This window comes from Gopherus flavomarginatus, chromosome 2, assembly GCF_025201925.1.
Source record: "Gopherus flavomarginatus isolate rGopFla2 chromosome 2, rGopFla2.mat.asm, whole genome shotgun sequence".
NCBI classification, from domain to species: domain Eukaryota; kingdom Metazoa; phylum Chordata; order Testudines; family Testudinidae; genus Gopherus; species Gopherus flavomarginatus.
In genome coordinates, this window is record NC_066618.1 from 234,697,950 (window position 1) to 235,195,616 (window position 497,667).

The 497,667-nt window shown below is 42.0% G+C and overlaps 2 protein-coding genes across 35 annotated transcripts; one reads left to right on the forward strand and one right to left on the reverse strand.

Annotated features, from left to right (window-relative positions):
• The first annotated feature begins 165,542 nt into the window (after window positions 1-165,542).
• On the forward strand, window positions 165,543-283,755 carry CLVS1 (clavesin 1). The gene is made up of 6 exons (XM_050941183.1): window positions 165,543-165,829; window positions 177,291-177,915; window positions 220,019-220,193; window positions 261,688-261,798; window positions 263,382-263,617; window positions 283,642-283,755. Exons 2-6 carry the CDS (start codon window positions 177,527-177,529, stop codon window positions 283,727-283,729), a joined length of 999 nt encoding a protein of 332 aa, XP_050797140.1. The 5' UTR covers window positions 165,543-165,829; window positions 177,291-177,526; the 3' UTR covers window positions 283,730-283,755.
• A 2,420-nt stretch (window positions 283,756-286,175) lies between these two features.
• Window positions 286,176-487,233, reverse strand: ASPH (aspartate beta-hydroxylase). Of its 34 annotated transcripts, none has more exons than XM_050940771.1 (31): window positions 487,051-487,230; window positions 472,055-472,122; window positions 450,843-450,992; window positions 450,293-450,337; window positions 448,483-448,551; window positions 419,403-419,492; window positions 413,681-413,755; window positions 412,948-413,178; window positions 412,187-412,252; window positions 408,286-408,342; window positions 402,732-402,776; window positions 394,787-394,825; window positions 391,462-391,503; window positions 390,746-390,790; window positions 390,254-390,286; window positions 388,418-388,462; window positions 388,255-388,296; window positions 387,244-387,294; window positions 386,415-386,459; window positions 370,323-370,361; window positions 345,665-345,747; window positions 335,383-335,469; window positions 330,797-330,947; window positions 325,740-325,876; window positions 318,856-318,954; window positions 317,052-317,141; window positions 312,533-312,670; window positions 302,913-303,048; window positions 301,963-302,054; window positions 298,220-298,353; window positions 286,176-290,196 (listed from the first exon to the last, which is right to left on the reverse strand). In XM_050940771.1, the coding sequence occupies exons 3-31, from the start codon at window positions 450,919-450,921 to the stop codon at window positions 290,046-290,048; spliced, it is 2,436 nt and encodes an 811-aa protein (XP_050796728.1). In that variant the 5' UTR covers window positions 450,922-450,992; window positions 472,055-472,122; window positions 487,051-487,230; the 3' UTR covers window positions 286,176-290,045. The 34 variants fall into 34 exon arrangements, 27 of the variants coding, with proteins under 27 accessions (XP_050796728.1, XP_050796719.1, XP_050796718.1 ...); XM_050940762.1 differs by lacking the exon at window positions 472,055-472,122 and having other exon boundaries at window positions 412,948-413,091; window positions 413,125-413,178; window positions 487,051-487,229; XM_050940761.1 differs by lacking the exon at window positions 472,055-472,122 and having other exon boundaries at window positions 388,418-388,456.
• Between the last annotated feature and the right edge of the window lie 10,434 nt (window positions 487,234-497,667).

The window sequence follows — 497,667 nt, forward strand, 5'->3', positions numbered from 1 at the left end:
ACTTAATTTCTGAGCAACTTCCAACTTCAAAGTACTTTATAATCATCAATGAATTTAGCCTCACAACCCTGTATATGGTATGTATCACTATCTCCATTCTACAGATGGTGAAACTAAGACACAGAGTGCTGACAGAGCCACACAGGAACAGAGTCTCAGGTCTGTGTTTTACCCACAAGACCTTAGCTCCTTCAGTGTGAGTATTGACTGTGTAAGGACTGTAGGATCAGGCCATCATCTGCAGATTAAGTTTTTATTTCTGTCTTCATTCCTTAAATGCATGTAGAAGCTTGGCTAAACAAGGATCATTCAGTGGGTTGGACGCGAGACTAGAGGGCATAGGTGAGGGCTGTGTACAAGCATTGGAATGGTGCAAACAAAAGGCAGGAGAGAGAAGTATTGAATTTTCTCCTGGGTCATGTTACTAGAAACTGAAATAAATGGAGATGGTAGGATGAATAGCAGGAAGAATTCCTAGTAGACTTGCTAGGCTGTAGAATAGAAGTGATGAGACCTGCAATGCTTGAGCCATTTAAAGCTGGATAGGATAAAATAACTGTGAATATATGCTGTGGGAAAAGAAGGAATTAGTGTTATATGACCCAATAAGTCTAGTCCCGCCACCTCTCTCTCATTTCAGTGATGATGTAGTTAAATCCAGCCTGGTTTTGAGATCACAAACCATGGGCCAGGTTCTGGCGTTTGATTTAGCCCCTTAAACAGCCATTGGGGTAGGGGGTAAGGAAAGGGGCATGGCTGTGGCCCTCCAGACTAGACTCTTATAGGTGGTGTCATGCTACCTCTTTCATGCCTCACTGGGTCCTGTGCAGAGCTCAGATCAGCCAGACCAGAGGATCATGCCCAAAAAGATTCAGATATTTTGGCTCGGAGAAGAAGTAGTTGGAGGACGGGGGCTAATGAGGAAATGAGGGTGATTTAGCCGCCACACAGGAGAAGCATATGCAGCTAACTAATGTATTTTGTATTTATAATTTTAAAACTGTATGTTGCTTTGTATTCAAAATGATTTACTAGCTACATGAAATCACTGAGACCAAATACTTTGAAAAGCATGATGTTATCTGTCCGCTTTCCCTTCTTTCGATCCACTTTACATGTGTGATGATACGGGAGGGTTTGAACTTTTTTTCAGGCAAGATCACTGTTAGAATTGCCAATTTTGATTGGATGTATTCCTGGAGATTTCATCACATGCCATAATTTTTAATTCTTGGGGACTCCAGGCCAATCCTGGAGGGTTGGCAACCCTAATCACTGTAGAACAAGGAAGGTTGATGGGGAGAGTGAGACAGAGATATAATTTATAAAAGGCTCTTAGACGCAACAGCTCTAGCTCTCTGCTATCAGGGAGTATGGCTGAAAATAGCAGGTAATGGGACCAGTGTCCCTTTAAGAATTCTTGAGGTTACTAATGGATATAGGTCATGGTGACAGCCTTAAATAAACCTTCGGTAATAAACAAATCATTTTGAGTTTTCATAAGATTACCATCACTCTGAGACTGCTCTAGTAGCGCTAAGAATGTGTGAAGGAAATGAGCATGATAGATCATATACATCATACTGTCATACCCCAAGAAGAGGACAAAAAAAATCTTTCAAGGAGGCTCACACTGTATTCCTGATAAAAGCCACTAAGAATGTGCATTAATATTAATCCTGTATTTTACAATAAGCTATTCACTGGCCCGGTACAAAATGTTACGTTGTGTCGGTGGGGTGCGGTGGGGAAACTTTGAATAAAAAGATCTCAGCAGGCATCAGATGTCTGTTCCCAGGATTTTGAAATCAAGTATCAAGAGAGCTGCAAAGGGTAATCATGTATCCAAAATCACTGTAAGAAGAATATGAAGGGCTATCTCTCCTTGTTCTCTGGTTCCACAGTAAATTCAGTTTTACTGAAGCTTAACTTTAGTTTCTCCTATTTACATTTAATTTAAATAGAGTTCATAGTTCTTACCAGCTTTACAAGTGGCTCCATTTTGATTGCCTTGGAGTCTTCATAAGGTGAAGGATAGGGTGCATTTAAACAGCAATAACGCCTGTTCTTATTTGATGCTCATGTATATCTTACTGCAATAAATGACTGTATTCTTATTACAGTACTGAGAAAACTAAATTGTAGTACAATTAAATCAAGATCTGATTAAAGTAAGATTTCTTTTTACCAATAAAGCCTTTTGTAAATCAAGTGTCATTTTATTATTTGCTTAAAACCCCATTCTTGGATGCGGATTCCTTGAGGATTGTCTTTTAAACCTTGACCACCTGCTTTTCATTTCCTCTGACTCTGCAATGAAGAAAGAAGAGTGGAAAGTCTTGGAGGCAAATCTGGTGTAAAAATAATGTACGGTAGGTTTTGTCAATAAAGAAAAGAACCAGCTGAGATATCTTTATCTATAGTGACTTACCAATGACTGTAAATACAAGATGACATCTTTAGAGATAAGGGCATTGGTGTATTGATTAGACAAATCAGTTTGGCAAGATCCTGGGGATATATGGATGTCTAGGACTAAAGTGCTGTGCTGTACATATGGAAGGCATAGATAATTGCATATATGGTAATAGTCTACTTCCTCCAGTATGTAAATAATAATAATCATAATAAGTGCTGCCAACAATTTAAGTATCCTAATAATGTGAACTGATAGCTAACATTTCGCTTTAAAGATAGATGAATTAATGCTGAATCATACAGCAATTCTTACAGAAATATTGTCCATATGACATCGAAATTAATACCAAATGAAATCATTACAAGCAGAGTAATTACCGTAAATATCTAGTGAATTATTAATGACAAGGCATTTACAATTCCTTGCATATCTATACTGAGAATAACTGATTAGCTGCTTATTTACCGTGATATCATCCCACATCATGCATGTTCTATATGTTAGGGTCTCTATTGTTTTTCCAAACATAGGGTATTTCTGCATTGCAGCTAGGAGGTGTGATTCTCAGTGCAGGTGGACAGACTTGCATTAGCTCTGCTTGGGCTGATGCACTAAAAATTGCAGTGTGGTCATTGCTGTTACTATGACAGAAAACCATAGAGCCATTTACTAAGTGACTCCAAATTTCAAAACAGGAGAGGGGCCAATAAAAAGCAATGCTTACAACTGAGGTAGAACATGGGCAGAACATTTCAAACAAGTCCTCAACAGACCCAGCCTACCAGATTTTAATGAAACCTATGAACCTGATCACCTTAACATTAACATGGGCCCAGCAAAAATGTCAGAAGTACAGGCTGCAATCAAAAAGCTGAAAAATAACAAAGCATTGGGAAATGATCACATTACAGAAGAAAAGCTAAAAGTACCTGATGCCTCTGTCTTAAAGAAATTGACAGAGCTGTTCAGTGATGTTTGGGTAAAAGAGACTCCGCCTGACCAGTGCAAACATGGAATATTATCAGAACACCCCAAAAGGGTGAATTTACTGAGTGTAACAAATGGAGAGGAGTTTTATTACTCTCTGTTTTAGGGAAGCCTTCTGCAGTGTAATACTACCCAGGACAAAAGAGGCAATGGGTGCAAAGCTTAGAGGAAACTAGGCTGTATTCAGACCCAAGAGGTCTTGTGTCTATCATAGAAGAATGTATAGAATGACAAACCCCCCTCTTCATTAATTTCATTGATTTTCAAAAGGCATTTGACAGCCTGCACAGACATACATTACAGAATATTCTTCAGTCCTGTGGAATCCAAGCTAGTCATCAACATCATCATGACCATATATAGAGATGCAAAGTGCTTTATAATGGTGAACAGCCAGACAAGAGACTGGTTCAGCGTGAACACTGGTATGAAACATGGCTGCATTTTATCTTATTGTTTGGCATTGTCATGGACTGGACAGTGAAGAAGCATTTAGCAACACAAACACAGTTACAGCTTGAGTAGATGCAAACTTCCCAGAAGATCTATCCTTTGCTGATGATATTGCTCTATTGAGCAACCCCTCTGAAAAATTACAAACAAAGATAACTTGGCAAAAATAGCAGACCAAGCAGGGCTCAAAATTAGTTAGGCTAAAACAAATGTTCTTAAAACCCAGACGTCAAGCAGTAGCATCACATTTGAAGGCAAAAATATCAAGAAAGTAGAACAGTTCATCTACCTGTATAGAATCATATTAGCCAATGGAGACCTCAAAAATGACATGACATCAAAGATAGGAAATGCAACCACAGTATTTACTAAACTCAACAACATATGGAAATCAAAATATAACAGCACCTGAACAAAACTGAGAATTTTCAATTCAAACATAATCTTGGTGCTAGCATACAGCTGTGAGAGCTAGAGATTTACTAAAACATTACACAGAAAACTAATTGCCTTTCAAAATAAGTGCCTGTGAAAGATTCTGGGTATTGGTTAGAAAGAATTCATCACCAGCAAAGAGATCCAGGAAGTCATCAACTAGCAACTCCTTTTTGCACCAGAGTCAGAAGGAAGCTCTGGACATATTTGGTGCATGTATTCTGGATGCCAAGAGACTCTCACATGAAGCTGTCCAGTGGAAACCAACTGGTGTGAGGAGATGAGGGCTCCCAAGAGAAAGAAGAACCCTTAAGGGCAGTCCTGAGCAGGGAAGGCAGAATGAGAATCTCAGCACCACAGAGCAAATGGAAGCAGCAGCAAATGACAGAGAGGAATAGAAGAGACTGGGTTCCGTCTTGTGCACGAACATTGTTATGGGAAGGATGTACAGGATGTTGTTGCACAGATGGCAGGTTGGACTAGCCACCTGCCTCCAAACTTGGATGGATAGTGTGGATCCCAAATGTTTAGAAGAGGAATTATGGAAGCCAGATGCCTGCGAGGTACTTGTGCTGCAATGTAGAATGTATGGTGTATCCAGTTTTTCCTAATATCCAACCTAAACCTTCCCCACTGCAACTTGATACCATTACTCCTTGTTCTGTCACCTGGTACCACTGAGAACAGTCTAGATCCATCCTCTTTGGAACCCCCTTTCAGTTAGTTGAAAGCAGCTATCAAATCCCCTCTCATTCTTCTCTTCTGCAGACTAAACAATCTCAGTTCCTTCAGTCTCTTCTCATAAGTTATGTGCTCCAGACCCCTAATCATTTTTGTTGCCCTCCACTGGACTCTTTCCAATTTTTTTAAATCCCTCTTGTAGCATGGGGCCCAAAACTGGACACAATACTCCAGATGAGGCCTCACCAATGTTGAATAGAGGGGAATGATCACGTCTCTCGATCTGCTGGCAATGCCCCTACTTATACAGTCCAAAATGTCATTAGCCTTCTTGGCAACCAGGGCACACTGTTGGCTCATATCCAGCTTCTCATCCACTGTAACCCCTAGGTCCTTTTCTGCAGAACTGCTGCCTAGCCACTCGGTCCCTAGTGTGTAGCAGTGCATGGGATTCTTCCATCCTAAGTGCAGGACTCTGCACTTGTCCTTCTTGAACCTCATCAGATTTCTCTTGGCACAATCCTCTAATTTGTCTAGGTCCCTCTGTATCCTATCTCTACCCTCCAGCGTATCTACCAGTCCTCCCAGTTTAGTGTCATCTGCAAACTTGCTGAGGGTGCAGTCCATGTCATCCTTCAGATCATTAATGAAGATGCTGAACAAAACTGGCCCCAGGACTGACCTTTGGGACACTCTGCTTGATACCGGCTGCCAACTAGACATGGAGCCATTGATCACTACCCGTTGAGTCCACTGCCTGCTGGCTACAAGGCTAAGTAGCTGCTCAAACCATTTCATCTGCTGCTCTTGGTCCTGCTCCCTCATTGTCCTGTCATAGTTACAGTATTCCACCACCAGTCTGTCGTCCCTCTCCCTGTCCTTCACCTCCCTGTCTTTCTCCCTCTCGCATTCCTGTTCCAGCAGCTGGCTCTAGAATTCTAGTTGCTAATCCGACCTGCAGCCAAAGTCTTTCTATATGTCCTGCAGTAGGTCATCCCTTATCCTTTTCCTTTTCCTGTACTGATTCAGGGTCCTTGCCCAAGAGGCCTGAGTGGCTGCCTGGGCCCAGCAAAGGTGGAAAGCGCTGCAAAGGCAATGCTTTTGTTCAAGGAAAGAGAGAAAAGTTTTCCCCCTTTAACATTCTGTGTAACAGCAAGACCTCAAGTTGATATGTGACCCTCTCCATTTTTGCCAGTTCAGAAGCAGCTCATTTCAAATAATCAGCCCTCCCCGCACCAGCCCTGCCAGCCAATGGGAAATATTTTATTAAAACAATTCAGTAAATGTTTTTGGCTTGGGTGAGGTCTTAGGTTCCATAGAGCAGGGACTTTTTACTAGTGATGGTTTGAACACTATTTCAGGCAGTGGTGGCACTGGAAGATGTTAATTTGTTGGAGATTCCAGGTTGGAAAAGGGAACAACTTCTCCAGGTCTCTGGTAGAAAACCATTTATGTGAAGGAGATATTTTGTCACCTAGTGTCTGATTAGCAAACCCAGTGGACCACCAATAACAAGAGACTTTCCCACTTAATACAGCCCTAGGTCATACAGTGGATTTACAATCCAGGTTCTTGGATAGTGCTTTAATGTTGGTGCCAGTGTGAGAAAACACAGTGCAGTATCAATACGGATATGCATGTGTGCTTGTGCCGTACATACCCCTGTGTCTGCAGGCATTGCTCAGTTTGTAATTCCAGTTCTGAATAAATCAGTTAAATCCCAGCTAGAATAAATCATTAGTTGCATGTTTTACATTTTTCCCCACTTGTTCTTGCATTGCATGTTGTCAGGGGGAAAAGGGAGGCAGAGAAATGGCCCTCAGCTGAAACAAAAGCTGCCCCACAGCTGAAACAAAAGCTACCCCATAACAATAACTGAATTGATCATAAACCAGTAATACCCTCCCCTTATTCTGTAATTTCCTCCCTAACAATAACAACGAGAGCATCAGCCTATTACCTGACTTTGGCTATGGTTCCTGATGCTTCCATTCTGCTCCATTCCCCAACCACTTTCCCTTTCCCTGAACAGGTCCACAGACTCTGGGCTGAGGACATCTCCAGTCCCTCTGCTCCAGTTCCAGGATCTGCTCCTGCTTCTCCAAGCCCTCTGCTGTGGAGGTCTCCTCTGGCTCTGCTGAGCAAAAATAAGCTCTTTTGGTCTCAAAAGCCTGGCCAGCATGACACTAGACTTTTCAGGGCAGTGCCAAGTGCCCAGTCAAACTCCTCAGAGTCCGGGCAAGTTACAATTAGTTTCCAGACTTGATGTTGGTATCTTTTGCTATGTGGGATGCCTTCTTCAGGTTTTTTTCTCCCCTCTCTTCACTGAATTGCCATCCGCTTAAGCTTCTTCTCTGCTAACCTCTTGGAGATGTTCTCATAGAGGTGCTGGGTAAGAAGTCTTGGCTCAAAGCACATATAAACCTGGGTAAAAAGTTTTTATGCATGAACAGTGGTGGTGGGTACTAAAACCTAAGTAAGAGCCCGGTCTAACTGTGCAGTGAAGAGATCCTGAGCGGCCAGGGGAAGAGAGGAGAGAGAGAAAGAATGTGTGCATTGGGAAGTGCCAACAGGGAGGCTGGGAGAAGATGATTAACTGCAGCAGCAGCAGCACACTGAAAACAAAAGATTTGACTTCACTTGATAGTTTTGAGGTGGACTCATGAAAGGAATAAAAAGCAGATTGCCAAATGCTGTGTAAATCTGGAGTAATTCAGTTGACTTCACTGCAGTTTCTCCAGATTTACACCAGAGGTGGAGAATTTAGCCCAACTACATAATACTCCTAGTGCCAGTTTCTCAGCGTAAACTGGCACATCCCCTTTGACATCAGTGGAGATATGTTTATTTACATCAGCTGAGTATGTCCTTCTGCAATGTATTAAATACTTCTAGTGGTGAGTTTGAATTTTTTGGTAGAAAATTGGTCTTTCAGAAAATTGTGATTCATCTCCATATGTATAGGAGTTTGATGTAAACAGTCATTAGCAATGTTACTTATTTGGTAACAGCTGAAAACAGAAGATTCTCTGTTTATCTTTTTTATGAATCCCTTACTCTTCAAAGTGCTGTATTTGTTTTCAGCCTGTTCAAAGAAGGCTTTCACTGTACTGCTGAACCGTCTCTGTCACTCTTTCCCTCACCACTAAATACTTCACTGTAATTTCCCATGCACATGTTCCCAGAATATATGAATGGAAATGCAGAGGCATTTGTAATCCCTGAACAAACATGGCTATAGAGGAGTGACAAACACCAAGAGAATTTCATGAAGAATGAAAGACAGAGAGATCAGCGTGTGTCCCTTTCAAACTAGTTTACTCTAGTGTCCAATATATATCTGTTATGCCATCACTCTGCAAGTCTGCGTGTGCATACACACACACACACACTCTGTCATAGTAGCCATCTTGGATTCACTTGGCTAAGGAGTAATTCTCCTGTATCTGTTAGTTTGAAGGTTGAAGGATTCCATTTTCCACTAAATGCTTCCTTCAGCTCAGAAAAATCCTTGCTGTCTATGGGAGAAATTCGTCCCTGTGGCAGTGCTGACTCTGGTGCAGGAACTGAATATGGGCAGCTTATGTTTCCCCTATTTTAAGTCACCAGAGGCTGGTTTGATCATCAGTGCAGGTTAAGGCAGCTCTGAAAGATGCCCTAACTTGCACACAGCTGCAACAGAGTTCACCTGTGCTAGGTGCGCCCCTAGAATGGAGGTGGGCAGGAAGCCAGTTAGGCGGGTCTGTGCCTCCTGAAGTGGCCTCCCATACTGGGAGTATGGTGTGTGGAGGACTGATAGTTACTTATTCCAGTTTCCTCTGTGTAAAATGGTCACCACACGCCCCTGAACTCCCAACAATGCCTCTAAATAAATGGAGTCTTTTAAAGGGAACTGAATATTTGACCACAAAGACTTTTTTGTTATCAACAATTCTACCTTCAGAGGCTGATTATTCAAATCCCATTGCATAAGGGATTGGTGCATAAGACAGCACAAGGCTTATGGACCATTTAACTCCTCCTAGGGCTTACGATTTACACAGGCCTTGTATTGGACCTCTGCACAGGACTACATTTCACCCAAAAGTGCATAGGGCCCATTGAAGTCAAGGGACCAAATTCTGTTCTCAGTCATACCCATGCAATCCCATAGACTTCAGTGAGAGTTTTGAGTGAGCGCAGAGTTTTGCCCAGGGAACTGTTGAGTACTGAGTGACTGCAAGATTAGACCTTTTCTCTTAGTGCTCGGGACTTGAGGATTTATTTATTTAAAACCTTGAGTTATTATTATTTGTATTACAAGAGTGTGCAGAGGCTCTAGTCTGGATCAGGGCCCCATTATTGCAGGAGCTATACAAACACACATGTATATAGCAGCCTTGCCCAAAAGATGTTTGCTCCCTCTTATCGCTGGGTGTATTTATATTATACTTCTCTGTTCTGTTAGAAGAAGAATATAAATTCAGAGGCCATTCACATGTGCTAACCTAAATGTGAGCCAGTTTCTCTCTTCATGAACATCCTGCTTATGGGCACTTTTATAAATTGCCATAATAAGATAAGTGGAAATCAATGTTATCGTCTTGCAACAGGGAATAAACATCCTGTTGAGGGAAGAGTATTAGAATTATGTGTGTTTCCTGTTTTGTAATTTAGTACAGCCTCGTGGCCTGTGTTATACAGGGAAGACCTTCGGAGCATTAAAACAAAGATGATCAACCACAAATCAGCCCTTACGAGAGAAACTGTTGAATTTCCCCATTGAATAGTATTTCGATAACTCTTGTTCACTTTCACCGTTCTGATTCCTAGGGTATGAGCATGTTCGAAGATTGAAGAGGAATTGGTGAGATAAGATATTTAAAATAATATGAGACTTTCTGGATCTGCACTTTGTAGATTTTGAAATAAGGACATAAATAAGTCCTACTTTCTCTTAGGAAGGACAGTTCTTTTGCTTTGTGTTTGGATGGCTGTTCCTTATATTGCCAGAGTGGGGTGCCTGCAGAAGATACCTGGAGTGGCATCTAATGAGGAGAGGACAGAGGTCTGATTCATGGGAGAGGCTTCCAGAAAGTTTGGTGGTTGAGTGAGGTATGCATTCAGTTTCATCTATCTGTCTTTGATTTCTTATTATACGAGTGTTATAGGATTAGGGTTTATTCTTCCTGTTGTTCCTATTCTTTTATTTATTTTTTTCTATTCTGCTTTATGGATAATCCTTTTCCCTTTCGAAACCTTGTCTCTTTATTAGCTATCCCATTTGCACATATTAACATTGGATTCTCCTGGAATACTCATAAAGCCTCCATCTCCTACATTAGGGGGCATCCATGAGAATTTTAAACAATTGATTTTCTTTTTCATGATTCTAGTCATTGAGCAACCTAGTAGTTTAAAAAAAAAATCCAGCCATGCCACTATAATTTATGAAAAGGGTTTCAGCTATGATTTGTAATATTAGTATGTTACTGTTGAACTGTGTTGGGTAATATTAGACACTGTACTATTAACCACGATACGTTCTGTGCAAAACACTGCTGTGAATACAGAGTATAATATTTGTTCTGTGAGTGATATCATACTATTGTTAATGAGTTTGGTGCTCTGTGGTGTAACAATTATAATATCAGGAGCAAAATAAGTCCAATTTCAGCATCCATTTGTAAAGACTGATTGCTTTAGGAGTGATTTTTTTATAAATCTTTCTCTACGTAAGTGTTTCAATTTATCTTGTCTTTAACTTTTTGTGATGCATGATAGAAATGAATCATAATCTTACTAGGAATGAGTTTATATGATGGTGCCAATTCACTTTAGCATGTTGACATTTGGACCTAGAGAAGTGATTGGCTTGCCGGAAGGAAGAGTCTGTGACTGGACTTTGATGCTGGAAGCCAAACCAGAAGACGGCTATTTGAACTTGAAGAAAAGGACTGGAACTTGTAACTCCCTGGCAAAGTCTGTTTTCACTTAAACATTTAACAAAATCTTCAAAAATAAATCTTGTGTTGTCTTGTCTCCTTTCCTCCAGTCTAAGAATAAATATTGTTTAAGTGCTTTACCTTGGTATAGTCCTCTTTGAGAAGTAGTATGGCTAGTGGTTAGACTATAGTACTGAGAGTAAAAAATGCAAGGGTCTAACCCTAGCTCTGCTTTTGACAGACTCTGTGATTTTATGCAGTGTAGTTGTAGCTGTGTTGGTCCCAGGATATTAGAGAGACAAGGTGAGTGAGATTATAGCTTCCATTGGACCAACATCTGTTGGTGAGAAAGACAAGCTTTTGAGCCACACAAGATATTTACCTCACTTACCTTGTCTCTGTGACCTAGTCACTTACCCTTTCTTTAGGTTTTCCATTTGTTAAACAGGCACTGTGGGGTGTGTAGCTATGAAATTACAATTATTGGTATTTATTTTTAATAGACACTTTAATTTATTATTCTTTAGTTTGCAGTAGTGTCCACAAGGTGCTAACCAGTTTACAAACATTAAGGAAGGCACTGTTCCTGACCTGAAGAGTTCACAGTCTAAGGTGCCTATGATTGGGCAGGGTCTTAGGCCTCTACAGAGTCCCACGGAAGCCAATGCTATTCCATAAAGACCCATGTGTATCAGATTTCAGGACCTGGGCCTAAATGAGCTAGGATGACCACATTTTCCTAAAGGGAAAACAGGACACCCCATGGCCCAGCCTGAGCGTCTCCCCCCCAACAGCCCCCCTGCAGCCTGCCTGAATGTAGGGCTGGCTGGCCCACGCTGCTCTCCCTAGACCTCCCTCTACTGTGGGGCTGGCATTGCTGCTTGCCCCTCCCACATTCCTCTGTGCCCTGCTAGGGGTTCCACCCCACTTTTTTTGCAAAACTGGGCATTTATCCTGGTTGCTTTTGCCAACTGATCAGTTGGTTAGAGCAAACGGGACAAATGTCCAGTTTTGCCAAAAAAGTTGGGATGGCTAGGACAAGACCTAAAAAAGGGACGGTCCCAGCCAAAATGAGACTATGGTTACCCTAAAAAGAGTTTACTTTGTTTTCTATTTACTTCACATTTAGGGCTAGATTTTCCAAAGAGCTTAGCATCCAGTAGATTCCACCAAAAAAGACACGTGGCGCTGGGTGTGCCTGTAGGTAGAACCAGCAGCCATTTTGATCAGAGTTGTACAGAATTTCTGGAGACTCCTTCTGACAATGGAGACAGATTCACAGTGCTCTCTCTTGGAGACATTTGTTCTTTCTTGTTCTGTTTGCCTTCATTTAAAATAAAAGACATTTTAGGCCGAAGTTTATTTTTCTCTTTCTGAATTGGAACATAGCTTATAAAGGCATAATACCCATTGACTTCACTGAGGCCAGAATTTCACCCTAATACTTATTGACCTCAAAGGAGGTTCTGAAGCTTAGTTAATATTTGCAATATGCTTTGAGACTGTCAGATGAAATCCATATTAGAAATGCAATTTATTATTATTTTAGTGACTTATAAAGGGCCGTTGGCTGACATATTTGTTTGTTGCTACTATTTAAACAGAAGTCATTTTCATCTACACAATCAGCTTGTGAATAGGCTTTGCAACACATATGAAATGAGAAATCATTGTTCCAACATTGTTTGGAAAGCCCTGCAATATCTAGACACGATTTGGAAGGGAAAGGGTGTGTTTATGCCCTTATTCTGAATTTCCTAGCTTTTCTCACTTTAATATTACTTTGTTTTCACTTCTTGATCATTTTGCAGTTTTCTAGTCTAGTAATTTTCAAAATCTCACCCTCATGGCTAATGGGATGTGTTCCCATCTACTCCATTTAAGGTTTGGCATTGTACTAATAATGCTGAGAAACAGATGACACCTTCCACCCACAGTATCACTAGAAGGAGAAAGTGTGAGTTTCTTTTTTTGGAAGTATGTTGCAATAGCACTCATTTATAGAAGAGGTTATGCAGAGACTCAATCTCTAATCTTGAAAAGAGGTAGAGCCACATCCTCAGTTGATGTAAATTAGGCCTGGTCTACACTGTGGGTGAGGTTGATGTAAGTTACACAACTTCAGCTACGAGAATAGCATAGCTGAAGTTGATGAATCTTATTTTGACTTACCTCCTGTCCTCATGGCGTGGGATGGACGACCGTGGCTCCCATCAACTCTGCTTTCGTCGCTCACCGTGGTGGTGTTTCGGAGTCGACGGGAGTGCATTCGGGGATTGATATATCCCGTCTAGGCAAGATGTGATAGATCGATCGCTACTCGCCGATCCGGCGGGTAGTCTGGACGTACCCTTAGTGTAGCAAGTCTGACTTTAATGAAGCTATGCCAGTTGATACCAGCTGATCTGGCTCTTACTATGTACATTTAAACAGAGATTAAAGTTAAACCTAGGAATGGGGGTAGAGGTTTCCACAAAGATCAATATAAGATCCATTGAATCCCTCCGAAGAGTCTCCTCTTTCCCTATGATCTTTTTTCTCCCACTCTTACACCCTTTTCCAATGATACCTCTGTCTCAAATACAGGATTAAGTTATCAGAAAATGTCACTGTACCTTACCCTTTACAATGCCTTCTTGTAAAGCATTTTAAAGAGCTGGTTAGTATATGTGAGTGTAACCCTTCTGCCAGGTGGAGCTGGCAGCAACCAGGGCCAGGTTCAATGTCAGTGGTTCCTGTTCAATAATACAACACAGAAACTGCTCAAGCCCAGCCCAGTAACCTGGGAAAATTACACATCACTCCTGGATGCCTCTGAGTGTAAGAATAGGAAAAAAAACTTCTAATGAAAGGAGGGAAGTCATCCAACATTAATTAGGGAATTTGACACAAACAGGATTCATAATAATAAAACTGTGAGCAGAACACTGACCCCAGAGTGTGTGGGACAGTGCCTTCTGCCTCATGTTCTTGAGTTCTACAACCAAAAGTTCCTTTCTGTGCCTGTCATAAACAGATAGCTAAGGGTTAATGTCTCTTTCACCTGAAGCACCTGACCAGAGGACCAATCAGGAAACCGGATTTTTTCAACTCTGGGTGGAGGGAAGTTTGTGTCTGAGTCTTTGTTTTCTGTCTGCCTGCCTGCTTTCTCTGAGCTTTGGAGAAGCAGTTTCTACTTTCTAGTCTTCTGTTTCTAAGTGTAAGGACAAAGAGATCAGATAGTAAGTTATATGGTTTCTTTTCTTTGGTATTTGCATGAATATAAGTGCTGGAGTGCTTTGATTTGTATTCTTTTTGAATAAGGCTGTTTATTCAATATTCTTTTAAGCAATTGACCCTGTATTTTGTCATCTTAATACAGAGAGACCATTTGTATGTATTTTTCTTTCTTTTTTATATAAATCTTTCTTTTAAAATCTGTTGAAGTTTTCTTTACTGGGAAATTTCAGGGAAATTGAGTCTGTACTCCCCAGGGAATTGGTGGGAGGAAGAAATCAAGGGGAGTCTGTGTGTTGGATTGCTAGCCTGATTTTGCATTCCCTCTGGGGGAATAGGAAAGTGCTTTTGGTTTCCAGGATTGGGAACGGAGAGGGGGAGTCACTCTGTTTGGATTCACAGAGCTTGTGTCTGTGTATCTCTCCAGGAGCACCTGGAGGGGGGAAGGGAAAAAGGATTATTTCCCTTTGTTGTGAGACTCAAGGGATTTGGGTCTTGGGGTCCCCAGGGAAGGTTTTTCAGAGGGACCAGAGTGCCCCAAAACACTCTAATTTTTTGGGTGGTGGCAGCAAGTACCAGGTCCAAGCTGGTAACTAAGCTTGGAGGTTTTCATGCTAACCCCCATCTTTTGGACGCTAAGGTCCAAATCTGGGACTAAGGTTATGACAGTGCCCCTCTTGGCTTCCACACCATACCCCACTCACAGTGATTGTCCTTGGTCAATGAGGATCCAGGGTTCAGAGGTGCATCTGTGTGAGTTCACCTCCCACCCAGGAAAAAAGACACTTTGCTTGCTCCACCATCTGAGCATATGCTTTGGCTAGCCGTCCCACTGCTGCAATTCCTTTCCACTGGCTGTGCCACCAGCTGCGGTTCCTTGCTGCCTCACAGCCACTCATTTGCCAGCTGACTGTCAGTCACCTTCTGCTGCCACTGCCTCTCTGCTGTGACCTGTGCACATCAGTCTCGCAGTAATTTTCAGCTCTTTGCAGACTGGGCAGAAACACAGTCCTACCACAACTGATTTTAGCTCTGATTGAGCATTTAAAACAGGGGTGGCCAACCTGTGGCTCCGGCTCTTCAATGTGCCAGGGGGTGCTCACTGCTCACCCCCTGGATCTGCCACAGACCCTGCCTCCACTCCACCCCTTCCTGTCCCCTTTCCTGAGCCTGCTGAGCCCTCGCTCCTCCTCCCTCCTTCCCAGAGCCTCCTGCACACCACAAAACAGCTGATCAGGAGGTGTGGGGCGGGAGCGGGAGGCGCTGATCAGTTGGGTTGCCGGTGAGCAGGAGGTGCTGGGAGCCAGGGGGGAGCTGTTGGGGGGCTGCTGACATATTACTGTGGCTCTTTGGCAATGTACATTGGTAAATTCTGGCTCCTTCTCAGGCTCAGGTTGGCCACCCCGATTTAAAATAAAAGAGGCTCTTAATGAAGCCTATTTAGCTCTTTCTTTTAACAGTGGAAAGGAAGAGGTTAAACTAGACTGGGGCCCCTGGGGGCGAGTCCTGGCTGGGACACCTGTTGCCATCCCTCTTACTTTCATAGAGCTTTGGCATTTGAGCCCCTGGCTTAAAGAGGTCCTTTCAGCTGTGGGTGACCCCCTCATTCAAGGCAGGTTAAGCACAGTTTCTCTCCCCTTTATTCATACAATAATGACAACAATATTGGTAACAGTATTTCACTACCCCTGCATTCAGTACAAAAGTGAGTTATAACCCAACATCAGCCAAAGTTGATTACTTTGCTGGATATCTTAGCAGAGATGTGTTCATGTAAATACAGTTTGCTCCTGAAGTCTCCCCCACCCCAGAGCTAACTTTTGGGATAATTCATTCAGATCCTGCTTACTTGAGCATCATTGCTCTCTGTTGCATGAGATCCAAACTGCTCATCTGTAAGCCACAGAGCCTATTGCAATACCAGCTAATAGAGATCCTCTAGCTCAAATAATAGTGGGAACCTGCAGTTGTGTAGTAGGAGGCTTTGATTCTGATTTGTGCTATTGCAAACTTGAAGTTCCATGGGGCCATAATGTACATCACAACTCAACTGTGAAGTTCTAGGTGGATGTTTTTATTTGTGTGGCAATAGTAACTAGGGCCCTAGTCAGGGATGGAAACCCCATTGACCAAGCACCAGACACACACAGACTGTCTGTGCCCCAATGATCTTCAACCAAGAACCAGGTACTAGAGGCTAGATTTTAAAGTTGTATAATTTCTCTCTCTCTCTCTCTCTCTGTGCTTTAAAATGGCCAATTTTACAAAGCTGAAAACAATTCTGAGCCAGTTCAGCTGGGAGAAAGAAACAGAAAAATGTGAATGATAATTGGGAACTGTTTAAGAACATTTTACCTGATGCCCCACAACCCCCTTCTGCAATCATTAAAAAAACAGTCTGGCTTAGAGGGGATGAGAAAGCAGCAATATTTTTTTTAAAAAAAACTATAACCAATGAACAAAAAGGGAAGTTGTTAGCAATGAATATAAATTGGAGGCTATAAATTGTAGAAAATTGCTATGGGAAGCAAAAGAACACAAGGAGAACCCTATGGCCAACAAAGTTAAGGAAAATAATATGATATTTTTAAAGAATATCAGGAGCAAAAAGAATGTTAACAATGGTATTTGTCCATTACTAGATGGAAATGGTAGACTTGTCAATAGTAATGCAAAAAAGCAGAAGTATTGAAAAATATTTCTATTCTCTATTTTGGAGAAAACCCCAATGTATTCATATCATACGATGATGAAATACTTTCCATTCCAATAGTAACTAAGGAGGATGTTAAATAGCAATGACTAAAGTCAGACATTTTTTAAATTGCTAGCTCCACATAACTTGCATCAAAGAGTTTTAAAAGAGATGGTTAAAGAGGCACTCTGGATTGTTAACACAGGTTTTTAATAAATCTAGTAACACTGGGAAAGATTCAGAGGACTGGAAGAAAGCTAGTGTAATACTTAGAAAGGGTAAATGGCATGACCAAAGTAAATATAGGCCTGTAAATCTGACATGGATCCTCAACAAAATAATGTAATGGCCCATATGGGATTTGATTAATAAAGAATTAAAAGAGAGCTATGTAATTAATAGCAATCAGCATGGGTTTATGGAAAATAGATCTCACCAAACTAACTTCATATAATTTTGTATGAGATTATAAGTTTGGTTGATAAAGGGCATCTGAAGAAGTGAGTTTTTTACCCACAAAAGCTTATGCCCAAATAAATCTGTTAGTCTTTAAGGTGCCACCATACTCCTTGTTGTATTTGTGGATACAGACTAACACAGCTATCCCCGATAAAAGGTACTAGTGTTGATGTAATATACCTAGACTGCTGAAAGGCATTTGACTTAGTATCACATGGTATTTTGATTAAGAAACTAGAATGATACAAAATCAGCATGGCACATATTAAATGGATTTAAAAACTGGCTAATCACAAAATATAATTGTCAATGTGGAATCATCACCAAACACACGTTTTTAGTTGAGGCACCCAGCTATTGGGTCTTGACCATACACTAATTAATACTTTTATCAGTGCCCTGGATGAAAACATAAAGTCATTACTGATAAAATTTGCAGAGGACACAAAGATTGGGGGAGTGGTAAATAATGAAGTGGACAGGACACTACTACATAGCAATCCAGATCACTCGATAAGCTGTGTGCAAGCAAATTCTATGTGTTTCAATATGGTCAAATGTAAGGTCATACTTCATGGAATAAAGAATGCAGAATATACTGACATGATAGGGGACTCTATCCTGGTAAAGTCATCATCATCATCATGTTCCCATTACACCTCTGGCATTAAGGGCAGTGACGAAGCTCCTACACTCCTGACTGTTTCTGGCAAGTCTTTCTATGTTTCCCCAGCTGTGCCCCAGGTTTTTCAGCACAGCTTCCACAGCTCTTCGCCATGTTGTTTTTGAGTGGCCTTGTTTTCGCCTGCCTTCACATGTCCATCTTAGTGCTACTCTGGTGATGGAATCAGTTTCCATCTGAAGCATGTGGTCAATCCGTCTCCAATGCCACCTAGTAATGATGGTGCTCATATCCTCTTAGCTGCACTGTGTCAATAGATCTTGGTTTGAGATTGTTCTGGGCCAAATGATAGGGAGGATTTTTCTGAGGTAGGTTCTATGGAATGAAGTTGGTTTGGACATATCACATTTTCTCATTCCCCAGCATTCTGCACTATGAAAGTATGCTGCTCTGATAGATCTTGAGTTTGGTTTTGGTGTTGTTTTTTGATTATTTCCAGACTCTATTTAAGCTCCTGAAGGTGTTCCTGGCTTTGTTCATTTTGTTTCGGATGTCCTGGCTTGTTCTACCATCCTGGCTGGTGGTTCTTCCCAAGTATGGGAATGTTTCTGCGTTGGTGAGAACATAATCCTCTATCTGTACTGGTGATAGTGAGGCATGGTGGAATAGTGACTCCAAAAAAGACTTTTGGTGGATAATCAGCTGAACATGAGCTCCCAGTGCTATGGCCAAAAAGATTAATGCAATAAATCCTTGCAAAGGAATATCAGATAGGAGTAGAGAGGTTATATTAGCTCTGTATTTGACACTGCAACCACGGCTAGAACACTGTGTCCAGTTCTGGTGTCCACACCTCAAGAAGGATGTTGAAAAATTGGAGAGTTTCAGAGAAGAGCCATTAAAGAGCTCAATCTGTTTAGCTTAACAGAGTAAAGGTTAAGAGGTGATTTGAACACAGTCTTGAAATACCTACCTGGAGAACAGAACTTTGATAACAGAGGGCTCTTCAATCTTGCAGACAAAGGCATAACAAGAACTAATAGCTGGAATTTGAAACTAGACAAATTCAGACTAGAAAGAAGTTGCAAATTTTTAACAGTGAGTGTAAGTAACCACTGGAACTACTTATCTAGTGTTGTGGTGAATTCTCCATTACTGGAAATTTTGAAATCAAGATCGGGTATTTTTCTAAGATATGCCCTATTTCAGCCACAGCTATTGGACTTGAAGTAGGAATTAATTCAGGGAAGGTCTATGGCCTGTGTTATGCAGGAGGTCAGACTGGATGATCACAGTGGCGCTTTCTGGGCATAAAGTCTATGAATCTATGAAAAAAAATCACGTATTAAGTTTTCTGTGCCCCAAAAAGCTTAAAATCTAAATAGACAAAGCAGACTGGGAGTGAAAGAAAGGAAGTGTTAGCATCTCCATTTTACAGATAGGAAAGAGAGGCACAGATGGACTAAGGGACTTGCCCAAAGTCACAGAAAGTTTGTGTCAGAGCCAGGAACAGAACTCCTGAATCCCTCTCCACTACCTTAACTACAAGACCAGACAGTAACCTTAAAAAGAGAGGGATTGTTTCTGGATTATCCACAATATAATACTATATTTACTTATTGAATAATCTGATCAATGATGGAAATCCATTACAAATTGCTACCTCAGGTCTCCTCTTCTGCCTCTTAAACACACCTACCACTCTGTTCTTCTTTCGTCTTTCCTTTCACCATTCTCTCTCCTTATATTTTCAATATTTGTTTCTTATATTTTGTAGAGGAACCAAAGTCAATCTCAATAATCAAGGCAAAGCAATAATATCTTTCTGTAATAGCTGAGTAATGACATACTCAGACAGAACAAACAACTTTCTTCCTGATGTTCCTGTCAGTCTTTACATGTCAGATTCCTTCTGACATGCTTTTCAGATCTTCTGAAATTCCTCTTCCTCTTTCCTTTCTCTTCTCCTTCTTTCCCATACTTTTAAAAGTTCAAGTGCCTACTACAAAGCTAGACACCTTTGGAAACACATTTTCTAAGCTTTAGGATTCGGGTGCAAACAGAAGAAAATAACAAAGCAGGAATATTATATGCCACTGGTACTCTGACCAAGTATGCACGCATTTTAGAGGGAGCGAAAAATCACTCCAACAGGATCTGCTCAACTGAGTCTACTAAATTCAATTATCTCTAAATCCTTAAAGCCCCTCCTTCCTAAATCTGCTTTTTTCATATTTAGCTCTGGCATTCCATTTTAAGCCACTCAGCATAAAACTACTGCGTTTTCAATACTGAAGGGCAGGTTGTCAAAAGGGGACAGCATTCTGTGATAAAACAGTAAACACCTAGTCTGTTTCTATGGCAATACTGAAGAGCCGCAGAGGAAATTGATTGAAGTGGCCTCCCCAGCATATACAATTCCTAGAATAAGGCTGTCCCTATACGCCAAAAACTTGTGCAAGGTGGCAGGAGTTGGGAAGGTCTGTACATTATAATGTTGTCCATACTCAGAGAGAGGGATATCAAAATACTTTCACACATACGGAGTGGTATCACCTTCACTTGCCACTGAAATGCAGCCACCTCTGGGGAGTGAAAGCTAGCAGTCAGCTTATGCCAAAATGCTGCTCAGCAGTTTATTTAAAGATGGCAGGCAAAGGATAATTTATCCAAATGAAACTACATTGAAAATTCTGATGGACCAGAATGTAAATAGAATCCCCCTCTTAAATGTCCATTGAGTTTTCTATGGATAAGATAAAACTGACCCTGATAACAGGATAAGATTTGGTTTCTGCTGTTCAACACAAAGCTTTGCAAAGGCTCAGAATTCAGAGACCCTGAACTCCTCCTTCCATTTAAGGAACATTCTGATGATAGGTTCCTGGCTTCCTCATTAATCTGTATTAAGAAAGGGATAAAGGCTAACACTGAACGGTTTATAATGTCATTCTGTGAATGGATCAATGGTATGTCCTCACCTGGAATACGCCATTCAGGTTTAGTCAGTTTCACCTGAAAAAGGTTACCTGGCAGAGATTATTTTTAAGTGTAGAGAAAAGCAGCAAAAGGTATGATCAGAGGTGTGGAAAGACTTTGAGATGAGGACGAGGTTGTTTGAGTTTAAAAAATGGCAAGTAAGAGAGGTACATAAAATAGTGGAAAGTACAGAGAGATCATCTGAATGCTGCTGTTAACCTCTCTCCTAATAAAAGAACAAAGGGGCACTCAATGACTTGAAAGCAACAAGTTTAAATCTGAAACATTAAATACTTAACATATCACTGCCACAAGATATTACTGAAAAAAAAGCTTAGCTGGATTAATAAATATTAGACATGACTATGGATATTAAGTATATCCACAGTTAAACTACTGGGGATGATAAAAAAAAATGCATAGAAAATCAAACCTCATGCTTCAGGGCATGAGACATTCACTAACTCCTGGCTTAGTTTACAATGAAAGCTCACTCATGGGCATGTTATTGAATGATCATTGTGGAGGAGCAGTGCTACTCCTGCTTCTGAAGCATTTGTTACTAGCCAGACTAGGAGACAGGATTCCTGACTTGATGAGGCCACTGATTTGATCTAGTGTGGCATTTCATACATTCTTTCAGGCTGTGCTCAGGGAACTGGCTCTCAGACATGGACTCTGTTTGCCTAGTTGCTCAGAAGTGGCTGGCCTCATTTTTTTGCCTTTTCCTGGGGCTGGGCTCCGAGAGTGTTCTCTTTGTTTCGCTGTGGCTTTCTCTTCATGCCACTGCTGCCTGCCAGACTTGAACTTGCAAAATTTGGGTTCAGTTTGGCAGACGTGAGTGCTGCATGTTCAGACACCTTTGAGTTTTCATCCAAATTGCCTGCCCAACCCTCGAAAACACCACCTGTCTGCACAGTGCAAAACTAGCTTTAGGCAGGAAATGGAAGAACAAATTAGGCCTAATTCAATTAAAAAGAAAGCCACACACTTAAAACAAACTGTGCATTGTCTTTTCAGCACACCATCTGCATAGGAGGTGGGGGTGGGGCACGGAGTTGTGCTTGATTCATACTGTGACTCAAATAGAAGCAAAAATAAATTGAAGACTGATAGAGATCAGTACTGAGGGCAAGATTTAGACAAGTGAGCAGTTGTTCCTATGCAAAACCAGATATTGTTGTCAAGTTTGCTCCCTAACCAAGGATTCAGTCAAACACACACCAGACTCCTGCTAAACCTCCACAACCTTTATTGCTTCCTGTACACTCATATCTTGCCTAACCTTTTCCTGTCCCACTGCTGGCTTCCCTTTTCCTCCCTCGGGTGGGGTTCATGTCTGCCCACTAAACTGTGTCAGCAGGTGGAATTTATAGATGGGCTATGGCATGTTATTTATCATAGTTTTGGTAATTTCTTTCCCCTCCCCCCATTATATGCAATACCCTCTTGAGGACCTTAATATGAAAGCCTTTTCCTTATCTAAAACATGATTTCCTCCTGTATTGTCTGCACACTCTGATTTGCTGTGAGAAGGCAGTGCATCAGGCACTGAAAGATGGTCTGAAACCTCTCTCTTTTTAACACCCCACCCCCACCCCATAAATACAGGCTTTTACAGGCTTTGCAAAATAGAACCAGGTTTGGGGTTCAGCTACCTTAACAGGCCTCTTTATTCAGCAGAGTAGCAATAATATGAAGACAAATGGTAACAAATGGCTAGGTTTTCTCTTAGCATTTGTAAATCATGAAAACCCCAAACACCTCATCATCTAGGGTGCATCTACAGGAGGTGACGATACACTGCAGTTCTACCTTGCACTTAGTACCCAAATGCCACTATTTCTCTTCCCTTCCAAGTAAACTACAAAAATAGCTACTGTAGAAAAGGCTTTGAAACCTAGGGAAATAAACGAACATTTAATAAATAGCTCTCCTATACTCATGCCGCACCCTGACAACTGTAGCAAAGCCATATTTCCCCATGTGAACTGCAGCATGATTTTCCCTGTGAAGAAGCTTGGAAAGGTCCTGCAAGAAATACCTGTATTTAAGGGGTCTGAGTTCAACATTATTACTCCTTTTGAGCTGAATGGCAGAGTCAAACCCGTAAGAATTGTGGCTTGGACAGTCCGCTCTAGCTGGATGCCCCCAATCTAACTATGACTGCTCACTCCTAGGCCGAGTAATTGTAAGCTTGTACCTTAGGTATCAGGGGAGGATTATGTAGATCAGCAATTACTCAGAAACAAGATGTTCTTTTAAAAAAAATTCTTTCTGAGAATACTGGGATAAACTTGCCTTGGATATCACTCTTGTAGAGTTTCACTGGAGATGAATTTGGCCCAGAATGTAGAAACATTGCACATATGAGGCATTTACTTTTTTGTGATAAGCCTCTTGGATTTTAACATTGAGGCTCCAAGAAATGGGAAATCCCTTCAGTGCTAACATGTTAGAAGAGATGGTTACAAAATTCACCTTCTGCTTCATCAGCAAGGCAGAAATACAGGAAAGGGCTGTTGGAATTGTGAAAGAGAGAACTAGGTTGGGTGATTTTTACTTCAAAGGAAACTGTCAGAGTAACAATGATTATCTAATACAAATCGTCTGTGAATGGAAAAAAAGCATAAATGTATCCATATAAACATATGACAGGTATGTATTAAAAGTGAAGCAATACTTGTTGTATTGTTGTATTGCCAAGACACCAGAAAAGTAAAGGAACATCACTTTGCTTCTTTAAGGTATGTATGTTATCTCTAGGACTCTAGCTCTTCTCTCTTCCCTGTCAAACTTAGAGTTAGTATAGTTTAAACCTTTAAAATCCACTTGTGTCCTCAGATACAGTACATACCCTGTGTCACAGTGCATCTGGATATTTTCCACGATATTAGCAAGAGTACATTTCAGCCTGCTCTCTCCCTTTAAGCCCAGGCAGGGTCCTGCAACCGAGGCTGGATTGAAAGGAAGAGGCTGTCTGGAAGGGAAAAAGGGATAGAGATTGCAGAGCAGAACTTGCCCAGTTGTGTTCTGCCCTCCAAACATGCAAGATAAAAGGCCATAATAATGAACAGACTCTTGGTTTTAACCCTGACAACTTTTAATTCGCTTCTTCATGTCAGTCACTGCGAATCTCTCCATCCCTTTGGCCTTAAAGTCAATGAGTGCTGGAATGTAAAGTGTACATTTATCCCCTTGGCAACTGCTTAAATCTGGTTTCTAATCCTCTAAACTCCTTGTTCAGGGTAGTTTAAATTGTTATATCTTTTGGGGGATTATACTTTTAATTTATTCAATATTACATATATGTGGATATGTAATGTAATAATGCACACACATACACTGAATAAAAACTATGCTGGCAAAGAAAACATTTAATAATAATTTAAATGACTCGTGACTTGGGAAAGCATATTAAAGAAATTATAAATGAAAACTGAAGTGGACGAGGGTGAAGGCAAAGATTCCAGTGGACAACACTATAACAATACTTCTTCTTCCTACACACATGCACACACATCGTTCTCTCCTTATGCATGCTGCGTTCCTTCTATCAGAGCACAGGATAATGACTGTCATTTGTATTCAAGTACGACTACAATTGGAAATCAGTTTTCATATGTAGGGTTCATGAAATGTGCTGAGGCAAGTTGATGTCAGCGTTCCTGCCTACTGTCGACCAAGGTGGCGTGATGATATTCTATTGCACATTCTGTTTCATTTGTAGTGGAGTGCCAAATTCACCCATCATGGGCTGTATCCTCCCAGATCATTAAACCCAGCCTGGCAGACTGTATGTGCTGTGTGATGCAATCCCTGTAGCAGGGTTTGGGATGGCCAACCTTCCTATGGTCCTTTTCAAATTCAGTATACAGAACTCTCTTAGGCAGTTGATTGTTATCCATACATATGATGTGGCCAACCCAAGTCATTTGCCTCTATGCTAGCATGGTTTCCACAGTTAGCATGGCTGCCAGCTGTAGTACTTCATTGTTGGTGATTTTGTCAGACCATATGATTCCCTTTATGTTGTGCACATGGCGTTGTTGCAGGCAGTTAAGTTTTTGGATATGGCAATGATAAAGGGGGCAGGTCTCTAATGAATATAGAAGATCAGAGAGCACAGCTCTCTAAACCTGGCATCTGTGGACACTTTGACCCCCCGATCTTGTCCAAAGTCCTTTTTTGTAGACAACTAAAAGCTGAGGCAGATGACTTTCAGTGTGCTGAAAGTTCTTTATCAATGCTGATGTCGTCTGTAACTATGCTATCTAGGTAGCAGAAGGACTTGACATTGTTTAATTGGCAGCCATTCAATTTTATTTCTGGTGGTGATGAAAATGATGGGTTTCTGCCCGGAGATGGTTGGTACAGGATTTCTGTTTTCTTTACATTAATACAAAGGACAAAAATGGATATATCATGGGCAAAGGAATTCAACAAATGTTGCAAGTCATTCTCAGAAAGAGCAACAAATGTGGAGTTGTTGGCATACAGTAGATCCTTTACTTTGCTGGGATTTGCTTTTGGTCTTGAATCAGTAGAGGTTTACAAGTCAGCCATTGAATCATGTTGTTAAAGTGACACTAGTAGTGGTGGTATGTGCGACAACTTCTAGCACTCCTGCCAAGAACAAAGTAAATAATGTAGGGGCAAGAACACAGCCCTGTTTAACCCCATGGGCTACAGGAAGCAGTGTATAAGATTGATTTTTATATTATTGTACTGTGCTCAGTTGGGAGGGTGGCTCCATCTGTGGGCAAGATTGGACATAGTCCGTAAATAGACTTTAGCTCCTGAAAAAAAATCTCGATTGTTGTTAGTATTAACAAGAGCTTGTAGTTCTGTTCCTTTATTTCTCCACCAAGTGTCCTCCATCTCCTGCAGCTTTTTCTGCACTTCAGATTTTGATTTCCAGAAGGCTTCTGCAGTCATGAGGGAAGAGGAAGTTGTTCAGTTTAACTTGGGGCATGGCTCGGTGGGCCACAAGGAGTGCTTGAATATTGTCATTTGTATCAAACAAGCCCACATTTCATTGAGTCGGGACACCAAGGACATCTTCAGCTGATACTGTACATGAAATTAACCCTATTAAGTGTAAAAGTGTATTTGTTAAGTGACATAAGCTCTCAGTTGCTGCTGTCCAGTGGAGATGGGAGACAGGGAGTCTGCTGTTAGACACTGCTTGGAGAAGACGTGGGTGGCTACTGTACAGCCTCCCAGGTTAAGGGATGATAAATCTTAAAGCTGGAAATCCAGTTGTCCTAACTAACCCAGGGACATAAGAGACTGAGGGGTATGTCTACACTACAGGCACTATATGCTGCAACTACTTTGTTGTAGTGCAGATACTATAGTGATGGAAGGAGGTTTTCTGTCACTGTAGTAAATCCACCCCCTTGAAATGCAGTACATAGGTCGAAGATAGAATTCTTCCATTGACCTATTTGCATCTACAGGGAAGATTAGAGTGTAGGGGCATATGATTTATGGGGAGAGGCTGAGGGAACTGGGCTTATTTAGTCTGCAGAAAAAAGGAGTGAGGGGGGATTTTATAGCAGCCTTCAGCTACCTGAAGGGCGGTTCCAAAGAGGATGGAGCTAGGCTGTTCTCCGTGGTGGCAGATAACAGAACAAGGAATGGTCTCAAGTTGTAGTGGGGGAGGTCTAGGTTGGATATTAGGAAACGCTATTTCACTAGGAAGGTGGTGAAGCACTGGAATGGGTTACCTATGAAGGTGGTGGAATCTCCATCCTTAGAGGTTTTTAAGGCCCAGCTTGAGAGAGCCCTGGCTGGGATGATTTAGTTGGAGTCAGTCCTGCTTTGAGTAGGGGGTTGGACTCCTGAGGTCTCTTCCAATTCTAATCTTCTATGATAAATATGTTTCACAGGACATGACATTTTTCATAGCCCTGGGGAATGTACTTAGATCAACCTAAGTTTCAGGGGTGGACCACGCCTAAGGCCCTGATGCTGCAAAACTGAAAAACTTAAGCACTTGTGTAATTTCCTGAAGAAGAGTGGTCTCAATGAGCTCCACATTAGTACTCATACACATAAGTGCTTGCAGAACTGGGGCCTAAAGTTGCATGGCTTTGTGTTGGTAGAATACAACTAAATACATGCTCCTAAAGAAAGAGGCTGTGGTATGAATCTCTTTTGAGTTTAGTATTCGAAATTAGTGGTGTTTTACTATTAATAAGACTATTTAAATATTCTTAATATGCTATATTATGATAACTTCTCTTGAAAGCTTGGTTCATCTGTACATATTTATCAGTGTAAATAGCTAGGGCAGATCTTCATCCCCTGTTCTGGCTGCTTTGCACTGCTCAAGCAGCACAAAGGGATTTAAAACATCCCTTTGGGAACCACCAAGGTTCCCCTAGCATAAAAGACTCATCTGTGGGGTGCAAAGTTGGCATAGTACCTGTGAAACCACTTCTGCCTGGGAGGATGCTAGGGTTAGGGAGAGGAATATTAGGGTGCGCTGGGAGCACAGCTAGACTGCACAAGATGCTGATCAATCCACAGTGGGTGGAGTGGCTTCTACAGGAACCATTGCAGATACCAAAATTTAGATCAGCTCCACAACTGGGAGAGAAAAGGGTGGCTTAGAGCCACTTCCCTGCACTTCAGGAAAGTGAAGGATTCAGCCCTTCCGGCAAAATGTTGTCAGATTTGTAAATATTGTTGGGTTTTTGTTTCTTTATTTCATGGATACAGTGTTTAATTTACAAGTCAGCAAAGCATCCTGATTTAGCAAAGTGTGCTTAAGAGACAATTGACAACTTGGACCCTGAAGATGCGGAGGTAGAGGGTGATCTAAACCCAGTGACCTAATGTGATTGCCTTGAAAAAATCTTAGAGGAAATTCCAAGTTTAAGGAAACCTTAACTACAAGATATATGCAACAAAAATAAGGGATAATTTAGTGGTGACAACTCTAGTTTATATTAAACTATATAAAAGAAAATTCACCAAATCCCATTTTTCAATGGAAATCAGGACACACATCAGCTGCAGATCTCAAAGCATTTTGTTGCAAACAGCTGCTAAAATATTGTGTAAATGTAGCCTACTGGTGAGTGTGTTTTATAAGTCCTCAGCTGTGCTGCTGCACAGAAGAAATGTGTTGTTGAAGACCTCCACTACAGAGCCTTTGCAGTTACAGCAGCTTGTGCTTTTAGCTCTGGAAGTCTCTAGTTCAATCTCCAGTGGGGGGACAGCCATCACATGACACAAACAAGTTTTAAATAACAACCAGGCTGTCGGAAAAGGAACCAAATGGATTCTTAGTAGCTTATTAGGAAAGGGGAGAAGAAGAAATGCGTGGTACAGGAACTAGGCCTCTTCCCCTGCCATTTAGTAGCACATTATAATCACACAATGGAAGTGATTTGAATCCTTCAGATGTATTATCTCTGTGTGTGTGTGTGTGTGTGTGTGTGTGTGTGTGTGTGTGTGTGTGTGTGGGCGGGTGGCGGGGGGGATGGCTCCTCTGCTTCTTTCAGCCTCCAGCCCCTGACTCTGCGCACAAAACACTTGCTAGAGGGGCAACTGCAATTCAGCTCATTAAGGCTCAAGGGCCTGAGCCAACATACATTCCAATTCCATTACTCCTCCTTCCCCTCTCATCTGTAGATCTCAAAGCACTTTAGCAAAGAAGGCCAGCATCATTAACCTCATTTTACAGTTGAGAAAACTGAGACACAGAGTGGGAAATCGACTTGACCAAGGTCACCCAGCAGCAGAGCTGAAAATAGAACCCACATCTCCTGAGTCCTAGTCCAGGTATCCTATCCTCTAAGTCAGTGGTTCTCAAAGCCGGTCCGCTGCTTGTGCAGGGAAAAACCCTGGCGGGTCGGGCCAGTTTGTTTACCTGCCGCATCCGCAGGTTCGGCTGATCGCAGCTCCCACTGGCTGCGGTTCACTGCTCCAAGCCAATGGGGGCTGCGGGAAGGGTGGCCAGTACGTCCCTAGGCCTGTGCTGCTTCCTGCAGCCCCCGTTGGCCTGGAGCAGTGAACAATGGCCAGTGGGAGCCGGGATTGGCTGAACCTGTGGATGCGGCAGGTAAACAAACTGGCCCAGCCCACCAGGGGCTTTCCCTGCACAAGCGGTGGACCAGCTTTGAGAACCACTGCTCTAGGTTGCACTGCCTCACATTGATTTCAGTGGTTGTTGGATCAGGTGCCAGGTTTAGCAGACCTTGACTCTGGGTAGATTTCCCCATTGTTGACCCCTGTGCACAAACCTCAGCACTGTTGGTGGCCCCAACCGACTATCTTATTTTATTTTTAAAAAATTAGTTACATTTGAGTGTGAAGGAGGAAAAGGACCATCTCACCAACCTTCACCAGAGTCCTAAGTGTTACAATACATAGCTTCCCAACAATAATCTGTACGATTATGTATAAGAATGCAGAGAACTTTATTTTCCGGAATTGCTAGTTGAGACAGCACAGCATATGGTGTCACATTCAATACTTGTGACAAGAGAAATAACTATGCCAAAGCTTGCAGACAAGAAAAACAAACAAAAAAATGCACTGCATCAAGGAAGCAAACAGTGACTCAGAGCGTGAGATTTGGCACATTAGTGCAGTATAAAACAGCAACAATAAATGGTTTGTTAAACTCTGATTAGCTTCAGATATAAAGACAGGGCGACAGTGCACAAACAAATAGAAAATTGAATGCCAAATGGACAGTAGGGAATCAGTGAATGTGCTAGGCTACAAAGACTTCCTCAGAATTATGTGAGCGAAGGAAGAAAGATGCCACCTAACAAAGCCAAGCTAAAATTGTATGAAGTCATGTTCATAATACCACTAGGCTAGTGCTCTTTACAAGCAGAATGCCAAGGGAAAGAATACAGACTGAAATTTCGGGTAACACAGACAACACAGAAACACCACTGCCTTTAACTAAAACAAGTGAATCATTTAACTTAGCCCTGGTCTACACTACGAGTTTAGGGTGAATTTAGCAGCATTAGATCGATTTAACCCTGCAACCATCCACACGATGAAGCCATTATTTTCGACTTAAAAGGCTGTTAAAATCAATTTCCGTACTCTTTCCCCGATGAGGGGATTAGTGCTGAAATCGACCTTGCCGGGTCAAATTGGGGTAGTGTGATCGCAATTTGACAGTATTGGCCTCCGAGAGCTATCCCAGAGTGCTCCATTGTGACTGCTCTGGACAGCGTTCTCAACTCCGATGCACTGGCCAAGTAGACAGAAAAAGGCCAATGAACTTTTGAATCTCATTTCCTGTTTGGCTAGCATGGTGATCTGCAGGTGAGTGCAGATCTCATCAGCAGAAGTGACCATGATGGAGTTCCAGAATCACGAAGGAGGCCCAGCATGGACTGAATGGGAGGTATGGGATCTAATTGCTGTATGGGGAGACAAATCCGTGCTATCAGAACTCCGTTCCAAAAGACGAAATGCCCAAACATTTGAAAAAATCTCAAAGGGCATAAAGGACAGAGGCTATAACAGGGACCCACAGCAGTGCTGCATGAAACTTAAGGAGCTGAGGCAAGCCTACCAAAAAAACAGAGAGGCAAATGGCCATTCCAGGTCAGAGCCCCAGACATACCGCTTCTATGATGAGCTGCATGCCATTCTAGGTAGTGCAGCCACCACTACCCCACCCCTATGCTTTGACTCTGTCAACGGAATAGCACAATGGGGATGCGGGTTTTGGGGACGAGGAAGATAATGAGGAGGAAGTTGAAGATAGCTTACAGCAAGGAAGCGGAGAAACAATTTTCCCTGACAGCCAGGAACTGTTTCTCACCCTGGACCTGGAGTCAGTACCCCCTGAACCCACCCAAGGCTGCCTCCCGGACCCACCAGGTTGAGAAGGGACATCTAGTGAGTGTACTTTTGTACATATTATACATAGTTTAAAAGCAAGTGTGTTTAATGATTAATTTGCCCTGGCATTCGCAGCCAGTACAGCTACTGGAAAAGTCTGTTAATATGTCTGGGGATGGAGCAGAAATCCTCCAGGGACATCTTCATAAATAAGCCCAGTTGCCTCAGCCTCTCCTCATAAGTCATGTGCCCCAGCCCCCTGATAATTTTCATTGCCCTCTGCTAGATTCTCTCCAATTTGTCCACATCCTTTCTGTAGTGGAGGGCTGCACAGGGGATGCTTTCTGACTTCCCAAGGGCTAGAACCTGATCCTGAAAAAGTAAAAGCAATACAGCAGACGCCCGCACCTAAATATATTAAATTATGTCAGAGACCATTAGGATTTGCAAACTAGGTGACAAAATTTCTTCCAAGCCATATGTGAAGCCCTGAGTTGATTATGGGACAAGGATGCAGCATGGACTTGCTTACCTCAACATGATGCAGCCATACACACGTCAAAGAGCTGGTGACCAACTATATCATCCTGAAATACTGTGAAGTGAATGAAGAAGCAACGAACAGTGTGATGTCAATAAAACAGGGCTTGGGACATCACATCTACAAAAGGGACAGCTGGTAGCTTTCACATCAAGGTCATTGTCGCAAATGGGAAAAAAAAGAGACACTCAAACTGAAACGGGGTGTTTTGCAACAGTGTTTGCACATGAAAAAGTTCAAGGACAGGAAACCATTTGTGTAGAACATAACCATAAACCACAAGACAACATTTTAAAAAAGCTCATGTTGGCAGCCCCCAAATGCTTTTAGTGTATGCCACTAAAGCAGGAATGCTATAACTCAGATGTACACTACAAGAAAGGGACTAAGATGTATATAGCTGACTTTTTATCTGGAACAGCCTTTCAGCACAAAAATATGGCTGTTGAACAAGAATATGAGTCTCAGAAATACAGAAAACACAGAAATACATATAAATCATCAACCAAGCCAGCTATGTGTCAATTTCAAGGCAGGGGCTAGAAAGAGTCTGAGAACAGACTATACAAGCCAAAGATTTACCAGTGCTTACCTCCATCATTCTGGCAGAATGGCCAGACACCAGAGGAGAAGCCCCACCTGCCTCACAAGAATATTGGAACTACCAAGACAAGCTGATTGTTCATGTTAGTATAATATATAAAGGCAGTCAAATCATAATACCCAGGTCACTGAGAACATAAATTCTCTCAGTAATACATCAGAACCATTCTGAAATAGAAGCATCACTTTGGAAAACCAGAGATGCCGCATACTGGCCAAGTATGACCAAGGAATCAGGGAGATGGTGAGCAGGTGTGATGCATGTGGAGAAATGTAGACCAAGTAGCAAAAAGAGACAATGAAAATACACAGCATACCCAGCATATCTGGAGCAAAATACGAAGGGACCTTTTTACCACAAACAACACAAACTACCTCATTATTGTAGACTACTATTTAGACTTCTGGGAACTGGATGAACTGTCAGATGCTACCTCAGTGACCATCATAGACAAAACAATGGAGATTTCAGCATAGGTGGCATCCCAAACTGTGTAGTTTCAGACAATAAACCTCACTTTGCTTGCAGTGAATTTATGCAATTTACCAGGGAATGGGAATTCATTTATATCACATCATCATTATACCATAGCCAGTCAAATGGCAAAGCTGAATCAGCAGTTACAATTGCCAAGACGCTATTAAAGAAAGCTGCAGAAAGCAAAGAAAATATATGGCAAGCCATCCTTGAATGGAGAAACACTTCCTCTGAAGGCCTTGATAGCATCCCGATTCAACACTTGATGACAAGTCACATGCATGGCCTGGTGCTTATGGACCCAAAATTACTACAGCCGTCAGTGATGTATGTAGTAACTGACAAAAGAAAGGGAGGCATTCAAAGGCCAAAGACTACTACATCTACAAGTTAAAGACCTCCTAGAACTACAACAGGGGGACCTTGTCAGGATCAAACTATTTCTTCAGGACAAATCAGGCACTTCGAAGCAAGCTATATGCATTGAACAAATAAATCCTCTGTGATACAATGTAGTTGTGGGTAAGCATGTATTTCACTTTAAACCACAATATATTTGCCCGCTATGAGTCCAAGACAAAAACACAGATGTGAAGGATGGAAATCTGTGCTCCTCTGAGACTCGATCAGCAGGATGCAGAAGGAACACAGGCCATGAGCAATGATGGATGTCAGAACTGGCTCTCAAAACATCACATTATCAGAAGGACTCAGGTGCAAGGCAGTCTCCTGTCATCACAAAAAAACTTGCATTCCAACATCAAACCACCTGCAAGGTATACACGAGACTTTATACAACACTAAGAAATGAAAGAAGGTCCCTCCCAAACTGAGGAAAATACCTTAGTTACTAAGCAAGTTAAGTTTGTTAATTAAAACAAAAAGAGTTGATGTTAAGTTAATATATGATGATATAGACTTTATGTGGGTATAACAGAATGTTATGTACACAGCTAATGGTAGTCATATATAATTTTGCTATCTCAAATAAATATAACAGGAATCTTACGATGAATAGATCCCAATAGTGGGAGCTAAAGGTATGAGTATCTCTAAGAACTTAGAGAACGCTACTTTTAGGTGGTGATTGATGAGAAAGAACAGCATGTGTGGAGGAAGGAATAAAGGCTGAATGTTGCACCGTCATGGCTGTCACGCCTTTTGGACTCAAACATGGAACATGAAGGTTGGCCCTGATTTTAACAAACACAAACTGCAGTCCCTAATCTCTTTCCATCTGGGCTTTTGTTTCCTGGTTATCTAACATAATGCTGTGTGCTTTTCTGCAGTGCTGGCAGGATCAGAAGTCATGCAAAGACAATTCCAATTCCATTTCTATTATAAAATAATTGTCTTATCTGTATGATAAAGCTCATGCATCCACGTTACATTATCTGCATTTTAGCTATTTCTTTATGATCGAAAGGAGAAAAATGTGCCAACTGCTTACATGACGCGAACACACAGACCATATATACAGCAAAGCCTCATGCCAGCCAGCTGGATAGCTACCATCACAGGGGAATGAGTCACTGTAGGAGTCACTGCTGTTCCACCCTCTATATTAGTTTCTAATATCTTTCACTGGAAGGAGGCCAAAAACGCAACATAAGGACTTTGGTCCAAGTTTCTACTCCTGTCCCTTCATTTTATGGCTATAGCGTATTTCCTGTGCTACCCTCCCTTTCCTCCCCTACCCTCTACAGACAGTGCCATTATGTAGCGCTGACAAAGCAATACTTAGCATCATGCAGAGTTCTACAGCCCGTTAGGTTTGTTTACTGACTTGCACTTGCAATTTAATACAAAATGCAAGAGTTTTGTACATGCCGTATTTCAGATGTCAGAGTTTCTAAATTGTATCCATTCACTCTCACTATTATGGATGGATTCAGTATTTGCGCTTATCGTTTGTATTTCCATGATGGCAGTAAATCATTGATCAACACACAAAACCAAACATGCTCTTCTATTACTGCATTTTCACAATCTTAATTTATGAGTGTGAGTCAGTCAATTTCCCTGGAGGTATTCCTGCTGCCTCACTGCCTGGCTGAATCCATGTTCTGACCCAAACAGTGAAGTGATGTTACTGAGGTGTGTAGCTCTTTGTCATGCACTGAGCATATTGGCTATTCTTCCTCTCTCACCACACATACCTTCTGCTCTGTTTTAGTGCCACAAGCTGTGCTCTATATTGCAAGAAACAGGGCAGGAATGGGCTGGATTGAGACTTACTATATGCTCTGGTACGTGCTGTTCATGTACCCCAGGGTAAGGATGTCACTATGCCCTGCATTCGGCCAGCCTCCGCCCCTTTCCATTTGCTCTGTGGGAACAGTGTGTGATGATAGCAGTGGTTCAGTTGATGCATTACAGAAGCAAATAGGAGTAAGTGCCTTTGGGCTGCTGTTTCATTATTACTGCTCAGAAAGCTTTTTGAAAAGTGTGAAAGTTTCCTGTTCTTATTCACTCTCTTAATTCTTACTCATTCCTACTCATTCTCTTAATTCTTACCACATCACTCAGTCACCCTGTACTTCCTGTCTTTCAAAAACTCCAAGGAACTAGCTGAATTGCTGCCAATGGTGCCGGAATAGGGGAGGTCAGGGGGTCATGGCCCTCCCACTTCTTGAAAGTGGATAGGCCTGGCCTGCCCACTTTTCTGCCATGGCCTGGCTGCAGCCCCCACCCCTCCTCTTCCCCGTGAAACCCCTGCCCCAACAGTCTGGCAGCTGTGAGGTACTGTGCCACAGACCCTCCACCTTTCCAGGGTGGGGCCCCCAAGAACAGACCCTGGCCTGTATCCGTGGGCCCCCCACCCAGGGCAGATGGAGGGTCCATGGCTCCTGCGTGGCTCATACCATGGCCGGGCTGCCTCTCTGATGCCCCGTCCCCCCAACTGGAGCCGGGTCAGGGTAAGAGCTGCGTGGGCAGCTGTGGGAAGCTCCAGACTCTCCTCCTTTGCGGGGTAGGGGGAGCTGCAGGTGGGGATATGTGCTGAGTGCTGCTTTTGGCCTTCCCACCACAGGCAGGTGGAAGGTCCACGGCTCCCAGCATGCTCCAACTTCTGGCTTGGCCGGTGGAGAAGCCTTGGGGAAAAGAGGAGGGCAGGGGCAGAGGTGCGGCCATGTTGCTGCCCCACCTCCATTCTATTGCATGGCCTCAAATCCCCTCTATCCTGCCAACCCTTGCCCCACACCAATCCTTTGCAAAATATATCTACGATTTATAGAGTCCAAGGTCAGAAGTTTAGCAAAGATTGCATTTCTTTAAAGTAAAAGTTTGTAGGGAAGAACATTTATATATTAGAAAAGCATACAGGAATTTTAATTCCCATTTACAGGGATATGACCACAGAAAATAAATAAGAGAGAGAGACATTGGGACAACTGTCTCTTTTTTAAAAACCTGCAAATAGTGTTACACCTCTACCTTGATATAACACAAATTCTGATATAATGCGGTAAAGAAGCGCCCTGGGGGGAGGGGGCTGCGCACTCCAGTGGATCAAAGCAAGTTCAATATAACGCAGTTTGACCTATAATGCGGTAAGATATTTTGGCTCCCTAGGACAGCATTATATTGGGGTAGAGGTGTACTTGCAACAGCTGGTTTAACTGATAAAGTTGCAGTAGTACAATGAGAGGTCTCTGTGACATATATTTTTACACTTCTGAGTTCAAGTAATTTGTTTGTCCTTGCTTAACTTCTCCTGTGCCATGCCCCGTTTGACACTTGGAGCTATATTTTATCTTTGAGTTCCTATTATTTCTTATGGGTTAGCAGGACATATGACCTATGACACTGCAGCAGTAAAGTAAGGGAGGCACATGCAATTTTTCTCTTTAGTTTTCGTATCTCAATACTCTGGCCAGTCAATTTAGTTCCTCAGGTGCTGACAGCTGGTAAAGCTCTTAACTGCGCTCCGCTTTTGATAAGTTATGGATATTTCCTAACACGTTTAATTGTATAACTTTACTTCACATGAAATGCCAAAGGTCTGGGGTGACCCATTCCTCCTCCAGGTTTATGATAGGACTGAAGATAATACTGTTTGGGGATGGTGAACCTAAACCACTGCTGAGTGTCTTCTAAGACAAACTGACATTTATTGCATTCCTTATTACAACACTTCTGACCTGGTCACTGGCAAGAGTGAAGTGGGGAATTTTAAAATATGTTCTTAGTGTATGTAAAAGCAATCTGAAAAAGAAGTGTTTGAGTTGCTTCTGAAGAAAAGATGTTACAAGCAAGAGATTGAAAACCATAGGTTTGTTTTATTCACAACCAAAATAGAAATAGAGGGAGTGCCCAGCTCAGCAGACTGGAATTGGGATATGGAGAATTTTACTTCTAAAGCCACTTGACTGAATTCAGTACAAGTTGAGAGACAGGCTTGTCCAGTGGTTAGGGTGCTAGCTGGAGATCTGGTTTAAGTTCCCTGCTCTGCCATAGCCTTCCTGTGCGACCCTGGGCAAGTCACTTGCAGTATGTCTACACTGCAATTAGATATCTGCAGCTGGCCTGTGCCAGTTGACTTGGACTCATGGGGCTCAGGCTGCAGGGCTGTTTAATTGCAGTAGCAGGATATATACACAGTACATGAAAATATGGGAGCTGCCTTACTACGTGGGGGGTCAGTGCTAGTGAGACAATTCAATTAAAGTGGAAGTAGGCTATTCGCAACAGTAGAATCTTTTCATGTACTGTGTATATATACCTGCTGTTGTATTTTCCACTCCATGCATCTGACGAAGTGGGTTTTAGCCCATGAAAGCTTATGCCCAAATAAATTTGTTAGTCTCTACGGTGCCATAAGGACTCCTCGGTTTTTTTTTTTTGAGTAATTAAGGTCAAAACTAAGAGGCAGGCTAAGGCAACCTGAGGAGCAGTGCCTCGACAGCTGAAGATAAATGGCAAAAAAAGGGAGTTTTGCAGGACAAAACCAGAGAATCAAAGCTTAGTCACCATGACAAATAGATTACAACTGTCAGGAAAAGAGTGGTTAACACACAATCTCTACACTAAAGAGATGTCTTTTACTTACAGCATCCAAACCAGGAGACTTTCCTGTGCTGAACTACCATTGCTCTACTAGCCTTGTGAACCTTTTTTTCACTTTACTTACATTGCATGTACGCTATTGGGCCTTCATTGACTGACGTGCAGTTACTCCTGATTTATACCACTGTAAATGGAATCTGACTCAGGTCCTATCCATCCAGCCCAAATATGCTGAGAAGCTCTTCAGGGGACTGCAGGATGTTAATGTTTGTTGCTGTCTACCTTGTTTATTTCAGGACTTCTTGATGAAGAGTATGGTTTAAATTATATAACGCATGGGTCAGTATCTAATGGGTAGTGTCATATTTACAGCTTGAAGTGCCTAGAGTCCTGTAATGTATATCTTAGTAACATTGTATTTAGGACTGCTTTGAGGGGCAGTAGGGTTAAGCAGGGTAAGATTAGCAATGGCCACTGATGCTCTGAGGGAAGAACAATAGTAAACGTTAAACCATCAGAACCCATAGATCATCTTGGGTATATTGGAACATTTTCTAAATCAATGGCCCCCACAGAACCTAGGCAGATGGAGGTGATTTAAAGGCACAGGGTCAGCTTTGACATTCCTTGCTTTTGTGGACTTGTCTCATACTGCTAGAGTCACTGTGCAACAGTACCCAATGGAGTCAATGGTACTGACTCTGCCGTGAGACAGGGATGCTACCATTTGTAACCCTGACCCCAGGTTACTGACCCTGAGCCCTGAGCTGTCACATGACAGAGTCCAGGCAATAAAGACCAGGCTTTTACTAATCTTCTACGTCATACAATTATGATTCACTCAAGCTGGCACAGAGAGGGATCATTTATTGCTCCCTGCATCAGCACAAACCCCTGTGCTGCTGTAAGATCTCTTGTGTAGTTGCTCTATGCCAATGGGAGAGAGCTCTCCTGTCGACATAACTAGCCCACCCTCAATGAGTGGCAGTAGCTATGTTGGCAGGAGAAGCTCTCCCACCAACATAGTGCTGTGCATACTGGAGCTTCTATCGGTGTAACTTGTGTCACTCGGGGAATGGTTTATTCAGACCCCTGAGCGACAGAAGCTATACCAAAATATGTGGTGGTGTAGACATGGCCTAAGTGGAAATGTAGTCCCTAGGGATGCCTGGAAATAGACTTGATATAGATAAAACACCCCATCACATTTTGACATGCAGATCTAATTCTGTATTAAATTTAGGCTTTTGTTGTAATGGAAAAAAAGACGTTTCTCTGTGTAATAGAATCAATTGGGCCGCAGTGGTTTTGATTGTCATTTAAGTTAAGAGCTGATCTATATAGAAATTACATGAATGTAACTAAAGTGATGTAGCTAAATCAGTTGCAACTCCTTTGTGAGGATATTCTTAAACTTATATGAGAGTGGGTAATTCTTCAATCAGTTTAAGAGTGGGTAATATTAATGTTTCTTAATTTGGTGTAAAGGGGCCTTCGGGTAAATGAAAATCAGGCCAGAAATAAAAACAAACAAACAAAATCTACTTCTTGTCAGTACAATATTCTGAAATCTGAACTATGGTTTGAGTATTTAAGGTGCTTAGCAACTCCTGCAAAGTGCTGCATGCCCTTAACAACTGTCAATGAGAGCTGTTGGAGTTCAGTGCCTCAGATGTGCTCAGCGCTTCTCAAGATCAGGCCCTGTATTGTCTCCTCTTGTATATTTCATCATATATAATTCCCTCCATGCCAGCCAAACAGCAGCCTAGGTTCTGAAGCACACTTGTTTCTCTAAGAGTGTTGGCTAAGTGCAACCCTTAGAATACTGTGAAAACCTGACTGATTGGGAAGGAGATTTCCTCCTCTTGGAACATTCCATTGTCACAAGGGAATCTTTTCTCTCTGAAAAGAGAGAGAGGGAGAGAGAATTTTCTTTTTTTGAAAAGAATGTCCCCTGGGTTGAAAAATAAAATGATTTACATCACAACTGATACCTGTCATTGGGCGATGCTTTCTGGACATTTAGGACTCAATCCTGCCTTTGTCAGATATTGCTGTATCTTGAAGGCATTGTATTCTGTAGTGCACCTTTCCATTGCACCTAAAAAAAAAAAAAAGCACTGTGTGTCATTCTCATTCCTAGGGTATATCTACACTACGAGATTATTCCGATTTTACATAAACCGGTTTTGTAAAACAGATTGTATAAAGTCGAGTGCACGTGGCCACACTAAGCACATTAATTCAGCGGTGTGCATCCATGTAACGAGGCTAGTGTCACTTTCTGGAGCGTTGCACTGTAGGTAACTATCCCATAGTTCCCACAGTCTCCCCCGCTCATTGGAATTCTGGGTTGAGATCCCAATGCAAAAACAGTGTCACGGGTGATTCTGGGTACATGTCGTCACTCAATCCTTCCTCCATGAAAGCAATGGCAGACAATCATTTTGCGCCCTTTTTTCCTGGATTGCCCTGGCAGACGCCATAGCATGGCAACCATGGAGCCCGTTTTGCCTTTTGTCACTGTCACCATATGTGTACTGGATGCTGCTGACAGACATGGTACTGCAATGCTACACAGCAGCATTCATTTGCCTTTGCAAGGTAGCAGAGACGATTACCATCCCTATTGCATCGTCTGCCATGCCATTGTAAATTGGCGATGAGATGACGGTTATCAGTCGTTCTGTACCATCTGCTGCTGTTATGGCTGCTCCTGGCTGACCTCGCTGAGGTTGGCTAGGGGCGCATGGACAAAAATGGGAATGACTCCCCGGGTCATTCCCTTCTTTATGTTTTGTCTAAAAATAGAGTCACTCCTGCCTAGAATATGGGGCAAGTCTACTAGAGAACCAGAGAGCACAGCCGATCCGTGTCAAAGCCCCAGAGATACTGCAGAAATAATGAGCTGCATGCCATTCTAGGGGGTGCCCCTGCAATAACCCCACCCGTTGCTTCCCTCCTCTCCCGCCCCTTCTGGGCTACCATGGTAGTGTCCCCCCATTTGTGTGATGAAGTAATAAAGAATGCAGGAATAAGAAACACTGACCTTTTTAGTGAGATAAAATGAGGAGGAGGAAGCCTCCAGCTGCTATGATAGTCCAGGCAGGACATTAGTTGGCAGGGGAGAGGAGCTCAGCCTCCCGCTATGATAGTCAAGGCAGTATAGAATCTTTTCTTTAGACATGAAAGGGGGAAGGCTGATGGAGCTCAGCCTCCAGTTGCTATGATGAAGACAGTTACCAGCCGTTCTGTACCACTTGCCGGGAATGACCGAGAGTCATTCCCATTTTTACCCAGGCGCCCTGGCCGACCTCACCAAGGCCAGCCAAGAGCACTCACTGGCTGATGATGACAATGGATAGCAGTAATATTGTACCATCTGCTACCGGGAAGGGGATGCTAGTGTTCAGCGCTGCAGCACCTCGTCTACCAGCAGCATGCAGTAGAAATAGGGTGACATTGAAAAAAGGCAAGAAACATTTTTTTCCCTTTTCTTTTGGGGAGGGGAAGGGTGTAAATTGACGACATATACCCTGAAACACTCGGGAAAATGTTTTTGACCCTTTAGGCATTGGGAGCTCAGCCAAGAATGCAAATGCTTTTCGGGGACTGTGGGATAGCTGGCGTCCTCAGTACCCCCTCCCTCCCTCCAAGAGCGTCCATTTGATTCGTTGGCTTTCCATTACGCTTGTCACGCAGCACTGTGCTGTGGCCTCTGTCTATCATAGCCTGGAGATTTTTTCAAATGCTTTGTCATTTCGTCTTCTGTAGCGGAGCTCTGATAGAACAGATTTGTTTCCCCATACAGCGATCAGATCCAGAATCTCCTGTATGGTCCATACGGGAGCTCTTTTTGGATTTGGGACTGCATGGCCACCCGTGCTGATCAGAGCTCCACGCTGGGCAAACAGGAAATGAAATTCAAAAGTTCGCGGGGCTTTTCCTGTCTACCTGGCCAGTGCATCCGAGTTCAGATTGCTTTCCAAAGCGGTCACAATAGTGCACTGTGGGATACCGCCAGGAGGCCAATAATGTCGATTTGTGGCCACACTAACCCTAATCCGACATGACAATACCGATTTCAGCGCTACTCCTCTCTTCAGGGAGGAGTACAGAAATCGGTTTAAAGAGCCCTTTATATTGATATAAAGGGCCTCGTTGTGTGGATGGGTGCAGGGTTAAATCGTTTTAACACTGCTAAATTCGGTTTAAAATCTTAGTGTAGACCAGGCCTAAGTATCAACTGCTTATTTCAGGGGGATGAGAAAACAGGCCATGCCTTCAAATGGATAGACTATACTGCCCTTGGGTACAGGTGGGTATGTTAGCTGGGCCCCCACCTAGCTAGGATGGAATCCTTCACAACTGGTGCATCAGTGCATTAGATGGGAAGAGGCCTTCTAATCTACCTGCACATTACATGGCAGGATCTAGCCCTGTGCAAAGTATAAGTGGATAAAAATAATTGATTTTAGTTTTTTAAAAATGTGTTTTTAAAAAATAGATTCGCCTCTGAGACTTGGTAGGTCAAATTAAGCATTGAGCATAAACCTTTGAAAATAAGTAGTGATGCTGATATGACCTTAACCATCATGCATTACTATGGGTTCTTAAAAATCTTAATCTAAATCCTCGCAGGAAATAAGCCAGCATCTGCATTTGGAAGACTCCTAACCTCTTGCCATCAACAAAGTCTTTAGACAGGTTTGACATGGAGTGACATAATGGAAAAGAGACGCTGTAGACTTCAAAGGAGAGTGCAGAAATCTTTAACATTGTGGTCACTTTTCCAGGAATGACCTGAAGGTGTGATTGACCAAAAACCTTCTCTGAGTAGGTCTGAAGAAGTCATTTCTTCCTTCTTTGATGGCTCAAAGTTACTCAGAATTAATAAGAAAAATGCAGTACTCCAGCCCTTTGTGAAAGTTTATGGCCTGGAAAGTATTTCCAAGTCTTACTCTGCTGGGTGTGCTAAAGCAGTGTGGGAACAGTTACCCCTTGAGTTTTCTTTTTTGTGGTTATTTTATCCTGATCATAGTACATTTATTACTTTGTATCAACTTCTCTCTGTTTTGCTTTTTAAAATTAAAAGCATATTATCTTGGAGTAAAAAAGAACCTACATAAACTATGGAATTATATTGCCAATATTTCTACAACTCCAGAGGGAATATAGTATTTTACAGACAAATCTCTCTCTTTCTATCTAGCTAGTCATCCTTTAGCACTGGGTTGGTCAAAGAATGTTGAAAATATTTTGCAAATTTTTTCCTCAAAATTTCAAATCTTTGAAAATTTGTGATCAGTTCTACTCACCACCATAGCAGCTTAGCTCCTGTAAAAGATCCCAGACTTGGCAGTGGGTACAGAGAACATCGGCAGGCATATGACAGATATGTTCAGAGCATAACTCATAATCAAAACAAGTATTGACTTCAATTTGTATGCAATATTATTACTCATATTGTTTGTACATTTGGATTTTTTTTAAAGGAACTTTAACACCTACCAACAGTGTCCGTATATCCCGTTCCCAAACAATCATTACTAAAAGCCCTATACAGGAACTATGTAATCCTGGGCATAGTGCTTACAACTTTGAGTAGTCCTGTTGATTCTGGTATAAAATGTTTGCAGGCATTGTCAAATAAATAGCATTATTTCATGAAAGAGTCTATATTTTCATAGTAAAGGCACATTCCGGTGCTCCAATGGCTCTGAATCCCATTCAGTATTTTCTTGAGCGGTGGTGAAAATGTTCCTCATTATAAGCTGCTCACTAATAAAAAAATCATCATTTTTCTGTCATTCAGCAGAAATGTACAGTAAATGGGATTCAAAGGATTAATGCATGAAGGAAATGTCAATGTTAAATCTATAGACAGTCCCTTTTGTACTGCATGTCATAAATTCAAAGCTGGAGAAGGAAAAAGTGAAGGATTAAACAAATCATAATGCAGTCTCTCTTTCTGTGCCTTGAGTTCATACATATTTTGGTCCTTTCTTCAGTATTTTTATTTTAAAATCATATATCTTTGGTGAAAGGGGGAAAGCACAAACTTTTGTCCATAAAGTTTGGGTTTTCTTATATTCTTGCTACCATAGTAAGACTGTCCAGCTGCTGTGGTCCAAAGCAGTGCTAGTGTCCTTTATTGCTAACACTGAGCTATTTAGATTATTCACAGTTGTGCTTTCTGTGGGAATATAGGAAGAGACAGGCTGGGCTTTGTCTACCATCTGACAGGGAAAGTCTGTATTAACTCAATCCAAGGCAGCCAGGCTATAAAGTTGCACTTTCATGATTATTAGTTTTCAAATAAATATTAAATCTATTTTGCTTTACAATACACAAACACAATTGGCAAGGTAATCATGAAACTCTGATTAAACATGACAGATACCTTCAACCTGATTTTCCAAACTAAGGACCTGAGCCTGCAATCAGATCCACAAGAGAAGAAAACTCTGCCCATTTGTTTAAATTGGAGCCACACAGGCACAAGATTCTATTCGTGTGGGTCTTATGACAGGACCCGAACCTTAGTGTGTAAAGCACATGTGCAGTTGTTGACAAAATTGCCATGGGTGCTAACACAACTCAGACACATTGCACGTGCTACGGTCAGTTACGTACCTAACATGACATTTGCACACAAAATGAACCAGTGAGCATGTGCAATTGTGGTAATTAGACATATGAAATAGGCAGACTAAGAGAGAGCTTGTCTTCGGGTTTGAGCCTTGTGTAAGCTCAAACACTTGCCTCTCTCACCAACAGAAGTTGATCCAATAAAAGATATTACTTCACCCACCTTGTCTCTGTAATATCCTGGGACTGACATGGCTACAACAACACTGCATAGTCATATTAATGCATTTATCCAAGCAGATGGTTTGGAGAATCATGGCCAGAAATATCACCAGAAATAATATAATCTATTTTACTTTATGTGAAAAACATCTGTATTTACCTGTTATCTCGTCTTTTGTGTAGCCGTGGTCATGAAGGGGGAGCAATATGAGCTCTCTCGCTTGTGAATGAGGGAATATGTTCTTGGGTTGGGAGGGCGTGTCCCCCAAAAGACTAAAAATGAGATGGCAGCATCTAACCCTTATCTTTCCCTTGCTCTTAATGACATAATGAAACAGGTACTGACCATTTCATTGTGCATATATATTGTTAGTGTCAGTAGGCCATCCTCAGTGCTATGCAATCTACATGCTGATCAATGTAAATTGTCATAAAGAGAGAAGAACCTTACTTTTAACATATTCTTGCTACATTGCAGAATAAAATATAATATAAATTCTACATTTGTGGCTTTTAAAGTCATAATAAATAAAGGGGTTGATTTGTGGGGTCTTTGCACAATCCCAGGTGGGTAGTGTTACATGACACATATTTCCAAAAGAAAGGATCTCACCAGTAGTCTTGCTGCTTTCAGTGGCACTATTAAGAATATACTTCTCAGTGTGACTAATGGTGTCAGAATTTGGTCTTGCCAATTTAAAGCATTGTCTCTTTAATGAGCTACCGTTAACAAGCACAGAGGTACACAGGTGGTCAGAGATAAACAGGCGAAGGAGTACATTTCTGTAATGAAAAACTCTTGGTGGGATTTTTTTTTCTCCATTAAGGTGGTTTCAAACTAACTGTGAAATCAAGGACTCAGAAGCAGATCAAGGCAAACAAAAATAATCCAGGTGGCAAGTCTGATATGACCTTGTTCAAAATCAATAGACTGTTCCTCCTTCCACCAAGCACAACTGACTCTTGAACTTCAACACAATATTAACATTTTAATTGCTTGTGCCAGATTTTCTGGAAAATTAAACCAGCAATATTTGAACACACACAATGTATGCTCCTCTGCAGGTGTGAAACCTCTGCCTGTGATTTGAGAGCTGTAAATACATGCTGCCACCTTAAGGAAAGAAGAGGAATTTTCACAAAAATGAATTTGCAAAATGCTCCTTCCCTCTGTCCAGCTCGTTGTCTATTTTAAAATTTATTTTTAATTATTATTTATTGCCTTTTCTATGAGTCCTCTGCCTCTCTCACTCAAAAAGCAGGAAAACTCAAATTAGCACCATACATTTTATTTATCAAAACTAGCTGTGCCATGTGAGGCTTTGGACCTGATCCAAAGCCTGTGGAAATCAAAGAGAGAGTTTCCACTGACTTCAACAGGTTTTGGGTCAGATCATAATTAAAAAAAAATCATCCTCTTTTAGAGACACAGATATACAATGTTGAGATGAGCAATTGTATGCTCTCTAGCTGTGGGTAATGAGTGTAGTCAAACAGTGTCCAAATAGATCCTTTGCCAAATCACAAACAATAAAAAGGGGAATTCTGAGAACATTAAGCATTTGGGAGTGTCAGCTGAATGCCCAGTGGATAGGTGTCAATATTGCAAAGCTAACACTGCAAATGTCAGTAATTGGTATGTTTACTGAGAGAATCAGCCAAGAGAGCAAGGACTCTGAATAGGCCTGGAGACTGAACTAGGCTCTTACTCTGAAAGACAGTCCATCTGTGTCAGGGTTGAGGTGCCTTGGTGAGGCAGCGTGAGAAAGCTTGTGCTTGCACAACTGTTGTGGCACTTTTTCTGTTGGTAAATAGAAAACTTCATTTTCCAGGGCACTTTTCAGAAGCACAAAAAACTTCTCGTGCACACACTTACATGCAGACTTATACAAATATGGCATCTACTGTAGAGGTACTACCTTTGCAGTCTGTCAGCTGTCCTACTACTAGTGATCTTCTCATGCACATGCACTCAAACTTTCACGGCTACCACTTCTGCCATAGTGTGATACACCTGACGGACAGAAAAGGAAAATATTTACAGAAAGAATATTTCTGCTCTGCTGAGTATACCTAACCAGTGCAGAACTTGTATTCAAAATTCATGAGTGAGGGAAAACATTTTTTTATTTGACAGGGCACGAAAACAAATGTTCCACTCTGCTGTGAGACTATTACCAGTACAAGGCTCCAATGAAGATGCAAGGTGGTCGGCATCCAGAATGCATTTATTTTTCTCTTATTCCAGTTTTAGCTTATTTAAAAACTCAATTCATAAGCTGAGTAGCTTTACCTGATATATCCATGAAACATGCTACTTGAATGTGTTTCACTGTACATGCTACTGTACATGTTGATAGTCTTGGATGCACTATTAAATATGCTTGTTGAGACATGTACATTGAAGTGGTAAGAAAGTTAATTATCTTTTATCAGCTTTCTCCATATAAGACTTTCATTTTGATTTAGTATTTATTTTACCTTCATTTTGTTTAAGTGCGGTGTTCTTTTTGGATAATCTTGCTTTGAATGTTGTAAGTTACAGAAATTTTTGCCTTTTCATGTCTGGATCTGGTTCAGTCTATAAATAAACAAACACCTACATTTAGGTAGCCAATCCAATTCCATGCTGCATCTGTTTTTCGAGTGCTAGACACAGATTCACACTTACAAGTATTTAAAATTGTATTATGGGCAGGAGATAAATGGGGCGCCATAGAAAAAACAACCAAACAAAAAAATGGATTATCAAATTTATTGGTATCCCTTCAGCTACTATTTGGGGACTGGGCTGGCCCGAAATGAAGCCTGAGTTTTACTCACTGCTAATTAAAACAATAGTTATATGGACATAGTCCCAATAACCTAGTGGGGAAAGCAGGGCCAGCTTTACGCTGATGTCCTCAATTTCCTGGAATCGGGCCCTGCGCCCAAGCCTAAGAGGGCCCTGCTCCGGGGGGTCTTCAGCAGCATTTCGGCAGAGGCAGGGTCCTTCAGTGCCACCAAGTATTCTAATCGGGCCCCATGGGTCATAAAGCTGGCCCTGGGGGAAAGCATTGCACAGTGGAGAGCGCAATGGACTGGGACTTAGGAGCCCTGCATTTTATCCCTGACTCTGCCACTAACTACTTGTGCAGCCTTGAGACCGTCACTTCATTTCTCCTGCATTTACACATCTGAAAATGAGCTTAGTGATTAGAGCTGGTCATGATATTTTAAATGGAAGAGTTTTCCATCGAAAATGGAGTTTCATCAAAATTGAAATGTTACGTGGGAATGTGGCAATTCAAACAATATTTCTAATGAGAGAAAAAGCTAACCATTTTGACTTTCTCATTCCATCTTGATAATGTTGAAAGATCTTGTTTTAACAAGATGAAAACATTGTTTTAGTTTTACCATTTCATTTAATTTTGTTTGGATTGTACATTATATTACAATTGTAATTTAAACATTGCAGTATATTTATGTATAATATATTTAAAATTATATGCAATAGTTAAGATTTTACATTATATGATAATGTTTCCACATTTTTGAAACTAACTGTTTTTGCCCTATCAAAATGAAACATTTCATCATTATCAAAACAAAATGATTCAACATCAATTAAGGGAAATATTTTGATGTTTCCAAATTGAGGGTGTTTTTTTTGAATTTCCATTCTGCAGTAAATTTTGGATTTTTGTTTCAATTTGGAACAATAACAAATTTAGAACTTTAGACTTTCCCACAGAACATAGTGTAGATGAATGAGCGTTAGCTTAAGTGTCCAGAACTCCAGAATGCTAATCCAAGTTTTGCTACTCCAAGCTCATTGATTGTGACTGAGTCCAGTACAAGACTCCAGGCTCTCCTCCAACCCGAGGCAGGCTTATGTCTGGGCCTGAATGTTTATAAAGTGGTTTGAAAATCGGCACTGCTACATAAATACTAAGTGTTATTAATTAATTGAGTAATTATTATTATTTACAGTTCAATTTGAGTATTATAATCCTATTCCTCCATTTAGCTCTGTAGATTTCCTTTAAAATTTCACAGTGAATTTAGTGATTGTGAAAGGAGACAGATGGATACTGCAGATAGCTGAAGCCTCTTTGTCCACATGACAGGTGCAGCAAGGGCAGGGAACACAGGCACCATGTTATAGTGCTAGTGTCAGAGCCAGAGGCCACAACAGGAGTTCACATGAAGAAGCAGCCAAGAAGAAAGTCTTCACCTTTCCCTTTGTGCCAGTCAGGAGGTCTGTCCTTGTGGGAGGAATACATTAAAAGGTGATGGAGCTGCCAGCGTGAACTCCTCTAGAGGAGCTGAAGAACATAATTTGAGGGATTCTGGCTGATCTGTGGCCCTTCCTCACCTGCCTATAACGTAGATAGGGGCCTAAAGCCATTCTAGCTTTTTATCTGTTTAATCCTTGACCTCTCTGTGGAGACTGGCATACAGGGTGTCTATTGGTGCTGTCTGCGGTGGTAATAGTCTGTGACTGCTATTGCATTTATTCCAGCCACTATATAACTGCCCTCAACTTTCAGTCAATTCTGGCCTGCAACAAATTTTACAAGGTAATGTATAGGTGAAGGGCCTGATACTCCTCTCACTTACACCACGTATGTCTTTGACTTTCATGCAGTTATTCCTAATTTACCCCAGTGGGAGAGGAGAATCAGGTTCAAAAGACCTGTGCTTTCTTTCCATCTTTCTTTAAAATCACTGGTTCAAAATTATGGATAGGTGGGACTGGGCTGGTGCGCTATTTGGGAATAGCACATATACCTTTGTGGAAAAATGGTCTTTGAAGAACAGTAAAAGTAGCCGCAAGAGAATCTAAGTCTGTGATTAATTTGTTCAGCCACTGGGTGCCAATGTTGGCTCATCTGTAATAAAATGAGGCATCTTTCTATGGGAGCAGAATTTTTAAAATGTGAAAGAAGATGTTTCAATTTTCAAAGGCTTTTGGGGCTCAGAAAAATATTGCCAGGGAATGTAACTTTTTATTTAAACTAATCGGGAAATAGAATGTCAGGAAGGTGATTAGCAAAGGGCTGTGAAATATGTGGAGCTTTTGGGTTAACAAAAGACTGGGATCCTTAATGAAATGGGCTTGCTTAGAATTATGAATCCGTGAGCCTATTCCTTATAGTGATTAATGGTGAACCACTGTTTTAACTTTGGATCAAATAATGGGTTGCATCTGAAAGGCTTCATTAATCATCATAAGAAATAGGCTTGCCAATTCATTACTTCAGGGTAGATATGCTGAACAGTTCAGCAAATTTCAGGATGGGAGTGAACTTTATGCAGGGGCTGGCTTAAAAGAATGCAAATGTTAGGAGTCTATTATCTATTTCGATGTGTTGGGATTTATGAGCCAAGAATACCCCCCTCATTCAATAGCTTCCCCTTCTATTCCCTCCTTCTCTTCTCACCCACAAAATCTTTTTGCTAACAGCACTCATGGTACAATAAACAACACATGCACATACTCCAGTCCTATATTTTTGGCGCCAACTCCCAATAAAGTCAATAGAATCAGACCTGTGTGCCTGACAGCAGATTTTTTTTCCTTTTTAAATACTTATTATTCACTTTGCATCCTTTGTTAATCCAACAACTGAGCATTAATCTTCTTTCATCTTCAGATAAATTTCAACTGAAGGGAAAATTTGCAACAAAAACTTTTGCCCCCTTCTTAATAAACTAACCCTAAAAGCAAGAACCTCTTATTTTATCTCCACACAAAAGCTTATGTTCTTAAGCCACTAGGGTTCTTTCCTAGCTGATCCTTCTGGGTGGACATAGACAAGACTAAGCAAGTAGCTTCCCCTGGTTGTGACCTTGCATACAACGTGGCCAGTATTTTTTTGGGGCGCATAGGCCATACTCACTTGTAACACCCACGTGGGTATTTATACTGAAATGGGGACAGGAAGGTGCCACCCCTCCACTCTCTTTATCTACCTCTAATGGGGTGGGCGGGGGGGGGATGGAAAGTGTGAACTGTTGAGTGAAACCCCTGGAGGAGGGGGATGGAGATTGGAACTTGCAAGCCATGGGGATTGGGGAGAGGCTGGCGAAGGTATGGGGTGGAAAGGGGAGCCAGGGGAAAGGACAGAAGCTATGAACTAGTGAAGAAAATGAGGTAGAAGTAGGGAATGTAAAGTTTGACAAAAAGCAATGTGGGGAAGAACTGTAGAGGGTGGCCTAGACAGGGTAACCTAGATGTGGTGATGGAAAGTGAGAGGTGGAGACTGAGATGAAGCAAGCGAAGAACCATAAAGGTATGGAAATAGAATAAAGTAGAAGGCACAGAGCTATATGCTGAAGGAGAATATATTGCGATGGAAAAGGAATAAGTTTAGGGAAGTGATAATCAGAGGAGAAAAAAATCTGTAATAGGAAACAGATGAGTGGGGGAGATCGAGAGAAATATATAGCAATCAAAAAAATCCACAAAAAAATATAGAAGCAATGGAAAAAAGAGAATCAAGGAAAGTGACAGTACAATTTTTAAAGTTTTATTGAAATTGATTTTTAGAATTGGACAAAAGAAAAAGGGGACATTTTTTGGGAAACACTTGCCTTTTGTTTTGGAAAAGTATTTCAAGTTTCCACGTTACTTGACCAGCTCTAGCAATAATATAATGCAACAATAAACACATTGGCACAAAAGTACCACAGTGTCAAGATCTGAATGTGCTTGTCACTGAAGTCTATGCACATGAATGGTGGAGCCTGATCAACAGCTGGAAATAACACATCAGCACCTGGGTGCTGTGTTAATTTGGTACATCAGCACTTTTGCCAGTTCATTACTTCCAGATGGTCGACAAACTCTGAATTGGTAGAGGGACTTTCAGAAGCGTTTAATGCTGGTCTGACCCTGCTCCCATTGAAGTCAAGTTTCAATGGGGGCAGATTTGGGCCAATCTTGAACACTTTTGAAAATCCCACCCTTATAACACAACATAAGACCAAAAGAATGGCCATACTGGGTCAGACCAATAGTCCATCTAGCCCAGTATCCTGTATTTCACCATTGGCCAGTGCCAGTTGCTTCAGAGAGAATGAACAAAACAGGGCAATTATCAAGTGAACCATCCCCTGCCATCCAGGCACAGCTTCTAGCAGTCAGAGGTTTAGGGACTCCCACAGCATAAGGTTGCATCCCTGACCCCCTTGGCAAATAGCAATTGATGGACCTATCCTCCATGAATTTAGCTAACTCTTTTTTGAACCCAGTTATACTTGTTTGTTCTTCACAACATCCCCTGGCAATAAGTTCCGCGGGTTGCATGTGTGTTGTATGAAGAACATATTTCTTATGTTAGTTTTAAACCTGCTCCCTTTTAATTTCATTGGCTGACTCCCGGTTCTTGTTACATGATTACATAAAAAACCCTTATTCACTTTCTCAACACCACTCATGATTTTATACACTTTTATCATACCTTCTTTGGTCTTCTCTATTCTAAGATGAACAGGTAATCTCTCCTCAGATGGAAGCTATTCCGTACGCCTAATCATTTTGTTGTTGTCCTTCTGTGTACCTTTTCCAATTCTAATATATCTTTTTAGAGATGGGGGCAACAGTATTCATGGTGTGGGAGTACTACGGATTTATATAGTGGCATGATGATATTTTCTATCTTATCTATCTATTTTCTAATGATTCCTAAAATTCTGTTAATTTTTTCTCTTTTTTTTTTTTTTTTACTGCTGCTGCACATTGAGTGGCTGTTTTCAGAGAACTATCCACAATGACTCCAAGATCTCTTTCTTGAGAAGTAACAATTAATTTAGACCCCATTATTGTATATGTATACTTGGGATTATGTTTTCCAATGTGTGTTGCTTTGCACTTATCAACATTGAATTTCATTTGCCTTTTTGTTGCCCAGTCACTAGTTTTGTGAGATCCCTTTGTAACTCTTTGCAATCAGTGTTGGTCTTAACTATCTTGAGTACTTTTCTATTGTCTACACATTTTGCCAGCTCCCTGTTTACCCTTTTTCCAGATCATTTATGAATATGTTGAACAGCACTGGCCCCAGTACAGATCCTTGGATGGCCCTGTTGTTTACCTCTCTCCATTGTGAAAACCGACCACTTATTCCTACCCGTTGTTTACTACTTTTAACCAGTTACTGATCCATGAGAGGACCATGACTCTTATCCCATGACTGCTTACTTTGCTTATGAGCCTTTCAGGTGGGATCTTCTCAAAGACTTTCTGAAAATCCAAGTACATTATATCAACTGGATCACCTTTGTCTATGTGCTTGTTGATGCCCTCAAATAATTCAAATAGATTGGTGATGCATGATTTCCGTTTACAAAAAACATGTTGACTCTTCCCCAACATATTTTGTTCATCTACGTGTCTGTTCTTTTCAACCAATTTGCCTGGTACTGAAGTTATACTTACCAGCCTGTAATAGCCAGGATTGCCTCTGGGGCCTTTTATAGAAATCGGCATTATATTAGCTATACCCCAGTTATCTGGTATAGAGATTATTTAAGCAATAGCTTACATGCCACAGTTAGTAGTTCGGCAATTTCATATTTGAGTTCCTTCAGAACTCTTGGGTGAATACCATCTGGTCCTGGTAACTTCTTATTTTTAACTTACCAATTTGTTCCAAAACCTCCTGTATTGACACCTCTACCTGGGACAGTTTCTCAGATTTGTCATCTAACAAGAATGACTCTGCTGCAGAATTGTTCCTCACATCCTCTGCTGTGAAGACTGATGCAAAAAATTCATTTAGCTTCTCTCTACAGCCTTGTCTTCCTGGAGTGCTCCTTTAGCACCTCGATCATCCAATGGCCACATTGATTGTTTTTCAGACTTCCTGCTTCTGATGTAGTTAAAATTTTTTTGCTGTTAGTTTTTGTCTGTTACTACTTGTCTTTCAAATTTTTGTTTGGCCTGCCTAATTATACTTTTACACACTACTATATTCTACTCAGTAGGATTTGATTTCTAATTTTTAAAGAATGCCTTTTTGCTTGTAATCACCTCTTTTACTCTGTTGGTTAGTTGGTGTCATTTTTTTTTTTTTGGTCTTCTTACTGTTATTTTTATTTTGGGGTATACACTTAATTTGAGGCTCTGCTAAGGTGTTTTAAAATAGTTTTCATACAGCTCACAGGCATTTCACTCTTGTGACAGTTCCTTTCAATTTCTGTCTATTTGGCTTCCTCACTTTTGTATGGTTCCTCTTTTAGAAGTTAAATGCTACTATGGTGGGTTTCTTTGGTGTTTCCCCCCTACAAGGATGTTAAATTAAATTACTTTATGTTTGCTAGTTCTGAGCAGTTCACCTCTTGGACCAGATCCTGCGCTTCGCTTAGGGTTAAATCCAGAATTGCCTCTCCCCTTGTGGGTTCCAGGACTAGCTGCTCCAAGAAGCAGTCATTCATGATACCTAAAAATTATATCTCTGCATCCTGCCATATTCCTGATCAGTATGGGGATAGTTGAAAATCCCCCATTATTGCTTGGTTTTCTGGTTTTGTAGCCTCTCTAATCTCCCTTAGCATTTCACAGCCACCATCACTACCCTAGTCAGGTGGCTGGTAGGACATTTCTAATGTTCTGATCTTATTATTCAAGCATGAAATTTCTATCTATTAAGATTCTATGGTATAGACTGATTCATTTGTTTTTTTACTATATTTGGCTCTATGCTTTTTTTCACATATAGTGCTATACCCACCAGTATAACTTACTCTGTCATTCCTATATATTTTGTACCCTGCATTTCCCATTGCTTATCATCATTCCACCAAGTTTCTGTGATGCCTGTTATGTCAATATCCTCATAATACCAGACCCTCAAGTTCACTCAGCTTAGTGTAATCCTTCTGCTAGGTAAAGCCAGCAGCAACCATGGCCGGGTTCAATATCTAAGGATTCATTTCCATCAATACAACACAGAACTGGCTCAAGCCCCCACCCAGCAACCTGGGAAAATTACACACCACCCTTGGGTGCCTCTGAGAGGCAATACTTCCCACCTACAAGCACAGAGTCTGAGTGTAGAAAATAAACTTTTAATAAAAGGAGGGACGTAACCCAGTGTTAAGTTGGGAAAACACTGCAAACAGGGTTCATAAACATAAATCTTGAGCAAAAGACCCAACCTCAAGTAAGTTGGGGAGTGTCTTTTTCCCATCAGGTTCTTAAGTCCAGCAACCCAAAAGTCCCTTTCACATGTCTGATCCTTCTCTGCACCCCATTCACAGTTGCTGTCCTTGGTCAGTGCAGACTCAGTTCGAGGTGCATCTGCAGAGTTCACCTTCCACCCTGGGTGGAGGGGGTGAAAAGAGGCACCTTACTCACTCTGCTGCTCAGGCACTCGCTTTCCACCCCTCTCTGCCAGCTGCCCTGCTGGCTGATTGCCAGCAGTTCCCACTGGCCGTCTACTTGCCACTCTCGCTGCCCCTCTACTCCTGCCAACTGCTTGCCACCAGCCAGTTACCTTCTGCTGTCAGCTGCATCTCTGCAGTGACCTCTGCACATCAATCTCTTAGTGATTTTTAGCTCTTAGGCAGGGCAGAAACACAGTCCCACCACAACTGATTTCAGCTGTGATTGAGCATTTAAAATAACAAAGAGGCTCCTCATGAAGACTATTTAGCTCCTTCTTTGAACAGTGGGTGGGTGGGGGAAACAGGTTAAAACAATCCAGGGAGGACCCTGGGGGAAGGGTCTATACCTCCTGTCCCCACCCCTCTTACTTTCATAGGGCTCTGGCATTCGAGCCCCTGGCTTAATGAGGTCCTTTCAGCTGTGAGTGACCCCCCTCATTCAGTGCAGGTTAAGCACAGTTCTGCTCCCCTTTATTCATACAATAATTACAGCATTGGTAATAGCATTTCACTACCCCTGCATTCAGTACTAAAGTGATTTGTAAGCCAACACCAGCCAAAGTTGATTACTTTGAGCAAAACACCACTCTATCTGCTGGATATCTAAGCAGAGCAGGAACAAATTGTATTTAGATGAACACACCTAAAGTTTCTACCCCTTCCAGCTAGATGTCAAGGAAGAATTCATTCAGACCCTGCATTTTTATACAAGCCCTTATCAAATTTGTCAATATTTAGTTGTCTGCTTTCATGTGATATAATTGTATGGGACTCTTTGATGACTAAAGACCTCAACATTGGTGACAAAGCCTTACAGCACTTGAGGTACTGATGTGTTTGCTTGTGTGATTGCTGACATTTACACCCATGACATTCAGTTAATCAAAAGTTTTTATATCAACACCGCAAGCTATGTGGTATGGGGAAGGGAGGAAAACTGGGTCATCACTGCAGCCCTGTGAGGTAGGGAAGTGCTATTATCCCCTTTTTACAGAATTGAGGCGGAGAAAGATTAAGTGGTCAAGGTCACACAGGAAGTCTGCAGTGGAGCAGGAACTGACCTGAGGTCTCTGAAATCCCATGTGGGTGTTCAAACGACTGGATGAGTCTTTCTTGCTTCCATTCTGTCCCCTGCCCTGATCAGGCTTTAAATATGTTTTTTAATCAACACTTTTAGATTTAAACATTTAAATTTTAAATTTGTAAAAGGTGAATAGGACAAAGGAAAGCTAGGGCACAAAGCAGGGGAGAGCAGGAGACTGAGTGGCAATGGGGGCAGAGAGGAGACTCCAGGTGAGGCACTGTTGTGGGGCTATGGGTGGGCAAGTGGCTGTCCCTAAAAATTTACTGTAAATGGGAGATATGACCAATATAAATATCAAAGGGTGAAACCCTGACCCTGTTGAAATCAATGGGAATTTGCCATTGACTTCAGTGAGAGAACAGAGAGAGGATCCCTCCAGCAAACTGGTGAGAAGCTGCCTGAGAAGCCGACACTCCAAGGAAGGAGAAGTGGCAGAGGAGGCAGCTGGGGAAGCTTACAGAAGAGGAGCGGTAGCTCAGGGAGCAGCAAAGGACTGAGAAGGATTGGTTCTGGCTATTCCAAACTTGGGCACTGAGCTGGAGCTGACCAGAGTGGGCGAGTCTGGGTTCCCCCGTCTACTCCATCCAAAGACTTTGGATACGGCTCTAAACCCAGGAGACCTAACGCTGTCTGGCCCCACTAGAGCCATGGAACTTCTACTCCCCATTATCCTGAAGGGGACAGAGACTACTGGCCAAAGGACTGAGTCATAACGAGGACCTGATGAACACAGAATTGCGTGTGGTGACAGAAGAGGGGATGGAGTCAGGTGGTGTAGCACCCCATCCCACCACAAGGGAGCACCAACAGATAAGGACCCATATTACACATGGTACAAAAAGTGGGATGAGAGAGCCCCTCCCATAAAGGATGACAATACAGAGCAATGTTTACATCCATCTCGAGCACTAAATATTGGATATCCCAGATCTTCAGATGGAGCAGCAGCAATGACTCCAGGAGCACCTGTCCTGGGAATGGCAGGGAGGCCAGTAGCCATCACAGCATCCAAATAGGGCCAGCCATTGCAGACACTGGAGGGAAAGGAGTCGGACAGTCCTTATATGATGGTTCATGTACTGTGGGTTAGAGGAGCATGAAAGTTGGGCTTGTTCCTAGAATGGCAGAGACAAAGAGGTCGCTGGATGATGCAGAGCACCGACACGCCTGGGGAGGTCCAGGTTATGCAGAACACTGTGTCTCAAATGCCAGAGACTCTGATGGATAATAAAGCCGAACAAAACGTCTGATGAATCACAGTTTGGTACTGAGAAGAGTGAAGTCTCAGGGATAATACGTGTCAAGTGTGGGGAACTGGGGCACGTAAAGAGACATTGTCTAGAAAGAGCTCTAAACCACAGATGGGACAGCACTACAGTGGTATCAGAGCCTTATGTTTGGGCAGACCCAGGCTCTAGAGACCAGGGCAAGAATTTGACAGTGGGGTTCACACTTTTCCCCGTTTATTGCGGATATGGTGATGCTTTCTTCAGCCTCAGGCGCAAGAGTTTCGGAAGTTTGAAGGGCATAATACAGGAGCTGGAAAAAATCAGTTAGAAGAGGGGGAAGGTCAGTCTAGGTCCCAAAGTCCTCAGCATCTCAGGGAACAGGTGGGCAAGATTACTAATGAGATGGTAGAGCATTTATTCAGTTTGTAGATACAAATGTGGGCTTTCCTAGTAAAATTATTCGAAATAGGGAAGCAAGCCAAATACAGTGACTACCAGACAGGTAGATTGGGCTAGTAGGAGATAAGTTACCTAGTTGAGTCTAAGATACAGGGGCTGATTCAGGCATTGCATAGGGAATGTGGTCTTCTACAAGAGAGAGCCTGGGTTAACAGCCAAGAATCTCAGCAGCTGAGGGTGCAGCTCCATTAGGTGATGTCTAAAGTAGTCCCCTCACTGGAGGAGTGTACACATGAACAAGATATCAAAGGCCAGAGGGCACGTGGCTGGGAGGGACCAGTTGTGGCAGTGGCTAATATGTATGGCAGGGCTGCCCAGAGGATTCAGGAGGCCTGGGGCAAAGCAATTTCAGGGGCTCCTTCCATAAAAAAAAAGTTGTAATACTATAGAATACTATATTCTCATGGGGGCTCCTGCAGGGCCTGGAGCAAATTGCCCCAATTGCCCCGCCCCTCTGGGCAGCCCTGATGCAAGACCAGGGAACCCTGACTTTAGAAGGGAAGCACAGCTCAGAGTCCTGTATAGTTCAAACTGAGGAGTGCCACAGCAAAAGCAAAACAAGGGACAATCAGTTTAGGAAAGCAAATATAGATTTATATAGACTATAGAGATGATAGGAGATATGATGGTGTCTAAGAACACATCTTCCCTCATTGCTTTGGAAGGGTAACCTGGCAAAAACAGCAGTAGGTCTCAGAGTCCAGGAAGCACCAGGCTCATGGCCACTAGGCAAACAAGGGGAAGAAGGGACTGTTAACAGGACAAGTTCCCAGGAGACAAAATGGAAAGGCCTGAACAAGACTTTTGGTCCCACTAGAAATGCTGCAGAAAGGGTGGTCAGACATTGGCCAGCACCAAGTTGAAAGGATTTGAAGTAACAGCTATATCTTGAGATGAGAAGATGGCTAAGAGGAACTCCAGGGAATGCAGGGGCAGCAGCTGGAACTCCAGACTCACAACCGTCAGCTGTCAGATGAGCTGCAGAAGAACAGCGCAGAGCTGACCAACCGACTTGGACTCTAAATACATTATATGGGTGGCAAACCCGAGATCACTTATTTACTGATGCTTTAAAAACTCCCGCACCCAATCTGAGTCTATGCTGGTTATGTACTACGTATGTATCTTGTGAACCTTGTAACCGATACTTGTCACCTCTCATAACTCAAGCCGGACCCCAGATGTACAATACCTTCCCTCTTGTGTACATTTGATTTTAAACATTAGCTTTAATATTTGTTTTTTGCACAAGGATTTTATTTTTTTATTTTTTAAATTTTTTTATGGACAAGGAATCTGACATGGCTAAGAAGGCTCTGAGTAGAAATGAAAAGACTTGGGAAGTTGAGGAGCTGCTCCATGACAATCAGATGCCTCAGAACAAGCTACATAGCCAGAAGGATGACTTTCACCTCCAGAACAGCATGCTCATGCAGAAGCCCTCTAAGCAGTATTCTCAGACTGAATGGCTGGAAGAAAACAAAAGGATGTGATACAGAGTCCCAGTGCTTCACAGACCCCTGGCCCTATAGATGGGGACCAACTGAAGCTATAGGCTGAGAACACAGCACTGCAGAAGAATGTGGCACCCCTGCAGGAGCAATACAAAAGGAAGTACTCCATCAAGCTGAGGACAGGGGTAAAGGGTAGCCCTCAGGATCCCCAAGGCAAGAAGCAGAGGCTGTAGACAGGCAGACACCAGATAGCAGCCCTTCCCAGACCGAGCAGTTGCTGATGGAGAAAGAAGAGCAGAGGCTGTTGAAGGGACAATTGCAGAGTATGTAGACTGTGAAATAAACAGAGATCTCCAGGCTTCAGGATGAGCTGGATAAGCGCATTAAAAATTGAAGAGAGTTTCCTACAGATACTGGTAGAGAAGAAAACTCCTTTTAGCCATAGTAAGACCAAAATAGAGGAGATCCCAAGGCAGGAAGGACAAGGAACTGAAATTGATAAAGCTTCAAACCATAAACTGCAACAGGGTCTGCAGACATCTACGCAGAGTGTCTCCAAGGCATGGACCAACTACACAGCCAGCAAAAGGAACATGAGGTGGCTCTACAAGCCTGCCAGGACCAGATTCAGATGCTGAAGATCCAGCACATGAGTCTGAGAGACCAGAGCATAATGCTTAGCCTGGAGCTGCAGCAGCAACAGAGTGAGAAAGAGATGCTCGTAAGGCAATGGGACAACTTCTACACCCAGCTACAAGAATCCTTCTGAGCCAACAACCACCCCATGGAGCAAACTAAGAGAACTGAGAGAACTGAAGGTGACAGTCCAGAAGAAGGTACAGAGGTGCAATAAATACATAAGCATGAACTTTGAAATAGAAAGCATGTGACAGTTAATAGGGAAGCTTGCATCCCCAGAGAAGAATGGGGTAATTATTCAAGCACCCTGCACAAAGTTGTAAGGGGATGGATTCACCACCCAGTGAAGGACTTAGCATCAACAGCCACCCGTCCATAGCCTGTGTCAACTAGAGAAGCTGCAGTAAGATCTCCAGCTACCCAACAAACACAATCCCCATTGGAATGGAGAAAGGTGGAAAATAAGGTTGCTGTGCTGATAGGGTCAAAGAGGAAGTCATGGCACAACTCAGCACCCCAGAGGGTCAAAAGGCAGTAACCTTGCAGGAGCTAAAGGAAATACACTCTTCATTGGACTGGATTCTGGCTGTAAATTTTTTTTCCCCTTACTTAATTGGCCTCTTAGAGTTGGGGGCAACTCCCACCTTTTCATGCTCTCTGTATGTGTACATATATCTCCTCAATATATGTTCCATTCTATGCATCCGAAGAAGTGGGCTGTAGCCCACGAAAGCTAATGCTCAAATAAATTTGTTAGTCTCTAAGGTGCCACAAGCACTCCTGTTCTTTTTGAGTAATGTCATACTTCACTGACAACCATAGAAAAATGATTAAAGGGCTTGCATGCTTCCTTGAGGCAGCCTTGGCTGGAAGAAAGGGTTAAGGGAGGTGAATAGGCCAGTAGACCTAGAGAAGGTGACTAAAGAGGTGACCCTGCTTGAACCCATACAGACATGGGTAGATACTGAATTACGTTCTGGAAAGACAGGATTCATGGGAGTGGGTGGATAAGGGACAGCATAAGGGAGCTGCAGTCAGGTGGTGTAGCTCCCCATTCTGCCACAAAGGGGTGCTAACAGATAAAGGCCCTGCCCCATATTGTATTTGTAGAAAAGCAAAAGTAAAAAATTAAAACCAAGGGCCTGATCTTCCTTTCACTTACACTGGTTTTACACTAATGTAAATCCATTGGATGAAATCCTGGAGTCATGGAAGTCAATAGGAGTTTTGCCATTGCCTTGAATGGATCCAGGATTTTGCCCATTTACTTAAGTGGAGTTACTCCTGATTTGCACTGATGTAAGTGAATGGAGAAGCTGGATCTTAGGCCCTTATTTCTAAGATATCTTGGCATTTCAATGCTGAGCACAGCAATGCCTAACTGATTTAGGAGCTTAGGTCTCATTTTCAAAAGGGAGTTAGGCATTTTAGAACCTTGACTGTCAATGAAATATTGGCTCCTAAGTGCTTAAATCCTTTTGAAAGTGAGATTTAGGTCCTGTTTAAATGAAGACTTAGTTTGTGGCAAACTGGGGTGTAAACATACCCTACAGTAGCCTGCCATGCACTAAGTGTTGTTTGATGCCATGCACTAAATGCCCCCTAGTGCTCTTTGAGCTATCCTGCTTTGAAACAGGAGCAGATTAAAGTGCATTATGGAACTTTTACTATATGGCAGCAGGGTTCACGTGAACCCTTAGTGAACAGCAGGCTAGTGTGGGGTAGATTTACACCCCAGCTTCCACAAACTAAGTGTTTTTATATAGACAAGCACTCAGGCTCTTAATTCAGTTACCACTGCAATACTGAGTGCCGCAAATACCTAAATACATCTCTACCCCGATATAACACGACACGATATAACATGAATTCGGATATAACATGGTAAAGCAGTGCTCCGGGGTGGGTGGGGGGGAACCAGCGCACTCCAGCAGATCAAAGCACGTTCAATATAATGCGGTTTCACCTACAATGTGGTAAGATTTTTTGGCTCCCGAGGACTGTTTTATATATGGGGATAGAGGTGTACCTTTAATAATCTGAGCCTTAGTCTTTGGTGTGCAATTAAAAGTGAATCACTGAAAAGGCTGGAACACTAATGCTAGTGAGAAAATATACTTTCACGAATGTGTCAGTTTTCAAATATATTATATATCTCTGGGAAATTAAAATCAAAGATTAGGCGGTAAAGGGAAAAGATAATTATAGTTACAATTTAGGAACAAATCATTAACTCATTGGTGAGTTAGCTTGTTATCAAGGGTTTTGGCTGTTATTGTATATTTTGAGTTGCATTGTTAAAATGGACTTGAATGAAACACTTTCAGGCCTTGCCTTCACTGGGAAAGATTAACACATGTTAAAAATAACTATTAAATCCTAGTGAAGACAAGGCCTAAAGAGACTAGCCAAAAATAAAACCGAAGCCTCCAAAAGTAAAATCAAAGGGCAGTATTATTAATACGAGGTCAGTCTTTTGAAGTCCTTACACAATCTTTAAATTGACAAAATGCCCATTGGAGCTTCAAGACTTGTCCTAAAGACAGAAAAGTAGTTCATTGTATATTATAGGAAAAGATATGGAAATAATGCACACTGAAAATTAACATTAGAAAAAGACACATTGACGATCTGTTCTGAATTTGGGAAACTTTCTACTGGGAAAGAATCATTAGCAAGAGATGATTCATATTCATTTGAGGATTCAAAATATTTTGTATATGAAAAGGCCAAGTTAGATAGACAGAGTTCAGCCATACAAAGATGTTCTCATATTATCTACAGAGTTAAACTAGAATAACTAGTAGAGTCAATGTACTGAGTGTGATGAAGTGGGGGGTTTTCTTGGGGTTTTCTGTGTTTTCCAGTGGTTTGCATGCACAGGGAGTGGGACTCAGTGTCCCCAGGTGTTACTGGTTTAACGAGGTGAGGGGAGAGGGAGTTGGTTGTTACAGAGGACCAGAGAGGGACTCGGGACCCTGGCTGATGGCCTGGAGGATGGAGACCCCAGCGACTGGTGACCTGGTGACCCAGAGACCCGGCTCAGGAGACACAGCTGGTTCTGGCCAATGGGAGGACAATGGGCTGCAGAGAGAGGACCTCGGTGACCTGACCAGCTGGTTCCAGCCAGAAGGGCCAGAGGAGGGCTGAGAGGAGAGGAGACCCAGGCCTTCCTGTTTATGACCCTGTTAACCTGGAGAGAAGACAATGGACAGAGGCGGGGCTTGGGGCCGGGGATATTGGAGGCCCAGCTGGGAAGCAGGAGGGCTTGGGCTGGAGAGGGGGAGCAGGCAGAGCCCACGTGGATGCAGGGGAACTGGGATATGCTGTGTGGAGAGATGCCAGGGCCTGAGGCCCTGAGAATTTCCTGTGCTGTGTTCAACTCTCAATAAACCCTCCTGTTTTATGCCTGCTGAGAGTCACTCCACTCTAGAGAGCAGGGTTGCATCAACCTCTTTGGGGGTGAGGAGGCCCGGGGAGTCCAGAGCGCGTGGACTCCCTGAGGCGGCCGACAGAGAGAAACAGGTGTGCTAAGGCTCAGAGAGGTGCGGCTCCAGGAGGTGGAGGGGCCTGGCCCCAAGAGAGAGTGGACCCCAGAAGGGCTGTCTCACTGAAAGGGACACCCCCCACGGTCCACACGGGGCAAAGAGTGGGCACGATCTGTGAGTCCATGACACTGAGATAATAGTGCACAGATATGAACAATATCAGTTGCCATATTAAAACCAACCTTTATAAACTAACCATAATTCTCACAAATAATAAAAGAAAAACCCACTGGTGTTGGACAGGGAAAAAAAAAGGCAGAATGTGGCCCTTCAAGCGTTAACACTGAGCAAAGTGTGTACCAAATACATGTTTGGAAACTGACATTTACCTTTTCTAATTAAATGTATATGAATATGCAAATACCTGAATAATTAGATGGATTAGTTATTGCAAAGAAAAAATGTTTTGGTGTTATTGTGGCTCAGAATAAAGAAATTTTAAGAATTAAGAAATTCATACTCAGTTATGAACCACCAGAGGTCAGTATATCCAGTAAAATGAATTGGACAGCTACTTTGCACAGATAACTACAACCTACTATTAGCTCTAAGGGTGTGGGGATTTTTTTTTTTAAATAAATATTGCTAAGTCAAGTTCATCATAAGAGACAGGTAAATACAGCAATAAATTATAAAACCATGTATTATCTTGTATTGAGAGTATCAGAGGGGTAGCTGTGTTAGTCTGGATCTGTAAAAGCAGCAAAGAATCTTGTGGCATCTTATAGACTAACAGATGTTTTGGAGCATGAGCTTTCGTGGGTGAATACCCACTTCGTCAGATGCACCCCTAATGACGCATCTGACAAAGTGGGTATTCACCCACAAAAGCTCATGCTCCAAAACATCTGTTAGTCTATAAGGTGCCACAGGATTCTTTGCCGCTTGTATTAAGAGATATGCCTGTCCAAAATATATTTGGTATCTCTTCAGATTCATACTTCTAGCTTAATACATTGTCTTTAAATACAGAAAATTCAACATAAAACACCACTTTCTATGAGAAAGCACAGACTGTTGTATTCCTTTGCCGCAGGAAAACTGACCCTGTGAATCATATAATAAAAGAGAAACTAAATCTCATTTATCACACTCTGAAGGAAGCCTATTCTTATGTATCTTTTCCAATTCTTGCTACCTGGTCTTGCACATCATATTAGTTATAGGAAGCACAATATCATTTATCAGATTTAATCACTAAAATGTTCCCTCCTGAATCTATTTATACCAGGGAAACCCTGTTTCATTAATCATTTTGGAACCGGAATCCCTTGATTTGAAGTGCTACATGAGGCTGTTTATTCCCCTAATGTAAAGTGATGCGCGATGCTTGTCTTTTCTCAAAGTGATGCTGAATGTTGGGTTTCGTTGGTATGCAGTGATGGGCAAAGGCAGCTCCTTTATATAAAATGATATTTGATGCTGAAACTTCGTATGGAAAGTCATAGGTAAGACAGTGATGTAAAATAACACACATGGCTAATCTGCTTTGTTTCTGGTGTAGGAGAAAGAGCCCTTCTGTGGTGAAGTGATGAATGAGGTTGAGGTTTTCCTACTGTAAAGGCATGGCTGACACTAATTATTCACAATTCAAGATGATGAATAACGTTGGGATTCCTTGATGTTCAGTGATGAGTGAGCAGGGATTTCCTTGATCTAAAGTGATGTCTGGGGGTTAGTATCTTGATTAACCAGGATGTGTAGGCCTCAAATTCCTTTTACAGATACAAAGAGTAATATGAGGTCAGGTTTCCTTGAGGTCAGATAAAAGGCAGATGTAAACTGATGTGTAAACTGGGGGATTTTTGATGCTCCATGATCCATGGTGCTGTGCTTCTCCAATGTCATGTGACATGTGTACCTGTTTTTCCATAATATAAACGGCCTGATTGTCCTAAACAGATAGCTAAGGGCTAATGTCTCTTTCACCTGTAAAGGGTTAACAAACAGTGACCTGCAACATCTGACCAGAGGACCAATCAGGAGACAAAATACTTTCAAATCTCGGTGGAGGGAAGCCTTTGTTTGTGTTTTTTGGGTTTTGCTTTGTTCTCTCTGGGCTCTGAGAGTGACCACACGTACCTACAGGCTCTCTAATCTTCTATTCCAATTTTGTAAGTATAAAGGTAGAAAGGCTGTATAGTCTTTTTATTTGTTTTCCTTTATTTGCAAATGTGTATTTGGCTGGAAATATTTTAAATTGTATTTCTATTGGAGGAGGCTATTTCTCCAATTTCTTAAGCTGACAGACCCTGTAACTTTTTACCATCTAAATTGCAGAGATAGACCTTTTACTTTTTTCTTTCTTTTTATTAAAAGTTTTGCTTTTAAGACCTGTCTGATTTTTTTCCCCTTGTTGAGGCTCAAGGGAACTGAGTCTGTACTTAACAGGGAAGAAGAAGGGAGGGGAAGGGTGGAATCCCTTTATTTTAGATTCACGGAGCGTGAATCTGTCTCTCTCTCCAGGAGACCTAATTTCTCTGTGTTGTGATTCAAGGGGTTTGAATCACAGTAATCTTCCAGGGTAACCCAGGAAGGGGAAGGCTGACAAAGGCAACGGTGAGGAAAGGGGTTTACTTTCCTTGTGTTAAGATCTAGGGGGTCTGGGTCTTGGGGGTCCCCAGGGAAGGTTTTGGGGGGACCAGAGTGTATTAGGCACTCGAATTCCTGATTGGTGGCAGCTTATCAGATCTTAGCTGGTAATTAAGCTTAGAGGAATTCATGCTAGTACCCCAGCTTCTGGACTCTAAGGTTCAGATTGGGGAAAGATACTATGACATGGTGGCAGTGTTCATTTTACAAAGAGGTTTGTGCAGAAGTCAAATGATTGAGAAAGATCAACAGCTCAGTAATAAAAGGCCTGAGACATAATATAAACAGGCCAGCAAGAGCTTCCCTGTCAGAAAATGGTGTGACTCTCACTATAAGGTGGATGCAAAAATGCCTGGAAGACAGTACTCAAAGAATAGTTATCAACGGTTCACCGTCAAACTGGGAGGTCATATCTAGTGGAGGCCCACAGGGGACTGTCCTGGATTTGGTATTATTCAATATTTTCATTAATGACTTGAGTGATGGAGTGGAGAGTATGTTTATAAAATTGTGGGTGACAAGCTGGGAGTGGCTGGAAGCACTTGGGAGCATAGGATCAGAATTCAATATGACCTTGACAAATTGGAAAATTGGCCTGAAATCAATAAGATTAAATTCAATAAAGACAAGTGCAAAATACAGTACTGAGGAATGAAAAATCAAATGTACAAATAGAAAATGGGGAATAAATGGCTAGGTGATAGTACTGCTGAAAAGAATCTGGGGGTTACAGTGGATCGCAAATTCAATATGAGCCAACAATGTGATGCGGTTGCAAAAAAGGCTAATGTCATTGAGTGGTGTATTAACAGAAATGTCATATATAAGACCCAGGAGATAATTGTCCCACTCCCTTTGGCACAGATGAGGCATAAACTGGAGTATTGTGTCCAGTTTTGGGTACCACACTTCAGGAAAGAGACAGACAAATTGGAGAGAGTCCAGAGGAGAGCATCAAAAATGATAAAAGGTTTAGAAAACCTGAACTATCAGGAAAGGCTTAAAAAACCTGGATATGCTTAGTCTTGAGAAAAGAAGACTGAAGGTGGCTCTGTTAGCAGTCTTTAAATATGTTAAGAGCTGTTATAAAGAGGACAGTGATCAATTGTCCTCCACATCCACTGAAGGCAGGATAAGAAATAATGGACTTAATCTGCAACAAGGGAGATTTAGGCTAGATATTAAGAAAAACTTTCTAACTGTAAGTATAGTTAAGCACTAGAATTGGCTTCCAAGGGACGTTGTGGAATCCCATCAGTGGAGCTTTTTAAGAACAGGTTAGACAAACTTCTGTCAGGGACAGCCTAGGTATACTTAGTCCTGCCTAAGCAGCAGGCGCTGGACTAGATGTCCTCTTGAGATTAATTCTAGGCCTGAATTTCTAAGGGCATGTCTACACTTACCTCCGGAGTGATTGCTCCAGCAGGGGTCAATTTATCACGTCTAATGAAGATGTGATAAATTGACCGCCAAGCGTTCTCCCATCGACTCCGGTACTTCACCAGTGTGAGAGGCACAGGCAGAGTTGAAGGGGGAGCACCAGCAGTCGACTTACTGCAGTGAAGAGCTAAGTATGTTGACTTCAGCTACGTTATTCATGTAGCTGAAGTTGCATAACTTAGATTGATTCCCTCCCAACCAGTGTAAACCAGGCCTAAGCTTCTACGACACAGACTCTGAGATGCTGAAAAAGAGAGAAAAGTCAACCAGAGTTGTGCACGGACACAATAATTGGTCCTAAGACTTTTACTCTAGAGTAAATCCATAAATACAAAAAGTTAGACTATCTAGCTAGACTGTTACCCAGACTTTAGATTATAAATGGTTTTATATGGCTTAACTTTGATTCACTTTGATTTTCTCTCAGTCTTCTTATAAAGGTTTCTTTATTTAAGATAAATGTGACAGACCTCTGGACTGAAGGTCACAAGAGTTGATAATTGAGCTGCAATTCCCTGATAATAACTAATACTTCAGGATGTGTTTCCTTTTCCTTAATGTACAAAGAAATACATGAAACTGGATTTCTCTGATGCCCCGTAAAAGTTGAGGCCTGGATTCACTATTGAAAAGTAAATGAAGAGATTCTGTTTCCAAGAAGTAAATGTATGAGGCTGGGTTACTCTTCCTCAGACTTAAAGAGATACGTCAGATTCTTTTTATTTGTTTGCTTGTTCCTGAAGTACAGTATTGCACAACACTTGGTTTCTATGTGATGTGTGAGACAGGGTTTTCAGAATACAAAATCCTGAGTGAGGCTGAGATTTCCAGATGTAAAATGATGTATCCAAAAATAAAAAACAAACAAACCCAACCCTGATAAACTACGTTTATTTCATGTAAAGCGATTCATAATGTAGCCATCTCTTCTGTCTAGGCATCCATGAGATGGGGGCTGTATGATAAAAAATGATGCCTGAGATCTGTTGTCAATGATGTAAATGATGGAAGAAGCTCAGTTTTGCTGATAACTAGTAATGCATGGGGCTGCGTTTTACTGAAGTGTGAAAAGACTTCAATTGTTTAATGCATGGGAATGAGTTTTTCTGAACATCAGAGAAATGTAGCAGCATACATCACTGAATGTCAGAGAAATTTATCCTTGTACACCTTTTTATGTCCAGAAAAGGAAATCCAGCCTCATGTATCATATTAAGCCAAGGACACTCAGTATCATGCATTGGTTTATACCAGTGAAATTTAGCATCATGCATCAGAGAATATCAAAGAAAGCCAGACTCATTCATCATCGGACATCAGGGAAATGTAGCCATATCCATTAGTATCTTGGAAATCCAGGCTCAAACATCAATTTATATCAGAAAAACCTAGCTGCACGTTACCTTCTGTTAGAGTGAAACACAGTCTGATGAATTACCATAATTGATCTCTGCAAAAATAGTACATCTCTTAGCATGAAGGAAATCCAACCACAGAAGGTGTTCGAAAGTAGGGAAGAAAACAAGCTTGTCAATCAGTTTACATCAGAGAAACCCAGACTCACATATCATTATCATCAGGCTTATAGAGTATTACAGATGATGGAAACAAGACCATACATAAGAGTATGTTAGAGGACCTCAGCCTTATGGCAGTGATTGCATCACTGGCCATTGGAAAAAATCAGTGTCATGAAGGAAACTATGCTTTTATGACTTAGTGGACATCAGAAAAATCTGACATCTATGACACCCATCTACTGAACAGTAGCAGACATCTAGGTCTTTCAGGGCAGCTTCCCAGTGGAGAAGCAATAAGTGATGCAATGTCTGGGTATACTCTAAGTGTAACATATTCTAGATACAGACGTATACCAGTCCTAGAACAGAGGTGGTCAAACAGTAAGCAGGGAAATCCCTCTTCCAAGAATCCCAGCCTAACACCAATGCCTGGTTTCAGGAAGCAACTCTGCCTCAAAAATTGACTCAAATCCAAGAACAAGGCAGAGCGGAAACTCTCTGGCTGCTCACACAGCTCCCTCTCCAGCAACTACTGCCTCTGCACAGAACCTTGCATACAGGGCCAGCTCCAGGCACCAGCTTATCAAGCAAGTGCTTGGGGTGGCAACTCCGGAGTGGGGTGGCACTTTCAGGTATTTGGCAGCAATTCGGGGGAGGGTCCCTCACTCAAGCTCAGAGCGACCTCCCACTGAATTGCCGCAGATCGCGATCACGGCTTTTTTTTTTTTTTTTTGGCTGCTTGGGGTGGCAAAACCCCTGGAGCCTGCCCTGCTTGCATAGCTCAAAAACTGACCAGACAGTATTTCATCTGTGAACTGAACATTTGCTCAGATGCTAAGAAAAACACTTGAAAGACCAAGTGTAACATCACTGTGCCTGATGCCTGTGTGATGCTTTCCTCTAGGAACTCAGAACTGTAAGCCACTGTGGTACCTCTCTGCCTTAGCAAACAAAAGCTTTGCCAGAGCTTAGACTGTGAGACAGCTCCTACCACAATGGTCTGTCCTCTTCACCAGCCAACTCCTGGAGGTTCTGCCAGTGTTAACCTTGCCTTGCAGGAAACAATCATTAAAACCCAGTACTCGAATTCCCCAGTGCCATTGCTCTGTAGCCTCCAGCCTCTCACTGGGCATTCGCAGACATTATTAAGTTCATTGCCTCCAAAGGGATAGTGCACACACCAGTCTGCGAGTTTAGCTGACATCCCGTATTTAATATAATAGCATGGAGGTGGTTTTGTAATACAACAAGAAAAAAGTTTATTAATAAAGAACACAGATATAAATGATACCAAGCAAGAATAAAAGAGGTAGAAAAGGGTAGCGAACAAAGCAAAATAAAACATGCTTTCTAGTGCCTAAGACTTAATTCTAGTAATCTGTGTCTGTCTCAGTTTCTCACTTACATCAAGCTATCAGCATCTCCATCCCTCCAGGCAAGAGGATCCAGCTTTCACAGAATCAGGGGGTGCTGTGCCCTTTGTTCCCTAGGTGATGGATACACTAGAATGTCTTTTTGCTGGCTTTATATTTCCCAAAGTCCATTGTCTTTGTCTCAAGAGCCAGGAAGACTCCAGTGTCTCCCCTGGTGTGCTCTCCAAGTTGTTTCTTCTAATGCTTGTTAGTTTGATTGCTTTGTTTACCTAATATGTAAATGTACTTTCATTGTCTTTATACAGAATCCTGCATACATAACACAAAAATATTCATAACCAGTGTGTCACCAGCTCTCATGTGATACCACACAAACCATTGTTTGGCTAAATATTCTGAGAACAGAATGTTGAGTGTATTCTTTGTCAGCTGGTATAAAGGGGCTCTTAGGGCCACAGCATGCTATAACAATATAATCAAATCTAGTTTCTTACATCATTGATATTGCTGGAGCTCAGCATCCTACCTCATGCTTTTCACTTTCATCAACATTTATGGTTCCATTTCAGAAACTTGATCTCATGCTACTATCTTATACTAAAGTAACCCAGCTTCAGTCAGCAATGTGCTAAGAATAGTACAGTAGACATGGCAGCACAAGTGACAGAATGAGTTAGCCACCTCAAACATGAGCCCATACAAGACACTAGCTACATCCTCAAGTAACTAGCCCATCCTGCCACTCACATTGCTATCTGTACACTAGCACGGTAGTGCCATCCTAGCTAGCATGCATATGTCTACCCAAGCAGAAACATTATAATCTTGTATAATTATATATTAAAGAAGGGAAATCCAGGCACCAATTGGCCATGAAATGAATCCCTTCTTCACCTAGCATTTTCAGTAAGAGAAACCAAACCTAACGCATCCATTGACATCAGCAAAATTATCATTCATCACTTTGCACCAGAGTAATCCGTGTGCTTAATTTTCTAACTGAAAACATCACCTTCACACATACGAATTGAACATCAGAAAAAACATAGACCCCCTAACAGTGCCCTTGAGGAAATAAACACCATCATATATCATATTGCATCCATAAATTCCATCCTTATGCTTTACTTTTCACATAAGAAAGCAGCCTTCTGCATCACTTCACATAATAGAAACCAGCCTTGTGCATCTTCACTCTATAATTAGGTAAACCAACTTCACACCACTTTAAGTCAGTGAATTCTGGAATCATGCATGATTTTGGACCAGGAAAACCTGGCTCCTTGAATTCCACAGTAAAGTTTTTAAAAAATGTATTCAATAACTTTATTGAAAGAAATCTCTCAAATGAGATTCCTGCAGAAGTGCCAAACATTACAATCATTGTCTCATAGACTCATAGACTCTAGGACTGGAAGGGACCTCAAGAGGTCATCGAGTTCAGTCCACTGCCCTCATGGCAGGACCAAATACTGTCTAGACCATCCCTAATAGACATTTATCTAACCTACTCTTAAATATCTCCAGAGATGGAGATTCCACAACTTCCCTAGGCAATCTATTCCAGTGTTTAACTACCCTGACAGTTAGGAACTTTTTCCTAATGTCCAACCTAAATCTCCCTTGCTGCAGTTTAAGCCCATTGCTTCTTGTTCTATCATTGGAGGCTAAGGTGAACAAGTTTTCTCCCTCCTCCTGATGACACCCTTTTAGATACCTGAAAACTGCTACCATGTCCCCTCTCAGTCTTCTCTTTTCCAAACTAAACAAACCCAATTCCTTCAGCCTTCCTTCATAGGTCATGTTCTCAAGACCTTTAATCATTCTCGTTGCTCTTCTCTGGACCCTCTCCAGTTTCTCCACATCTTTCTTGAAATGCGGTGCCCAGAACTGGACACAATACTCCAGTTGAGGCCTAACCAGGGCAGAGTAAAGCGGAAGAATGACTTCTCGTGTCTTGTTTACAACACACCTGTTAATGCATCCCAGAATCACATTTGCTTTTTTTGCAACAGTATCACACTGTTGACTCATATTAAGCTTGTGGTCCACTATGACCCCTAGATCTCTTTCTGCCATACTCCTTCCTAGACAGTCTCCTCCCATTCTGTATGTGTGAAACTGATTGTTCCTTCCTAAGTGGAGCACTTTGCATTTATCTTTATTGAACTTCATCCTTTTACCTCAGACCATTTCTCCAATTTGTCCAGATCATTTTGAATTTTGACCCTGTCCTCCAAAGCAGTTGCAATCCCTCCCAGTTTGGTATCGTCCGCAAACTTAATAAGCGTACTTTCTATGCCAACATCTAAATCGTTGATGAAGATATTGAACAGAGCCGGTCCCAAAACAGACCCCTGCGGAACCCCACTTGTTATACCTTTCCAGCAGGATTGGGAGCCATTAATAACTACTCTCTGAGTACGGTTATCCAGCCAGTTACGCACCCACCTTATAGTAGCCCCATCTAATTTGTACTTTCCTAGTTTGTCTATAAGAATATCATGCGAGACCGTATCAAATGCCTTACTAAAGTCTAGGTATATCACATCCACCGCTTCTCCCTTATCCACAAGGCTTGTTATCCTATCAAAGAATGCTATCAGATTAGTTTGACACGATTTGTTCTTTACAAATCCATGCTGGCTATTCCCTATCACCTTACCACCTTCCAAGTGTTTGCAGATGATTTCTTTAATTATCTGCTCCATTATCTTCCCTGGCACAGAAGTTAAACTAACTGGTCTGTAGTTTCCTGGGTTGTTTTTATTTCCCTTTTTATAGATGGGCACTATATTTGCCCCCTTCCAGTCTTCTGGAATCTCCCCCATCTCCCATGATTTCCCAAAGATAATAGCTAGAGGCTCAGATACCTCCTCCATTAACTCCTTGAGTATTCTAGGATGCATTTCATCAGGCCCTGGTGACTTGCAGGCATCTAACTTTTCTAAGTGATTTTTTTACTTGCTCTTTTTTTATTTTATCTTATAAACCTACCCTCTTCCTGTAAGCATTCACTATATTAGACATTCCTTAAGACTTCTCAGTGAAGACCGAAACGAAGAAGTCATTAAGCATCTCTGCCATTTCCAAGTCTCCCGTTACTGTTTCCCCCTCCTCACTGAGCAGTGGGCCTACCCTATCCTTGGTCTTCCTCTTGCTTCTAATGTATTGATAAAAAGTCTTCTTGTTTCCCTTTATTCCCATAGCTAGTTTGAGCTCATTTTGTGCCTTTGCCTTTCTAATCTTGCCTCTGCATTCCTGTTATTTGCCTATATTCGTCCTTTGTGATCTGACCTAGTTTCCATTTTTTATATGACGCCTTTTTATTTTGTAGGTCACGCAAGATCTCATGGTTAAGCCAAGGTGGTCTTTTGCCACATTTTCTATCTTTCCTAACCATCGGAATAGCTTGCTTTTGGGCCCTTAATAGCGTCCCTTTGAAAAACTGCCAACTCTCCTCAGTTGTTTTTCCCCTCAGTCTTGATTCCCATGGGACCTTACCTATCAGCTCTCTGAGCTTACCAAAATCCGCCTTCCTGAAATCCATTGTCTCTATTTCGCTGTACTCCCTTCTACCCTTCCTTAGAATTGTAAACTCTATTATTTCATGATCACTTTCACCCAAGCTTCCTTCTACTTTCAAATTCTCAACGAGTTCTTCCCTATTTGTTAAAATCAAGTCTAGAACAGCTTCCCCCCTAGTAGCTTTTTCAACTTTCTGAAATAAAAAGTTGTCTGCAGTGCAGTCCAGGAACTTATTGGATAGTCTGTGCCCCACGGTGTTATTTTCCCAACATATATCTGGATAGTTGAAGTCCCCCATCACCACCAAATCTTGGGCTTTGGATGATTTTGTTAGTTGTTTGAAAAAAGCCTCATCCACCTCTTCCACCTGATTAGGTGGCCTGTAGTAGACTCCCAGCACGACATCACCCTTATTTTTTACCCCTTTTAGCCTAACCCAGAGACTCTCAGCACTCCCATCTCCTATGTCCATCTCTACCTCAGTCCAAGTGTGTACATTTTTAATATATAAGGCAACACATCCTCCCTTTTTCCCCTGTCTATCCTTCCTGAGCAAACTATACCCATCCACACCAACATTCCAGTCGTGTGTATTATACCACCAAGTTTCAGTAATGCCAACAATGTCATAGTTGTATTTATTTATTAGCACTTCCAGTTCTTCCTGCTTATTACTCATACTTCTTGCATTTGTATATAGGCATCTAAGATACTGGTTTGATCTTGCCTCCCAGCTTTGCCCTGACCCTCCTTTCTCTCTGCCATTATAGCCTGTGCTCCCTCCTGTTTCCAACCCATCTCCCAGGTCTTGTTCCCCACTTACCTGTGGGCTTTGCTCACCTGTTCCCGTCGAACCTAGTTTAAAGCCCTCCTTATTGAATGGGTTGGGTTTTACAACCCAGGCCTTGTCACATTACAGCGTTTTCTTAATGCAAGGTAAGCCAACCTTCAAAAACTGGTATAATTACATTGCTTGTACATGTTCTTACAATGCTCCTTCTGTTGGCAGAGAGCCTCACAGTTGATACACTAGCATTGAGAGAGCAGTGCACTGTGCTAGTCACCACCTTCTGCAGTTAGGAGTTGTGGAAAGTTGAAGTGGATCGCAGTGCATCATGGTGTGGGCTCAACGTCCCATGAGCAGTTCTTTCCATCCCAGCATTCCATGGGCTTCTGATTGCATTTTGTGGCATTTTTCAATGGCCCTTGTTTACTCTGCACCCACGATCTCAATTTGAAAGGATGGATCCTGCACTGCTCTCTACTGTTGTAGTCACTGTTATGAACACATTGGGGATGGTCATGCAGTATATCATGAGCACCCAATATGAACATTAATCAGAATTTACTGACCTGCTGTATGCCATGGAAAGAAACAACAGCAGATTACTTTTGGCATTCAGGGAACAGATGAACATGGATGATTGTCATTTTGGGGCTCTGGAAACAAGCACTGAGTGGTGGGATCACATCATTATGCAGGTCTGGGACGAGGAGCAGTGTCTGCAGAACTTTTGGATAAGGAGAGCCACATTCCTGGAACTGTGTGTGGAGCTTGCCCCAGCACTATGGCGCAAGGACACCAAAGTGAGAGCTGTCCTCTTCGTGGAGAAGTCCATGGTAATTGCTGTGTGGAAGTTGGTGACTCCAGCCTGCTACCAGTTAGTCATGAATCAGTTTGGAGTTGGGAAGTTGACTGTTGGGGCTGCGGTAATGCAAATGTGCAGGGCCATTAATCGGATCCTGTTACCACTCTTGGCAATATGCATGCAATTGTGGATGGCTTTGCGGCAATGGGATTACCTAACTGTGGCAGGGTGATAGATGGCACACATATTCCAATTTTGGCCCTGATCAATGGAGTACATCAGTATAAAGGGGTACTTCTCTATGAGTCTGCAGGTATTTCACTGACATCAGTATGGAGTACTGCTGCACTGATGTCACCCAGGGTGGAGAGGGAGTATCAATACAGTGCCTTCAATACAGTGCCTTTGCCAAGGCCAAAGTAGAAAACTATTGTATCAGCCTGAGAGACCACTGGCAGCTAATGGTCCTTGCACAACTTTCTGGTGTTGCTCTGCAGTAGCATGGATGTCTATTACAGGTCTGTCTTGGACTGGGGCTTTCATAATCACTAAAGACATTAGGCCCTGTTTAAGGTAACAGTGCAAGAGTAAGACAAATACATCAATCTGTACAAGGACGTTGTCAGCTTCCTCATGTGAAGTTGCCCTATCTTTTCTATTGATCACCACACCTCCCTGGTATATTTCAGGTGGGGTGTTGTCTCCGCCCATGATAACTACCTTATGCTTTAGTGTGTGTCAAAGGTGAAACTTATCTTGAATGTGTTCTGCACAAATGATGATTTCATTCAACTGTTTCTTATTTTCAGTAACTGTCAAGACAACTTTCTGTGGAAGTAACTATGTATTTGTACTCAGCTGATTCATTCTGCGTGCTTCTATAGTTCTGCTATATCTTGTGACATGCTTTGTGCTGAAGTCTTTATACCTGTCAAAGACAAGGTGTACATCATCTGCTGCCAACTTGTGTTCAGTGCAGACACTGAAATTGGTCACGAAGCTCTTGATACCTCTTGCTGGCCTATGTACTACCCTAAGAACTGCAGAATTGTCAATGACTGTGCAGCTGACTTCTTGTGAAGTACATCTAGTTGACACTTCTGCCTGCTGCTGCTTCTTTAGGTTAGACTTAGCCTTGGCTGTCCTCATGTCACCAGAGTCAGTGAACATTGACGTTAATACAGGAGCCAAATCAAGTGGCAAAATATTCTTGATATCAGCCTCTTGTGAACTTAAAGGGAGGCCTATCACTCTTAAATAGAAAAGGTTAATGTCAAATACCTTTTGTTGGACAAGCTTGTACATGCTTTTTTTTTTTTGGTCACTGCCAGTGTTTCTACTATCCTTGATATTGGGCTACAAAACCCTGTGGGCCAGCTATATATAAATGTTTGCATTTGGTGAATTGCAGTTGGAAGTGTGTCATCTACCTTGACTGATGGTGGTTCTACTCTACCACTGACAATGGTTACTATTGTCTTTGGGTGCTTACTTGGGTCAAAGGGATGTATTCACAGCTCCATTTTCTTAATAACAGCTTCTCTGTCCATTGCATCTGCAGCAATTCTTGACTTCAAATGCAACAAAAGATATCCACAAAGAAGAAATGGTGTGTAGTGTGTGTTTGGTTTATAATCTATGAATTTCTATAGTTGTCGGATATTTGAAAATTAATTCTTATGAGTGAATAGGTAAGAATTTGTTAAGTGAGCTTGCTCTGAGAATACAAGAAGAATATGCCTTCTGTCATGGTTTGGGGAGAAAGAGAGGCCCTAATAGCAAGATATACCGCTAAAATAGGCACTGATACAGATATAACATATGCATCTGTTAGCTAATTAGTTCCTTAATAAAATATTAGTGTGAAGCTTATACTGAAAATAATTTAGATTCAGTGAAAGTGATTTCACTGTCACCTGGCTTATGAATCAGGATTGGGTGGAAATAACTGCTTCTATTACAAAATGCTCAATAGTGACAAGGTGTCATCGAGCAGTTTCTTTGAATTTGGGGTCTTGAAATTCAGAATTAAAAAGAAAACTCATTGTAAGACATTGGCAAAATCTGGCATTTGGCTAGCAGACTCCTATACTTTTAAAATGGGAAACATCACTGCAGAAAATGGAATGAACTTTTTAGGTGCTATCACTGTATTTGAGTTTTGATGCTAGTTCCTGGATTGTCTTAACTTTGTTAGATGCTATGATGTTAGGTGATTTGAAGGATGTTACGTTCACTTCCTAGCATCTGCAGAAATATTGGAATGGAAACTTGGAATGTATAGCCCAGCTGAGTGCATAGGAGCAGGTATTAGGTACTTCAATTTACATTAAGACAGACTGGTATCATGCCTTATTGAATGGTAGATACAATATAAGTTAGGAAGATTGTCTCGCTTTTTAAATCATAGAGACATGGATGAATGCATCCCTTGTGGGCCTCTAATATTAAAGGACATCTGAAAAATGTTGTCTTGTATATGTTTACATAGGGGAAATGCAGTCACCACTGACAATGAATATCAGAAAAAACCCAGCTTCATACAACAGTTTACATCATGGAAATGCGATCTCAGGAGCTCGTGCATCAATTTATGTCAGTGAACCCTGGCATCACATATCACTTTACATCAAGGAATTCTTTCCTCATGTTTCTCTTTTCACATGGGAAAAACTGAATCACACATCAATTTACATAAGGGAAACACAACTTTGTGCATCACTGGATATCAGAGAAACTGTGCCTCATGCATCAGTATAGATAGGGAAAGGCCAGCAGTAGCTTCTTATGTTCTTTACATCAGGGAAATACTGCTTCAGGCATCACATATCATTAAAGAAACTTGGCCACATGCATCATTGTGCGGAGTGTATACCAGTTATAATCAATTATTTTACTTTAGGGAAATGCGGGCACATTTTACCCCAAATAATGTTGCCTCAAGATTTTGTTTGTAAATCTCCTGCATCATTTCACACCAAGAGTACACAGCCTAGGGATCAGCTAGTTGGCTTGAATAAAATAAAATTGGTCCAAAATCTTCATCTTCATCTAGTCTTGTTTTCATTAACATTGTAGGAATCAAACTTCAGGAGGCAGTTTCTTTCCTAACAGTTCCAAGACCCTTTCCAGTCAGCACTCTGCCCAAAAGCTCTCTGTCTTACCTTTTTGTTAGGGTCACACTACAAAATACTTCTCTGGCTGTCTCTACGGTTTCCTTTCTGCCTTTTCTTTCAATGATGTTTTTACTGCTTCCCTCTCTCACACACATGCACAGACATACATGTGCAATCAAATCAGTTCCCCACCCTTGCATTTGTTATCAGATTCCTGGGAAACCCCTTGGACCACTTGGCCCAGCCACAGCCCAGGCTTGCATGCAGTTTAGTCCTTGGGTGGTGGTTTTACATTGTTTCAGGTATCACTAAACAAAGGAGCATTTAACTGTTCCTTCATGTAACCTGAATGGAAGGCGGCTATCAAGCCCAACAGCTTCAATGTAGTGCCTTGATTGCCCAACCCCCAGCAAATCATTATTATTTAATTTTCATTCCCATTGTGATTGCTGGTACCATAAGAGTGAAGGCAAAATAGCATGAAAAGCTGTTCCTGAAGTAATCACAATTCCAGTAGAACTAGGAATAAACAGAATATTGTGAAATTCATTCATCAGTAAAAAAACCTCTCACATATCACTTCACCTCAGCAAAAAAATTCAGCACTGGGTATACTTTCAGTAAAATCAAGAGAGCTGATTGGGGGAAAATGGACACTATTTGGTGAAAATATTGTATGGAATAATAAAACAACACAATTTATTTATTTATTATTTTGACCAGCTCTAACCCCTCCCAGGCTTCATACAATAAAATTACTATCAAAGAAGACACTCCTCACCTATTATTTTACATAATAAAAAAAATCTTTTTTAAGGAAATAAGGCATCAGTATTAATGTCTGTACCAAGAGAAAACTTGATATCTTTCATTCTCTTCTATCTCTCCTCCTCCAGGATTCAATTTATTCTTCACTAGTCCTTTACAATGCTGCTTATCCTCCAAGGGACTTCCAAGATCTGTGGATAAGAAGTTATACCCACTCAATTATACTCTTTCATTGCAAGTCCATAATCTCACTGACACTTCTCCGTTCCCACTTTTCTTGGCAACAATGCTTTGCACTGTAACAACAGCACCAAGGCTTCTTTTATGTTTTTGGTAATGATACCTCTTCTTGTTGCTGTTTCTAGTCCCAGTCTCTTCTCTGGTACTGGGAACACTAGATCCTGATGTCTCACCATTGTAATTAATCTATGTGCTGCTGACACCAGAAGTAACTACTGGATTAGAACTTCTTCAAAGGTTGAAAAAAAATCAGCAGGGGGAAGGGGAATTTCTGCAAACATTTTAAACATTTTCTCTACACACACCCTCAGCTGATTTCTATGCAAATCACACACACATCCTAGGGATTTCAGCTCCAAAATTACAGGCCTGTACATCTTGACTTAAAGAAGATCTCCAGTAATAACAGGTCCTTTATCTTGCCTGTGGGTCAACACACACATGTACATAGATACATTACACCTGACATTATATATTACTGCTATGCCTCCAGTTAGACCACATTTGTCCCAGGTCAAGTTTACTCTCTGCACTGATAACAATATTAGTCTCGCACAACATTTTCAATTACTGCTCAGGCACATGTTGCTGAGGCTGGTGTGTGAAAAATCTAAGGGAAAAAGTTGTTCAGGACAGTTGGAAGGAGACCATGTTAAAGGCACAAGTGCAAACTATTCTGGTGCAAAGGAAAGATAGGAAGAATAGGTATGAGCCAATATGGCTCCATCAGGAGCTCTTTAATGACCCGGAAAAAAAAGGAATCTTACAAAAAGTGATAACATGGATAAATTGCTAAGGAGGAGTACAAACGAACAGCACAAGCATGTAGGGACACCATCAGAAAGGCAAAGATACAAAATGAGTTACACCTAGCAAGAGACATAAAAGGCAATAATAAGAGGTTCTTTAAATACATTAGAGCAAGAGAAAGATGAAGGAAAGTGTAATTTCTCTACATGGTAAGGAAGGAGAGCCAAACTGATGGAATCAAGAAAGCTGAGGTGTTTAATGCTGATTTTGTTTCAGTCTTCACTAAAAAGGTAGATGGTCAGGGCCATCCTTAGGCATATGCAGCTGCATAGGGCACCATGCAATTTGGGGCACCAAACTTCCCCAACTTTCATGGTGCCCTAGGCAGCTGCATGCTGCATATGGGGCAGCACCAGCACCAGTGACCAGCCCTATCCCTTGGCCGGCCTCCCCTGCAAGGAGCAAGGCTGTCCCTAGGGGGTGTGGGGCCCTGGACAACTCCCTCCGCCCTGCATCTTACCCTTCTCCCCTGCTTCAACCCCGGCCTGCCCCCATTCTACCTCTCCAGCACTGGCGGGAAGCGTAGCACTCACTAGCAGTGGCAGGAAGTGGAGCAATCCAGCCCCTGCCCGCTCTACTCCACCAGCTCCTCGCCGGTGAGTGCAGGGAAAGGATTGACCCTGCACTCATTTGTAGCAGGAAGTGGAGAGACTTGGCTCCAGCCTGCTCTGCTTCCCTTGTCCTGGCCACAGCCATGTCGCTTGGGTTGGGGAAAGGACCACCCCTGGCTCTCACCAGCCGTGGGACGCAGAGCGCTGCAGCTGGGAGCTGGCAGAGTAGAGTGGGCTGGGGCTGGGCTGTTCTGCTTCCCACCACTGCCAATGGGGGAGGGGGGGGCGGCGGGATCCCTTCCCCCAAGTCCCCTCCCCTGAGCGACATGGCTAGGGTGGAGCAAGGGAAGTGAAGCGAGCTGCTCTTGGTCCCTCGCTAATCCCTGGGCCACTGTGGGCCTGTGAGGCCCTCAAAAGTGGCCCCCACAGCTCCTGCCTCCTAGACCTTGGTGGGGGGATGCCTGGGGCCCGACACAGCCCCCCCATGGGGGAGGCTGCATAGGGCACCCAAATGGCTAGGGACGGCCCTGTATATGGTGACCAGATATTTAACACAACTAATACTAACAATAAGGGGGAAGGAACACAAGCCAAAATAGGAAAAGAGCAGATTGAAGACTATTTAGATAAGTTAAATGTATTGAACACAGTGGGGCCTGATGAGATTCATCCTAGAGTTCTTAAGAAACTACCTGAAGTAATCTCAGAATCACTAGAAATTATCTCTGAGAACCTCTGGAGGACCGGTGAGGTCCCAGAGGACTGGAGAAGGGCAAATATAGTACGAATCTTTAACATATGGTACAAAAAGAACCCAGGAAATTATACCCTAGTCATTCTAATTTGGGGTTAGATATTAGGAAAACCTTTCTAACTGTAAGAATAGTTAAGCTCTGGAATAGGCTTCCAAGGGAGGTTGTGGAATCCCTGTCATTCAAAGTTTTAAAAAACAAGCTAGGCAAACACCTGTCAGGGATGGTCTAGGTTCACACAGTCCTGCGTCAGGGGGCTGGACTTCTCGTGGTCCCTTCCAGACCTACATTTTTATGATTCTATATAGCCGATTACCCTGATGGGTCACAGGTTGCCCACCACTGCCCAAGTTATATACCCTACATGATGCTCTACATGCTTAGGCAGTGCTATCCCATGGCCTCCCTGCTCCACTGCCCAGGGGTGAAAGTAACTTAAAGAACTTACCGATACTCCAGAGTCCTTAGGAGTGGGCAGGGCCTCAACTGGAAGAGGCGGGGGGCACTTTAAAGGGCCTGGGGATGGGGCTGTGGTAGCAGCAGCTGGGAGTCCTGGGCCCTTTAAATCACCCCTGGAGCTACCAGCTGCAGAGGCGGCTGGGAGCCCTGGGGGTGATTTAAAGGGCCTGGGGCTCCAGCTGCTGCTATCACAGTGGAGCCATGGGCACTTTAAAATCACTGTCGGAGGGGACCCCGGCCTCTGGTGGAGCTTTAAAGGGCCTGGGGCTCTGCTGCAGTAGTGGCAGCTGGGAGCCCCTGCCCTTTAAGTCACTGCCATAGCCCCATCACCACTACCCCAGGGGTCCAGCAGCGGGGTTCTGGTGGTGATTTAAAGGGCCCCAGAGGGTAGCAGCAGTGGGAGCCCCAAGCCCTTTAAATTGCCACCTGAGCCGCGCTGCCGGAGCCCGGGGGTAGCAGTGGCAGCCGGGGACTCGGGCGGTGATTTAAAGGGCCTGGGGCTCTGGCTGTCACTACCACCCTGGGCCCTTTAAATCATCCCCAGAGCTGCTGGAAGCCCCAGGCCCTTTAAATTGTCGCCAGTGGAAGCCAATCCGCCCTGGTTTGGAACACCGGCTCTTGGGGTGTACCAGCTTACTTTCACCTCTGCTGCTGCCAGAGTCTTTCCCCATTACAGTGAAAGATTCTGGCAGCAGGGAAGGGCTCTGGAAGAGAGAGACAGTGACAAATGTGAACACAGCCTGCTTTTCACAGTGGCATGTAGCTACATATGGAGCAACTGTACTCTACATGTTGTCATAAATGTACACATAGCCAATGATGTAAAGTGATAAATAGGATTGCGTTTCCCCTTTCTTGCTAAAATGTTATGCATGGAGCAGATTTTCCTTTATGAAGTGAAATATGAAACTGTTTACCCATTAGCAATCCTTTTCCTTCTCATCACATTCCCCTACCTTGGGGGTGGGCAAACTATTAATTTGAGTTCAGCAGTCTCTCTTTGGAGTCTGTTTTGAAGTTTTTTTTGTTGCAAAATTGCAACCTTCAAGTCTGTCACTGAGTGATTAGAGAGGTTGAAGTGTTCTCCCACTGGTTTTTGAATGTTATGATTCCTGATGTCAGATTTGTGTCCATTTATTCTTTTGTGTATTCCTTAGCTCTTGTTCCCTAATGCAAATTAGATACAATTAACTTAGGTTTAAACAGAGACTGGGAATGCTTGGGTCATTACACTAATTGAATCTATTTCCCCATGTTAAGTTCTCCTCACACCTTCTATGGGTCATCTCAATTATCACTTCAAAAGTTTTTTTTCTCCTGCTGATGATAGCTCATCTCAATTGATTAGACTCTTCCTGTTGGTATGCATACTTCCACCTTTTCATGTTCTCTGTATGTATAAATATCTCCTGTCTGTGTGTTCCATTCTATGCATCCAAAGAAATGAGCTGTAGCTCACAAAAGCTCATGCTGAAATAAATTTGTTAGTCACTAAGGTGCCATAAGTATTCCTGTTCTTTTTACAGAATATGTAATAATAGTTTTTGCATCTTAGAGCAGTAGGGACAGTTATTTTGGCTTATGCCTTTCCCTGAAGGGAACATGCCACATACAGCAGTTGTGTCCTAACTTCACCCCTTCAAACACCTCCACCCCTTTGGTTCATAACTATGGCCTGGCCTTGGGCACAGAGACGTTGCTGGTTGCTGTGTAACATGGAGGAAAATACTGTGTAGAAAATTTTCCTTTCTGTACGGTACCCTCCAGTTCTCCACAGTTTGTGCAGTTTGGCAGAGGAGGGATGAATATCCGTTAGTGGGTTTAGTGCAGAGTTTCTCAAACAGGGGTCGCCGCTTGTGTAGGGAAAGCCCGTGGCAGGCCAGGCCTGTGTGTTTACCTGCCCCATCCGCAGGTCCGGCCAATCACGGCTCCCTCTGGCCGCAGATTGCTGCTCTGGGCCAATGGGAGCTGCTGGAAGTGGTGCGGGCCGAGGGACTTACTGGCTGCTGTTCCCAGCAGCTTCCATTGGCCTGGAGCAGCGATCCGCGGCCAGTGGGAGCCACAATCTGCGAAATCTGCCGATGGGGCAGGTAAACAAAACCGCCCAGCCCGCAAGGGGCTTTCCCTATACAAGCGGCAACCCCTGTTTGAGAAACCCTGGTTTAGCATGCAGTGCTGACTCCCTGCTGCTGGAGCATATCCCCGTTGCATTGAAAGCCTCTGGCAGCAGGGAAAGTTTCTTGAAGTGGAGAGCTACTGAAGCCTTTCCCCACTGCCTTTGCTCTGCCAAAGCTTTTCACTAACATGTGTAGCTACACTCTGCAGGGTGGACGCAGTCTGCTTTTTACTCAGACATGTAGCTACATATACACTGCATGCCACTGCCAGTAGCCAAAGGGCAGGGAGAGAAAGCAGACAGCACTATCTCCACAGTAAGGTAAAACCAAGAGACTACCTTGGGAGAAAATTTTTAGCTCCTGAGCATTTGGTTTTGTGAACTGAGAAATGAAGCAGGTGAGTTATTCCTTTATTTTCCTGGAAGCCTTTATATGAGTTTAGCTCAGCTTGTGGCCATAGATGTTCTCTTACCATTTTGGATGAAAAAAAAAAGTTATAAAAGGTGATACTTAACCGATATGTAAAGTGTGTGGGGCCAAAATGATTGAAAGAAGGAAAAGGAAACAGTGTGAGAAACATGAGGGAGAACATGCAGTCCAACACGCAGAAAGACTTGGAGCAAAGTTTGGTTAATTGAATAGGTGCGGGAAGTGCTTGTTATCTGTGGGCACCGTATAGTTACTGATCTATCAATTATTCCATTCATTTCTTGATCCTGGGAGTCTGGGTTTCGTAGGAGGTTGGAATGCATGCAGAAGAGCTATACTCATGTCTCACCTATCATTAGGTACGGTATACCAAGAGAGGACTGGCTGGGCAGAGAAAAATAGGATTCAAAGTTTTAGCTGATATTGTTGTCAATACAGAAATATGACAAAGGAGAGAAAAGAAACCCAGAAATTTAACAATCCACAAGTATGACTTGTTAACAAGGGCTTAGAAGACATAAGGAGAGAGTTTGTGAAACAAGCCTAGAAAGCTGATATTTTATTTTAAAGACAATTAGCATTCTTCACTGCAGGAGAAGATCCTTTTATAGTCCAGGAGACACACAATTGCTGGAATTAATACTTAGCTCCTGGACAGCTTTTGAAATACCAATTCCTAAAATACAAAATCCAAGGAGGAGGAAGAAATGAGACGCTAAAGTAAAGTCTATTTTACCTGCCCTTGGTGACAGAAAATGAATGTAAGGGTCAAGAACAAACATTTCAGGTTGCTAGGAGCTAAGAACTAAAAAAGAAAGGAAAAAGGGAGATGTCCAGTAAGGTTTCAGGTCATGGTATCAGGAGGAAAACCTGAGAGACATTGAGGTCAGTCAGATTAATCAAATGTACAGAAGAGACAGATTCTTACAAAGAAATACTCAAGGGCAAATTCTGCTTTCTGATATCAAAGACAGAGTATTTCCCTCTGAAATCACTGGGAGCAGCTCCCAAATATCTATAAGATAGAATCTGGCCTTAACAGACATTAAGTTTCAAAATGAAAAAGAGGGGTCTAAAATCTTTGGTGACTTTCAAGGGCTAGTGGGAAAAATACCAACTACTGTATAGAATATTTTATTTCATAAAATGCTATAGAAAAAAATTACTCACAGAACACTGCAGCTCCAGAAATGGAAACTGTATATTTAAAGGTCCGACGTTGCTTGTGCTGAAGTTAACGAGGTGTTGGCTCAAGCCTGATGAAGGTACAATTATAGAGTACTGTGGGAGCACTCTAAAATGTTATTTTCATTCATTTGCAAATGGGTACTTGTGGGAATCTTGCCTATTGCTCTTTCTGTGATGCTGCCTTCAGTCTAATACAGGGATGTAAAATTCATTTCGTATGACTGGCCTGATCTGATATCCTGACACTTGGCATGGACACATTATGCAAAAGTTATTAAAATAGAAGTAGATAAAGATAAATCGTGTTGGTGATTACTTACCTTTATTGTAGATTTTAGTGACTGATACTGCTGCTCCCCAATACCTGAGGTCTCTTAGCTTCAACCAGCACATCAACATTTGGAGCAAGTGCCTGGGCTAAAGCTATGCTGAATATCAAGTTCAGATGTGTGTCACTGAGCTGAGAACATGGTTTTGGTTTGTTGATACTGACAATGTGGCACACCTATTAACATACGTGCTCCCAAAGATTTAAAGAATTCTTGATGCAAAGGACTTCAGTTTGGAATAATTCGATAGTGATAAAACTTGAGAATACCAATACTGGAAAACTTGCCTTTCCTCGGTCTTGCACTGCAGTTCAGTACGTTCCATTTGGAGCTCCTCTGGTGCATTATGCAAACTGACAGAAAAGAGAATGCTAAAAATTGCAAACTCTCCTTCTTAGTTCCTGAAGTCAGAGAATCATTCTTGAAATTCCTTTTTCAGTTCAGCAGTTTTGTTCACATACTTTTCTGTGGCTTCATCACACTGAGACTCAATAGTATCATGTAATAATTTCAAGGTGGGAAAATGTGCCAAGTTACTCTGGGAAAGCTCTCCCGCAGCTGAAGCTTAATTTCAGAGGTGTGAATGTTCTCATAGTATTCTGTCACTACTTGGTTGTGCCTCCTACGTTCTTGTGTTCAGCAAGTTCAGGTGCTCCATAATACTTAGGAACGGCCATACTGGATCAGACCAATGGTCCATCTAGCCCAGTATCCTGTTTTCTGACAATGGCCAATGCCAGGTGCTTCAGAGGGAATGAACACACCAGGTAATCACCAAGTGATCTATCCTGTTTTGCCCATTCCCAGCTTCTGGCAAACAGAGGCTAGGGACACTTCAGAGCATGGTTTTGTTCCCATATTTCCAAGAAAGCAGTCTTGAAGCCATTCATTGTCCTGTAATTCAGTGACATCTTTACCTGTCTGATCCATGAAGAGTTGAATCTCACCATGCAATTCAAAAAAGTGCTCCAACACAGCTCACCAGCTTAGTCACTAAACTTCAGTGTGATATAGCAGTCCATGACGAATGTCACATTCTTCCAACAGCCAGCTGAACTGCCAGTGGTTGAGCTCTCTACCTCAAATAAAATATACAGTTTTAACAACCACGTGCTTCATGTTATTCATATTCAAACTTTTACTACAGAGAGCTTCTTGATATAAAGTGCAGTGAAAACTGCCAAACTGCTGGTAAGGCTGATAGTTTGCAATTTGGCCTACAATTTTGTCACATCTCTAGTTTTCTTGTCCACAATTGAAGGTGCCCAGCCATCTGTGGCCAAACTCACAGGTCTTGTCGAGTCCACATCTAATTTGTTCAGAGTTTCTACTAAGCTACTGAAGAGGTCATTTGTTGCTGTTGTGTTTCTCATTGGCACCAATTCTACAGGCTCCTCTGCTATGCACATGTTCTCATCAACTCCACAAATGAATACTGCTAGCAAAGACACACCACTTCTGTGCTTTCATCAAATACAATTGAAAAGGCAGCAAAGAACTTTGCTTTGTCCCAAAGCCAACTGTTCAAATTCTCAGCTAAATCATTGATTCTCTCAGCAATTGTGTTCCTTGAGAGGCTATTTGCAAAAACTTACTACTTATCTGGACACACTATTTCTGCAGCTTTTAGTATGCAGCTCTGAAAAATTTCTCCCTCAGAAAATGGTTTCAGTGACAACTCTATTTCATGGGCAATCACATAGCTTGCCTGAACAGCAGCATCACTTACGTGATGAGCATTAGTAAACACTGATTGCTGCTTTTTCAACTACAGAGCTAATTCAGAGTATTTATCTTAGTGTAACTTTCCTGTGTAATTATATTTCTCATCATGGTTTCATTCACAGTGCCTTTGAACGCTGTATTCTCTCACCACAGCTACCTGCTGCTTACAAATCAAGCAGGTGGGCTTTCCGTTCATGTCCACAAAGAAAATGATATTCTCCGTTCCTCTTGTAAAGCACAACGCTTTTGATTTACCTTTCTCATCTTGGATAAAGACATGATGGCCACTTGTCACAAGCTGAATAAAGAAATGAAGAAATGGTAAGCCCTTTCATTTTCTTTCAGAGGTGTGAATTCATTAATTTCAGAGGCATGAATGTTATTTTCTTTCAAACATTTTTTTTAAATAAAGGTGAGCCTGCCAGTCTACCAGCTGCAATAGGTATTAATCTTTTGACTTACTTGAAGTTTCCTTTTCTTTGACTTGTAGAGTTGGGTTATCTACTCTCCAGCAAGTGGGTAAGTAATCTTCAGTGCCATTTCTCCTTGCCTAGACATGTATCAGCTTCTGCCAGACTTAGGCTTCCCCAGCACCTCTTAAATGTGACCAGCTGGTTTGACACCTGCATGGGAGGTTTTCCTGGATTGCTGCACTGGAGTCTGGACTACAGGAGTGTGATTTGTAGAGTGCACTAGTGGGTTGCTCTCTAACTCTCCTGTGTAGACCCTGCTGGTATGCATTAAACAGTCCTTAGTGCACATTGATGTAGCTACAGCACAATATACTGGTGTGCTCTGCAAATCACACACTTATAGTATGGACTTCAGGGTTGTGTAGCCAAGCCTGAAGATTAATGAGGAGTCTGTAGGTCAGATGAAATTGTTCCGCGGGCCGGATCTAGCCCAGAGGCTGTACGTTTGGCACTCCTGGTCTATCAGTATGAGCCTTTTTTCTGCAGTTTTTTTCAGGACGAACATGAGGTGCTCATGTTCTCTCTGCTTGTGACAGGAAACCCATAAAAGATAAGATGCAGATTTTAACAGTGAGAGCAATTAATCATTGGAACGGATTACAAATTGGTAAATGTAACTGAACTATGAGTTGGTAAGTAAAGCAACCAACTCCATATGGTAGGGAGTAGCCATGTTTGTTCATCTTTTCATATTTAGGCTTCTGGAGCCACCTTATAAAATGGTATATTTAGAAAGAGCCTATAGAATTATGAATTATACTTTTCTGCCTCTTGAGCAAACAATGCAACAATGGTTGACCCTTGCTGACTATATATGGTGAGGAAATGTCCTGTTCTGATCAGTGCCCCAATCTTTTAAGTTCAATTAGTGCAATTCTATTTAAATTCCCTACTATGTATTGGCCAGCCCATGGGAACTAGAACTATATTTCCCTAAGTTACATTGCAGGTATCTGGGGTGAAATCTTTGCTCCACTGAAATCAATGGGTGCTTTTTGCCTTTGACTTAATGCAGCCAGGGTTTCATTCTTAGTGTTTTGGATAACATCTGGAATGGAAATGGTCAAAATTTTTAAAGTTTTGAAATTTGGAAAAAAAGGGGAAATTTCGATGAAATTGTAATGAAATTATTTTCTTCATTTTTGTCTGATCTATTCACTGAGCAATCTGTTTGTTTTAAATTTTCAGAATCTCAACAAATTTCAAAATAAAAAAATATGAATGACCCCTATTTGCATTTTTTGGCTGCTCTAATATGAAGAGATCTCCCTATCCGTGTTATTGCTTTAGATCATCCAAAGAATTAGCAGCTCATAAGTACATTTTTTGTAATGTCTTTTGTAGTGCTATACATTTCTTAGGGCGTACACTAAACTGCTTGATGTGTTACTTTACAAAAATTTACTACACTTTTGTATGCCTTCTCTTTAGGGACTTGGTATTGATTACGAAGGTCATTCCTGAGCACTAAAAAGATGGAATGGACTTTGCTAAATTACTGTAATTGTTAACGTGGTTGTTTTTGTAAATACCAGTGGAAAACTGAATGGTGGTAGGCAGGGTTTATGCATCACACAAGTGTTTTGAAAACTGATTAGCCTCCTCATGAAATCTTAGTTGGGGTTTTGCAGAAAGTAGCCCATAATGGCCAGCCAGGCAGGGCCAGATTAACTCTCCTGTGGGCCTGGGCCTATTAGATTTTGTGGGGCCCCTTTATACAAGTCTTTTTCCTAATTTAAAACAAAATGATCACAATTATGGCATTGAGGCTATTAACACTATACTAAACTTACTGTTTAATTAACATAAAGCCATTCTGTGGTTACATTTCAGTCTTAAAACATGTAGAATATAATTAAGTTAATTCAAACTAGTCTTTCTTCCCTTAGAACAGCTGTTATATTAGTTTCTTTCTGGGAGGGAGTTTGGGTGCAGGAGGGGGCTAAAGGCTGGGGCAGACTGTTGGGATGCAGGGGAGGGTGAGGGGTGTGGGGTCTGGGAGCAGGAGGTGGCTCCAGGCTGGGGCAGAGTGTTGTGGTGCAGGTGAGGGGGAGGTAGTTTGGGCTCTGGGAGGGCATTGAGGTGCAGGAAGGGGTGCAAGGTGTGGGCCCTGGCCGGGAGGCGCTTACCACAGGCAGCTCCCAGAACGAGCCAGCTTCTGGCACATCTCTGCATGCCCGTGGGGAGAGCAGGACAGTGTGTTTCCGTGCGCAGCCTGCACCTGCAAGTGCCGCTTCCCGCAGCTCCCATTGGCTGAGAACCGACCAATGGGAGCTGCAAGAATGGTGCAGGAGGCGGGGGCAACATGTGGAGCTGCCTCTCCTGTCTCCGCTCCCCTGTCAGGGGCCGCCAAAATGTGCCAGCAGCCGGTTGCTTCCTGGAGTGGCGTGGGGCCGCAGCATGCAGGCAGCCTGCCTGAACCCTGCTGCACTGTGGCCCCCTTTAGCCTGGGGCCCTGGGCTGCAGCCTCTAAAGCCTCTGCTTTAATCCAACCCTGCAGCCAGGGGATATCTTCCATCAGTCTTGTGTTATAGAAACTTATGGGCTAGACTGGGCCACTCTTACTGACATTTGGTAGTCCCTTAATTCTCAGATAGTCCCCTAGACTTCAAGACAGCTCACAGTGACAAAGGGACTACTCAGTGTGAGTAAATATCACGTGTGGCTCTGTGAACAGCATAATTTTGTGCAGAACTTTGTCTGGAGTGGAGATGGTCAGCTTTTTTCAAATGTTGATGAAATTTCAGATTTTGAAATTTGAAGTAAAAGAGGAAATATTGAAATTTTCATGGAATTATTTTCTTGGTTATTGACCTACTATAAATCTGGTAATTTTTCTGCCTTTACAGTGTGTAAATAAAACCAACACATCATTTTTCTCCAATGCTAGGAGGAGGAAAGTCAGTTCAATGTGTCACAACGATATTAAAATCTTCCAATGTGAAAATATAAGAATGAATCAACTACATGAGCAAAAGCAAACATTATGTAGCCTATGTCAAAGAATGCAACAAAACAAGCACTATGGAATAAAACTGGTCACAAAAGATGTGAAAGTTCTTAAATGTACCCTTAAAAATGCATTTGGCAAAGTCTGTCCAACTGGTTTGTTCAAGCCTTGTGTGGGGAGTGTTGTCACAAACAGATAGTAAAGGGTTAACAAGTCCAGTAAACCTGGCTAACACCTGACCAGAGGACCAATCAGGAGACAAGATACCTTCAAATCTCAGTGGAGGGAAGCCTTTGTTTGTTCTCTCTGGGTTCTGAGAGGGACCAGACATGTAAGCAGATATCTCCAAGTTTCTGAAACAGCTTCTTCTGTTCAATTTAGTAAGTACCAGTTAGAAAGGTGGTTTAGTCTTTTGATTGTTTTCTTTATTTGCAAATGTGTATTTTGCTGGAAGGATTGTATCTCTGTTGCAACTTGTATTTGTGCTGGGGGGAGGATTCTCCCTGGTGTCTATAAGCTGAAAGACCCTGTTACATTTTCCATCTTGATTTTACAGAGACAACTTTTACTTTTTTCTTTCTTTTATTAAAAGCTTTTCTTTTTTTAGAACCTGATTGATTTTTTGGTTATCTTGTGTAAGACCCAAGGGGAGGGAGTCTGCACTCACCAGGGAATTGGTGGGAGGAAGGAGAGAAGGAGGGAGGAAAAGCCTAATTTCTCTCTGTGTTAAGATTACTGTCTCTCTCTCAGGGAGAGTCTGGGAGTGGGAGAGAAGAGGGGGTGGAAGGTGAATTTCCTCTCTGTTTTAAGATTCAAGGAGTTGAATCACAGCGATCTCCTAGTGTAACCCAGGGAAGGGAGGATCTGGGAGGAAGAGAAGAGGGGAATGGTTTATTTCCCTTTATTTTGAGACCCAAGGGGCTTTGGGTCTTGGGGTCCCCAGGGAAGGGTTTGGGGGCCAGAAAGTGCCCCAAAACACTATATTTTTGGGTGGTGGCAGCTCTACCATTTCTAAGCTAGTAATTAAGCTTAGGGGGATTCATGCTGGTACCCCATCTTTTGGACGCTAAGGTTCAGAGTGGGGGTTCATACAAGTGCTTTTGAGATACCATTATTATTATTAGTTCTGCTGATACCAGCGTATTCAAGGGCATCTGCTCTGCGGGTTCTCAGTTAGTATCAGTGATTCACCAGTAAGCAAGGAAAAGAGAAGAGGGAGGGTGCATGGTTGGAGTCACCTCACTGCTAATATTGAGCAACTAGATTTTTTTTAATGAACTTGATTTTACTTCAGCAGGTACAAAGAAATGGGATAAACACTCTTCAGCAGTGTTTATGGGAATCTGTGAAAACAATGCTGTGCTGGGTATCCAAACAACGATCATCAAGTAACAGATGTATAACATATAAAAAGATTAAGACTTTAAAAAAAAAAGAATGGAAATCCTGTCAATTCACTTCATCTGCTTGTTACTGCCACTGTCATATGTCTCATTTGGAAGCAGAAAAATCAATCTCCTTAAAACTAATCTGTGTGGGTTTTTTAAAATAGGCTCCACCTCACACAGTTAATTGGATGACTAACCCTTTACGAATAATAAACAAGTGTGCACTGAGATGTTGATTCTCACAGAGCATGTACAAGAACCTTGAAGAAGAGAACTGCATGCAATGGCTAACTTCATTCTCCTGAATATGAGCACCAGCCCAAATCTTCATGCAAACAAAAATTGCTTACAGGAAAATGAATGAATGAATGAAGAAGAAAGTAATCGAAATGGAATATGAAATGCCAACAAATAATTGTTTTCAGTATCTGACCCACCCTCAGCCCTTTCCTGGAGAGAACCACTCTCTTTCAGTGAAATAACAGAACAGCCTCCCTGACATTTCACTGACCATTTACTACTACAACGCCGACGGCGCTATTTGTGACAGGCTGTCTCTAAACATATGCTAGGTCACACACAACATGGTTCATGCAGTACTTAATAATCATAGTGGCTAACTGTGTCATGCTTGCCAGCAACCTAGGCTTACAACTAGACATCGAGTTGTTGATCACTAGTCGTTGAGCCCGAAGATCTAGCCAACTTTCTATCTACCTTATAGTCCATTCATCCAATCCATACTTCTTTAACTTGCTGGAAAGAATACTGTGGGCGACCGTATCAAAAGCTTTGCTAAAGTCAAGATATATCACATCCACTGCTTTCCCCTCATCCACAGAGCCAGTTATTTCATCACAGCAGGCAGTCAGGCTGGTCAGACATGACTTGCCCTTGGTGAATCTATGTTGACTGTTTATGATCACTTTCCTCTCCTCCAAGTGCTCCAAAATGGATTCCTTGAGGACCTGCTTCATGATTTTTCCAGGAACTGAGGTGAGGTTGACCGGTCTGTAGTTCCCCAGATTCTCCTTCTTCCCTTTTTTAAAGATGGGCATGATATTTACCTTTTTCCAATCCTCCAGGACCTCCCCCTATCACTATGAGTTTTCAAAGATAAGGGCCAATGGCTCTGCAATCATATCAGGCAACTCCCTCAGCACCCTCAGATGCATTGCATCTGGCGCCACGGACTCGTGCATGTCCAGCTTTTCTAAATACGCCTTAACCTGTTCTTTCTCTACTGAGGGCTGCTCACATCCTTCCCATACTGTGTTGCCCAGTGCGGCAGTCTGGGAGCTGACCTTGTCTGTGATGACCAAGGCGCAAAAAAAAAAAAAAGCATCAAGTACTTCAGCTTTTTCCATATCATCTATCACTAGGTTGCCTCCCTCATTCAGTATGTGTCCCACACTTTCCCTGACTTTCTTCTTGTTGCTAACATACCTTAAGAAGCCCTTCTTGTTACCTTTCACATCCCTTGCTAACTGCAATTCCAATTGTGCTTTGGCCTTCCTGATTACACCCCCGCACGCTCGAACAATATTTTTATACTAGTATCTAGTCATCTCTCCAAGTTTGCACTTCTTGTAAGCTTCCTTTGTGTTTAAGCTCATCGAAGTTTTCTCTGTTAAGCCAAGCTGGTCGCCTGCCATATTTGCTATTCATTCTGCATAGTGGGATGATTTGTTCCTGCTCCCTCAATAAGGCTTCTTTAAAATACTGCCAGCTCTCCTGGGCTCCTTCCCCCACTCATATTAGTCTCCCAGGGGATCCTGCCCATCAATTCCCTGAGGGAGTCAAAGTCTGCTTTTCTAAAGTCCAGGGTCTGTATTCTGCTGCTTTCCTTTCTTTCTTTTTTCAGGGTCCTGAACTCGACCATCTCATAGTCACTACTGTGAGGTTGCCACCCACTTTCTACATCCCCTACCAATTCTCCCCTGTCTGTAAGCAGCAACATGGTTGATGCATGGTAGGAACATAGGAACTGCCCTATTGCATCAGACCTGAGGTCCATCTAGTCCAGTATCCTGCCTCCAGTAGTGGCCAAATGCCCCAGAAAAAAATATATGAACCCTGTAGCAGGCAGATATGAGATAATCTGCTTACCCCAGCCCCATTAGGTCTCATCATAGTCTCTAATAGAGATTGGTCTAAGCCCTGGAGCATGAAGTTTAATAACCCTTCCAACATTTTTATTAGCATTGATTATGATTGTGTTGTGTACACAGCATTGATTTGGATACTACTCAATCTTGTTTGTTGTAGGCAGATCAGGTGAGAGTCCCAAGCTGGTTGCAAAAAAATTCGCTTTTCATTAGTGTTGTGTTGGACTGACTTTCATAGGAACAGAGTTAAGTCTATACCAAGGCTTGTTGAAAAGAACACCTGTGGTGTAGACAGGAACTAAAACATCCAACAAATGTGCTGTGCTAATTAGGGGAAGTTGAGAGGATTGGAAATCTAATCACCTAAACAGGACTATTAAGCTGTAAGTACTCACTTTTTAGATACTTTTCCTTTTCCAGAAATCTGTTTAAGTCCCCAAGAGAGGAAGGCTAAGGAGAAACCCAAAGGAGCAATTCTGAAAGCTGTGTCTAGTAATTCTTTTGCACTTTATATTTTAGTTTTGCTTTTCATTGTTAGCAATATTCACTTACGAGCTTCATTTTTCTCCCTGGTGCTTTTAGCTTTTTCTGCTTACAAACATTGATTTTCTCTCTTCAAATTGTTTGAAATTTACCTGGAGTTTTTAACAGATAAAAACAACACTGGCCTACATAGTATCTCATCTTGACAAAACATCTGTGTTTGGGAATCATTCCTATCAGAACTGGTGGAAGCTCTGAGAAGCCTGGTTATTGATCTGGTAGAGCCAACTGGGAGGCATAAAATATTTTGGGCTGAATCCTGCAGTCCTTATTCATGGCCTTATACTGTGAAGAACTGAGCACGTTCTGCAAGAGGCTGAACATTCAGCACCTTGCAGGAGGAGCTTGGTTTCAGCAATAAAGTTGTGAAAATAAACACTGGACAGTGGTCTGACAGCAGGTGACCTGTAACCATTGTTTACTACTCCATTTATAATCACCTCACTTTTACTTTTCACTAACCACATCTGTGTAGTCTTCACCAGTTGCCTGTTGTCTTATACATAGATTGTAAATTCTTTGGGCATTAAATATTTTTTCATTATGTGTATGCACAGTACCTACCACAACAGGACCCTGATCCTTGATTGGGGCCTGTACACACTACCAAAACACAAATCATAAACAATAATAATCCTATAGGATTTTAGCAGGACCTTTGCCTGAAGACAGACTCCAGCATTTGACTGTGTGTTTTGACATATAACCAAGGCTGAAATATTTTCATAGAGATTATCATGGAAAATCACAGCCCTGACATAGGACTCCATGGATATTGGGCGGAGTGACCTAAGAAGACATTCCTCTAGACCCATGCTTCCCAATGTCTGAATGGACAGGCAGAGATGTTGTCATTTTGGGCTTTTTAAGAGACAATAGAAAGTCACGAGATCTCCTGCACTCTGTGGTCACAGCAAACACAATACAAAATGAACCAACGTTTCTTTAACAGGGAGTTGCAATTCAGAAACAGCTGAATTCTGAACTAGGAAGCATGCTGTGAGGCAGTTAATAAAGAGACATGTTTGCAGTAAACTTCACAGTAGCCAGATTTTTTTGAACCAAACATTTGATGGATTTGGGGCGTTATCTGATTTATCCTGTAAAATCAGCTGCTATGCTTGGGTACATGTACACATAGCTGCTGATTTTACAACACATTCTGAGATAGGCACCTGAGCAACTGAGATCAGTGAAAAGTTGATAATGTGTTCTTGGCACCACAGAATGTGAGAATTTAAAGTAAACTGAGGTACAGTAACTCAAACATAAATGTAAATGAATTTAGTGCTTTTCGATGACATCCCAAGTGTTTCAAGTCCTCTAGCCCTCCAAAAAGAGACAAAGCAAAGGAGCACCAATTCAATTTTCATCTGCAGAGCTCATCATCACTAAGGGTCATAGACTATCCATTGATAGTAGTGATTGATGGGTGAACCCCCAAAGGCTCACCAGTTCAGTTCTATTTAGCTACCCGTAGCACTCTGAACAACATGGAGGGTTTGGAGGACTATGCAGGCACAGAAAGCTGCAGAGAACTGTATTTCAATATGACTAGAAGAACAGTCACTTTCAGTTACTTCTGGTGACTCCTTAACTTCCCTGTTTGAGGGTCTTCTACCTGCACAGAGCTCTCCCAAACTCTGACAACCCCTAGACTGGGCTTCTTAGACTGTCCAACAGTTTACCCAGTAAAGGTGAAAAGTCCCCTACTCATTCTGAAGGGCCCAAACTCACACTAGTCCCTGAGTCTCAGTTCCTCTTTTGCCTTACTGAGTCAGCTTTCCTGTCCAGAGCAACTCTATTACTTCCCAGAGTGGGGCTGCTGTTCTGTCAGAACAGAGTCATAATGGACAACTCCCTGCAATGGTCCAGTTTGGAACTATTCTTCCCCCCCCTCCCCTGCCATCAATTTTACTTTAAAGAACTAAATAAGTTAATGGAGGATAAGTCCATCAATGGCTATTAGCCAAGATGGTCAGGGACACATCCCCATGCTTCAGGTGACCCTAAACCTCTGACTGTCAAAAGCTGGGACTGAATGACTAGGGATGGATCACGTGAAGTTGCCCTAGTCTGTTCATTCCCTCTGAAGCAGTTGGCATGGGCCACTGTTAGAAGCTAGGACACTGGGCTAGGTGGACCATTGGTCTGACATAGTATGGCCGTTCTTATGTTCTTCTGTACCTTGAACTAGATACACTAGTGGTTCTCAAACTTTCTTTTTCATGGACCACTGACCATTGCTGAGGGTCTTTGCAGACCACTTAATGATCTTTCCAAATGTTGTTTCTACCATTAGCTAACTGCTGTAAAGTGCTTTGGATAAAAGCACTATATAAACCCCCCCTAATAATTAACATTTTTTGTTCTACAGGTAAAAGCACACAACTCATATTTTAATTCCAGTAGTCTTACCTTTCTAATGCAATGCCTGTGTCCTCTATCCCCTCCTTCCCAGCCCCCGAGCTGGACCTGGGAAGGAGGGAGGTGTTTCCCTCTCTCCCCTACCACAGAAGCCCCCAATCCAGGGGCTGGGCAGGAGGGGGTCTTTCCCCAGCAGCTGCAGCCCTGAAGCTGGAGGAAGTCTCCTCTTTCTCAGGCCACCCCAGAACTGCACATCTCAAATTTCCCCCAACCTCTCTTCTCACCCCACTTCCCCTTCCCACCTACTCCTATTCCCCCCAAGGCCACCACCTAACCTTACGTGTGCATCTTCTCCAGGGTCCCAGCACCTAATTAGTGAAGGTGGTTAGCCCTTCATTCTCTCATGTGCACCTGACCAATCACGCACCTTAGAGGGAACTATCCACGGACCACCTGAATGGATCTCGCTCACCACCGGTGGTCCATGGATCACAGTTTGAGAACCTCTGAGTTACACCATTTAACATGGTTTTAAACACATTTCTAGGTTGCAAATAAGACTATAATCCACATAAATAAGAAAAATTACGTCCCCCATTCTTCCACGGCCCTTTATGAGCACCCAAATATCTGGATACTTATCCCAGCCTTAGCTTAACTATTCCAGCCTCTTAGAGAGGAAATACTGGTAATCTGGTAAGAATAGTCTCTCTCACAGTATTTTGCCTCTGTCCAGAAATAGGAAGTGCAGAAAAGCACAAAAAATAAACATAATATTTGAAGGTAATCAGATTCTACCTCACCTCAACAGTTTTGCCCACATGGGTCATCATTGTCTAGTTATTTCATCTCTATATTTAAAATTCCAGTTAAAAATGTCAACTGGTTCCTACTGGTTCGAGTTAGCAACTATTTTTTAGAACAGAGCAATGGGTCTGTGGGTCTACTGGTTTCTTGTGTTACAGTTTCCTGTAGCTATTAGTATCATCCATTAGAAACTAACAGACACCAACAGAAACAAAGACGGGGGCCAGTTGAAGGATGCTAAGAATCTACTGGAGTTTCTAGTCATGTGCTTATTCAAAAACCCTGACCTTTCTGCTGAGACTGCTAACAAGAAACTAAGACATGACCAGGTTTAGTGATCTGGCTGTGTGACTGAATTATTAAAGACACAGACATCTGAAAAGAAAAATGACTTTCACATAGAAAGGCTCTAATCTGAAATCCTGCAAATTTCAGGAGGGGAGGAAAGTAGAGTTTGAACTAGAATCCTCAGCTCTGACTCTTCACCTTCAGTTTAGGCTCAAATCCAAAGCCAGAATGCACCCATTTTTCAGCTCTGATTCACTTGAAATCTTTCAAGAGAGTTGGTTCTTTTGAGATTTTGGCCCAAGGGCATGATATTTTGGTGCTGCCAAATCTGAACCTTAATTCTAGTGCTGATTCAACTTTAAACCTAACCCAGATCAGACCACCACTTGTGTGGCTCACCTCAAATCTTGGCTACTATCTACATGGGTTAGAATTAAACTAGTGACATAGAAGAAAAAGATCAATATTCTATTACTAATCTCCAGAGCCAAACAGTCCTGCAAATGGGGAGGCACTCAAACTTTTATCAGGCTCAGATATTTATCAAAAATTAAAACACGTCTCTGAGTACAGCAAATACTGTCACTAAAAGCAAGTCAAACTTGCACATAGTTAATTTATTGAAAGTGAATACAGAATGGCCTATGTTTCAACCCTCTAGAGTCTTTCTCACATTTGTCTTTCTTCAAATTTGTATCCTTGAGGAATGAAACATCAGACCATATCGGTTTTTTCTCTGCCATAAATTCAGACGATTTTGAGCTGACTTCATTTTTATGCCTTCACTGGCATTTCCTTACCTACAGAGGGATTTAATTTTTTATTCTAATGACAGTGCAAGGACTCAGTCTCCATTTTGTTTACTTTTAACTGATTAAAGCTACTGGTTATGGAGAAGACTTTAGAGTCCCTTTTTTCAGTAATTTTGGGGCATGTCACAATAACAAGTGAACACCACTTGTTCAGAGCATCTAACTTGCCTTTTATGAAAGCAATGGGATACTTTTAGTGCAAGGTAGCAGGGTCCACATGGCCAGTCAATGCGCAGCAGGCTACTGTGCTATAGATTTACACCCCAGCTTGCCGTGTACTAAGTGTCCACATAGACAAGTCCTTCACTTTAGAAACCATGATAATATTCCTAATGGAAATATTTATGCAATGATTACTCAGGATATATGACAGAATGTAAGACACTCTACAGCCAGGTCAATAAATATTTAATCTTGTTGCTAAATAGACCATTGGATTGCATTTTAAGAGAAATCAATAGATTAAAAAAGACATACTGTACTTTAGCCAAGTTAATTGATTTTTATATTAAAAATAAGAAGTATGTTGACATATCTTTTTAGTGGAAAAATTAACAAAAACACTATTTCCATATCTAATGCTGTGCTTAAATGGGTTTTTGCATCTGAATGTATGCAGTAAATTTTAAACTTAGGATGAGGTTATATATTTATTATTTGTGTTGTGGAAGCACCAATGGGCCCCAGACCTTCTGTGTGAAGTACTGTACAGATGTACAACAAAGAGTGAGTTCCTGTCCTGAAGAGTTTCAAACACAGATGTAACACTGATTGAAAGTATAACTGCTTGATGGAAGTATTTGCACTCATGTGGTGGGATAAAGGTTGAAAATTTAAGGACATGAGCATTTGCTTTAGGTCACTGATAACGTCTGACACCAGAAGCATTTGGTTAATGATAGCAACCAGCATTAATTATCAGGATGGGGACAATGCATTTCCTGGTGCAGGGATAGCGTAGGCTGGGTTTCCCCAGTATGTTTTTTTTAAATGGCAGTGGTATGTTTCAGAGTGTGGAGATGCCTTTATCTGATGTGTCTGTCTCTGCCAGAGGGCCCTTGGCTGTGGTGGGGCTGGGCCAAGGCAGGGAATTATGTTATTCCATAGCATTTATCTTGAGGAATGTGGCTGTGAGAGTGGCATATCCAGAAGGGTGTTGGAGAAAAAAGCAGGGCCAGATTTAGTACCTCCTACCTCCTCAAGGCAGTATATTTCCCAGGGGCCCCACTGCATTAGACCAAACTGAGGGATGAGGAGAACTCGGTGGGCCATATGGAGGGATTAGAGAGGAGTCTTCTCTACAGACTCAGGCACACACCACTGCAGTCTCTGGGTCCTAGAGAGAAACATGAGAGAATAAAACCATAAGTTCAGCTGCAAAAAAAAACCACAAAAGAAAACAAGAAAAGAACAGTAATGCAACAAAATCCCCATTTTAAATGTTATTGGACACCTGACAATGCTAAAAAAACCTCATTCCCTCCTCAAGCACTTCCACATGAAGTGGGCAGTACTCAGTGCAATAGCTCTGGACCACCAAGCCCAGAATCAACCTGGCAATGATTCAGAGTGACCTTGACCAAGGCAACGACTCTGGGAAGGTAAGTGTGTGGTAGGATATTCATCCTCTGCCCTTCATGCCACAGGCACAAATCCTCATGTAGGACAGAACCAAAGCAGTCCACTGGAAACAAAGCAGAAATCTAAACAGATGAAAATAGACATTACATATCACAGACTGTGCACCATTATGACGAATTCAAGAAGAATGTGAGAAGGCTGGTGGGAATGATTAGGAAATGATGACACACTGAAGACTGGGATCGCTTACCTTAGAAAGGCAATAAATAAGAGAGAACATGATAAAAGTATATAAAACTATGGGGGCACACACTTTATTACTTCAGTTGGCCAAATTTATTGCAGATGCCAGAGGCTTCTTGCATCCCACAGGCTCCCTGTGTGCCACCCTCCCATCTCCAAGTCCCTGCAACATCTACCCCCAACCCCATGCCAGGAGCTCAGTGTGCCATCTCCTTTTCCCCATCCCCCACCAATCTTATGGATTTTCTTTCTGTCTGGGATATAATTCATTTAGAGTGTCAACATTTCTAAACTGTATTAGGAGGATGGGAGGAGCTGAGATGTGGTGTGTTCTTATACTGAAGATGTTAATTGCTGCCATCAATTTTTTTTGATTTAGCAGAGTCTGCTAACCAGATGCATGAGTCTCCATGTATTTGCTATGCCCCCTATTTTTTTTCAATGTTTCCTCAAATCAATAGGGTTCTACACACTGATGCCTAGATCATTCCCTGAAATTTTGGAATTGATCTGATGTGACATTCAAAAGCAATCATGTTAGACAACAGAGATGTGTTGGCCAAACAATGTGAGGGCCTATGAAGAACAGCAGAGAGACAGTAGGTTGGGTATCTCTGTTCTCCTTGTGTCATAACAAAAGAAGGTGACATTCAATGAAATTAAAGGTGGCAAATTCAAAACTGATAAAAGGAAATGCTTTTTCATACCACATATAATTAATCTGTGGAATTCATTGCTATAGGAAGTTTTGAGGACAATAATTTACCAAGATTCAAAGGCAGACTGGACATTCAGATGGACAAGAATATCCAAATATATAATATTTCATGATAAAATTTTTGAAGGGATATGAAACCTCCACTATCAGGGTTTAAGCCAATTTCAAACTATTGGGAATTAGGTTGACATCTGGATGTGGGACAAACTAGCCCCCATCTGCCTACTGGGTTTCTTTCACCTTCCAACAAAGGATCTGCTGCTGGCCCCCTTTAGAGACAGTATAATGAACTAGATGGACAAAGGTAGCAATTTCGATATTTCTATCTGCTCCAGAAAAGCTCCAGTGATCTGTGGCCAGAATTTTGGGATAAGTGCAACAATTTGCAATGGCTGCAGAAAGTGTGCTTTGTGTCAATATCATGAATGGATACAATGCAGATCATAATTTTTACCAGCACCAGTGGCAATGATACAATTCTCTAACGTAGAAACAGATGAAAGCGTAAACACTGTGCTAGCAGCAAATCTGTTAAAATGGTTGTTGGCCTTTAGTATCAGAAATGTTCCAGAGTAGAGCAGCATTTGTCGCCAAGTCTAGCAATTTGATCTCAAGTCTCATAATATTTGACTTTTTTTAAAAGCCTCAGCTCCTGAACACCTGTGATTATGTAAGAATCTCAGCTTTCATTTAGAAATAGTAAGTTTCTAACCCACAAGGTTGTAGAGAAAAGCTTGCTAATGTGACTGAAAGCATCCTAAATGCTCAAAATCTAGAAGACAAAGAAAAAGAAAAAGAACTCCAAAGGTGTACATATTTTAAATCTCATGATTGCCAAGCCAATCTCATGAAACTTTTAGTCCTGATTTATGGTTTTTGAATGATTCAGGTTAGCAGCACTGCTGCTTATGCATCTAAGGTAGCTCACCTTTTCCCCAGGCCTCTCAGCAATAAGACATTGCAAAGGTCATTGCCATGCACATCGCTGATGTTGCTCAGTGTTCACTTTTTCAGGCACTATATCCTGTGCCACAGTACAATGGGATAGCTGCCCAGATTTTCCCGGAATGCGCAGATTAAAACCCTGTTCAAGAAAGTGGTATGTATCATGCACAAATACAGTTGACACAGGAGTTGTATCGTGTTGGGAAAAAAGCTTCTTTGAGAACTCAGCCATGTTTGTTGTGTCTGAATCAGATCAAAGTGTCAGTGAGGAGATTTCTGCTAGATGGGTAGATTGGAATACAAATGTGCTTATGGAATCTGATTAAGAGAAATTGTTTCTCTTTCATAGAATCATAGGACTAGAAAGGACCTTGAGAGGTCATCTAGTCCAGTCCCCTGAACTCGTGGCAGGACTAAGTATTATCTAGACCATTCCTGTCAAGTGTTTGTCTAACCTGCTCTTAAAAATCTCCAATGATAGAGATTCCACAACTTCCCTAGGCAATTTATTCCAGGGCTTAACTACACTTCCAGTTAGGAAGTCTTCCCTAATATCCAACATTAACTGCCTTTGCTGCAATTTAAGCCCATTGCTTTTTGTTCTATCCTCAGAGGTTAAAGAGAATAATTTTTCTCCCTCCTCCTTGTAACAACCTTTTATGTACTTGAAAACTGCTATCATGTCCCCTCTCACTCTTCTCTTCTCCAGACTAAACAAACCCATTTTTTTCAGTCTTCCCTCATAGGTCATGTTTTCTAGACCTTTAATCATTTTTGTTGCTCTTCTCTGGACTCTCTTAATTTGTCCACATCTTTCCTGAAATGTGGCACCCAGAACTGGACACAATACTCCAGGTGAGGCCTAATCAGCATGGAGGAGAGCAGAAGAATTACTTCTCATGTCTTGCTTACAACACTCCTGCTAATACACCCCAGAATGGTAGTTGCTTTTTTTGCAATAGCGTTACACTGTTGACTCATGTTTAGCTTATGGTCCACTACCACCCCTAAATCCCTTTCTGCTATACTCCTTCCTATGCAGTCATTTCCCATTTTGTATGTGTGCAACTGATTGCGCCTTCCTAAGTGGAGTACTTTGCATTTGCCCTTATTGAATTTCATCCTATTTGCTTCAAACCATTTCTCCAATTCATCCAGATCATTTTGAATTTTAATCCCAGCCCCCAAAGCACTTGCACCCCTCCCAGGTTGGTATAAATGTAATCTCTATGCTGTTATCTAAATAATTGATGAAGTATCTTTGGTTACTTTTAATTTACATAATTTAAAGAGGCCCCCTCACAAATTAACTGAAATTCATTCCTCAAATGTGATGAGGCCAATGTTTAACCTTGTCATTGTGTGGGTTGGCATGGGGGTAGGTACACAAGCCTGTTAGTCTGCATTTTAATTATTTCTAGTTACTCAAGAATTTAGAGGTAGTTTTTCAGGGAAATTGTTTTCCTACTATTCATCTCTGCTTCCCTCACCCACAGCACTGTAACCTTTTATCTTTTTTTAATGACCCTCCTTGTGGTCACAAATAATTTGTTTGATTCAGGGGATCTCTTGTCATCCTTCATTTACTGCATGCTCAAACTTTTGCTTTCCCTCAAGTGATTCACTTTTGTTGCTAATGCTTTACTCTGCAGCTTATGGCTAAAGCAATTTTTCAGACTGGAGTTCAGGCAGGGTCTTGAGGGCAGCAGCTGTGCACTGTTTTAATTCTGTTTTGGTGTTTGTAGCATTGGAGCATCCCTCCCAGCAACAGCTTCCCAGGGCGGGGGCGGGTTGTAATCTTGGCATATCTAGTTGGTGGTTGGCTTTATGTTTGTTGGGGTGGAATATTAAGCAGGCAGATGGGGGACAGAAGGTGGGTGGACAGCAGGTAGTGAGGAGATTTCTGCTAGATGGGTAGGTTGGAATATAAATCAAGCTGCAAAATGGGCACTGAGGGGATCAGCATGCTTACCAGAACTTTTTCTCATTTGCTTCAAAGATCTGTGTTACTGAGCCCTAATGAGTCCTTTTAAGGCATATTATATATTCGTTGCTGCTTAAAAAAATGGTCAGTGATGGAAGGAAACTGAACCATCCAATTAGCCCTTTTGAACAAGGTCTCACCTAACTCTCTAGTCATCTGGACGCCCATAATCAAACCTCATTGAGCTGGAGTGAAGGATCAATCGATCTAATCTTGTATATGATCAACACAACATCTGCAAAAAGTCCATCCAGAAATAGATTTGTGTATGTTGGAATGTGGACCTCTAATTTAATGTGTCTTAGTGATCATTAAATGTGATTCAGCAGAAAGATTGCACATATCTCTAATATCCATCCATTACAAGTTCTGTCTTTGTACAACTATTGTCTATCTTTTATTGACATAGGTCCACTCATTTAATTTAAATTCCTCTTAATTTGGGGGAAGAATGCAAATGAAGAGTATTTAGTACAGAGCAATTAGTAATAGGTATGGAAGGATACTGAACCCTTCATGGACATACACCTAATGCTTCATATTTGGTGTTTCAGTCTAGCCAAATTTAAAAATAAATACATTTTGGATAATTCCGCTCATCTTTGTGAGTATATGGTGGGCTCGATTTTCTCTTCACTTCCCCTATTTACACTAGGAATAACTTCATTCAAGTCAATGGATTTTCATCATTATAAAAATGCTGTGACATCAGACTCTTGCCATAATGCACTTGAATGTTACCTATATTATAAAACACATTTTTTTTAATATACACAGGCAAAGTTGATAGAATATAACACATAATAAATATGCAATGCCTTACAGAGAATATAATATTTTTCCATAAGGTCATCATCTGCCTTGAGTATTCATGCAGGTTTATTACATTTTTATAAAGGTCAAGCTCTTTTGCTAATAGAATAATGGCATTGCACAGCACATTTTTGCTGCTTTCACCACAGGGTTTCTTGAAGCAGATCCCGGGATGGAACATGGATGTCAAAATTGTAAACACACTGATTTGTTGGCATATATTGCTGCCTGCATCATGCAGTTGGCGCTCGCTGAAGAAAAAAAGATGTGTAGGAAGGAAGCTTTAAGCTGGTTTTGGAGGGATGGGATTGTTTAGCTAACAAACATGCAATGAGTGTTTTCATCTTTATCTTCAGTGAAATTGTGATAAAGTCTGATTATAAAATATGCTATATGTATTTTTTTTAGAGCTGAGTGGGAACTGGAATTTCAGTTTTGTGGGCAAGTCCAAAATTTTGACATTTGTTTTCATTCCAAATCAAAACAAAACATCAAATTTTGAAATTTTCCACAACACAAAATATTTTGAAAAAGTGCATTTAGATAAGGAAAAGTTTCATTTTTTTTAATGTTATGACATTATATTCTAGCACAGTGTTCTCAAATTTTTATACTGGTGACCCCTTTCACATACCAAGCCTCTGAGTGCGACCCCCCTAATAAATTAAAAATACTTTTTTATATATTTGACACAATTATAAATGCTGGAGGCAAAGCGGGGTTTGGGGTGGAGGCTGACAGCTCATGACCCCCCTATCATAGTATAATTCCCAATTCTGGATCTTAGCGTCCAAAATATGGGTACTAGCATGAATTCCTCTAAGCTTAATTACCAGCTTAGATCTGATAGGCTGCCACCAATCAGGACTTAGAGTAGAGCGCCTGATAGACTCTGGTCTCCCCCAAAAACCTTCCCTGCGGGTCCCAAGACCCAAATTCCTTGAGTCTCACAACAAAGGGAAATAAACCATTCCCTTTCCCCCTCCCTTCTCCCTCCCAGCTCCTTTCCGCCCTGGGAACACTAGGAGATCGCCTGATTCAACTTCTTGAATCACCACACCGAGAGGAGTGTTACCTTCCCCCTCCCTTCTTCCCCCTCACCCAGAGGCCATACAGATTCAAGCTGCATGAATCTAACACAAAGAGAAAAGTTATCCTTCCCTTCTCCCCACCAATTTCCTGGTGAGTACAGACACAATTCCCTTGAACCTTAACTAGGAGAAAAAAATCAAACAGGTCTTAAAAAGCAAAACTTTTAATAAAAAAAGAAAGAAAAAGTAAAAGGTTTATCTCTGAACTTTAGATGGTAAAAAGTTACAGGGTCTTTCAACTTATAAACAATAGAAAGAAACTTTCTCCAGCAGAAACACAATTTAAGCTACTTCCAGCAAGTACACATATGTAAATGAAAAAAAAACAAATTAAAAGACTATGACCGCCTTTGCTTACTTACAATTCTGAATAGATAAAAGACTGTAGCAGCGAGATTGGCAGAAACCTGGTTGCACCTCTAGTCGCATCCAGGACCCAGAGAGAACAAAGCCAAACCCCAAACCCACAAACAAAAGCTTCCCTCCCATGAGATCTGAAAGTATCTTGTCTTCTGATTGGTCCTCTGGTCAGGTGTTTGGGGTCCCTGTTTGTTAACCCTTTACAGGTAAGAGAGACATTAACCCTTAACTATCTGTTTATGACACCCCCCCCACAGGTAATAACCTAGCAACCCCCTGTGGGGTCCCGACCCCCAGTTTAAGAACCCCTGTACTAGTATAATATAAATTTCGAAACCAAAAAAATCAAAACGTTTCATTCTAATAAGATCAACCTTATCAAAACGCCACATTGTGATTGTTTTTCTAAACAAAATAGTGTCAAAAAACTTTCCCACAGACAGTTTCAATATAAATGAAATGGCTTTTTCCAATGACAAAACAATATGTTAGAACATTTTTGAGCGGCTCCAGGGGTGTTTTTTTTTAGAATTATTGTTGATGCTATCCATTCAGTGATGGTACATTTGGTTATAGTAAGTATTGTGATAAACAATCATGTAGCAATGAAGACTTCAGCCATGATTATGCTACGTTATAGCACTCCTGTGGGTGAGAATGTTTATAAAGTATTTAACTTAAGGTGGCCATGTGATAAGGCGAGCCCTGCCTTGGTCGCCCTTCTGCAGTAGGCTACAGCACAATCAGTGCATCCTCCTCAGTTTCCCTTTTCTTATGGAGTCCCCAGTAACTCCGTGCAAGTTTTCAAAGTACAACTAGCTCTTTGCAGGGATCATTTATTACAAAAGGTTCCACAACCATAATTCCCCAACACAGTTCACACAATACAGTTACTATTTTAGATCTCTATAGTCCATCAACACACTAAGTACAACTCCAGCATCTCTCACCACATGCCAGCTTTCAAGTACAGTTCTGGTGCCCCTCACCATGCCCAGCACTCTGATATGGCTCCAGCATTCCTCACCCCAGCTCCTCTAGCTAAGGGTACTGCTCTGCCCTGTGTTTCCTCTCAGGTATGATTCCAACTGTTGCCCAGAGACAACAGCAGGCTCACCCCTCCAGCATTTCCCAGTCCTCAGCAGCTCTCCATCCTCAGCTTTCCAGCTCAGAGAGCCAGCAGGCAGATGCTGAACTCAGCCTTCAGCCCTTTCTGACCATGGCTCTCTGGCCTGGAGAAGCTTGGCTATAATTCCCCCACCCACCTCTTGCCTTTCTACTTTTGCTTTCACCAGCCTGATCTGGCTCCACTGCTCACTAGAGAACTCTCACCACTCCTTCCTTCAGGGGCATCCTCTCTGAGTTCACTCCCTTTCTGGACTCAGTTCTGAGCTCTCAGATGGTTCTCACCTCCACCTTCCTGATTCTTTCAGGTTCTGACCCACCAGATCTCTGACTCACCCAGTCTTCATCCCTGTAGGACCCAAGTGACCTCTCTTAAATCTCATTGGAGGTCAACTGACCTCTTACAGGGCCAGTATTACCCTGTGACAGATGAGAAGTCTTTGTGTTGCTCAAGTTTTGCTAGCTGATATTTTAAAAACAGTTGCTGTCATTTTGGGGCAGCAGGATAGGGTGGGTAATACAGCAAAAGAACAAAATATCCAGTAACTTCTTGGAACGTACTGAGGACAACTTCTTGTTCGAGGAAGTAAGTGTGTGTGGGATGGGGTGGGTTGGGGGAGGGGTCAGCCATTTTAGACTTGATCCTAACAGGGAGGAACTGATTGTAAATCTGAAGGTGGAAGGCAACTTGGGTGAAAGTGATCATGAAATGATAGAATCATTAAGCTAAGGAAAGAAAGGAGTGAGAGCAGAATAAGGACAGAGGATTTTAAAAAAGGGAGATTAACAAACTCAGAGAACCAGAGCCGGCTGCAGGCACTAGCACAGGAAGCAGGTGCTTGGGGCAGCCAACAGAGAGGGGGGGCATGTCCAGGTCTTCAGTGGTAATTCGGCAGCGGGTCCCTCAGTCCCTCTTGGAGGGAGGGACCGGCCACCGAATTGCTGCTGAAAAATGAAGCAGCGCGATAGAGCTGCCGCCGAAGTGCCGCTGATCACAGCTTTATCTTTTTCTTTTTTTCTTTTTTTTGTCTTTACCGCTCGGGGTGGCAAAAAAGCTGGAGCCTGCCCTGCAGAGAACTAAGTACAAGGTCCCATGGAGAGAAAATCTGAGGGAAACAGGAGTTCAGGAGAATTTCTTAAAGAGACAGGCACATCAGGTGCCTCATAGTGACCCGACAAACTTTTTATCCACATCATTTTAACCTCAATAAATGGGGAAGGAAAACAATTATGGAAATTCACATTTACCCTGCATCCATATAAAAGCATGATGATAAATGACAGAATAAGCTTCAGATCTATTTTTTTAAAGCTTCGGGCTCACTCACTGTTATTACTTCCCTCTCCCAAGCAATGTAATTGAATAGTCTGTTTTTACACAAGGTGCTGTTTCACATAGACTCTTAGAATGCCAGGATCAATGAGAGGTAGAAATTCAAACTGACAGAGGAAAGAGACATTTCCTGCACATTCTACAATTTTTACATAGTATTAATATGAACTTAATGAATGTGCGCATCAGAAGACTGGCTATGTAGCTATTAGTATTGCCAGCTGGACTGGAACATGGACCTTTTGTTCCAAATGTTAAGTATTTTCTTTGGTCTTGATGAATACAGGATTTTTTCTTCCAATAATGAAACAAATGCCCGCCCCTCCTCAAAGGAATTGACACCGACCAAATGGCAGGTGTTTGTCAGTCACTGCCTGCAGCAATTCTTACTGCTGCTCCACATCAAGCTGCACCAGAGAAAAGAGTATTAGGTGTCCAAGGACATGGATAATAGACACAAATGATAATGCATGTGGACAAAGGTAGAGGACTGTAATGCTTGCTGGAATTAAGTAGGAGGCAAAAACCTGGTTTTGTTATACCCAACAATGTGATCACTGACACTCATTTTAAGATGACCGAGACCTGAAATAAAAAAAATAAAAAAACACCTGCCCTGTACATAAGAATCCTTGTCCTTGATTCTTGTCCTTGAATTATGATAATGTCAAAATTGGTGTTAAAATTACTGTTGTGTAGTTTTTTGTTGCCAGATGAAATAAAGGCACTGAACATTTACAGAACTAAGACTAGATGGCTTATGGAACTGATAATAGGATACAGTGGCTTTCTCTACTATGTGCTCCACCTGAATCCAGTCCAGGGCGGTAGACAATGAAAGGCATTGCTGTTTGACAGTGAAGTGATCTATCTGAATTAACTTGAATGCAGTTCCTAGTCCACATCATGAAACTAACAATAGTTTTGGTGCTTTCCTCAGCAAGAAGGCAAATGATTAATGGAAGCCTGAACTACTTCTTCGCTGCTAGAAGTGCTCCATCCAGGTAAGGGTTGAGACACGGTAAATAAGGAAGCTTGTATTGCCCTTCTATATATGTCCTGATGGCTAGAGAGCAGACTTGGGACTCTATGGCTGTCAAACCAGCACTTGTTATAAGCTCCAGGGCTCAAGTTTTCAAACATGGTGTCCACAGCTTGGCACCTAAATCATACTGGGAGATTTAAATAGTCTGATTTTTAGAGCTGCTGAACTCCTACAACTCCCACTGATGTCAACAAACTGCAGTGAAATCACCCTGTACAACTTTTTGCCCATGTAAAGGTACTTAAAGTGCTGTATTTCTGATTCCAAATATCCCCGTGAAACCTTAAATACTCTTTAGTAAGTTCCATTCCCTCAGAAGAATGAAATCCATCCAACTGAAGAGGACCAGGACAAGGTCAAGGCTCATACAACTCTTAAAATAGGTCTTACATAGGGCGTAAGCAGCACATAGACTTTGTCCCTCTGCAGTTAGGTGGATTCCACCAAGAGTGCTCTTCTGCCTGATATCACAAAAGTTCAAATAGGAGCCTTGAGGTATGAGTTTTATCCATCTTTCTTTAATGGGTTTAACAATAATCTTAAAGGCAGTTATCATACAGCCCTATTTCACAGCTGTGGTATAATAAGAGAGCTATGTTTTAGCTGAGAGTTGATGACTGTGAAATATGACTCTTAATTTGTAAGAATATCAGAACTTTAAATAAACAACAACAACAATAGCAAAAACACATTGCACTTCTGTAGCATGTTCCATCCTAGGATCACAAAGCACAGTACAAACAGTAGTGATTTGCATGGCCCAACATTCTTGTTAAGTAGAGAAGTATTCAATTTCAATTACATTTTACTAAATCACATATGATATATGTCTCTTGCAAATGCTAAAAGAAAAACATACACAGTCTAAAACAGCACCCTTGTAATACATTAAAATGTCAGTCAGAACCTAACAAAATTTCTCTTCTTCAGCACAATGCTGAAAGGGCAAAAACTGCCTCTTATTTGATTACTACTGGGGATTGAGAAAAAGATTTAAAACATTATCTTTTGGGATGGTGATAAAAATTCTTTTTTATACAAAAGACGTAAAAATGCATCGTGCTTTCAGAAGCTGAAAAATTTTACAATCCGAAAAAATAACGAGGTAGATCTTCCAGTGCTCCAGATTTACATGGCAAAAATGAAGACATGAAGGAACTTTTCCATATCTTCCATTAAGGACAGAGTTTCTTTGGTTTGGAATCTTAACTAAGTATATGCCTCATATAAATGAGGATTTAATAACTCATTTAAATACCATTTAAAAAAGAGCCATTTTCTAAGCAGAAAACCAAAAGGCAAACTTAGAATCATAGCCAGTTCTTGTTGGGTATTATGCGTCACATTCTGTTTAAGTAGTTGATTATGTTGATTAAAAAACACACTCTAGCTATACTAAATTGGGAAATAAGGTGTACACAGGTTGTTCCTCGATCTCCAGAAGGCAAAGATGGGATCATCAATAATCTAGAAGAATACAGATCTTAGACCAAAATCTAAGGAAAGCAATACAACTTCTACTACTTACAGATGGAACACACACCTTGGCATGTAAAAATGAGACAGAGGTAGAATTTGGGAGAATTAAACGTCTCATCAAAAATTGTTTTGAACAATCTCTAAGGCCATAATTTGGCCCCTAAACCAAACTTCAGCCCCACAGGGCATCTGTGTTATTATTTTAGCATTAAAAATTCTTAGCTTTGGGTCAACTCTGTTCCTACCATATGAGTGGGTAAAACAGAGCATCCCTTGAGTAGTGCAAAGGACTTTTATTTTAAGTCTCTATAATAAGCAGACCAGTGATGAAACAGAGATTTGATTTGTTTTACAGGGTGGCCTTCTATCTTCTCAATTTGCAGAGGGTTCTTCCCCAAAATTATGATCTGGGTCTTCTTATAATAGAGAACTAGGTCTTGACAGTTACCATAAGAAGAAAAACAAGATAGCCAGTGGCAGCCTACAACCATATCATCAGCATATAACACCACCAAAATAGATGTACTCTCAATTTGCAATGGAAAAAATTATTTTCCTTTAAAAGAGCCGTCACATTATTAACATGCAATTTAAAAGAAGAGGTGCGAGAAGGCATCCCTGTAGTACTCCCTTAGAAACAGGGAAAATATTGGCCTTAGTTCTTACCCCAGCCATATTGCCCTGGAGTAAAGTCTCCAACATAAGCAAAAGTCTTAGATGGATACACATCCTTCTTAATTTCATCAAAGTTTGTCTTGGTTAATAGAATCAATTGCCATCTTTAAAGCTATGAAAGCAGCAGATAATCTAGTACCGTTAACCACAGTGTGTGTGTGTGTGTGTGTATATATATATATATATATATATATATATATAAATCATATAAGATATAAAACAATGGTCAATTGTGGATTTACTAGCCCTAAAGCCAGACTGCTCTTCATATAGTAAAATTAGCCTCTAAAGACCATGTTACCTCTAAAGACCACATGCCACATCTAACAGACTATATGGAGAAGGATACTTTCTATCTCCTTTTTAAAAAATAGTAAGTATGATACTGGGCTTCCAGCCAGCCAGAATACATCCAGTATGATTAGTAATAGTAAATAATAAAGCCAAGACTGAGGACCTCCATTTAAGGCTCTTCTGAAAATCTTCAACATGGAGAAAATCTTCTTCTGGATTATTTTTCCATTGTTGGGCTAAAATAAATTACTGTACTTTACTGTCCAGTACTGAAGGTCACAGAGGTAAATCAAAGAGAGGATTCCTCATTGCATCAATTAAGGTAGAATTAGATTAAAAAAAAACTGGTAGAGGAAATCATTGAAGACCTGGCCCAAATGTACTATCCAGACTTCATCATTAATATAGCGTTCCTTAACTGGAGTATATCTACCAGAGTCTGAGGCCACAATCTTCCAAAACATGGAAGAATTTTTAGCTTTAGCTGCTGCTTCTAAGTCCTTCCATAAGTATCTAAGATATTCTTGTTTTTTATGATATAATAAACCTTTATATTTTCTTCCGGAAGGTACTAAATTCTGAAGTAAATTAGGAGAGGGACTGTGTCTCATCCTATTAGCTACAAGCGCTAGAGCTGACTTTTCCTTTATGCATCAAACCAAATGCATTTATTTTTGAGTGCACTTTTGGAATAGGTAAACCAGAATCAATTTGTTCAGAAACAAATGGTTGTAAGGACTTTACCAGCAACTCATATAATTCACATATTTGAGAGGAATTGTTAGGCTTGGTCTACACTACGCGTTTAAACCGATTTTAGCAGCGTTAAACTGATTTAACGCTGTACCCGTCCACACTATGAGGCCCTTTATACTGATATAAAGGGCTCTTTAAATCAGTTTCTGTACTCCTCCCCGACGAGAGGAGTAGCGCTAAAATCGGTATTACCATATCGGATTAGGGTTAGTGTGGCCGCAAATCGACGGTATTGGCCTCCAGGCGGTATCCCACAGTGCACCACTGTGACCGCTTTGGACAGCAATCTCAGCTCGGATGCAGTGGCCAGGTAAACAGGAAAAGCCCCGCGAAATTTTGATTTTCATTTCCTGTTTGCCCAGTGTGGAGCTCTGATCAGCACGGGTGGCAATGCAGTCCCAAATCTAAAAAGAGCTCCAGCATGGACCGTACGGGAGATACTGGATCTGATCGCTGTATGGGGAAACAAATCTGTTCTATCAAAGCTCCGTTACAGAAGACAAAATGCCAAAGCGTTTGAAAAAAAAATCTACAGGCTACACAGTGCTGCGTGACAAATGTAACGGGAAGCCAGAGACTCAAATGGACGCTCATGGAGGGAAGGAGGGGGTACTGAGGACTCCAGCTATCCCACAGTCCACAGCAGTCTCCAAAAAGTATTTGCATTCTTGGCTGAGCTCCCAATGCCTGTAGGTTCAAACACATTGTCCGGCGTGGTTCAGGGAATAGCTCATCAATTTACTCCCCCCCCCACGTGAAAGAAAAGGGAAAGAAATCATTTCTTGACTTCTTTCAGTGTCACCCTATGTCTACTGAATGCTGGTGGTAGACGCGATGCTGCAGCAGTGAAGAGCAGTATCCACTCCTCTCCCCTGCCCAGTGGCAGACGGTGCAGTAGGACTGGTAGCCGTACTTCTTATCAACCCGTGAGTGCTCCTGGCTGGCTTCAGGTGAGGCTGGCCGGGGGTGCCTGGGTGAAAATAGGAATGATTCTCGGTCATTCCCAGTAGATGGTACAGAACGGCTGGTAACCGTCCTCATCATAGCAACTGGGGGCTGAGCTCCATCAGCCCCCTCCCTTTCCTGTGTAAAGAAAAGATTCTGTCCTGCCTGGACTGGCATAGCGGCGGGAGGCTGCCTCCCCCTCATTTTATCTCACTAATAAGTCACTGTTTCTTATTCCTGCATTCTTTATAACTTCATGACACAAATGGGGGGGACACTGCCACGGTAGCCCAGGAAGGTTGGTGGAGGAGGGAAGCAACAGGTGGGGTTGTTGCAGGGGCACCCCCCGTGAATGGCATGCAGCTCATCATTTCTGCGGGATCTGGCACAGAACAGCTGTGCTCTCTGATACACTGGTTCTCTAGCACACTTTCCCCATATTCTAGGCAGGACTGACTCTATTTTTAGAAACCATAAAGGAGGAATTGACTCGGGGAGTCATTCCCAGTTTTGCCTTTGCGCCCCCGGCCGACCTCAGCCAGGGGCACCCATGATAGCAGCAGACAGTACAGAACAACAGATAACTGTCATCTCATTGCCAATTTACACCGGCAGCAGATGGTACAGAACGACTGATAACTGTCTCTGCTATCATGAAAAAGCAAATGAATGCTGCTGTGTAGCGCTGGAGTATCGCCTCTGTCAGCTGCATCCAGTACACATATAGTGACTGTAAAAAAAAAAGCTGAACGGGCTCCATGGTTGCTGTGCTATGGCGTCTGCCAGGGCAATCCAGGAAAAAAGGGCGTGAAATGATTGTCTGCCGTTGCTTTCCCGGAGGAAGGAATGACTGACGACATTTACCCAGAACCACCCGCGACAATGATTTTTGTCCCATCAGCCGCTGGGCTCTCAACCCAGAATTCTAAGGGGCGGGGGAGACTGCAGGAACTATGGGATAGCTACGGAATAGCTACCCACAGTGCAACGCTCCAGAAATCGACGCTAGCCTCGGACCATGGACGCACACCGCCGAATTAATGTGCTTAGTGTGGCTGTGTGCACTCGACTTTATACAATCTGTTTTATAAAACCGGTTTATGTAAAATCGGAATAATCCCGTAGTGTAGACGTACTCTTAGACTTAATATAATTATGTCTCTTGAGAAATCTAGCAGAGTCCTCCAGTTGCCTAGATAATTTATCCTGAGTGGCTGAGGTGCATGTTAGTCTTTTACAATCACATAGTTCCAAGGGGGTAATTAAGGTATTCTCACCCATCAGAAATAAAACTGTCTCTAGAAAAGGCACATCAGTCATAATTATAGCGCGAGGTTAGTGGTCACTATCTAGGCAAGAAAGTGTAAAAAAATCCCTATAAAAGGACAAATTAATTATAGGGGTGATAATATAATCAATAATATTACTGCCAATCATTGAAATATAAGTAAAATATTCTTTTCTGTCCCCTACGCTTCTTCCATTTACCGGTATCAAATCAAACGTATCTAATAATGCCTTTAATTTTTGTCTAGAGACATTAACCACCTGATCTCTAGAGATTCGAGGGAGATTAGGGTAATTGGAATAATACTGAAGCATTACAATCTCCCAAAATAATTGGATGAGTCACTGGGAATTGAATACCTACTATATCAGTTTGCTCTTCAGCCACCCAGAATAAAAGGAAGACGTGGAGAAAAAATAAATACTGAATACTAAAATTTGGGGATCAGGAACATTTTTAAAAAATTACAGCCAGAATGCCCTGACACTTTGATTTAAGAGAGAAAATCTGGGCTTTCAGCAAAAGGAAACCAGGTGGCAAGTCCTCCTGATAGATGGCCCCTTTTAGGCATTCAGCTTTCTTCTTGGAGAAAGGATTCAAAACCAGGAAAGACTATGATTTCAGACTCAGAGAAACATGCTTCTTGTAAAGAAACAAATCCAAAGTTTCCAAAAATTAAAAAAAATATTCAATATTATTCATCTTATTTTTATATCCAGATGAATTGCAGGATAAGATATGTAAATTATTCTGGCAAAATCTCTCCCGAGGTGGAGGGAATGAAATCAGAGAATCTAGTCAACAGCCCAATTGTAAAAATTGTATTAATCTTCAAATACTATAATATTCTGACAAGCAATCTGCATAAGAGATTGTAAACATAAGGGGGGAATCCTTTTGGAATTCTATCTCAAGACTTCAAAAAAAATAGCTTCATTTCATTGGGTGGAAATGGTAAAACTAGTGGGTTTAGAGGAAGAGACCAGAGGGTTAGGCTTAGATGACCCTGTTAAATCAATAGTGCAAAAAGTTCTGTAATGAATAAAATCCTGAGATATATTCTCAAGAAAATAAGAACCAGCCTCTTCCTGTACAGCCAAAGCCTTATACCTTATACTATTTGGGAATTCCCTCGAAAGTAAGGATCTCACAAGAGTGTTTTCTACTGTAGAGATGAAGACACCTTGGAGTCATAGCTGTTTCCTCATTTTCCTAATTCTGTAAACTACATTCCATTAAGAATTTTACCTCCCACCTCTCATGCATATTGTGGAGAAAGGGTTAAAAGCAGCCTTGGAGTGGCTGCACAGCAGACAGCCAGTCGGAGAGGGTCTGCAATGAGCAGCCAATGAGGGCAGAGCAGGCCCCTATATAAAGAGAGCTGCAGAACAGAGGAATCAGTTCTCTCTTGGGAGCTCAGGGAGAAAAGACTGGGTCCCTGCGGGGCTGAGGGAGCCACCAGCATCTTGGACAGGGTCAGGGGAGTAAGAGGGTGCTCCAGCTTGACTATCTGAAAGACTGAAGCCTAGATACAGGGCAGAGAAGGTGCTAGGGCTACGGGGAAGTGGCCCAGGGAAACGGATGGTGGGGAGTTGACGGAGATGCAGTGCATGGCTGCTACCTAGAGGGTCCCTGGGTTGGGACCCAGAGTAGTGGGTGGGCTCAGGTCTCCCCTCCAACTTGCTACTGAGGGGAGTGGCCAGTAAAGGGCTGCAGTTTGCCACTGAGGCAATTGGCTAGAACTTTGGGCTGCAACTTTGGACTGGACAGAGGACTGCTGTTCCCTCGGAATGGGGAAAAACAGAATGGGGCATGGCTGAACGGCTGTGTCCTGAAGAGGATGCTGCAATCCTTGAGGAAATGCTGGTCTGGAGCAGAAGTGATGGCAGGCGAGACACCACCGGAGGAGAGTGCCCTGCAAAAAGACTGAGCTAATTCCTGGAACGACCAGCAGGAGGTGCCATGGTGGGGAGTCCCATCCTGTTACAGTGCCTTATAAACTTAACAGAATTAGATGGTAACTAAAAACAAACCCTATTAGTCAGTAACTGATTTAAATCAGTAGCTGAAAGGGGCTGCCTATCTGATATAATCGCCTTAAAAAACCTAAAGATCAATTCAGGAGACAATTTATGTCAATTATCAGAGGGCCAAACTTTTGGAATTTTCCAAGTGTCTAAGATGTTTGAAAGATTTCCAAGAAAGGAAGAAGTATTCCTTGAAATAGTCCTCTGAAACCTCAGAAATCCTGTCTATGACAAACCAAGAAGAGAAGTCAATTTCAATTGATTTAGCCTTAGTGGCATTAATAAAACCTATATTTCTATCTTGAGTCTGAGTCAAAATTATCTATAACTTTAGGTTTTTCCTTCTCCAGATCAAGACTTAGCTGTTGGGGGAGAGGAGGAGGAAAGAAGAGAAAGGGACATCTAGCTTGTCAGTTAGACCAATTCTACCATAAGCCACCCAACAGGATTTTAAATACAAAGAGAGAGTTCTTAATACTTGCTAGCTCCTCCATCAGAGGTTTCAACAGAGATAACACCAATGGAAACTGAGTATCTTTAAAAGAAAGAGGTTATGATCCACTGAGTCAGACAGTATAAGTTCATAGATATTGCTCCAAGTATGGAAGTATTATTAGCCCTATTTTACAGATGAGGAAACTGAGTCACATAAGTATTTAATTACTTGTCACACATAAATTCTGGATCAGAGCTGGGAACAGAACCCAAAGCTTCTAACTCTTAATACTGTACTCTAACTAACAGCCATACTTCCTTACTTTTAAATATTTTTTGCCATTTGGATTACAAGATACAAACTCAGTTCGTTTTCTGAAGACTGCATTCTCTGCTTTTAGTGTCACGGTCTTGCCACCATTCTAATATTCAAACCATATTTAAAAAATAATTTAAAAACAAATCTCACTTTTCTTGAATTTTGCTAAGAGAGTGAATCTTACAAGGAGTAAAAATGAATAAGGACATTGTATGTGATATTAATAAAATGGTTTTCTTGATAAAATTAGGTAATCCCCTCCAATTATGTAAAAAGAACATAAGAATGGCCATATTGGATCAGAACAATGATCCAGCTAGTTCAGTATTCTATTTTCCGCCACAGTCCAATGCCAAATGCTTCAAAGGGAATGAACAGAATAGGGCAATTATCAAGTGATCGACCCCTTTCATCCAATTCTAGCATCTGGCAGTCAGAGTCTTAAGGACACCCAGAGCATGGAGTTGCATCCCTCACCATCTTGGCTAATAACCATTGATGGACCTATCCTCCATGAATTTATCTAATTGTTTTTTTAAGCCAATTATAGTTTCGGCCTTCACATAGTTGCCGGCACAGATAGTGCCCAAGGCCAAGCAACAGCAGGGGGGTCCGTCGCCTGGTGTTCCGCGCCAATAAACACACCAGGGTGGAGGAGCAAACAAAGTTTATTTGAGATCTCAAAGCAGTGCAGGGAGACTGACGCCTCAAATCATGCACACCTAACACAAGCAGTTTCCTCCTTTTACATCCCAGTTGCTTTTTGAGAACTTTTTCTTGCTGACTAGCTGATCTCTCACTCCTCCCTTCTTTCCCATCCAGCTGCAGTATCTTTTCTCATTCAATCTTTTGTCTTCCCCCTTCCTCCCCCATCTCCGCTGCTGAGACATGTATACTGTATCTTGAAACGGCCTTGAGCGTGCTTTAGCCTAGCTTCAATGTATTACAGCAGAGAACTGGCTGTTACAACCGAAAACTAACTGCTAACACTACATTTTTGCAGCTATTAGTACATTAGGTTACACTAGGTTACACAAAGTGTTTAACATGGAGGAACATTGGTTCATTGAGGCCTGAGCAGGAGGGCTTCATCGACACTCGTGATCGTCCACCCTCCCGAGCTACCTAGATTTATGCCTAGTGACACCAACAACATCATCCCCTGGCCAACAAGTTCCACGTGTTGTATATTGTGGGAAAAAGTACTTCCTTTTGTTTGTTTTAAACCTTCTGCCTATTAATTTCACTTGTTGACCCCGGTTCTTGTATTATGTGAAGGGGGAATATGCAAAGCGACAGTGATTGCAATATTAGTACAAAGTAATGGTCCATCTAATCTAGCCTCCTGCCTTCAGCAGTGGCCTATTGTGATGTTACCCTCTGGTGCTGTCTGGACCAGTGATCTGCTAGGCCACTCCAATCCTTGACTCTGGGAACCAGCCTTACCCTGCTCTGCTGTGAGAACATCCACTCCTGGGCTGTTCATGCACAGCCTCTGGCACGTAAGCTGCTCCCAGCTACTTGCAAGTGAATGACACTAGCCAATATCTCTGATCCCAGAAACAATCCTAGAAACCTCCAACTTGCAGTGTCCAGTTATGCCCACTGGACGCTGCAAGCTTATATAAATTCGTCAATTTAACAAAGAAATTGATATGTACCAGGCTTGTTCTCCCAAGAGGAGTTTCTGACACACTGCAAACCAAATGCATTGCATCAGGTAGAATAAACAAACAGATTTATTAACTATAAAGGTAGATTTAAGTGATTATAAGTCAAAGCATAATAAGTCAAATTTGATCAAATGAAATAGAAGCAAAACACGTTCTAGGCTGATCTTAACACTTTCAATGTCCTTAGATGCTTCTCACCACAGGCTGGCTGGTTGCCCTTCAGCCAGGCTCTCCCCTTTGATCAGTGGTTCAGTCACTTGGTGGTGGTGTCTGTAGATGTAGGCAGAAGAGAGAGAGCATGGCAAAATGTCTCTCCCTTTTACCATGTCCTTTCCTTCCTCTTGGCTTTGCCCGCCCAGACCTTCAGAGTCAGGTGAGCATTACCTCATCGCAGTTTCAAAGTGACCAAAGGAAGGGGGTGGCTGCCTCGAGGGTCTAACAGATTCTTTTGTTGCTGCATGAGCCAGTGTCCATTGTTCCTGTGACATTGGGCTGGGTTTGTCCCATCCATGCCCTGATGAGATGTGAACTGCCTCTCTGTTCTTTGAGAGTTTTTGCCTGGGCTTGTTTTAACCCATGAGGATACATTTTCAGCCTCATAACTATATACACATGAAATTATAACCTATAATATTATTACAACATTACTGTAACAATTACTATATCAGTATAACAACCACGCTCAGTGCATCATGAGCCTTCCGAAGACACAGAATGTGACAAACTTTGCATTGGCTATCACACAATCATTTTATAAAGATGAACATGGGGGTGTAGGGTATCTCCCCTGAGGTAGAGAGCATCACATCTATATTGGATGAATACGGAACCTCATATAATATTAGGCCATGGAAGGGAAGAACGTTTCCCGAACCCAGCTGGCAATCAATTTATAGCCTGAAGCATGAAGGTTGATATACCTTGACATTTTTGTCATATCTAGTTTAACCACAGATGATATTCCTTTCTGAATATTTCCTTCAATAATATCGTGTGGCAATGATCTCCGTAGGTTAATTATATGTGGTCCAAAACATAGTATGTCTTCTATCATTTTAGAAAATTTCTTTCCTTTCAGATTTGATGAGTGATGCCTTGTTTTTGTAGTATAATAAATGGATAATGGGACCAAACATCTGGTCTTCATTATACCATTAATCAGTTTATATACTTTTAATATAATCATCACCTTTCTATTTTAAATACCTCTAGTATTCCTAGTCTTGCCTAAACTAAGAGTCTTATTGTCTTATTCTTCATGCTTCTAAACTTTTTTCAATGCCCTTTGATGGGCCTTTTCAGTGTCTGCTAAGTCTGTTCTGAGCTCAAATGACCAAAAATGATCATGATATTCAGCACAAGAATCAATGCATATGATACTGTTCTCACGACTCCCATTGATGTCATTAGGCTTTGGATCAGGCCCAAAGTACATTTATGAAAGCCTTTTATTTAGCTAAACTAAATGGTATCTGCCATTACATTGCACAGTTATTCAGGGCTTGTGCACACTTAAAATGCTACAGCAGCACATCTGTGAAGCTAGCTGCATTGCACTACTACATCCACAGGAGAATCCCTCACGTCAGTGTAGGTGATCCACCTCCCTGAGAGGTGGCAGCAATGTCGATGGAAGAATTCTTCCGTCAACCTAGTGCTGTCTACATAGGGACTTAGGTTGGCTTTCCTACGCTGCTTAAGGTTGTGGATTTTTTACACTCCCAAGTGATGTAGTTATACCACCAAATTTTCTAGTGTAGACCAGGACCTAAGTTCCCTGTAAGCTGTGCGGTCACACAGGTGCTCAGGAAACTCACCCGGGGGACGTGCCATGGCCGGGGGAAGGGTGCCCCTCGCCCAGCCCTAACCTAGCCCAGCCCCCAACCTGCCACGGCCCGTGTGTCCGCCCAGCCCCACCTGTGCCATGGGCCAGATCTGCTGCGGCCAGAGCACCCCTACCCCAACCCAAACTCGGCCAGGGCAGCCTGGCCCAGGCCCTGCCACCATGCTCCTCCTGGAAACCAGCCTCAGCCTGGACCTGTCATGACTGGGGTGCCCCTTCCTGAACCCAGCCCCTGCCCGGACCTGTGGGGGCTGGGTGAGGGGCACCTATCCTGCGGCTCCAGCCCCAGAGCCGCTACGACAGGGAGAGAGCTGGGGGAGTCCTCTCTTCCCACCCTAGCCCCAGACCCCCTCCTGTATGACAAACCCCTCATCCCTAGCCCTACCCCAGAGCCCCCACCCCCAGACAGAGCCCTCCCCCCACCCAACCCTCTGCTCCATCCCTGAACCCCTCATCCCCGGTCCCACCCCAGAGTCTGCACCCCCAGTCAGAGCCCTCAGACCCCTGCACCCCAACCCTCTGCCCCAGCCCTGAGTCTCCCATCCCTGGCCACACTCCAGAGCCCACATCCCCAGCCGGAGCCCTCACACTTCTGCACCCCAACCCTCTGCCGCAGCTCTGAGCCCCCTCTCACACTCCAAACCCCTTGGCCCCACCACATGAATTTTGTTATGTGTCACACATCACCTCCATATTGGTGCACATAACGAAACTCATTCCACAAATGGATGGGAAAAATTAGAGGGAACACTGACCAGGACTGAGTTTTATTTGGTTCTCCTGGGATTTATACAATCTTTTTTGGTCTTGACCAGTCTAAATAATTTTAGATTTTAATTTTCATCAAACTTCTCTCACCACATTCATCACCCCCACCATCCTCAGATTTTTAATAAAGACATTGCCCATTCTCCATTTCTAGAACTGATCCATAGGGCACCACACACATTCTGCATGTGTGAAAACTGGCCTTTGGTTCCTACTCAAATATCTTGTGTCATCACACAAAAATGTCTTCGGTCTTTCAAAAATTTTGGAAAGCTTTGAATGTAAGGTGCCTAAATCTGATAGCAGCTATTCAGCCTGATCTGTCTAGCACTACCAAATCAAGGCTGGAGGCAAGAAAGAGACTGACAATGTTTGTGCTGTACTTGAACATATATAGCATTCAGCGACCTAATGCATAAGGTAATGCACACATGGATGACATCATGTACCTATTCCTCAACATATGAAATATATAGGAAAAACTGACCTTGAAAATTTTACAGACGCTTTCATATGTTGTAAATTTGATAATGGCAGTAGCAATCTCAGCACAGGGCATTTCCTGGGGATTAATGACTGGCTGGTCTTTAACTTCACCTTCATAGATTCTGAGGCCAGAAGGGACCATTGTAATCATCTAGTCTGACATCCTGTATAGCACAGATCATAGAACTTCCAAAATAATTCCTAGGACATATCTTGTAGAAAAACATCCAATCTTGATTTTAAAATGATTAGTGATGGAGAATCCACCGTAGCCCTTGGTAAATTACACCTAATTGTCCCTTAGAATATGTGCTAACTACTTATGCTAAACTATCTGTTCTATCTTGTATTTAGCTATGAGAGTCTCAGTACCTTTCCCAGACCTGAACAAGAGCTTCATGTAACTCGAAAGCTTGTCTCTCTCATCAAAGAACATGGTCCAATAAAAGATATTACCTCACTCACCTTGTCTCTCTGTGTGTCCTTAGATATTGCTTAATGTTAATATATGTAACTACTCATTCACAGTATTCCAGATAGATAGTATGAAACACGCCACAACTAGTGTATTTCCAATAAACTCTAGAAAAAATGGACCTTCCATAAGAATTAATTGCTGATTAATTTATGTTAGAACACATAAATATTACTGTTGTTAAAATAAATGAATAGGCCTGCCTATGAAAATATTCCTTTTCTCTGCCTTTCAATATGTGGGTGATCAAAACAAATTTTAAAAGAAAATCTAAGGGTCTCATTCATCCCAGCATTACTCCAGTCTTAAGCTTGTGTAACTCCACTGAAATCAATCAAGGGCATAAAACTGAAGTAATGGCATGATGAATCAGGCCTTAAGTGTTCAGTACACTTTTTCCATCTGCTTCGCAAAATACTTCAAACAGTTTGCGCTCTGCAATTAAACTGATTTAATGTTCTCAGGAAATCAGGGCCCAGTAGCCAGTTCTGTCATAATTATGAAAGGAAAACTGATCCTTCTTTAAGATTAACAGATTAATGAATACAGTGAATAGCTGGCTTGCTACTTTTAAGAGTCAACTCTTCTCAAAACCATTGACATTTAATATAGGATGTTCTCATCCAGAACCTTGGGCCTAATCCTGCATGGTGCTAAGCATCCTTATCTTCCCTCCTGAAGTCAATGGGAGATGAGGGTGCTCATCATCACTACATACAATTGGACTTCCTTTTTTTATTTATTATTATTATTATTATTTTTGATTAAGTATTAATTAATTCTTTGGATCTATGTATACTAAAAGCCACCACTTTCCCCATCCTTCTGTTACTGTTGTAGAGGAGTATTTTAACAAACAACCTGGTACCTAAGCCACTACCAACTATTGGGATGGACTATGACTTGTTTTGCTTATTGCTAGGAATAGTTATTTAGTAGATCTTTGCAGTAACTTAGGCCTGGTCTACACTACGACTTTAAGTCGAATTTAGCAACATTCTCTCTATTTAAGCTTGGACCCATCCACACGACGAAGCCCTTTTTCTCGACTTAAAGGGCTCTTTAAATCGATTTCTTTGCTCCACCTCTGATGAGGGGATTAGCGGTGAAATCGGCCTTGCCGGGTCGAAGTTGGATAGTGTGGACGCAATTCAACGGTATTGGCCTCCAGGAGCTATCCCAGAGTTCTCCATTGTGACCACTCTGGACAGCACTCCCAACTTAGATGCACTGGCCAGGTAGACAGGAAAAGGCCCATGAACTTTTGAATTTCATTTTCTGTTTGGCCAGCGCGTTTGCAGAGCTCATGCAGAGCTCATCAGCATGATGTGTACATTGCCGGGGCACATTGCCCAGCCCGTACTTTGTGAGAAGTCTATGACCATATCCCTCTCGTCACCGCGCTGCCATCGCCTCCTCCCCTGGTTCTGCGCAAAACAATTGTCTGCCGTTGCTTTGACGGAGGGAGGGGCGACTGACGACATGGCTTACAGGGAATTAAAATCAACGAAAGGGGTAGCTTTGCATCAAGGAGAAACACAAACAACTGTCACACAGAATGACCCCCTCAAGGACTCAACTAAAAACCTTGGGTTTAGCAGGCTGTTGATTTCACAAAACAAAACATGTCAATTTCTTGTTTTGATCCATCTATCTTTTAAATCTTAGGCTGGCAGCAGACAGAGCAGTATGACTGCTAGCCATTGTCATCTCCTGGCTGCTCGCCAGAACACGGTGCAGTATGACTGCCAGCCATCGTCATCTCCTGGGTGCTCGTTAGAAGATGGGAATGACCTGGCTGAGTCACTCTCATGTCTGCCCAGGCGCCCCTGACCAATCTCACCGAGGTTGGCTAAAAGAGCACCCAGGAATATGGCGATGATGGCTACAAATCGTAATGGACCGTCTGCTGCCAAAAGGCAATGAGCTGCTGCTGTGTAGCAATGCAGTCCCACGTCTGCCAGCACCCAGGACACGTACAGTGACGATGAGCTGAGCAGGTTCCATGCTTGCCGTGGTATGGCGTCTGCTCAGGTAACCCAGGAAAAATGGCGCGAAACGAGTGTCTGCCATTGCTTTCATGGAGGGATGGACGGAGGCCTGATGACGTACCCAGAACCACCCACAACACTGTTTTTGCCCCATCAGGCATTGGGATCTCAACCCAGAATCCCAATGGGCAGCAGCAGGGCCGGCTCTGGCTTTTTTGCCGTCTCAAGCAAAAAAAAATAATAAATCGGGGTGGCCAGAACGGCAAAGCAAAACAAAACAAAACAAAAAAACCTGCAGCATGGCCGGAGCCAGGGTGCAGGGGACTCCCGGTGCTGCAGATGTGTCCCGGTTAGCAGGGTGGGGAGGGGAAGGGAGCAGGGGGAAGAGAGGGAGCAGTGGGGAGGGCAAGGGAGCAGGGTGCAGAGAGGGAGTGGGGAGGGCAGGCCAGGGCTTCAGCCAGGGCACTCGGCCACCACCGCGCCGCCTGCCAGGAGGGCTCCACGCTGCTCCGGTCAGTTGGGAGGGAAGGACGCAGGCTGTCGGGCTTGCTGCAGACCTGGCACCAGCTGGGGCAGACGGAGCGTGCAGCCCACTCCCAGCAGGGTGCTCCCCTCCTCCACGCCACTGCCTTGTACAGGGTGGTCGGATCAGTGAACAAAACAAACAAACAAAAAAAGGCGGCCGTGCTGCCCTAGGATTGGGCGGAATGCCGCCCCGTAGAATCTGCTGCCCCAAGCACGAACTTGCTTGGCTGGTGCCTGGAGCCAGCCATGGGCAGCAGAGACTGCGGGAACTGTGGGATAGCTACTCACAGCTACGCACAGTGCAACGCTCTGGAAGTCGATGCTAGCCTCAGTACTGTCAATGCAGTCTGCCGACTCAGTGCACTTAGAGCATTTTGTGTGGGAACACACACAATCAATTGTATAAAAACAATTTCTAAAAAAAGACTTCTATAAATTCGACCTAATTTCGGAGTGTAGACATACCCTTAGATTAGTTAAGGCAAAGTTGAAAGGGAGGAGGGGTGAACCTGACCCTTTGTGCCCTTTTTCTTGGAGTATGGGGGTGCGCATCTGTGTGCAAAAACAGGCAGCCTGGAAATATTTACACCTGCCAAACTAACTGCTGGATACCACAAAACCACATCCTGTTTTGTCTTTCTTTGTAACCAGCAATTGATTCCATTTGATCAGCTATGTAACACTTTTGATTAACATGCTGTTGTAACTTTGGGGTATGAAAGGGGAATTGTGGGTATCGGTCGGGTTGTCACATTGTGGACACATTGAAACGATCTCCAGTCACAGATGGAAAGCTGGTCACTGAAAATGCGCAGCTGAAATCACCGCTCCAAACTCCTGAGGGTTATACTGCAGTTTGGGGTGTTCTGTAACCTATTACGTTTGTGCGTGCTTGAGACTAGATAAAGCAGTGACAAAGAAGAGGTATTCCATTGGGAGTGCAGTGAATTAAAAAAGTTCTGGCTTTAAGTGAAAGCATGTGGTTTTGATTTGTTTGTGCCCACCATATAGCAGACAGAGGTGTTGCGTCTCCCTTGATCTGTCCTGATACTGACTCACAAAGAGTAAAGTTACCACGAGCTGTGGGTTCATTGGAACTCCAGGTAAAAAGGGTTACCAGAGCTTTGGGTTCAAGGGGAACCCCACATAACACTGTCAGGACCATGGTTAACCCTTAAAATTAACATGGTTTAACATGATCAAAATATCATAGCACGCCAGTATGCTGGCATTTTAGGGTGATATCAACACGTTCCTTATGACAGCTATTGTAAGAACTGTGGAACCAGGGCCGGCTCCAGGTCACAGCGCGCCAAGCGTGTGCTTGGGGCAGCATGCCATGGGGGGCACTCTGCCGGTTGCCGGGAGGGCAGCAGGCAGCTCCGGTAGACCTCCGGCAGGCTTGCCTGAGGAGGGTCCGCTGGTCCCGCGGCTCCAGTGGAGCATCCGCAGGCACACCTGCGGGAGGTCCACCAGAGCCGTGGGACCGGCGAGCGGCAGAGAGCCCCCCACGGCATGCCGCCGTGCTTGGGGCGGCGAAATTGCTAGAGCCGGCCCTGTGTGGAACCTTCTCTCAACAATCATCCATGGACACAGAGAATTATGATAAACAGCATGCAGTTCTGGGACTGTCAAGTTGAATGCTTATAGGCCATCGATAAAACTTATCAAATGACTTAATTGAAGGAAGGCTTTGTGTGCATTGCCACCTCAAACTGATCCCTGCAATTAAATGAGGCTCCCCTGAGTGAACAGCCCTATATTGGATTAAACCAGATGCACCTCTGAATAACATATGCCATGCTTACAGCACCATCGGCTTGGGTGTCTATATATTTTTTAAAAAGCTACACTGTTAATTCAACACTGCTGAAAACTGTTCATTGTTCATTTATTAGAACTAACTACATATGTTCAGGCCAATCCTCTTCAGCATTCTTCCATGTTACTGTTAGGAATAAATTATCATGCTTATAGGTTTGGTAGGAGATGGAAGTTCTGTTTTTTCTCCTTAACGTCCGTACTACAAATCATCATTGTTTAAGTTAGATTTCCATGTCTTTCAGGTAGGAAGAATGGCATCTGAATTTATGTACTTATGTTTTTGTAAACCTGCTAACTGATCCCTTCTGTAGCTAATGAATTTTGATAATTGTACTTCCCTTCATGTTTTTATGCCATGATAATTTTCAATAAGGATATTCATTATTGCCTCAGTGATTAGCTCTCGCTGATAACTAGATTCAGTCAAAACAGTATTTGGAAACATAAAATTAATTCCACAGAGAGAGTAAAACATGACACTGATAATGCAGACAGTTTTTCATCTCCTGTGAATGAGAAAATTGGACAGGCATCGAATAGGATATGACACACTAACAATGTGCTTTCTTTCTTCTACAAAACAGACTATTTTTGTGGCAGACCTGAACAGAACAAAATATTTCTTCTATGTCTAATCCATTCATGCTTTGCACCATGACAGTGTCTGAGTAGCAGTGGAGTGAAGTATACTTTTTGTAACAGAGGGAAGCAGTCCTGAACCAGGCTAGTTATTTAACCCAATTTTTTGCTACTGGAGTTTTGTATGGTTCATCTCATCAGATGATCCTCAGAGCAATCTGGCACCATGCAGGTATAGAACACTCCATATATCACATTGGTAGATGACAATTTTGCAACACAAAAACTTCAAAAACAGACTCCAAAGAGAGACTGCGGAACTGAAATTAATATGCAAATTATATACAATTAACTTAGGTTTAAACAGAGACTGGGAATGGTTGGGTCATTACACTAATTGAATCTATTTCCCCATGTTAAGTTCTCCTCACACCTTCAATTATCACTTCAAAGGGTTTTTTTTCTCCTGCTGATGATTGCTCATCTCAATTGATTGGCCTCTTACAGTTGGCATAGCTGCTTCCACCTTTTCATGTTCTCTATATGTATACATATCTCCTGTCTGTGTGTTCCGTTCTATGCATTCGAAGAAGTGAGCTGTAGCCCAGGAAAGCTTATGCTGAAATAAATTTGTTAGTCTCTAAGGTGCCACAAGTACTCCTGTTCTTTTTGCGGATACAGACTAACACGACTGCTACTCTGAAACTAGTGATTTTGAATACCTCCAGTTTTTGGTGCCCGTCTTCACACACCTTAGAGGGGTCTGATTTTCAGAAATGCTGAGCATTCACCCTCATAAATTCAAGCCCCCTTAGGGTGCCTGAACTTGGACACTCAGAATAAACTGAGGAACTAAAAATCACTGCCCCTTTTTGAAAATCTTAGTGATCTCATCTTACAAATCCTTAAAATCTGCATCTGTTTTCTGGGCTAAGTTTTCAAAGTTATTTTCCCAAATGAACACCATTGTTTGAAGATTTATAACTTAGAATTTTTCAGTACATGTTTAGGATGACCCTTCTCAGCCAATTCTAAATGTGTTAACATTAAATCATTGCCCCCATAAACTTATGTGGAAAGGGGTCAGGGCTGGGTGGGGAGGATGGGTTTGGGGGGGTGCCCAGCTCAGAAGGGCTGGGCTCGGAGCAGGGGGTCAGGGCTATGGGGAATGGGGTCAGGGCTGGCTCTAGGCACCAGCCCTCCAAGAATGTGCTTGGGGCGGCACCTTCTAAGGGGCGGCACTCCGTCCCCCACTTTTTTTTTTTTTTTTTTTGCTTGGGGCCTCATTGCCAGGAGCCTGCCCTCGCGCAGCCACTCGCCCGAGCCAGGATCCGCGCCCACTGCACAGCCCGGTGGCGCCTTGCACAGCCCACTCGGAAACGCGGCGCTGCCGGGAGTGGCAGCGGCAGCAGGACCCCTCCTCCCTCCATTCCCGCCTCCTCACACATTCCGGGAGCCCCTCTCCCCGCCGCCGCAGCCCGGGCTTGGCTCCCCCTCCGTCCCCGGCTCCTCACACAGCCGAGCCCGGGCTGCGGCGGCGGGGAGAGGGGCTCCCAGAGTGTGTGAGGAGCCGGGGAGAGAGAGAGGGAGGCGGGGTCCCCTGGAGCCGAGCCCGGGCTGCGGCGGTGGCGAGAAGGGCTCCCAGAGTCAAGGTTGCCCAGGCGGGAAGGGGGGGAGTGAGGCAATTTTCCCCAGGCTCCAGGCCCCGCAGGGTATGTCGGAGGCTCCCCCCACCTCCGTCTTCCCCCATCCCCCCGGTGTCTGAGCTCGTAAGGGCGCGGGGCTGCGAGCTGCAGCTGAGGGGCGGGAACTCAGGCCCAGGTGGCGACACCTCGCGCTGCAGGGCTGTCGGGGAGAGGGGTAAGTGGCATGGTAAGGGGCTGGGCTGGAGCTGGGCACCCCCCGACCCCATCCCACCTAGCCGGGACCCCCAGCTCCAAGCCCAGCCCCTCTGAGCTGGGCACAATCCTCCGCCCCAATCCCCCCTCCCCACATCCCTGACCCCCAGCTCTGAGACCAGCCCCTCTGATCTGGGCACCCCCGATCCCATCCCCCACAGCCCTGACCCCCAGCTCCAAGTCCAGCCCCTCTGAGCCGGACAACCCCCGACCCCATCTCCCCACAGTCCTGAGTCCAGCCCCTGTGAGTCGGGCACCCCTCAACCCAGAGCCCAGCTCCCCACCCAGCCCTGGGCAACAGCAGCACTGCCCCCCAGGCAGTGACAGCCCATTGGCACCAACCATCACCATCACCCAGTAACAGCCCATTATGTAACTACAAATGTATACATACCAGTAAAGCAGTTAATGTTTTTAAATAATGTATTTGGTGTATTTTCAAATTATTACACATTAATTTTTGAATGTATTTCACTAGTTATTTTTTACATTCATTTCCAAATACATGTTACTATAGTATCACAACTTTTTTTTATGGAAGGGGCCCCCGAAATTGCTTTGCCCCAGGCCCCCTGCATCCTCTGGGCGGCCCTGCCCAGAGTGTGTGAGGAGCCGGGGAGGGAGGGAAACGGGGTCTCCTGGAGCCGAGCCCCGGCTGCGGTGGTGGTGAGAGGGGCTCCCGGAGTGTGTGAGGAGGTGAGCAGCCGGCTGGGCTCTTCCGTGCTGAGCAGGTAGCCCCGCAGCCGGAGATCCTCGCCTTCCCTCCCACTGGGGCTGGGCCAGGGCACCGTGAGGCTGAAGAGCAGCAGGACCGGGGGGCTCTCCAGGTCCTCGGCCGCCAGCATGTCGGGGATGAGGGTGGTGAGCACGAATTGATCCACCTCGGTCACCAGCAGCGCTGTGAAGCCCAGAGAGGGGGCCGTGTTCTCTGCGCCGCCCCGCCACCTAGAAGTACTCCCACTCCATGCCGCCCAGCAGTTCCACCCACATGGGGACGGAGTCGCAGCTGGGCCAGGGCTGGGCTGCAGTGTGCTGGTAGCAGATCCCATGTTTGCGGGGGAGCCCAGCGCTGGGGCAGCAGGGGGTGTGAGTGGGGGGAACACTGGTGGGCAAGAGGGGGAGCTCTTGTCGGGGGGGGGCAGCCAAAAAATTTATTGCTTGGGGCAGCAAAAATCCTACAGCCGGCCCTGGATGGGGTCGGGGGTGCCCGGCTCCGACACAGCCCCTTACCATGCCACTTACCCTCTCTCCCCGACAGCGCTGCAGCGCGTGGCGTCTCCAGCAGGGCCTCAGTTCCCGCCGCTCAGCTGCAGCTCGCTGCCCCGCCCCCTTACCAGGTGAGACACCGGGGGGATGGGGGAAGACGGAAGTGGGGGGAGCCTCCGACATACCCTGCGGGGCCTGGAGCCTGGGGAAAATTGCCTCACTTCCCACCCCCCACTGTCCGCCTGGGTAGCCCTGACTCTAGGAGCCCTTCTCGCCACCGCCGCAGCCCGGGCTCGGCTCCAGGGGACCCCGCCTCCCTCTCTCTCTCTGCCCGGCTCCTCACACACTCCGGGAGCCCCTCTCTCCGCCGCCGCAGCCCGGGCTCGGCTCCAGGGGACCCCGCCTCCCTCTCTCTCTCTCCCCGGCTCCTCACACACTCTGGGAGCCCCTCTCCCCGCCGCCGCAGCCCGGGCTCGGCTGTGTGAGGAGCCGGGGACGGAGGGGGAGCCAAGCCCGGACTGCGGCGGCGGGGAGAGGGGCTCCCGGAGTGGGTGAGGAGGCGGGGACGGAGGGAGGATGGGTCCGGCAGCGCCGCGTTTCCGAGTGGGCTGTGCAGTGGGCGCGGATCCTGGCTCTGGCGAGTGGCTGCGCCAGGGCCGGCTCCCGGCAATGAGGCCCCAAGCAAAAAAATAAAAAATAAAAATAAAAGGGCGGGCGGAGTGCCGGCCCTTAGAAGGTGCCGCTCCAAGCACATGCTTGGAGGGCTGGTGCCTAGAGCCGGCCCTGTAGAAAGATTCTCTTGCTTTTGGATAACCAGTAAAACTAGAAAGTTAAGAATAAGGCCAGTTCTGTTTGTTTTTTCCTAACTCTGTATTCTGCTTCCTTACCAATCAAAAAGCTGTGCATCCCAGCATATATTAGGGATGATAAATGAGCAAAACCTCACATGAGTGGAGATGATTCACACCCACACACAGATGTTTGATACCAGCTGCTGGTCGGGCAGGTGGGCTGATAAAATAACCCTGAGGGATGATTCCACTCCACATCAACATGTAAACAACTGGGTTGTTTGACAGATACATATACATTACAGTTATAAATGCATATGAGCAAGTGTCAACAGATTTTTACTATGTGCTGAGTCTTCTACTGCATGGCATATTTTTTCTGTAATACTATACTACATATTTTTTCACTAACTTTTCTTATTTTCATATTATTTCTTGTGCAGTATATTATTTATACGATTTTTGTTGTTTCTCAGTGTTACACTCCAGCTTTTCTCAAATAGCCCGGGGCAGGGTCGTGGTGGGGTGTGGTCCATCTAGAAAGGTGTCTCATAGAAAACTGTCTCAGAGGTAGTGAAACAGGATATCATAAAAGTGAACTATGCAGCACGGGTATTTTAGTATTACTTTCTATTCTCACAACATGATATATTCACCATGTTATTGATAAGTTAAAAATAGTTTTTAGTAAACAATTTAGTTAAAGCAGGGGTGGGCAAACTACAGGCCGCATGCAGCCCACCAACAATTTTAATGTGGCCCTCGAGCTCGTGCTGAAGAGCGGGGTCTGGGGCTTGCCCTGCTCCGGCGCTTGAGCTGGGGATCAGGGTCAGGGGCCGCTCTGCACGGCTCCCAGAAGCAGCTGCATATCTTCTCTCCAGTTCCTACACGTAGGGGCAGCCAAGGGGCTCTGCTCCTCACACTGCCCCTGCCTCAAGCACTGGAACTTCGGCCAATGGGAGCTGCAGGGGCAGCGCCTGTGGATGGGGCAGTGTGCAGCAGAGCCGCCTGGCCCTGCCTCTGTGTAGGAGCTGGTGGAGTGATATGGCACAGCTTCTGGGAGCTGCTTGAGGTAAGCGCCACCTGGAGCCTGCACCCCTGAGCCACCCCTGCTTGCACCCCAATCCCCTGCCCCAGCCCTGATCCCCCTCCTGCCCTCCGAACCCCTCAGTCCCAGCCTGGAGCACACTCCTGCACCTCAAACCCCACATCCTCAGCCCCACCCCAGAGCTTGCACCCACAGTTGGAGCCCTCACTCCCCCACACTGCACCCACCCTGCCCCAGCCTGGAGCCCCCTCCCACACCCTGAACTCATGTCTGGCCCAACCCTGGAGCCTGCACCCCCAGCCAGAGCCCTCAGCCCCTCCTGCACCCCAACTTTGTGAGCATTCATGGCCCACCATACAATTTATATACCCAGCTGTGGCCCTTGGGCCAAAAAGTTTGCCCACCCCTGAGTTAAAGGCTCAAGACAGACAATACTAAACTGGGTTCAAAAATAAAGAATAATGGGAAAGAATAAATATTTAGCTCTTAGCACTACTGAACATTTCAAAGTTTTGAAGCATCTGGATCTAGGGATTTGCTTCAGCCCATTATGCACACAAGGATTTCTAGCAAAGTTATGATCCAAGTCAGTTTTTGAATTTCAAACACTCCCAAAGTTCAGAAGGCCTGTTATTCCAGCTTTTCCACTGTAAGGGATCTTTTTACCATTCAACCCTCAGAATGTAAGTACTGAGTCTGTTTGAAGATGCAACTTAGACTATCTTGGATGCCTTGACTTGCCTATACCGCTAACCTCTGGGGTGTTAGCAAAAGGCATCTCTTCACAAAGTCTTCAGTGAGGAATCAGTGGCCTGGAAAACCCTAAGTAGAGTCCTTTCCCCCCATGAATATACTTCCCCTCTCTATTGTTCTAGCTTTGTTCAGGCACCACAACCCATCTGTGGTTATGGTTAGGGCGACCATTCATCCTAGACACATTTGGTGCAGTTCTCTTGCCCTTCTATTACCCAGCAGGGAGAACAATATTGTTGTTAACACAAAACTTAACTGAATTTTTGACCAAAATGTTCTAAACTGTCATATAACAGACATGCAAATGAGGCCTGGCCCATTTAGTCATTCCCCCTTGCTTACAATAGATGCCAGCAGAGATCTCTCTCCCCTGTGGTGCATCTTGTCCATCTGGACTTCTCAAGCAGCTCTGTTGCTGTTCACCAACAGTTGCCAATAGTGGACTACCTACTGCCTATGGTTTCAGGCCCCATGGCTTACATTATAGTGTAAGGTACTATTCAACCGAAGAAAGGGAATTACAATATGGTCCATACTGAACATGAACTACACATTTATTTTGCTAAACCCTTAACTGTTCACCTAATAAAATGTCTTTTGTATTTTTAGTGTCCTGAAGTGCTCTGAACCACCTGGACATATATTTCAGGAATGCTAGGAGGTGGTCAAGGGGATCATCCTTCTCTGTCTCCTTTTTGGACAGTTGGGTTCTAGTAGCCTTGGGCAAAGATGGAACCAATCTGGTGGTGTCTAGCCAAATAATTTCATGGAATATACATGCTCTATGTGGTACTTTTTGCAAGTCCTGGAGCTTGAAGATTCTTTTTTTGAGTACTACGGTTATGTGGAATAGAATATGAAAGATCTACTCATGTACAACAGCAACTTCTATAAGCCAAGCTACAGGAACAGCTGCCTTAGTTTCTCAGAGAGAGGCCTGTGTTTTTGAAGTTAAAGGTCTTTAGCTGGAATTTGAAGACACACAGTTATGTTTAGCTAATGACTTGTTGTCCTTATGAATCAGCAACAGATAATTATATATCAGTATCCAGCTCTTGGAATGGAATGCTATCAATCTCAGATTCTCTATACTGAAGTTGAAGACCATCTTTAGCTGAACTGTGAAGAAGATCTGAGGCAGTGACTCATGACTGCCCTCTACTGGATGAAGTAGATTAGCTTTGAAGGAAGTGTTGCACATATGTCCTATCCCAATTGTTCTTCTAACTGTTTAGAGCTGAAGCTCCTAAATTATCTTCCTTGTGCTGTATGCATTCAGTTGGCTGGTAACTCCTGGGCTTGCATATTTGTGGCCATGGATAATTATACTATACTCTGAAGCAAATTAGCTCCACTGGGTACAGCTATATTGATCCAGAACTCTTTGTTTTGTTTTTTGTTTTGTTTTAATTTGAGTAAAAATGGTTTGGCCACATACAGGGTTAGTTCTAGGGGTGGGCAAGCAGGCTGTTGCCTTGGATGACAGCTTCCAGGGGACGCTGTATCACTAAGCCCCTCAGGTTTTCCTCTCCCCACAGCCACTCTAGTGTGTGGGGGCGGGGGGAGGTGAGGGAAATACACAAAAAATGTTTTCCACCCTAGCTGGCAAAACAGCTGGGGCTACTCCTGACCAATTTATTCCCCACTGCAATAGAGTTCTTCTGACCTTTCTGGGTTTTTCAACAGCTAAATGTTGAAAGTAGAAATGTGGCATGAAAGCAGTGCATGATCTAGTTCCGAAGGAAATTGATTTTCATTTGGCTACATTAAGAGCAGGGCCGGCTCCAGGCACCAGCTTATCAAGCAGGTGCTTGGGGTGGCAACGCCGAAGCGGGCGGTACTTTCAGGTATTCTGTGGCAATTCAGTGGAGGGTCCCTCACTCACGCTTGGAGTGAAAGACCTCCCGCTGAATTGCCGCAGGTCGCAATCGCTTTTTTTTTTTTTTTTTTTTTTTGGCTGCTTGGGGCGGCAAAACCCCTGGAGCCGGCCCTGATTAAGAGGGTTTTAAAATCACTCACTGAGCAAGCTCAGTAGTGGTTGTGCTCAGCTTGTTAATTGCACACCCAAGGAACAGTATGCTGTGCAGGGCATGCATAGCAAACTTGGCTAAATACCAGTCATTAGTGTGCAGAGAGGCAAAAGTCAGACATATATGTTTACTTTTAAGTTTGTTCTCTTGCTGGGGTAGTATCATTCTGTAAGAGCCTTCCTCATCAGGTTAGAATTATCCCATAGTCTGCCAGGACCAAACCCCAGTTCTTCAAGGAAAGAAGCCCCACTTCCTAATATATGCATAATCAGACTACATGAAAGAGCTTTGTTAGTTCAACCTCATTGTGCTTATGTAAGGCTGTTAGCCTAAATGAAAGTAGGTCCTCTAGTTTTTGCAAGTTAATCCCACAATAGCCTCCTAAATATGAGCCTGACCCAATACCCATTGAAGTGAATGAAAAAACTTCCACTGACCTGAACAGCCCTATGTGAGCATACATGACTGTTAAGTCACCATAATGGCATGAATGTGGGACACCTTCCATGTGCTAACAAGTTGGGAGCTATGATGTCTTGCTCCATATAAGTAAAGGGAGGGTTATCAAAACCTGGAGTCCAAATATGATTCAGCCTTAAAGTCCAGAACAATAAACCCTTGCACACCAGGCCGAATCCACTAAACAATGGAAGTCAATGTGCTTTGAATGAATTGATGTGCTAAGAGAATTTTGATTCAGTAATCAGAAATAGGGGTGACTGCATAGTACAGATGATCTTGGTTCCCTGGCAATCTTTTGTTGTGTGGTATCAGCTGTGGTGTTACAAGTCACAATGGCATTTGGTACACAGAAATGGCCTATTAGCCAATAAATTTACATACCAATTAAATTAAATACAACTCAATTCCTAAGGCCATGGCTACACTAGAGAGTTGCAGCGCTGGTGAGGGGGTTACAGCGCTGCAACTTAGGATGTGGCCACACTTGCAAAGCATGGCCAGCGCTGCAACTCCCTGATTGCAGCGCTGGCTGTACACCCGGTCGAGCCTCAGGTGTAGCGATTCCAGCGCTGGTGATCCAGCGCTGGTCAGCAAGTGTGGACCCCACCAGCGCTTTTATTGACCTCCGGGGTATAAGGAGGTATCCCAGAATTCCTGTCCACAACCAACCGGAAGAAAGGGGGAGCTCGGAGTTCAGCCAAACTGCTTATTTAAAAAACAAACACAGCTCCTGTTTGCTGAGCGAGCGGAGGCAGGCAGGGGAATTACTTTGAAATGTTCACAGCTGTTTGCTTGAAGAGAGAAACAGCACTCTCACACGGCAGAGGGGGAGGGGGAAGTCCATGTTGAGCAGATGCTTATCTGGTCTGAGGGCTATTTAGGAGTGCATAATTTGCATTTAGTGAATGAGAGAGGGGTGGGGGAAGGGGTCAGAACTTTTAAAATGATTGAAGGTAGGCACTGTGTGTCTTCCAGTCCTGAGAACTTGCAAGGCAGGGAGCTGAGAACAGTGTCAGCTCCAAAAATCCAATCTCTCTGTCTCTCCCTGTCACATTCCACCCCACCCCCGTCTTTTGAAAAGCACGTTGCAGCCACTTGAATGCTGGGATAGCTGCCCACAATGCACCACTCCCAACAGCGCTGCAAATGCTGCAAATGTGGCCACACTGCAGCGCTGGTAGCTGTCAGTGTGGCCACACTGCAGCGCTGGCCCTACACAGCTGTAACTACTAGTGCTGCAGAACTGTAAGTGTAGCCATGGCCTAAGATTTTGATCCTGTTTGTTTTACTAATACTCTGCATTTCTATAGTGCTTCCCCTCTGGAATGCCGCAAGGGCTTTACAAATCCTACTAAATTAGTGTATACAATGCCCTGGTCAAGTAGGCAAGTATTACCCCAATTTACAGGGAGGGAAACTGAGGTACAATAGGGTAAGAGACTTGTCCTTGTCCACTGTCATGCAGCATATCTGTAAGAGAGACAGGAATAAAATCCTGAGTTCCTGATCCTCAGTATTGTAACTTAACCATTGGAGAATGCATCTTAAGTTACACATTTGTTATAAGAGTCTTTCTTCCAGAAGCCAGGGATTTAATTTATATTAACTGGTCTAAGTGTAAACCACCTTTTCAAAGCTAGCTCACCAATGCACCCCCTTTGCATTTCCAGAACATTTATTTAATAGTCACTGCACACAACAGCTCCTCAGATACCATAGTGCTGAACATGAAATAGGAATTTAAATACAAAGCACAGCAGAGGCCTGGACAATGGCATTAGGATCCTCAGATATTAAATATTCAGCGCACATTTTAAAATGCCCCTGCATGATTTTAGTTATAACCCCTCGTGTAATCCTATTCCGACTTTCTCAGCAACACTTGCATCACCTCTGAAACTAGAAACCACACAATGAACAATGAGGGGGTTAAGAAATACTGTGCATACTCAGTGTCTTGTTAATGTGCATGAAACCATTTTCAAACACAGGTACAGCCTACCATACCTGGATTTCTTATAGCTGTGCCTACGGGGCTAACAGGGCTGTTAAAATATTTAATGAGGAAACTGCCCTAGAAGCAACAGTGAAAGGAAACACTTACCATGTAGAGGCGTAGAAGAATGGCAGTCTCTGATTGTGGGTATGACTAGCACATTTCAAGCCATGGTGCAGAATGGAATGAATTGTCCCCCCTACAGTGCTTCTGCAGGCCACCAAGTCATCATCTATTTGAAGAAGGATGGTCCAGTGCTTAGGGGGTTTGTCATGGTATATTTCCCCAATCTGAACCTTAGAGTCCAAAAGTTGGGGTACCAGCATGAATTCCCCTAAGCTTCATTACCAGCTTAGATCTGATAAGCTGCCACCAACCAGGACTTGGAGTGCCTGGTAAACTCTGGGTCCCCCCAAAACCTTGCCCGGGGACCCCCAAGACCCAGACCCTCTGGATCTTAACACAAGGAAAGTAAACTCCTTCCCTCACCATTGCCTCTCCCAGATTTCCCCTCCCTGGATTACCCTGGAAGATTACTGTGATTCAAACTCCTTGAATCACAACACAGAGAAATCAGGTTTGTTCCCCTCCCTTCTCTTCCCCTCCAGGTGTTCCCTCCCTAGGCTCCTGGAGAGATAGACATATTCAAGCTCCGTGAATCTAAAATAAAGGGATTCCACCCTTCTCCCCTCCCTTCTCCTTCCCTGTTAAGTACAGACTCAACTCCCTTGAGCCTCAACAAGGGGAAAAAAATCAAACAGGTCTTAAAAAGCACAACTTTTAATAAAAAGAAAGAAAAAAGTAAAAGTTATCTCTGTAATTTAGATGGTAAAAGTTACAGGGTCTTACAGCTTATAGACACTAGAAAGAACCCTCCCCCCAGCAAAAATACCATTTAAAATACTTCCAGCAAACTACACATTTGCAAATACAGAAAACAATCAAAAGACTATAACCGCCTTTTCTACTAAATACTCACTATTCTGAATATATAAGAGACTGTAGCAGGGAGATTGGCAAGAAACCTGGTTTCACATCTAGTCCCTTCCAGGACCCAGAGAGAACAAAGCCAAACCCAAAAAACACAAACAAAGGCTTCCCTCCACTGAGATTTGAAAGTATCTTGTCTCCTGATTGGTCCCCTGGTCAGGTGTTTGGTTCCCTGTTTGTTAACCCTTTACAGGTAAAAGAGACATTAACCCTTAACTATCTGTTTATGACAGTGCTGTCCTAGGATTCAGGAGACTTCTTGTATGGCCCTGGGCAAGGCACTTAGTTCTGTCGCAGTTCAGTCCCCATCTATAAAATAGGAATGATGGCACTTCCCTACCTCACAAAGGTGTGGGAGGATAAATGCACTAAAGATTGTGAGGCAGTGATGGGGGTCTTAGACTGAGAGAGTTTTCAATCCTGAGTGTGCGACAGCCAGTAGAAAGGAACCAAAGGAACCCTTTATCTGAACTTGCTGAGCTTGAATGCTTCAGCTGAAATAAACTCTGGATCCCAGCGACCCCTAATTTTGTTTTGCAACATCAAAACCTAACCTGCTTGGCCTAAATCTATTTTTTCAGTAGGGAATGTGCTATTTGTAATCAGACAACCCATCAAAACCTTTATGAAAAATGGTATATTCTGTAGGAATTCAGAATACTTAAAGAAAAAAAATGGGCCAGATCTTCAGCTGGTGTAAATCAGCAGAGTAGCATTGAAATAACTGGAACTATGCTGATTTACACCAGCTGAAGATTGGGCCTGGTGTACTTAGTGAGTATGTGCCTTACAAAAGATCTATGTGCACTACCAAAACAAAAACAAAAACAACAAAAAACTCAGGCCAAAGTGATCACTTGGAAATGTGACAATAATTTGCAATACGTTATGTTTACAGCACTGAAACAATTTTTCCTTTACCCAAAAGATAGAAAGAGGTAATTTGATAATCAACAAAACTAAACATTTATTTGGTCCCCCACTAACACATACACATTGTAAAATTCCCATCACATCAAACCTTGAGTGGCAGCATCACTGACTCACATTATCTCAACATCCTACATGCAGCATAATTTTGCTTATTCCTAATGGCAATAAGTGTAGCTGTTATACTGGGGAGCATCTGCCATGTGTGATCTAGCTTTCTACCAAATTATCATCACGGAAATGGCCCAAAGCTAACCCCTGCTCTTGTTTTAAGGGTTGAATGGCCAGACACAATTTATAGATGACAATTTAGCTAAAACACAGGGTTAAACAATCTCTGGATTTCATTGGCTTTCCAGAGATGTCTTGGCAGCCATGGAACAGACTTCAGTAACACCTAGCAAAAGGGGCTACTGCTGCTGGAATTAATTCTCCATTCTAAGGGTTTCTTTAAATACATCTCGATATAACACGACCTGATATAACACAAATTCGGATATAACGTGGTAAAGCAGTGCTCCGGGGGGGGGGGGCAGGGCTGCACACTCCGGTGGATCAAAGCAAGTTTGATATAACGTGGTTTCACCTATAACATAGTAGGATTTTTTGGCTCCCAAGGACAGCATTATATCGAGGTACAGGTGTAGCTATATATAATCTGAGCATGTATAGATAGTGGAACACACACACAAAATACTCACATACCCAGTATTCTTTGCCTCTCACTCTCTGTCTACACACACACTGACAGAACAAGAGAGCCATGTCCCTCAGAGCAATTAAAGTCCCAGCCAAAAGGGGAAGGAAAGAACTAGATTCACTGCTGTGTGATCTATGAAGTGACAGCTTATTGTCAGCCCTCCTCCAGGTCCATGCTCCCTAAAAACAAGCCTATTAATTCCTTTCTGAACATAAAATCTCGGGTGCCTGGGGTAGGGGCTCCTTCTCCACTCCTGCTGAACAGCTAACAAAAGAGTGGATAATGACACAAATAAGGCAATGAGAAGGTGCCATTGCTCTTGCATTTCCTTTTCTCTCCTGCTTCTCCCACCTCTTTCTTGTTTGTTTATTAGCGATGATAATACCTGACTGGTACAAAAATGCAAAGCTGCTGCTAAACAGCCCCACTTTGTCCTGGGATCTGCTGCTGCATCTGCTTCTAGTGCTGCCAGTCAGGGCAGCAGATGATTTAAGGTGGTTTCTTATGGGCAATTTAGTTAAACCTGCTGTGCACTGCTGGGCCTTGGGAAAATAAGATGAACACACATTTTAATGAGCAAATCAGCACATATTTGGAATGGGGACAGCAGCAGCCTCTCCTCCCGAGGGATCTGCCATTTTTGACAAGCAAAAAACCACAAAAGCTTCCAACCTGTCAGGCAGCTGCAGGACCCTAGATCTGCTATATATCCTTTGTGGCTTTACAGGGGCTTGCCAAAGATATTTAAATACACCCAGCATTAGCAAGATAATATTGTCAATGTTTAGGCCCCAACTTTAATGCTGCATCCCTAGGAGATGAAATTGCACTATGAAGCCATTTCAGTGGGTTACTGTGGCTTTCATTTCCTGATACGTAGTGTTAACGTAAACTGTTAAACTGCTGACTGTGTTTCTCCCCAGATGTGAGTGAAATAATTCCTGTACAGTTATGTACATATAAATACACACACACACACAAAGGCCACAGTCTTGGCTAGTGTAAATCAGCACTGCTCCGTTGACTTCAGTGGAGCTATGTTGATTTACTCCAGCTCAAGATTGGGGTCATAATTTCTCTCACTCGCTGTGTATGCATATACATGCACTTCAACCTCAATTACACAAACTTCAGCTATCCAAAATGGGGTCATGTCCCCCATCTGTTTTTTTCACTGAAACTCTCCCGGTTATCCAAAACCACAAATATATGAAATGATTCAATGTTCCCAGTGACATTCAGATAATTGAGGTTATACTGCATGCATACTTGCTTGCACACATGTAAGATCTTAGTATCAAGATTATTATAGGCTTATAGAGTTGCTAGCCAAAGTGTCATACGTTTATGTGCTTCATTAATTTTAAAACATCATACATAATATTTTTAAATAACAAATCCAGTCTAAACCAACCCCCAGTTACACAACAAATTAAACAACCAACTGACAATGCACTATTTGCCTCATCTCCAGCAATCTCAAACAAACTCACCTTTCAATTCTCTCCAATCAGAAAGCAGATACCTTTGCACTGTGCTCTGAAGTCAACAACTGAGATTTTTTGGGACAGAAGTAGGGGATAAGGGGATGTGAATTCTAGAGGCCTGGCCAGGACACCTCAGGAAAACATACAGTGAGAAACTGGACCCATTGGACTACGGAAGTCAAGATTGGCAGATGGAAGAATGCAAAAATATACTGCCAATAAAAAAGTTTAAAGCCTCTCTCAAACATTTCCAGAATATTTTCTGTAAAATGTAGTGTATGCATAATACATAATTGTGTGGTGTATATAACCACACTGCTCCGAACAAAAACTACACACTCATAGGACCAAGAAACTATCATCCTTCCTGGAGTGCAGGTTTTTAAACAAAAAGGTATTTCTAAAATAATTCTACATGAAACCCCATCCTAAGCCTTCTTCCTAGGCTTATCTACCACCTGGATAATTTTCCTCACCATAAATTTCCTCAGCAGACTTAGTTTCCACTAGAGTTCTATATCTCAGGATCATGGAGAAAAACATTAGCTCTGATCTCAGAATACTACTGGTAGATTTTATAAGGTGGCATTGTAATTAATTAAGGGCTAGATTGTGGTATTTAAACACAGCCCCCAGTAAGGAGCAGTGCTGAATAACACCTCATGAGTAGCACATAGGGGTTTTCTTCTTCAGGGATACAAAATGGGTACATAGAGGCAGCATGCCTGCTACTACACTCCTTCATGCAACATAATTTACTTTCCCCCACGTGACTTGCCAGTGTGTGAAGGAGAGGCAGCAATAGTTATATTTAGACGACAGGGCACCCCGGAAGAGTAAGGAGGATGCAATCCCGGAGGGCTGCAGAGCACAGGGGCTTTACAAGACTTGCACAAGGTGAGGGCACTGTTCTGTACACCCCCTCTGCTATGGAAGCCTGTGTATGGGGCCAGCCAAAATATAACCATACATTCTTCACTCTAAAAGTAAATGTTTTTTTATTGTCTTCTTGGTTGACAGCACTTGGGCACAGCAATGTTACCAAATACATACAAAATCATTCGGAAGGTCAAGAGTTAATTTCTTCTGTAATGTCAACTGACCCACATTGCACAAACTGCCTATATTAAAAACAAAGACAGCATCCTAACAAGCTATCCAGAATATTGCATATGTTCAAGGAGATAACATTCCAGTGAAAAAGCATTTAATTTCCTGAACTTTAGCATGATACTGCCACCCTCATTCATGCTGAGCAAAATCTTACCCTATAAATAATTCTATTGAATTCAGTTAGGGCCAGATTCTTAACTGGTTTTAAATAGGGTTTCTGTATTGAACTTAATGGAGCCAGGGCCAGCTCCAGGCAGCAGCTTAGCAAGCAGGTACTTGGGGCGGCAACTCCGGAGAGGGGGCGGCACATCCATCTATTCGGCGGCAATTCGGCACAGGGTCCCTCACTCCCGCTTGGAGCGAAGGACCTCCTGCTGAATTGCCACAGATTGCAATCACGGTTTGTTTGTTTTTTGGCTGCTTGGGGCGGCAAAACCCCTGGAGCTGGCCCTGAATGGAGCTACGCTAATTTACATCAGTCGAGGGTCTGGCCCATTGAGATTGCTTGGAGTGTGGTTCTGCTTAACAGGTGAAATTCGCCCTGTGAAGATGGCTCACCCCAAGGCCTTATTTCTATTTAAGCCCCACCTATGACCTATTTGGATGGCATTATAAGGGACTTACGTGGTGGATAGGAATTGTGAGAGCACTCAGCAGAGGGGTGACTTTTACCCATCATGACAGACTCAGGCTCTCTGTGATTAAATTCATCACATCAACAATTCACTAGTGAACATTTTTTATTCAGTGAAAAGAGCACATTGTGTACATATTTTAAAATATTTTTAGAGTTTGAAAAATATTCAAAGGCTTCTAACATATATATGAAATCCTCTGAAATTTGATATAGGAGTTATTTTTCCTTTAAGAATAGTAAGTAATTGGGCTCAAACAGTTTAAGCATATTTTTGTAATCTGCTGAAGGTATCAGCACATTAACTTCACAAGGAAATAAACAGAGATAATTGTAGATGAGGGGGAAAGAATGAGTTCCCAATCAGTTATTAAAATTGGATTATTAGTTTTAGATACAGCAACTTGTTCATGAAACAGACAAGACAAGATACAAGAGTATCCCAAATTTTTCTTTATTGTTATTTTTAAAAAATTCCTATCCACCAGTTGATTGTGATAAATTGACGATTAGAGACTTAACTCTGAAAAAAACCAGAATGAAACTAGAGGGCAAGCTGAATATAACCAGTTCCTTACCCACCTTTCAGTTTTCATATTGATCCAAGGCCACCCAGAGGCGGGGGCAAGTGGGGCAATTTGTCCCAGGCCCTGGGCCCCGCAGGAGCCCCGCAAGCCGCTCCAGGTTTTCGGCAGCACTTCAGCAGCGGGCCCTTCACTCACTCCGGGTCTTCAGCGGCAGGTCCTTCAGTGCAGCCGAAGACTCAGAGCGAGTGAAGGACCCGCCTCTGAAGTGCTGCCAGAGCCTCAGAGCGCTACCCAGTGAGTACAAGCACCACAAGCGGTGGGAAAAGAAGAAAGAAGAAAAAGAAAAAAAAAAAAGCCGCGATCGGCAGCACTTAGGCTGCTCTACTGCCGCCGCTTCATTCACCGGCGGGTCCTTCCCTCCGAGAGGGACCCGCTGCTGAATTGCCACTGAAGACCCAGCCCTGCCCCCCGCCCCCTGAATCCTCTGGGTGGCCCTGTATTGATCCCCATCTTTTCAATTTAGCTAATGATTCCCCATGTGGAACCGTATCAAATGCCTTACTGAAATCAAGGTAAATTAGATCTACTGCATTTCCTTTGTCTAAAAAATCTATTACCTTCTCAAAGAAGGAGATCAGGTTGGTTTGGCATGATCTACCTTTTGTAAAACTATGTTGTATTTTGTCCCAATTACCATTCACCTCAATGTCCTTGACTACTTTTTCCTTCAATTTTTTTTCTAAGACCTTGAATATTACAGATGTCAAACTGACAGGCCTGTAGTTGCCTGGATCACTTTTTTTCCCTTTCTTAAAAATAGGAACTGTGTTAGCAATTCTCCCGTCATACAGTACAACCCCTGAGTTTACAGATTCATTAAAAATTCTTGCTAATGGGCTTGCAATTTCATGTGCCAGTTCCTTTAATATTCTTGGATGAAGATGATCTGTGCCCCCTGATTTCATCCCATTAAGCTGTTCGAGTTTGGCTTCTACCTCGGATGTGGTAATATCTACCTCCATATCCTCTTTCCTATCTGTCATCCTACCATTATCTCTAAGCTCCTCATTAGCCTCATTAAAGACTGAGGCAAAGTATTTGTTTAGATATTGGGCCATGCCTAGATTATCCCTAACCTCCACTCCATCCTCAGTGTTTAGCAGTCCCACTTCTTCTTTCTTGATATTCTTCTTATTTATATGGCTATAGAATCTTTTACTATTTGTTTTAATTCCCTTTGCAAGGGAAAACTCTACATGGCTTTTGTTAACCCTAACAAATCCCAACAAAATTTGTGGAGCTGGGCCTGAGAGTTTTGTAACTAATGTCAGTGAAAGCAGGCTCTAATTAAACGCTTCATATAAAATTTAAATTGAATTTTAATATAATGGTTATTGCCTACTATATAAATTCCAGTTAAACTTTTTACAAAGAGCCACTGATATTGTATGAAGATAAACATTTTTGCTTTAGCCCAAACAGCAACCAGCGGGATCCATTTATCATCTTACCTTTGACATCAAGAGCTGAATTCTGCCCTCCTGTGACTTTCTGTCAATGTAGGTCACACATAAATGTCCAGTGGTAGAATTTCTGTTATTGATGCAAATATATTTTACATTCAAATATTTTTGTTACCTCATTGGCTTTCTTTTGAAATGAAGCATACATGCCTATGGAAACAGCAATAGCCAAATTACAGTGAACTTCATATCAATGTCTACTGTAACGAGGTGGTGTGGCTCCCCTCCTCATCCGGGAGGGTTGAGCCCCGTCAATCATCCATAGGGGCGGGGCCTCTAAGCGGAAGTCCTGCCCCCCAGAGGGTCAAGCGGCGACCTGGAAGGATAAAAGCCGGCCCTCAGCCCTCAGTTGGAGCCCAGCCACCGTCAGGAGCAGACCTGTCCACGGGAGCTCCTGACTGGGAAGCTGCTGAGGCCGCAGGCTGGTGTCCGGACTGGCCAGAACTTCCACGCTACAACGAGGGGCTGCCGGAGCTGCCCCGCGCCCGCTACGACGAGGAGCTGCCGGAGCCGCCCCACCCCTGTTGAGGCCCCGAGGACCCCCCAGAACAGGCCTGGCCAGACTTCCCAGAAGAGCTGCCGGACCTGCCGCCAAGCCCTGGCCGTGAGAAGCCGATGTGGTGGGACGTCCCTGAAGCTGATCCCACTAACCAGGTAGGCTCGGAGGGGGATACTGGAAGTAGCCCGGGGGTAGCCGACCCAAGTCAGGCTGCAGACCTCCTGATACCCATGGCAGTGTGTTGCGGTCAGGATCCCCACTGACCACCTGCAGCGGTGATCACCGCTATTAAGGCCCTGGGCTGGAACGCAGTGGAGTGGGTGGGCCTGCGTTCCCTCTGCCACCCATAGCTGGGTGGCAGAATCCCCCTCCCCCTGGCCTTGGGGAGGCTATTAGGCCTACTGTGTGTTTGCTCAACCCTGACTCAAGAGAGCCTCTGTAACTGTGTAACTGGTGCCCCGCCCGAACCAAGGGCTGGGCCCCCTTTGACTGTGCCACTGCTCGGCCCTGTCCCAAAGGGCCTGAGCAACCCACACTCCTGCCAGCCCACCCCTGAACCAAAGGACCGGAGCTGGGATAACTGTGTAACTGGTGCCCCGCCCGAATCAAGGGCTGGGCCCCCTTTGACTGTGCCACTGCTCGGCCCTGTCCCAAAGGGCCCGAGCAACCCGCACTCCTGCCAGCTCGCCCTGAACCGAAGGGCTGGAGCTGGGATATCTGTGTATTGTTACTCAGCCCTGCAGCACAGGGTCTGAGCCCCAAACTGACTGTATATTATTGCTCAGCCTTGCAGCAGGCGGCCTGCGCTCCTAATTAATTGTGTGTTGGTGCGCACCCGAACCAAGGGCCGGGCCCCCGTTGACTGTGCCACTGCCCGGTCCTATCCACAGGGACCGACCACCCGCGCGGTGGGCGACAGTCCCAAGAAACGAGACCCGCAGACGACAAGTCGAGGCCGGTGTGGCTCCCCTCTTCATCCGGGAGGGTCGAGCCCCGGCGAGTCTTGCTTACAACTGGTACCTGACCAGGGACTGCTTGAACCCGAGCCCCTGTAAGAAGGGGCTGGTAGGAGGACGGTAGCGCGACCAACCCTCCATAGCCAGAGACATGGATGTCGAACGGCTGTTCCAGCTGCTGGCGGAGAGCCAGGAGCGCCAGCAGGTGACGCAACTCCTGCAGCAGCAACAGCTTCAGGCCGCCCATCTCGAACAGCAGCAACTTCGAGATGCCGCACACCTCCAGCAGCAACAACAGCAGCATGCCGCTCAGCTGGAGCACCAGTAGCAGCAACTGATACAGCAACTGGGAGGCCAGCTGCAGCTGCTCCTGGGGCCTGCGTCCTGCCCTGTCGATGGAGCCACGGGAGAAGACGCCGGGGGCTTCCGCCCGCTGGTTCCCCTGCGCCTGACCAAGATGGGCCCGGGGGATGACCCGGAAGCCTTCTTGGTCACGTTCGAGTGCGTGGCCCTTGTCGCAAGGTGGGCCCGGGACCAATGGGCCACTCTTTTGGCCCCTTACCTAACCGGACCAGCCCAGCTTGCCTATCGCGGGCTGGCGACGGAAGAGGCCAAGGACTACGATCAGGTGAAAGCGGTGGTCCTGGACGCCTTGGATGTCAGCCCCGAGACCTTCAGGCAACGGTTTCGGGGCCAGACCTACCCGACAGGTGCCCGGCCCCGGCTGATTGCCCAAGGCTTGAAGGAGGCCTGCCGCCGCTGGCTCCAACCTGAGACCCGTACGGCGGAGGAGGGGACTGAGCAGGTGGTCTTAGAACAATTTATGCAAATTCTACCTGCCCGGGGAAGGGCTTGGGTACTCCGCCACCGGCCAGCCACGCTGCGGGCGGTGGTCTCCCTGATGGAGGACTTCCTGGCCGTGGAGGCTTCTATGGGGTCCGCCGTACGGCCACCCACCCTGGGGCCCGACCAACTCCATGGAGCGATGAGGGCATCTGCCTCGTCCGGACCGCGGCGCCCAAACCACGGGCCGGACCCCGCGACGGCCTTCCGGGCCCCACGCCCGGATCCTGCCCCGCACTCGGCCCTGCGGGCCTCCCCCGCGGGTCTGTCGGGGCCCCGCCAAAGCCCTCCCCGAAGCCCTCCAGCCTCCGGCCCCCGGGGCGGATGCCCAGAAATTGGACCCTGCTTCGGATGTGGGAAGGCCGGTCACTTACAACGGGACTGTCCCAAGATGGAGTGTGATTTTGGGCAGGTCTGTGCAGGGGAAGGCCGAGCCCGACAGCCCCAACCCCCCAAATTCACGGTCCCGGTGGTCGTAGGGGACCATGCCACAACAGCCCTAGTGGACTCGGTCTGTGGGCAAACGCTGGTCCACTGGGCTCTGGGACCACCGGTTGACCCCGGTTTGGGGCCCATCTGTTTGCAGTGCATCCACGGGGATGTCCGACCCTACCCGAGTGCCCAGGCCCGTTTGACGGTCAATGGCCTCACGCGGTCGTTGGTAGTCGGCTTGGCCCCCCGACTAGCCTACCCCGTGATCCTGAGACGCGACTGGCCCGCCTTTGAGGGGCTCCTCCGGTCCATACCGGCCTTTGAGGCCGAGCCCGAGGAGCCCCCAGTGCAGACAGAAGGGGACGCCGAGGAGGTTGGGGCAGGGAACACGGAGGCCAAAGGCCAGGGGGAAGACCCCCCCCACCAGACCTCGATTTGACACGGACTTCTGTCGGGACCAACGGGCCGACCCCACACTCAGCCAGGCCTACGAGCAACTGGCGGCAGTCGATGGATCCGTTGTCGACCCTCACCGTGCCACGCAGTGGCCACACTTTGAGCTCCGGCGGGACAGACTTTATCGGGTTGAGTGGGATGCCTGCACACGGGAGCCCCGGATGCAACTTCTCGTGCCCTGCTGCCACCGACGCGCCGTGATGAGCCTGGCCCACGACGTGCCGGCCGCAGGACACCTGGGGCACGAGAAGACCCTGGCCCGAATCCGGACGCGGTTCTACTGGCCGGGGCTCGATGGGGACGTAAAGCAGTACTGTAATTCCTGCCCAGGGTGTCAGTTGGCCGCCCCGCCTTTGGTGCCCAAGGCGCCCTTGGTCCCCATGCCATTGGTCGAAACGCCGTTTGAACGCATTGCCATGGACCTGGTAGGCCCACTGCCCCGGAGTGCGGCTGGTTTTCAGTATATCCTGGTCCTGGTTGACTATGCCTCCCGGTTCCCGGAAGCTATACCCCTGAGGAGCATCATGGCCCGGACCATTGCCGGCAAGCTGGTGAAAGTGTTTTTCCGCGTAGGATTGCCTAAAGAAATCCTGACCGACCAGGGCACTAACTTCACCTCCCGGTTACTGAAACAGGTCTGCCAACTCCTGGGGGTGAAACAACTACACACCTCCGTCTATCACCCCCAGACGGATGGGTTGGTGGAACGGTTCAATCGGACTCTTAAGGACATGCTAAAACGGTTCCCACCAGACGAGCTATGCCACTGGGACCAACTCCTACCACCCCTGCTACTAGCCATCCGGGAAGTTCCCCAGGCGTCGATCAAGTTTTCCCCCTTCGAACTCTTGTACGGGCGGAGGCCACGGGGCCTCCTGGACTTAATGAAGGAGACGTGGGAGCAGTCGGCCTCCCCAACCCAGGGCCTCCTCCAGTACGTGCTCCGGCTACGGGAACAGCTTACTCAGGCGGGGACCCTGGCGCGGGAAAACCTAAAGGTAGCCCAAGAGAGGCAGGAGCGGAGTTATAATCAAGAAGCGCAGGTACGAGAGTTTGCCACTGGAAACCGGGTTCTGCTGCTCCTACCCTCCAAGGAGTCAAAATTATTGGCCCACTGGCAGGGCCCCTACGAGGTAACTCGGAAGGTGGGCCCCGTTAATTATGAGATTTACCAATCGGGCTGCTGGAAGAAGAAACAGATATACCACATCAACCTGCTGAAGCCATGGCGTGACCGGGAGGGCCTCTCGATTGACCCATGCCCGCCGGACTTGGAGCTAGGCCCGGAGGTGGTCCAAACGAGGGACCTGACGGAGCCCCCATTGGCGTGTTCCCTGATGGACGAGCAACGTAAACAGGCGCAGTGCCTCCTGCGGGCTTTCCGGCAAACCTTCACGGCGCTACCCGGCTATACGACGTTAACCTGCCACACGATCCAAACCGAGCCCGGGAAGGTCATCCAAGAAACCACCCGGCCGGTGCTATATCGAATGCGGCAGGAAGTCGAGAAGGAGGTCCATGTTGGCTCTGGGGGTCATTGAGCCGTCTCGGAGCAAGTGGCGCAGTCCGGTGGTCTTGGTACCCAAGCCAGAAGCTCCTGTCAGTTCTGCATAGACTTCCAGAAGGTCAACGCCATATCACGCTTCGATGCCTACCCGATGCCCCGGGTCGACGAGCTGCTGGGCCGCCTCGGGGAGGCCTGATTCATCACCACGCTGGACCTTAGCAAGGGCTACTGGCAAATCCCGCTCGAGAAGACCTCCAAGGAGAAGACTGCCTTTGCCACCCCGTCGGGGCTCTATCAATTCACACGGATGCCCTTCGGCCTCCATGGGGCTCCCGCGACCTTTCAGCGGCTCATGGACCACCTCTTGCAGCCGCATCAAGAGTACACGGCCGCATACCTAGATGATGTCGTGATCTACAGCTGCCACTGGGAGGACCATCTAAACCAGGTCGCGGCGGCCCTCAGCACCCTGCGGGAGGCGGGGTTGACGGCGAACCCCAAGAAATGCCGGATAGCCTGGCAGGACACCACCTACCTCGGCTATTCCGTCGGGCAGGGGCAAGTCAAATCCCTCGTGGGGAAAGTCCAAGCCCTCGCAGAGTGCCCCCCCCCCGACAACCAAATGACAGGTACGACGCTTCCTGGGACTCGTGGGGTATTACCGGCAGTTTATCCCGCAATTTGCGTCCATTGCCGCCCCCTTGACCGGGCTGCTGACTAAGAATAGCCCGCGACAGGTACAGTGGACCCCCAAGTGTGAGGCGGCCTTTAAAACGCTCCGAAGCTGCTTGTGCCAGGAACCCGTCTTGTATAGTCCGGATTTTGACAAACCATTTATCCTCCAGATGGATGCATCTGATGTCGGCCTAGGGGAGGTCTTGTCTCAGGAAGGGGACGGAGGAGACCACCCCATACTGTACCTGAGCCGAAAGCTGTTCCCACGAGAGCGGAACTACGCCGTGGTGGAAAAGGAGGCCCTCGCAGTAAAGTGGGCCTGCGAGGCCCTTCGGTTTTTCCTCCTGGGTGCCCCTTTCACTCTCATCACAGACCACACCCCGCTTCAATGGCTCATGCATATGAAGGACAATAACGCCCACATTATGCACTGGTATTTGGCCTTGCAGCCCTATGCATTCACCATCCAGCATCGGGCTGGCAAGGATCATGCCAACGCAGACTTTCTATCCCGCCTCGAGGAGATGGAACCACCCAGCCCCGACGAGCAGGAGCCGGACTTGACAGGAGGTGTGTGTAACGAGGCGGTGTGGCTCCCCTCCTCATCCGGGAGGGTCGAGCCCCGTCAATCATCCATAGGGGCGGGGCCTCTAAGCGAAAGTCCCGCCCCCCAGAGGGTCAAGCGGCAACCTGGAAGGATAAAAGCCGGCCCTCAGCCTTCAGTTGGAGCCCAGCCACTGTCAGGAGCAGACCTGTCCACGGGAGCTCCTGACTGGGAAGCTGCTGAGGCCGCAGGCTGGTGTCCGGACTGGCCAGAACTTCCCCGCTACAACAAGGGGCTGCCGGAGCTGCCCCGTGCCCGCTACGATGAGGAGTTGCCGGAGCTGCCCCATGCCCGCTACGACGAGGAGCTACCGGAGCTGCCCCACGCCCACTACGACGAGGAGCTGCCGGAGCCGCCTCGCCCCTGTTGCGGCCCCGAGGACCCCTCGGAACAGGCCTGGCCGGACTTCCCAGAAGAGCTGCCGGATCTGCCGCCCAGCCCTGGCCATGAGGAGCCGATGTGGTGGGACGTCCCTGAAGCTGATCCCACTAACCAGGTAGGCTCGGAGGGGGATACTGGAAGTGGCCCGGGGGCAGCCGACCTGAGTCAGGCTGCAGACCTCCCGATACCCATGGCAGTGTGTTGCGGTCAGGATCCCCACTGACCAACTGCAGCAGTGATCACCGCTACTAGGGCCCCGGGCTGAAACGCAGTGGAGTGGGTGGGCCTGCTTTCCCCCTGCCACCCGTAGCTGGGTGGCAGAATCCCCCTCCCCCTGGCCTTGGGGAGGCCATTAGGCCTACTGTGTGTTTGCTCAACCCTGACTCAAGGGAGCCTCTGTAACTGTGTAACTTTTGCCCCGCCCGAACCAAGGGCTGGGCCCCCTTTGACTGTGCCACTGCTCGGCCCTGTCCCAAAGGGCCTGAGCAACCCGCACTCCTGCCAGCCCGCCCTGAACCGAAGGGCCGGAGCTGGGATATCTGTGTATTGTTACTCAGCCCTGCAGCACAGGGTCTGAGCCCCAAACTGACTGTATATTGTTGCTCAGCCTTGCAGCAGGTGGCCCGAGCTCCTAATTAACTGTGTGTTGGTGCCTGCCCGAACCAAGGGCCGGGCCCCCGTTGACTGTGCCACTGCCCGGTCCTATCCACAGGGACCAACTACCCGTGCGGTGGGCGACAGTCCCGAGAACCGAGACCCACAGACGACAAGTCGAGGCCGGTGTGGCTCCCCTCCTCATCCGGGAGGGTCGAGCCCCGGCGAGTCTCGCTTACCCTATCTACGCTACATTGATGACATCTTCATGATCTGTACCCATGGGAAGGAAATCCTGAAAAAATTCCACCACAATTTCAACAACTTCCACCCCACCATCAACTTCAGCCTGGACGAATCTACATGGGAGGTCCACTTCCTAGACACCACAGTGCAAATAAGTGACGGTCATGTTAACACCACCCTATACCAAAAACCCACTGACCACTATGCCTACTTTCATGCCTTCAGCTTCCATCCTGGACACACCACACGATCCATTGTCTACAGCCAAGCACTGAGCTACAACTGCCTCTGCTCCAACCCCTCAGACAGAGACCAACACCTACAAAATCTTCACCAAGCATTCTCAAAACTACGATACACACACAAGGATATAAGGAAACAGATCAACAGAGCCAGACGTGTAGCCAGAAGCCTCCTACTGCAAGACAAGCCCAAGAAAGAAACCAAAAGAACTCCACTGGCCATCCCATACAGTCCCCAGCTAAAACCTCTCCAATGCATCATCACTGATCTACAGCTCATCCTGTACAATGATTCCTTACTTTCACAGGCCTTGGGAGGTAGGCCAGTCCTCACCCACAGACAACCCACCAACTTGAAGCATATTGTCACCAGCAACCACACACCACACCATAGTAACTCTGACTCAGGAACAAATCCTTGCAACAAACCTCAATGCCAGCTCTGCCCACATATCTACACCAGGGACACTATCATAGGACCTAATCAAATCAGCCACACCATCACTGGTTCATTCACCTGCACATCTACCAATGTAATATATGCCATCATATGCCAGCAATGCCCCTCTGCTATGTACATCGGCCAAAATGGATAGTCCCTACGTAAAAGGATAAGTGGACACGAATCAGATATTAGGAATGGCAATATACAAAAACCTGTAGGAGAATGCTTCAATCTCCCTGGACACACAATAGCAGATTTAAAGGTAGCCATCCTGCAGCAAAAAAAAACTTCAGGACCAGACTTCAAAGAGAAACTGCTGAGTTTCAGTTCATCTGCAAATTTGACACCATCACCTTAGGATTAAACAAAGACTGTGAATGGCTAGCCAACTACAAAAGCAGTTTCTCCTCCCTTGGTGTTCACACCTCAACTGCTAGAAGAGGGCCTCATCCTCCCTAATTAAACTAACCTTGTTATCTCTAGCCTGATTCTTGCTTGCATCTGACCCTGCCAGCAGGTAGGGGATCTTGGGGGACAACTACTGCACTGGTGGGGTGCAAAATAAACTTTATTAAGAAAATGCAAAAACAGGGAAAATTCAATACTGAGGGGTATGGGGTTTGTTAAGGTAGACAATTGGGGAGGGGCTTCTCTTAGTAAATAGTATAGGAGGTTTCAATAGTGGGGTACAATACAGTAAGCTACAATACAGTTGGTAACCAATTAACACTGAAGTATAAATGTAACAGGTAGCTAATAATTTCTATGTAAAGGGTGTGTCACAGCAGCATATAACCAACTAACAGTTATGGGTAAAATGTGTTAAATAACAACTCTAGGTAAAAATGTGTCACAGTGCTGTAAATGTAAAATGTGAGGTGTGTCAGAGAGAAAAAGGGTAACCAATGGGGTTTTATGCTAGACTTCAGTAATACAATTGAGGTTTGGCAGCAGTAGGAGCGGGGTGAACACGTGGGGGAAGGGATTAAAAGAGAGAGAGAAAGGCAGTGGTAGAGGAATGAGGTTGGGGGATGAGGGAAGAGGAGCACGTGGTGGAGCAGAGACCAAAGGCAGAGGCGCTGCGGAGGGAGATTTAAACTCCGGGAGATACAGAGAGCAGAGAGACTGCAATGAGTGACTGGGGAGCTCGGGGGGAGACACGGGCAAGCTTGGGGGGTGGGGTTAGGGCAGCGGGAAGACAAACTTAACCGCAATTATACAGAACACAGCAAAATCTTATTTATGATCTAACTTAACCAAGACTACACAAATTAGCAAGTAACAGAACACAATGCAACAATTCTTTTTTAAACCTAACTTACAGAGCACAATACAAACAATTCTTTAAACCTAACTTAGCCACAGCTATGCAAAATGAAATTACAACTTATCTAGACTAAGAACCTGATTCTAATAGGTGCACCTTACACTATGCCGATTCTTTCATCGGGAGGGGGAGCAGTTCCAGAGGGCAGAGTGGTATGTGCCCAGGGTACAGCCCCGGGGCGGGGGGCTGGCTGCAGCAGTGGGGCGGCTGCAAGCCAGCGGCCCAGGATACAGTCCAGGAAGGCACAGCTTAGCAGCGGCACAGACTTATTTTTAGCAGCGAAGGCGTTGCGGAGCAAGAAACAGATTACAGATACAGACCAAGGAGTTAGCTTGGGTCTGTCTGCTGGGGAAACAAGGCCAGCAGCTAGGACAGGGGAGAGTTCTTACCAATCCCCAGGACAGCAGCAAGCACAGAGGCAGGAATGGCAGTAGCATCAGAGGATGGAGAGAGGACTCAATTCGCTTATAATAATCAGGAGATCTCCAGGCACAAATTCGTTGTTCGTGGGAGGGGAGTTTAAAAATGGGGGTACGCTCAAAAACAAACGAGAGCGGGGAGAGGCCCCCCCAAAGACCCCTAGCTGATCAGACCAGGTGGCAAAGCAAGGACCTTTTCCGAGGTCTGATCAGAAAATGTCCGGCTTTAAAGGCAAACTCAGGCAGTTTCCCACCGGTACTTTTGATTGGCTTCTCTTGATACAGGGGAGGAGAGAAGGCAGGGAAAGGCTGCAGGTAAGCATAGGCATGCCTGGGCATGTTCTGAGCCACAGGTATGACTCATATGCTTAATTAGTTGGCCACTTCAGGTCTTGCATTTCTGGGCAGCACCCACCACACCGAGCCCGGGTCTGAACAAAGGAACCAAACAAAGAAGCAAGAAGCCCCCTCCCTAGGCAGAGCAATGGCTCCAGTTAGTCTGTACAAGCCATTCCTATGAATAGGGCTGTGACTTTAGTTAGCACAATGGCCGGGAGGGGCGGCCACATAGGACAAACAGAAAGGAGAGGGGAAAAAGGAATGCAGCAGGGGGACAGCTGTAACAGACAGCATCTTTATACCTGCCTCTGGAAATTTCCACTACATGCATCCGACGAAGTGGGTATTCACCCACAAAAGCTGATGCTCCAATACATTTGTTAGTCTATAAGGTGCCACAGAACTCTTTGCTGCTTCATATCAAAAGATCATTTTGGATCATTCTTAAAAATGACTGTGTAAAAACTGCACCTTCTTACTAAACCTTTGAAGTGGTCACTTCAGAAAGTGGACTGCCTAGTCAAGGTGATCTATAGAATTATGTTCGTTGTACGTAATAGTATTAGCAATCCCCATTGAAGTACTATATAGCAGAGAGTACATTATTTTTTACCATATGTACAGTAACTGGATACTTGCCGTAGGATTCTAAAAATAGAATGTATATTATCATTCAGAAATTATCTCAGTAGTCAGTGCAGGACATAAATATCTGATGACACCCCTGGTGTCCAGAGAGCTATGAAGATGCCCTCCAGGAATGCTGCATGACTCTTTCTGAACACTGAGCTTCTTGTCTCTACCACTGGAAACTGCTGCTTTACCTCTCCCAGCCCATGTGATTGGGTCAGAGACTGCAAGAGGCTTGGTGTCCTGGTTTTAAATATACAAGGTTGGAGGAAGGGGGTGAATGGACACAGCTCACCATTCTCTGCTAAAAGTAGAGGATCTGCCTCATAGATCTTCCTTTCCCCTTGGCTAATGCAGTGACAGCTCCCCCTTTTATCTGAATTGAATGTAACTTCTGATTTGTAGGCAGTGCTGATAGCGATGCCCATAGTTAAAGTTACCTGACATGTCCCATTGCAAGCCCCTGTTTTCATTCAGCCTGAAATTTTTCTTGCTGAGTGTTTGTTTTTCAAAAACAACTATTTCAGTAAAAATGATTCAGCCATTCCTTAGAACAAGATTAGGAAAAATTCCTGTAGCTGTTTCACTGAAAAGCTCTAAAGCCTCCCTACTTTAAGCAGGAAGTTGAAGCTTATCAGGGAGGTTGCCCTGGAATCAAGGATGTGCTTTTGTCATCCTCATGAAAAACTGCCAAAATCTGGGCAAGTTATTATCCTTGGGAAAAAAACACAGTTCACACATACTCAATAGATTGTTAGAGATTGGCAGCTAAATTCTCTGAAGAGTCTGTTGGTACTAAGCATGCACCATACTCTCAGACCTCCTACCTGCCAAACAAACTGCATTTCTACCATTCCCACAGACAGACTGAGCATGCTCCAGCCTGGGCCTGCAAGATTTTACCTGCAGTTCTTCCTCCTGAATGCCAGGGGATGCTATGGCAATTGGCACAGGAGCTGACATCAGGGATGCTGTTTACCCTGTGCTTTCAATTCCTGCCCACCCCCAACTTTCCTGGCAAAAAGGTAGTGTGGAAGAGGAGGAAACTGCCTGACTCAGAGGCACTGAGGACAAAAGATGTATGGAGTAGGGGTGGAGGAAGTAGATTGGGACAAAATAGGGAGAGATTGGGAGCTATGGAGGTGACACTGGGAGCTGAGGTGGAGACTGGGGCTTGCTAGACCAGGAGACTGGGAGTGCAGGCAAGTGGGAGTGGGGAATGTGAGTGGAGGGAAATGGGATCGGGTGAGCAGCAAGAGATTGAGACCAGGTGAGGAGACAAGGAGAAGAAGACTGACTGGCTGGGCACAGATACTGGGATAAACATCTGGGCGGCTAACTGGGACTGGGAGCAGGGGGGAAAGACTGCAATCAGATGAAGAACATGGGTAGGAGGTGGACTTGGATAAAGAACTAGAGGAGACTGGGATTGGCTGGGCAAGGAGATTGGAACAAGGTGTATGGGTGGAAGATGGGGACTAGAGAAAGGGAAAAAAAGCATAAATCAGAGGTAGCCATGAGGGAAGACTGGGTCTTGGACAGTGATCTTGCAAGGTGAGATTGGGACTAACTGTGCAAAGGGAGAACCTTGGGATGGGACAAGGAGCCAAAAGGGGGCAGATTAGGATGATCAACTGGGAGAGGGTGGACAGAACAAGGACAGAAACAGAATAGAGGGGCAAGGGCAGGGGCAGAAGTGTCTGTTACCATTAAAGCACATTCCCCTCAAGAACCTGTCATGGAATTAAAGATTCCTGAGTCTCACCATTCTGCTGCTGTCAGCAACTATCTGTGGCAAAGAATGTGTTTAGTATTCCTTTTGTGATTGGTCTACATGGAGGATGACAACCTACTACACTCTATATTCATTCTACAACTACTTGGGCAATAGTTAAACCTTTTCTTGCTACTGTCCAAGTTGCTGTTATATGTCTTCCATAAGCAGTAGTAAGAGGAGGCCCTGAGATATAAACCGTGGTATCAGATGCCTGATATGAGGCCTAAGGCCTGAACTAAAGTAATGGTCAAGACTTTGCTAACATAAAGCAAAGTTAAGCTGTGAGCCAGAGGAAGGCCCTGTGTACAGAAGCTGGCAAGGAAAGGGCCGATGCTGCAAAAAGATACATACCAAAAAGGTATTGGACACTAGATATCAGAACATTTGGATACTTGTACATTCCACATGGATAACAAGGAACAGGCTGACCCATCCTAAAGACAGGGTCAAAAGGGTAATATGATGGATAGAGTTGTTTTGTTTGAACCAACACATACAAGGTGAGAAGCGGCACCTTGCTGCGTAGAGGGGTTGTACTTTGCTGCATAGAGGGGTTGCACCTCGCTACATCAGGAGTGATGTGTAACTTGTTTGTACCTGTGTATAAGAATGCATCCCTGGGGTGGTGTCTTTGTCTGGCCTAGTGGGCAGTGGAAGGTCCCACCACTGACTGAGCCGGTCCATTGCCAGGGACCACATATGTACTAGCTAGCAGCACCTTGGATATCTAATTCAGGGAGCTGGAGACTGTGTTTCTCTTTGAGAATAAACCTGGCCTGGGTGCCTTTGTACCTTATTGGAGTCTGTGGTCATTGGGAGTTCTCTCGGGGTTTGCGGTGCCAGCTATCTGCGCAGAGCTGGGGCAGCACACCGAGGGAACACATGCACGCAGCTGACTGATATCAACATTGAACAGAGCAGAGAACCACACTGGTAGCATCTGACAACATAAGCCAGGGAAATAAAAGTCTGAATCACCACATATACTTGGCACAAAAGCTCCATTAATGTCAATCAGACAGTCTGAGAAAAAATCATGGATGTCATGGATGTCATTGATTTTTCCAGACCAGCCAATATTTCTATCATTAATGTACCCAGAGTGATTCACCAAGGCCTTCATATTAATGGAATAGTACTCCTTGCAATTTATATATTCAGTTAATAAATTTGGAGCCTGCAGTACCTAGTGAATACGGCCAGACCAGAAGAATTACTGCTCATTCTCAGAGCTTTTGATGCCCATACAGTCAATCAGACCATGATCAGAGACTGGGATAGCATGTGCTGGGATTACAGAACACACAGGAATTGCATGATGTGTATTTAGGCAATCAGTGGGTGATTGCCAACACTTGATTTAAGAAAAGAGACTATCATCATGATACATACCAAAGCAGTGCAGTATGCACATAAATAGATTTCTTGCTTACTCAAATGAACCAGCATAAGATGGTTAAAGCTTAAAAGGTTATCTTGAGCAAAAACAGTCTCATTCCAACACAACCCATTGGTGGCAATGCTTGTGACTGGCAAATAGACACGGCCTGAGCTTTGCTCCAGTGAGACACACATCAAAAGTGGGAAGTATGTGACACGACTGCAGTTAGGGTGACCAAATATCCCGATTTTATAGGGACAGTCCCGATATTTGGGGCTTTGTCTTATATAGGTGGCTATTACCACCACCACTACCACCCCCCACCTCCCCGTCCTGATTTTTAACCCTTGCTATCTGGTCACCCTAACTGTAGTCAAGTCTAGGGAGACAATTAAAAGGTTTGAGATGAGATATATAAATTGGACCAGCAGAAGAGGAGTGGTGTATCTTCAGGAACATATTGATCCAAGAAGCTAATATGCTATGTTGATGTGCTAAGTTGGGTAGACGACAATATCATGTAAAACTGTGGTGGAATGAGGAGATGCAGCAAGAAGTAAGAAATAAGAGAAGCCAGAAGGGTGATGGACAATAACCTTTCAGAAGAAGTAGTTGTTGCCTGCAGAGCCTCCAAGCAAAAAGCAAATCAAGCAGTCAGAAAGACAAGAAACCTAATTTAAGAAGAGCTGTATAATAAGTTGAACAACTGTGAACTTGACAACAAGAAACATATGTGATCAAATGGACAAGAAACAAAAGGAGAGAACATGAAGCAACCATGCCATTCGTAAGTGTTGCAAAGGGCAGACTGCTTGTTACAGTAATGTAACCAATGTTGAGAATACTACAATGGTCTGCCTAATGAAGAGAACCCTTTATATGCCATACTACAAGCATGTGAACTGATAATCACAGATGTTGATGACTGTTAAGGCTGCCCTGCTGAAGATAGCACCTGGAAAAGCAGCAGGTCCAAACAAAGTCATGTAGGAAATTATCAAAGCCTTGAGACCGGTTGGTATCCACTGGCTCATGTAAGTCCTGCATGCTATTTGAAAAGAAAAGAAAAAACCGCAAAGACTGGAGAATGTCTATTGGTACCATTATACAAACAGTAAACAATTGTTTAAAGTACTGAGAAATTAAGCTTCTGTCCCATTTCATGACACTATTACAGAGAATCAGGTAGTTGCATTCATCAAATAGCAGAGCCCATTTTTGGAAAGAAGCAGTTTGTTTTTAGAAAAGGAAAGTGGACAACAGGTAGTATGTTCATCACTAGACAGTTGGTAGAAAAGAACCTGGAGCTTCTTTCGAGCACTTTCCTTGATTTGGAGAAAGCATTTAACAAAGTACTTTGGCAACTACTGCTATGACTAGGTGAGACAATGTTTGTATGACAGTTCCATGAAAAAGGTGAGAATGCCCTTCAGTGTAATGGAAGCTTTTGAGGTGAAGGTTGAGCTCCATAAAGGATCAGCCTTTAGTCCATTACTATTCATAATTCTGATGGCCTTCATAAGAAAGCAAATCCAAACGGAAGATGATACTGCATTAATGGCCCATAGTGAGGAAGTTTTGGTCCAGCAGATTGATGCCTGGAACAGGAAACTAACAAACTATTCCTCTAAATGAGTAAAGAAAAGAGTGAAGACATATGAGTGACTCACATGCAACCACAAGAGATGAATATCAACATCAAGGGCCAACGCCTAAATCAGGTTTCTGCTTTTAAATACCTTGGGGGCCAGTTACCAGCAAATGTAGAAATTGACAGAGAATTGCAACAAGCCTGCGCAGTGTGGGGAAAGATACGTGTATTTTTTCTTGATAAACCAATGTCCAGATTACTTCAGGGCCAACTATACAAAACCATGGAAAAACCTGCTCTTCTGTATGGATCAGAGACATGGGTGACCAGAGAGAGGCACTTGAGAGGACTTGAAGCTGTTGAAATGAAATGTTTGAGGGGAGCAATGAGGGGTGATATTGCTGGACAAAATGCTGAATGATGTCATCAGGAGTAAGACCAAGATCTACAATATCAAAGAGATGCTGTAAGAGAGGAGTCTCAGATGGTATATGGCCATGCATGGATAAAGGGATTTCTTTTGGGGAGGCATTTGAGACTAAGGCTAGGTCTACACTGGGAGGGAGTCGACCTAAGATATGCAGCTTGAGCTACGCGAATAGCGTAGCTGAAGTCAGCATATCTTAGGTCAATTTACCTGACCGTGAGAATGGTGGCGAGTTGACCACTGCCACTCCCCCGCCAACTCTGCTTCCGCCTCTCACAGTGGTGAAGTTCCGGAGTCGACAGCAGAGCGATGGGGATCGATTTTATCGTGTCTACACTAGACGTGATAAATCGATCCCCAATAGATCAATCACTACCCACCGATCTGGCAAGTACTGTAGACATACCCTAGGAGTCATAGGAGGAGGAGAAGAAGAGCACTGCCAAGAAAACAATGGATACATTGGGTATGGGAGGACAGAGTGGATGTAAAGTGTTAGCACCTGTTAGTAAATATTAATCCTTTTAGTTTTCTTTTTCTTGTATATTAAATTTATTTACATATGAACTATTGTCCCAAAATCTTCAAGGTATTATCAAAAAGTGTGTTTGAATAGTAAGGCCAGAGTGCTGGTTTATAACCTGTGAGTGACCTATATGAAATAATTTCTGATGGACCATACTTCATTATGGCTGGTGCCTCCAAGTCTGGAAAAACAGATGTTCAGGAAAGAGACCCCCTCAGACTAGTAAAAGTGTCTGCAGAAATATAATTAGGATTGGGAGATTGATAAGGAACAATTGTTATTGCAGATGTTTTCTGTAATGATGAAATGGGGATCCATTAAAAGATGTTAACTCAGTGAGAACTGCTGGTTGTACCAGCTGTCAGTAATAATGACTGGATTACAATTCCCGTGAGGTTACATGATTGATAAGCTAAAACTACCGTAAAGGATTTTCCATAAGTAATGAAGTAAAAGACATTAAAACACGGTGAAATTAATCATGGAAAAGTATTTTTCCCTCCAAAAAGGGTTTTATAGGGTCTCATACCCTATAAAAGGACATAGGTTTTGAAAATCACGTAGGGAGTGAAAACTGCCAGCATCCCACCAGTTACAGAGGAGAGAGATGCAAAAGCCAGCTCTTTACCTTACACCAAGGATAATAATGTATCTATTCTTTCTGTATTCTGTATAGTGCTGTACATAGCTCAGACTGATCATCTTTGATTAAATAATTCCATTTGAGTTTATTCAACAATTTTGAATTGTTAATAAATTCAAACATACAACAGGAGTGAGTATTGGACCAGCAAGCCCGAAAAAAAGACTAATCCAGTGTCCCAACCCCAGCTAGCTTGGAAAAGGGAAGAAGATATTACATTGGGAGGGCCAGAGAGACCATGGTGATCTTTGTCCCATCTACTGTCCATTGTAGTTTAGGATGTCCATCTATTATTTCCTGCACATTGCCCAGCCTCACTACTGTCTGCAGCAAGGCACACTTTAGCAGCTTGCATATCGCAATGACAAGAACCTCCACCACTGATTTTTCCAATGCCAAATTGATTACCTCATCCATTGGAAGTAATCTGGGGCTGCAAGTTTCCACATGGTGATCACCATTCATTTCTCCAGTGTAGGGACAGCTGTCATCTTGGTGTTCATTCTCTGCAAGATGGGGTTGAGCTGAGCACACAACTCCGGGAATTTGCTTTTCTGCAATGAAAGTTCTGGAGCCACTGCTTGTCATCTCAGGTTTGTGTCTCAATTTGGCCCCACCACTCGATCCTCATCAGATGGGACCAAAATTGCCACTCCACCAGTTGCAGTCATTCTATAGTCATAATCCAGCCATCCTGTTTAGTTTGTCAAGTGCAACATCCTTGCAAAAACAACAGGATCATATGCCCTGTTCTTACAATGGAGAAAAGAGATGTATTCCTCTGTGCTGCATCAGTGTTTTCAAGAGGGAGTTCAGGAGTTTCCAGTGGTGAGTTCATGAGCGGTTGGCTGGCATGGGAGAGCTGTTGATAATAGGATAGAACAGCAGGAATTGTAGGAATCTGACTCCAATCCCAATTTTTGGAGAGTCTTGTGATTATCCCATAATACACATCAGCTGTCCCACAATGCACAGTGGCAATTTCCCACAAGGTAGTGCTCCTGGCAGTGAGATAGAGGACACAGGGATCCTCAATCACAAAGCAACATCCTTTTTTTGTTGCTGATACAACTGTGTGGACACAATCCATTGGCGCAAGCACCCAAGTATGAACACGCTGCCAAAATGGTTTTGTTGGTGTCACAATGCCAAACACAACTGTCACTGAAACAACCGTCTAGTGTCCACACAAGGACTTATGAAGAGATGGGAACACAGAGGAAAAGAAGAGAAGTAAACATGTTCAGGGAATATTGAATTGGGAGGCTTGGTTTTGGCAGCAATATTATCAAAAGCCCTCCCCCACCCGCAGATTCCAAAGGCCCACAGATTAAGGCTGTCATTAAAGATTGCCTTCTCTGTGACAGCCCCAGATTTCCTGGCTGGAATCACAGCCGTAGTCTCCTAGACAGTCAAGGAGGAGGGGTTCCATTAGCGCTGAGATTTTACAGGGAAAGTGTGATATGGAGAACAGCCTGGGGTGGGTATTTCCCTCCCCCCCCTCGTCTGCACCGTGCAGAGCAGGCTGCTAGAGCTGTAAGAAATGTCTGCAAAATCATCAAGCTCACGGGATCTCCGCGGTGAATTTAGTAGCACGCAGGAGCTTACATGGGGAGTGCGTTTTACGGTCATGTGTTCCTATCCTGCTTCCAGGGTGAACCTCGCAATCGTTCTGGGAGCATCTGTCACGGTCCGGACCCGCTCTCACATCCTGTGGGCTCCCAGCGTGACCTCCTGCAGGAGGAGTAGGTGATCCGGGAGGCGTTTAGGACCCAGGGGAATGCCAGCCACCGTGCGGGGCTTTGGTGCCCACGCCTCCTACCAAAAATTCACAGCCCGGTGGAGCTGAGGCGCTCTCATTCACAGTTTTCGCGAGAGATCTGAGCCTGAAGCTGGCAGAGAGGGAGCCTTCTCCCGCACCCATCTCAGCAGCAAGGGCACCTGCAGGAAAAATACCCCCAGGCAAGGCTGCGTGGCACTGTGAAGGTATTTGGGTTTGTTTTCTTCTGGCTTTTCACAGGCTCCTGCCTCCCCTTCGTCCCCCACCCGTCCATGGTTTCAGCACTACCCTGCCTGGACAGCTCTCAGCCGCAATCCTGCACCGCATTCCTTCCTGTCCTCTCCTCCTCCGCTCTGCCTGCACATTCCCTCTCAGCGCCTCGTCTTGCACTTCCAGGAGCAATAACAGAGAAATTCTCCAGCCAAAACCCCAGCACCCGGCAGGGCAGGGACCGGGGCACAAGTTGGAGGGGAAAGTTCAGCTGAATGATGCAATCTAAAAGCAAAGCGGGGGAAGGGGAAAGTGAGGGGAGGATGGAAGGATCCCTAGCCAGGCGCTGGCAGAAAGGGCGCGTGCCCAAGACCAGCAGGGAGCTGCTGCTCTTCAGCAAATTGCTGTCTGTTTTCATCCTGCGTGTTAAACCTGAAGCGCGAGGACGGGCTGGAGAAAACAGTCAGGGTCAATCCAATGTTCTGGTTGCCCGAAGGGAAATCATCGTTAATGGTGGTGCGCGCGCGGGGGAGGGGTGTGGGGTGAGTCACTTCCACCCGGCTCCTCTTAGCTCCTCCACTGCAGAAACTCAAGGAGTAAGTTGCTCTCATGTAATGTAAGGGTTTTTTTTAAAGCTTTATCTTAATCCATTTAAAAACACCTGAAAGGCAAATAAAGGCAAGAAATACCATGTATTTTATAGGACCAACTGTAATTGATTTTTAGCTGTTCAAAGCTTGGGGGAGGATGTTGTTTTTGTGGGTCCTTTTCCCCTTCTCAAAATGTTGATTCCTAAATAATTGCTCCAAATAAGCCTAAATAAAAATGAAGTTAAGGAACATATGGCTGGTCTTTCTTTCACACTAGTCAGTGACTAGATGGGAATGATCAAATTATAGAAGATTTCATGGAATCAGATGATAAAACTGATTTTCTAGTATATGAAAAGTTAACATGGTGCCAGCATGTAAATGACATACTATGCAACAACATTATGCCATGCATGGCATAGCGAAGGTAAGGATTTTATTTTTCAGCTATTAGTAAATTGGATAACCTTATATGTCTTTTACCGATTTGTAGTTAAGTATCCAGCTTGAAGTTAACAGGGTCCATTTGTTTTTGTCAGCATAATCAGTTCTAACAAATAGAAAATATTGCTGATGATTTTAAGGATTTTGTTGATTCATCTAATCTTTGAAAATCATTGAGTATTTTGTAGGAATCGGCCTTTTGCAAAGTAATACAAAATAATGGAAACTGTAATCATCCATTTTAAGAAGTTTTTAAGTTCCTGGCTCATTATTTAATCACTCCTGACTTTTTAATCTTGTGCAGACCTGATTCTGCGGCTCTTACTTATATTGCATAGCACTTACTCCAGTGAGGAGTCCTCTTGACTTCTGCAATGTAAGGGCTGAAGGAATTAATTTGACAGCATTGGTTCACATATATAATTCATTAAAGTCTGTTTGCTTTGTACATAGAGGATACCTTATTCAAACACCAGGACAGGCTGCTGGTGTTCCAGAAGAGGACAATATTGGATAAAATGAAAATGTCATGACCAGTTTTATAGTAAAAATCAGATGTGTTCCTTAAACCTTGGCTCTCTAAGTCCCTGCAGCTTTCCATTTACATGTGCAATTGATGAAGCATTTACATCACTGTTTGGCAAGAGCATTTTATTCTCTCCATTTCTAATGTTACCATTTCTGAAGCATCTGGACAGCACTGTGATATACACATGGCATGTAGTAAAGAAACAGAAGCAATATCAAGCGTATGTTATCGGGAAGGGTAAGGGTTGCGTAGTTCAATGAGTAGTGGCCAATGCTGATTTTGTCTGGTGAATAAACAGAGCCCCATCCCTCATGAATTCAATACAATCTCAAGAGATTTAATCTGAAAACTCCCAAAACAGTATTTTTCTTTATAGGATTTGTGGAAATCAAAATACTAATGCCTAGCACTTTCCTTAACAGACTACAACCCTTTATCCATTCTAAAATGAAATTAAGCTTCTCCTTTTATGTAAATTTGGAACTGAAGGTGTGTGTAGGGTGACCAGATAGCAAGTGTGAAAGATTGAGATAGGGGTGGGGGGTAACAGGAGCCCATATTTAAAAAAAGCCCCAAATATCGGGACTGTCCCTATAAAATCGGGACATCTGGTCACCCTAGGTGTGTGCAAGGGGTCAGAAGTAAAACCCTAGGTGTGTGCAAGGGGTCACTTGTAAGTAAAACCACAGGAAAATTCCAGCATTTCCTCATTTCAGTGGCGTGGAAATCCAATCTTTTTCTTTCAAAATAAATGCAGTACAGCATTAGTAAGGGACTGATCCTGGAGGCCCTACTCAGGAAAAATGTTCACTGTCTTCACTGGGAATTATGGCACAATTAGAATTAAAATCTGCAGGATTGTGCCAGTCATGTACAATTAACATTAGCATGCAGTGAACTGTTGTTTTTAAAAGATCCAACATTTATAAGGGGGATCAAAAGAACAGGAAAATTAGGTAAGTTATGTTTTTTTAAAGGCATAGGAATAAATCCATTGACTATGTCAGGTACAACTTATACATATGCTTGTGTAGATATTGTAACACAAATCGTCTCTACCCACATAGTTACTCCCGTCCCTCAGCATTTCAGTCACTCATCACTCAGATTTCAGCATGTTTCACAGATATCATATTTGTATGTGAGAATTCATGGCACTACCCATTTACTGATAATGTATTCTAAAAGAAGAATATTAAACTGCATGCATAGTGTAGTCTATTGGATTGAGTCTGAAAAAAGCCTATGAGTATAGTACTTTGTGAAGGACTGCATACTGACATTTGGACTATTTGACACATATTTCATGAATGACGTGTCCTACTGCCTGTTCTATTCCTTCTGAATGTTCCATACTTTGCATGCCCAAGTTCATTGATGACATTGCATATGATATGCATTTTATCAAGGCTTGGTTCCCTATTGATATCAAATTATTTGAGGAAAGACTGCTATAACTTTATTAGCTTATAAAATATTTTGTACAAAATATTTATTTAAAAGGTAGTTGAGTCCCACCACACTATGACACCCTTCTACAAAACTTACGTATAACTTATGATGCAAATTCCAGACTTAGAGATAATTGGCCAAATTCTCAATCTCTTTTACACCCTGCCACCTTATTACTTGAATCTCTTAAAGCCTATCAACCAACCTATGAACACAACAGGAGCAAATGGATGTAGGTAGTGCAGCCTTTCCTGCTCTAGTTGCTGTGGAAAGGTGCCACAAATATCAATCTAGTTGCTGCTGTGTTTTGTCCTGCACTATGGCTCAACTACTAGTGCTGGATAGATAAGTGTTGCGCTCAGGTAACCTGTAACTGACTTAGGGCTTTTCTACCTGGTGCAGCAATACATACTGCAGCGGTATGATTTCTAAAGCCACTAATATGTTGTACATTAGTTGGTCCATGTAGACCCTTTTGGTTCACACTAAAAAGTTCCCTGTTACTTTTTAACAATTATCGCACAGTAGGGAACCAGCAGGGTCTGCATCGACTGAATGGCAGCTTACTGTGCTTTGGAAATCAGACCCTCATAATGTCCACTACTCCACAATTAAGACCTGGCCAAAAGTTGGGGAGAGGGGGAAAAGACTAACTTGAGAGCATTAGGGATCTGTCATGTATTAGTGTCACTAAACTTAAGGAAGTGTTTATATTTATACCTTAGCTAGGATTCCTAGTTCCAGGAAATTCTTAGAATACTGTTGAGTCTGATGCTGATGTTATCATCACAACCATTTCCTATTCCCACAGTCAAGAGAAGCTACAACGCACCCATGAAGTAAATACCAGACTTAGAAAGATAATGAAATAAGATATTTCCCTCCATTTAACCCCACTGAGCCATTCTAGTGCTTCATATAGAGAAGTAGGAAATGACTGTGATGGCACTAGTAAGATGGGACTCTAACAACTTCTTGGATTTTGATGGGAGAAAGAATCAAAGCAGAGGCGCAAATATTAGTGAAATATAAAGAAACATTAAGCTGCTGAGGCCTAGATTGTGCCATTTAGGCCCAGCCTTACACTGGGGACAATGTGGAGCTGCAGAGCCCTGGAAGGAGCACTGGACACACTGTCTCGTGGAGCTCTCTAGTGCATAGGAAAAACATGCACATAGCTACATTTCAGCCCACGAGGTACAGCATAACCCTGGTCAGTATATAAGGAGTGGAATGATAAACGCACGGTTAGGGTACTAACTCAGGAAACCAGTGCTCAGCCTCCTGCTCCATCAAACACTTCCTGTATGACTTTGAGCAGATCACTTTGTCCCACTGTGCCTCAGTTCCCCTCTATAAAATGGGGATAATAGTACTTTGCTGCACAACAGGGGTGATATGAGGATAAATACCATAGTACCTCATGGTATTTAGTGTAACAGAGGCCATATACGCACTATATAGAGATTCAGTTATAACTTCATCTCTCATTCCCTGTTTGACAGGGGGGCTGGAACAATTTTTATAGTGAGGGTGCTGACAGTCATTGAACCAGACTGTAAACCTTGTATATAATGGAAACCAGTTCAAGCCAGGGGTGCTGTAGTACCCTGCATCCCTATTCCAGTATCAATACCATTAGGGGGTAGAATCTAACCCCAAGTTGTTTTACAGAGTTAATATCAGCATATTTTAAAAAGCAATTTAATGAGATGACACCCACAGGGTGAAAGTCGAGTCACTCTCGACTACCGTCTTATTTCCATTTCTACCCACTCACTTCCCTTCCAGAATGCTTTGAGCAGCCAATATCCTCATGGATGCCAGGAGTTAGAAATTAAGGACCAGATCCTAATGGAGCTATGCCTATTAACACCAGCTGAGGAGCTTTCCCTAATACTTGAGACCATCTAAAAGCCATGACAGCAAGCTTTCAGATGGCTTACCGCACTGGCTCTAGCTCTCAAAGATCTGTAGATAGGGGTAACAAATCCAGCTGGAACTGAAGTTAGTGGTTCTATTAATTTATTAAGTTTTTGATGAATTTGCTTTAAAATTGCAAGGCAAGATGGTAATCGGAATAATCAGAGCAGTGCTTAAAAATACATACGATGTGATGTTAATATCTAATTTGATGGGAACCCACAGGATCAGAGAAATGTTATACATCATTGGAAAGCTGGAATCATCAGATTTTTGGTGATGTATAGCATTAGTTTATCAATGATGATTCACAAGCTATAATGCCAGATGTAGTAGTGTGAAGGGCAGTAGAGATAAGAATTGTCTGGAAGATGGAAAGATGGGAGTGGAATGATTTTAAGGCAAACAAAGAAATCTGGGTACAGGATTGGCTGCAGTCCAAAAGATTTCAATGGTAGAGACAAACAGCTGATAGGATGCCAAAGAAAATAATGCAGACAACTAAGTGCTAACTTCTGGCTCTGCCGTTGGCTTGCTGTGTGACTTTGGGAAAGTCACTTAAACTTTGTGCTTCAGTTTTCCCACATATCAGATGACATGAACAGTGCTTACCCATCTTTGTAAAGCACTTTGAGATCTTCTGATAGAAAGACCTATGTAAGTGCTGCTGCTTCTTCTCATCTCAAAGCATCTTTACAGACAGAGAAGTACAGTACCATGCATTCCTGCCCATGACTTGTTCCTCCACTAAGCGCAACCTGGTCATGTTCCTGTGTATGATGTCCCACCATATAAAAGCTGGTTGGCCTCTAGGTTGGACTGACCTTGGTTGTATTTGTAATATTTTCTTTGGCATCCTGTCAGCTGTTTATCTTCAGCAGCATCTTCACCAATCTTCTTTGGCATTTATTGTCAGTTCACCAGTTGTCTTTCTTACAGCTCACATCATTGACCTGATTGTGTTTCAATACAACTTAACCTTTGGGTATGCCATTTTCATGTCTTGTTTTCTTGATGTCTCCTGTAGTTGTTGAGCCTTTTTCCAGATAGTTCCTTGACCAGTCTTTGTGATTTCTTCATCACTTTCCCCAATACTTTTACTTCTACTTTCCCAGCAGTCTTGGCTTATTTGCACTTTTCCTATAATATTCTTGTTTTCTTGCTTGTCCAACTTTCCTTTGTTTTCTCATGTCTTCTAATAATTTCCTTTGCAGTGTTTTGCATCACTCCCTTGATTATTTTCTATCCATTCTGTAGTGAGATTTCTTCCTCATAGCAAATTAATGACCGGAAAGGCCCTCCAAGTGTCACCTTGTATGCCTCCCTGCTATCCTTTAATTTATCAAGGTCAAATTTGGCTCCAGTTGCACCTATCTTTTTCTTGGACTTGAACTACTAATTGGAAGGATTAAGTTAATCACAGTTACACTTGGTGCTTCTATAGACTAACATCCTAGCGTGACCATTTATCCCTTTTACTGATAATAATGTGGCCATTCTGGTTTCTGGTTTGACCATCTGATGAATTCCATGTAACCTTTTGCATGTCATTTGAAACCAAGTACCACAAAGAACCAGATTGTGCATCTCACAGCATTAACCTTTCTTCATATGGTTTCTCATCCCAGTGCCATGTGGGCTAACCCTGTTCATTTGCTAACCATATCCATAACTAAGCTTTGCATTTATATCTCCCATTATCAGGATCTTATAACAATCAGGAAGCTCATCTACAGTGGCATCCAACTGTTGATACAATCCACGCTTCTCTTCATCTTTTGATACTTCTGTTGGTGCATAGTTCATTGTAGGAAGTAGTGTCAATCTGCTCAGACATCAGTTTCCAGCTGTTCATTGAAGTAACTGTTCTGTTGTCCACTGTTATAGCAAGCCCAAGCCTATGCTTCACTTGGGCACTTAAGTGTTCGGAATAAAGGAAAGTATAATTCTTAACTGTCAACTGTCCTGTACCCAGCCAATGTGTCTCTTGTATGGCAGCAAGGGAAACTTGTAACTTCTGTAACTCCTCTGCTTTTAGCTCATTTAGGCCTGGGAAAAAGTAGAGTTCTAACATTCCAACTGTTATCCAAAAATCCATTACTATTTCCATTTGCTAGGCTTGATGACCCTTGGTCAAAATCCACATAAGTCAGTCTGGCTTGCTGAACTGTTTCTCTAATAAGTAATTTTATAATACAGTGGCTTATTAGGCTAACCCACCCTATCCCACTCATGGGAAAACCATGTCATAGCCTGCTGGGAACTAGTATCAGTGGTTCCACCCTTGTCCACTTACCTTCCAAAGCTAATGAGCTTGGACTGCTCAGATTTGAAAGCAGAGTTTCCTTCTCCTTGATAGACTTGCCTGAAGAGGCTAAGCGATCACTGTCTGTCCCCATTTGAAATCAGAGTTTTCCTTCTCCTAGAGATAGTTCTTTCTGCTAGACACTTCATGCTGGGACAACAGCATAGAGGTAGGTGTCCTGGGTATTGGATGGGGGTAGCCTGTCTTTGGGGAAATCCAGAAAGGTAACACTGAATATTACAGAATAAGGTGCTGTGAACCAATAGTATTATTATTATTACTAATATAAAATAAACACAGGTCCCTCATGCCAGGCAAAACCACAGGCCATTGACTGGAGAAACCAGCTTATTTTCAGTAACACAAGCATCCGGTCCCTTCTCTGAATCTTTTTGGGAACTGAACTTAATACATTGAAATAAAAAATGATGTATGTGATGAATAGTTACTTCTCGTTCAATATTTCTTGTTTTGAATAATGATTGTTATTTTTCCTGGTATATGTTTGGGCTTTGTTCCTTTGGAGGAATGATTTATTTTAAAAAGCTGTGAAAGGACCCCAGCAGAGGAAGAAGTCATAATATGTTCTCAGCAATGCTCTTGTCTAACAAAGGCTCTGTTTTGCCATTGCACAGCAACACCATTCCAGAGGGAAAAAAATGTCAGCACGCTTACATGAAAGAATAAAAGATGCAAAGTTAGTTTTAAATCTGGAGCATTTTACACAAGTAAGAATTGTAGACAACCTAAGAGGAGAAGGGGAAAATGGCAATGTGTGGGTATGATGACAGGGAATGTGCATCTGTTACATATTTAGGAATTCAAGAGATCAGTACCATTTGAGAAATCACAGGGACAATTAAATTGGGTAGCTCTCTGGCATTAATGTGTGTTACTAATCTAAATACCATGGGGGCCAAATCATCACATGGTGTAAATCAGCATAGCTCTGTTGAACTCAATGGAGCCACAGTGAATTACAACAGCTGAGGAACAAGTCCCATGATTTCTAATGGAATTCTGACCTTTACTGCTTGTTTATATGTGCTGTGGATTATTTTGCAGTACCAATACTGTATTTCAGAGAAAACTTTGTTTAGCCCATTGATCAGAGTGTTCCGTAGGATAAGAAGCTTGTCTCCATAGGAACAAACTGTAAAATGTATTTGAAAATAAATGGTCTTCGTCGCAGTGGGTATTTCTAAATCACTTACTGGCAACCAATATCTTCGTGAAATGGGGACTGTGACTCCCTCTGGATGTGTTTAACACATTTTGGGTGCTTCCACAAACTAAATAAGGTAATAAAATAATACTCATATTAAGAAGTAGCATCATTTATGATGCTTGTTATACAGAAATCATGTAAAACAGACTGTAAGTAGTAAAGCCCCCACCCATACTTTAAGAATCTGAAAGAACAGGAGAGTTTAAAAACTAAAGAAATATAATGAGACAGATTCTTTCCCCCATTTCTTGCCCTTGTGCACTGATGAAGGGCAGAATCTGGCTGCCTCAGCTCAGGCAAGAATGTGCCCAGATCCTAACAGTGCAGACATGGTGAAAGGGGCAGGGGGCAGGAAAGGAGCATGGCAGAGTGCAGTTCTATTCCACAAATTCTCAGTTGGTGTATGATCCCTTAGAACCGTATCCAACTGACATAAATGAGAGTAGCTCCTAGGCTGCTCTAACTTACACCAGGGGTAGTGTCAGAGCTGCTGCAGATTGAGAATTAGGGAGCTTTAATTGGCTCCCTGACTGCACCCCTCCTCTGCTGAGCAGACCTTACAGCAGCAAAAATTCTGGTTCCATGTGTTTCTTTGGCTTTTAAGCCACTGTTAAAACAGATTGGAAACTGATATACCACTTCTTAGATGACACTCCCATGCTGGGGGGGGGGTGTTAGTTTTAAATAAGTACAATGCCATCAATTATAATTAAAAAACTTATTAAATGCAAGAAAACTAATGACACAAAGTTTGAAATTTTAATTAAAAAACAAAGGCCTTGTTCTTGTGCAGCCTGCGTCAGTGTTAAACCAGTGTAACTCAATTGACATCAATGGAGTCCCCTCAAATTACACCAATGTCACTGTCTATGGGTATGTCTACAATGAAGTTAGACACCCCTGGCTGGAACGGACCAGCCAACTCGGGTCGTGAGGCTTGGGCTAAGGGGCTGTTTAATTGTGGTGTAGATATTCAGGCTCAGGCTGCAGCCTGAGCTCTGGGACTCTCACGTCATTCAGGGTCCTAGAGCATGTCCAGGATGCAGCCTGAGCATCTACACACAATTAAACAATCACTTAAATCGAGTTCCATGAGCTGGAGTCAGCAGGCAAAGGCCAGGTATGGGTTTTAATTCCAGTGTAGACATACCTTAAAACTCCATTATTTTTCAAACAACTTTCTTCAAACCTAATAAAGTACCCACATCACTGAGGGGTATGTAGTGTCTACATTTTAAAACCAAGCTTCTTTTGAGGCATCTCAAAAGAGAAATCTGAACTTTTTTTTCTGTAAAGGCTGAAAAACTGGGCCTGATTCTGATCTTACTTCACAAAAGTGTAGCTCCATTGACTTCAGTGGAGGTATCTCCTGATTTACACCAGTAAAACTCCTAAGAAGTTTCTGTGGCATTTTTTGTTATGCTTATAGCAGCCCAGGACTTTTTTTTTATAAGCATAGCTAAGAACAAATATGAAAAATTTAAACACAAAATGTAAAGTTTTTCCAGAAAAATTACAAGATACTGAAAGTACGAGCTCACAATAAAATTATCATCCTAACATTAAGATTGCAACGCTAGAATTATCAAACATATGTCACAGTTTATTCATTGAGAGACTTTGTGTTTTGAACTTCTAGACTACTGGGCTAAGCAAACTAGAAACTGTTTTCTTTTAAGAAGATAAGCAGCATTACTTAAAAGACCATTAAAAGGAAAGAGATAAGGTGACAAGGGACTGTGAGGTGAGAAGAGGATGTGGGTGGGTGGGTGTGAAAGCGCGTGTGTGTGCACTCACCAGGAAGAACATTGCTGGAGGAATAGCAGTGCGTTAGGAGTCTGTGTTGAGCATTAAGCTTTGCTAGTGATGTTATTCTGCATCTAGCAATTAAAAAGATGCTGGCAATGTCTTCACTGCAAGAAAAGGTGGATTGTTTTAGTGGCATAATTTACACACCTGAGCTATCCAGCTGTAAAATAATACTGGAGACAAGGCTCCTGTAATTTTTACTGTGAGGAAGCCACGGGAGATCAACACTATATTCTCCCCACCTGCGGTTGACCTCGCCTAGTTTACCTCTATAAAACTACAGTGCCTTGTCTCCAGTAGGATTTTACAGCAAGAGCGAACTCACCTTAGTTGTCACACCTTTTGAAAACACACCTTTTATGGCAGTGAAGACAAAGCCTCTAGATCATTGGCTCAGACACAATGGTACCACTGGAAAAAACAAGAAAGAACTTTTTAAAAAATGAAACCCCTCAATGGAAAATGTTTTCTGAGAGTGGTCTCCATATATCAAATTACCCTGACTGCCACGGTGTTCACAATTTTATCATGGTTCTCTGCACCAGTCTAGGGAAAAGTTATAAACACAGAGAATAAATGGATAAAGGGAAGTAAAGGGAAATATATGAAATGATACTATTCACAATAAACCAACCTTTAAAAAATACTAGATTAATCATGAAAAGTAGAAATTTGCTTATTTTAAAGGCTGAAAATGTTGCTTTTTTGTTTTAGCATGGCTCATCAGAAGAGAACACTTTGTCACATCATGGGTGAAAAACCAGACCAGTAAACTATGAGCTGCCATTATTTTTACAGCTGTCACTCCAGGCTGGCCCTGGAAGGGACTTGTATCATAGGAAAGGCATAACAGTAATAGAGCATAATCATGAAGTGCTGGCCTTTCTGTTATTATTTATTATTATACTAAATCAGTATAAGATTGCCACTGCTATATGCTCAATATAATGATAAATTCATCAGACTGTCTTTTTGGGATACTTATATATTATGCATTCAAGATATCAATGATAGTGTTATGGTAACTGCACCACTCAAAGACTATTTGGTTGCTATCCTTCGAATACTTAAAATACAGAAGCAGTGCAGTGATTATTATATACGAACTCAGAAGTGTATTCATTTAAGCCTTCAGTACATATTTAATTCATGTTTTTTATATATATTTGTTTTTTAGTGAGTGATGGAATAAGCTACACTTGTTTTTGGATGGATTACACTACATACGAACTGAAAGTTATACCTCCTTGCAAGGATATGAAAAAGGCCCTAAAACAATTCTTTTCAAACAGCTGGGCAGCAAAAAGCTTTTGAATGGATCACACTTACAGCAGACCATTAGTTGAATGGGATCAGCATTTCTTCTGCTAAATAATCTGAAGTTAAGGATCTGGAAAAGAGACTTTTGCAGAGATGACCCATTTACAAACTGGACTTAGTCCAGAGACTATAGAGAAAGCCCGTCTGGAACTGAATGAAAACCCAGACGTTTTGCATCAGGATATCCAACAAGTCAGGGACATGATCATCACCAGGCCTGACATTGGTTTTTTACGTACGGATGATGCCTTCATCTTGAGATTTCTCCGAGCCAGAAAGTTTCACCAAACAGATGCCTTCAGACTGCTGGCCCAGTACTTCCAGTACCGCCAGTTAAACCTGGATATGTTCAAGAACTTCAAGGCTGATGATCCTGGGATCAAACGGGCTCTGATTGATGGATTCCCTGGAGTGCTGGAAAAACGTGATCACTACGGCAGGAAGATTCTTCTGCTTTTTGCAGCTAACTGGGATCAGAGTAGGTAAATGTAGATAGTGTACTTATATATTTATACACACACAAAACCTGTTCATTGTTGATTAATGACCATATTATAGGCAATGAGATCATTTTGATAAACATGTATTCTAAACATGAGTCCATTTCACTAAAGCCTTCATCTAATGTGATTGTCTATCATTTCTCATACCTTGCCACAGAGGATTTACTATACATCGCTTCAGACAGGTAGCTCATATTTTTCCATAACGTTTGCAGGTTTAAGCCAGACAATTGCCTCATGTAGGAGGTACAGCCTCTGAATAATATATTGTCAAGAATGGCATCTTAATTTCTACACACTTTGGTGCTTGTGGATAGGTTAGATATTTGGGAGATACAATCAGGCAAAGGGTATTTTCAGTTCAGCCTATTTCTGCTATAATATGTTACAACCAAAGATCTCTTCCAGCCCCTAAAATAAAATTATATTAAAATTTAATGTGACTATTTAGTCAGCTCTCTCTACCTCTTTGAGGTGGTATAGACATATATGAAAGGGGCAGATCTGGAATGTTCTTCTCACAGTATCTTTCTCTTCTCAGGTCGCTCCCCTGCAGTTCTTCTGCCTGCATGATGAGGTTGAGAAACTTAATAAAATACAGGATTTTAATGTCAACTATAGATTTTCAGCACAGGGTAGCTCAAGCTGCAAAAGCTCAGATTCAAATTTTGAACTTCCCAAAGATTGCACTGTTCTATTCCAGGGATTTGGGATGGCTCATTATAAAGATACGGCCCATAAGCAGTATAATCTATATTAGGATTAAGATTTTAATCCCAAAACTCAGTGCTGGTCAGACTGGGGGTTTGTTACTCTTGGTGGAATTCTGTGCCATTTTGCCATGCAGAATTCATGGCACACACAGATTTTCTTTCTTCCCTGTGGAAAAATGACTTTTTGCTGAGGAAGCAAAGGCAAGTCACAAGAACGGTCATGTGCTCTCCCCAACAGCATGGGTGCCTGGAGCACCTGGTAGAGCGTGAAATCACTGCGGGGGGGGGGGCACTTTGGGGCAAGCCTGACCCTTGCACTGTGTCAGTGATTTCCTATCTCCATTCAGCTAGTGGCCTATGCTTCCCACTGCCAGGCTGGAGCCTCCACATTTATTAGCAAAATTTTAAAATATTGTGTGCAGATTTTTTTTTTTGGGTGCAGTTATCTCAAGAGTAAAAGTATGTCTTTCAAACTCAGGAATTAGTAGATAAGTCTAGAGCTGTGCCTATGTTTTATTTTTGAAGGTTTTTTGGACATGTTTTTTAACCCATATGTTATCATGTATGGAAAACTCAGATGTATGTGTCATTTGCCTTTGCATGTGCAAATTCAGGATAATACACTCAGCTATGTTGTTCTGCATGTGCAAAAGTAGTTTGTTCACTTTGGGTGACATCTTGGCCCAAGTGAAGTCAATGTCAAAACTCCCATTGACTTAAATGGGGCTAGGATTTCACCCTCCATGAAATGTGTACATTTTTGGCCAATATTTGTAAAGCTGAGTTTTTGCCAGAAAACAGACACCCTTCTACCCACCCTCCAAAACAGCTATTGGCCAAATATGTGCTGCCATGCTCAGTCTCTTTCAAGCAGGTTTATTCTCGTAACACAAGCAAATAAACAAACAGTAAATAGTTTTTTGTCTCAGGCTTCAGGGACCCACAGGTCTCCAGCACCCTGCTCCTGGCAGCTTCCTAGTTCTAGTCACCTCAATTCCCTTCCTGGAGCAGTAGACCCAGGTCTGCCTCCCTCAGCACCTAGCCCCTTGCTCTAGGCACTCACTACAGGAGTTAGTTCTGCTCCAGCATGGCTTTCCTTCCCCTAGGCATACCATATTCCAGTACCTCTCTCCCCTCTCTGGCTAGCCTCTAGCCCCCTTAGCTGACTGGATTGGGCTCACGTGCTTTGATACAGGGGAGATAGGCCCAGTCTACTCACAGAGACCAGCTACCCTGGGACTCATCAGAGCAAAGCTGAAAAGACAGATGAATGAACATATATCTTGACTGAATACAAGACATCAGCTTTTGAGGCCAGGAACATTTGGGCTGCATTGGTTGAATTAAGGGATTTAAGTATTATGCAGTGCTAGCCTTAGGTTTCTGAGAGTCCTTAGTAGAAAAGATTCATAAGAGTCACCTGCTCCATCAGCCCTTGCTCTGGGAAAGCTGGAGATACCATCAGCCAGGCTCACTCCCCGATATCTTGAAAGAAAAATGATTCTCGCCAGATCTCAGTTAGACTTTGCTGAAATTCAGAGAGTGGTCCACTTCCTCTTTCTCTATATATCGTATGTTTAAAAATGATCAAAGCAATCCTACACTCAAAAATAGTTTAATTCTGAAAAGAGAAGCCTTACCTTTTGCAGAGGGGATTCTGTGGCTACCTACAGGTTGCTCTGATAATAGAGGAAATACATCATCTTTTCCAAAGAGCAAGGAATTTTTGGAATTACAAAGCATGAGATAACTTCTACGTATAGTATCTTCCATGGTGAGTCCTATCCCTGTATCAACCCTACAATGGGGTCAGAGCATAGTGGATGGTGAGTGCTACTATATGGCCTGGGGGAGGATTCTTTTCCTTTCCTGGCCTCAGCAGAGCTTGCAAGTGCACCTGAGCTCTAACAATAGGGGCAGGATTCATTCCCTAAATAAATACAGGGGTTCACTTCACTTTATATACCACCATTTTGGGAACAGAATTCAGTGGACTGTATATTACATTTAGGGACAGGAAGTGGTGAACACAATGTCTAATTAAAGCAACGAGGAAGAAGAATGTTATTACCCAGATTAGATTTTGGCTAGGATAGTGAGTCAGACAATACATACTTGAGAAAATTGCCATAGGAGAATCTTATATGACCACAAGATGTCAGCAACTTGGTTTTCCATCTCATCTGAAAGATAACATCGATACCTGCACAGTGCCTGCTGCCAATATACTGGGACAATGGTTCAGTACTGACACAAATGGAAGGATTTGGCCTCCTGAATCTTTCTTCTTTCCCATTCACAGAGGACTAAATCTTCCTTCCCTTTAACACTACACGTGTGAGTGAATCCAGAATAAGGCAGAGTGTGAATTTAAATCAGATTAACTAGTCCTGATTAACTCAACATGTGGACGCTTTTATCTGGAATGGAGTTAATTAGGAATTGTTAATAAGGAATAACTATTCCAGGGTAACCCTCCAGGTAGAAAAGCCCTAAATCATAATTTAGACAGTATAACCCCACCTAAAATTTGCTATAATTTATAAACTCAGTTCCAGAGGAGACATTCTCTGAAGTGGCATTTACTTTTTTAATATTCCTTATAATGCAGTGGGTATGTGGATCACATGTATGGGTGAGTGGAATAGTTTGGAAACCTTTTAGATTCATAGATTTTAGGGTTAGAAGAGACCATTGTAATCATCTAGCCTGACCTCTTACATTAAACAGGTCATAGATTTTTGTCAAGTGATTCCTGCATCAAGCCCATAACTTCTGGTTGTGCCAGAATGTATCTTATAGAAAGACATCCAATCTTAATTTAAAGACTTCAAGTGGTGGAAAATCCACCATGTCCCTAGGTAAGTTGCTTCAGTGGTTAATTACTCTTACTGTTAAAAATGTGCTTTGCATTTCTAGTCTGAATTTGTCTAGCTAAGGTTTCCAAAAGCAGCAAAGAATCCTGTGGCACCTTATAGACTAACAGACGTTTTGGAGCATGAGCTTTCGTGGGTGAATACCCACTTCGTCAGATGATGAAGTGGGTATTCACCCACGAAAGCTCATGCTGCAAAAAGTCTGTTAGTCTATAAGGTGCCACAGGATTCTTTGCTGCTTTTACAGATCCAGACTAACACGACTACCCCTCTGATACTTAATAATTTTATAGCTTTTTTCACTACCCTTTCCAATTTCTCAACGTCTTTTTTATAGTGTGGACACCAGATCTAGACACAATATTCCAGCAATGGTCTCACTAATGCTGTATAATGTGGTAATAAGGCTTCCCATATTCTACTTGATATTCCCCTGCTTATACATCCAAGAATTGCATTTGCTCTCTTAGCCACCACATCACACTGCAAGCTAATGTTCAGTTCACATCCTCTTCTGAGACACTGCTTTCCAAATTATAGACTCCCATCCAATAAATGTGCCCTACGTTCTTGGCTCCTACGTTGACTTTACATTTTCCTGTATTAAAATGTGTGTTTCTAAAGTAAGCCCCCCTGCCCTATAGACTGCTCTGAAGAAGTGACTTGTCCTTTTCATTATTTACCACTTCACCAATTTTTATGTCATCTGCAAACTCTACCAGCAACGATCTTATGTTTTCTTCCAAATCATTGATAAAGATGTTGAATACCATATGGTTTTGGGACCCCACTAGAGACCTCCTCCTCCCCAATGAATGACAATTCCCTAGTTACAATTACTTTTTGAGATCTATCAGTTAGCCAGTTTTTAATCCATTTAATATGTGCTGCATTGATTTTGTATAGCATAATTTTTTAATCAGAACGTTTTGCAGAATTAAGTCAAATGTTTACAGAAGAATATATATCATTACAGTTCCTTCATCAATCAGACTAGTAATTTAATCAAAATCAAGGTAGCCCAACCCTCTGCTTCACCAATGAATCCAATATGAAATAGAAACGTTTAAAAGATTCAAATACAATAACTAGTTTCCTTTTAAAATGTCTTCCCTTACTTGCAATTAGATTTCAGAAGACCTTTACTAGTTGATTCAGCCATCCCTGGCTTTGGTACTGCTATTGCTACTGCTAATATATTTAACTTGCACTCAGGACTGCTATATGGGTTTCACTGAGAGTTTGGGTGCACGAATAATGCAGGATCAGACTTTATAACTCTCCCAACTGCTCCTCTGATTCAAGATATTTCTTTCAAAAACGTGCATACAGGGTGAAATCCCTCCCAGTGTAGAGAGCCAGGACAAGAACTATGCACCATGTAAGTCTCATTTAAAGCCTTTAGGGCATAAGTGGAATATTAGTGATGCATCAGTCCCTTATAATGTTATGGAAATAGGGTTGTTTTGTTTTTGTTTTGTTTTTTCATTCTTTATAGTTGGACTGTTTGTATCACAGAATATATCATGTGACCTCAACAGCTATTGTTGAAGAGTCAGGGGGGGAAATGCTTCTTTGTTTACAATATACATTTCTGTACCAGCTGCTGCTCATCAATTCTCTTCTATTAACCCAAAAGTCTTAAGTGCCAGACACTTATCATTCTGTGTGAAAGTGTATGGAGAGTTTCAAAAGGACAAAAATTACTCCAACATAGCAGTGGAACAGCAGCTATAATTTTTTTAAAGGATTATGATAAAGTAAGTTATGTACATGCTAAGAATATTCATGATGATGTAATTATGAGGATATTATCATCACTGGATCCTGTTAGTATGACTGAATATATTTTAGATGCTGATTACTGTAATATATTTGGAGGATAGCCTCAGTTGTTTAATAGAATACCAAGGAATAAATGCTTGCTGGCATTGACTTATAGATGCAGCCAAACTACAGCAATAACTCAAACTCATAGTTGTTTAATATGAAAAATTATTGCTAAGATACAACCAACCATAGTATCAGAATGATTTTTACAAAGAGAGTCTTTGTCTTTGGTTAGGACGTGACATACAACATAGCAAAAACTGTTTAGATGGTACAGTGTCCAAGAACCTGGTTATAGATAATCAAATGAATTAATTAGTTTAAAATGATGACATTTTTTAGGAAGGGTTTAAAACGTTAATAAAGTTTATGGTGTGGAAAAGGAGAGAGAGATTTAAGCAGAATAATAATTTCAGGCAGTGACGTGTGGAAAAAGAATGATGGATCAGACACAGAGGACGTGAGATAGCTCAGTCCCAAAATTGTTTAATTCAACCATAGGAGACAAGTGAACTCACTTCCTATCAATAAGAAAGACAGGTCCCTAGAAGATCGTGCAAGGAGGGTACCAGTTTGTGGCAGGGCTATCAAGAGAATGAGAAAGGTGAGATGACCTGTGAGTCCTGGACTCAGAAACCCAGGAAAGAGGAGGAAAGGGAACTGCTGGGGGAAAGGACAAACAAGCTAATGAAAAGTGAAATAGGATTGACTGAAGGGGAAAGCACCAGATGGGTTGGGAAGTCAAACATGTGAAGAGTGAGAGGAAAGGTACTGGCAGGAAGGGGTGATTCTGGGACTGGGACTGAGATTTGTGAGGGAAGGCCCAGGGAGATGAGGCAGGTGGGTGATAGGGCTGTCCTGGTGGGGTAAGAGGAGCAAAAGAAGCTAACTACATGAGAATTGAAAAGAGGGATATGGAAATTAGAGGAAAGGTGACTTCTGTGTCATGTGCCCCTTTGTGAAAAAAGAAACCAAACAAAACCCAGGAGTTATGCAAGAAGAAGAGAGATTAAATGGACATGTACACACCCATGCTGGGATTTGCTGCATTCCACAGTTTTAACCCAAGTGTTTTCATTTACATCGACTGCAGATGGCCTCTATAGACCAAAACTCTGTGTGTGTGTGTGAATGAGTGTCTGTGTGTGAGAGAGAGAGAATGAATAAGGGTGATTTTAAGCAAGAAGGTGGGAAGGAGTGCTGGTTTTACACTACTGGAAAATGACTATAATCCTACCAGATCTGGATAAGCCTGTTTTAAGACTAGATTCTTCCAGAGGCATGTTGCCAAAGCCCCCTATATCAATAGAATATAACTGAGATCACATCAGTACTAATTTTATCTGGATTCTTTGTCTCTTTGGACGTTTGGAAATAATTTTGGGAATAATCAGAAGCCGTGTATTTTATTGTATATGGTATCTCCTTCAGCTGCTATAAGCAGCAGTTTAAGATGTGTTCAGTCAGAATATTCCTTTTTTTTTGTTTTTGGTTAGAACTTTGTGCATATCAAGTTTTGCAAATACTAGATATTCGGATCATTTTTTAATTTATCAACCTAATTAAAATAGTTAAAACATCTTCATTTGTTATTTGAGAAATAGACTGCACGGGGGGTGGGAGGGTGGGGAAGAGTTCTCCAGTTGGATAGCTAATAAAATTTTCACATTAGAAGTTTTATAAATGAGTGGAGAGAGAGAGACAGAGACAGATTCTTTAAATATGATTGAAATTGTAAAATTTTAATCTATTTCTTAATATAGGCAAAATGTATCCTAAGGCCATCACTTATTTATAATGCTTTCCTTTGAACTTGGAGCCTCAATATCAATTATATTTTACAAAATAAGAGTCACCTCTTCTACAACAATCCTGTGAAGTACTGAATTTCCTCAACTTCCAGTAATTTGTAAGACTGACTAAGTAATATTTCAAAACTGCTGATGTTAGAAAGTTGTAACATGACAGTATTTTGCAAAGGGTCTCTCTGGGATGAACAAGGTGATTCTGAAAACATTACTGGATATACAGGGTGTGAGTAGTTTGGAGGAGAGTGAGGTGACTTGTAATTTACCAAATGTCCTCTAAAAATCCAATAAGTAAGAGAGAGAGAGGAGGGGCAAGAGGGGAAAGAATGAGAAAAAAATAATTCCAGTAAGTCAATGTTATCAAAAACCAATCCTGAATGCTGATAGGTGACTGCTTTGATATATGACATCTTGCTTTTCAAAATTATTAAGTATATAGGGATTAACATACCTGTGTATATGAGTGGGCACTGTAAAAAGGAGGCTGAGCAGTAATCACATTAACCAGGATAAGAGTTTCCAAAGCACCAAAGAGCAGAAAATGGAAAATGCAAGTTGAGGACTGGAAACTCTGTCTACAATTAAATTCTATCTGTGCTCACAAGGTCGATATTTTTAATAAGCACAGAGAGCATAGTGACAAGAGAGAATTGCTTTTTCCATCATCCCAAGATGAATTTCAGCTCCAGAAAAATCATATAGGGCACATTTGTAGCCGGGGTCATAATACAACACAGCCAGATACCTACCTGCTGGAATAGACCATTTAATTATCTATTTTCCGATCATGCTGAGTACAGTTGCCTTAGCAGGGGTTGATTTTCAAAGGAACAGGTAGAGCAAAGTGTAAGAATCTTTGTCTGCGTTTTCTCCTTCTTGAAACACAACACCATTATTCCACTGAAGTTGAGATGTAACTGAAGTATGTATGTGCATGAGTTTACACATAGACCTGACTATCATTCATACAGCAGTATAAATCACATCTCCAAAGTAGCCGTTGTATATAAGATTAGTAACAAATTGTTTTCAAATAACCAAGCATTTACATAACTGCCCACAATACATCTTTGTAGCTATAATGATATACCAGGTCCAAATTCAGGATCTGTCTACTCATTTACACTGGTGTAAATCAGAAATAGCTGCATTGATGTCAATAGCATTACAGTGGCATACTTTTAAAAAGCATAAAATATGGATTTAATGTACATGAGAAATCATAACTGCTCTTCAGAGTGAATCAATATCTTTCCCACTTCACCCATGCCCACCTCCCAAAATAACTTGCAAGTTACCAAGTACGTAGCCTATAAAATAAATTGGAACTTCATGCCCTTACTTCTTCTTTTATCCAATACTGTTTCATTTATTGAGTTCCAAATTCTTCCAGTGAAGAGATACAAATGGTGCCTGCTCCTTTTATGTCCATGTCAATGTCCCTTTCCCTCACCACAAGGTCAAATTCATGTAACTCCATTGAACTACTCCTGATTTACATTGAAGTGAGAGTAGAAACAGGTCCTTCATGTGCACAACTTAGGTGCCTTGGCTGAGTTCAGAACAACACTGATAGCTTTGAATGATCATCTCAGTGCAATGCAAACGTTTGTTACACTTACCTAATCAAGTTGATTACCATGCAGCTTGTTCCATGAAAATTAGTTACATCCCCAATACCACTTCTGATAGGGCCAGCCCACAACATTTTGGCACCTGAGGTGGGGAGCTAAAATGGCACCCCCATGCCCCCTCACTTGGCCCAAACCTTTGAAAGGTCTCAATTCTGCCTTCTTCCTGTTCTACTCCTCTCATTGTACTGCTCTGCTACCTACCCCAATAAAGGAGAACTAACAACTTAAAATGCCTTGTTCAAAAATTTTAAGTAACACTTAACTTTCAAACACCTGAACAGCAAATGTAACTTTTCTTGTCTGCATAGTAAACACTGGGATTTTTCTCTGTTTGAATAATAAAAGTGGTGCTTTCTGTGCCTTCTTGGTTGCAAAGATTTGAACTGCTTCCTGAAGGTCCACAGTCTGGGCCAACCAGCCTCTCCTGTGTCATTGTGGAACGTAGATTTGTTTTTATTAACTTCAGCTTGGAGAAGCTGTGTTCTCCACTGGCAACTGTTACAGGAAGTGTTAGAAGTATGCGCAGAGCAACAAAAGCATTTGGAAAGAGGATGGTCATCTTATTTGTGCACATATATTCCTGAACAGCCTTTGGAGTTGATCCTGCTGAAATGTATCTTAAAAGGGCTTTCAGTTCATCGTCTAAATCACTCGCTCAATATTGCTTATGTCATCATGTGTCAACACTTTCTCTAGTGCCCTGCATTGCTGGTGTAGGTCTTCTTCAGGTATAGCAAGGAGTTTTGGAATATCATACAACATCCCAAATATACTGCTGTGTTCCTTGAGCTGCATGAAATGTTCTTCAGCTGATTGTATTGCACAATCTAGTACCTGGTTAAAGAATTCAACTTTGAATTGTTGTTTGGGGTCTCTTTTGGGGATTATCCGGTGCCTCGTAATCAAAATGTCTTCTTCTTCGGTGACTCTTGTATTCTTGAATGGGTGGGAAAATAGCTTCAATGTGAAGTTCCTCTGCCACTTCTGTGCACTCTTCAGAACATTTTGAAATCCCTCATCTGACCGGTAAGACTGTAGATACGACTCTGCTTTGTCCAGTTGTTCCATTGCTCCAGCTGTATCAAGGTCCACACCTTGGAGTCTCTTGCTTACAACATTTATTTCAAACAGTTTGTCATGCCACAACACTAAGCCACACAGAAATTTGAAGTTATGTATGGTTCTGGTTATTCCATTTCCCTCTGCCACTGTTCTCCCATGAAAGTTCCTGTCATGACATTATCTTCCATAATGGCAACTATGGCATCATCTATCTTCCCAATTTAGTGTTTAATAGGCTTTAACACCTCCACTCGACTTTCCCATCTTATGGCAGTAGGTAGTTTCAGTGTCAGAGATGATGTTACCAGATGTTCCTTCAAAATTTGCCATTGATGAGTTGATGCAGAGAAAAATACATAAATGTTTGAATTACATTAAAAAATTCAGCAGCCTCACTAGAAGCTGATGCTGCATCACTGATCACCAAGTTCAATGAATAAGAACTGCAGGGGACAAAAAAAGTTCTAGGGTTTAACTCTCGGATCTGTGTCTGCACTCCTCTGTTCTTTCCTCTCATGTTGGCACCATTATCGTAACCCTGACCTCTCATGTCAGCTATCGCCAGTTCCTGTATCTTCCAGCTTTTAAGAAGCACATTTGTCATACCAGCTCCTGTAGTATCATCAGTGTCAATAAATTCAAGAAAATACTCTCTGACAGTCACCGTTGCAGGGACATTTTCACTAGGTTCTGTTGTTGTTACAAAATGCACAGCTAAAGTCATTTGTTCCGTATGGCTGATGTCAGGTGTACAGTCCAGAATAACAGAGTAATATCTTGCTGACTTCAGATCTACCACAATCTTCTGTTTGACTTTCGTTGCCAGTAACTGTATGATCTCATTTTTAATTGTTTTTCCAAGGTAGTGGTGTGTGTACATTTCTTGGGTGGTGTCTCTTCTTAGAGGCTCCTGGAGTACAGCATCAAACTCAGCCATCAGCTCCACAATTTTAAGGAAGTTTCCACTGTTTGGCACATACAGCTGATCTGAAATGCCACAGAGTGCTAGGTTTTGGGTCGCAAGCGTTCTCACAATGGCAGTGAGCCTTTTCAGAACATTTTGCCAGTAAAGAGACTCTGATGCAATCTTCTCTTGATGTTGACCATCTATGGTGGCCTTTAACCTTAGTCCCATCTCAAGCTCTTTCCACCTATGGAATGCTCTCTGATGATTTGCTGCCTTCTCATGGCATGCCAGATTTCTAGCCAGATTTTTCCAGTCCTTTGTTCTTGTAGAACCCAATGTGGCTGGAACATTAGACTGGAAGAGTTTACAACAAAAACAGTATGCAGCATTCTGGGTTTTTGAGTACATAAGCCATGGCCTCTCCACTTTGTCACCATTGGGGATTTCATGCCAGTAATGTGTTGGGGAACATGACCTTTTTCACTTGCTGTGGCCCATGCAGTGCAAGGAAGTCCCCCAGACTACTGCTCAAGTGGGTCCACAGTCCTGGACCATCTAGACTTAAAGAACTAAACTCAACAGCAGCTGTTTTTGCACCTCCATCACACTGTTCTCTGATCTACACTTTTCTTCAGGAATGTGCATGGTTACATCCATTGGAGATGGAGATATGTATGCTGCAATAGCTGCCAGGTCACCTGCACTCTGACTAACTAGAAGATCAGGCATCTCCTCACCGGGGCCAGAAGGCTCACCGTGAACATTTGTGTCTATGTATCTCAGGAGAGCTCCTTCCTGCTTAGACAGAAAAGCTTCTTTTGCTTTCTTTCTTTTTCTGAATGCTGCCCCAGAGGGGCATTTTCTTCTTTCACTCATGACTGGTGTTCTGTGCCAGTTATAGTGGCTCTCAACACTCAGTTGAAGGGGACAAATAACCAGGTTGGTAGCAAGGCCTGAGTGAGGGAAGATATCACTGTCTTAAGGGCGTAACTGGGTCCTACTATTTCAGTTGACTGCCTGTTCTCCTCAAGTCAGTTCAGGGAAGCAGCAAGAAACAGGAAGCTCCCTGAGAAGCTGGTGTTAATCAGTCCAGGCTCCTGAGAGTGCTAGAGAGGTACATAAGAGGCTCCTCTTCCTCTCTCTCCCTGTAGCTCCTGCTGCTTTCTGTTATTCTCTCTCACCTTTTCTCCTGCCTATCTGTATATCTCTTGTGCCCTCCTTCCTCCAGCACAGCACCCCACCATCTCTGTGCATCTAGAGCAGAGAGAATACATGTGCATCAGCAGCAGACATTATATTCTACACTCTGGGTCCTAGTGGTGCCCCCCAACAGTCTGGCCCTGAGGGGCCCGCCTCAGTTCACCTCATGATAAGGCCAGCCATGACTTCTGATGTGCATTCCAATATCTTACCAAAGAGTAGAATTCAATAAATAATGAATAGCAGTAGTGCAAATGCATTATACAGTTCAGTGCATGAGTTCAAAAAATAAGCAGGCAGAAGACGAAATTAAACCCTTGCTCCTGGATGACTGCCAGGGAAATATTACATGTAAAAGAATAAAATCCACTAACCTAGAAGATGTTGTCTTCACTTAATTCTTCTTCTCCGTCCACTTTCAATGAGAAATGTGTGAATAACTGATTTTTCAGTATTCCGGTCAAACCAAAAACTTGGAAAAATTTCATTTCAAATCCAACAAAATAGTTCATTGAGTCCAAAACAAAATGTTTTATAGCATTTTCAAGGTCTTTAAAACATTTTTTAAAAACAAAATTGAACTGGAATTTAAAACAAAAAGTCCATTTGAACTGAAAAATCCAAATGTTTCATTTAAAAAGTGTCAAAATGAAATGTTTTAACTTTTTCAGGATTTTTTTTCCCAGCTGCAACAATACAATAAATTCCCCACAAATCTGTGAAATGTTTCAGTCAACCCGAACCTGCATTTTTGACAAAAAAAAGTTTTGGCTGAAAATTTTCACCCAGCTTTAATTCTACCTTTAATTCTCTCTCTTTCTTTTCCCCTCCAACCTATTTTATCTTCTTTCTCAATCTTCTTTCTCACCTCTCTCTCTTTAACCTGAATGATTCACTATAGTATCTTCCCATTTTATTCCTCTGGCTCTTCCTTTCTTCTGCCCCTTGCTCTCCTATTCTGTTATCCCCTCTTCTGATGTATCTTTCTGATTGTTCCCTCCAGGTACCTGTTTTTCAACTTGGACTTTCCCTCTTCCTCCACTTCCACCCCTTTTCCCTCTATACCTCTGATCCTGACCTATCCTCCTAGAAACAGCTTCTTAAGATTTTTGAATATGAAAGATTTGTGAATATGGTTTCCTGGGCCAAATCTTAATACTCGGTTGTGTAAGTGCAAACAGGAGCAAAACAGTTTAAGCTTATAAAGAAAATAGTCTTCTCTAAAATCTTTCTTCAAATATTCCTCAAAACTCATTTCAAAGCTGTAATAAAAATGAGTAAGCTCTGATCCAACAGAAAAACTATAGAAAATTGCTCCATTTTTCAGTTTCTCATTCTAATCCAAGCGATTGCTTAGCCACCCACTGCAATTTAAATTCAGTTTCACTTTATTAAAACCCTTCATTTTTTTTTGGATGGAAGGGTGCTTGCAATTCTAGGCAGGAAATACTGGGTGGAAATTTGAGGATGCCCTAGATAGGATGAATAAGTGAAAAAACAAGAAATGAATGCCTAACATCTTCCTATTATTCTCTACTGATACACATCTCTCTCTCACACACATACTTATTTTCCTTCAGTTAACGCTTTCTACAGCTCATTTAAAACATAATTAATCGGTGCAGCAACATTCAAACTATTTGGTGATTTACTCTAAACAGTGATAACTCCACATCAAAACCCAGTATGTCCTTTATTAGATAGACACACAGTACCTGATGTGTCTATCATTGCAGGTTTATTTCTAGCAGATGCTTTAGGCTGAAGAGGGGGCCTTGCCCCCAGTTTTTAGATAAAAGCATTTGGGTTGGATTGTTTTAGTTCAGACAGAAGCTTTGAAAAGGATAAACCAATAAAGTGCTTTGAGTAAAGAACATGAAGATTATGTCAGTGGACTGCGTATCTAAAAGTGCTGTAGGATACCTTGTATTTAAAGATGCTTTATGAAACCAAATTCTCTTCTAATATCTAGTTCCCAGTTCTTTAATATTTTCTATGTGCTTTATGCATCTCTCATGCTTGAAAAATGCAACCACTGAGGATAACTTGGATGTTAAGTTATTCGCTATAGTCATCATTTCCCACACTTAGGTCCATATCCTCTAAGGTCTATAAATACCTTTGAGGATCTGAACTTTAGTGCTCACAGCCTGCTGCACACCTCCGAAGATGATGACTACAAGACCCCTGTTGCTCTCAGTATCTAGTAAGTGCATCACACTGGTTTAGGACCTTGTAACAGGGAAGCACTCATCTCTCACGTGTGCCCCCTTCTGCGTAGGTGTGTTTGCTGTCTTTCGGTTCTGGTGACCCCTGTCAGTGGTTTCTCAGGTGTTTTTTCAGTGACTCAGCCTTTCGGCTGAGCCACACACACTATCTGTATATGAATCAGAACAGACCCCTTCCAGGGTATATAGTCCACCAGGGGGCTATCTCAGTACCCGTTGGTTGGTGTTTCACTAGCCCTCCATGGGCTCAGTCTTTAAGTAGTCCTGGCCCTGGTATGGAGCCATACCTGCAGGGCTTCCTCCCTGGAGACACTACCTTCCTGCAGCCCTTCCTTAGGCTCACTTAGTCCCTGCAGCCAGCCAAGAGCTCCTTTGTTGCTCCCCCAGTCCCTGCTGACACTGAGCTGTCTGTGGTCCTGTGGCTCTTTCAGCCATCCAGGAACACAGTCCTCTCTTCTGTAGCTCCAGGCAGCAACTGACTGCTGCTCTCTTCTGCAGCTTCTTTTATATAGCCTGGTTGTGCCCTGATTGGCTGCTCTCTGCAGCCTCTCTAATTGGCTGCTTCTACACAACCACTCTAGGGTGCTTGGAGGACTTCTCTTCTGCTACTTCCTGGAATGGGGTGTAGGAGGACGCTAAGGCCTCCAGCAGGGGGCTTCTAGGCCTAGTCCATCCTATCACACACCTCTCCCCTCAGACAGGATTAGGGTGGGGTTCTATTGCTGTCTTCTGCCCTGCTTTAGCAGGGTCTTCTCCTTCCCAGACTTCTGTCTGGAGAGCGTTTTTCTCTGTCCTTTTGCCCCTTTAGTCAGGGTCTATTCTCCCAGGTCTCTATCACCTAGAGAGCATTTAAGAGTCCTTTGCCTCCGGGACTTCGGGGTCTCTGCACGCCACAGCTCATCCATCCCTGAATGCTGAGCCTCCACTTCTGTCCTGAGGTAATATACCAGGTGGAGCAGGCATTATTTCTCCTCCTTAGCAAACTGGAAATCCATGACCAGCTGTTCTCTCTGTCACCTGAGATCCTCCACTTCACTCTCCAGCCATTCAGTTAGCTCATCAATACTTAGGCGGGAACTCATCGAGCTGGCCTGATCTACCTTTTTCTCTTTTCCCTTTTGCTAACCCATTCACTGGGAGATACAGCCTGGGTTCTCACCATAGCTGGCTAACCTTGAAAATCTGTCTGGGTCCCAACTATGTTCCTGGGATTCTCTCTGGGTTCCCACACTATCCATCTGTACTCCGGGCCCCTAAATTCAGGGTAAGGTGTCAGTGAAGGCGGGGGATGTGGGGAAGTGGCCCAGGGAGCTGAAGGCAGTTTTGCTAAAGGGGCAGAGTGGCATGTGGCTGCTATTCTTAGGGTCCCTGGGCTCCGACCAGAAGGAGTGGGTGGGCCTGTGTCCTCCCTCTTTCCCCCAGGCCACTGATGAAGGGCGTACAATTGTACAGCAACATACCCAGAGAATGGAGAGCTGGGGCCGGAACAAAATAAGAGGGTGAAACCATTGCCTACAGGAAGGAAGTCTTGAGAGTACAGCCTGATACCAGGGCCAGGACTGGTTTAAAGACCTCAGATATACCTGACCAGAGTAGGGTGCTCACAAGAGGTGGGTGACCTATATGCAGCTCTCTAATAATACAGGTGTTCAAATTGTTGTGAGAGGACGATAGGATGCAGGGTGTGTCTGTGCATCCCACTATGTGCTTAGTCATTTTGCAGTTCAGAATCTATAGTCAGACAGTGTTTCAAGAAATAGTCCTCCAGGGTAATCAATACTGATTTGCTGGCATTTCCCAAAAGGAGGAAATTCCAGGAATTAAATTAAAGCATTCATGCACAAGTATGTTGAGAGGAATGACATGCAGGAGAGGTGAGGGAGAAGGGAAATTACGTGCGCACTTTTTATCTTCAGAGGTATTTTTATTTCCATGGTGGGGGAAGTGATCTCGCTATCTGTGGCCTTTAAAGTCCAGATCCTGTCCATTGTCTGAGATCTGTCTACATCTTCATGTAGGGGAATCCCAGGGATTGTGTGACCAGCCCTGTGCCACTTGCTCCAAGCCTCCCAGACACAGCATAGGGGGCATGGTGGAGTGTGACTGGGGGCAGGAAGCGTGGCCAAAGAACCACTGTGCTGTGGCTATCCCTGACTGTTAATGGTGCCTTTGGGACCATTACATCCAGGAGTAGTTCACCGGTATAAACCCACTTTCCCCTTTATTTCCCCTCCCTCCCCCAGCTACACTGGAGCACTGCTTTGGTGCAGCCCTGAGATTTTTAAATACTCTTATTGGAATACTCTCAGGGCTGTTAATTTGGAAATATTGCCTGTCTCACAATGCCACCGTGGTAGGTCTGAAATATACATTGTTTACTGTGCCTTCCCATTCAATGATTCAAGAATCAAGTAAGGCTGTAAATTCTGAAGCTTTTATTTACCATGCTTTGGTAAAGTGCAGAATGTGTAAGCAGGGAAGTGATATATAGACAACAGCCGAGAGTAAAGTAAAATATAAACAGATATAAACATGGAATATAAATATAGTTATATCCAAACTCATAGTGACAGCCATACACAAATAAGTGGTTGCCTATTGTGTTATACTTATAAAGGGGCAGTAGAATAATGCTGGCAAGGCTGTGGTCACTGACCAACGAGCCAGTTTCAAACATTTATTATTAACTTTATTTAATTATATCACAGTAGCATTTAGGTGATCCAATCGAGATCATAGTCCCATTGTGCTAGGCACTGTGCAACCCACAGTAAGAGACTGTCCCTGCCTAAGAGACCTTACAGTCTATATAGAGAATCTAGATCGAGAGTGGGAGAAAAAAAACACTATCAACTCCATTTTACAGATAGGGAGCTGAGGCACGAGGAGATGAAGTGATTTGCTCCAGGTCACAGAGTGAATCTGTGGCAAAATCAGAAAATGAACTCAAGTCTCTTGAATCGCACATTTTAACCCCAGGAAATATTTCTTCTCCAGCTGCGGAGTTTCTGGGCAACATTCCCTCTCTTCCCATGTCTAAAAGAAATGTACATGAATCTTCTCATTTGTGTGCAATGTTACCTTTGGGTCTCAGAATCATTTCTATCGGTTTCTGTACATTTTTTAAGCACCCTGTTCCAACTGAAAGGATTCTAAGTTTTAGTTCTGCCTATCCCTTGCAGTCATGTACGGATTTAGGGTGTGGAGCTACACTAAAGGGAGCAGTGTAGGAGGAATGTTCTTCATAGCTAGAGAGACTATGACCTGTGTTGCCCACAGAGAGCAACACTGGATGAAGCCTTTGATACAGAGCAGTCAGCCAGGAACCAAATGAGTCCCTTGAGGTCAAAGCCCCCACAAAATAGCCAATGAGGAAACATGCTAGTCACCTCCTTGCAGTCATCAGACTTAGGGAATGTCCCGTGAGTAGAGGACTGTCCATAAACTGTCCATAAATTGGTATGTAATTTTCAAGACCCCCTGTGATGGGTTGGACCCCTCTTCCAGGGTGCCACCTGGTGTACTGAGGTTTCACTGAACCTGCCTGCTCCACTAGCCTGGGCTCCCTCTTTCTGTTTTGCTGAATCAGACTTTCCAGCCTCTGGCAGCACACACACTCAGAGTTAGGGACGCACCAGCTGTAGAATCATACAGAGTCTGCAAGCAGCTCTCTATCGGAAGACTCAGCTAGGAAATTGCCCAGCACTCAAGTGCAGCTCCCCTCCGTAAAGTACAGCCAAAATAATATTGTCTTGCGCTGTAGAGAAATCTGTACGATGTAAGTTCATAAATTCACCCCCTCCCTCAATGTGGAGGAAGATATGCACAACTTCTTGCCCCCTCCTCCAGTTATAATAATAAACAAAACTAAGTTCATTAACTACAAAAGGCAGATTTTAAATGATTATAAGGGAGAGCAAACAGGACAAAGCAGATTACTAAGCAAATAAAACAAACATGCATACTAAGCTTAAGATCTTAAAGAGACTGGTTTCAAGAAGTAATCTCTCACCTTAAATGTTGCTTTGGGGCAGGATGCAGAAATTCTTGAAGATTAGCTACCCTCCTTGCAGCTGAAATCTTCAGACACCATATTCACAGACCAGATCTTTTTTTCCAGCTTGGGCTCAACTCTCCCTCCCGCTCCCTTCCCCCCACCCCCGTATCTTTGTTTCTCAGATCTTTCTAGCTGCCATCCTGGGTGGGGATTCAGTGAAGAATGAACCTAGATCAACTTACTCCCCAGCCTTAAATAGAATTTACATAAGGCAGGAATCTTTTGTTTCCCAGTCTTGACCACCCTCTCCTTTTAGTGGAAAATCACTAGACGTCCGAGATGGTGTTTAGTGCCAGGTGACATGACCACCCAACCTTTTAGTGTCAAAGCAGCATCCCAGCTTCTCAGGAAGGAGAGAGATTAGTATCTTCAAAATCTTACTGTTTCTTCGTAATGGCCCATCAAAGCTAATGGCCTGCTGTCTGGTGGGTGATTCCCAAGTACACACATAGTTGTAATTGTTACCTAGTCAATATTACTAACTTTAGCTACAGAAATGATACATGCACACAAATTGGATAATCACCTTCAATAACCAATAACCTTTCCAATGATATCTCACATGACCTGTCTTGCATAAAACATACCTTAGTTATGTCATATTCACATCATAACAATATTTCTTGAAGAATATGGAGTGTAACGTCATGCCTCCTATACCCATGCCTCACTTGTAACAGCTTGTAACCCTGAAGCAATTGTAAATCTGTGTAAAACTGAAATGCAAAGTTAAGGACCCACCTACCTCCAATACCTTATAGATTTTATACATAGCCCACAGGACATCATCCTATCATCTCTCTGTCTTTCTCATTCTTTGGATCTCTGAATATGATCCAGCTGCTTAGATCCTTATGAAGCTGATGAGCAGTATGAATCCCTTACTCCAGTCACCTCCTTTCATGAAATAACAACATTTCCTGAAGAGACAATCTGAAATGGTTCCATTTGCCATCTCATAAACCTGGCCTAGGATTTTGCTCATCATAAACTACTAATATAAATATGCCTGTTATTATAAATGGCTATTTTATTTAATTTTATTGTCATGAAATACCTAGAGAGATTAAATTAGTTCCTAGGCTAGTGGCCAAAAAAAAATTATGGTGGGCAAGTGGTGTTATGGGATACCTCACAAATTCTTCTTTCTGGAGACCATGGATCAAAGCCGAAGTACTGTAGATCACAAGTTAACATTAGTTTGTTGAGGTCAACCTACTCCTAGTGGATGTAGGGCACATCATAAATCTACTGCATAGTTTAGCATGAATGGAATACACATATTCCATCCAGTCTGTTCTTAATCAGTAACACTGGCTTTTCCTTTGGCTAAACTCTCTCTCTCTCTCTCTCTCTGTACACACACACGCACGCCTGCACACACATGCACGCACACAGAGAGAGAACTGATTAACTATAGTTTTACAGCCACAGTAAGGGATTTATCTATGCAATGCTTGTAAAAGATTAATTTTAAAAAAATCAGTCATTTAGTATATACAAATCCTTGTTAGTTATGTTTAATTTAAAATATTATTGAAGTTTCTACTTGTGGTTGTGGAAATTTGAAATGGGCTGAAGCAGTCTAGTTGTGGTATTGATTTTGCAAAATCACATGCATTCTAGTTTTGGTTTTGCAAGCCCTAAATGACTCATAATTTTGATTTTGAATTTATGGCTCACAGGAAACAGTGAAAGGCCCCAAAATATGGGAAAGATAGAAATTGCCATATTGAATCATACCTATAGTCCACCTGGTGCTATAGCCTGTTTCTAACATTGGCCAACACCAGATGCTTCAGAGAAATGAGTAAGAAACCTGCCATAGAAAAATATGGGCTAATCAGCTCCCCGCCCCACCATGGAGGTCTCATCTTAAATTTATGGTGGGCAAGTGGGAGATAATTAGAGATAAATTGGCTAAAGTTAGAAATACGGTTAGGGCCAAATGCTCAATCCTGTCCCTATTGCACTCAGTGAAAGTCTTACAACTGACTGCAGTCTGGATGGGTTTATGCCCAAACCTTAAAAGCTGAGTGCAATGGGAGTGGCTGCAAGCTGTGGCATTTATGTATGCAAATGCACATTTCTTGTGCAGGCACAATGAAAGAGCAAGCACAGTGTTATTTTTGTGCTTATTACACTAAACTTCTTCTTTAAAAAAGTGCCATATTATGTCCTTATGGGATCAGTGAGTTCCAGTTGCATAAATGGCTCTAAGGGGGCTCACACCCCATTCTGGAGAAGGTTGCAGAAATGATGTAGGTGTTATCCTTCAGATGAGATGTTCAATTTTGGTGCTTTCAGCCTTCCTGCATCCAGCCCAAAGCAGCTTGGTTTAAGAATTGAATCCAGCATGGGTAATATGCTGAGAAGCAGCTCGAAATTGCTTCTTGGTGTTCTCTATTCAGTGGAGATTAAATTCGCCACTGTGCAGAGGGATCACATGAGGCCTGTTCCTCATTGGTGTCATGCTTAAGCTTAAGAATTACAGGGGCATGAATGGAATTTAAATAGTGCACAGGTCTTGTTCAGACATTTTTGCACAGGGGGAATTCCAATCAGGGTGAGAAAAGATATAGTAATGGAAAACAGAAGGGACGAGACCTATGGAAATAGTTACACTTTAAAATCAATAAAATATACATGGCTTGTTGTATTTTAAAGTAAAACGTTTAGATTTTGGTGAAAAAGCCTCCATAAAACCCTGTGGGCCAGCTACATATAAATTTTTGCATTTGGTGAATTCCAGTTGGAAGTGTGTCATCTATGTTGATTGATTGTGGCACTCTTCTACCACTGACAATGCTTACTATTGTCTCTGGGTGCTTACTTGGGTCAAAGGGATGTATGCACAGCTCCAGTTTCCTAATAGCAGCTTCTCTGTCCATTGCAACTGCAGCAATTCTTGACTTCAGATGCAACAGAAGAGATCCTCAAAGAAGAAATGGTGTGTACTCTGTTTGGTTTATAATTTATGAATTGCTATAATTGTCCGATACTTGAAAATTAATTCTTATGATTGAATAGGTAAGAATTTGTTAAGTGCGCATGCTCTGCAAATACAAGAATATGCCTTCTGTCATGGTTTGGGGAGAAAGAGAGGGCCTAATAGCAAGGTATACTGCTAATACAGACACTGATACATTGTCAATGACTGTGCAGCTAACTTCTTGTGAAGTACATCTAGTTGACACCTCTGTCTGCTGCTGCTTCTTTAGATTAGACCTAGCATTAGCTATCCTCATGTCGCCAGAGTCAGTGAACATTGATGTTGGTACAGGAGCCAAATCATGTGGCAAAATGTTTTTGATATCAGCCTGTTGTGAACTTAAAGGGAGGCTTATGAATAGATAAGGTTAGTGTCAAATACCTTTTGTTGGACAAGCTTGTGTTACTCCAGGGCAGATACAGTAGCTCTTACATCAGTAGCCCCATTGACATCTGTGGGGCTGCACCTACGGGTAAAGGATCAGGTCCACAAATAACAAAATGCTAGATAGAGCCATCCTTATTAATGGTGAGCAGTCCCATGCTCCTAGTGTAAGGCAATCAGGGGTGAAAGTAACTTACAGGACTTACCGGTACTGCCGGAGTCCTGAAGGGGGTGGCCTCAACTGGAAGAGGCGGGGCCTCAACCGGAAGAGGTGGTGCCTCTCAAGATTTAAAGGCCCTGGGGCACTGCTGTGGCTGAGAGTCCCAGGGCCTTTAAATCAACCTGGGGCTCCCAGCTGAAGAGGTTGCTGGGATCCCCCAGGGCTCAGGGGCAAATTAAAGGGCCTGGGGCTCTGGCCACCATGGAGCTCTGGGCCCTTTAAATCCTTCTCGCAGCTCTGGCTGCCAGACCCATGTGTGGGATTTAAAGGGCTCTGGGGTGCCCGCAGCCACGGGAACTCTGAGCCCTTTAAATCCGGCTCCAGCCCAGCCAGAGCTGTGGACAGGATTCAAAGGGCTCTGGGTTGACCGCAGCCGCAGGAGCTCTGAGCCCTTTAAATCCAGCCCCAGCCTGGCCGCTAGAGCTGTGGGCGGGATTTAAAGGGCTCTGGGCTGCCCACAGCCACGGGAGCTCTGACCCCTTTAAATCCGGCCCCTGCCCAGCCGCTCGAGCCGTGGGTGGGGTTCAAAGGGCTCTGGGCTGCCTGCAGTCACAAGGAGCCCAGAGCCTTTAAATCACCGCCACGGAAGCCAGTGCGGTCCGGCACAGTGTACTGGCTCTTGCTGGTACACCGTATTGGACCGTACCGACTTACTTTCACCTCTGAAGGCCATTAAAATCTATGGGACCACTTAGGATACTGTCTAATATGAGTAAAGGTGACAGAATCCAAAGCATATATATTAATGAGTCCAGTGGCTCTCAACCAGGAGTACATGTACCCCTCGGGGTACACAGAGGTCTTCCAGTGGGTACATCAACTCATTTAGGTATTTGCCTAGTTTTACAACAGCCTACATAAAAAGCACTAGCAAAGTCAGTACAAACTAAAATTTCATACAGACAATGACTTGTTTATACTGCTCTGTATACTATATACTGAAATGTAAGTACAATATTTACATTCCAATTGATTTATTTTATAACAACATGAGAAAGTAAGCAATTTTTCAATAATAGTGTGCCTGTGACACTTTTGTATGTTTAAGTCTGATTTTGTAAGCAAGTAGTTTTTAAGTGAGGTGAAACTTGGGGGTACGCAAGACAAATCAGATTCCTGAAAGGGGTACAGTAGTCTGGAAAGGTTGAGAGCCACTGAATTAGCCTTTCTGCTTTGGTGATCTGGGCTAAAATACATTTTACTGAAGTCACAAGAGTTTGAATGAATGTGAGAGATCTCAACCTAGAACATGTTTGTATCATTATACAGCACAGCTGGCTGTCTCTGCTCAGGAGAGGCTCTGGAATTGAGAAGCAGGAACCATACAGCTCAAAAACAAAGTGCATTGGCAGAACTATGGGGAGAAGGGCTGGAGTTTGTACAATGCCTGTTGACTCTAAGGATTGGCTAGAGCTAGGCAGTCTGTCTAGCTCACTATTTCAAAAGTTCACTATTTCATAAACATTAATCCAACAATAATTTTCCATAGCACAGTAATGAAAACTGGAGATTTTCCCTACTGCCTCCATTCAGCAAGATAATTAAGCACATGACTATTTTTAAGCCTATGAATAGTCCCATGGAAATTAACTACAGAGACAAAGTGCAGCAATGGAACTGTTCATATGCTTGAAGTTAGGTATGTGCTCAAGTACCTTGCTGAAGTGGGACCTAAGTCACCAACATATATGTTTTGTACAGAAATGAAACCAGCACACGTCCTTAAATATAGAGCCCTGATTCATTTATACAGTACTAAAATTACAAAATGTTAGCTAATGCTGAATGCAAGTTAAAGAAGTGGCAGAGAATTCTGTAGACCTCTGATTTATTCAGTTTAAATATAAACAAATTCATAAGCAGGGTGGCTGGGAAAGTTTTCATTCTTTGCATTACTACAGATGGAAACTAACAAACAATATATTGGGATTTGTCCCGCAAAAGCTTAGCTTGCTGTATTTTGTCTCTGAGGTTTGGTATTGCAGTAAAGGCCCTTTAATAATATTTTGGAGAAGTCACAGTGCTAGCTAAAATAAAGAAAAGTATACACCGTAGTTGCTTTAAAAGATACTCCTCAGATTTTCAAGTAGCCCAAACATGTCATAAAGAATGTGTTTAAATCTATAGGAGTACAACCCCCAAGTCCTGATTTTCGATTTTTAATGTAATGTTACTGTAAGACAGCAATAGAGAAAAGGGGCCAGCCAAATTATATTACCAAACCCTGCAATTTCATCAAGGACTCCCATCATATCAAATTATAGTCTTCATAAATTAAATCTTCCAAAGGGTTGACTCAATTTTTTATAATGCAAGTTTCTCCTTCCATGTCCTGTACATCTGAGTCTTTCCCCACAGGTGCTTTTACAAAACAACAGCCTCAGTAAATCAAGGTATGAACATGGTGACATCAAGTCCAAGATAAAGACAGTCATTTACTGGCATCATATCTGTCAGATCACAAGCAGGACTAATTCTGGCTTTTTGTTCATTAAAGCTTTTGGTATGAGTTCTTTATCACATCTATTTGCTATATGCATTAGCACATAAGTAGCTATTTATAATTAAACAAGTGGGCACAACGGTGACTTCAGTTACCTAACTTCTCTGATAAGTCTCTGTAAATGCACGATGTGGGAGTGTCTTATTGCTACTGTGAGAAAAATCATTTAGCTTTCATTACATTGGTTTCACATGATGGCCAGCAATGCCCCTCTGCCATGTACATTGGCCAAACCGGACAATGTCTAGGCAAAAGAATAAATGGACACAAATCTGACATCAGGAATCATAACATTCAAAAACCAGTAGGACCTGTCTGGTCACTCAATAACAGACCTGAGGGTGGCAATTTTGCAACAGAAAAGCTCAAAAACAGACTCCAATGAGAAACTGCTGAACTCGAATTGATATGCAAATTAGATACAATCAGTTTAGGGTTGAATAGACACTGGGAATGGCTGAGCCATTACAAACATTGAATCTATCTCCCCTTGTAAGTATTCTCACACTTCTTATCAAACTGTCTGTACTGGGCTATCTTGATTATCACTTTAAAAGTTTTTTCTCTTACTTAATTGGTCTCAGAGTTGGTAAGACAACTCCCACCTTTTCATGTTCTCTGTATATGTATATATATCTCTTCTCTATATGTTCCATTCCATGCATCTGAAGAAGTGAGATGTAGCCCACGAAAGCTTATGCTCAAATAAATTTGTTAGTCTCTAAGATGCCACAAGTACTCCTGTTCTTTTTGCAGTTATCAGCAGAGGTTAATAATACTGCCCCAGTAGTAAGATCTTTGTTGTTCATGAAGGTGAGGTGAATAGTGAAATGGCAAAATGGGCACTTAACGGAATGTTATAGGTTAGTGAAGATTAGGAAGGAGTGAAAAGAATTCAAGATTTAGCTAATCATACAATGAGCTAGTAGATGATGTTCATTGTCAGTAAGTGCCAAGTTTTATCATATCGTATCTGGTACTCAGGTCCTTTGTCCTTTATACTTGTACACACTGTTGGATTCTAAATTACTTGTACACTTTCTGGAAAATATCTAGTCATTCTTGACACGACAATTAAGAAGCATTCTCAAAGCATAGTGATGGTCAGAAAATATAAGGTTAAATTATATTAACTTAACTAGAGAATAAATGGAAAATGCCATTATGTATGTTAACATTCTATCCTCATCTTGAATACTGAATTCATTTTTTGTCATGTAGTCTAAAAACCATGGGTATGGCATAAATATAAATGTTCAGAGAAGGGCAACGAATATAATTTGTGGAAGGTAGGAGTGAAGGAGGCATCCACATCAGAAGAGATTAAAAAACCCAGAACTATGTAAGCTGGAATGGAAAAAGACAGGAGATTTAAAAAAGGTTATATAGAACAACGTATGGTACAGAGAAGCCTGATTGCTCCTGCTCATGCCTTCCCATAATAATAGAATAAAGGCAGAACCATGTTATAATTAGACAGTATATTTAAAATATTCAGAAGGAAATTGTTTTTTTCTAAATTAACTAAATGAAATTTTTTTTCTAAATTCTAAATGAAAAAATTAACTTGTGGAACTCACTGATGCAAGAAATTGAAGCAAATGGCTTGATGATGCAAGAACAGATTATAACACGCAGTGTTTGAATAAGAAAAGATTATGCAATTACACAGGCTAGGAAAAAACTACAAAAGCCATCAATTCTCATGCTTCCAAGCATAAAGTGTTCACAAAGTGGCATTATAGAAAATGTCCTTATTATCATTATTAGTAGTAATATTACTATAGTGCCCAGAGGCTATGGTGTACTTACAACATTGCAAGGTGGGTGATAGGAGTTTTAAGCCTGCCTGTTGAAGTACCCAGCACTGACCACTGATGGAGAAAGAATATGGGATTGGATGGACCATTTGTCTGTTTCAGCACATTTCCTAGATTCCTAAAGAAAAGGTTAAATAAATCATAAATACCCTTCCAAAATAACCATCCATGATATTTTAAGTCAACTTTTTTTTGTTTTTATATAGACAGGTATTCTTTGTCCAGTCCCTTGTGCAAAAAAGCTACAGGATTCTCTCGTAATCAATCGCAGTAGCTCTGTTGTAACCAGATTGTATTTGTGGCCCTTACTGTAGGATTTGTAAGTGCTGCTACAACCTCAGGGTGCATTTACATAAGTCAAAAGAACACACTGCCCAGGACTGGCAGCAACAGTAAAAGACAGACACCCTGTTCCCCACTCCTTTTGAATGTAAGAATTGTGTGTATATCCAGCATAGGTTTGGTAACTAAATAGCCAAGAAAATAGCCAGAGAATATTTTAGAGGCATTTTCCTGTTTAAAAACAAACAGAAAAAAACCCAACAACAAAGAAACCAGAGCATATATTGCACTGGAGCTAGATTGTAGCATTTACCCTGAGCAGTAAGGAGCTGTGTGCAGCCACACACCTCTTTGTCATCTGCCAGGGTCTTGATTTTGCAAGGTGCTGAGGACACTGTCCCCTCCATCTCCCCTCCTCCCATAAAGTACTTAGACACACACAACTTTAAGCATTTGAGTTGTCCTGTTGAAATCAAGGGCATTGCTCATATGCTTAAAGTTAAGCGTGTGCTTTGATGCTTTGCTGGATCAAGACAGAGTGCTCAGTTCCTTTTCAGATCAAGCCCCAGGAGAGCTCAGGGGAGGATTTTTGGAGCTCGAGAGAGCATTGGGGGGGGGCCCACTTTTCACCATCCCTTAGAATGAAGCACTGCGGGATGGTACAGCACTTTCTTCTCTCCATGGACTGGTGCAGAGGGAAACCACTTTGTCATCACCCACCTCCTGCCTGTCCCTCCCCTTAGTCTTCTGAGGCAATTCCAACTTCCAGAGTTTCACTGCAGGCACAGTTCTATGCTCCCCTCACCCACCAAGTGCAGGGACTCTAAAGGTCCTTGGCCCTTGTGTACCAGAAGAAGGAGCCTCCTCCCCCAGCATACTCATACTACGATCAAGGAAAAAATGGTCGTTTGATATATGTGTATAAGCATATGTAGGAAGAGATTTGTAACATAGGGTTGAATGTAGATCACATGATGCTTTTTTTCCCCTTTGCTTTTTACTGGTTGCTATGGAGTCCTATTGAAGCAGTAAGTGGTATATAAAAGGACTTCAAACAGAAACCTAATATGGCGAATATTTCTGTACATCTAAGAAGCTCTTGCTGATAGATGCAAATTCTGAGAAAAGATAAGAAAAAAATGACTGTGCAATTCTTCTGGGAATCGGAATATTTTCACTCCATTGGGAAACCTCAAAGATTCCCAGTTTGCTGGGAGGAAAGAAATATATCCAGAGGAATTCAAAGCCAATCAGGAAATGTGGGGGGAAGCTGTTCCCTTTTTAATCATGTTAAACTACATGGTAGTTTTTTGACATGGACAAATATCCTTTAGAGCCTAATCTTAGCCCACCAGATTCTTCTTACTGTTACCCCATACAGATTTGAACCAAGGATTCCACAAAGCTACTACGCTGACCTACTTCATCCTTTTATCCTGGATCTATGGTTACCTGGAAACAATATTTATATTCTCACCCACATGCTGTTACCAGATTTGCCTGTTACTTAGGGGTATGCTTATTTATTAGGGTTAATCTTTGGGGGCAGGGAGAGGGTTCTGTAATTCTATCAATGTACTGCTTGTGTCACTTCTGTTCTCATATAGAGCTCTACTTCTCCCTGCTGCAAGTTCCCTCCCAAAGGAGCTATCTTGCATGACCTAGGTTCCCCAGGGCTGGATTCTTCCAGCCCCAGAATCAGATGAACACACACACACACATTGACAGAGTGCGTCTTAGAGGACCGGGTTAATCAGCACTCCCAAACTGACCCCTTATATGTCCCTGGGCTCAGCAGGCTGGTCGAACAGCACCTCCAAGCTGTCACCCACATATGCTGTGGGCACCGCACTGAAAGAGAGTACATCTGAGCAGTCTGGGTCAAGCAGCACTTCCAAGCTGCCACCCTCATATGTCCCAGGTTCAGCATGTGCCTATCCCCACTTTCATTGTACAATTGTTCTGGTAATAACCCACTTGATGAGCAAACCCCACAGGATTTTGTGGCACTGCAGGGATCTTTAGCGTAGGTATAAGGAGTGTTGCTGCAGAGTGAATGGGGAAGCCAAAGAACACCGACGAGGAGGGTGGGGCGGAGAGAGAGAGAGAGAGAGAGAGAGGCAATCAGCTTAACCATGAAAGTTATTTATTGCCAGGTAATAACCATAGGGAAGCCAAACAAAGAAAACAGTTACATATTAAATTTAAGTTAAATTGAATTATAAAAGTCAGGTTTAGAAAACTGTAACAGATCACACAAAAATCAGGGTCAGAAGGCTATACCTAGAGAGAGAGAGAGAGGTTCTCACCACTCTGTGAAGCTTGAATCAATCGGGGTTCCCAGGTGGTGGTAGCTGAGGATCCAGAGTCCTGGAAACATGCAAAGCCCCCAGCACGATCAGTCAGGAGAACGTGAAGTCTCAATGGAACTGATGCAGATTTTGGATCCACGAATCAGAACACTTACTTGAGCATGGGTCAGGGTTTTTGTAGGGAAGCAACAATGGTTCAAGGGAGAACACTAGATTTGTTTTGTGGGTAAACTGATGGCTCAAGGAAGGACACCAAAATTGTTTTGTTCAAGCCCGACAGTAGGAACAGTTCATCCTAGCTATGGGTGGTGTTCCTTGGAGGGAGCTTACAAAGCAATTAGGAAGCATCACTATTTTGGATACCAATAAATGATTTATTACTAGAATTGGTCTGATAACTGCTGAGCTGGGTGTGTGCAGGCGGGTTCATTAACATCTGGAGCAGAGATCCCCCATCATGCCGTGCTTCCCTGCTTTTCTGGTCCCAGAGTTTAGCGTGGTTCTTGCCTTGGAATCTGTGTTCTCCATTCTGTGTGCTAATGGAGATGCCTCCATGTCTCATCTTTGAGCAAATGAGGCTAGGGGAGTTGCCTTAATCCTGTCACCCTTGTCCCATGGATTTAGGTGTGTCTCCACTGCCTTTTCATTGCTTTTTGTAAGTCTTTCTTCTGATCGGTTTTGGTTCAAGCAGAGGCTGTGAGTGGGGCAGGGAGGAGAAGGTATTTCATGAGTCAGACAGGCTGAGTACTGCACCCTGGTCCCCCAAGAACACGTTGCTGATAGGTAACAACGCTGTATAGAAAAAATAAGTGAATTCTAGTAACAAAACAATTAGAAATGTCTGCCTGGCAATGATATACAATAATGTACATCTTATCTAACTAAAGTTGATGTTAGAGAAAAGTAAATTGGTGTTAACAACAACTAATTTAATGCTGGTTCTGGTTCTGTAGAGATATGAGCAAATTCTGATTTACTGTAATGGGCAGAATGAGTCTGATCCTCATCAAAATCTTGTATTGCAGTAAGCTAATTCTCTGTTTTGAGTGTGTTACTAAATTGCTCATATTTTCGAGGAGATGAGAGAAAATGACTTTAACTTAACTTATTGGATTCTTTGAAGAAAATAACTGGTTAATATATTTGATGTGAATAATCTTAGTTATTAATTTATCCCTTTTCCTCTGTTTGTGAATCACTGACAAATGTAACAACTTCTGTGAGTATATATGTAATTCATCATTTTCCTGGATAGTTTGGACAAAAAATTTTGAGTGTATGAGTTGGCTGTGAAGTTTCCTATTTGAGTATTCACTATTTTTGGAGAGTGCTTCATCATCCAAATCACAATGTGCTTTTTTTCTGTTTCCTGACTGAAACCTTTTAAACAGGAAAATGATGACCAATCACAACCAACCATCACATTTTGAAAATCAAATACTGAAACATATTTCTAGAGAACTGACAACAATCATTATCATTAATTATTATTTATATTACCATAGTACAACAACCCATTTCTGTGGCTGAGTAGATCAAAATAGAGCTGCCTGCATTAGCTTTCGTAAATCAGTATTAAGTTTCACCTGCCATTCTGCGGCTCATTCGCGTCACTTTCTTGGGTCCCTCTGGAGTTCCCTTCATAGTTTCTTTAGATTTGATTAACCTACATCATTTTGGGGAACTGGCAAAATTTGCCACATTGCTCTTCACCTCCTTTTTCACTTTTTAAAGGAAATATATTACACATCCAACAGTCCTAGCAGGAATCCTTTTGGTATTGTACTGTCAACCTTTCCTAAACTGAAAATTGGCCATTTATACTCGTTGTTGGTGGGGTTTTAGTTGTTATTTTCTCTGTTAGCTTATTTCTAATCCATGACAAAACTTTATTTCTTATTCCGTGCTATTTTGATTCTTTAATAACTTATTGTGAGAAACTATAAAAACCTTATCAGAAGTTCAAATACATTTAATCTGATTCTAGTTTAACCACTATTTTGTTGAGATGGGTTATGTATTCTAGTACCTTGGGGAAATAAACTTTTCCTTTACAGAAGCTGTTGTCCCCATTATGACATGTTTACCTAGCAGTTTTATAACTCCCTAATTATTGTTTAAATAAGTCTGAACTAAAGCTCAGTGATCTATGAGTCTATGATATCTACAGGTTTCAGAGTGGTAGCCGTGGTAGTCTATATCAGCAAAAAGAATGAGTAGTCCTTGTGGCACCTTAGAGACTAAAAAATGCATTTGAGCATAAGCTTTTGTGGGCTAAAACCCACTTCATCGGACGCATGCAGTGGAAAATACAGTAGGAAGATATATATACACAGAGGACATGAAAAAATGAGTGTTGCCATACTAACTATAATGTGAGTAATCATTTAAGGTGGGCTATTATCAGCAGGAGAAAAAAAACTTTTGTAGTGATAATCAGTATGGCCCATTTCCAACAGTTGACAAGGAAGTGTGAGTAATAGTTGGGGAAAAATTCGCATGGGGAAATAGGTTTTACTTTGTGTAATGACCCATCCACTCCCAGTCTTTATTCAAGCCTAATTTAATGGTGTCAAGTTTGCAAATTAATTCCAATTCTTCAGTTTCTCGTTGGAGTCTGTTTTTGAAGTTTTTTTGTTGGAGTATAGAGACCTCAAAGTCTACTGACCAGGAAGGTTGAAGTGTTCTCCAACTGGTTTTTGAATGTTACAATTCTTGACGTCTAATTTGTGTCCATTTATTCTTTTGCATAGAGACTGTCTGGTTTGGCCAATGTACGTGGTAGAGGGGCATTGCTGGCACATGATGGCATATATCACATTGGTAGATGTGCAGGTGAATGAGCCTATGATAGTGTGGCTGATGTGATTAGGCCCTATGATGGTGTCCCCTGAATAGATATGTGGACAGAGTTGGCAACGGGCTTTGTTGCAAGGCTAGGTTCCTGGGTTAGTGTTTTTGTTGTGTGGTGTGTGGTTGCTGGTGAGTATTTGCTTCAGGTTGGGATGCTGTCTGTAGGCAAGAACTGGCCTGTCTCCCAAGATCTGTGAGAGTGAGGGATTGTCCTTCAGGATGGGTTGTAGATCTTTGATGGTGCACTGGAGAGGTTTTAACTGGGGGCTGAAGGTGATGGCTGGTGGCTTTCTGTTACTTTCTTTGTTGGGCCTGTCCTGCAGTAGGTGACTTCTAGGTACTCTTCTGGCTCTGTCAATCTGTTTCTTCACTTCAGCAGGTGGATATTGTAGTTGTAAGAATGCTTAATAGAGATCTTGTAGGTATTTGTCTCTGTCTGAGGGGTTGGAGCAAATGCGGTTGTATCTTAGAGCTTGGCTGTAGACAATCAATCATGTGGTGTGGTCTGGATGAAAGCTGAAGTCATGTAGGTAAGTATAGGGGTCCATAGGTTTCCAGTATCGGGTGGTGTTTATGTGACCGTCGCTTATTAGCCCTGTAGTGTTCAGGGAAGTGGATCTCTTGTGTGGACTGGTCCAAGCTGAGGTTGATGGTGGGATGGAAATTGTTGAAATCATGGTGGAATTTCTCAAGGGCTTCTTTTCCATGGGTCCAGATGATGAAGATGTCATCAATGTAGCGCACGTAGAGTAGGGGCATTAGGGGACAAGAGCTGAGGAAGCGTTGTTCAAAGTCAGCCATAAAAATGTTGGCATACTGTGGGGCCATGCGGGTATGTGCTACAGCATTTGCTATCCTTCAGTCCTGTGGTATAGCAGCAGATTTGAATGAGAATTTGCATATTTCTGTTAGTAGTTGTATCTCTTCATCCTTAATTGCAGTGATGAAGCAAAAGACTTAAGCACATGGTCAACTTTATACATGTGAGTAGTCCCACCGAAATCAGGTTACGTCCCATTGAAGTCACCAGGACTATTCACGTGGTTAAATCTAAGTATGCTTAAGTACTTTGCAGATTGGGTCCAGTGATCTCAAAACGCCTGGGTGATACCATTTCTCAGAAATATATGTTTCTTTCAGCACATTAATCTCCAACAGTACCTCATCTTTATCAGTTGAAAATTGTAGGTTTCTCCTCAACATCCTTGGTGGTGATGACTGAAGGAAATAAATCATTTAGCTTTCTGCAATGTCTTTATCCCTTTTAATTGTTCCCTTTGTACCCGTTACTCCAGTCACAGGTGGATTACTTCTGCTAAAATTAAGTCATTTCTTATTTACTTTTTATAAATTTGACTGATTTTGACTAATCTGTCTCCAAAATCCCTTATCTAAACTCTTCTAAATTTTCTACCATGCTATTGTTCCTTACTGCTATCTTCCATTCGACTAACTCTCCATTTTCTTAAGGATACTTGTTTGACCTGAAGACCTCTTTTATGGTACCTTGCTATTTACTCAAACTGTTTCCTTCCTTCCTTCTTGGCTTTCATTGTTGACTAGCATGTACATATCTCTAGTAACTCATTAGTGGCAGGCTGAAGCAGGCTCCATGCTGAGGCCACACAGTGGTATTGTAGTTCCCTTTCTTGACACAGCAATTTATATCACTTTTTGTAAGTGTGTCAAGCGCTGGGAGGATGGAAAATTGAGCCAAGTGACAAAAGTGGTGGAGTCCCAGAAAAGTCTTATGAGTTAATATATGGAAAATAATTTGGATGCAAATCAGTGTAACAGCTGAGTACTTCACATGAAAGCCACAAGATTAGGAAACTGAAGGCTTCATCCTCAAATGGGATTCAGCATGATTTCCATTGTGTTCAACTCTTCCGCATGTAACTTTTATTGAAGTCAATGGGAAATGCAGGTGATCAGTAGCTCTGTTAATTTGGTCATTTAGTTAGGTGCCTAAATACTGATTTTGGTACCCTGATGAAGATTTGGGCCCAATCATAACAAACATTTCAGTATGATTTAGAATTTAAATAAAACTTATTCATGCTTTGTGCAAGCAGTTCTCATCCATCCTTAAAATTACTCACCTCGTCTTCTTTTAAGGTGTCAAAGGTGGCAGCACCAGTAACATCCCTATGAATGTTCTGTAAAGCAGGGCTGGCTCCAGCTTTTTTGCCACCTCAAGTGGCGAAGAGAAAAAAAAAGGCCCCGATCAGCGCCGCTTCATTCTTCAGTGGCAATTCGGTGGCCGGTCTGAGGGACTCATTGCCAAATTGCTGCTGAAGACCCGAACGTGCTGCCCTCTTCCATGGGCCGCCCCAAGCACCAACTTAATGCGCTAGTGCCTGGAGCCAGTCCTGCTGTAAAGGAAGCTTTCCTGGCCAGAACTAGGAGACCAATCCATTTCTGCACCCTGTGCAGACCTATTTGTTGCTTCCTACTGTGGTGAACATTAAATCTGTTTTAAAAATGGCATATGTTGGATTAAATTCAGCCCGGGATTATTCCATTCCCCCCGACATAATCCAGGTTACAGAGCTACCATTGGCAGAGAATCCACCTGAAATGATTGTGCAAGGGGCCTACAACAACCCAGGACAGCCCCAAAAAGAGACAGCCCAGAGTGAGGAGACGTGTCCAGTATATCATGATCATATTTTCCAATTCAGTGCCCCCTACTAGAAAGCTGCTACTAGTATTCAGGGAAACCTGACCGCCAGCTAAAGCAACCCTCCCATGATGTGACAGGAATGCCAGTGGGGTGTGAATTGAGGGCACAGAGTCTGAAGGAGAAATTACTTTTCCTTTATTGGAAGTTTATGGTTGTCTGAAGTATTCATTGGTTAAATCGTACTAAGAGGTGTTATATTAATTTAGATGGAATATATGGGCCCAAAGGTACTCACATACCTGAGTCACTTGGTCTGGCCATTAAACAGTTTCAAATGAGATTCATTTGAAATGTAAAGTATTAAGTACAACTTTCATTTGAACAGCTTCCCTTGTTCCCTTTCCTTTTCGCTGAGAGAGTTTTTAGAAGGAAAAACCTTCTTGTTTGACAGTCTCTTAGATGGTATTAAAATGGTAATAACTGTCCTTTGTGAGGAAAAGAGAAGAAATTAGCTGAGACGGGCTAGAGTTCTCACTGTTGCTGTTGTTGTTACAGTCCGATCCCATTCCCAAGAAGACGAAACAAGGCAAACACACACACAAAGGAGAAAGAAAATAACATCAAAGAGAAAAAAATGCAGCTTCTGTTCTGATACTGACTCTCACCTGCTACCTCGCTGCTGGAAAAACACATGCACAGCACAGTCTTGTTAGCCACTCAATCTGGCAAACTTGTACCAGCATTGGGCTGTTTAGGGCATTGCTTTTAGCTGCCTCTTTTCTGTCACAGGCCTGCAAAATATGCAGTCTTGGCCAACTAGGCCAGACTCTTATCAGACAGAAGGGAAAGGGAGAGGAGTAGGATAGGATAAATGAAGGAAAAGGATACCAGGGCGGCAGGGGAGAGAAATGGAGTCCCACATTCTACGTGGTGTTCAGGATTCAGCCAATGCCAATAGAGGCAGGGCCGGCACTACCATTTAGGCAACCTAGGCAATGTCCTAGGGCGCTAGAATTTGGGGGAGGCGCTATTTTGCCGGGGGGGGGCGGCATGCGGGTCCGGTGGACCTACCGCAGTCATGCCAGTGGACGGTCCACTGCTGGAAGGGCTCCGGTGGAGCTGCCGCAGTCATTTCGGCGGACAGTGCGCTGGTCTAAAGGCTCCAGCGGACCTACTGCAGTCATGCCTGCGGCAGGTCCACCGGAGCCTTTAGACCAGCGGACTGCCCGCCGGCATCACTGCGGCAGCTCCACTGGAGCCTTTCCAGTAGCGGACCATCCGCCGGCATGACTGCGGTAGGCCCTCCGGACCCGAGGGGGGCGGCGAAATGGCCGTCTGCCTAGGGCGTCAGAAACCTTGGCGCCACTCCTGAATAGAGGTAGTGGCATCATCTGGCCCAATCTGGTCAGGACATTTTTCAGGATTAGGATGATGAAGGCTGGGGTGATGGTGGCAACCATGATGATGAAGCTCACTCCAGTAGTCAGGTTTTTTTCCAAAGTCTCTTTCTTTAAGGACCTCCAAAGGGAGTAGTGAGTGCAATAGCCTGTCCTCTCATTATTTTGTGCACTAATTAGGCTTAGTTGCTGACACTCCAATTTTTGTTTACTGATTTCTGGTTCCATACTTTCCTTGATTACCAGCATGATCTTAACACAGTCCTTGAGTTATATCAATAGGCTTTTTGATTTGGACTAATTCAGTCTGTTTCCCTTTCATACCTTTTCCCATCAACATTTGTTATTATAGGTTATTGTCACCTTTTATAAACTGTCACTCACTTTTTATAGTTGAGCTCACAATTAAGGTAAATCTGAGGCTCACAACAGAGGGTATGTCTACACTACGGGATTATTCCGATTTTACATAAACCGGTTTTGTAAAACAGATTGTATAAAGTCGAGTGCACGCAGCCACACTATGCACATTAATTCGGCGGTGTGCGTCCATGTACCGAGGCTAGCGTCGCTTTCCGGAGTGTTGCACTGTGGGTAGCTATCCCATAGTTCCTGCAGTCTCCCCCGCCCATTGGAATTCTGAGTTGAAATCCCAATGCAAAAACAGTGTCATGGGTGATTCTGGGTAAATGTCGTCACTCAATCCATCCTCCATGAAAGCAACGGCAGAAAATCATTTCGCGCCCTTTTTCCCTGGATTGCCTTGGCAGACGCCATAGCATGGCAACCGTGGAGCCCGTTTTGCCTTTGGTCACTGTCACTGTATGTGTACTGGATGCCGCTGACAGAGGTGGTACTGCAGTGCTACACAGCAGCATTCATTTGCCTTTACAAGATAGCAGACGGTTACCATCCCTATTGCACTGTCTGCCATGCCATTGTAAATTGGTGATGAGATGACCGTTGTCAGTTGTTCTGTACCGTCTGCTGCTGTCATGGGTGCTCCTGGCTGGCCTTGCTGAGGTCGGCTGGGGGCGCATGGACAAAAATGGGAATGACTCCCTGGGTCATTCCCTTCTTTATGTTTTGTCTGACAATAGAGTCAGTCCTGCCTAGAATATGGGGCAAGTGTACTAGAGAACCAGAGAGCACAGCCGCTCCATATCACAGCCCCAGAGATTCTGCAGAAATGATGAGCTGCATGCCATTCTAGGGGGTACCCCTGCAACAACCTCACCCATTGCTTCCCTCCTCCCCCACCCCTCCTGGGCTACCGTGGCAGTGTTCCCCCATTTGTGTGATGAAGTAATAAAGAATGCAGGAATAAGAAACACTGACTTTTTAGTGAGATAAAATGAGGTGGAGGCAGCCTCCAGCTGCTATAATAGTCCAGGCAGTACAGAATCTTTTCTTTAGACATGAAAGGTGGGGGCTAATAGAACTCAGCCTCCAGTTGCTATGATGAGGACGGTTACCAGCCATTCTGTACCATCTGCCGGGAATGACTGGGAGTGTCATGGTATTCTATCCCCAATTTGAACCTTAGAGTCCAAAAAATGGGGTACCAGCATGAATTCCTCTAAGCTTAATTACCAGGTAGATCTGATACACTGCCACCACCCAAAAATATATAGTGTTTTGGGGCACTTTGGTCCCTCCCAAAAACCTTCCCTGGGGACCCCAAGACCCAAATTCTTTGAGTCTTACAACAAAGGGGAATAAACCATTTACCCCGCCTTCTCCTTTCTTCCTCCCAGATCTTTCCCGCCCTGGGTACACTAGGAGATCACCATGATTCAAACTCCTTGAATCACAACACAGAGAAATCAGGTTTCTCCTCCCCCTTCTCCCCCCCCCACAGGTTTTTCCTCCCTGGGCTCCTGGAGAGATAGACAGATTCAAGCTCCATGAATCTAAAACAAAGGGATTCCACCCTTCTCCCCTCCCTGTTAAGTACAGACTCAATTCCTTTGCCTTAACAAGGGGAAAAAATTAATCAGATCTTAAAGAGAAAAACGTTTAATAAAAGAAAAGAGAATAAAGAAAATCACTGTAAATTCAAGATGGAATATTACAGGTCTTTCAGCTTATAGAAACTGGAGTAAAGCCTCCTCCAGCAGAAATACAATTTAAAATACTTCCAGCCAAATACACATTAGAACTCTACCAGCCAGATAAACATTTGCAAATAAAGAAAACCAATTAAAAAAAGACTAAACCTTTCTATTTGCACTTACTACTTGAATAGAAAATTAGAGCCTGTAGTACGTCCGGTCACTCTCAGATCCCAGAGGGAACACAGACAAAGAACAAAGAACACACACACACAAGCTTCCCTCCACCCAGAGTTGAAAGTATCTTGTCTCCTGATTGGTCCTCTGGTCAGGTGTTGCAGGTCACTGTTTGTTAACCCTTTACAGGTGAAAGAGACATTAACCCTTAACTATCTATGACGGAGTCATTCCCATTTTTACCCAGGAGCCCCTGGCCGACCTCACTGAGGGCAGCCAGGAGCACTCACGGGCTGATGATTACAATGGCAGATGGTACAATATGACTGCTATCCACCAGGAAGGGGATGCTGGTGTTCAGCGCTGCAGCACCCTGTCTACCAGCAGCATGCAGTAGACATAGGGTGACATTGAAAAAAAGCAAGAAACTTTTTTTTTCCTTTTCTTTTTTGGGGTGGGGGGAAGGGTGTAAATTGACGACATATACCCTGAACCACCCGGGACAATGTTTTTGACCCTTCAGGCATTAGGAGCTCAGCCAAGAATACAAATGCTTTTCGGAGACTGCGGGGACTGTGGGATAGCTGGAGTCCTCAGTACCCTCTCCCTCCCTCCATGAGCGTCCATTTGATTCTTTGGCTTGCCGTTACGCTTGTCACACAGCACTGTGCTGTGGCCTCTGTCTATCATAGCCTGGAGATTTTTTCAAATGCTTTGTCATTTAGTCTTCTGTAACGGAGCTCTGATAGAATAGATTTGTCTCCCCATACAGCGATCAGATCCAGTATCTCCCGTACGGTCCATGCTGGAGCTCTTTTTGGATTTGGGACTGCATCACCACCCATGCTGATCAGCGCTCCACGCTGGGCAAACAGGAAATGAAATTCAAAAGTTCTCGGTGCTTTTCCTGTCTACCTGGCCAGTGCATCAGAGTTCAGATGGCTTTCCAAAGCGGTCACAATGGTGCACTGTGGTATACCGCCTGGAGGCCAATACGGTCGATTTGCGGCCACACTAACCCTAATCTGACATGGCAATAATGATTTCAGCGCTACTCCTCTCGGGGAGGAGTACAGAAACCAGTTTAAAGAGCCCTTTATATCGATATAAAGGGCCTCGTTGTGTGGACGGGTGCAGGGTTAAATTGGTTTAACGCTGCTAAATTCGGTTTAAATGCGTAGTGTAGACCAGGCCAGAGACTGACAAGTGGACCTGGCCACCTATTTTGTATGTGGCTCCGAAGAATGGTAAGGGAGGAAATGCTTTACGTACATTTAGTGCTTATTTGACAATCGGATCCTTAAAATTAATAGAATAAATATTCAGCTGAGACACAGATTAATTTACTGTTGTGCTGCAGCCTTCCACTACTGAGGAAAGCACTGTCTTTAGTTTGACTTTCTAACTCAGACTTTTTGGTACTATTTGGTTAGGTTCCCAGTGGTCCCCCTGTTGTTGCTAGGGTGCTGATAATACCCAATGCCAAGAAAGCTAAACACTCTTTCATCCCAAACCAAAGGTGTCACTGATGTCAGTGACATCTGCAAGCTCTGTGATTATCATATGTTGCCCTAGTGATTATACTTTGAAGGGTATTTTTACTATGTTATGAAGTGGGAACAAAGAAGCACAGAAAATAAACTGATTCTTCAGGAAATTAGAGAGACAAGGCGGGTGAGGTAAAATATGTATTTACCAAATTCTGTTGGTGAGAAATACAAGCTTACGAGCTTACACAGAGCTCTTATTCAGGTTAGGGCTACAACACCACACAATACAACAATCTGCAGGATATAGTTTCTTCAAAGGAGAAATTGTAAACTTGTAGATCAAAATTTGCCAAGAGGGGTGAGTAAAACTAAGAGCTGAATTCAGTCCTGACAGATCAGTGGAGTTGCCCTTCGTCTTATGTAGGAAAGGCAAACCCTGCTTTAAGACTATGTTTTCCATTTTTTGGTTTGTTTAATATAAGTAGAAACAATGTATCTTCAATGTAAAGTGACTCATTAAAGATTAAAGAAAACAGGAAAACAGGACAGAACTAGATTTTCCATGAGAGAGTACAGTGTCTCTCCCCCATGTCACAGGCAATATTAACTTTGAAAACAAAATGGCAGCCATCTTTCCACATGGTCAGAGCTCTTAGAAATTAAAAAATACAGTGCAAAGATAATAAAGGCTACTATACCAGTACATTACATCACAGGCGCCGACTCTGTGGGTGCTCAAGGGCTGGAGCACCCACAGAAAAAAGTGCCCCCCCGTCCCCCAGCAGCTCCGCCAATCAACTCCTCCCGATTGCTCCTAGCACTTCCAGCACACTGGCAGCCCCACTGATCAACTCCTGCCCCTCCCTCCCAATCAGCTGTTTCACAGTGTGCAGGAGGCTCTGGAAGTAAGAGGGGAGGAGCGGGGATGGGTCACACTAGGGGAGAGGGTGGAACTGGGTGGGAAGAGGTGGAGCGGGAAGAGGTAGGGACTTGGGAGAAGGGATGGGTGGGGCCTCAGGCAGAACGGGGGGATTGAGCACCCTCTGGGCCCAGAGGAAGCCAGCGCCTATGCATTACATAATCATTTCCATAAAGACTAAGCTATATTTTTTTGGAGAGACTCATACTCATTGTTTACCAAAGGAACTTTCCCAGTCCAGAATTACATGTTAAGAAAAATGTACAGTGTTCCCTTCTCTGTCTCTGTTTATCTCTCCGTTCTTCATAACTACAGCTGTTAGTAATTATTCTCTGTGAGATGACAGAGCCCCTGCAGTCAGCCTACTGCTAATTAATACAGAGTTCCTATTTTGATCTGTCATCGTTATTTTCCATTTTATGCTTGAACGATATAAGCTGGGCCATGGCTAAAATGTATTATACAAAAAAATGAATCCTTCCTTCCTTTTCAAATAGCCTCTCTCATTTATCGCTATATAATTTATGCATGTCTTGTACAGACATGCCTGTCTGTTTCTGGTTTTCTTCCTTATAATGCAGACAAATTGTTGGTGGAATGTATCCAAGGTGCAGGAATTCAATAGGATGGCTAGTTCAAGCAAATTTTCTTAATAAAGTTAAACCTTGTTCTATGCACTATTTATTTCACCCGCCTGACTGCTATTGTCTCAGCTTTATAGCAGGGTTTTCTCTCTCTTTTTTAAATCCATATAATCTGTAGTTTCAGGTTTCACAAGGGTAGCCGTGATAGTCTGTATCAGCAAAAACTATGAGGAATCCTTGTGGCACCTTAGAGACTAACACATTTATTTGGGCATAAACTTTTGTGGGCTATAACCAACTTCATCAGATGTGGGGTTTTTTAAAATCTGTGGTTTATTGCTTCTTACTCCAGAAATGTTCAAATTCTAATGGGCTTTCCTTACTCAAAGATCTTAGCACTGATCTCTATACTTTTGAGTTACTGTGCTGTTTCTATAATTTGGAGCATGCCAATGTATGGCCAGGACAGTTCTGGCTAGGAAAGGATATATCCTAAGGGCCAAATCCTCAGCTAGCGTACACCTGGTACTCCCTAAATTATAGGCTATGTTTCTGTTTCTGAAGTGAATGACTATAGCTCAGAATATTTTCTTCCAGAGAGAATGCTGATTTGCATCAGGTGATGATCTGACCATAGGTCTTTGATTTATCAGGGTCTGTGAGTGTGAGTTTATCACATTTAGAATCTAGTTTTTACCAGATTCATTACTGTAAAAAAGGAACAGAACAGCAACAAATTAATGAAAGAGAACACTTGGAATTTGTGAAGCACCAGAAAATCTGCCTGATGAATATCTGTCTCATTAGCTCTGTGGGCTTGCTAGTTGTCATAGTTAATGCAGTGTTTTAAACTAATAGCCTAAAGCTGTTTAATTTACTATAGACAAATATTTTTCCAATGCAGCTGAGCTAAAATCTATTATAAGGGATGCCACAAAATGCCAAGAGATTTAACTCAGGATCTATTTTATCCATCAGTGAACAGACATTATCAAATCAAGGAATACCTTGTGATGCTTTTTAAATATCTGTCTTTTCTAAAGAACTTCACTAAAATAAATATCTGTTTCCTTGTACATGAAAAATCCCTGGCATATCTGCATTTCCTGTGGTTTGAAGATAATTACAACCCTTTATGTCTGCTTTGGCCTTAGGAACTCCTTCACAGATATTCTACGGGCTATTCTGTTGTCTTTGGAAGTTCTCATTGAAGATCAAGAGCTTCAGATAAATGGCTTCATTTTAATTATAGACTGGAGCAATTTCTCCTTCAAGCAAGCCTCCAAGCTAACACCGTCTATCCTCAAACTGGCCATTGAAGGGTTACAGGTATGTGGAATGTGAGATGCATGCATGAACTCACTTAGCTAGGTTTTGTCATTGTAGTCAGGATATTTCTCAGAAAGCAAAGGAGAGAAAAATCAATAAAAAATTTCAATAAAAAAATTATTTGAGTATCATCCAGTTGTAGCCTAGCCCTAGTTTCAGATGTTCATTTTTGATTATCTATTGCTTTCATTTAAACGCTAAATCATCTTTGTCTCAGGCATGTATTACTACTGTAGCAATTAGAATAATGTTTAGAGATTTGAGATTTAATCCATCTGAGAGTTCCTGGGGATTAAAATCCAGCAACATCTGCCTGATGAAGCATGCTGTACATGTGCGGGTGCATATGTACATGCAGGGTGGTGAAGGGAAGGGAGTAGTTGTGATTATCAGGAGATGGAAATATACTGCCGAATCATACTCTCAAATATATTTGGGTTTGGGTTGTAATGGGAAAGAAGGAGGAAAGACTCCCTGTGGGAATCAATGTACTGCCATTCAGACTTCCCTAATTTCTTGCAGAAGCTCTCCAAGCATGATAATATACCAGACATTAAATTATGTTATGGTCAGTTCAGAGGAGGTACGTGCATCTGACACCTGTAAACAAATAGGAACAAGGTAAAACTACATGAAAACCAGATCTGTACACAATCGGTCCACAGTATGCTTTAAAAGAGCTCTTATAAAGAGGATTGTGATCAACTGTTCTCCAAGCTCACTGAAGGTAGGATAAGAAGTAATCAGCAATCTGCAGCAAGGTTAAATATTAGGAATGTATTTTTTAACTATAAGGGTAGTTAAGCTGTGGAATAGGGAAATTGTGGAATCCCTGCCATTGGAGGTTTTTAAGAAGAGGTTGGATAACCATCTGTCAGGGATGGTCTAGGTCCTGCGTCAGTGCAAGGGGCTGGACTTGATGACTTCACAAGGTCCTCTGTCTGGCTCATTGGCCTAACACCTTTACTTGGATACTTCAAGAAACCTTTTGTTCCCACTCCAGGACTCTGTCTACTTGATATGTCTGTAACAAAGTCCATATGAACTTCCCCCACTGGGGATATATTACATTCAGTCTGCTGGCCGCTTAGGTAGCCTCTTAGGACCTTTCACAGGCTTCTTCCTAAAGCCCCTCCCAGGACCTTTGACTAGAGAGACCCAAACCTCCAACCCCTTTACCAATCTCTCCCTCAAAAAACTGAGCCACACCTTACTCTTTCCCAGCCTGCCTCATCATGGAGACTCACTACAAGTCTAACGCCCTGCCAATCTCCCTTAAATTCAGAAAAGAGAGCTGTCCTTATCCGCTTTCCCAGCATGCTTTCCTGAGAGGCCCACAATTTTCATGTGCCTTGGAAATTGCAACCTCTTCTCTTCCCTCCAGAATGCCTTTGTTCTGGGTAGAAACTAGGAACAGGCCAGTGCTGGATCCAAAACCTGTCTTAAAGGGCCATCATGCCCCATTACAGTCCCCTAGGTCACCTTGTTTGTTTCTGTTCCTGCTTAGAATGAACATGACACTTAGAATCAGGTTTCTGGTGAGAATGTTCACAGAAAAGGCATTTAAAATAAGATTTCTGCAAGTATTTTGCAATATTAGCAAGAAATTAGGTGTTTCTGTGAACAGTTTAGGTACTTACATGGTTCCCACTTAGTATCTCCCTCCCAAGTATTTATGTAGCTATCCTCACACCACCTTCTGTGCTATGGGGTAGTAGTATTATCCACAATTTTACAGATGGCAAACTAAAGCAAAGAAAGATTAAGTGATTTGCCCAAAATTACACAGGATTGAGCCCAGATTGCCTGAGTCCTAGTCTAGTGCCTTAACCCAAAGCTTTTTATTACAGATTCTGAGGCTGCCTTATTTTCTGATAAATCCCTGTGTATTGCACAAAGATTTCATTTGTTTATCTATCAGCTGCCAGTCTTAGTGACAGATGATTTCTTAATTTTTTTATTTAAAAACAACACACGGATGATTGCAATAAATATATGTGGAAATAAAAATAACTGCATTTCTAGAACAAATTAAAACAAGGGGAATGTGTCATGGACTGTGCAGACCACTGGAGGATTCCATTAGCAATGGGAATTGTAAACGCTGCAATTTGGGTTGCAAAAATTGGAAAACAATGCCTTGCTGCTTCTTGAAGATTACTACACCTCATGACTTCCAATTGTTCTCTTTTTTGTTCAACATAATCTACCAATCTGACACCAGCCAGTACTGGGCCATTCATCTGACATCAGAATAAAGGAATCAGGAACTTCTGTAGAGCATTCAGACATATTAATTACAAAATCATTGTGTACGTTAAATACTCTTATATAAAACACAGACTTTTCAAGTGACTGATTTCCCAGTTTAAAGAGTTTCAGTAACTTTTTCATTTTAACATACCTGTCACTATCCCAATAAACTTTTTAGTTGTTTCAGATGCTTTTGAAATATAAACAAGACCTATATTGGAGGGGAAAAGGGAGAGAACCACTGTATGAGTGTGTTGCTTCTACTTTGAAGGTGCCTGGATTCATCGATTCCCAGGCCACAAGGGGCCATTGTGATCATCGAGTCTGACCTGTATAATACAGGCCATAGAACTTCCACAAAATAATTCCTAGAGCAGATCTTTTAGAAAAACATCCAACCTTGATTTTAAAATTGCTAGTGATGAAGAATCCACCACAAACCTTGGTGAATTGTTCCGATTGTTAATTACTCTCACCTTTAAAAATGCATGCCTTTTTCCCAGTCTGAATGGAAGCACTTAGGGGGTTCTAGTCTCAAGGTTTATCATATCTGCAAAATATCGAAGTGGTTTTAGTGCTTTGTAAATATCTGCAGCCACTAATCTCCACATGCAGATATTCAACCAGGCAGATTAACGGAATATAGCCATTCCCTTTTTTAAGGAACAATATTGGGCCAAACTTATCCATGCATCAGACCACTGAAGTGGATGGAGTTACAACAGGGATGAAATTAGTTCATTATTTTATGATTACATATGGGGTTGAACCCAAATCCTGATCGCTACAGAGCTTCAGATATGAATTTTGCAGGTTCTCTTCCTAATTGTCTGAAACTAAACTCCAAATCTGAACCCTCTCTCTCAAGTGTTAGGGAAACTGATCTGGATGCTAACTCAGTGCTTTGGGCCCATCTTTGTTTGAAATCTAGGATTATTGAAAAATAAACATTAATTGTTTGATTGAATAATATTAATCTAGGCAACGATGTTTCTTGTCACCTTTAAGATGCAGCATGTTCTCAATCCTGGTGAAAGAGAGCTGCTTGTCTTTGCAACTCAACCCTTTTAGTTTTTCTCAATCTGCTCCTGCAATGCAATAACACTAAGTAATGAGAATGGATGTTATTCAGTGCACATGGTAATTAATCCCATTCTGTAGAACCTCCACTAGTTATATCTAATATGCTTGATAGTAATGAAATTATTTATATAAATGTTATGCAGATTTCTTATTTATGAAGATTTGCTGATGTACAAATTCTAGTTAAACCTCAAGTTGGCCTGAAATCACATTTTGCTCATATTCCCATTATTTACTGGATTTCTCTGTATGTAAGATCACACCAGTGAGTTCATTATAGCTCAACAGGGCAGCTCTCCTGTTTCTCAATTACCCTATTTAATGACCTAAAATAGAGCTAGTATCACCATCTTAAACAAGGGTCGTTCTAATGCTAAATAACTGTGTGTACAGTGTGGCACTTTTAATTATATCTCAAATGTGCAAGGACAAATGTGTTCTAAGCAAGGCTCTCACTAATGAGATCCATTCTTTCATCATGAGGAAATAGTTGCTATATGTCTTAGTAGATGCTCTATTTCAGTGTTTCTAAGGGCCACCCAGAGGATTCTGGGAGCCTGGGGTCTTTGGCGGTGGGGGGCCCCCGCTTCGGCGGTAATTCGGAGGCGGGGGGTCCTTCCACTCCGCAAGCTGCTGCTGAAGTGCCCTGAAGACTCGCGGTGGGGGCCCCCTGCCACTGAATTACCCCTGAATTGGCGGCGGGGGACCCAACTCTGAAGTGCAGCTGGGTCTTCGGCGGTAATTTGGCGGTGGGGGGCCCCCGTCACGGGTCTTCAGGGCACTTCAGCGGCGGGTCCTGGAACAGAAGGGCCCCCCGCCGCCAAAATACCGCTGAAGCCCTGGCTGCCCTTTGGCAGCGGGTCCTGCTTCGGCGGTAATTCGGTGGTGGGGGGACACCTCAACGGCGAAGACCGGGAGCAGAAGAAGATCCAGGTGAGTGAAGGACCCCGCTCTAGGGGCCCCAAAAAACTTTTGTGGGGGCCTGGAGCAAATTGCCCCACTTGCCCTCCACCATGGGCAGCCCTGGTGTTTCTCAAACTTGGGATGCCGCTTGTGTAAGGAAAGCCCCTGGCGGGCTGGGCCAGTTTGTTTACCTGCCACATCCGCAGGTCCAGCTGATCACGGCTCCCACTGGCCACGGTTCATTGCTCCAGGCCAATGGGAGCTGCAGGAAGCAGCACGGGCTGAGGGACTTACTTGCCGCAGTTTCCAGCAGCTCCCATTGGCCTGGAGCGGTGAACCGTGGCCTGTGGGAGCTGCGATTGTCGGGACCTGTGGACAGGGCAAGTAAATAAACCGGACTGGCCTGCCAGGGGCTTTCCCTACACAAGTGGCAAACCCAGTTTGAGAAACACTGCTCTATTCCTTTCTAGAGTTTTTCTATTTTCTATTTCGTTTCTTTCACTGATGTCTGGGGGAACGGCAGATCTTACAGAAAAATGGTCATACAGAGGCAAAGGGGAAAAAGATGGTATTTATACAAAAACAATATACTATGCCAATAACTTGCTGAATTTTGATTTCTATTTGTTTTTAGCATTTCTGTGTGAACAGCTTTTCCCCTTCACAGCCTTTCTCTTTTTGCTTGCTCCTGCTGTGAAGTCATATTTCTATGTCTGTGATGTTGGTCTATTAATTATCCCTAAGGTTGTGGGCAACATTGACTGTAGTTTCAGTTAATCAGAAATTAGTTCATCAGGGTTTACCTATAACAACTTTTATTTAAACAATATATTCTTGGATAACTAAAAAAATTCCAAGAAATATAATTAACTGTGGAAAATAGTCACCACAATCCTTTTTGTAGGGTGACACATTTTGGAGTGTTCCACTGAGAAGACCATGGATGCTTAAGGAAATTAGGTCAGAGGAATAGCCGCTGCAGTGGAGCTGTACTGGTCACAAGGAGAAGTACAGAGATTTCCTTTTCTCTGCCCAGCATTTCTGCATAGGCGGCAGCTATTGTACTGCAGCCAGTGCTTTCTGAGTACAAGGGAAAGAGTGTTCCTAGGCATATTAACCATCCCAGAAGGGGATGCGCAAAGGCAAATGCCAAAATAAATATGTCTGTGGGAGCTACTTCTTTTCTGAAGGTGCATGAAGGGCTGCCAGTGAATATGGTCAGGGCTGTCCCTAGGGGGTTGCGGGGCCCAGGACAAATGAGCCTACTCGCTACTTTCCTCGCCATCCACCTGGTGCTCCCCACCTCACCCATCCACCCAACTGCTGCTCTCCTCCTCGCTGTCTGCCCGCCCGCCTGCCACCTCACCCCCATCCGCCTGCCCACTGGCTGCTCGCCTCCCCATTCACCTCCTCACTTGAATATCAGGACAAATGATGTCCCGATTGTATATCGGTCAGGACGCGGGACAAAGGGCTAAATATCAGGACAGTCCCGATTTTATTGAAGCGCAGGGCCCCCCAGAGCGCGGGGCCTGAGGTGGTTGCCCTGATTCTCCCTACCCAAGGGACGGCTGAGTATGGTCCTCCTGGAGACACTGAGCTTTCTTCTGCCATAAGCAAAGGTAACCCTTCTGCCAGGTGGAACCAGCAGCAACAAGGGCTGGGTTCAGTATCTAGGAGTTCCTTTTCATCAATACAACACAAAACCGGCTCGAGCCCCCACTCAGTGACTGGGACAATTACACACCACCCCTGGGCGCCTCTAAGAGGCAATACTTTCCCTCTCGCAAGCACAGAATCTGAGTGTAGCAAAAACTTTTAATAAAAGGAGGGAATTAACTCAGCATTAATTTGGGAAAACACCACAACAAGCGTTCATAAACACAAACCATGATCAAAAGATCCACCCCCAAGTAAGTTGGGCAGTGTCCTTTTCCTCTCAGGGTCTTACAACTCAAAGTCCCTTTAATGTGCCCATCCCATCTCTGTACCCGACTCACAGTTGCTGTCCTTGGCCAGTGCACTACCAAAGTTCAGAGCTTCATCTGCAGAGTTCACCTCCCACCCTGTGTGGAAGGCAGGGGATGGTAAGAACGAACCTTACACGCTGCACTTGAGCACTCGCTCATTGCCCCAACGGCTCATTGCCATGCCTTTGCAGGGCTCAGCTCTGACCCTCTCCACCAGCTGCCCTGCTGGCCGCTTGCTGCACCTTTCTGTCAGCTGCCCAGCTGGTCACTCACCAAGATGTCTTCAGGCCCCCCACCCACACACACACAACACAGCTCACAGTGATTTCAGCTGCTAGTGGGGGAGCCTCACTGCTGTTGCACACTGGGCAGTCTCTTGCAATAGAGACACTGTCCCAAAGCAGGTTTCATACTTAGACCTATGTATCAGTGATTTCAACTCTGCAGCGTGTAACAAGACTCTCAATTGAATCTAAATAAGCTCTTTTATTATACCATGGGTCGAGGAAGGTTCAAATGGTATGTAGGACCATTAAACAGGGTCCACACCACCAAGTACAAGTACCTGTCCCCATCCTCTTTTAACTCATTGGGCTTTGGAACCCAGGCCCCTGCCTAGCAAGTGTCATTCAGTTGAAGATAAGTTCCTCCATTGGGGTATGTCAGGTATGGTTCTGCTGTCCTCAGTTCACACAGCAAGGATAACAACCCTTTATTGTTCCTGTCCCAATAACAAGGAGACTGGGGATCCAACACCAGCCACAAGTGATCACTTGGGCAAGCAATCCCATCATGATAAGCTCCTACGCAGGGTGGGTGTGTCCATGCAAACAAGATCAGCTTCTGAAGTCTTTTTCAGAGGGAAGTTTGTGTCTGAGTTCTTTGTCTTCTGTCTGCCTGTATGCTCTCTCAGCTATGAGGGGATTTCTATTTCCTGCTTTCTAATCTTCTGTTTCCCAGTTGTAAGTACCAAAGATCAGATAGGGATTTATATGTTCTTTTGTATTTACATGTCTATAGTTGCTGGAGTGCTTTAAATTGTATTCTTTTTGAATAAGGCTGTTTATTCATATTTCTTTTAAGCAATTGACCCTGTATTTGTCACCTTAATACAGAGAGACCATTTGTATGTATTTTTCTTTCTTTTTTATATAAAGCTTTCTTTTAAGACCTGTTGGAGTTTTTCTTTTGTGAGGAACTCCAGGGAATTGAGTCTGCAGCTCACCAGGGAATTGGTGGGAGGAAGAAGTCAGGGGGAGATCTGTGTGTGTTAGATTTACTAGCCTGACTTTGCATTCCCTCTGGGTGAAGAGGGAAGTGCTTTTGTTTCCAGGACTGGAATTAGAGAGGGTGGACTCCCTCTGCTTAGATTCACGGAGGTTGCTTCTGTGTATCTCTCCAGGAGCACCTGGAGGGGGGAAGGGAAAGGTTTATTTCCCTTTGTTGTGAGACTCAAGGGATTTGGGTCTTGGGGTCCCCAGGGAAGGTTTTGTGGGGACCAGAGTGCCCCAAAACACTCTAATTTTTTGGGTGGTGGCAGCAGTACCAGGTCCAAGCTGGTAACTAAGCTTGGAGGTTTTAATGCTAACCCCCATATTTTGGATGCTAAGGTCCAAATCTGGGACTAGGTTTTGACAGATGCAGTTCAAGTTTAAAAACATAAAGTACCTAGGCTCATTTTATATTGGCTTTCACCTCCGTTTTATTTAAGATTCTCTGTCCAATTAATTTTTGCCAACATGAAGGCATGAAGAGTCAACACACTGGTTATACAACCTGGAGGAAATCTGGCACCACTGAAGTCAATGGCAAAACTCCCATTGACTTCAGTTGGGCCAGGATTTCATCTCCTGTGTTTAAAACTCTTTGGTCTTCTCTGAATCGCTGTAATTACTGGACATGGGACAATCAGAGATGGTTTTAGCTTCTCTTTTGCAAAATCTCAGTTACCCTGCTTTGTTCTGCAAATAATTTTTAAATAATCCCTGCCCTTTTTCTAGGACTATCAACTAAAGCTGATTGAAAATATATAACATTTCACAACTTTTTTTGTCAAAAATTTGACCATCCAATTAGGTGGCTAAAAAGCTTCAAAAACAATTTGAAAAAAAAAATTACAATTTTTTAAACTCCAAACCAGATCTGCTACGAAGGACAGCATTTAGATTACATATATCACAAAATAGCATCAAAAGAGGGAAAAAGCACGCCATCCCCTTACCTGTCAATGTCTTCTGATTGCAGAAGTGGAAAAGGGACAGACAAAGTGACATTCTGTCTCAGGCTAAGCCTACACTGCAATTCAAAGAGTTATTACAGCTGGGATAGACACGCCCAGGCTGGTTTTACCCATGCTAGCACTGCTAAAACTAGCAGTGTATACATGGTGGGAGGGACTTTAGTGTGAGCTAGCAACCAGTAAGTAGCGAGGGTCCTTTGCATATTTGTATAGCCTGATCTGAAGCTCGCAACACCTCATCTATATCACCTTTTTAGCTGTGCTAACACAGGTAAAATTAGCATGGGCATGTCTATTCCAGCTGCAGTCACACCTCAGATTGCAGTGCAGACTAATCCTATAAGTGCCATCTTCAGAGATGGTTGACAGGCCCACTGCCTCATCCAGCAAAGGCATTAATTCTCCATTCTTCTCCTTCTCCAACATGGGGCTTACAGGGGTGTGTATCTCCTCATTTTTCTCCCTACTAGTGTGTGTAAGTGGGAAACTGAGGGACAGTACCCCCTCCTGTCAATGGATGAAAAAATATCCTGCTCAGCACAAACTTGTACTACTTTCAGCATCCAAGTGCAGGTGATTATTTCCAGCTGATATTTGGTCATTTGCTCTGTTGCCAAGGAACTAGAGGCTGCCTCCATAAGTATTCTTCTGTTCCACTTCAGCTGGGCAAAATTAGGAGTCCCTCAGTTCCACATCAGGCCATTAGCCTGGGTTTTCCTCAATCAACTGCTGAACCAGCAATCAGATCTTCAGCACAGCCAGTCACTGCATTAGATAGAGAGGTCTGATTTAGTACAATGAATAACCTCAGTGTACTAGCATGAAGCAAGTACATTTATGTGAAATCAGTCATGTTTACCAGTTCAGAAAGTAAAAAGTAAAAGCATAATTTAAACAGTTATAATAAAAACGACAACTACAACACTTGGCACTTACATTATTTCTTCTCATCCATGGATCTCAAACTACTTTACAAAGGAGATTAGCCTCTTTAATCTGAGATACAGGGTAACACAAGTAACTTGGTCCCCAGAGAACCAGTCCTCTAACCACTGAATCATGCTGCCTCCCCTTTCTCAAGATGAGAAACCTTTAAAAAGTAGATTGCATATGCTAGTGCTTCAGGGCATAAGCCAACCTCTTAGGATATGTCTACACTAAAATGTGATCCCAGGGTTAGTTGCACTTGAATCAGTTGATCTTGTCTTAGAGAATCCAGGGCCTGAGTGTCTACACGGATAGTTAACCCTGCATTAAGAATTTTCTAACCCAGGCTCGAACGTGGGACACTAGCGTCCATACTGCAGCACACAGACCTGAGTCAAACCAGCCATATCCCCGACTCCCCAGTGCCGTCCCAAAATGTGGCTGCTCTAGCTCTTTGATTGTGGTGCAGAGCTGGAAGACTTGACTGCCCACCCTGCATGTTACAGGAAGTCTGAACAGCGCTAACATTGCTAAGCAGTCTTTTTGGTCTGCGCACTCCCAGCTACTGGAGCCAGCAACGTGGAAGAAGTGCCTTTTAAATAAATTCTAGGGTTAGGAAATGGGCAGAGCTTCTGTGAGGTGCTGGCAGACATTTTGGCAACATTTTCTGGCCCACCAAAGGCAACTAACAGAGCTTATGATGGAGCGGGAGGAGGAAAAGGAAGAGGAATACCCAAGCATGGGAAATTCAAACTGGCTGATGCTGCTCATGGCACTTGGTATAGCTGCTGATGCCCACTCTGCAGACCAGAACTTCTGCAGCTGGGTGGCATGGCTGCATGGAGCTAGGTTGCCCAGCCCGGCCACTCATGGGCCCTGATTGCATGGGCCACCCAGCTATGGAGTCTTCCAAGCTGTGTCTAGACTACAGCACAGAGTAGCACACAGGTGACTCAGACTGTGGTGTGGGTGATGCAGCAGGAGCTCTGCTCTGGTGGTCATTAGTGAGATAATCCACTCAAACAATTATTTCTGCTGAGCTCTGTTCTCCTGCCTTAGCCACTGTTCCTGTTCCAGGAACTGTGTAACAAGGGCCTGCTCCCGCACTGAAACTCTCTCTTCAAACTGTGCAGCCAACCTGAATCTTTCCCAGGGGCACCATTTCAGATTTGGGGAACTTTAACTGTGATTCCAAGAGCTGCTTAGGCACCTGAAAACTCTAGGGGATTTTTGCAGATAATAACTTAGACATTAGCTGATCGGAGCACTCTATCTAATTCCTATATAAAACAAGAAGATTTAATAAATATTAGATCCACTCAGCTCAAATACTAACATGTTCTCACATCTTGTGAGAAGTCACTTAAGGAACACCGGTTAAGTTTAAAATTTGAACGTATGTTCTTTGTTACTAACTCTTGAATACAACAATTGTTGAAAAATCTAGATTACCTTCTATCACGTTTTGGCAGTTCATCAAGCTTTGAATAAGATCATTTAACTTTGGAAATATCCTACTAGAGCAAGGTCCCATGAGTTTATTCTGCACCTGCCTGGGGCTCTAGAGGTGTTACCTCACTACAAATAATAGGCTAGAAACTAACCTTAAACAGGACTGAAATCATGAGATTTTGGAAAAATAACAGAGGTGGGGTTCTTTTTATTTGCCTTCTGCTTTTTGAGCCTTTAGGGCAAATCATGATATTAATTGTCAACTTTATGGACGCTGTGGATGCAGTTTCTGTTCTGTGTTCTGGAATTGGCTTGAATCCAGGCGAAACCCTAAGAATTTGAGGCATAAACACATCTGATACCCATACAACACTTTCTCATTCCTTCCTTTTCTCAAACTCAGAACCAAAAATGACTGAACAAATTGGTTTTCAGTTAAAATGTAAAATTTCGCAGCAGCCATTGCTGTACAACCCAGCATGACACAGAACCTGCCATAGGTGCTGACTTCTTCTGGTGTCGGTGGGTGCTTGACCACCCTCTGCCCCCAGCCCTGCCCTGCCCTGACTCTACCCCTGCCCCACCCTCATTCCAACCCCTTCCCCAAAGTCCCTGCCCCAACTCTGTCCCCTCCCTGCCCTTATTTGACTCCTTCCCCAAATCCCCGACCTGGCCACGCCTCCTCCCCTGAGCACGCCACGTTCCCGCTCCTCCTCCCTCCCTCCCGGAGCTTGCCTCAGCTGTTTGGCGGCAGAAGGTGCTGGGAGGTAGGCTGAGGAGCATGGAGGCAGTGCGCTCAGGGGAGAAGGTGGGGGGTGAGGGAAGCTTTGCTGCCGGTTGGTGTAGAGCACCCACTAATTTTTCCCTGTGGATGCTCCAGCCCTGGAGCACCCAGGGAGTTGGCACCAATGAAGCCTGTCACCCCTTGGGAGTTAGGTGATCTCCTCTCATATGACTCATTCTCCATCCTTCCTAACCTCGGTTCTGCTTTTCATGCTGTCAACTGTCCCTGCCAGCAGGTATATGGGATCTTGGAGAGCAATTACCACACAGGTGGGGTGCCAGTTAATTTCTTTATTAAAGGAAAAAGGAAGTGGTGGGAATTTAACAATGAAATACAATGGGATGGGGTGTATAGGGTGTTTACAATAGACAATGATGGGGGAGTTCTTATTGAACAGAGTAGGGAGTTCTAACAGTGGCGTACAGTAAGTGGGGTTCAGCACAATGGGGTACAGTACAGTTAATAAGCATATCAAAAAGAAATGCAAAATAAAATGGTAGCTTCTATATAAAATGGTCAACAATCTTAGATAGAATGTATTAAATGGCTAGTGGCCTTATACACAATGTAACACAATGGTATCAATGCAAATACAAAGTATATTAGAAAAGTGGAAGCAACCAATGGGGTGTTATAATTACAAGTAAAGTGTGAATATAAGTGAATTTATGCAATGTAACGGTATAAAAGAAAGTTAATGACTTAATTTGTGAGGCTAGGACAGCAGATAATCTGTCAAGGAACAGGAGGGGGGAGGGGAGTGAATGATTAGTGGCAACTGATGAGAGGAGGATGAGGCTGGAAGCAGCAGAGAGACTCTGAAGCCCTGCAGGGTAAGGACAATGGAGCAGCGTGATGGTGATCTTCGGTAGGGGAGGGGCAGCGGAGAAGTGTAAAGAAGAGCTAGAGAGAGGTTTAAGCAACAAGCGGACACCAAAAACAAAGGGAAAAAAAGCGGCAAAGGGTTTGGTAAGTTTCACAGGGGGAGAAGCACCAAGGGTTTTGGGAAGTTCGGAGGGTGATGCAGACGCGGCGGAAAAGCCAGACACGAATTCAAGCGGCAAAAACCCTATCTATAGACACGGAGAAGTACACAGAGGGGGAGATTGGAGCGGAGGAAAAACAGACACGAATTCAAGCAGCAAAACCCCTATCTATAGACACGGAGAAGTACACAGAGCGGGGGAAAAACAGACACGGGAAAGTTCAGGGAGAGATCGGGACAGCAGGGAGACGAATTTAAGCAGCAAAAACCTTATCTATAGACACGGAGAAGTACGCAGAGGGGGAGATTGGAGCGGGGGAAAAACAGACACGGGAAAGTGCAGGGAGAGATCGGGACAGGGGGAAGACGAATTCAAGCAGCAAAAACCTTATCTATCTTAACCAACGACTAGGCAAAACAACAAATATCACAATTCTAAGCAAAACTATAACAAGCAACTATACGGAGCAAAACAGTAAACTATAACAAGGTAGGTGAACTTACAAGCTCTACAATCTTAACAAACTATGACTTATTAAACTAAAAAAAAACAAAACCTATGGTGCACCTTATGCTATGGGGAAGTCACAGAGGGCAGAGTGGTATGTGCCCAGGATACAGCTCCCAAGGAAGCCAAGGGAAGGTGGCTGAAGCCAAGGGATACAGCTGAAAGCAGAGAGCCCCGAGGCAAAGCCCACAGGAGCAGAGCTTAGCAGGCACAAGCTTATTTTTAGCAGCAAAAGTGCTGTGGAGTTTAAGAGAGGTTTTAAGACACAGACCAAGGTTTAGCTTGAGTCTGTGTGCTGGGGAAACAGAGCCAGCAGCTAAAATAATAAAATCAAAGTAGGGAAAGTTTCACAGAGGGATTCTTACCAGTCCCCAAGGCAGCAGCAAAGGCAGAAGCAGCAAGAACATCAGAAGGCTCGGTACAGTCTCAATAATCAGGAGATCTCTCTGGTAGCAATTCGTTCTTTCGGGGGAGGGGGGTTCAAAAAACGGGGGTACACTCAAAAATAAAATGAGAGCGGAGAAAGGACCCCCCCAAAACCCCTGGCTGATCAGACCAGGCAGCAATGCAGGAACCTTTCTAATGTTTGTTCCAAAAATGTCTGTTTTTAAAGGCAAACTCAGGCAGTTTCCTGCCAGTAATCCTGATAGGCTCCCTCTGTCACAGGGGAGGAGGCATAGCGAAAAAAAACCTGCAGGTTAAGCACAGAAACATGTCTGGGCAGAGTCCTGTGCAATAGGTGACTCAAAAGCACATGAGGCCTATGACTCATGCCCAGGATCTTAAAAACACAATAGGTCTTGCAGCTCTGGACACTGCCTGCCCTACACCGAGCCCAGGTTCAACGAGGTGATAACAGGACTAACCCTTTGAACAGGGCAGTGGTCCCATTTAGCACGCAGCACAAGTGGTCATCCCTTTGAGAAGGGCAATGGCTCTTGTTAAACAACTTAAGGGGCCCTCCCTTTGAGAAGGGCAGTGGCCCTGGTAAACAGCTTAACAGCCAGGGCAGGGCGGCCACAGGAGGAGAACAAAAACAAAATGGAGTATGGGGACAGCTGTAAGAAACAAAGTGGAATAGGGGGATAGCTGTAACAGACATCAACCATGGCATCCACTCTGGGACTGTTTGCTGGAGTCTCAGAGAACTGGCTGCTTTGGTTTTGCTCCCATCTATCAGAGTCCTCATTTTTTGCAGCATACAGCAGAGAGAGAGGCTGGTCTACTGGATAGGAAGCTAGCCCTGAAAGACCTGGATTCTACTCCCTACATGGACTTCCTCTCTGACCTCAGGCCAGTGCTTTGAGGACAGAATTTGAAAGGTTTTTAGACACCCAAACATGCAGCTAGGCATCTAATGGGGTTTACAAAGCACCAAACCTTCTAAGTGCTTTTGAAACTCAGAGGGGGGGCACATCCTGCCCTCCCCTACCTCTCCCCAGTTGGTACCCTTGGCCTTTCCTCTTGCATCTCACCATGCCTTTCCTTTAGTCACAAGTTATTCTGTCTTTGGTACTGGACCTGCTTTTGGCCCTCTCCAGAACTTCAACCATAAATTCATCACATACATGCGTCCTCTTGAAACAGCCCATGAAGATTCATTGGCCCAGCCTTCTGCTGCAGTGTGTGCACACTGTTGAGGGTACAGCAGACTGTAGAGGTCAATGAGCCTGGAAAAGGACAAGACAGACACACAGTTATTGTCTCAAATAGCTCAGTGCAGGACCAGAGAAAAAAAGCCTTGTGGAATTTCAAGGACTTAAAATGATGCTTTTACAAACTGAATTCAGTATACTGTGAGAGGGATGCTTCAAGACCATAGAAGCTCCCTGGACACAACCTGGTTAATTGCAATAAAAGAATTGCAGGCATGGTAAATTAAAAATACAAAGCTACTTTTTTGATTTTAGAAAACTGCAAAACCACTTGAGTTTGCATAGTGGTGGTGGGGCCCATCAGTGGCCGTGCTACAAAAGCTTTTTCTATCATTTCAGGCCTTCCACATTTTGGAGGACATAGTTCTTGTGATACCTGACTGGCAAAGGGAGATGTTATTCCAAGCTACTGGTAGGAAACCTGCAGTTTATGCAACATCCATATTCAAATATCTACTGACTGAACTGCACATCTCTGGAGTGGGCTGGTCAGCTACTGAGGTGGCCCTGGAAAATATGCCCACAGTGTGACTACCTGTCTGGACTTCCTGCTTTAAGAAAAGTTTGCAGCTATCAGCATCTGTGATTGGGTTAGAATTCAAGGGGGAATCAACTGGTTGCTGAGTTAGCTTTCATATATTTGGTTTAAAAAAATGTTGACAAAATATTTTGATTGGGGGGGGATTTTTTTGGGAGGGGAAAGGGGGATTCAATTGAAATCATCTTTCAAAATTCTACATGGATTTGCTAAATGTTTCAGTCAACCTAAAACTGCATTTTTTCAGCAAAAAATAGTTTTGTTCAAAAAAGTTCTCCAGCTCTGGAATGATGGCTGTATTCTTATTCTTTTTGTGGATTTTGTAGCAGTCTCCCTAGATAGAACCTAAAAGACAGAGTTTAGATAACTTTTCAGCAACAAGACTTTACAAGTTACCTAGACAGGGAGAATTCTTGTTGGCCAGAGTTTCTTTGGCATTTCTTGCATCTTTCTGTTGAAACCTCTGGCACTGGGCACTGTCACAAGATACTAGATTAGATGGACCGCAGGTTTCATCTGGCATGTTCCTTTGTATTATCACATAAAGTAACCTCAGGAAATATCATAATTATGATTCTATACATAGTACTTCATTTTTAAAAAAAGAATATGCACACCAGTTCAATTATTAACACATTACTCTATCGTGGGTTCTAGTTAAAATTCACCCTAGATGTGGCAATAAGATGGCTGCAATATCATGGGGTATATAAAAGCATTCATTTGACATTTTAATATGAGAGACATCTACATAATTCAGCAATATCTTACATTTGATAATGTCACCCAGGCACTCACACCTCACAGACCTGCCTGCCTACCTTAATCAAATGCAATCAGCACCATTTTATAAATGTGCAATTGACACACACAGCCCAAACAAACCACCTATTTAAGATTATTTTGATGTTATTTTTCTATACATAAATTCTAGATAGCAGAAGAAGATTTTAGAGAACTATGACTTTTTTCAGGATTAGTTTGCATATGCAATTTTTAATTATTTTCCTAAAGAAAGGTTGATTCTCATTAGTTGACAACCAGTAAAACATGTTGATTGTCAAGTAAATATAACCTTTACACTAAATTTGATACTTCTGTATGCTAACCAGGATGATATAGTGAATATATACACATTTATTTAAGCCATGATATAGCTTAACATATTTTGTTCAGAGGCTCAGCCCAGTTTTTACTTCTTTTTTTTAATGTTAGGAAATAGTGAATGATGTATTCATTATTTAGTAGATGTTTTTATTAGTTTACTCATGATTTGTCTCCAGGTCCTGGCCAATGATTAGGGATCCTAAGGGCTACCACAATATAATAATTATATTTGGATGGAAATTGGAATTCAAAATGCACAAAAAGCCCTTTAAAATTTATTTTATTACTGAAATAAACCCACCTGAAATGTTCTAGATACACAAGACCTACTGTGGATTAGCTGTCTGAGGCTATGTCTACACTAGAGAGCTTACAGCAGTGTAGCTCTATGGATGTAGCTGTGCCACTGTAAGATCTTGTGTAGCCACTCTATGCTGACGGGAGAAAGCTTTCCCATTGACATAATGAGTGGTGGTAGCTGCATCGGCAAGAGAAGCTCTCCAACCAGCATAGCACTGTCCACACTGGTGCTTATGTCAGTGTAACTTATGTTGCTCAGGGTTGTGTTTTATTCACACCCCTGAGTGACATAAAATATCCCGACATAAGTGGTAGTGTAGACACAGCCTGTGTGGATCCTGCTGACGTGCATTCATTTAATAGTTCATACACGTTAGTAGCATCCACCCAGACAGTTAGTCCGCAGCAGGCTAGAGAGAGGTAGATTCACACCCCAGTTTGCCATTAACTAAATGTTCATGTCGTCAAGCCGTATGATTATAAAAATGTGTCTTGCATTTAAAATCAACTGATTTATTAAAGCAAGTATTACCTGTGGTTAGTGAACTGAACTGCTTCTAGTTACCACATCCTTCAAGACTTTAGAACCAGTAGAACTTAGAGTGGAAGAGGAAAACAAGCCTTTCTGCTTTTTCAATTCCGTATTGGTTTCTTAAAATAATAGTTGAACTGAACTAGCTGAATAAACTGAAATGAAGAAAATATTCTCTCTGCACCTACAAAAGACAGTCAAAAGCTGATTTGGCACTTCTGCAAACTCTGGTTTCAGGTACTTCGCCAGTGACTTCCACCAATTCAGTGGTCTGACTTTGAAATTTCAGCAGCAATCATGAACTGATTAATATTATTTTTTAAAACTTAATTTAAATTATTTCAATAGATTGTAGTAAGATTAGGCCTTTAACATGGGTTTTCATAATTTCAAATTAATTTTAAATAGATTTATTTTAAAAAAATAAGTTAAAAAAATCTGATTTACATTTTTGAAAAATTGTTGATTTTTATTTGCCTGGCTATGCAATAATGCACGGAGAAGGGGATTGTGCTTCCCTTATGCTGGCTACTGGATGGAAACAGAATGGTCCAGCATGTTTGTTTATTCTAAATGGGTAGCTTTTTTTAACAGTTGATCCAGTGAATATAGCCTTGTTTCAAAGCATGCTATAACTTTAGTAATTTATCATGAACAAAGACCTTTACTGAAAACATGTTTTTCCTTTGCCATGTTCTGTAGATCATTTTCTTTCTTACTTGACTCAAACAACTGAAATAGTACCCAGCAACTATCATATTGTGAGACGAGATTTTCTATGGTTTCCATTGCTTATCCAGGCCCCTGAAGGAAAACATACAGTTTTAAGGCCCATGGGAAGTAAGAGGATGAGTACAGTCTTCTGTCAAGAGAAGAATTATAGTAGGCAACAATCCAGTGGCAGACAAGTATTTGAAGTATGTGAAGGATAGTTGCATCCTCATGCTTAGGGACTACTGTGGGTAGCTCCCAATTACCTGCAGAACCAGATGATACTATACCTCTTTGTTTGTTGCCAATAACGGTTTTTGTTCTTCTGGGGGACTCATGCAAGAATTGCATCTCTCTGGGAATCCTGGGATCTGCAGTGAATTACTTTCACTAAGAGCTTGAATCAACCTGTATGTTTTTTCAAAAAAAACAAAGACGTTTATGGTGAGTCAGAAATGGGTGCCCCAGAAATAACAGTGGCAGAAGCAACCAGGGCCACAGCCAGGGCCAAAGACTGGGAATATAGGGGAGGCTGTGTTCAGGTCTGGCTCTTGGGAACTTGGATTGCACACCAGAGTGCATTAGGCACCAAAGTTGAAGGCACCAGGGTCTAAGAACAAACACAGAGGCCCACTCATCAAAGCTGCTGAAGATAAGACATCCCTGATACCCAATATATGAGTCTCAAGAGTTAGATAGATTTTAAAGTGTGGGATCATTGGATGGGAAGAAGGGAATCAGAAATCACTATAGGAGAAAGAGGAATTTGGGGAGCTCCAAGAAAGAGAATGAAAGAGAATCTGGGGGTGTATGTACCGTGTGATGTCTTCAGGAACACCATCCAAGAACTGCTCCATTTGTATGAGGAGGTGCAGTTCTTCCAAGGTTTGAACGTTGTTTCCTGTTATCCAGGCCTCATAGTTTTTTGCAATGTAGTAGGCGTGTTTGGGAAATGACACCTCTGGTTTCCACTTTTGGGTTCTGAAGCGCCGACGGGCATGATCTGGGGTTATCCCCATTCTGTATCTGGCCTTGGTTTGAAAAAGTTTATAGTCATTCATTTGCTGCTTAGGCATTTCAGCTGCCACCTCTGCTAAAGGTCCACTGAGCTGTGACCTCAATTCTACCATGTACTGGTCTTCGGGGATGTTGTACCCAAGACAGGCTCTTTCAAAATTTTCCAAGAAGGCCTCGGTGTCATCACCTGCCTTGTAGGTGGGAAATTTCCTGTGCTGTGGAGCAATAATTGGCGCCGGGTTGTTAGGGTTGGCTGGCACATGCAGCCCAGCTTTTGCCAACTCCAGTTCATGTTTTCTCTGTTTTTCCTTCTCTTCATTCTCTTTTTGTTGTTTTTCCATGTCTCGGCGGTGGGCCGCCTCTTCTTCTGCTTGTTTCCTTCGGTAGGCCACCTCTTCTTCTTCTAGTTTTCTTTTGTGTGCTGCCTCTTTGATTTGTTCTTCTCTTTCTTTCATCTCCATCTCTTTTTGTTTTATTTCCAGTTGTCGCCTGTGTTCAGCTTCTTTGATTTGTTCTTCGGCCTCAATTTTTGCCTTCGAAGTCCTGTTTTCTTGTGTTGGGGTGCCCTCCGGTGTTTATCTTCTGAACTGCAAGTTCTCTGTTGCCTCCTGAAGTCTGCCTAGCAACAGTGCCTTTAGCTAATCTTCAATGTTAAGTAAACCTGAAAAACCACTTTATTTGCATATATATAGTGCTGGTAATGACTCTCAATGGGAGTGCTATTGTGTGACAAAAGACTCTTAATAGCCCCTTAATGATTTCTTGCTTAAGATGCAAGCTACAAACTGCCAGAGAGAGCAGAAAAAAAAATTCTCTCTGGTTCCCTTTTAAAACCAAACTGTTTCTCTCTGCTAAAAAGCCCTTAGCAGAGAAAAGAAAAATATAATATTCCTACTGGCTTCTGGATTCTGTCTATCCTCCCACCACTGCCACTCATATCATAACCTTAGTCCCAGATTTGGACCTTAGCGTCCAAAATATGGGGGTTAGCATGAAAACCTCCAAGCTTAGCTACCAGCTTGGACCTGGTACTTGCTGCCACCACCCAAAAAATTAGAGTGTTTTGGGGCACTCTGGTCCCCCTGAAAAACCTTCCCTGGGGACCCCAAGACCCAAATCCCTTGAGTCTCACAACAAAGGGAAATAATCCTTTTTCCCTTCCCCCCTCCAGGTGCTCCTGGAGAGATACACAGACACAAGCTCTGTGAATCCAAACAGAGTGACTCCCCCTCTCCGTTCCCAGTCCTGGAAACCAAAAGCACTTTCCTATTCCCCCAGAGGGAATGCAAAATCAGGCTAGCAAATCCAACACACAGATCTCCCCCCTGATTTCTTCCTCCCACCAATTCCCTGGTGAGTACAGACTCAATTTCCCTGAAGTAAGGAAAAACTCCAACCGGTCTTAAAAGAAAGCTTTATATAAAAAAAAGAAAGAAAAATACATACAAATGGTCTCTCTGTATTAAGGTGACAAAATACAGGGTCGATTGCTTAAAAGAATATTGAATAAACAGCCTTATTCAAAAAGAATACAAATCAAAGCACTCCAGCACTTATATTCATGCAAATACCAAAGAAAAGAAACCATATAACTTACTATCTGATCTCTTTGTCCTTACACTTAGAAACAGAAGACTAGAAAGTAGAAACTACTTCTCCAAAGCTCAGAGAAAGCAGGCAGACAGACAAAGACTCAGACACAAACTTCCCTCCACCCAGAGTTGAAAAAATCCGGTTTCCTGATTGGTTCTCTGGTCAGGTGCTTCAGGTGAAAGAGACATTAACCCTTAGCTATCTGTTTATGACACTGTCACAGAGAGAAAGATAGCTGGGTGAAGTCCAAATATGAGGGGTATGTGCACATGATGAATAAGGTGGGTCGTAATGCAGAAGGATGTGTACAGTGTTATTCAGTGCAAAGCAGAAGAATTCTGTGTACGAGAACAAAAGAGGTGATCCTAGTCGCTTGCAAGCATCCAAGCCATCCTGTGACTCAACTGTATGGTGCTCTTTAATACTGGCTGCTGAATATTCCCCATGGTTGTCAGACATCACTGCAAACTGCAAACTCTCTCTTATAGACTTCCAGCGATAATATCAATCTTTCAAACTGACATCGGATCAGCGTTCCATATTATTTCCATTTAAATGCAAGATCATTTCATCTTCCCAAGCCTGAGACAAAGCGTAGGCAGTATTTAAAATATACTTGTTTGATATTGCAGTTGTTTCCCCAGAGCCTGAGATAAAAAATGGAACAAAGAACTTGAAATTCTTCAGCAGTATGTACTGTTCTTTACGCCTGTTCTTTATGCCTATTATGTAGATGCCATGGTGATGGGTTCTTTAGAACATTCTGACATTGCTACACTATATCTACCAAACTATACGATTCCCTCTTTATAAGGAGGAAAGGCTTTCTATAAATGGCTCTGAAATGTGATTATGTTCTGAAAAGTGACTGGAAAAAATGGCATCTTAATGTTCCATATTTATCCTCCGCATATGACTTTCACATGAAATTTTACTCAATTTAAAAGATAAAGCAATAGCTGCCTAACTGCAAACACTACAGATGCAAACATTTTCTACCTTATACATCGTCAACAACAGTGCCTCTGGAGTCAGAAATACGATATGTTGGTGAGTTTAACATGACAGATTTATGACATGACACATGTATAGGGCTAAATTAATCCCTGGTGTAATTCCAATAACCTCATTGGGAACACACCAGGAAGGAATTTATAAGAATTGATCCAAAGCTCAGTGAAGTTGATTGAAAAGCTCCCAATTCACTGTAATGGGAGGTGAACCCCTGTAGAGGCAAGCATGTGCAGAACCAAATTGTCGTTTATACAGACATTTTCCTAACCTAACCTCATGTAGAGTTGGGTCCACAGTTGAGGCTCCAGTTTATATTCATAGCAGGATTCCTCTATAGCTAGGGGAATTCTGCAAATTTGACTGCAGCTCTCATTCTTCAGTCCCAGAGAAGTTTTTTATACAGGTTCTCTTGGTGGTAGAGAAGATATTACCCATAACTTGCTCTGTGTGTGAAATTTGTAAGTTTTTGGTTTCAACTTTTTCTTCGGTTACATTGTTCATGAATATACATGAACCTGAACCCAAAGCTTGAAACAGAACTCATTCAGAATGATTGAGTTTCACTTGCCTTTGTGCAGAAACCATAAGGTCGTACAAGTTCACGAGTCACTAAGTTTAGCATGAATCTCCCAAGTAGGTGACCTTCAAAATTTCATAACTAGAGTTTTGTATATCCCTGTGACTTGGAGAGAGTGTTTGCCATCTTGTTTACATCTCCTGACAAGTACATATTAATCTTGTAACTATCTCTAGCAAGATAAAGACACGTGCTCTTTAGTGAGCCATATACTGTTTATGCAGCAATGAGGAATATAGCTCTTGTACTCTTGCCCAGAAAATACTCTCTGAAATCCTGCTCCATTAAATTGAATGGCAAAACTCTCAATGATGTCAATGTGGCCAGGATTTCATCTGCAGACTTCTATTCAGGAAGCTAAAGGAGCAGCTTCACTGTAGGAATTTGAAAAGGTTTGGGAGAGCAACATTAATCAATATGTGTAACAGAGAAATTTAAGAGAAGTTAACAGTAGGTCAGAGAATGCAACCTGATCCTGACCAACAACATTACCTGAGACAGAACGTTACAAAAACAGAGCTTGGTAGCATAACATGAACAGTGTGCGAGATTATGAATTATCCTTGGTGTGATTCATGTTGAATTTGGCTTAACTCTTCATAGCAACAAAACAAAAAAAAGAAGGCGGTATTCTGTAAGAACAAAACATTTTAAAGTCTTTCAGAAATGGCCTTGTGGTAACACTATCTGACTCTTGAACATTCTAATAGTGGTTGTACAGTCACTGATGATAGCTGCTTTATATTTTTGTGGGAGTCTTGATTATTTCTATGGTATATACTATCTATTTAGGAGAGTACTCTGGAATGGATGGCATTAACAATACTGGAGACTACACTGTGTCTTGTTTTAAGAATTGGGAAAGGGGACTTATGGAACTATAAAAACAATTCCCCATGGGAGTAACATAAATTGTAGAGAACTGTGGTGTGACTGGATGAAAAAGCCACTGTTAAGTGCCATGCACATGAAGAGCAGATGTCTTGCTCTCATGTCCAGTTCAACTGAAACTAGGCATATGTCCCAGTCCAATCTTGCCCACTGTTCCTGCCACCTTCTCTCTATTCTCTGCTTCTGCTGCTACCCACCTGCCTGCCCTCTCTAAGCAGGGAAGGAGACGCTACCATCACTGTTTCTCTGGTAGGTATGTGGCCATACGGTCAGAGCCATGGAATACCCTGTGTCACAGTGTGCTTCAGATGGTTTTCAGGGCTGTATTTAGGCAATCAATGGAATAAATCAGGTAATTATGAAATGGGTGCTTTCTGATTGGTCTTGAAATCACTTTTGGAGGAGGTGCCACCATTTGCAGAGACCTGAATTTTCCCACTGTAGAGATAGAGAAGAATGGTACTGATGTAATTATACAGAATGACTCATTCTGGATCATGTGTGTGTCAGTGGCCCCTCTCTCGAATTTCTGTATAAAGACTCACTACACTGAGAAACTACTACACATACATGGCAAACGTGCATTGTCATCAAAAAAACATTCCCAGTTAGGTATTTCCCCAGTGTTAAACCTTGGGTTTTTTTCAGTACTCCTCACACTACACTAATGTTTTGTGGACGAGTACCAGCTTTGGTTCTGAAGTGTTATATCTAAACTCTTACCAAACTGCTGGAAATGCTCCTACTGGAAATAACCTTGACCCACTGGAAAGCTGGCCAAAGAACGTAAATGAAGCTAATTAAAAGATTAGATACATTACTGTGCCAGCTATCAGTTTCAATAATGGGTAATTGGTCATTTAAGCTGATGGACATACACAGGATGGATATGCACAAGGGTATGTGTGAAATACTTTAGCAAGCAGTAGGTAATGCAGCTTTTCTGATGACTCATGTTTGATTCCTGCACATTACTGATATAGAAGAAATCCTGCATTTATGGAGTGTGGCTGCAATGCAGTTAGTTTGTGATAAGGATTTTGCATTGGGTGGTTTCCTTTGCTTACTGCTGCCAGTCATGTTCACAAGCATGAACTTTACTTTGTCGAGGCCCGTATCTTAAAAAACAAACCTAGCCCTCCATGCCATTAATTTACCAAGATTTTTATTATGGATTTTAGAAGGGATACTAAATTAAGCTTTAAACAGAAACTCAGCTGCAATCATACCTAAGAAGTGATGAGTGACCACTCCATAAGTATGCAATGTGACTAGGTAAATTCCCCAACAGGTCTAACAAACCTCAAACAAACAATTACACACACATGCACACACAAAATACATGCAAACCCCCAAAATGAAGCAGAAACAACAGCAAAAGGTCTTGAGCATTGCATATATTCAAGAGAGAGAATTTCCTAGCTGAGGGCCCTTCAGAGACAACTCCCCGTTTCCCCAATCTCTCAGGCCAGGCATCAGCTGCAACCTTGGGAACCTGAACTATAAATACAGCAGGCAGTCAAACATCTAAAGAAGATCTATTTTATCTGAGACTTAAGTGTTAATAAACCCTTGATGTGTGACTTTACACTAGACCCAAAAAGCAATTTGAAGAGGGAAAATTTTGTGTGTTCTTGAAGCTGAGGTGGGTGATGCCAACACCTGAAGTCAAGGTCTGCTGCTAGCCACAAAAGTTCAGTGAATCTGAAGAATGACAGTTTTCTACTCATGCTCCAAGAAAAATAGTTCCTAAAAATAATCAGAGCGAATTAAAAAAATACCACAGAAGCATCTAGCCTGCACCCTGGAATTCACCTGGACCTAGCAATAACCCACTGGGACTGGGGTGAGGAAGTGGATACTGAGATTTGGAAGGGGAAAAGTGATAGATCTACTTGTATTCTGCAGGCTTATCCTGCAATGGTATTGTGGTGGAGGAAGGTGGAACTACAGGCAGATTCTTCAGCAAATTTAACTACCAAACTCTAACAAGTCTCTCCTGAACATAGATTCATAGATTCAAAAGCCATCAGGGACCCTTGTGATCCTCGAGTCTGACCTCCTGCACAAAACAGGCATAAGACTTTCCTGCTCAAGCTGCAAAATTTTACTGGAGTTATTCAGTGTTTCCTCTACTCATGATTTTCATTCTTGGCTGTAGGCAATGAAATGGCTGGTGAGCTACAATCACTGCTTTCCCTGGAATTGCTTGGATTGGAAGTTGAGGGCTCTTTCAGAAACATTTTCCTATTGGTCAACTATAATGCTCTTTTTGAGATCAGAGTTGAGATGGTGCATCGGAGTGAAAGAATGAGAAATTGGATGTGTGCACTGAAGCTGGTTGTACCCTGGAAGTAAAAGCGTTTGTTGTAGAAGCCAAGAGGCTATGAGCATGGTTGGTGTATGGTAAGGCATGTCGTCTGAAGTTGATGTGGATATTAATGCTGCCCTAACTGGCAATTCCCATGATTTTTAGTGATTGAATTGATAGGAAATTCCCTTGAGCAACCTTGACCGTAAGTTAACAGATTTTAGTATGGCACATGTGTGATCATATTATATATATAAAAATGTAAAAAAAAAAGGTTAAGGTTGCAAACTCAAGCATTAAAAACTGAAGAGATACCAGAATTAAGGTTGTCCATTCAACCTTAATACGGATCCTTGTGTGTATGAATTATGATACATCTGGGAGCAGCAATTGCAGGAAAACTCCTCCTCAGCCTCATCTGCTCTAAACTGTAGCGTGCTCGGTGCAGAAGGAAACATCAGAAAATTTAGCTGCCAAACTCTAAGTCTGTACTGAGTATAGATCCATAGATTCCAAGGCCAGAAGGCTCCATTGTGATCATCTAGTCTGATCTCCTGCACAATACAAGCCACAGGATTCCCCTGAATTAATTATAGCATGTGCGAACTGAAATTGGACCATTGTGATCATCCAGTCTGATCTCCTGCACAATAAAAGTGCATGTGAGAACTGAGATTTTTCCATTTTTAGAGGCTCATAGCTTGGCCAAATTTGGGCAACTTTTCACAGAAACATCAAAATGCACATCACTAACACCAACGTGACCTCTGCCCAAAACCAAATTTCAAGTTCTTACTCCAAAGCCTTTAGGCAATAAAGCTTTTCAACAAATGGTCATAAGAGTTTTATTAACATGGGCAAAACAATGTGTTTTCCCCTAACCTCATTCTCAGGAATGGCTGGATTGTTTTAGCTGAAACTGTTTAAAAAAAAAAAATCAGCCTGAGGCAGTGACCTGGCTTTGAACATTTCAGCCCAAACAGTTAGTCTGGTAAGGTTATGAACAACTGACACAGGGTCTCATAGTGGAAAGAGTTGGGTAACCTTAATTATAAGTGACACTACCAGCAATGCCTATAATATTAAAAAAAGATAAAATAATCATGATGAAAAAAATCATTGTGCTCTCTGTACTGTAGGCTTTTTAGTCCAAAGTGTCCTTCATAGCTGATCTTAAAATGGATTGCATAGAAAATATCATGAATAAAACGCAAAGAGCTATCTGTCACTGTACAGACAACTTTTCTAAATACTACATTTTGCTCAGTGTGAAGCCATGAATCTCTGGTATTAATCATATTGTGTTTGGCCTCAAAATATATATCAAGGACAGCCAATTACGATTGGGTTTCTTATTAGCTGGTCACTGCTGCATTATTAGGAAAAAAAGATTATATGGGGCAGAGTGCTACACAGAGAGATTATAATTTATTGAAGAACAAACACTTTGTTCCACTTCTGTCAATTTAGCCCTGGGCCTATTTTGGTCCTTGTGAAACACAAATACATGAAACAAGTTTCACTCCTATATGGAGAGATGTGGCAAAAAAGTAAACCTAGTGGCGTATTAGAAATGAGGTGGAGACTGAACGACTCAAATAATGCCAAATGATCAGATATCTCCCATACATTTCCATTGTTCTGAAGACTAAGAATGTGTGTGAGACGCAGAATCAAAGGCAGTGATGCAGGAATGTGTTTATCACTACATTAAGAGCTGCCTCGTATTATATGTCCCATGGGGCACATTTTCAGCAATAAACCAGGATTTAGATTTATGACTCCCTCTAATGGGGCACCTGCTGCTCCTCCTGTTTTCTTTGCTCTCACATAGATTGCTCAGAGACCTTCCTTTTAGAGATATCACCCTGTAGTTTGTATACACTGCTTCACCTCACCACCTTTCCCATTCTCATTTAACCATACTATTTACAGAGTCATTCAGCTTAGCTATCCCTTCTACCAAGGGGTGGGGATGGGTGGGAAAGGTCGCTCCATACAAAGAGCTTCCTTATAGGTCCAGCTTGCCTTGAGTGTCTCTCTCATCTGCTCTGCACCCCCTTGCATTTCCTTCCTGAGCTTTGTAATCCAGTTTACCTGTTAATGGGCTAATTAGCTCATTACCTTCCCTGCCCCAATCTGATCTGGTAAACAGAAACTCTCCTCCTTAGGGCATGGCTACACTTACGAGTTAGAGCGCATTAAAGCAGCCCAGTGCGCTCTAACTCATGACCCGTCCATACTGGCAAGGCACGTAGAGTGCTCTGACTCCGCGGCTAGAGCGCTCCTGATACTCCACCTAGGTGAGTGGAATAACATTTGATGTGCCCCTGCTGGAGCGCCACGGCACCAGTGTAGATGCCCTGGTCTGTTAATGTGCTCTGATCAGCCTCCAGTAGTTCCCACAATGTCTGTTCTAGCCACTCTGGTCATCTATTTGAACTCTACTGCCCTGCCATCAGATGACCAACCATCAGACCAGTCCTTTAAATTCTCTGGGAATTTTGAAAATCCCCTTCCTGTTTCCTCAGCCAGGCGTGGAGTGCTCTCAGCGAATCTTTCCAGGTGACCATGCCTCCATGCACCAGGCGATCCCCAATATAGAGCAATGGTGAGGTGCTGGACCTCATCAGTGTTTGGGGAGAGGAAGCTGTCCAGTCCCAACTGTGCTCCAGCCGTAGGAATTATGATACTTTTGGGCAGATATCAAGGGACATGATGGAAAGGGGCCATAACCAGGACGTTCTGCAGTGCAGGGTTAAAGTGAAGGAATTGCAGAATGCCTACCACAAAGCACGCAAGGCAAACAGCAGCTCCGTTGCTGCCCCCGCACCTGCCATTTTTACTAAGAGCTGGACGCAATATTTGGGGGCGACCGTACCTCCACTCCAAGTACTACCATAGACACTTCAGAGCCCAGTCCAAAAAGGCAGGAGGAGGAGGAAGAAGAAGAGCAAAGCAGGAGCGAGGGTGCTGAGGAAGAGGAATACACTCCGGCATTCCTAGATGCATGGAGCCAGGAGCTGTTCTCAAGCCAGGAGGAAGGTAGCCAGTTGCAGTGGCCAGTGCTTGGGGAAGGACAAACACCAGAGGAAGTTCCTAGTAAGCAACTTTTATTTTGGGAAGGAGGTTATTCGGTGCGGGCTCTTGGGGGGAGGAGGGTTAGGGCTGCATGCATGCCTAGATGCAGAATAGAGCATTGAGGTGCTCTCTCCCATTGCGATAATCGGCCTCAGTGATCTCTTCAGAGGTCTCAGCCAGAATTTGGGCCATGCGCTTGTGCAGGTTTTGTGGGAGAGCCACTGTGGTCCTTGTCCCAGTCAGGCTAACACGTCAGTGCCACTGTGCTGTGAGGAGCAGGGGGACCATTGCTGCACACAGGCAAGCTACACATGGGCCAGGACGGAAACTGCATTGTAGTAGCAGACCCTTCCTTGCTTCCCAGGTCAGCCTCAGCAGCGAGATATCTTCCAGGACAAACTCCTGTGGAAAATGTGAGGATAGTGTTCGGTATAGGGGCCCTCTGCAGCTGTTGGCTCTCCCTAAGGCACAGAAACCCAGAGGACAGCACAGCCGTGAAAGAATCAGTCCCCTCTGACTCTTTGCTTACTCACCATTTTGGGGCTCCCGTGTGTTATGTGCGCTCGCTATTGTGAAGACTGTGCTTGCCCTCCTTAAGTACAGGGGAATCATTGCTCTGTCTGGTGTGAACAATGCTGCCTCTGTTAAGTGTTGCATTTTGCCTTTACAGATGCAACCTTGAGATCTCAGCCGTCCGTGTTATCACTGGCTGAGAGGCTGCAAAGAATCAGGAAGAGGCCACGTAGAAGCAAAGAGGACATGCTGCATGAAGTAATGCAGCAGTCCCTTAATGAAAATCAAGAAGTGCAGGAAGGTCTGCCAGCAGAATGCGGATCGCCAGCACCAAAGCACAAAGCAGCTGATAAGTATCATGGAGCACCAAGTGGACTCGATCCAGGCGCTCGTAGCCATGCCCCTCCCTGCATCCCTTGTCCCCAAACTCTTTCCCTTGTGCCTCCATGTCACCTCCAACCCACTTTCCCCAACATCCGGATTCTTATCACCACCAGCTGCCTCCAACACGTGTAGCTTCGCCACCCACCCCTGAAAAGTACAACCCTTACCCACTGCACTCAACCCCCATCACCATGCAGTATAGCCATCCTGAAGTGCAGCATTCATTGCACAGCACTCCAGACAGGAAGGCTGAGTATAACAGGACATGCGCAAATCTGTGATTGTACCATTCCCCACCCTACGCCCTTGCCCTTTTCTGTTTCACAAGCAGTTCTCTTTTTTTTTCAATAAATGCATTTTCTTTTAATAAATGGATTTTTTTGCTTTGAAAACTTTCTTTATTATTGCATAAAGTAAAAGATACCTTAGCCCAGGAAAGCAACAGGCACTACAAGTCAGTAAGTGAGGTCTCCAAGGATCACAATGGACATTTCGACTTCCCCTACAGTGATCTTCTGGTCTGGGCAAAAAAGTCCCGGCTTGCAGCTTCCTGAACAGGCCAGTGTTCCAAAAGATGCGTGCATCATGCACCTTTCCAGGCCAGGCTGCATTAATGTCAATGAAACACCCATGGTGACCCACAAGTGCCTGGAGCCCTTCCGATTAATGTACTTGGAGGCTAGGTGGGCTGGTGCCAGAAATGGAATGTGTGTCCCATTTATTGCCCTTCCACAGTTAGGGAAACCCATTTGTGCAAAGACAGCCACAATGTCATGCACGTTACCCAGTCATGGTTGGTCTGAGCAGGGTGCAATTAATGGCCCTGCAAACTTGCATCAACATGATTCCTACAGTCGACTTCCCCACTCCAAACTGGTTAGTGACCGATCAGTAGCTGTCTGAAGTTGCCAGCTTCCAGACTGCAATAGCCACTCGCCATCAGGGCAGCTCTCAGTCTCGTGTCCTTGTGCCACAGGGTGGGGGCGAGCTCAGTACATAGTCCCATGAAAGTGGCTTTTCTCATCCAAAAGTTCTGCAGCCACTGCTCATCATCACAGACTTGCATGACGATGTGATCCCACCACTCGGTGCCTGTTTCCCAAGCCCAAAAGCGCCATTCCATGGTGGTGAGCATGACCATGCATGCCACAAGCAATCTCATGTCATATGCTTTACTCAAATCGATATCATCGTCGGACTCCTCACTGTCACTTTGGATCTTAAGGAATAACTTGACTGCCAAATGTGATGTGCTGGCGAGACTCATCAGCATATTCCTCAGCAGTTTGGGCTCCATTCCCACAGACCGAAAGGGAAGACAGAGCGCAGTACAAAAAACGTTGAAAGATGGTGCCAATTGTGGATGGAAGCAGAGGGATTGCTGAGATACGAACCGATGCATCACGGAGTGTTGGGACAGGCCCCAGAATGCCCCGCACTCCCTGCCCCAAGCCACAGCGCCAGAATGGGAAGAGGTGCTCTGTGGGATAGCTGCCATAATGCACCGCTGCAAGTGCTGCAAATGTGGCCAAGCCAGTGCGCTTGCAGCTGTCAGTGTGGACAGACTGCAGCACTTTCCCTACTGTGCTCTAAGAAGGCTGATTTAACTCACAGCGCTCTACATTTGCAAATGTAGCCATGCCCTTAGTAAGGCCCTTCCTGGGAGCATAATTGGTTAAACAGTGATCAGGGTGCTGGTTCAGTTGCTATTCCCCAGCACTCTGTCACACTCCCATTAAAGTCAATGGATGTTACAGAATTTAAACCCCACACAACTCTGCCTCAAAAGGAAAAATAATCACAAAAGAGCATTCAACAAGATCACAGCTCTGCCTCCCCCTGTGTATTTATCAAGGACATGCAAACCTTGATGAGAGGGACCATACTAGCCTAGACTGTTTTGTCAGAACTGTTCCAACTACCCCTTGAGTAAAGTCTTCTCGGCTTTCAAAGACTGGTTGTGTCTTTGCTGTGTGCCACTTGGGTCTAAAGCATGTGATAGGAACACAAAGTATTGTTATATTACATTTTTACAAGAGTTTTACAAGAGTTGAAATCGGAGCTGGTTGACGGGGCACAGGAGTCAGCAAACAGAGCAGAAAACAGGGGAGTTTGGGGGGAATTTGAGGGGAAGTGTTTGAGGGGGAGTTTGTTAGGGGAGTTTGAAGAGTGAGTTTGTTAGGGGCATTTTGGGGAGAGTTTATGGCAGAGTTTGTTAGGGGAGTTTGAGGGAAGGTGTGTGTGGTATTTTTGTAGGTTTGGACGGTTTGTGTGTGTGTGGAGGGGTGGGGGCAGGAGGTGGTTCCTTCTTAACAGGAGCATAGGAGTGAAAGCTATGACAGCTACAGAGGAAGCTGTGGTAGTGACCCAAGGAATGGAAGAGACAGTGAAGATGATTGGATGTACTTCTCTTGCAATAGTGTTACACTGTTGACTCGTATTTAGCTTATGATCCACTATGACCTCCAGTTCCCTTTCCGCAGTACTCCCTAGGTCATTTCCCATTTTGTATGTTTGCAACTGACTGTTCCTTCCTAACTGGAGTACTTTGCATTTGTCCTTATTGAATTTCATCCTATTTACTTCAGACCATTTCTCCAGTGTGTCCAGATCATTGTGAATTGTAATCTTCCAAAGCACTTATAACCCCTCCCAGCTCGGTATCATCCATAAACGTTGTAAGTGCACTTTCTATGCCATTATCTAAATCATTGATGAAGATATTGGACTGAATGGGACTCAGAACTGATCCCTGCGAGACGCTACTTGTTATGCCCTTCCAGCTTGATTGTGACCCACTGATAATTACTCTCTGGGAATGGTTTTCCAATCAGTTATGCACCCACCTTATAGTAGGTTCATCTACGTTGCATTTCCCTAATTTGTTTACGAGAAAGTCATGTGAGAAAGTATCAAAAGCCTTACTAAAGTCAAGATATAACACCTCTACAGCTTCACCCCTATCAACAGTTGTTACCCTGTCAAAGAAAGCTATCAGGTTGGTTTGACAAGATTTGTTCTTGACAAATCCATGCTGACTGTTACTTATCATATTATCTTCTAGGTGTTTGCAAGGCTGCCAAAGAGCTGGAGGGTTTGAAGAAGTGGTCCCTGTACAGGCAGATCATGGGGTTCCAGGAAAAGAGGAATTTAAAGGGGGGAGTCTTTGCCAAGGGACACTAGGGGAAAGAGTGATCCTTGCCCAGGCAAATCCAAATTCATTTAACACTACCCACTGCCCCCACCTGCAGGACTGCGTTGCTGCTGCCACTGCTGCCTCATTGCCCTTCTGGATCTTGAAGACTCTCAGCTGCCTACTCATAGGCAGTGGGTGAACCTTAAGTAGGCCAGATCCCGGTCTGGACCACCCCACCGCCTGAGGTCCTGCCCCTCTAGCCCCTCTTCCCCATCAAAACCAAGAGCCCCCTCCCTGCAGCCTCCAGCCCTCCACCACCAGCCTTGGGCTGCCCAAGCACCTCCAGCCCTGGAGCTCCAGGTGGGTGGCGTGCAGATCCCCAAACCCCAGAGTACTGGGCAGGCAGTGTGTGGCACGCTACCCAGTCCTGGAGCACTGGGTGGCGCAGCTCCAGCCACGTCAAGTCCCAGCCAGCTTCCTGGAAGAGAAGCAGTCTGCCTGGGCTGAGGCCAACTAGTGGCAAGCAGGAGGGGGCCTCAGGGCAGAGCATGAGTGGGGCCATGGTGGACCGTTTGGGGAGGCACAGCCTTCCCTAGACTAGTATATGTGTTGTCCATGTGCCCACTCCACTACTTATGGGTCGCTGGCTCCATACTCCCTCACTGTTTGGTTCACTTCTCCCGTGCCCTTTTCTCCCATTCTTTTCCCATAATGAGATGAGGAGCAGAGCAGAACTGGGGAGGTGGAAAGCCGCCTACAGGTTGGGACAACACATTTTTTGCAAGAGGGGAGGGGTAACAGTGAGCAGAGACAGCCTTTAGGTGCTGGGCTCACTGGATTTTTCTGTCTCCTTCTTCAAAGCAAACAAGAGAGGTTGGGGTGAGGTTCTATGCCCTGGATCCCTCCAGCTTCAAAAATCTAGCAGTCTAAATGTTTGTCTGCTACGCTGAAGCTCATTTAAACTCTCAGAACCTGGGAGCTGCAAGACTGGGTTGAAAATCTTGTCAAAATATAGTTTGGGGTGAGATTTCTGGGTATCCCTGCTTCTGGCGAGGAATCTTTCTTCCATCAGAACAGACTGTCTGCTTCCACTTTTTGCAAAAGTCAAAAACATAAAAAACTAGATACTTTCTAAACACACACACACACACACACACACACACAAAAGACTCTAGGTTCCATTCGGATCTTGTGCAAAGTTGCAGTGACATTTCTATTTAGCCTGAACTAGTTTGCCCATTGTTATAAATAATGAAATCCTCTTTTCTCCTCTGTCATATTTGTTACATAAAAGTGACGGATCAAAGAACAAGTCTAAGTCCAGTGATGATATTCCTGTTTAATACATAGCCACAACCATAAGCATGATGGGGAGCTTTGGTTTAAAGTCAATAGATCTTCTGAGATGAAAGGCAAGTGCCAGCAGACCTTCCCTAATAGCCTTTTGTTTGGTTGTCTTTATCCATTTTAACCAATGCTATGGGCATTTGTCCTCTCTGTGACATTTTAATAGAAGCCATTCAGTGTCTACTTTTGTCATGTCTGAAATTGTTTCAGCTGAGAATAGAGGAGCAGATACTGCAAGGCCAATGTAAAGGAAATACAGAATAAAAGTGCTATACTAGTGGCGTAGATTTCTTCAGTAATATGGCTCAGGGGAGCAATGCATGTTTAAGGAGACTGACTCTACAGAGGTGTTTCCCTTTTAAAGCAGCTTTTGCTTTTACATTTCCTGATGTATGAGAAATTCGCTGGTGTACTTTATCCATTTTACCCCTGGCTGTTTGCATCCATTCATGTGTCTCCCTTTACTGCCCTTTTAAATCTGGTCAAAGTGACTCAGTGTTTTCTTCTCTGCCCCCCAGAAACACAGTGCCCCCATTCTTTCACCTATTGATTTGATATCATAACTGATCTATTACCCTCAGGCCAGGCTGCAAAGGTCTTCTGTTTTCACAGGCTTTCTGTAGGGTAGGAAGTAGCTAGGAATGGAGACTTTTAGCCTGGATAGGTTGGGGGGAAGTTACACATTTGTATATAGGTCCCATTGATATTTTATGTATTTTGCATTACATTTTTTCAAATGTGTCTGTACTCCAGTGATAGCCACATTTTAAATCCATTTAAATAAACATCTGCCCAAATTAGCATCTTGCATTGATCACCAGTAAACCAGGGTAATATAATGGCTAAGTGCAAACCATAAATCTATCCCCAGAGAGGAAAAAGAGCCTCCTATTTATTCACAATTAAAGCAGTTACTCCCTTAGCTCAAGTGAGAAAGGCTTATACTGGGTCAGTCCCTTCTGATGGCTGTGGTATGTATATGTGGCCACCATTTGTTCCTTCAGCATACTGTGCTTACTCGGGCTAGTCAAAATTCTCTAAATTTAGAATTTTTGATTCAACTTTTCATCCAAACTCAATTTTTAACTACCTTCCACTCTCCCTGAAAATTTTAATAAAAAAAAAAATCAGGTTCTTCAATTAGTGGTTACCATTAAAACGTCAACTTTTAGCCATAGTTGGCCCCCTTTTTTTGTCTGAAATACCCCACAGTTATTTTTCCAGATATAAGGAAATGACAGGGGTCTTTTCACTGTGACCACATGTTGACTTTTAATGATGGATACGGTGCTATCATTTTACTTTGGAAGGTTCTGTACCAGGACACAGGCCTGCTTCACTGCAATACTAGAAAGGTGCTGCACGACTGTCAATGCCAGCCTTACCTCATGCCTCCCAGAAGTGACTTATAGCAGACCATGGAGGTAGAAGATCCTAATCCAGTCAGTGAGGAGGACAGGGTTCATGACAGAAGGGAGAGGAAATTGGGAGCTGTTGCAGGAGCTAATGTGGTGATAATAGCCAAATAAATATTATTGACCTGGAACTCTGGCTCCAGGCATAGCTAAAGAAAAGCAACAACATGAAACCACTTGAACATCTTCAGGTGAAAAATCAGTTAAACAACAGACAAAACCATTACAGATTTTAATAATAAACGTTGTGATGATCAAGTCAATGTTGTCCCTCTTATCACTGGCACATCCCAGTTCAATCCAAGCCTGAAGTTCCACCTACAACGAACCACCAGAGGATAACACAAAGACAAAAAGAGTTAGCTTTGAGGCCTTGACTACTCTCCAAAGCTTATTGCTAAGCCTGCTGTCTTGGAGAGGCCTGGAAACATGGTTCCTCTTAGAAACCCGGCATGTATATAGCTCCTCTGCTGTTTTGATGACTTCAAATGAATAACTGTAGCTAATAGTTCAGTGACCCATAGGTTTGGTAGCTCAGAGAGTTTTGTTAAATTCTCTAGCCTGTTTCTGATTACTCAGTATAGCAGTAGCAGATGCATTCATTCAGCAGACCTCTAGAACAGAATTCCATATCGCACCCCAGGAGTTTTATGGCTTCAAGTTAAAGCTTAAAGTACTTCCAGATCTGATGGTCTTTCAGTTGCCTCTCCACTACCCCAACATGTAATTTCAAATTTTGTATATTCCGCAGGGTACAGAGGTATAATCAAATAATCTTGCAGACTTCTTCACTGGCAACTTTATTCCCCCCACTCTTTAAAAGAACAAGGAAGCTACATTTAAAAAAAAACAAAAACAAGTTAATGGGTCAGATTTTACACCCCCAGATGCTAATAAATTCAAAGTTATCGTTTGACACCCACCATAACTTAGTCACAGTGAGCACACACCTATATGACATATAATGCAGAGGGTACGGAACAACAGGCATTGCAGTACAAAATGCATATGAGCAATGTGTCCCAGTAACTTTTGAATTCTTCACTTCTGTTGTATAAAGTCTCAACCTCACTATTGAGAGTGAACTGAGGTTTTTTTTTTCATATTTAATTAGACTGCATGTTATTTTGGAGAGAGGACATGTTTGCATGTAACACCTCTGCCAAGATTCTAAAGTGGTGACATGACAGTTACTCAAGCTAGAAGTCTTACCAGAGACTGATTTGGTCTGAATGTTAGTCTGCAGTGGGGGAACCTCCAGAATAACAATTTTTAGCATGCTTTTTGAAGTTTTGGATATTTTTTAGATTCTTAAATGGCTCTGAGCTTCTTCAGCAAAGTAGTAGTAAGAGGAAAAAGCGAAAGAATTCCCCCTTCAGCCCCAAGGTTACCTTACAAGCAATTTGGTTAGATCACGTCATATGACAGTGTGGTTCTATCACAAATTAAAGTTTATTAAACAAATCTGTGTTCTATATCCTAATTTATTGGTACCATCTGCCAAGATCCATGAACAGATGCTTTGTGGGCCCTCATTAATTTGCACTAATGACTTGGAGACCTATTGCAAATTATTGAATTTTGTGAATTAGTCAATATGGCAGGAGAACAAACAAACACAAAAAAAACTCTTTGGATAGTGAATTCCAAAGTTCACTTTATACTTCAGTATTCAATATGATAATATTTCAGCATATACTAGTGTATGTACTTGGGTACTCTTTATACCAAAAAAAAAAGCAAAATCTTATTTGACTAAGATTTAGCTACAGCCCTCTGTTATTAAATCCTTCTTAGAAGAGAGAGGACTTTTGGTGAGAATCGTTAGGGTCATAGATTATCAATGGGAAAATTAACGGGTTCTTACAGTGTCTTTTTAAAATTGAATTTAGTGCAGGGAGAAGCTGTGATATTGAACAGGAAACCTTCCAACTGTCTGCCAAACAGCAAAAGCCTGGGCAGTACCAGTACAAGCTTCTCCAGCACCCTGAGCCTGAGGAACTGTGCTGGAGGGGCGGGGGGAAATAGTCAGCCCCTATGCTCATTCAGTGGGTAGACAAGCATAAAAATTCACCTCAGCTGCCTAACACAACCTGCCCTGTTTACATGAGGGCTTCAAAATGTGTTAACCCATGTTAGCGAACCTGTTTTAAATATACACCTTTTATCCTAGCCCACATAAATCCATAGGCCACTGAAAAGGCATCGGACGGCAATAAGTTTCAGTTCCTATCACCACCAAACCAGGCTAGTTTTGGACCTGGGACCTAGAGCTGAAAGGCTCCTTACGCCACTATGGTACCAGTCACTGGGGAGAAACTGTTACTGAACCATTAATATACCATCTGTGGAAGCTCTAAACTGTTGTAGGGAATGATCAAATGTACTGAGAAGCAAGAAGCTTTAGTTTTTGTGCTCAATGTAGAGAAAAATGACCTGATTTAAACACTTTTGTTTGCAATTAAAACCCTCCCCAAATGGAGGCGAAACTGTGTTCAAATGGAAGAGGCTGTGCATTTATTTGCATTGTGGAGGGGATTTTTACACAGATTGCACTGGACTTTTGAAGGAGAGATGATTTTGCTTTTTGATTGCAAATGATTGTACCCACACATTGTCATTAGTGATGTGTTTGAGTCACAAAATTCAGAACTGGAATGTGATTTCAATCTGAACTTGCCCAAATTTGGAAGTTTGTTTGGATCTTGTGTGTTGGTTGAGTTCATTGATGGTTAAGGTCCATGTCATATAGTTTGGAAGGTTTGGATCCAGTGTTCCACGTCAGACCCATTTCTAACTTTTATATTCAGATGATTAACTTCCCTCTCTAATATCCTTTGGTGTCAGAAGATTTGTATTTACTGTTAGAAGATCATCTTGATTTTTAGCCTTCAGCACAAAACAATGAAGAAAGACCAGTAGAAGGTTTCTGCTGCGTGTTCACATTGCAAAATAAATAAATAAAACCACAGTGATGGAGGGAGTGGGAGGAAGTGGTGAAAAATTGTCTCTCACTCAATTCATAGATATTCCTCCCAAGTTATTTAACATATCATTACGTGCTTGACAGTTTTCAGTCCCAGACTGCTGTGCATTGCAATGCAGAGGTGGTACATAAAACTTGAGAGGGGAAAGAACTAAGTTAGCCTCCCTTCTGATCTCTGAACTAGGAGTCTCTTTACAGTCTGAAAGAAAAAGGTATATTGAGGTGGATGTGAACTTCAGAGTTTTCTTGAGAGTTCCACTCTTGCACTTTAGTGTTTATTTCTGTTACTAATTTCTTTGGGGAAAAAAAGCACTGGAAAGAGAGAGAAAGTCAAACAAAAAAAGAGGAATTCTGCAACAGAAAGTCTTTTCTACAGCACCAGTTAAGTCAATAACTGGAAACAAAAAGTTTCCTACAATCTGATTATGATGCTGTCATATTCTAGCCCTATGGAGCCAAATAAGTACATAGCTAGCTAGTCTGAGAAATCCCCAGATGTCACAGTTTCATCACCAGTGCAGAAACTGAAAGACTACTACTGACTGCAAACAGCTTTGGATCAGGTCCTTAAAGCATTTCCAGACTTATTTGCAAGATCCAGTCCTTGCTCCCAGAAAACTCAATGACAAAATTATCATTGATATCAATGGGAAGGTTTAGGCCCATATATTTTAAGAAAGACTCAGTTAGAGATAAGACTAAGGATCTCTTTTCCAGCATGGATTCAAAAAAAATGTACCCAAGACACACACACACAAAATTTCTTATTATAAAATGCATCTTCCCAAGGAATCACGAAGGCACAAGAAAGGCAAAGAATTCCTAAAAGCACAAGTTCTCCAACAGAAAATCAACTTTAGTTACTTTCATTTTGCCTCAGAGAAATCAACAGAGAGCCCAAGAGTGATCAGGGAGAGATCTCACACAGCTTAGTGCAACTAGCTAAAAACAATACATGACACAATATACGAGACGTGAGCTTTTCTTTCAAATATATTTCTGCTCTGATTGGTGACTTTGTAAAAATGGCACACTGGGGCTCCAGAGCTGTGTCTCAGCAATATACATATTGAATGTACAGAGTTGAAAAGAAAAATTATGGGTGTTTCTAACTGATAACCCTACAAACCCAAGCTGGGGTATGAAAGTCAAGCTGGGCTCTTTCCTGTGCATAAGGCCCAGTAATAAAGGCTCTGCAGGATGCTGCAGCAAGCTGCCCTCTGTACTCCTTGGGGAATCCTATTGCCTTTTGGGGTTTCCACAGGTAATTATGGCATAAATTGTTTAAATGTGAATGCATTTAAACAATGTGGTTTTATGGGTGGCTTCGCTATTGTACTTAGTATATCCCATTGTACACACGCCAGAATCACTGACCTCCAGAGCTGTGTTGGGCTGATAGTGGTAAAGCTTACTTTCCCCACTATGTATATGTGCCAAGGGGAGGTATGCCAATATACACCACTGACCACCTGGCCCATATAATTCTGAATCCACATAGAAAGTAGATTTAATTTGGGAGAAGATGCCATTAGGGATGGTCACAATATTCTGAGCAAAATGTTTTCTCTTTGGAAAATGGAGGTTAGCTGAAATTGAAATTTGCCATGGGAAAAGAGCAATAGCAGGAAAATTGAACCAAAACATTTTGTTTTGGGTGAACATTAATCTCAGTGTCTGCCTGAGCTACCACGGTGATTTATGGGAGTTGTAGTTCCTAGCCCCTAATTCCTCTATGCTCCCTTGCTATACTACATCTCTTATGTTTCACTCTAGTCTCTCCCTGTGCCTGAGCTACTGGGAGAGACAGTCTGCAGCTCTGCTACAGAGACCAAGAGGGATCCAGAACTACAGCTCCCATGAGGCACTGTGGTGGCTCAGGCAGACACAGAGAATAATGTCATTCTCAATGGAAATGTTTCAGAAATTGTCATTCTGTGAAATGTTTCTATATTTTGACTTTTCCTCCCAAACTGGGACAAAAGCAAATATCAAAATATGGGAATTTCCCATGGGACCGAAATGCTATTTTCCGATCAACTCCGAGTGCTCCTTTTACATCATCCTTGTACAGAGCAGAAATCCACTTTTGACTTGGCTGAAAGTTCATATATTTCAATTTTTTCTCAGGTGCATCTACTTTAAGGGCCATATCCTCGGTGGTGTTATAATGTAACCACAATAATGTATATTAGCTGAGGAGCTGGTCCTAAAATTCTTACCAAATGCTATAGCCATAATGGAAATAATAATTGCCTTCCTTTGGGGCTTGTGACTAGCAAAATGTATCAGTAGTGAACGTATCTTCTTAGTTGTTTACAAAGAGGCCCTAGTTCCTGTCAGAAAGCAGCCAACTTGCCTCTCTCTGTGGATGTCATCAGCACATATATGCACCAGCAGTTGCACTGTTTCCAAAAGTGAAAGGCACCTAGCCTGTTCCCTGATAGACCCTGATATTTGCGTAATGTGAATGTAGATACAAAATATCATTTACAATGTACCTTTAAAGAAACTCCAGTAGCCTCCTATTAATTATGTGTACTACATTGCAGTAGCATCCTATTGCACCTAAGCAAACACCTCTGTGAGACTACTCTACCTGAATGCTAATGCTTGGATATTTGCACTAAACCTCAGCAGCAAGCACTTGGTGGTGTCAGTTTCCATGGTGCTGTCACATGCTCTCTCTCCCTCTGTCAACACATTCACATATCAGCATTTCCCACCCGCCTTGCTCCCCATAATGTGCTGCTCACTCACCCAGAAAGTTCAGCTATTGTAATGATGATTTAAGGGGGAATGGGAGGGGAGGGGAGGGGCAAAGGTGGCAGGGTGAAAAAGTGAGCTGTGTGTTGGAACAGGAGTGGGAATTTGCAGTTCGGTTATGTAACACAATACGGAATTAAAATTAGTCCCTTCAAGGGATGTTCAGGAAACAAGCTGTGTTCATCACCCAGGCTGCATTTCCCTTCTCAGCACAGTATGATACGCTGAAGTGTGAGTCAGAAGAAATTTGGGCAGAGATCTTGATATCTCCTTTTTTTAAGCACTAGAAACCAAGGTGTAACTGCATGGAGGGAAATGGGATAGTGGCTCCTTAAAACAGTGCATGTGTTTCTTAGTCCTCCTGCACTACCCATCTTCCCACCACAAGCCGACTACTGATTAAATGGTGCATCAGATGGTAAGATGCAAACTTGGTCCTTTGACTTTATTCCTGCTGGCTGCTTGACTAATTTGGTGCGTCTTTTTAATTGCCTTCCATTTCTTTCTTCTCTACAGGACAGCTTTCCTGCTCGCTTTGGAGGAGTCCATTTTGTCAACCAGCCCTGGTACATCTATGCCCTGTACACGCTAATCAAACCATTTCTCAAAGACAAGACGAGGAAAAGGGTAATTAGAGGGGGAGAAAACCTGTGACACTTCAGACCCGAGTTGGCTTGAATAGCTCCCTCCTTTCTTTGCTTTATTCTTTTTCCTCTGTGTTTTTTTGAATGGGCCTGTGAGAACTGCAGCTATGACTGAAGCCTCAGCTGGAGTTTGCAATTAGCCTAGATTCAATCAATAATTCAGCAGAAATAGGTTATTTTCAGAATCAAAGTCAGGGACCACAGAATGTACAAAGAACAGGCGCTATCCTATCGTACAATGGACAAGGCATGCCTATGGCCAGAGGAAGTTTTTACTGAGCTGTGATAGTGGAGGGACAGGCACAGTCTCCCACTGAAGCCATCCATATGAAGATGCTCCCATAGAGCTCAATCTCTGCCCAGTGAGGTACTATCAATTCCAAGGAACTTGCCAGTTTTGCTTCTTCAGCAGGTTGCCTTTCTTAACTCCCACTGGTGTCCACAAAAACTTCCACTTCTCTATATCAGCTCACACAGCAGGAGGAGAAGCAGGTCTTCACTGCAGAGATGTACCTGGATTATTGTACCTCACTGTCCTTGTCCATTTTTATCCTGAAGTTCATAGTTACTAAAATGGATCTCAGAAAGGCACCAAAATCTGGCCTGGGCTCCATCTGAGAAGTATTGAACAGGCTGAGGAGTCCTTCAGTGTGAAAACATGTCTGGATTAAAGCTGGGCAGAGTGTTCAAATAAAACCCTAAATTACTAGAAGCTTTGTGTGGTTCAGTGTTTTGTTACAAATTCAGAAACTGAGGATAAGTTCAAAGAAAATTGCTCAGGTACATGGCCTTGAGTCATTTTATAAATGTGTTGAAACAGCACAAAATAGCAATTTGTGCAATTTTGATGATAAGTCAGTTAAAATGCCATGTTTTGTTTGAACCCAAAACAACTCACTTGACAGGAGAGAACGTGGATCCAAACGGAGGGAAAATTTTTGCACATGACCCCTTGCACACCAAAACTACTGAGTATTTCCAGAGCTCTGAAAATAAATAGGTCTAGATTTTGGTGTCTATCTGAAATAGACAGTGATTCTGCCACTGAGCTGGGCTCCAGGTGTAGTTACTACTGTACCAGTTCCAGCTCATTGCCTTTATGTTAAAAGATCCTCATGAGCTTGTTCTAGTTTATATCTCTGATTTTGTCTCCTCTTGCTCCCTATGCTCCCTTACAGACCTCTCACCTTTCCGATCCCTTTATTATCTTCTCTCACTCTCTTCTTCATGCTCTCGCTCTGTGGCATCCAATAACAGAACCATATCCCTCTTCTTCAGAGCCTTCGTCAGAAAACACTTCTTCCAGGAATCTCTCCTCCCTTCCCTCAAAAATAATTCCACAACCCACTCTTTCCCTGCTTTTATATGATGTATATCTTATGGTAATGACAAGGAACATCTCTAGTACCATATTTTCAGCGTTGACTTCAATGGGAGCAGAATAAAGCTAATGTTGAGTGCTTTTGAAAAGACCCACCCATAAATTGCAGAGCAAATTCACTGCTCTAAATTATAATGCTTTATGAAATAAGGAACTGACTGTGCTTTTGTTTTGTTTTGTTTCAGATCTTTCTCCATGGTAACAATCTGAACAGCCTTCACCAGCTAATACACCCGGAATGCCTGCCCTCTGAATTTGGAGGTACGCTTCCTCCTTATGACATGGGAACTTGGGCTCGGACATTACTTGGTCCTGACTACAGTGATGAAAACGAATACACTCACACTTCCTACAACGCGATGCATGTGAAGCACTCATCCTCCAACCTAGAGAGGGGGTGCTCACCGAAACACATGACAAGGTGAGAACTGGCCACGAGTGCAAATTTTGTCCTGTTGTTTTACATTATAGGTTATGTATTTAGTCATCACCAGTCTAATGGCTGGACTAACCCAATTTAATAAGAGGCAGGAGCTTATTTTGCTGAAGCTGAAAATAAGGGGCACTTTAGCCTGAAGAGTGATTACTATGTGGCAGTGAAAGGCCAGTGTCTTGGCAGGACCATAATTACTTCTCTGATTACGAATGATTGTGAACAAAAACAAGTTGAAATTAATTAGACCCTTTACACTGTATTCAATGAAAAAAGTCACAGTGGAATGCCATTTCCATGGCATAATATACAGGAATATTTCTGTTCTGTTTTACATTCACAGCTGTTGCTTTGGTACATTCTGACCACACTTGTCAATGATAGATTTTAGCTCCCTGTAATGTACTTCTGGTAGTTGGTGTATAACAAGCACCATAGCCCTCTAAAAATGAATAGTCTCCTTTAGGTGCCTATCCAGTCACTACCCATTATCTGTTCAGCTAGTAAAGCTGGTCTCTTAAGCGTACAGGAAGACCTTTACTTTTAGATCTGATGATTGTGTTTAGTGCTTCCAAAGCTTAAAATGGTCATTTTTAAATCAACAAAGCTCACTAATATGCACTAATTGACTGGAGGGGGAACCAATACAGAATAGTGAGGTTTGTGGATTTCTGAGTGTCATTGTAGGGCCTGTGCTGGATGATACCACACTCTGAGGTCTGGTCTACACTACACAGACCTATACTGTTGTAGCTACAGTAGAATCTCAGAGTTACAAACAGCTCAGGAATGGAGCTCGTTCGTAACTCTGAAATGTTCCTAACTCGGAACAAAACGTTATGGTTGTCATCAGTGTTTTTCTAGGAGTAAGTGATTTCTTGATCTTAAATCTCCCTTTTTCATACAAGTGAGATTTCCCCCCTATTAAAATTATTTAATCACTCTTTTTCTCCTCTCAGTAAAGCTCTGCTTCTCCACAGGCATCATAAAATCTTGTCTCTTTTAACTCAAGACATGATTTTGTTTAGATGTTATCAGATGACCAACACCTCTTGCATACTTAGAGAGTGGCTTAAAAAAAATATCTGACACTTTTAGTCATTATACTATTTTCAAAGAAACAAAAGAAAAGATGATCCTAACAGAATCATAGATTTGAAGGCTGAAAGGAACAATGATGATTTCTTTTAGTCCAGTCTCCTGTGTAAAACATGCTATGAGGTTTCACCCAGGAATGCATTCAGCCCAATAATCTGCAGTTGAACTAAAATATGTCATCTATAAAGACACTAGTTGGTTATATGGCCAATGAAAATGCAAAGTGATATAAACATATGCTAACTATTATTATTACAGCAAAGAGTCTTGTGGTACCTTATAGACTAACAGACGTTTTGGAGCATGAGCTTTCGTGGGTGAATACCCACTTCGTCGGATGCACGTAGTGGACATTTCCAGGTTATTATTATTACAGGACCCTTCTGCTATTCAAAATATTCACTTAAAATGGGGGGGGCATGTAAATGCATGCACTTCCATGTACACAATAGTGAGGGTATTTTAATCAGAGCCCCTTCACCCTTTCTTTTTTTTTAAATGTATGTAGTTGTAGTGCCTCATGTTTTGGTCATAGATAAAGGTAGTAATGAACTGTAGTTCAAACTGCAGCAACTTGAAACAGATGTGATAATGCTAGCGCGTGAGCAATATGTAAAGACTACTAGTAACTGAACTCTTCTGTAAGAGAATAGAGAATACAGTCTACAGCTGGCGGAGGCAGGAGGGAATTTTGAGCCAACCTGAGCACACCCCTCCCACTACAAGTACTGTATGTGAAACATTATGCCTACTCCATTCCTTCAGAGGACTTTAATACCATTTACATTGAGAAAACAAGGCAAGAACTACAGATCAGAAAGAAACCACCAAGAGATGGAATCAGAGACCAACTAACCAAAATATGGTCTTACTTAACTTCATGAAATGAATACAAAGCTGACAGAAAAACAGAACCTTTGAGAGATTAGTAAAACAGACCTTGCATTCTCACCTGAAAAACATACTGCGCATATCAAATTACATAACACCAGAGACAAGAAAATACCCGAGAAAGTCTCGGATGATGGCAAATGGTACAGATACAATGAAGAAAAAACAGGTACATGAGCTGCTTCAGATATGCAGAACTGAGCTGAGTTTTGGAATACTAATTAGCAATGACACCACAACAGTACCTCCCTCCCCCATTCTCAGCCGTTTTTTTTCCCAGTACCATGAAACTGCACAAGATCTGTTCTTGTAAACAATTTCATGTTTATTTTAGCAAATAATGCTAGCAAATGCCAGTTTGTATAAATGAGGAAAACATTCTAAAAAACAGCATAGAAAATAGTTCTTGAGCCTAGGAATTAAAATGATTTTGAAAGCAGTTTCATGACCTGGCAAATATTATAGTGTGAACAGGGTCTTAATCAAACCATCTGGTGTTTCCTTTTGGTAAAACTAAGGACCTGAGCGGAAATCAAGCACTCACACTGAGAAAAAATCATAACAAATGGAAATGATAGCCCCATCCTCTGAAATTATCTCATACCATGGAAAAATACCAGAGCCCTAATACTGAATAACAGATGGAAAACACAGCAAAACTGCTGATGACTCCAGATAATGAGGGTAATAGCCAGAACAGCAGCAGCAACAACAAAATCCATTCAGATTTGATCTGTTTACTAAGATTCAGCTCAATGAAGTTTGAAATAAACAAGGTAATAAAACATGAAAACTAGCATTAATATAGCAATGGCAAGGTCAACTCATTCTTAAAGAGAGGTTATGTTGATTTTAGATTGTTTATATAGGTGTTTATATGGTAAGTCATCTCTCTTTGGGAGAACATTCCAGTCTACGTCCAGCTCCCATGAAAGTTCTGCCTCCAGTGATGGCAAGCCTGTTTGGTTGAGCAATGTAGCTGTTGTGGGAGATCGTGATTATGGAAGGAGACGTTCTCGCTCACCTAATGAGGGCCAATGCCAATGACTTCTGAATATCAAGAAATGGGCCCTGAGTTGGACTCTATTCAATAGGTAGCCAGTATGGAGACCAGAGCACCAAACTGAAGTTCTCGTGGAGCTCTCTGTTGCTTAATCAATGAGCTGCTGCATTTTGTACCAGTCGGAGTTTTTTTCTGGGCATGTAGCTTCATGCTTAGATATAATGGGTTGAACTAATTAAGCCTAGGGGTCATGAATGCTCACCACACCAGTTACAGATGGCAATGACCGCCCATAGCTATTTGGACTTCTCTTAGCAGTGAGCGCAAAAGGATCTCCAAGCTGCAGACTGAGTTAGCAATCGGGGGTATGTTACAGAGGATGGTAATTCTTTGAAGATCTTCCCTTTTCCCAAGAGTGCCACCTTAGTCTTGTTTGGGTTCAGCAGCAGTATGTAGTCTGCCCTGACTATCATGTGAATCTCTTTTGTTTCCAATACCTGCCTCTCTATTATATCGCCGTTGCCTATCAACCGCTGGGTCTTGGGTCACTTCTTCCTCTGTGAGCTAGATCCTTGGCAAAGGTGATGGAAGGGGAATCCCTGACTTGTGGTAGGCTGGGACACAATTTGTCAGCTAACTGCTCCTCCTCCACTCTCTCTCTGTTGCCCATGTCAGCACAAGCGCACCCTTTGGAACTTGCCTTCAATCCGGACTCATCTGAAAAGTCAATACCACTTAGAAATAAACTGTTGAGAAATGAAATTTAACAAAACTACCCAGCCAAAAAACTGTTATGACAGAGTTTAGGTTGAGAACATGTATCAGTGATTTAAGAGCAAAATATCATAGGCGCAGGAACTAGTGGTTCTCCATTTTATGCGGGGTCCTGGCTGCCGGCCCCACGCCTGCCCCCAGCTGTGGCTTCAACCTTGGCCCCCTTAGGCTTGTCCAAGTCCCTCTCTCCAGAGACACAGCCCTGCTCCTGGCCACAGCTCTGAGGGGTGGGGTGGACAGGGGTAAAGGGACTTGCTTTCAGCACCCCTACTCTTATAAGTGTTCCAGTGCCATTGCAAAATACACTGCAAGGATGTTGCAATTATCCCCAAAATCAAACATTATAAACCCAGAAAATTCAGAATTACAGTTACACTTAAAAGAAATCCAGACATGCTAACATGTGGAAATGCACAGTGTAGGCACCAAAACATCCTTAACTCTGCTCTATAGTGACCAAGGACCACATTTTCAAAGGATTTGTGTGCCTAAAGATTTAGATGCCTATTGGGTTTTTTAAAAGCACTTCAATAGGTTAGCCATTGACAGTTAGATGCCTAACCCAGTTAAGTGCTTTGAAAATTCCAGTAGGCCCTGTCTTCATCTTTAGGTGCCTAAATTCCTTTGTCCTCTGTCCCTGCATGGTTATGATTAAAGCATTTTTTAGGGTTTGTGACCCCAGATTAGATGAAACTGATTTTTAAATACATATTAGATTTTTTTCATATTTTCCGCTCATGATTTGGTTTCTTAAAGGATCATTTTCAAGACAAATATAACTCAATCTAATCTTCTATGGTCTCAGAAAATTCCTCCAGTGCTCAAAGAGAAGCAGCTGTATGTTTGGAAAGCATAGATTCTATTTCCCATATCTAACAAAGACAAGGAATGCCTGCTTTAAGGAAAAAATCAGTACTTAACTATGAAGCTATGACAAGCTATGACAGTATAATAAACAAAGAAATATGTTTTAGAATATTTTTGAGCCTGAACTTGGGGCTCATTCTGGGCAGAGATGGGCAGGGTTCCTATTTATTCAGACTGGCTCCTGAGGGCTAGGCTGTGGAAATCAGGTCTTTCACTGTTTCATTAGTTATTAACTCCAGTGTGACCTTACTATCCCCTTTCAGCAGATGCTTCTGGTTTTATGGGGCTCATTTGATGCTGGCTCACAGTCAGCACCGAGTTACTGCAGAAGCACTAAAATACCACAGCATAAAAATTAGAGCTGTTGATTAATCACAGTTAACTCACATGATTAACTCAAAAAAATTAATCACAATTAATCGCAGTTTTAATTGCACTGTTAAACAATAGAATATCAGTTGAAATTTATTAAATATTTTGGATGTTTTACTACATTTTCACATATATTGTATTCTGTGTTGTAACTGAAATCAAAGTGTATATTATTTTTATTATAAATATTTGCACTTTAAAAATGATAACCAAAATGATAACCAAAATAAATAGGATTTTTCAATTCACCTCATACAAGTACCGTAGTGCAATCTCTTTGTCGTGAAAAATGCAGATTTTTTTTGTTACATAACTGCACTCCATAACAAAACAATGTAAAACTTAGAGCCTACAAATCCACTCGGGCCTACTTCTTGTTCAGCCAATCGCTAAGACAAACAAGTTTATTCACATTTACTGCCCTCTTCTTATTTACAATGTCATCATAAAGTGAGAATAGGCATTTGCATTTACGTGCCAGATATGCTAAACATTCTTATACCCCTTCATGCTTCGGCCACCATTCCAGAGGACATGCTTCCATGTTGATGACACTCATTAAAAAATAATGTGTTAATTAAATTTGCGACTGAACTCCTTCGGGGAGAATTGTATGTCCCTGCTCTGTTTTACCCACATTTGCCATATATTTCATGTTATAGCAGTCTGGGATGATGACCCAGCACATGTTCATTTTAAGAACACTTTCACTGCAGATTTCACAAAACACAAAGAAGGTACCAACGTGAGATTTCTAAAGACAGCTACAGCACTCGACCCAAGGTTTAAGAATCTGAAGTGACTTCCAAAATCTGAGAGGGACGAGGTGTGGAGCATGCTTTCAGAAGTCTTAAAAGAGCATCAGTACGATGCAGAAACTATAGAACCTGAACCATCACAAAAGAAAATCACCTTTCTGCTGGTGGCATCTGACTGAGATAGTGAAAATGAACATGAGTTGGTCCACACTGCTTTGGACTGTTATCAAGCAGAACCAGTCATCAAAATGGACGCCTAAAAGGACCTATGAATCTTTAGTGCATCTGGCACGTAAATATCTTGCTACAATGGTGCCATGAAAACACCTGTTCTCATTTTCAGGTGACATTGTAAACATAAAGCGGGTACCATTATCTCCTGCAAATTGTAACCAAACTTGTTTGTCTGAGCAATTGGCTAAACAAGAAGTAGGACTGAGTGGACTTGCAGGCTCTAACATTATACAGTGTTTTATTTTTGAATGCAGGTGTTTTTTTTTACTTAATTCTACATTTGTAAGTTCAACTTTTGTGATGAAGAGATTGCACTGCAGTACTTGTATTAGGTGAATTGAAAAATCCTATTTCTGTCATCATTTTTACAGTGCAAATATTTGTAATAAAAACATGAAGTGAGCACTCTGCACTTTGTATTCTGTGTTGTAATTTAAATCAATATATTTGAAAATGTAGAAAACATCCACAAACCTTTAAATAAATGGTATTCTATTATTAACAGTGTGATTAATCATGATTAATTTTTTTAATCGCTTCACAGCCCTAATAAAAATCAATAGGAAAATATGTGAAAGCTTCTGATTGCCCATGAACAGCAACTGCCTTGTCCCCCTGACTAACTGAGAGCTGGCTTGTTCCATGCCAACTGGAGGGATGCAAGGAGGGGAACAGATATTCCATATGAGTATTAAGTCAAAATAGTTCTATTCCTTGCATTATAACTAACATATAAAATACAAGTAGAGGTGGCACTTAGTTTTCACTATTCATATTTTGGGTTCAAAAATGAGGAAACTACTTACTTCTTTGTGGCACCTCCTTCCCCATCAGTGATTCATAATGCGTGAAACAGGCCATAATACCCAAGCAGGCACCTGCAGGCATATTGTAAATGTACAGTAGTCCATGCTCATTAGTAGCTGTTGAAAAATGTTACAACTGGTGACTGGATTTTGCTAAAGTTTCAGAAACTAATGGAAAGGCTGCGGTGCATTTGCCCTGTGAACTGATCATTGGCAGGCAGCATATGAAACGCTAGAGGGTTCCCCAAAGAACCAGAGGGCAAGGAGTCTGAAGGCGTGATCAGAAGTAACAGGCCATGACTACACCTGCAATACTAGGAACCCTGAGCACACCCAAAGTGGGGCAGAGAACTGGCTGCCTTCCTAGGCATCTCTGGCTGCGGTTTTAATTCATACACAGCACTCAAGTACTGCCGTGATCGGTGAACTGTAGCCGTGCAGACAAATACAGCTGATGTATTATAGCAGGACTGGTAGCACTGCCTATTAGTAAGGTGGCCCGACACTTCCCATTATAACACTCTATTTTCCGTTGTATATAACTCTGCCAAACTTTAACCAGCAGGGCTGAAATTTTCCAGGCCAGGCTGACTTTTATTGGGAGAGAAATTTTAGCCAAAATTGTTCAGCTGTTTCCAAGTATTAAGCTAGGGGAAAAAAATTGTTTTGCTGATGGTAAAATAGTCTTAAGAACTTTTCTTTGAACAGCTCAAATGCCCCCATGCTTTGGAGCAGGGACTTGAAATTTGGCAGGGGAGGGGTGGGGTATTTGTGTCAGTGATTTGCCTTTTGCAATCTCTGTGAAAATCCTCCCAAATTTGGCTAAATTACAAACCCTTTGAAAAATCACAGTTCACTCACACTCAGTAAAGAGTTCTTTGATTTTAGCAGCTAAAAGCTCCAAAGATTCCATTCACTGAACCCGCTCAGTCAGTTCCTAGTGCTGGGCCATCCCCAGAGAACAACGAAACATGCTTCAGTCTAGGTCTATAGGAACAAAGCTGGACTTTTCCTGTAGATGCAGTTTCCAACAGCTCTGGGCCAGGCTGGGCACTGAAATGGAGATCAAGGAGCCTGTCTCTCCTGTGCTCTCAGTAACCCCCCTGCTTGCACCCAGGCAGCAGGGAGAAGGAAGCCATCTGATTTTAATATCAAAGGACCAAAAGCCAGCCCAGAAGGAGGGAAAGCAGTAGACTGGGACAAGGAGTCTGGCCAAGCTGGGAGTTGAGGAGAGAGAAACTGTGGGAGTTGGAGGGCTGGGACTGGTTGGGCAAGGGGACTGGGAGCAGGTAGGGGAAATGGGAAGATAACACATGTCATATGAGAAGTTGTGGGGAAGGAGTGTAGAGAGACTGGCTGCACAAGAAGACTGGGCCTAGGAACCACTGTGGGAGGGAATGGGGGCAGGGGAGAGGAGAGACAGATCTTAGAAGGAGCTGGGTGCAGTGTCGGGATGGGGGAGAGAACTGGGACTGGCTGGACAAAGAGATTGGGACAATCAGCCACGATGGGGGTGAGAGAGTGAGAATGGGGAGACTGAGATTGTACGAGGAGCCTGGAAGCCAGTGATGGGGGGTGGGAAAGACAGATCAGATGAGATCCAGCAGTGGGGATCTGGAACCAGTTGCAAAAGGAGGCTGGGCGTGAGTGTAGGGAGGGAGAAAATGAGGAGTGGAGCCTTGGACTAGGTAGGCAAGGAGAACGCAATTGGAACAAGGAGCCATGGGTGGGGAAGAGACAAGACTGGGACCGGGTCACGTTGGAGGGAATGGGACAGAAGAGTCTGTGCTCACTCAAGCACACAGCCCTTCTGCAGCCTGGCAGGGAACCCAAGACTCCTAAGTCTCACTAAATATCCACAAAACCCACTGGTGAAATGTGTCTTCTCCTCCTGTAGTGCCAGTCCACACAGAGTCTGACCTACTATTGCTGTCAGGTGCTCTAGTTACTCCTCTGCTGATGTAGCAGAGGTCTGTGCAGAAGATCTAAAGGTTCCAATCCTGCTGGTGAACCATGTGAGTATCAAAATGATGTCACATGATGGAATTTCTGGGTTTTTTTTTTCAGTTTGCTTTGTTAAAAACTTAGGAAACTATATAGACACAAAAACTATGTTAAAAGAACATTGTTAAGGTTGCGAAGTCAACCACTCAAAAGTTAGGAGATTTGAGAAATGAGGTTGCTGGTGTAACCTTAATTCAGCCCCTTTGTGCGTTATGATACAGGCTTTAATTACTTCATCACATACTATTTTTTCCAGAGGACTCTGGCCTCCTTCTGGGCACAGGATGAAATTGCTTTGGGGCTGAATTGGGGTGGTGTAGTGAAGGAAACTGTTGTGTGTAGGACCCCTGTCTCATTTGTTGCAGAAGTTGGAACGTGTGTGGTGAATGAGACAGGGGATTGCAGGGAGAGAAAGGACAGCCTTATGGTTAAGGCTCTTGAATGGTGCCATGGGGAGCTGAATTCTATCCCTGCCTCTGCCAGAGTTCCTGTGTGATGTGAAGCAACCTACTTAACTCAAACTTTTCACAGGTGGTCAACAATTGTGTGGTCCTCATTTTCTGGGTGCCTGACTTGAGACCCTGGGGCCTGATTTTCAGAAGTGGTGAGCACTAACAGTGCTGCAAACGGAAGATTGTGGGAGCTGTGGTTTGGACATATGCAGTGCTATATTCTAAGTACTCTGAAAAACCATGTCCTTGGTGTCTCAAATTGGTCAGCAAAATTAGTGGATACCTTTGACCTCATCTCTGGCTGTGTCTCAGTTCCCCATCTGTAAAATGGAGATAATTTCCCCTCCCGCCCCAAAGGGTTGTTGTGAAGATAAATTCATGAATGTTTGTGGAGAGACGAGGAGGGTGAGGTAATATCTTGTATTGGACTACCTTTTGTTGGGGAGAGAGACAAGTTTTCGAGCTACACAGAGCTCTTCTTCAGATCTGAGGATATGAATATGAGGAAACTGATAATTCTGTCTTCAGATCAGCACATAAGTGCAGTGCAGTAAATAAGGCCTGGGCTCACACATTGAATACTGAGAAAAACTTAACTGGATGATGATTAAGTGAGCACCATCCCACTGGCTAGGAACCAAGTCCACCATTAGGGAAAGGTCGGCACTTGCAGCTGTTATTTAGTGGACTGAGTGATAAGCTGGGAGGCCTGGGTTTTATTTTTGATTCTGCCACTTTCTCACTGTATGTCTTGATCACTTAACTCCTTTGCTTCCATTATCCCTCTATCTATAATATGCTCTCCCATCTTTGTGAAGCACTTTAGATCTATGGCTATAAGGTGCCGTGTACATGCAAAATAATTGCATGTATCAAAATAGAATTTAGAGGCATCAGGAGCCCATTGGAGCTGTACATTCACAGAGTAAGAGGCAGTCTTTGCCCCAAGGAGCTTACAGTCCAAATAGACAAAGCAATGGGTGAGAGAAAGAAAGTATTGTCAACCCTAGTTACCAATAGGAAACTGAGGTACATAGAGATGAAGTGACTTGCTCAAAAGAAGTCTTAGTAATAGTGGTGATTAGTAGTATAGTATCTGCACAAAATCCAGGGCCATCTTGATGTTTCCGATCTGCATACCATAGAACAGGGAAACCTTCATCTGTGATCTGAGGTGAGGGCTTATGGGGCTTAGCCAATGGAGGGTGTGTGCGCGCATGCATGCGGGTTGCAAGGAGTGAAGATGGCATTTTCTCCACTTGCCTTTCAAGATCTTGCTGTCCACAGGCAATCATTGTAGTGTGTTTGTATTAATACAGTCGCCACCTTTTATCACCCATAATGTATACGTCTATGTCCTGCACCAATCCCTTATGTACTCCCATTGTCCTCTGAAATGGAGGAAAGAGGTGTTCTCCCCGCTGAAGAGGTTTAGTTTTGGAGACATGCTGTATAGTGCAACTACCATTTTCTCTCCCACCCCTGACAGGTTACATAGCATGTTGGAGAAAAAAAATGTCCTTCACACTTTGCCACTAAGAACATTAATGGCTGAGAGTCTAACAGAAACATTTCCCCTGCTTATTATTTTCTACAAATGGAATAAATAACAGGAAGATGAACAGCCCTGAGGTGTTCATGAAATGGGATGAGAATTAGAGGGAACTGAGCAGATGGGAGGCGAGAGGTAATGAATAGAGTTTCACAATGTGGTCTAATTGATTGGTTACAGCGTGTCTGTCTGAAAGGGTTGAAGCCTCTCGCTTCTGAGGAGAAAAAAAACAACCACCTTGGCACGACTGTCATGTTTGCCACAGCATATCGGCTCGTTAGTAGCAGGAAGGAAAGATTAAATAAAGGAGGCATAGGACTGGAAAAGATGGCTTTCTAGGTGAGCATGTCATGAGCAGGTTATTGGTACAGAAGTGGGTTTTTGTTGGTTTATAAAGCCTTTCAGAAGTGCGATCCAGCCGTCTTAAATTCCTGGCAGCTGAATCAACACAGTTTTACTGCACTTGTACCCTACCCTGTCTCTGAGATCAGTGGAGTTAGAGCAGTATAAAACTGGATTAAAAGTAATCTGGCCCTTGTTGTATAGTACTCCCATTGTAATGTACTCCCATTAAAATGATCACACAATATGTAAAGGCATCTGTGCTCTCTCACATAGTTATGTATATACCCCTACATAATGCTGTCATTTGAAAATTAAGGCTAATCTACTGGAGAAACAGCAGGGTTTTCTTGGCTTTCTCAACTTCAGAATATCCTCACCAAGGAGTGAATCACCCCACTTGTTTTCATTTACTCTTTCAATAGTAAGAACATATTTGAGCATTACTCAAAGCTTCAGAAGTGAGCATGAGGATTCACTCTTCTTTCCACTTTGGATTTGCTCTCCTAAGCAAGGTTAGTTTGGTAGAGAAATCTAAGGTCACTGAATAGCTTTTAAGTACATTCAGATATAGCTCTGAATGAGACATACTCCGGGGTTCCAACCCTGCAAAGCCACTCAGGCTTAACTGAACACAGGAGAAGAGACTTAGTGAAATCAATTGAACTACTTGCATGCATAAAATTTAACAAATGCATATTTTTTTGCAAGCTCAGGGCCTTACACAGGAACATTTTACATGTAGTGAATGCTACCCTCTACTAAGGGGTTAAACTCCAGCCCACCTGCCCCAACCCCCTCATAAACCTGAGCACTTTCACTTTCAGATTTACTGAACAGTTTCATTGAACAAAAATGACATACTCTGGGATTCAGTTGTGCCCACCCCTAACTCTATGTGGTTGAGTAGCATGGAGGGAGCTAGGTTTGGAAGGGGCATAACTGCAATAAGCGAAAAAATTGACTCTCAATTTAAAGTCCCCATTCAACAAGGCTCTTCTTACTCCACCGAGACTTAAGTGCTCTGCTGAATCAGGGCCATAGTTTTTGCAGGTGTTATAGGGACTGAAGGACTTTGCAGACTGCTGAAGAGAGGAGTCACCTGATTTCTACTAAATGCCAGAGCCAAAACTGAGTTGCTATGTGGTTCTCTGAAAGAGGACTGATGAAAATTGTATTCTCAACTGATACAATACAAATCCTCCTCTATCTCCAATATATACGAGACACTGATTTATGAGGAAAGATTTAGGACCTGATTTTTTTTTTAAATTGCCTTTAAAATGGGCCTGCCATCCCTTGTGGAAGCAAATAATAGAATTTAAATGTGTAATAACCGGTCTGTGAGAACAAACATTTGTGCTGCCAATTGGGATGGAGAGCAGCATTTTTCTTCTGCATAGTAAAGCTTCAAAGCTGCATTAAGGCAATGTTCAGTTGTAAACCTTTGAAAGAACAACCATAACGTTTTGTTCAGAGTTATGAACATCTCAGAATTATGAACAACCTCCATTTCCAAGGTGTTTGTAACTCTGAGGTTCTAAGGTAGATGGAGACAGACCACCTGGCTCAAAACACATGAATCTTGGCCTGTAAACCCTCTCACCCTGCTTCTTTCATCATATAAATTGTGTACTCTCTACCAACCTGCTGATGACAGACAGGTCCTGAAAGACCATGCACAAGATTACAGGTCAGACTCCTGCAAAGCAGTCTCACTAGTGTCTTTGATCTTTCAATGGTTTAGATGAGGAAAATAGACTCCATGAAGAAAAAGCTTCAAGACATCTCAAGTAGAATATTATTTATTGAATACTAAATGCTGTGAGTCTGTAGCACAAGAATAAATACTTTGAATGCTATTCTAGAAAAGAATACATAAATGAGATTTAGCATGGACAGCTCCAAAATCCTAGACAATGAGGGATTAGCAGCATTACTATTCTTTCCTATCACATCATGTAAAGAAGGTCCATGGAAATTTCTTTCATATCATACTGCAGAAGGTGAAGGTTTACCCTAGAGGCAGGAGAGCAAAGGGCACTGGGTTTTTTACTGTTGTGTGAATAATCAGTGAACATCACAGGTTTACCTTGAGACAAGAAAAACTTACAGGGGTGGAGGATGTCTTCTACTGTCCTTCAGTGGAAGCAGCTGTGATCCTTGGAGAACAAAGCCAGAGTTTGCATGTCCAGCTCCTGCCCACAAGCAGACCTCACTTCTAAATACAAAGTAAACCAGCATCCATTTTAGATCAGTGGGAGTTAGGGAGAAAACATTCACTCGTTAGTGCTCTGACTAGCCCTAACATTTTAGCTTGGCACATCTAGCAATAACTTCAGATAATATTATCAGGAAGATGATTCATACTTTCTAAATCCAACTAATATTTGGATGGTATTAAACTGGAGTGAGTCACCAGCACAAAGTAATGTGTGTGTGGAGGATCACTTGGCGCTACCACCTGTGGGTTAGGAACAAAATGTTCAATTACCACAGAAGCAGCATGAATCCCAATGAGGTTATCAAAGGAGGCAGGGAACGAATACATGATTAAAGTGCTCAGGCTAACAACCATTCAGGCTTCCTTTCCTCCATTGTGACTCACATTTCCCTGAAATGCACAGGAAGGACAGTAAAGAGTTCTGTGGCACCTTATAGACTAACAAATGTATTGGGGCATGAGCTTTTGTGGGTGAATACCCACTTCGTCGGATACACTTGACACAGGAAGGACTGAATCCTTCATTCAGTTAAGGCAGCAAAACTTTCATTTGGTTCACTGGGAACATGGATAGGGCGCAAAGCTTTCATCCTCCAGCTCTCCTGTGACACTAGAGCCTGGAGGGTAGGTATTGCATCCACAACCTCCATTTGAGTTGAGATGCTGGCATTCAGCAGAGATTTTGCAGCTTAGTCAGTCAATTGTGGTTTGCAGTATGAAAAACACTGACACAAAAGATGTGCTTTGCAAAGCTGGAGTGATAGGTATTGTAAATTGTGGCAGCAAATGCTTTAAAAGAAAACCAGCAACCAAATCACTGAAATATAGTGAGGTTGCGGATGAGGACTGAATGGACCAGAAGACTGATAAAGGGATAATTCATCTTTCTTATTTAGATTATTGGTTCACATATAGCCCAGGATGTAGTGACTTGAAAGTGGCTGTTCAGTGTGAATTAGGCTTGTTACCTTTGCTCCCAGTAAGCAGAGATCCAAACCCACCAAACCCACCTCACAGTTGGCACCCTTGGGAACCTCACTGGCAAGGCCGGCTCTGGTTTTCTGCCGCCCCAAGCAAAAAAACAAAAACAAAAACAAAAAAACCTGTGGGGCAGCTGGAGTCAGGGTGCAAACTTTCAGCTAGCGGGACTCCCTGCGCTGCAGACGTGCCTCAGGCAGTGGAGGGCATGCCCCAGCTAGCAGGGGGGAGGCAGAGGGAGCGGGGCAGGGGAGAAAAAAGGGGGGCGGCCAGGGCTTCCTTCAGCCAGGTCACTCACCACTCGGCCCCTCCCGCCGCACTGCCTGCTGGGAGGGCTCCGTACTGCTCTGGTCAGCGGGGAGGGAAGGACGCGGGCTACTGGGCTTGCTGCAGACCTGGCACTACCCGGCTGGGGCAGACGGAGCACGCAGCTGGCTCCCGTGCCGCCCTAGGATTGGCCGGAATGCCGCCCCTTAGAATCTGCCACCCCAAGCACGAGCTTGCTTGGCTGGTGCCTGGAGCCAGCCCTGCTTACTAGGAATTAATTGGCAGGGAGGATGAACTATCCTCCATGTCAGAGTTAAGACATACTGAATGGAGGGATTTTGGGGCACCTGCATTTTCACTGCACATTTCATGGATAAACAAAGGTCTTTTTTACCCAGGACTGTCCATCCCACCACATTCACAAGAGCTAAATTCACTGAAGAACATTCTTTTTCAAAAAGTGGATACACGGCAATATTCAGTTTTAAATTAAGTTGATCAAAATGCTCCATTCTCTAACTCACTAGGAAACACACACAACAGTGTGGAACTAGCTGAATTCTCTTCTTGAACACAGAGAAGAGATAACGAAGGGCAGGGAAACATGATTACATAGGTTAAATCTGCTTCTCGGTGGTTGTGGCTTATTCCCTGGTCCTGTGAGCTATTCATTCCTCAACTGCAGCCATCACTTCAATTTCAGCTAGTCATAACCCTATTCTGAATTTATATAAAGTAAAAGCAGTTTTATCTGGCACTTCACCAACAGAAAAGCCATTTTATAGAGCTTTCCAGATCCTCATTGAAATTCCGGTTTATAGTTCTGTTGGTGCGGGGCCAGCAGGGGGTAGGGCACAGGCTCTGGGAGGTAATTTGGGCGAAGGAGGGGGCTCAGGGCATGGGAGGGGCCTCGGGGTGCTGGATCCAGGGGCTGTTTATCTCAAGTGGCTTCCTGCAAGCGGTGACCTGTCCCGGCTGCTCCTAGGCAGCTCTGTGAGCTGCCTCCACCCGCAGGCGCCATCCCCACAGCTCCCATTGGCTGCAGTTCCTAGCCAATGAGACTTGTGGATCTAGCACTTGGGGTGGGGCGGGACAGGGCAGGGCACAAGGCTGCTTGCTGTGCCTCTGCCTAGGAGCAGCCGGGACAGGTCACCGCTTGCGGGCAGCTACCCGAGGTGAGTGCCCCCTGGACCTGGCACCCTGCACCCCCTCTAAACCCAACCTGCTGTCTGAGCCCCCTCCCGCACCCAAATTCCCTCCCAGAGGCTGTGTCCCAACCCTCTGCCAACCCCGCACCTCTTCCCTCCCTCTTAGTTATCCGGCATTTTTCACTTACCGGCACCCCATTCCACCAACGTGCAAGATAAAACAGCTTGTACTGTGTATCACTTAGCTGCATTGTGTATCCTCACACTCAGAAGGCAGTAGATAGATGGTGTCCCGTTTTCCCATTGAGAAATATGGCCACCCTATTGCTGCCCACTGTGAAAGCTAAGACATTACGAGCCACATCCTCACTGGGATAAATGAACAACATTCTTTTCTGAGGAGCTACATTTTAGTAACTACCGGAGCCCATGTACATGAAAAATTCCTTTTGAATCCCACTGGGAATTAATATAATCAACAGCTATTTCACTGTTTTTCTTCCTGACTCCTTCCATAAACCAACCAATCAAAACAAACAAAAGCAAAACCCAACAACAAAATCCAGCCAAAACACCTAAACTTTCATTTCCCAGCAAACAAAAATATCCGTGTTTAGAAAGTGAAAATCCGAACAGCATGGCTGGTTCTTTGTTGTGACTGCTTAGAGTTGCAGTCAAGATCAGGCAAGCTGTGCTGATTGTTTAAATCAGTACTCGGCCCCTGGGTTAAGCTGGATTTAAGTATTAGAAAGACAGCTCAGGAGAAAGGGCTGAACTATTTATGTTAGTGGAGGGGGCTAAGCCACTTCTAATGAAGACAAAGGGGAGAAAAAACAGATTATTGCTGTCACAGAGCCGGGCCACAGATAATGTTGAGGTTGGGTCCCTGTTTGTATTATTTTAATGCGCTGGGCATTGGACATGGTTTATGCAGCGGCCTTGAATGTGGTGACCACGTGCACTGTGATGCAGCTAGTGGACAAGTGTATTATGTCGAGGGATCTTTCAATACACATTCAGGCTATTTTAACTCAGACTGGAGGTGGCTTGGGGAAGCAGTGAAGGACTAGCCCGTGGGGGCAGGATTACACGTGCACATGTAGGAGTTGTGGCTCCTATTCCAGCCCATGAGCTGGGCTAGCAGTAGCAGTGGCAGGGCTGCTCAGTGCCCTGTCAGTGGATTGGGGGAGTTACTGCCTCCCACCTCATTGTAGCTCTCCTGCGTGTAGATCATTTACCCAGGCTTTGTGTGCGTGTGAATGTCACCCTCTAAGGCTAGAATGAGCACTGTACATCCAAGTGCCTTTGCTGCTGTGAGGGAGAGCACACATTCTCTGCAACATTGAGTTAATCACCAGAGGGGGCTTTTCACTTACACTATTCATAGGAGGGCTGCGCTCATGAAATAAGGAAACGATTACCTGCCACGCTGAGAGCACTAGGATTAGCTGCACAGCACAGAAAGGGGTGAGGGAGTAGGATTTGAATGGTTTGTTACATTGCATAGGACTTTCCTTTAATGTCTCTTCCTCTCCACATCACTAGGCCACAGGAGGTTAATTATGTGTCAGATATGAACAGTGGTGAGTGACACATTTTTTCTCTGCAATCTAAGCAGAGAAACAAAACCCAGGAGCTTGAATGGTGAATTAAAATGAGTTGACAGGCTTCAGGGGAGAAACATGTTTAACAGAGGGAGATTGGAAGGCGGGAGATGAAGCACAGCATACCCGGTCCAGAAGGGAGTTCCAGGTGTATGTGCCCACATGAAAAAAGGTGAGAGGAGCAGCCTGGGAAGGATACAACAGAGGTGGTGAGACCTGCAGCCTTTCAGAGCAAAGGCACCCAAGTGAGGAGTGATGATAAAGCTTGAACAGAGATGTCCAGAGGTGGTCACTGAAAGGTAGCATTTGGCAATCATGATATGTTTTCCATTATACGTAGAAGAGGAACTATCTGTGGTATGTTTGCAAATGTTGATTTTTTTTAATTGCAACCACTAGGGGCATAAACCAGGTTTTGCAGAGGAAAGGACTGATAGACTATGAATGCTGTTTTTCCTCTTGGTTTCAGTTTCTTGATATATTACAGTAGTGTGCATGCACGTATATGCATAAACACACAGAGAAAGACAGAGAAAAAGAGACTATGTTCTTATTTGAACTCAGGTTGCATCATTTTCACATTTATATAATTTGTTTTTATGTACTAGAGCTGGGTCCAATCTCTATTTTTGTGTGAACTCAAACAATGGATTCAGTAATCTTTGTGTATTAAAATGCGTGAATTCTCTATGCAGTGGACATATTTGGGGAAATGTATTTTCACAGAAACATTTCATACAAAGCTTTCATATTAAGTATCTAGTTCTTATGATCTAGAAAATCTAGAATGACTCTGCTTGGAGATTTTTTAAGTTGAAAAAATAGCTATAAAAAAAAGCTATTTAAAAGTCTAGGATTTAAGAAAAAGGCTTAGAAACTTGAAGACTCTACTAATTTACCAATCAATCCTCACCAGGATTGGTCCTCTGTTCTCAATACCGCAGGATGTATTCAAGTAATGGTTCTTATCAATTGTCCAGCAGTATCTAACTGGTGAGCAGTGAGTCAGCTAGTGGTCAAGCAGAGGTTATCATAATATTAAGGACTAGGAACGAGAGACTTACTGTAGATAATAAACTGGCAGTAATCCGGGATAACTGTATGAAGGGAAGACTATTCTTTAAAACCATACTGATTATCATGTGGTTTATGATTTTATTTCTATCTTTTTTAATTTTAAAACTTGAAATGATTTCCCCTTTGGTTTATTCTTAAATATTAAAACCAAGTGATTTTGCCCCAACAAACAACACAAGTAAATTCCTGCCCCAAAACACAGATGAGTGAGGTATGTAGACAAATCCCTTATCCCCCACTATAACAAGAAACATTATTCGCACTACGCAGCATGTCTATTCTACAAAATACAGTGGCCCTTCCCTTCTTAAATTGTGAGCATGGGCAAAGGTAAAGAAAGGCAAGTAGCTCCAGTAAAATTAATGTGTTTTATTTTTTCCTGTTAATTTAATGCATTCAGTTTTAGTTTTTGCATGTAATCTTGCCACTATCAAATTAAACTCCCCTTAATACTCACTCATTCACTCCTCTCTAACTGCTCATAGCCACACCACAAAGCTGAGCACTGAATGACAAACTATCAGCTTGAGGATGGAGAGTTGTCTTTAAAATGGTCTGCTGTTTAAAGTGAGTTTATGCAAGCCAAGTTGTTTCAGGTAGAGAGGGTTGTGATCTAGAGATCTGATCACAGGACTGGGAGCCAGGGACTCCTCTCTTCTCATCCTGGGTCTGACCCATCTGTGGCCTTCAGCTCGTCACAGAAGCTCTGTGCCTCAATTTCCCATATTTGTAAATAAGGGTTAATTCTTTCTTGCCAACCTCAAGCTATGTAGCAAGAATAAATTAGGCATCAGTCCTGCATGCACAGGGCACACATGAGTGTAATTTTACATATCTGAGTAGTCCCATTAAAGTGCTTGCAGTATCAGGGCCTTATGGCCTTGTCCAGAAAGCAAGCCCTTACAAATCCCATTGTCTTCATTTCAGCACCTCACAAGAACTGCCATACTGGGTCAGACTAAAAGCCCATCTAGCCCAGTATCCTGACTTCCAACAGTGGCTAATGCCAGGTGCCCTAGAGGGAATGAACAGAACAGGTAATCATCAAGTGGTCCATCCCCTGTGGCCCATTCTCAGCTTCTGGCAAAAAGAGGTTAAGGGACACCATCCCTGCCCATCCTGGCTGATAATCATTGATGGACCTATCCTCCATGACTTTATCTAGTTCTTTTTTGAACCCTGATACAGTTTTGGCCTTCACAACATCCTCTGGCAAGGAGTTCCACAGGCTGACTGTGCATTGTGTGAAGAAATACTTCCTTTTATTTGTTTTAAACCTCTCAGGGTCAGGCCTTTACTTTACAGTAAAGAACATGAATGATGATGCATAAGTGTTAGATAGTTAAATTGAACATGTAATAAACAAGTAGTATTCCTGTTAAGTATATGTTTTCCGATGATTTTATATAGAATATATATAGTGAAACCAATACTTTTATGCATTTCGATTAAGCATCATAGAAAAAGCAAAGGTCACAAGATCCTGAAGAAACTAACGCAGATTGAAGATATTAGTATTTCTGCCTTACTCTTTCTTAGCATGTGTGTGTTTTGCTTTCAGGTCTCAGTCTGTGGTGGAACCTGGCACGCTGAAACATGAGGAACTGGGTGAGAGCGAGAACACCCAACTTCTACTGGCTCTAGACTGAGTTCAGCATCACCAACACATACAAATGCATTGCCAAATTTCAACAGCACCAGAAACCTGCGAAGCACACAACACGCTTTAAACACACTCTCTCTCTCTGTGTGTGCTTGAAAACAGGTCCTCCATTTTTCCAGACCAACTAACGATTGTCACCAGCCACCTGTCTGTGCAGCCAAAGCTAAACAAAGACAGAGATTTCTTTTGGTTCAGGATACTAACTAACAAAGTAGGGAGTCTAGTTGTAAAAAATATATATATATTCTTTTCTTTTTTCCTTTTTAGATTTGCAATGTGAAAATGACTGAAAAGTGAAGGATGAACTCCTTTGTACACATACAAACAATGCACAGATGGAAGTTTTTCTGAGTTGTTATGCAGGGATGCGCTTTAATTTCCTAAAACAAAGTTTAGATTAAGTGCATTTTAAAGTAGAGTATCTTGAAGTTAACCTGTGCATCTAATTATTAGGTTTAATGTAGCTTGCAGACCTGAGATAACAGCATTGCCAATACCTTTCAATCGCTACCAAGGTTTTAAAAAAAAAAAAAAAACAAAACCAAATCACCACCAGCATAATGTCATTCAACATTATAGTATATATCATATCATCCTGGCTGCTTGCAGGGTTCACTTATTTCTGTACCCTGCAAAGATTATTCTTTATTTATGAAGCCTTTATAAAACTGTCAGCTAAATGTAATGAGCTATGTGGGCAGCAGCCACACACAATTTGAAATGCAATTATTTAATTTTACCAATGTGTTTTTCCACAGGCAACTCTACAGCCTGTTAGCCTTGTGTGTATCTGTGTGTGCGTTGTGGGGGCGGGGAGGGAGGGGGCAGGGGAAGTCATTGGAAAAAATTCACTGGTGATTAATGGTCCAATCCAGATTGTTTCATTTAGGTCACTACAGCAAATGAAAGCTCTGCAGAGCCATTTAACCCTCTTCCTTCCTGCAATCAGCTAAAGGTGTAGCCAGAAGGATCTGCTGATTGCAGATGGTGGCTGTGGTTGAATCAGGCCATGTCTACATCTAAAATTTTGCAGCGCTGGTTGTTACAGCTGTATTAGTACAGCTGTATAGGGCCAGCGCTGCAGAGTGGCCACACTTACAGCAACCAGCGCTGCAAGTGGTGTTAGATGTGGCCACACTGCAGCGCTGTTGGGCGGCTTCAAGGGGTTTCGGGGAACGCGAGAGCAAACCGGGAAAGGAGACCAGCTTCGCCGCGGTTTGCTCTCGCGTTCCGCGAACCACCCTGCAAACCGCAGGGAAGGAGACCTGCTTGCTCGGGTTCGGGGAACGCGAGAGCAAACCGGGGAAGGAGACCAGCTTCGCCGCGGTTTGCTCTCGCGTTCCGCGAACCACCGTGCAAACCGCAGGGAAGGAGACCTGCTTGTTCGCGGAACGCGAGAGCAAACCGCGGCGAAGCTAGTCTCCTTCCCCGGTTTGCTCTCGCGTTCCCCGAACCGCCGAGCAAGCAGGTCTCCTTCCCTGCGGTTTGCTGGGTGGTTCCGGGAACGCGAGAGCAAACCGCGGCGAAGCTGGTCTCCTTCCCCGATTTGCTCTCGCGTTCCCCGAACCCCGAGCAAGCAGGTCTCCTTCCCTGCGGTTTGCAGGGTGGTTCGCGGAACGCGAGAGCAAACCGCGGCGAAGCTGGTCTCCTTTCCCGGTTTGCTCTCGCGTTCCGCGAACCACCCTGCAAACCGCAGGGAAGGAGACCTGCTTGCTCGGGGGTTCGGCGAACGCGAGAGCAAACCGGGGAAGGAGACCAGCTTCGCCGCGGTTTGCTCTCGCGTTCCCCGAACAAGCAGGTCTCCTTCCCTGCGGTTTGCAGGGTGGTTCGCGGAACGCGAGAGCAAACCGCGGCGAAGCTGGTCTCCTTCCCCGGTTTGCTCTCGCCTTCCCGGAACCACCCAGCAAACCTCAGGGAAGGAGACCTGCTTGCTCGGGGTTCGGGGAACGCGAGAGCAAGCCGGGGAAGGAGACCAGCTTGATTACCGAGCTTCCTCAGGTATGCTGGGATACCTGCTTATTCCACGGAGGTCAAGAAAAGCGCTGGTAAGTGACTATACTTGATTACCAGCGCTGGATCACCAGCGCTGGATCCTCTACACCCTAGACAAAACGGGAGTACGGCCAGCGCTGCAAACAGGGAGTTGCAGCGCTGGTGGTGCCCTGCAGATGTGTACACCTCCTAAGTTGCAGCGCTGTAACTCCCTCACCAGCGCTGCAACTTTCTGATGTAGACAAGCCCTCAGAAAGGGAAAACTTAGAATGAATTATATCACATAGTGCTTCAACTGGAAGGAAATGTGGAAGAACAGAAATGGAGAACTGAAATGCCAAAGATCAGTTTGTTATCTCTCTCTTTGCAAAATGAATCCAATCCCTACATTGAAATGGAAATAGATAAAAATAATTAAAAAAAAATCCACTGTTAAGAAATTGCATCTACTGTGACTTTATTTCTTCAAACCGCTGTACAATTCTTTTGCGCACACTTTTTACCTTCCATTCAGTTGTGCTATATGACATTTATTAGAAAAAGTGGTTGGTGCTCATATGTCAAATAAAGTAATTGTAAGCCAGATACACAACATGAGTTGACAGTGGACAGCATAATACTCTTTTAAATATGCCTCATAACTTGTGAGTGATACACTGAAGCGATGACACAGTTCAACTGGGCATAAGCATCCCTAATGAATGAAAATAAAATGTGTTACCTCTAACCGACATAGAATATCACACTTATACGTGGCCAGAAGGGGTCTGTCAGATACTATTTTACACGCCTAGGGATTAATACAGCTGCTAATGTTACATGCAGAATAATTGCAGAAAGAGTATAATTTATGTTGGTTTGTATGGGGTAGATACAGGGCTTGATCTGCAAGGCACTAAGAGCTCTGTAAGGTGACACTGACGTCAACAAGTGTTGAGGACCTAAGCACTTTGCAGAAATGCCCTGAACCACAGATGAGCACTCAGCATGTTTCAAGATTGAAGCCATATATCTTAGGGATCCCTCCCCCCGTTAAAATCCATGGTAGAATACACTAGGCACATTGGCAGGCAGTGTAACATAGCATTGCTCCACTGGCTTCAATGGATACTGTACTGTAGTGTCACTAAGAGAGAGATGCCTTGTTTTACAGCCTTTCTAGTTAACACACTTACCTGTACTGCCACTGAAATGATACTCTCATGAGAACAGTGATCTAACATTTTGTAAGTCATGAGGTAGAGAGAAAGAAGACTAAGAAAATCTTAGCTGGGGAATTCTGCAATACATTTTAATAGTCTGAGGTTACTTAAGTCAGAGTTGTGCAGCTGAAGTGTTTTGAAAGCCATTGAATTCCTAGTCCATGAGCATCAGTCTCTATAAAAGATTAGAAAGCCCATTAAGCTGTTATGACTAAAACATACAATGGTGACATAAATAAACATCTGTGTTGGCCTGTAATATATATCCCAAAATATCAGGGCATGAATATAAGACAGTGGTTCTCATTTAAATTCTGTGCATAGGTACATGAACAGGAAAAAGACATTTAATTTTCCCTGATCTTACTGGTATGATACAAACATTAGATTGTACAGTCCTTCTCTGTCAAATTGCTTCCCTTTGTTGAATGAATATGAAGGACAAAATGTTTTACTGAAGATATTTATCACTTTAAAAAGTATTTTCATTTGTTTCTTCCATTAGCATTTCCAGTGTAGAGAGGTTCTTTTTTAGCAGGAAACATCAGTTTGCAACCTAAAAAGCTTAAAATGATGTGTCACGTATAGGCTGTACAATTTTATAGGTTCCTCCATATGCTATTCCAATAACTACAGCCAAGAAAAAATTACCTTCTTGACTCCTTGCCACCAAAGTAAAACAGAAGCAATTTCAGCGGTGGAGAAGCTACTAATAATGAAGCCGCATCACCCATATTGCCACACTCAAGGCACTTCAGTTTTTAATACACAATATAGCATCCCACACTATTTAATGAGCATGAATACGTTTATAGGTGCATGTTTAGTGTTGAGTGCTTTAATGTATTTGCTGATCAAAATCTCAAATGATAAAGCAACTACCTCCAGAAGAAGAGAAAAGAAATGCTACTAAACAATACCAGAACAATCAGAGCTACAAGAAAAGCATGACACAATTTTTCACAAATTAAAAACTAAACAATATCTATTATATCTCTAGAGGCTGGGTGTTAAATCCAAGCAATGGAAATTGCAATGCAGTTTAAGGTGAGCTAAAAAAGGAAACAATTTTGGTTCAAAGCCAAACACTTCTTGATTCATTCTTTAAAAATTATTTTATCATTTATCTTTTTTAATCATTTTACAGTATTATAAAATATGCCATGCAACTAAACAATTGGCTGGAGAGGCTGCCTCCCAATGAGCCCAGTTATACTGAGCACCTCATTTATAAATAGTTTTCATACATTCTACCAAATCCTCCCAATAAGCATTTTAACATGTCTTAAATTGTGAAATGAATATAATTATTTTAGGATCTCCTGATAATTAACCTGAGAGTTGTGAATTTCTTATTGTGGTGGGTATATAGTTGTCTCTGGTTTACAAAGCACATCCAAGCTTTTCTGGATCATGACTGGCTGAGACTGAAGTCTTGTTCAGTGCATGATCATCAAATTTTGCTAATCCAAAAGGAAATAAAATTGCACAACTCCAAAAAATAGTTATAGCATCTCATGGCACAAACCATCATGCAATGTGTTATATGGCACTATATGATCTAACTATTCAATAAATCCAAAATCTTAGTGGCGCTTAGTTTTTAGGAATACAAAGTTAAGGCTGTTTTTTCAACATTGCCACTTTAATGAAGTAAACAATCTCAGACAGTCTGATTATGGCATATGGAGTATGTGCGCATGGTGCTCAGATACCACGATATAAGGCACCTTAGTAACACAATACATTTGACAGTTTACTGCAATATGAATTTTTCCCAAGCCTAAGATGGGAAGAGGTCCGTCTCCCTTCTCTGGAGATATAACTAACAAAATCTAAGCACTCTAATTTCTGACATGGAAGTTAATACATTGAAAACTAGGTTCAAAGCTGTTCTTATCTGGCTCTGCATTCTAGCAGGAAGTCGGTGCTTCCACGCAAGGATCAGAACTCCAAATCAGAATTTGGTCCTCTGCTCCCAGCTCAGAGAATTCTGTTTCTCTTCTATTTAGGTTCTTATTCTGAGGAATGACCACTTAGGTCAAGCTAGAAGCAGCCCCTAGAAGGAGCTGTGTCCAACTCTTCTTGCACAGAAGATGGCAGGACACAAGAGGCCTTGAAATGATAGGGAGCAAAGCAATTAACTACAAAATCCTAAAGTTATTGAGCACCTGCAACTCCCACTTAAGTCAATGGATGTCCCAGTACTTCCCAGGATGAAGTCCTAAAATTGAAGAGCTCCTTAAAGCTGAAGGAGACTTAAAGGATTCTTTCATTCTAGGAAAACAAAACTGATTGGATATCAGTTTTTAAACTCTATTAACTGGCAGTTAAATAATACAAATTACTATTTGCATTTCCAGATGGCAAGAAAAGACCACACTTAGCAAAAGTAACATCTGTTCATGTAAAGCTTCTCCCTCTGCTAAATGCTGGAGGTGCACTTATTATACATATTTTTTAAAAAATTAGTGGTTCACAAAAGGAAACGATCAATGTATAACTATGATAGAAAAATACAATTACCCATGTAGAAAAATACAAAATAAAACCTTTCACTCACATTATCTACAGTTGACACTATATGCATATTGTTTCATACCTAAAACATTTATGATTAGAAATTGCATGACAGAATTTCAAAAGTAGTTGTGTGCTAGTGTTTATACACATCTAATGCACATATGTCATTACCTGGTAGCAGTGCACGTACAAATCAGATATTTGTGCATTAACCTGGCCAATAAGGCGACTAACTGGCTCTGTGCATATGTAGGTCTGTGGTACTGGTACACATAATACAGACATGTCACAAACATTTGCACATTCCTCATTTTGAAAATTTGGCTTTATAGCTCTTTGGCTGACAAGAGTATTATTGCACTTGCAGCCTACAAGCACATCTATCAGATCAGTGCCATTTCAGTATGAAACAGAATGGAACATTTGTAGGTAAGTCCATAGTAGTTGTGGAACAATTTTTTCACATCTTCTAGCCCCTAGAAGGCTGACATTTTCCATATGGCCAACCAAATTAATGTGGCATATTTATATTTGCAGACTCCAACAGATTAAACCTCATCTGTTTCTTACATCAGAAATGACCTGTTAAATGGCAGGAAGGGTACGTCTCTGTTGGGGTGTTAACTCAGGGTGCCACACATCCACAATGAATATCAGCCGATAACTGTCAGCATCCTGCCACACTTCATGCTCGAAAGAGTCATCAAAGATAAGAACCTTCCCTTCTTCCCAGGTTCTGTAATAGAAAAGAACATCCTTTATTATTGCTTTTTGGACACCCAATATGAGTACTTATCTGGGCAGGTATTTGTTCTGGAGATGTTCTTCTGTACCTAGAGAAGGTATAATCAGCATGTTTTGCCATAAGTAATCTAGTACTTAATAAAGAAAGAGAAATGAGATGTCTGTATCAGAGCTCTGAATGAAATAAACTATAGAAAGTTCAGTTTGATGTAGTTCCATTCACTGAGTTATACTATTATGTTCTTTCTCTCTCTTTGTATGCATATAGGAATATATACATATATACACATATACATATATATTTTATATGTATATATATATATATATTTTATATGTATATATATATTTTAGAGATCCGAGTCTAGGAGGCATTGACTAGCCATCATTTTCAATTATCTGGATACTTTAAATCAAGTCCCCCCCCCCTCGCCCCTGCCCTTTTTAGACATGTACTATTAAGAGAATAATGGAAAGATGAGCAATAGCCAGCAACATGGTTTTAAAATAAACAAATCATGTCAAACAAACTGGATTAAAAGTTACAGAATTACTAAATTAAATCCTGGTTCACACTTAATGTCAAGAATGTGACTCACTGCATAAATCTTTCCAGGATCAGAGCCTAAGAGCGTGTCTACGGGGGAAAGCTGCACTCATATAGGTTTTTTTTGGTATAATTATGCCGATATAACTAAATCAAAAGTAAGTCCATGCCGCTCTGTCCATGCCCTTTTAAGCTACAATAGAACCTCTGTTTTACGAATTGGGAATTGAGGAGTTCATAACATCAAAAAAGCATAAATGGAACATTTCAAAATGATAGTAGGTCTGGTGCATACACTGCAGCACTTTCTTCTTGTCCTTCCAGCCACTGCAAAGTGATTTCCAATGCCCTGAAAGCATTGGAACAGAAGGGATGACAACTTTTTCTTCACTGACATCACGTTCATTATGTGATTTTTTTTCCCTCTAGTCGAGAACAACGGTTCATACAACTGGTCATTTTTAAGACTGGTGTTTACAAAACCGTGGTTCTACTGTACTTTGTTTGCTAAGTGCTGCTTCCATTGAGCGTGACACTATGTGGACACAAACACATAGCACTCTGAGTGGGTATTCCAGGGTACAAAGCACTGCTAGACAGGAAAAGTAAAAAGAACAGGAGTACTTGTGGCACCTTAGAGAAGAACACATTTATTAGAGCATAAGCTTTTGTGGGCTACAGCCCACTTCATCGGATGCATAGAATGGAATATACAATAAGAAGATATTAATACATACAGAGAACATGAAAAGGTGGAAGTACCCAGACCAACTGTAAGAGGCTAATTAATTAAGACAAGGTATTATCAGCAGGGGAGAAAAACTTTTGAAGTGATAATCAAGATGGCCCATTTTGGACAGTTGACACAAAGGTGTAAAGATACTTTACCATGGGGAAATAGATTCAATTAGTGTAATGACCGAGCCATTCCCCATCTCTGTTCAAACCTAAGTTAATGGTATCTAGTTTGCATATTAATTCAAGTTCAGCAGCTTTTCATTGGAGTCTTTTTCAAAGCTTTTCTGTTGCAAAATTGCCATCTTAACATCTGTCACTGAGCGATTAGGGAGGTTGAAGTTTTCTACTGGTTTTTGAATGTTACAATTCCTGAAGTCAGATTTGTGTCCATTTATTCTTTTGTGTAGAGACTGTCCGGTTTAGCCAATGTACATGGCAGAGGGGCATTGCTGGCACATGATGGCATATATCATATTGGTAGATGTGCAGGCGAACGAGCCCCTGATGGTGTGGCTGATGTGATTAGGTCCTATGATGGTGTCACTTGAATAGATATGTGGACAGTGTTGGCACTTCAGCAGGTGGGTATTGTAGTTTTAAGAATGCTTGATAGAGATCTTGTAGGTGTTTGTCTCTGTCTGAGGGATTAGAGCAAATGCGGTTGTATCTTAGAGCTTGGTTGTAAACAATGGACTGTGTGGTATGTCCTGGATGGAAGCTGGAGGCACTTAGGTAAGTATAGCGGCCAGTAGGTTTCCAGTATAGGGTGGTGTTTATGTTACCATCGCTAATTAGCACAGTAGTGTCAAGGAAATGGACCACTTGTGTGGATTGGTCTAGGCTGAGGTTGATGGTGGGATGGAAATTGTTGAAATCATGGTGGAATTCCTCAAGGGCTTCTTTTCCATGGGTCCAGATGATGATGATGTCATCAATGTAGCGGAAGTAGAGTAGGAGCATTAGGGGACGAGAGCTAAGGAAGTGTTGTTCTAAGTCAGCCATAAAAATGTTGGCATACTGTGAGGCTATGTAGGAAAATAACAGAACACCATTAGCCATCACCTTCAGCCCGTAACTAAAACCTCTCCAGCGCAACATCAGAGATCTACAACCTATCCTGAAAGATGATCCCTCACTCTCACAGATCTTGGGAAACAGACTTGTCCTCGCTTACAGACAGCCCCTCAACTTTAAGCAAATACTCACCAGTAACCACACACCACAGAACAAAAACACTAACCCAGGAACCTAGCTTTGCAACAAAGCCCAATGCCAACTCTGTCCACATATCTATTCAAGTGACACCATCATAGGACCTAATCACATCAGCCACACCATCAGGGGCTCGTTTACCTGCACATCTACCAATGTGATATATGCCATCATGTGCCAGCAATGCCCCTCTGCCATGTACATTAGCCAAACCAGACAGTCTCTACGCAAAAGAATAAACGGACACATATCTGACTTCAGGAATCATAACATTAAAAAACCAGTAGGAGAACACTTTAACCTCTCTGGCCATTGAGTAACAGATTTAAAGGTGGCAATTTTGCAACAGAAAAGCTTCAAAAACAGACTCCAATAAGAAACTGATGAACTTGAATTGATACGGAAACTAGATACTATCAACTTAGGTTTAAATAGAGACTGGGAATGGCTGAGCCATTACACACATTGACTATTTCCCCCATGTTAAGTATCTTGTCAAACTGTCTTAAATGGGTTATCTTGATTATCACTACAAAAGTTCTTTTTCCCTCCTGCTGACAACAGTTCATCTTAATTAATTAGCCTCTTAGAGTCGGTTGGGCAACTCCCACCTTTTCGTGTTCTCTGTATGTATATATATTTCCTCACTATATGTTCCATTCTATGCGTTCGATGAAGTGAGCTGTAGCCCACGAAAGCTTATGCTCCAATAAATTTATTAGTCTCTAAGGTGCCACAAGTACTCCTGTTCTTTTTTGCAGATACAGGCTAACAGGGCTGCTACTCTGATACCTGTTTATAAACAGAGGCAAGGTGAACACGATAACAAAGACTTGTCATTAAATTAAATTAAGGATCATTAGATGATCCTGAAAGCATTGTGAAGCACTCCAGTTAAAAGATAGGAAACAAAGGGTAGGAATAAATGGTCCATTTTCAGAATGGAGAGAAGTAAATAGTAGTGTCCCCCGAGGGGTTTATATTGGTTTGGGACCAGTGCAACATATTCATAAATGATCTTCAAAAACGGTATATAGTGAGGCGGGAAAGTTTGCAGATGACACAAAATTACTCAAGATAGTTAAGTCCAAACCAGACTGCAAAGAGTTACAAAGGGATCTCACAAAACTGGATGACTTAACAACAAAATAGCAGATGAAATTCAATGTTAAATGCAAAATAATGCACAGGCCATATATAATCCCAACTATACATACAAAATGATGATGCCTAAATTAGCTGTTACACTTCAAGAAAGAGATCTTGGAGTCAATTGCAGTATAAGAATCCTTCTAACTGTGCCGGTATCATCCTGAACTCATTCTCCAGCTTCAGAAGATTTAAAAATTATCTCCAGACATTAATGAGACAGATGCAACTGAATAATGTAACTGCCCTTAACTTGCATCAAAACAATACCCAGGAACCAGATGTAAATAAGATTGCTGACAGTTTCATCCAGAAAGCTACAGTGAAACGATGTCTTTAAACTGGGACGTTAGTGAAGACAGCTTGTGATTGCAATGATTTTAATGTACCATAATTCATGATAATGTAATTATGTAGTTCATACCAACTGAATAATTATTAAAATAGTAAATATACCAGTGATAGACACATTCAATAAATAGAATATGAAAGAATGTATAAATATGATGAAAACAGCTTTCCCAAAAAAACTGGCAGAATGCCCCCCCAAACACACACACACCTCTTCAAAAGCACCCACCAGCAAAAACAAAAATCAGCACCTATGTGTTCTGACTTTAGTAAGAGTATGTGAGTAAGAATATACATTACAATTTTAAACCTAACCTATGTCCCTTAAGTGACTTGCCCCAAGATGTCAGAACATGTTATATTAGAGCTGAGTAGGTTTAATATTTATTTAATTTTCTTTCTTTATATAGGAATTAGATACAATGCTCCTGTGAGATAATTTCTAAAGTTATTATCTGCAAAACATTTTTTTTTTAAGAGTTTTCAATTGCCTAAGTAGCTGCTGGAATTACCGTTAAAGTTGCCCCCCACCTTCAAAATCTGAAATGGTGCCCATTTAGGCCAGCACAGAATCCCCCACCTCCCCCACCATGCACAGCCCATTGGCTTGATGGGAGCTGCCCCTCCTGCCCAAAATAAAGAAATCAAAAACTATGTCTCTGGCGGTGACGGGGTTGTGGGGCAGAGAGACGGGGGTTGTTGGTAGGGGGGTGGTGCCTCTAAAATGGGTTGGCTTGTGTTTGTGGCTTGATTGTTGGCAGGGGGCAGTGCCTCTGAAATGAATTTGGCTTGTTCTGGGCTTGCTATGAAAGGCAGTGTTCAGCTTTGTTATCTTGTCAGATTTGGCAATGCCAGGAAGGATTTCTATATCATTTGCTCAGAAGAGAGCTCTACTATAATCTGTTTTAGATGAGAAGGTTTTGCCCTGGTTTTATGGAAGGTCTTATTTCACTCCCATTATAAATCATGATTACATTCCTTGAGATAAAGTTATTTTATTTTGATACTGAAACATCATGTACCACCACTATTCAGCATCTTGTATGCTACAGCTTTTAGAAGGACAAAAAATAGCTGGATTGTTCCCCACACCCTAAGAACTGAATGCTACCATGTTGTGATCCAAACAAACACACAGAGACTTTGAAGGGGGTGAATGAGTAAAATGTAAGGCTTGACTGTGCGCTTGGCTGCATGCCCATGAAAGGGCACAGGGTACCAACTTCGTGGGTGCTCCAGCCCTGGAGCACCCATTGGGAAAAATTGGTAGGTGCTCTTCACCCACGGGCAGCTCCCTGCCCTGCCCCAGCTCACCTCCGCCTCCTCCCCTGAGCGCACTGCAGCTCCACTTCTCCCCATAGCTCCCAGTGCTTGTTGCCCTAAACAGCTGTTTCATGGTGACAAACACTGGGAGGGAGGGAGGAGAGGGGGAACGTGGCACACTCAGGGAAGAGGTGGGGCTGGGGCCGGGATTTGGGGAAGGGGTTGGAATGGGGGCAGGGCGGGGGCAGGGCAGGGCCAGGGGCGCAGGGGGGTTGAGCACCCACTGGCACTGGGAAAAGTTGGCGCCTATGAAAGGGCATTGTGTGACGTAAACTTGCCTCATGGTCTCAAGGACTTTAAGGTCAGAAGGGACCATCATGATCATCTAGTCTGACCTCCTGCGCATTGCAGGCCACAGAACCTCACTCACATAAGTTATGTCGCTCAGAGGGGTGGCTTACATTCCCACTCGGTCGCCTTGCCTCTGGGTGCCTAGGAGTAAATGAGAACTGCATTTCCATTACTCTACACTACACAAGGGGGGCAGGGAGTGGGGAGGTGTGGAGTCAAAGCTCTGACCCCCTACCCCACCAGCCTGCAGAGCTGAGCCAGCTCAAGTGGGTGAGGTAGTAATTTGCTACTGGTCTTAAGCAGCCAAGAAACTTCACCACATGACGCCTGATATAACGCCATGAACTGTCACTCTGGCTGGCACAATGGTCTTACTAGACTATGCATGTTTGAGGATGATGATGATGATGTCATCATCATCGACGACTTAATCAGCAGGGAAGAAGCAGACCTGTCAGAGACACAATTCCTTTTCTGCACTGCTCCCACGTTGCCTCACCAATGTGCCACCCCATGTACAGGGGAGGAGGAAAAGTAAAACCTAACCCTTAATTTTTATTATTGCAAATATCGTCATTTGGGGAGTGATGGGGTGGAGGGAATTGTGTCTTTGGTAATGAATATTCAGCTCCTGCTGAAGTATACTGGAGCTGTACATGTCAGTGTAGTAGAACCTGGCCCTTATATATTAGTTTTACATTTTTAATAAGTGAATTTAGTGTGTACAGAATGTGCCGACTCAGAGCCCTGGGGACTGAAACCTTCTCTGTACAGAGCAGTAACAACACCAGCTTCCCTATGCTTTCTAGACAAATACCAGATGTGGAGGGACCAATGCAACAAGTGAGAGGGTAGTTCAGTCTCCAGGCCACTAAGCTGTCTGCTCAGATTATGACAAATAAGAATGTCAGTTGTGATCATGGACTGAGAGTTGTGGACACCGGTTCACTCGGATCTGGAACGAGACCCACCACTTTGTTTCATACAGGTCAATGAACAGCCATTTCATGACTCTCAGTGACTACTGACCTGAATTCATAACAGTGACCGAAAGGTGGAAGGCGCCACACTCATTAACAAACCTCTAAGCCATCTAGTCACCACTCCCTCCTGCCCAAATGTGTACAGTACCTTCAAGCTATTTCAAATATTGAGCTGGAAAGCTGAGAACTAATGTATTCATCAGTGATTAGACAAAACATACTGCAGCAGCTGCAATGCTGACGCTGTGATGGAATATTTAAATGAGGTACATGCTGGCAGGAGTCCCAACGCTTCTGCAAACAGCTAGATTATTAATAGTTGAAAACTCCTACTCTCAGAAGTCTATAAATCATCTGCTCTGGTTGGTTTACAGAAGACTTCAGTCAACTACATTGTTGTCATGATGCCTGATGTGTTTTTCATCACTACACGCATCTCCACAGAAGCAGCATGCACTCAGATGCTGTCATAGGCGTGTGTATGCTGTAAGAAATATACTAGTTCTCTGAAAATTCCCAGTGTAAACAATAGAACTCCTGGGGGGTTGGGGTGGTGGGGGGTTCTGACTAAGAAAATAAAAATCTATAAGTGAAAGGCAAATTTTTGCAAGTTAAGATAATTCAATTGTTTAACTTTAACTTAAGTTTTATATTTTTGTGGTTTTATTTATAATGCCATATTCAGGCATCAGATGCTACAGTTTGGTCTTCCATATGTTTCTCTGGGGATTACGTTCCCTGAGCTCAAATATCCAGCTATTGTTTTTTAAGGTGAGCAAACGGAGATTGAACAGGTCTGCAATGCAATGTAGGAGAGCAGTTTTCCTTCTTAACGCATTTTAAAATGAAGAAAACTTTTTATCAAATCCACATATTGGGACAAATCCTCTACTACTGTAAAATCAGCATAGCTTCACTAGCTTCAACTTCAATTGAATTGAAGTCAATGGAGCTATGCCAATACATACCAGCTGAGGACCTGGCCTATATGGGCAGACTAGAGCACTCTGTATCCACAGCAGTAAAGAAGTAAACAGAGCTGCGGTGAAGAGTCTAGATTTTGCTGATCAAGATGACTGTTCTCGAAACAGAGGAAAGGGAAAAATGGCATAACTCTTGCATTCAACTGGTAAATGTCATTGGATTAATGGCCTGTGATTCAAAGCCTTTGACCTATGGACACAATTATTAAGAGAAAAATGGCCTTGACATGAAAGAGCAGTGTTGGCTCACTGTATGACAATAAATGTATTTATTTGTAACAAGTTCTAGGGACCAAACTGCTTGTTATATATTTTAATTGAAGACCCCTTTGCCAGCAGCCCACACACATCAGTATTGTCTTTTTTGTTTTGCGGGTCACATCTGTAAGCAGGTGCAATCCAATTTTTTAAGCCTTAGGGAAAAGAAGGAAACAAACATACCTGTTCTCCTCGGCACATCGAATTCTGCAGCCTTCTTTTGGTATAACCAAGCCCAAATGCATCCTCAGCCTACAGTTAGTAGGCCCTGTGTGAGGCCAGACATGAGTCCCTGGGTGCATGATGGAATACTTGATCTGCAAACAGAAATACAATTGTTGAATCAGGTCATTTTCACTAACGTTCTCCTAGAAGAACAGAACTTTACTACAGCTGATTCAAGATGAGCCATGACAGCCCAACATTGCAGTACGCAGTGTTGCCGCAGCTGTGTCTGACCCCGGATATTAGACAGACTAGGTGGTGAGCTAATATCTTTTATTGGACCAAGTTCTGTTGGTGAGAGAGACAAGTTTCTGAACTACACAGAGCTCTGCTTCAGGTCTGGGAAAGGTACTAAGGCTATGTCTACACTTCCACTTATGTCAGTATCACTTATGTTGCTCAGGGGTGGGAATAAACCAGCCCACTGAGCAACATAAGTTACATCAACATAAGCGCCAGTGTGGACAATGCTACTTGATGGGAAAGCTTCTACCACTGATGTAACTACCAGGGCTCGTTGGGGTGGATTAATTATGTCAACAGGAGAGTTCTCTCCAGTTGGCTTAGAGCAGCTATCCGAGAGATCTTACAGCAGCTCAGCTGCATTGGTACAGCTGTGCCACTGTAAGCTTTCCAGTGTACATCTGGCCTAAGAGTGTCACAGCTAAATACGAGATCGAACAGATAGTTAACATAAGTCGTTAGTACCTATCCTAAGGGATTGTTGAAGGGGAAGTGGTGCATTAACCCCACTCCAGTCATAGGGAGGTAAGGAGGGCGGGAGAAGCAGCTGTGGGGAGGGTTACTGGGTTACAGATTGTTGTAATGAGCCATAAATCCAGCCTCTTTTTTAACACCATGATTTTTTGTGCCTAGCAAAGTTATGAATTTAAGCTCAGAGGCTTATCTTTCGACAGTGTTGTGCACATTTCCTTTCAAGAGGAGGACTGACAGGGCAGGTATAGGGTGATTACTTGTGAAAAGTGTTCACCCACAGATAATATGGTGGTGTTGTCTTCTCGTTTTCTTGTGTGAGTTCATCGGAGAACATAGCGATAGTCTAGGGCATTTAGTGCACTGGATGAGTCCACCACCTGTTGTGACAGGTACGTGTAGGACTCATGGATTTTGAAAGTTGTGTTGTGTGGGGTGTTGATCATTGTAGCCATGAGGCTCTGTTTGCAGGTTTTACATCTATTGCTTAGCAGGGGCTGGTGCTGCTTTGAGTTGGTGTGTCTCAGTCTGTGGGCAGCTTGCTTCTGATGATGAGCTTGGAGAGGTTGGGGAGTTGTCAAGGTTCAGGAAATATTTCTTTCAGGATGGGTCCCCATTGAGTATGGGTTGTAGTTGTTTGATGATACCCGTGTGGGTTCCAATGTGGGGAGGTACATGACAACTGCGGGTGTGCTGTCAGAGGGGGTTTTATTTCAGTATTGAAGTAGGTATCGTGGAACAGGCCACCCAAATATCCCAAGAGAATCTTCTTCAACACAGAGATAAAACCCCCAGCAACTGCACACCTACTGTCCCACACTGGAATGCATATGGGGTATCATCAAACAACTTATGCCATACATATAATTCATAAGTACTGTACCACACATACATTATTAATATATAACATCCATACAACTGCATTAAAATAACATTATGTCTGTAGAGTCAAGCATTCAAAATTTAGGAAATGTCAGAATTAAATTTGCCCATGCTACTTTATTCAACTCCGTTATAATATGCAATATGATATAATCATTATATGGTACTACACACTATTTTTTCCACAGGATCTCTGCCTCGTTCAGTGAATGGGTAGTTAATTATTCAATATTTCTTTTTTATCCTCATTCAGTGTGTGTCCCCAGACTTTATTTAATGCACTCCATCCAAACCCTGTGCTGAATACAAAAATATGAATTTCCATACAGGTGTTTCTACAGTGCTCTCCTCATAGTATCTGAGTGCTTCAAAAACATGAATGAATTTATTTTTACAACATCCTGTGAGTGTATAACTCTATTTTATGGAAAGGGAACTGAGGAACAGAGAATTCTTTAACAGGGTACCAAATGGGAGGAAGCAGTAGATGTAATATAGCTTGCTTTTAATAAGGCTTTTGACACAGTCCCACACGACATTCTCATAAGCAAACTAGGAAAATGTGGTCTAGACTAAATTACTATACGGTGGGTGCATAACTGGTTGAAAGATTGTACTCAAAGAATAGTTATCAGTGTCAAACTGGGAGGAAGTATCTAGTGGGGTCCTGCAGGTCTGTCTCAGATCTGGTACTGTTCAATGCTTTCATTAATTACTTGGATAATGGAGTGGAGAGCATGCTTACAAGACTTGCAAATGACACCACACTGGGAGAGGATGCAAGAACATTGGATGATAGGATTGGAATTCAAAACAACCTTGACAAATTGAGAATTGGTCAGAAATCAACGAGATGGAATTAAATAAAGACAAGTGCAAAGTACTACACTGCGGAATGAAAATACAAATGCACAATAGAAAATGGGGAATAACTGACTAGGCAGCAGTACTCCTGAAAAGAATTGAGGGGTTATAGTGGCTAACAAATTGAATATGAGCCAACAACATGATGAAGCTGTGAAAGAGATTACTATTCTGGGGTGTATTAACAGGAGGTAACAGTCCCGCTCTACTTGGTGCTAGTGAGGCCTCATGCAGGTTACTGTGTTCAGTTTTGGGTGCCACTCTTTTAGAAAGATGTGGACAAACTGGAGAGAGGTCAGAGGAGAGCAACAAAACTGACAGAAGGTTTAAAAAAACCTGACCTATGAGGAAAGGCTAAAAAAATGGGTATGATCGTCTTGAGAAAAGAAGACTAAAGGGTGACCTAACATCAGTTTTCAAATAGCTTAAGAGCTGATATAAAGAAGTGATCAAATATTCTCCATGGCCGCTGAAGGTAGGACAAAAAGTAATGGTCTTAATCTGCAGCAAGGGAGATTTAGACTAGATATTAGGGAAAACTTTCTAACTATAAGGTAGTTAAGCACTAGAATAGACTTCCAAGACAGGTTGTGGAATCCCTGTCATTGGAGGTTTTTAAGAACAAGTTAAACAAACACTTATCAGGGATGGTCCTGCCTCAGCAGGGTCCTCTTCAGAGGTTCTTTCCAGCCCTACATTTCTATAATTCTTTAAATTTGGAATGCTTGACTTTGCAACCCTAACATCCTTTTAATGCAGTTTTTGGATGTAATTTCTAATTAAAACATTGAAAAAACAGACATTTCATCCTGTAGAATCATCCTGACACAGCTCGGGTCATCAGCTGGGTCTGGACATTCAGATCCTCAACTAACTAACTAACTGGTAGCAGGAGCAGACTGTTACCCTCTATGTGAGCCAGGCACTGGGCAGGGATGAGATACACACTTTGCCAGCATCCTGCAGAGAGTCTTAAAGTTGCCTTCCAGAGGCAGAAACCTGAAGAAGAGCAAATGGAAGTGGCACTACCACCTGCCTGCCTTGAGGTGAATCTTGATGCTGACCCACAAGCCAGATTTGTGCAAGTGGGTTTACTTTATAACTCCCTGAACCAGTTTCAGTGGATCTGGCCCACTGAATGAACTCTGCTCAAGTCAGTGTCCCCTATGTGTACAGCACGTGTTGGCATCACCTTGCCCCACCCTCTTGGATTGCAAGTAATGAAGCATATCAATAAGTACCTGTCCTCTTCGGCACCCTGTAGCCTCAGGGAATCTTTCCAATAAAGCACATGTTTTATGGACGCCTTTACAGGTGTTTTCATTTTTTCTTCCTAACAAAACAAATTGGCAAGTGAAACACTATATAAATAATCTCTACACTTCCCACTCAAATAAGCATGTTTCATCCAAAGATTTCAAAGAGCTTCCTACAAAAGCCAGGTAAGTGTTACAGTTCCCATTTCACAGAAGCAAAAAGAGGATAGACACTGAAACTGAAGCAAAGAGAGATGGCTTGTAATATCATTAGTTTAATGACACCCTGCTTTTAAATCATTCGTTTAGGGTATGAGTCATAAGATGATGAATGAGGCTCTATGGGGAAAAAGAGATGTGACTCCCATCAAGACAAACTATACCTCAGTATTGAAATGATATATTTCAAAGTTCTTTCTAAGTTGTAAATCCCTACACTACTTAAGGTTATTCCAACACTCAGGCCTCCCACATCATAGCCCAGAGAAAGAGCAGCTGGCTTATTAAAACATATACTGTAGCTCATATAGTTTCTGAATGACAGAATTGCATCTGGTTGGTGACAAAAGATTTGAGATACATTTTTTCCTTCCCACCTTCTCTCCTTCCTCCAGGCTGATTTGTACTTGTGCACTACTGACTTTGCTAGAACAAAATCTTGGCAACCTTGCCAATAGATGGATATTGTGGTGTTAGATTCTGCACATGCTTCTGGGCAATGTGATTTTGCATAAAGAATTCTTGCTCACTATGCTCAGGGTGCAAATACCCAATTTTATTAGCTGCCTTCTTCCACACGCTCAAATGACGGTTCCAGAAATTTAACAAAATAGCACTGATTTTGCAAAGCTATATTACTATTTCTTATTCCAGAATATTGAGTGAACAGAGAGGAGGGGGAAATGGGAAGGAAGATTAATAAATAGGTTACTTACCTTGCTGCCACAATGTGAACTGGCTCCAATCTCCCTTTTCTCGCAGATTCTCATCTTCAGGTAAGAAGAGGCCTTTTCCTTTATCCATTATAGCAAGCCCTTCATCACGAATAAGCTTCCAGTTTTTTTCTAGGGACTGTAGTGAGAACCACCATTATTATTCTGAGAATTTGTGTTCGGTTTTATACCTCTTTAGTTTTTCTGTCTCTCTCTCTCTCCCTTTTTGATTTAACAGCAGTAAAAGCGTTCATCATTGTCAAGTTTCCTTATTTTCAATTTCTGAGAAGGCATATTAAGGCTGTAAAAACAACCATCACATCGTTCTTCAGATTTGATTACTTTTGTATCATAAAAATTTCAATAATCCCCAGCCAGCTCACAGACTGGCCCCTACATTAATTTGCTGTTTTGATTAGCCTAAGGGCTGTGTAACAGATCATTTTATATTGCAAGCTAACAAGAGTGCTGATCTATTCAATCTCAGTACACTAGTACTTGGCATACTCTGGAGACAACAAACCCACTACAATAATCTGAAACTCAAAGCACCGAGTTTTACAGTTCAAAGTGGAACAATGTAAGCACTCTCCTTAACTCTGCAATTATAAGTTAAAACTTCAGTGAGGTCTGCTAAGCTTTATTCGCACGCTCTCCTATTATTGAAAAGGAAGATAATATTTGACTTGAAATTCCAGCAGAGGGATTATATACACACACTCTCTGAAAATAGTGGACAAGTTTAAATGATGAACATCTATCCTCTTTTTATCCAGTATGCATTCAAAACTGAATCACTCTTCAAAAGTTAGTATGCGAAATTTAAAGCTCTACTCAAGCTGCTTCCTTAGGACATTATGTTTGCATAGAATCTTATAAATTACAGAATTAATATTCTAATTGTAGCCAGTAATTTTAACCTTACAGTCATATAGGTGAACACAGTAACAATTGGACCTAATGATACAAAAAGGATTTCTATTTCCCAGCCATTTACTTTGTTGACTGAACCACATTTTGCATGAACAATTTTGCATTTCCCTCTCCAATTTTTGAAAACAAAAGCACTTGTGTAGGAATATTTCAATTAATTTCAACATGCAAAATGGGCTCTTACTGGTACATCTCCATATCATCTGTTTGAATGTGATGGGCTAGATGCAAGGATTGCTGTGCGTAATTCTAAGACCTGTGTTAATGCAGGAGGCCAGAGTAGATAACCATAATGGTCGCTTCTAGCCTTAAAATGTGTGAATCCATGAAATTTCCATTTCAGTTCCATGGTGCATTGCCACTTGACTTTCTTCAGTTAAATGACAGGCAGCAAGCAGATCCCAGAAAATGGATACCTTGATATAACCGCAAAGTGAAGATGTGATTGTAGCATGGGCAGGGCAGGTGCAAGGATATTTTGCGCCCTAGTCGAAACTTTCACCTTTCGTCCCACCCCCCTTGCACATTGGTTCATTGAGGGGTAAACCCCAACGAGCCTTTATAGACCCCAGGGCCAGCCTGCCCAGGGGCTGCTCCCCAGACCAGGTTCCCCCCTCCCCATCCCCTGAACTCCCCTGGAGGGTGCAGAGCCCTCCCCACCCCACCTTGGCCACCCCTGCCCTGAGTCCACACACTGGCTTTGCCCAGCTTGGGCCGCTGCAGCAGCTCGGCAGGGAGGAGCTGCCTTCCGGAGGCACTGGAGAGCCAGAGTGTCCCACTTGCGGCGGCGAGCCCCAGCCATGGAGGAGCTGGTGCGGTGCAGGGGGGCAGCAGCCCTGTAAAGGCAGTGGGCTCCTGCAGGCTGCAGCAGATGCATGCAGAAGCCAGCCCTCATGTGCCCCCCGGCTACCCCCTCGCCTAGGGTTACCATAGTTCAACAATCAAAGAGGATGGGGGGAGAGCCCTGCCCCCATCCACTCCCTCCCACTTCCCACCCTTTGACTGCCCCCCTCAGAACTCCCAACCTCCCTACTCCTTGTCCCCTGACTCCCTCCTCCTGGGACCCCTGCCCCTAACTTCCACGCAGAACTCCATCCCCTGCCTAAGCCTCCCTGTTCCTTATCCCAACTGCCCCTTCCTGAGATCCTCCCTCCCTAACTGCCCCCCTACAGCCCTACCCCCTACCTGTCCCCTGACTGCCCCAATCCTTATCCACACCTCCACCCCCAGACAGACCCCTGGGACTCCCACACCCCATCCAACCACTCCCCACCCCGACAGGACCCCAGAACTCCCGACCCATCTAACTCCCCCCACTCCCTGTCCCGACTGATCCAATCCCTCTCCACATCCCCACCCCCAGATAGCCCCCCCAGACCTCCCGACTCATCCAACCCCCCTGCTCCCTGACTCCCTTTACCATGCCCATGCCGGTCAGACGCTGGCTCCATGTGGAGGCTGCTGAGCTGCCGGGTGCACAGCCCCTCTGGCCAGGTCTGTGTGCCCCCCGGTTCCCCTCTCTCCGCACTCGGGCTCTGCGGTTCCCGGAAGTATGGCTCAGGGCCCCTCGCCCCAGCGGCTCACACTCCCGTGAGCTGCAGAGCCCAAGCGCAGTGAGGTGGGAGCCTGCATCTGTGGCAGCCTGCAGGAGCCCCCCGGGGGGGGGCGCCGGGCCGCAATCTGGGCAGGAGGGCTGGGGGGTGTGGCTGCTCCCCACTAGTGGCACAGCCGTCTTTGCAGGGCTGCTGCCCCCCGCACCGTGCTCGCTCCTCCATGGCTGGGGCTCGCCACTGACGCAAGCAGGAGGCTTTGGCTCTCCAGTGCCTCCGGAATGCAGCTCCCCCCCGTCGAGCCAGGGCACCGCTTTTTGCCGCCACCAACCACTCGGCGCCCTAGGCGACCGCCTAGTTCGCCTAGTGGTTGCACCAGCCCTGAGCACGGGTAGGTATGTTTGTGTTAGCTTTAATTTATCTAACACAGGTAACAATAGTAGTGTAGACATAATGGCACCAGCTAGCAACCTGAGTACATACCCCAGCTGGCTCCGACAGCATGCCAGATTGGCGCCAGTTCTGCTCCAGCTAGGATGCTAAAAATAGCAGCATGGCTGTTGCATCATAGGCAGCTGCTTGGCCAACCACCCAAGCTTGTACTAGGCTGTGTATGCAGGCTGGGAGGCAGACTCCCTGCTGTAACACAGACATACTATGGAGGGACTAGACTCTGATTGCTAGGCCATGCTGAAGTCCATGTCACCCCATCTATACAGATATTATCATCTGTGCTAGCTAGATTGAAACTAATCTGGTTATGCCTACCCAGGCGACAATCAGACCTTCAATTTGAAGCACAGACGTATCTAAAGAGCTTTAGAAACACAATTCCTGGAATTCTCCGGGTTTTCCACAATAAAATGACTGGCTCTTACCAACTCTTTTTTGAGAGACTGTGTAGGTGTGCCAAGATCTAGGAAAATTAGGATTGTACTTCCTGTCTATTGTAGATCTCCTTTTTTCTTTATAGTGACTAGGATTCTCTCTCTCTCTCCTCCACTCCAATATAAGAGATGGTGTTCACAATTACTGTGCTTTCTACTGTGTTCATTCTAGCCTCTTTTCAGGTGGGTTTCACTACAGTCTTCCTGTATACTTAACTCCAACAAGAAAAAAAAAATCGTTTCCCCAAAAAACTATAGGAGCTTTACTTTTATTATTGGGGGTGAGAGAGGAGCAAAAGTCCTAGGATCAAAAATGTTTACAGACTCATTGCCAGCCATACACTGATAAAAATACTTTAGGCCTTTGCTGCTTGGGAATCCAGGAGTATATGAGGGTAGAAAACATCCTTGACAAATGGATGGGCAACAGATGGGTAAATAGAGTGATCAGATGCAAACCCTATGAAGCCCTTTGGAGATTTCACTAGTATGACCTACATAGTGTCCAAACAGATGAGAAAGACTGTACTGCTTATGTCTGATGGGAAAGACAGAGCTGAATTTAGAATACCAGTAGTAATGTAGGTCACAGGCTTCCTAGTTGCCTCCCATGCAAACCTCAATGCAGAGTATTTTATGGATATATAGTTTCATATCATCAGCCTCTGAGATTTTTTGGAAAGGCTAGAATGGAGCTACTGAAGAAAGCGTTGTTAACCCAAGCCAGAATCGGCAGGTGAGTTAACACCACTTCATGTTCAAAGCTATAAAAGGCTGTTGTTTCAAATGAAAATTCTGTCATGAATAACTGATCATCTATTGGCAGGAACAGAGGAAGGAAACCAATGCAGCTTGACTTTATACAGGCCGTAATCTAAAGTAATACATGTCAAGAAAATTGGAAAACTTTAAATAGAGCTGGAGGTGCTTTGCTACAAACTCCTCAATCCTCTGGTCCAAAGAGGAGAGGTTGAGACTGGGCAGTAATTAGATAGAATATCAGCATCAAGCAATTCTTCTATTTGAGCAAGGATCTAATGCAAAAGGTCTGTATTCTGCCCTCCCAAAAGGAGACATTGTTAATCTCTGACAATAACTGGCCCAGCACCCACCTCTTGCTAGCATGAAGAGCATGGGTCTATATCACAGCTTGTACATAGAATCTTCCCTACCACTTCTAGAGGTCTGCAAGCAAAACAGGCCAAAATTCAACTGGAAGGTGCTTGTACTTTCCTTTTAAGACTCTTGTCTCCACAGATCCACAGACAAACTGATTTGAATATAACTGAATATGTCTGCAAAACAACTTGATAATTCTTCACTGCAAGTAATAATCTGTCGCTTATCAGACGGAAAGTAGATTCAGGAACCTGAGCACTGTGTGGAAAAGTTCAAACACAACTTAGTGTTTATCTCCAAGACCCTGGTTTTGAAAACATTTACACACATGCTGAACTTTATCTATGAGTAAGGCTGCGAGTTTGTCATGGAGGCCACGGATTCTGTGACTTTCCGTGACCTCTGTAGTGGCCAGCCGCACCGGCTGCTGCTGGGGCAGTCTAAGGCCACTGCCATCTCTCCAACAACAGCAGGAGTTTGGGTAGGGAGCTCAGGACTGGAAGTTGGGGCATGGGAGAGGGTGAGGGCTATGGGTGGCATTTACCTCGCAGGGGAGGAGCTCCCCAGAAGCGGCAACTTCCCTTGGCTCCTCAGCAAGGGGGCTCTGTGCGCTGCCTCCACCTGCAGGCATCACCCCCACAGCTCCCATTGGCCGCAGTTCCCAGCCAATGGGAATTGTGGAGCCGGCACGTGGGGAGGAGGCAGCAGGCAGAGCTGTGTGACTGCACCTCTGCCTAGGAGCTGAGAGATGACGCTGGGTAGGGAGCTTGCCGCCTGCCCCCCTCAAGGCTGCCCCCTCCCGTGAGCACCCCGGGTGCCCTTTGGGCCACCCTCCTCCCCAAGATTTAGTCAGGGGTATATAGTACAAGTCATAGAGAGGTCATGGGCCATGAATTTTTGTTTACTGCCCGTGACCTGACCATGACTTTTACTAAAAATGACTAAAATGTAGCCTTAACTATGAATAGTCCTGTTGAATGAGTGTTTGCAGGACTGAGACCAACTGTCTTGCTGATATTCTAAGTACTGGCATTTCCCAGGAAAATACTAAAAATTACCATACTGTATTGTATGCATAATTTCAAACAACAGGTTAAGACCAGCCAACTCTTTTGAGTTGTGATCCAATCTTGATTCGAATCAAGAATCCAAATGTGAATAGTACCTTGAGTACAAGCATTTGTTCAATAAGAGCCGATTTCTATAAACCCCTACATGTTTTTTCCTCACTGTCTTTTTCTTAAACACTAATTGCATCTTATTGTTGCTTTACATCTGATTGCACTGTAAATTTTAATTGCAAATACTGTACTACACCCGAGGATGGGTTTTCTTCATTTAATCTTGATTTTTAGAAAAAAAATATTACTGAACACACCAAAAAATCTTCACTCTGAGTTTCCAAAGCCTATTTAGTCTATAACAATCACTACTGTCACAATAATAAATATTGAATGCCTTTGCTCTTTGCAAGACAGGGCTTTCCTTAAAGTCTCCCTACACTTTTTTTTAATATTAAACAGTTACTCCACTTAATTTAAAACTTAATTTCACCATTAAGTTTTAATATTTAGCCTTTGTTTTCTAAACCATTTCAAACCTAGGTGTCAGCACAATCTGCAAAAGGTGCTATTTAGCCACCCAACAATCTTTTCAAGGCCAATTATGGATTGTGGACATGTAGTAGGATAGCTACCTCTTTCATTTTCTTCCAGCTGAGGATGGCTTGAATTTCTTAATTAGTAAAATCCACATTGTCAGAGAAAACAGAGAGCCCATGATCTACTTTAATCAATCATTTCCACTCACTATAGTACATTGCTGGCAAAGTATTACTGAGATCCTTTCCAAATGTCAAAGCTACAGTATAAGGAAAGGACAAAGTTATCTGTGTTGGTACTTATTTAGGACTAGCAAAGATGATTTCAGGATACAAAACAAGTCTTACCTCTTGTACATTTTGAATGAGAACTAACTAATCAGGAAGTAAACATATACTGGAGTTAAACAAAAGTACCACAGAATGGTGCAATGCATCAAAAATATCCTGCAACAGGCTAGCAGAGGGGCAACTAATTGCACCAAGGAAAGGTATCAGCTGCAGAAGCAACTTAGCTTGCTTTATGTTCAGAGATGTATAAATTTCGAGACTGAAGAAGAAAGGAGGCATTTCCTGCATCTTATTAGGGATGGTCCACACTGGCACTTTACAGCGTTGCAACTTTCTCGTTCAGGAGCGTGAAAAAACACCTTGTGGATTTTTTAGAGTGCTGGGAGAGCTCTCTCCCAGTGCTGTGCCATGACTACACAAGCCACTTTAAAAGCAGCAAAGAATCCTGTGGCACCTTATAGACTAACAGACGTTTTGGAGCATGAGCTTTCGTGGGTGAATACCCACTTCCTCAGATGCATATGGCATGCATCTGAGGAAGTGGGTATTCACCCACGAAAGCTCATGCTCCAAAACGTCTGTTAGTCTATAAGGTGCCACAGGATTCTTTGCTGCTTTTACAGATCCAGACTAACACGGCTACCCCTCTGATACAAGCCACTTTAAAGCGCTTTAACATTGTCAGTGTAGACAAGCCCTCAGAATCCAAGTCCCTCAAATACTACGATGATGACCTAGACAGACGTACAGAGAGCAACATTACCAGCACACCTACTTACTAGTCTCTCAACAGGCTCTTTCCAAGCAGCACAGCACAGTTAGGTTCTCTGTCCTCTAAGGAACTGGAGGCTTGTCACCAATTAGGCTTGCCCCTATTTTTTTCAAGAACCTTTCAAAGCTTTTTTTATCAGACTCTATGCAGCAGTTGCAGGGGCATTAACTCCTTGCTTACCAGGTATAAGCATCCCTTGAAATGGCATTATTTTAAAATATGCTTATAATCATTTTTAATAGCCCCTGTATCCTGGAATTAGCTGTGTAATTGTAAATGAAAGGAAAGTGACTATTCTCACACTAGGAATACTAGAACAAGGCATTTTTTCCTAAGTTATTTGTACACTGAGCAAGACAAGACATAGTTCAATTCTCATCACCATTCCAAAGAAACCATAACATAACATTAAATACTGTACAAGATGCAAAGCAGGGAAGAATGATTACAGATTGGTTTTCATTGTGTTGGTTGGGGAAACAACTTGCACAGATTTCGTCTTTTTAACAAAAATGTAAACGGAAGTCAGAATGCCTTTGAAGTTAATAAAACAGCTGTTTTTTACCACTGTCTGGGGAATGCTACTGCACGTTTTGCTCGCAGCACCGTACATTTTTAGGATTTATTTAACTTTTTTTAAAATATTCAAATAATTGTACTGACTCATTGGGGGTGAGAGTGGCAGAGGGTGGGAGAGGATACAACACTACAAATCTTTTTTGGAAATGCCTTCAACTTATGTTTCAGACTCACACTAGCAACTGTGAAGGTTACCTTAAACTTAAAGAATGTGAAACATCTCTCTCCCCAGTTAAAGTAATATGTACCCATAAATCAAGACCAGCAATTCAGTCCAAGTGCAATGACACAATCTGTTACCAATAACATAGCCAACGAACTAAATATTGCATTACCTCTGAGTACTTTATTAGTCATCACCTCATAGTACTGTGCATCTGACCTGATTTAGCTTTTTATTTTAATCATTATTTTCCTTACAGTGATTAACAAATGTTAAAGGAACAGGTTTCACTGTTATTTGGACAAATGACTGACCTAGCTACCTTGGTAGTGATTCTACATGGGAAAAATACACTGCACAACTTGGTGTACAACTCTTACTGTTCCTACTCTCTTCTGTCATTCATTGTGATTGTATCTCTGTGCTTTCAGGGATTCCATTGCTTCTATGATTTACACTACTATATTCTATGGACTTAAAAGTGCTTTTAAGGTGTCACCCCCGAACGAATTCAGGGAGGCACTGTACTTCAGAAAGGCAGGCTCAGCTCCTGAAAATCCCAAAGTGCTGGGGTACCATGACCACTGCATCGCCCTTGGTGAGGGTGCAGTATTCATTTCCTCTCTGTGCCTCTGCTGGTGGACGCGGGTGGGACAGGGTCATGGCTCCATCCTTCCTGAAGCTAGCTCTGAAAGGGCACTGCCCTGAGGACTTCCACAGTGCACAGCTCCTTGACAGTGCAAGAGGTACCCTGTATTCTGATCTCTCCCTTGTGCCAGGCAACACATGGTCCTACATGTTTTTCTTCATATACTCTCTCTGTGTGTGTGTGTGTGTGTGTGTGTGTGTGTGTGTGTGTGTGTGTGAGAGAGAGAGAGAGAGAGAGAGAGAGAGAGAGAGAGAGAGAGAGAGAGTGTGTGTGTGTGTGTGTGAGAGGGGATAAACACAGATTTTATATTCAATAAAATGTTATTTGGGAAAATGTGTTGTTTTTCTCAGTAACTTGGAAATTACCACAGACATTCAATTTTTTTGCTTTAGATCTGCACCAAAACCATGACATATGTTGTTTTATATATAAATATAAAAATGGCTGTCTTAGAGGAATCAGTCTGTTTTTTCATGGAAATGAGTAGTCATGTTTTTAAAATGCCCGCATAGTAGAATTTGCTGATTCACACTTTGCAACACACAAGCATGCACAAAAATGTTGCTTACTCCCATTTCTCATTAAGGATTTAATAGAGGTCTCTTATAGTGAGGTCGCCTTTTGTTTAAGGCTATATTCTTTACAAGAATAAATTTTTGCACATGATGAAGTATTACTATAAATATTAAAACTGAACTACACTTGTCAAATTAAATGAACAAAGAGCATTAAAATAACTAAATACTATTATCCTTGTGTTATTTATTGTATCTGTCACATGGGGCCTCAGCTCATATTGCTGATGCAATTAAAGCTCCCACTGAAGCCACTGACTTTTGTAGTACAAGGGATGAAGGAAATGGCCCTTACTAATTACAAACTTAACAATTCATAGAGGGTGCCCGTCATTGGTACAAATCACTGAGGTTCTTCTGTCATTTTGCACTTGATAAACTTCAGTGTCTTATCATATACATTTTGTATTTACTGATTAAATCTATCTCAGCCACCCAGTGTAAAGCACCTGGAGTTAACTTTATAGTCTTAGTTAAAAGAGAGAGGGAGAAATTCATTACTTACCTTCACCAATTCAGTATAACCAGTTTCCTTTGCTGTCCACCAAGGCTGAGCTTTTAGTCCATTAACATTGTAGAGAGAGCGCTGCCAAACTGATGCAAAGTGACCTCTCTGGTGCCCAAGCTCATACCACTTGTATGCCTAGAAGATTGCAGTTGTTAACAACCAATTTACATCAGCCCAACTTTGGAAGAAAAGAATAATCTTAAAACGGCATTTCAACACCTCTGAATGACACTCCCCCTTGGCAAAGCAACAGGCTTCCTATATGAGCATCATTTTATCCTTTAAGATAGCCTGGTAATAAGCACTTAAGAAAAAAAAATAGTGTAGATTGCTAGAGTCAACCAAAGTTGTGAGACCTTCCAGTCTGTATTCACCAAGACAGGTGAAAATCAACCCATGGTAATTCACCAAGAGGAGGTCTGTTCCAATAGTTCAGAGCTAACTTGGGACTTAGGAGACCTGGGATTCAATCCCTTGCTCCTTCCAGGTGAGCATGAGCAAACTGCTACCTCCCTCTATGCCTCAGTTCCCTATATGAAGAACCGGGGTGACAGCACTTCCCTAGCACACAGGGATGCTGTGCAGATGAATACCGTAAAGACTATGAGGCACTCAGATACCACTGAACCAGGGGCTTTGTGAGCACCTGAGAGGAATCCTGATTCCATACTAGCTGACACATCACACTCACCAGACCAGGAGGTGAGCCCCCCAAAATTCTGTCTGCTCTCCAAGTGCTGCCAAGAGCCCCTCTCCCAGACCTCCTGAAACAGAGAAGTAGCTGCTGCTGGAGGCCAGGCAGGAGGCTGGTGGTTGGACCCTCCCTGCTTGCCCACTACCCTTCTACCATGCCTCGGCCACTTCAAGCCAGTTGGGGAGATGCCAGGGGAGGAAGATCAGCTGGCTCCAGAAAGGACACCCAGCTCCAGCATCCTGATTGCCCAGCATGGGAACAGTAACCCTAGAGGCAGGGGCTGACTGGCAGCTGCCTTCTCCCCGCCCAGCTCCATGTGACTGTGCATATTTTGATTTATTGAATCAATTATAAAGACCTATTTGATTGCAGTTGGTGTGCCACACTTTGTTAACCACTGCTCCACAATAAATCCTGTTTAACTCTTGTGCTCTTGCTTTGGTCTGATCCTGCAAGCTTGACCACAGTGGGACTACTCACATGAGCAAGGAATTGTAGGCTCACACCCTTTATCAGCAGGCAAGGTTAATTCTGCCTTTTTCTACCACTAGAGTACAGATCCAAGGAGAAGAAAAGATGATCTACTTCAAAGAGAACTCACCAGAAGGTAGAACACTGCTTGTGTTTTTGATGTCGTATTAATTATTATTATTATTTGAATTCCAGTAACATGTAAAGGCCCTGGTTAGGCACAAACATAGAACAGAAAACAATCCCCTTATCCCTTTTATTACAGCGAATCCCTGGCTGTATGCAGTAACTGCTGTCATCCAGTAAACTGCACAAAGGACAAAAGCCCAAGACTGTTTGCAGTAGAAATACAGATGTTTAATATTTAAGAGAAAGGACAAATCGCTTTTGGTTCTCTCTCTAGATAAATTTCTGGACAGAAATGAGCACAGTCAACTGAGCACATTTGACATTCCATCCAGTAGAGGGCAGTAGTGCCAGCATATTAAACTGCCCCCCAAAACCTAGAGAAGTAGAGACAAAAATCGAAGTGTTTCTTGTACAGGAATCAGATACTACAGTACTGTACGCTTTGACTTAAACTTAGCCGTCAGTTAAGAAGCTACTGGATTTCTTTACATAATGTAATTCCTTCCTAAAAAATCTGATGTGTCACTTTAACCAATTACTTAATACACTTTTGTTCAAATAAAAAGTACTTTACACTTTAGTGGATGAGTTGGATTTCAAAGAAAAGTTATGAACAACCATCCAGGACTATGAAACCAGAGATAATTATTTCTTTGGAGGTGTATGTTTAAGTTTTCGTCACTCTTAAAATGTCGGATGATACTCTCTGGTGTATAAAACTCTGATGATCTATGAAGGAGAGAATTGCTGCAAAATGTGCTCTTACAGTGGATGTATGAAGCACTGAAAAGCCATGTTGACAAACAGAACAACAGTGGACAGCCTCCAAGCTTTTCCTTTTGACTGCTATAAAATATTACAAGCTTCTGAGAGGAGATTTTTAAAGTTGTCTCTTTAGATATGGATCATAAAAATGTTATGCATTATCGTGGGTAATTTCCAGTATATCTTTATAGTTTAAGCTTATCTGGGTTACGCCTCTGAAATGGAAACAGGATGATTTTTAACCTATGTTCCTCAGCCTGTAGGTTGTAACAACTATGGCTTTACACGCTCACTATCTGCGTTCATTTGCAATATACCTAAAGCTAGCCCAGGTGACAAGAGTATGAATTACCTATTTCAACTACTGACTGTGGAAAGATCACCAGTGCTGTTTATGTGTAGGGTTGTATATTATTGTTAGCCCATATTAAAAACATTTTTATTTCAAATACATCTGTTAAGGTAGGGAAAGATTAGGTGGAGCCCACTCTACAATTTAAGATAGCTGCAGCAATAAACAATGTTTTCCAATTTATTAATAGTCTGATAAGTACTTAGTCCATATAATCCCCATGAAAAATCATTTTCTCCACTTATTCTTTACATAACACTTTTTATTAATTTTATATTTTTATTATTCAGTGTACCATCTTATTTGAGTTGGAAGAGCCTCTTCTACTCTACCCTATGCAATTTACCAAAGTTGAATTGCTAATTTAGCCCTAATAGATGAATGTCTACCTTCTGTGATGACAATTCCATATGTTCCTTATGTACTGATCTCTTTCCTTGATTAAATCTTGAAATTCAGCAAGTCTAGCAAGGCCAGTGAGAAAAATTTAGGTTAACAGTGGACTTTCCATTGTGATAAATTTAACAGTCTGCTCTGTTAAAGCAGAAGTTCATTCATCATTGATCAGATCTTTTTCTACATAACTTTGGCCTTCAACTCCATAAACATTAGTACAAATCCCTACTTGGGAATTAGGATGGTACAAATTAATTGTGTCTGTGTGGTATTGTTAGCCACATATAATCAATAATTTAGTCCTCTAGTACGATCCTTACAAGCAAGATTATTCTTCTCCTTAATCTTCTCCTCTTTGAGCATAAAAGAATTTCAATTTTGTTTTCCATATATCTATAAGGGAGGCCAACTAATTCTTACTTGAAAATGAAATTTCAAATCCACAAGAATTCAGCAGAGGGATATTTTATTATACTTCCACAGGAGATAGCCTAACTTTGAAAATTCAGGTGCTAAAATGTTGTCACCTGGATCTGGAGATTTAGCTTCAGACTAACTGTTCCATGAGGAGTTATAATATAAGATTTTTATAGAATAATTGAAGGGCAGTCATATTTGGTTATCTGGTTCCAGTTAAGATCCCAGACAAAGTCTGATTATAGCCACTGGTTTATGTTGACTGCAGAAATGCCATGAGCAGATTCTTTTGTTCCACTGACTGGATATAAGATACACAAAAGGACTGACTGCATTTCTAAAATGGCTTGAATGTCAATGCCTCTGAAATATTTTTTTTCCACTGACAAATAACATACAAATAGAAGACTCTCAGGACAGTGCTTTCTTATTTTCAGCTGTCCATATTCCTTATCAAAGAATCTTTTTATTCTCATGTCAACATTAGGATTCATAATTTAAAAAACATTTTCTGATTTCCCCTCAAAAGAAGCAGGGCTAATCCACATGTGTAACCTTGAATTTACTAAATTCAATAAATCAGAAGCTCTCTTGGTTTCCATTATATTTTGTGCTCATTATGCCTTGAAGAAAAATCCTCAATATTTATGCAAGGATCCTATTTTTCTGATCTGCCTGCTAATCTAACACACGAATGAATACTGGAAACCAATGCATGGGTTCAAAGTCCTGCACTACTTATATGTCTGTTGCAGTGAGAGCCCTACTCCCAGAGTTGAGGTCTAAGGGAGTTTGTTACATTGAACCTGTGAGCAAACATACACTGTATTCCTCTATTTTTGTCCCTGGGGGAAAAGTTCCTGTAGTCCATGGCTGGTTCTACCTGCAGTGGTAGCAGCATACCTTTTAGTCAAACACAGATCCTTTTTAGTCAAAAATTTCACTCACTGAATCTCTGAATTTCCCTGGCCCCCTGACTAGCCCTCCCTGGCTTCCCTGCCCACTCCTTGGTTTGCACTGGTTATCTTTCTGTGCCCTTCCCTTCTGCCCTGCCCTGGCTGGGTGGACCAGGATTTGTTAACGGGTTGCTGTGCACCCACACTCCAGGCAGACTTTCTGCTGCTGCTGTCCTATAGTCTGAGCTCCACCAGATTCTGGGCTCTTAAACCAATGGGATTACTCACATTCCCAATGTTAAGACTATGATTAGATGGTTTCCTGAACTGGAAAAAGAGCGCCCAGCACCTTGCAGGACTGCATTTTTTAGAATAAGGGATATGTAAGACTCATACCTCTTTGTTTCCAACTCTCTGCAGGGCATCACCTAAATGAAAATAAAAGCGTCCATCATCAGTGCCAGGGTCACCAGACTCTAGGCCTTCCTAGAGAAAGAAAGAAAAAGTAACACTAGTAAAACGGAGTTAATTTTGCTGTTACAGTATGCTGTCCAATCAATCCAAGAAATAGGCATCTAAAATACATCATTATATAACTATATATATGCAAAATTATTTGTTATCCTGAAATTTAGGTTCGTAGACTCAGAAGAATCATAGAAGATTAAGATTGGAAGAGATCTCAGGAGGTCATCTAGTTCAACCCCCTGCTCAAAGCAAGACCAACCCAAACTAAATCATCCCAGCCAGGGTTTGTCAAACCGGGCCTTAAAAACCTCTAAGAATGGAGATTCCACCACCTCCCTAGGTAACCCATTCCAGTGCTTCACCACCCTCCTAGTGAAATAGTTTTTCCTAATATCCAACCTAGACCTCTCCCACTGCAACTTGAGACCATTGCTTTTTGTTCTGTCATCTGCCACCACTGAGAACAGTCGAGCTCCATCCTCTTTGGAACCTCCTGCAGCTAGTTGAAAGCTGTTATCAAATCCCCCCTCACTCTTCTCTTCTGCAGACTAAACAAGCCCTCAGGCTCTCCACATAAGCCACGTGCCTCAGCATCCTAATCATTTTTGTTGCCCTCCGCTGGACTCTTCCCAATTTTTCCATATCCTTCTTGTAGCGTGGGGACCAAAACTGGACACAGTACTCCAGATGAGGCCTCGCCAATGTCGAATAGAGGGGAATGATCACGTCCCTCAATCTGCTAGCAATGCCCCTACTTATACAGCCCAAAATGCCATCTGCCTTCTTGGCAACAAGGGCACACTGTTGACTCATATCCAGCTTCTCATCCACTGTAACCCCTAGGTCCTTTTCTGCAGAACCGCAGCCTAGCCATTCAGTCCCTAGTCTGTAGCAGTGCATGGGATTTTTCTGTCCTAATTGCAGGACTTTGCACTTGTCCTTGGCTGAACTGCATTAGATTTCTTTTGTCCTAATCCTCCAATTTGTCTAGATCACTTTGGACCCTATCCCTACCTTCCAGCGTATTTACCTCTCCCCTCAGCTTAGTGGCATCCACAAACTTGCTGAGGGTGAAATCCATCCCATCATCCAGATCATTAACGAAGATGTTGAACAAAACCAGCCCCTGGACCGACCCCTGGGGCACTCCTCTTGATACTGGCTGCCAACTAGACATTGAGCCATTGATCACTACCCACTGAGGTTGAATGTATAACACTTACTTCAGCCAAAAAATTCTTTAAAACACTGTCGTTTTTCAACTGCCTCCTCCTTCCCACCCCTCCCTCCAAAAAGGTTTTCTGTTTTTTTGAAAGCCTGGAAATTCCAAGCCAGGGTTTCACTTTACAAACTTTCCTCCCAAACATTCAAAAGTATGCAAATGGATAAGATGGATTAATCAGGAACCTTAAGGTTGGCCCCAAACTGCCAATCTCAAAACAAACAGATACTCAAACCTGTCCATCACGTAAAATCATTCATTAGTGACCAAGGAAACATTAATACTTTGTGCTTGAATCTTGATGAATCTTGGATATATAAGGGTGTCTCAGTTTACAGATCTGTGCAGTTATGAATATATTTTGGGGTAGTATAAATGGATATTTATAACTATTGGGCTTATAGCTAAAGCTGTGTTATCACAATTTCCTCCACCCCACCCCCTTTCTACCATTTTTCTACCAGTAAAATGTATTTTGAAAGAAAGAAAGAAAGAAAACGGGAATTTTACCTTCAAATATGGAATGCTCTCTGCTATCTTGTTTTCTGCCTTGAGAATGAAGCCATAATGTACTTTAGCAAAGCCATCATTTGGAGCCTGACTCAGAACCTGTTTTAAAGCAAATTAATAATTATTATATAATCATTTATGGATTTCTTTTAAAAATTAACTTAGGTTGCTCAGTATGTGGCAGACCAACAATCATGTCAGGATTTTGTGGTTTAAAACAAACATTATCATCTGCTAACAACTCTCTAAGAATCACTTGACTTGGTCAGGTTTTTCCAGGCTCATTCATTACACTTATGTATCTCGCTACAATAATTTATGTGTACAGTAAAACAGTGTCAAGCACATCTTTATGGTTAGAAATCACAAGCTGCACAAATTAACACCATCTGCACATCTCTTAGCTGTCCAGCTACATTTCTTTATTTTCCTTTCCTCCCCCTCACGTCTCGTACAGTGGGCCTTCACTGCAGAGTTAGCTCGAGTAATCTACACTCAAGTTAATTCTCTTGAGTTAGCCTCGTTCAAGTGTGAGTGGCTTAGAGAGGATATTTGTAACCTAGGGACCTCTTAGCACCAGCTGACAGAGGGCACAGGGGTGCATAGAGGTTATAGGGATCTTCTGGTGTCTGGTATCCACATAGTAGTTCACCAAAAAGTGTCATATAAGGTCTTTAATAAAAGCCTGTCATACTGATCCTCATAATCATTGCAAAATGTGCGTACACAGAACATGTAAGGAGTTATGTTTATATACTGAAATTTATGTTCTTCAGGTCTGTGGCTTGGGACAAAAAGGTTGAGAAAAAATTTTTTCAGGCAAGAGACGTTTATCTGTCTGTCTATATGCAAACTGAGTATTGTATGGTTCACAATGGACACCCATTACTGTCTGAGCAAAATGCTAATCAAGTGATCGTAAAGTCTCCAGGGGAGGCCCCAGACAGGAAAACACAAGCAGGAGGGGTTATCCTGCTCACAGACAATGGATTTTTGGACTATAACTGTAGAGACAAAAACTATAAATCTTTCCACTGAGGAGGCGAAAGGACAGCATGGTTATTTCATGAACACAGCCACGCCTTACTGTAGTATGCTGGAAGGATCTGAGCTTTTGCTCTTGACATGGCAATATTTTATTAGTTAAGTTTAGGCTCCAGTATGTGTGTTATGATTTGATTTCAGATGTAACCCTTTGTTCTGATGTAACCCAAGTACTTCTGCTTGCTATCATTTGACTCTCTGGTCTTTGTTAAATAAACTTATACTTGCTTTCTCTATAAACAAATCTAAGTGCTGTATGTTAGGCAGAGCTGAGTTCTATGGTTTAACTGGCAAACTGTGGGTACTGTTCCTTTGGGAATAGGGCCTCTGGGAATTCTGTGAGTGTCCAGTGGATCAGGGGCTGGGCACTCCAGGGAGATGCTTGGAAGACTCGGGGGTTGGAAAGTGCCTATCATTAGCCTGTAACAAGAAAGCAGGGCCTGTGGAGGTCTGGAGAACACTGTAAATGTTGCCAGAGGCTGGTGGTGTTTGGGAGCCGACCCACAGACAAAGTTTAGGGTGACCAGACAGCAAGTATGAAAAATCGGGACAGAGTGTTCGGGGTAATAGGTACCCATATAAAAAAAGCCCCAAATATCAGGATTGTCCCTATAAAATCGTTACATCTGGTCACCCTAAGCAGGCTTCCGCTGGCTAAGGGCAGATGGCAGCGGAGTGTCCCCGGGGAGCATCACAGTATTGTATGCATCTTCTCCTCCCTGTCGAATGGGAGTGTTTCAAGCAAAGGGTGAAGTGTGAAGAAGGTGAGTCTAAGCTTCAATACCCTCAAACTACACTCACCACTTTCACCCTCCTCTCTTTTTTTGAGACTAATTATGTGTTTACCTTAGTGTCATGTGTGGTATTATATGATATCAATTACATTCTTAAGTGTGTCTTTTGTTACAACTTCTCATTTCTTAAAATAATGGAAGAATGGGCACAGATACCAGGAGAGAACCTCAGCTTAATCAGCAGAGCTCCACGGAGATCAATGGAGCTATGCCAATTTACACCAGCTGCGGATCCAGTAAAGTGACCAACTCTGGGGGCCTGTATATGCACTGGGGGCTACAGCAGCACAGTTGCTGCTCTAGCACCATAGTCTAGGCTTTCCCTACATCAAAGGAAGGGGGTTTTCCACTGATGTAGGCAATCCACCTCCTCACGTGGCAGTAGCTATGTGGATGGAAGGATTCTTCTGTCGACCTAGCCATGTCAACACGGGGAGTTAGGCTGGCTTCACTATGGCACTCAGGGACATAGGCACAGTCTCCATCGGTGCTCTGGACCTGGAGTACCCAGAGAAAAAAAATAGTGGGTGCTTAGCACCCATCTGCCAATCAGCTGTTCTGCTGCAGGCAGGAGGTGCTGGGGGCAGGGGGAGGCATGGGGAGTGAAGAGGTGGAGCGAGGGCAGGATGTGCTCAGGGGAGGGGGTGGAGTGGGGGCAGAAAGAGGTGGGGCCAAGGGTGGGGCCTTGGGATAAGGGGTGGAGTGGGGGCAGGGCTTTGGGGTACAGCACTCACCCAGAAAAATGAAAGTCAGTGCCTGTGCTCGAGGAAGTAAATTCTTCATACCCTGAGCAATGTGGCTAGGTTGATCTAAATTTTAAGTGTAGAACAGGGCTAAGGCAATAGTGAAGCCTGCAATATTTTAAAAAAGCAAAAACATTCCTGAGACTACTAGTTATATGCCAGTCCTTAGGAATGCACATACATGTTTCACCCATATATTCCCTTATCTTTTCCAGTAATTGTCTAACAACACACAGTCATGCCTCTTAAGTTCTTTGGTCAAGTGCCTTCTCTTCTTTCCTTTGGACTAGACTCTATGCTCTCTTACACCTTATATAATCATTTTTATCTGTGCAAACTGAGTACAAAGTGTGTAAAATGCCAATACCTAAGATTGATTGCATTTTACACCCACTTTTCTCAGGAATAAATTACTACAAAGGTTCAATCCAATAGATAATCTGTTTGGGAGTCTATAAAATTCTAGAAAGAAAGAAAGAAAGAAAGAAAGAAAGAAAGAAAGAAAGAAAGAAAGAAAGAAAGATTACTAGTAAAAATATGGAGTTGGCAATCCACAGTTAAAATCTGTTTGACCATCCATTCAGAAAAAAATGGTATTGCTATTGATTTTACATCTTTTGGCTACAATATTCTATAGATAATAATTCTGTTCCAAGAAGCTGCCCCTAGAGGGCTAAACAAATTGAGTTTCAATAGTATTTATGTGCTATATAATTTTGTTACATCTGATTAACTAAGCTAGAAAGTCCAAACATACAACATCTGACTTAGTTTTACAAGCCACTTGGCATGATAGTTAATTTTAAACAATATCTAGCTGCAGTAAGACAAAAATCTACATTCATTACCACTCCAGGAGAATGATTCAATAAAAATCAGCAGAAAGTACACTTGAAGCATTTAATGTAAATTATATTAACCTGTTGCTATTGTTGCATAGCATATTAATTATGTTTAGAAACAAGTTATGCTAAATTGCCCCTTAGTTCGTTAAATATTAATCATGGATATAGAAATAAACCTCTGGGGTTATTCAGAATAATAACCAATCAGTGGCACAAAGGGGCAGACAGAGAATTTGCCTTCAGATCACTGCAAGTGAGGAATTCCTTGAAAAGTGTTAAATCATGATCTGTAGACCTTTGAAAACAAATCTGTAACTCCTCCAAAGATTGCTTTTAATGTACTGTTCCTGAATTCCTAAACATAACATTCAAAGGAAACCTAAAACCAGGTCACTGCTTGAAGTGAGAAATGATTTTTAGCAATATTCTTTTAAAATGTAGCTATTTAGAATTAAATCAAAATAAATTTCATTACTGATTTAGGATTTTAGGATTTGATCCTATGTAATGATGCGTCCGTCTTTGTGACTCAGTGGAAACTGAGAACTCTTAGAACTGCACAGGATTGGGCCCCTAAAACAGGTAGGAAACCACCCAAAACTTTTCAAGTTACTTGTGGGAAGAAAAACAAAAATCTGGATTCTGTACACTAGGCCAAATACTGAGATCCATATTTATTTCTTACTAAAGAAAGTAGTGGTTATTGTTATTTTTTATTATTATTATTTGTATTATGGTAGCATTTAGAGGCCCCAGAAAAAAACTGGGTTCCTTTGTGCTAGACACTGTCCAATGACAAACGGTTCCTGACTACTCAAAGAGCTAACATTCTACACTGACAAAACAGACAGGAAAAATGAAGTGTTATCATCATTTTAATGAAGGGAAACTGAGGCACAGAGAGATTATGTGACTTGCCCAAGGTCACACAAGGATTCTGTGGTGGAAACAGCAACAGAATCCAGAGGCCCAGCCTGTGCCATAATAACCAACCATCCTCTCGTTGAAATCTATGGACGTTTTTTGTGAGTTAGGATGTCAGGGTTTCGCTCACAGGAGAGTCAGAATATGAGAAAAAAGATGTATTATTTCAAATAGAATCTCTGCCAAACTATCCAATGAGGCATGAGCTGCTCTTTTACAAGGATAAAGCATTATTGTGGTCTACTTCATTTAACTGGCTAGTGATCTGCGAAAGGAAGTAATTGTATTTGGGAAGCCTCCAGCACCATGGCAAAAAAGATATTCAAAACAGACCAGGAATAACTTTTCATATTTTGTCTTAGAACCATTTTTTTGTGTGTGGTACAGCAAAATTTGTACAATGTAGTAATATCAGAATAATTACAGGGAGAGCTGATAGCAACCCCTATCTATATTTAGGTTGCCTTATGTCTCCCCTCCCCACATTATAAAGGATTCTTGTGACCTTTTCAAACAAACTCTAACACCTACACTGTTAGCAACATGCCATTGAAATTCAGAAGGAAGACAGACCTTGGGCTAGAGACATGCCTTTTCTTTGTTCTATGAAATTCTGTGCAGATTTGGCTGAGATACCAACTATTACAAATTGCCATTTCTTTGGTCTCACTTGTGTTCTGCAGGAAAATGTTGGCAGCATGCCAAAATAATACCTGAACATTAACATTCTAAGGCTGGGTTTATACAAGATGCCAAAGCAGCAGCAGCTACAGCAAACACTGTGCTGAGAACACATGGAAGGTGAGTACAGGGACTGGTCTCCTTGCTTGAACCACACCCTCCCGTAAACATGACATCTGGCTACAGCAGCTCATCGATCCTCTGGAGGCACCACATGGGGCAGGAGCTCCCTCTACCTCCCAGGAAAGTGGGAGACACAGAGCTGTGCAAGGTATAGCAACAATTTTATTTGCTACAGTAGCAACTGGCTACTCTATGGACCCAGCACATGGCACCAACCAGCTGAGCCCATTCCTCACTTTGGATAACGGCCTTCTCCTGCGCTGGCCAATCTAATTAATCCTGTAGCTCAGGTGGTCCAACAAGAGCACCAGCATCTTCAGGGGAAGGACACGGCCTCCCCTCACTCAGCAGGGAACAGCCCCTCACGCAGCCTGAGCTCTGGAAGCTTCTGACCCGCCAGCCCACATGAAACTCCACACATGGTGAGAGGGGTTTCCTGCTTTCTCTGTCATGTGGGCAGGGAATCCCTCCCAGATGAGTGGAGCTTCTGCCAGGTTACAAGTAAGCAGCATCAATCCTGGTGAACAAGACACCACATAAAAAAAGTGATTAAACTAGCACTTGTGTTGGCAGTCTGAGCAAAGAAGAGGTTTGAAAGGTCAGAGATTGAACCACCCTAACACATCCCTAGAGCCCTACCAAATTTATGGCCCATTTTGATCAATTTCATGGCCAGTTTTAAAATTGGTCAACTTCATGTTTTCAGATGTTTAAATCTGAAATTTCATGATGCTGTAACTGCAGGGGTCCCAACTCAAAAGTTGTGGTGGGCGGGGGGTTTGCAGGATTGCCATCCTCACTTCTGCTCTGCCTTCATAGCTGGGCTCTGAAAGCAAAACCCGTGGAGCTTCCTGCAGCCGGGGGAGGGTCCCAGAGGTCAGTCTGATCTCCCCTGTGCTATTGGGAGTGCCCCAGCCAGGGGTTCTTAGCTCCGGCCAGATTGGGAAGGGACAGGACTTCCTCTTCCCGTACATGGCCCTTGTGTGTGTGTGGGGGGGGGGATGAGACCCACCTCCAGGGGCTTCCTGCAGCCGGAGGAGGTACCCGGAGGTGCAGGTGAGTCTGATTTCCTCCCAAGAGTGTCTATGCAAGAGAAGAGGAAGTCCCATCCCTCCAGAACTCAGCTGATTAGCAGCTAGAGCCCGATGTACAGTAGATGCCCACAGCTGTGGCACCCCAACCCTGCCCTGCCCATTCTTCCTCCCTTCTTTAGCTAGATTTCATGGGGAAGTCTGATTTCATTGTCCGTGACGTGTTTTTCATGGCTGTGAAGTTGGTAGGGCCTACACATCCATCTCTCCAGAACAGGGCTGAGGCACACTGGCAGAGCAAAGTAAGGGTCTCTGCTGTATTCTGTTGTATAGATAATTAGAAGTCTTCACCTCTCATCATGAACATTAGATTCCTATGTACAATAGTATATAAATACACACACAGCTGGTTACCCTAAGGTATAAGGAGCCAATTTATGTTAATCATGTGAAAAAGAGTTTCATCTGAACTTTACTAGTCTATAAAGAAGAGTGTTTAATATCTTGATAACAGGAATATTTGAATAACCAATTTAAGATCAACTATTCATGAGCAAAGAGTTATTTATGTTAACCCTTAAGAGTCATACATACAGGTGATTTGCTTTACAAAGCATTAAGAGAGTTAAATAAGAAAACTTTTGAATAAATACTTTAACAATGTATTTTTTTCTCAGCTGATATGAAATGGAAGCTCACCTCCTCATAAACTTTCTTGGCATTACTGTTATCTCCTATTAAGAGGTAACCCACTCCAAGATCATTCTTCAACGAGATATCATTGGGAAACAGATGAACTAGTTTCTGAAGAGTAACCAGAGAACTTCTCATGTGACCTAATTTGATTGAATAAAAGTGAATATAACAAATATAACATGAAATAAATGCTAATCAAAGAATTGTGTACCCCACCTTTTATTAATGATCACTGATGATGCAGAACATAAAAGAGGATTTCATTACATATGAATACATTTAACTAGTTCCTTCTCACCTTACAAGCAATACCTAAGAAATCTCCAATGGTATTGTACATATCTTCCAGGATTATGGGAGCCTCTAGTGGACAATTCTATGTATGACAGTAATAGTAATAATACTTTACATTACAATTCTATGTATGGCAATAATAGTAATAATATCTTACATTTTTGTAGCTACTATTCTTCTGCAGATCTCAAAGTGCTCCATGAAGTCAGGAAAGCACTTTAACTCAAATTTTGGCCCTGATAAATCAAATCATTTAAGCATGTTCTTAACTAAGCACTGGGATCTGCCTGAAGAACAGAGAAGTTAAGAGCAAGCCAGTCCTGAAAACTGATCTATCTGGATGGACTCTTATGCCTACTGAAGTCAGTCAGGCTTTGTATGAGTTCGGGGGTCAGCTTGGATCATCACAGGACTGGGACCTAAATTTTCAAAAGTGCCCTCTAGTTTGGCAGCTTCAGTTTTGGGGTCCTAACTTTAGTTCCTACATTGTGATTATCAGAACCCACAAGTCCAGCTGAAATCAGTGGGAGATATTGGTGCTGCCATCACTGAATGTCAGGGCATTTGAGTCTAAAGATAGGCAACTTAAAAACTGAGGCACTCAACATTTATTTTTCAAAATATGTGCATAAGGGATTCCTTTCAAATCATGTTGCATCAGTGCCATTTTGAATAAGCCAAGGTCTCCTGACTCCCAGAGGGCACCTGAGCTCAGAGTTTCTTTCCTTCTTTCTTTTTAAGACAAAATTCCAAAAGTCTCCAGATTTTTTTTAGGGAAGGAATTTTACATAGGGCTGTCAAATGATTAACAATATTTGTTGTGCTGTTAAACAATAATAGAATACCATTTATTTAAATATTTTTGAATGTTTTCCACATTTTCAAATATATTGATTCCAATTTAAACACAGAATACAAAGTGCACAGTGCTCACTTTATATTTATTTTTATTATAAATATCTGCACTGTAAAAATAAAATAGTTTTTTTCATTTCACCTAATACAAGCACTGGTTCTCAAAGCCGGTCCGCCGCTTGTTCAGGGAAAGCCCCTGGCAGGCCGGGCGGGTTTGTTTACCTGCCGCATCCACAGGTTCAGCCGATCGCGGCTCCCACTGGCTGTGGTTCACCACTCCAGGCTAATGGGGGCTGCGGGAAGTGGTGCAGGCCGAGGGATGTGCTGGCTACCCTTCCCACAGCCCCCCATTGGCCTGGAGCAGCGAACCGCAGCCAGTGGGAGCCGCAATCGGCTGAACCTGCTGACGCAGCAGGTAGACAAACCGGCCCGGCCCACCAGGGGCTTTCCCTGAATAAGCGGGAGACCGGCTTTCAGAACCACTGCTGTTGTGCAATCTCTTTATCATAAATGTCGAACTTACAAATGTAGAATTATGCACAAAAAAACTTGCATTCAGAAATAAAACAATGTCAAACTTTAGCCTACAGTCCTACTTCTTCTTCAGTCAATCACTAAGAGAAACACGTTTGGTTATTTGTGCAGGAGATAATGCTGCCCTCTTATTTACAATGTCACCTGAAAGGGAGAACAGGTGTTTGCAAGGCACTGTTGTAGCCAGCATTGCAAGATATTTATATGCCAGATGCGATAAAGATTCATATGTCTCTTCACAGGGGTGTCCTTAGGATTTATGGGGCCCTACGCAGTATTATCAAACTGGTGCCCCTATACCCGACGGCAGAGAAGGAGGGATGCGGCGGCAAAGGATACTGAGCCACCTGCCCACCGCACGGTGGCGGAGAGTCACAGTTCCCCGCAGAGACCCCCTTACCCTCTCCCTCATGCAGAATGCGTTGTGCCAATGCATTCGGCTCTGTGACTATGGCCCCTGCCTAAGGAGACTGCAGTGTGCACTGAGTGTGCGGGAGCTGACCCACTCTTACCTGCTGTCATGGGTGGTGGGTGAAGGGGGAGGTTAGCTCCTCAGTCCACCTCTTCTGCCTGTGGCCCCCACCCATACTCCACCCCTGCTCTGTGCCAGGCCCTGCCCTCTCCCCACTGTCTCTCTTCCCTCCCCTTCCAGCCAAATCCCTGAACCCAAATGAAACAGATGACATTTGAAAAAAACACTCTTCTGCAATTTCTTTCTAAAGAAAATTGAGCATGTTTTCCACTGTATGCCAGGAGGTAAAGACTGGACATGCACAAGGTACCTAATTTAAAACACTAAACCTGGATAAAAAAATGTCAGTCACGGGTTTTTTGATATACCCTGAAGTTTGTCAGAGATTTATTTGCAAAAACTTTGTAGTAAGGGCAAGTCAGCTGTCCTGCTGAATACAACATTAAATATTATGGAATACATGATGCAGCTCTTCTCTCTTCTTCTTAATCAGTATTTCTAAGTTGATTTTATATTTTAATTGTACTCTTAAGACTTCATAAAGTAATCATTCCAGATTTTTTGGTTGTTCATGTTCTGTAGTTTCCGCATCTGAGTGTTGCTCTTTTAAGACATCTGAAAGCATGGTCCGCACTCTCATCCTTCTCAGATTTTGGAAGGCACTTCAGATTCTTAAACCTTGGGTCGAGTGCTGTACCTATCTTCAGAAATCTCACATTGATAACTTCTTTGCGTTTTGTCAAATCTCCCCAAGGAGTTCAGTCACAAATTTAATTAATACATTTTTTAACAAGTGTCATCAGCATGGAAGTATGTCCTCTGGAATAGTGACTGAAGCATGAAGGGGCATACAAATGTGCCAAGGGAACGTCTGTTCTCACTTTCAGGTGACATTGTAAATAAGAAGAGGGCAGCATTATCTCCCATAAATGTAAACAAGCTTGTTTATCTGAGCGATTGTCTGAACAAGAAGTAGGACTGAATGGACTTGTAAGTGCTAAAGTTTTACATTGATTTGTTTTTGAGTGCAGTTATTTTTTGTGCATAATTATACATCTGTAAGTTCAACTCTCACAATAAAAAGATTGTACTACATTATTTCTATGAGGTGAATTGCAAAATATTTCTTTCATCATTTTTACAGTGCAAATATTTGTAATAAAAAATAATAATATAAAGTGAGCACTGTACAAGTTATATTCTGTGTTGTAATTGTAATCAATATATTTGAAAATGTAGAAAACATCTAAAATATTTAGTAAATTTCAATTGGTATTCTATTGTTTAACAGTGCAATTTAATCTACAATAAATCACGATTAATTTTTTTTTTAGTTAATCACATGAGTTAACTAAGATTAATTGAGGCCTAATTTTAAAGTTTCTTTTATGCAGCTCTGAGTTTGGGGCAGATCCTTTTCATGACTATAATGAGTAAGCTTCCATTGTTCTATATGAAGATAGAATTGTAAGTTAAAGTTATCAGCTGAAAAGTTTGATCAACTTACAAAAAAGCCTGTAAGAATTCAGATACCCTGGTGATGGGCTACTTCATAAAAACCTTAACACACAAATATACAAGGAAAACTTTAAAGATACCATCTGAATTAGACAATCTAGAGGTAGCCCTAAATTATCTATGAATGTACTGAGTACAGTTGTACTCTACCTCCAGTGCAAGACCTTATCCATTAAATAAACAAGTGATTTTTGAGTGACAAGGGGGGGAGGTACTCTCTTTTATTATATCAACTTCTGTTGTGAAAGACAGTTTTGTTGCTTACACAGCATTCTTCTTCAGGTATAAGAGTGCCAGAGCTGGCCTCTCTCACCAACAGAAGTTGGTCCAATAAAAGATATTAACTTACCCACCTTGTCTCTCTAAAATCCTCTGGCCAACATGGCTGTAACACCACTGAAGACAAGTGATTTTTTGTCAGCCAACTGATTGGTTGTTTAAGATAGTTTTCATGTAGTTCTTTAACCCATGAGATCTAGCAAACCACACAGCTGAGATACAGAATACCTAAGTGATGGCGTAATACTTTACTGAACTTTCTGCTTCTTAGAAAGAGTTTCAATAGCAAAGAGTGTAAATTATGTTAATAGAATAAAACTAAACAAATAAAACTGACAGGAAGCTTGTGAGCAATAATAAATATGAGATTTCTTGTCAACAGAGTTATACTCACTAATTACAATCCCTTAACAGTGCATTAACAGCTTCAAAATAGATTTTTAAAACCTCAAAATATGCATTAAAAATGATGGTCTGGTTTTGAGAAACAGCACTTTCCCAAACATGCCAGGAGGAAGGACAATGGCTAAAGACACTGGACTGGCACTCAGGAGAACAACAATAGCAACATCACCTAACTATTGTATAGTGCTTTTCATGAGTAGATCTCAAAGCACTTTACAAAGTGAAGATAAGTATCATTATACCAATTTTACAGATAGCAAAACTGAGACAGAGAGGTGAAGTGAGATACCCAAGGTTGTTCTGTTGCAGGTTCTCTGCATGATCATATGTAAGCACTTAATCTCTCCTTTCCTCAATTACACCTCTGAAGTTAGGCCTACCAAAGCTTCCTTCTCCTATCTCTGTCTGTATAGATCATAAACTTTAAGAGTCAGTGACTGTCATTCACTATAGGCACATCACCTAGCACAATGTGGCCCAATTCTTGGCATTCTAGGCATTACTGTAATCCAAATAACTAATAATAACTAACAGCATTTTAGGGGGAGTTTTTTCAAAAGTATGTAAGGGACTTGGGTATACAAGTCCCACTGAAAATCAGTGGAACTGGTCAGTGTTCCTACTTTGCTTAAGCACATTTGAAAATCTCCCCCATAAATTGTGTACAGTTGAGTCATACATATAAGCCATATTTAAATCTTACCAAGAAATTGCTGCCTGTCTGCTTGTCGTTTCAGGCTCAATTTTACCAAATCAGCAGGGACGTCTGGCAGGCTAGCCACCTCCTGAAAAGTATTGATGGCTTTTTGCAATATTTCATTGCTTCTCATCTTCTCGGCTAAGTCATCCTCACACTAGGTGGAATCACAAAATTGTTATAAATAACAAATTATCATATAGTTTGGAGTTTAAAAAAATTCTTTTTGATTAAGGCAAAATTGTATTATTCCTCAATGTGTCAAATTTAACAAGTGTCTTCAAGTGTAGGCAATTTTGGTGTGAGCTTGGAGCAGAACTCTAGTTGCTTGTGCACTCTGGCAAGGTGGATTTATATCCAGCATTCATATACCCCTGGGAAATGTTTGTCATCATATGTATGAGAAATTATATATGCATAATAGCACAAGGCACTTTGTTCACACCCACCTATAGCAGATTCTTACTTCTGCATTCTCTTCTTGACAGGCATCCGTGTAAATGAGATGAAACAGCATTCTTATATCAGAAGGTTTGTCATCACAGATCATTTTCTAATATATATAGATTTTGGGCCAGATTTTCTGTTGACGGAACTCCATTGAAGTAATTGAGTTATTCCAACTGAAAATTTGTCATTTTGTATTTTTCAAAGGTAACATACTAGTGCAATGCATCATTCCAAATTCTAAAAACTTTGTGGGTTATACTAGTTGAAATCAGAATTTCTGCTTTAAAATGACAATATTAATGATATAGAAGGAATATGTTTTATACAGATCAGAGCTGCCCTGTTAAAATGCTACCACCATTTGCCAGGTGCTCAATAATTTTCTGGTAGCTTGTGGCATCTACTTGCCATAACAATAAATCTTGCGTTACTTAAAGACAAATTGTTACACTTTATCAGCATGGGAATGAGAAGATTGGTTCTATAAGGCTTAGAAAAATGCTCAGAGCATTGGACCCCACCACTTTCTCTCCTCCACTCCAACCCCACATGGGGAAGAGCAGCAGGAACCAGGAGGAACTTGCGGGGGGGAGGGAGGAGACCATGACAATTCCCAGACTCTCAGGATCCTCCCTCAAAGCAGCCAGCACCAGTCAGAACCAAGGTTAGGCCTTCTAGCTCCCCTTCCTGTCCCTCTGCTGGGTGAGTGCTCTCTCGTCTCACAATGAGGGGGAAGCTGCCAGGAGAGCAACCTTCTCAGCCTTCTGACAGCATGAGAACCCTGGATATTTTCCCGCTTGTTTGCCATGCTGCTGTTGGCTGCTGCCCTCTCAGCCTCCATTCGGTTCTTCTTCCACCACGGGAACCATTCTGGTCCCCATCCTGCTTCTCCCTGTTCATCGGGTTTTTCACCCTTACCTCTTCCATTTATACCTTGTGCTCGTGCAGTCTCACTCTTCCTTTTACCTAGTTTCTTCTCTTACTACCAACAATTCTTTCCTGTCCTCCACTTCTACCTACAGTAGCTGATAGAATTCTACTAGGAATATTCCACGAACCTCATTTTGTTTTTCAGGTTTGAAAGCAGACTTAGATGCATATTGACATGTAGGGTGAAATCCTTGCTCCATCGTAGACAATGGCAAAACTCCCATTGACATCAAGAGAACCAAGATTTCACCCCTAGCACGGAACCTCTCTCCACTGTCTGCATATATTTTGCTCTCCAGTTTTTAGTAGTGAAACAGAGCTAGACTGATCTCACATACTTAATTTTAAAAGTGTGAATATTGATTTATATGCTTTCTATGCTGAGTCAAATTAGTAGTGTTCTATGAGTCCTTCCTAATGTCTCCTATTTTTATTGGCCTGTGTTCCATTCATGTTTAGCTAATTAGCACGACGGGGTAGGTGTTTTTGTGCATCACAAGCACTTCAGTAATGGAAACTGAAATAGGTCAATCAATGTAGATTCAATGTTTTATTGACTACACTGACATTAATTAAAAAAAAGTTTCAGTCACATTAACTGCACATTGTTGCTGACAGTGGTTAATACCTAGCAACTCCTTACATACACGTTTTTGTTTTGTTTTTTTAAGTTTGCAACGTTCAATGAACTTCTTTGTTTATACAATTAGTTCTGCACATCATGACTGATTGGCTCAGGTTCACTATTCTGAAACTGAAAGGGGAAAATACCATGCAATATGGTCACATTAGTCAAACATTTGAGCAGTTTGTCCCAGAGACAAACTCAGAAATCAATAGTTAGGAATAATTTCTCTTTTCTTGATGGAATACCCTCTAAGAAACTGGCTTATTTTCTGGGACGAAAGATGGGGAAGGATGTTTAAGGCAAAATATAGCAGGCAGGAACAGCTGCCACCATATTCCATCATATATCAAATTTCATTGATACAGATCACATCACATACTATTTGGAAAGAGCTCTGAGATCTGTGAGGATGAAAGGCACTACATCTATGTAAGATATTACCACTACAATTTAGCAATTCTGATATGGTCTCAGCCAGGCCAAGAAATCAACCTAGAAATAATACCATAATTATAACTGCTGTTGCAGAAATTTGGGGAAAGGAACATCCACACCTTTACAGTTTTCAGAACAAGAAGAAGAAAAACAAGCCCCACCTATCTATAAGAGGCAGAATCTGGCCGGTTCGTATGTATTGTATGAAGTCAATGGTGCCTTCATAATGCAGGAGTGAGGACACTCTTAGGGTGAAATCCTGGCCTCCTTTAAAAGTAATAGTGTCTTACAAATAAACTTATGTAATGACAGTCTAGGGAATGATCCATAGTACTTCAGCACACACCATGATTGTCCAACTGCTTTTTTCCCCAAGGCCCCCGTCCTCCACTGAAATCAATAGTAGTTCCATCAATTACTTAAAGGTGAGCATGGAAAAGTAGAAAATTAATGCCACCTAGCCCTGATTACAAATTCCATACGTAGAATACAAGGCTGCCAAAACCAGAGATGCACCTATAATAAGTTACTTATGCATGTCTGAGAAAAGAGTGCTAATTATGACATTAGGGCCTGATTGTCAGCCCCTTTCATAATCATACTGTTACACCAAAGTGGTCCAAAGTGATATTAAAACTGCCTTAAAAGTGAAACTGAAGTTCCCAACATTATGAAGGAAATCTTGGATGTCAAAAAGTCAGAATAGCTGACTTCATACCACCTGCTCCCCAGTTTAAGAGGCGCTTTGGAGGTGAGGAGATGTTGATGCCAGGAACAGGAGAAAGTACTCTGGCCAGTCCTCTGCCAGTGGAACAGCTTATAGGGAGTTGTTCCTGTTAGAGTACACTGGAGCAGCCTCTCACTAGCCTCAGAAGAGTAAATAACAGAAATGGGATTTAACACTAACAGTACGCTCTGCCGCCAGAGCCGTTAGACTTCTATTCCCATTTACACCCAGACAACTCAGTGGGGTAACAAAATGGCTTTAGCTGCAGGCAAAATTTGGCCCGGTACTTCACTCACTCTCACACACACACACACACACACACACACACACACCACTTTGACTGAAGATGTGCCAAAGCTGCTCTCCTTGTCTCTCTTTTTTTTTATAACTGCAGCTTCAATCTAAGTGCAATGAGGGTAAGTATTAAAATCACCATTCCCTCACACTTGTACTAGTTTCATCCAAAGTCCCCACTGAAATGCAGTCTGCTGTTGGTTTCAATTTTAATGTTCTGTAATGGTTCCATAGACATTTGATGCCAGTTGAACCCTCCTCCTGCTGGCCCATAGACTGCTTTAGCGGCAAGAGAACAACTATTTCAGTGTGGCATTTTGTTAATACTTTATTTAGTGTTATGGAGTCTTGTTCTGTTCTGACTGTTAAGCTCTGTGAGACCGTGTAAGAATAGTGCTACACACATTCACGGCATTCTATTATACTATGAGGACTTACTGTTTAAAACATTTGCAAGCATTAATTTACAGCTCTGTGGAAGGGATTAATTCATAAAGAAGGGAAATATGAAAAGCATTGTTTAATAAAGAAATCTGTTCTTAACTGAAACACCATCGCACAAATGGGGCCAAATGTTCTGCTGGTGTAAAAGGGTGTAGATCCATTGACTCCAATGGAATTTCATCCATTTACATGATCAGAGAATTTGGTCCACTGTATACTACTGTGTATGCACTAGGTTTTTTGGTAGTTGGGGCTTTGGTTTCAGCATAACTGTTATTTACCAAGTGAAAACTGATAGTGACTCCAGTTCAAATGCCTCATTAATTGTAGCACAGCTCAACTTTCTTTTACTGTGATGGTTTCACTTGGCTTATCCTGATTAATAAGAGTTCAAATAGATTTTTATTATACCTGTTCCTGTGATTCCCCCATGCTTTATGAAAATAAAATGATTATTTCTGTTTTGGAGTTATTGTATCAAGGAACTAAATTATTATGAAGTCAGAGCTTGTTTTCCAGTGTCTATTTTCAGGAGGAGGATGCTTGAAATAGATAAGCAGGGGTTTTAACTTCAAAACTGGGATCACTGTATAGAATACAGAAACAGTCTGTTTTGTACACAGGATTCTATTATTAGATAACCTCTGAACATTATTTTTACATTTACAACAGTTTCACTGGTACCTGTGCTTTCCCATATCTTGCTCGTGGACTCTGTGGATATTTGCTCACTAATACTTCAAAGGCCTTCACAGCTTCTTCAACTTTTCCCTGAAAGAAAGATATTTATACTAAATATTTTCTGCATCTTGTAGCAAAACACTTACAGAACCCTGAGGGATAAATGGTATAAGATGACTAGTACCCCTGATTTTATAAAACAAAGCAGAAAATATTTCATATTGTTAATTATTAGGTTTTCCTCTTACACACTATCTGACCAGATTGCCTGCTTATTCCAGAGAAATGCATTTTCATGAATTCATATAGGTCAATATAATTAGCTGCTCTTGGTTAAAATCAGTTTTGTTTTGTCTTACAATGGCTAAAAAAACTTTGATGGATTAAAATTGTACTGTAAACCACTAGACACTAAGGTGAATCACATTAGACCTTAAGAAGTAAATTTGGCAGAAGCAGTTAGTCAAGGAATTTAAAATTCAGTACAAGAAATAGCTGATTGTGGCTAGAATTTTCACCTCAGCAGAGCTGAGTTGACCAAGGTTTTGCCTTACCCAGATTTATAGTAACCTAGGCTTTTTTACAATGGGTGACTTCAATAATCACACAGACAATAGCCCCTCTGGGTTGACTATATATAATGACTGACACGACAACTATGATCCAGTCTCGTTTTAAGGATTGCGATTATGAATGAGGATTACTGCTGTGTTATGAGCTGAACATCACTGTCTCTCATTTGAAGTGATGGCTCACTTCTGCTCCTGTTAGGGAATGAACATATTTCATTGGTATACCCAGAGAAATGATGGATCCAGCTAAAGTGGTTTCAGACATAAATAAGGAATGTATATACCATACATCCAGTAAACAAGTCTGCTGATTATTTAGTGCAGGGGTGGGCAAACATTTTGGCCTGAGGGCCACATTGGGTTTCCGAACTTGTATAGAGGGCCGGTTAGTGTGCCTCTCCAAACAGCCAGGTGTAGTCTGGCCCCTGCTCCCTATCTGACCCGCCTCCAGCTTCTCGCCCCCTGATGGCCCCCTCAAGACTCCTGCCCCATCCAACTCTCCCATTCCCTGTCCCCTGACCGCCCGCCCCTGACTGCCCCCGCTGCCCCATCCAACCACCCATTCTCCCTGACCACCCCCGGAACCCCTGCCCCTGACTGCTCCGCGCCACCCCATCCAACCCCCTCATCTCCTGCCTGCCCCCCCAGGGGACCCCTGCCCCAATTCAACCCCCCTGTTCCCCACCCTCTAACTGCCCCACACCCTATACACACACACCCCCGACCACCACCCCAAACTCCCCTGCCCCCTATCCAATCCCCCTTCTCCATACCCTCTTACCGGGCTGCCTGGAGCACCGGTGGCTAGCAGTGCTACAGCCGTGCTGCCCAGAGCACCAGGACAGGCAGCCATGCAGCCCGACTAGAGCCAGCCACGTCACTGGCAGCACAGAGCACCGGGTCAGGCCGCGGCTTTGCTGCTGCACTGCCCTGCAAGAGCTGACAGCCCCACCACCCAGAGCATTGCGCTGGCGACACAGTGAGCTGAGGCTGCAGGGGAGGGGGAACAGCAGGGGAGAAGCTGGGGGCGAGCCTCCTGGGCCAGGTGCTCAGGAGCTGGGCAGGAGGGTCCTGCAGGCCTGATGTGGCGTGGCTGTAGTTTGCCCACCTCTGACTTAGTGTGATATACTAACCCTTAACTCTTCACAGAAGGCAAGGTGGCAGCTTCACCCAAAAGAGCAGTCATTAGGCTGGTACTCATGAATCCATCTCCTGATGCTGAGGATCTTGCTAACTGTTGCCCTGTCTCTAACCTGCATTTTTACATAAGTTAATTGAGAAGACAATGACAATGGAACTTTGGGATCGTTTGGCATCTTCAGATTCAATTATTTCCTCTACACTGAATCTGGGTATGGGACAGAGTCCACTGAAGTTTTGCTGGTTGGAAACTTTTTCCCCAAAATGGACAGCAATCAGATGTCCAGGCCGATTCTTTTATATCAGCAGCCTTTGATGTGGCTGACTCAACTTTGGCCCTGGCACAGATGGATAGGATTGTACTTGAGTATTCCAATTTCTCTCTTTCTTCAGGGATGAGGGGAAGGGGAGAGAAGCTGAGTGACCATGGGGCACGTTGATTTGAGTGACATATGCTGGAAGTCCCATGCTGACAGTACTAAAATATTCCTGGAATTTCTAAATATTATAGTTTCCTAACTCAAAAAGTGTTGCAGCCAACACAGGGTAATTCTGTATTAGACCCTAATAAAGAGGAACCGATCATAGAACTAAAAATTAATGGTAACTTGGGTACAAGTGATCATGACTTGACCATGTTTATAATGTGCAAACAGAATAAAGTCCAGACCAGTGATATATATTGGTGCTTTAAAAGGGTCAGTTTCATAAAACTGAAAACAATTATGAGCCAAATCAACTGTAAGGAAGAATTTAATCAGAAAAAATTGAATAATTGGGAATTGTTTAAAAACATTTATTAGATACCCCGAAAGCCTCAATCCCACATTTGAGGAAAAAGATCATATTGGTTTAAAAAAAAAAAAAAAGAAAGAAATCTGGTTTAGAGGGGAAGTGAAGGCAAGGCAGCTATATATATAAACAAACCAATGGAAAAAGGGGAAATTGAAAGTAATGGACATAAATCAGAAGCCAGAAACTGTAGAAAAGTGATAAGGAAAACAAAGGGACTAAAGGAAAAATCTATGGCCAGCAGAGTTAAGGACAATAAGGAGAAGTTTTTAAAGTATATTAGTAACAAAAAGAATCTTAACAATGGTATTGGCCCATTATGAGATGGAAATAGTACAATCAATGATAATGCAGAAGAGAAAGAAGTGTTAAATAAATATTTCTGTTCTGTCATTGGGGGAAAAACAGAAGTTATTACGTGATCTGTAGTAATGCAGCACTATCATATGATAACACTTTCTATTCCACTAGTATTGCAAGAGATTGTTAAACAGCAGCTATTAAAGTTAGCCATTTTTAAATCAGCAGGTATAGTTAACTTGCATCCAAGAATTTTAGGATTTAGGAGCTCACTAGACCGTTAATGCGGATTTTCAACAAGTCTTGGAATACCAGGGAAATTCCAGAAGACTGGAAGCAAGCTAATGTTGTGCCAATATTCAAAAAGGGGAAACAGGCCTATAATTACTAGGTCATCCTATCTGACATCCATCCCAGGCAAGATAATGGATGATATGGAACTATATTAATAAAGAATTAAAGGAGGTTAATATAATTAATGCCAATCAACATTTTTGGTGAGATTACAAATTTGGTTGATAAAGGTAATTGTGTTGTTATAATATACTTAAACTCCTGTAAGGCATTTGAGTTGGTACCACATGACATTTTGATTAAAAAACTAGAAAGATATAAAAGTAAGATGGCATACATTAAATGGATTAAAAGTTGGCTAACTGATAGGTTTAAAATGTAATTGTAAATGGAGAATCATCATCCAACAAGTGTGTTTTTAGTGGGGTACCACAGGGATTGGTTCATGGCTCTGTGCTATTTGTCACTTTTATTAATAACCTGGAACAAAACATAAAATCATCACTTATAAAGTTTAGACATGACACAATAAATGAAAAGGACAGATGATCTCAATGCCTTGGTAACATGGGTCCAAGCAAACAATGTGTGTTTTAATATAGCTAAATGTAAATGTACACACTACAAACAGCGGCTGGAGGAGATAGCAAGGCAGTTGAGCTACAGTATCATCATTATGTGGATGGCACACAGCTCATTTTCTCTTTCTTCAGCCCCATATGGTACAGTGTTTTTGCTTTTCAAGATGTGGGCTGAGCTAGGGGCTTGGATGAGGGTGAAGTGAATGAAGCTCCAGTCACATAAATCAAAAGTAATCCTGGCTGGCTGCAAATAGAATAGAGATGGCTTCTGCCTCTATGACTGAGTAAGACTGTTTACCTTTTGTCAATAAGATTGCAATTTAGGTCTACTTATGGCTCCCCAAATGCTCCTGGAATCCTAGGTGGCCGTCTGCTTCTGATGTGATGACTGATCAGTTCTCTCTCATGACCTTCCCACCCTTATCCTGGCCTTTGATATTCCAAACATTGCACTAGTTACTTATCTGAGTGCAATTCAAGATGTTTGTATTGATTAGAACTTGTCAACATTTTTAGACAAAAAGCATTTTGTTGAAAAAATGAGTTTTCAGTGACAAGGACATTTTAGGCAAAAAATTTTTTTTTGACTAAATTTCAAATGAAACATTTTGACTTTTCTATATTTTTCATTCAAAATGGTGGAGGGGGAAAATCAATAAATTTCACTCTCCCTTTCTTTTTAACTTTTCCTTTCCCCCACTGGAAATGAGTTGAGGTAAGAGTAAAAAGGAAGATAAAATGGAGTTCTGTTCTTCTCTTGCATCCCTCTCTCAGTGGAAAAAGAAAGGAAGAAATAAAAAAAGTGAGAGAAAGTGGGATTCTTCCTCACCATTTCAAAGAAAAACAAAACAAAAATCAAATTTCAGTGGAAAGGGAAAAAAATGAAAAGCTGAAGGGAGAACAAAACATGAAAATTTAATTTTTTTGTAATAAAATTAAAATTTTAATTTTGTTTCAAAAGATCTCATGTCAAAATTTTCATTGATAGACAAAAATAAAGAATAATATGAAAAATTAAGTGTTTTTTTAAAAAAAGTTCATTTAAAAAGATTTTGAGGGATCAGGTGGTACCCATGAAGAAGATGGCTGCCTAGTTTCAGACTTCCTCACTCCCCACATATCAATTTGTCTCTAATAATTATTTTCCAAGCAAACTGGCAATAAGTGTCATCAAAGTTTAATTAATCCCCTGGATAAACTTCAAATTGTTGACTATGGATTCCAGTGAAAAAAACAAGAGAGGCCACAAAAGACCTAAGCCTGAATCACCTAAGCAGCTGAAAGGGTAGACTGCAAGGCCACAGCAGAACCTAGCTCAGGATATCGCAGCACTGAAGCAATTCCTCACAGACTGACTAGATTCAATCTCAAAAGATATTTGTGGACTCTCTCAGGATGTATGTGAAATAAAATCCTGAATGGGTCACTCGGAAAATGAGCTACAAAAGACTGCATTGAAACCAGGGAAACGAAAGAAGAAACTGCCTCCTTAAAGCTTAAACTAGACAAATTGGAAGAAAAACAGGATGACTTAGAAAACAGATCTTGAAGAAACAAACTTTACCTCTTGGGTATTGCTGAGGGTCTAAAGAGGATGATTATCATCAGCTTTCTTCAGAAGCTCCTCCCTGATATACTTAAATTGGATCCCCAGAGACCCCCATTAGATATTGAAAGGGCTCTTCAAATGCATGGTATTAGAAGCCAGGAGTCTGGCAAACTCAGACTCATCATCATTAAACTTCAGTAGCTTGATGATGTAGTAACGTTAATGAAAGCTGCTAGAAAACCTGAAACCTTTATATACAAAGGCCACACATTTTCTCTTTTTCCCCGATTTCTCAGCTGAGCTTAACAAAAAGAAGGCTGCATTCAATGGCATAAAGCAAATCTTCAAGCACTCATTCACCTTCAGTATGGATTTAGCAGGCTCCACAAGATTTTGCAAAACCCACTATGAATCTTGGCCAACACCTCAAAGACGGAGACCAGATTTGACCAAAAATAACAGAATGGTTTTTCATCATGAAAAGCCTACCTCAAGAAGTTTAAAAGTCAGTTGGTTTTCTTATATGTCCTTGTAGATGTGATAATATTCCCTTATATCGTCTTCCAGCTCCTAGTAGATAACCAGCAAGACTCAAATCTTGCTGATCTCCTTGGGAATTGAGCAGTAAAAACCACCACAATGCATAGAGTAACTGTTTAACATTAAGATGGAGTTTACAGAACTTCAGTCAGTAGTTGGTACTATCTGCATTAATCATCACAACTTGCACTGCTAGACAAGATCTCTCCATTACCTCTGCCTGTTATAGAACAGTCAACACACTCCTGACTATAACCTAAACCTTATTCAATTTGTGCATGGCATTGAACATACTCTGTATGTATTCTTAATATTTAGATGGTGTGTTTACAATTGATTTGGTAAATCAATATAAATTAATTTCCATGTGATTAATTGTGTATATAAATATATGTGTATATATGTATGTATACAGAAAATCTTTTGTATCTATTATGCATATTTTAGAATCCCCAATAGTATTTATAGGGTAATATTGGACTTTAAATATATTTGTATTTAGATAATATAGGGAAGGGAGGAGTGGATAGAACTGAAGTCATCAGAGATCCGAATGTGCCTACACTGGCTTGTTTTAAGTCTGTTAATATTTGTTGTTTTCGGTAGCAAATATACTTTGAAAGACACATGATATTTAACTATAGCTCTTTTTGTATGCCTGCCACTCTCAGAGGCTCAACAGAAGGCATAAATTCATTCAAAATAACCAGTATTTAATATGTATAAATACAGACTATCTCCTAGAGAGGTGGTTTTACAATTTCAACTTATCTTTAGAATAAGGCAATATATATTAGTATATCTTTTAAAACTTTCCATGACATTTCTTAGAGTGCCACTCCTGGAATATGAGGGGACTTCGTCAATCTTCAAAAAAAATTACAATCCTGGGACATCTTGGATTAAAAAAAAAGTAGCTTTATTGCAGGAAACTCATCTTGCAGAAACAAATGCCAACAGAAACAAGAAGATGTGGGTAGGTGTTGAGTATCATTCATCACTGAATTCTAGGAGCAGATGCACATCCATCTGAATTCACAGAGGTATAACTTTTCAATATATACAGTCTTGGACTGATCCTGAAGGAAGTTACGTTCTTCTTGAAGGCTGTTTCAACTCAAAATTTAGTATCCAAATGGAGGTAATTCTGAATTTTTCAAAGACATTGCAGTCATTTTTTCTAATAAAATGGATTGGTAGTACTGGGAGGCAACTGGAATACTACGCTAGGCAGACATCTGGACAAATCCAATTACACAAGACCCCTCTTCCAAAGCACAATATGCCAACCCTCATTATTAATGAATGAACTTGATTTAAAAGATATATGGAGGCTGAGACACCCCAAGGAGCGTTACTATGCATATTCCTCTACAGTACACTCATCTTACTCCAGAACTGACTTTTTTCATGTCTTTGGCACTGATTCCAGCATGCCTAGAAGCAGCTATTGATGCTATTAATTTCAGATCATGCTCCAATTATACTTACCACAGACACTGGTTGTGCATCATTAAAATCTACTAGGTGGACTCTGCTACTAAAAGATGCAAAGTTTTGTTCTACAGTTGATACAGTCATTTCTAATGTCATACAAGAAAGAAGCACTCTCAGATACCATGTTTTGGGAACCTCTGAAAGCTACTGTAAGGGGTGAATGCATAAAATATGCCTCCAAAAGAAGAGAGAAAGACTTAAGTTACTAGACTTTCTGGACAAGGAAAGAGATGAATGGCAGAGAAAGTATAAGACTGATCCAAATAATGAAAACCTCCTATGTTCTCTAATCAATGCCAAATACAAATATAATGAATGCTTATCCTACATTCATTGACTTTTCATGTAATAGGGTCAAATAACGATATTATGAATAGGGAAATAAAGCAGGTCAACTATTTGCCAGAAGACTTAAGATGGATCTAGCCAACAATATTTTTTCCTTATTACAAGAGGAGAGGAGTGCCATCTTTGAACCAACAGATATAAATAATCAATTTAAGCAATTCTAACAATGTTTAAATCAGACATCCTCATCAATTCCATCATTATTGAATGGAGTTGATATTTTTGGAAAGAACTCTGGTTTTCACATTAAGTTGCATAAATCGCAAGCAATGGATCTATCCAAGAGAATAGATCTTTCTCAGTTTCAGCATTTTCCATTTGAAAAATGCAAGGAAATAACTTATTTAGGTGTTAATATTTACCCTAATCTTCCCAAAGTTGTTTCTATAAATATGGACTATGTATTAAAAGAAATTTCCAAGGATGTAGAGAGGTGGTGTCTCTTCCCTCTGTCCTTACTGTGGAGGAATAGAAATAGCCAAAGTGAATATCTGCACAAGAAAGACATATCTCATTTGCTTATTGCCTTTCAAGGTCTCGCCTTTGCTTGAATAAATAGGTTTATCATGCAATTTATATAAGATACCTTGCTTGCCACCCTCTTAAAAAAATCCCGGGCAACTGGACAGATTTGTATCTATATTAACTACCATTCCAAATGCGTCCTCTTGGAAGGAGGTTCCCCTCCAGTAGCTCCGTATACACAATGGCCTGGTTTGAGATTGAAAAAAGCATAGCTATGCCATTTGGTTCCCTCTCTTTTATATACCTTAAGAGACTACCAACACACTTAAGGAAAAATCCAACCTTTGCATCTCCATGGGGCCTCCTGCAACATGTTGATTACAGTGTCTGACCTTACTAATTCTCTTCTTGTACCACTATAGAATAGCTTATGTCTCAGGATCAAAGCTAGTTCTACGCTTAAAGACAATTTAGATAGAAAAAAGATTAATAATAATTAAAGATATAATACAAAATAATAGACTGGCCTCCTTCAACTACATATGCAATATCAGCTACCGCAGCCTCACAGTTCCTTCTTTCAGCAACTATGCCAAGGATTCATGCAAGGATGGGAGACAATTGGTCTGTTTCAACTCTCACCTCTAGGAACATGTTAAGAAATCTGGAAACAAAAGCCACTTTGTAGGAATTACTTATAGGTGGCTATTACCTCTCAATCTTACTCTCAGAGAAAAATGGGAGGGAAAAAACTTAGCATTACTGTCAGAACAGAAATCCAGGAAGATATTTGGCTTAACATGAAAAATACTTCAAGTTCTTTATCCTTGTGATTCTTCCAGAACAAGATATTAAACAGGTATTACGGGACTCCAGAATGTTTGTTAAAGGCTAGATTGGCACCACACAGTGAATGTTGGAGATGCAAACAGCCCCATGTCAACCTTTAACACATCCTCTATACCTATCAAAAACGCATGTGTTCTGCAACACCCATATTCAGTGCACTCTCAAAAACTTTTAGGTGTTCCTATTTTTCATTCTCCAAGCTTGTATATTTTAGGGGTGCTGGATTGGTATTACCAGTTAACATTAAGAAATAGATTGCAGTAGTGGCCAAAAGAGTTACCTCAGAAAATGGAAATCTGCAATTCCTCCCTCCTACACAGACTGGCTTAGTGAGCTCTTTACTATCACATTAATGGAAAAAATGACATGGTCTAATAGCAAAGCTTTATTTTTTTCCCCCAAGCAATCTGGTCACACATGAAAACTGTTGCATACTTTTGCAGGTTAATATATATTAGTCCCCAACACTCATAGCTTATGTTCTCACTTACAGTATATATCTACTTAGTCACTTGAACAATTGATGCTCTGCATGACCTCTATGGGTTCAGGGTTTGTTTTGTGGGAGCAGGGGGGGTTGGTTTGGTTGGGGTTTGTTTTTCCCCCCAGATTTTACAAATAATGAACACTGAAATTTGTTATTCATATGGTATTTCCATCTTGTGCATGTATTTATATCTTTTGTTTTGTTATGCATTTGTATTAACAAGTTGTAGTATTATCAGTCCTTATATCATCCTATTTATTTGACGAATTTGCTATCTCCTTAATCACTTTAAAGACAGCGGAGGTCAGCTGGTGTGCTTTTGCTAGCAGTGATTCAATTTGAACATGTGAGTAGAGGAGTTGGAGCACTGTGTACCCATTAGTAAGACAGAGCCAGAATTTACTGATGTTCAAGACAATTTGTAAAACTAGTCTGTTCACTCAGGTTTCTGCCTGAAGAAGTGTTAGAGGAGGATATTTATTTTTACAGGTGGATATAGGATGTTTGTATATCTGTTGACAAGGGCCTGATAATTTTTTTTTAAAAATACTTTGTATATGCACCTAGAGACAAAGATGGGAACATTAAAAAAATATATATATATAAAATTCAGTAAGTGGTTAAGATGTAAATTTTAAAAAACACAGCGAGTGCCCATGACAGACATGAAGGAACACACTTTATGACCTGAAAGGACAAAAAGTGAATTACCAGGCTAAAATGAACATTGAAGTACAATCACAAATGTGTGCTGAATGCCTGGTTAGAGAAAAATAGAAATAAATATAAAATTCATTATCCCTGTTCTTTTTATACCTGTTAGTTTGTAGCTATGGTTTACAGCACCAGGAGAAACAGAATTCAAACCTACCTTTTTACGTAGTTTTTCTGCAGCATTCAGTTCAGCTTTAATGGTCTTATCAAACTTGTTTAAGAGTTTTGGTTTCTTCTTAGCTAGAAGAGTTTAAGAAAAAACAAAAAACTTCTATGAATTTCCCTGAACTATCACAAGTACATGTTTGGAAGTTTCCTTTAACCACAGCACGATAAGGTAGGTTCACAATACACTGGAAAAAAATAGGCAAGCATTCATTATGCCTACAAAAAACTATTTACATATGAAAGTCAGCGTTTATGCACTTACATTGAATAATTCACTTAAATGGACTTTTAGGAATAAAATTATCCAGTTTGCCTGTACAAATGTCTTTTCTGACTGGAAACTGTCTAAATAATTAGTGCAACAAGAAATACAAACTGGAAATAAAATATACTCAACAAAAATTTATTTTCCCATACTGAAATTACATTTCACTGGGATTTGAATCCAACCGTGATTTAAAGTTTTCTTGTGATGCAGAATCCATCTCAACCCTTGGTAAGTTTTTCCAATAGTGAATTACCCTCACTGTTAGAGACTTCCATCAAGTTTGAATTTATCTAGCTTCAGCTTCTAGCTATGGGATCTTATTATGCATTTGTCTGTTAGGTTAAAGAATTCTCTACTATCAGAAATTCTCTCTCCATGATCAAGTTACCTCTTAACCTATTCATTATTAAACTAAAGATTCATAAATGATCTGAAAAAAGGAGTGAACAGTGAAGTGGCAAAGTTTGCAGACAATACAAAATTACTCAAAATAGTTAAGTCTGAAGCTGATTGCAAAGAGTTACAAAGGGATCTCACGAAACTGGGTGACTGGGAGACAAAATGGCAGATGAAATTCAATGTTGGTAAGTGTAAAGTAATGCACATTGGAAAAATAATACCAACTATGCATACCACCAGATGGCATCTAAATGAGCTGTTACCACTCAAGAAAGATCTTGGAGTCATCATGGATAGTTCTCTGAAAACATCTGCTCAATGTCCAGTGGCAGTCAAAAAAAAACGATATTAGAAAACCTTAAGAAAGGTATAGATAATAAGATAGAAAATATCTTAATGGATTTAGAGAGTGGCATGATATGCCCACACCTTGAATACTGCATGCTGTTCTGATTGTCCCATTCAGAAAATATACATTAGAATTGGAAAAAGTGCAAAGAAGGATAACAAAATGATTCGGGTATGGAACAGCTTCCATACAAGGAGAAACTAAAAAGTCTGGGACTGTTTAGCTTAGAAAAGAGATGATATACGGGGATATAATAGAGGTGTGTAAAATCATGAATAGTGTGAGGAAAATGAATAGGGAAGTGTTTTTTAACCCTTTATATAACACAAGGGACACTCAATGAAATTAATAGGCAGCAGATTTAAAACTCACATAAGGAAGTACTTCATTACACAATACACAGTCAACCTGTGGAACTCATTGTCAAGTGATCTTGTGAAGGCCAAAAAGTATAACCGAGTTCAAAAAAAGAATTAGATAAATCCATGGAGGATAGAGCCATCGATGATTATTAGCCATGATGGTCAGGAATGCAACTTCATGTTCTTATGTTATTACATAAATTGAGTTTCTTTACTCTCTCACAGTTAACCTGTTTTCCGTAATTTGATCATTTACTGTAGCTCTTTTCTGAACCTTTTTAAACATATTTTTTGAAGATCAGGATTGGGAGCAGTATTTATTACATTCATGGTCTCATTAATTCTGTATACAGAGGTAAATACTGCCTCCTTACTCCTAATGATGCCCTCTTTATATGGAATAGCATTAATCCTCTTAACCACAGCATCACACTGTGAGCTCATGTTTAGTTATTTATCCACCATGACAACGAATCTTTTTCAGAGTCACAGCTTTGGAGGACAGTCATCTATCTTATTTTCTTTGTTCCTAAAAATTTTTCTATTTGGTTGCATTAAATGTGAGCACACACACAAAATTACTGATGTGTATAGGATAAAGCAGCAGATAACTGCTTTTCTCCAAGTTTATTACGGATTACGTATAAACAATCTTTTCTCTTACATTTCATTTAACACAAATATCTTCCGCAACACAAAAAACTACCAGTTGTCCATGCTTTTATTTAAATTATAATTATCTGCATGTTTTTTATTTAAACTAGATTTAATTATTTCTTTGTTTCTCTCGGGACAAAAAGCCATTAATAAAATGAGAGGAAACAGAAATATTATACTTCTGTGTAGGAGTTCAGAACAGCAACAGTATTTTTGATTAATACTACATGTAAATGTCACGCTGTTGCCATGTTGGAGCACCTCCTCCTGGCCCCTCAGCTTTTGTTTTCCCTTCTCAGAGGTCCTCAGGAATACTTCTCCAACATTATCTTAGGCTAATAAACACCCATGACACAGAGTAATTATTAAAATGGACACCTCAAATGACAAAATAAAGTTCAACACTATAACTCCAACGGTTTGGGCTCCACTATCTTTTATGACTCCAGGATCTTTCTTTGTGTCAACTGTCCCTCAGACTGGACGGCTCTTGGGCTTACCCTCAGAGTCCCTTACCAGAGTTCAGAAGCTCAAATGAAACAATAAAACAAACAATGTCCATCCACCTAGGGCTTAACAAAACTCTCAAGACCCTCCTAGGTCTCTCTCAGCTCCCTGCCCCTTGTGTGTGACTATAGGGCATTCCCCTGGGGCTCCCTTTTGTTCCCGAGTCTCCTCCTCCCGCTACGCAGGCCTCCCAGCTTCTGGTCTGTCTCTCTACTCTCAGGCAGCACTTGAAAGGAGAGCGCAGAGTCTGCTCGCGCTCTCTCTGCTCCAATGACAGTTTTATTATTTATAAAAAGTGGATCAGCTTCAAGAGGACAGACTGAGAAAGATCCACTTGAGAATATCCCATAGTCCAGTGGTTAGGCACTTTCCTGCAGTGTGAGACACCCATATTCCAATCTTTTCTCACATTAGGCAGAGGAGGAACCTGATCCCAATCCTCCCACATCCCCTGCAAGGTTCCCAATGATTGGGCTAAGGGCTAGGGAGGCAGCTGCCTCCTTCCAGCTGTTACACTTTTGTCAAAATAACCAAAATCAAAATGAACATTTTAAAATTGGGTCGAAACAAAACATTCCATTTATACATTTCTGAAACATGTTGATGTTTTTAGTTCAGTTGTAACCATTTAGTGAACTCAAATTTGTGAATAGTTTGGGTCGACCAAATCTGCATTTTTTGGTGAATATACCATTAATCAAAAATGTTTTGCCCTCTTCTAGTCCTGACCACTTGTGGTCATTAAAGGTTCTTTGGCATTTTTTGTATAATACTGTGTCTCAGCCAAATTTTAATTCTAGTAATTATAGTTTCCAGACCTCAGTTTCTCCTGAAGTTTCAAAAGGAGAGAGAGTATTCTTTTATATTTTCTTTATAAACCGTTGTGTAGCATTGCTGTGAACTGTTAAACAAATGCCAAATTTCATTTCAGAGGTGGTGATATTTAAGTGTTGTGTAAAGTATCCCTTACCCTTCTTACAGGGCTGCTGTGAAATTTTCAGTATAGGAAGCACTTTGGTATACGTAGATGAAAAATACTAGAGAAGCACTAATTTATTATAATCATTATTTTATCCCTATTGATCCCTGATACAACACAGTGACTAACTGGATTTCAAAAACTGCTTTGTAAGAGGGGGAAAAGCGATACAAAATCTTAAGAGTTTGCTCCTACTTAGTATTTACTAACAAACAGGATTGAGAATAAAATTGAAAAGAATCTCACCTCATTTACAGATTGTTTTTGCTTTCCTAACCATTTTATTGTCTCTTTGAATCTCATCCTTTGAAAGTCAGCATTTGCAGATGATTACAGAAGAAAGTACTTCAGGAAGGCAATGATTACAGAATCAAATTGATCCTATGAGTGTTTTACATAATATAGAAACAGCCACTCTCAAATTGCACTATCCAAATATATAATGCAATATGAACTATGCTTGTGACTATGGGGATATTTTGAGTGAAAAATGCAAAGCTCTTTAACACAGAACAGTTAACACAGATAACACAGAATGAATTGCATTTCTTTTGTTCATTTCCCCATGGAAGATTTAATAGATCTTCATTTTACTTTGTGGCCTAAGCTGATATTCTGTTTTGTTATGTCTCTCTTTTGTATTGATCTATGAGAGGAGAGGAACGGATTTATTGTATTTTCATACAAATATAAAGTAAAGTAATGTTTTAGCTATGATGAAGTCTTGATGGAAACATTCATATATTTTGAACCCAACAGAAGAAATGCAATTGTTATTCCTTATCAGATTGGTGGACCATCCAGTCCAGTATCCTGCCTCCAGCAATGACCAGCACCATATGCTAGAGAGATGATGCCAGAAACCTAGTAAGGAACAATTATGAAAAACGTGGCCATAAGAAATCTGCCCACCAGCTAGTGATTAATATAGGCCCTGAAGCAAGAAAGTTTATATCCTTCTCCTCCTTCCCACCTATCTAACGTATCTTTGGATTGTCTCATTATCCATACAGTCATGATTTCTCCCAAAACAGTCGGGAGTGCTTGAATGCACAGAATTCCTGTGTGTTTTACAGGACAGAATTTTCAAAGTCTTTCTCCACTTTTCGCCTTATGGTAGCATCTCAAGACCTCAACTGAGATTAAAACGTTGTGTTAAATACTGTAATACCCATGGTAAGAAACAGTTCATGTCATAAAGAGCTTACAATCGAAACACTCAAAGGATTGCAGGGAAAGAAGAGCCACAAAGATCAAGCGAATTGCCCAATTCAGCAAGTCAGTGGGTGAACCACCAACAGAAATCAGATCTCCTGATTCCAAATGGATCATCCTGCCTCTCTTTATCTTCAGGATTAAACCTGCTAACCAGAAAGATTTATGGCACATGAACAACCAACAAATGTGCCTTGAGCTCAGTACTTTCATGACAGAGTTCTTTTGGTGAGAAAAACCCGTTAGATTTTATTATTTGCTTTTTTATTCCAAATATACAACTTGATTTTAAATAGTACTGTACTTTTTTAGAGAGTTATTTTTTGGATTCAGTCAACATTAACAAAATTCTGGACACTGGAACTCTGTATATAGAAAAACTTTATATATTTGTGACTTTCCAGAATTTAATTCTCAGTCCTTACAGCATGAATCAGGATTTAATTGAAAGACTAGCTAACTGAAAAGAAACCGACTATCATAAGAAATTAAGGTAAGTTACATGGTCTCATGGCTAGGGTTTAGAGTTAACATATACAGGAGCTATTTTATGTCTCATCCTTCTCACATCTGTTGAGGATGGGAATGGTTATTTTCCTTGGGGGAAAAGGGGCAGACTGTCCCACAGAGGGAGTATATCCTATTGATTTGAGGACAGTGCTGTTCACGTAGGTATGAGAAGGAAGGGAGACATCAGGCATATAACAAGCAATGACACAGAAGAGATAGTGAGAAAAAACCTCAGCACTGTAAATTGGACAGATACGATATACTGAGTCTCTTTCTCAGAGAAGTAAGCCTTCCTTTTCCCTGGCATCTAGTTTAGATGAGGGTTGGAAAAACCTTTCCTCTGTTTCAACAAAATAATATCATTTTGATCCCCATTAAAATTAAATATCAACTATATACCAGCAGGAGGCCAATATGCAAAGCTGAAAATGAACTGTTCACATAAATATTATTCAGCTGTGAGGCACTAACTAATACGACACAGTAAACATTACATAAAGGGCAATCATTTTCATCTGCCCGTTTTACTGAGATGCTGTAGGATTCATATGGGAGCTTTCAATGCAACCATCAAGTATTCCAGTATGTTAAATGTAGCCTGCAGTCTCCCTGCAGGGGTATTTTAATAAATTATACATAACTTCCTTCTAGTGTAATAATCCTTTAACAGATGAGGTCACATCTGTTAAAAAAGGCATCACGGAGAAGCTAACTAATCTGGTTTCTGGAAAAAAAACAAAACAAATCTGTCCTAAACAAATGCAGAGTGATATGACCACTTAGGAGATTTACATTTCATCTCTGCCCAGGTACTAAAATAATAATTATGCATTTATATATCATGCTTTGGCCTTGCAAGAACAGTATGAGGTGTGTTCAGTTACAATCCTGGATAAAGGAACAGGTTTGTTGTTCAGTGGCATACAACTACTAGAAAATGAGTTTGTGACATATAAACACCTCTCTCAAAACAATTTCCATTGTCAAACAATGGGTAGGGCCCTACCATTTTCACGGTTAGAAGATTTTTAGAATAGTCAGTTTTGTGGTTTCAGATGTTTACATCTGAAATTTCACAGTGTTGTAACAGTGGGGGTCATTATCCAAAAGGAAGTCGTGGGTGGAAGTCGCAAGATTATTGTAAGGGGGTTGTGGTATTGCTACCTTTACTTCTGCTCTGCTGCTGACGGTGGAGCTGCCTTCAGAGCCGGGTGGCCAGAGAGTAGCCGCTGCTGGCCAGGGGCCAAGCTCTAAAGCCAGCTCCCCTGCCAGCAGCAGCACAGAAATGACAGTTGCAGGATATGGGGTGGGTGGCTTCCCATACATTCAGGTTTTCCTGGCAGCTTTCTGCCCAGATCGAGGGCTGACATCTGGGGCTGCAACCTCTCAATCCCAGGTCAGGGGCTATCCCAGCCAGTAGCCATGGAGCTTCCTGAAGGTGGGTCTGACCCTGCTCCGGGAACAGCCCCTTCAGGAGAAGAGAAGTCCCATCCCTCCCCAGCCCGGGCCGGGACTAGTAGCTATAGCCCAGCCCTGCCCCTCCCCGACAATAGCCAGCTTTCACAGAGATCATCAGATTTCACGGTCCATGACACATTTTTCACGGCTGTGAATTTGGTAGAGCTCTAATTATAGAGCAGCGTATAACCTAGAGGAAGGCTTTATTTTTATTGATCAAAATAAGTTGTAATTAATGTTGATGAATAATGCATATCTTATTTTTATGTGAAAAAACATTGTAAGGTTTGGATTTTAATAGATTGCAAGTTACTTTTAATGGGCCTCTTATGCACAAGATTCATCAACTATTTATAATACAGGCACTTTTTAATTTAACTTTTCAAAAAATGTAATCAGTAAAGGGCGAGATACCAGAATCACAATATAGCAGGATCAGGAAAAGAGGTATATTTTGTCCTTATGCGATACATTATTTTAGCCCTTGACTTAAAAGTGCCCATATAAATTTTTGCTCCCAAGAGAGGACATCAGAAGAATATCATTAACAACTATCCTAGAATAAAGAATAGGCACCTTAGCGACTAACAAATTTATTGTAGCATGTAGTCCACAAAAGCTTATGCTACAATAAATTTGTTAGTCTCTAAGGTGCCACAAGTACTCCTATTCTTTTTGCGGATACAGACTAACATGGCTACTACTCTGAAGCCTATCCTAGAATAGTTATAGTTAATTTTAACTGACTTTAAAGTATTTTATTTTGCATATGTTCATATATGTTATAGAAATATTTTCCCACTGTTCTTCTCCTTTTAAATTTTGGGCGCAGAAATTTTGCAATACTGTAGTTTTACTCTGAAACAGATGTGCACAAATGCTCACTTGGCTGGCCAGGGTGTGGCTTTGATGGACTAGGAGTAGTTCAGATACCTTTTAGGGCCATGATGAAGAGATCTCAATTGGGAGCAAGAGCTCCCTCTCCCTTCTCCTCCCCCCCAGCTTTTTCATACAATGTAGGGGGGATGCTTCGTCCCTCTTCCTTCCTTATGTTCATCATGTGGTGATTGGAAAGGGAAGGGGTGGGGCAGGGGATGTCGCATGCTGCATCTACAGCCCAGAATCTGGGCCTTGTCCTGCCTACTATTGCTGCCATTAGGTGGTTGGGGTGGTGTTGGGGGCTGGACAATTGGTTCTTATTTGCTAGTGGTAGGGTGTTGTGGGGGTAGGTAGAGTTTGTGGGCTCCTTGTTTCTGCCCCACCTTAGCCTAGTTGCTGGACCCCTCGTGAAGTTGGGGAACAAGCTGAGCTCCAGTTTTGGGGTCTGGAAAGGATTTTTTCCCCATATTGGAAACTGGAAAACGACTGTGTGGGTTTTTTCACCTTCCATCTGGCATCCTGGAAGTCTGGTCTTGGGAGGCTTAAATTACGATGGTCACAACTTTGGGGGGTTCCAAAGCAGTTGATGGATTAGAAATGGTCTTATGAGTTTTCTGTACACCCGGAGGCTGTTTGGACATTGGTCCTGAGCACAAGGCATAGGGAAGTGCTATGCCTCTGTATCTCATAAAGCTTGTAGGTCCCTTCCCTTCATCTCTCCTGTATCTGGTGTGGAGGAGAGGAGCTGGTTGGGGGTCTGACTTCCAGACAGGATACGTTGGCAGGCCTCAGGGTGTAGAGGGGGCATGGCCTTCATACCCACCCTCTGGTTTCTAAAACAATCAGACCATTTGTGCCCATTGAGAACCACACTGGAACAAGCCTATCTGACAGTCTGGGGTAGTTTTCCCAGTTAGGGAAGTTTGGGATAATGTTGTGACCTCTTTATTTAGCCATATTATGGTGTCTGTGCCTCTCTGCTTCCATGCCAACAACAATGAACATGGACAGAAGTGGAGGCTGTAGCTTTATAAACCAAATCCAAAATAAAAGAACTAGCTGCAAACTACCCAGCACTAGCAGTCAAGTGCAGGTTCAGATCTGTTCAGACAGGACAACCCCCAGCAAGTACCACCCTGAGGCCTTCCCTTCACTGCTCCATTAACTCCCCCTCCCCCCCGCCATTCCACATGACATGAACTGACCCCACTAGCCATGGGGAAAAAAATAGGTACAACTAAAGTTGTGAGTAATACGCAAACAATAAGACCTAACCCCCACACCAGGCCTCCCAACTGTTGTAAAGAAGGCAAACAAAATCCGTACTCCACTTCGCTGGTTCTCCAGTGAAGGAAAAAAAAAACTTTCCTTGAGCCAAGAGATGACTAGCTCTGCTCACAGCATAACTGGAAACCCAGTGATAATGTGCATCAGATAAGCCAGATAAAGAAGGGAGAGAGAGCAAGCTTCTGGACACCAAATAAGTATCAAGCCCAGGAGGACCCCTTTATGACCTCTGGCTCCCCTCATCTTTCAATCAGTTTCTATCACACACTTCAGATCTGCCAATGGGATACCAAGGCAAGGAGGTAGCTATCCACCCTGATAGCCTCATTGCACCAGTGAGGGCGGGGCCTGTGCTCACACACCCAGCCAAGAGCCAAGGACTGTTTATCTGGTCCAGTTACCTTCCCCTCCCTTGTGCCCAAAAGAGAGATCTTTAGCTGTTATCCTTTTAAGGGGCTTTTACTGTCCCAGTTATGTGATTTTGGACAGAGCATCACTATTTTACTTGTAAAAGTTTATTGTTGTTGTTTCTGATTTGCTTTGGTGTATTCACAGAAGAAAAAAAGGGAAAAAAATTAAACAAAAGAACAAACTCAAAAATGAATGGTTGTACAGAACAGAAAAAATAACCACAATGGCCATTCCTGGTAGCTGATTTCATTAATGTTTTCAGGTTCAGTTTAACTTGTTAACTACCTACACAATAAACAATGAGATCAGCTTGGAAGATGCAATTCACAACACTGTGCTTTTTATTAGTATTACAAATGTACACATTTTGACAGACTAATGTAAGTAAGTAGCAGGAAGATTTCTGATGAATGGCCTGTGAAATTATCTCATACGTCTAGTCAGAATACAGACTAGACAATCATTTTAAATGTTCTATTTCCCCCTAACAGCTCAGTTCCATTGTATCATCACAATCAGGCACTGTGAGGTGAGCATTGCTGTGCTTTTGTCAGACTACTCAGGGGTAAAAGACAATCTGCCTTTGGCTTCATTCCTCAAACCTATGGAATGCAATTAATGGCAAACAATGCATATCCTGCAGTACCTTATTCCTCACTTCATTCCAATGACTGCCTGAAAATACCATGATAAAAAAATATAACAGTCAAATATAAACACAGTTCATGGACACATAGAAAATGAATAAGTTTTATAAGAACAACAGGTCAGTGATCCTTGCTAGCTTTCAAGTTAAATTTAAGAGAAGCATAGAAATCAAAGATACTATCTTACAACCTTATTTACAAACCTCAACCGCTTTTAAGTAATGAACATCAGCTAAAGACACCATAACATACTAACCTACCAAAGCCAATACCATACCTCTAAACTAGGGAAGGGAAACACGGAAAGGAAGAAGCAAGAGGAAGAGAAAGATAATAGCAAAACAAATTACTGGTCTTTCCTCTTCCTCATTCTTGAACAAACACATTATTCCATTATGAACAAATGGCAACTGTGCATCTAAACCGAATACTGAAGCACAGTTCTACTGAAAGATATCTCACCAGTTCCAAACAAGCTAAGCTTTCATAGATTCACAGATCTGAAGGACAGAATAGGTCATTATGATTATCTAGTCTGATCTCCTACGGGTCAAAGAGTTTCAGTCACTAATTTCTGTATCAGGCTCATGACTTCTGATTACCCAGGAACAATCCACCACGTCCGTAAGCAAGTTGTTCCAATGGTTATTTACCCTCACTGTTAAAAATGTGTACTTTATTTTTAAAGCTGAATTTGCTTAGCTTCAGCTTCCAGTCATTGGACCTCATTATACTTTTTTTTGTTAGACTGAAGAGCGTTGAGGGAGGTTAGCATGAGTGACTCCATTTCTGGTGTCCAAGGAACAGGATCAGGGGTTGATGCTGCGGTGGCCTGGACGAAGGGTTTGGCCAATTCTCCAAAGGCCACTATCCAGGGTCGAAAAAACCGTGACTGGGCGCAGGTAATCCTGGATTGCCTGCACCCTATCAGGCGAGAGTAGATGCTCTCCAGGCCGGACCACAAAGCCTAAACAGATTACCTGAGCTTGGCACAGCTGCAACTTGGATGGAGAGGCACGGTGACCTTTGTTAGCTAACACAGCGAGTAAAGCAACAGAATCAGTTAGGCATGCATCGTAATCTGAACTAGCAACCAATAAATCATCCACATATTGAACTAATACAGACGAACTAGGCCAAAATTTGTCTTTTAAATCCTCAGTAAGAATCTGGGAAAAAATAGTGGGAGATCCTGAAAACCCTTAAGGGAGGCGCACCCACATTAATTGTTGGCGCTTTCACATGAACGCAAAGAGATACTGAGAATCGGGGTGCAAAGGGATACTAAAGAACGCTGCACACAAATCTACAACAGTAAAACAAGTAGCTGGCTGAGGGATCAGCATTAGAATAGTACCTGGATCAGGGACAACTGGATGGGGGCTTACAACATAACTATTTATCTCATGCAGATCTTGTACAAACCGATAAACCGGGCGACCATCCAGACCGCATTTAGGCTTTTTTACGGGAAGAATGGGAGTATTGCAGAGAGAACTGCACGGAACCAGAACCTCCTGAGCCAAATAGCTATCTATAAGAATCACAATGCCTTCCTCTGCCTCTTTTGGTAAAGGATACTGTTTTACGGAGAGAGGCAGTCCGTACCTAACCTTAAGGTAGACCGGGGCGGCAGACTTAAGGAGGCCCACATCAGTGGGGGTTTACGCTTCACAGACTGCGCAGAACGCTGGACAGTTCAGTGGGAATATCAGGAGCAGGGGAAACCAAGGCCATAAGAGACGCAACAACAGAGTCTTGAACAGACATGAGGAGCCCCTCGAGGGCGCAACATATATGGGCCCCTAATTTGCCTAGCATGTCCTGCCCAAGAAGATTCGCAGGGCCTCCTGGCATAATGACAAACTTGTGTGACAATTTCAAAGAGCTGAGTTCCACGGGAAGAGGGTGTGAGAGAGGAGCTGAATATGGGTTTCCCTCGATACTCTGCACCCAGACTTTAGTATCAGAAAGAGGCCCTGGAACAAAAGTTAAGTGGAAAGAGTAGCACCAGTATCTACCAAAAAGGGCACAAAGATTTCCCTGATTTTCAAACAAACCTGTGACTGTGATCCCAAATCCCATTCCAGTTCCCTCAAGGCTCCCAGGATCTCCGCCACCTGTCACTGGGCAGCCCCAGGGTCCCGGGGAGCATTCAGGGGAAAGGAAGGATCACCCTATGCCTAGCCTCAGGGAGCCCCATGCAGAAGCAAAGGGTGCTCTCTTTTCCAATGCCCCGGCTGTCTGCAATAATTACAAATTCCCATTCCTAACTATGCCCCGCATGCTTCCCGGCACGTTCCTCCACCCCGCACCTCTGACTTTCGAATTCCCTCTTCCCTGCTGATTCTGATCCCGGTAGGGTACCTGCAACGCGGTGGCCAGCATACTGACCTCCTCCTTCTTCTGTTTCCGCTTTTCCTTAGCCTTTTCCTCATCTCTATTAAACACAAAGGTAGCTAGCTGCACTACCTCATCCAAAGATTTCCCTGGCCAGGCAGGCACATGCTTAGAGAAATACTTTTTTATATCTGGTGCCCACTGGTCAACATAGAAAGAGACCATCATGGGGTGGTTGGCTTCTCCCTGTGGATCAACCCCACCCCCATACATACGTACTTGTTTAGACAATTGGGCCATGAAAGAAGAAGGATGCTCGTTTAATTCCTGCTGGCACTCCCTAATCTTTGACCAGTTGGCGGTCTTGCTCCCTCCCAGGCGAATAGCCTCCAACAACCTATCCCGGCTCGCCCTTAAAATGGTCAAGTGTGCGAGCTCGTTAGGCTTCCAAATGGGCTCGCTTTCAGGCCACGGGCTGCGCTGGTCACTCTCCCCGGCCCAGCAATGGTTCACATCCAGGATGGCACACTTTTCATCGGGAGTAAAAAGGGTATCTAAAATCAACTGTACATCTGCCCAATTAGGATTATACACTTTGAAGACGCTTTGAATGGTCTGTAAGATCTTTTCCGAATTGTCTCATAAACGCGGCATCTGTTGCTGCCACGTTACCAAATCCTGTAGACCAAAAGGCCGATAAGCATGTACGAATAAGACAGTCTGTCTCCTCCCTTCTCTTGTAATGACAACTGGTTGTGATATCAGGGGTGCCTGAAGGGCCAGAGTAGGAGTAGTCAGAGAAGGATACAGAGAGGAGGCAGCAGGGGTGGTTGGAGAGTGGAGTATAGGAGAGATCAGAGCAGCATAGGGCGGAGCGGAATCCGCAAGCTGTGCACAAACTTTAAAACTGGCACCGGAACCTGATATCGGGGGACGTCCTTTTGTCCTAGCGTATGCCAAAATATCCCATACATAGCAATAATCCATTTGAGCCGGATGGTTGTCCTCCAATTGTTGCCTAAGGCAAGCTAATTTGTCCTGCCCAAAAGTTCTGTCGAGTGGCCATTCAAAAGGCGTCTGAGTAGTCAGTGCTGGCTATTCAACTTTACACAAAAGCACAGCACACTTTCTAGAAATCCCTTTGGTACAAGAAATATTTTCCCAATTCTCAAGAACTGCAGCCAGGGGAGTCCCCTTTCTTATACTCTGCCCAGAGCCCATTTTGAGGCTAATCCAAACAAACCAGGAGGACCTCACGCAATCAACCAAACGAGAGTGAGAAACGGGTTCATCAGAGCGATGCCTGGTGCAACACAGAAAAGGAGCCCACAGGCTACTGCCTCAGTCACCCTTGCTTTCACACCTGGGGTTTTACCCAAGGTGTGGTGCGGCTGCGACGGTGCAGATTCCACTCACTCAAACCGTGGATGAATGGAAATAAATCAGCTATTAGGAAAGGCAATATACAAAAACCTGTATGTGAACACTTCAGTCTCCCTGGATACACAATAGCAGATTTAAAGGTAGCCATCCTGCAGCAAAAAAAACTTCAGGACCAGACTTCAAAGAGAGACTACTGAGCTTCAGTTCATCTGCGAATTTGACACCATCAGCTCAAGATTAAACAAAGACTGTGAATGGCTTGCCAACTACAAAAGCAGTTTCTCCTCCCTTGGTTTTCACACCTCAACTGCTAGAAGAGGGCCTCATCCTCCCTGACTGAACTAACCTCGTTATCTCTAGCTTGCTTCTTGCTTGCATATATATACCTGCCCCTAGAAATTTCCACTACATGCATCCAACAAAGTGGGTATTCACCCACGAAATCTCATGCTCCAATACGTCTGTTAGTCTATAAGGTGTTACAGGGCTCTTTGCTGCTTTTAAAGAAACATTTGGTGTGACTATGCCATTCTGATAAAGGGGAAGTTGTGTTGCTACAGTTGGCAGGGCCAGAGAATAAAAGAGAAAGGAGCCCTCCCATGTACAAAAGCTTTCTCCATGAGGGATTCTTGCCTTTGCAGTGTTTCACCTGATATAGCCCTGATCTATTTACCTTCAGGGTACACTGAATGGCCCATTATTTTAAGAGAGTAACTGAGGAGGAAAATGCTGCTAGTGTGGTATGTATAGGAAAGGTGTACACATGACAATTTATTTACCTTTTGACAGTTCCTTTAGTTATTTGTTAGATTTTGTGGGGCTGCTAGTGCTGGATTTTCTATTGTTGTTTGAAAGTATTAATTGTGTTTTTAATCAATTGTCAGGTCTGTCTACAATGAAATATAGGTTGCACATTGTGGTTTTATAAGTCTTCTCCTGTGATACACTGCCACAGTTGTGATCAGTGGAGGCACCAATGCTAGATCCCAGCTTGTGGCTGGAAAGACATTTTCTGGAAGGACTTGGGTCTCTGGAATGTCCTCCTGCCATTGATCTGTGGATAGCCACTTTTAACTTTCTCGAGAAATAAATTATAAAGACATATTTACAACAGTCATCCTTAAAAGCTTCCCATTTGGTTTTGTAACTGAATATTGTACTAAGCCTAATTTTACTATTGTACTAATACTGAACACTACAGTCCTATTTTCAAAGATACAAAGGCTAAACTGAAAGAATCGCAAGAGTAACCACTGTGTATTGTATCTAAACTAGCTAACTACTCTGTATTTGAAATTCAAAACTTGCTCAGGAAATACTGTTTTTCTTCTCCCTCAACCTATGTCTGCATCATTATACAAATTAGCTGTTGAAATTGCTCTGTCTCCCAATGGGTAGCAGAAGAATGGTTATTTGATGATGATGATGGAAAACTGCTGTCATAGCCCTGTGGTTTGGTAGGCTAAATATTCACTTGGTGATTTACAGGTGGCCTAAATGATCAGCTAATTCTATAGGTTTCTATAAAGGAAAGATTAGAAGATAGCAAAACAAATGTGCATTTGACAGCAACTATGGCAGGACTATTTAAAAGCACTTGAACTGCAATAATTAAAGATCTTTCTAAATTATAGTAGTGTAACAGTTAGAAATGTTCTATAATTAACTTATCCAGAGAGAGAATCAGACAGTAAATGCTTAGGTATTTTAGAAACCAATAAAGCTGCTGAATTTAATGATTATAATAAATCTATAGCAGCAGCAATTCCATGTGTGATTTATACGCTGATGCTCATCATAGGGAACAATTACTGACCAATAATAGTATTTTTCAGTATATCCCCTTTGCTCATCATCCCAGGCCTCTTAATGAGTTTTGGCTTCACTCACAGGAAATGATTATACATCCCTCATTAAGTCCAGAAATAGATTTCCATATTGACTTCCATAATAACAAACTCTAGTCTCCTAGTAATGGTCATAAACACAAAGGCTTAGCATAGTGTTACTGCAGTGTTGGGTGCCTTGAAGGAAGAGACTGCAGCATTTTTACAAGGGGTGATATATTAATATGTTCATTATTTATAACTGACAGAATAAAATTAATTTAATTAGAATTATATGAACTATGCATCCTTACAAGCAAACTAAGTGGGATTCAGAATGACATCTGAAGCGAAGCCAAAACCTCCCAGAGCATGGTCACTAAGACCAGTGCAAGAGGAAGGGAGACGCTTTCAATGTTAATAAAATACAAAGATGGAGGACAAAAATTAGAACCATTAAACCACATCACAGGGTTGCTGGCCCAGGCTACTCATGATAAGCTAATTAATGGTTAATTGAATAAGGAGCACCTGAGCCTCATACAAGACCATCAGGTCCCAGTTGCAGGGAGGTGCTCAGAGAGGCTCTTTTAAGGGAAAGGAGCTCCCAGTGAAACACAAGCCCCAGGGAGTAGACCTGTACAAACCCTGAGTCCAATGGTGGAGATTGCGGGCCAGAGAGGCCAGGACTGAGAACCACAAGCCCCAAGGAGGAGGGCTGTGCAACCTCTGAGCCCAAGAGGAAAGACTTTATTTCAAGTTTATTTGTATTTATTCAAGTAGAACTTCAGTAGGAAAATTTTGTCTTACACCCTTTTGGGGTATGGAGTTGTTAAGGAGCCCTGAAAGAAGCGAAACTTGGGCAGGGAGTGCCTGCAATGCCAAACTAGGCCAGGACGCGCCGCTACAGGGCAGGCACATGCTGAGACAACTGGTATGAGAAGGGGGATTCTGAGACACACTCCCATTAAGGGATAACCAAGCAACAGTGCAGAGACCTTTCTCAGCTGGGAGATGTTAACCATCAGAACGTAAGAACGGCCATACTGAGTCAGACTAATGGCCCAGCCAGCCCAGTACCTTCTCTAATAGTGGCTGGTGCCAGATATTTCACAGGGAATGAACAGAACAGGGCAATTTCAAGTGATCCATCCCATTGTCCATCCCATTGTCCACTTCTGGCAGTTGGAGGTTTAAGGACATGTGGAGCATGGGGCTGCATCCTTAACCATCCAGACTAACAGCCATTGATGGAGCTATCCTCCATTAACTTATCTAATTCTTTTTTGAACCCAGTTATCCTTTTGGCCATCACATCTCCTAGCAATGAGATTCACACATTGATTGTATGTTATATGAAGAAATACTTCCTTTTGTTTGGTTTAAATTTGCTGCCTATTAATTTTATTGGCGACCGCTGATTCTTGTGTTATGTGAAGGGGTAAATACACTTCACTATTTAATTTCTCTACACCATTCATGGTTTTATAGACCTCTATCACATCCCCCCTTCGTCTCCTCTTCTCTAAGCTGAACAGTCCCCATGTTTTTAATCTCTCCTCATATGGAAGCTCTTGCATACCCTAATCATTTGTGTTGCCCTTCTCTGCACCTTTTCCAATTCTAATATATATCTTTTTTGAGATGAGGCAACCAGAACTGTATGCGGTATTCAAGGTGTAGATGTACAGTGGATTGAAAGTGGCCTTGTGATATTTTCTATCTTATCTATATCTTTCCTAATGGCTTCTCACATTCTCTTAGTTTTTTTGAGTGCCGCTGCACACTGAGGAGATGTTTTCAGGGAGATATCCCTTTCTTGAGTGGTAACAGCTAATTTAAATCTCATCATTTTGTCTGGATAGTTGGGATTGTTTTCCAATGTGCATTACTTGCACTTAACATTGATTGTCACCTGCCATCTTGTTTCCCAGTCACCCAGTTTTGTGAGATCTCTTTGTAACTTTGTGGTCAAGTTTTGTCTTAACTGTCTAGAGTAATTTTATATTGTCTGTGAATTTTGCCACTTCACTGTTCACCCCATTTTTTAGATCATTTATGAATATGCTGAAGAGCATATGGAGATGCAGCCAGAGCTTTGGGAATGCCAGCTCCAGTTTTCGGGAATGTCCAATCAGCAGGAAAGGCCTGTTGAGGAGGCACCACGATGCAAAAGAGTCAGTTCTAATGGACACTGAAAGAGAAGGCATCACAGTGCTTCCACTAGTGATATGTATTGACTGTGAAGAAGTGGGGCATGCAGGATGGCTTTGCCCCTATATGAACCAAGATTGCAAGGCTGGCCTGGTTGCATTGAGCACCAGAAGAATCTGGGAGAGAGGGGCTGTCAGAGACACTATGCCACAAGCTACTGGGGCCTGCACTATTGTGAAGTCTGAATGAAGGACTGGGGAGACAGAAAAAGCGATATCCCAGTTTTGGCTTTGGGAGGAATGGACCCTGCTAAAAGTTTTAGCTTTGGATGAATGGACTCTAATTATAAGAAGTTAGAGCCTACAAGAATAGGCAAATATGGAGTAGTCAAGGAAATAAGCCCAGGGGTGTGCAATTAAAGGTGGGAGGATGGCCACAGGTTTCACCCTTTGCATTGATTAGAAGGGATGTCCTGATGCCATTCCTCAGCTGGGGAGCCTGAATAATTTGGTAAAGGAGCCAGGTTAGAACTGGGAACCCTGGGTCTAAAACCATGGTATAATGAGGCAGGCCTTCTCCCCAGGCCCATGCCCCCAAAAAAACAAATGCCACATTCAGTCTCTTTTAGGTAGTTTTATTGTCCCAAACGTAAACACACATACACACACCGCAACCACCACAGTTCTTCAGCTCATCTCAAGGGTTTTCCCCACATTACCTCTCGCTGCCTTCTTTCCCAGGGGACTCTGTGTCAGGAATGACGACTTGCATCTGCACCTGCATAGTCTCCAGGCGGCCTATGAGTACAGCTGGGCTGCCTGATTGGCCAAGGCAGTCAGCACGTCTGTTCTCAAGTACAACAGCAGCAGCCAATCTCCGGCTGCTCAAAGCTTTATGCCCTCAATTGCAATCGCTCCTATGCCTATTTTGTTCACAGGCCTGATTTTGCCTCAGTTACAAACTTTCTTCTTCTGCCCTGCCCCAGTCTGCTCCAGCCCTGCCTGGACTCCTGGCTCTGGATCCAGCCACAACATCTGACCACCTACATCCCAGTTCGTAACACTCTGGCAGTCCTGTTGCTGCTTCCTGCAGCTGCATAGTCTGACTCACCCCATCTCTCTCCCTTTCTAGGCCCACCTGCCTCTTTTAAATCTAACTGGGATCAGCTGACGAGGCACAGGTGCACTGGTCCTGCTTGCTCCTTCTTAAAGGGCCAGTGTCACTCTGTGACTCGTGGGACTACAACGAAGTTTCAAGACAAAGCAGCAACTGGACAGCTGTTAAAAATAAGGGGTCTGTCCAAGGGAAGGGGAAGACCCAGACAGTGCTATGGTCCAGTTGATCATTCAAAGGGTACTGTATGTCCAGGAGGAGAAGAAATGGGTGATCGTGAGTTAACTGTTCGCAGCTGTAGGAAAAAGGGTGCAGTCTATTAGGAGTGCTAGTGCCAGTGTAGGATTCAGGCCTGTGTTTTCGCATGAGATAGTATTTTGAGTTTTGCTTGCCTGTTTGATTTGTTGATACACATACATTCTTACTGATGTGTGTAAACAAAGGACAACGAAACAGTGTATGTTGCTTCTCCCTAGCCAGATGGAACAGGAGTAATTGTGGCACCTTAGAGACTAACAAATTTATTTCAGCATAAGCTTTCGTGAGCTACAGCTCACTTCTTCGGATGTGATGGAATCCATTCTTCGGATAGAATGGAACACACAGACAGCAGGTATTTATACATACAGAGAACATGAAAAGGTGGAAGTCTGCATACCAACAGGAAGAGTCTAATCAATTGAGATGAGCTATCATCAGCAGGAGATAAACTTTTGAAGTGATAATTGAGATGACCCATAGAAGGTGTGAGGAGAACTTAACATGGGGAAATAGATTCAATTAGTGTAATGACCCAACCATTCCCAGTCTCTGTTTAAACCTAAGTTAATTGTATCTAATTTGCATATTAATTCGAGTTCAGCTGTCTCTCTTTGGAGTCTGTTTTTGAAAAAACAGATTGACAGAGCCAGAAGAGTACCCAAAAGTACAGGACAGACCCAACAAAGAAAACAACAGAAAGCCACTAGCCATCACCTACAGCCCCCAACTAAAACCTCTCCAGAGCATCAAAGATCTACAGCCTATCCTTAAAGATGATCCCTCACTCTCACAGATCTTGGGAGACAGGCCAGTCCTTGCTTACAGACAGCCTCCCAACCTGAAGCAAAACTCACCAGCAACCGTACACCATACAACAAACACTAACCCAGGAACCTATCCTTGCAACAAAGCCTGATGCCAGCTCTGTCCACACATCTATTTAAGAGACACCATCACAGGACCTAATCACATCAGCCATGCCATCAGGGGCTCATTCACCTGCACATCTACCAACGTGATATATGCCATCACGTGCCAGCAATGCCCCTCTGCCATGTACATTGGCCAAACCGGACAGTCTCTACGCAAAAGAATAAATGGACATAAATCAGACATCAGGAATCATAACATCCAAAAACCAGTGGGAGAACACTTCAAGCTCTCTAACCACTCAGTGACAGACTTGAAGATGGCAATTTTGCAACAAAAAAACTTCAAAAACAGACTTCAAAGAGAGACTGCTGAACTCGAATTTATTAGTATCTGGGGGCTTGTCTACATCACAAAGTTGCAGTGCTGGTGAGGGGGTTACAGCGCTGCAGCTTAGGAGGTGTACACATCTGCAGGGCATCACCAGCGCTGCAACTCCCTGTTTGCAGCTCTGGCTGTACTCCCGTTTTGTCTCGGGTGTAGAGGATCCAGCGCTGGTGATCCAGCGCTGGTAATCAAGTGTAGACACTTACCAGCGCTTTTCTTGACCTCCGTGGAATAAGCAGGTATCCCAGGATACCTGAGGAAGCCTCTGGTAATCAAGCAGGTCTCCTTCCCCGGTTTGTTCTCGCGTTCCCCGAACCCCCGTGCAAGCAGGTCTCCTTCCCTGCGGTTTGCAGGGGGGTTCGGGGAACGCGAGAGCAAACCGCGGCGAAGCTGGTCTCCTTCCCCGGTTTGCTCTCGCGTTCCCCGAACCCCCGAGCAAGCAGGTCTCCTTCCCTGCGGTTTGCAGGGGGGTTCGGGGAACGCGAGAGCAAACCGCAGGCGAAGCTGGTCTCCTTCCCCGGTTTGCTCTCGCGTTCCCTGAACCCCCGAGCAAGTAGGTCTCCTTCCCTGCGGTTTGCAGGGTGGTTCGGGGAACGCGAGAGCAAACCGCGGCGAAGCTGGTCTCCTTCCCTGAGGTTTGCTCTCGCGTTTCCCGAACCCCTGAGCAAGCAGGTCTCCTTCCCTGCGGTTTGCTCTCGCGTTCCCCGAACCCCGAGCAAGCAGGTCTCCTTCCCTGCGGTTTGCAGGGGGGTTCGGGGAACGCGAGAGCAAACCTGCGGCGAAGCTGGTCTCCTTCCCCGGTTTGCTCTCTGCGTTCCCCGAACCCCCCTTGAAGCCGCCCAACAGCGCTGCAGTGTGGCCACATCTAACACCACTTGCAGCGCTGGTTGCTGTAAGTGTGGCCACTCTGCAGCGCTGGCCCTATACAGCTGTACTAATACAGCTGTAACAACCAGCGCTGCAAAACTGTAGATGTAGACATACCCTAAGGTGCCACGAGTACTCCTGTTCTTTTTGCAGATACAGACTAACACAGCTGCTACTCTGAAACTAGCCAGATGGATTTGTTAGGACAATGGGAACAGATAAGAGCAGTGAAAGTGTTATTGGAGCGCACACTTTAAGATTGTCTCAACCCCTATCTCAAGACAAGATCAAACAAGCAGTTGAGAGAGGCAAAGGGAGTTAGGGAGGAAGGTATAAAACACTAAAGACCAAAGAAATGCCTGTCCCTGATCGCAGCACAATCTCACCTTACCCCTCCCATGGGGTACAAAAGAGATGGGATGAAGACCTCATATCCACGTCCCCCTCTTCCCCCCAAATGGAACATGACCATAAGTTGTAAGGGGTGGGACTGTGGGTGTTCATTTCAGGTATAATTATGCCTGCTGAGGAGGTTGGAGGGAGGGAAATGGGGGAGGGGGGCACTGGGAAAGGGCTCTGTGGCATCAGAGTTATGGGACACATGCTTGCTGGAAACTAACCCCAATAAACATCACATTGCCTGCACTTCAGACTTCTGGTCTTCTGCTTTCTGTCTGCGTGAGAAGAACCAGTGGAGAGGGTGAAGGGAAAGCCCCATAACATAGTCATTAGTGTCTGGATGCCTCAAAAGAAAGGTGGATTTGTCTAGAGACATGTTTAATTCCGAGGGCTGAGCTACTGTCTGCATCCAGGGAAGCTCCTCCCTAAGCAGCAGCCTTAAGTAAGTTCAGCTGTGGGGAAAGCTTTGCTTCATCTTTTGTGCGGTAAAAACTGTACAGCTCCTAAGAGGGGCTGCATCCTCTGGTGCATGTAAAGTACATGGATAGAGCATCCAGTGGTACCTAATATTTTTTTCTGTTAGATGACACTGCTGTACAAGTGAAGATTAGTTACTTGTAACCAGAGTTCAAGGTGACTGAATATTCATACTTACAGATAATGCACTGGCTAGTACAGCCCAACTGTAGAACCTGCTCCAAACAGTGCTTGTCAGAGCGAACATGCATCCCCTCCTTGTCGCCGAACGTTCTGAAGGCAAGGGTATATAACAGGAGTGATGCGCCTTCTACAGCCTCAGTTCCTTCTGACCCACAGAAACCAAAATAGGACTTTGAGAAAAAAGGAAAGGTGGGAAGGAAGTGCGAATATGCAGTCATCTTGAAGAACTCCAGTTACAAGTAAGTAACCTTCGTTCTTCTTTGAGTGGCTCTGTCCACCTATGCATAGTTTGGTAAGCAGTGCAGAAAAAACTCAGGAGGAAAGAACATAGTCTCAATTAAATAACGATTGAACTACCACTCTACCAAAACCAGCATCTGCTCTTGCAGCCAAATCTAAAGCATAATGTTTGATAAATTTATAGAGTGAATTCCAAGTAGCAGCCCTTACAGCTTTCCCCAACAGGAACATATTTAATAGAAGCAAACGATGATGATGCCTCTGCCTTATTGGAAAGAGACCTCACAACAGTAGGCACAGGAACAACTGTTAACTTGTAACATTCAATGATACGTAGTTTATCCGTCTGGAAACAGTATGTGCAGATACTATGCTTTGATCTTAGCTCCAGGGAGCAGAGAAGCAATACCCCGTGGCTCTCAGCCTTTCCAGACTACTGTTCCCCTTTCAGGAGCCTGATTTATCTTGCATACCCGCAAGTTACACCTCACTTACATTATTTCTAGGATCCACTTGTCCCATGTAACAATCCTCCAATTGTTAATAAAAAAGGCTTTCCCGTCAATGATTTAAAAAAAGATAGATTTTAAAAATTTAAATGAAATACAAGTTGAGTGGCCATTTTCTCTCTCACTGTCTTCTTCCGAACCAACACAGCTGAAACCAAGACCTTAATCTTAAGATTCTTTGCCACCAACTGAACTGACAGTGCCTTCGGACACCTCAGCAGCCTTAACAGGAGGATCTGATGGAACAGGAGCCTAACCAGTGACAACACACATCCCCAGGATCCTTTTAGCACTTTAGCCTTACCAGACAAAGAAGTTGGAACCAGACAAGCCTCTTAGTCTTCAGATCTGACACTCTCACAGAACCCAGCAGCTTAGCAGCAAGAACTTTCTTAAGCAGGAGCACCTGAAGTCTATTCTGGCTCTCCTTACATGCTCTAGGTGTCAAAGTGACAAACAGAGTGACGGTGACCTTCTCTGAGGCAATTAAGACATCTAACATGGTTGAGCGATGCCAGGAAGATGGCTGGGCATTAAGTGCCTCTCTTAAAACTGTGCGTCTTCTTTTTCTTCAGGTCCGCCATCACACGGAACTGAACGTGAAACCAAACTCAGCTATCTGTAACTACAACTCTGTAACTAAACTAACACTAAAAGCTAACAAAACAATTCCCTAAGGTCACTAATAAGAGAAAACCCACTGGTCTGATGGACCAGAACAGTTCATTTACATCCGGCAGGAACTGAAAGAGTAGAGGGTGCAGCATCCCCATATACAGATATCCTCACCCTCAGATCATTTGGAGATGCTTAGGGGAGAGATATAGGGTGCTCGTGTGCATTCTATCATGCACTGCCTGGAGAAGGTTCTACCATTATGCTGCACCAATAAATGCATTACCCGTAAGTGTAACTGTTTAGAGTAATCTTGAAGTTATAATTTTATATATACACTTTCATTTTTGAATGAGGATGCTGGGGAGGGAGGGGGGGCTTTCTTTATCTCTGCTTTTGTCCAGAGTGAAATGTGATCTCTGTATAAGTGGGCACCCGATGCTATTTCTTGTTACTTCATTCTACAGTTGAAATGGTTTTAATAAATTTACCTAGAACATTTTTAATAATTGTCATGTATTTAAGCTTATTAGAGTAACATACTTCCTGCTGAGCCAGGATCCTGTTGCGCTAGGCACTGTACAAACACAGAACAAAGATTGTTCCTGCCTCAATCCTTATTTTCAAAACTCTCTGAAATGCTTCTAAACTACTACTTCTGGAAAATACATGCCATATACAGAATACAGGAGGACAAAGGGGCTTGCTCATCCATGTTATAAGAACATAGCAATTTTAATTGTGCCTGATAGTTTGCTTATCCATAGAACAAACATAGCATGGGCTGAAGAAATAGAAGCTCCCCCACATGCTACTCTGCTAGTGGGCATCAAGCTTTGTCAAGGGGGACTACTAGTGATTAGCTAAATTCCATCTTCTGTATCATGTGCATGAGAACAAATTGGTGAAACTTCATCACACAGAATACAGCTCTCAGCTCCTTTAAGATTACACGTACTTTAGCTTGCAAAAGCAAACACACTTTATGCTTGTTTAACTCCAGATTATTTAATGAAAATCACACATTCTAGAAGGTACAACTTTGGACTTCAATGTAATACAATTTTGTTACTGCTTAAGAGAATAGACATTTACCTTTTTCTTTTTGTTCCTGTTCAGTTTCTTTACTTTTTCCTGGAAGATTAAAAATAAAATAGCATAAGCATTTTAGTGAAGAACAGTACAAAACACACTACTGGTAAATCAATACCTATGGAAAAGAGACAGTTAAAGTAAAAACTTTTTATAGGACTTCAGGACAGCATATTGTTACTTAAGTTATTTTAATCAAAAATGCTTGGGTACTTTATAGTTCAATTATAGCTCATTATTTAACATAAATTGGGGACTATTTAACACAGCAGGACTATGTAGTAAATCATGAAGTATTTTAGAACTAATAGCAATCTTTTCAAAATAAGATAGAAGTCCCCCCACCCCCCACACACACGGGTGTGAATGATATCCACGCGCATATACTATAGTATACATAATTCTTCTAGGTTGTTCAGCCAACAAATGTTTGATTAATTTTGTACCTATGGGTTCTGTTTATTTTTCTTAATTTTACCTATTCACTTGTGCTTGAAAATAGGAGTATAATTTTCAAATGTGTTTAAGTCTTATTAACTTTCAGTCAGATTTAGGATCCAGTGCCAAAGTCAGTTTTGAAAAATGAAACTTAGGTTTCTGAGTCATTTAGATGTTTGTGAATATTTTACCTGTGATATATATTAATTTACCTATTTAATACTTCAGATAGCTTTATATTGACAAACACTTCCTGAAAAAACAGCCCAGCCTGAAAGTATGTATCAGTGCAATCTACCTAACATCTCTATGTTTATAGTTTTCATAGAATTTCTCTCATTAACCTACACACTAACTAAAATACTAAAAGACAATTCTACTCATCAAGGACTACAAAAACAAAACAAATTAGAAATTCTTAGGCCTAGACATTTTGGAGATCAGATGAAAAAGAAAAACAAATCAGTAAACTAAGGCTACATTTTCAACACATTAAATCTTTAAAGCTGCCTTATTTTTACCAGATTTCCTAGAAATTCTATCCTGGAATGATCTGTAGCATATAAAATCTCAATCTTATTTTATTTTTTCTGGGGAGACTGGAATCTGTGCATGTGCCAAATGCAGGTTTAATATGTGGAGCTATCTTGACAGCCAACTATAGAGTGACTACAGCTACTTCACTATGCCCAGATTGCTAAATTATCTGGATTTCCCTTAATATTGGCGTGCGCCCTGTAATGTATTAATCAAGTTACAAAATAGTAAATTAAATAAACTTGGTAGAGTATGAGAATTATTTGCCTCCATAATTAAATTATAAAAATCTTTAAACTACAAGTTATGATATTAACTAGAAATGGGAGAAGATTCATAGGTTGATATATTCAAAAGCTACAGGTCCATTTGGATAGGGAATACATTTACTATGATTGTACACATACACACATGTAGTTGTCACCTGTTTGCATAATTACCTTATTTGCATGTGTAATTGTAATAAACACTTTTTTTTGAAGTCCATTTCAGTGTTTCCACAGAGATTTTAGAGAGACCTACAACCCAGTCTCTAGCTGACAGACAAAATGATACATCTGAGTTTTTAATTTCTATGATTCTACAATGGTGTGGAATTCACTCAACTCCATCCACAGAGCATACAGCAGGACTGTGTAGTAATCATGAAGTAGTGAACTATTTAACTTCCCACTCCCCTCTGTCCTTTCCCCCATCACCAGCACCTTCTACAACACCCTCCACTCATCTCTGTAAGCTCTTCCCCTCTCCTACCTTCCCTTACCATTCACAACTCATTTCTACAGGTTCTTTCCTCTCTCAGTAAAAAGTAAGGTATAGTCACCCAATCTTCCCTCTCCACTTCATCTCTAAGTTCACAGAATGTGCCATCTAAAACTACTGCAAGTTCCCCTTCTCTAGCTTCATCCTAAATTCTCTCCAATCTGGCTTCTGCCCTCTCAGCTGCATTTGCTCTCAAAAACTCTAATTACCTTTTCTTGAGCAGTCCCTTAGGGTATCTCTTCTATCCTCATTCTTGATCTTTTGAGCTACTTTTGACACTGATTGTACCCTCCCTTAATTTTGTCCTCCCTTAGCTATTGGTTCCCCATCTTACCTGGTTCTCTGCCTACTTGGCTGAGTGTTCCCCTCTGCATCTTGGTGAGTACTGCTGCCCTCACGACTTATGTCTAGGGTGATCTTATCTGCACACATGGTTTTAACTAACATCTTCATGATAAAGACTTACTAATCGGACCTTTCTCCCTTCTGAAGAAGAGATCTGTGGTGCTAGAAAGCTTCTCTTTACATCAACAGGAATTGGTCCAAAAAGATCTCTCACACATCTTGTCTCATATCCTGGGTCCAAAATACCTACAACAACACTGTAAACAACGGTCTTCCTCCAGTAGCGATGTGAGATTGGATGTCTCAGTGCAAGTGTCTTGACAGTGTCTTAAACTTAGCATGAACCAGACCAAGCTCCTTTCAAGCCCACCAACCCTTTCCCGTTTCTCACCTTCATACAAAGCACCATCATCTTCCCTGTCACTCTGGTTTGTAACCTGAGTGTCATCATTGACTCTGACCAATGTGCAAAAGTGAACATTTCTGGAGCAATAGGAGGGTGCAGTTATTTACAAATTACACTGCTGTGATTCTAATGCGAAACATCTGGGTAAACTTGCTTTAAGTTGATTGTGCTAAAGTAAAGTAAAGTGCTTCCCCATGGAAAAAAACACATGTTGCCATGAAGAAACATTTACTTTTCATGTAGCATTAAAAATAATATTTTCAAAACTGAAAATATTTTACATTTTAGAAAAATGATCTGTTTCAAGCTTAAAATGTCTCTGCAAGATACTGCATACATATTACACATACAACCATATGTAATTAATACGTATAATGCCTATTCATACACCAACTAATTAATATACAATTTATATGCTTGTGGTTACTCAGTTTTAATTTATATTTGTAGTATTTTACAAATACCTAAATTAAAAGTTTTATATCAAATTTTACAAAATGAATATATGAATTATATTTGCTGCAGTGTATTCCAGAATTTCCTATTTACATGAATAACATTATAATCACTAGCTCATCTCCGATTAGTGGGAATCATAGAATCACAGGACTGGAAGGGACCTTGAAAGGTCATCTAGTCCAGTCCCCTGCACTCATGGCAGGATTAAGTATTATTTACACCTTCCCTGACAAGTGTTTCTCTAACCTGTTCTTAAAAATCTCCAATGATGGAGATTCCACAACCTCCCTAGGCAATTTATTTCAGGGCTTAACCACCCTGACAGTTAGGACATTTTTCCTAATGTCCAACCTAAACTGCCCTTGCTGCAATTTAAGCCCCGTTGCTTCTCGTCCTATCCTCAGAGGTTAAGAACAACATTTTTTCTCCCTCCTCATTAACAGTTTTCAAGTACAAAAAAGGTTATGCTTCAACTCTGTCTTCCCTTTTCCAGACTAAACAAACTCAATTTTTTCAATCTCCCCTCATAGGCCATGTTTTCTAGATCTTTAATCACGTTTGTTGCTCTTTTCGGAACTTTCTCCAATTTGTTCACATCTTTCCTGAAATGTGGTGCCCAGAACTGGACCCAATATTCCAGCTGAAACCTTATCAGCATGGAGTAGAGCAGAAGAATTACTTCTCGTGTCTTGCTTACAACACTTCTGCTAATACATCTCAGAATATTTGCCTTTTTTGCAACAGTGTTACACTGTTGACTCATATTTAGTTTGTGCTCCATTATGACCCCCAGATCCCTTTCTGCAGTTCTCCTTCCTAGGCAGTCATTTCCCCATTTTGTATGTGTGCAAAATGGGGAAATGACTGCCTAGGAAGGAGAACTGCAGAAAGGGATCTTCCTTCCTAAGCGGAGTACTTTGCAATTGTCCTTATCGACTTTCATCCTATTTACTTCAACCCATTTCTCCAGTTTGTCCAGATCATTTTGAATTTTAAACTTCCAAAACACTTGCAACCTCTCCCAGCTTGGCAAACTTTATAAGTATGCTCTCTATGCCATTATCTAAATCACTGATGAAGATATTCAACAGAACTGGACCCAGAACTGATGCCTGTGGGACCTCACTTGATTACACTCTTCCAGCAGTGAACCACTGCTAATTACTTACTCTCTGGGAACAGTTTTCCAACCAATTATGCACCCATCTTATAGTAGCTCCATATACGTTGTATTTCCCTAGTGTGCAGGTACTACTAAAGTGGTAATATATTTTCAACATTAATATATTTTAGTTGTTAAACAGTGACCCATTTCATGATATTTATGTATTATTTTCCAGAACTGGTGTGTTTTCCTAACACCATTGAAAAGGCAGCCAAGTGCAAAAATCCATGGTCTCTGAGGGCACAGCAGGGAAAAGTACGGGGGGGTGGAGATGTGCCTTGCTTAGAATCCTTTACCCAGCTACATTCCAATCTACATTAGGACACAAGATTGTCGGAGAGCCAGGGAGGTGTACCAGACCTGTTTATGTCTGTTTTACTCAAAATGGTGTAGGCACAGCATCCGCTTTACACTTCTAACTCAAAATATGGACCGACACAATTTTCCTTCAGAAGATTTACACCAATGCAGGACCTTTTTGCCAGACACTGGTGTATTTAAGTGAGTAAAATGTCATTCCTTCCAAGTCACAAGGAAAATATACACCCTGGACCAAATTTTGGCCAACTACATAATTCGCTTTAGAACTGGACTGACAAGCTTCAAAAGCAGAGTAATCAAGCAGCAACGTTCTAGTAGACAATGTCCTCAATCCACTGCCATTGCCTCATCTCCCCTCCCCCACAACCAAAATAAAGATTATGTCCTGTTCAAATTCTGTCCCCCTTGTGTATTAAATGTTGACAAAGAGCTATATTATGACAGATTGGTGATATTAATTAGCATGAGACAAGCAGGTACTGAAACACCTTTATTAACACAGATACCAGATTTCTGCACTTAAGAGTACAAAATAAAGACACCAAAGCAAAGATACTCTTCTGTGTTTTATTGCAGATAACATTAAAACAGAAGAAACACACTTTTTTTTTTTTTTTTTAAAAGATCCCCTTGACCATTCCCAGCTTGGCACACTTTTGTAAACAAGAAGCTCATAAAAATCACATACTTAATTACAAAGAGTTTAAAATTTGATCACAGCATAATACATCCTCATAGTCCCATAATTCTATAAACAGACTGTCATATTACACATAAACACAGTAAAGTTTGTTCTTTTTTTCCTACAAGTCTTAAATTTTACTCCCAAGTTCCCTACAAAATATGGCTTTGTAAAATGTATTGCTTTGCAATTCACAAACACTGAGAATTTTACACCAAGAAGAATGCCACACTCTGCCTCAACCCACACCACAGTTTAAGAAGATTATTGCTAACCTGATAAGTTTAAAGAAATCACTTTGGGGCACATTTTACACTTGCTCTGCTCATGGAACTCAAAGTGAATTGGAGTCCCACACATTAAACAAGCGCATATGTCCTTTCCTATGGGTGTATCAGTAAAAATCTCAAAACAGTGTCAAAGAAACTAATAAAAAAAACATTTCCCTGTCAACTAAACCACAACCTATGTTATTTTACTGATACTCTATTTTAAAATAAAGCGTATTTTATTTTTTCTAGTTTCCATATCAAACTTTGCAATATTTTAATCACAGCAACTATTCCTGAGCCAAAAAGGAACACAAAAAAGCCCAAGAATGAAAAGATGATGTCTCTACAGTTGTGGAACAGCAGCATGTAACAGGTAGACAACACATCAGCTTTATTAAAATTCTCAGTCATTCAAAATCTAAATTAAATGGAGTTGAGTAATTAAAACAGTTTTTATATATTTACAGTATTAAATTTTTAAACCTTATTTTTAGCTGAATATTTTCTGACAGGGTCAGCTTTTAAATCTAAAAGCTGGGTGTTTATGCAAATCTGTTTTGTTTTTCCCTCTCTATTGAGTATCACACTACATAAATCCCAGCTGGGATATTAGTCAGTACTCTCAGCAATATAAATTATGCCTTACTAAGCCCAAACTGATTACATACCTGTGTGTCAATATACACCCTGACTTCCTGCCAGGCCATTTTAAAGTCTTCGGGTTCCTTAGTTTTAAAATCAAATGAGCCTAAAATAACGGATTATGGAAAAAAAATCTTTTAATAATCTGTCTATATACTGCTTAGAATTAGACATGTATGTTTTAGAAACTGTAGAATTATTGTAAATGATTTGAAGCTCATGTAGTGTAACTGTTGACATATCATCAGTGCAGACAGATAAAAATCAAAACTTCACAGCTCAATGTCTCATTAGTGTTTCCAATAAAAATGCAGTTAGCTCATATGTTACATTAGTAGTAACGTTTTAAATTTATCACATTTGCACATTGTTTGCCCAATCTGTTCCCAATTTTTTACTGTATGTACCTACAATATATATATATTAAAATCTGAAAAAATCAATTGATGTTCCATCATAAATAACTTGAATAGCACATCTAAAATGTATGTCAAACACACAACTGTCACAAACAGGGAAGAAAGAGAAATAAAACCAATGAATGCACTAAACTTGACAAAAAAATTAGACAGGAACGTAAATTTAAACATCTAAACGTGAAAAAAAATTGTAATAAAATGACAGTTGGCTAAAACCCATTTATAATATTTTAGTGTTCATTTCCCAAGATCCTGAACTGTTCAGTAATTACATCATGAGATCTATTACAACCATCTGCTGCCCTTGTGTAGCGTATGGTTAGGGCTGGTCCTCCTGCTGTAGGAACAGTCTTTTTGAAGCTTTAAGTATCTGAAAAAATAAGGGGAAATCTAAATTAAAGGACCAACCAAAACACAATTAAAAAAATCAAATCTACATGCTAAAAAAAATGCAACTTTGTAGCACTGTAATTTATTTGGAGAAAGCTATCATTCCCAGGAGCTAGTCTATTTAAATCACAAAGTTGCTATAGGAGATGGGGAGTACCAAATTTTAAATACTAATCTGAAGAATAGATCTTTGAATATAGAATAGTTCTTTGAATTTAACTTGCAAAGGAAATTAGGGCCATGTCCAAATATAAAAATTTTTATATTTTTAAAAATCAAATGACAGGCGGATGGGAAGTAGGAACAGGGGAGAAAGGGATTTCACCATATATTAAGCAGAACTTAACGTAAAAAGACAACAACAAGATAAGAGAAAAAATTTCAAGAAATCTGCAGTTTTAAGAATTAGAAAGCTGGGGAAAGGTTTGGTAAATGTGTAAATACAGAATGACCTTAACTCTGTCACACTGAACCCTTCATGTAAGACAGATGTCTCTGGCAAGTATCACACTACAATAAAGTATTGACTCCTGACACATTGCACACCATGACTGTTTGGAGACTCTGAGAACTGTATAACATCTTAAGCTGGTTTACTCATAATTACAGCAGTGCAAAAATCATATCGGTCTAGAAACAGATATAGTTAAAGTGATACAATTCCCTAGTATGGGCACAATTACACCAGTATACAGAAGCTTATATTAGTATATCTTATCCCCATAAATTTGAGAAATTGAGCAGGAGTATAAAAGAGTGCCCATCCTTACAAAGGCCTGATCAGTGGTTTTAAATGGTTTATAAAAATTCCAGAATCTGCAATTTTACAAGCTATTTGGGGAAGGTGGAATTGATAGGCCTTTGGTCTTAAATTCTTGATAATGGAGGATTTCTTGATGGACAGTCTATAGTAATGTAGGTTGCACATATCTCCAGTGAATATTTACATCAGAATGTCAAATTCGGTACAGTTTAATGCAGGAGTATACTTTATCATCAATATTAAAAACAGTGTTTTTGCAAATTCTTAATCTGCTGAATCCTGAATGTGTGTGGAGGGTAGTTGGCATTACACAACCACAGCTTTGTCCCTGTAGTTTTCCTTAACTCACAATTTCCATGCTTTCAAAACTTTTTCTTTTTTAAGCAGAAGAACTTCATTAATTGTATTCCCTTTAACTAAATGAAATGTGTTTATAATCTACCCCACAGTTTAGCAATACTGGTTCTTGAAGTTTCATGCATTTTAAAAAAAGATATTTAGAAATTATTCTGTTTACCCTGATGTATCATTGGCTTTGAATGTCACAATGTATTCAAGTCTCTCTCTGTGAAGTATTACTGTGCTGTAGTGCCTTGATGGATTTTCCACGTGGCTTCCATTCTCCAAAATCCATAAGAATTACTTGTCTCAGAACTCCAATATACCCAAACCCTGCACAATGCCCTTCTCTCCTTTCCCACTGTTCAGAGGCTTTCCACATCTAAACTCCTACACACATACACCCCTAAATTCCAGAAAACCCACACACAATGGGCCAGATCTTCAGCTGGTGCAAGTCAGTCAAGTTTAAATCTGCGCAGCTCCACTGAAGCTCACGTGGTGAGAATCTGGCCCTATATCTGCAAGTCAATCCTACTGACATTATAATGTGCCTGTGAAAACGCCTGGCTCTCTCAGTTTCCCCAAAAGCAGATCAAATATCTGAAATATTAAGCAACCAGACTTCCCAAAGACACTTAAAGGCACCAAGTGAATAGAGCATAAATGAATTGAATGGCTATTTCTGTTGCATCAACTTAATATGGTTTTAAATAAACAGAAGAAACTCACATTGAATAACTCCTGAATGCCGGTGAACTTAAAGAAAAGATATACTATAACACCAAAGAGGGTAGGGTGAATTGATTTAAATCAGAAAATAGGAAACCTTGATTTAAACTATTTTGGAAAGTTCAGAGGCCTTTGCTTTACAGGAAGTCAGACTAGATCAGTAGCCCGAAACTGTGGGGCATCAGTCTAGGGCAGGGGTGGGCAAACTACGGCCCAGGAGCCACATCCAGCCCTCTTGATGTTTTAATCCCTGGGGAGCAGGGTCCAGGGCTTGCTCCTCTCCGTGTAGCTTCCAGAAGCAGCAGCATGTCCCACCTCCGGCTCCTATGCATAGGGGCAGCCAGGGGCTTCCACATGCTGCCCCCGCCGCTCCCATTAGCCGGGAACCACAGCCAATGGGAGCTGCAGGGGCGGCACATGCGGACAGGGCAGCATGCAGAGCTGGAGGGGGGATATGCCGCTGCTTCTGGGAGCTTCTTGAGGTAAGTGCTGCCCGAAGCCTGCACCCCGATCCTCTCCCATGCCCCAAACCCCTGCCCTCGCCCTGATCCCCCTTCCGCCCTCCGAACCCCTCCGTCCCAGCCCAGAGTAATCTCCTGCACCCCCAACCTTTCATCTCCAGACCCACCCGAGAGCCCACGCCCCCCAGCTGGAGCTCTCCCTCCTTCCCCCCAAACAGACCAACCTCCCTGTCCCAGCCTGGAGCCCCCTCCCATACCCCGCACACTTCATTTCTAGCCCCACCCCATAGCCTGCACCCCCAGCCAGAGCCCTCATCCCCAATTTTATGAGCATTCATGCCCCGTCGTACAATTTGAATACCAAGATATAGCCCTCGAGCCAAAAAGTTCGCCTGGGCCTGCCCCCAGCACCAGGGATGGTGGAACAGACATATTCCCTTACTAGTAAGGGGTGGGGAGTGGGAGGGAAAGTTTGGGCGTCGCTGGACTAGATAATCACACTGTTCTACAAAATCTGTGAAAATCACTGATTGTAATCTTACTTTGCATTTGTACTTTTTATTTTCCTAAAGGAAGTTACCAATCAGTGGGAATCAACCTATTAAAACATGCTAATTCACAATTCAGTATAGCCTTTGCACTAAATTCTTGCTAATCAGAAGGTTACACTATAATTATATAGCTAAACATACATTTAATCAGATTCTTGATTTTTACATTTTTGATGTTAGAAATGGTGAATTTTTTATTTCCTAGATGACTATTTACTCATGATTTGTGTCAAAATTCTATTTGAATGGAAACTGGCATTTAAAACAGTTTATCAGTTAAATAAACCTACCTTAAATATGCTGCCTACAAAAGTAAAAGCTTTTACATTCCATAATGTTTTGATAAACTACTTGATTTATTAAACAAAGGAAGTATCTGTATTTAGTGAAATGAACTGGTTATTTCTGGTAAACAAGTCCTTTCCAATTTTAGAACTACAAGATTTTCTCTTTTTACACCTAGATTTTATTCATCAATTGGAAGAGGAAAACGAGCTTTCCTGCTTTTATAACTCCCAATTAGTTTCTTAACTTTCAATGAACTAGGCACTGAACTGTACTGAACAGCTGAATAAAATGAAAATAATTATCTCTGTGCACCTGCAGAAGAGGCTACTACTGTCAAAAACTGGCTTAGCACTTCAAAAAACTCTGGTTCCAGGTATATGGCCAGTGACTTCCACCAATTCAGTGATCTGACTGAAACTTCAGCAACAAATATCTACTGATTAATATTATTTAAGTAATTTTAATAGAGATTATACTAAGTTTAGGCCATAACACTGGATGTCAATTTCAAATTTACATATATTTAAAAAAAATATTTGTAATTAAAATATTTAAATTTAAATTTCTCATTTAAAAAAACTATTTTTACCCACCTGAAAGAGAGGGAACACTCAATCACCGAAAATGTCTTTTCAGTCATGATTGTTTGATAAGTATGAATTTTATATTCTGGAGGCCAGGGGGCGGGGAGGGGTGTAATATAACAAGAATGTCTCCTATGGAAAGCAGACAAAGTCTGAGACCTTAAAAGTATCAGAACCATCTGTATTTGAACAAAAGTTACATACCCAGTTAGCAATTTTAAAGATTATCCTGCCCTCCCCAAAATGACAACTGAGTAGAGAAAATGCTCACAGAACTCCATCAAAAACAAGGGATGGGGAAAATGGAAGGCTAGGGTGCTTGAAACACAAAGAAAAAAAGCCATTACCTAATGGAGGGACTGGATGGCAGAGACAGCTGGATGCAAGCCAGACACAGCTTGGTTTGGGGATAATGAGGTGGATTAACAGCTGGGAAAAACCAGCTGTGTTAGGAGGAGGGGTGGAAGAGAATAAGCCCAAGTAAGGACTTGGGGGAAACTGTTTTTCCTTCCCCATCATGCGTATCACAAGTTACACTACCAAGTACCAGCAGTAACTTATGTTCCATTTAACAGTTCTACTTCACCAATTCTGAAATGGCAGAATGGGTGTTGTGTAGCTTCCACTCTTTTATACTGTGTCATTTTTCATGCATCCACCACATGCGCATCCCCTGCATCGATACCTAAACCCATTTCTGCCCATGTATGCAGACATTTAGGTAAGACACACATTTTACACTTACTTCCCCTTACATCGTCACCTTTACTTTTTTTAAATTAGTTGTAGACTTGTAGCCTATATATTGACATAAAACTAAGTTTTACTTACAATATGTATTTCTTCAAAAAGCATTATGCAATTAGATCAAGATTTTCCACTCTTCAAGTTTCTCATCTGAGCAAGGAAACATACTTAATCTTTTTCTTACATACTGTACGTATAGACAGGGTAGCCTGTTTCTTTTTGTTGAGTGGGTCATTTCATTTTGAATAGTCAGATAATATATTTAGTAATCAGCACCGAGTTTGTTAATTTAACAAGCTCTAGTTTATTCCAAGTCCTAAGGAGAAAGAAAAATATATTCTCTTCCTCTTACATTTCCCAGAGTTTCCCAGAAGAGAAGCAACATCCACCAGAAGGCCAATCTCGGTTTGAGAAGGGCTGCATTAAATGTAAAACATACAACAGAAGGATAACCCTAAAATCATCAGCATGGGAACCATGACAAATCTGAAGTAATTAAACAATTGGACCTTTTCATTTGTACTATATGAGATTTCTAAAACTCTGCATGCAAATCAATTTAGACTTGCTTAAAAGAATGGTAAATGTCTTCTACTCTTTCATCTAAACTACCCTTAATACTTCAGTTACTGTAATGAATAAAAATACAAAAGAGGCAAATATAGAGAGGAAGTCCTGTCTACCGCAGGTACTAAAACACGTTTACTATGCTAAACTAAATTTGTTGTTACTTTCTTTTGCCAGTATTATTTCTCATATTTTAAAAGGGACAGACAGAGAAAGTTACCTTAAAAAAAAGGGGTACTTACTGTGACCAAAACACTACGAGTCAAACTGTGTTAGCTACTGGCATTTTCTGTACTGGTAGTGTAACACCGACAGACCTCAGTTGTCAGCAGGCGGGACTGACCTTGGGACCTTTGGAGCTTAGTACATGAGCCTTTACTGCATGAACTAAAAGCCAACTGCCTGTTAGCTAAGGCTGTAACAGACTCATTAATCTCTCTCTCTGGTCTCAGCGCCACTAGATAGGACAGAGCACCACACCCTGTAGGTGTGTGGGTTACATACATCTCCTAGCTGAGGAAGCATATCCCAAGCTTCATATACTTCCCAGCTGAAATCTCGGACAAGCCCCCACTTGTAACAGAGACAGACCCCTGTCGGTGGTGGGTGGGATTGAACCTGGGACCTCTGGAGCTTACTGCATGAGCTAAAAGCCAACTCACTGTTAGCTAAGGCTGTAGAGCAGTCTCTCTCTCTGTGGTCTCAGTGCCATTACATGGGACACAACACCACACGCAGTAGGTGTGTGGGTTACAGCAGCAAAGCACAATTTCTCCAGACAGGAATTTACCAGACTCTCTCTCCCTCACAATTAAAAAAAAAAAAGCCCACAACACACAATACCATGCTGGCAGAAAACCATGTCATAGCCTACCTCTGAGCCAGTCTCTACATGGTTTATTAAAATCTGTAAAAGACTTAAAGGCTTCTCTTTAAACCAGAATGTAAGGAACACACAGTAAACAATTAGGGCCCAGTTCTGCCACATGATCCACTCATGCTTCCATTAACAGTAGTAGGGATTACATAGTTATACATGTGGAAAGATAGGAGAATCAGCCGCTAGTATTTAACATAAGCCACATTACTTTGAGCAAATAATGGAAACGTTCACTGACACATAATTATGAGGCAGAAATCACATCAGAAGTAATCCTAAATTACAGGAATGCCATCTACCAAAACCAAAATCAACAACATCTGAGTTGATGATTGGAATTTGAATTAAGCATCAAAACAGTATGCAAATCACACAATGGGGTGATGTTACTACATTTTGTACCAGTCTGAAGAACATTATGCAAGCAGGACAATTCTCTACTTTGAAAATTATGGACTAGTTGCACCAGAGCCATAAAACGTTAGCTTCTTTATTATTTGTACTACCATACAGTATTGCATTTGCACTAAAGTAGGAAGTAGTAACATTACCATGGAACAAATCAGCCTTGACAACAAGTATCTTTCCTTGGACTAAGGGTGCAGCCTCAAAATAAAAACATACCAAATCTGGATACCATCTTCACTGAATTTACTCTCAGTCAGTCATACCTTATTCAGTTTATAAACTTTTTCTAAAACAGCTATTGTTAAACAATTAACTAAACTGCATTTTTAGGTAAACCTCAGATCAATGCTCATACCATGTCATAAGCAGTGGAATGTATCGTTCCAGGATTAACGATACATTTGCTGGATAAACCTCATAGCCAATATGAGATTATGTACTACTACAAACATTTTAGATTCCCTTAGTCAAGGTTCATTATGTAAATTTAGCGCACTAACCACTTCACAACTGTGATTTGTAAAAAGCCACAACATAGGGTTCTTGGATCTTTGACTACCACAGCCACTGCTGCATTGACCAGGAGTCAAACAAATGCAGGTATCTTGTATAATAGGCAACAATTTTACCACTGAACCACTTGTTCACTGAATAGAATTTCACTGCATTTAAAAATACAGAGGATTAAAAAAATAGTATAGTGAAAACTTTAACCAGAAATATAGCCTGCATATGAAATATCTGAGATATCAGGTATTATGTAAGATACCCAACAGTTTCAGGATGAAGTATTAATCAAAAGAGGAATAGAAACAAAACTAAACAAATCGACTAACTCATGTCCAAAATCTCTCATAGCACTTTTTGAAAACTGAACAAGGATGAGTATCTTTGTCTTGTTCCAGGAAATAAACCCACACAGTATTTTGCAAGTGAAGACAAACATAAAGTTGACAAATTCTAAATGGTACAAATTGAAGAGTGTGTGTCTAAAACTCTAATAGATTGACCAAAAGACAACAGACTTGCACCCAGGAGATAGACAGACAGACAGTGACAGAGAAAGAAAGAAAGAGGATCAGATGTTCACCTCTGCTGCACCCCTTTATGCCAGATGAAAGAGCTGGAGTGGCATAAAAGTCCTGAACCCTGCCAGAGGCAGATTCCTGCAGGACAGGTACAGTGGAGGACATCCACGAGGTTGCCTTTTAAGGATGCCTGGCAAGCCCTAGTGAAGGGGGTATTCCAGGACATAGCTAGGGATGGGGCCAACACAATACTTCAGAGATTCTGAGTAGCCCAGGGAGGGTGCCATCCATTAGACAGCTGTCTAACCAAAGGGCTGACTAAAATTATGCTGGGGGCCCCCAGAGCAGCCCAGTCAGATGGGCACATTTGATCCCCCTCTGGACTACAAGGTCTATCCACTGGCTCATGTGAGATTCTGCATTGTACTTCTTACAACTTATCTGATCCATTTAAAAAAAAAAACTGGCAATGTTTGGTGTCGAACTCTGAAAGCATGACAGAAGGAAAGTGTGTGCACGGGGCTCAATTCGTTGGATAGTAAGGAAGGAACAAAACCATGTACCCATCTCTAGAAGTAAATCTCAAAAGGTACTAAATTCTGAACATCTGGAGCATATTTATGGGTCTGACAAACACTATGCATCACATTTAGATAATGGATGGAGGAACTGGAAGTACTGCGGTGGTCTGGTTAACTGATGACTAAGATAAAAATACTCAAAGTAGCATGTAATAAAACAGGGATGAGTAAACTACAGCCCATGGGCCACCCGTGGCCCACTGGCCATATCCAACTGTTTTAATCCAGTCCTCGAGCTCCTGGTGGGGAGCGGGGTCTGGGGCTTTCCCCACTCTGGTGCTCCAGCCGAGGAGCAGGGTCAGGGGCCACTCTGCACATCTCCTGGAAGCAGCGGCATGTCCCCATCTGGCTCCTGCGCATAAGGGCAGCCAGGGGGATCCGCGTTGCACACTGCCCCCACAGCTCCTATTGACCAGGAACTATGCCCAATGGGAGCTGCAGGGGCAGCGCCTGCAGATGGAGCAGCACGCAGCAGAAAACTCCTGGTCATGCCTCTGTGTAGGAGGTGGAGAGACATGTCGCTGCTTGAGGTAAGCAGTGCCCAGAGCCTGCACCCCCAAGCCACTCATGCCCAAGCCCCTACCTGCTGCCCCAACTCTGACCCCCCTCTCACCCTCCAAACCCCTCTGTCCAAGAACAGAACACCCTCCTGCATCCCAAACCCCGCATCCCCAGCCCCACCCCAGAGCCTGCACCCACAGCTGGAGCCCTCACACACATCCCCGCACCCTACTACCTTGCCCCAGCACAGAGCCCTTCTCCCACACCCTGAACTCCTCATTTCTGGCCCTACCCCGAAGCCCGGACTTCGAGCCAGAGCCCTCGCCCACTCCCACACCCCAACTTCATGAGCATTCATAGCCCACCATAGAATTTCTATACCAAGATGTGGCCCTTGGGTCACAAAGTTTGCCCATCCCTGTCATAAAAAGTCTTCTTTTCAGACCAGGACCTAAAATTACACTAAAGAATGCATTGCTTTCTTCAAATACACACATTTTTATTTTTACGTCTTCATCAGTTGAATAGTCCATTTTTATTTTGGCAATTTTTTTCTTATTCGTTTAAAATTTGAATTAAAACTAATTGGAATAATATTCTGAAGTTTCTTCCTGTTAACTCAATAATAAACAGCCTTAGGATTTATTCAGACCAAGATAAGACTATTACTTCAGAAACAGAAAGCAAATTTAAGTCATAATATTTGAATACCTATACTTCTCTCTCTCTCTCTCTCACACACACACACACACACCCCTCTTCATAAATTTTACTACTGTGAAAGGTTTAATCTTATTACAAAAATATAACACTAAAAATTAACTTACCCACTAGATCATCATTTGAGTAATTCTCTGCTTCAACAGGAACTTCTGTAAATCAAATTTTGCAGCAATTACATATAATGTATCTGTTTTGAAAACTCAAATAATCACGTACAGGTCATTTTAGTAGTAATTATTTCATTGACACAAGCTACTCGTTCAAAATACCTTTCTGAACAGATTATTTTTAGAGCGCGTGCCGAGAAGTGGGCTTTTGCTAGGGGTACGTAATGGAGACACTGGCCCCATTATACACACACCTTTTGAAATGTGTGTGTACATTGACCATGCACTTTTTCAGTATGTATGCTTTTCACTTATTTACACACATTAAAATTTTAAAAACTGTATTACTGTATTTTATTGCCAGAAGCTGGGACTGTACAATAGGGAGTGGATCACTCAATAATTGCCCTGTTTTGTCCATTCTCTCTGAAGCATCTGACATAGGCCACTGTTGGAAGACATGATACTGGGCTAGATGGACCAGTGGTCTGACCAAGTATGACTATTCTTATGTCCTTTTGTATTTAAAGCCAAAAAATATATACCTCTTATCACTCAGCCTCATTGTTTGATAATATTTATTATAGCAAAGGTGTTATTACAAAAATGACCACGCTAAAAGCTTTAAAAAGAGCCATGAACTGTAACACTGTTAACCTTTGCAGAACAAATCTGGAAACAGAAAAAAAGAATTTAGTTCATCTCTGCCTAATTATAAAACAGGACTCCATTTCTCAGCAGCCACAGTTCTAGAGTTTCACAACAGAAATATTCGCTAAAAAAAATTGGGTGGTCAGATTTATTGCAGAAGAATTACTACACAAACCTGTTTCCTGAGGTCCAGCAGCAACAGTGTCTTCTGTATGTTCTTTTTCCTCTGTTACAAAGAAAATTAAGGTGTATATTACACTTACAGTATTGTGTGCATGAGTTTCTTATCACTAACTGCAAACCCAACAGATGGGTACAGATGTGACACTAGGTATTACTTATTAACAACTGTTATGTGTAATAGTTTTTAATGTCTCTTCACTACAATAAATATCTCGTTTTCAGTAAAACAGAACTATATATTAAAAGCTTAAATAATTGTAATATGAAATACCAACAGTAATATACACTTTCAGTTAGTTATATTACAGCAAGATTTTAAAGTTCATTAAACTAAAACAGTTTCATAGGAAGACAACTACATTAATATACGGTCAAATCCTGTAGGCATTAGTCAGGAAAAACTCCAATTTAGTTCACTGGAAGCACTGACTGAGCACGGACAGAGTAAAACTTGTATCATTTTTCCTCACAGTGAGCTGACATATTAAGTCACTTTGTATTAAGTTCAGTGCAACAAGAATGTAGCCAGCAACACCAAAGCCACAAATACAAAAGGTTTTCAAACTTAAATCTTTTCAAACAGCCTTCAAAATAAAGAGAGACAAGATTGGTGAGGAAATATCTTTTACTGGACCAACTTAAAACTTCTCTCTCTCACCAACAGAAGTTGGCTCAATAAAAGATATTACCTCACGCAACTTGTCTCTCAAATATTCTGGGACCAACATGGCGACAATAACACTGCTTTCAGAATTAAGAGTCTATGTATTAAATTTTTTAAATCAAATGCAAATACATTTCTGCAAATAATTAAAACATTTATTTAACAGTTAGTGTGTCAGTGGGCAAAATTAACTCTTTCTGTTGGGAGATCTGAAACCTCAAATATTTCTTGTAATGCACTGTAGGAAACATTAATTAATTACATCCCTTCCTTTTACATTTAACTGACAGATATGGCAATTTGAACATGAAAATAATTACTTTTACAAAATATGCATACCTGATTGCTTTTTATTAATTTCAACATCCTCAGGAATTTCATCTAGAGTTCAAGGTATGCAAAAAACAAAACAAAACAAAAAAACCAATTAGCTGTTTTAGGGTCAAATACTTCAAAAAATGTATCTCTCACAGGCGTTTAAGACTATAATTAGAAAACATACCTGGCTCTGTATCTTCATTTACTGGTTCTGGAAGCGCCCCTGCAGCGAAGAAGACAGACTATTTGTAGCAATACCTAAAGTAAGTTCTACACTTGTTAAACCTGCAACAAAAAGCAAAGGCTAATTTCTAAGGCTCATATTACCCTCCCATGGAAAATCTCGCAGGAAGAGAACCGAGATAAGGAAAGTTCTATGAAGTTTATGTCTGATTCCCAAACAAGCACCTCAACCAATGGACCATCCATCCTCTTTACGCATGCATTCAAGGTGAAAAAAATTAAGTCAATTTCAAATAAGCAAATGTCAAAAGGTTAAAAGTTTCCCAAAACCATTAGTAACAACTGTGTTGTATAGAAACTGTACTACATGGCAGAGCTAATATTGCTATACGAGCCAATGATTTTCAATTTCCTGACTAATGCTCAATTTTATATTATACCAGCCTGTGCCAGAGAGCAGGAGCATCATGAAAGATGCCAGGGTTCATGGAATAGTGGGACTTGAAAGATTTCCCGTACTATGGGGGGGGGGGGAATATTGGTCTATTGTTGTGGAACTTTTATAATAAATTAACCATGCAAAGGGCAATTTACACGTGGACAATGTGTGTGGAATTATTAGGGACTCTAAGAGAAGGGAAAATTGAAGCAGATAGGTCTGTCATACTGTGGGTATGTCTATACTACCCGCCAGATTGGCGGGCAGTGATCGATCCAGTGGGGGTTGATTTATCGCGCTCTCCCGTTGACTCCTGTACTCCTCCACCGTGAGAGGCGCAGCGGGGTCGACGGGGGAACGGCAGCAGTCAACTCTCCACAGTGAAGACAATCCGGTAAGTCTAAGTACGTTGACTTCAGCTACATTGTTCATGTAGCTGAAGTTGAATAACTTAGATCGATTCCCTCCTACCCCCCAATGCAGACCAGGCCTTAAACCTGCAACTGGAGAGCACTCCAGGCAGGAGTCATCTTATCAAATATGGTGGAGAATGTGGGACGGCAATGGGCCTCTTGGAAGAAGGGGAACAGCCAGTGCATGAAAGAGGGAAATCGAGACAGGAGGACCCTCGCAGGGCCACCCTGAAGCCAGGAGGCGGGGGCCAAGGTGGCGGCCACCCTTTGACACACAGAGACTACTTGCACCAGTAGAGCTTAGTCTTACTTGAAACAGGTATGTGGCACCAGTGCAAACTGTGACTTACAGTGTATCGTTTTATCTTTTCTACCTCTGGAGGTTTGATTGGTTCAGCTACTCTTGGCACTGCCCATCAGTAGCTGAACTCAGGGGAAACCCTCAGTACAGACAAAGCCTAAGGCTCCAATTCTGCAAACAGATACTCCGATGAGCAACTTTAAGGATGCGAGTAAGTCTCATTGGAGTGAATTGGTCTGTTCCTGCAAGGCTCTGAGTACTTTCAGTTTCCATTGCTTAAACAGGAGTTAAAGAAACAACACGCAGAAGCAGAAACTCATTTAGTCAAGTCCAAAGCTACTGAAAAAAGTGAAGTATAAAATGGTTAAGGAACAATGAGACCACAAATAGGTTTGGACAACCATGGAGTTCAAATACCACATCCAGAATCTGAGCTCCACAAGAGGCTGTAAGCAGTAAAACATTTTGTTATAACCTGGGGGGAAAGAAACCTGCTTTTATAATTTTTTTTTTATTTAACTCTAAGGAAATTAGCTATTTAAAACTACTGTGTGTAACAGAAAAAATCTCAGTCAATTACATGTTTTAACAAGTGTCTTCAATTTGTACTAAGACAGAGTAACTTTAGAAAAAAAATCTTTAAGCCCTCCTTTCAGACAGAAGAGAATAGCTGCTTATACTCACTTTCATCTTCCTTTTCAGCATCATCAGCTGGTTCTGTTGGGAACAACATTTCTTAGCTTCAAATTTATTATTTTGGGCCAACATCATTGCTAAGCATCAAGAGAACATTTATAAAATGTGAAATGCCAAAAAAAAATGTTCTTTTAAGGAAGGAATAATGTTCTATAACATTAAGAAATTTCTAATTACTCTATAAAAATGGAAACAAGTACATGATTTTGTTGAAAGATAACTACAAACAAATCATTGTCTAGAACAGGCTTGCATTACCCAGAGCACTAGACTGAGTCTACCACAGTGGGGCTTAATTTAAATTATACTTCATTTTAAGGAGGCTAAAATTCCTAACCAGGACTGAGAAAGTGACCATGCCAGTATGATATGGGCCCCAATTTTCATAATATTCAACAATCTTCTGTGTATAAAACAGTACAAGTAATACACATTGTTCCATAATTAATGTAAACAACTAACAAATGTATTTATTTTCACCTTGTATGCTTTCTTCATAGTAGTGTTCATTTACAGGCTGTTTACCTGAAATGGGGATACATTCAAATGATACAGGAGAACATTCTTTAAAATTACCTTTATTAAATGAATGCAGAATTCATAAGGTGTTATTTACAATCTAATTTACAAAGGGATGCTAGCTTGAAATCCTGTCAATTTCATTGTGTTAAAATAGTTTCAGATATTACATGTCCCAGAATCTCCCTGCCAAATTTCATAGGAAAATGTAATTTTTTTAATCTAATTTTTAAAATAGTACCCTTCCTCCCACTCTATACAAATAGGGGAAAACAATTGATTAGGCAGGTAGAACAGTGAAGCTACCTATATACTGGTATTGTAAATGCACCAAAAACAAATTTTTGATACAAATGGAAAAATTAACTTCTCTCTCTAATCCTTCAGCTATAGCAATCTTAGATGTTACATGAAAAATAATAAGGTTTTCAGATAGTGAATTTTAAGTGACTTATGCACCAGTAAAAAAAAAAAAAAATCTCTTGGCTCTAGAAGAAACAGGGTAGCAGTTCGGATTGTTTTCTCTTCATTTTGGCACTGGGGAGATTTACTTATATCTAAAGTATCAGAGGGGTATTCACCCATGAAAGCTCATGCTCCAATATGTCTGTTAGTCTATAAAGTGCCGCAGGACTCTGTCGCTTATATCTAAAGGTTACTATCCCAAAGTAGTTTACCTGCAGTTTCTTCTGTTTTTTCAGTCTCCAATTCTGCATACACTAAGGGGATATAATTTTATATTAGTTGTTTACATAAGTGCAGTCATACAAAAAACATTGAGTAAGATTTTTTTCTCTAAAATAAAATCCAGCATAAACATTAGAGTTACTGACCTAAATGATATGTTAGTTTTGTTCTTTACTTTCTTCCATTACTTAGTCTTTTTCTCTTCTCTGGAGCTGTCTCACCTCTACCCCAGAACCAATTTTCCCCCCTCAGTTCTGCCTATTGTTTTTTCCCCATTACTTTTATAGGTAGGCAAGAATTGTCATACTGGATCAGACCAGTGGTCCACATTCTAGTCCCATATTCAGCCTCCTGTGGCCAGCATCAGAGACTTCAGAAGGTGTAAGGTATCTTGCATTAGATCATCTGTCCCTAACTTCAGGTTGCCTCTGAATCCCTTTATAGTTAGGCCTTGTCTACACAACACAATTTTGTTGACAAAAGGCAGCTTTCGTCAACAAAACAGTGGAGGCCTACACACTACAATGCTCCTCCTGCCAATTTAACTTGACTGATATGTCGACATAATAAAACCACCCTGACAAAAGACAGAGCTTTTTGTGACGCAGCATCAGTGTAGACACTGAGTTCTTTACATTACCATAACTAGCCTCAAGCTGGTATTCCCACAATGCCCATCGTGACTGGTCACTGTTTTGAACACCGCTGTCCTGCAGTCAGCTACACAGCTATGTGCCACTCCCTTTTTGAAATCCCAGGAAGTTTTGATAATGTTCTTCCTGTTTGCTTGGCTGGAGAGGTCACATAGCATCTGCCCAACGCTCCTGTCTGCACTACAGGGGAATGCTGCTTCTACTGAGGCTGTGGGGAGAGGAGGCTGGGTCTGTGGGGAGAAATCACTGTAAGGAGGCAGGGGAAGAGAATCATAAGGCACTCCCTACTCCCCCCCTCCCCCATCCATGTATCTTCCAAGGCTGCAGCAGTACTCAAGGCTCTCCACCTATAGGAAATTAAACACAATGACAGCCAAACATAGTGTTGGGGGAATCCTACTCTCCCCAACACTAGGGCCACAGTGGCAGGCAGGCTGCATGGCTGAGTCCCCTGCAGCTGCACTTAAAAGAGACACCATGCTTACATGCTCACTCAGGCACACACCCCTCCACACACAGTCTCTTACACCCCCCAACACATCGCTCTCTCTCTCTCTCTCTCACACACACACACACACTCCTCCCATTCCATATGTGGACTTCTTGTGTTACTGTTCAGCAATGTCAATTTGGTCACATTACCAAGTGCTACTTTCAAAAGTGTTTAAATGTGTTACTTTTGGGGCACACACAGCAATCATTACAAGGCTCAGAGCACAGCATGACAAATAATGCCAGGCTTAACACACTACAGCAGCAACCATTATGCATTATGATCACAAGGCTATAATGGATGTTTCTCAATCTCATCGTTACCTGCAGCCCAGCCATCTCTGTCAGAAAGCATGGCTCCTGCACTGCTTTTTAGTATTGCGCCAAGCATTATGATCACAAAGCTATAAGCAGAGCTCAATAGGAGAGGAGTGCTATTCGGCTTAGGGAGGCTTTGAAGGAGCATTTTAACATTGAGCCACAGTAATGAAAGTACATGTCAGTTTGGTAACACAAGAAGGATTTGCAGTGCTTCGTGTACTTTCATTACTGTGGCTCAGTGTTAAAATGCTCCTTCAAAGCCTCCCTAAGCCTAATAGCACTCCTCTTCTATTGAGCTCTGCTTATAGCTTTGTGATCATAATGCTTGGCGCAATACTAAAAAGCAGTGCAGGAGCCATGCTTTCTGACAGAGATGGCTGGGCTGCAGGTAACGATGAGATTGAGAAACATCCATCATGTGATGCTGAACCAGGCCACACGAGGCACTGCAAATCCTTCCCAAAACATGCTACAGCTAGTTGCACACTGGTGCACTATTCTCTGTGTCGATGCAAGAGCTGCTATTGTGGATGCGCTCCACTGACACAAGGAGCATAGTGTGGACACGCAACAGCGGTTTAATTACAGCGGTGGCTCTACACTGACATAACTTAATGCAACCTAAACCTTGAGGCAGAAGAGTATCTCTTCCAAAATCTGTTTCGATTAACTGCTTTAACTATCAACATTTTTGTTATCCATATAAACACCAGTTTCTTTGAAACTTGCTAAATTTTTGGCTTTGAGGACATCCTGTGGCAATGAGTTCCACAACTTGATTACATATGCTGTGGGGGAAAAATTCCTTTTATGAGTTTGCCATCTTTTAATTTAATTAATTTTGAGGTGAATCTGCCACTTTTTAATCAAATTGACTGTCTCCTTTTTCTTATGTTCTCAGACAACATAAGAACAAGGAGAACACAGAAGCTCTTGATTTACCTTCTCTATAACATTTGCTATTTTATATATTTTTATTGTGGCTATTCTTATTTGTCTCCCTCAAAAGCTGAAGAATCAGAGTCTTTTCAATCACCTCTGTTTATGTACAAAGGTCTCAAAGAAGCTTCGTGTTCCTGAATATAGCACACTGCAGCCAAACAAAATAAACAAACCTAACTTATTGGTGTTGTCAAGAGGGTAGAGATGCCAACAAAGGACATCCAGCACTGCAGGCAGGACAATGGGTCAAAGCAGAGCCACTAGTGGCAGCTCCAGATAGTTTTGACTGCAGGTCCTGTAGGCTCCTTGCTTAACTGCAGTCAATAAGCAATGGCAGAGAAGGTTTTAGGGTTACGGTAGTGGCAATGGGCAGCACACAACCAGTAGGTGGAGGGGAGCAATACTAAACTATCACATCACAACCGTCCGAGGGAGCCCTTCCAAAAAGCTTTGAGCTAAAAAAGTTCCCAACCTGTGTCTTATTGGGTTAGACCTCAAGGGTGAGAATCCTTTGAGGATATTATCTAAAAAGACATATGTGGAGGTGATAATCCTCAAAATATTGTTCAAAACTAATGTCTCATTATAAACACCATTAGCTGAAGAGCATAACCCATCTTTTCCACCATCCAAAGTATATTCTGACTGAATAGGCCACACACGATATTTGTAACTTTCTGACATGACCCAGATTCCACACTGTAATATAGCTGGATTATAGGCAGAAATTAAGGTTGTTTGGGGAGCATTAACTAACAATTATCTAATGCTCAATTACTCTTAAAAAACTAAGATATTATGTTTGATTTAATTGGTATTGATTTGCACCTGTAACGCCACCTTAATGACATTTGTTTAAGAACCGCAATGTCTTTCCACGTCCAACATAACAGTAATAGATCTCTACCTGTATCCTGAGTCTCAGTCCCTTCTTCATAATTTGGCTCTATTTAAAAAAAATTAAAAAAATAAAAAAAAAAAGAGAGAAGAATTAATATCAATCAAAAGTTCTGGGGTCTGATTTAGCAAAGTATCATAAAATGTAACACATATGCTAAGTGTAGGTGTCAGAGTTGGAAATTAGCTCATCTAGTCAATGCAGCGCATTCAAGTGCTTTTCCCAGTAAAGTTCTGGGGCCTGACTGTGCAGCAGCGCCACATACACACAGAGTCTTTATTGAAGTCAGTGGGAATTCCACACCTGGAACAACTCTATAACCAAATCCATAAATGTTTCCTTAAAAAAAATTTGTCAGGTGAAAGTTCAAAATGTATTTTTCCATTCAACCAGATGAGATCAAAGTTAGATTTCAGCACATAGACCCACCAAGCAGAGATAAATCCTCAGGACAATCATCACTGATATGCAGAATAATTTTATACAATTATTTTGTCAAGCCAAATTTGCTACCTTTGTACATAATTCAAGGGTAAGTTTTTCTTTCAAGTCTTTGGACAGGAAAGAGGCTAATTGACTAAAAGTCTATTTTTTTTTGCTGTTGGGTAATGGCAATTAGAACGTTAAGAATTAGCTATTTATTATATGGAGGTTTAACATGTTGCTGATGTGAATTTTAAAATTTCGGAAAGGTACGCAGTACATTAGATGGACACCAAGTTTTATATCAAATTTATGCAATGTCAGTAAGTACTAAAAGAAAAAGCTCAATTTAAATGCAAACAAATTAACATGTTTTTCTAAAAATAGAATACCCCAAACTATTTAGAACAAGATTCACAAAAGGACTTATGTGCCTAGCTGCCACTTCAGGTGCCTAAATCCCAGAATCAGGCACCAACAGGATTCACAAATCCCCACTCAGCTATCCCTGGGACCTTGCAGGAGCCTAAACTTACTTAGGGAAATTTTACTGCAAACATTTAAGTGCTAAGCGTCTGTGTTTCTGCCTGTGAGCATGCACATTGCAACCCATGTCACGAGTCCAGACACCTAAGCCACACAGCAGTGCCTGAACCAAGAAAATATAGGCATTCCTCTGACTAACTTACCTGCAGGGCCCAAACTGGTATGCGTGCTGAAAACTCACCTACTGGATTGGGCCCATGTAGAGATGCTTACACAAAATGCTGGGGCGGGAAGAGAGGAAGATCTTCCTCACAACTTTTAGCTCAGTGGTTACAGTACTCACCTGGGATGTGGGAGACCCTGGTTCAAGTCCCCTCTTCACTTGCAGGGGAGAAGAGATTTGAACTGGGATCTGCTACCTCTCAAATAAGTGCTGTAGCCTCTGGACTATGGGATATTCTGATGTGGGGGCTTCCTCAGTTTTTCCTGTTGAAACTGTTTATCCACCCCTGTGAATAAATAACACTGGTCTACAATTTTTGAGACGTCGTCTGCTTCAGAGATAAAATGTGATATTTATTATGTATTTTGATGTGCTGAATTCAAATATGACAATTAAAATAACTGATTGGCTACTGTTTCTAAGATATTTACGTTTTTACATTTTATGTCTATGTATATTGTATAGATAGTTGAGTTTTAATCATAAATTGTAAATCTAGGTCTTTTCATGTGTTTATGGTTGGCTTTACATGATAATATTTCACCTGTCCTGTTTATGTAACACTTTAAAAATCAGCAAAAGGGTTATAGAAATAAAATTTATTATGAAACAAAAGGCAAAAAACTATTCTGTACATAGTTTAGTCCTATTCAGTGTCTACTCGGCGCTTCTTGGCTTGTCTCTTGTATTCATTAAATGGAGCATCTCTTCTCACTGTCCAGCAATAGTCTGCAAGCACTGATGGGCTCCATTTGCCCTGATAGCCTGCCAGGAGATTCCACTGCTGTAGTCTGGAGCCCAACAGCTCTGCCTTACTCTTGGGTAGTTCCAAATCCCTGACAAGGTCATTCAGTTCACCTTGTGTTATGAGGTGTGGTTCAGAGGAGGAGGATGGGAGAAAATGTGGGTCCTGTGACATTGATGGTTCAGGACCAGAAGTTTCATACTCTTCCTCGTCTGACTCAAGTGAGAATGATTATGGTGCATCAGGAACCAGCAGTCCTCCTCCGTGAGGTACTGGGCGTATAGCTGATGGAATGTTTGGATAATGCACACTCCACTTTTTCTTCTTTGACACACCTTTCCCAAGTGGAGGCACCATGCAGAAGTAACAATTGCTGGTATGATCTGTTGGCTCTCTCCAAATCATTGGCACTGCAAAAGGCATAGATTTCCTTTTCCTGGTCAACCACTGGCCAAGATCTGTTGCACAGGTGTTGCAGCATATGTGTGGGGCCCACCTCTTGTCCTGATCTCCAAGTTTGCAGCCAAAAGAAAGGTGATAGGCTTTCTTAACCATAGTGGTTATACTGCGCTTTTGTGAGGCAAAAGTCACTTCACCACAAACATAGCAGAAGTTATCTGCACTGTTCACACAAGTACGAGGCATCTCTGCTCACTTTGGCTAAACAGAAATGTGTCCCTTTGCAAAATCAAACACTGACAAATAAGAGAGCATGACACTGTATGATTTCTAGAGCTGATATAGGGAAATTTGTTCAGCAGAGTGATGTAAGCTTCATTATGATTGCAGCATCCATGACTTCGAGGAATAACATGATGCAATTCATATCATGTATGACGCACTACCAGCTTCAGATTGTATCATTCATTGTTTTGCCTAAAAAGCAAGTACTGTCCAAACCCAGTCATAGATTTATTCACAGATCCAGTCAAAGATGTATTTTAGTCATTTCTGGTTTAAATTGAGATCCTTTCCCTTTATAACTCACTTATCCTCTGCCATTCCCAAGTCAAGGGTCGTATATACTGATCCAATAGCATATCTTGAAAACTAGAGCCAATCAACAATTTTAAACATCATTTTTGTTCTCAGTGACCCAGAATTCGTAAAGTTGGACTACATTTATTTCAGAAGCCTTTTGGCTGTAGAGCAGTGTAATATTTTAAAAAAATCATTGGAGCAGAGGGACTGGATCCTGGGTCTTCTACCTCCCAGGTGAATGCTCCAAACATCATGCTATAGTGTCATTCTCATGCTCTTTTTCATCTCTGGCCCAATGTGGACACTGTCACCCCACCCCAAATCCCACCCCAGCTTCTCGCTAAAACAGCATAGCCACTTAACATCAAGAGAGGGTTTCCAGCTGAGACCCCAAGTGGACAGAGGTGCCTCCCTGGCAGCCCAGATTTAGGCACATAGAGGGAGGAGCTTAGCACACACCCCTCAGCTTGGCACCTTCCTTTGGCTATTTTAGGTGAGAAGCTGACTAGAGTGCTGGGACTTTTGTGAATCCCACTCTGAGGAGCCTCTCTCTCCATATTCATTATATATGGAGCGTAGGCACCAAATTCAGGCTTTGTGAATCCCAGTGATTTTCTAGTTGGTTAAAATTAGGCATGGTGACACTGAGCATCATCATGCCTAGGTTTCTTTGTGAATCTAAGCCATTGGTGTTCAGGGTTAAGTTAGGAGAGAGCAATAAGTAGCAATTTATAATGCTGTTCAAAAAGCTGGTTTCTGTTTTTTAATACACTGTGATACCAGACACCTCTCTGTTCTTGGGGAACCAAGGTGCAGTATCCAGCCTCACTCATGAAGCCCCCCGCCCCAGCCTCTGCTTAAACCAAAACTCAGAGGAAAAAACTTGCAGAGAGCAGTGAAGGTCGTTGGGAGACACCTAGACCCCTCCTGACAATGGTGACAAGATTGAGACATCTCCATTAGCATACAGAACGGAGAGCAGAGACAACTCCCCTAGCCTCATCTGCATGAAAGATTGGACAGGAAGACATCTCAATTTGCATACAGAATGGAGAACAGAGAACCACACTGAACTCTGGGACCAGAAAAAGCAGGAACGCACTGCATCATGGGAATCTCTGCTCCGGATGCTAATGAACCTATGTCTGCACACACCCAGCTCAGCAATTATCAGACCAATTCTAGTAATGAATCCTTAACTGATATCCAAATACTGAAGCCGCCTAGTTGCACTGTGAGCTCCCTGGAAGAAAACACTACCCACAGCCAAGAGTGATCAGCTGCTACTGTCTAGTCTAAAGAAAACCCTTGAGTCATCAGCTTACCTATAAAAAAAAAAAAAATCTATTGTTCTCCATTCAACAATTGTATTTTCTCTACAAAAATCCCTACTCACCCTCTAGTCAGGGTTCTGATGCTTAGATCCAAACTATGAATCAGTTCCACAGGGACTCCATATTCTCCTGACTGACTGTGCTGGGAACTATGCCTGTCTCCTGCGTTCAGGACCCTCAGCTACCACCATCATCTGGGAACCCTGACCAGTTTAAGCTTCAGGGAGTGGTGAGATCCCCTTCTCTCTCTCTCTCTCTTCGTTTTCCTTTCTACCTTAGGTATTAACCTTTAATAATGTATGTTATATTGATTTAGGCTCTCCTTGTGTAGTTATCACTATTATTCAATACATAACTTTTATGGATAAGCTGGTTGCTTCTCTCTCTCTTGCTGAACTTTACTCTTTTGTGTTTTTAGCTTCCCCCATTCACTCTACAGCAACGCTTCTTTTACCTAAGCTAAAGATCCCTGCAGTGCCCAAAACACTGTGGGGTTTGCTCATCAAGTAGGTTACTGCCAGTACAATTGTGTTGCGAGACGGGGGACAGGGACATGCTGAATCTGGGACGCATTAGGGTAACAGCTTGAAAGTGCTGCTTGACCCAGTCCATGGAGCCCAGGGGCATATAAGGAGAGTCAGCTTGAAAGTGCTGCTTCATCCAGCCCAGTGAGTCCAGAGACATAGAAGGGGTCAGCTTGACAGTGCTGATTGACCTGGTTCACTCAGATTTGCTCTGTTAATGTGTGTGGGTGTGGATGCAGGTGTGTGTTCATCCAGTTTTGGGGCTGGATGAACCTGGCTCTCCTATTGATAAAAAGGAGGGGAGGTGAAAATAAGGTCTAGTTTCACAAAAAAAGAAAAAGTGAAATATTAAATATCAGGACAATTAAAATGTAATCAAGATCAATATTTTCATTAAAGACAATAATTATAAAATTATAATCTTGGTGCACTATATCTTCTGTTAAAGTATTAAAGTCACAGAATTTTAGAGATAACGTGAATAGGATAAACGTTAAAAGTTACCTAATGAATATACTAAATTATTTGTTTGAATGGTAAGTTAGTGATATACTTAAAATTAGACAAAAGTTCAATTCAGGTAGAGCTTCTCCCACCCCTGCCCCCAACAGGATTCTGAAAACGTTCCTGCATCAAAAGACAAATTTAAAAATAAGTTCCCACAAGAAAGGAAAAGTTTAGGTTGAGTCAGTAGCTAGATTTTCCTGTGAAATTCACAAAATGTACTACAAAAAAATGCCATTCATTTACAATGGCAGCACTCAGTCATTTCTATTTACAGCATAATGTAATGGGACATCCTGCTGCTTTAAGTGCTTGCTTTGGATTTGATCATTAATTATCCCATAGCACTTCAACATGGGATGCAGACTGTCATCAGGATGTTTACCATTTTTTCAAGATGATAAAATGTTGTACAAAGTATGCCTTGTGAGATATCATTTGAAAACTCAAATCTACTGAACAAGACTGTCCCGGTAAAATATGTGAATCAATATTGTATGTAAAGTTATAATATTTTACTGTATAACATTCCTGAAAGCTCATGCTCCAAAACGTCTGTTAGTCTATAAGGTGCCACAGGATTCTTTGCTGCTATTCCTGTAACATATTCCAAGTTAGAAAAGCAGGCCCAGATCAGTTTTCAGAGACTAAGACTAAGACACAGACACATTGGCACTCCAGCCAGGTGTTAATGGAATACCACCTGGTTAGTTGGTCATTCTCTGGTATCGGGAAGGCATGGAAAAGAAATTTACATTTCATCACAAGGATGGTTCAAACCTCATGTCCACAAGGGTCTGTTTCTCACCGTGGCTTAGCAGCGATGTTTCTAGCACAAGAAACTGAATAATGAGGGGAGAAGAACACTTGACCTCACTTCTCCTCCTTCATCTCTGCTTATAACATCAGTGACTCAAAGAACTGAACTGGGAGGGTGGGGGGAAGTCCTGGCTGAAAAAATCTCAGCCAGCGGACTGCAAAGTGTCTGGTGAGAAAGATATTTGCTTTATATTCATTTTAGTTTGTTAAATTAAATGTCAGTTGCATTTTATCTTTTATTTCTGATGTAACCAATGCTGACTTTTATGCCTCATTACTTGTAGTCACTTAATCTCTCTTTTCTTTCTATAGTTAAACTTATTTCACAATTTTAATCCAAACACACTGGTTAAATAAAGTATGTGGGAAACTCCATATAGGATAACAAAACTGGTGCATGTCATTTTCAGCTGATGAAATGACACACTTTCTATGAGCCTGCATAGTCCAGTAGAGTGCCAGGCAATACAAGATGCACATTTCTGGGAGAAAGTCTGGGACTAGAGAATCTGCTGGTGTTCTTCTGCAGGATAATTCATGAGTGGGTAGCTAGTGGCACTCAATACAGTGTAGCTGGGATCAAGTTACATGCTAGAGGCTGTGTGATAACTGGCAGGAGTCTGCTCACAGGTAAAGCAGTGTAAAAGGCATCCCAGGTTGGCGAACTGAGACAACACAGAAGACAACTAAAATTCAGGAGCCTAATACTGAAAGAAAATATAGGAATGTTTACTTTAGGTGGTGGGCCTTGTGCCCATAAGGGGAGGCCTAACATCTTGGCAGACCAAGAGCCCTTTTGGCACACTCTATCTCAACCTATATGGGGTAGAGAGTACCAAGGATCAAGGAATTCAGAAATGAGTTGAGTTCTGAGTTACTGGCTATTTGGAAGGAGACTGGCAACCTCACACTGGATCCAGCTGAATGCCTGGTAAGCAATGGGTAGGGCCCTACCAAATTCACATTACATTTTGGTCAATTTCACGGTCATAGGATTCTAAAAATCATACATTTCATGACTGCAGATATTTAAAACTGAAATTTAACAGCATTGTAACTGTAGGGGTCCTGACCCCAAAGAGGGTAGTGGTGGGGAAGGGGCGGAGGGGGTTGTAAAATTATTGTAGATGGGTTGCAGTATTGCCATCCTTACTTCTGCGCTGCTGCTGCTGCTGATGGCAGCTGCTGGCCAGAAGTCCAGCTCGGAAGGCAGCACTGCCACCAACAGTAGTACAGATGTAAGGATGGCATGGTGTAATACTGCTACCCTTATCTGAGAGCTGGGCCCTTGTCCAGCAGCCACCACTATCCGGCCACTCAGCTTTAAAGGGAGTGCAGAGGTAAGGGAGGCAATACCATGCTCCTGCTACAATAACCTTGCAACCCCCCCACAACCCTCTTTTGGGTCAGGACCCCCAATCTGAGAAACGCTTGTCTCCCCTGTGAAATCTGTATAGTATACGACAAAAGTATACAAAAGATCATATTTCACAGGGGAGACCAGATTTCACAGTCCATGGTGCATTTTTCACAGCTATGAATTTGGTAGGGCCCTACCAATGGGTAGATGTTGTCCCTACCCAGTATTAAGTTAATAAAGTCATTGCCTGCTACTTAAGATCCATTCTAGTTTCTTTTTTTCACACAATGTATTTTCTCAGCAAGATAGTGTTCCAATCATGTGGCTCCATTACTGGGGCAGCTGCATTGTTTTACATTACATACAAGTTAGGTTTATAAAGCACTTTGGAATGCTACAGGATGGAAGCTATAATATAAACGTAAAGCAGTATCAAAAAGTTGAAGCCCTTAAACTGTAGGAATACAGGCACACCCCTCCCCCGACACCCAACTGAAATGCAGCTTTTTAACCACATGGTATAAAAAGGAAAAAAAAAAATTTCTTTTACAGTACCTCCATGATGTTCAAGAGCATCATCCTGTGCTAATTCAGTGTTACCTAAAAAGGAAGATATATTTACTTGCTTTTTTTAGATTAATCTGTCATAAAATAGCCAAGGAACACAGCAGCAACCAAAATACTCTGTGAGTAAATAGTTAGCTACACTCCAATTATATTCCAGATACTAATAGTATTTGTAATCATGCAATGTTATGTTTAAGCACTGATTACTGTTTTATAAAGCCATACATCCCACAATCTACAATAGGAATACCCAGTCTTGGAAACATTTATCCATGTGCTTAACTTTAAGCATGTGAGTAGTCTCGTTGACTATTTTTGGACTATTTCCATAAGTCAAATGAAGCAAGTGTGTATTTGCAGGATTGGAGCCTAGGGAGTTGTACTTACAACTATAAAGCAAACAGTATTCCAAAAATTAGGGCAACAGATTTTTGCATTTAATCAAAATAATGTTTCTACACATACCATACATGATCTTGAAAAAGATATGCTAACTTATTTTTCATTTTCCTTGTGGTCTCAGAAACGGTAATAATTATTTCAAGATGAAAGGGAAGATAAACTATATTTATTTTTAGATGAGATAACATGTTTGGTTGATGAAGATAACTGTATTAACACAGTATATTTAGACTTCTGCAAGTCATGTGGTACTAAGTCAAATTGCATTCTGATTAAAAAACAGCACTAAACAAAAACATAGCACATACTACATGGATTAAAAACTGGCTGACATTTGAAAAATAACTAATTAGGACTCATCAACTGGCAATACTATTAGTGTAGTCTGGCATGGATCTGCTCTTGTCCTAGTGCTATCTATCAGTGACCTGGAACGAAAAACAGAACCTTTACAAATAAAAAGAACAGGAGTATTTATGGCACCTTAGGGTATGTCTACACTACGGGATTATTCCGATTTTACATAAACCGGTTTTGTAAAAATAGATTGTATAAGGTCAAGTGCACGCGGCCACACTAAGCACATTAATTCGGTGGTGTGCGTCCATGGTCCGAGGCTAGCGTCGATTTCTGGAGCATTACACTGTGGGTAGCTATTCCATAGCTATCCCATAGTTCCTGCAGTCTCCCCTGCCCCCTGGAATTCTGGGTTGAGATCCCAGTGGCTGATGGGGCAAAAATCATTGTCGTGGGTGGTTCTGGGTAAATGTCATCAGTCATTCCTTCCTCCGGGAAAGCAACAGCAGACAATCATTTCGCGCCATTTTTCCCTGGATTGCCCTGGCAGACGCCATAGCACGGCAACCATGGAGCCCGTTCAGCTTTTTTTTTTTTTTTTTTTTTTTTTTTTTTTACTGTCACTGTATGTGTACTGGATGCCGCTGACAGAGGCGATACTGCAGTGCTACACAGCAGCATTCATTTGCCTTTGCATGACAGTAGAGACGGTTATCTGTCGTTCTGTACCATCTGCTGCTGTCATGGGTGCCCCTGGCCGGGGGCACAAAGATAAAAATGAGAATGACTCCTCGAGTCAATCCCTTTTTTATGGTATCTAAAAATAAAGTCAGTCCTGCCTAGAATATGGGGCAAGTGTACTAGAGAACCAGCGTATCAGAGAACCAGAGAGCACAGCCGCTCCGTGTCAGATCCCACAGAAATGATGAGCTGAATGCCATTCTAGGGGTGTCCCTGCAACAACCCCCCCCCCCGTTGCTTCCTTCCTCCCCAAACCTTCCTGGGCTACTGTGGCAGTGTCCCCCTCATTTGTGTCATGAAGTAATAAAGAATGCAGGAATAAGAAACATTGACTTGTTACTGAGATAAAATGAGGGGGAGGCAGCCTCCAGCTGCTATGATAGTCCAGGCAGGACAGAATCTTCTCTTTACATATGAAAGGGAGAGGGCTGATAGAGCTCAGACCCCAGTTGCTATGATGAGGACGGTTACCAGTCGTTCTGTACCATCTACTAGGAATGACCGGGAATCATTCCTATTTTTACCCAGGTGCCCCCGGCCAGCATCACCTGAGGCCAGCCACGAGCACTCACGGGCTGATGATGACGACGGATAGCAGTCATATTGTACCGTCTGCCACCGGGGAGGGGAGCGGATACTGCTCTTCACTAATGCAGCATTGCGTCTACCAGCCAGCATTCAGTAGACATAGGGTGACACTGAAAAAAGTCAAGAAATGATTTTTTTCCCTTTTCTTTCATGGGGGAGGAGGGGGTACATTGAGGAGCTATACCCTGAACCACCTCGGACAATGTGTTTGACCCTACAGGCATTGGGAGCTCAGCCAAGAATACAAATGCTTTTTGGAGACTGCTGGGGACTGTGGGATAGCTGGAGTCCTCAGTAACCCCTCCCTCCCTCCATGAGCGTCCATTTGATTCTTTGGCTTGCCGTTACGCTTGTCCTGCAGCACTGTCCTGTGGCCTCTGCCTATCATAGCCTGGAGATTTTTTTCAAATGCTTTATCATTTCGTCTTCTGTAACGGAGCTCTGACAGAACAGATTTGTTTCCTCATACAGCGATCTGATCCAGTATCTCCCGTATGGTCCATGCTGGAGCTCTTTTTGGATTTGGGACTGCATCGCCACCCATGCTGATCAGAGCTCCACGCTAGGCAAAACAGGAAATGAAAATCAAAAGTTCACGGGGCTTTTCCTGTCTACCTGGCCACTGCATCCGAGTTCAGATTGCTGTCCAGAGCGGTCACAATGGTGCACTGTGGGATATGGCCCGGAGGCCACTACCGTCAATTTGCGGCCACACTAAACCTAATCCGATATGGTAATACCGATTTTAGCGCTACTCCTCTCGTTGGGGAGGAGTACAGAAACCGATTTAAAGAGCTCTTTATATCGATATAAAGGACCTCATTGTGTGGATGGGAACAGCGTTAAATAGGTTTAACGCTGCTAAAATCAGTTTAAACGCGTAGTGTAGACCAAGCCTTAGAGACTAACAAATTTACTTCAGCATGAGCTTTCGTGAGCTACAGCTTATTTCTTCAGATGCATAGAATGGAACACACAGACAAGTGGTACTTATACATACAGAGAACATGAAAAGGTGGAAGTATGCATACCAACAGGAAGAGTCTAATCAACGAAACCCACTGACCGCTATACTTACCTACACGCCTCCAGCTTCCATCCAGGACACACCACACGATGCATTGTCTACAGGCAAGCTCTAAGATACAACCGCATTTGCTCCAATCCCTCAGACAGAGACAAACACCTACAAGATCTCTATCAAGCATTCTTAAAACTACAATACCCACCTGCTGAAGTTAAAAAACAGATTGACAGAGCCAGAAGAGTACCCAGAAGCCACCTACTACAGGACAGGCCCAACAAAGAAAACAACAGAACGCCACTAGCCATCACCTACAGCCCCCAACTAAAACCTCTCCAGAGCATCAAAGATCTACAACCTATCCTTAAAGATGATCCCTCACTCTCACAGATCTTGGGAGACAGGCCAGTCCTCACTTATAGACAGCCTCTCAACCTGAAGCAAATAGTCACCAGCAACCGCACACCATACAACATAAACACTAACCCAGGAACCTATCCTTGCAACAAAGCCCGATGCCAGCTCTGTCCACATATCTATTCAAGTGATACCATCATAGGACCTAATCACATCAGACACGCCATCGGGGCTCATTCACCTGCACATCCACCAATATGATATATGCCATCATGTGCCAGCAACACCCCTCTGCCATGTACATTGGCCAAACCGAACAGTCTCTACGCAAAAGAATAAATGGACACAAATCTGACATCAGGAATCATAACATTCAAAAACCAGTGGGAGAACACTTCAGCCTCTCTAACCACTCAGTGACAGACTTGAAAGTGGCAATTTTGCAACAAAAAACTTCAAAAACAGACTCCAAAGAGAGACTGCTGAACTCAAATAAGTATGCAAATTAGATACAATTAACTCAGGCCTAAACAGAGACTGGGAATGGTTGGGTCATTACACTAATTGAATCTATTTCCCTATGTTAAGTTCTCCTCATACTTTCTATGGGTCATCTTAATTATCACTTCAAAAGGTTTTTTCTTCTCCTGCGGATGATAGCTCATCTCAATTGATTAGACTCTTCCTGTTGGTATGCATACTTCCACCTTTTCATGTTCTCTGTATGTATAAATATCTCCTGTCTGTGTGTTCCATTCTATGCATCCGAAGAAGTGAGCTGTAGCTCACGAAAGCTCATGCTGAAATAAATTTGTTAGTCTCTACGGTGCCACAAGTACTCCTGTTCGTTTTGCAGATACAGACTAACACGGCTGCTACTCTGAAACTTTACAAATAAAGTTTGCAAATTAAAAAAGATTGGTGAAGTGGTAAATAAGGACAGGTCATTAATATAAAGGAATTGGGACTATCTAGTAATCTGGACTCACTTGAACATTTAATATAGCCAAATGCAAAAGACAATACATTGAAGAACAATGAATCATGGGTCAGACTTACAAAATGAGGGGGTATAGCCTGGAAAACAGAAACTCTAAAGGAATTTAGGGGTCACGGTGTATAACCAATTGAACACAACTCCCAGTGCAAAGCTGTGCCTAAGAGGGGTAGCATAATCCTTGAATGTATAAAGAGGGCAATATAGGTTAGGAGTTAAAAGGTGGTATTACCTCCATATACAGCATCAGCTGGAGTACTATGTCCCTGTGTTCCATTATTGTAATGCAATGTCCTGGTTTCCATATTTTAAAAAGGATGCTGACAAATTGGAAATGGTTCAGAAAAGAGCTACAAGAACAATTTGGGGTCTGGAAAATCTGCCTTACAGTGGGAGACTAAAGAGGCTCAGTCTATTTAACTTATCAAAGATATGGTTAAGGAGATCACAATCCGGTGGTACCTCTAGGGGGAGAAGATTTCTTATAGCAGATGGATCTTACATTTAACAATGGCTGAAAGCTGAAGCTAAATAAATTCAAATACGAAATAAGGTTCAAATTTTTATCAGTGATGGTAATTAACTAATCAAACAAACTTACCAATGGATGTGGTGGATTTTCTCAGATTTTAAATCAAGAATGGATATCCTTTTAAAAGGCTGCTCTAGTTTAAACAGAAGTTATTTGGCTTGCTGATGGAATTACAGGTGAAATCATATGGCTTGTGTTATGCAGGAGATCAAATTAGATAATCATAATGGTACCTTCTGGCCTTAAAATCTAAGGATCTATAGTTACTCCGGAAACTCCTTACAGGTTAAAAAAAATAAAAACACATGGAGTGAAATCCTGGTCTCACTGAAGTTAATGTAAGTTTTATCATTGACTTCAAATGAGGCAAAGATTTCACCAATGGTGGCCTAAATTTTTTTATCTTACCAAAATTAAATAGAACTGCTGTTTTGCAAAACCAAAGCCACACCCAGATTTGCCCATTCCTCATTACAGACTAACATATACAACCTACACCAAAGACTGTTTATTATGTCAAGCTACTTGAGAATACAAACCTGAATACCGTATATAACGTATACAAATAAGTTTTAATAAGAGGGCTTTTTAATAGTTTACAAACCTGGAACTTCTGACTCGTATGCTGGCTCTTCTAAATCCATGTAATAGTCGTATGGATCTGTAAAGTAAGACATTTGCTGTTTTTTCATATTTAATGTTCTGATATTTTAATGGGTGACCATATTCTGGCTCTCAAATCACAGCAAATAACCTCCAGGCTCTCCATGTACACAGGGATAATTGGCTGAGAATGAACAAACTAAAGCCCTGCAATTGAATCTGTGTGGTTGGACTCATGCATGTCTGATAGTAAAGTTCCACACAGAATGTATATTTTTTCCACACATGGATAGATTAAAAAGAGGAGGGAAGGGACCTATGACTGGATATTCTAAAAGTGAAAGCATTGCTCTTCAACTAAGGTCTTATGTATCATGAGTTTCGGTACCTTATTTAGTTGATTTAAATCAGTAAACAAAGAAGGGTAATAGAGTAAAAGAGAATTAAAAGAATTATCCACAGAAGCAGACTTTCATTATGTTAATTCCATTAATGACTGTCACTCAATACCAAGTTCCACATGTAAGCTGTTACCGTGCCTCAGTGGATCACAACTGAGAACACCAAATTCAGGAGAAACTGCTGAGAAATAGGGCAGACATACCAAAACTGGTGTTTTTTCTTCCATAAGATATACCACACTACCAACAAAAGTAAACTTCTGTCTCACCACATTGGCTAACAAGAAGTCAGAAATGCAGCCTCCTTAGGTATTCCAGACCTGGATTCAACACCCAGACACTAGATTTAATGATGAATGGTTATTTTAAAACAATTTCAAAGGGTTCTTCTGAGCCCCAAGGACCAGCCGCATACCCAGATCAATATATCACTCAGATCTTACCCAATAATCACACTGTTGCCAATCCTTTAGTATCTAATATCTAAAGGCTTATTTATAAGAGAAAGAAAAAAGGTGAAAGTTAAAACTAGTTAAAGAAATAAAATACATACATAATTGCTGAGTTCTTGCAGCGTAACTCCTCACTTAAAGTCGGCCCAGTTAACCTTGCTTCGTTGTTACGTTGCTGATCAATTATAGAACATGCTCGTTTAAAGTTGCACAATGCCCCCTTAGAATGTTGTTTGGCAGCACTCTTTGTCTACCACTTGCAGAAAGAGCAGCCTGTTGGAGCTAGCTGAGGGGCTTGGAACCAGGGTGGGAAAGCAGCCCCCCTAAGTTCTCTGTGCTGCAGCCACCCAGCAGGCTATCAATTGCCAGGCAGTTCAGCTGTCCCTCTCCCCCCACTCCCATGTGCTCGTGCTCCTGCCCTCTGCCTTGGAGTTGCTCCCAGGAGCCTTCTGCTTGCTGTGCGAAGGGCGGGGGGGGGGAGGGAGAGAAGAAGAGGGGTATTAATGTCAAGGTGCCCCCCTTCCCCCCCCTGTATCTCATCTCCACAGAGTGGAGGGGGACACGGCAAGGTTCAGGGGTGGGGGAGCTTTCTGGCAGCAGCTGCTGTCTCAACTTGCTGATCTACTTAAAAAGGCAATGTACTTAGAGTGGGGTCAGCGTACTTAAAGGGGAAATGCGCACCTCTCTCTCTCTCTCTCACACACACACACACACACACACACAAATGGTGTGTGTGTCTGTCTGTCTGTCTCTGTCTACCATGCTGTCTCCCCTCCCTCCCTCTGTGCTGTCTTGCAGAGTGTGAAGCTACATTACCAACGTGTTAACCCTGGAGGGCTCAGTCGAGTGCTAGTTCATCATGTAACAGTAAGACATTCCCTGGGAAATATCCCACCCTCTTCCATCCTCTGACTTCACCATCTCAACTAAGCTTCACAATCATTATTGCTGTGTAAAGTATTAAATTGTTTATACAACACATATAGACAATATAAGTTTTATATATATAAACTATAGTCTTTTGTCTGACTAAAACATTTTTTCCTGGAACCTAACCTCCTGTTTACATTCATTCTTATGGGGAAATTGGATTCACTTAACATCGTTTCGCTAAAAGTGGCATTTTTCAGGAACATAACTACAACATTAAGCAAGGAGTTACTGTACCGGGTTTGGAGCAGTAATGGAATAAACAGCTGTCTTATTAGTCCCTGGGTGCTTCCAAATCATTGGTTAGAATGCTCCAATTAGTGTAAGTTCATAGTCCAGAGATCAGAGCAGGAAAGCTACAAAATGGAGATGCTTCCAGAGCCTTTTATAGCTTCTGGCATATGGAAGGAAAGCTCTCAGTCTTAGTTTGTGGAAAAATATAGGCACAAAATGGAGTTCAGTACCACATGGTCTAGTCACATGTCTTCGTATGCTTCTATGTGTCAGAGCAGGGGCCATTACCCATATTCTAGCTAGAATGTCCACAAGAATGTTGATCAAGTGAAGATAGGTTTCTTCCACGGCCTACTGTCTTCACTGATGGCCCGTCAACTCAAAAATTCCCTTCCCAATATGCTGGCTAGACTGGATTTAAATACCTTGTGGGTGTTACCCAGAAGCAAACATTGGAAATATAGGTACACAGTTGATATTCATAACTCCAGAGACAAAAATAATGCATGCATACAAATAGGATGATCACACTCAGCAAATCATAACTTTTCCACTGACACCTTAGATGGCATACATTGTACAAAATTTGTTGCAATTATAATACAGTGGCAGCAACAATGATCTACACGGTTATATTTTTTTTATCAGATAATGTAAACTATCCATAGAAGTAGACTTTCATTATGTTAGTTCAATTAATGCGGTCATTCAACAGAAAGTTCCATATGTAGGCATAGGGCCTAAATTTCAAGTGCAGTTTCACAGTAAGAACAACAAGAGAAAAAAAACATGTTTGATATACCAGCAGATTCTAAACTTCTGATCATCTTCATATAAGGATGCCCATATCATAATAAAATCTTCCCATTTTTAGCTCACGTACAAATTCTGCCACTACCCTGGTCTATCATCATACACAGAGAACCACTACAACTAAACAACAGAAAAAAAATCAAGTCAGCATTGGTCTGTTGTCTAATACATCTTTGTTCAAGAGTAGGGAAACAAGATTCTGGGAAATTGTACGTTAATCTATGATGGACCACAGAAAGGGGGGCGGGGACGGAGTTTTCATTATTACCATTAAGAAGAGTCAATTAAATGGCAGGACATCACAATTCTTGGCTGTATTTTTCAAGTATTTTTTGAGGTCAAGGTCAATATTGCTTAGTGAATCAGCTACCCGGTTAAAGGGTTACTGGATAATAGTGTCGATACAAAACTGTCACTTGCACGGTAAGTCTGTTTTTCACCAAACAGTCATGGGGGCAGGAGTCTTGAGAACAAAGCTTGCTATTGAATGACAGCATTACTGGAACTAACATAATGAAAGTCTTCTTGGATAATTTTTTTTTAAATTATTTTGCTTTATTACTACCCCTTTGTTTACTGATTTAAAATAAACTAAATAAGATACCAAAACTCATAATACATAAGACCTTACTCGAAAAGCAATGCATTTACTTTTAGAATATCCAACCACAGACCCCTTCCTAATCTTCTTTGTCTGTCTGTATGTGAAAAAAAAAAAAACACGTTCTGTGTGGAATTTTACTATCAAATACATATTCTAGACAGCCAGTGGCATATGTTGAATACAACAAGTCTTTCTGCAGCTTTTGCACTACTGAAGACAGACACTTTTGTGATTACAAAGTCTTCCCTTACATTATTAATTTTAAATTGCAAACCAATTAGTCCACTCAAAGGATTAGAATATCTTAGACAACAATAATAATAAGATTTCGGAGCAGTACAAAGTGTTTTAAAAAATTCACAACTCTAGATTAGTTCAGTGATTTCTATTTAGCTTTTCTGTTTTTATTTTTAGCAGTAAGGCAAAAAAACCACCAGTATTATGTAGTTAAGAAAAACAGATTCATACCAGGAATTTCAACAGCTGCAGGCTCACCTACTCCATGCTCTTCTACCTGATCATGACTGTCAGTTTCTGAGACACAAAAATTAAAGAACTGCTTTCAATTATTAGCTAGTGTGCGTGTGAAATTTTTATATATATATATATATATATATATATATACACACACATATATATATATACACACACACACACACACACACACACACACACACACACACACCCTTCAGCACAGCCGCTAAATTTTCACAGTAAGACCATTTGGAGAATATAATAAAAAAGTGTGTCGGTAAAATAAAGAAAATCTCAAGCAATCAAAAAATAATCCTGTTAAAAACAAACAAAACAAAAAAATAGGGTTAATTAATATACTATGAATTAAAATGCATTAAAAATCTTGTTTTGATTTATAAAATATTTGTATTTGGGAACAGCTTTTGCTGAGGTTTAACATTTGGCACATCTTCACTAAACTGAAATTTAGATGGAGTCACACTCTTAAAAAGGTATGCATTACATGCACTTCCTAAATTGTCATGTACACTTCCGTAGGTGAACAAAAGTGTATTTGTTTGTGAATATTTGCCTGTTATGTTCTCAGTTAGGGTTTGTACACACAAATGCAGTAATTGGCTTGTCAAAAAAGAAAGGCCCTAAAAACTTCAATGAGAATCTCTCTTGCTACACTCGAATAATTTCTATTATATTAACTTGCTATTTCTATAAGAATCAACTAGAAATATTTTTAATTGGTTCAGATAAGATACCTTCCTGAACTGGTTTTGGCATTTCAGGTACTTCAGGTATTTTATCTTCTAATGCTTCATAAAGGTCATCTGTTGTAGGAATTTCAAAAGCTTCTTCATATACTTCATCCTTCTCCTGCCGTTCATTTGATCCTTCATCTTCACCTTCCTCATGCTCATTTAATCCTTCATCTGCACCTTCCTCATGCTCATCATTTAATCCTTCATCTGCACCTTCCTCATGCCTCTCTCCTGATTAATAATAAGTACAGAAGATGTAAACACCATATCCAGCATCCACTGAATTAAATTTCCAACAAATAATCCACATTCAAATTTATCTCTAACAGTTCTTAGACATTCCCCAAAATAAGTATATATAAGTCTTAACCATTATCAGAATGAACTTCTAAAACGCCTGTACATTGATCCACTGGAGAAACAGCTAGGAGATAGAACCACAGTGACAGACGACACCATCCCTGTCCTCTCTTGCTATGTCAAGATGTAACATTTTGAAACATTATTTGTAGACTGGTCAATGGGAGCTACCGGTACTCAGAGCCTCTGATTATCAGGTCAGTTATCAGGGTTTGCTCCCTAGACCACCTAGGTGTTAACAACTTGTTGGCTATCCTCTCACATACAGTTGAAAAGAAATCCAGTGCACCATCATCAAGAATCTCTCCCAAATTTGTCTAGTCTGTTGTGCTATTTATAAATTATACAGTGACTGCAAAATCTGAATTCATACCGGCTTGTGAATGGAGTGCTTCATGAAGAATGGCCTGGATTTCCTCTTCCAGTTCTGCTTCAACATTCTTGTGCTCTAAATGGGTTATAAAATATGTCAAAGATAGGTGCAAAGGATAACAAAGTTTGCACTTTGCAACTGTTGCAATTAGTTTGTAGTAAAAAGATGGACGTATTCCGTAAAAAGAACAGGAGTACTTGCGGCATCTTAGAGACTAATACATTTATTTGAGCATAAGCTTTCGTGGGTTGCAGCCCACTTCATCAGCTGCACAGACTGGAACATACAGCAAGAAGATATTTATACATACAGAGAACATGAAAAGGTGGAGGTAGCCATACCAACTGTAAGAGGCCAATCAATTGAGATGAACTATCAGCAGCAGGAGAAAAAAAACTTCTATAAGTAGCCATATTCTCTGTATGTATAAATATCTTTTTGCTGTATGTTCCAGTCTATGCATCTGATGAAGAGGGCTGCAGCCCACAAAAGCTTATGCTCAAATAAATTTGTTAGTCTCTAAGGTGCCACAAATACTCCTGTTCTTTTTGCGGATACAGATTAACACAACTGTTACTCTGAAACCCGTCATATTCAGAAAAGCAACTCCTTGACCTCATTAGATCACTGTACAGTTTTCCTATCACCTCTGTAATTAATTGGATTGGAGGCAGGGGATCAGATAAAATAGATTGCATTTTTTAAACAGTAAAAATGAACACCTTTGCCAGACTTCTAGCAATTTCACTGAAGATGAATTGAAAGCATTTGCTTTATGCCTCTCAGTATGTGAAGAGCATCAACTTTTCTGTACAACTTTTGAGTGACAGTATCACTAGTGATTTCAGATAGTTGCATTTTAGCTGCTATATAGTAATCACCAAGAACTCTCTGATGTTAACCTATACAAAAATATTTACTGCAACATACACAAGAAAAAAAAATTAAAACAACCCACAACTTTTAAAAATAAAAATGGCAGGCACTGAAAAAAATTGAACTGCTTCAAGTAGCAGTAAAACTCTGTATCTTACTTGATCCACTATTACTTTTTATGGCTCTAAAACCCACCACATTATTTTAATCCCTTAAATAAAACAAACACTCTCACCTTACAGGCAATGTCGTGTGTGTCATGTTGTAGGGACAGCAAAATACTATCCAAGTCAGTGGGATTTTTGTTTTGTAAAAACAGCCAAGTGGTGTCAATTTTTCCACTGGTAAGACTTCCCAAGCAGTTCATGCCACATTACACACAACTGTCCCACTTCTGACCCATTTATTTATGGGAAAACCTTTGGCTCACGCTCCCCCAGACATCTGTTTTAAAAAATTGCTTCAGGTGATTGGTTCTCTTTCCAGCAATTATATAGCTCCATAAATTAGATGCAAACAAAGTATATTTTCCAAAACAGTACTACAGGAGTTAAAAGACAAGTCTGCTAAAAGGAAGTGCATGTATGCATGCATGTGCCTTCAGGACATTGTTTTGTAAGTCTTCACTTTATTTCACCTCAGATTTATGGGGCTCTAATTTAAGACACTACCCACACAAAAAAAGAAGAGGTGATAAACTGTATTATCAGATTGAGCTTTCAAAGGTATCTTGATGAGGAAAAAAATATGCCATGTCCATATTATTATATTTATTGCTTCCTTTATCATTTCTTTCATGCAACAGAGACAGAAACGGATTACTAGTTAGATACGTGCAACTGCTCATTTGTGTATACCTAACTCAATTACAAATACTTAATGTGCACAGGCTAAACCAGAAATTCACAGAAGCATGCAGCCAGTTCACAGATCACAGAATATTAGGGTTGGAAGGGACCTCAGGAGATCATCTAGTCCAACCCCCTGCTCAAAGCAGGACCAATCCCCACTTCCCTAAATGGCCCCCTCAAGGATTGAACTCACAACCCTGGGTTTAGCAGGCCAATGCTCAAACCACTGAGCTATCAGTTAGGTGCTCAGCTACCAGGTGAATACAAAAATACCCAATTTTAATGAAGACATCAAGCTCTTAATACCTGTGTTGAGTCTGCAATGGTTTATATACAACAACATCTTTGAATATTTGGCCCACACTGTTACTAGTTACTATTTCTTCTTACAATATGCACATGCTGGAAGGATGGTTGAATGTTTGACAGTCACCAGATTTACTCCTGGGGGAATTCTGCACCACTGCGCATGCACAGAATTCATGTCCCCATCAGAATTCTTTGCTTCTCTGCAGAAAAATGACTAACAGGATACAAAGGGAAGTCACAAGAGCAGTCATGAGACCCTCCCCAGCAGTATGTTTCAGGTGCCCAGCACAGCTGGCAAAGAGGTAAATCACCACGGGGTAGGGGGCAGGACTGGGGAAGAATCGGCTGGTGGCTCCTACACCGCACCAGGTTCAGCTCCTAGTCTCAGCTGGGCTGGAGAGGATGGGACTTCCTCTTCCTCTACACAGTATCCCTGGCCATATGAGACCCACCCTCAGATTTCTCCCCTAGCTGTAGGAATCTCTGCAAACTCTCTCCTTCTCCCTCCGCCCCCCGCGGCGCTTCCTGCACCCATCACTCCTCAGGTGCAGGAGGCAGGGTCACTACACAGGGAGCTGCTCCCCCATCCACCCAACCCCAGGCATCCAGACCCCCACCCCCCTCATACCCAGACCCTCTCATCAAACCTCATCCCTCACCCAGACCTCCCACACACACCTGGATCCCCTCCACACTTGACACGGATGGACAGTGCCCTGGGATGTTTCGGGGGCAGGGACCTGTCTTTGCGCTGTGTCAGGTTTGGGTGCAGCCTCATCGCTGGATCTGTGTCCTGAGGGCAGTGGGAGCTCCACAGTGATCTCCCACCTCCATGCAGCCAGTGGCCTGTGCTCCCCAAAGTCATGCTGGAGCCTTCATTTATTTGACAATTAAAATTTGCAGAATTTTAAAAAATAGTGTGTGTGGAATTTTTAATCTTTTGGCACATAATTTTTAAAATTTTGGTGCAGAATGCCCTAAGGAGTAATCATTGTAAGTTCCAGAAAGATGGGTCCTGGGTTTTAAATATGAAATTTTGGAACACTTATTTTTCTATCAATTGAAGAAAGATTTAATTTCCTATTATGAAGTGTGTGTGTGTGTGTACACACACCCACAATATATATATGAGATATGGAAGGAAATACCAGTTTATTAATCCTTATATGAATTTTTTTCTGAATTTGAAATTTAAAGATAAACAAAATGGCAACTAAAAAGTCTTTGTAAAAATCAGTGACCCTTAAATGCCTTCTGGCTCTTCAGTTTTACACACACTGAACATATATTACATAAGTTCATGTCAGCTTCAGCTACTTGAGCTTCTCAACAAATTAAAATATTACTTGTAAAATGGACTAAGTTTTCAGAAAGCAAGTCTTTTAGTCCTTGTCCAGAGCCTAGTCCACAGTGGCTCAAACTGAAGAATTTGTCTGAGCCAAGAAAAATGGAATGGGTGTAATCTTTAATGCTTAAAGTATGGGAAGCACTGTTTATTAAAAAAAAAGTATTACCAATAATAGATTTTTTTTTAAATTTCTGACGTCTATAACAAAGGTTTTTTTTATTTAAAAAAAAATTTAACAGAGAACTCATTTTCAAAACAGTTTCCATAAAACACTTCTATTTTCAATATTGATTTAAAATAGCAAGACTATTATATATGCAGTTCAAATAGTGACTATTCTTTTTCTAATCCCTTATTCGCAGCAAAACAATGAAGTGCATATATGGAGGGAACTGTCAGATACATTTAAGATTATATAATTAGATACTCTTTTGAAATTCTAAATTCAAGTAAGTGACAACAATGGATTTACAGACACTGGGAGAATAAGTGCTTAAAAGAATATACCAAGCTGTACTCAATTCAATTTACTTAAATAATTTTAATATGATTTTTAGATTAGGTAAATTATCAACACTGAAGAGGAATTTTAAGATTTCCAACAAAGGGATATAGAAAAAGAACCAGATGTTTGTTTCCAGAGGGTGCTTCTTCTGATAAGATTATAGTCATAGGATAGAAATTATTTAATACAAAATTGTATAAGTTATACTATTAACATTAAATATAATCCATTAATAGTAATATCTATATTTATTATACTAAGTAGGTACTATACATGTATGCAGAAGGGACCACTCAAAGTAGTTAACTTGTGTAATAATACTTTTGGCACTTATGCAGTTCACACATTCAGATCACTTAAAATTGGTGGGGGAAACTGAAAACAAACAACTCAGCTTTTAAATAAGTTGTACAGCAAAATTAAATGCTGTAGGTAAACCACCACCGTCTGTATATTCAGATGAAGTGCATATACCTGTATCTTCAGAATACATGGAAATTACTACTTAAAAACTCTATGAATTTTATCAACTGTGATAGAATTATTTTCTTGTGCTTTTTTAGCCCAGACTCTAATTTCCAGTTTATTAACAATATGCTCTACATTCGTAACTCATTCTGTACTGTCATGCACATATTCAATAGGATGTGCTTTCTGAAAGGACAAAAAAAAGATGCAGAAAATAGGTTTTTAGAGTCCAAAATCCATGCATTGTGTCTGATAGTAAGTAATACCTGCTAGCAAGCACTTGTAAAATTGGGTATTTAATTTATTTCCTTGAATTCTGCATAGGACTGGCGGGTTTTAATCTTTTTGATGTTTTAAGCAGGAAATCTGTTCCTGAAGGTAGATTTTGAACGTAAGTACAAGTACTTGAGTACTGTAGTACATAAGTACTGAATTCTTAAAATATGTAGCATTGATTAAACTTTGCCTAGTTATTGAGCTTAAAATATTGCAAAAACACAAAAAGCACTTAAATTACAAAAAGAAAATACCATCTTTTTGTTGTGTGCATAACGTGTAAAACATCGTGTGGTCCTGAGCCTAGTTTAGTGGCCTCTTGGTATTACCACAATACAAATAATAATAGCAGCAGCAGCAACAGTAATGCCTATTTAACATTAATAATGATCGGTTTACAACTGTTTCCACACTTTTGTTCTAGCAGATGAGCCAAATATGAACTCCCAGTATAAACTATTATAGATGAAATCATTTAAAAAAAGCTGATCTAATTTTAAAAAAATAAGTTTTATGCCTGTATCTTTCAAGTCACAAACTTAAATTGTGTATTTGTATATTTTGTCCTCTAACCAGGAGAGCAATAAAATCATGAGACAACATTCATGTCCATTTTTATATACTGTACTACCTTCATTAAACACTTGGTGGAGCAACCTAATTAAACTTTGCAGACTACTCAAACCAGCAAATCTGCTCCCATTTTTGATTAAGAACTCTACTAAATCTATATGCATACCAGCATTTGTATTCTTACAGAAAAATATGCTGGAACAATACTATACAAATCGTAGTCAAGAATGTTTACAGTCGGTCTTTCTATTGTATGAATTAACCAGTTAAGAATTTTAATGCTTATTAATTTTGTAATAGTTACTTATAGTGATTCCTGAATATTCTGGAATAAATTACTACAGTAAACTGACAACTATTAAGAAGTTAAATGGCAAATTTTGGCAACAGAAAGATTTCTTTTTTACCTGTGATGAGAGGTCATACAATTTCACATCCACGCAGACAAAAGTATCATAAATCAAGTGAAATGTTTTTTGCCTTTTGTTGTCATGTATAGTTTGTGAGAGACCTTACCTGATTTAACGAATGACTGCTCTGCAGGTTGAATGGACTCTTCAGATTCTGCTGGTGTTGGCTGTGCTGGGACAGATCTTTCTTTAAGTCCTGCATTTTTCAGTTATAAAGTTAACTTTAGGCTTTTTTTGTCTTGATTTAGTTATATATCAGCATGAGATAATCTTGATAATCAGCATGATATTCAATTATATTATCAGTAAAACAAATGGACAGTATAAGCCCTGAGGATTTACTCAAGCAATGTACTGTTCTCGGTTGTCCGTAACAGTACATTCTCTGCAAAGACTGAAGCATGTTGGGAGGGTTGGGAAGAACACGTACCCAAGAAATTAGAAAAATGGGTGAAAATGCCCAAACTTCTTTCTTTGGAATAAGTTTATTGAACAAAATCCACACTGATTTAAACACATCACAATACTGTTCATAGGTTTTTGTTTAGTATGAAAAAGTAATGTATGCTAATAAAAACAGACATTTTTCACTTCAAGTACTTCCAAATTTTAAACATGGTACTTGTGATTTTTTTGAGTTCTTCTCAAAAGTTTTCATAACGCATAGCATGCAATAAAACCATTGACTAGGCTCACAAATATAGCTCAATAAATTGTAGAGAAGCCTAACTGTGCCTTCAGATTCAGCAATCTACCTTTTAGTTCTCTTCAGTCCATAAATCAGGTTCATGAATGCTGTAGCAAAACTATGATTCACGGAGTTCTGATACAAAGGTTTCCCCAATATAATAAGACTTGATGTACAACTAAATAAGTGCCTCTGGATCTGACTATGGTGGAAAACAAGGGAGCTGAACATATACAGTAATCAGTGCCAGAGGTAAGAGGGTCACAGAATTTCCAGGTGGGAAGATCAACTAGTCCCATCATTCATGTGTCCAGTGCAGAATTGTTACCTAACACACATTTTCCACTTACTTATGAAGTCTAGTTTTGGAAAGTAACAAGTGAGCGTTTTGAGCCACTCACATTGAGATATTAGGTTGTAGAACATTCTCAAGAATACCTTGATAATCAGGATAAATCTTCCTCTTCTAGAAGAGTGGATAAAAGCCCGAGTTCTTACTCAATAACTATACTACAAGGTCTACACGCTTCCTGTGTTGTTCTCATTGAAACACATCAGATTGCATTGTCTGTCTCATTAATAGAAACATTCACTCCTAAAATATCAAACTCATAAGATTTAAAATTGATTATACATCAGATTTGTTTTATGATTAACAAAATCCAACATTAGTCACTGAACAAATGTTCATTAGGGCTGAAACAGCTCTAATTTTTGAGGCCTGAACAATGGAGGGAGCAGTGAGAACTTAAGTTCCTTCAACTCTATATTAGGTGTTTTTAGCCAGGATAGTGTTATATAGGTTTTTTTTTTAATTAATTCTCAACAGAACTTAGCCTAAATGAACATCAAAAGATAGAGAAATGATCAACTATAAGTATGTCAACAGCTCTGTAGGATCTTCTTTCTAATAGTTACAAGCACAGCTAAAACATGTCGGTACTTAAAATATTTGAAGCCTGATTGGAAAAAAACCCAAAAAACCTGCAGTTCACCACTTTGCATACTAACTCCTTCTCACTTATTTTAAAAAAACATAGCAATTTAGACTTCTTGCTGCATATCCCAAAACAAACTCTCAGTTTCAGATCTCTCACAATATCAACTGAGTTTACAAACTGGGTAGATCAACAGAGCACAAAATGCATGTTAAAATATGCACCCATGTCTTTGTTTCGTTGTTTCAAGCTCTCCATTTGTCTTTAAGTATAAACTGACAGAGGAACAGATGTGCTGTAATTATGTGATGGCAAGTCAGGAAGCAAACAAGTTGCTCCAAAGCAAACTACACCATACCCCTTTAAAATGGACTTTAAGCCACCACTTCAGTTCCATCAGCTTTTTACTACTATTCTGTTTAGAGAATTTTTTCTGAAAGCTAAATCTGCATTATATGCCTTAATTTCACAACCATTTCTGGGCTATTCTGAACTATTATTTATGTAAACAAGTACTTTTATATTACTTAACGGGATATTTGAAATTACTGTGGCACAAGGATTGTTTAACTCATATCTTTTATACTAATAAAGCTCAAGGGTTTTTAAATTAAATTACCTGGAACAGCATGAGCAGACTAGCAAATCCAGAGTTTAAAGATTAATATTGCATATTTGACTTTTTTTTTTTTTTTTTTTTTTTTTTTTTTTTACACACACACTATACCCATGGAAACCAAGCAACTTAAAAAAACTAACATTGTTTGGGTCACTCAAATGCAACATATTTATGCAAGACAAATGAATAATGTCCTCAGAATATGCTCTTTCAAAAAGGTGGTACACTATGATGAACAATCTTCTGTTGCGATGTTCTTTGTAAATATAATGTCCTTGATTGAAACAGTATACATTTTATTCTCAGGCTCTTAAACATAGCTTTATACAGTAACAACTCTATTGGATTCAGATGTTTGATTTTAATGAAAGGTGTTTAGAGACAATCCCACGTACTAGGTTACAGAGTGACTGATCTTTCACACACGAAGCATGTGTATGTTTATCCTATTTAAAACTGTATACATATTGGAATTCACAGGAAAATGTAAATTAACAATTACAAAGAAACAAGATGATCTGAACTACATTAGAAGTTTTCATGAACTGCTTTAAAACAACAGAATCTTAAGTAAGGTTCCAATACTGCAAAGTCTTACACACGTGCTTAACTTTATGCATGGGAAGAGTCCCAATGAAATCAACGGGACTTCATATGTGTATAATCTTTGTAAGATTGGGACGTAACACGATTGTTGGAGGTTTTTTGTGTGTGGCTTTTTGGGGGGCGTGGGAGCGTATGAAGGAAAAAGTTAATTCTGCCTTTTTTCCTCAATACCATTCGATGCATGCAACTTAAAAATACATACATAGTCTTAAATATAACTGTTCTATTCACTTTGAAGACCATTTTTAGTGCAAGTTATTTTTTATGTATACTGAGATATCTGTTCCAGTTTCCCATTAGGAGAAAAAAAAGCAAACTGCAATATGGCAGTTCAGAGCTTGGAACAGATAAGAGGCTTTATGGAAAGTATGATACTCAAATCTCCACCTCCTCTTCTTCACCCCACTGTCCCCAACCCCCGCCCCGGTACTTTTCTCTGTTACCAGATATAAGAAAAATGTTAATGTAGATACCCTCAAACCAGACACTGGAGGGACCCTAGATGTAATCTGCCAATAGAAGTACTTCCAATACCTAATTACAAGAAAAGTGTTTCTCTATCAAATATTTATCTTCATTTCCAACAGGTTACAATGGAATAAGAGATAAGAGTATAATATCGTTACTGAAACTTAAACTTTGGAAAAGTCTGGGCTTGTTATTCAAGAACAGATATCAAGACTCATTTCCAAAGGAGATTTGGAATATTTTTCTAGAGCTGTTCTGAGAGATTTCTATATTCACTCCCACATTTTTGCTAATCATCTCTAAAATGTACCCTGATCAACACGTGTATGTGTATACATACACTATATTTTCCCAGTATTTAGAAACTAATTCAGTATGTCATTCCCGCTAATTATGACACTTTGTGTCACATTGTACTGTTTGCCATTGTTTTTGTTTTCAAAAACATTGTTTCCTTCACAGTATTATATAAAAATATACTACTGCACCTGTCACTCATGGGTTTTAAAGCACCTTAGAAATACTAAGCCTAAGTAAAACTAAGCATGCATATATGTACTGGATCAACTGAGAGACAGAAGTGAAGTGATTTATACAAGGTCACAGAATAGTTTATGGTAGACCCAGAACTGCAGAGTCAAATTCCAGAACCTTGCTAGGACCACCAGCCACTATAGTCAGTGACCCTCAAGTATCATTTTCAGATTTTGTTCAAGTCTCTTGTAATTTTATTTGCAATGATTCAGCATATAATCCATTCTATTGTTTGTCCAATAAAATCAGGACTTGTACATAAAGTATCTCTTATATACCAACTAGAAATTAAGTATAGATTTTGTAACATACTGGAATACACTATTTCTGAAGAAATTTTCTAACATCCTATTTACCCCAGTTAATAAGACTCTTGGATACTTCTGATTCTTCACTGCTGAAAATAAAACAAAAGAAATACCAATCCAAAAAATGAGCTAATGTATAGAAGTAGAACATTTAGAACTACTGTAGGAATAAGCTATTCTATGACTGGCTGCAATACACAAATCTGTTCTCTAATCCAGTCTATCCAAAATACAAATAATGGTACAATGTCAGCTTCCTGAAATTTGATCAGCAAGCAACAACTCCCATTTAGACATCTCAGTAAATGGCTAGAATTTCAAAAGCAGTAAGCATCCAGAAGCTTCCATTGAGAAGGGAGCTGCTGGCTTCTGAGCACTTTTGAAAATCTGCCCCCAATTATGAGTGCTAAATACTTTTGAAAATCTCGCCCATAGTGAACTAACAAAGGTTTCAGACAAAAGATGAAGCCAACACAGCAGTAATTTAGCACAGTAATAGCAATACAAAACAAACTGTCACCGCACCACTGAAATACATTACAGCACTCAATAAAAGCATCAGACTGACAAAAGTGTTTCACTGACACTGTTTCTAGTTTGCATGCCTTCTAATGAAATGAGAATTAGTTTCTTACAACAGGAATTTTCACCACTTAGGTAATGTTCAGATTATCCTCTAATAATACATTAATAAACTTCTACATATGATCAACAATGTTTTTACACTCTTCACATATCTACAAGAAAAATGTAACACCTTAATACAAAGCAAGAGACATGTATTTAAGGGCTTGATATTGTTTTGATATTGTATGTAAAAAAAAAGTCCTACTTCAAAGCTATAAAAACAATTTTTTAATGTACAGAACTTGGGGTCAAAAACATTATGTACACATTTGAGCTCCACAGCAGATATTTGTTGTGTTTACACAATGCAGGTACACACAAGCTGTCTGCACAATCACTCACACTAATGACTTTCAGAAAAATTGTTACTAATACACTAAATTATGTTACCAATACACTAATTTTTTCTCACCATCAAATTCTTATTTCTTTTTTTCCTCTCATCTTCCTTTGCTGAATTTTCAGAAACTCCAAAAGGGATTTTAGCTATCTTTTTAGTTACTGTGTCTTTCTCTGCTTGAGAAGGGGTAACCTTCTTTTCAGGGGCTGATTTCTTCATAGTTTCCTTGTGTTTCACATTTTTGTCTATTCCTGATTTTTCATTTTCCTTGCCTTTGTCTTTTTTAACCTTGTCAGAATCTTTCCTCAATTTAGCCACCTCAACAGCTTTCTTAACCTTTCGGTCAGCAACTTTTCCTTCCATGGTTTTCTCTCTCTCTTCAACTTCGTTTTCCTTCTTCCTGAATGCTTCTCTCTCTCTTATTTTCTTGAGTGGTTCTTTAATTGCTTCTTTTACTTTTCAGATTTTCATTTAAAAAAGGAAAACGTTAATTAACAGCACCATTTTTAGATCATGGAACATAACTTTGTGCAAGGTATCTGCATAATTCAATGCTAACTGCAGCTCCAAACCTGAATAATCGAAGACCACCACTCATATTCTCCCCCCTCCTCCAATCTAATGCTGGCATAGCTAGCAGCCTATTTTTTATTCTAATTAACCCATAACAAAATTCATGAAATATTTATGCAGAAAGATCTCTTGATGCCTAAATACTTGCTAATTAGGATGGCAATTTAAAGCTATTAATACATTTATAAAACTACACAAATTAGATCTGAGTTTCATACTGAAGTCTTAAATCATGCAGCAGAAGCAGAAAATAAGCTTCTTATATTAAATTGCTGTATTTTCAATTTCATACTCTAATAAAACTACTTTTCTATAACTAATACTGTTAATTTACTTTTACAGAACACATGCTTTTCAATGACTTAACACCTCTTTGATCCTGGTACTTTGAATCTTATAAGATAAAGCAAGTATTTTATCTGTAAGACTACCTTCTTTAAAACAAGATCTACTCATGAATTTTTCAACCTCATAGATCAGCAAGGAAATTTACAGTAACTAATATCTACAGCATAACACTTTAGGGACACTGTCACCTTAGTTAGGCCAAAGATCACGAAAAAAGTTAGCATGACTAGGAAAAAGGTTGAGAACCCAACAGCACTGTTAGTGAATTAAAGCCAGAATAGGGAGTACTAGAAACTGACAGTAAAAAAAAAAACAAAAAAACCACACACGCAAACTGATCAGTCTATTTTCATTGTACAATGAAATACAAATTAAAAGCATCAAAGGTAAATTGATTTTAAAATCTTGGCATTTTAATAAATAGCATTAATATATATACATATTATGATTTTTATCTTGACATTGTCCCTTTAATACTTTATTTTTTCTTATTTATTTAAATTACAGTAGCTTATGACTGTGATGCAACATCCAGATATCATGCAAACAAAGCAGATCAACACAGCCTTCTCAACTACTGAAAGTACACTTAAAAGATGATCAATTACAGTAGTATTTCCCATTTTAAATAGGTGTTTGAAACTGGTAGAAATTTTCAAAAGGGAAGGGAATGTTTACAATAATGTTTGTCCTCACTTGTCATCAGGATTTAATATTTAATTTCCTTAACAATATGCAGAAAAGGTGATTCAGCAGAATAAAGTTACTTTGATGCTATTTTCATACTTTGTGTGTATGTGGGAGTTGGGAGGAATCTATGTCAAAGTAACTTTCCACTTTATACAAAAACCTAAAAACTAGAAAAATATTTTGCTTACTATGATACGGTTAGCATAGGAAAAAAAAAAGTCATTTACTTTCAGCCCTCTTCACACTTACAAACAAAAGAAATTAGTCTGGTCCTCTTCCAATGAAAAGCAATAGTAATTTTTTACCTACGTAATTTAGGTTTTCAATCCTTACTCAGGAAAGTTTCCCCTTGAAACCTACTGGAGGTTTTGCCAGAGTAAATAATAATGAAAGCTGTAATGTAGGGTACTAATTGATTACCTGTACCTTCTCATTACATTTTCTGCATATGAAAAGAATATATTCTTTCAATTCATAAAATTTATAATTCAGCCACCATATATCCTGCCAATAGGTTCTCTACATGATGCACAAGGACTGAAGGCATTTCATAACATTCCTTCACTACAATACCATACAATTCTTCAGTAAGAACCCAAACACAACAAGTAACTAAATGGCTCATTTATTAATATTTTGGGAAACATACATTTTCAAAACAAGTTATTCCAAACACAATGCAAAACAAAAAGCTATAAATTTCAGCTGGCATGCAAATATAAGAAAAAATATTATTCATATGTGCATGAGAGCTTTCCCCAGTTGACATTTTTTCTAACCATCTTTTCACTGTAAATTAACAAAAAAATAATTTGATACGCTAGGCTTAGGGGAAAAAAAGAAAATCAATGATGGCATAAAGTTCGTTACACTCAACAAGCAGGCTGCCCAGTTCAGAGTAGTAGATGCAACAGATTATTCCTGGCAAACGTTTCTTCAAATAAGACTAGAATTGCAAACAACTCTAGAAATAACATCCAATTATAATGGGAACAACCGCTAAACTCTACTTTATTTTCTAAACCACACTTAAGAATTACTGGATGACATTCTATGGCTTATGTTAGGTAAATTACCAGACTATATGATCCTAATGGCCCCTCTTCTGCCTCAAGATGAATAAACCTCTTAAATATCTGAAAACAGTAAAGATGTCACTGAAGAGGATTAAGGAACAAAGCAAAATCAGGGCATATATTCAAAATGTATCTCTCTACATACACAATATGAATAACAGAGCTGCAAGACATAATCAGCGAAATCATGCAAAAAACTTGCACAAAATGTTTTTGAATAGATTTACATTTAATTATATTCTGCATTAGGAAAGCACTAAAATTAGCTGCAGATGGATAACAGGAATTTGAAATTCTGACTGAGAATTCGCTGGGTATTTGTTTACTGCATCTCCAACTAAAAAGACAACTATCACATCTAGCATTAGTAGCCAGAGTTCAATTACCTGGTTTGCAAATCTCATGCATTTCAGGCAGTAGAAATTATTTGCACAAAACTCACTGACAAAAGACGCATCAAAGTACCTTTGGCCTTAGCTTTTCTCTTGTCTACCCCTCCTGGCTCCTCTCCTAATGTTTGTAAGATGAAAACAGGTTGTAAACATATTTTTCTGATATTCAATACATTAAGCAAACAACAGACATAATTTACCAATCTAGAGCAACAAAATTTCATTGGCTCTTTCTGGTAGTTAGTGTTCAGATTTCTTCCAAATGCCAACCATTTCTAAATGTATTTTGAATTATATATTTGTTAAAATAAGAGCTCTTTATTGTACTTCCATTTGTTAGAGACAGCATGGATTGCAGGACTGGGCTCAAATTAGGGTCAGATGTTTATGGAACAGTTAAATGATTCCCACAAATACCAACCACAAGCAGACCCCTGCACTCATCACAAAGCCAGAATAAAAAGGATAATAGACCATTACAACCATGGTGATGGCAGCCTGTCCTACCGATGAGCATGCTTACTTCAGTAGACATTGTGTAATCTGCTACTGCATAGCCAGCCAGTGGGATGAAGACCAAGTACGGTATGTGTCTGGGGCTATAAGTACTTTAATTGAAACACCAACTTTCAAACTACTAAATGTATCCATCAATTGATTATACTAAACACTTTTGGCCTCTACAGATAAGTTGCGTAATTTGTGCTGAAAACTAACAAAAAATGGCTTTATTAGACTGAAAAACTTTTTGAACTCCTAGCCCTACAAAACTTGACCTGAAAGCCAAACTGTGTTCTCTCCTCATGTTTTAACATCAGTGATAAAATAGTTAAGGCCTAACTTAGTTGGCAAAATTACACTTGTGTAACTTTACTGCCGCCAGTGAATAAACTTACAAGAACTAAATAAATCACTCAGTTGAAGCAAAAGGAGAAATACTATTGAGCCAATGGAGATAACAGAAGTAATAAAACTTATTTAGCAAATTTATGAAGTAAATATGAAAACATATCTTAAGCTGTTACAGTGTTTAATAATTTAAAATGGTAAAAAAAATCTGGTTATTTCAAAAGCCTTCTGCATAAATAAGAGCATGATTTAATTAGGAAATAACATACAACAGAACTTAATTTTACCTTTCCTCAAAAGATCAGTAATTTAAAACTTTATTTTAAATTAAAATGTGCATACTCCATAGGCTCAGCAAATACCCTGTTTCTGTTTTATGGATGTCTCACTTGTTTATAGATATCCATCATTTGCTGCAGTCTAACTCTTCTTATGTAGACAAAGAACAGTCCGCAAGTTCTGAGCAAGTTATTAATGCAGCCCTCAGGTGTGCTTTTACGTGTCCTTCTATTTAGCAGGCCAACTAACAGATATTATTATTTCCAAATCAAAACATGTCTATCATCATTCTTGGTCACAGAGTTCTACAGTAAAATATCTCTAAATACTTAAAACAAGAACATACTTTAAAGTTACTACTATAGTTTGATCTAATTTGAATGCTTTACAAACTTCTGGCATCAATATTAGTTTTATTTTGTTAGAGAGAATTATTATGGTAAACAAATATGATTTCAACAAAACAAAACCATTACCGCATATAAGCGGTTAATGTCTCACATGGTGAACATTAACATATTATAGTTATACCTTTCTAGGAGAACGATGTAATAGCTGAAAGCAATTCTATACCACACTGCTACATACATACACAAATAAACAGCTAGCCACAAGAAAGATTTCAACCAAATCCATAAAACTTTTCCTGAAAAAACTGGTTATTTTGGCTGTACATACCACATTTTTTAGAAGATACTACAATATAGTTTTCATAAATTTGAAGGCATATATTGTAAATGTCAGTATTAGTACCATTTCAATCATACGTGGTAAACATATGTGACAAAGTCAGGCCGGACAGCTGCAGGAGGGTCTGGGAAACAGGGGCGGCTCTAGATATTTCGCCGCCCCAAGCACGGCGTCATGCCGCAGGAGGCGCTCTGCCGGTTGCCAGTCCCACGGCTCCGGTGGACCTCCGAGCCGTGGGACCAGCGGACCCCCCGCAGGCATGCCGCCGAAGGCACCCTGCCTGCCACCCTCTTGGCGGCCGGCAGAGCGCCCCCTGCAGCTTGCCGCCACAAGCACGCGCTTGGTGTGCTGGGGCCTGGAGCCACCCCTGCTGGGAAAACAGGTATGTTAGCCCTAGAATGCTAAAGGCCCTTTTTCCTACAAGCTGGGAAGGGGTTACTTCAGGTCAATTAAGGACACCTCAGTCCAATTAAGAGCTGCCTGAAACCTGTTACACTCTCTCTCTCTCCTGTTGGGGGTGGAGACAAACTGCTGCAAGGCTAGTGGCAGCAGGGAGATAGGCTTCTCCACAGGGGAGACACCCAAATGCAGTGCCTGTTTAAAAGGAAGGACTGAGACCCCAAGGCCAGTGACAGGACAACACCTGCCCCAGTGAGGGGGCCAGAGAACAGTATTCCCCTTTAGTTTCAGTGCGATGTAGACTTGTTTGGCCAAGGACCACTCCTAAGGCCTGCCCCAAGGGTTACCAGGAAGGCTCGGAGAAACAAACCCTGACGAGCGAAGACAGACACGCTCCAGAGTGGGGCTGATTTACCCCAGACCCTAGCCCTGCCAGAGGAGGGAGCGCTAAGTCCAGCGAGGCAGAAGGGATAGTTTGCCACACATACTATTTCCAAATTTTATGACAGATTTGGAGACGTCTGGAATTCTTTTCACAAGCTGCTTACTAAATTAAAAACAAATATTACTATAAATAGAGTATCTTTTCATAATTCCTAATATTAGTCAACTTGGTACTACACAACTCTGCTAATGGACACTAACTCTTAAAACATTACACACAAGGTATTCTTACATTCTTACACTTGTATGACCAATTTTTTTTAAAACAAAAGAAAACGTAGAATGAATCACACAAATAGAGCACCTCAAGCACTTCATCACTACAGAAACAATACCTAAGTACTATTAATTCAGAAAGAACAGCATTCAAAGACAAAGAATAGTTATCAGAGTATTTAATACAAAATGAAACTGCTAAAGGATATCATTTTAAAGCTGTGCGCACTTTATACTTTTAATATACAATATCTTCTTGGAAACTTACAAGTTTCACTCTTTACAAATAAATAAAACAATTTACTTCTCCAATTTTATTTGAGAAAATGTTTTTTTCCCCTAAACATTTCAAGTAACATGACTGAATATACTTTTCAAGTGCCTTTCAGTGTCAGTTTCATTAACTGAGGTCAACATATATCTAGAGAACTGCTGATGCTATTTTGTTTTGAGAGTTTTGTTTAGTAGGGTCTACCAAACCAGTGGCTATTCAAAAATAAATAAATAAATAAAATGGTAATTTTCTCTTTTTAAAAAAAAAAAAATGCACATGAAAATGTTCATAAAATGTCACTGATTTTTAAGCAGTACTCCCAGTTGATGGGGAATTCTGTTTGAATACTGACAGCATGATTTGGTCCTATACATCCAGAGGACATTCCCTCATCAGTTTACAACTCTTGGGTGGATTATTTTTAAGGCAAAATGTAAATATTTCTGAGCTAGTTTCTAAGAAAAGAAGATCCTGTTTTCCGAGGAGTCACAATGCTGAACTTAATCATTAGTGATATTAAAGCTATAGTACAGTTGTTTAATGAAATTTTAAGAGTTAAATTACCTCAAATCCATTACTGACATTGACATTAATTTGTTACTATCCTTGTTCTACACAGGTAAAGCACATTTACTAGAACTGTAAGTAAACATCAGAGGCTACATTTTCATACTTAGAAATAACTTTTGTAGTTCACATTCAGTCTGAGCATATTTGTTGCCACACCCCAGAAAGTTCCATCATGCAGAAAAGAGTTTCATGTCAGTCCACCACCAAGCAGTTTCCCAAACTAGCTATACGAAAAGTTTCTCTCTAGCAGAAGATTAACAGAGGAAGATGTTTAAATTGTGGAACTAAGAACACAAAAGTAAGTTTCCAAGCAAGAAGTTATTTTTTTTTTTAAACACATCTATCTATACTCCATAGAGGAATCACAAGAGAAAACTAATTTATGCTTTTTTTGGTCTGGTCCATATCTTTATTTTTTACTTCTGCAACATACTACATTGGGATTGTATGGCCTTCTGCTCAACCAAAATAGTTTGCTTATAAAAGGCTATCACTTACCTTAAGTTGGATTCTATTTGCTACCAAGTATCATATATCCTTCAGGTAACCAGGCAAATCAGACCTTGGAAAGATGTTCTTCCCACACTCTCAAATACAAGAGAGCTCTGTAGTTTACACAGCTAGCATAACAGAGGATTGCAGGAACTGCTGTCAAGTCATTCAGAGTAAACTTCTCTCAAGACTCTCTTGCTTGCCTGCTCACTTAACTATGAAAGGAAGAACTGAGTCATAGCCACGGTACATTTGATCAGGGTTTCTGAGCTGAAAGATGTTGACCTAAAATCTGTTAAACACTTCCTTCAATTGTATGGATCCCAAGAATACCTGGGCGGGAATGTATGTTGTTAGAGGAGATTCATAACTAAGATTATCTATCTTTCTCTCTGAATAGAAAGAATTGGGCTTTAAAAAAGTTGTTGTTTTTTTTTGGCGACGATAAACCACAGATCTATGAGTATTGCATCATGTTTGCCAAGTAGAAACAAAGTCCAAGAAGTCTTTTGTCTTTGGCAGCCTCATCAGAGTGGAAGAACCATTCACAAGTGCAACGCAACTATGAAAATTGATTGAAAAACCCCTTGGTAGTGGTGCAGCAGCATGAAATTCATTAATTACTATGGAATGCTACCTTGCTGGATGACTATGGAGTTGGGAAAACACATCAGTGCAGACTGACTGAACTACAGTGACAAACTTTTTGATCTCAAAGTATTAAGCAAAAAAGTTTTTAAAAATGGATTTGTTCTACCCTACCATTTTTACTAACAGGAACTGCAATAGAAAATCTTCCCTAACCATTCAACACCTTCCTTTCCTTCCCCTACCCCTCCACCTCCCCCCAACGTAACCTAAATGAATAATTCATACAATTTTAATTTCTTCTAAGGTAAGTCACTGGAGACTGACTAATGATACAAAATTATGAAATGTTACCTAAGAATGAGCAGTCTTATAACCAACTGCCCTTGAAAAAGTTTCACTCAAAGTTTTAAAGATTTTTTTTTTTTTTTTTTTTTTTTTAAAGAAAAGCTCCAAAATATACGCAATAGTAATCTCAAAAGATATATAAACATTTCTTGGTTCATTTTATTAAACTTTAATATAACTGATTTCAGTCATGCTAAACATTGTCCCTTAAAAAAAATTGCTTACACTTTCACATTAAATACTGTTGAAGGTGTCACAGAAATCAGGGGTTCAGCCTTGAAATATATTATCAGCCATTACAGTTTTTGTGAGTGGAACAGAACTATAACTTATGTAACTCATTTTTATTAGTATCACAGCAAAGCAAGCAAAAGCTTATGCAGAAAGATTAATGACTTCCCAGCATCAATTAGCTCAGCTCACTAAATAGTATTTTTAATTAAAAAAACTTAACTTCTGATCAGCTTAACAGCACTCCCCCTAACCATTGTGTAGAAAACAAAAATGATAAACACAGAAATAACTTGATTTTCTCTTCTAGAATAAAATGATAGTAGATTGCACAAGTTAGAATAATCATATTTCATATTTAGAATTAAGATTTCTTTTTGAGACCACATAACCAGTAATTTTCAGATCCAACCCATTCAGCTAAGGATCGGCATGCCTAGTTTTTGAAGTGTCACATTATTTAACCCAATGCTTTTCTGAGCTTTCTGGAAAACCTAACAATTTTACAAATGCAATTTTTCATATAAATATCTTGTTTGTAGGTTGTGGACTTGAATTCTGATAACTGCTTGCATTTTGAAATTTCCCATCTATAGGGCTTAGGGAGCAGAACAGATAAAGGCATCCAGAAATAGTGTTCACAAAAATTCTGGAAAGGTGGACAGAATCATTAGCTGCAGCTTTTTTAAAGCGACAGGACATTTATTTGATGTAACTCTATACACTTCATTAAAAATAACTTTTTGAGAAAGATGAAGACCATCATAAATGTATCCCAAGGGAAAATATTCATTTAAATCTTTACAGCAAAATTAATAATATGGTATAGTTCATGTCACATTAACAAGATCTCACAGAACAGTATTCTTTCATTTAGGACTACAAAATAAACTGAGAATTTATGCTGTATATGCACATTCCATTAAAATATGTATTATCACTTAACTTCAACTGTTATACGTAACCCGGCTCTCTTCTCTGAACATATTTTAGATCATATCAATGTACGTGGAAGTAAATGAAATTGTGCACATTTTACACATTTCTTTGGCTTTTGTAGAATATTTTAATATACCCAATGTATTTAAAAAGTGAATTAAGTCACAAAGGACAACCGTATGTTCAGATTTTCCCAGCCAAAGCCTCTTTTTGGGTCTCTTTTCGCTATCCAAAGGGGATTATATGAACAACAGTAAACGTCCTAGGTTTTTGCAGAGCAGACAATCTGCAGCTCAGAAAGACCCCCGATTGATCCGCTTCCCAACTGATCCCTAACCTGCAGCGAACGGGTCTATTTCCCTGCAAGCCACAGGTGCTGGATCCCACCCACCCAGATCCTGGCTCTCAGCCCTGGGCAAGAGGTTCCACAGGGAGGCACTAACTAATGGTTGTCGCTGCATCCCGAGCTTGCACAAGTTGCTCTGCCACGGTGACAGACAGCGACACTGCCCCCACCTCCACTGAGTACCCCTGCTGCATATACCCCCTTCTCTTCCTCCCAGGTCCCTCCTTTGGCAGTGTCCTCTTTTTGGGAACCTGAAATATGGTAACCTTAAGTATAGGCTTTAGCCCACCATTGTGTTACATGGGCATTTCAGAACAAACTATGTAAGGTTCAAGCATACAGTTTGTACTTAGACAAGATGGAATTGAGTTTCAGTTCTAACTATTGCCTTACTTACTTGAATATATCTATAGGCCTGACTTGACATAGGTAACTTGCATCATTTCTTAATGGGCATGATTAGGAAAGTGAATGGAAGGTTAACAAGCAGTACGTTGAAGTCATGATGTCTATGCTAGTTAAGACAAGCTGGAACACCCCAATGCTAGGGACAATGGACAAGATAAATATGGAATGTAAAGATCAGGTTCTATATGAGCAGTACACGGGAAGAGCAGGCTGTACAGGGATAGATTCCTGAAAACTAATCAAGCCAATTCAAAAACGTGATGCAATGTCAAACATTTATGTAAATGTATATAAAGGAAGAGGTTTTCTGTGTAACTTTGGATATGTGGTATGCCCTATGTCCAGCTTGAGTCTGATCTACTCAGCGTAGCTTTCCTGTATGCCAAATAAAGGAACTTGAGTGATGAAATGTGGAGCTGAACTGAGTTTCTGAATCCCGGAGAACCAGATGAAGTGTTCTCCCAGAATTGGAGAAGGTGTTCTGGATAAGCTGGTCTTGGAAGGAATCCCAAAAATAAACTTATTTTAATTTTTAAAAAACACTAAAGTAAAATTAAAACTCACTAAACTTGTATTAGAACCTCCAAGACCGAAGTCCCGCATGTGTTAGATAACCACTAACATATTTCAGTGCAATGAAACTAAGTTTTATCAAAGATTTTCAGAGTGGGATTTCACAATTGCTCAGCATTGACTTAACACTGCTAGTACTGATGTCAATGGGACTTTAGGGTATATATATATACACCTCAAATTAAGGTCTAACTGTAGCACAGTTAGGAATACCCACACTAGCTGTAATCAGGTTAGTACATAACAACAGTAGTGATGTGGTGGCTTCAGTGTTGGCTATGTCCCATAAGAAGCCAACTGGGGACTCTTGATATGTTCTCAGGTTGCTTCCACCATTTTCCTTGGAAAACGCCCTTACATTCTTAATATGTCTTATTGTTGCGAAATGTTCATGACACTCAACCAGATCTTTCCCTCCCTTCATTTTATCTTGTTTCCTTTGGGTTATACCCTACTTTAAGTAATTATTGCCCATTCTGAGTGTTTGCAGTTCTCTAATATTTCTAGACAACTTCTGTACCTCACTCCGCAATTTACTTGCGGTTCAAGAAGCCACCTACACTTAATTTCGTTAGTTTTATTTTGAATTATGTATCAATGCTGTCCAAGCTACCCTATTTATACATTTTTAAAACTGCCACGTCAATTCAAAATTCATTTAAGATAAAGCACAAAGTTTCAGCCTGGATATGACAAATTACAACCCTGAGATACGAGTTTCATAATAGAATTTTTTTACAAAACGTAAGCATAGCAAAGTCAACAGGCATCCATTAACAAAATATGTATGGTATTTTCAACATTAAAATTATATCAAAGAATTAATTATATGAATATACCATATTTCTATATTAAAATGAGATCTCAGTTCAAGGTTTCTGAACTAGATAAGACCTGAAGCTGATTGAACACCACTGAATATCTGTCTCTCTATAGCAGTTACCTTCACTATCAACAAATCCACATATGCCAAAATAGACTTTGGAAACATGCATTAAACAATTTAACAGATTAACCTTTGAAAAATGGAATCAGGTTTGTAGAATTTGGCAAAAATAGAAGACATTAAATTCTACTTTGTGTGGAGTAATCTTTAATATATTTCATCATTACATAAGAAATACATATTCACAATTCCCCACTTTCATAAAATGCCCACTAAAAAAATCCCTTGAAAACAGATCAGAACAGCCCTTATACAAAAAATTAGACTGAAAACTTTCTTTCAAATTAGACAAACATATTGGCATGCTATTTCCTGAATATGGTATGTTAACTAACCTAGAACAAAATATTTTTATACATTTTACAAGCACTATTAATACAGTGCTTCTAATTAAAGGGGTAAAAAGCATGTATCTGAGAAATCAGTGAATCACAAAATTAATTTTAAATGTAAGGTATGAATAATTTATCATATGGTATTTCATAAGAGCACTCATTTGTATAATAGCTATATTAGTAAGGATTAACATATAAATATATATTTACATAACATATTAATCATGCCAGAATATCTTGTAATCAAGCCCATTACAAAACGCCTCAATTAATGCTTGTTAGAAAGACAAATGTTTATAAGGGGTAACGGTACAGCTTATTCTGGTTAGTTTGCCAACTTTAGTGCACAAAATGCACAAACTGAAGCAAAACCGTACAGAAGCCAACTACATAACTGCAGACACTTTTTATTTAATTATTTTAACATAGGCATAATTACACATTTGTGTAAATGTTAATCTCCCAGTCACAAAATGGAGAAAGTCACTGAAAGGCTTTTCAAGTAGTGAAACTATATATCATATGGCTGGCTGATTTTAGCTCATATTTAGAATGTCCATTAACGGTTTGTTTTGTTTTTTTAATCTACCCAATGCCATAAAGCCCTGTCATATTAAGATTCATAATTGCATGGACATTTTCATAAGCCAATAAAATTAGCCCCTGAATCAGTCACTGGTTCTGTAAATCCAAAATAACGCAAGTCTTTTTTCCCTGAACCCCTTCATTCTGTGACGTACCATCAACATCATCTGCAGTTTCGCTCTCTTCTTCTTCTAGTATTTCAAAAGGAGTCATTACATCATAGAGAAATGAGAGGAAGCCATAAAACCAATCAGAACTTTCCTCTGCTAAAATATTAAGGACTTCCTCAAGGGAATCAATATTTTCATTACTGCCATCTTTGGTCAAGCCTACACAAGAATAGAGGAAAGAGAGAAAGAGAAAAAAAGGAGAGCAGTTAGGTGGAAAAAAGGAAACTGAAGGAGGAGGATCTATGAAAGACATCTCATGTCAGACTGCAGTCTTTATAGGAATGCTAATTAGGAATAGAAGAGGTTACAAAAAGTGTCACCCTGCAAAGAAGTAAAAATTTGGACAATACATGCACCATGTCATTGTTTCAGGCAACAAGGCAAATCTGGTTCCTCTTTCACACCTTCCTCCCTGTGAACACACTGAATAATGTTCATATTCATCTAGTCTCTTGTGGCACTTAATATTAAAAGGCGGGAGCTGTCTCAGTGGGGGGGGGGGGAAGTTACCTAACTTTTGTAACTGTTGTTCTCCGTGGTGCGTTGCTCATTTCCATTCCATGTTAGGTGTACGCGCAGCCATGTGCGCACAGCTGCCAGAGATTTTTCACCTCGTGGTATCCATAGGACAGGTTGTAGTGCCCCCTGGATCCCTGTGCTCATGTGTCGGTTAAGAGGCATCAATCGCCCCGCACCCTTTCTTTTCCTTCTTGCGGCAACTCTGACACAGGGTCGGGGGGGGGGGAGGGGGGAAGATATCATGGAATGGACATGAACAACATCTCAAAGAAACATTTTTTTCTTTGAGTGCTTGCTCATGTTAAATGGAGTCAGAAGCAGTATCCCTGGAGGTGGGCTCAGAGTTCACAGGCATGCTGATTGTAACACTGTTCTCTCAAAGTGTGCGCCATCCCGGGCCTGCTGGGTGATAGCATAGTGGGATGCAAAGGTATAAATAGATGACCATGTCACAGCTCTGCAGATGTCTGGGATCAGAACTTGTGCGAGGAAGACTGCTGACGAATCTTGAACTCTCACTGAATAGGCCGTCAAGATGGCTGGCAGCGGAACCTTTGCCTGCTCATAGCAAAACCTGAAGCAGGCGGTTATCCAGGACGGGATTATTCTGGGATGACATGGGCAGACCTTTCATCCTGTCTGCCATGAAGAGCTGTTGACTTGTGAAAGGGTCTAGTCCTTTCAATGTAGAAGGCCAGAGCGTGCCTAATGCATGCAGACCATGTTCCTCATCCAAACCATGGGGCTTCTGGAATAAGTCAGGCAGAAAAAAAACCTGGCTGTAGTGGAACTGTGATGCCACATTTAGCAAGAACGCCAAATGGAGGTGCAACTGGACTTCGTATTTGAAGAACACTGTGTAAGGGGGTTTGAAGTCAGGACTCTGATTTCAGAGACCCTTCTAACTGACAAGATTGCCACTAGGAGGGAATGTTCCAGGAGAGCAGCAGCGAACAAGAAGCCATTGACAGAACCAGATTTAGGTCCCACAGGGGACCGGACGTGGACCTGTGGGTATAGTTTCGCTAAGCCCTTGAGGAACGACACTGTCATCTCATAGAGAATACTGACCTGCCCTGGACTGGAGGATGGAAGGTCAAAATGGTCACCAAGTGAACCCTGACCAAGGATAGAGCCAGACCATGGTGCTTCAGATGGGGCAGGTAGTCCAAGATGGTCTATAGAGATGACTATGTGGGTGCAAGACACTGATCAGCAGCACAATAGGTGAACTGCTTCCACCTGGCCAAGTAGGTCTTTCTAGTAGAGGGTTTTCTGCTACCTAGGAAAACCTGCTCCAATCAGGCACCTTCCTCTCAGTTTAGCCACACAGCAGTCAGGCCGCCAATTGCAGGGATGCAAGGTTCAGATGGAGCAAATAAACAGCCTTGGTTCTGGAAGATGAAGTCTTTTCAGCATCATGAGCTCTAATCCAGCTGCTACCAAAAGTTCCAGAAGTATGCCATACCAATGCCAGAGGCAATTTGGATTATCTTTGCCTTGTCTCTCTTGATCTTTAAAAGGCCCTTGTGAACCAACGGTATTGATGGAAAGGCATACAGCAGACTCTCCCACCCCCCAGATGATAGGAGCACAAAGGCATTGGACAGGGAGCACTTGCTGAGCCCTCGCATTGAGCAGAACTGCTAGCACTTCCCATTCTGCCTGGTGGCGAACAGGTCCATTCAGGAATTCTACCAGTTCTGGAAGATGGTTCTGACTACCTCAGGGAGGAGAGACCACTCGTGGCGAGAGGAAAAGGACCTGTTAAGGGAATCTGCCAGCGTATTCCAGTCCCCTGGAAAGTGCACCGTCTTGAGGTGAACATGTTGGACAAAGAACTCTGACAACCATAGGAATGAGCTGAGGAACGAGCCCCTCCTTGTTTATTATAGAACATCAAGGTTATATTGTCCGTCAGTATCCGCACCACCTTGTCCAAGAGATAAGGAAGAAACATCTGGAAAGCCAAGCAGATCTCCCCCAGTTCCCTGATATTTATGGTGAGGGAAAGTTCCGTGACCAGAGATCTTGAACACTGCAATTGCCAAGATGCGCTCCCCACTCCAGGTCTGATGCATTTGAGACCAATGTCACTGACGGGCACAGAGTGGCAAAGGGACTCCCAGTCATTACTGATCATGGATCTGCCCACCAAGTCAATGATGTGAGAACGGCAGATGAGATTGTGAGGAATAATTCCAGGTGGTGTTTGCTGGAGGTGTTGAGGTCTGAAGTGCAGCCCGCATAGTGTGCATGCTGTCATGTGCCCTAGCAGTTTCAAAACATACCCGAGGGGTTGTGAGCAGGTGGGATCTGACATGGGGAAACTGGACTTTTGGCAGGTAGGCTCTGGCCTGACTGGAGTCAAGCATTGCTCCTATAAAAATCTATCCTCTGTACTGGGATTAGAGTGAACATCTGCTTATCAGCAGACCCAGTCCTAGACAAGTGACCCGTGTTGAACCTGAACTCGCAAAAGGCCCTTGATTAACCAGTTGTCAAGGTATGGATAGATCTGTATGCCTCCCATGTCTCAAGTGAACTGCAACTACTGCTATACACTTTGTAAAAATCCTTGGTGCTGATGAAAGTCCGAAGATGAGTGCAACGAATTGGTAGTGGCGCTGGCCCACCATGAATCAAAAGAACCTTCTGTGTCCATAGAAGATGGAGATATGGAAATAGGCATCTTTTGGAGTGAGGGTGGAGTACCAGTCTCCCAGATCCAGGGAGGAAATGATGGAGGACAGGGAGACCATGCAGAACTTCTTGACATGTTTGTTGAGGAGATACAGGTCACTTAAGGATGGGGCCTGAGGTCTCCTTTGGTCTTCGGGATTAGGAAATATGGGGAGTAAAACCCCTTTCCCCTCAAGTCTTGAGGAACTACCTCTATGGCTCTCACATGCAAGAGAGTCTATCTCCTGGATGAGGAGATGCCCGTGAGAAGGTGTCTGAAGAGGAACAAGACTGGGAGATGAAAGGGAGGGATGGATGAAAAACTGCAGAAGGTATCCAAGTATCAAGGTGGAGAGAACCCAGGTGATCTGAAGTATGGAATGGAAATAAATGGTCAAAACCAAAAGGGTGGACGGTTGAATCCTGGGCTAAGTCCGGTATGCCACCCTCAGGCACGCCTTCAAAAAGGCCTGTTTAGGGCCAGCTGGGTAGGCCGAGTCGGAAGGTGCAGGCTGTCTTCATTTATAGCACTTGCCTTTCTTTTTGAAGGGCTCGTGTCAAGGAGGCCCTGAGAACTTGTGAGGTGATTGCAGCCAGAAGCCTTTTCTGGAGGCCAGGGGCAGGTAAAGGCCAAAGATCGCAGCATAGCCTTGAGTCTTTCAGCCAATACAGACTGGGATCTGTCAACTCAGAGACCAGGGCATAGCCCTTGATGGGGAGGTCTTTGACTGACTGCTGCACTTCTGGAGAAGAGAGCACTGCAACCATGAGCTGTGCCACACAGACACTGCCGAGGCCACTGAACTGGCCACCGAGTCCACAATGGCCAGGAATTCTTGCCTCGAATCCAGAGGCAAGGAAACTTGAAATTTCATCACAGAGTCCCGGATATTATATCTATATCTCCCTAGCAATGCCTGATGGTTGGAGATCCCGAGCTGGAGGCTGGTGGTGGAATACATTTTTCTTCCAAACAAGTCCAGCCTTCTTGTGTCCATGTTTTTAGGTGTGGTGCTCGTCTGATCCAGTTTCTCCCACTTATTTACAGCAGACACCAGCAGGGACCCGGGCAGTGGATGAAAGTACATGTATTCTTAATCCTAGGTCAGGACATGATGCTTTTTCTCTGCCCTTTTTGATGTTGGGAGCAGAGATGACAGGGTCTGCCAGAGTGCTTTGACTAGTTTCAGCACCCCTTCATGGACTGATAGCACAACCTTAGAGGGGGTGCTGCAGCCAGAATACCCAAGAGGCTGTCTGTGGCCTCCTTCCGCTCCACTTCTGGCTCCAAATTCGAGATGACCTAAGGAGCTCGTGGTGAGCCTGAAAGTTGTCCAATAGGAGTGGGTGGGCAGGACCAGCCACCACCTCATCTGGGATGATGAGGACAATGCTAATGCTATGGAAGGGGCTGGAACCTCTTCTGTAACTGGGGTAGCTGCCTCTGGAACCATTGCTGGAGCCTCAGTACCGGCACTGGAGTCTGAGTCAGACAAGCGCAACTGCACAGGGGGCACTGGGACTCGCCTCTAAGATGTGGATGACTGATGGGAGTGGGGTCCTGGCATCAGGCAGAACTCCCAGGGGTACCAATATTTGCAGTGTGTTGGCTACTGCCCTGATGGTCAGGTGCCCACTGCAGGAACAATCCTGAAACCCAGTGTATAGGCCAAATGGTGTGTCTGTGGCCAGGGGATGGATTCTCTTTCCAATTCCAAGATGGACTCCTCCCTCAGAGACCATGGGCAGGGATGTCAGTGCTTCCCCCTGCCAGCTACGATGGGGGGAGACACCGGAGGGAAGAAGACTGTCATCGTGACTCCAGAGACTGATACTGGGAAGGTGGGAATCAGTGCTGAGATGGAGAATGCTGAGGAGTCTGGGATTGAGAAGCCAGCGACTGCCTACTGTGGAAGCCACCTTCACTGACTCTGAAGTCAAAGGTTAGTCTTGCAATGTGGGTGGCATGGGGAGGGCCATCAGGTCCCTTGCCGCCTGAAATGCCGCCGGTGTCAAAGGGGCTCTCAGGTGCAAGTCCTGACTGCTGCCTCACTGGGCTCAGAGCCCTGAGATGCTCCTGAATGCAGCTCAGGAGAGGACAAGGGGCGCGGCATGGGTCCCAGCTCTGGCTCCCACCACTGCTTTCTTATCCTTCTGCAGTATGGGAGAAGGCCCTGGGACAACGTTCCATGATGGGACCACTACCTATACTAACTAATCTGACAACTAAGAATGAATAGGTAACTATATACATGAAACGGAGATCAAAAATCCACTAGGAACACTTGCAAGTGCAAGAGAGAAGGCCATTCCAGCAAGTGTCATGGGCGGTAAAAAGGAACTGAGAGGGCATGGGGATGGCACTGTCCCTTATAGCAATGCAGGTGCGCAGGATTCTAGGGGGCACTACACCCAGCACTATAGATACTATTGGGAAAAAATCTCCGGCAGCTGTGCACATGGGCATGCACACACCTAACATGGAATTGACATGAGCAAGCACTCATGTCATCCCTGCTTAGAACCATCAAATCCAATTTAAGGTAATCAAACTGTAGCACTCATAATTATTAAATCTCTATGATAATATCCGAGAACAATATTTGGTTTAACAGCTGTGTATTTTAAACAAAAGTTTTTCACTAGAAAAGGGTAAAATTTGCTCGTAGTCAATATCCACCGGTCTGATCAAGTGCTGCTGGAGTTATTCTGCCCATTCCAGCTTATATATAGAGGGGTGTATCAAGAATTTTGCTTGTTCTTGTTTTCTATCCATCCTTTCTACCTCACTTTTCTATGGCACTATAGTGTACAGTAACTCCTCACTTAACGTTGTAGTTATGTTCCTGAAAAATGCGACTTTAAGCAAAACAATGTTAAGCAAATCCAATTTCCCCATAAGAATTAATGTAAATGAGGGGGTTAGGTTCCAGGGACTTGTTTTCACCAGACAGACAGAGTAAGTTTTAAACAAACAATTTAATACTGGTACACAGTGATGATGATTGTGAAGCTTGGTTGAGGTGGAGGAGTCAGAGGGTGGGATATTTCCCAGGGAATGCCTTACTGCTAAATGAACTAGCAATTGACTGAGCCCTCAACGGTTAACTCTCAACACTCTACAAGGCAGCAAGAAAGGGGAGGAGGGCAGACAGAGAGACACCCTGTGTGTGAGACAAAAAAATGCGCATTTCCCCTTTAAGTACACTGCTTTGTTAATTAAATCAGCTTGCTGAGACCTGAGATCCACAGCTACTGCCTAGAAGCTCCTTCTGTCTGTCCTGTGTCCCCCCTGCTCTATGGAAGATGGGGTAAGCGGGATGCAGGAGCAGGGGTAGGGGGAGACACCTTGACATTAGCCCCCTTCTTCCCCCCTCCCCCCCATACAGCAAGCAGGAGTCTCTGGGAGCAGCTCCAAGGCAGAGGGCAGGAGCAGCACATGGCAGTGGGGGGAGGGATAGCTGCTTCACAGGGAACTTAGGGGAGTGGGGAGTTGATAGGGGGAGCTGATGGAGGAGTGCCAGTTCCACCCACCCACCAGCTAGCTGCAACGGGCTGCTCTTCCTGCAAGCAGTGGACAAAACAGGAGGCTGCCCAATGACTTTAAAAGGGAGAATTTCACAACTTTAAACAAGCGTGTTCCCTAATTGATCAGCAACTTAACATCAAAACGTAAACCGGGATGACTAAGTGAGGAGTTCTTGTATTTTTTTTTGTACTTGCTTGACAATTCCCCCTGCTGGCATGCTGAGGATACAACACAAGACATGATCCGATCCACAGGCACCAGAAATAAGTGTAGATTTTTTTTATTCTGTAGCTAAATTATGTCAAAAAAGTACATTTATTCATTTTAAAACAAAAACAGTATGAGCTGGGGCTGGCAGAGCAGTGGAGAGCTACTAAAAGAAATCAAAATGACAAGTGTACAGACTGTAAACTCTTTTGAGGTGACGACTTACTATGTTTGCAAAGTACCATGCACAATAGGAGCTTGATCTAAGTGGGGTCTCTCGGAGCTATAATACAAACAATGATTTTACATTTTTTGTATATAGAAACCACTGCTCTGGCTCTGTACTACTAGAAAGAAGCCAGCAATCAATATGTTCTAACAATAAAGGAAAAATACAAGAGATAACCAGGCAATTAGTGGTGAACTTGAAAAAGACTGCCAAAAGCACTTTTTTTTAGTCTTAAAATAAAAAAAAAATCCTAAAGCCAAGCTAATATACATTGCCTACATGAAAACCATCCTAGAGAAATCCTAAAGTGTCTGTCTTAGACCAAAAAAGGGAATAGATTTTTAAAAGGGTGCATAACATTACAAAGAAAAAATAGCAGGATTATAAAAGCTATTATCTATTCTTGATTACTTTGTTTACTGCATGGTTTGGCAACTTAAAACATGATGCTTTTCACTAATTTGTAAAAACAAAAAAAGATTGTAACACACATAGAGAAATCCAATAAAGATTTAAATTAGCCACACGTTTATTTACTCCAGCCCAAAATAATGCAGGAATTTTATATTTGCTTAAACTTTCAAAAATAAGTTTTGAGGACCAAAATTCTGCCTTCATTTACACCAGTGCAAATCCAATGCTTCATGCAGTAGTTGTAGGCCATCTCCAATATGTCTTTTTTATGCATCTTCCAAAGATCCCCAAAAATTTAAATCAATTCAGCCTGAAAATGAGGGCCTACAACTGATGGCATCAAAGAAGTATATACAGTTCAGGGACTGAACTTAAAAACCCAAATAGCTGTTTTGTTTGGGCAGAAAGATAAAAGTTCTCTGCTCACCCACACACTACTGCTTCATATGTATGAAGGGTATTATCCAAACACCCATCTTTGCTCTAACTGAAGTCAATAACTTCAACAAGAGGAGGAATAGAGTCCAAAATCAATACAAACTAAATTTAAGGTTAATACGGCAATCTCCTCATGTTCCAGTGTACATAAATATTGTAGCAGACGGTATATCAAATCAACTACTTATCACACCCCTGCAATAAAAACCTACACTCCTTTTGAGCCTTTTGAAAGCACACTGTTGATAAACACTTTACACTATTTAGAAAATGTAAACTGTATTTACAATTAAGTTAACTAAAACAAATTTTAAACCTCCTGCTAGCAGCTACAGTATTACTGGAAGTGGATGTTGGGGATTTTAAAGATCAGTGGTTTCTCTCCTGCTTTAAAGGCCAGTTAAAGAGCAGAAAAAAAATATATGGTTTATTACCATTAAATATTATGCAGTAAAGATCTTCTCATTATTAATACTATATTAAATTAGCACGGAAACAAACAAACAATCTCTTAATATTGTATTCCCACAGATATATGCACCACAAAAAGATATCCTTTGACAAAAAGAAAAAAAATTCTAATCAAAGTCACACAAGATACATAGTAAAATAGTCACAACAGGCAAGTGCTTAGATAGTTACACTCAAGCAGATGAAGTAGCCTTAATATACATGTTTCTTCATTAGCTTCACAGATTTAATTTTAGATAGCACGTTTCTTAGGACAGGGTCATGTCTTTTACTTGTCTTTAGAGCACTATGCATATATATGGTACTATACACATAATAACCTTCTATAAATAGATAAACAGAACAAAGTCCCTTGGCTACAATCCATTTCTTTCCTAAAATGTAACTGCAATTAAAATCATACTATGGACTCATCGCTTGACAAGTTTTACTTTTTAATTCCTAAAGTTTGTGTATTAATCAGCAACAGAACTTCTTAAAAACACCAATTATTTTTCCCCATCCTCCAGAACATATTATTGTAACCGTAAAATTATATTTCAAAACTGGTATTTAGAGGGGGGGGAAAAGTAACTACTCTGTGACGTTTTATAACAAATTTAAAGGAGACTATTTATGTTTTATGCACATGGGAATGTCAGTTTATTATAGAAACAGTGTCACATAACTGGCAGAATCCCCAGTCATATCAGGTTCTGTAAAAGTGGAGATGTATCAAAGAGCAACACATGTATCTTGCTACCAGCTCTGCAGCCAGAATGAGACTGGCATGAAAAGCAATAGTCAGAGTACTGTCCTATATATATACACACCAAGAAAAAATTCAGATTTGCAGAATGATTACGGGAAAAAACATGTTAGAGTTTATCATAAGTTGACAGAAAACAAGATAAAATACAAGCATGTGTAATGTTCAGTGACAGCTCCCAATCTGTAGCTCTACAGACACACAGAGCCCCCATAGTTATAGGGTTGATTAGAATTCTTCTTGCTCTGCCTGATCTTCAGCAGATCGAATGTAGCTCTGATCTCAGGAGTTCTCTCCCTATACAGAAGAGCTAAACAAATAGACTGAAGAACAAAGATGCTTGGCTTGGAGGCAGCACTAAATGGCCATCCAGAGAGTAGGCACAATGTCCTGATTCTACACTGGAAGTTTGCACTGAAGTGTGGCATCAACACATAACACAAGAAGTAGAGGTCACCAAATGAAATTAATAAGCAGCAGGTTTAAAAACAAAAGGAAGTATTTCTTCACACAACACACAGTCAACCTGTGTAACACTTTGCCAGAGGATGTTGTGAAAGCCAAGACTATAACTGGGTTCAAAAAAGAACTAGACAAATCATGGAGGATAGGTCCATCAATGGCTATTAGCCAGGGTGGGTAGGGATGGTGTCCCTAGCCTCTGCTTGCCAGAAGCTGGGAATGGGCAACAGGGGATGGATCACTTGATGATTGCCTATTCTGTTCATTCCCTCTAAAGCACCTTGCATTAGCCACTGTCGCAAGACAGTATACTGAGCTAGATGGACCTTTGGTCTGACCCAGTATGGCTGTTCTTATGTAATATTTTGCAATGATGCACCATCAAGATTCAAACAGTGAAGGTAATTTCAGGACATTGAATTGAAAATTTTTCAGTTACTCTTTCCAATTCCATTTGATGACAAAGTATGTCACCAGCTTTGTACACTGAGTAATAATTTTTCAAAGTTTCCTAATCAACAAGAACACAAATTATTTTCTCTTTAGTTTCAACAGTAAGGTGAGTTTGATATCAATATATTGCTCCGTATTTCCCTCTATTCAGGCTCCCTATCTACTTCTTTAGAAAGACTTTAACAATCAATGTTGTTATAATAGAGTGGAAGGGAATTGTGGGAGAGATTCAGAAAGATTTAGTTTGGACATCAGTCCAAACAGTGTATGTATTGTTTTTATTGGTAACATTTATATATGTCCCTAGAACTCTGAATGGCTTAATTTGAACAAAAGAAAAAACTAAAGTCAAAACCCAACATGGAAAGCCCAACATGGAACTTATTTTCCATATGAAATAACTTATGAAATAACTGTGCAAGTCTTGATCCAAGTTTGAGACATGGTGGTCCAGAGGTCTTAATGAATCTGATGTAGTGCATTGACATGAGTAGTATCTGAAGTTTATGTTTTAGAAATATCTCCCCTAAAATTCCAGGTGAGTACAAGAAAAGATATTCTCTAGCCACAAATGGAATAATGTTGGTGTGCTCCAGAGGAAGCCTAGACTAGGCTTTTTCTATATCAAACGGACAGTCAATGTTATGCAAGACCTTTGAAGGGCAAAGGATCTTTGGAGCTTTCATTATCCCTCTGAGGGACGACAGAAAATAAATGCAAAATGCTTATACTTTTAATGTATTGAAAGCATGTACATAATAATTAGTTATTTCTGCTACAACCTGATTTACAATGGACCTGAGATACGTTTGCAGAATGCTGTAATACTGTGAGCATTTGAAGTACTGGGTCATCTTACATAAAATAATCAATTAAAAAATTCTTGGTATAGTGATAAATGAATACTTTGAGGCCTGATGATTTTAAAGTCAAGCAATGTGAGGTACTAAATAATTCTACCTACTTTGTAAAGGTATTAGGAGGAAAAAGGAGTTCCTACAATTTTCATGAAAAGAATTATATTCTTAGGGTATTTCTCAATTTAATCACTTAATGTCATAAACTAAGACAAAGCCATATGAAATACTGAAATCTGTATAACATAGCCTTCAGACTGTAATCCAAAAAGTTGTGTGTGTACTTGCCTAGCAAAACTTTGGCATCTTCCACATCAAAATCTCCATCTCCATCAGCATCATATATCCCAAGCTTGCCTAAAATGCAAAAAAGAAGGGATAAGGATGAAGGACTTGAGTAAAATGCTTCCAAAGTAATATGTTCAACGTGTGTTCATTATATACAGATGGTTGTAAATATATTTATATATTAATATTAATAATTTAGCCTCTCTCTGTCTAACTCAATTTTAGGTCACGCAGAAAACAGCAAAACCATACTGAGTACAACACATTCTCTAAATATGATTCTTACTGGAGTATAAGTCGATATCTATTTCAATGCATAATTTCTTTAGCCTGTCACACACAATAGCAAGTATATAATTCAATTAGAAATTGTGCACTTTATCTAAATGTACTAAATTCAAAGCTAGCCGTGTAACGAGCAATTTACAATGGACCTGAGATACGTTTGCAGAATGCTGTAATACTGTGAGCATTTGAAGTACTGGGTCATCTTACATAAAATAATCAATTTAAAAAATTCTTGGTATAGTGATAAATGAATACTTTGAGGCCTGATGATTTTAAAGTCAAGCAATGTGAGGTACTAAATAATTCTACCTACTTTGTAAAGCTATTAGGAGGAAAAAGGAGTTCCTACAAAATCAACCAAATTTATGCAATCATATAATCACCATTTCTTTTTTCTTTCTTCATACTGACTGCTATTCTAGACACTTCCCATATTTAAAAATGTTATTGGACAGTTAAAATTATGGTAGACTGGTTTCAGTATTGGGTTAATAGAACAGACGCAGCCTATATCCCACAAAAAGTGGGAAAGAATTCACAGACATTTCGCCAATGCCTGCATAAGTTTACTATAGCTAAGAAATTAATCATCATCCAGGGCTTCTCATCATCACTAGTCATGAGCCCTGGTATACATGGATAAGCAAAAGCAACATGTCATAAATGGTAGCTGCCTTAATCAGTAAGGATTTTTAATACATGATCAAAACATTAGAGGTCTTGCTTTTCTTTTATTTCAGCCATAGTAGCTCTAGCAGCCATAGAGTTAACACTCAGGGGAATGTAGTCTCTTTTAGAAAATAAAGTATTACCTAAAACTATGTCAGCTAAAAGTAGATGTTTCCTGGGATCAACAAATGAATTAGTAGGTCATTTAATGCTTAATTAGTTTTCGATATATCTCAATATCATGGCAAAACTCAAGCCTGACTCACAATGCTGTAAGATCATGGGGACGAGTTGTAAAATTTAGAGGTTCTTACAGCTTATCAGTTTATCGTGAGCATGCCATTGCTTTTTTCCCTTGAGGAAAGAACTATCACCAACCACTAAAACTGTGGCAAAATTTCTACAAAAAACAAAAACAAAAAAATGTTAACCACTATTTTCCTGTTCTCCACAAAAACAATCCTACAGAAAATATTTTAATAAACTAAAATACAGTTTAGAAAATAAGACAGTTTGGTGGAAGCTGAATTCCAGGAACAGGTTCAGAGTAGACTAAGTAAACCATCACTATTCTGTTGCACCAATGAAATTGAAATTATTGCTGTTGATTTTCAGGTTAAAGTACATTGTTAGAAATTCTGTAACATTCAGCTAGTAAAGAAGAATTGCATTTTCTCCAAGAATAGGAAGAAACGTTAGAAATAATAGAATGCTGAAGTTTTTCATTTGAATGATGACTGAAAGAAAGAAACAATTTTTTTTAAAAGTTAAAATAAAGGGTAAAGCAGAATACGATTAGCATAAGATTTTAATCCCAGGGAGAGTGAAGGAAATTTGTTTCCCAATAGCCTACCTTGCAGTACCTCTGACAAGTTATAACGGAAGTCCTTTGCTTTGGCTGCATGCATGGTAAAAATACAAAAAACATTATTTGCATCATCAGACCCTGATCAGGTTTTAAATCAGATGCTTGAACCTTACAGTTCAAGTATAATATTCTCCTAGATTCACCTGCATCAAAGATCAAGGACAAACTAACAAAGCATCTGCATGTGTAATGTCAGGTGAACACTATTTCTTAGTGCCTAACAAATATGAAGTTTTGTTGTTGTTTTTTTAAACACTATTGGAACTGTGAATTTTAAACATTATACACAAAGCACAGTATGTATCCTATCATACCGGGAGTTCACTGACATTTATCTTGTAAAAATAATACACTTGCAAATGTATGTGCAATAGTTAATTTACAAATTGGTGATGCGCTCCCATCTATCTGAAGGCAAGATTAAATTAGTCTTTCTTCCTGAAATTGGAAAATGCTTCTATTAAATGAATGAAGATACACGTAGCACATTTTCTGATGTACTAAATTATACATATTAAGACATGAAAGTTCTTACCTAGAACTTCTTCATAATCTACAAGTTCAAACCAAACAACTGCTACTGATGTCCAAACTCCCAGCAGTGCTATTACCATAAACCAGGTGAAAAATGAGCTTCTAGAGAGGCCTTCTTTCTTCCCATTCTTGTTTCCTCCATGCTTTGTCTCTGTTAAAGAAAGATGTGTAAACATGGAAACTGGATTACTATTAGAAGGCATAATATTTTATTATAAAAGTATGCATGTTTTTTATACACTGTGCAAGTAAAACTATTTTAGAATGATGTTTCACTAGTACAAAGTGCTCAATAACCTTTGTACGGCCGTTTACACTATAAGCACTACAGCTGCAGCTATGCCACTATAGCATTACAATGTAGACATTTCCGACAGCAACAGAAAGGGTTTTTCCCCAATCACTGTACTAAATCCACCCCCTGGAAAGGCAGTAGCTAGGTTGACAGAAAAATTCATCTGTTGACCTCGCAGTTTTCTGGGCTCAGTACCAGGGCTTAAGTGGTCTTAACCCCAAAAGTGACATTGATAGTTTAACATAAGTTTTAGACCAGGTTTAAGTTACTTTCACTACTATTATCTCCTTTATTATTAGTAGTAATTGTAATAGACATCCAGGGTTTGCATATGCAGGCAAAAAAAGTGTGTTTTTTAAATGAGTGAAGCTAACGTGATTGAATATGCACCCCCTTAATGCCAGCATATACACAGTTGAAATCCTTTTAGATGGTTTAAATTGGTTGTATTATTTCCTAGGTTCCCACCAAAGTGACAATATGACCAGATCGAAGGATCTAAGAATGTTAAATCAGATCTACACTGGTTTAAAGGGGATCTTCAATCTAGTTAAGATAAATTGACTGAGGTAACATTTTAAAAAAAACACACCCCATCATCACGTGTGTAGATGGAGCTCAAATGCTAGAACATATTACAGGTTTTGATCTGGAACTCAGACACCTTGTTGCTCCTGTCTCTACTACTCAAAAAGGAAGAGGCAAATGATGGATTTTATCCATTTGCCAAAAGTTTCTAAAGCCTTCATGTTAAAAACAGAGTTAGTGTATTATGTACCCAACTCAAAGGGCTAAACTGTAAAATTACAATCTGGTAAGAGCTTTCCTTTATTAAGGGCAGAGAAAGAAATGTGACTTAGAGCATCAAAATTTCTCCCCTGCTTCCCCCTTGCTCTAGGGAAAAGGTTACTTCAAACGTGTTCATACAGCAGTTTACTCCCTGCTGTGTACCTAGCCAACAATTCGTGCTGGCAAATGATGGTAGACCCAGTGCTATTCCTACTCCCCACCCACTTGCTCACAGAAGTATCAAACAGATAGTCCCTGCTCTCCAGTCTTAATCTTGCAGACACAATCTAAGCAAGAGAACAACCTACTCCTTGCATTGCTGAGTTAAGACTTGGTTAATGCAGGCTTAAAGAGTAATTACAGACCTTAATGTATCCAGAGCACAAATATTTGAAACTGAAGACAGTATTTCAGCTAACATGCTAATCAGAAGTAATTTAGGCATAAATTAATGGAAGGAGTAGGTCACTTCCATGAAGGAAGCTAGAACCTCCTAAAACTGAATATGCCTTAACACAGATTTAAACCCTTTTGGGAGGCCTCATAAAAAGTGCCACTCAACAACCCAAGATCCTACTTTGAATCAATCAGCCCATTCAAGGACTCAATTTCTGCCAAAAATGGTTAAAAGTAAAGCATTTGGGGGTGGGGAATCAACCTGGATAAAAGTACTGAGGAGGAACTCCAATACTGACTAACCAAAGTTCAATTTTTCTGTGGAAGAGAAAGCATAGCTAGCAGACTTCTCAGAACAACTCCAGAAAAATGACTATTTGAAGCTAAACATGTTAAAGGTTAAAACAGTTAACCGGTAAGCAATAGCCTATCATTAACTGACCTTAAATCGCTAACCTCTGCCCCTGCCGCACCAGGTCAGCCAGAGGGACCCCCAGACCCCGCTGTGCCAAGCCAGCTGGAGGGACCTTGGTTAACAGTTAACTGGTTAAAGGATATAATTTAAACTGGTTAACTTTATTAACTGATAGTTACATCCCTATTTGAAGCAACATCCATTAACAGCTTTCATTCATCTGAACTATGGTCCTGAAAGCACAGAATTCATCAATGCACTTGATGTATTTGGAGAATATCTTAAACCTTCAAGGTGTTTCTTGGAGACATTAAAGTTACAATGAAAAAAAATCCAGCTAAAAATAAGAAAGCTCAAAATTTTTTTTAAAAGTCAAAATACCAAAATAGATGAACATTTTTTTTTACAAGAACACACACCACATTATAAACAAACAAAATGAATAAGAACAGAATAATCAAATTTTTTCCTGGATTTTCTCACAGGTGAAGGGAGTCGGCCAATACGATTAATTAGAAGGAAAAGGAACTAGTGATTATTTAGATGTGTAACATGCATGCACTTCAAGCCCACTGGGGAAAAGTAAAAACTTTACAAAAACGGGTATTATAATCAAACAATACAGCAGCTAAGTTACTGTAATAGCTCAACTTTTCAAAGGTTGCCAGACAATACAGTTAACCCAAATAGTTTAGGACAAATCTTTGCTGAATTAAAAAGATATGTTATGCATTTTTCAAATACAAAGAATATTTAAGCATCATTAATGTACTGTGATTAAGATTTGTGTTTAATATCAGTATTATCATATTAAGTCTAATCAAATATTTGTTTGCCATCTTTAGTAGGATTAATTAGGCAAAACTAGACCTAAATGATCACAAGTTATCTCTCACACTAAAAGGTAGTAGCCCTAGATAAAGGTAGAGGAAGTAAGGATAGTGGTGGCCTCTTTAGCTGACTTACATGACAGAGTGACAGGGGACGGAGGGGAAGTCAGGGCAGAAGGGCTTCCAGTCCCTCCTTGTTGTCAGGATCACAAACATACTAAGCTAACCCTTCACCATATTCATGGTGTTATATGCAGAGTAAAGACAGTCCCAAAAATAGCTGCCTTAGCTCAGTTGTTATTGATGCAATATTTATAGTGGAAAAAAATCTATTTAATATTGATCCTAGAAGCACAGATTATAAAAAAAAAAAAATCAAGTATAGAATTCTGTTTCTTTGACATTCTAACCATAACATTCCCCTAGTATGGTGTTTCCAATAATCTTTAGAAAAAGATTAAGACAGTTTAACCTCATGCTTGGACACATGAGTAAAGTTCAATACACTAGTGATTACAGGTTAAATTCACAAGGGAAGGTTACAGGCAAAGATAAATGACGTGTTGTAATATATTCAGCAAATATTACAAATCACATAAAAATGCCCTGGCTAAGAAGTTACTGAATGTTTACAGAGAGCATAGATAAATACGCCATTTTATAAGCACATCCAGCTCTTACAAGAACATAAATCTCAACTATGTTTCATAAGAGTTTATATTAAATGGGTGTTTTAAAAGAAGTCTGTGACAAAGATCTTATATTGTATTATTAAAGAAAACTATTTGTATTTGCATAAGCAAATACAGCATGATTCTATTTTACACATCTATACTCTTTTCCTGCGTGGCATTTTCTTTACCACTATTTGTCTCTGGAAAAAGGACTGTGTACCACAGAGCAACAAGACAGGACGTCTAAATAATACAGTTTTTTTTAATTAAATAAGTAACCTAATATTACTGCTGCACACTTCCATTTCTAAAATAGTTTTATCCAAGTCTCGCAGAATCAGGTCCTACAACACAGACATCATCTGTTACAAGTGTAGCTTCAATTTGCAAGCTTTGACTCCCAACTTCTAAGTGCTTTGAACAATTTTGCTATAGGGAACTCAAACAAAAACAGACCTGCTCTACTTGCAACAATTTTTTTTTTAAAGCAAATGTTAAATTAGTCACCATAAGATTCATTCACCATTCTCACAGGCAAACATACATAGAAAGAGTCACAGCTAAACGCTAACTAACCATTAAGGAATACTAACTCTGGATTTGAACTCATTCCAGGATGTTAATTCAACTTTGAAGTCCTTTCTCTGCACATATCAGCTATGTAGAAAGTAGGTCAGTTTCCATATCTGGAAAGCCTTTGCTTACCCTGCCATATGTCTTTATACAGATATCATAAGTGTCTTGAACTGCATAATACTCTTCAACAACAAATATTAAGCTATTGGTTATGACTGGTTTCTATGAATAAAGAGGTTATGTGGGAACAAATATCTTCATTTACCTATGGTTCTTAATATGCTCAGAAATTTGCTCTACTTCAAATAAATAAGTAAATAAAAAACAAACAAACAAAACAGCATGTTCAAGTGCAACCTTCCCATTTCAATAGGAATACTCAACTTATTTTTTTAGCATAGTATGACTGACCACCTGCCATAAAACCTAGGAAAAAAGATCTCTACTTCAGAATTCATTTAAAATAGCAAAAATAAAACAGTTTGCGATGGAGAGCAAAATAGTAAACTGAATCCAAAGCACCCACATACTACAATAAGCCGGTTATTCTGTTGAGCACAAAAAACAGACACAGCCAAAGGACAATTATGCATTTTTTTTGGTTAGTTTCTGTCAAAGGTTAGAATTATACCTGAATCTTCAGCCATGGCATTAGTGTCCCTTATCCATGGATAAAATAAGTATACTGGAGTCCAAAATCAACATCCAAGAGGAATAAGGAACGAGTTACCCTCAATCTAGTCTTGCAACAGTGGCGCACACACACAAAAAAGTTTAATAAAGCTAACTCAGCTAGAACCTGAAACTGGACCTGACTGCAAACTCTTCTCCAAAGCTATTTTTAGAGCAATCTTCACAAGCTACAGGCTTTTAAGCACTCATAAGGAAATCCAGTGCTGGCGACAATCAAATTTACTCCTCCTCTTAACAAAGCATTCTGGATAGTTGGTCCTTTCTCCTCCCTTAATCCCTAAACACCAAACATACCAGGCAAATGAAACAGAACAAACTGTGCTGCTGTATTTTTTGTAGTAAGTCATGCCTCAATGCCCAAGTTGTAAGGGCATTAGATCCAGCAGTATAAACTAAAACAAAAAAGTCTGAACCCAGAATCTGTCTGTGCAGCATTTTTCAAGCTAGCCTTCACCCAAGAAACTTACTTTGTGTTGGCACATACACTTTTTCCTAACATCCTGAGTAGTTTACTTGAAACTTGTTGCTGGCTACATTAAGGATAAAACACAGCTAAAAAACTACAAATGAAAAAATCTCTTAAACATGACTACTAAGAACCTCCAGGAATTCATATTTATTCTCTGAGTATTTCAACTGCACCTCAACTTTGCCTCTAGCATTCTTAAATTGGGTCAGGGCTAGTGGCCATTTTGCATTAGCAAAAAAGAATGAAGATTGACTTCAGTTCCAAAATGACTTCTCAAACTCAGCAGCACGCACGCACGCACACACGCATGCACACACACACAGTTGTTAGTTTTTTTTAAACTTATTAAATGAGCATTTTCCTACAAAGCCCATGTTGATTTTACCAAGGGTAACCACATCATCTCTCTAGAACAGGGGGCTCAAACACATGGCCCACGGGGCCATTTCCTGCAGCCCACCAAGCAGTCCGCGCTGCTCCCTGAAGCAGCTGGTATCACATCCCTGCGGCGGGAGGGGGGGGAACCGCGGCCAATGGGAGCTTCAGGGGAGGTATCTGGAGGCGCGTCAAGCAACACGCGGAGCCCTGCGTCCCCCTCCCCCAGGGACATGGTTCCAGCTACTTCCCAGAGGGTCCCTGGCTGGCTGCCGGCCCCGGTGTGCGTCGCTGCCACCCCAGAGCCTGAAGCCCTCCAACACCCTGCCCCCCAACTCCCTGCCTTGAGCCCCCTGCCTGCATCCCACACCCCTGCCCTAAGCTCCCTGCCTGCACCCCGCATCTCACACCCCAACCCCGTGCCCCGAGCCCTCTGCTGCATCCCACACCCTTCTGCACCCCAACTCCCTCTCTGCTCCTCAACCCCCTGCTGCACCCCACACCCCAACCCCATAACCTGAGCCCGCTGCCTGCACCTCAACTCCCTGCCCAGAGCCCCCTGCTGCACCCCACACCCATGCCCTGAGCCCCCTACTGTATTCCCACACCTCTTCTGCACCCCAATCCCCTGCCCTGAGCCCCCTGCCTGAACCCGAAACCCAACCTGCTGGTGCACCCAAACTCCCTGCCCTGAGCCCCGTGTCGCATCCCACAACCCTCCTGCAGCCCAACTCCCTACCCTGAGCCCCCTGCTGCACCCCACACCCCAACTCCCTGCCCTGAGCCCCCTGCTGCATCCCATACCTCCTGCTGCACCTCAACTCCCTGCCCTGAGCCCCTGCCACACCCCTCATGCACATTCTGGGGGCAGGGAGGAGACGGAGCTGGGGTGGGGACTCAGGAAAGGGGTAGGAATAGGGGCAAGGAAGGGATGAGAAGAGGAGGGGCCTCATGGAAGGGGTGGAGTGGGGGCAGGGCTGGAGGCAGCGAGGGGGGTTGTGTCAGTGATGCAGCCCTTGGGCCAATGAACTAGCCCTCATGTGGCCCTCATGGTCATTTGAGTTTGAGACCCCTGCTCTAGAAGCATAATATTTCTAAAATAATGTGGCATAATCAAATATAGAGGCACCCTTCACCTTCTTTCCGGTTCTGAAAACCTGCACACAACTGTTATCATTTAAAACTAAACCGATTCAGTGGTAACCAACATCCACAGTGATGCTCGGATAGAAAAATTAGATAATTGTGACAATGCTACATTCTGCATATTTAATCCTTAATGTCCTTCATCCTCAAAAGCTCTCTTTAGGTCACAATGCCTTCCCTATGCTGAGAAAACAAGGCAAGTAATTTACCAACAACAGTACTATACTATAGACAGGGATATGGCCATTTACTTTTTAAAATCACCAAATATGGCAATAAGCTCTTGATTTGTAAATTCCTTGTGGGAGGAAATCTAATACAAAAGCTTTGTTGGGTGAATGGGGGCTCCCACTCCAAGGTTTTGCTGGTGGCCGCTCTGACAATTGTTCCTAAAATACTTGACTAACTTTAGGAAAAACAAATAAATATGTTCATATACAGGTCCAAATCAGTGTAATTTATTTATGTATGGTTTTTTGCCAACTCAATAATAAAAACAACACACAGTTGTCTGCATTCTTTACTGAATCGAAACAGAATGGAAACACAAATGCAGTGCTTTGCATGTTCTTATGTTTTTTGCTTGCTTTTTTTTTTTAATAGTGACTTGCTAGCTAGTGAGTCTGTTTCTATTAAAAGTGATATTTCTCTGTTAATATCACTTTTCATACCAGCAGTCTTGCTAGCTAGGAGGCAGTGAAAAGTGATATTAACAAACATGTGAAAAGTGATATTTGTAACAGGCTTGTTCAGCCCTGGTAAACTGGAGGACAAATTTAAGCCTTGGATTGGGAGGTGGGTAGGGAAGCAGAGTGGGCCAGAGGAGGCAGCAGGGGCCAGAGGCGATGAGGTGGTGACCCTGGACAGGGCCAGAGCCCAAAACCCTGCAGCCATAGAATGGAGCCTGTTGCTGCATGGCCAGAGAACAGAGCCCGCCACCCCAGAGCTGAACCCAGAAGCCTGAACCTCACCACTCCTGGGAAGGTGGGGAACTCTTCACAGATGTTTGGCATTTGTGGCTCCGCTGCTTCCCCCCCGCCCTCTCCCCACGCCTCAATCACTGTCCAAGAGGCTGTGGCCGCATCTGAGAAACACTGAATCATAGTGTATGTTTATAGTTGTCAAAACAGCATTTTCAGCTATCCGTGTGAGATAGACTATACACAGTAATTACCTTAACTGGTCCCCATTATATGGCCACTGTCTCCACCACCTATTCTGTCTCTTTTCTCTATTATCTGAATTCCCTTCCTATTTTGAATCACAAGTTGTATTCAGTGAGCACTGCCAAGTCAGAGTAGATGCAAAGATTTTAAAATTTGTGTTTGGTTATGCCTTCTTTAACAAAAATAAGGGGCTTTGAAGAAATTTATAGTTGGTGGATGATCTGATTTTTAAAATTAGTTGATTATGGTTTCTCTACACGTATTTAAAAACCTTTTCCTGAATTACTATTATCATTTAATAAGCGGTATCTCCCATTAACACCTTATTTTCCTCTCTAATGTTGTGAATTATTTGCAATTGTATTTTAGGAATTACGGTTTATCATCAATAAAAGTAGAGTAAGTATGTTTATATTCTGCAAGGCAGTAATACCATATTTGCAAAGATGCCTACAGTAAAAACAATGTTATCCAGAACTTTACCAACCAGAAAGCTCTAGTAACTGGCATTTCCCTCCCATGCCCCACACCCCCTTCTGAGCCTCAGAGAACCAAGGGCTTTCAGCAGGGAGCCTAGACTTTCTTGTGCCCTCTCCCATCACAGGATTTACCCTGCCAACCCCTGGCTCACCCCAACCTTCTACCCTTCCTTAGAGTTGCATACTATGATTTCATGATCACTTTCACTCAAGCTTCCTTCTACTTTCAAATTCTCAATGAGTTCCTCCCTATCTGTTAAAATCAAGTCTAGAACAGCTTCCCCCCTAGTAGCTTTTTCGACCTTCTGAAATAAAAAGTTGTCTGCAATGCAGTCCAGGAACTTATTGGATAGTCTGTGCCCCGCAGTGTTATTTTCCCAACATATATCTGGATAGTTGAAGTCCCCCATCACCACCAAATCTTGGGCTTTGGATGATTTTGTTAGTTGTTTAAAAAAAATTATTTTGCCTTCTGCAGGAAATTTCTGAATGTATACTTTTTGTTCTAAAGCAGGATTCCCCCCACCCCATTTTGGAACTTCCTGCAGAATGGAGAATCCAGATTTCAACCAGCTCTACCTAAAACCAAGATTGGGACCATGTCATATGAGAGGCTGTACAAACAGCAAAAAAAAATAATCACTACCCTATAGTCTAATTACAGACTGTATGCAAGAGTGACTGTAAAACACACACAAAGGGCAGTTAAGAGAGGACAGCAAAAGACCCTGAAGGTGAAAGTGGAAGTCTGAATTTGATAAAATGATGCAGAAGGAGCCATGGTAAAGGTTCTAATGAGAAAATGACATTCAGAATGTACAAGGAAGAGAATCATTAATGCTGTATTTTGCAAGGGGGAATGTGGCATCATAGAAATCAGTAAGGAGGATACGGTAATCCAAAAGTGATATGAAGACTTGGACAAGTGTTTGAGCTGCGTGGACAGATTTAACATTGGTACTGATTACCTGTTTCCAATAATTACATAGAATGAGACCATTAACTTAAGTTTAGGATAAGTGAAGGTCATTTATTACAACTTCCATTATGTTTCTAGGATTTAAAAAAAATAAAATCGGTGATCAGTCCAGACTAGTTAATGTTGAACAAACAAGTTTCTTTCTTTCTTCCCACTAAAATGCATATGTCTTGTTACAGAAACTATAAAGTTAATTCAGTTAAAAAAAAGCTATTGATGAAAGTCAGTATAAAAAGAGGATTACATAATACTTTTTCACTGAAGCAAACAGTTTTGAAAAATATTTTCATCATATGATGTTGGACAGTTCTATAAGATTTAGCCAAGGTAATCTATTTTACATTAAAAAACAGCACAAAAGTAGATACTGCTTGCATATGCAGTGACTGAACTACTAGTGTTAAGTTCTTACTTTTCTAATGATGTTTTGGAGATTTGTTGAGTGCCAGCATTGCTCTGTTGATAACATTCTCCTCTAGCAGAAAGTTATGCAAGGGTAAGCAGCGCAAGTCAGCATGCTAGAAGAGTATACGGCACTATGGAGGAGGCTCCATCCTTAAGCTGTTCCTTTCTAGATTTTGTAATGTTAGAGATTTATAAAAAAAATAAATAGAATTTTCATCAAGTATATATAAATATTTTTTCTTGGGTATTAACCATTAGGCTTTCAGCATTAACTTTGTTAATGGGGGAAGAGGGACAGTTTAAAAAAAAAGGTAGAACTTGTATTGCAGATTCAAAATTTCAAATGAATACATCTAACTTATCAAAATATTCTTAAACCTGTTCCTTATTCCAACTTGTGTTCCTTTCACCTTGTTGTTAAAACTGTGTGAAACACCTGATCAGCATTAATCTTTTTAGTGAAGACTGAAGTAAAACAGGCATTAAACATCTCAGCCGTCTTGATATTATTAATTATTAGCTCTCCTTCCTTGCTCAGTAGTGGACCTACAATTTCCGTGTTTTTCCCTTGTTTCTAATTTATTTAATAGAACTTCTTACTGTCTTTTCCTTGGTGCAACTCATTTTCTGCCTTAGCCTTTCTGATTTTTTCCTAACATGCTTATGCTATTTCCTTTGTAAGCCTCCTCAGCAATCTGTCCATGTTCGCACTTTTTGTCGGATTCCATACGATTTTCAGGTTCCTAAAGGGTTCCTGATGAGGCCATATTGGCCCCTTACTATTCTTCCCATCTTTCCTTCAAATTCAGTTTGAAATTGTGCCTTTAATATTATCTCAGAAGATGCCAGTGCTCAGCTCCTTTTCCCCCCCTTAGATTTTCTTCCCTGCACTGATAGTTTCTGGTCACCAGAGCCATGAAGATGTTAAAACTAGTAGATCTCATGCTCTCATACCTAGTTTTTACTTATTGATTAGAAGAAGGCAAAAATACCTTTCCTGTTTTTTCAATTACCTATCAGTTTCTTAACTCTGAATGACCTTGTCAGTGAACTGAACTCATTGAATAAAAACTGAAATAAAGAAAATATTCTCTCTGCACCTGGAGGAGAGGCTGGTGCTGTCAAAAGTTGGTTTAGCTCTTCAAATTCTGGTCCCCGGAGCGTACACAGCAACATCCATTAGTTCAGTGCTTTGACTTTCTTTAAAAATTTCAGCCAGTGTACTACTTATTTGTTTAAATGCTTAATTTAAATGATTTTAATGGATCATAGTGAGTTTAGAGTAATATAGGCTATCAATTTCAAACTCAATTTTAATATATTTCTTTTTTAAAATATGCATTTAATTTTTTTAAAACCTGCTTTTTTTTAAGTTTTTCTTTTATCCACCCTAATTGCTTCATTATTAATGGTGGACTTTAACAGTGTTACATCTATCAAATTTTGAAAAAAAAAGTGTGCGCACACACACATAGTAGGTACACTTAAAATTGCTTTTCAATTCACAGACCAAAACAATTAAATCCTAAAGCATCACTTAAAGTTGTAAATACATAAGGAAGAGAAATATTAAATCTGTAGATCTTTAGTATCAGCAAGCCAGGAAATTATTCTAAGTCAAGTTGATAGATTTACAAAAAATGAGTATAACAATGCAGAATTAAGTTTATTAATTGTCTGTTACCCTACAGTAAAAGTCTGCTTCATAACAGAAACAGATCTAAGATACTATTTAAACTACTTTTGAATAGGACAACAAAAAAGTGTAAGAAACTGTGCGTACATATACACACAAGCTCTCTGTGATAGAACATTAAGGTTATAAGCTGCCTATCATGTTTCTAAGAGGTAGTTTGACACTCGTAGTTAATATTTTTCTAATAGAAGAAATGGTTACTTAATATAACTGGTTCTTCAAGATGTGATGCAGCCGTGTATTCCACCTAGGTGTATGCACACCCAGCGCACCAGAGCCAGACATATTACTTAACAGTACCCATAAAGGGGTGGCACACGCGTCTCCTACCTGTACTCCCTCCCCTGGCTACATAAGGTGGTGCTGCCCCAACCCTCCCTCAGTTCCTTCGCACCAAACAGCTGCCAAACACTGTTCTTCCTCCTCACTCAACCATGCAGCAGTTACGCCATGAAATATAGGTATCTGAGCTCAGGATGCAAGGTGTAGCCGTGATTCCAAATTAGTAGGTCGAGATGGAGAGGCAGCAGTATGGGAGGCTGAACAGACAGCAAGAGAAGAACAGAGAACCACCATTATCTCAGCCAGCCTTGAGTTTGAGTATGACCCAGGGAATGACCTGGACTGAGATAGAAAACCTTGGACTGGGAGCCTGGACTGAGGCCCTCTCAAGAGCAGAACCAATTACATTTCTTGTTGTCCCAGTGAATACGTGTCTTCAAGGACCTTCCATGACTTAGGAAAAAATACCTGGCAAGATGGTACATGAGATTATTCTGAAACCCAGTAAGTGAATGGCTATCAGAGTAATGTTCTCTTCTAGGCAGAGCAACCTGGAGTGTACTCCCCTGTTCACATAATACATCGCAGCGGTATTCTCAGTGAGTATGTGAACCACTGAGTCTTCAAGGCAGTGCCGAAAAAGGTGTGACATGCACTGCATATGGCCCGAAGCTCTAGCAAGCTGATATGTAGTAAGGCCCCCTGCTCCAACCCATCCCTGTACTTTCAGCGATACCAGGTGCCCCTCTCCCCTCCAATCCATTAGGGAGAGTCAGTAATAATCAACTTGGCTGGCAAGAGCCAAACAGAGCCTTGGTAAACATTCTGTGGATGTATCCACCATTGCAAGGCATCCAGGACCAGCGAACAGAGATGAACCAGCCTGTCTAGAGGATGAACAGTAGGACAGCAGACTGTCCTAAGCCATATTTGAAGGGGCGAATACACAATCTTGTACACTGGACCACCTGTGTGCAAATGGACATGTGGTCCAAGCACCTGAGAGACATCTAAACTGTTGTGGAGGCTGCAAACAGTCAGCAGAAATGCTCTTGATGAAATGAAATCTACTAGGGATGTAAATATCATTTAAAAAGTTAACTGTTTAAACTATTGAAAAATATTTAGTTGAAACAGTTAACCAATTAAAGGGCCAGCTGGCCAGCACAGGGCTGATCTGGACGGTTCTGGGGTTAACAATTAAGGCAGATTAACTGGTAACACTAATGCTTACTGGTTAGATTTTTAGGGATGTAAAATGTTAACAGTGTCCCAATGAATTCAGTTTTCTGAGTGGTAGCCAACATTGACTTTCCAGTGTTTAGGATGAGACCCTGATGGGTCAAACAAGTTCAGTGTGGTACCATCATGAGCAAGAACTTCCCCCCTGGATCTGCCAAGATGTGAATTCCCCTCCTTGTGAGATATGCCCAACAACCACCACACATTTAGTAAAAACTCTGGGGATGTTCCACCACAACAAACTCAAGGAACTTTCTCTGGCTAGGCAAAATCACCACATGAAAAGTAGGGGTTCAGAGCAGCAAACCCATTGTTTTGACACCATGCAAGTTCAATAGAGTGACCATTCAGAACCTCCCATATTGGATATATCTGTTGATGCTGCAAAGGTTGAGGGTGGGTCTTATGCCACCCTTGCATATGGATACTGGGAAGTACCTTCTCCACTGCTCCCAAAGTCAGAAGAAAAAGAGACCTGCTTGAGAAGCAATATCTCATGATAGGCGTCCCTAAAGAGAGACAGGGGAGGAAAGATGGGGAGGTGGTTTGAAGAGGAAATTGATAGCATAACTGATAAGATAGTGCTTAGGATCCAACCATTGGTGGTGAGGGAGCCTAAAGCATTGTGAAAGCAAGCCAGCCTTTCCCCAAAGGACACAGATGAGGTGAGAGAAGCAACAAATTACAACAGTGCTATGAACCAAGGAGTCAAAATGGGTGCTTGGACTATTCGAACCTTAAGCCCAACTGCTTTCTTCTATGAGATCTATCATTCTTTCTGGGGTAATCACATTGCCTCGGAGGAGGGAAAGGCTGTCCAAGCATGCACTGAGGATGATACTGCTGCCGCTGCTGTTGAACATCATAGTGGTGCCTCTGCACCGCCAGCACATACACTCTGAAGGACCAAATGATAGCCCTTGAAAGAGAGCAGAGTCTCATAAGTTTCACCTGAGAGCCGTTTTCGGCTGTCAAAGGGAAAATCTTCAATGGCTGCCTGGACATCGGGGCAATGCCAGAATTCCACAGACAGGAAGCCCCGGTCATGACAACTGCAGAGGCCATATCTAGTGTGGACTGCAAAGATGTCTTAGCTACCAAGCAACCCTCAGTGACAAATGCCCAAAACTCCTCTTGCAAAGCCTTAGGCAGCTGGTCTACAAACTCTGATCCAACTATCCAGTTGAAGTCATACTTGGATAGCAAGGCTTGCTGGTTAGCAATTCATATTTATAAGGAAGAGCTATAAATCTTTCCGCCCATGAGGTCCAACCACTCAGAGGTCCTATCCTTGGGGGTGAACGTGAACCAGCCCTGCTGGGCTCCATCATTCAATGTAGTTACAACTAGGAAATTTGAGGCCAGACAGCAGTAAAACTCCTCAAAAACTCTGTATGGAATGAAACAGTGCTTTTCCAAGCACTTAGCCACAAGTGGTACTGAAGCCAACGTGCATCACTGATAGGGAAGGCAACTCTACCAATTTGCGGATGTTCTCTTCCAAGAACTCTACCTGGATACAGACCGGAACAGCTATATGCTGCAATAAATCTTGGTATGTCTTAAAATCCTCTAGTACTGAAGGTAAGGACAAAAGAGGCAGCACATCATCATCTTAACTGCACCAAAGCTGGATTCTGTTCCAGAGCTCATGGATTCAGACGGGACAACTCTGGAGGCTCTGCAGGGAGCAGCACTGCCATGCCTGGCGTCAAGGTTCCTTCCCTACTCTGAACTTTAGGGTACAGATGTGAGGACCTGCATGGATACTGCTAAGCTTAATTACTAGCTTAGATCTGGTAATTCTGCCACCATCCAGAACTTTTAGTGTCTGGATCACTTCTTGTCCCCCTCAAAACCTTCCCCTCCCTGGGTTGCCTTGAAAGGCTTTACCAATTCCCTGGTGAACACAGATCCAAACCCCTTGGATCTTAAAACAAGGAGAAATTAACCATCCCCCTTCCTTTCCCCCCACCAATCCCTGGTGAGTCCAGATCCAATCCCCTTGGATCTTAAAACAAGGAAAAATCAATCAGGTTCTTAAAAAGAAAGCTTTTAATTAAAGAAAGAAAAGTAAAAACATCATCTCTGTAAAATCAGGATGGAAAATACTTGACAGGGCAATCAGATTTATATAGCCTAGAAGAACCCCCTCTAGCCTTAGGTTCAAATTTACAGCAAGCAGAGGTAAAATCCTCTCAGCAAAAAAGGTACATTTACAAGTTGAGAAAACAAAAATAAAACTAATCCGCCTTCCCTGGCTGTTACTTACAATTTTGAAACATGAGAGACTGATTCAGAAAGATTTGGAGAGCCTGGATTGACGTCTGGTCCCTCCTAGTCCCAAGAGCGAACAACACCCAAAACAAAGAGCACAAACAAAGACTTCCCTCCACCAAGATTTGAAAGTATCTTGTCCTCCCATTGGTCCTCTGGTCAGGTGTCAGCCAGGTTTACTGAGCTTCTTAACCCTTTACAGGTAAAAGAGGCATGAACCCGTAACTAGCTGTTTATGACACCAGGGCTTGTGGCAGATTTGTCAGCTGGGTTTCCAGAGATGACCATCTTGCCTTCCAGAAAGATGAAGAGTGGGACACCTGCGACTGAGGAGCGTCCCACAGATTCTATGGAGGCCGCTGATGTGGATACGGTATTGGTGGCCACTACACACCAGACAAGGTACCTCCAACCTGACCACAAGATGCATGCCAATCCTGGTACCTGTAACGGTCCATCAATAACACTCAATACGGGTCAGGTGACAGAGAGCGGAAGGAGGTCACCCAAATTCAGACACAGAGAAGTCTTGGGATCTCAGAGATAAGGGTGGAGAAAGACCAGAGGGAGTGCGTAGCAGGTCTGTCTCATCTGTCATCCAAAACAAGGCAGGAAGCAGTGCTGCTGATTGAAGTAGTATCATCAGTACTGAGTATGCTGATGTCAGAAGCAGCATTGGTCCTGAAGCAATCAGTGGTATGGGACTGTCTGTGGTACCAATATCGATGATGGTGAAAGTCAGCACAGAAGCATTTGCAGTGCCGACTGCAGCAAGGTTCCCCTGTGAAAGGGGAATACTGGGGAGCAGTACTAATAGACTGGGGAGCAGTACTAATAGACTAATAGTTCAGTGGCTCATTCAATTCACGGGGCTATAGCTGATGCAGCCTGGCAAAGTCCTGAATCAAAGCGATCAGAACCAGAAGGCAGAATAAGTGTGTAGCTATATGGTAAACCACCAAACATGGAAACTGTTGGTACTGGCATGTCCCTCATCAGTACCAGGCATCCACTGAGTTGAGAAGCTGGAACAAGAGTCGGTGGTACAGGGTTTCTAACCTCCCTACTTGGTACCAGTGAAGGGCTAAAGGGACCCACAACACCCTGCAAACCAGCACCAACTCCATGCCAGTCTATGCTTTTCTGGGGAGGCAGAAGAGTCACTCCATGACCAAGAGGAGTCTAATTGGGTCTTATGCAACCTTTTCCTCAGCACAGTTTATGGAAAACAGCTCCTGTTTCTTCAGAGAGGCACCCACTCCAAAATGTGAAGCAGCAGCACTCTCAGAGCTCAAGGGTAATCTCCAAACCAATGAGGGCTTTGGTACCAAAGCAGAATGCATGGCCTACCCAAGCAGGTGCTGCTTCAGATAAAGGTCCCGAGGCCACGAGAGTGTTTATTAAGCAATATGCAGATCACGCTAAGCTCCTTCACATGGACTGCACGTGGAGTTCGCTCCCCAAAACAAAGGACAATGTTTAAACCCCAGTGAAGGCATTACCAAGGGAAACTACTACAATTAACATTACTCTAAGGCCTGATCTACACTACGTGTTTAAACCGAATTTAGCAGCGTTAAACCAATCTAACCCTGCACCCGTCCATACAACGAGGCCCTTTATATCGATGTAAAGGGCTTTTTAAATTGGTTTCTGTACTCCTCCCCAATGAGAGAAGTAGCGCTGAAATCGGTATTGCCATATCGGGTTAGTGTGGCCGCAAATCAACGATATTGGCCTCCAGGCGGTATCCCACAGTGCACCATTGTGACCGCTCTGGAAAGCGATCTGAATTTGGATGCACTGGCCAGGTAGACAGGAAAAGCCCTGTGAACTTTTGAATTTCATTTCCTGTTTGCCCAGAGTGGAGCGCTGATCAGCACGGGTGGTGATGCAGTCCCAAATCCAAAAAGAGCTCCAGTATGGACCGTACGGGAGATACTGGATCTGATCGCTGTATGGGGAGACAAATCTGTTCTATCAGAGCTCCATTACAGAAGACGAAATCACAAAGCATTAGAAAAAATCTCCAGGCTATGATAGACAGAGGCCACAGCACAGTGCTGTGTGACAAGCGTAACGGAAAGCCAAAGAATCAAATGGACACTCATGGAGGGAGGGAGGGGGTACGGAGGACTCCAGCTATCCCACAGTCCCCAGCAGTCTCCAAAAAGCATTTGCATTCTTGGCTGAGTGCCCAATGCCTGTAGGGTCGAACACATTGTCCGGGGCGGTTCAGGATATATGTCATCATTTTACACCCTGCCCCCCCCATGGAAAGAAAAGGGGGAAAAAATGTTTCTCGCCTTTTTTCAATGTCACCCTATGTCTACTGCATGCTGCTGGCAGACGGGGTGCTGCAGTGCTGAACACCAGCATCCCCTTCCCGGTGGCAGACGGTACAATATGACTGCTATCCAGCAGCAGCAGCAGCAGCAGCCCGTGAGTCTCCTGGCTGGCCTCGGGGAGGTTGGCTGGGGGCGCCTGGGTAAAAATGGGAATGATTCCTGGCAGATGGTACAGAACGGCAGGTAACCGACTTCATCATAGCAACTGGAGGATGAGCTCCATCAGCCCTCCCTCTTTCATGTCTAAAGAAAAGATTCTGTACTGCCTGGACTATCATAGCAGTGGAAGACTTCCTCCCCCTCATTTTATCTCACTAAAAAGTCAGTGTTTTTTATTCCTGCATTCTTTATTACTTCATCACACAAATGAGGGGACACTACCACGGTAGCCCACGAGGGTTGGGGGAGGAGGGAAGCAACGGGTGAGGTTGTTGCAGAGGCACCCCCTAGAATGGCATGCAGCTCATCATTTCTGCGGGATCTCTGGGACTCTGACATGGAGCGGCTCTGCTCTCTGGTTTCTAGTACACTTGCCTCATATTCTAGGCAGGACTGACTATTTTTAGACAAAACAAAGAAGGGAATGACGTGGGGAGTCATTCCCATTTTTGTCCATGCGCCCCCAGCGAGGCCAGCCAGGAGCACCCATGACAGCAGCAGACGGTACAGAACGATTGATAAAGATCATCTCATCGCCAATTTACAATGGCATGGCAAACGGTGCAATAGGGATGGTAACCGTCTCTGCTACTTTGCAAAGGCAAATGAATGCTGCTGTGTAGCACTGCCGTACCGCGTCTGTCAGCAGCATCCAGTACACATACAGTGACAGTGATAAAAGGCAAAACGGGCTCCATGGTTGCCATGCTATGGCATCTGCCAGGGAATCCAGGGAAAAAGGGCGTGAAATGATTGTCTGCCGTTGCTTTCACGGAGGAAGTATTGAGTGACGACATTTACCCAGAATCACTCGCGACACTGTTTTTGCATTGGGATCTCAACCCAGAATTCCAATGGGTGGGGGAGACTGCAGAAACTATGGGATAGCTGTGGGACAGCTACCCACAGTGCAACGCTCCGGAAATCGACGCTAGCCTCGGTACATGGACGCACACCACTGAATTAATGTGCTTAGTGTGGCCACGTGCATTTGACTTTATACAATCTGTTTTACACAACCGGTTTATATAAAATCAGAATAAGCTCGTAGTGTAGACATGCCCTAACACTGAGTGTACTACTAACTATACACAATGGGGGAGTGGGGGAGAGAAACTGAACTAGTTGTGAGGTTTAGACCAAAGAACTCCACTTCGAGCCACGAGTAGTAAAAAGGAACTGAGAGTGCGCTGGGGTGGCGCTGCCTGATGGAGCCAGGAAGGGAATATGGCCATGATGTGCAAGTGACACCCCTCTACTTATAGGTAAATTTCTCCAGCTCCGGTGTACTGGTCATGCACATTCCCAAGTGGAATACGCAGCTGTATCTAAAAGTAGTAGTCATGATGTGTATCTGGTCGTATGTGGCTGATGAGTAGGGTTGGCTGGAATCTGGAATTTCCCTTCAGCAGGAAATTCTGAAAATATATTTTAAAAAAATTCTTTCTGCATCAGAACAAAATCCCAAATCTTCCAATGGAATGGGAATTAAGAATTTAAAAAATGCATATATCAAAATGAGGTTGAAGAGGATCGTTGAGCTGTCTGGAGACTCTGAGGCCCTGCTTCAGGTTCCCCAACTTGGAGAGTGGAACCTAGAAGCGCTGACTGCTATGGCTCATACAGGTCTCCAGGATTTCAGCTCTGTGGCAGCCCTCCCTGGACGGTTGCCACGAAACCTGCCTGCTTTCTATCAGAAGAGCTAACAAAACTGACACATTCCTGTAGACATTTTTCTACTCGCTCTAGTGATGTGGCTTCAGTCCCACACTGGGGAAATAATTAAGATGCCATGGGAATGGATGTGATATAAGTATATAGACTAAATATAAAAAGAGATACCATAAGCATAGAGATGTTCCTCATCTAAATGTAGAGGGCGCGCTGGGCACCTTAAATGGCAATTTCTAGTTACCAAGGATTTTAAGTTGTCAATTTCTGATTAACTAACACCATGATTCGAGGGAAAATATTTCCCTCTTTGTTCTACATTCACTTACTCTGTAGTGTACTTCCTATTATCATGTTTAGCTATATGTTTCAATTAAAAGTAAGGGAGAGCAGCTAGCTGAGATGTTCTTTTGCTAGACTGAATTTCTTCCATAGTTTGAAAAGAGAAAAAAAAAAGTTATCTAAAATGAAAAGGCATCTAAAGCTACACTTCAATTATCCCTGCACTATTTTGAAATCATAAAAGATTATAAAGACCACGGAGACATTCAAAAAGTGTTCTAAAAGCTTTTGTCAAAATTTCTGAAGTTAGGAACTTCAAGTTTGGCACTTCATTAAAGCAATCTGATTCTCAAAAACATTAAGCACCTGAAGCTCTTACTGAGTTCAGCTAGTTACGGAAATTAGAAGTCCAGATCTGGCTTCAAATGCCTCTACTTAGGTATCCAAACTTAAAATGACACCCTTAAGCATTCATCTGATCCATAATAGAAAGTGTATCACTTCTCTTCATTAGTCTTTAAAAGTTCATTTAATAGAAAATTTCCATGAGCAGATTTTCCAACTACTATCCACATCTTTTCACAGTACTAAGCATGGGAGATGGTATGGTAGATTTCAAGCTAGTTGTGGACCAGTAATCATGCTAATTTTGAATAACTAACTCAAATTCCTTTCTTCTCCCCTCAAAGCAAATCATCATCCTATATTTAAAAGAGCACTTACCGTATATACTCATTCATAAGCCGAATATTTTTGGTAAAAAAGTGATGCATCAAAGAGTAGGGGTTGGCTTATAAACAGGTTTACACCAAAATCTGATGATTTTAAACTCTATGGAATCATTGAATTGAATATCTAATACATTGTTGTTTTGTTTACCTGGAGCGTCTGCAGGCATGGAGCCACTCGGCTCCCTGTGGCGCCACTTCCCACAGCTCCCATTGGCTGGGAACAGCGAACCGCAGCCACAGGGAGCGGAAGTGCTCCGTGCCTGCAGATGTAAACAAAAGTAAACAAAATGTCCTGACCCGCCAGCGGCTTACCCTGACAGGCTAGGAGCCAAAGTTTTCCAACCCCTGAAATATAGGGTCGACTTATGAAAGGGTCATAAGGTAGGAGGGGTGTCAGATTATAAATGAACAGGCTAATGAATGAGTATATATGGTAACAGTAGTTCACAACATGACTTCACTCAACAACATTCTTAGAGTTTGGTATTAAACATTTGTCATAACTAGGTATCACGTGCCAACAGCACTATGCAGTAGTAAATAAGTTATACTGCGTACAAAAGCACAGGTTAGGGTCTTTAATTGTGAACATTAAAAAACAAAAAAGTTTTAAAAGTATAAATATTACAATCTCTCAAATTTCAGCATGTGTGTATCTGATCACTTCATATTGCAATGTTTTCAAGGCAGTTCATACAGGCAAGATTTACTTTTCATTTCAAATGAAGTCACACAAAAGACTCTCCATGCAGGAAGTCAGTCCATATGATGCAGTTTGGGGGGGGAGGGGGGACGGAAGAGAAAGCATCAACCACTGCATGCTCTCCACACAAATTACCAGTTTATGATCTTCATCATCAGGAAAGAACCACCTGGACAGAATCAGAACTTCACTGCATAAGTTCTCTACAATGAAGAATCCAATAAAATAATTAGCTTCAAAACATTTTTCACAAGGGCATTAAGCAGAAGTACCGTGTTTCCATGCATATTTTTAAAAACTGAACTATTCTTTTAGTGACAGTCTGTGTACAGAAGCTTTACCTTCAGTTTACAGAAACAGGAAGGGCAAACAGTCTCATTTAGATGGTCAATTCATAATATAAGCTTACATAAGCTTGTCTTGTAGCACTACTACTGTATATTACTTCAAAGTTTATTGCAGCAATTGAATATTCAAAGATTCTGTACTTCACATCCTCAGATTTTCAAAGTTATGTCTGTATAATAAGGTGACTCACATTAGATTCAAGTTATGCAGTTAACCCTATACAATTTGACCTCCAGTCGTGCACCAGGACCTACTCTTCCTACCTTTTAATTCCTTTGTAAAAATCAAGGGGTTTGTTTCTTTCATTTTTGGGGAATGCGGGAAAAGCAAAGATGACCCATAGAAAGGGTGAAATAAAAAAAAAAAAGGACTGTGCCCTAATTCGTTTTGCTAAGAAAACTGCTTTAGCTTTAGAAATTCAGATGCTGCCTACATTTAAATAGCTGATGCGTACACATGGAGAACTAACAGATACCAAACATGTGATACCTGATTATGGCTCTGTATACATTATAGCCTGACCTGTAATTTAGTACATAGTTATGACACAGTAAGTTTAATTAATTACACAGTTCAACATATAGCAACTTTTCTGTCTTTGTCCAATATAACTTTATGCATAAACATAGCATCTTACCTGACCTTATTTTTAGGAGTTCATTCTGGCACACTTACGTAGTTATCCTGGAGTCACACAGCAGTAGGATACCCAGGAAATATGGCTACTTCTCCTTTATGGATTTATTACTTAAACCCATAATCCCCTGCCTCAGGGATCAAATTTACCATTTTCCCTTCATTTCAGAATCATAGAATATTAGGGTTGAAAGAGACTTCAGGAAGTCATCTAGTCCAATCCCCTTCTCAAAGCAGGACCAACCCCAACGAAAACATCCCAGCCAGGGCTTTGTCAAGCTGGGCCTTAAAAACCCGTGGCACTGCAGGATGCTGGACATTCTACATTACCACTAACTGGTTAATGGCACTGGTGGCTTTGCACCTAGCAACAGCATAAGGTGGAAAGTCATTGTGTAATAGGATATTAACTAATTAATAGTAATAATCCCCCATTCCCCCAACATACAACACTCAGATTATTTGACACTCTAATACCTACTTGACTCCAACACATGACAAACATGTGGAAGAAAAGCTGCATCAAAGACCCATAATCTCCCCGATTACCAAATATGCTTCTCCACTGAGGACCTGAAGAACTTCTGCCTTACTGGAAAGACAAAATGTGATATTCTGGATACTTCTAGAAATACACTAACTTTTCAAAAGTTATGTAGAGTGCTGATAAATGCTGCTTTCATTTTATCTAAGATTAATTAGACTGGCTAATGTGGAAAAAGTTATTGCCTCAGGTTTTCTATAACAAAGATTCTGTCTTCATTATGCAGACTACAGCAAATGTGACATCTCACATTGAGGGTCCTTGAAATAGCAAAATGGATCTTCATTAAGGAGCAGTTCCAGATAGTGTGGCAGTAAGGATAAAAGACAAGAAGTAAAAGTTTCATCCACCCCGCACTTCCATTAACCACATTGTCTGTATGACTAATTATTGCTAGAGAAACTAGACAAGTTTTACTGGACCAACTTCTGTTGGTGGACAATACAAACTTTTTAGCAACGCAAAGCTGCACTTCTGAAGAATGCGACACCCCATGTCTACTTCGGAAGAAATGCTCTGTGTAGCTCAAAAGCTTGTACCATGCAACAACAAAATTTGGTCCAATAAAATATATTACCTCACCTACCTTGTCAATCTCATATCCCGGGATCAAACCCAGCTACAACAACACTGCAAATAACTTCAAGTATGAGTAAATACACATATTCACACTAAAGGTGTTCGTAATTGTGACATTATCTGAGTGAAATATGACTCTATAGATCATTGTTGCAACCAGTTATGTATTTGCAACAAATCTTGTACAAAATGTGGCATGTAAGATGTCTATGAAATGGTTAAGATTTGCTAGTTATGAATATGCAAACCTTATGCATATATCATTTTTGGTATTTGAAGTTATGAATATAGGCTCTATACCTGGATTTCAAATGTTTGCTCTTGGGGTAAGACCCACAAGGTGGTTAGCCAGCATCTCTTGGAGGCACTTTTCAAATTAAGTAGCTCATGAAGAAACACTTAACTGACAATAGACCATAGGAGATGCCCATCTACACTGAATGGACTGTCCTGCAAACGTGCTGTTTGAGGTATAGGTAATGGCTTCTATTGTGTCCAAACCTTCATGCATGGACATGTGACTTCAAACACTCTCTTGTAATGTGTAATTTATCCAATAGCTGTGCTGAGGGCTTTGTTTAAAACAATGGAGTTCCCTCCACATGACAGAAGACATAAAGGGCCCTGGAAATTTCTCCATTTTGCCTCTATCCTGCTCCAGCCACCAGATTATGAATTTACATTAATGGGAGCATTCTAACTAAGGAATTGAGGACCTTCCAATGATTTGGAAGCAGCCAGAGACTTGACTTAAGCCAGCAGTTTACGCCGCCATTGCTACAAACCTGAACCAAGAACTCTGCATTTATTGTATGTATTTGACTCTTTTAATCAAGTTTAACTCTCACCTTTCTTTCTTATGAATAAACCTTTAGATTCTAGATAATAAAGGATTGGCATCAGTGTGATTCTGGGGTAAGATCTGAGTTATATATTGACCAGGGTGTGTGGCTGGTCCTTTGCCATCAGAAGAATCTTTTATTTGATGAGACTGGTTGTAAAGAACCACTCATCTTTAAATCCAGTGTTTTTGTAGTGATACAAGAACTGGAATGCCTAAGGAAACTGATTTTATGACTTCTTGTTAGCCAGTGTGGAAAAGCAGAAGTTTACTTTTGTTGCTGGTTTGGTATACACCTCTACCCCGATATAATGCGACCCGACAGAACATGAATTCGGATATAACATGGTAAAGCAGTGCTCATGGGGGCAGGGCTGTGCACTCCAGTAGATCAAAGCAAGTTCGATATAAACACAGTTTCACCTATAACACAGTAAGATTTTTTGGCTCCCAAAGACAGCGTTATATCGAGGTAGAGGTGTATTTTATGGAACAATAACCACCAGTTTTGGGGTGTGTTTGCCCTGTTTCTCAGCAGTCTGTCCTGAGTTTGGCATTCTCAGTTGTGACCCACTGAGGCACAGTTACAGTAATGCAATAGGAAACAGACACCACCACAAAAATAAAAGCTTTTGGATCATCCACTCTTTCTGTTCAGTGGCAATATGCCATGTATCCCAAAATGTGAACTATGAAATACGATACCACTGTAGAGCCTCCATCAACATTAGTTTTTGCATGTGAATTCAGCATGGATTTTGGTATTCACACAAATGGTGCTTGATAGAGTTAGACAGGGGAAACAATTTTGGGGAATTTTTTTGAATTTCCAAAGACCTTAAGCTAATTCTATTACTTGATTCCATATCAAACACATTTCAGCTTACTACACAGTCTAAGAATAAGCAGCACATGTTCCATAAAATGAGATGTGAAAGATGCTTTTATAATAGAATATTTTTGTATTATCTACTGTAATGATTTAAATGTCATTGCCCACTATGAAGTAGAATTAAAGAATACACTATCTAAAATTCCAATATGTAGGAGAGATATCTTGATGAGTTTATTTAGAGAAGGGGGCTGAACATGAAGAAATTCCTGAAACAAAGCCAGATTTAAAAAAGGTTGCATTGCGTTCTAAAAAAATGGCATGGTCTTTTGCCATTCTTATCTCTTCCAAATGTAAGTTCTAGGTCTCGCTCCTGTGAAAGCTCTATGTTGCACTCATGAGCCTCTATACTTTGGACAGTACTGGTTCCAGTGGAACATGATTGTCGTGGTAGAGGCAATTTATCATGTAACTAGGGTGAATTCTACAGAAGGCCTTAAATATCAGGACAGACTTTGAACTGGATTCTCTCCAATGGGTAGTCAATGAAAATAGTTAACATCTTCTCCAGTGCTTAACAGTGAATTGTACTACAGCAAGTGTATGGTCCCTGGGTCCTTACATCCAAATGCAAGTATCTTGGGCCACACTTTGCTCAGGCCATGAACCCTGATAGAGAAGAGTTGTAGAAATAGGGTGACCAGATGTCCTGATTTTATAGGGACAGTCCCAATTTTTGGGTCTTTTTCTTATATAGGCTCCTATTACCCACCACTCCCTGTCCTGATTTTTCACACATGCTGTCTAGTCACCCTATGTAGAAAGAGCCCATGGATGTGCACTCTGGCAATACCCTACTATTCCAAACATTTTTTGCTTCTCAACAGTTAGCTGAGACATAAGAATTCAAAGCAGTCTAACACCAGAATGCCAACAATAGAATATCCATTCTATCCACAAGGGTATGCAGCTTTCTGTTATACACATGGACACCCAGGAAGAAAAACATGAGCAAACAGAAACAAACAAAAAGATATAATAGGATATAAGAAAAGAAAAATATCAGAATTGTGCCCGGTCATGGCTACATGTGCACAACAGCAGCTTTTGAAAGACTGCCCATGTAACTTAAGAATTTTTTTCTAATTTAAAAACAAGGCCTGTCAACATTTAGCAAGTTGTCCTTGCAAAAGTTCGGATTACAGATTTTAAATCAGATGTTGGAAGAAATACAGTATCCCAAACCACTACGTCTGCATTTGAAGAACAGCTTCACTTTCAAAGACAGTCCAAGCTACTGGAAGAACAGAATCCCCTTCATTCTTCACATTTAAAAAAAACATCAGTTAAACCTATAATTATGCACATGGAATATACAGACAGGCCAGATAAGTCCCAAAATTCTGTGTGACTGGATTTCTCAGAGTTTGTCCTCACAGGGGAGCAACTGCAAAATAAACTAGGGTCTGAATTTGAAGTACAATAGCTATTCTGCACTAGCATCCCACTGAGTGTCAGTATTAAATAAGTGCCTGCACATGGAGCTAATGCAAAGTACTTATTGTGCAATAGCTACTTCACCTTGTAGACAAGCTCTTACATTCAACAAATCTGAGAATTTTTAAACCAATCATCTAAAAGTATCTGACTACCTTAACACTTCTCCACACACACCATTAAAACTCATCTGAAGTATAAGAAATTTTGCTCTAGAACAGGGGTTCTCAAACTTCATTGCATGGTGACCCCCTTCTGATAACAAAAATTACTACACAATCCCAGGAGTGGGGACTGAAGCCTGAACCTGCCCAAGTCCCGCCACTTAACCCAAGCCCCACTACTCTGGGCCAGGAGGCCACAGCCAAATGCCAAAGGCTTCAGCCCCAGGCAGAGGGCCTGTAAAATGGGGTTGTGATCCATTTGAGGGCCCCAACCCATAGTTTGAGAACCGCTACTCTAGAAAAATCAGGACAATTTCTTTCACTTTCACTACAGTAAGCCAAGTAATAAACTGGCTCATTTTTAAAGCTTTATTAAGTCTAGCCTCAAATTGAATTTGGTACAGTGCCACAAAGTTGGGTATTAGTAGTTTCATGCATATTACTTAAGATAGGACCAAATGGATCTTTAAGAAAAAAAAAAAGATAATGGAAAGCTATACATCTAGTTAACCCTTTCCCCCCTTATGTTTTTCCTCTATATTTTTTGTATTTCCTCCCATCCTGCCTCCATATCATTCTCGTATCGAAAACTAGTCTTTCAGAGAGATATTAGTATGGCAGTATAACTTATGCACTTTGAAATAATTAAATAACTACCACCAAACCCTCTGCTTCGGGCTTGGCTACACTTGCAGCTGTAAAGTGCTTTAAGTTAAACCAGCCTTCGGAGAGCACACTAGGGAAAGAGCTCCAGTCTGTCCACACTGAGAGCTGAAAGTGCACTGGCGTGGCCACATTTGAAGCTGCTTTGGGAGCGGTGCATTACGGGCAGCTATCCCAGCATTCAAGTGGCTGCAACGTGCTTTTCAAATGGGGGAGGTAGGGCGGAGTGTGACAGGGAGTGTGGGGGGAGAGAGAGGGAGTCAGAGCGCACTATGTGTTTTGCCAGTGTGGACAGCACGCTATGTGTCTTGCCAATAATATGCAAGTAAGGTAGAGAGGCTTTATTGCGGTATAACGTGCAAGCAAAGTCACTGACATTCAGAACCAAGCAGAACATGTCAGCATCAGCCAGACGAGTTACAATCTATCTTTTTGGATGAATTGGTTTAGAAAGGCAATGTTGAAAATCCAGAAAGCATATTTGGTAGTTCAAGGTTACCTGCACCAAACCTAAGTATTTTGATCAATTAGTAGTGTTAAAAATATAGCTAGAGGCCCACATTAAGTGCCAATTTGATCAGAGGCCCAGCTAGTAGCCTGTTAATGCAGTATCTATCGCTTCACTCTCAAGAATTTGCAGAATTTAAAATCGATGTTTCAAAACTCCCATAATGCAGTTCAGTATCATAGAAAGGCCTGAGTAGTTCAACTAATGAAGTACAAATAGTAAGTATTCTGTCACTGTCATGTAACAGCCATCTAAAAAGTGCTAAGAAACCAAAATAAGATCTGCATATTTTTGAATAACTGCTACTGGAAATTGCAAAGAAAAGATTTCATTTTGACCTAGAAGTGAAACTGAACTGATTATTTAATTGAATAGTACAATTAATACTGGCACATCAACATTTAGAAATGGGGTGAGGCACACTGGGACTTTAGACCAGTCCAAACACCTATTAGCAAACACTTATATAGCACTAATTTTACAGAGTTCTTAAAAAAATATCCCTTCCTGCAAGAATTTACAATTTAAAGTCGACAAAGGAAAGTATAGAGGGATCAAAATAGGGAAAGAAGAGGCAATACAGTATAGGAGTTTAAGTCAGTGATATAAAGTAAGCCAACAAAGCAGCCATCAGGAAGGATTTTGAGGAAGAAAGAGTGAGGATGCTTAAAGAAAAGGAGAATGCCATTCCAGAAGCAGGGAGCAGAGTGAAAGAGCATTTAGATGAGATTAGGAGGCAAGGAGGGGATAAGGTGAGCAGAGCACAACTGAGATCAGGGGGCTAAGCCAAATAAGATGTAGGCAGGGGCAGACTTGCACAAAGCACTGGAGGAGAGGACAAGGAGTTCGACGGAAGAGCAAGTCAAAGGGCACTAGAAAAATTCAGCTTCTTCGACGACCTTGGAGATAACAGGGAAGGGAGTTGAGGCAACAGAGAAACAGGACTTGTTTGCACAGATTTGTACTACTTTATTGACAGTTTCAAATAGATATAATTAAGGTAGCATGTCATACTAATATGTATGCAGTTAAACTAGTATTACTCCTGGAGGAATTCTGTGCCAAAAAATTAAAATTTATCAAAAAACACAATATATCATCACCAGTTTCAATTATTTTTGCTAATTTATTTCAAAATACATGTCAATATTGCCTGTAACAACAAAGACAACAAAAAGATTCAGGAGATGTTTTTTGACAAACAGATTCCTTACTAGGCATATTAATGCAGAACTCCGAGTAATAATTTATTTAAACTACAATACAGAACCGTATTTCCCCAAACCCTTAGAAGGAGTGCAAAGGCTTGGGGAGATGGGGGTAAAGGAGGAGCTGAGGAAAAGGGAAGGAGCTTAGAACTTGGAGGGTTGTTGAACATGGGTGGGAAAAGTATGGAACAGGTTTTGGGGGGAAGACATTGTTAGGGAGCTTCCCCCATGCAAACCCTGGCTGACCTCCAGCCTCTCCTATTAGTTAGGCACATCTGCCTCATCCCCCTGCATCCCTGCAACCTCACGTGTCCTTGAACTCCCGGTCTCTATGTGCCCGTCCACTCCCACACAGACACCCACTCCCCTCAACCCCATGTGGCTCTGCACCCCCTCCCTCTGTCCCCATATGTCTGTGCCCCCACTCAGCCAATCCCCTGCCTCATTGTGGCCCTGCACCTCCACTCCCATTCAGCACCTGCCCCAGTCTTTCCTCCCCCAGAAGCCCGTATGAGCCCCTAGCTGACCTCCCAGCAGCCCCATGCTGTCTGTCTCCTCATAGCCCCTGTCTCCTGACCTGGCCCGACAGGCGCTGTGAAAGAGGCAGGCTCTCTCTCTTTTCTACCTGACCCGGACCTGCTATTTTGTTCCATCACCACAGTGCCCTCTGATGGGCAAAAGGCAGAACTGCAGCAACTTTCGGGCAGAAGCTTTTTTCTGCGCAAAAAAATTAAAAATGTGCAGCTCATTAATTATGCATGCACACAGTGGAGCAGAATTCCCCCAGGAATATAGTATGAAGGTGCTTCTAGTAGGATAACTTAGTCCTATAAATTTAGGGAGGAAAGCTGTACCAGTACAAGGCACCTTTATACTGCTATAACTGCAGACACACAAAAAGTTGTACTGATTTAATATTTTTTGGTTAAAAGAGACATGCAATCATACCCTAACCAAAACAGTTAAAACAGCACAAAAAACTGTATAGTTCAGGATTTCTTCAAGATAAGCGTGAATTTAGATAGGAAAGAGAAGAGGAGAGCAATTGATAAGGAGGGAATGAAGAGGGATTATGACAAATTAGGAGGATGAGAGTAAGATACTGTGATTTATCAGCTCAAAGTTATGAGAGAGAGAGAAGCATGGAGACCTCAGAAAAATACAGGAGGACAATAAGAACTCAAGAACTGCCGTACTGGGTAAGACAAATGGGCTATCTAAACCCAATATCCAGTCTCTGATAGTGGCCTGTAGAAGCTTCAGGGAAGTGCACAGATAAGGGCAGTTAGAGTGATCTACTCCTCTTCCCATCCCAGCTTTCTGCGGTTTAGGATGGTTCCTGACAATCTTGAGTAATAGCCATTGACAGACCTATTATCCATGAATTTATCTAGTTTGTTTTTTTAAAAACCCAGTCATACTTTTAGCTATGACAACATCCCATGCCAACAAGTTTCACAGGTTAATTGTGCATAGTGTGAAAAAGTACTTCCTCATATTTGTATTAAACCTTCTTTTAATTTCACTAGGCGACCCCTGGTATTTGTATTGTGGGAAAGGGTAAATAACACTTGTCTATTCACTTTTTTGGCAACATTCATGATTTTATAGACCTCTATTATATCATCCTTTAGTCATCTCTTTTCTAAGATGAACAGGCCTAAACTTTGAGTCTCTCCTCATATGGGAACCAAGCTATATCATACCATATCACTGGTCATCTTTGTTTCCTTTCTCTGAACCTTGTTCTTTTTGAGATGAGGCAACCAGACCTGTACACAGTATTCAAGGTGTAGGCATGCCACAGATTTGCATAGTGAGATTATGATATTTTCTGTCTCATTTTCTATCCCTTTCTTAATAGTTCCTAAGATTCTGCTAGCACTTTTGACCACTGCTGCGCACTGAAATGAAGTTTTCAAAAGATTATACACAGTGACTCCAAGATCTTTCTTGAGTAGTAACAGCTAATTCAGACTCCATCATTATGTATGTGTAGCTGGGATTATTTTCCCAATGTACATTACTTTGCACTTATCAACATTGACTGGGCAACTAAATGACAGGTGAAATTCACTCACTTGTGAGATCCCTCTGTAACTGTAACTTAAAATAATTTTGTATCATCTGCAAACTTTGCCACTTCACTGTTAACTCCCTTTTCCAGATCATTAATGAACATGTTGAACCCACAGGTCCCAGAACAGATGCTTGTGAAACCCCGCTGTTTACTCTATCCACTGTGAAAATTGAACTTTTATTCCTACCCTTTGTTTCCTACCTTTTAATCAATTATTGATCCATGACAGGACCCCTGTTATCCCTTGACTACTTAGTTTCTTTAAGAGTGTTTGGTGAGGAATCGTGTAGAAGGCTTTCTAAAAATCCAAGTACACTGTATCAGCTAGATCACCCTTGCCCGCATTTACTGACATCCTCAAAGAATTCTAATTGATTGGGGAGGCATGGCTTTCCTTTACAAAAGCCATGTTGACTCTTCCGCAACATATTGTGTTTCTCTGTGTGTCTGATAATTCCAGGGCTTTGCGGCAGAGCCTGGAGCTGGAGCACGGAGCAGCGGAGCTGCAGGTTTTTGCCTGGAGCTGGAGCAGAGCCGGAGCACAGCTCCAAAGCCCTCGATAATTCTGTTCTTTACTACAGTTTATGCCAGTTTGCCAGTACTGAAGTTAGGCTCACCAACCTCTAATAGACAAGATCACCTCTGGAGCCCTTTTAAAAAGTCAGCGTTACATTAGCTACCTTCCAGTCATTTGGTACAGAGCCTTGCTTCAGCAACAGTTTATATACTATAGGTTGTAGTTCTGCAATAAGAGATAAAATTAAAGAGAAGATAAAGGTCTCCTGCTGGACCCAATTTTGCCTTTAAAAGAACTTTGCAGAGTCCTAGAGAAAGAGTGAGAGGACAGAACTAATCACTCCACTACTCCAAAGTAACTAGAGAATCCTCCTCTGATCTTCAGAAGACTAGTGAAAGGTAGATGATTGAACATCCACACACAAATAAATGTGTCTCTTGTCCAAGCACATCATTTGCTATGAGAAGAGGGAGTAGCTCCCCCCACCCCCAGAGTTGGTTCCCCCAAAATTTTTCATAGCTCCTTGCCAGCTGATGCTCAAGTGTCTCCTTCAGGACCGTAGGTGGAAGGGGATCCTAATCACCACATTGTCAACACCATCCCCTTTGCCCCCAGATGGACAGGAAGCAGTCACAGCCTAGAAAAGAGCTGAGTACAGAGTGAGCCGGGCCCAAACTCCTGCCCAGGACCAGCCATCAGTGAGAGAGACTCTCCTGTTCACCACTGCCTCCCACCCCCACCTACACATTCTCCAGGATAGGACTGAAATGCTACCTCCTCCAGGATGGAACGACCCATTAACCTCCTCACAAACATGCTATCCCTGATCTTATCTAATATATTTAAATGGTAAGTAACTTGGTGCAGACACTGTCTTTTGTCGTGCGTATGTAAAGTGCATAGCACAATGGAGCATCACTCCCTCATTGGGGAGTCGACAGTCTACTGTATACAAATACTAAAAGTTTTATAAGGCATATATACCCTAAAACGTGAAGGGTTAAGCCAACTGACATGGGTTAGAAAGATACTTCTCAGGTTATATGTTACTGGCCATTAGGGAGGTTCTTGAACCTTTTCCCTAAAGCCATTGTCACACAGAGGATACTGGATTAAATGAAATATTGTTCTGATAAATAGAACAACAGTTATAATTCAGGGAAATCAGCACTTGAATTTTTCAGCTCTGAGATACAGACGACCTATTATATGTACCACAAGCCCTCAATACGTACATTCTGACATATGCTAACCTCTACAGCAAATCTTCCATACCTAGTGAATTTCACTAAAGTGCATCACTAATACAAAAGGTTTTGGTTTTTTTTTTTTTTATAATAAGTGGCATTTTCTTTTGGATATGGCAAAAATCATTCTTAATAAAAAAAAGTTATAACTATGTCTTCCTTTCAATTTCAAGGTCAAAGCTTTCTAATTCACTTATATATACAATGTGACTTGATAATATCTATAAGGATAGTGTCATACTACTATTAATGTTGAGTTAGACTTCTATTCAGTTTCACAATGTAGAAGTTAGTGAGCCCAAAACAATTAGAAGTTATAAGTTACATATCCAAGACCACATTTTGTTTTATACACTAAGTTACTGGCTGTATTTAAATATATAACAGAGTACAAAGTCTCTCGGCTATAAAGAGCAAAACTAAGTCTTGCTCTAGTAAAAGTTTGTATGGAATACTATCAGCATATGTTTGTAACAACTTTGAGAAACACAAGATAAGTTGTAGGAAAAAAAGTTTTGGGGAAAGCCATCATCATTTCTCAATGTAAGAAACATAGCATTCAATTACTTCATAGTAAGATCTGAAGCAGTCAGTAACAACCCATACACTCCAATGGCAATTCCAAAATGTATACCAACAAAGAAACTCACTTGATGAATACCTTGTAAAACAATTCAACCTCAGACTAATTTATAGAAACCTCTTCTTCCCGTACTTGTTTCCTGTCCTCTGCCCCATACTATGTATCTATATTGCAGGGGTGGCCAAACTGTGGCTCACAAGCCACATGTGGCTCTTTTACCACTGAAGTGCAGCTTGCAGAGCCTCCCACGCCCCTCCCCATTCTCCACCCACCAGACTGGGGGCAGTGGGGAGCTTGGGACATCTGCCTTGCAGCAGGATGGTGGAGTAGAGGCTTTTCAATTTTGGTTTAAAACACAAAATCTATACCACTTTCAACTTCTGTAGAACAATTTCAGGAACTCAGACTGTTTCAGATTTTATCTACTTGTGAGACTAATGCCAAAATAGTCAGTCAGACCTTGGTGCCTAAACATAGGTTCCTAAGTAAACATCCTGATGTTCAACAGTATTGCAGTTCCTACTGACTTCATTGGCTCCACTGTCCATGGGCAATGCTAGGTGTGAAGCCAAATCTTCCTCCATTAGTTGCTCAGAAAAGAAAGGATAGCTGGAATCTCTCCAAGGGGCTGCCCCAAATCAGAGGGCTCTATCTTGACTTTTGCAACATGAGAGTGTGAAACTTTATCTCTGGACCTTCTCTTTTCTGGGAGCTGGAGTGAGCACTCTGTCTCCAAAGAGACCTAGTTGCTAATGCAATGTAAGGAGTCCACTTTCATTCCTCTTGAGCAACCATTGTCCAGTGCCTGCCTCTACTGCTTCTTGGTTTTCTCAAGAAACTGACCTGAGACCTGTCATTTACACACAGCTGCCCACAGAGTTCTGATTAGGAGTAGTCAAAAGTGACAATACTTTAGTCACCGTTTGTTTGTTTTAAGATAGTAACAAAGCTGCTCCCATTTTGGGACTGTGCTGCAGATTTAAGCATCCACTCCCCTGCTTCTGTTTACACTGTTCACAATTGAAAGGTGCCCCGTGCAAGTATACAGGACAGACCTTTTTAAAATAAAAGAACAGATTTTACAGAAGTCAAAAATTTTGTTAAACATGTTAAAATTATATAATACACAAGTTGTGAAAAGAATATGTACATCTAGGTACAGTGCTTAGATTATCCACAAATACAAAGTCTGTTGAAAAACTCTTAAAATACATACAGTACATAATCTGCAATAACCCAAAATTAAGTAAACGTGATGATACAGTTTAGATATTGGAATCCAAATACTCAGGTATATCACTCATGAAAAGTTATATAGAGAGTTGGTTGTTGAAAGCAAATATAGGAATGAGTATAGATTGCCCCTCAGCAATCGAGCTCTTAGGATGGGTTGTCCTTTTGTAGATATAATACATCAGAGAAATATTTTAGTTATTTTCCAATTTTGCCTCTTATCGGTACTGTAGATTCCTGGGAAAGGTTCTTACTCATCATGAGTAAGTGGATTTTTCAAACTCTGATCAAGAGGTTTTGTTTTGTTTAGTTTAATTTGACATATTAAGTATTATCTATATTGGAGCTCTCTGTAGCATTCAAGGATGTGCACTGTGACCTCTACTAGTACTATGCACATACGTGAAACCAAGGTCAATATCACATCTGTGCCAGTGATGTTAAATGAAACTGAGAAATTAAAATTCTAGAAACCTAATAATGTACAGGCAGAAAGCTTGTTCACTGTAAAGTTAAAGAGATCAGATCCTTACAATCTGTACAGTTATACAACTTTCAGAAAGGAGTTCACGTACTTTCACCTGACAAGTACTTTCCTTCCATTGAGGTTAGCTTTGTTGTGTTACAGGAGTTTACTGTAAACGTTTTACTAATTTACTTCTATGATTAGGTTCGTTGACCCAGTTTCAAGTTGTTCATGTTTTACTCTCTGAAAATAAGTCTTCCTTTATATCTGCATTTTTCATACATCATTTGCATTTAAGTAAGAAGCCTACATATTAATAATGACAGTTTTCAAAGGTGGTCGCCTCAAATGAAGATCTCAAATCCAAATGTGGACAGCTGACTAAAAGCAGTCTGATTTTAAAAAGGTGCCTAGCAGCCATATTTTCCACTGACTGCAATGCTCAGTATCTTTTTAAAAACCGGACTGCTTTTTATAGCGGAATTTAAGACACACATGGAGTTAGAAGCCTCTCTTAGACAACCAAGTTTGTAATTACTGGCCTAAGCACACCTAGGGATATGTCCAGTCTGCTCATTATTAATCCTCTGTAATTTGGAATCTCTCTGTTTGCTCAGCCAGACTCTAAGCTTTTCCTCCACTTCAACTCTAGCAAAAAGGGGAATAAATGAAATGTGAGTAACAGATTTAAACCATCTGTTCCTACCTCCCCGCCCTCCGAGAGCTGAGCTGACACGTAAACACACGAAGGAGGCTGAAGGTGACCAGGCAGCTAGAGGGAGGAAGATACACCCCCGCTGCCGGGCGCTTCCCCGGACCCGCTGCCCCGCCTCACCCCCGGACCCGCAGGAGCCCGGAGTCCAGCGAGGCGCGCCCTGCGCCATGGGCGCCACCAACTCAAGAACGCGGCAACTTCGAAAACGCAGCAGGCGCCCCCCATCCCGGGACACCCCCCGCCCCCCCATCCCGGGACACAGGGGCCGAGATTGCTGCAAAGCGCCTGCCCTACAGGCACCCAGTGCGGAACTGGCAGCCGACGGGCCCCCCTGCCACCGGGGAGCGGCACCCCCTTGCCCGGCGCGCCCCGCCGGCTCCGCCCCAGCTTGTTGCACGATGATCCCAGCCCCAGAGCGGGACAGGGGCCGGGCCGGGCCCGCCCCAGCTCCGCTTGCGCGCAGCACTGACCTTTCCTGGCCCCCTGGCTGGGGCTGCTGCCGGCGCCTTTGGGGGTGTTCCTGCGCGGAGCCATGTCACCGTCTGTCAGGGAGAGGAGCGGGCTCCCAGGGCCTGAGCGAGGACACAACAGTAGCTTCTGCTTGACCCTGCGTCTGTAGCAGCCGCATCCAAATGGCCCGCCCCGGATACCGACTGACAGCGACCTCCGCCAATCCTAGCGCTCTCCTCGGCATGGGCGGGGCATCACTTGCGTCTTATTGGTGTAGACTCGAGGACTGGGCGGGACACGTTGAGCTTTTCTCCTCTCCCCTCCCCGAAACCGGCCGCTTGGAACGTGGCAACATGGAGCGAGTGCTCTCGCGAGGATTCCGCTTCCGACCCGCTGGGAGAAGCGCGCGCTGTCAGCAAGGGGCAGGTGGGTGGGGCTGCGGGGATGGACTGGGGGCTGCAGGCCTGCCTGGCTGCGTGTGGCAGTGCTCAGTGTAGGGCTGTGTAGCCAGGTCTTGCCGCGTTACCCTGATCTTAGGTGCATGCTCACCTGCTTGGGTTGCTGAGTGATCCCTGTGCTGTGATTTCTCTACACCCCCCACCCCAGTTTTGTGAACTAGTTACATGCCAAATCTGGTGTCTGAACTTTGTGACTTTTTTGTCACCCACAACTAGTTCACATTTGGGGACAATATATACCTTCAAGTCAGCGACACTGCTATGGATTTCTGCATGGCCCAGTAGTATGCCAACATTTTTATGGCTGACTCAGAACAACGCTTCTTTATCTCTTATTCCCATAATGCCCGTACTCTACACTGATGACATCTTCATCATGTGGACCTATGGAAAAGAAGCTCTTGTGGAATTCCACCATGATTTCAACAATTTCCATCCCACCATTGACCTCAGCCAAGACCAATCCGCACAAGCGGCCCATTTCCTTGACACTACTGTGCTAATAAGCAATGGTCACATAAACACCACCCTGTACCGGAAATCTTCTGACCGCTATACTTACCTACATGCCTCCAGCTTCTATCCAGGACACGCCACACGGTTCACTGTCTTCAGCCAAGCTCTAAGGTACAATCGCATTTCCTCCAATCCCTCAGACAAAGACAAACACCTACAAGATCTCTATCAAGCATTGTTAAAACTACAATACCCACCCGCTGAAGTGAAAAAACAGATTGACAGAGCCAGAAGAGTACCCAGAAGTCACCTACTACAAGACAGGCCCAACAAAGACAATAACAGAACGCCACTAGCCATTACCTTCAGCCCCCAACTAAAACCTCTCCAGTGCATCTTCAACGATCTACAACCTATCCTGAAAGATGATCCCTCACTCTCCCAGATCTTGGGAGACAGACCTGTCCTCGCTTACAAATAGCACCCCCAACCTGAAGCAAATACTCACCAGCAACCATACACCACAGAACAAAAACACTAACCCAGGAACCTATCCTGGCAAGAAAGCCCAGTGCCAACTCTGTCCACATATCTATTCAAGTGACACCATCATAGGACCTAATCACATCAGCCATGCCATCAGGGGCTCATTCACCTGCACATCTACCAATGTGATAGATGCCATCATGTGCCAGCAATGCCCCTCTGCCATGTACATTGGCCAAACCGGACAGTCTCTACACAAAAGAATAAATGGACAAAAATTTAACATCAGGAATCATAACATTGAAAAACCAGTAGGAGAACACCTTAACCTCTCTGGCCATTCAGTAACAGATTTAAAGGTGGCAATTTTGCAACAGGAAAGCTTAAAAAACAGACTTCAACGAGAAACTGCTGAATTTGAATTAATATGCAAACTAGATACAATCAATTTAGGCTTAAATAGAGACTGGGAATGGCTGTGCCATTACACACATTGAATCTATTTCCCCATGTTAAGTATCCTAACACCTTCTTGTCAAACTGTCTTAAATGGGTCATCTTGATTATCACTACAAAAGATTTTTTCTCCTGCTGATAATAGCTCATCTTAATTAATTAGCCTCTTAGAGTTCATTGGGCAACTCCCACCTTTTCATGTTCTCTGTACGTATACATCTCTCCTCACTATATGTTCCATTCTATGCATCTGATGAAGTGAGCTGTAGCCCATGAAAGCTTATGCTCAAATAAATTTGTTAGTCTCTAAGCTGCCAAAAGCACTTCTGTTCTTTTTGCGGATACAGACTAACACAACTGCTACTCTGAAACCTGCTAGTTCTTGTGTTATGTGAAGGATTACATAACATTTCTGTATTCACTTTCTTCACACCAGTCAAGATTTTATAGACCTCTATCATATTCCCCCTTAGTCGTCTCTTTTCTAGGCTGAAAATTCACAGTCATTTTAATTTCTCCTCCTGTTTCATACCCCTAATCATTTTAGTTGCCCATATCTGTACCTTTTCCATTTCCAATATCTCCCTTTTGGGATGGGGTGACCAGATCGGCACACAGTATTCAAGGTGTACACATACCATGGATTTATACAGAGGCAATATGATACTTTCTGTCTTATCATCTGTCCCTTTCTTAATGATTCCCAACATTCTGTTTGCTTTTTGGCTGGCGCTGCACATTGAATGGATGTTTTCGGAGAACTATCCACGATGACTCCAAGATCTCTTTCTTGAGTGGTAACAGCTAATTCAGACTCCTTCATTTTGTATGTACAGTTGAGATTGTTTTCCAATGTGCATTACTTTGCACTTATCAACATTGGATTTCATATGCCATTTTGTTGCCCGGTCACCCAGTTTTGTGAGATCCCTTTGTAACTCTTCGCAGTCTGCCTGGGACTTAACTATCTTGAATAGTTTTGTATCATCTGAAAATTTTGTCACCTCACTGTTTACCCATTTTTCCAGATCATTTATGAGTATGTTGAGCAGTAATGGTCCCAGTACCAATCCCTCTGGGATACCACTATCTATCTCTCTCCATTCTGAAAACGGATAATTTAGTCATACCCTTTGTTTCCCATATTTTAACCAGTTACTGATCCATGAGAGGACTTCCCTCTTATCCCATGATGGCTTACTTTTCAAAACTCAATTTAAATTAAATAAATTTTAAAAAAAAATTATATATATTTTTTAGAAATTTAGACTTGTTATGTGTAACTTGCATTATCCTTATGTTATATTTGCATTATCCTAACAAAACATTTACTTTATTCATTCATATCTTGTTTATATATATCTCATTGGCCCTGACACCCCCCCTGTAAATTCAAACACCGCCCCCCAATTTCAATTCCTGGGGCAACTACTGTCCCCGTGCCTCAGTTTCCCTACTTATAGGAAAGGAACAGTGCTCAGTTATCTGTGCAAAAAGCATCTTGCAATCATAGCATAAGAAATATTAGAACTGGCTAATGCTGTCTGCTACTGTACACCCAGGTGTGGTGCACACTACAGAGTTAGATCCATACAAAGTAGCTTACATTGAACTAACTATGTAAGTATCTACACTTAAATTTTGCTCTTGCTGATCTAATTGCCCCATTACCCTGACTTAGTAACTCTACCTCCATGAGTGGCACGAAGTCAAAGTCGATGTAGTTAGGTTGACACAGTGTCAGTGTAGACATTGTGTCGCTTACATCGAGAACTATAACCAGGGTGGGGCAAGTGGGACAGTTACTTAGGGTGCAAAGCTGTGGGGGAGGAAAATGGGGGCAGGAAAATGATGGAAAAAATGGTAGGGGGTGCAAATATGCTTGCTTACCCTGGGTGCTAAAATGCCTACTTGCTGTTACTGACTTTCACAAGCTACCCCATGCAACTGACACAAGTACTCCTGGTGAGGATACACACCACTGACACAAGAAGCAAGTGTACTGTAGTAGGGTGACAACCCACTCCAGCCCAGAAGGGGTTGAAAAAGCCCTGCAGACGACTGGGGCTGGACAAGGTTATACCCTGGGCTGACTGGGGGAAGTGGCTGCAGCTGGGGCCATGCCCCAAACAGACTCAGCTGGCCCTATAAAGGCAGAGAAGCCAGGGGTAGACAGGCAGCCTCTTTCTGTTTACAAAGGGAGATGGGTCTGGTTGAAGGGAGTTGGAGCACCAGTGTGGTGCAGTGCTGGGGAAAGGCAGAGGAGCTGGAGAGCTCCAGCCTGGAAAGCCCCTGGCTGCTGTCTAGCACAAGGCCAACAGGTCCTGGGGATTGCAGAGGGCAGCCTGGGGGTAGGCAAAAACAGCAGGTCCAAACCCAACCTTGCCAGTGATGAGTAGGCTGATACTGCAGTCTGCCCCAGGGGAGGGGAGACCTTAAGAGAAAGCAGTTACTGCCAGACAACAGGGCACCGGGGCCAGAGGACAGGCAGATCACTGCTCTGCAGAGGGTGCCTGGAGCTGGAACAAGCTAATTACCAGAAGTCACCAGCACGAGGTGCTGCAAGGGTGAGTCCCAACATCTCTACAGTAGATATGCACAAGCAATGTAATTGCTGCTGCAGCTATATACCAACATAAGTTGACCCAAGTTTTTAGTGTAGATATGGCCTTATCAGGCATGTCTCATAACCCTGCTCCCTGCTGAGGATGTGCAAGTGGTAGGAGTTTGTGCTACTGGAGCAGGAGACTAAAATGCCATTCCTTGTGCCACTGGCTAGGATATGCAGCATAGTGAAGATCTGGGCAACGGCCATAGATGTGTGACAATATTACTTCCCACTTCACAGTGGGGACCTGGAGTATAGTGGGGAAAGAGGCTCTTTTTTCACAGATATACCCTGAAAGTAATTAGCTTTCCTTTTCATCTGCCACTTTTTCAGTCAGTGAGCTGCTTTCAAAGAAGCTCACCAAAAAGTTGTCTCCTAGCCTACAGAATTATGCACCAAATCACTAATTTTCAGCTTTTCAGTGCAGGGATTTATGTTGTTTATCTGTACTGTGAGGCACCAAGTACACTTTTGGATTCCATGAAATAAATATTAATAAACATGTTACAGTTATCCAATGTTATGTCTATATGCATAGAAAATGTTTTTCTTTTTAAATTATAAATGTCCTATGTAAGTATATAATAAATTATACAGATGTTTTCTTCAGTAGATCTCAAAGCCCCTTACAAAGGAGATCAGTATCAATACTCCCATTTTACAGATAGGGAAACTGAGGCACAGTGATGACATGATGTGCCCAAGGTTACCCAGTAAGTCAGTAGCTAAGCTTCTGAGTTTCAGTTCAGTGCTCTTCCCCTTGGAGCCACATTGCTCTGGATATGAACCTAAACCCACCAAGTCAATGGAAATTTTATCATAGACTTCAATGAGAACAAAAATAGACCTTTTATGCAAAAAAAAGACAGCTAAATGCAGGCTATAAACACATTCTTCAAGTGCTTAAGATTTTGTTTGAAGTGTTTTGTTCCTTAAACCGGTTTGTCCAATATTAATTTGTTCTCTTAGCTGGGGATATAGGAGCCCTCAAACTATGGGAGACAAGTAGTCCACAAGCAGTCTATCAAACAACACCCTTAGGGTCAATGTGAAGGAGCGTTTTAAACTATTGACCTATCACCAAATTAACTCTGAAATAGTTTGTAAAAGTAATTCAAACAGCAGAGAAAAAAATCCTTGCAGTAGCCAATAATATAAATCTGTATTTTTTTAATGGAAATTCCTTTATCTTAATGTGAGATTTTTTTTTTGGTCAGCTACTGATCTGAAGAATAACATGCATGGATAACAGACTCATAGGCGCCAACTCATGGGTGCTCCAGGGTTAGAGCACCCATGAAGAAAAATTAGCAGGTGCTCAGTACCCACCAGCATCCAAGCTTGCCCTTTCTCCGCCCACCCCAGCTCCTCTCCCCTGCTGGCATCCCTGTTGATCACTCCTTCCTCTCCCTCCCAATGCCTCCCATCTGCCAAGAAACAGCTGTTTTGTGGCATGTAAGTCAGCTCCAGGAGGGAGTGGGTGGAAAGAGGCGGGGCAGGGAAAAGTGGGGGAGGGTTTGGGGGAAAGGGTGGAGTGGTGGCAGGGTGGGGATGGAACAGGTGTGGGAAGAGGTGGGGTGGGGGTTTGAGGGAAGCGGTGGAGTGGGGGTGGGGCCTGGGCAGAGGAGGGGGGTCGAGTATCTGCCAGGTAGAGGGGAAGTCAGCACCTATGAACAGACTGGCATAAAAACAAATGAACTAGCCCATCCAAAAAAAAAAAAGTCACATTTGGGCTAAGACCATGTGTGACCCTGAGTGCCTAGGTCAGCTCTCCCTGGAAATGTCAAGGTCAAGGCAGACTGCAAAAGAGAAAGCAGATACTCCCAAGACTGCTGAGTAACACTATAGTTTAACTCCTCAACCAGTCATAAATTGTGCTTCTGATCCTCCCATGCTGGTTATCAAGAAGCAAAAAAAGAACTCACACGGCCCCTTTATTGCATTCGAGTTCTCTGGCTCCCAGTCAGCACAGTAAAGTGAGAAGTTATTTAAAAAACTCTGCTCACATATACAAAATGTTCTTCTGACCCTAAAGTGTCAGCCACGTTACCAGGTCAGTATAGGTTTGGATCTTACCCAAAATACCAGGCTGCCAGCCAATTCTTTAGTGACTAAACCTAAAGGTTTATTATAAAGAAAAAAGAAAGAACAAGAAGAGAGTTGTTAAATTGTAAAGCAATCACATACTATACATACAAAGACTTCAAAGTCCTTATATCAGGTTCTTAGCAGTATTGATGAGTTTGCTGGCTTGAAGAAAGTCCCTCTGGAACACATCCACAGCTTGGATGGGTCATTCAGTCCTTTGTTCAGAGCTTCGTTTGTAGAAAGGTTACTCCAGAGGTAAGAAGCAGGAATGAAGACAAGCAGGACTGAAAAGAAAATGGAGATGATACAGCTGCCCTCTATAGTCCTTTTGCCATGTGTCTGGTACTTCCTTTGTTTCAAACACAAACTTGTAGCGCAGGGATTGAAAGACTTTAGAATTCTCTCCATAGGCATGGGCCAGGCACACCGGCTGCTGCCGAAGTCACGAAGGTTAAAAAAAAATCACGGAATCTGTGACTTCCATGACAAACTTGTAGCCTTAGTCGTAAGGTGTAGTCCCTGACCTTTTCAACTTCATTGTAGCGGTGATGTCCCTTGATGGGCCCTCAAGCAGGCCTAGTGCTGAAGACAATCTGTATGAGGATGTCACCCAGAAACACAGCACAAGTTTGGAAATACAGATATACCCTACATATCTATAACTCATAATACAAAGGTGATACAAACATATGAACAAATCATCATACTTGGCAAATTATAACATTTTTGCAGATACTTCACACAGCATATCTGTTGCAATTTATTAATATTGGTATCAGCAATATCATAAAGTGTGTCCCGAATTCCATATAGCATCACACCATGAATGTGAAGTTTCAGTTAAAAAGAAATATTAGTAAAAATTATAAACCATTGAAAAAGAAATCTAGAATGGAGGAAACTCTTTTCATTATTACCATATTACTTGCTACTGACCTAAATAACAGACTAAAGCCTGGTCAGAAAGAATTGTTTACTGATGAGCACTAAGAAGCAATTCTGTAATAAGTTTGACTTTGAAACAGACTTTGAAACATAGTCAAGTGACAGACAGAAAGGCAGCATTGTTTTGTACTTTAACTGGTAAAAATTCTAAACATGTAATTAATGTTTTACAAAGTGCTTAGTTTCCTGTCTTGTTAAAGAGATTTGTGAATGGTGAAATATGTTTCATAAACCTTAGCTCTAGCTGCAAATTTTTGCAGATGGTTCTTGAAGTGCCTCTGTAGCTGATTTCTATATGAAAAGTTGCTACAGCATGAGAAAATGTCTTTTGGGGGCTGAGTATAGTTTGCTGAAGTTACTATGTGAGACATAAGGGGAGGAGAGAAAAGAGATAAGAGATAAGAGCTGATAAGTTACTGGGTAAAGAGTGACATTCAAAAGCTAATGTTTAATGTTAATAATTTACTTTGAACTTGGGTGAGCACTAGGCTTGCACACAAACTGTGTGATGCTCTTAGGCTCTGTCTGTATTTACACATGCCTTCCAATTGTCTTATTTGGTCAAGCCTGGTTCTGGTTCTGTCCTATGAAAGGACAGTCCTGGTCACCAGACAGATTCTGTTGTCACAGCAATACTGAAATTTGTTGATAAATCATTACAATATCCCATGATTATTTCATTTGCAAAGAGTGATGCTTGAATGCAGATTGAGTTGAACAAGTGGGACTTTATTAAACCCAGTGAACTTCTCTATTCATGTGACTGAGCTGCCTCCAGCCTAACCCACATTCCCTGGTTTTGTAATGTCCCATCATTAGCAGTCCCTCCAGGGAACATGGGCCCCCGATTCCAAACCCACTGATCATTAGTCATCTTTCCTTTTTTACAAAAATTCTAATATAAACATTAAAAACAAATAATTAATGCTCCGAGTCCCACCTACGTCCCTTCAGCCCTAGGTTGCTAGTTGTGGCAGGTGGGGCTGCTTTGTAGCACCAACCTGTAAGGCCAAGCATGGTACTGCAGGCACTCCCTACCTTTATCCCAGGGCCAGCTCCAGCCTTTTTGCTGCCCCAAGAGGCGAAGGAAAATAAAAGAAACCCGAATGAGCTGCCACCGAAGTGCTGCCGAAGAAGAAGAGAGAGAGTGAAGGACCCGCTGCCAAATTACCGCTGCAGACCCGGACATGCCGCCCCAACAACGGACGGACTGCTGCTCCTTTCAATTGGTCGCCCCAGGCACCTGCTTCCTTTGCTGGTGCCTGGAGCCAGCACTGCATTATCCACTGGTTGTGACCGTAAGACTAGCATTGGTCTGTTACCAGCTCAATAACAAGAATGATAACAAACTCAAACTTTGGCACTCTGTGTCATGACTAGGGCATGAGTGGTCATGCCTAGTGGTCAGGGCAGTGGCGATCAGAAGGTGAGGAATTGCTCCAGAGGTCAGAGCCAGATCCAGGAACCAGGAGTTAGAGCCAATGTCAGGAGTCAAAGAACAAGCCAAAAGGCAAATGCATCACTAAAACTGGCAGGGCTTTATAACCTTGATGCATGGACACTTCCTGGAACTCCTCCTCAGCTTAAATAGGGTGCCTGGACAAATGAGGGAATATGTCAGTCTGACCTTCCAAGATGGTACTTCCTGTGGTTTATCTCCACAGGTTTTATATATGGAAATTGGTCCTGCTTTGGGCAGGGGTTGGCCTAGATGACCTCCTGGGGTCCCTTCTAACCCTGATATTCTATGATTCTATGATATGATAATACACACAGCCCTATCATAGCTGCAGGGTAGCAGTGTGGAGGCAGTGGCCCTCCCGCAGCCCCAGGTTTTAGTCCCCTCAGAACCTCATAGTCTCTGCCTTTAAATAAACAAAACTCCAAGGCAAAGACATATCTTCAGTGCTTGAGAACAGTTCCTGGAGCTCCTCTTCTGTCCCAGTCTCACCCTCAACTGAGGAAAAAGTAGCCAAACCTTCTTAACTGGGGGTAAGGAATGCCTGATAGACCCCATCCCACTACTACATAGGCAAGTTGGAGTCTTGTCTTTGCCTCAGGCTCAGCCAGTTATGCAATCTTTAAGATAGTTTGGTCTCCTCAAGAAGTGACCCCACAGGGACTGACCTATCTCTGCTGACTGTCACCTCTGTTTCTCTGTCTGTAATGACCTCTGTAGGCTATCAGACTCATAGATTTTTAAGGTCAGAAGGGACTCTCATGATCTTCTAGTCTGAAGGTCTAACTCTCTCCTGGTGTTGTTTTCTGGCTCATAATCATCTCCTGTTCTTTCAGATCACTTATCCGTCTTGCCTAATAGTCACCTTATATGACCCTGGGGTGGGCCTGCAACCCTCATGATTCCTTTATTCCACTTCTTCTGGCATCTTTCTAATGACTGGATCCTCACAGGATTGCCTGTCTCCAGGGCTATCAGGTCCTTGGCTGAACTAGCCTCTGTTTAGGAATGAGTGACATGGGATAGATCACTTAATGATTACCTGTTCTGTGCATTCCCTCTGAAGCACCTGACATTAGCTACTATCAGAAAACTGGATACTGGGCTAGACAGACCTTTGTTCTGACCCTGTATGGCCTTTTTTATGTTCTTATGACCTATTGTACTCTAGTGCCTGCTTTCCCTGATTGTTGGCCATCTCCTTTTGGTGGTGTCTCCTTCCTTCTGGCTGCAGCAGGTCTCTGGTCATTCATAGCAAGGTTTTGGTCCTTCGTCCCATCGTTTCTGTGCTGGACTGTTTTGCCATCTATGATAGAAGGTCACTTTACACCAAAGATCACAAAATATCCAGGTTACTTCTGATCCCATAGGACTAGTCACTTACCCCAGGTCAATTTGCAGCTCAGATCTCATACCAAAGACAATGATTGTAGCAAATCCGGTGATAGACTAACTAAAGGTTTATTAACTAGGAAAAAGAAATGAGTTATTTACAATGTTACAACAGACAAACACACAAAAAGAGCATGCACTCTTAGGTTTCAGATGGTGATGGAGCTGCTAGGGACCTCTTGCTTATGTTCAGGAATCTTTGTCCCTTAGAGATCAAGCAGCATAAAAAGACCTTAATTCCTTTTAGTCAGAGATTTTTATTCCCCCTCCTCCGCCCGAGGGTCCAAGA

Excerpts from the sequence above, each read along its gene's own strand:
- CLVS1 (XM_050941183.1), top strand. The coding sequence starts at position 177,527 with ATGACCCATTTACAAACTGGACTTAGTCCAGAGACTATAGAGAAAGCC. Across the intron at positions 177,916-220,018 it reads GCTAACTGGGATCAGAGTAG|GAACTCCTTCACAGATATTC; the intron begins GTAAATGTAGAT and ends CTTTGGCCTTAG. Across the intron at positions 220,194-261,687 it reads TGGCCATTGAAGGGTTACAG|GACAGCTTTCCTGCTCGCTT; the intron begins GTATGTGGAATG and ends TCTTCTCTACAG.
- ASPH (XM_050940760.1), bottom strand. The coding sequence starts at position 487,114 with ATGGCTCCGCGCAGGAACACCCCCAAAGGCGCCGGCAGCAGCCCCAGC. Across the intron at positions 448,552-450,292 it reads CTTGTCAGAGGTACTGCAAG|GCAAGCTTGGGATATATGAT; the intron begins GTAGGCTATTGG and ends TTTGCATTTTAG. Across the intron at positions 325,877-330,796 it reads AGACAGGCAGCAATTTCTTG|GTCACATGAGAAGTTCTCTG; the intron begins GTAAGATTTAAA and ends CAATCAAATTAG.